At 42.7% G+C, this 576,716-nt stretch overlaps 2 protein-coding genes, 1 long non-coding RNA gene and 2 other non-coding genes across 7 annotated transcripts; 2 read left to right on the top strand and 3 right to left on the bottom strand.

Moving 5' to 3' along the window:
* The first annotated feature begins 174,070 nt into the window (after positions 1 to 174,070).
* Positions 174,071 to 501,245, top strand: LOC115203975 (netrin receptor UNC5D-like). Of its 3 annotated transcripts, none has more exons than XM_029769118.1 (17): positions 174,071 to 174,452; positions 396,707 to 396,913; positions 417,230 to 417,373; positions 420,097 to 420,200; positions 443,119 to 443,293; positions 445,954 to 446,121; positions 448,958 to 449,122; positions 450,335 to 450,367; positions 453,435 to 453,620; positions 465,381 to 465,788; positions 466,372 to 466,459; positions 473,052 to 473,223; positions 476,067 to 476,297; positions 484,793 to 484,942; positions 494,635 to 494,799; positions 495,287 to 495,465; positions 498,139 to 501,245. In XM_029769118.1, exons 1-17 carry the CDS (start codon positions 174,368 to 174,370, stop codon positions 498,368 to 498,370), a joined length of 2,892 nt encoding a protein of 963 aa, XP_029624978.1. In that variant the 5' UTR covers positions 174,071 to 174,367; the 3' UTR covers positions 498,371 to 501,245. The 3 variants fall into 3 exon arrangements, with proteins under 3 accessions (XP_029624978.1, XP_029624977.1, XP_029624979.1); XM_029769117.1 differs by having other exon boundaries at positions 174,072 to 174,452; positions 473,049 to 473,223; XM_029769119.1 differs by lacking the exon at positions 450,335 to 450,367 and having other exon boundaries at positions 174,072 to 174,452; positions 473,049 to 473,223.
* trnat-ugu (transfer RNA threonine (anticodon UGU)) lies at positions 213,313 to 213,387 on the bottom strand. Its single transcript has one exon. It is a non-coding gene; the product is annotated as a tRNA-Thr (tRNA).
* On the bottom strand, positions 306,035 to 324,863 carry LOC115203976 (uncharacterized). Its single transcript, XR_003880288.1, has 3 exons — positions 324,853 to 324,863; positions 322,764 to 322,766; positions 306,035 to 306,099 (listed from the first exon to the last, which is right to left on the bottom strand). It is a non-coding gene; the product is annotated as an uncharacterized LOC115203976 (long non-coding RNA).
* Positions 501,246 to 529,192: 27,947 nt separating the features above from the next.
* LOC115203974 (tumor necrosis factor receptor superfamily member 10A) lies at positions 529,193 to 565,468 on the top strand. Its single transcript, XM_029769115.1, has 10 exons — positions 529,193 to 529,452; positions 548,918 to 549,089; positions 550,292 to 550,423; positions 554,175 to 554,286; positions 558,274 to 558,407; positions 559,576 to 559,665; positions 559,770 to 559,828; positions 560,140 to 560,436; positions 560,890 to 560,926; positions 562,409 to 565,468. The coding sequence occupies exons 1-10, from the start codon at positions 529,420 to 529,422 to the stop codon at positions 562,708 to 562,710; spliced, it is 1,368 nt and encodes a 455-aa protein (XP_029624975.1). The 5' UTR covers positions 529,193 to 529,419; the 3' UTR covers positions 562,711 to 565,468.
* A 9,929-nt stretch (positions 565,469 to 575,397) lies between these two features.
* On the bottom strand, positions 575,398 to 575,469 carry trnaa-ugc (transfer RNA alanine (anticodon UGC)). The gene has a single exon. It is a non-coding gene; the product is annotated as a tRNA-Ala (tRNA).
* Positions 575,470 to 576,716: the final 1,247 nt, after the last annotated feature.

Genomic DNA, 576,716 nt, shown 5'->3' with positions numbered 1-576,716 from the left:
AATAAGAGCTCTGTTACTTCCCACGAGCCGGGCTATGACAACAACTCACACTCATTCTTATGTTTAATGAATAATTATTATAGTGTGTGTGTGGCAGGCTTACAGTCATGGCATAAAATTACATTTGAGAGTGCGCTGACTCTAGTGCTAGAGGGGGTACACACCTGGAGGTTGAATGTTTGAAGGGGTACGGGACTATATAAAGTTTGGGAACCACTGCATTAGAACACACATTAAAACACACCCACACATTGAAACAAATCGTATTTGTTATTTTTCACAGTTTTGACACCAATTTATAAAAAGCTTCAATAGAAAGGCAACAATGGTTTTGAGTCCCTTGGAGTAATTAAAAACTCTCCACGCCCACAATGTTCCAGCCAGTAATAACACAACCTCCACGCCCTCTTGGAGGTTAATGTGTGCACACAAACACAATATATGACTTTATACAGTGCATTCAGAAATTATTCACATGAATTAACAATGAAACACTGAAATGTCTTGAGTCAATAAGTATTCAAACCTTTTGTTATGGCAAGCCTAAATATTATTTATTTATTTAACCCTTATTTTACCAGGTAAGTTGACTGAGAACATGATGAATGAGTTCAGGAGTAAAAATGTGCTTAGCAAGTCACATAATAAGTCATATGGACTCACTCTGTGTGCAATAATGGTGGTTAACATGATTTTTTAAATTACTATCCCACCTCTGTACCCCACACATACAATTATCTGTAAGTCCCTCAGTCGAGCAGTGCATTTCAAGCAAAGATTCAATCACAAACATCAGGGAGGTTTTCCAATGGTTCGCAAAGAAGGGCACTTTTTGATAGATTAGTAGTAAAAAAAAAGCTGAAATTGAATATCCCTTTGAGCCTGGTACAGTTATTAATTACACATTGGATGGTGTATCAACACACCCAGACACTACAAAGACACAGGCGTCCTTCCTAACTCAGTTGCTGAAGAGGAAGGAAACCGCTCAGGGATTTCACCATGAGGCCAATGGGGATTTCAAAACAGTTACAGAGTTTAATGGCTGTGATAGGAGATAACTGAGGATGGATCAACATTGTAGTTACTCCACAAAACTAACATAAATGAGAGTGAAAAGAAGGAAGCCTGTACAGAGCTTGAAGAATACAGAGCTTGAATAATTTTTTAAAGAATAATAGGCAAATATTCTACAATCCAAGTGTGCAAAGCTCTTAGAGACTTACACAGAAAGACTCACAGCTGTAATCACTGCCAAAAGTGATTCTAACATGTATTGACTCAGGGGGTTGAATACTTATCTAATCAAGATATGAGTGTTTTATTTTCCATATATATGAAACAAATATTTAGAATTGTTCTTCTACTTTGACATTAAAGAGTGATTTGTGTAGATAAAGTAAATCAATTTTAATCGCATTTTGTAACACAATAAAATGTGGAAAAAGTCAAGGGGTATGAATTATTTCTGAAAGCAATGTATTTTGTATATACTCATATACAGTGCATTTGGAAAGTATTCAGACCCCTTGACTTTTTCCACATTTTGTTAAATTAGAGCCTTATTCTAAAATGGATTAAATAAAAAAAGTCCTCATCAATCTACACACAATACCCCATAATGACAAAGTGAAAACAGAAATACCTAATTTACATAAGTATTCAGACCCTTTGCTTTGAGCTCAGGTGCATCCTGTTTACATTGATCATCCTTGAGATGTTTCTACAACTTGATTGGAGTCCACCTGTGGTAAATTCAATTGATTGGACATGATTTGGAAAGGCAAATAACTGTCTGTATAAGGTCCGACAGTTGACAGTGCAAGTCGGAGCAAAAACCATGCCATGAGGTCGAAGGAATTGTCTGTAGACAGGATTGTGTCGAGGCACAGATCTGGGGGAAGGGTACCAAAACAATTCTGCAGCATTGAAGGTCAGCAAGAACACAGTGGCCTCTATCACTCTTAAATGGAAGAAGTTTGGAACCACCAAGACTCTTCCTAGAGCTGGCCGCCCGGCCAAACTGAGAAGTCAGGGGAGAAGGGCCTTGGTCAGGGAGGTGACCAAGAACCTGATGGTCCATCTGACAGAGCTCGAGTTCCTCTGTGGAGATGGGAGAACCTTCTAGAACCATCCCTGCAGCACTCCACCAATCAGGCCTTTATGGTAGTGTGGCCAGATGGAAGCCATTACTCAGTAAAAGGCACATGATAGCCCGCTTGGAGTTTTCCAAAAGGCACCTATCTGGTCTGATGAAACCAAGATTGAACTCTTTGGCCTGAATGCCAAGCATCACGTCTGGAGGAAACCTGCCACCATCCCTACGGTGAAACATTGTTGTGGCAGCATCATGCTGTGGGAATGTATTTCAGCAGCAAGGACTGGGAGACAAGTCAAGATCGAGGTAAATATGAACAGAGCAAAGTACATTTTACATTTTAGTCATTTAGCAGACACTCTTATCCAGGCGACTTACAGTAGTGAATGCATACATTTCATACAAAAAAAAAATTTCTGTGCTGGCCCCCCTTGGGAATCAAACCCACAACCTTGGTGTTGCAAACACCATGCTCTACCAACTGAGCAACAGGGAAGCTAGTACAGAAAGCTTCTTGATGAAAACCTGCTCCAGAGTGCTCAGGACCTTAGACTGGGGTGAAGGTTCACCTTCCAACAGGAAGAGAGAGTGTGTGTGTGTGTGTGTGTGTGTGTGTGTGTGTGTGTGTGTGTGTGTGTGTGTGTGTGTGTGTGTGTGTGTGTGTGTGTGTGTGTGTGTGTGTGTGTGTGTGTGTGTGTGTGTGTGTGTGTGTGTGTGTGTGTGTGTGTGTGTGTGTGTGTGTGTGTGTGTGTGTGTGTGTGTGTGTGTGTGTGTGTGTGTGTGAGAGAGAGAGAGAGATGGTAAAGACTGGTGCTTGCAATGCCAGGATAGTGAGTTCAATTCCTACTGGGGATCAGTATGAATTATGTATGCACTCACTACTGTAAGTCACTCTGGATAAGAGTGTCTACTAAAAGACTAAAATTAAAATGTGTGTGAAAGAGAGCTCCTTACATCTTATTAAGAAGACTGCATTGACTTCTGCATTCATTTCATTTTTTTTAACAATATGAACTTAGCGCTGCAGTTGGCCTGGCTGAAAATCTCTATGCACCACCAAACCTCATGTACTCCTCTCTCTTGTGTAGGGCCTACAGTGAACTGGCACTTAAAATCTCCCATAAAAATGTTGCGACGTTGTAATGATTAATGTGACGACTGCTGCTCTTCGAATGATTAACTGTTTTTAATTACGTGATTAAATTAATCAGGTAATTATTAACTCAGTAACCTGGGGCACCATGGGAAAGTTTGTGTTTTTATTATTAAGTTTCTATTTCCCAAATTAACTCAAAGAATATTAGAACATCGATTTTACAACAGACGCTAATTAAATAATTTCCTCTCCAGTCTCATCCTGAACGTCGCATAATCAGGGATTCTGCACAAACCCGAGTCTCACTAAATAAGTCCGTACCACACCAATTGAGTTTATGATTTATTTACTAACAAGATACAATGATAATATAAGATACACAAACACACAGTCTAGGCTATTGGTTAGAACTTAGTACAATGAAACAGGGCCCTAGCGGACCAACACAATATGACACGTGTTACACACAATGGGGATTTCAAAAGAGAGAGAAAGAGAGAGTGCACGAGAGGAATGGTACACTTGGGTACATTTGTAATCTAAGCTTAGTTTAACCCTAACCTTGCCACGAACTGCCGCTCTTATGAGTCACAATATAACAATGTATTTTTTTGTCGAAGGTCTCCGATGGGGTGTCTCTTCGTGGACCGGGTTCGCCTTCTTTGATGACGGCACGTCTTCGGTTATCGGGTGTAACTCTGTTTGTCCTCACGATGACAGTGTCCTTTCTCTTGGTGGTCTGTTTCTTCGCCCTTGTTCTGAAAGAGGGGTCATCTGAGGACGTCTAATCAGCCGTGTAGATGGGTGTTTCCACCTTTAGGGCAACTTCTCTGGGTGTAACTAGTTAGGAGGAAAGGTCTGGATTTTACTCAGATCCAATTTAGACAACTACAGTTGAAGTCGGAAGTTTACATACACTTAGGTTGGAGTCATTAAAACTAATTTTTTAACCACTCCACAAATTCTTGTTAACAAACTATAGTTTTGGCAAGTCGGTTAGGACATCTACTTTGTGCATGACACATGTCAATTTTCCAACAATTGTTTACAGACAGATTATTTCAATTATAATTCACTCTATCACAATACCAGTGGGTCAGAAGTTTACATACACTAAGTTGACTGTGCCTTTAAACAGCTTGGAAAATTCCAGAAAATGATGTCATGGCTTTTGAAGCTTATGATAGGCTAATTGACACAATTTGAGTCAATTGGAGGTGTACCTGTGGATGTATTTCAAGGCCTACCTTCAAACTCATTGCCTCTTTGCTTGACATAATGGGAAAATCAAAAGAAATCAGCCAAGACATCAGAAACAATATTGTAGACCTCCACAAGTCTTGTTCATCCCTGGGAGCAATTTCCAAACACCTGAAGGTTCCATGTTCATCTGTACAAGCAATAGTATGCAAGTATAAACACCATGGGACCACGCAGCCATCATACCGCTCAGGAAGGAGACGCGTTCTGTCTCCTAGAGATGAACGTACTTTGGTGCGAAAAGTGCAAATCAATCCCTGAACAACAGCAAAGGACCTTGTGAAGATGCTGGAGGAAACCGGCACAAACGTATCTATATCCACAGTAAAACAAGTCCTATATCGACATCACCTGAAAGGCCGCTCAGCAAGGAAGAAGCCACTGCTCCAAAACCGCCATAAAAAAGCCCAAAAACCGTTTGCAACTGCACATGGGGACAAAGATCGTAATTTTTGGAGAAATGTCCTCTGGTCTGATGAAAATAAAATAGAACTGTTTGGCTGTAATGACCATCGTTATGTTTGGAGGAAAAAGGGGGACGCTTGCAAGCTGAAGAACACCATCCCAACCGTGAAGCACGGGAGTGGCAGCATCATGTTGTGGGGGTGATTTGCTGCAGGAGGGACTGGTACACTTCACAAAATAGATGGCATCATGATGAAGGAAAATAAGTGGATATATTGAAGCAACATCTCAAGATATCCGTCAGGAAGTTAAAGCTTGGTCGCAAATGGGTCTTCCAAATGGACAATGACCACAAGCATACTTCCAAAGTTGTGGCAAAATGGCTTAAGGACAACCAAGTCAACGTATTGGAGTGGCCATCACAAAGCCCTGACCTCAATCCTATAGAAAATTTGTGAGCAGAACTGAAAAAGCGTGTGCGAGCAAGGAGGCCTACAAACCTGACTCAGTTACACCAGCTCTGTCAGGAGGAATGGGACAAAATTCACCCAACTTATTGTGGGATGCTTGTGGAAGGCTCCCCGAAACGTTTGACCCAAGTTAAACAATTTAAATGCAATGCTACCAAATACTAATTGAGTGTATGTAAACTTCTAACCCACTGGGAATGTGATGGAAGGAATACAAGCTGAAATAAATCCTTCTCTCTACTATTATTTTTTTCTTAACTAAGACAGGGAATTTTTACTAGGATTAAATGTCAGGAATTGTGAAAAATTGAGTTTAAATGTATTATTGGCTAAGGTGTATGTAAACTTCCGACTTCAACTTTAACTTCACATTTCATCTTTACAAAAACATTATCATTGATCTGGACATTTTTCACACATACAATATGCAGGTACTTCAGGTATATCTTATGAAAACTCTTCACGTTACAATGTTTTCGTTATATTGTCGTCATTTCACTTTTAATAACAACATTCATTTTCCCTTTATTTAACTAGGCTAGTCAGTTAAGAACAAATTCTTATTTACAGTGACGGCCTAGGAACAGTGGGTTAGCTGCCTTGTTCATGGGCAGAACGACAGATTTTTACCTTGTCAGCTCAGGGATTCGATCTAGCAACCTTTCGGTTAGTGGCCTAACGCGCTAACCACCTGGCTACCTGGCGCCTCGAAATATATTCGTATTCCATCTATCGTCATTACTATCATTTTGGCTGATGAAACATGTTGTCCCAAAGTCCATTTATTGCATGTTACTGTTCAGAGGTAGGTTCTCCATAGGCCCATCATTCATTCCATTCCTCCATACTGAGAGGACAAAGCGATTTTGTCTGCTGCTTTAAGATTTACAAATGGGTGGGAGGTGTCATAAAACCCCCCTACCTCCATATCTCTCGATCTCTCCCCCGCTGGTGGTGTGAGAGATTTTTCTGTAGTATTATGGTCCATGATAACCTGACCCGCACAGTCCGGTCATGACAAAAAAAAGTGATTTTATCAGAGAAATAAGATACATTTTATCGGAAGCTTATGTATTCTAAACTAAAGAACATTGTGAGCGTAATTGCATTTTAAAAGTAATTTTTTTTATCTTCTGTAGTTTTCCGAAAGCTTTCCACATGACTTACTTTAAGTGAAAAGACACGTCCCTACCAAGGTTGGTCGACATATACAGTCTTGGCCAATTTAAATGCATCTTGCACTTCTCCCTCAACGAGGCAGATTACAAAAACAGTTCTGTTGAAAATACATTTCCGACGCGGGGAACAACGCACCCCGAGTGTCTAACAAGAGGAAAAACAAGCCATGGCTGAATTGATTGTCAATTATGATAAATTCTGTTAATTACACACAGATTCTCAGGAGGCCTCTTTAGTCTGAGACTGTGGCAGAGGCAGCAGCAGCAGAGAACACAGCAGATCTGAGTGCTGTGGAGAGGGGAAAGTGTGTGTACCGATGGGTCCTCTCTACTTGGGGCAGCACAGCTGGTTGATAGTCCCAATAAGTGCAAACCAGATGGGATGGCGTATCGCTGCAGAATGTTGTGGTAGCCATGCTGGTTAGGTGTGCCTTGAATTCTAAATAAAATCACAGACAGTGTCACCAGAAAAGCACCCTCACACCATCACACCTTCTCCTCCATGCTTCACGGTGGGAACCACACATGCGGAGATCATCCATTAACCTACTCTCCTTCTCACAAAGACACGGCGGTTGGTACCAAAAATCTCAAATTTGGTCTCATCAGACCAAAAGACAGATTTCCACTGGTCTAATTTCCATTGCTCGTGTTTCATGGCCGAAGCAAGTCTCTTCTTCATATTGGTGTCCTTTAGTAGTGGTTTCTTTGCAGCAATTTGACCATGAAGGCCTGATTCACATAGTCTCCTCTGAACACTGTACGTTACTTGAACTCTGAAGCATTTATTCTAATGAACTTATCCTCTGCAGCAGAGATAATTCGGGGTCTTCCTTTCCTATGGCAGTCCTCATGAGAGCCAGTTTCATCATAGTACTTGATGGTTTTTGCGACTGCACTTGAAGAAACTTTCAAAGTTCTTGAAATTTTCCCAGATTCACTGACCTTCATGTCTTAAAGTAATGATGGACTGTTGTTTTTTGGTTAGTACATGATTACATATGTGTTATTACATAGTTTGTCTTCACTATTATTCTGCAACTTAGAAAATAGTAAAAATAAAGAAAAACCCTTGAATGAGTAGGTGTGTCCAAACATTTGACTGTTACTGTATATTATATATAAAAAAAGGATTTAGACTTGAGGAAACTCTTTCCTTCACTCTTTCCTATAGTACTTTTTCACAGATACAATGTAGGCAAGTTTATGCACGCTGGCATGCGTACACAAAGGAACACACAAACAGATGTGCATTCACTCATGCGTACACACACCTGCACACTCACACACATTGACCCACACATTACACTCACAGAATTCCTTCCTGTAGTATTTATTTCACAATCACACACACACACACACACACACACAAAATTGTCCGTTTTTTCTATGTGACATGAAAGAAACGTTTTAACAAAAAGCTGCAGTGAAAAAAGGAATGTAATTTTCAAGTAATGTCAAATAAAATGTTATTGGTCGCATACACATATTTGGCAGATGTTTTGCGGATGTAGCGAATTGCTTGTGTTCTTAGCTACAAGAGTGCTGTAATATCTAACAACACAATATTGACTACAATACGATTTTACTGAATTATAGTACAGTACATATAAAGAAATTAGTCAATTGAAAAAAATTCATTAGGCCCTAATCTATGGATTTCACATGACTGGGCAGGGACGCAGGCCTGGGTGAGCCTGGTAGGGCATAGGGCCACCCACTTGGCCCTGTTTAATCAGCTTGTTGATATGCTACACCTGTCAGGTGGATGGACCATCTTGGCAAAGGACAAATACTCACTAAAAAGGATGTAAACAAATTTGTAATCACAATTTTAGAGAAAAAAGCTTTTTGTGCGTATGGAACATTTCTAAAATATTTTACTTCAGCTCATGAAACACGGGACCAATACTTTACATGTTGTGTTTATATTTTTGTTCAGTATATACATATGAAGTGGGTAAAACAGTATGTAAACATTATTAAAGTGACCAGTGTTCCATGACAATGTGCATAGAGCAGCAGCCTCTAAGGTGCAGGGTTAAGTAAGCGGGTGGTAGCCGACTAGTGACAGTGACTAAGTTCAGAACAGGGTACTGAGCGGGGGCCGGCTAGTGGTGACTATTTAATAGTCTGATGGCCTTGAGATAGAAGCTGTTTTTCAGTCTCTCGGTCCATGATCAGCTCCTTCGTTTTGTTGACGTTGAGGGAGAGGTTATTTTCCTGCGTGGCCACGCAGTCATGGGTGAACAGGGAGTACAGGAGGCGGCTGAGCACGAACCCTTGTGGGGCCCCTGTGTTGAGCATCAGTGTAGTGGAGGTGTTGTTGCCTACCTTCACCACCTGGGGGTGGCCCGTCAGGAAGACCAGGACTCAGTTGCACAGGGCAGGGTTCAGACCAATCTTACTGAGCTTCATGATGAGCTTGGAGGGTACTATGGTGTTGAAGACTGTAGTCAATGAACAGCATTCTTACATTGGTATTCATCTTGTTCAGATGGGATAGGGCAGTGTGCAGTGCACTGGCGATTGTGTAATCTGTGAATCTATTGGGGCGGTATGAAAATTGCAGTGCGTCTAGGGTGTCAGGTAAGGTAGAGATGATATGATCCTTGACTAGCCTGTCAAGGCACTTCATGATGACAACAGTGAGTGATACGGGGCGATAGTCATTTAGTTCAGTTACCATCACTTTATTGGGTACACTCTTAGAAAAATAAGTGATATCTAGATCCTAAAAGGGTTCTCCGGCTGTCCCCATTTGAGAACCCTTTTCGGTTCTGAGTAGAACCCTTTTTGATTCCAGGTATACCTATTTTGGTTTCCATGTAAAGCCCTCTGTGTAAAGTGTTCTACATGGAACTCAAAATAGTTGTACCTGGAACCAAAAAGGGTTCTCCTACGGGGACAGCCAAAGAACCCATTTGGAACCCTTTTTAAAAAAATGTACAGGAATGATGGTGGACATCTTGAAGCAAGTGGGGACAACAGACTAGGATAGCGAGAGACTGAATATGTCCGTAAACACTCCAACCAGCTGGTCTGCGCATGCTCTAAGGACGTGGCTAGGGATAACGTCTGGGCCGGCAGCCTTGCGAGGGTTACCACCCTTAAATGTCTTACTCACTTCAGCCATGGAGAATGAGAGTTCACAGTCCACGGGAGCGGTGGTGGCTATCGTCGGCGGCACTGTATTTCCCATCGAAGTAGGTGAAGAAGGTGTTTAGCTTGTCTGGGAGCAAGGTGTTGGTGTTGGCTACGTGGCAGGTTTTCCCTTTATAATTCATGATTGTCTGGAGTCCACGCCACATACTTCTCATGTCTGAGCTGTTGAATTTTGAGTATGTCAATAAATAGGATGTAACATTGCAAGTCTGATGAGTGGCTGTGTCTAGTGAGAGAAAGAGGGAGAGAGAGAGGGAGAGGGAAGAGAGAGAGAGCAAGAGAGTAAAGAGAGTAAGAGAGAAGGGCAGTGGCTATGCATTGAGGTGGCAGTGATTAGTGACAGTATTTGTACCGAGGGCAGTGGTTGCAGTTGCTGGGTATTGTTTTCAGGTGCAGTTACTCTGGATAGGCAGCGGCAGTTAAGTTGGGACAGGTTTTTTATTTAACCTTTATTTAACTAGGCAAGTCAGTTAAGAACAAATTCTTATTTACAATGACGGCCTAGAAACAGTGGGTTAACTGCCAAGTTGTGGCTGGGAAGTCAAACAAAGGATAATGGGGGTGGGGAAGAATTCAGGATATAACGATAGTGGTATAGTGCAGGGGGGTGGGGTTACTGATGGTGCTTTCAAGACAATTGGGAACTTGGAAAAAACAAGGTCAAAACAAGGTGGAACGGTTGTTAAAATGGTGTAAAATAGTCATATGTTTGAGAAATTGGAGTAATAGCATTTCTAAGGTATTTGAATATCGCGCCACGGGATTCCACTGACTGTTGAGTAGGTGGGACGATTTCGTCCCACATACCCTAGAGAGGTTAAGACACTAACAGCTTACATACGGTAGGCAATTAAGGTCACAGTTATGAAAACTTAGGACACTAAAGAGGCCTTTCTACTGACTCTGAAAAACACCAAAAGAAAGATGCCCAGGTCCCAACTCATTTGCGTGAACGTGCCTTAGGCATGCTGCAAGGAGGCATGGGGATTGCAGATGTGGCCAGGGCAATAAATTGCAATGTCCATACTGTGAGACGCCTAAGACGAGATCGTCCTCGCAGTGGCAGACCACGTGTAACAACACCTGCACAGGACCGGTATGCATGTGGACCAAGAGTAACAAGAACTGTTGACCATAGTGACTCACAAAGGACTGTACAGGTACAGGGTCCGGAAGGACAAATGTGACATTTCGGGGCTCCACAAGACGACATCAAAGGTGAACGCTGTCGCGGAAGCTCCATCCCCGCAGAACGTGAGTCAGCTGAGATCATTCTTAGGACTACTGACATACTATGCATAGTTTGTGCCGAACATAGCTAACATGTTAAAGCCACTACATGAGCTTTTGAACAAAACCAAAGAGTGGAAGTGGACAAACAGATGTGAGGAGGCCTTCAAGAAAGTGAAAATCTCCTTAGCTCAGTCAGAGGCCCTCATCCACTTCAACCCCAACTTGCCATTACAGTTGGCATGTGATGCATTGCCTTATGGCATTGGTGCTGTTGTCTCACACATCATGCCATCAGGTGAAGAAAGACCAGTTGCTTTCGCATCACGGACTTCAAGTAAAGCCGAGAGCAATTAGGCACAGATAGAGCAAGAATCACTCCCCATCGTGTTTCTGTTTGGCTGTCGATTCACACTGCTGACAGACCATAGACCCCTCACCTCCATCTTTGGTCCCCACACCGGCATTCCATCGCTCGCAGCCAGCCACATGCAGCAATGGGCATCACTGTTATCTGCTCACCAGTACGATATCAAGAACAGAAGGTCTGAGCAGCATTGCAATGCAGACGGCCTCTCAAGGCTTCCCTTACCTGTCACACACACTGAGCACTCCCGAGCTGAAATCTTCAACTTCAAGGAAGTGACGAACGCCCCAGTTACATCTGTCCAATGGAAAAAGTTCACCCACACTGATCGAGTGATGTCTGAGGCCCTGGACATTGTCACCTTGCCTGGTGAGGAGAAATGAGCTCACAGTTCAGTTTGGATGCTTGCTATGGAGCTTTCGAGTCATCATACTGCCGCCACTGAGAAGGTAAGTGCATGAAGAACTCCATTCAGGGCACTGTGGCATGGTGCGAATGAAGGAGATTGCACGCAGCTACTTTTGGTGACCAGGTTTGGACACAGCTATCGAAGACAGGGGAAAGTCATGTTCTGCATGGCAAAATATGAGGAACAAGCCTCAGCTAGTGCCACTACATCCATGGGACTTCCAAGAAGAGCCTTGGCAGTGAGTCCACATAAACTATGCAGGCCCACTGGAGGATTGTATATTCTTAGTCGTAGTCGACACACACAGCAAGTGGCCTGAAGTCACAGTGATGAAGAGCACCTCAGCGGAGAGAACCATCGAAGAGCTAGGGTCAATCTTCAGTCGCTTCAGATTTTCAACACAGCTCGTTAGTGATAATGACCCCCAACTGGTGTCTGAAGAGTTCTGGTCATTCATGGAAGCAAATGGAATTCAGCACACAAAGTCAGTGCCGTATCACCCTGCAACAGACAGCCTTGCTGAAAGATTTGTCCAGATGATGAAGCAAGCTTTCCAATCATCACAAGGGAACGGGTCCCTCAATAGGCGCCTAAACACCTTCCTGGTGACCGACAGAAACACCCCCATGCTACAACCAAGTCGCACCAGCGTCAGCCATGATGAAAAGACAGTTTCGCATGTGACTCGACATCCTGAGACCTCCAAAGACTAAACAAGTCGTACAGACACAACAGAGAGCACAGGTGGAGAGATGAAGCAATGCAAAGCAAAAAACAGACGCTTCAGAGCTGGAGAGAGAGGAACTACTGCCAAGGTCCAAAGTGGATACCAGCAACAGTGTTCACACAAACAGGCCCTTTGTCCTACACAGTTCACACACCAGAGAACATCATCTGGAGGAGGGACGTGGATCAACTATTGCCAGGATCCAACTTCAGAGATGACTCATGTCAAGTGACAAACCAACATCAGCTACTGGAGACCTACCATGACTATGAGCCATCACCTGAACATTCTGAACATGCAGCAACCTACAAATGTGGAAAGTGCTCCAGACTCACCTGAACCAGCCAGAGTGCCTACTCAGGGTACTGTTGCACCCCAGTCTGGGCATACACCATCACCACTCAGACTCAGAGACTTGTATGTCGTCATTAACCTGCAAGAGAAAGACGACCCCCTGAAAGGTTAAATATTTAGTTCCGACTAATCTCCGGTATTGGGGTAGAATACACCTGTCACATAAGCCTTTGCTTTGGCTCCCCTTCCTGTCAAGCTCAGGCGTTGCCGGCCTTCTAGCTGCTGCCAAACCTGCTGCTGGCAAACGCCCTTCGTTCATCAACCCCGGACTTGTCTCATCATCATTACACACACCTGGTTCCAATCCCCACTCTATCACTGTATATATACTCCCTCTGTCATTGTTAATGTTGCTTGTTTTCCTGAGAGGAATCTCTCCTACTATTTCCTGAGTACTTTATTATTTTGCACTTTGGGTTTCATCCCACTTTTATATATATAGTGTTTTAATAAACTCAGTAGTTCTAAAACTGTGACTGCCTCCTGCCTACTCCTGTCTACATTTGTGACACCTCAGAGTTAAGTCTGGGAAATGAGGCAGTCTACGCTCTTTCCCTAGTTCAGAAAAGGTTATACTGAAAAGTTATTTTAATTACATTAAGATAATTGTTTTTTTTAAATAAAATATGCAAAACAGTAAATATTTAATTTTCCTTTCAAAAGTAAAGGGAGAGGAAAATGTTGTGCATTGATATTCTAGTTTGTCCCTTTAGGGCACCTGTAGTAGCCCCTGCTTATGTACATAGAAATTATTGGAATGTTTTGTCCTATGAAATGCATTTTGCAATAATGCAATAAATATTTTGTTAGGGCAAATCAAGTCTGACATTTTAAAGTGGAAATTACAAACTTTAGAAGCCATTTTAAATCTTGAATACAAGTTTGCAGCAACAAAGGAGTGATCAAATGAAGATCCTACATCTGCACTGCAGAAAAATGATGGGTGTAGAGTCACAAAAGCAGAAAATAAATAAAATAACAATTATACTGCTCTTGTCCAGGTGGGAGAGGGCAGTGTAGAGTGCAATTGAGATTGCGTCATCTGAGGATCTGTTGGGGCAGTATGCGAATTGGAGTGGGTCCAGGGTGTCTGGGTTGATGGTGTTGATGTGAGCCATGACAAGCCTTTACAAGCAATTTATGGCTACAGATGTGAGGGCGATAGTCATTTAGACAGGTTGTCTTGCCGTTCTTGAGCACAGGGACTATAGTAGTCTGCTTGAAAAATGTAGGTATTACAGACTGGGTCAGAGAGAGGGTGAAAAAGTTTCACTGAAGACACTTGAAATTACCCTCCTCCCTATAGTAATGTATTCATATTATAGAAGACACAGAGGTCAACCGACAGAGAATGAGGGGTCAAGGGTCATTCACCTTTATGGCTCATCTCATTGTTTCCATGGCCTGTTGCTGATCAGTCAATAGATTCAGCGATTACAGCTGACCCCATAATGGCTCCCAGATGCCGCAAGGGCACAAGATGGGGCACTATTATCAAACACCTTTGTAGATTGTGTGTGACTTAAATACAATATACTGCAATACATTCATTTGTCATTGTATGGATTTGCAATCATGGTGCTTAACTCTCCATCTAAACATGTCAATTCGCCATGTGTACTATTGCAGGACCATTGTGGAGAAGCTGATTGTATCTGGCACAGTGGAAAATAAATGCCATTGTATTCCTATTGGCTGACTGTATCAGTGGCGGTCGGTGCCATTTATGATAAGAGAGAACATTCGTAATTTTTATGAGCATGGCCTTATTTCTATTTCAGCATATTTGATGACTTATTTATATTGCATTCACCCAGCTCAATGTAACATTGATAGGTTTAGGTTACTACATGATAATGGAATTTTCCCTATACCCATCATGAGGTTGCTACAACCTAATCTATTAATTAAAGTTTACAACGCAGGTGCACAGGTCATGAGAAAAATGTGTAATAAAGGTGATTGACAGTGACACATTCAATACCACCTTGCACACTGTTGCCTGCATTTAGCTGATCTAGGTTGGTATCATTTGTCCAAAAGTTGCAAATGAGAGTTTTTATTCAAGTATGTTTATCCCTGTTTCTTTCCATTTGCTTCCATTTAAGAAATGTTTTTCAACAGATTCACTGGAATGAATACATCCCTGATCACACGTAAACACAGTTCACTTTTTATAGCAGCCACATACAAACAGCATCATCACTTTGCTCATTAATTCCTTCTCGCTTCTACGCACTCTCTTCCTCTCACCTCAGTGCACAACACATCAGCTGTCTGTGACAAGGCAAAAAAAACACAACACACAGCTGACACCATAGTTAACATAGCTACTAGAACTAATGCGTTAGTAAACCCGCTACAATTATGCAGTACAGTGTACAATCAGTAAGCAGTTTAGCAATTACATCGGTGGGCCTGGTGGCAATAAATTAATAAAACCAAAAGCTTACCTTGACTTAGGAAAGTTCCAGTGTTGGATAACCATAGCCAGCTAGCTAACATGGCATCCCTCTCTGTTTGAGCCACGTGTTTGAGTAGGCTAAACTAGCTAGCTGCATTCACTAGCTAAGTGAAAGTGAGAAGAAAAAAATATATATCGCTCTCTCTCTCTCGCTCTCTCTCTCTCTCTCTCTCTCTCTCTCGCTTCTCCTTAATTTTGGAATGAATTCATTTGTTCAAAACTGTTAAACCATTGTCTTTCTCTGTCTTTGAGGCAACTACTCACCACATTTTATGCACTGTGGTTCTAGCTAGTTGTAGCTTATCCTCTTACATCTAGATGTTCCGCTAGCGGAACGCCTCGCCAATATCCAATGGTAGAGCGGGGCGCAAATTACAAACACCTCAAAAATTCAAAAACAAAATTTTTTCAAATATATGACTATTTTACACCATTTTAAAGACTCTCCTTTATCTAACCACATTGTCCTAGGACATTATGTTATACAATAAATGCATGTTTTGTTCAATCAAGTTCATATTTATATCAAAAAACAGCTTTTTACATTAGCATGTGACGTTCAGAACTAGCATTCCCACCAAAAACTTCCGGTGAATTTACTAAATTACTCACGATAAACGTTCACAAAAAACATAACAATTATTTTAAGAATTATAGATACAGAACTCCTTTATGCAATCGCGGTGTCCGATTTTAAAATAGCTTTTCGGTGAAAGCACATTTAGCAATATTCTGAGTAGATAGCCCGGCCATCATGGCTAGGTATTTTGACACCCACCAAGTTTGGCTCTCACCAAACTCAGATTTACTATAAGAAAAATTTGATTACCTTTGCTGTTCTTCGTCAGAATGAACTCCCAGGACTTCTACTTCAACACCCAATGTTGTTTTGGTTCCAAATAAGACACTATCCGAAGGGTGACGCGCCGGCGCATATCGTGACAAAAAATTTCAAAATATTCCATTACCGTACTTCGAAGCATGTCAAACGCTGTTTAAAATCAATTTTTATGCCATTTTTCTCGTAAAATAGTGATAATATTCCGACCGGGAGACCTTGTTTTCGTTCAAACACTGAAAATAGAAAATGGAGTCTTCACATGCACGCGCGCACCCGTGTCATTGTTCTCAGAACGACCACTTTCCAAAACCCCTACTGTTTTTCGCCCAGGGACTGCAGAGTCATCATTCCCCGTTCTGGCGCCTTCTGAGAGCCTATGGGAGCCTTAGAAAATGTCACGTTACAGCAGAGATCCTCTATTTTCGATAAAGAGGCTATAGAAGGCCAAGAAATGGTCAGAGAGGGCACTTCCTGTATGGAATCTTCTCAGGTTTTGGCCTGCCATATGGGTTCTGTTATACTCACAGACACCATTCAAACAGTTTTAGAAACTTTAGGTTGTTTTCTATCCAAATAAAAATAATTATATGCATATTCTAGTTTCTGGGCAGGAGTAATAACCAGATTAAATGGGGTACGTTTTTTATCCGGCCGTGAAAATACTGCCCCCTATCCTAAACAGGTTATACTTTCAGTACTAGATTAATTCTCTGATCCTTCGATTGGGTGGACATCATGTCAGTTCATGCTGCAAGAGCTCTGATAGGTTGGAGGGCGTCCTCCAGAAGTTGTCATAATTATGGAAGGGGGGGAGAACCATGCGCCTCCTCGTTTTTGTATTGAAGTCAATGTACCCAGAACAAAATGGAAACTAGCTGTGCTCCAGCTACACTGTTGAGACTCCATTGCAAAACAATGTGTTTTAAGAAATTATTTGGTGACGTGAATATATTTACTGTAGTTTTATCTAGAAAGGATAACTTTAATGTTTAACTATTTTTAGTTGTATGAAATGCACTGAGGAGAATGGTCCTCCTCTGAGGAGCCTCCACTGGTCTCTATCCATAAAACGTCAATGGCCAATGAATTAGTCAATATCAAAACAAATGTTTTTTTTTTTTATTATGTGGGATTAGTTTTAGCAAAACCAAACAGTGGGGGTTATCATGTTGTTCCAGAAAGCTTACTGTGGTAATAAGGGAATGTATTTAAGAGAAGACGACTTAACCCCTGTGCGGCCATCCAGCAAAAAATCCTATCGCCATTAGCATAACAAAATGTAATAATTTTTTTTTTTTTTCAAATTATATCGTTTTATAGATACACCTCTCCTGAATCGAACCACGTCGTCCGATTTCAAAAAGGCTTTACAGCAAAAGCAAAACATTAGATTATGTTAGAGGAGTATATCGTAAAAGTAGCCACATAGCCATTTTCCGACCAACCACATGCATCACAAATAACCAAAAAACAGCTAAATGCAGCACTAACCTTTTACAAACTTCATCAGATGACACACCTAGGACATCATGTTACACAATGCATGCATTCTTTTGTTCGATAAAGTTCATATTTATATATAAAAACAGCATTTTACATCGGCACGTAACGTTGACTAACTATTTTCCCTCAAATGCATCCGGTGAAACAGTGCTACAATTTATTAAATTACTATTCGAAAACATTTTTAAAATGTAATATTGTCATTCTAAGATTTATAGATGAATATCTCTTGAAAGCACCTGTAATGCCAGATTTAAAAATAACTTTACTGGGTAATCACACTTTGCGATAAAAGGGGATGCGATACTCAGAAAATTACCTAGTAAATATAGGTCTGCGCCATCTTGGAACAATCGCATATCACATCTAGTCTTGTATACTATTGTCAATAATCCCTTACCTTTGGTTGTCTTCATCAGAAAGCACTTCCAGGAATCCCAGGTCCACAACAAATGTATTTTTGTTCGAAAAAATTACTCCTTTATGTTCCAAGAGCTTGTTCTTGTTAGCGCGTCTGAAGGCTGATCCAAATGCTCCGTCGGCCGCGGGACAGCTATTTCGAGAAAATGCATTTTTTTCCCATTTAGGTTCGTTCAAACATGTCAAACGTTGTATAACATAAATCTTCAGGGCCTTTTTCAACAAGAGAGCCAATAAGATTCGAGGGGGACGATTGCATTGTGTTTCAAAACGTTTCGAAAGGGGAGGAAAGCCAGAGCCGCCGGCGTCATAATGGTGATGGCCCTCCTCATGTGACCAATTTCAACAGCGTCTCATTCATTCAGTTTTAACAGTAGGAGACTCAAACCACTTTGTAAAGACTGGGGACATCTAGTGGAAGCAATAGGAAGTGCTCAATGAACCATTGCTCACTGTGTGAATTACAGGCAAAGATGTGAAGTTGAGTCCACAATTCAGAATTCCACATCCTGTTACGATCGGTCTCGGGGTTTTGACTGCCATATGAGTTCTGTTATACTCACAGACACCATTCAAACAGTTTTAGAAACTTTAGGGTGTTTTCTATCCACAAGTATTAATTATATGCATATCCTAGCTTCTGAGTTTGAGTAGGAGGCCGTTTAAAATGGGCACGAATTATTTTCAAAAATCGCTGTAGCGCCCCCTATCCTAGGGGAACGCCAAGAGGTTAATTGGGCTGTTTGGCTTCGGCTAGTTGTGAGAGTGAAGTAGCTGAAGAGTCTGCTGAAGAACTCATTGAAACAGAATATTATTGAATGACTATTGTCCATCCCAAAATGTAATCTTACGTACGAAACATATTAAATGCATAACACATGGACCCCCATCAAAGTGTCTTTACCCTATACTTATTAGAATGGATTATACACATGGTTACACTATATGACATAATCAAACTGATAGAAGGATGGAGAGATCAGTAATCTGGTGAAATAGAGAGAGAGAACCTCTCAGGGGTCAGAATTGACCCTCTCTTCCAATCCCTCAGACACACACAGTCCTGTTGTTGATGAATATTTTATGGCCATGGTATTTTCTTCCCTCTGCTTTCCCATGCCACTTTGCACAGACTGCCACGGAGTGTTTTCATTCCCATCGCACGGAAGCCCAGCCAAGGCCAGATCGCCATGGCCGACCTTCACTGACAAAGCCACCTTGCCGTGAAATTCCCGCTGCTGCTGCCTTTTGAAGACATATGGTGTCAAGCCCTGTCTCTGTCAGACTACATTCATTGAAGTGCTTCTCTTTCAAGAGCTTCACAAGAGAGGCTGAAGGAAGACAGAAAGGGAAGAAAAGAGACAGAATATCTTAACGTTTGAAGCTTGTGTGACGCTGTGGCCCAAAGACAAGTATGGATTTGACACGGTTTTAGATACACTACCGTTCAAAAGTTTGGGGTCGCTTAGAAATGTCCTTGTTTTTTAAAGAAAAGCACATTTTTTTGTCCATTAAAATAGCATCAAATTGATCAGAAATACAGTATAGACATTGTTAATGTTGTAAATGATTATTGTAGCTGGAAACAGATGATTTTTAATGGCATATCTACATAGGCGTACAGAGGCCCATTATCAGCAACCATCACTCCTGTGTTCCAATGGCACGTTGTGTTAACTAATCCAAGTTGATCATTTTAAAAGGCTAATTGATCATTAGAAAACCGTTTTGCAATTAAGTTAACACAGCTGAAAACTGTTGTTCTGATTAAAGAAGCAATAAAATTGTACTTCTTTAGACTAGTTGAGTATCTAGAGCATCAGCATTTGTGGGTTCGATTACAGGCTCAAAACAAAGACCAGAAACAAAGACCTTACTTCTGAAACTCGTCAGTCTATTCTTGTTCTGAGAAATGAAGGCTATTCCATGCGAGAAATTGACTAGACACTGAAGATCTTGTACAACGCTGTGTACTACTCCCTTCACAGAACAGCGACGCTCCCCAGAACAGAATATAAAGAGTGGGAGGCCCTGGTGCACACATGAGCAAGAGGACAAGTACATTAGAGTGTCTAGTTTGAGAAACAGACGCCTCACAAGTCCTCAACTGGCAGCTTCATTAAGTAGTACCCGCAAAACACCAGTCTCAATGTCAGTGGGGACTCTGGGATGCTGGTCTTATTTCTAATTAACCTTCATTTAACTAGGCAAGTCAGTTCCCCTACCAGGGAACAGTGGGTTAACTGCCTTGTTCAGGGGCAGAACAACAGATTTTTACCTTGTCATCTTGGGGATTTGATGCAGCAACCTTTCGGGAGCTGGCCCAATGCTCTAACCACTAGGACACCTGTCGCCTCTTCTAGGCAGAGTTGCAAAGAAAAAGCCATATCTCAGACAGGCCAATAAAATGAAAAGATTAAGATGGGCAAAAGAACACAGACACTGGACAGAGGAACTATGCCTAGCAGGCCAGCATCCCAGAGTTGCCTCTTCACTGTTGACTTAGAGAATGTTGTTTTGCGGGTACTATTTATTTAACCTTTTAATGTATGCTGTAGCGTTAAGATTTCCCTTCACTGGAACTAAGGGGCCTAGCCCAAACCATGAAACACAGCCCCAGATCATTATTCCTCCTTCACCAAACCTTACGGTTGACACTATGCATTCGGGCAAGTCGCACTTTCCTGGCATGCGCCAAACCTAGATTTGTCCGTTGGACTGCCAGATGGTGAAGCATGATTCATCACTCCAGAAAACACATTTCCACTGTTCCAGAGTCCAATGGCGGCGAGCTTTACACCACTCCAGTCGACACTTGGCTTTGCGCATGGCGATCTTCCATGAAGCTCCCGATGAACAGTCATTGTGCTGACATCGCTTCCAAAGGCAGTTTGGAACTCGGCAGTGTTACGAACAGGATCGTAGCCCGTAACAAAGAGGGAGACAATGCGGAGATAAAGGAATAACAAAAATATATTTGTTAAATAAAGTAAACTAAGTAACAATGGTGTGTGTAGTCAGTAGATGTGTGCATACATGGTGATAATGAAGGATGTTAAAAAGGTGCCAAAATAAACAAACAGAAAAGAGGCCCCAAAACAACAACAAAAACAACAGTGTGTCTGCGTGGAGAGAGTCTGCTTGATGTATAGCCCAGGTGTGCCCCATTTTGCTTATCACCCTCCCAGCTCCACCCACTGACCTACTATTAAGGAAAACAAGAGCAGAGAGAAAGAATTCAGCAGATAGAATCCTCCATAAAACCAGGGACCATCAAGGACCCCGGAACACCACACCAACCAGAAAACTAGAAATGTATATTTCAAAAAAGATATATACATAAACACAAACAAAATACTGCCCTGGTTAAAGCTGCCCTACTGCCCCAACCAACCTCGTCCTCCCCAGACCTCACTAACCTTTGCACACAGGAAGCATCCTTTAAGAGGAAATAAAAAAACGAGGACATCAGGGAACAGATGATAAGAGTGACAGGACAACACAAAAACAACACAAAATAAACAGTGGCCGGTCACGTGGATGACTTACATACGTCACAACACTTAGGCAAAATGCGTGTTCATCAGTATCTGCAAAAACCACTACGTCGTCCAGATAAACAGCGCTCCCGACAAGACCGGAAACAACCCTATTGTTACATCTGTCGTAGAGAGGGGACCAAAGCGCAGCGTGGCAAGTGTTCATTATATTTATTAAACAATGAAAGACTATAACAAAGAAACAAAACGAAAAGCCAAACAGTTCCGTCAGGTAACGAATACCAAACAGAAAATAACTACCCACAAAACACAGGTGGGAAAAGGCTGCCTAAGTATGATTCCTAATCAGAGACAACAATAGACAGCTGCCTCTGATTAGGAACCATACTCGGCCCAACACAAAGAAATACAAAACATAGAATGCCCACCCCACACCCTGATCTAACAAAATAGAGAAATAAACAGTCTCTCTCAGGTCAGGGCGTGACAGTACCCCCCCCAAAGTTGTGGACTCCCGGCCGCAAACCTGAACCTATAGGGGAGGGTCCGGGTGGGCATCCATACTAGGCGGCGGCTCTGGTTCGGGGCGTAGCCCCCACACCACCCGCTGATCCCCCCGCTTCTGTGTCGCCGGAGGAACCAGACCGTGGATCATCGTCGGAGGCTCTGAACTGCCGACCGCCGCTAAAGACTCCGGGCTGCAGGCCGCCGCTGAAGACTCCGGGCTGCAGGCCGTCGCTGAAGACTCCGGGCTGCAGGCCGTCGCTGAAGACTCCGGGCTGCAGGCCGTCTCAGGAGGCTCCGGACTGGGGAGCATCGCTGGAGGCTCCGGACTGGGGAGCGTCGCTGAAGGCTCCGGGCCATGGATCATCCCTGGAGGCTTCTTGCCATGGATTATCCCTACAGGCTCCGGGCCATGGATTATCACTGGAGGCTTTGTGCCATGGATCATCCCTACAGGCTCTGGGCCATGGATCATCACTGGAGGCTTCGTGCCATGGATCATCCCTACAGGCTTTCGGCCATGGATCATCACTGGAGGCTTCGTGCAATGGATTATCACTGGAGGCTCCGGACCATAGATTATCACTGGAGGCTTCGTGCCATGGATCATCACTACAGGCTCCGGGCCATGGATCATCACTGGAGGTTTCGTGCCATGGATCATCACTGGAGGCTTCCTACGTGGAGCTGGAACCGTCTCACTGGACTTGGGAGATGCACAGGAGACTGGGTGCGCAGAGCAGGCACGGGGTATGCTGGGCCGTGGAGGCACACTGGAGGTCTGGAGCTTAGGGCTGGCACACCCCGTCCTGGCTGAATGTTTATTTTAGCCCAGCAAGGGCAGAGCGCTGGCACAGGACAAACTGGTTTGTGCTGGTGAACGGGGGGTGCCGTGCGCAGAGCTGGCACAGGATAACCTGGGCCGAAGATATACACTGGAGACCAGGAACGCTGAGCCGGCACACTTCTTCCTGGCTGACGGCCAACTCTAGCATGGCAACGGTGAGGAGCTTGCACCGAGCGTACCGGGCTGTGAGTGTGCACTGGCGACAGTGCGCATAACCGCATAACACGGTGCTTGCTCGGTTACTCGCTCCCCACGGTAAGCACAGGGAGTTGGCTCAGGTCTCAACCCCAACTTCGCCAATCTCCCCCCCCCAATTATTTTTTGCCGCTGCCTCTCGGGCTTCCGTTGTTGCCGTGCTTGTTCTTCATAGTATCGCCGTTCCACTTTCGCTACCTCTATCTCCTCTTGTGGACGGCAATACTCCCCAGGCCTTGTCCAGGGTCCTGCCCCAACCAGGATTTCCTCCCAGGTCCAGTCCTCCTGACCACGCTGCTTGGTCCTTTGGTGGTGGGTAGTTCTGTTACGGCTGTCGTAGAGAGGGGACCAAAGCGCAGCGTGGTAAGTGTTCATTATATTTATTAAACAATGAAACACTATAACAAAGAAACAAAACAAAAAGTTAAACAGTTCTGTCAGGTAACGAATACAAAACAGAAAATAACTACCCACAAAACACAGGTGGGAAAAGACTTCCCAAGTATGATTCGTAATCAGAGACAACGATAGACAGCTGCCTCTGATTAGGAACCATACTCGGCCCAACACAAAGAAATACAAAACATAGAATGCCCACCCCACAACCTGACCTAACAAAATAGAGAAATAAACCGTCTCTCTCAGGTCAGGGCGTGACACCTATTCATAAGGCGCTGAAAAGTGGCAGGTGCTTTATGCAGGCCGAAACTCATAACCAAATACAAGTACAGAAAGGAGGGTACAGTAAAGGCAGAGATTTTGCGTGCCCTACACATCAGTGACACCTCCAATAGCCCTTTAACAGGTCAAACGTTCTCACAAATTCTGCTGCTCCAACCTGATCAAAGCAGTCCTCTGTCTGAGGAAGAGGAAATTAATCTGGCTTAATGACACTGTTTACCTTATGGTAGTCTGTACAAAATCTGTTTGTCCCTTCCGGTTTACCAACCAAGATACAGGGAGAAGCCCAGCTGGAGAAAGAAGGCTCTGCAATATCATTCTCCAGCATGTACCTGATCTCAGCATCCAGACAACTACGTTTCTCTGAAGAAACTCTATAGAACCGCTGAGGGTTCAGCATCCCCAACATCAGTATCATGTTCTATTAAATGTGTACGTGTAGGCGTATCAGAAAACAAAACTGGAAAACTCTGAATCAGGCCGCCTCGCCTATCAGCAGGTAGATGAGTGAGAAAGCTATCCAAAACATCCAGTGGCTCTGAATTTTTCAATCTACCCTGCAGTACGCAATTGTCGGGACCAGAGACATCCTCACCATGCACGGGGGAAAAAACTGTGATGTAACAGTAACAGCGTAATAGGGTTTTTACATGGCACAGTTCTGTTCCGGAGTGGCAACTAGATCGTTTTGCTCAGTGCACTGGTGGACAACCGTATATGGACCTTGACACTTGGCTTGAAAAGGAGAACCAACAATTGGCAGCAGAGCAAGGATCTGGTCACCTGGCCTAAAATGATGAGGCTCAGCTTGCCGATCAAATATTCCTTCCATCCTCCCCTGTGAGGATGAAAGCCTCTCTTTAGCCATCTCACCAGCCTCGTACAGGTGTCACCGGAAATCACACACATAAGATAACAGGGACTGAGGTGGCTTGGGAGACTTCCAATCAACCTGGAGCACCGCTAGAAGCCCATACATGCAATGTCCAAACACTAGGTAATTTGAACTGAAACCTGTGCTCTCCTGTGAAACCTCCCTGGTGGCTAACTGTAACTATGGTAACCCCTCCTCCCAATCCTTATCCATCTCAGTACAATAAGCTCTCAACAAAGACTTGTGTTTGATGGAAACATTCCAGTGCTCCTTGACTCCGTGCGTGATAGGCTCTAGCAAAATTGTGTTTAAAATGGAGCAGTTGGAGAACCTGACCAAAAAGATTAAAGGTGAAATTAGAACCTTGATCACTCTGAATAACATTAGGGATTCCAAACAGCGAGATAAACCGAGGAAAAACTTTTAGCACGGACTTAGTCGTGATATACCAGAGAAGATAGGCAGCAGGAAACCTAGTGGTCTGACACGTCAGAGTAAACAGGTAACTACTACCATTCTTAGAGCGAGGCAGAGGGACAACAAATTCAACAATCAGATACTCAAAAGGTAGGCTGACTACAAGAATAGGAAACAGCGGTATTGGCTTAATAGCTTGATTATGTTTACCCATTAATTGACAGATGTGACAAGTTTTGATGAATGCAGAAACATCCCTCTTTAACCTAGGCAAAAAGAAATGTCTCAGTATGCGATAGTAGGGTTTCCTCACGCCCAGATATCCAGCAACATTGTCGTGAGAAGTTTTCAACACCAACTCACAAAACTTAACTGGTACAACAATCTGACTATACAAAACAACTACTATGAGGCACCCATTTTCTCATCAGGACATTATCCTGCAGAAAATAACCATGGGCGACATCTCCGAATTGTTCCACAGGCACAATTTGGTTACGCAACTCTTCTAATGTGAGAGTAGGGGTGGGGGTGTTAAAACCTCTTACATCTACACGTTCCGCTAGCGGAACGTCTGCTCCAATATCCAATGATGGGCGGGGCGCGAAATTCAAACTCCTCTAAATCCGAAAACTTACACTTTTCAAACATATGACTATGTTACAGCTATTTAAAGACAAGACTCTCCTTTATCTAACCAAACTGTCCGATTTCAAAAAGGCTTTACAGCGAAAGCAAAACATTAGATTATGTCAGCAGAGTACCCAGCCAGGAATAATCACACAGCCATTTTTCAAGCTAGCATATCATGTCACATAAACCCAAACCATATCTAAATGCAGCACTAACCTTTGATGATCTTCATCAGATGACACACCTAGGACATTGTGTTATACAATACATGCATGTCTGTTCAATCAAGTTCATATTTATATCAAAAACCAGCTTTTTACATTAGCATGTGACGTTCAGAACTAGCATTCCCACCGAACACTTCCGGTGATTTTACTAAATTACTCACGATAAACGTTCACAAAAAGCATAACAATTATTTTAAGAATTATAGATACAGAACTCCTCTATGCACTCGATATGTCCGATTTTAAAATAGCTTTTCGGATGAAGCACATTTTGCAATAATGTAAGTACATAGCCCGGCGTTACAGGGCTAGCTATTTAGACACCCACCCAGTGTAGCCTTCACCAAAATCACATTTCCTATAAGAAAAATGTTCTTACCTTGCTTGTTCTTCATCAGAATACACTGCCAGGACTTCTACTTCAATAACAAATGTAGATTTGGTCCCAAATAATCCATCGTTATATCCAAACAGCGACGTTTTGTTCGTGCGTTCTAGACACTATCCCAACGCTAAATCTCGGCCACGAGCATGACGCAAAATATGACAAAAAATTTCGAAATATTCCATTACCGTACTTCGAAGCATGTCAACCGCTGTTTAAAACCAATATTTATGCAATTTATCTCGTAGAGAAGCGATAATATTCCGACCGGGAATCTGCCTGTCTGTAAACTGAGGAAAAAACCGAAAGCCGGGGGCGGGGCGTGTCACGCGCCTAAGGCTTAGTCCATTGACTGACCACTCAGCTTTTGCTCTCGTGTGCTTCAGCCAGGGCTTTGAATGACATCATTCCTGTTTTTCCCGGGCTGTGAGACTCCATTGTTGACGTGAGAAGTGTCACGTAAGAGCAGAGATCCTTTGTAAACGATAGAGAGAATCAAGAAGGGCAAGAAATGTTCAGACAGGGTACTTCCTGAACAGAAGCATCTCAGGTTTTTGCCTGCCATAGGAGTTCTGTTATACTCACAGACACCATTCAAACAGTTTCAGAAACTTTGGAGTGTTTTCTCTCCAAAGCTAATAATTATATGCATATTCCAGTTTCTGGGCAGGACTAATAATCAGATTAAATCGGGTACGTTTTTTATCCAGCCGTGAAATTACTGCCCCCTAGATGTAAGAGGTTAAGAGTAGGGGTGTTAACCCCGGTGTCCTGGCTAAATTCCCAATCTGGCCCTCATACCATCACGGCCACCTAATCATCCCCAGCTTACAATTGGCTCATTCATCCCCCTCCTATCCCCTGAAACTATTCCTCAGGTCGTTGCTGTAATTGAGAATGTGTTCTCAGTCAACTTACCTGGTAAAATAACGGTAAAAAAAAAAAATTAAAAAAAGTGGAGTCAGCCCACTGCTCCTTGATTAGATCGGACTGGGGCACAGATAACGGGATAACAGGGAAGTAGTGACAGATTTCTTTGTAACATTATCGTTAGCCGACACAGTGACAAGGTCGCCACGGCTCATGGAACAGGTCACTGCCCATTCAGAGAACTTTGGAAAATCTGTGCGCTCTCGTTGGGAATCCCAACAAACGACGGTTTAATGGAAACCACTAGAGGTGGAGACACGACAGGCCATACGCTCACCAGCCAAGTTATTCCACAGTATAACGTAAATACCCTCAAAATACAACGAAGGAGGCACCCCAACAACAACCTTGCCTTTCACCAGAATCAAACATCAGTTTATGCAATAGAACAGTGTTCAACCCCCAACACTATTCCCCAAATCAGTCTCAGCAGAGAAGGGTAACACATACTCTAATGCAAATGACTCAGAGGCACCCGTGTCACTCAAACTAGCGGTTATGCTGCGTGTTAATTATATTGTGTGTTACGGGTATCGTCCCGTGTCCTTCAATGAGGTTTACCCTCGCTCCATTGTTTGGGTACAGCCCAGTGTTTTTGTATACGTGTTTGTGTTGGGTGTATTAAAAATCCCCTAATGTGTATTCCTGCGCCTGTCTCCAAAATCCTTTATACAGTTGAAGTCGGAAGGTTACATACACTTAAATTGGAGTCATTAAAACTTGTTTTTCAACCACTCCACAAATTTCTTGATAAAAAAATAGAATTTTGGCAAGTCGGTTAGGACTGTCTGTAAACAATTGTTTACAGACAGATTATTTCACTTATAATTCACATAATTTGAGTCAATTGGAGGTGTACCTGTGGATGGATGTATTTCAAGGCCTACCTTCAAACTCATTGCTTCTTTGTTTGACATCATGGAAAAATCAAAAGAAATCAGCCAAGACCTAAAAAAAAATGGTAGACCTCCACAAGTCTAGTTCATACCTGGGAGCAATTTCCAAATGCCTGAAGGTACCACATTCATCTGTACAAACAATAGTACGCAAGTATGAACACCATGGGACCACACAGCCATTCTACCGCTCAGGAAGGAGACGCGTTCTGTCTCCTAAAGATGAACGTACTTTGGTGCGAAAAGTGCAAATCAATCCCAGAACAACAGCAAAGGACCGTGTGAAGATGCTGGAGGAAACAGGTACAAAAGTATCTAATATCCACAGTAAAATGAGTCCAGTATCGACGCAACGTGAATGGCCGCTCAGCAAGGAAGAAGCCACTGCTCCAAAACCGCCATAAAAAAGCCAGACTACGGTTTGCAACTGCACATGGGGACAAAGATTGTACTTTTCGGAAAAATGTCCTCTGGTCTGATGAAATAAAATAGAACTGTTTGGCCATAATGACCATGGTTATGTTTGGAGGAAGAAGGGGGATGCTTGTAAGCCGAAGAACACTATCCCAACCGCGAAGTATGGGGGTGCCAGCATCATGTTGTGGGGGTGCTTTGCTGCAGGAGGGACTGTTGCACTTTACAAAATAGATGGCATCACGAGGAAGGAAAAATATGTGGATATATTGAAGCAACATCTCAAGACATCAGTCAGGAAGTTAAAGCTTGGTCGCAAATGGGTCTTCCAAATGGACAATGACCCCAAGCATACTTCCAAAGTTGTGGCAAAATGGCTTTAAGGACAACAAAGTCAAGGTATTGGAGTGGCCATCACAAAGCCCTGACCTCAATCCTATAGAAAATCTGTTGGCAGAACTGAAAAAGCGTGTGCAAGCAAGGAGGCCTACAAACCTGAATCAGTTACAGCAGCTCTGTCAGGCGGAATGGGCCAAAATTCACCCAACTTATTGTGGGAAGCATGTCGAAGGTTCCCTGAAACATTTGACCCAAGTAAACATTTTTAAAGGCAATGCTACCAAATACTAATTGAGTGTGTGTAAACTTCTGACCCACTGGGAATGTGATGAAAGAAATAAAAGCTGAAATACTGCTATTATTCTGACATTTCACATTGTTAAAATAAAGTGGTGATTCCAACTGGCCTAAAACAAGGACATTTTACTTGGATTAAGTGTCAGGAATTGTGATAAACCTGTTGGGGCTAGGGGGCAGTATTGAGACTTTTGAAAAAAATATGTGCCCATTTTTAACTGCCTCCTACACCAACTCAGAAGCTAGGATATGCATATTATTAACAGATTTGGATAGAAAACACTCTGAATTTTCTAAAACTGTTTGAATGGTGTCTGTAAGTATAACAAAACTCATATGGCAGGCAAAAACCTGAGAAAAATACAAGCAGGAAATTAGAATTTTGTGGCTGTACTATTTTCGAGTCATTGCTAATAGATCACACAGTGACAAAGGATTCGTTTTGCACTTCCTACGGCTTCCACTAGATGTCAACGATCTTTATAAAGTTGGCAGGGTAAAAAAGACATGACTCATTGCTGTTGAACCAACTTCTGAATACCCAAGCCCTTCGTAGGCTACCCTTACCCTAGGCCTACTATACCAAAGGCTGGTTCAACAGCAATGAGTCATGTCTTTTTTATCCTGCCAATTTTACGTTATCATTACATTTGACATTTATTTGTTGTTAATAAGGCTAGATGGGACGCTACCGTCCCACTTGACCAACATCCAGTGAACGTGCAGGGCGCCAAATTCAAACTACAGAACTGTAAATATTTAACATTCTTGAAAATACACATGCTATATGTCAAAATAAAGCTTAACTTGTTGTTAATCTAGCCACGGTGTCAGATTTCAAAAAGGCTTTACGGTGAAAGCAAACCATGCGATTATCTGAGGACAGCACCCCATCAAACAAACACAGACAATCATATTTTATCCCACCAGGCGTGACACAAAACTCAGAAATAATGATATAATTCATGCCTTACCTTTGAAGATCTTCTTTTGTTGGCACTCCAATATGTCCCATAAACATCACAAATGGTCCTTTTGTTCGATTAATTCCGTCGTTATATCTCCAAAATGTCAATTTATTTGGTGCGTTTGATCCAGAAAAACACTGCTTCCAACTCCCGCAACATGACTACAAAATATCTAATAAGTTACCTGTAATCTTTGTCCAAACATTTCAAACAACTTTAGGTATTTTTTCACGTAAATAATTGATCAAATTTAAGACGGGATAAACTGCTTTCAATAGCGGATAAAAACAAAGTGGAGCGAGCTTTCAAGTCGTGCGCCCCTAACAAACAGTACACTAGACTCGACCCTCATTCTGAACAGCAATACTTCTTTATTTCTCAAAGGAAAAACATCAACCAATTTCGAAAGACTGTTGACATTCAGTGGAAGCGATGGGAACTGCAAGCAAATGCCTTAGAAATCTAGTTCCCCATAGAAAACAATTGAAAGAGAGTGCCCTCCAAAAATAATTCAAGGATGGTTTGTCCTTGGGGTTTCGCCTGCCAAATAAGTTATGTTATACTCACAGACATCTTTCAAACAGTTTTAGAAACTTCAGAGTGTTTTCCATCAAAATCTACTAATAATATGCATATCCTAGCTTCTGGGCCTGAGTAGCAGGCAGTTTACTTTGGGCACACTTTTCATCCGGACGTGAAAATACCGCCCCCTAGCCTAGAGAGGTTAAAACAAAAACAGATGCTTGTTTTTTGTTTCATTTATTAAAACCAACTTATTAGCATGAATTACCTTACTGGTTTTACGGTGACTATGTTTGTGGCGCACATACAATGCAACTTCTAGAGATGTGTGAATGCGATCTGATCTGATTATGTTCATAAAACCGGAGAGCAACATCCGACTGCTGAAGTCCAGAAAACATATTAACAAACAGTTACATGACCTACAGCATGGTCAATCATGTTAAAGGAAACTATCTTTCAGTATTTGTTTCATTAGTCCATTGTTGACACATTTTCCATTACGAAAACCCTGGCATGCACACACACACACAAACACACACTGTAAAATAAGCATTCACACACACGTACTGTATCAGGGTTTGGGTCAATTCAGAATTTCAACCCATGAATTTAATTTCAAATTATGAATTGTACTCACACCACAGGAAGTAGAATTTGAATTGAATTTGAATTAAAGGAAGAAGAATTGAATCCAAAGCAATTAAAATAATTTCAACTGAGACAAATTTCATTTCTTTGACAAATCTTTTAACAAAAGCATGTGCCACTTATTACTGTAAAGAATACAGATACCAATCCAAATATAATCTTGATTACATCTCAAATATGCCCCACAGTATTTGTTTTGAATTTTGTCATTACATTAGATTGATCTCTTCCATTTGGGATTGTTTGATGCATTATGGGAAATGTATTTTCTTTCATTTCTTTCGAAGTATCTTACAATATTTCCAGACTACTGTAATTTATTTAAAATTAATTTAAGGAGGAGTCTTTAAAAATATAAAAGGTCATCCATATGTTAACATAGTATTGGTCACCATATGTCAAAATAAACAAATGTATAATGTGTAGAATACATTAACCATTTAAATGTAATTGAATTCCGTTTAATTAAATTCAACTCTCTTTAATTCTAATTGAAATTAAATAGGAATTCGCAACTCAATTGAGAAATGGCCCCAACCCTGACACATGTAATGTATATACACACACACACACACACACACACACACACACACACACACACACACACACACACACACACACACACACACACACACACATACACACACACACACACACACACACACAATGTAATCCATAGGGTAAGCCTTGTGTCTCGTTGACCAGGTTTTATTTGGTCCTGCATTATTGAGTAGCTCTCAGTCCATGAGGTACTGTAGTAGACATGCAGTGGTGGAAAAAGTACCCAATTTTCATACTTGAGTAAAAGTACAGATACCTTAAAAGAAAATTACTCTTGTAGAAGTGAAAGTCACCCAGTAAAATACTACTTGAGTAAAAGTCTAAAAGTATTTTTTTTTAAATACACTTAAGTATCAAAAGTAGAAGTATAAATCATTTAAAATGTCTTATATTGAGCAAACCAGATAAAACGATTTTCTTATTTAAAAAAATAATAATTACGGATAGCCATGGGCACAGTTCAACACTCAGACATAATTTACAAAAGAAGCGTTTGTGTTAAGTGAGTTTGCCAGATCAGAGGCAGTAGGGATGACCAGGGATGTTCTCTTGATAAGTGCGTGAATTAGACAATTTTCCTGTCCTGTTAAGCATTCAAAATGTAACGAGTACTTTTGAGTTTCAGGGGAAATTTACTGAGTAAAAAGTACATTATTTTCATTAGTAATGTAGTGGAGTAAAAGTAAAAGTTGTAAAAAATATAAATAGTAAAGTACAGTACAGATACCCCAAAAACTACTTAAGTAGTACTTAAAAGTATTTTAACTTAAGTACTTTACATCAATGCAGACATGTAACCACAAACTGCACTGGTATACATGCACATGCGTGCGCTCACCACACACTCACACACACACACAAACCCCCCACACCAATGTACGCACATACAGTACATGCGCACACACTCAGACAGCACTGTTTGTGGAAGTCTGTTTAATCACCGAACTTCATTGCACTTGCGAGTCTGACAGAATGACTTTGAAATAATGCTATTCAATTCCCACTTATGCTCTGAAGTGTTTACACAATCCACCAATGTCTTTAACTTCAAAGCTTGAATTTGTGCTTCATTTATTAGATGCTGATTCAAGTCTGGTTCTCCTTGAGTTGGCAAAACAACCATACAGCCTTTCCCTCCTCCAACCCAGTAAAGCAGGCTTTGTCCTCCAGCTTTATCAAAGGCAACCTCTCAAAACCCAACTGCCTGTGGTCATGCTCCATTCAATTAAGGGCTCTGTTCAATCAGATCCGCTTTAGCTGACATCCGCATAGCATTTGTTTTCGCTGTGTCGGAGATGGAACTGCATTAGACCTGTCAAGTCGACAAGCGGCTCCTGGCGTTATACCTGAAGCGGACATTGCCATTGACTAAACGGAGTCGCACTAAGAGAAATCCCATGCAACAGAAATCCCATGTTTACAAGTTTAAACACTGAAATGTGAGATGTAATCTACATTATGGGAAATGTATTTTCTCAATTAAGCTGATAGAATTCCTAATTATTTCATTGAATGATTTTCAATTTGAGTGTCAATATTTCCATATGGCTTACCGTTACTCCTTCTGACCTAACGTGAGTGGGACGGGTGGCTTCGTGACAATAATCAAGAGCAGCTGCTAACCGATTTGACAGCTCCAACGTACTTACAGTTCCGACTGTTGGAATATGAAGTCAAATTGGTAAAACTGTGAGATCTTTTTAAACAAAATGCAATGTACAGTAGTATATATATATTAGAATGAGCTTGTTGAAGATTGCAGTATTTAAATACATAGTGTGAATAACAGTATAAAATAACGGTCCAGTGTTTAATATCTCTACAGTATATACATGGGGCAGCAGCGTTGGACGTGTGTGTGTGTGCTTGTATGTGCATGTGTTTGTGAGTGGGCACATGCGTGCGTGTGTGTGTGTGTGTGTGTGTGTGTGTGTGTGTGTGTGTGTGTGTGTGTGTGTGAGTACAGGAGTTTGCATGTGTATGAGGTGGGTGTGTGTTAGTATGTGATAGAGAGAGAGCGAGAGAGAGAGCTTGTGTGTGTGTTTTGCGTGAGTGAGTCGATCTTTGTCTCTTACTTCAGGGGATGACGTGAAGGCTGTTCAACAGTCTGATGGCCTGAAGAAAGAAGCTGTTTTTCAGTCTTTTGGTCTCGGATTTGATGCACCTGTACTGTCTCTGTCTACTAGATGGTAGCAGAGTGAACAGACCGTGACTTGTGTGGTCCTTGATGAGTTTCTTGGCCTTCTTTTGACACCAAGTGCTGTAAATGTCCTGGAGGGTAGATTTGATGTGCTGGGCTGACCGTACCATCCTCTGGAGAGCCATACGGTTGAGGGCATTGCAGTTGCCGTACCAGGTGATGATGCAGCCCGACAGAATGCTCTTGTCCATCTATAGAAGTTTGTGAGGGTCTTAGGGGCCATGCCGAATTTATTCAGCCGCCCGATGTTTAAGAGGCGCTGTTGCGCACTACGGTGTCTGTGTTTTGGGACCATTTTAGGGTAGTGAGAGTCTGCTTTTTCGAAGAAAGACGAGTGAGTCATCCTTTAAACTCTCCCTCATTTGATCATTGTCTTACCCATGCAAATCAAATCAATCAGTAACTCCACAACTCTCAACTCTAGCTATACCTTATTTTACAGTCTGCCTATGTTCTCTTGCATCAGCCACATAACAAACTCCACCACATCTGAGGCAAAGGAACATTTCTCTTTCATGCAGGCCGGCTGCCAGTGAAACGACTGTCCATTAATAAACATGGTCATGGAAGTTAGGCTCTGCAGGGGTTTGTTAGTGATAGCATCGGTAAATAGAAAAATCCCCAGAGGAATACTCTAAGCTTTGACTCGTAGAGCTAACACACCACTGCCAACCCGCCAATGCATGATAATAAGTCCAAAGCGAATCGAGACAGTCATAGATTAGTGTTTATTTGAAGACAGAGAGGGAGTGAGAGAGAGAAGGAAAGAAGGGACAAGAGTGGTAGAGAAAGAGAGGGAGAGGGCACAGAGGAATAATTCTCTCGTTTCCCTCCGAGAGAACTGTCCATGAATTTCATGGCAGATTACTGCCTGTCTAGCTCAGTGTCAGCCATGTTTGTCAGGCTATTCAACATAGCATTATCATTTCTTTTTAGGTCAGAGATGGGGTTTTATGTTTCAAATCCCAGCCAGAGAGCATCTTCCTCTTTGATTGGCCCCGCCAAACTCTCCTAGAAAAACACATATCAGATTAAGACCAATGTAAGGCCCAATGTCTCTCATTGAGATTCAGGAAGTGTTGAGTTCCTCCATGTTAATGCTAATCATACTTAAAAGTACATATCTTCTCTCGCTCTACCGCCAAGATGGAGGGAGTGAGCAGGGGCTTAGGAGTAATGTCAGATCTCTTGCGCTTCTTCTGCCTCTCCAGATCTGAACGCCAGTGAGACGATTATTGAAGTGTGAACTTCATCTAGGGCTCCACAGGGATTGGCTGAGGATAGCACCTTGAAATGGAGATATAGTTACTTCAAACTCACGCCAATATTTAGACTTCTGTAGCAAAGTGTTTATCCCCTGTTATTGGACTTATTTTCAAACACAGAGTGAATTAATCTATGTTTGTGTGGTTTGTTAGGAAGTTTGTCGATGTGTGCAGTGCATTCTTAGAGAATAAGGATTAATCTCTGTCAAAAAAAAAACACTACACAAGCCACACTAATAGCTGGCCAGGGTGGCCTTGACCTGGATTAGAGCTGAGCTACTAGCGCTAGCTATCAATACTATTCAAAGCTAAATCTAGAACATATGTGATCTTGGTGCAAATTACAGATCAAAGCAGTGAAGTATTTGGAACACACATCACAGGATCAGGGTTCTCCAGGGAGAACCTTGGCCATCCCCACCCAGCTGACACACTGATCCAGTCCTCCAAGCACAGCCTCTTAGACAGACCCATCTCTTACACCCCACTGCTATTCATCTTTTTTTTTATTTAACTAGGCAAGTCAGTTAAGAACAAATTCTTGTTTACAATGATAGCCTAGCCCGGCCAAACCCCAACTCAGACAACGCTGGGCTAATTGTACACCGCCCTATGGGACTCCCAATCACAGCCAGTTGTGATACAGCCTGGAATCAGACCAGAGTCTGTAGTGACACCCCTTGCATTGAGATGCAGTACCTTAGACCCCTGCGCCACTCGGGAGCCCTTCCTCCTGTTGTGTCCAGGGATAGGGTTACATATCATTGTCTCAGGTTAAAAAGAAAACAGCCGGAGTTAATTTTCATTCGGTTACATGTTGGTTTCTTCCATTTTCTTCCATTTTCTTCAAATGTGTTACTTTTCTCGATTCCTAATTGTAATATCAAACAAGGATGTTAGTGGCAAACACAAATACTTTCCACCAAACCTCTCCACATACCTGGTTAAGAGGTTTGGATCAATTGCCTACACATATGGTCTTATGAATAACCATTATCCTGTAGTCAATCAGCTCCCCCTTCTGCACCAATGACTTCTATATAACCCCCATCACAACACTGAAGTGCTTCGCCCTCCCTAGTCCCGACCACATGGTTGCCACAGCACCTTGTGTAAACCACATTAAAACAGCGACAGAAACGTAATTACACTTTAGGCATCACTAAGCATTGGCTCAGCAGTAATTCACTCCCTTCTTCTTCTTCCCCTCTTGACGACTGAGAAAAGGGATGAGGAAGGAAGATGCAATTTTCTGAGGACCCGGGATTCAGGGAAATGCATACGGAGGATTAAGCAGGAAATACAAAGACCCCTGTACTCTTGTATTAGACGGGCTTAAGGTTCTCCAATAGGTATGCATAAAATCATTTTCCTCTCTGATGTTCTTTAGACTGGCGACCTTAGATGAGGAATATGTGGAGAAATATATATGCAACTCCTCATACTGTGGCCCTCTGTCAGAGTCAGAGCTCTTTCTGTGGTTACGAAGCATTACATTATTAAAAGTATCTCATATTCAGCAGGCAGTCATCAATATAAAACAGCTAAATGAATCTGACTGTGGCTCGTCCGTTGACTGATTGCCAAGTCTTCCCTTGCACTAAGTGAATTAATTACATAGCCCTGTGTCAGCTATAAGCACCTGTAGAAAAGATGAATAAGAGGGAATAAAAATAAAAATTGTACAGTCCATTAGTGACAAATCAGGTCTCATGATTTAAAACCTGCAATTAATATGCGTACGGGCGTATGGTAGAATGTTAGAGAATATCAAATTAACTTTTAAGACCTGGGCCCTGTGCGTTGCATGAATACCAACTAATGACGATCAAACATTTAATTGGCGGATAGCGGGCGTGAACAGGTTTTTGGCATACGTGTACACCCACCCTATGTTAGAAATTCATGCCTGTGTTAAGGCCCCTGGATCTAATTAAACCAATTGAGGCAGTGCGGTGGCACACTGAATTTGCTAATGCAGCGCTGTGGAACAAGTGGAGGCAAACCCAGGGAGCTCAGAGTTGCGTGGCAACCTATGATGGTGAGTCTTTGACAAAAGCATGGCTGATTTCTACTGTGTGTATGTGGGGGGGATTATTGGTGTGTGTTTTTGCGGTGTTTGTGTGTGTGTGTGGGTACGTGTGTGTTTATATAAATGTAGGTGTATTTGTGTGTGTTCAGAGGGCTCTAAGCAGCCACATATTTCACTCAATTAGTGCCACAGCAGGGAACTGTATGGCTACTCACTGGAGGAAGTTTGAGGGGGAATAGTTTGCTTTATGATCGTGATTAGTGATGAGATGAGGGATTGAATATGTGTTTGAGAGTTGGGGGTGGGTGGGTTTGTGAGGAGAGAAGACTGAAGACTGCATAGCATGTAGAAGAGGTGGTGAGGAGTATATGTGTGTGTGTGTGTGTGTGTGTGTGTGTGTGTGTGCGCATGCGTGCGTGTGTGTGTGTGTGTGTCACATCAGCCCTTCTTAATCAAGTCCAGTCAGTCTACAGCTTAGAATACCAACAGCATGTGTGTCCGCATATCTACTGGGAATGAGAACCTAGTCAATTTTGCTGCTGCAGCTGCTACCTGACAAGAGTGATGTGAGTTAGATATGCAGAGGCCTGGAGTAGTGGTCCGATGACTGATCCTTATCCACGGCACCACTGGCACTCTGGGTCTTTGGCTTGGCTTTGCCTCTTTTCTCATAGTGGCAGAACTTTTTAGTATTGGATGCAGCTAACTGGCTAACACCATCTATACATTTCATAAAAGTTGAAAATATAACCCAAAACTCCTTATTTATGCATTAATTTATTCTCTTACCTCTGTCGACTTTTCTTAATCTGTAGGTTACCTTTGTCCTCCTGTTTTAGTTTTATGCCTTCATGGGAATAACAGCTGAAATAGGTGCAAATATTCAGTAAATCTGTCCCTAGAGTGGTAGAATCAAATAGACAGTAAGTCAGAGGGAGTGAGATAGAAAGAGTGATAAGAGGAGAGGAAGAGAGCGATTGCTGATACTGAGATCTGCCTCCAATAGTCAATAGTGACAGGAATTGTATCAGTATTCTGAGTCTATTCTTCACTACACACTGAGCTTGTGAGTCAATAACATGGGTCAGCAGCCTGCCCTGGTTTCTATCAACAATGTTCTGATTATGCAATCAAATGGTTTATTCTATGGTCCGTTATTAACTTAGAAATTACATGCTCGAAAAAAAGGAAAAAGAAATGACATGGTAAAATGATTATTTTATAATAAATATATGTAATTATTAATTTATCTGTACGAACATAAACAACTGCCATAAACAGCTGTGGTGTGTGTGTGTGTGTGTGTTTCAATGTTGAAGTTTTTTTAGCTGTATGTACAGGATACACCGTCCAACGGAATGCTTACTTGCAGGTTCCTTCCTTCTGGACAATGCAACAACAATAAGAAAGAATAAAAGATAAGAATACGGACATAAAGTAAATGGCTCAGTAGAAAAAAACATTTTAGTGTAAGTATAATACAGGAAGGCACAATTTGCAATTTGTGTGTGTGTTTGTGCACTTTTGCATTCGTGTGTAGACAGTTAAGCTCTGCCTGCAACTAAAGTGGTCCAGCTATAGCTAGTGTGTGACTTGAAGGTTATCTGTGTCTGCATCATCTCTCATGTTGCTCCTGGCTAGCTTCCTGTGCACTCTCATTTTTCTTCCTCTCCCTCTCTCTCTCTCACTCTCTCTCCACTGTTTCTTGCTGCATGCCCGTGGATTGTCATTGACTTCATCGACAACTTACCTTTTGGCATAACTGAGGAGGCTAAGCATAAATGTACACACTCATCAAATATTCTAAACCTTATTGCGTTATAGTGTATCATATTTGGCTGGCTGTGCCAACACTTTGGGGACGCAGTCATTTTTCTGCTCCCTCTGCATTTTCTTAACCTTCGGGCAGGGGCTTTGTCCTCTCTGCACCTCCTCTGTCCCCTTCACTGGTTTTATTTGCCATTCCCCTTTAAAAAAAATGGGACTCTGCCCAGACATGTCCAGCCTATTGCCTACAGTAGTTTGGACAAGAACAGAGGAGAGGAGTCTGGGTCAAGATTGCATCTGCAGAGTCACAGACTGGGAGTGATTAAATTAAGGTACTGACAGAACAAAGTGTCCTCTCTCCCCTCACTTCATCTTTCCTGGGTGGGTCTAAATACCTCCCTCTGGATCCATTTTCCCCAGGCACAAAAGTTGGAATGGGCCAGTGGCTGGCAACTGCTGGACAAGCTCCACCTCGCAGAGTTGAAGGAATAATAAATGGCTTAAATTCTTAGAACTGCACCACTGGTGTCCATCTCTGCTGTCCCCATAGGAGAACCTTTTTCGTTCCAGGTAGGACCATTTTTTGGTTCCAAGCAGAACCCTCTGTGGAAAAGACTCTACATTATAACCCAAAAGGGTTCTACCTGGAACCAAAAGCGTTCTACCTGGAATCAAAAAGGGTTCTTCAAAGGGTTCTCCTATGGGGACAACTGAAGAACCCTTTTAGGTTCAGGATAGCATTTTATTTTAAGAGTGTAGCGGTACATGATGGACTTTTAGCCAGGGATTGGTTGTTGACTTGGGAACTGGAAGAATGAAGAGGTACAATAGGCTTGAAAAGCGGGGACAATCCTTGACTTTGTGAAGAGATGTGAAATTAATACGCCCATCTTGTCGGGGCAAAACTTACGCCAGAGATATGTACCTACAGGCCTAAAAGTCTGAGTAGCTCACCTGGCTGCCGATAATGGTAGAGGACGGTTGAGACCCCATCGTGGTAATGCTATTCTCAGTCAACCCTTGTAACTAGCAATCACTGGCTTAATGATTATTTTGCAAACATGGGCAAACAATCAAATGTTAGGGTATTTTGATCATGAAATTGCATCCTAGATTGGCAACAGTAGGATCTTTAGCAAGCTGTGTTCAGTGGAGTTAAATCTGGTTGGTATTGAATTACGAGCTACTTAATTATTCACAGTTTCACATTCAGACAAGACCTGTAATAAAGGGCCATGTAAAAAGCCCCATGAGCACTGACAAGTGATGTTCATAGGAGCACATCAAATTTGGTATTGAATGAAAGCTAACATTGTTGAGAAATTAAAGCATATGTACATTTTTTAACCGTTTTCCATCCCAAAGACTTTGATTTCTGGTCAAGCAGATTGAAAAGGGGACTTAGAAAACATCTAGCAGAAAAAGTCTGAAAAGGTATTAGAAATACATCAAAACACAAATGCTGAAGTAAAAACCCCATGTGTCACGCTCTGACCTAGAGAGCTGTTTTTCTCTGTTTAGTTAGGTCAGGGTGTGATAGAGGGTGGGCATTCTATGTTTGTATTTCTATGTTTTGGCCGGGTATGGTTTCCAATCGGAGGCAGCTGTCTATCATTGTCTCTGATTGGAAGCCATACTTAGGCAGCCTTTTTTCCTTTTGTTTTTGTGGGTAGTTGTTCTCCGTTTAGTTGTATGTTACCTGACGGGATTGTTTGCTGTCGTTTTGTTTCTTTTGTATAAGTGTTCGTTTTTCATAAAAATATATTATTATATTGGTCTCCTCTATACGACGCCTGTGACATTTATTAGTAAATATTTATATTTAGTTTTGCACAGATTATTTTCATTCTGTAAGTTTAAGATATGTTTTTTTTAATTTGTTATTTCACCTTTATTTAACCAGGTAGGCCAGTTGAGAACAAGTTCTCCTTTACAACTGTGACCTGGCCAAGATAAAGCAAGAGTTACACATTGATTAAACAAACATAGACAATAACAAAATAGAGAAAATCTATATAGAGTGTGTGCAAATGAGGAAAGATTAGGGAGGTAAGGCAATAAATAGGCCATAGTGGCGAAGGAGCAAAAAAAAACAACAACATGGGGATGAGGTAGTTGGATGGGCAATGTATAGGTGCAATGATCTGTGAGCTGCTCTGACAGCTGATGCTTGAAGTTAGTGAGGGAGATATGAGTCTCCAGCTTCAGTGATTTTTGCAATTCGTTCCAGTCATTGGCAGCAGAGAACTGGAAGGAAAGGTGGCCAAATGAGGAGTTGGCTTTGGGGGTGACCAGTGAAATATACCTGCTGGAGCGCGTGAAACGGGTGGGTGCTGCTATGGTGACCAGTGAGCGGAGATAAGGCGGGGCTTTACTTAGCATAGACCTATAGATGGCCTGGAGCCAGTGGGTTTGGCGATGAATATGAAGCGAGGGCCAGCCAACAAGAGCATACAGGTCACAGTGGTGGGTAGTATATGGGGCTTTGGTGACAAAACGGATGGCACTGTGATAGACTGCATCCAATTTGCTGAGTAGAGTGTTGGAGGCTCTTTTGTAAATGACATCACCAAAGTGTAAACAGTGTAAACATTATTAAGCGAATGAGATATCGTAGAATGGTATAGAAAACAGTATATACATATGAGATGAGTAATGCCAGATATGTAAACATTAAGTGACTAAGATACCATAAAATGCAGTATATACATATGAGATGAGTAATGCAAGGTATGTAAACATTATTCAGTGACTAAGATACCGTAGAATAGTATAGAATACAGTATATACATATGAGATGAGTAATGTTAGATATGTAAACATTATTAAAGTGACTATTCCATTCCTTAAAGTGGCCAGTGATTTCTAGTCTATGCTTACAGGCAGCAGCCTCTAATGTGCTAGTGATGGCTGTTTAACAGTCTGATGGCCTTGAGATAGAAGCTGTTTTTCAGTTTCTCGGTCCGAGCTTTGATGCACCTGTACTGACCTCACCTTCTGGATGATAGCGGGGTGAACCGGCAGTGGCTCGGGTGGTTGTTGTCTTTGATGATCTTTTTGGCCGTCCTGTACTATACTCTACTGTGCTGTACGGTGTTGTTCAGATTTGGTCCAGTCCGGACCTAGCAAATTTCGTCTTGTTTGGTGCAGAGGTCATTCGAATATTTGCCAGTGTGAGGAGTAATACCCAAACATGCAAAGAGGATATTACATTTTTCTACCTATAAATCACCATGAAGAGAATGACAGTCATATTTATGCATTTCTTTATAGTACAGATCAGGGACTCTTGGTGTCATTCTGTTACCGGGTGTTAATCCAATTCTCTTACTGTAGTTTACTGTAGATTTTGAGTGAACCGTTTAGAAATTACAGCACTTTTTGTACATAATTCCTCCATTTTAGGGGACAAAAGTTTGGGAACAAATTCACTTACACTGTATGTGTAGACAAAAGTTGAGTATTTGGTCACATATTTCTAGCACGCGATGATTACATCAAGCTTGTGACTCTGCAAACTTGTTTTTGCATTTGCTGTTTGTTTTGGTTGTGTTTGTGATTATTTTGTGCCCAATAGAAATTAATGGTAAAAAATGTATTGTCTCATTTTGGAGTCACTTTTATTGTAAATAAGAATATAATGTTTCTAAACACTTCTAAATTAATGTAGATGCTACCATGATTATGGATAGTCCTGAATGAATCGTGAATAATGATAAGTGTGAAAGTTAGAGGCACAAATATCATACCCCCCAAAAAATCTATTGTAATGGTGAGAGGTTAGCATGTCCTGGGGTTATCATCTAGATACACCTGGTCAGTCTATGTCATGGAAAAAGTAGGTGTTCCAAATGTTTTGTACACTCATATATATGGGAAAACTACCATAAAGTTATATATATATATATATATATATATAATATATATATATATATATATATACACACACACTACTGTTCAAAAGTTTGGGGTCACTTAGAAATGTCCTTTTTTTTAAAAGAAAATCCCAATAAATTGTCCATTAAAAATAACATCAAATTGATCATAAATACAGAGTAGACATTGTTAATGTTGTAAAGGACTATTGTAGCTGGAAATGGCAGATTTTTTATGGAATATCTACATAGGCGTACAAAGGCCCATTATCAGCAACCATCACTACTGTGTTCCAATGGCACATTGTGTTAGCTAATCCAAGTTTATAATTTTAAAAGGCTAATTGATCATTAGAAAACCCTTTCCAAATTCCTGACATTTAATCCTAGTAAAATGTACCTGTTTAAGGTCAGTTAGGATCACCACTTTATTTTAAGAATGTGAAATGTCAGAATAATAGTAGAGATAATGATTTATTTCAGCTTTTATTTCTTTCATCATATTCACAGTGGATCAGAAGTTTACATACACTCAATTAGTATTTGGTAGCATTGCCTTTAAATTGTGTAACTTGGGTCAAACGTTTCGGATAGCCTTCCACAAGCTTCCCACAATAAGTTGGGTGAATTTTGGCCCATTCCTCCTGACAACTGGTGTAACTGAGTCAGGTTTGTAGGCCTCTTTGCTAGCACACAGTTTTTCAGTTCTGCCCACACATTTTCTATAGGATTGAGGTCAGGGCTTTGTAATGGCCACTCCAATACCTTGACTTTGTTGTCCTTAAGCCATTTTCCTACAACTTTGGAAGCACAGTCATGGCCAAAAGTTTTGAAAATGACACAAATTTTAATTTCCACAAAGTTTGCTGCTTCAGTGTCTTTAGATATTTTTGTCAGTTGTTACTATGGAATATTGAACTATAATTACAAGCATTACATAAGTGTCAAAGGCTGTTTTTGACAATAACATGAAGTTGATGCAAAGAGTCCATATTTGCAGTGTTGACCTTTCATTTTCAAGACCTCTGCAATCTGCCCTGGCATGCTGTCAATTAACTTCTGTGCCACATCCTGACTGATAGCAGCCCATTCTTGCATAATCAATGCTTGGAGTTTGTCAGAATTTGTGTTTTTTTGTTCGTCCACCCGCCTCTTGAGGATTGACCACAAGTTCTCAATGGCATTAAGGTCTGGGGAGTTTCCTGGCCATGGACCCAAAATATCGATGTTTTGTTTCCCAAGCCACTTAGTTATTACTTTTGCCTTATGGCAAGCTGCTCCATCATGCTGGAAAAGGCATTGTTCATCACCAAACTGTTCCTGGATGGTTGGAAGAAGTTGCTCTCGGAGGATGTGTTGGTACCATTCTTTATTCATGGCTGTGTTCTTAAGCAAAATTGTGAGTGAGCCCACTCCCTTAGCTGAGAAGCAACCCCACACATGAATGGTCTCAGGATGCTTTACTGTTGGCATGACACAGGACTGATGGTAGCTCTCACCTTGTCTTCTCTGGACAAGCTTTTTTCCGGATGCCCCAAATAATCGGAAAGGGGATTCATCAGAGAAAATGACTTTACCCCAGTCCTCAGCAGTCAAATCCCTGTACCTTTTGCAGAACATCAGTCTGTCCCTGATGTTTTTCCTGGAGAGAAGTGGCTTCTTTGCTTCCCTTCTTGACACCAGGCATCCTCCAAAAGTCTTTGCCTCACTGTGCGTGCAGATGCACTCACACTTGCCTGCTGCCATTCCTGAGAAAGCTCTGTACTGGTGGTGCCCCGCTCCCACAGCTGAATCAACTTTATGAGACGGTCCTGGCGCTTGCTGGACTTTCTTGGGCACCCTGAAGCCTTCTTCACAATTAAACCGCTCTCCTTGAAGTTCTTGATGATCCGATAAATGGTTGATTTAGGTGCAATCTTACTGGCAGCAATATCCTTGCCTGTGAAGCCCTTTTTGTGCAAAGCAATGATGACGGCACGTGTTTCCTTGCAGGTAACCATGATTGACAGAGGAAGAACAATGAAATGCAGTGAAAATGTTTTTGGGGGATTCAGTTCATTTGCATGGCAAAGAGGGTCTTTGCAATTAATTGCAATTCATCTGATCACTCTTCATAACATTCTGGAATATATGCCAATTGCAATCTTAGGCAGCAGACTATGTGAAAATGTATATTTGTGTCATTCTCAATACTTTTGGCCACGACTGTATGCTTGGGGTCATTGTCCATTTGGAAGACCCATTTGAGACCAAGCTTTAACTTCCTGACTGATGTCTTGAGATGTTGATTCAATATATACACATATTTTTCCAGCCTCATGATGCCATCTATTTTGTGAAGTACACATGTCCCTCCTGCAGCAAAGCACCCCCACAACATGATGCTGCCACCGCCATGCTTCACGGTTGGGATGGTGTTCTTCGGCTTGCAAGCCTCCCCCTTTTTCCTCCAAACATAACGATGGTAATTATGGCCAAACAGTTCTTTTTTTGTTTCATCAGACCAGAGGACATTTCTCCAAAAAGTATGACCTTTGTCCCCATGTGCAGTTGCAAACTGTAGTCTGGCTTTTTTATGGCGGTTTTGGAGCAGTGGCTTCTTCCTTGCTGAGCGGCCATTCAGGTTTTGTCGATATAGGACTTGTTTTACTGTGGATATAGATACTTTTGTACCCGTTTCCTCCAGCATCTTCACAAGGTCCTTTGTTGTTGATCTGGGACTGATTTGCACTTTTCGCACCAAAGTACGTTCATCTCTAGGAGACAGAACGCGTCTTCTTCCTGAGCGGTATGACGGCTGTGTGGTCCCATGGTGTTCATAACATACTATTGTTTGTACAGATGAACGTGGTACCTTCAGGCGTTTGGAAATTGCTCCCAAGGATGAACCAGACTTGTGGAGGTCTAAATATTTTTGAGGTCTTGGCTGATTTATTTTGATTTTCCCATGATATCAAGCAAAGAGAAACTGAGTTTGAAGGTAGGCCATAACCTCTTACATCTGCTCCAATATCCAATGATGGGTGTGGCGCGAAACACAAATTCCTCTAAAATCCCAAAACTTCCATTTTTCAAACATATGACTATTTTACAGCATTTTAAAGACAAGACTCTCGTTAATCTAACCACACTGTCCGATTTCAAAAAGGCTTTACAGCGAAAGCAAAACATTAGATTATGTCAGCAGAGTACCCAGCCAGAAATAATCAGACACCCATTTTTCAAGCTAGCATATAATGTCACAAAAACCCAGAAGACAGCTAAATGCAGCACTAACCTTTGATGACCTTCATCAGATGACACACCTAGGACATTATGTTATACAATACATGCATGTTTTGTTCAATCAAGTTCATATTTATATCAAAAAACAGCTTTTTACATTAGCATGTGACGTTCAGAACTAGCATACCCCCCGCAAACTTCCGGGGAATTTACTAACAATTTACTAAATTACTCACGATAAACGTTCACAAAAAGCATAACAATTATTTTAAGAATTATAGATACAGAACTCCTCTATGCACTCGATATGTCCGATTTTAAAATAGCTTTTTGGTGAAAGCACATTTTGCAATATTCTAAATACATAGCCCAGCCATCACGGGCTAGCTATTTAGACACCCGGCAAGTTTAGCCTTCACCAAAATCAGATTTACTATAAGAAAAATGGTCTTACCTTTCCTGTTCTTCGTCAGAATGCACTCCCAGGACTTCTACTTCAATAACAAATGTTGGTTTGGTCCCAAATAATCCATCGTTATATCCAAACAGCGGCGTTTTGTTCGTGCGTTCTAGACACTATCCGAATGGTAAAGAAGGGTCGTGCGCATGGCGCATTTCGTGACAAAAAAAATCTAAATATTCCATTACCGTACTTCGAAGCATGTCAACCGCTGTTTAAAATCAATTTTTATGCAATTTATCTCGTAACAAAGCGATTATATTCCGACCGGGAATCTGCGTTTCGGTAAAAAGAGGGAAAAACAGAAAGGCGTGGGCGGCCAGTGCACGCGCCTAAGCCTTTTGTCTGCTGATAGACCACTTAGCAAAAGCGCTCGTGTGTTTCAGCCAGGGCTTTGAATTATGTCATTCAGGTTTTTCCCGGGCTCTGAGAGCCCATTGGAGCCGTAGGAAGTGTCACGTAACAGCAGAGATCCTTTGTAATGAATAGAGATGACAAAGAAGGGCAAGAAATGGTCAGACAGGGTACTTCCTGTACAGAATCTTCTCACGTTTTGGCCTGCCAAATGAGTTCTGTTATACTCACAGACACCATTCAAACAGTTTTAGAAACTTTGGAGTGTTTTCTATCCAAAGCTAATAATTATATGCATATTCTAGTTTCTGGGCAGGACTAATAATCAGATTAAATCGGGTACTTTTTTTATCCAGCCGTGAAAATACTGCCCCCTAGCCATAAGAGGTTAACCTGTTAGGGATAGGGGGCAGTATTTTCACGGCCGGATAAAAACGTACCCGATTTAATCTGGTTACTACTCCTGCCCAGAAACTAGAATATGCATATAATTAGTAGATTTGGATAGAAAACACTAAAGTTTCTAAAACTGTTTGAATGGTGTCTGTGAGTATAACAGAATTCATATGGCAGGCCAAAACCTCAGAAGATTCTATACAGGAAGTGCCCTGTCTGACAATTTGTTCTCCTACTAGGGCATCTCTATCAAAAATACAGCATCTCTGCTGTAACGTGACATTTTCTAAGGCTTCCATTGGCTCTAGGAAGGCGCCAGAAAGTGGAATCATAGCTCTCCAGTCTCTGGGCAAAAAACAGCAGGGGTTTTTGTGAGTGGTCCTTCTGAGGACAATGACACTGGTGTGCGTGTGCACGAGACGACTCAATTTTTTTATTTCACTGTTTGAATGAATACAACGTCTCCCGGTTGGAATATTATCGCTATTTTACGAGAAAAATCGCATAAAAATTTATTTTAAACAGCGTTTGACATGCTTCAAAGTACGGTAATGGAATATTTTGAATTTTTTTGTCACGAAACGCGCCGCCACGTCACCCTTTGGATAGTTACCTGAATGCATGAACAAAACGGAGCAATTTGAATATAACTATGGATTATTTCGAACCAAAACAACATTTGTTGTTGAAGTAGAAGTCCTGGGAGTGCATTCTGATGAAGAACAGCAAAGGTAATCCAATTTTTCTTATAGTAAATCTGAGTTTGGTGAGTGCCAAACTTGGTGGGTGTCAAAATAGCTAGCCGTGATGGCCGGGCTATGTACTCACAATATTGCAAAATGTGCTTTCACCGAAAAGCTATTTTAAAATCGGACACCGCGATTGCATAAAGGAGTTCTGTATCTATAATTCTTAAAATAATTGTTATGTATTTTGTGAACGTTAATCGTGAGTAATTTAGTAAATTCACCGGAAGTTTGCGGTGGGTATGCTAGTTCTGAGCATCACATGCTAATGTAAAAAGCTGTTTTTTGATATAAATATGAAATTGATTGAACAAAACATGCATGTATTGTATAACATAATGTCCTAGAAGTGTCATCTGATGAAGATCATCAAAAGTTAGTGCCTCATTTAGCTGTGGTTTTGGTTTTTGTGACATATATGCTTGCTTTGAAAATGGCTGTGTGATTATTTTTGGGAGGGTACTCTCCTGACATAATCTAATGTTTTGCTTTCGCTGTGAAGCCTTTTTGAAATCGGACAGTGTGGTTAGATTAACGAGAGTCTTATCTTTAAAATGGTGTAAAATAGTCATATGTTTGAGAAATTGAAGTTATAGCATTTTTTAGGTGTTTGTATTTCGCGCCACGCTATACTGTTGGATATTGGTGAGGCGTTCCGCTAGCGGAACGTCTGTCCCTAAACCTACACACAATACCCCATAATGACAAAGTCAAAACAGGTATTCAGAAATGTTCGCAAATTGTAAAAATGTAAAACAGAAATACCTCATGTAAGTATTTAGACCCTTTGCTATGGGACTCGAAATCGAGCTCAGGTGCTTCCTGTTTCCCTTGATCATCCTTAACCTCTTATGGCTAAGGGGCAGTATTTTCACGGTTGGATAAAAAACGTACCCGATTTAATCTGATTATTAGTCCTGCCCAGAAACTAGAATATGCATATAATTATTAGCTTTGGAGAGAAAACACTCCAAAGTTTCTAAAACTGTTTGAATGGTGTCTGTGAGTATAACAGAACTCCTATGGCAGGCAAAAACCTGAGATGCTTCTGTTCAGGAAGTACCCTGTCAGACCTTTAATTTTCTTTCTTTGACATCTCTTCCAAAAACTAAGGATCTCTGCTGTTACTTGACACTTCCCACGTCTCCAATGGAGTCTCAGAGCCCGGGAAAAACAGGACTGACGTAATTCAAAGCCCTGGCTGAAACAAAGGAGAGCAAAAGCTAAGTGGTCACTCAGTGGACTAAGCCTTACGCTCGCGACCCGCCCCGCCCCCGGCTTTCGGTTTTTCCCTCAGTATACAGACAGGCAGATTCCCGGTCGGAATATTATCGCTTTTCTACGAGATAAATCGCATAAAAATTGGTTTTTCAACAGCGGATGACATGCTTCGAAGTACGGTAATGGAATATTTAGAAATTTTTTGTCACATTCTGCGCCATGCTCGTGGCCGAGATTTAGCGTTGGGATAGTGTCTAGAACGCACAAACAAAACATCTTGATGGAACATAACGATGGATTATTTGGGACCAAACCTACATTTGTTATTGAAGTAGAAGTCCTGGGACTGCATTCTGACGAAGAACAAGCAAGGTAAGAACATTTTTCTTATAGGAAATGTGATTTTGGTGAAGGCTAAACTGGTTGGGTGTCTAAATAGCTAGCCCGTGATGGCTGGGCTATGTACTTAGATTATTGCAAAATGTGCTTCATCCGAAAAGCTATTTTAAAATCGGACATATCGAGTGCATAGAGGAGTTCTGTATCTATAATTCTTAAAATAATTGTTATGCTTTTTGTGAACGTTTATCGTGAGTAATTTAGTAAAATCACCGGAAGTGTTCGGTGGGAATGCTAGTTCTGAACGTCACATGCTAATGTAAAAAGCTGTTTTTTGATATAAATATGAACTTGATTGAACAGACATGCATGTATTGTATAACATAATGTCCTAGGTGTGTCATCTGATGAAGATCATAAAAGGTTAGTGCTGCATTTAGCTGTGGTTTGGGTTTATGTGACATGATATGCTAGCTTGAAAAATGGGTGTCTGATTATTTCTGGCTGGGTACTCTGCTGACATAATCTAATGTTTTGCTTTCGCTGTAAAGCCTTTTTGAAATCGGACAGTGTGGTTAGATAAAGGAGAGTCTTGTCTTTAAATAGCTGTAAAATAGTCATATGTTTGAAAAATGGAAGTTTTCGGATTTTAGAGGAGTTTGTATTTCGCGCCCCGCCCATCATTGGATATTGGAGCAGACGTTCCGCTAGCGGAACGTGTAGATGTAAGAGGTTTTAAGATGTGTCTACAACTTGATTGGAGTCCACCTGTGTTAAATTCAATTGATTGGACATGGTTTGGAAAGGCACACACCTGTCTATTTTAGGTCTCATAGTTGACAGTGCATGTCAGAGCAAAAACTAAGCCATGAGATGGAAGGAATTGTCCGTAGAGCTCCAAGACAGGATTGTGTCAAGGCAGAGATCTGGGGAAGGGTACCAAAACATTTCTGCATCATTGAAGGTCTGCACGAACACAATGGCCTCCATCATTCTTAAATGGAAGAGGTTTGGAACCACCAAGACTCGTCCTAAACTTGGCCGCCCAGCCAAACTGAACAATCGGTGGAGAAGGGCCTTGGTCCTCTGTGTAGATGGGAGAACCTTCCAGAAGGACAACCATCTCTGCAGCACTCCACCAATCATGATTTTATGGTACAGTGGCCAGACTGTAGACACTCCTCAGTAAAAGGCACATGACGGCCCGCTTGGAGTTTGGCAAGAGGGATCTAAAGACTCTCAGACCATGAGAAACAACAAAAACTTTTTGGCCTGAATGTCAAGCGTCACATCTGGAAGAAACCTGTCACCTATGGTGAAGCATGGTGGTGGCAGTATCATGCTGTGGGGATGTTTTTCATTGGCAGGGACTAGAAGATTAGTTAGGATCGAGGAATAGATGAACGGAGCAAAGTACAGAGATCCTTGATGAAAACCTACTCCAGAGTGCTCAGGACCTCAGACTGGGGCAAAGGTTCACCTTCCAACAGGTCAATGACCCTAAGTACACAGCCAATACAATGCAAGACTTGAAAATAGCTGTGCAGCAACGCTCCCCATCCAACCTGAGCTTGAGAGAATCTGGAGAGAAGAAATACAGGAGAGCCAAGCTTGTAGAGTCATGCGCAAGAAGACTCGAGGCTATAATCGCTGCCAAAGGTAATTCAGCAAAGTACTGAGTAAAGGGTCTGAATACTTATATAAATGTGATATTTCTGTTTTATTTTTAATAAATATGCAACAATTTCTAAATCATTTTTTTTTTTGCTTTGTCGTTATGGGGTATTGTGTGTAGATTGATGAGAAAAAAATAAGAATTTAATCAATTTTAGAATAAGGCTGTAACGTACCACAATGTGGAAAAAGTCATGGGGTCTGAATACTTTCCGAATGCACTGTAGATCTACTATCATTGATCAACAACCAATTTGACAGGGCTTGAAGAATTTTGAAAAGAATAATGGGCAAATGTTGCACAATTCAGGTGTGGAAAGCTCTTACCCTAAAAGACTCACAGCTGTAATAGAAACAGTGTAAGAAAAGTCAATACTGGTAGTAGAGAAGAACATGTTTGTTGCCAGTCTAGCTTTTAGAACAATAATATCCTAATTAGCCTGTAAACCGACACACAAGAGGAAGAAAAACAGCCTCACACTTGACCACTAACACCCTTTGAACAATGAGTTGGCTACACAGTCTTCAAGTATACAACACCAGGAGAGCCATCAAGTGTATTGCGGCAGGTAGCTTTTCAGTTAAAGTTTTGGGCCAGTAACCGAAAGGTTGTTGGTTCGAATCCCCGCACCGACAAGGTGAAAAATGTGTCAATGTGCCCATGAGCAAGGCACTTAATCCTAACTGCTCCTGTTAATCGCTCTAGATAAATGTTAGTTGCTCTGCTAAATGTATTGTGCCATCATCAATACGGCTTATAAATGAATATGCATAATTATCCCTGAGCCTGTTATATTTTATAGGCCTATTTATTTTCGGTCTCAATAGACAATACAGACAGGTCTCTTTTTTGATGACCCTGGAGTGGATGCTGTGGGGATAATATCTAGGTCAAGGTCAAAGATGAGTACTCCCAGCCAGAGCATGTGAGCCAAGTTGAGCATTTGGAAATCCCGCTCATCGGTGGCACTCCATCTCCTATCCTACGTCTCAAAACTTTTCCTACGTCTCCGCTAAAAACTGCTGCTCCAAATTCGCTCCATTCATTAAAATCACAATTTAACCAAAACCCATCTGTTTTTGTGACTACCTAGATCTACCGTTTGGTTTTGAAGTCCTGAAACCAAACCATATGATTTGAATGAAAAGTATTTCAATAAGGGCACATCATTTCAAATAGGCTACATGTTCTATTAAACAGCATATAAACACTCTAAATAGGTCAGGAGCCAGACAGGGAAAATGTATTATTTAAGCTATATTATTATTTCAACGCTATAGCCTACAAAGAAATACATTGTGAAGAATTTGCAAGTGTGACACAATAGGCTGGTAGGAACATAAAGCGCTCAGCATTTCATTGTATTAAATCATTATAGTCTATATATTTTGCATAGAGTCTGACTTCTAATTAAATACAAATTAAACTAAAAATTACTTAGTGCCTTTGAACTCATTTTTGTAAATCATTTTTAGAAACACCAGTTTGGCCAGTCTGTGGCTTCAGGCTCATGCGATGGTACCTGGAGAGCTGGCCAGCAACTAAGAATATCATTTCCATACTTGCAGAGCAACTGGGGATGCTAAACATCCTTTTGGTCATTCTTGACAGGCTAGGTAGAGATGCAGAGTTGTTTTTATTTATTTTACCAGTCCCCATTGTAGTCAGTGGCCACAAAGTGATCACTGGACACGGTCAACCGCAGCTGTTGAATAACTTCAGGCATCGTATTGACACCATGACTTACGGCATAAGCAGGATGTCAGATGACCTGCAGCCATGCCTGACACAAAGCTCTATCGCAGTCAGGAAAAGAGTGGAAATGTGTCATGTATTTGTATCTGACCGGAACATAATTGCATTTCATTTTGACCAACGTCACTCAGCTACTCGACTACTAACGTTATTCGCCTTACTTTACTTCAGAGATTGCCAACCGCTAGCCTAGCTAGCTACCATCTCTTTGATTACTTAATTTTGTTCTGATTTCCTTTCTTGAAGACCAATAGTAGGACGCTCCTTCGTCCCGCCTCCTGTAATTATTCATTTTAGAACCACGAGGAAAATTATCTACCAGATTACAGACTAAATGTGACTCGTTTCAGGAAACGAGCATATATTGCGTGTCACTACTTTACAGGAGAGCCATTTCAACGTAAAACTTTGTTTTTCATGAAAATGTGTTTTTGGGCAGAAATGCCTTCTGGAACATGTGAACTTTCATGTGCCTTAATAACACACTTGTATGTCATCTGTAAATACGAATACAATTTTGTAAATGATGAGCCTAGTTGGTTTAGCAAAACGGCAACCTTCCCGCTAGCAATGATTGGCTGAGATAATGAGTGGGCTGAACATGGCGAGAGATGTTCGGATTGGTCTGCCACGCTTCTGTCTAATTCAGCTGATCAGTATGTGTAGGTAATCCTGTCGAACGCTGTTTTAAAAATATATATATTGCTTTGTAGAACTGCATAAGTGTTGCTCTCCATTTTCTGGAGGACCGAGTTTTCAAATCAGTGGAATTAGAGTATGATAGCTAAGGAGATGGAGAAAAACACCTGTCTCCGGATTACATCTTCAAACTAAAGGCAACCATGGCATCCGTAGCAGAGAGGGAGAAGTGTCCATCCATGTATATGGGTAAGATAGTCTACCAAGTTACATTTTCAGATATTACACATTTCTAATTTTGTCAAAGTAATTTTAATTTCAAGTTAAAGTGTACTGTTAGCTAGCTAACGTCAGCTGGCTCGCGAGCTAACATTACGTGTAGTAATAGTATTCGTATCTCAGAGCCATTTCCATTGTTAGTTATAGCCTAATGTTAGCTAGCTAACATTGAACCTGGTTGGTTAGCTACTTGCAGATTCATGCAGGGTAGTAACGTCATGAGTTGGGGCTATGGTTCATTGTTTAGCTAGCTAGCTACATGTCTTAAAAGATTCCACTATTCATGTATCCATTTCAATAGAATGTTCATGTCACACTGCGACACGACAGCTGTTGATAGACGTAGCTGGTAAATTCATGCAGAATAAATGACGAATTTGCAAATGCTCAATACCCGTTAAATATGGCCAGTGTCAGTAAACATTGGCAAAAAGCGTAGATTGTTGCCAGCAGCACAGTTGCAGTCACCAACACTCTGGATAACATAAAAACAGGCTAACCAGCTCTGCTAGGGTGAGTAAAATTGTCAGTGAGCTGTTCTCTCATTTGTGTCTGGAAGTAGCTAGCCAACGTTAGCCAGTTAACTTGGGTGCTTGGCTGCTGTTAGGACAGAACGCTCGGATAAACCCTTAAAGAGATAGGTGGGACTAACGCTTAAGAGTGTATGAACTATGCTGAATAGGTGTAGACAAAGAAGAGTTCTCCAGTAGGTACCAACAGCTTCAAAGGCCATTTTCTCAAAAGTGAGGTTACAAGTTTAGCTTTTAGTCTCTACAGTTTTACAATGTAAAAAACACAATTTCAAATTTTGCTACATAAGACCTTTTTCTTTTTTTACATTAAACACATATTTGACAATTCAATGCAGATACACTAATTGTTGTTTATGTAACAGTAAACACACAATTGTTAATGCATTTTAGGTAATTTAACAAATTCAGCATTTTCATATAAAAATACAGAAATCAAAATACTCAAACAAGTGACCTGAAAACTGTCTGGGGTAAAACTTCTGCTTTAACATGACAATACAAGAGAACAGATGAACAGGAATGACAGAGGGTGCTGCGGTCTGCCCAACGCATGACCGGGAGCAAACTGCCTGCCCTCCAGGACACCTACAGCACCCAATGTCACAGGAAGGCCAAAAAGATCATCAAGGACATCAACCACCCGAGCCAAGGCCTGTTCACCCCTCTGTCATCCAGAAGGTGAGGTCAGTACAGGTGTATGAAAACTGGGACTGAGAGACTGAAAAGCAGCTTCTATCCCGCTTAACATTTAGGTACATATAAGTATCTTATATTGGCTGAAAGCTTAAATTATTGTTAATCTAACTGCACTGTCCGATTTACAGTAGCTATTACAGCGAAAACATGCCATGCGATGGATGACAAATCTTCCTCTGATTTGTCATCCAAAGGGTCCAAGCTATAACATGTAGTGTCGTTTTGTTAGATAAAATCCTTCTTTATATCCCAAAAAGTCAATTTAGTTGGCGCCATCGATTTGAGTAATCCACTCATTCAACTTGCAGAGAAAGGAATCTGAAAATCTACCCCTAAACTTTGTTTCAACAAGTCAAAATACATTTCTATTTACTCCTCAGATACCCTAAAATGTAATCAAACTATAATACTTCTTTCCGAAAGAAGTATGTTCAATAGGTGCGTAATGTCTTCATGGAGCACGCAAACACAACTTTCCAAGACTGTGTCCTCCTACTAAAACTGATATTTCTTATTTGTTTTTTAACTTACAAGCCTGAAACCTTGAACAGACTGACACCCTGTGGAAGCCATAGGAATTGCATCCAGGGAGCTAATTTTCAATATGACGTTTCTCTTGCATTTCTAAGAGGATGGTCTCTCAAAAAAAAAGATCTGGTTGGTTTTTCTTTGGATTTTCTCCTACCTTATTTTAACATTTCTACAAACTTCAGTGTTTTTTTCCCAATGGTACCAATTATATGCATATCCTGGCTTCAGAGCCTGAGCTACAGGCAGTTTAATTTGGGCACTTCAGACAGGAAGTGGAGAAAAAGGGGCTTAGCCCTAAGTTAAATAGCCATCACTAGCCATCTACTCAACCCTGCACCTTAGAGGCTGCTGCCCTATATACATAGAATCACTGGCCCCTTTAATAATGCAACACAAGTCACTTTATCAATGTTTACATACTGCTTTACTCATCTCATATGTACAATACCAGTCAAAAGTTTGGACACACCTACTCATTCAAGGGTTTTATTTTTACTATTTTCTACATTGTAGAATAGTGAAGACATCAAAACTATGAAATAACACATATGGAATCATGTACTAAACAAAAAAGTGTAAAACAAATCAAAACGTATTTTAGATTCTTCAAAGTAGCCACCCATTGCCTTGATGACAGGCTTGCACACTCTTGGCAATCTCAACCAGCTTCATCTGGAATGCTTTTCCAACAGTCTTGATGGAGTTCCCACATATGCTGAGCACTTGTTGGCTGCTTTTCCTTCACTCTGCGGTCCAACTCATCCCATTCCATCTCAATTGGGTTGAGGTCGGGTGATTGTGGAGGCCAGGTCATCTGATGCAGCACTCCATCACGGTCAAGTAGCCCTTACACAGCCTGGAGGTGTGTGTTGGGTCATTGTCATGTTGAACAACAAATTAATTTCCCACTAAGCACATACCAGATGGGATGACGTATCACTGCAGAATGCTGTGGTAGCCATGCTGGCTAAGTATGCCTTGAATTCTAATCAAATCACAGACAGTGTCACTAGCAAAGCACCCCCACACCACACCATCATGCTTCTTACATTTTACATTTACATTTTAGTCATTTAGCAGATGCTCTTATCCAGAGCAACTTACATTAGTGAATGCATACATTTTCATATGTTTTTTTTTTTGTACTGGCCCCCCATGGGAATCGAACCCACAACTCTGGTGTTGCACACACCATGCTCTACCAATTGAGCCACAGGGAACCAGACATGCAGAGATCTGTTCGCCTACTCTGCGTCTCACAAAGACACAGCGGTTGGAACCAAAAATCTTACATTTGGACTCATCAGACCTAAGGACAGATTTCCACCAGTCTAATGTCCATTGCTCATGTTTCTTGGCCCAAGCAAGTCTCTTCTTCTTATTGGTGTCCTTTAGTAGTGGTTTCTTTGCAGCAATTTGACCATGAAGGCCTGATTCACGCAGTCTCCTCGGAACAGTTGATGTTGAGATGTGTCTTACGCGGATTGGAACAGGGGAACCCAAGAGCAGTCTCAGACGAGGGATGAAGTAACCAAGGTATTTATTGAAACACGGGGAGATGGAGTGCAGGTCAGGGGAAGCTCGGGCAGGTTACTGGAAACCAGGTATGGAGGCTGAGGCTGGAGCGAGAGGGGTTGAGACAGGGTAAGCAGGTCTGGAGGGGAATCAAAGAGAGTAGTAGAGTGTGGAATCCAGGACAGAGTAGCAGGATGACGAGACGTGGGACTGGAAACAGGGACCAGAGTGGGCAGAACTGTAGCAGAGAGGAAAACAGCATCAGGCAAGGAAAACAGGCACAACAGGATAACAGGATCTGAATAGTAACAAACGGCTAGAAACATACACTGACTGAGCAGAGATTACGAAGTGGCAGGGCTAAGTATTTGTAGAGGTCTTGATTATGGAAGAGTTTGCAGCTGGTGGGGATCTGCTCTGACTCCAGCACACCTGTCTCCGCCCACACAGAGAGAGGGAGAGAATACTGGCCAGGTCAAGGAGACACAGGATGAGCAGTAGGGGGCGTTGCAGGAGCAATGTGTCTGTAACTTGAACTCTGTGAAGCATTTATTTGGGCTGCAATTTCTGAGGTGCATTAACTCTAATGAACTTATCCTCCGCAGCAGAGGTAATTCTGGGTCTTCCTTTCCAGTGGCGGTCCTCATGAGAGCCAGTTTCATCATAGCGTTTGATGGTTTTTGCGACTGCACTTGAAGACACAGACACAACACAATTGATTGGCTCAAATGCATTAAGAAGGAAATTAATTCCACAAATTAACTTTCAACTAGGCACAGCTGTTAATTGAAATGCATTCCAGGTGACTACCTCATGAAGCTGGTTGAGAGAATGCCAAGAGTGTGCAAAGTTGTCATCAAGGAAAAGGGTGGCTATTTGAAGAACTCAAATATAAAATATATTTAGATTTGTTTAAAACTTTTTAGGTTACTATTGATTCCACATGTGTTATTTCATAGTTTTGATGTCTTCACTATTATTTTAAGTTTCAAGGTGTTTGTAATTGTTGTTTGTCTTTATGTATGAATTTCAATGGGTGTGTTTTGGGTGTATATGGTACAAGTGTGAGCTTTTGACACTGTGCCGGCAACTTCAGTGTGTGTATTTGTGTGTTTGTGCACGTGTGTGAGAGAACATGCTGATCAATAAGAATAAGTCAGCAGCATCTCTGAGGAAATGTCTTTATACTTTATCTGGTGAGGACTAGAGATCGTTACAGCCTTCTAATCAATCTCCATCACACTGCAGTTCACTCAGAATCACTGAGAGTTATTGATCTAGCGATGCACTGAAAAGTCCACAAATGGAGGGTCAGAAAATGGTAAATGATTGAAGTGTGTGTCCAAGATGTCAAATAATTGGTCTTGGATCGGAATTGTCTTGGAAAGTGATTGGTATAGAAAACTTCTCATGTTTTATCTGATGACATGTATCAATGATATGATAGTATTTCATAATGAGTTATAGTGACGGTAGTGCACCAGACAACGTGAAATCATATTGTGTAAAAACAAATCTTAATTATTGTTGTAATAAATAGCTTCTTACTCAAAAGAGTGAAGGAATGAATATCCCTCTGTGATCCCATCTCAGATCTTCAAGGTTACCGATGATATCCTCCCCTTGGAATATGTGGCGTTGTGGCTTCTCTGTTTAGCTTCAGTAATAAGCTCTGATTCTTCTGAGGTTTCTCCCGCCACAGAGGGGATGATTCCAGACATCCGCGTAATAACTTCTCAATTTGTTCAATTTTCAATTAACAGGCAGCTATTGCGAGGCGGCGAGATTAAACAAGGAAGAGAGGGAAGGGAAAAATGAAAACAACAGGATGTTTCTTGTCGTAGTCTTTGATCTGGGTTTTGCTTGACAACACAAAGGATTAAAAGACTTACAAATGGAGAGAGATGGAGTCCCCCTTTAAGCTGCTTTAGCCCAGCTAGCAGATCCACTGAGTTCTGTTCTCTACTCACGGCTCTCATTTAGAATGGAAAGCACACGTGCCTGTCACTTAGAGTCTGTCAGCTCTCCTTCCTCTCTCTTTTCTCCTCAAATTATATTTCAAACTCCCTTATCATCTCACACCTTGTCATGCCAGGACTAATGAAGCGTTAGCAGGAGCACACACACACACATGCACAAGCACACACACGCACAATCGCAGACGACATACATATGAACACACACAAAAGCATACTCAGGCATACACACCATTCTCACACACACACTTGCGCACACACACACATTCACACACCCAGTGCCTAGCGTACACACAAATCAAGAAGAGTAGTATCTGCCATTTTTAATCCTGTTTGACAGTGTCTGTGAGGGGGATCTATCATTGTTTGTTGTCAGCTGAGATACTGAGATAATGGATGGATTTAATGGCTTGATTTAGGCCTCAGCCTGACTGGCTGGCTAGCTTCTGACTGACTAACTGGCTGGCTTGCTGGCTTCTGACTGAATGACTGACTGACCTGACTTGTTGGCTACACTCTTAGATATAAGGTTACGGTATTCTGCCCTGGGGTACAAAAAGATCAGAATACATATAATGTATCTTCAGATGGTACTGTTCGATACATTTTAGGGTACATGTGTGGATAAAGAGTATAACAGTACATTTCTGTCCCCAATATTTTGAATATGAAAAGGTGATCCACTGAGTTCTGTCAGCTCGTGCTGCTGCTCCAGTTCCAACTGTTCTGCCCGCAGCTATGGAACCCTGACCTGTTCACCGGACGTGCTACCTGTCCCAGACCTGCTGTTTTTAACTCTCTAGAGACAGCAGGAGCGGTAGAGATACTCTCAAAGATCGGCTATGAAAAATCCAACTGACACTTACTCTTGTGTTATTGACTTGTTGCACCCTCGACAACTACTATGATTATTATTATTTGACCATGCTGGTCATTTATGAACATTTGAACATCTAGGCCATGTGCTGTTATAATCTCCACCCGGCACAGCCAGAAGAGGACTGGCCACCCCTCATAGCCTGGTTCCTCTCTAGGTTTCTTCCTAGGGTTTGGCCTTTCTAGGGAGTTTTTCCTAGCCACCGTGCTTCTACACCTGCATTGCTTGCTGTTTGGGGTTTTAGGCTGGGTTTCTGTACAGCACTTTGAGATATCAGCTGATGTAAGAAGGGCTATATAAATACATTTGATTTGATTTGATAAAAAAGAAGAAACCCGCTCACTGCTCTTGATAGTATCACTGTTCTTTAATAAGCCTTACGTATCAGCGTCAAGGCCTTCGTCAGAGCTTTGACGAAGGCGTTGAAGCCGATACGTCAAGCTTATTAAAGAGCAGTGATACTATCAAGAGCAGTGAGCGGGTTTCTTCTTTTTTCTCATCTTATTCAACTGTTACCATGCACCTGCAAAAAAAGATAGCTCAGATGTGCGAGTGCCTTTTGAATTTTTAATATAAAAAGGTAGTCATCACACTCTCACATTCAATGTACAGTGAAGGTACACTTCTGTTTCCCAAGGTACAAACGTAGTTTGTGTACCCTCAACTCTTGATGGTACTGATCTGTACCTTTGCTTAGCAGAAAAGCAATGTATTGAAGAAATGTAGGTTTACCATGTTGAGAAATAAGGTGATGAAAGAAATCAGACAGGCCAAGGAAAACCTTTTTTATTAACATAATTGGTGAGGCAAAGGGAAATTCTAAATTGATCTGGGAGAATCTAAAAAAAATGTATAGGGAAAGACCATAGTAACACTGCAAAAAGACTAGAAATCATGGTGAATAACAATCTAACACAGGATGCAGTCGAAATAGCAATAGCCTTCAATTCCTACTTTATTGACTCTGTCAGGGTACTGACACAGAACCCCTCCACTGGTTTCTTGGGCTCAGTGCTAGTGAGTGACGCTCAACCTGTCTTCATTATAAGGGAGGTTTCTGAGTCAAAGGTGAACAAGGTGATTAGCTCACTAAAGAACTCTATATCCAAAGATTTGTTTGGGCTGGACTCTACCTTTCTTAAAAACTACAAAGAGTCACTCATTGGCCCCATTACTAAGGTCACCAACACATCTATTGGTCTGGGGGTGTTTCCAAGGGTATGGAAGTCGGCCATAACAACGGTCATCTTTAAATCGAGCGACCCTGCTGACGTGAGTAACTTCAGGCCCATTAGTATACTACCTGTGGTGTCGAAGGTTGTTGAAAAGTGTGTAGCAGAACAACTGATTGCCCACCTCAACAACAGTCCCTTCACATTACACTCCATGCAGTTTGGCTTCATAGCGAAACACTCCACAGAAACGGCCAACTGCTTTCTTCTGGAAAATGTGAAGTCCAAGATGGACAAAGGGGGCGTTGTTGTGGCTGTGTTTCTGGACCTAAGGAAGGCTTTTGATACTGTAAACCATGAGATTCTCATCACAAAATTGTCCAAGTTCAACTTTTCCCCCAATGCCTTGAGATGGATGAAATCATACCTTATAGGCAGAACTCAGTGTGTCAGAGTGAGCAATGAGCTGTCGCCCACTCTTAGCTATGATGTGGGCGTGCCCCAAGGGTCAATACTGGGGCCCCTCCTGTTCAGCCTGTACATTAATGATCTGCCTTCTGTCTGTACTGGGTCTGAAGTTCAAATGTATGCAGATGATACAGTGATATATGTGATTGCAAAGAGCAAACAACAAGCTGCACAAGAACTCACTACTGTAATGGTCCAGGTTACAAAGTGGCTCAGTGACTCGTGTTTGCATCTCAATGTAAAAAAACAGTTTGCATGTTCTTCACAAAGAGGGCAACAGATGCTACTGAGCCAGATGTCTATGTGTCAGGGGAGAAGCTCCAGGTGGTATCTGATTTTAAGTACCTTGGCATCATACTTGATTCCAACCTCTCTTTTAAAAAGCATGTGAAAAAGGTAATTCAAATATCCAAATTCAACCTAGCTAATTTCCGTTTTATACAAAATTGTTTGACTACAGAGGTAGCAAAACTGTACTTCAAATCTATGATACTCCCCCACTTAACATACTGCTTGACTAGTTGGGCCCAAGCTTGTTGTACAACATTAAAACCTATTCAGTCTGTCTTCAAATAGGCTCTCAAAGTGCTTGATAGGAAGCCCAATAGCCATCATCACTGTTACATCCTCAGAAAGCATGAGCTCCTGAGTTGGGAAAATCTTGTGCAATACACCGACGCATGTCTTGTATTCAAGATCCTAAATGGCCTGGCTCCCCCTCCACTCAGTATTTTTGTTAAACAGAAAACCCAAACATATGGCAACAGATCCACAAGGTCTGCCATGAGAGGTGACTGTACAGTTCCCTTAAGGAAAAGCACCTTTAGTAAATCCGCTTTCTCTGTGAGAGCTTCCCATGTCTGGAATACACTTCCATCAGACACACATAACTGCACCACATATCACACTTTCACAAAATGCATGAAGACATGGCTTAATAAATCCTCTACGGGCTACGGGGGCAGTATTGAGAATTTTGGAAAAAATATGTGCCCATTTTTAACTGCCACCTACACCAACTCAGAAGCTAGGATATGCATATTATTACCAGATTTGGATAGAAAACACTCTGAATTTTCAAACTGTTTGAATGGTGTCTGTAAGTATAACACAACTCATATGGCAGGCAAAAACCTGAGAAAACCTGAGAGAAAAAAAGAATTTTGTGGCTGTACTATTTTTTTGGAGTCATTGTTTTATAGATACCACAGTGAGAAAGGATTCATTTCGCAACTCCAACGGCTTCCACTAGATGTCAGCGATCTTTATAAAGTTGTTTGAAGCTTCTATGATGAACAGAGAGCAAATAAGAATGCAGTGAAGTTGACGTCCCTGGGATGTCGTCACTTCCATTATTGCCTGCACCTGCGCAATCATGAGACACGAGACATTTTTAAAAACACAGGTGAGGTCGGGTTGAAACATTACTGATGTTTCACGTTAAAAATGGCTCTAAAGATTGATGCTAAACAACATTTGACATGTTTGAACGAACGTAAATAGATTATTTTTGTAACTTTTGTAACTTTTCGCCGTGACTTCACACCCCCCCCCGCGCTACTTTTTAGTAGCCACCGAAGCGCTAACAACATGGAACAACTTGGAGTTATTTGGACATCAATTATGAACTTTGTCAAAACAAACCACATTTGTTGTGGACCTGGGATTCCTGGAAGTGCCAATGGATGAAGATAATCAAAGGTAATGGATTATTGACAATAGTATTATTGATATTACATGGTTACAAGATGATGCTAACATGTTTAGCCTACCCTATTGTTCTTAGCACAGCACCCGGTTTATTGCAACTTGTGATTTCCCAGTAAAGTTATTTTGAAATCTGGCAAGACAGTAGCATTTACGAAATGTTAAACTATAATTATTTGAATGACAATATTATAATTTACCAATGTTTTCGAATAGTAATTTTGAAAATTGTAACGTTGTTCACCGGAAGCATTTCAGAGAAGAAAAAAATCTGAATTTCACCGCTACTGTAAAATGCGGTTTTTGGCTATAAATATGAACTTGATGGAACAAAAAATGCATGTATTGTATAACATAATGTCCTAGGAGTGTCATCTGATGGAGATTGTCAAAGGTTGGTGCATAATTTTAGCTGGTTTCTGCTTTTGGTGACGCCTGACCTTGAATTGAAAATGGATGTTTGTACTTTTGTGGCTATGTACTGTTCTAACATAATCTAACTTTATGCTTTTGCCGTAAAGCCTCTTTGAAAATTGAACAATGTGGTTAGATTAAGGAGATATTTATCTTTTAAATGGTGTAAAATAGTTGATTGTTTGAGAAATTGAAATTATTAGATTTTTGATGTTTTGAATTTCCAGCCTTGCTAGCAATCCCGTCTCAGGGTTCATTGCTAACCCGTGGCCTCAACAGGTTTTAAGGTCAATCAGATTTGTGAACATAATCCCTAGCTGTGTATTGCCGTTTTCCATGTTGTCTGTTGTCTGTAGCTTGTGAGGTGTGGAAACACTGTTGCTTTTATGTATTTTGTCTTGTTGTTTTTTGTTCTATGTTGCTCTGTCTGTATGCTACATCTTGCTTGTCCTATGTTGCTCTGTCTGTATGCTATGTCTTGCTTGTCCTATGTTGCTCTGCGTGTGCTCACTGCTCAATGATTGTCTATATTGTAATTGTTTTTAATAACCTGCCCAGGGACTGCGGTTGAAAATCAGTTGGCTGGCTAAAACTGGCACTTTTACTGAAACGTTGATTAATGTGCACTGTCCCTGTAAAAATAAAATAAACTCAAACTCAATGTACATACTTGTACCCACCATAAGGTACAATGATGAATTTAAAAATAACTAATGGCTTTGTCACTGGGGTGGTACACTAAAAGGCACATTTGTACCATAATCATTATCACATTTCCCAGCATGCTCTACTTCCGGGAGATTTTTTAAAATTGTTTTTAATATCTGTATATCTGTACATGTTTTTGCATGTAAATTGATTGATTGATTAAATCTCATGCTACACAAAGATAAATAGCATACATTTTTCTAAAGTAATCTAATCAGTTGGTAATACATTTTTTTACATCCGTTACTGAAATGGTTGTTTCAGTTTATAAAATGGCTTAGGTAGTCTTTTCACAATGTTCCTAACCTTGGCTGTCATTCTGAATGCTGGTTAAAAAAAGACAACTGTTGGATATCCTAATTCTTCCTGGATTCCAATAGAAAGTACACATCACTTTGCAAGTCAGCATAATGTGACTTGCAGGTAGGGTTACTAAATTCTGGTAAATTTCCCAGGTTTTCCAGAAATCTCAGTTGGAAGATTCCTGGACACAGCTGGGAATAAGCAGGAAAGTTATGGGAATGTTAACAACATTTTGCAACCCTACTTGCAGGCCTCATGTGGCCTGTAAACCACGAGGTTCAGGCCACTCTATTAGGGTAAAATTAGGCCTCAAAATAAGGCCTTATGACTGGGTTACCCAATGGGGTTTTATTTCACCATCTGGCAGTCTGACAGACAAATCTGGGTTTGGCAGATGCCAGGAGAACGCTACCTGCCCTAATGCATAGGGCCAACTGTAAAGTTTGCGGGAGGAGGAATGGGACTGTTTCTCATGGTTTGGGCTAGGCCCATTAGTTCCAGTGAAGGGAAATGTTAATGCTACAGCATACATTGACATTCTAGAGGATTCTGTGCTTCCAACTTTGTGGCAACAGTTTAGGAAAGGCCCTTTCCTGTTTCAGCATGACAATGCCCCCATGCTCAAAGTGAGGTCCATACAGAAATGGTTTGTCGAGATTGATGTGGAAGAACTTAACTGGCCTGCACGTTGTCCTGACCTCAACTCCATCGAACACCTTTGGGATGAATTGGAACGCAGACTGCGAGCCAGGCCTAATCGCTCAACATCAGTGCTCGGCCTCACTAATGAAGTCCCCGCAACAATGTTCCAACATCTAGTGGAAAACCTTCCCAGAAGACTGGAGGCTGTTATACCAGCTAAGAGGGGACCAACTGCATATTAATGCCCTTGATTTTGGAATGAGATGTTCGACTTGCAGGTGTCCCCATACTTTTGGTAACGTGGTGTATATGTTTGGCCTTCTTGCGTTCAATTTGCAGTCTACAAATTATTTGTAATTATGTTCCAGCCCCCTGACCATCCGCTGAAGAAAAAAATAGTCCAGCGGCTGAATCTAGTTGATGATCCCCTCATTATGAGATACCTAATATATTGTCATAAGAGTTTAATTGTTGTGAAAACATTCGCTTAGGAACTCACTTGGTGAAGGTCACAGAACTGAAAATGAAGGAATTCAACAACCATGTCTCTGTCACTACAGTCATGGGTGGCAACTCTAGTGCTAGCTTCCCTACACTGGCTTCCTGTTAAGGCAAGGGCTGATTTCAAGGTTTTACTGCTAACCTACAAAGCATTACATGGGCTTGCTCCTACCTATCTTTCCGATTTGGTCCTGCCGTACATACCTACACGTACGCTACGGTCACAAGACGCAGGCCTCCTAATTGTCCCTAGAATTTCTAAGCAAACGGCTGGAGGTAGGGCTTTCTCCTATAGAGCTCCATTTTTATGGAATGGTCTGCCTACCCATGTGAGAGACGCAGACTCAGTCTCAACCTTTAAGTCTTTACTGAAGACTTATCTCTTCAGTAGGTCCTATGATTAAGTGTAGTCTGGCCCAGGAGTGTGAAGGTGAACGGAAAGGCTGGAGCAACGAACCGCCCTTGCTGTCTCTGCCTTGTCGGTTCCCCTCTTCCCACTGGGATTCTCTGCCTCTAACCCTTTTACAGGGGCTGAGTCACTGACTTACTGGTGTTCTTCCATGTCGTCCATGGGAGGGGTGCGTCACTTGAGTAGGTTGAGCCACTGACGTGGTCTTCCTGTCTGGGTTGGCGCCCCCCCCTTGGGTTGTGCCGTGGCGGACATCTTTGTGGGCTATACTCGGCCTTGTCTTCGGACGGTAAGTTGGTGGTTGTAGATATCCCTCTAGTGGTGTGGGGGCTGTGCTTTGGCAAAGTGGGTGGGGTTATATCCGGCCTGTTTGGCCCTGTCCGGGGGTATCATCGGATGGGGCCACAGTGTCTTCTGATCCCTCCTGTCTCAGCCTCCAGTATTTATGCTGCAGTAGTTTATGTGTCGGGGGGCTAGGGTCAGTCTGTTACATCTGGAGTATTCTCTTGTCTTATCCGGTGTCCTGTGTGAATGTAAATATGCTCTCTCTAATTCTCTTTCTTTCTTTCTTTCTCTCGGAGGACCTGAGCCCTAGGACTACCTGGCATGATGACTCCTTGCTGTCCCCAGTCCACCTGGCCATGCTGCTGCTCCAGTTTCAACTGTTCTGCCTGCGGCTACGGAACCCTGACCTGTTCACCGGACGTGCTTGTTGCACCCTCGACAATTACTATGATTATTATTATTTGACCATGCTGGTCATTTACGAACATTTTAACATCTTGACTATGTTCTGTTATAATATCCACCCGGCACAGCCAGAAGAGGACTGGCCACCCCTCATAGCCTGGTTCCTCTCTAGGTTTCTTCCTAGGTTTTTGGCCTTTCTCAGGAGTTTTTCCTAGGGAGTTTTTCCCAGCCACCGTGCTTCTTTCACATGCATTGCTTGCTGTTTGGGGTTTTAGGCTGGGTTTCTGTACAGCACTTTGAGATTTCAGCTGATGTACGAAGGGCTATATAAATAAATTTGATTTGATTTGATTTGAACTCTACAATTCACTCAAAAAAGCAAGGCACACTGGTAAATTATAGTGGAGGTGTGTTTTAGTGGGTACGTGGTTTTCAGCTAGTTATTTTGGCCACCAGTGAGTGGAAGTGTTGTACCAGTTTAAGTGGTCTATGGTAGAGGTACATTTTCCTTTTCTAAAAGCATGCTTTTGTGCCTGCGGAATACATGTAAGAAAGGTCGTTTCTGAGGTATGAACTGGGGTACAATTATGTACATATAAGTAGTGATGGGGAAACAAAGTTTACTGAAGCGTTGAGGTTTTCCAGCCAATTGTGTCAAAAGTAGGTTCAATACTCAAGGCTTTGATCACCACAATGTACACTAGTGGCACCTGACCTGCTGGTCAAAAGAATTTAGCCAAATTATTATAGATGATGTCCCACACACCGTAGCGGGTGCATAGCGTGGTTGTTTGACGAAGCGAAGTTCCGTACATCATTGATCACATGCTTCTGATAAAGTGATAACGGCAATCAGCACACTGCTTCGAAGTAAACTGCTTAGCGATTTAGACGCATGCCTTGGCGCTCCGGTATCAAACATAACATCACTACCTATAACTAAAGGTACAAAGAACGTACCTTACAGGGCCCCACCCCAGTGACAGGCGTTTGTACTCCTTTAGGAACAAATCTAAACCTTTTTTTCTGAGAGTGTAGATTCTGACTGGCTGGTTGAGTGAGTGAACAAGGGAGCGTTTACCTCAAGATAGTGGAGGAGGGAGATGCTGACTGACTGGCTGGCCAACTGTCTGAGTCTACTAGGGAGGGTTTACTTCGAGGTAATCGGGGGAAAATGCACTTACTCTCCAGCTTCTCCAGAGTAAAGTTCATCCATCACTCCAGTCCAGTGTCACGTTAGTGTCTCTCTAAAGGCCATTGTCATGCTTTATTACATGACAAATGAATGGGAAGTGAGTGTTTTCTTCTTCTCTTCCCTTACCTTACTCAACCGCCGGTAACACATTTACCTAAACAACAAGCATATCCATGGGGAAACAATTCAGGGGAGAATAATGCACCAAATTGCATTGCATAAGTATTCAGACCCTTTTCTATGAGAATCGAAATTGAGCTCAGGTGCATCCTGTTTCCGTTGAACATCCTTGAGATATTTCTACAACTTGACTGGAGTCCACCTGTGGTAAATTCAATTGATTGGTAAATTCAATTGATTGGACATGATTTGGAAAGGCACACACCTGTCTATATAATGTCTTCCTAGAGCTAGCCGCACGGCCAAACTGAGCAATCGAGAGTGAAGGGCCTTTGTCAGGGAGGTGACCAAGAATCCGATGGTCCTCTGTCAGAGCTCCAGAGTTCCTCTGTGGAGATGGGAGAACCTTCCAGAAGGACAACCATCTCTGCAGAACTCCACCAGTCAGGCCTTTATGGTAGAGTGGCCAGACGGATGCCACTCCTCAGTAAAAGGCACATGACAGCCCAGTTGGAGTTTGCCAAAAGGCACCTAAAAGACTCTCAGACCATGAGAAACAAGATTCTCTGGTCTGATGAAACCTAGATTGAACTCTTTGGCCTGAATGTCAAACGTCAACTCTGGAGGAAACCTGGCACCATCCCTACGGTGAAGCATGGTGGTGGCAGCATCATGCCGTGCAGATGTTTTTCAGCGGCAGGGATTGGTAGACTAAACAAGATCGAGGGAAAGATGAATGGAGCAAAGTACAGAGAGATCCTTGATGAAAACCTGCTCCAGAGCACTCAGGACCTCAGACTGGGGTCGAAGGTTCATTTTCCAACGGGACAACAACCCCAAGCAAACAGCCAAGACCAAGCAGGAAGAAAAGCTCATTGAAATAGGTTATCCCTAGCTGTGCCGGGCCATGTGGGGCAGGGGCTTACAGGTTATATCCCAAATGGCACCTTATTCTCTATATAGTGCACTACTTTTGACCAGAACCCATAAGGCAATGGTCAAAAAATAGTGCACTATATACATTTACATTTACGTCATTTAGCAGATGCTCTTATCCAGAGCGACTTACAAATTGGTGCATTCACCTTATGATATCCAGTGGAACAACCACTTTACAATAGTACATCTATATCTTTTTTGGGGGGGGTGGGTAGAAGGATTACTTTTTCCTATCCCAGGTATTCCTTAAAGAGGTGGGGTTTCAGGTGTCTCCGGAAGGTGGTGATTGACTCCGCTGTCCTGGCGTCGTGAGGGAGCTTGTTCCACCATTGGGGTGCCAGAGCAGCGAACAGTTTTGACTGGGAAGAAGGGTGTCATTTGGGATAGGAGTCTCTGAATGTTCTTGAGTGGCCCAGCCAGAGCCCGGACTTGAACCCGATATAACATCTCTAGAGAGACCTGAAAATAGCTGTGCAGCGACGCTCCCCATCAAACCTGACAAAGCTTGAGAGGATCTGCAGAGAAGAATGGGAGAACCTCCTCAAATACACGTGTCAAGCTTGTAGCGTCATACCCAAGAAAACTTGAGGCTGTAATCGCTGCCAAAGGTGCTTCAACAAAGTACTGAGTAAAGGGTCTGAATACTTATGTAAATGTAATATTTCATTATTTTTTTAAATAATTTTTCATTTGCAAAAAAATGTACAAACCTGTTTTTGCTTTGTCATTATGGGGTATTGTGTGTAGATTGATGATGGGGGAAAAAAACAATTGAATACATTTTTGAATACGGTTGTAATGTAACAAAATGTGGAAAAAGTCAAGTGGTCTGAATACTTTCCGAATGCACTACAATAACCATCATATCAAAGTAAACTTGTCAAGGCCTACCACCACAATGTAGAAAAGCATTACAAATTTATAGGCATGGTGGTTAAGTGCTATTATTTGAATGCTGGCGATGATGGTCGGGGCTTGGCTGCCAATTATCAAATACAATTATCTTGCTCTTATTCTTATCTCATCATAAAACCTGTTCACTTTATCAGCGAACTCTTGGCTAGAGAGCATGCATCAAAATCAGTTTGGGAAAGTTTGCTATTTATCGTAAGAGTTTTTGTAACAAAACCATTGGTAGAGTTGAAAATGCAATGGAAACCCATTTAACTTCAGTTGTTAATTTGGTACATGGGAACTAAAATGCAGAAGTGCTTTTTATGTGCACCATGTCATCTCGCACAGCCTTTTATCCACAACAAATCAGTTTAATGGAAACACCTCTGGTGGGAAAATGCGCATATTGTTTTGTTTTTATGCAGATTTTTGAATATTGACATGAAAACCTGTCACCAATTGGAAGGAAATCTAGCTATTGAGACCAAATTCCACCCATTGTTACTGACGGACCACAATAAATCTAAAAATCTCAAGGCTCTCTTCATCTCGAGTCTACTATCTTCCTGCACCTCAGCAGCCTCGTCTGATGTGTGGTAGGTATATTTCTTTAATTTCTTCAGTCTACTGTACAAGGACTTAGCTGATAGATTACTCACTGATCCTCTCGTTATCAAACATTCATACTGTGGGCCAGGGGTTACACACCCCTCCATGTACTGTATGTATCCATCCCTGAAGGTCACTTCCATCATCCGCGCACTCCTTTATTACTGTCTGTCCCTGCAGTATCTCAGCACCGGTCAGAGCTCTAGCACTATTAGATAGTACTAATTACCTTGGTTTAGCATGGTTTACTGTCTACTCACACTTAATAACTCTGCTAATGGGTGGTCTTACACAAGGGAAGGCAGGGGTCCATGGAAATAATGAACGCCGAGCAAATCAAAAATCGAATGCTTATCAACATTATGTACGGAGCTCGATCTTGTGGTATTTTCAGTAAAGGGAATCAACAGTTAAGTAAATGTAAAGGTCAATTAAGTAAATATAAGTGATTAAATCATGGAGTAAAAATATGTTTTGTTTCATAGTGAGTATGGGATTTATATAAAGGCAAATTGAATGAACAGACGCATAGAGAAAAACAAATGCGTCCTGATGGTGTACAATGGAAAAGTAGATGTGTGGTTATCGTTGGAAGAAAAAGAAAAAGGTCCCTAAAGGAGAAAAAAAAAATCGATCACCGTGTAAATGATAAAATGATTGCCAATATGGAAGCATGCCTTCAGCATTGCCTTAATGTAAACTGACTAAGGTACAATTTGGATGGAATTGCCAGTGTGTTCTGTAATTTACATATGAATAACCTGCAATCCATGAATTTATAGAGTGAGATTGACAATAGTACGCAATTGCTACAATTTTCCGGTTAATATTACTCACTCTCTCAGGTCTCATTTGATCTGCAGAAACAAACCCAATGGAGCAGATATTCAACCAATATCTTCATTGTCAAAGATTATAATGCAATTTACAGATGCAAACTGCGGACTGATATATTTTAATATTATTCCCCCTCCCTCCCTTGAGCTGTATTCTCCAGCATGATTTACACGCTTGAGCTGCTACCACAGACCATGAGCTCTGGCACCCTACCTCAGAGCAGGTTGCTGTTCATTAGAGGTCTACCTGAGTTCAAACTGCTGTTGACACTGCATGGACACTGAGCACTAGCACTGGCTGCTGGTGACAAGTCACTTTTAACAAGCTGGTTCCTGCCCTCAAATAGACCTGGGCCTGTTGCTATGAGACCACTTTACTTTGGCATTATCAGTCTCATAAAAGGAGATAGTGGCATTTAAAAACCACACAAGAGGTGTTTGTACTATTGCTCGATGTATAATACATCAACAACATTACAACGGAGCTTACGGCTAGAACTTCAGAAGACAATAATAAGAATCTCCAAGTAACATAAAAAGACTATAACAGGGTACTCAACACCTGACAATAAAGGCAACTTGTCACACACTTGTCATTTGAGACACATGTGGATTGTTAATCCTAATCACCAATCTATTGCCAATGATTTCATTCAGGCCTAAGTCATTTCACAGGCCACCTATAAAGTAGCAGGTTGTTATGAAATCCTAGTATTTAACAGCATCTCAGAGAGCATTATCTCTCTCCAGTCTCCGGCCAATGACAGTGGCTCTAATTGGAGTGTCAGGTAACCTGGTCTATGTCAAAAAGGAGACGGGCTGGAGAGAGGCTCAAGGACATCAGTGATTAGAATTGGATGCAGGGAAGAAAGCCTTGTTGTTATCCTCATTAATCTTCTCTTGAGATAATGTGTAAATCACTTGTTAATGTCAATAGAACATTTGCATAAAAATGTACAGGTAACTGCCAAAATAAAGGAAACGCCAATATAAAGTTTCTTAGTAAGGCATTGGGGCACCACGAGCCAGAACAGCTTCAATGCACCTTGGCATAGATTCTACAGTTGTCTGGAACTCTATTGGAGGGACTTGACACCATTCTTCCATAAGAAATTCCATAATTTGGTGTTTTGTTGATGGTGGTAGAAAACGCTGTCTCCTGAATCTCCAATAAGTGTTAAATTGGGTTGAGATCTCGTGACTGAGATGGCCATGACACATGGTTTACATCGTTTTTATGCTCACCAAACCATTTGTGCCATGTGTATGGGGGCATTGTCATTAGTGGTGGGAGTCGAACCCAAAATAATAGATTACTCTACTCCTTGGGCATCGACTCCCGGTGTTCATTTGCATTTCTGGTTGTCAAACTCGACTTCTACAATTCAGTATTTTTGCAACGGAGGAAACTATTTGCCGTTGTCTACTTTGAGAACACAAAGTCTCGCATCTTCCACAGCAAAGAATGAGCGAGCTAGTGAGGGAGAGAGAGAGAAGGGAGGGGCAGGTAGGCATAGGTAGGCATGTTAACCACCAGGCAGACAGTCAGAACCGTTCATCGTAATCAAAAGATTATGGGCTATTGCAATTTCTTGGCTTGCAATGTCTCGCACAAGTTCACTAAAGTAGGGGCTATCAATGAGTAGGTTGAGCTATTCTACATGCAACAGACCGAAGACCAAACACACACTAGCGTTTTTTATAGTGAAGAGAAAGAGTAGCAGGCGAGCCAGTGAGGGCAAGCTCGAGGGAGAGGATTGGGGCAGGCAGTCAGACAGTCAGAACTGTGCGCATAGGCTATATCTTGGTAATCTTTATCTAGCAATGTCTTGTCTAGCAATGCCTCGTAAATTCACCAAAAGTATATTACAGTATTTATTAGGCTATCAATGAGTATGGCTAAGCTATTCTTCATAGTGACAGTGAATTGAAGTTGAACATTGCCAAATGCATCAGTTTAATTAGGCCTAAATGTGCAATAAAAATTGTGACTACAGTTTATTTAATGAAACCCTGGCTGGCTGTTGATGTCCTAGATTAGGGCTCTCCAACCATGTTCCTGGATAGCTACCGTCCTGTAGGTTTTTGCTCCAAACCCAGTTGTACCTAACCTGGTTCAGCTTATCAACCAGCTAATTATTCCCGAGGGCTCCCGAGTGGAGCTGTGGTCTAAGGCACTGCATCTCAGTGCAAGAGGCTGGTTTGAATCCAGGCTGCATCATATCCGGCCGTGATTGGGAGTCCCATAGGGCGGCGCACATTTGGCCCAGCGTCGTCTGGGGTAGGCCGTCATTGTAAATAAGAATTTGTTCTTAACTGACTTGCCTAGTTAAATAAAGGCGAAATTTAAAGAATTATGATTATTGAACCAGCTGTGCTGGATTAGGGTTGGAGTGAAAACCTACAGGATGGTAGAGCTCTATGAAACTGGGTTGGAGAGCATTGTCCTAGGCAATAGATTGTAAAGCAGCGTCCCCGCTACACTTTTTGGAAATGGCAAGTTCATGTTCTCATCCATAAACACAGTCAAGTGCAAACACGGTTCAGCAGCTCAAATCAGCAGGATGTGGAACATTGTTAATAGGAAGCACGTCAATCATAGATCACTGAAATAATGATTATTTAAATATTATGAGGAGACCTATACATTTGACAGCCAAGCACGAGTTATCAGTGTAGCCTGTTATCATCTAGACATAACGTTGAAATATCTTCTCACCTATAATAAAAACCTCCAGGCTCCCGTCACAAGAGTCAATTCATTTTGAAAAAAAAAGTGAATTACAGGGGGCAGATTGGAAAAACTAATCCTGTGCGAATCGTCCTCTGGAATAACGCACCTGCTTGAATAATAATTACAAAACCAACGTCTCCAGTAATACCCGTCCGTATAGGGCTATAACATGGCAAAGAATAGGCTTATCATTGTAGAGAGCTCCGCATCATCCCATGGGATCCGTCAAGGCTGCACACAGCAGAAATATCACGGAAATATTCTAGTTCCTACACATCACCTTCTATATTCAAACAAAATAGGCCTTTTATAGGCTATGTTGATGAGCAAATGGGCAGCATCATGCTCATGTCAGTCCACTTGTACACAGATGTAGTCTTCCTTATAGTCACACCCTGATCTGTTTCACCTGTCCTTGTGGTCTGAACTGGTTTTGACCGTTTGACTGTCCATGACCATTCTCTTGCCTACCTCTTTTGGATTATTAATAAATATCAAAGACTCAAACCATCTGCCTCCCGTGTCTGCATCTGGGTCTCGCCTTGTGCCCTTATACTAGTAAGACTCTGCCTTAATGAGGTGGTGTGTACATGTGTCAAGCAAGCGTTGACTCCAACCACAGGAGTCGGAGTCAACTGTCATCCTATGGGGGCATAGCCATGGTATCCTTTCATACATGACCCTAAGCATGATGGGATGATTGCTTAATTAACTCAGGATCCACACCTGTGTGGAAAAACCTGCTTTGAATATACCTTGTATCCCTCATTTACTCAAGTGTGGATCCAGAAGGTTTTGGTGGTGGGGAGTCAGGTAAAGTCCCTCTTTCCTTCTCTCTGTAGCTGTGTGGTTTACCGTATTCATGCCATTGTCATCAACTAGAAGCAAAACAGCCAGCGCCAACTGTTTGTGTGTTGATAGAGTTTTGGTGCCAGGGCTACCTTTTTTCTGAGATTAGTTTGTTCTATCAGCTGTTTGCCAGTTGCCTGTCTCCCATAAAAAAATATCTATTTTACCTCAGTTGTTTTCATTTTACAGCCTCCAGCTGCCCTATTAGCCCAGTTCACAAACCTGCCGCTCTGACAGTCAGAGAGAGTTCATTGTGGGTTTCCCTCTGGTTTTATGGTATGTTTTTGATGTTTTGTTCTCCGAGTTTCAGAAATTGGAACATTTTAGGCTACTTCTGTACTCTGTAAACAAATGGAATACTGACAGGAGTTTGGAAACTTAAAGCATATCAATTCACCTCTCCCATGCATGCTCACAGGAAGGAAAGAACAGAAGTTCATGACCAATAATTTTACCAATATGTCTCCATACATCCAACTTATTGTATAGCCTAGTTGTTACTGTGAACAGTGACACTACCACAGTTGTGCTCTTCCAAAAGTATCTTTACTCTTGTCACTTCATACTGTAAACAGAGGTCTCTCTCCCTGCTGAAAAAAACAGCATAGACCAGCATAGGCTAGTGACCAATCTTCGCTGTGTTTTCACCGGTGACCAGCCTTCACCGTGTTTTCGAGGGTGACCAGTCTTTGCTGTGTTTTGGACACTGGTGACTGTCACCCAACAAAACCAGCATGAAGTCACATTATGCTGCCTTGCAAAGTGATGTCTAAATCCTATTGGAATCCAGCCTGAGTGGGGATAGAAAAATGTGTAGCATAACATTAATTAATCAATCAATCAATGTACATGCAAAAATACAGATATTGAAACAAACAATTATAAAATTTTTACTGCAATAGAGCGTGCTGGGATATATAATAATGATAGGCTTGATTTTGCTGACCAGCTTGACCATGCCGGACTAGCATACACTCCCCCCCAAAAAAGGTTACTGAGGGGTTCTTTGTCAGGGGTGAATGTGATATTTGTAATCTTTTTTTGGATATCAAGAAGGGTTCTTTACTGCTTTATTTCACCATGTTTTCCTTTTATGCCATGAAATGCTACACTTAGTTTTACGGTACACTACAGTTACTGGTGGCAGTGAAAATAAGGTAAACAACAAGTTGCACATTTTTACAGCTGAATTAAGGTGTTATTGCTGTAAAAGCACAGTATACTGCTGAATAGTTGGGACTATATGTCACTTGGGATATGAACTCACAACTTTTTGGTTGCTAATGAGTTGAATTACCTGCTACGCCACTAGGTCTGTGGGCATGACAGAGATTGGCTCCAGATTTAATGTCAAGAATTACATTTACATTTACATTACATTTAAGTCATTTAGCAGACGCTCTTATCCAGAGCGACTTACAGATTGGTGCATTCACCTTATGATATCCAGTGGAACAACCACTTTACAATAGTGCATCTAAATCTTTTAAGGGGGGGGGGTTAGAAGGATTACTTTATCCTATCCCAGGTATTCCTTAAAGAGGTGGGGTTTCAGGTGTCTCCGGAAGGTGGTGATTGACTCCGCTATCCTGGCGTCGTGAGGGAGCTTGTTCCACCATTGGGGTGCCAGAGCAGCGAACAGTTTTGACTGGGCTGAGCGGGAACTGTGCTTCCTCAGAGGTAGGGAGGCGAGCAGGCCAGAGGTGGATGAACGCAGTGCCCTTGTTTGGGTGTAGGGCCTGCTCAGAGCCTGAAGGTACGGGGGTGCCGTTCCCCTCACAGCTCCGTAGGCAAGCACCATGGACTTGTAGCGGATGCGAGCTTCACCTGGAAGCCAATGGAGAGAGCGGAGGAGCGGGGTGATGTGAGAGAACTTGGGAAGGTTGAACACCAGACGGGCTGCGGCGTTCTGGATGAGTTGTAGGGGTTTAATGGCACAGGCAGGGAGCCCAGCCAACAGCGAGTTGCAGTAATCCAGACGGGAGATGACAAGTGCCTGGACTAGGACCTGCACCGCTTCCTGTGTGAGGCAGGGTCGTACTCTGCGAATGTTGTAGAGCATGAACCTACAGGATCGGGTCACCGCCTTGATGTTAGTGGAGAACGACAGGGTGTTGTCCAGGGTCACGCCAAGGTTCTTGGCACTCTGGGAGGAGGACACAAGGGAGTTGTCAACCGTGATGGCGAGATCATGGAACGGGCAGTCCTTCCCCGGGAGGAAGAGCAGCTCCGTCTTGCCGAGGTTCAGCTTGAGGTGGTGAGCCGTCATCCACACTGATATGTCTGCCAGACATGCAGAGATGCGATTCGCCACCTGGTTATCAGAAGGGGGAAAGGAGAAGATTAATTGTGTGTCGTCTGCATAGCAATGATAGGAGAGACCATGTGAGGATATGACAGAGCCAAGTGACTTGGTGTATAGTGAGAATAGGAGAGGGCCTAGAACAGAGCCCTGGGGGACACCAGTGGTGAGAGCACGTGGTGCGGAGACAGATTCTCGCCACGCCACCTGGTAGGAGCGACCTGTCAGGTAGGACGCAATCCAAGCGTGGGCCGCGCCGGAGATGCCCAGCTCGGAGAGGGTGGAGAGGAGGATCTGAAGGTTCACAGTATCAAAGGCAGCAGATAGGTCTAGAAGGATGAGAGCAGAGGAGAGAGAGTTAGCTTTAGCAGTGCGGAGAGCCTCCGTGACACAGAGAAGAGCAGTCTCAGTTGAATGCCCAGTCTTGAAACCTGACTGATTAGGATCAAGAAGGTCATTCTGAGAGAGATAGCAGGAGAGCTGGCCAAGGACGGCACGTTCAAGAGTTTTGGAGAGAAAAGAAAGAAGGGATACTGGTCTGTAGTTGTTGACATCGGAGGGATCGAGTGTAGGTTTTTTCAGAAGGGGTGCAACTCTCGCTCTCTTGAAGACGGAAGGGACGTAGCCAGCAGTCAAGGATAAGTTGATGAGCGAGGTGAGGTAGGGGAGAAGGTCTCCGGAAATGGTCTGGAGAAGAGAGGAGGGGATAGGGTCAAGTGGGCAGGTTGTTGGGCGGCCGGCCGTCACAAGACGCGAGATTTCATCTGGAGAGAGAGGGGAGAAAGAGGTCAAAGCACAGGGTAGGGCAGTGTGAGCAGGACCAGCGGTGTCGTTTGACTTAGCAAACGAGGATCGGATGTCATCAACCTTCTTTTCAAAATGGTTGACGAAGTCATCCGCAGAGAGGGAGGAGGGGGGGAGGAGGATTCAGGAGGGAGGAGAAGGTAGGAAAGAGCTTCCTAGGGTTAGAGGCAGATGCTTGGAATTTAGAGTGGTAGAAAGTGGCTTTAGCAGCAGAGACAGAAGAGGAAAATGTAGAGAGGAGGGAGTGAAAGGATGCCAGGTCCGCAGGGAGGCGAGTTTTCCTCCATTTCCGCTCGGCTGCCCGGAGCCCTGTTCTGTGAGCTCGCAGTGAGTCGTCGAGCCACGGAGCAGGAGGGGAGGACCGAGCCGGCCTGGAGGATAGGGGACAGAGAAAATCAAAGGATGCAGAAAGGGAGGAGAGGAGGGTTGAGGGGGCAGAATCAGGAGATAGGTAGCAGAGGGAAGAGATGATAGGATGGAAGAGGAGAGAGTAGCGGGAGAGAGAGAGCGAAGGTTGGGACGGCGCAATACCATCCGAGTAGGGGCAGAGTGAGAAGTGTTGGATGAGAGCGAGAGGGAAAAGGATACAAGGTAGTGGTCGGAGACTTGGAGGGGAGTTGCAATGAGATTAGTGGAAGAACAGCATCTAGTAAAGATTAGGTCAAGCGTATTGCCTGCCTTGTGAGTAGGGGGGGAAGGTGAGAGGGTGAGGTCAAAAGAGGAGAGGAGTGGAAAGAAGGAGGCTGAGAGGAATGAGTCAAAGGTAGACGTGGGGAGGTTAAAGTCACCCAGAACTGTGAGAGGTGAGCCATCCTCAGGAAAGGAACTTTTCAAGGCGTCAAGCTCATTGATGAACTCTCCAAGGGAACCTGGAGGGCGATAAATGATAAGGATGTTAAGCTTGAAAGGGCTGGTAACTGTGACAGCATGGAATTCAAATGAGGAGATAGACAGATGGGTCAGGGGAGAAAGAGAGAATGTCCACTTGGGAGAGATGAGGATTCCAGTGCCACCACCCTGCTGGCTCGATGCTCTAGGGGTATGCGAGAACACGTGGGCAGACGAGGAGAGAGCAGTAGGAGTAGCAGTGTTATCTGTGGTAATCCATGTTTCCGTCAGCGCCAGGAAGTCTAGGGACTGGAGGGTAGCATAGGCTGAGATGAACTCAGCCTTGTTGGCCGCAGACCGGCAGTTCCAGAGGCTGCCGGAGACCTGGAACTCCACGTGGGTCGTGCGCGCTGGGACCACCAGGTTAGAGTGGCATCGGCCACGTGGTGTGAAGCGTTTTTATGGCCTGTGCAGAGGGGAGAGAACAGGGATAGACAGACACATAGTTGACAAGCTACAGAAGAGGCTATGCTAATGCAAAGGAGATTGGCATGACAAGTGGACTACACGTCTCGAATGTTCAGAAAGTTAAGCTTACGTTGCGAAAATCTTATTGACTAAAATGACAAAAATGATACAGTACTGCTGGCTGGTGGAGTAGGCTAGCTAGCAGTGGCTGCGTTACTGGTAAAAGTTGTCCAGAATCAAGTCAATAATTGTCCGATAATCTGACAACACCAATGTGGGACATTTGATGTAAAGTGTGCATAAATGCTTTGGGGATTTGAACTTGTAAGATTTTGGGTGGAAGTGTACATCTTTATTACCAAGAACATACACTGAACACAAATATAAACGCAACATGCAACAATTTCAAAGATTTTACTGAGTTACAGTTCATATAAGAAAAATCAGTCAATTTACATATATTCATTTGGCCCTAATCTATGGATTTCACATGACTGGGAATACAGATACCTTAAAAGAAATGTAGGGGCATGGATCAGAAAACCAGTCAGTATCTGTTGTGACCACCATTTGCCTCATGCAGCGCAACACATCTCCTCCACATTGAGTTGATCAGGCTGTTGATTGTGGGCGGTGAAATGTTGTCCCAGGACTCCCGAGTGGCGCAGCGGTCTAAAGCATTGCATCGCAGTACTAGAGGCGTCACTACAGATCCGGGCACTCTGTTCACAATGTTAACATCAGCAAACCGCTTGCCCACACGACGCCATACACTCTGTCTGCCCGGCACACTTGAAACTGGGATTCATGTGTGAAGAGCACACTTCTCTAGCCTTCCAGTGGCCATAGAAGGTGAGCATTTGCACACTGAAATCGGTTACGATGCCGAACTGCAGTCAGGTCAAGCCCCTGGTGAGGACGACGAGCACCAGATGAGTTTCCCTGAGACGGTTTCTGACAGTTGGTGCAGGAATTCTTTGGTTGTGCAAACAATCCCGCAGGTGAAGAAAACGGGTGTGGAGGCCCTGAGCTAGCGGGGTTACACGTGGTCTGTGGTTGTGAGGCCGGTTGGACGTACTGCCAAACTCTCTAAAACGACGTTGGAGATGGCTTATGGTAGAGAAATGAACATTAAATTCTGGCAAACGATCTGGTGGACATTCCTGCAGTCAGCATGCCAATTGCACGCTCACTCAAAACTTGAGACATCTGTGGCATTGTGTTGTGTGACAAAACTGTGCATTTTAGAGTGGCTTTTTAGAGTGGCTGTGTAATGACCATGCTCTTTATTCAGCGTATTGATATGCCACACCTGTCAGGTGGATGGATTATATTGGCAAATATTTGTGCACCAAATTTGAGAGAAACAAGCTATTTGTGCGGACAGAACATTTCTGGGACCTTTTATTTCAGCTCATGAAACATGGGACCAACACACCTCGACATCATCGTTTTTGAAAAGTGCAAGATGTCTCCGGTCTTGCACTTGCTTCCGGTTTCTGGTTGATGACAACAGCCACACAAATACGACAACAAGTTAATTTTGCGATACTGATCATATTGTTTCTTAGATCATATTGTTAGAAAAACAAGTCAGTTCGTGGCCACTATAGTCATTTAAAGAAAGGCTATTGGTTCTAAATTAAGTGGTTGATGGTTATGCTGTCAAAGGTTGAACAGCTCTTGTCACTATCATGTTACATTAAAGAGATGCACTATTAGGAGGTTACTGTGCATTTCACAGTAACTTAATGAAAGTTGGAAGTTGCTGTGAATTTTGAATTACCTAACTAGTAACCTAACTGTAAAATAATTGTAAAATACACAGTGACATACTGGCAACTACTGTTGCTGCTAGTAGCTCACTGTACCTTTGCTGAAATGTTCTGATTACAAGGAAGCTTATAACATTAGGTGCCAACTATTCTATGTGGTGAGCACACTTGGGACCCAGCCTCACCTGGCCTCAACCTCTTCGATGGCAGCAAACTGACCTTCCTGCCACAACATCAGGTCAGTGAACATGACAGCAAACTGACAGTAAGTTATTGAAAATTAAACAAACACTTCCCAGTGACCAACTGCCATTAAGTTCTTGAAAACACACAACCTCTTGACAGTCCAACTCTTGATTGTCACAAGCTCTTATGAAGATTGCAGCCGTGGGATTGGACAAATAAGGTGATCAACATAATGATAAAATGACTTAACCTGGTACAACACTTCCACTAACAGTTGGCACAAATGAATGAATGAGTAGGTGTTCTAAAACTTTTGACCAGTAGTGTATGTATATATATATATATATATATATCACATTTACAGAAGTATTCAGACCCTTTGCTATGAGACTCAAAATTGAGCTCAGGTGCATCCTGTTTCCATTGATCGTTTCTACAACTTGATTCGAGTCCACCTCTGAATAAATTCAATTGATTGGACAGTTATGAAGAGGACACGACAAAGCCTATTCCCCTTCAGGCGACTGAAAAGATTTGGCATGGGTCCTCAGATCCTCAAAAGGTTCTACAGCTGCACCATCGAGAGCATCCTGGTGCGTTGAATCACTGCCTGGTATGGAAACTGCTAAGCCTCCGACCGCAAGGCACTACAGAGGATAATGAGTACGGCCCAGTACATCACTGGGGCCAAACTTCCTGCCATCCAGGACCTATATACCACCCTGTATATAGCCTCACCTTTGTTATTTTACTGCTGCTCTTTAATTATTTGTTACTTTTATTCAATATTTTTTAATGTATTTTTCTTAAAGCTGCGTTGTTGGCTAAGGGCTTGTAAGTAAGCATTTCACTGTAAAGTCTAAACCTGTTTTATTCGGCGCATGTGACAAATACAATTTGATTTCATTTGGAAAGGCACACACCTGTCTATATAAGGTCACACAGTTGACAATGCATGTCAGGGCAAAAACCAAGCCATGCGTTCAAAGGAATTGTCCGTAGAGCTCCGAGACAGGATTGTGTCGAGGCACAGATCTGGGAAAGGTTACAAAAAAACATCTGCAGCATTGAAGGACCCTAAGAACACAATGGCCTCCATCATTCTTAAATGGAAGAAGTTTGGAACCACCAAGACTCTTCCTAGAGCTGGCCTCCCGGCAAAACTGAGCAATCGGGGGAGGGCCTTGGTCAGGGAGGTGACCAAGAACCTGATTGTCCTCTGACAGAGCTTCAGAGTTCCTTTGTGGAGATGGGAGAACCTTCCAGAAAGACAACCATCTCTGCAGCACTCCACCAATCAGTCCTTTATGGTAGAGTGGCCAGACGGAAGACACTCCTCAGTAAAAAGGCACATGAAAGCCCGGTTGGAGTTTGCCAAAAGGCACCTTAAGGACTCTCAGACCATGGGAAACAAGATTCTCTGGTCTGATGAAACCAAGATTGAACTCTTTACCCTGAATGCCAAGCATCACATCTGGAGTAAACCTGGCTCCATTCCTTCGGAGAAGCATGGTGGTGGCAGCATCATGCTGTGGGGATATTTTTCAGTGGCAGGGACTGGGAGACTAGACAGGATCGAGGCAAAGATGAACGGAGCAAAGTACAGAAAGATCCTTGATGATAACCTGCTCCAGAGCACTCAGGACCTCAGACTGGGGCGAAGGTTCACCTTCCAGCAGGACAGCAACCCTAAGCACACAGCCAAGACAATGCAAGAGTGGTGTCGGTACAAGTCTCTGAATGTCCTTGAGTGGCCCATCCAGAGCACGGATTTAAACCCAATCAAACATCTCTGGACAGACCTGCAAATAGCTGTGCAGCGACGCTCCCCATCCAACCTGACAGAGCTTGAGAGGATCTGCAGAGAACAATGGGAGAATCTCCCCAAATACAGGTGTGCCAAGCTTGTAGCGTCATACCCAAGAAGACTCGAGGCTGTAATCGCTGCCAAAGATGCTTCAACAAAGTACTGAGTAAAGGATCTGAATACTTATGTAAATGTGTATTTCAGTGTTTTATTCTTAATAAATTAGCAAACATGTCTAGAAACCTGGTTTTGCTTTGTCATTATGGAGTATTGTGTGTAGATTGATGAGAAAAAAGACTTAGTATTTCATCCCTTTTAGAATAAGGCAGTAACGTAACAAAATGTGGAAAAAGTCAAGGGGTTTGAAATACTTTCCGAATGCACTGTACATAGAATCCAAAAGGTTTCCCATACAGGGACATAACGAAGAACCCACAACTGCTCCTTGTGAGAGTTCTAAAAAAATCGAAGGGTTCTACTTGGCACCCAAAAGAGTTCCCCCATACATAGGGACAAATTGCAGAATGTCTATGTTCTAATCGTTTAACAATCTTTATCATACCGACAGATCCAGTGGTGTTGCAAGAAATTCAGGTCTCTGGTCAGTGAGCATGACAAGTTCAATTCCATGTATTCAGAACTGTGCTGGTCTACAAACCACGCCCATCACTATCAAATTTCCCAGCATGTTCTATTGTAGTTCAATTTTAAAAAGTTTGTTCCAATATCTGTGTTTTTGCATTTGCATTTACAATGTCACAAATGTGCATTGTGAACAGATATTGAGGCTTTGAGTAACAGTTTTTCAGCACCTTTTGGTGAAAGCGCTGAAGCCTTCAAAAAGCCTCGGTTTTCCATCACCACTTATTGGAGCTGTCATTTGTGAATGACACTGGTAGAAGTTTGTTTTAAACAATGTACATTTGTTGAATGCTAGGCATACAAATAAGATGATTTCTTGATACATTTAAAACAAGGTCTAGTTGTGGCTGCAAGCAGATGAGACTGTAAACTACTCTTGGGGGAATGCATTACTTGACTGCCGTGAGGGTGATAAGCACTGTATCACTCATGAACTGCAGCCCCACAAACAATTTTTTCTTGAGTTCGAGTTTGTTGAGCAGAGGCTGTCTATGTTTTGGTTCTATAAAGCTGTTTCCGTCATAAGATTCAATAATCAATTAATGAATTCTTGCACCATGCGATCGTTTCTAAACATGTCTTTTTCTTCTCTATGCTGTCTGCAGCATGATCTATTTTTCTGCACGAATATATGACATACAGTTGTTGATCGGAGCATGTCTCTTGAGCCGGTGGAGCTTGTGTCAATCATGCTGTAAGACACATTGTGGCCAGCAAGTCAAACGAACAACTAAAATTAACGAGTCACTCACTCTCAGTAAAAAGAGTTGTTCAAAAATAATGAATGGTTCGCGAATTGTGCATCACTACCGTAATTTCCGGACTATTGAGCGCACCTGAATATAAGCCGCACCCACTGAATTTAAAAAATATATATTATTTTGAACATAGATAAGCCGCACATGTCTATAAGCCGCAACACCTTGGCCGTCTGCTCTCTGTGTGTTGACCCAGTCTTCGAGCTCATTTTCTAATTCGGGCCATCTGCTTTTCTTCCCTCTGAAAGCTTTAGTTGTCTTTTTGCACTGAGTCAATTCCTCACGCTGCTGTTTCCAATGTCTTATCATCGACTCATTAAGACCAAGCTCCCGTGCAGCAGCTCTATTTCCTTTTCCAACAGCCAGATCAATCGCCTTCAACTTGAATGCTGCATCATATGCATTTCTCTGTGTCTGCAATGATGAGGGTGACAAAATGACTACCGTAATCAGAATGATGGGAAGTTTGAGAGCTCTCGATTTAATCTAAACAGTAAACAAAAAAGTTGTTTGACCTTAACCCGTTCTGTAATTTCATTGGTCTAATGAAAGCTTCATTACGCCAAAAAACTGAGCACGTCACAGAATGTGTTTTTTTGTAGAAAAAAATTTTAAAAGCGGGAAAAATCCATATTTTAGCCGCGTCATTGTTTAAGCCACGAGGTTCAAAGCGTGGGGAAAAAGTTGCGGTTTATAGTCCGGAAATTACGGTAGTTCCAATAGGAATAAAACATAATTTTGCAAGCCAGCATAATGTGACTTGATGCTGGTTTTGCTTTAGCTTATGTGTCCAAAACACAACAAAGGCTGGTTACCTGCGAAAACACAACAATGGCTGGTCTGCCAGCGAAAATGCAACAAAGGCTGCTAAACCAGCTAAACCATGCTGGTCAGACCAGCTTGAACAGCATGGACCAGTTTCAAATGTACTCTGGGCTATACAGTTTTTTTCAGCAGGGATTTTCGCTCTCTTTCGCTCTCTCCCATTTTCCTACTTGGCATTAATCACAATGGAGAAAGGAGAGGTGAAGAGTATGAAAGAAGAGAGAATGTTAGATCTGTGATTGATGTGTAATACCCTTTAAGTGTGACAACCGAGGTGCAGAAGCCAATAAACTAGTTATACTAAAAAACTAATGTCACTGAACGAAAGGAGAGAACTCTAAGTAGACTTGTTCGGCTTCAGCATTGGTCAATGTGTCTGATTAGGGACACATTGATTGCCATGTGGCAATATAGACACGTCATGGCCAGTGGTGTGTGGTGCTTCAAGAGAAATCATTCAGGGAGAGAGGTGGTTCTGATGATGATGTATGCCTTTCAACTGGAGAGAGGGAGAGAGAGAGATGGAGGGATGCTGCAGCACTGAAAGCAGCAGAGAGAATTCATTGCATGACATCAGACTTAATTATGATAATTTGCTTTGATCTGCAATTACAGATGTTGGATCTTAATTCGAGCTCAGTTTGCTACAGCAAGAAAAGAATCCTGCAGCAACAGGAAATGTGAAATATTATGTGGATTATAATTAATGGATATTTTTGTAGGGGTTGATACAAGTCTGAAATTTCAAAGTGGGAATTACAAACTTCAGAAGCCTTTTTTGTCATTTAGCAGACACTCTTATCCAGAGCGACTTACAGGAGCAATTAGGGTTAAAGGGAAGATTGCAGAATTAGGTTGCTGTTAAACAGGAAGGGTTTCATCCTTCCAACGAAAAGTCTTAATACGACATATCACTTTACATCTGTATTTTGGGAGAAATGTATTTTTTATCAGAATTTGTTGGAAAAGCTTTCGGAAAAGTGACGTCAAGGAAAGAACACGAGTGAATACACAGCAGGAGTGAAGCCACTGTCCACATAAGATGGTAAACAAATACATCATACCATGTCCTCAATGTTTTAGAAAAAATATTTCGGCACTGAATAAAGCCAACTTATTATCTGACCATAAACTGTGATTTCTTTATTCTATATCAACTAAACATGTTATCACTTATAAGCATGCAGGCTTTTAGCATAGCCCCTTTTACACCGCTGCTGGTTTACCCCTACTAGCTAACCACTAGCAGCCTTGAAACACATCACTTATTCAGCAAAGCAGTTCAGCAAATCAGTATTTCCTGTACTGTTACAGAACATCAAGATAAACCTTTACCATCATAGTAGACATTGAACGTCTATAACCAAACTAGTTAAAACTCTGTTGTTGGCCGATGGTAAATACAGCTTGCCACATGCTAACTTGAGTGCTAATGTTACTAACAGTAACAGTAAATCCAGATACAATGGCTAACAGAAACACTAGCTACCATGATATCCTCAAGTTATATCGGCCAATAAAGATCAGTCAGTTCAGCAAAAATAAAGACATACCTTGAAATAAACAAATCACGTTAATCTGATTTGGTATTTGACCATTCATTTCTGTAAAACATGCGGTATTGATGGACCTATTGTAGCTTGCTTGCTAGCTAGCTAGAAAGCTATCTTATTACATCCCCAAACACCATGCTAGATCCAAGTGGGCCAGTTAGTTTTGCAAGACCCGGTGTACGTATAGATAGCTATCTTCATTTTTTAGCATCTACTAGCTACATAACATGACAAAACTCTTTGGGCACTTTAGTGCCTACTTACCCAATTCGCCTCCATCACCGAAGCCACCAGCAGGCTGTTCTTTTCTTGACATCAATGTATTGTTGGTATTAGAGTTTTTGATAAATGTCATTCAAATTGCAAAAATAGAGGTGTATAATATTTTTTTATAAAAACTTTTGCATAAAGACCATTACAATGAAATATAATCAATCAACATTGTTAGATTTCTGAAATATATATTGTGGAACATTTCCTTTAACCTGTTATGGATAGGGGGCAGTATTTTCACGGCCGGATAAAAAACGTACCCGATTTAATCTGATTATTACTCCTGCCCAGAAACTAGAATATGCATATAATTATTAGCTTTGGATAGAAAACACTCCAAAGTTTCTAAAACTGTTTGAATGGTGTCTGTGAGTATAACAGAACTCATTTGGCAGGCCAAAACCTGAGAAGATTCCTTACAGGAAGTGCCCTCTCTGACCATTTCTTGGCCTTCTACACTCTCTTTATTGAAAACTGAGGATCTCTGCTGTAACGTGACACTTCCTACGGGTCCCATAGGCTCTCAGAAGGCGGCAAAACAGTGAATGATGACTCTGCTGTCTCTGGCTGAAAAACAGTAGCGCATTTGGTAAGTGGTCGATCTGAGAACAATGAGACTGGAGGCGCTTGCACGAGCCGACACCATGTTTTTATTTTTAGTCTTTGAACGAAAACAACGACTCCCGGTTGGAATATTATTGCTTTTTCGCGTTTTGATTTTAAACAGCGTTTGACATGCTTCGAAGTACGGTAATGGAATATTTCGACATTTTTTGTCACGATACGCGTTGGGCGCGTAACCCTTCGTCACCCTTCGGTAGTGTCTTGAACACACAACAAAACGCCGCTATTTGGATATAACTATGGATTATTTGGAACCAAACCAACATTTGTTGTTGAAGTAGAAGTCCTGGGAGTGCATTCTGACGAAGAACAGCAAAGGTAATCCAATTTTTATTATAGTAAATCGGAGTTTTGTGAGTACCAAACTTGGTGGGTGTCAAAATAGCTAGCCATGATGGCCAGGCTATCTACTCCGAATATTGCAAAATGTGCTTTCACCGAAAAGCTATTTTAAAATCGGACATAGCGATTTTTATGCGATTTTTCTCGTAAAAAAGAGATAATATTCCGACCGGGAAACGTCCTTTCCATTCAAAGACTCAAAATCTAAAATGGACTCTTCACGTGCACGCGCGACCCGTCTCATTGTTCTCAGATCGACCACTTACCAAATGCGCTACTGTTTTTCAGCCAGTAACTGCAGAGTCATCATTCAACGTTCTGGCGCCTTCTGAGAGCCTATCCTTAGAAAGTGTCACGTTACAGCAGAGATATTTTGTTTTGGATAGAGATGACAAAGAAGGCCAAGAAATGGTCAGACAGGGTACTTCCTGTACAGAATCTTCTCAGGTTTTGGCCTGCCATTTGAGTTCTGTTATACTCACAGGCACCATTCAAACAGTTTTAGAAACTTTGGAGTGTTTTCTATCCAAAGCTACTAATTATATGCATATTCTAGTTTCTGGGCAGGAGTAATAACCAGATTAAATCGGGTACGTTTTTTTATCCGGCCGTGAAAATACTGCCCCCTATCCATAACAAGTTAAGGGTGTGTACTGGAGGCGAAGTCAGGTGCAGGAGAGCAGAGTGTAGTGAACAGGTGCACTTTTTATTCCGGTCCAACGAAAGCACAAAAGTACATAAATGTGCCCAAACACGGAACAATAGACAAAAAGTATAGCGCGTAACAATACCCACATAACATAAATACAATTTCACACAAAGACATGGAGGAGAACAGAGGACTAAATACATGCAGTGTGATTAGGGAATGAAAACCAGGTGTGTATGGAACAAGACAAAACAAATGGAAATATGAAATATGGAGCGGCGATGGCTAGAAAGCCGGTGATGTCGATCGCCGAATGCCGCCCAATCAAGGAGAGGAGCCGACTTTGGCGGAAGTCGTGGCACTAACTGCACTGTCCAATTTATAGTAGCTCTTATAGTGAAATAATGTTATGCATTGTTTGAGGAGAGTGCACAGTTATGAACTTCAACAGTTATTAATAAACCAAATAGGCACATTTAGGCAGTCTTGATACAAAATTTTGAACAGAAATGTAATGGTTCATTGGATCAGTCCACATTTTTGCACATATACTGCTGCCATCTCGTGGCCAAAATCTAAATTGCGCCTGGGCTGGAATAATACATTATGACCTTTCTCTTGCATTTCAAAGATGATGGTACATTCTTTTTTTTAAACGCATGTTTTTTTACTATTACCAGATCTAATGTGTTACATTCTCTAGGGCTGGGCGGTATACTGTATTTTACTACATACCAGTAATGATGCACGGACCGGTTTGGGTTTTTACTTTACCTTCTCTAACGTTATTTGAATGTTTGGTTTGTTAAATGTGATACGCCATGTGTAAAGTCCATTTGTATGGTTTACTCCGCTACTTGAGTCATCACTCTCCGCTCTCTCTCTCTCTTCATGCCGCTTTCCACACAGACCTAGTCCCACCCCCTGTCACTCAAGGAGCGCATTTGTTGTGACCAAACTTAATGATGGTGTTGGAGTCGTGCCTGGCCGTGCAGTCATAACTGAACAGGGAGTACAGGAAGGGACTGAGCACGCACCCCTGAGGGGCCCATGTGTTGAGGATCAGCGTGGCGGGTTTGTTGTTACCTACCCTTACCATCTGGCTGCGGCCCGTCAGGAAGTCCAGGATCCATTTGCAGAGGGAGGTGTTTAGTCCCAGGGTCCCAGGGTTCTTAGTTTATTGATGAGCTTTGAGGGCACTATGGTGTTGAATGCTGAGCTGTAGTCAGTTAACACCTCTCTAGGGTACGTGGGACGAAATCGTCCCACACTATTCAACAGCCAGTGACAAAACAGAGCGCCAAATTTAAAACCACAAAATGTCATAATTCAAAGTTCTCAAACATAGGACTATTTTACACCATTTGAAAGATAAGATTCTCGGTAATCTAACCACATTGTCCGATTTCAAAAAGGCTTTACAGCGAAAGCAAAACATTAGATTATGTCAGGAGAGTACCCTGCCAAAAATAATCACACAGCCATTTTCAAAGCAAGCATATATGTCACTAAAACCACAGCTAAATGCAGCACTAACCTTTGATGATCTTCATCAGATGACATTCCTAGGAAATTATGTTATACAATACATGCATATTTTGTTCAATCAAGTTCATATTTATATCAAAAACCAGCTTTTTACATTAGCATGTGATGTTCAGAACTAGCATACCCACCGAAAACTTCCGGTGAATTTACTAAATTACTCATGAATAACGTTCACAAAATACATAACAATTATTTTAAGAATTATAGATACAGAACTCCTTTATGCAATCGCTGTGTCAGATTTTAAAATAGCTTTTCGACGAAAGCACATTTTGCAATATTCTGAGTACATAGCCCGGCCATCAAGGCTAGCTAATTTGACACCCACCAAGTTTGGCCCTCACCAAACTCAGATTTACTATAAGAAAAATTGGATTACCTTTGCTGTTCTTCATCAGAATGCACTCCCAGGACTTCTACTTCAACAACAAATGTTGCTTTGGTTCCAAATAATCCATAGTTATATTCAAATAGCTCCATTTTGTTTGTGCGTTCAGGTCAGCATCCGAAGGGTTACGCGCGAGCGCATTTCGTGACAAAAAAAAAAGCAAAATATTCCATTACCGTACTTCGAAGCATGTCAAAAGCTATTTAAAATCAATTTTTATGCGATTTTTCTCGTAAAAAGGCGATAATATTCCAACCGGGCGACGTTGTATTCATTCAAAGGCTGAAAGAAAAAAATTGAGAATTCTCATGAATGCGCATCTCCAGTGTCACTGTTCTCAGCCTGACCACTCACAAACAGAGCTCCTGTACTTAGCCCAGAGACAGCAGACACCCCATTCCACTTTCTGGCGCCTTCTGAGAGCCAATGGAAGCCTTAGAAAATGTCACGTTACAGCAGAGATGCTGTATTTTCGATAGAGATGCAACAGAAGGATAACAAATTGTCAGACAGGGCACTTCCTGTATGGAATCTTCTCAGGTTTTGGCCTGCCATATGAGTTCTGTTATACTCACAGACACCATTTTCTATCCAAATCTACTAATTATATGCATATTCTCGTTTCTGGGCAAGAGTAGTAACCAGTTTAAATCGGGTACGTTTTTTATCCGGCCGTGCAAATACTGCCCCCTAGCCCATTCTCGCAATAGAGAGTGCATCATCTGTGGATCTGTTGGGGTGGCATGCAAATTGGAGTGGGTCATGGCTACAGACGTGAGTGCTACAGGTCGGTAGTCATTTAGGCAGGTTACCTTAGTGTTCTTGGGCACAGGCACTATGGTGGTCTGCTTACAACATGTTGGTATTACACACTCGGATAGGGAGAGGTTGAAAATGTCAGTGAAGACACTTGTCAGTTGGTCAGCGTAAGCTCGTAGTACACGTCCAGGTAATCCGTCTGGCCCCACGGCCTTGTGAATGTTGACCTGTTTAAAGGTCTTACTCACATCGACTGCGGAGAGCATGATCACACAGTCTTCCGGAACAGCTGGTGCTCTCATGCATGTTTCAGTGTTATTTGCCTCGAAGCGAGCATAGAAGTAGTTTAGGTCGTCTGGTAGGCTTGTGTCACTGGGCAGCTTTCAGTCACATCCGACGAGCATCAGAGCCGGTGTAGTGTGATTCGATCTTAGTCCTGCATTGACGCTTTGCCTGTTTGATGGTTCGTCGGAAGGCATAGTGAGATTTCTTATAAGCTTCCAGGTTAGAGTCCCGCTCCTTGAAGGCGGCAGCTCTAGCCTTTAGCTCAGTGCGGATGTTGCCTGAAATCCATGGCTTCAGATTGGGGTATATACGTACCATCACCGTGGGGATGACATCATCGATGCACTTATTGATGAAGCCAATGACTGATGTGGTGTACTCCTCAATGCCATCAGAGGAATCCTGGAACATATTCCATTCTGTGCTAGCCAAACAGTCTTGTAGGTTTAGCATCTGCTTCATCTGACCACTTTTTTATTGATCTAATCACTGGTGCTTCCTGCTTTAATTTTGTATTGTAAGCAGGAATCAGGAGGATAGAATTACGGTCAGATTTGCCAAATGGAGGGCAAGGGAGAGCTTTGTATGCATCTGTGTGTGAAGTGGTGGTGGTCCTTTACTCCAGTTTTTTTCCCTCTGTTTTTTTCCCCCTCTGTTTGCACATGCTGATAGAAATTTGGTAAAACGGATGTAAGTTTCCCTGTATTAAAGTCCCCGACTACTAGGAGCACCACCTCTGAGTGAGCATTTTCTTGTTTGCTTATGGCAGAATACAGCTCATTCACTGCTGTTTTAGTGCCAGCCTCTGACGGTATGTAAACATCTACAAAAAATACAGATGAAAACTCTCCAGGTAGAAAGTGTGGTCTACAGCTTATCATGAGGTACTCTTCCTCAGGCGAGCAATAGCTCGAGACTTCGATACCGTGCACCAGCTGTTATTTACAAAAATACATAGTCCACCGCCCCTTGTATTACCAGACACCGCTGTTCTATCCTGCCGGTACAGCGTACAACCAGCCAGCTGTATGTTGATAGTGTTGTCGTTCAGCCACGACTCTGTGAAGCATAAGATATTACAGTTTTGAATGTCCCGTTGGTAGTTTTCTCTTCCGCGTAGGTCGTCTATTTTGTTCTCCAAAGATTGCACGTTTGCTAGCAGAATGGAAGGAAGTGGAGGTTTATTCGATCGCCTACAAATTCTCAGAAGGCAGCCTGCCCTCTGGCCCCTTTTTCTCTGCCTCCTCTTCACACAAATCACAGGGATCTGGGCCTGTTCCCGAAAAAGCAGTATATCATTCATGTCGGGCTCGTCAGACTCGTTAAAGGAAAAAAAAGATTCTGCCAGTCCGTGGTGAGTAATCCCAGTCCTGATGTCCATCAGTTTTTTCGGTCATATGAGACGGTAGTTTGTACAACATTATGTCCAAAATAAGTAAAAAAATACGTTACAAACAACACAAATAAACAAACAAAAAAACACAATCGGATGGGGACACATAAAATGTCAGCCTTCTACGCGCCATTGTTAAATCCACAAGCGTTCTATAGTTACAATATTAGTTTGTGTTTCTTACATCTGCAAACAGCTAGTTTGTATTTTCTTAGCAAGTTAAGCTAAATCGGGGTTAGCCACTAATGCTAATCGCTAGTTAGCTGACTTGCTAATAAAAGTACAAACGTATCTAGCTAATACAGCTGATACCAGTGCTGGTGGAAGCCTAAATCACCATGTTGTTTTTGCAACAGTATCTTCTAAATCAAAGAGGAACAGGCGAAGTATGAATATGTTGGCTACATGAATAAAGATGTAATGTATCCAAAGATTATAGGGTCCCCTAGGCAACACTGAACATCACTTTAGTTCCTACCCTGTCACAATAATTCGTCCGTGGCATTTTAATTCATTGTCATGTCAAACAACACTGTATTCAAAGTGCCCACAATTATTTATATTCTAACTATAGAATTAGAATAAACATTCTATTTCTATGATTCCAAAAGTTCACCCAAGTGTTTTGATCTAAATCGCAATTGCAACATTTGGTCAAAAATAAGGCCTAGTTTTTTTGGGGATATTGTGGCAGTTTGGAAATTACTCAAATTAGTGCAGAAATTGATGGAAATGCAGGAAATTATTTTAGGTTCATGTTGAATTGAACAGTATAAAACAATCAAAATGGAGGAAGACCCATTGAAATCATTTAGAATATATGTGTTGCCACCCTAGGGTCACGCACTACTCATAAAGCAAATGTAGAACTTTTATTAATCAAAAACATGTCATACCGTCAAAACTGATATGATATTTTGGCCATATCGCCCAGCCCTAATATTCTCCTACATTCATTTCACATTTCCACAAACTTCAAAGCATTTCCTTTCAAATGGTATCAAGAATATGCATATTCTTGCTTCTGGTCCTGAGCTACAGGCAGTTAAATTTGGGTATGTCATTTTAGGCAAAATTGAAACAAAAGGGGCAGATCCTTAAGTTAAGTGCCTTTCTCAAGGGCACATAAACACATTTTTCACTTTGTCAGCTCAGGATTTGAACCAGCAACCTTTTGATTACTGGCCCAATGATCTTAACGGCTAGGCTACCTGCTGGTCATGCCTCATATGCACTACAAGTTTAAATTCTCCTGAAACAGGATGATCAAATAAAGATCCTACATCTGCCGTTTCAAGAAACACTGAAGCCGCGGAGGAATCCATTAAGCATTAACGGTGATTGTTGTTTGGCGCGTTTAGGCCTTTTTCTCTCCACCACCACGGTAAAGGCAAAGTGACAGGCTGAAATCATCAACGTTAGGTGTCACTCATTCTGTTTAGCTGCTCTTTTGTTCCAAGGCCTCTTGATGCATTTACCGTACTGAAGGCAGCCTTTTGTTTCCCATATTTCCTGAGTCTGGCGAGACGATTTGCATCATTGTGGTTGGGAAAGAAAAGAGGGGGATTTTTGAGTGATCCTGAAGAGTCCATGCATAATACATGCAAGCGCTCAGTCGGAGGCATATGGCTGAGAGCTACGCTCGCCATGTGCAGAAATTTATGCAGATTACATTATCTAGATTAAAGGAAACGGTTGGTTCAGGGATAATAAAAGAACTCAATGAATTAACGCAGCAGGTTACGCGTGGCAGAAACATTTAGTTTTCAGCTGGTGTTTAAAATATGCTTTCTGGGTCATTTTATGCATCCTTCTTACAGTATATGTGCTTATAGATAGAGAGATTATTCTCAGAATGTGATCAGAATACATTTGTTTTCTCGGTTGAAAATGACACCAATGACATCTCTTATAACGATCATTTGGATCTCCTGATCGACTGCATGATCAATGTCAATAAAACACATCAATCAGTTGATAAACCGTGACACGTGAGCCTCCCGACACCGCAGTCATTAGCACTTTTATTGCCACTTCATGTCATCAACATCATCATATCGTGTCCTAATTAGGGAGATGGCTTTATGATTGTGCCATTTGAGGAAATCCCTTCATGTGGGGGTGATTAGTGAAACACGTTAATTTTCCCTAGGTCGACAGTTAAAAATCCTCCCCCGCCTATCCTCCTTGTGATAAACCGTGTTTCCAGTTGGAACAGAGTCAACAGGGGAGCTCTGATTAACACATCACAGGGACACTTGATCTCTGTACACACATAGCTTTGGGGTGTACAGAGCATCTGAGGCACCACAGACATAGACATAAGAGAAAAGATTAGTTGTTTGGAGGCAATGGTTGATTTGAGACCAAGCAGCCATTTTAAATGGCCCTTGTCTGACTTTGAAGCGGTCCAACTCATCTGCAAAACACTGTGTTCTTGGCATCACGGTATGCAAAGCTCCCGCAAAAGAGTATTAATGACCAGTCCCTTTCAGAGCAAATTGGTTATGGTAGACAATGATCAATACCTTTCATGGTGTACTGGGTATTCTAGCCAATGACCAGTCCCTTTCATGGTGTACTTGGTATTCTAGCCAATAACCAGTCCCTTTCATGGTGTACTGGGTATTCTAGCCAATGACCAGTCCCTTTCATGGTGTACTTGGTATTCTAGCCAATAACCAGTCCCTTTCATGGTGTACTGGGTATTCTAGCCAATGACCAGTCCCTTTCATGGTGTACTGGGTATTCTAGCCAATGACCAGTCCCTTTCATAGCCTACTAAGAAGCCTGTGACGGAGTGAAGGCTGATCAATTAGTTCTCCTCCAACCTGATAGAGCAAGTGTCCTCTGCTGATACACGCCGACCCTGGTTGCCATCCCCACCTCCGCCGGCTATCCATCAACCCACCACGTTACTACAGAACCTTTTCTCTCACTATTATCACCCCTCCTCTGCCACATACACCACACACCAACCAGCCCCTCATCTCCTCGACCTCTGGGTCCCCAATGGAGACCCATGTCATGACCCATCACCTCGAACCATGTCTGACGCACGTCTCTCCAGGGAAAGAGCACTGGAGTGGGGGAGAGACGCAGTTAGCCCCTGGGGTTGCCAGAGAGCCAGACCTCTCATTTGTCTGAGATGACACTCCCCTGTGTTTTTCTCTTTCTCTCTTATTGTGGAGGAGAGGAGGATGCTGGGTAGGAATGATTGAGCAGGACAGGTGACTGTTCTGGTTTGAGTCGAAGCCGATCCCTGACGCTCCTCTGCCATGTTTTTTCCCCACTGAAGGTCGACGGTGAAGAGGGAGGTTAAGAGGTGTCACTCTGGCTTCTCAGACGTATAATTTGCAGTGACAGACAAGTGAAATGCCTATGGCTTTGCGTTTTGGTGCTGATTCAAGACCTGGGGAATGTGTTCTTACTCTGTCTTCTCCCCTGACTCTTATTAAAGATGCACTATGCATAAATCGCTCCGCCATTTTCTGGTTGCTAATATTCAAATACTTATGTGACAACACAAGCAAGTATAGTGTAGAGAATCATTGTACCATCTAAACCGCTGTGAAATATATTTTCCATAGCCAAAAATATTGTATTTTCAGCTGTTTGACACTGGTGTACAAAACCGAAAGTAAAAGACACACAAACTAAATTTAGGACCGGGAACCATAGAAATAGCGCACAAAAAAAACAGATCTACTGCTTCTTAGACTTGCTCTATGATACTGACAGCTCTATAACTTACATTTCTATGTGAATTTGGCCGGGTCGTATTTTCTGGCTCCTTTAATGTAGTTAGAATTTCCCTTAAGAAGTCAGATAACAGGTTATCGTATGTGGCAAAGTTACCTGTCATGTCAGTCTCGCTAACAATGTATTTTCTTGCCCAGTCTTCACTGGGAATGCCAATGGCTGAATAATCTGCACTACTTCATCCTTTATTGTGCCTGTGGGATCCTGTAGGATCTGGCATGGGCTTGAACCATTTTCATCAATAACAACACTAACAGACAGCATTCTTGATAGATGAGGTTAAACTATCACCTGCACTCCAGAGGATTCTCTCTGATAAGAGTTTTCACGTTCACAAAACATTCAAGCAGTGTTTCCCAACCCGAGTCCTCTGGGAACCTCGAACCGCTGAACATATTTGTTTGATGGGACACCTAGCGCGTCTGATTCAGCGAGTCAACTAATCATCAAGCATTTGACTCATTGAATCAGATGTTCTAATAGAATAGAACAACAACAAAAAAGTTTTGTAACAGAAACGCGTCAGAAGGACAGATGACTCACAAGGCCATGTTTCATACAGACGATTTGTGGGCTGGGTTCTAGAGTTCATGTCTCCTGCTAAACAGTTCCATTGTTTCTTCTCACTTCTCGTCACGCTGTGGTTGTATGATGAGGGGAATGTGATAGTTGTGCGAAGAGAAGACAGAACCTGCTAATTGGCCTCGGTGGATGTGATCTGTGATGTTGAACTGAAATAGGTTCAGCTTTGTCTTGTCTTAATGTTTTACCACAACGCTGCTGCTGGCTCACACATGGCACCTCTCCGAGTTTACACACATACATGGAGGAGGGTGTGTGTGTCTGTGCGTGTCAGTGTGTGTGTTTGTGTGCACAGCACAACACAGATACACAACACAAACATTCACACATATGCACACACAAACAGACACACATGTGCGTGCCCCCACACACACACACTAAAATGTGATTTCAGAACAAAATAAATTCTCAGAGATCAAAGTCCCAAAAAGTAAACTTAGCTTTGAAAGTATCCTATGACTATTCATTTCTCTCCAGCTTGGAGTTGGCCTTGGTTAGGCTCCAGCTAGGATTTTTCCTTTACATTTAGGCTCTTTTAATCAAACAATTTTTGTCCTGTATTGTCCTGTCATGTATTTGTGGCAGGGGTGAAACTCTGTATGGTGCCATCCAGAATAGGTCTGAAAAGGGAACTAAAGCAACACGAGACAGTCATGTGAATACCAGCTCCCACCTCTCTTCCCCTGCTCTTTCTAAAAGACAAACAACAAAGAGATGGCTTTATGTCTCGCTCTGTGTGTACCTCTCTGTCTGAAAGTACCTGTACATGCCTATCATGTACATCCCTCTCTCTCTGTCTATCTGAGAGTTAGATCTGAAACCAAGACTCTCCCCAGAGAGGTGACTGAATGCCAAATCATCCACATTATGCATTTCACTGATCTTCTTCTCCGCTGTGTGTGTGTGTGTGTGTGTTTGGTGTGTGTGTGAATGTGTTTAACTATACTTGTGGGGACCAGAAGTCCCCACAAGAATAGTAAACAAACAAAAACTTGACCAACTGGGGACATTTTGTTGGTCCCCACAATGTCAAATACTATTTCTAGGCGGTTTTGGGTTAAGGTTGGAATTAGTGTTCTGGTTAGAATTAGGTTTAGGGTTAGGAGCTAGGGTTAGTTTTAGGGTTATGGTAAAGATACAGTTTAGGGTTATGTTTAGGGTTAGGGGTTAGAGAAAAAAGTATTTTGAATGGGACTGAATTATGTGTCCCCATAAGGTTAGTTATACAAGATTGTGTGCGTGCGTGTGGGTGGGTGGGTGCATAGGTGGGTGGATGTTTTTGCAGGTGTGCATTATGCAGGTGTGCTGCCAATGTGAAAGTACGCTCATATTTGGGTTTAGTGTGCGATATGTCGGTGGACTTGCACAGTATGCATCCTGCGTGTATATGTAGGTGTGTGTGTGCTCAGTATGTGCGCCACGAACATATTGACTGCAGCAGAATAATGATTCCTACTTAGCATTACAATTCCCCAAACATGATTTATGATGAAATCCCAGACTGGAAGCATTGCAAATAATACTTGAATATCTTATATCTGGGGTGCAGAGAGCTCAGCGAATACAATTTAAGCTTCTCTTTTTCTTTCGCAAACTCCCAAGACAATATAGCATGCAGGTAAAACACTCACCGATGTAATAGGCTTAATCTAGTAGTCATTGAGATTGTGATTTGGCCCTATATACACCTCCCATCCCCAGGCATGTTTTATAGCTCTGTTCCCCATTATTCACCCACATTACTATAATAAGCTTCACATATACTCAGTGTAATGAGACCTACTGTATGAAAAATGAAAAGGGAAGTATGAACCCACTCTATAGTACTGACTTGAAGTAATAAAATGGGTTGTTATCTGGCCCCTAATGTAAAAGTTAATTTCTGCACTTTCCCTCCGTCTATATTTTCGAGATCCCATGCAGAGAGAAAAAAGCTGTCTTGACAGACTGAAATTGGATGGAACGACCACTTACCTAATTTCAAGGCTTCTGACTGGCCAAGGTCTAAGCCTCAGAGTAGCCATCCCCCAATCGCTGTGGAGAGCTGACTGCGTGTTTTTGGGTTAATGCCAGGCGCTTCAGGGCAAGATTACACCGGGAGCTTTGGGGGATTTGATTAGTGGATTCTGACATTTATTTCCATAAAAAACAGGAAGCTGAGTACCTGACTGTCTGTGGATTGATTGTTTGGAAATACCCAACTTCCCACATTTCCAATCAAATCCTGCGCTGTCAATACTACCAGTGCACAGAAAGAGGCGAGTGCTCTCTGACCTTGAGTGAAAGTCATTTGGACAACGTAAACAAAGCCTGACCAGTCTAAAATTGTACTAAAACTATTCTGGCACCTGTTTTATATAGTTGTTTTCATGGAAGTGGAGTTATATCTATTCAATGAGTTCAAGGAATTCTAAACTATTCAAATGAAATCTATATCAGAGGAGAAATCAAACCAAACAGTTGTTTTTTCTACAATCAAACAATTTAACAAGGTGTATGAAGCAATACCAAGTAATCTCTTACGGATAGTATTTTTCCAGCTGTGCTTTATATTTGAGCCTTTCTATGAAATCCCACCTGAGTTCTGTTGGAGTAAGCTCCTGTGCCGGATGGCTTATTGAGAGATTTGCAATAACGATCCCACCATCGTGTGTGCTTGTGTGTGTGCATTCATTATGTGCAAGCATGTTTTGCACATGTGAAATAATGTGAAACCATGTGTTTTTGGAACCCATATGGTGATATTTTACATGAAGTTTCACATGTGGATTTTCATATGATCACATAGCACTTCACGTGTGCATTCAAATTTTCACGAGTCATTATCATACACACAGTGCTTTTAACTTACATATTTTACATATGGTAACAGTCAAAGGTTTGGACACACCTACTCATTCCAGGGTTTTTCTTTATTTTGTACAATTTTATACATTGTAGAATAATAGGGAAGACATCAAAACTATGAAATAACACATATGGAATCATGTAGTCACCAAAAAAGTGTTAAACAAATCAAAATATATTTTATATTTGAGATTCTTCAAAGTTGCCGCCCTTTGCCTTGATGACAGCTTTGCACACTCTTGGCATTTTCTCAACCAGCTTCATGAGGTAGTCACCTGGAATGTATTTCAATAAAGAGGTGCACCTTGTTAAAAGTTCATTTGTGTAATTCCTTTCCTTCTCAATGCGTTTAAGCCAATCAGTTGTGCTGTGACAAGATGGGGTGGTATACAGAAGATAGCCCTATTTGGTAAAAGACCAAGTCCATATTATGGCAAGAACAGCTCAAATAAGCAAAGAGAAATTACAGTCCATCATTATTTTAAGACATAAAGGTCAGTCAATACGGAAAATGTCAAGAACTTAAACGTTTCTTCAAGTGAACTCACAAAACTCATCAAGCGCTATGATGAAAATGGCTCTCATGAGGACCGCTGCAGGAATGGAAGACCCAGAGCTACATCTGCTGCAGAGGATATGTTCATTAGAGTTACCAGCCTCAGAAATTGCAGCCCAGATAAATTCTTCAGCGTTCAAGTAAGAGACACATCTCAACTTCAACTGTTCAGAGGAAACTGGGTGAATCAGGCCTTCAATTGCTGCAAAGAAACCACTTACAAAGGACACCAATAAGAAGAAGCGACTTGCTTGGGCCAAGAAACATAAGCAATGGACATTAGACCGGTGTAAATCTGTCCTTTTGGTTTGGAGATTTTTGGTTCCAACCACCGTGTCTTTATGAAATGCAGAGTAGGTGAACGGATGATCTCCACATATGTGATTCCTACCGTGAAGCATGGAGGAGGAGGAGGAGTGATGGTGTGGGGGTGCTTTGCTGGCGACACTGTCGGTAATGATTAGAATTCAAGGCACACTTAACCAGCATGGCTACCACAGCATTCTGCCACTATACACCATCCCATCTGGTTTGCGCTTAGTGGGACTTTCATTTGTTTTTCTACAGAACAATGACCCAAAACACATCTCCAGGCTGTGTAAGGGCTATCTGACCAAGGAGAGTGATGGAGTGCTGCTTTTGATGACCTGGCCTCCACAATCACTCGACCTCAACCCAATTGAGATGTTTGGGATGAGTTGGATTGCAGAGTAAAGGTAAAGCAGCCAACAAGTGCCCAGCGTATGTGGGAAGACTGTTGGAAAAGCATTCCTCATGAAGCTGGTTGAGAGAATGCCAAGGGTGCTAAGCTGTCATCAAGGCAAAGGGTGGCTACTTTGAAGAATCTCAAATATAAAATATATTTTCATTTATTTAAAATTTTTTGGTGACTACATGATTCCATATGTGTTATTTCATAGTTTGATGTCATCACTATTATTATGCAATTTAGAAAATAGTACAAATAAAGAAAAACCCTTGAGTGAGTAGGTGTGTCCAAACTTTTGAGTGGTACTGTACATGACATATGTTTACTTATACAGTAACTATGATTCAGCGTTCTTACCTGGTATTTGAACTCACAAGCTCTTGGTTTACAGCATCCCAATCTTCCTGCTACACTACCATGTCTGTGCCAGCATCTGATGTCACCTGTAATCCTACACTTTGGACATCAAAGTAAATCTCAGCTTTGTAAAAAATACACAAAATAAAACAATAATATTTATCATGGTGATTCAGGAGTAACATTAAAACAGAATAATATGCCCCACCAACATTAGGCAACTTAACAGAAAACCCCTCAAATTGCTGAAATAACTCAATGAAATCAATGATGAGAGAACAGTCAGAATAACTGATAACTAAAATAGCAGTGCAGATGGCACTCTAAGTGTAGAGATGCATTATAGGTACTGAATGTTTAGGGGAATGTTAAAGACTTTATGGCACAGCAGAAAGATCAGCATAGTTCAGTTCCATGTCACATATGAAGAGTTCCAGAAACACGTTTTCACATGTGAAATGTCACATATAGTGTTCCAAAAATACACTATGACCAAAAGTACATGAACACCTGCTCGTCCAACATCTTGTTCTAAAATCAAAGGCATTACTATGGAGTTGGTCCCCCCTTTGCCTTCACTCTTCTGGGAAGGTTTTCCGCTAGATGTTGGAACAATGCTGCGGGGACATGGTTCCATTCAGCCACAAGAGCATTAGTGAGGTTGGCACTGATGTTGGGTGATTTGGCCTGGCTCGCAGTCGGCATTCCAATTCATCACAAAAGTGCTTGATTGGGTTGAGCTCAGGACTCTGTGCAGGCCAGTCAAGTTCTTTCACACCGATCTCTACAAACCATTTCTGTATGGACCTCGTTTTGTGCACGGGGCCATTGTCATGCTGAAACAGGAAAGGGCCTTCCCCAAACTGTTGCAACAGTTGGAAGCACAGAATCATCTAGAACAGGGGTGTCAAACTCAAATACCCAGTGGGCCAAAATGTAAAACCTGAACAAAGTCGCGGGCCAACATTGAACAAATGAACCTTTTAATATGGACCCAAACAAGTTTTGCTTTAACATTGAATATGGAACAAGCATCGCTTATTACCATACAATATATAATTTAATAGTGGAGACATGCAAAATCGAATTTCAAATGAAAAAACACATCAATGGCATTCATTTATTAAATAAATAAAATGTGTATAAAAATCGTATGCCTCTTTTCTATTTGCAGCCTTCTGATTTAAATACCAAAATAAACTTTTTCCACTGGCTAATAATTTTACAAATAAAATGATAATAAATCAACCAACCATTCAAGCCCATGCCTTATAGCAAGAAAAAGTGCACAAAGAAAACGTTAATTATTGCACACTGATCTAATCTGATGTGCCCATTTTCGCCATTTTTGGGAAGGGATAGCGCGCTGACAGTTGTAGCGTCTATGTTGCTATGACTACTGTCACAGAGGAGAGGGCGTTTCTGGGTCCTGTCCTGATTGGCGCGCGAAAACAACAGCAGAGCATTATGGGATTCGTAGTATTAGCGGTGAATGCGCTGTATAATACCGGCGGGCCAGCTCTAGTAGTAATTTGGTATTGTCTCGCGGGCCAAATATAATTGCCAGAGTTTGACACCCATGATCTAGAATGTCAATGTATGCTGTAGCACTAAGATTTCCCTTCACTGGAACCCAAGAAGGCAAAGGTAACAACTAAATGACTATCGCCCTGTAGCACCCACTTCTGTCACCAAGAGGTGCTTTGAGAGGCTAGTCAAGGATCGTATCACCTCCACCTTACCTGTCAACCTAGACCCACTTCAATTTTCTTACCGCCCCAATAGGTCCACAGACAATGCAATCACCATAACACTGCACACTGCCCTATCCCGTCTGGACAAGAGGAATACCTATGTAAGAATGCTGTTTATTGACTATAGCTCAGCATTCAACACCATAGGACCCTCTAAGCTCATCATTATGCTTGAGGCCCTGGGTCTCAACCCCGCCCTGTATTGGGTCCTGGACTTCCTGACGGCCCGCCCCCAGGTGGTGAAAGGAAACAACATCTCCATCTCCACTTGCTCAGCCCCCTCCTGTACTCCCTGTTCACCCATGACTACGTAGCCATGCACGCCTCCAACTCAATCATCAAGTTTGCAGACGACACAACAGTAGAAGGCTTGATTACCAACAACGACGAGACAGCCTACAGAGAGGAGGTACGGGCACTTGGAGTGTGGTGTCAGCAAAACAACCTCTCACTCTACGCCAACAAAACCAAGGAGATGATCGTAGACTTCAGGAAACAGCAGAGGGAGCACTCCCCTATCCACATCGATGGGACCACAGTGGAGAAGGTGGAAAGCTTCAAGTTCCTTGGTGTACAGATCACTGACAAACTGAAATAATCCAACCACACAGACAGTGTGATGAAGAAGGCACAACATCCATACATTTATATGTATATATTCTTATTCCATTCCTTGACTTAGATTTTTGTGTATTAGGTAGTTGTGGAATTGTTAGATGACACGTTAGATATTGCTACACTGTCGGAAACTAGAAGCACAAGCATTTTGGTACACAAGCAATAACATCTGCTAACCATGTGTATGTGACCAATAACGGGACCACACTGGAGAAGGTGGAAAGCCTCAAGTTCATCGGCGTACACATCACTGACAAACTGAAATGGTCCGCCCACACAGACAGTGTGAAGGCGCAACATCCATATATTTATATGTATATATTCTTATTCCATTCCTTTATTTAGGCCTCTGTGTATTAAAACCTGTTTGCGTCCCACCCTATTCAACAGCCAGTGGAATCGCGTCGCACGAAATACAAAACCTCATAAATGCTATAACTTCAATTTCTCAAACATATGACTATTTTAAACCATTTTATAGATACACCTCTCCTGAATCGAACCCCATCGTCCGATTTCAAAAAGACTTTACAGCAAAAGCAAAACATTAGATTATGTTAGGAGAGTACCCTGCCAAAAAAATCACACTGCCATTTTCAAAGCAACTAGATGCATCACAAATACCCAAAACACAGCTAAATGCAGCACTAACCTTTGACAATCTTCATCAGATGACACTCCTAGGACATCATGTTACACAATACATGCATTTTTTGTTCGATAAAGTTCATATTTATATATAAAAACAGCATTTTACATCGGCGCGTGACGTTCAGAAAATATTTTCCCACAAATGCTTCCGGTGAAACCGCTACAATTTAAAAATTACTATTCGAAAACATTGTTAAAATGTAATATTGTCATTCAAAGAATTATAGATTAACATCTCGTGAATGCAACCGCATTGCCAGATTTAAAAATAATTTTACTGGGAAATCACACTTTGCAATAAACGACGTGGTATGCTCAGAAAAATAGGCTAGGCGATACATGTCATCTTGGAACCATCTAAAATCAAAAATACTATTGTAAATATTCCCTTACCTTTGATTATCTTCATCAGAAGGCACTTCCAGGATTCCCAGGTCCACAACAAATGTAGTTTTGTTTGAAAAAGTTAACAATTTATGTCCCAATAGTTCCTTCTTGTTAGCGCGTTCCGAAGGCTACTCATAATGTACTGAAGCGCGCGGGACTTGTCGTCACGAATGTGCAAAAAATATATATTTACGTTCATTCAAACATGTCAAATGTTGTATAACATAAATCTTTAGGGCCTTTTTCAACCAGAGCTTCAATAATATTTAAGGCGGACGATTGCATTGTCTTACTAAACGTTTCGGAACAAAAGGTTTCCCATGGGCGCCCGCGTCATAGTAGTAATAGCCCTCCCCCTGTGACCAACTTCCCAAGCCTCTCTTTGGGTCAGTTTCTACCATAGAAGACTCAAACCACTTTGTAAAGACTGTCGACATCTAGTGGAAGCCTTAGGAAGTGCTAAATGATTAATAAGTCCCTGTGTGTTTCAATGGCAAAGGTTTGAAGTGATTCCACACATCAGATTTCCATTTCCTGTTAAGATTTGTCTCAGGATTTTGACTGCCATATGAGTTCTGTTATACACAGACACCATTCAAACAGTTTTAGAAACTTTAGAGTGTTTTCTATCCAAATCTACTAATTATATGCATATTCTAGTTACTGGGCAGGAGTAGTAACCAGATTAAATCGGGTACGTTTTTTATCCGGCCGTGCAAATACTGCCCCCTATGCCAACAGGTAAAGTAGTTGTTGTGGAATTGTTAGATGACATGTTAGACATTGCTGCACTGTCGGAACGAGAAGCACAAGCATTTTGCTACACACGCAATAACATCTGCTAACCATGTGTATGTGACCAATAAAATGTGATTTGATTTGAACTAAGTGGCCTAGCCCAAACCATGAAAAACAGCCCCAGACCATTATTCCCCCTCCACCAAACGTTTCAGTTGGCACTATACATTCGGGCAGGTAGCATTCTTTTGGCATCTGCCAAACCCAGACTTGTCTGTCGGACTGCCAGATGGTGAAGCGTGATTCATCACTCCAGAGAATGTGTTTTGATTGCTCCAGAATCCAATGGCGGCGAGCTTTACACCACTCCAGCTGACTGTTGGCATTGCACATGGTGAACTTAGGCTTGTGTGTGGCTGATCGGCCATTGAAACCCATTTCATGAAGCTCCCGACGAACAGTTATTGTGTTGACGTTGCTTCCAGAGGCAGTTTGGAAGTCAGTAGTGAGTGTTGCAACTGAGGACAGACATGTTATGTGCTTCAGCACTCAGCGGTCTCATTCTGTGACCTTGTGTGGCCTATCACTATGCGGCCGAAACTTTGTTTCTCGTAGACGTTTCCACTTCACAATAAAAGCACTTAAAGTTGACCGGCGCAGCACTACCAGGGCAGACATTTGACCAACTGACTTGTTGGAAAGTTGGCATCCTATGACGGTGCCACGTTGAAAGTCCCTGAGCTCTTCCGTAAAGCCATTCTACTGCCAATGTTTGTCTATGGAGATTGCATGGCTGTGTGGTCAATTCTATACACCTGTCAGCAGCAGGTGTGGCTAAATTAGCTGAATCCACTATTTTGAAGGCGTGTCCACATACTTTTGTATATATATTGTATATATGGATCAGACAATGTCGTTTTTTAAATGTGTGTTTGTCAGTGTCAGCAGAGTAGGCTACCCGGTAATATTTGTCATATAAAAAAATGCTAATGTCTACAGTCATATGAAGTGTAGTAGAACTGCATGAAATATCTTTATAAAAGGCTAACATTTTCCTTTACAAAGAGAAGACACGAAATGTATCTGATATATAACCTAAAGCCTAGGCCTACTTTACACGACTACGTGCTACAATAAGCAGTCTTTTTTGAGGACAGTGATTGAGTTATATTATTAGTCTAAACTGTGACCATGCAATTAATCATGACATTAGGAATAGCAGGCAGCATATCTTACATACATACATTTTCTTACGTTACAGTCTTTTTAAAATATGGATTAAATTGTTTTTTTTTCTCTCATCAATCTACCCTATAATGATAAAGCAAAAACAGGTTTTAAGAAACGTGTGCAAATGTATAAAAAATACTAAACTGAAATATCACATTTACATAAGTATTCAGACCCATTACTCTGTACTTCATTGAAGCACCTTTGGTAGTGATTACGGTCTCAAGTATTTTGGGGTATGACGCTACAAGCTAGGCACAACTGTATTTTGGGAGTTTCTCCCATTCTTCTCTGCAGATCCTCTCAAGCTCTGGCTGGGCCACTCAAGGACATTCAGAGACTTATCTCGAAGCCTCTCCTGCATTGTCTTGGCTGGGTGCTTAGAGTCATTGTCCTGTTGGAAGGTGAACCTTCACCCCTGTCTGAGGTCCTGAGCACTCTGGAACAGGTTTTCATCAAGCATCTTTCTGTCCTTGCTCCGTTCATCTTTCCCTCAATCCTGACTAGTCTCCCAGTCCCTGCCACTGAAAAACATCCCCACAGCATAATGCTACCACCACCATGCTTTACCGTAGGGATGTGCCAGGTTTCCTACAGATGTTGCACTTGGTATTCAGGCCAAAGTATTCAATCTTGGTTTCATCAGACCAGAGAATCCTGTTTCTCATGGTCTGAGAGTCATTAGGTGCCTTTTGGCAAACTCCGAGCGGCTGTCATGTGCCTTTTGCTTCCGTCTGGCCACTCTACCATAAAGGCCTGATTGGTGGAGTGCTGCACATGGTTGTCCTTCTGGAAGTTTCTCCCATCTCCACGGAGGAAGTCTGGAGCTCTGTCAGCGTGACCATCAGGTTCTTGGTCACCTCCCTGACCAAGGCTCTTCTCCCTCGATTGTTCAGTTTGGCTGGGCGGCCAGCTCTAGGAAGAGTCTTGGTGGTTCCAAACTTCTTCCATTTAAGAATGATGGAGGCACGGCTTCCGGTTGAGCGATGTAGAAAGAAGTAGCACAAGGTCTCTCCTCCGACAAAGATTTGTAAATAATCCAAAATTTTGCCTAAATTCATACTTCCCATGACCTCAAAATGTATTTTAATTACCCAGTAACAGAGTGTATCTAAGTTAACATGAGTAAACCAGTCACACGCTTTGGAAAATCGGCAGAAACAAATTCTAACTCCTCCAAATCAATTTCAGCTAAATTGGCTACCATCCCACCTTTATTGAAGGATTCAATTGACAATCCGGGCAATACGGCTAACCCGATATCCTTTTTTGGATGATTTTTTATTTATTTCACCTTTTATTTAACCAGGTGAGCTAGTTGAGAACAAGTTCTCATTTACAACTGCGACCTGGCCAAGATAAAGCAAAGCAGTGTGACAGAAACAACAACACAGAGTTGCATGGAATAAACAAGCGTACAGTCAATAACACAATAGAAAAAAAAGAAAGTCTATATACAGTGTGTGCAAATGGCATGAGGAGGTATGGAAATAAATAGGCCATAGTAGCAAAGTAATTACAATTTAGCAGATTAACACTGGAGTGATAGATGAGCAGATGATGGTGTGTAAGTAGTGATACTGGTGTGCAAATCCTTCTCAGAGAGCTGGCGAAATCACGTGAAAGTTTGGCTGAAGAACTCACCGAATTGCTGAATAACGCAATGGCGGCTGCTCTGGCTCCCATTCAGGCATTCGTGGAAACCATCCATGGTTCTGTGGCATCTCATACTACCACACTGGCCAACGTTGAGACCAGGTTGTCGGGGCACAGCAACCAACTCATTACGCTGGAAACCAGGCTTGACAATGTGGCTGCCGCCAACAAGTCACTGCAGCTATAAGTGGGAGATTTGATTTCCCGTTCAAAATGCCAGAAAACCACGTGATTGGACTGCCTGAGGATTCTGAGACAGGATCTCCAACCCAGTTCATGGCGGAGCTATTCAATGAGGTTTTGTGCGAGGAGGCTTTTCCCAATCTTCCTGAATTCGATAGTGTCCACCGTAGCCTTGAGCCGACACCTCGGCCAGGTGGCCGACCGCACCGCATCATAGTGCGGTTCCATCGATACAAAGAAAGGGAGCTTGTCCTTTGGTGGACAAGGGAACACGTCGACATTACTTTCTAAAGCCACAAGATCAAGTTCTACCAGGATTTCAGTTCTAGCCTGGCAAAGAAACGGGCCACATTCAACAACGTCAAGTACACTCTGTACAAGAAGGGAATCCGCTTTGGACTGATTTATCCTGCCCGTCTCCGAGTCACCTTTAACGGTGAGGTACATTTTTTAGAAACTCCTGAAGAAGCCAAGTTCTACCGATAGCGCATACATTGAATGCCTCGATTGTGTTGATTTCTCACCTGCCTGTATTATGCCTGTGTTATGTCTTAATCACCGTGTGGACACTGGGCTACATACATCTATGGCTATCTATCGATCCGTTTCTTGTTAAATAATCCAATGTTTAAACTTGCTAGCTACAGTAGGTATGTTTGAGGCAGCACATAACTAGTCTGTGCTGTTGACAATGACACACTATACTGTCTCACTGCTCTTTAAACTTTCATTTGAGTTTGTTGAGTTTCTTAATCAAAGACAATCGTTGTTAAACTTGCAGCATTTTTATTTATTTATTTTTACTAAGGCTTTGAACTTGCTGTCGACTTATGGCATTTTATAGCCCACATGGTATTTTGGCCGGTCATTTGAGATACTAATGTTACTAGCTAGTTAGACACCGATCCTGTCTACCGATATTTGAGTGTGTGTGTGTGTGTGTGTGTATATATACAGTACCAGTCAAAAGTTTGGACACACCTACTCATTATGGATAATCCTGAACGGATTGTGAATAATGATAAGTGTGAAATTTACAGAGGCATAAATAGCATACCCCCCCAAAAATGTATTGTAATGGTGAGAGATTAGCATGTCTTGGGGTTATGACCTAGATACCTGGTCAGTCAATGTCATGGAAAGAGTAGGTGTTCCTAATGTTTTGTGCACTCGTATACACAGTACCAGTCAAAGGTTTGGACTCACCTACTCAATGAAAGATTTTTCTTTATTTTACTATTTTCTACACTGTAGAATAATAGTGAAGACTTCAAAACTATGAAATAACAGAAATGGAATCATGGAGTAACCAAAAAATGTTAAACAAATCAAAATACATTTTACATTCTTCAAAGAAGCCACCCTTTGCCTTGATATATACAGTTTTTATACCGTTTTCATTTATTGAAATGTTTATTATTTTTTTTCCATATATATATACTGCTCCAAAAAATAAAGGGAACAGTAAAATAGCACATCCTAGATCTGAATGAATGAAATAATCTTATTAAATACTTTTTTCTTTACATAGTTGAATGTGCTGACAACAAAATCACACAAAAATAAATCAATGGAAATCTAATTTATCAACCCATGGAGGTCTGGATTTGGAGTCACACTCAAAATTAAAGTGGAAAACCACACTACAGGCTGATCCAACTTTGATGTAATGTCCTTAAAACAAGTCAAAATGAGGCTCAGTAGTGTGTGTGGCCTCCAAGTGCCTGTATGACCTACCTACAACGCCTGGGCATGCTCCTGATGAGGTGGCGGATGGTCTCCTGAGGGATCTCCTCCCAGACCTGGACTAAAGCATCCGCCAACTCCTGGACAGTCTGTGGTGCAACGTGGCGTTGGTGGATGGAGCGAGACATGATGTCCCAGATGTGCTCAATTGGATTCAGGTCTGGGGAACGGGCGGGCCAGTCCATAGCATCAATGCCTTCCTCTTGCAGGAACTGCTGACACACTCTAGCCACATGAGGTCTAGCATTGTCTTGCATTAGGAGGAACCCAGGGCCAACCGCACCAGCATATGGTCTCACAAGGGGTCTGAGGATCTCATCTCGGTACCTAATGGCAGTCAGGCTACCTCTGGCGAGCACATGGAGAGCTGTGCGGCCCCCCCAAAGAAATGCCACCCCACACCATGACTGACCCACCGCCAAACCGGTCATGCTGGAGGATGTTGCAGGCAGCAGAACGTTCTCCACGGCGTCTCCAGACTCTGTCACATCTGTCAAATGTGCTCAGTGTGAACCTGCTTTTGTCTGTGAAGAGCACAGGGCGCCAGTGGCGAATTTGCCAATCTTGGTGTTCTCTGGCAAATGCCAAACGTCCTGCACGGTGTTGGGCTGTAAGCACAACCCCCACCTGTGGACGTCGGGTCCTCATACCACCCTCATGGAGTCTGTTTCTGACCGTTTGAGCACACACATGCACATTTGTGGCCTGCTGGAGGTCATTTTGCAGGGCTCTGGCAGTGCTCCTCCTGCTCCTCCTTGCACAAAGGCGGAGGTAGCGGTCCTGCTGCTGGGTTGTTGCCCTCCTATGGCCTCCTCCACGTCTCCTGATGTACTGGCCTGTCTCCTGGTAGCACCTCCATGCTCTGGACACTACGCTGACAGACACAGCAAACCTTCTTGCCACAGCTCGCATTGATGTGCCATCCTGGATGAGCTGCACTACCTGAGCCACTTGTGTGGGTTGTAGACTCCGTCTCATGCTACCACTAGAGTGAAAGCACCGCCAGCATTCAAAAGTGACCAAAACATCAGCCAGGAAGGATAGGAACTGAGAAGTGGTCTGTGGTCACCACCTTCCGAACCACTCCTTTATTGGGGGTGTCTTGCTAATTGCCTATAATTTCCACCTGTTGTCTATTCCATTTGCACAACAGCATGTGAAATTTATTGTCAATCAGTGTTGCTTCCTAAGTGGACAGTTTGATTTCACAGAAGTGTGATTGACTTGGAGTTACATTGTGTTGTTTAAGTGTTCCCTTTATTTTTTTGAGCAGTGTATATATAGAAATTGCCAAGAAACTGAAGATCTCGTTCAACGCTGTGTACTACTCCCTTCACAGAACAGCGCAAACTGGCTCTAAACAGAATAGAAAGAGGAGTGGGAGGCCCTGGTGCGCAACTGAGCAAGAGGACAAGTACATTATATTGTCTAGTTTGAGAAACAGACGCCTCACAAGTCCTCAACTGGCAGCTTCAATAAATAGTACCCGCAAAACACCAGTCTCAATGTCAACAGTGAAGAGGCGACTCCGGGATGCTGGCCTTCTAGGCAGAGTTCCTCTGTCCAGTGTCTGTGTTCTTTTGCCCATCTTAATATTTATTTTTATTGGCCAGTCTGAGATATGGCTTTTTCTTTGCCTAGAAGGCCAGCATCCCGTAGTCGCCTCTTCACTGTTGACATTGAGACTGGTGTTTTGCAGGTACTATTTAATGAAGTTGCCAGTTGAGGACTTGTGAGGCGTCTACAATGTATTTCTGATCAATTTGATGTTATTTTAATGGACAAAAAAATTGCTTTTCTTTAAAAAACAAGGACATTTCTAAGTGATCCCAAACTTTTGAATGGTATTGTGTGTGTATATAAATATATATATATATATATATATATATAGTTGAAGTCAGAAGTTTACAGACACCTTAGCCAAATACATTTAAACTCAGTTTTTCACAATTCCTGACATTTAATCATAGTAAAAATTCCCTGTCTTAGGTCACTTAGGATCACCACTTTATTTTAAGAATGTGAAATGTCAGAATAATAGAGAGAATTATTTATTTCAGCTTTTATTTCTTTCATCACATTCCCAGTGGGTCAGAAGTTAACATACTGTCAATTTGTATTTGGCAGCATTGCCTTTAAACTGTTTAACTTGGGTCAAACATTTTGGGTAGCCTTCCACAAGCTTCCCACAGTAAGTTGGGTGAATTTTGGCCCATTCCTCCTGACAGAGCTGGCGTAACTGAGTCAGGTTTGTAGGCCTTCTTGCTCGCACACACTTTTTCAGTTTTGCCCACAAATGTTCTATAGGACTGAGGTCAAGGCTTTGTGATGGCCACTCCAATACCTTGACTTTGTTGTCCTTAAGCCATTTTGACAACTTTGGAAGTATGCTTGGGGTCATTGTCCATTTGGAAGACCCATTTGCAACCAACATTTAACTTCCTGACTGATGTCTGGAGATGTTGCTTCAATATATCCACATCATTTTCCCTCCACATGATGCCATCTTTTTTGTGAAGTGCACCAGTCCCTCCTGCAGCAAAGCACCCACACTACATGATGCTGCCATCCCCATGCTTCACGGTTGGGATGGTTTTCTTCGGCTTGCAAGCCTCCCCCTTTTTCCTCAAAACATAACGATGGTCATTATGGCCAAACAGTTCTATTTTTGTTTGATCAGACCAGAGGACATTTCTCCAAAAAGTACGATCTTTGTCCCCATGTGCAGTTGCAAACCGTAGTCTGGCTTTTTTATGGCGTTTTTGGAGCAGTGGCTTCTTCCTTGCTTAGCGGCCTTTCAGGTTATGTCAATTTAGGACTCGTTTTACTGTGGATATACATACTTCTGTACCTGTTTCCTCCAGCATCTTCACAAGGTCCTTTGCTGTTGTTCAGAGATTGATTTATACATAAATGATAATCCAAGATGGCGTAGCAGTCAGATGTCTTTGTCTTGTCTCGTCCCATGTATATATATTTTTCTTCGCATTCTTTTTAATATTTTTCCTAAACCTCCATTTCAAAACACTATCCTCCATCCCGCCTCACCGAATGTGGTGTAGATCTGTTTTTTTCGAAAGTATTTCTATTTACCTCCGAACTGGAATACCTCAACTTAAGTTAGCTAGCTAACTAGCTACCAGCTATCAGTCAGCTAACCTTTAGCCCGGAAAGCTCTCGCCAGTTCGTACAACGCGTTTCAAACCAGAGCATACAGGACCTATTTTTCTCTCCATATCCCCAGATTCCTATCGCAAACTCTGAACCCTTTCATCTGGATCATGGCAGCTAGCTAACCACAACCCGGGTTGACTACTCCTGGCTAACGTTTCCATCCCGGAGCAAGCACCAACTAGACCAACTAGCCTGGGGATAGTCCATGCTAGACCCATCTCCCGGCTAGGGCTTCTGGGCTACTCCTGAAGCCCACTCCTCGGCTACAATATACGGACCCCTTCTACTGCCGGTACGGGGCACGGAACCCCGCCAATCCTTCACGACTGGAATACCGACATAATCTGCCCGAGGATCCCAACAGGCCCCTCAGGCGCGATGTCCCCTGAAGGCCCATTCTGCTAACCGCGGCCTGCTAGCTATCTATAGCATATTGGACTGTTAGCTGATTTACCGGCCAGTTTCTTGGACCACTATACCCATTTTGGACCCCTCTGCTACTTGGAACCCTACTAATTCCACGACTGGTCTATTGACGTCACCGCACGAGGAGGCAAAAACAGAGTTTTCCCCCATCGCGACGTCCCTCTTATGCTAGCTTGCTAGCCCTGGCCTGCTAACGGCTAGCTTGCTAGTACCGGCCTGCAAACTGTCTGAATCGCCGTGTCCCCAGCCAGCCCAACCACTCACTTGGCAACGCATGCCTCTCCCTAATATCAATATGCCTTGTCCATTACTGTCCTGGTTAGTGATTACTGTCTTATTTCACTGTAGAGCCCTGCTCAATATGCCTTAACCAACCATGTTGTTCCACCTACCACATCTGCAATGACATCACCTGGTTTAAACGTCTCTAGAGACTATATCTCTCTCTTCATTACTCAATGCCTAGGTTTACCTCCAATGTACAATCTTCCTACCATACCTTTGTCTGTGCATTATGCCTTGAATCTATGCTATCGTGCCCAGTAACCTGCTCCCTTTACTCTCTGTTCCGAACGTGCTAGACAGCCAGTTCTTATAGCCTTTAGCCGTACCCTTATCCTACTTCTCCTCTGGTGATATAGAGGTTAATCCAGGACCTGCAGTGCCTACCTCCACTCCTACTCCCCAGGTGCTCTCAATTGTTGACTTTTGTAACCGTAAAAGCCTTGGTTTCATGCATGTTAACATTAGAACACTACTCCCTACGTTTGCTTTATTCACTGCTTTACACATTCTGCCAACCCGGATGTCTTAGCCGTGTCTGAATCCTGGCTTAGGAAAACCACCAAAAACCCTGAAATTTCCATCCCTAACTATAACACTTTCCGACAAGATAGAACTGCCAATGGGGGCGGTGTTGCAATCAACTGCAGAGATAACCTGCAGAGTTCTATCTTGCTATCCAGGTCTGTACCAAAACAATTCGAGCTTCTACTTCTAAAAATTCACCTTTCCAGAAACAAGTCTCTCACTGTTGCCGCTTGCTGTAGACCACCCTCTGCCCCCAGCTGTGCCCTGGACACCATATATGAATTGATTGCTCCCCATCTATCTTCTGAGCTCGTGCTGCTAGGTGGCTTAAACTGGGACATGCTTAACACCCCGGCCATCCTACAATCTAAGCTTGATGCCCTGAATCTCACACAAATTATCAATGAACCTACCAGGTACAACCCCAAATCCGTAAACACGGGCACCCTCATAGATACCATCCTAATTAACTCTCCCTCCAAATGTACCTCTGCTGTTTTCAACCAGATCTCAGCGATCACTGCCTCATTGCCTGCATCCGTAATGGGTCTGCGGTCAAATGACCAACCCTCATCACTGTCAAACGCTCCCTAAAACACTTCTGCGAACAGGCCTTTCTAATTGATAAGCTAAGGCTAGCTTTTTCAAACAGAAATTTGCATCCTGTAGTACAAATTCAAAAATGTTCTGGGACACTGTAAAGTCCATGGAGAATAAGAGCACCTCCTCCCAGCTGCCCACTGCACTGAGGATAGGAAACACTGTCACTACCGATTAAATCCACAATAATTGAGAATTTCAATATGCATTTTTCTACGGCTGGCCATGATTTCCACCTGGCTACCCCGACCCCGGTAAACAGCCCTGCGCTCCCCACAGCAACTCGCCCAAACCTCCCCCACATATCCTTCACCCAAATCCAGATAGCTGATGTTCTGAAAGAGCTGCAAAATCTGGACCCCTGTAAATCAGCCGGGCTAGACAATCTGGAACCTCTCTTTCTAAAATTATCTGCCAATATTATTGCAACCCCTATTACAAGCCTGTTCAACCTCTCTTTCGTATCGTCTGAGATTCCCATAGATTGGAACGCTGCCGCGGTCATCACCCTCTTCAAAGAGGGAGACACTCTAGAGTCTAGAGTCTAGACCAAAACTGATACAGACCTATATCTAGTCTACCTTGCCTTTCTAAGGTCTTTGAAAGCCAAGATAACAAACAAGTTACCGAGCATTTCGAATCTCACCGTACCTTCTCCGCTTTGCAATCTGGTTTCAGAGCTGGTCATGGGTGCACCTCAGCCACGCTCAAGGTCCTAAATGATATCATAACCGCCATTGATAAGAGACATTACTGTGCAGCCATATTCATCAACCTAGTTAAGGCTTTCGACTTTGTCAATCACAACATTCTTATTGGCAGACTCAACAGCCTTGGTTTCTCAAATGATTGCCTCGCTTGGTTCACCAACTACTTCTCCGATAGAGTTCAGTATGTCAAATCGGAGGGCCTGTTGTCCTGACCTCTGGCGTTCTCTATTGGGGTGCCACAGGGTTCAATTCTCGGGCCGACTCTATTCTCTGTATACATCAATGATGTCGCTCTCGCTGCTGGTGATTCTTTGATCCACCTCTACGCAGACGACACCATTCTGTATACCTCTGGCCCTTCGTTGGACACTGTGTTAACTAACCTCCAGATGAGCTTCAATGCCATACAACTCTCCTTCCGTGGCCTCCAACTGCTTTTACATGCAAGTAAAACGAAATGCATGCTCTTCAACCGATCGATGCCTGCACCTGCCCACCTGTCCAGCATCACTACTCTGGACGGTTCTGACTTAGAATATGTGGACAACTACAAATACCTAGGTGGCTGGTTAGACTGTAAACTCTCCTTCCAGACTCACATTAAACATCTCCAATCCAAAATTAAATCTAGAATCGGCTTCCTATTTCGCAACACAGCATCCTTCACTCATGCTGCCAAACATACCCTCGTAAAATTGACCATCCTACCGATCCTCGACTTCAGTGATGTCATTTACAAAATAGCCTCCAACACTCTACTCAACAAATTGGATGCAGTCTATCACAGTGCCATCCGTTTTGTCACCAAAGCCCCATACACTACCCACCACTGCGACCTGTACGCTCTTGTTGGCTGGCCCTCGCTTCATACTCGTCGCCAAACCCACTGGCTCCAGGTCATCTACAAGTCTCTGCTAGGTAAAGCCCCACCTTATCTCAGCTCACTGGTCACCATAGCAGCACCCACCCGTAGCACGCGCTCCAGCAGGTATATCTGACTGGTCACCCCCAAAGCCAATTCTTCCTTTGGCCGCCTCTCCTTCCAAATCTCTGCTGCAAATGACTGGAACGAACTGCAAAAATCTCTGAAGCTGGAGACTCTTACCTCCCTCACTTGCTTTAAGCACCAGCTGTCAGAGCAGATCACTGCACATAGCTCATCTGTAACTAGCCCATCCATTCTACCTCATCCCCATACTGTATTTATTTATCTTGCTCCTTTGCACCCCAGTATCTCAACTTGCACATTCATCTTCTGCACATCCTACCATTCCAGTGTTGAATTGCTATATTGTAATTACTTTGCCACCATGGCCTATTTATTGCCTTACCGCTCTTATCCTACCTCATTTGCACATGGTGGATATAGATTTTTCTACTGTATTATTGATTGTATGTTTGTTTATTTCATGTGTAACTCTGTGTTGTTGTATGTGTCAAACTGCTTTGCTTTATCTTGGCCAGGTCGCAGATGCAAATGTGAACTTGTTCTCAACTAGCCTACCTGGTTTAATAAAGGTGAAATAAATAAAAAATAAAAATAAATACTTTTCCCACCAAAGTACGTTCATCTCTAGGAGACAGAACGCGTCTCCTTCCTGAGCGGTATGACGGCTGCGTGGTCCCATTCTGTTTATACTTGCGCACTATTGTTTGTACAGTTGAATGTGGTACCTTCAGGGGTTTGGAAATTTCTCCCAAGCATGAACCAGACTTGTGGAGGTCTACAATTATTTTTCTGAGGTCTTGGCTGATTTCTTTTGATTTTCCCATGATGTCAAGCAGAGAGGCACTGAGTTTGAAGGTAGGCCTTGAAATACATCCACAGGTATACCTCCAATCGACTCAAATTATGTCAATTAGCCTATCAGAAGCTTCTAAAGCCATGACATAATTTTCTGGAATTTTCTGGAATTTGTTTGCTAACAAGAAATTGGTGGAGTGGTTGAAAAATGACTTTTAATGATTCCAACCAAGGTGTATTTAAACTTCAGACTTATATACATACATACATTTTCTTTGGGGGTCTGCTTGATGTATTCTGTTTTTTTATTTTTTTTAAGAATATAGACATTCTGAACTACAATGGTTTATGTTGGCCGTTAATTGGTGATGTTGGTCACTGATGGTCCCCCCTAAGGACGTTTGTAACAATTTACCTTTATAGGGGCTGGCCCTTTTCATAGCCTAGTGGTTAATTTGGAATGTTTCTCAACCCGGTGTCGACACCTAGTGGACTACATTCATATTATGGCCATTGAAATGCCATCAATCGCTATTAACATTTCTCAATAACTGAAGCTGAAGGTTATACTCTTTGTCTAAGGTGTGACCATAACCCAAATTGTGGACATGCCTACTGCCATATTTTATTTTAGAATTTCAAGGGCGTATGTAACTTTTTTCCTACGTCGGTTTGACCTCGCTGCACATGGTAAGGGTAATCAACGGATGCTGAGTAAGAGATAATTCCTGCTGCTTGTCTCTTCATAATGACGAGTTTAGGATTTGTAATTTTCCTCTCTTTTTTTGGAATGGTATTGTACTATCACTTTTTATTTTATTTTTGTGAATGTTTGGGGTGGTTGGGGGGTGGTTATGTTGGCATCCAAAGATTCGTGTGCTCTGTTTCTGTTTCTCTAAGGGATTTTTGTTTTTTTTCATGCTGCTCCTCTCTCAATCTATCTTTTCCTCTTTCTTCTTTATTTTACTTCTCTTATAAGGATTAATGTCTAGTTCAACAACAAGTCAGGATGGTATTTTGGGGCTTCAAGTCAGACTGGTGACATGGAACATTTGCGGTTGTGGAGGGCAAATTAAGCGCTCCAGAGTATTTTCACATCTGAAGAGCCTGAATACTGATACTGCATTTCTTCAAGAAACGCACCTACGTGTTAATGAACATACTAGATTGCGTAAAGCATGGGTTGGACAGGTTTTGTCATTCAAATTTTAATGGCAAAGCCAGGGGAACAGAAATAGTGATTCACAAATGAGTACAGTTTTCACCCTCACAGATCATTTCAGATCCTGGAGGATGTTATACAATAGTTAGTAGCACACTCTTCCAAACCCCTGTAGTACTTGCGAATGTTTACGCCCCTAACTGGGATGACACTAGATTTATGACATCTCATTTAGCCTCTCTCCCTAATCTTGACACCCACCGCCTCATCTTCGGCAGGGACATTAACTGTGTTATTGAACTAAGACTTGACTGGTCTAATCCCAGAACACTTACTCCTTCCGGGATGGCAAAAACACTTTCTACATTCATGTCCCAAATGGGTTGTTTTGATCCATGGTGCTTTCTCCACCCGGTCACAAAGGACTTTTCTTATGTTCATCAAGCCTACTCACGCATAGACTCCTTTTTTTTATAAAGCCCTTCTCCCCTCAGTTAAAACTACAGAATATTCTGCTGTCCTCCCCCCAACATTCCGAACACAAAAAAACTGTTGAATTGGAGATTTAACACAGCCCTATAGTCTAACAAAGAATTCAGGGACTTTATTTCAACCAACATAGATGTATTCATTCAAACAAATAAAAATGAGACTTTCAAAGCTGTATTACGGGGAAAGATCATTTCTTACAATGCTCATTGAGTCAAACAAAGAACTGAATCCGCCAATATTCAACTTCACCATTAATTATATGCAGAGAGGCTGAAACTTCAAACAGATTAATCTGCTTTCAACTGATAAAGCAGAGTTTCTGTTGCCACGAACAAATCGGACGTACTACAAATACTACAAATATGAGACTTAAACGCCAGTCAGCATCTCATCTTATCTCTCAGGTATAACTCTTCCTGTAATCTTACAAGTGATCGCTCTAAAATTAATTCAACTTTTGTGTCATTTTATTCTAACCTCTTCAAATTTGAACTCCCATCAGATAATATGGCTATGGACAACTTTTTAGATAACTTGGATGTTCCATCCATTGACATGGACTTGAGTAAAGTTCAAGACATCCTTCTGCATCTAGATGAGATAACACAATGTCTAAAGTTAATGCAAAGTGGCAAGGCCCCAGTCAATTTTTATAAAAAATCCTCAGATCAACGCTCCCTATTACTATTAGATATGTTCACTGACTCATTATCACAGGGCTCTCTCCTCCCGAAGCTAACTCAAGCCTCCATCTCGCTTATACTCGAGAAAGATAAAGATCTGGCGGAATGTGGTGGATATCGGCCATTTCACTTTTGAACGCTGATGTTAAACTGTTAGCTAAGGTTCTAGCATGCCGGTTGGAACCCTGCCTTCAGGATGTCATATCTGATGATGAAGCAGGTTTCATCAAAGGGCAACAACTGTTTTCCAATGTACGCCATCTTTTGAACAATATACTTTCTCCTTCTGTCTCTCCAGACACCGAAATTGTTGTTTCTCTTGATGCAGAGAAGGCTTTAGACTGGGTGGAATGGGATTATTTATTTAAGATTTTGGAAAGATTTGGTTTTGGGTCCAATTTTATCTCATGTATACAGTACGTCTCCTCTATTCTGCTCCTACAGCTAGCGTACACACCAACTCTCAACATTCCACCTCTCCAGAGGGACCCGTCAAGGATGCCCTTTGTCCCCGCTCCTTTTTGCACTTGCGATACATCTGCTTTCCTTGGATTTAAAATTATCATCATCATGCACTGGAATCCACCGAGCTGGTGAAGAACACAAAGTGTCACTGTATGCAGATGATCTATTATTATATATCACTAACCCTGTGAACTCTGTTGATAACATACTGCATGTTTTAAACACATTTGGATCATTCTCATGTCTCCTTAGCTGGCAGAATTCAACCTGTTAAATGAACATTTCTATACTAATACCTTTTTCAATGTCTTCCGATCAATTTTTACCAAGTTGGATAGTCTCATCAGTCATTTTATCTGGGCAGACAAATCACCTAGGATACGTAGAGCAATACCTCAAAGAAGGAGACAAGATGGAGGACTGGCACTTCCAAATGTAATGCTTTACTATTTGGCAGCCAATATTCAGAAGATTATGGTCTGGTGTAATGCTCCAAGTACCAACTGGTACTCATTAGAAGCACACTCCTGCCAATTATCCTCCCTTTCTGCCCCTTACTTGTGCCCTACTGTCCTTGTGTCCTTCAAAGTATACTGGAAACCCCATTGAAGATCTGAAAACTTTCTGCCCCTTCTCGTCTAGGCCCTATTTGTAACAACCACCTATTTTGACCCTCCAAATATGATCAGGCTTTTATTTTGTCGCGAGAGAGAGGTCTGGTATGTTTCAAAGATGTATTTTTAGATGGGAAGTTTGACAGTTGTAATGATCTCATAGCTACATGTAATCTGGCTCATTCTAATCTTTTCTGCTATTTTCAGGACCGTAACTTTGTTCGCTCTCATTTTCCCACCTTTCCTCAACTACCTCCCAAGATGTTGTTAGAAGAGATTGTGTCTGATTTCTAGATTATATGACATTCTGCTTTCCTCTGAACCTTCTTCAATAAACAAAATCAAGACAAACTGGGGTAGTGAACTTGAATTTGACCTTACATATGACTGGTGGGAGAAAGCCCTTCTTAGGCTTAACTTCACATCCTCATGTGCTCGATTAAGTTTAATTCAGTTCAAGGTCTTGCACAAAACTCCCTACACCAAAGAAAAACTTAGTAAATTCCTCTCAGACACAAATTACACGTGATGGATGTTCAATCACTATGGCAAACCCCATGTATATGTTTAATTCATGTTATAAGCTGTCTGATTATTGGTCATCCTTTTTTAATACTCTCTCTAAAATTCTAGACATTGACCTGCAGCCTTGTCCTTTGATAGCTATATTTGGAGTTCCATCCTTGTTGCGTAGTCTCACTAAACGTAAAGCAGACGTTGTAGAGCTTGCTTTCCTCATAGCCCGCCGGCAGATCTTGCTTAATTGGAAATCCTCAAAACCTCCCACTGTATCAGCCTGGTTGAAAGATTGAATGTCTTTTCTACACTTAGAAAACATTAAATTCACTTTGAGAGGTTGTACTGATAACTTTTTCTTGAGATGGCAGTCTTTAATTTCCTTTTTTGAACTGTTGCCTCTATTGATCAGGAGTAAGAATTTTGGCCAACAGGGGATATGAGAGGGTGTGGAAGGGAAGGGATAGTATGTTATGATATTTTTATTTTATTTTAATGTATGTGTATGTGTACATATCTGCATATAGATATGTATATTTACATATGATTATTTCCAATTGTATGTTTAAATGTATTTATTTTTGTATTTATGCTGCTTTTGTTGTTAAGGGGAGGGTGGTGTTTCAACAAGTATAGGGGGATAAAAGGATGTATCTGTTACATTTTGTATTTGTATTTCTTTATGTCCAATAAAACATATATATAAAAATAAAGAAAAGTGAAGGCCACTGTGTTCTTGGGGACCTTCAGTGCTGCAAAGATTTTTTGGTACATTTCCCCAGATCTGTGCTTCGACACAATCCTGTCTCGGAGCTCTACGGACAATTCCTTCGACCTCATGGCTTGGTTTTTCAGGATGCACCTGAGCTCAATTTTGAGTCTCATAGTAAAGAGTCTGAATACTTAGGTATTTCCGTTTTAAATGTTTAATACATTTGCAAACATTTCTATAAACCTCTTTTCACTTTGTCATTATGGGGTATTGTGTGTAGATGGATGAGGAAAACATTGTATTTAATCCATTTTAGTCGATGGCGAGGTGAGGAGAGGTGAGAGGAAGGCCATCAGACTGTGCTGAACCTTTCTGTGCCCTTGTATGTGGAGAATGCCCAAGTATCGATAGCAGAAAGTGCTGCCTAAGAGCCTCTCCCAGGGGTCTTATTACCACCGTGGCCCCTGGCCCTGTCACTGGGAGCAGAGGAGGGCTGGGGCTGGCCTAGGAGGTGCCATCACTCCAGAACACACACACATTGGTGCACGGTCAGATGCACACACACAGCCAAGTTTGTTCTCGTTCACCAACTCGGGATGGTGGAGGCAGTTTATTTACTCGCTGCCGTAATTTTGTCAGGGTGCCTGCACCTCGGCCTCTCTTGCTCCTGTCTCTTTCTCTTCCGAGTCTCGGGGGATTAAAAAAATACCCACCCCGGCTTGGTCCGATGTGAGCAGTATGTCCTGCGCCGTCGACTCGTTGAAGTAGACATCTTCATCCAAAGGTCAGTGATCACTGTTCTGATGTCCAAAAGCTCTTTTCGGCCATAGCAGAAACATTATTTACCAAAAAAAGTTAAGATCAGAGCAAAAAACACACAAAATATCAGAATCTCGTAAAATGGCAGCTATAAATTCCAGTGCCATTCTCTGTGTGTGTGTACATCCATCTGTGCACGTGTGTGCATGTGTGCCCTGCTGTCCTTGTAGGGCACACGTGTGTGCACGTGCACAGATGGAATTTGTGCACGTGCAGTAATCACTGACCTTTGGATGAAGATGTCTACTTCAACGAGTCGACGGCGCAGGATAGTGGGTATTTTTTTAATCCCCCGAGACTCGGAAGAGAAAGAGACAGGTGCAAGAGAGGCCGAGGTGCAGGCACCCTGACAAAACTACGGCAGCGAGTAAATAAACTGCCTCCACCATCCCGAGTTGGTGAACGAGAACAAACTTGGCGAGCTCCGTTCAAGACTATCCTATCAACGGGACCTGAAGAACTGTAATATCTTATGATTCTCGGAGTCGTGGCTTTACAAGGACATGGATAATATACATTTAGCTGGGTTTCCTATGCATCGGCAGGACAGAATGGCAGCTTCGGGTATGCTCAAGGAGGGAGGTGTGTGTCTCTTTGTTAACAACAGCTGTTGAGTAATCTCTAATATTAGGGAAGTCTTGAGGTTCTGCTCGCCCAAGTTAAAATACCTCGTAAAAAGCTGAGACCATACTATTTGCCAAGATACTTTTCATCTATATTTTTTGATGCTGGCACTAAGACCACACCTAATGAGCTGTACAAGGTCATACACTAACAAGAAACACGTTTTCTTCCTTTTGCTTCTGTTTAAACCTCTTACATCTACACGTTCCGCTAGCGGAACGTCTGCTCCAATATCCAATGATGGGCGGGGCGCGAAATACAAACTCCTCTAAAATCCGAAAACTTCCATTTTTCAAACATATGACTATTTTACAGCTATTTAAAGACAAGACTCTCCTTTATCTAACCACACTGTCCGATTTCAAAAAGGCTTTACAGCTGTAATAAATATATCGTATAAGCTGGTCTATTGCACAACACTTATCTGCTGATACAAAAGACACATTCTGTGTTGAACTGATACTAGCTATACACGCACACCCAGAAACAGATTGTCCGAATTAGACCTTACACAGCACTGATAAAACAGGAAATGCCCTGATCACAGGGGCCAACGTCCAGTCTCGCAATAACATCTTGTGACTACAGAGATACACAGACAAGGACTCAGCACAAAGTACACACACACACACAAACCCATCCCAGAGGGCTGGGTCAGCGGAACAAAGAACACACTCATGGACCAATGGGGAGTCGATACCGACCCCAGACCAGATCGTCACTCCACTCATCGACCAGTCAGGAGGACGAATCTACAAGACTCAACATACGTCATTACATTACAATCATGTTGTATAAAACAGATGCACACTATGTGTAGGCGCTCGCTTCCGCTAGTTCCCTAAGAACTAAACGAAGGAGTCCGTGCACGTTTTGCCAAATATCTTTGTCTCTTAATAAAGCTGCCTTACTATAATTGAATCCACCCGGTCCAGCGTCTTGACTTGGTCTCCTTCTCAAGTAACTGATCATCAACACAGCGAAAGCAAAACATTAGATTATGTCAGCAGAGTACCCAGCCAGAAATAATCAAACACCCATTTTTCAAGCTAGCATATCATGTCACATAAACCCAAACCATAGCTAAATGCAGCACTAACCTTTTATGATCTTCATCAGATGACACACCTAGGACATTATGTTATACAATACATGCATGTCTGTTCAATCAAGTTCATATTTATATCAAAAACCAGCTTTTTACATTAGCATGTGACGTTCAGAACTAGCATTCCCACCGAACACTTCCGGTGATTTTACTAAATTACTCACGATAAACGTTCACAAAAAGCATAACAATTATTTTAAGAATTATAGATACAGAACTCCTCTATGCACTCGATATGTCCGATTTTAAAATAGCTTTTCGGATGAAGCACATTTTGCAATAATCTAAGTACATAGCCCAGCCATCACGGGCTAGCTATTTAGACACCCAACCAGTTTAGCCTTCACCAAAATCACATTTCCTATAAGAAAAATGTTCTTACCTTGCTTGTTCTTCGTCAGAATGCAGTCCCAGGACTTCTACTTCAATAACAAATGTAGGTTTGGTCCCAAATAATCCATCGTTATGTTCCATCAAGATGTTTTGTTCGTGCGTTCTAGACACTATCCCAACGCTAAATCTCGGCCACGAGCATGACGCAGAATGTGACAAAAAAATTCTAAATATTCCATTACCGTACTTCGAAGCATGTCAACCGCTGTTTAAAACCAATTTTTATGCAATTTATCTCGTAGAAAAGCGATAATATTCCGACCGGGAATCTGCCTGTCTGTATACTGAGGGAAAAACCGAAAGCCGGGGGCGGGGCGGGTCGCGAGCGTAAGGCTTAGTCCACTGAGTGACCACTTAGCTTTTGCTCTCCTTTGTTTCAGCCAGGGCTTTGAATTACGTCATTCCTGTTTTTCCCGGGCTCTGAGACTCCATTGGAGACGTGCGAAGTGTCACGTAACAGCAGAGATCCTTAGTTTTTGGGAGAGATGTCAAACAAAGAAAATAAAAGGTCTGACAGGGTACTTCCTGAACAGAAGCATCTCAGGTTTTTGCCTGCCATAGAAGTTCTGTTATACTCACAGACACCATTCAAACAGTTTCAGAAACTGTGGAGTGTTTTCTCTCCAAAGCTAATAATTATATGCATATTCTAGTTTCTGGGCAGGACTAATAATCAGATTAAATCGGGTACGTTTTTTATCCAGCCGTGAAAATACTGCCCCCTAGCCATAAGAGGTTAAGAAACGTTTTTCAACAGAATCGGCGTCAATGAATACAACCCTGATCAAATGCAAACACAGCTCACTTTCATAGCAGCCACATACAAACAGCATGATCCATTTGATTGTTGTGTAATTCCTTCTCGCTTCTACGCGCTCTCCTCCTCTCACCTTTTCTGTCACGCCCTGATCTGTTTCACCTGTTCCTGTTATTGTCTCCACCACCTCCAGGTGTCACTTATTTTCTCCGGTGTATTTATCCCTGTGTTTCATGTCTCTCTGTGCCAGTTCGTCTTATATGTTTCCAAGTCAACCAGCGTTTTTCCCGTTCTCCTGCTTTTTGCATTCTCCTTTTTCTAGTCTTCCCAGTTTTGACCCTTGCCTGTTTCTGGACTTTGTACCCATGAGCCTTTCTGCCACTTTGTACCTCCTGGACTCTGATCTGGTTTTGACCTTTTTGCCTGTCCACGACCATTCTCTTGCCTACCCCTTTGGATTAATAAACTTTGTAAAACTCCAACCATCTGCCTCCTGTGTCTGCATTTGGGTCTCGCCTTGTGCCTTGATACTTTTTCCTTCGCTTGTGGACTTCAGTGCACAACACATCAGCTGTCTGTGACCAGGCGAAAAAACCTTTCCAAGCCAAACCTTCATATAATAACCGCTAACTGCTACACAAAGTCTATATTGTTGTCACCATATTAGCTAACGTCATAATCAACATAGCTAATAGAACTAATGCATTAGTAAACCCGCTACAATCATGCAGTACCGTGTACAGTCAGCAAGCAGTTTAGCAGTTAGACCTGTGGGCCTCGGTGGCAATAAATGAATTAAACCAAAAGCTTACCTTGACTTGGAATAGTTCCAGTGTTGGATATTAGCCATAGCCAGCTAGCTAACATAGCATCCCTCTCTGTTTGAGCCAGGTGTTTGAGTAGGCTAAACTAGCTAGCTCCATTCACTAGCTAAGTAAGTGAAAGTTAATTAAAAAATAATATGGCTCTCTCTCTCCTGCTTCTCCTTCATTTTTGAAGAAATTAATTTGTTTAAAACTGTTCAACTATTGTCTTTCTCTCTCTGAGTCAATCACTCCCCACATTTTATGCAATGCAGTGATAGCTAGCTGTAGCTTACGCTTCCAGTACTAGATTCATTTTCTGATCCTTTGATTGTGTGGACAACATGTCAGTTCATGCTGCAAGAGCTTTGATAGGTTGGAGGACGTCCTCTGGAAATTGTAATAATTACTGTGTAAGTCTATGAAAGGGGGTGAGAACCACGAGCCTCCTAGGTTTTGTATTGAAGTCAATGTACTCAGAGGAGGACGGAAAATAGCTGTCCACCATGGTGCTACCCTACAGAGTGCTGTTGAGGCTACTGTAGACCTTAATTGCAAAACAGTGTGTTTTAATCAATTATTTGGTGACGTGAATGTATTTAGTGTAGTTTTATCTAAAAAGGATAACTTTTTAAATGTTTCACAATTTTTATTTTTATGAAATTCAGTGAGGATGGTCCTCTGAGGAGCCTCCACTGGATTATATGTATGGCCGCAACGCAATCAGCTCTTCAATATTTGGTGTGTGTGCTGCCCAAATTCAGTCAGTGTTAAGAAAAGAGTAATTATATAATTTTGGAAACATTATTTCAATTTATCAGGGAGTGCTGCAGCAACTTCAGCACCCCTACTTCCCGCAGCTATGCTATAGGGAGGAGGCTGGAGACCTGACAGTGTGGTGCCAGGACAACAACCTCTCCCTCAACATCAGCAAGACAAAGGAGCTGATAGTGGATTACAGGAAACGGAGGGCTGATCACGTCCCCATTCACATCGATGGGGATGTAGTGGAGCAGGTTGAGAGCTTCAAGTTCCTCGGTGTCCACATCACTAAGGAGCTATCAGTGCTGGAAAATGAACCTAATTTACATATTTGAGTAAAAAAAGATACCTTAAAAGAAGATGACTCAAGTAAAAGAGAAAGTCACCCAGTAAAATACTACTTGAGTAAAAGTCCAAAGTATTTGGTTTTAAATATACTTAAAGATGAACTATCACCATTTCCTGGTTGCTAAAATTCTAATAGTTCACTTAATTTCCGTTTATGTGACAAAACAAGCTTGTATAGTGTAGAGGATCATTGTAACATCTAAACCACTATGAAATATATTTTACAATACCCAAAATATTGTATTTTCAGCTGTTTGAAGCTGGTGTACAAAACCGAAAGTAAAAGAAGCAAAAACAGAACATAAGAATGGGAAGCATAGAAATAGCACACATAGAACTGATCTAGCACTTATTAGACTTGCTTTCAATGATAATAACAGATCTATAAAAACATATGAATGTGTTTGGGTCGTCCAAAAGGTTAGATATTGCAGCTATAGTTATCAAAAGTAAATGTAATAGTTAAAATATACTTAAGTTTCAAAAGTAAAAGTATAAATCAGGTTTTTATTTATTTATGGATAGCCAGGGGCACGCTCCAAAACGTTGACATAATTTACAAACTAAGCATTTTTATTTAGTGAGTCCGTCAGATCAGAGGCTGTAGGGATGACCAGGAATGATCTCTTGATATGAGTGTGAGAATTGGACAATTTTCCTGTCCTGCTAAGCATTCAAAATGTAACGAGTACTTTTGGGTGTCAGGGTAATGTTACATTATTTATCTTTAGGAAGTGTAGTGAAGTAAAAGTAAAAATCTAAATAGTAAAAGTACATATACCCCAACAAGTACTACTTAAGTACATTACACCACTTGGATCTATAATGGCTCACACACACCAACACACCCATGAAGGGGGTACGACAACGCCTCTTCCCCCTCAAGAGGGTAATAAGATTTGTCATGGGTCTTCAGATCCTGTCATGGGTCTTCAGATCCAGTTGTTTTGCTCTAGGACGCCAACAAGCCTGTTTTGCTCTAGGACGCCCACAACCAGTTTAAAAAAATGAATGGAAGTACCGGTCAAAAGTTTGGACACACCTACTCATTCAAGGGTTTTTCTTTATTTTTACTATTTTCTACAATGTAGAATAATAGTGAAGACATCAAAACTATGAAATAACACATACGGAACCATGTAGTAACCAAAAAAGTGTTAAGCAAATCAAAACATATTTTACATTTTAGATTATTGCCTTGATGACAGCTTTCCACACTCTTGGGATTCTCTCAACCACCTCCATGACGAATACTTTTCCAACAGTCTTGAAGGAGTTCCCACATATGATGAGCACTTGTTGGCTGCTTTTCCTTCACTCTGCGGTCCATTTCATCCCAAACCATTCTAAATTGGGTTGTGGCTGGGTGATTGTGGAGGCCAGGTGAACTGATGCAGCACTCCATCACTCTCCTTCTTGGTCAAATAGCCCTTACACAGCCTGGAGGTGTGTTTTGGGTGATTGTCCTGTTTAAAAACAAATTATATTCCACTAAGAGCAAACCAGATGGGATGGGATATCCCTGCAGAATGATGTGGTAGCCATGCTGATTAAGTGTGCCCTGAACTCTAAATAAATCACCAACAGTGTCACCAGCAAAGCACCCTCACACCATCAAATCAAAATCACATCAAATTTATTTATAGAGCCCTTCTTACATCAGCTGATATATCAAAGTGCTGTACAGAAACCCAGCCTAAAATCCCAAACAGCAAGCAATGCAGGTGTAGAAGCACAGTGGCTAGGAAAAACTCCCTAGAAAGGCCAAAACCTAGGAAGAAACCTAGAGAGGAACCAGGCTATGATGGGTGGCCAGTCCTCTTCTGGCTGTGCCGGGTGGAGATTATAACAGAACATGGCCAAGATGTTCAAATGTTCATAAATGACCAGCATGGTCAAATAATAGTAATCACAGTGAACAGGTCAGGGTTCCATAGCCGCAGGCAGAACAGTTGAAACTGGAGCAGCAGCACGGCCAGGTGGACTGGGGACAACAAGGAGTCATCATGCCAGGTAGTCCTGAGGCATGGTCCTAGGACTCAGGTCCTCCGAGAGAGAGAGAGAGAATTAGAGAGAGCATACCTAAATTCACACAGGACACCGAATAAGACAGGAGAAATACTCCAGAAATAACAGACTGAGCCTAGCCCCCAACAAATAAACTACTGCAGCATAAATACTGGAGGCTGAGACAGGAGGGGTCAGGAGACACTGTGGCCCCATCCAATGATACCCACGGACAGGGCCAAACAGGCAGGATATAACCCCACCCACTTTGTCAAAGCACAGCCCCCACACCACTAGAGGAATAACTTCAACCACCAACTTACCATCCTGAGACAAGGCCGAGTATAGCCCACAAAGGTCTCCTCCACGGCACAACCCAAGGGGGGCGTCAACCCAGACAGGAAGACCACGTCAGTGACTCAACCCACTCAAGTGACGCACCCCTCCTAGGGACAGCATGGAAGAGCACCAGTAAACCAGTGACTCAGCCCCTGTAATAGGGTTAGAGGCAGAGAATCCCAATGGAGAGAGGAGAACCAGCCAGGCAGAGACAGCAAGGGCGGTTCATTGCTCTAGTGCCTTTCCGTGCACATTCACACTCCTGGGCCAGACTACACTCAATCATAGGACCTACTGAAGAGATGAGTCTTCAATAAAGACTTAAAGGTTGAGATCGAGTCTGCGTCTCTCACATGGGTAGGCAGACCATTCCATAAAAATGGAGCTCTATAGGAGAAAGCCCAGCCTCCAGCTGTTTGCTTAGAAATTCTAGGGACAATTAGGAGGCCTGCGTCTTGTGACCGTAGAGTATGTGTAGGTATGTACAGCAGGACCAAATCGAAAAGATAGGTAGGAGCAAGCCCATGTAATGCTTTGTTAGTTAGCAGTAAAACCTTGAAATTAGCCCTTGCCTTAACAGGAAGCCAGTGTAGAGAGGCTAGCACTGGAGTAATATGATCAAATCTTTGGGTTCTAGTCAGGATTCTAGCAGCCGTATTTAGCACTAACTGAAGTTTATTTAGTGCTTTATCTGGGTAGCCGGAAAGTAGAGCATTGCAGTAGTCTAACCTAGAAGTAAAAAATGCATGGATACATTTTTCTGCATCATTTTTGGACAGAAAATTTCAGATTTTTGCAATGTTACGTAAATGGAAAAAAGCTGTCCTTGAAACAGTCTTGATATGTTCGTCAAAAGAGAGATCAGGGTCCAGAGTAACGCCGAGGTCCTTCACAGTTTAATTTGAGACGACTGTACAACCATCAAGATTAATTGTCAGATTCAACAGACGATCTCTTTGTTTCTTGGGACCTAGAAAAAGCATCTCTGTTTTGTCCGAGTTTAAAAGTAGAAAGTTTGCAGCCATCCACTTCCTTATGTCTGAAACACAGGCTTCCAGAAAGGGCAATTTTGGGGCTTCACCATGTTTCATTGAAATGTACAGCTGTGTGTCATCCACATAGCAGTAAAAGTTAACATTATGTTTTCGAATGACATCCCCAAGAGGTAAAATATATAGTGAAAACAATAGTGGTCCTAAAACGGAACCTTGAGGAACACCGAAAATAACAGTTGATTTGTCAGAGGACAAACCATTCACAGAGACAAACTGATATCTTTCCGACAGATAAGATCTAAACCAGGCCAGAACTTGTCTGTGTAGACCAATTTGGGTTTCCAATCTCTCCAAAAGAATGTGGTGATCAATGGTATCAAAAGCAGCACTAAGGTCTAGGAGCACGAGGACAGATGCAGAGCCTCGGTCTGACGCCATTAAAAGGTCATTTCCCACTTTCACAAGTGCAGTCTCAGTGCTATGATGGGGTCTAAAACCAGACTGAAGCATTTCGTATACATTGTTTGTCTTCAGGAAGGCAATGAGTTGCTGCGCAACACCTGTTTCTAAACTCTTAGAGAGGAATGGGAGATTCGATATAGGCCAATAGTTTTTTATATTTTCTGGGTCAAGGTTTGGCTTTTTTTAGAGGCTTTATTACTGCCACTTTTAGTGAGTTTGCTACACATCCGGTGGATAGAGAGCCGTTTATTATGTTCAACATAGGAGGGCCAAGCACAGGAAGCAGCTCTTTCAGTAGTTTATTTGGAATAGTGTCCAGTATGTAGCCTGAAGGTTTAGAGGCCATGATTATTTTCATCGTTGTGTCAAGAGATATAGTACTAAAACACTTGAGTGTCTCCCTTGATCCTAGGTCCCGGCAGAGTTGTGTAGATTCAGGACAACTGAGCATTGGTGGAATACGCAGATTTAAAGAGGAGTCCGTAATTTGCTCTCTGATGATCATGATCTTTTCCTCAAAGAAGTTCATGAATTTATTACTGCTGAAGTGAAAGCCATCCTCTCTTGGGGAATGCAGCTTTTTAGTTAGCTTTGCGACAGTATCAAAAAGAAATTTGGGATTGTTCTAATTTTCCTCAATTAAGTTGGAAATATAGGATGATCGAGTAGCAGTGAGGGCTCTTTGATACTGCATGGTACTGTCTTTCCAAGCTAGTCGGAAGACTTCCAGTTTGGTGTGGCGCCATTTCCGTTTCAATTTTCTGGACGCTTGCTTCAGAGCTCGGGTATTTTCTGTATACCAGGGAGCTAGTTTCTTATGATAAATGTTTTTAGTTTTTAGGGGTACAACTGCATCTAGTGTATTGCGCAAGGTTAAATTGAGTTCCTCAGTTAGGTGGTTAATTGATTTTTGTCCTCTGACGTCCTTGGGTAGCTAGTGGGAGTCTGGAAGGGCATCAATGAATCTTTGGGTTGTCTGAGAATTTATAGCACAACTTTTGATGCTCCTTGGTTGGGGTCTGAGCAGATTATTTGTTGCGATTGCAAACACATTTTGAGGAAAAACATTAAGATCCACAACATTTATTCCATGGGACAAAACTAGGTCCAGAGTATGACTGTGGCAGTGAGTAGGTCCGGAGACATGTTTGACAAAACCCACTGAGTCAATGATGGCTCCGAAAGCCTTTTGGAGTGGGTCTGTGGACTTTTCCATGTGAATATTACAGTCACCAAAAATGTGAACATTATCTGCCATGACTACAAGGTCCGATAGGAATTCAGGGAACTCAGTGAGGAACGCTGTATAAGGCTCAGGAGGCCTGTAAACAGTAGCTATAAAAAGTGATTGAGTAGGCTGCATAGATTTCATGACTAGAAGCTCAAAAGACGAAAACGTAGCGGGGGGTTTTGTAAATTGAAACACCTCCGCTTTTGCGGGATGCGCGGGGGATATGTTCACTAGTGTAACCAGGAAGTGAGGCCTCATTTAACATAGTAAAATGATCAGGCTTAAGCCATGTTCAGTCAGGCCAATCACATCAAGATTATGATCAGTGATTAGTTCATTGACTATAACTGCCTTGGAAGTGAGGGATCTAACATTAAGTAGCCCTAATTTGAGATGTGAGCTATCATGATCTCTTTCAATAATGGCAGGAATGGAGGAGGTCTTTATTCTAGTGAGATTGCTAAGGCGAACACCGCCATGTTTAGTTTTGCCCAACAGGTCGAGGCACAGACACGGTCTCAATGGGGATAGCTGAGCTGACTATTACATTTACATTTACATTTAAGTCATTTAGCAGACGCTCTTATCCAGAGCGACTTACAAATTGGTGCATTCACCTTATGATATCCAGTGGAACAACCACTTTACAATAGTGCATCTAAATCTTTTAGGCGGGGGGGATTAGAAGGATTACTTTATCCTATCCCAGGTATTCCTTAAAGAGGTGGGGTTTCAGGTGTCTCCGGAAGGTGGTGATTGACTCCGCTGTCCTGGCGTCGTGAGGGAGCTTGTTCCACCATAGGGGTGCCAGAGCAGCGAACAGTTTTGACTGGGCTGAGCGGGAACTGTGCTTCCTCAGAGGTAGGGGGGCCAGCAGGCCAGCGGTGGATGAGCACAGTGCCCTCGTTTGGGTGTAGGGACTGATCAGAGCCTGAAGGAACGGAGGTGCCGTTCCCCTCACAGCTCCGTAGGCAAGCACCATGGTCTTGTAGCGGATGCGAGCTTCAACTGGAAGCCAGTGGAGAGAGCGGAGGAGCGGGTGACGTGAGAGAACTTGGGAAGGTTGAACACCAGACGGGCTGCGGCGTTCTGGATGAGTTGTAGGGGTTTAATGGCACAGGCAGGGAGCCCAGCCAACAGCGAGTTGCAGTAATCCAGACGGGAGATGACAAGTGCCTGGATTAGGACCTGCGCCGCTTCCTGTGTGAGGCAGGGTCATACTCTGCGAATGTTGTAGAGCGTGAACCTACAGGATCGGGTCACCGCCTTGATGTTAGTGGAGAACAACAGGGTGTTGTCCAGGGTCACGTCAAGGTTCTTAGCACTCTGGGAGGAGGACACAACTCAGTGTACTGTATGTACACTGAGTATACCAAACATTAGGAACACCTTCCTAATATTGAGTTAGGAATATTTTGTCCTCAGAACAGCCTCAATTTCTTTCGGGGCATGGACTCTACAAGGTGTTGAAAGCATTCCACATGGATGCTTGCCCATGTTGACTCCAATGCTTCCCACAGTTGTGTCAAGTTGGCTGAATGTCCTTTGGGGGGTGGACCACACAGGAAATTGTGTGGAAAAACTCAGCAGCTTTGCAGTTCTTGACTCAAACCAGTGGGCCTGGCATCTACTACCATACCCCGTTCAAAGGCACTTAAATCTTTTTTCTTGCCCATTCACACTCTGAATTGCACACATACACACTCCATGTCTCAATTGTCTCAAGACTTCTTTAAGTGCATTAAAGTGACTTCTTATTCTTTAACCTGACTCCTCCCCTTCATCTACACTGATTGAAGTGGATTTACCAAGTGACATAAATAAGAGATCATAGCTTTCACCTGGATTCAGCTGGTCAGTCTATGTCATGGAAAGAGCAGGTGTTCTTAATTTTTTGTATACTCAGTTTATATATATATATATATATATACACCCAGGGCCAACCACACCAGCATATGGTCTCACAAGGGGTCTGAGGATCTCATCTCGGTACCTAATGGCAGTCAGGCTACCTCTGGCGAGCACATGGAGGGCTGTGCGGCCCCCCCAAAGAAATGCCACCCCACACCACGACTGACCCACCGCCAAACCGGTCATGCTGGAGGATGTTGCAGGCAGCAGAACGTTATCCACGGCGTCTCCAGACTCTGTCACGTCTGTCACATGTGCTCAGTGTGAACCTGCTTTCATCTGTGAAGAGCACAGGGCGCCAGTGGCAAATTTGCCAATCTTGGTGTTCTCTGGCAAATACCAAACGTCCTGCACGGTGTTGGGCTGTAAGCACAACCCCCACCTGTGGACGTCGGGCCCTCATACCACCCTCATGGAGTCTGTTTCTGACCATTTGAGCAGACACATGCACATTTGTGGCCTGCTGGAGGTCATTTTGCAGGGCTCTGGCAGTGCTCCTCCTGCTCCTCCTTGCACAAAGGCGGAGGTAGCGGTCCTGCTGCTGGGTTGTTGCCCTCCTACGGCCTCCTCCACGTCTCCTGATGTACTGGCCTGTCTCCTGGTAGCGCCTCCATGCTCTGGACACTACGCTGAAAAACACAGCAAACCTTCTTGCCACAGCTCGCATTGATGTGTCATCCTGGATGAGCTGCACTGCCTGAGCCACTTGTGTGACTCCGACTCCGTCTCATGCTACCACTAGAGGGAAAGCACCACCGGCATTCAAAAGTGACCAAAACATCAGCCAGGAAGCATAGGAACTGAGAAGTGGTCTGTGGTCACCACCTGCAGAACCACTCCTTTATTGGGGGTGTCTTGCTAATTGCCTATAATTTCCACCTGTTGTCTATTCCATTTGCACAACAGCATGTGAAATTTATTGTCAATCAGTGTTGCTTCCTAAGTGGACAGTTTGATTTCACAGAAGTGTGATTGACTTGGAGTTACATTGTGTTGTTTAAGTGTTCCCTTTATTTTTTTGAGCAGTATATATATATGTGTATATATATATATATATATATATATATATATATGTGTGTATATATATATATATATATATATATATATATATATATATATATATATATGTGTGTGTATGTATGTATGTATGTATGTATGTATGTATGTGTGTTTTTTTTGGGGGGGTGAAGGTCCCCAGAGCCCATGGGCCCACCTGCTTTGCGTGGGCTGCGGGGGGTTTGGTACACCAGTACTCCGGTTACAGATCTTAAAGCGTGTAATATGAACTCACCGATGCACAGTCTTTGCAGAGAAATGCATTGTTTTCGTCTGTGAGCGAGTCGTTTGCAATCGCCAAGCAGTAATCAAGTTATAGAGGGAGAGAGGGAGAAGACAGAGGAAGAAGGTGGTGGAGAAGGAAAGAGGGATAGAGAGGGAAGGAAACCAAATTATTTTCCCACAGAGAGGATCATCTATCTGTATCTTATCGCTCACTACTCCCCTGGGCCTGATTACAAAATTTCAGCTCACATTACCAAAGCTATTATTAATTTACTACCATACAGAGAGAGCAACAGATCATTACTTCTGTGTGTGTTGGGAGTGGGGTGGGAGTGTGTGCGTTTGTGTGTGTGTATGTGTGTGCATGTGCGTCAAGCATGCTTGTGTGTACTCTCGTGAGTGTATATGTTGATGCGTGGAAGAGGGACAAAGAGAGAGAAAATGAGAGACGTGTATATAGCGTCTGTATATTTAGGCCTATAAATTTTTTTTTAAAGGCGCTAAGTAGGACAAAATAGGTATCTTCAGTTTGACCCCATAGGGGAACACTATAACCCTCTGTGTAGGGTTTTTAATATAACCCCCTGTAAAGGGTTCTACCTAAAACCCTCTATAAATGGTTCCACCAGCCTTATTAGCCTTTAAAATTGAACTCTTTATGACAATACATTACATACAAGGCCGTTCTTTGAGTGACTAGTTACACTTTCGGGGGCGGCAGGTAGCCTAGTGGTTAGAGCGTTGGGCCAGTAACCAAAAGGTTGCTGGATCGAATCCCTGAGCTGACAAGGTAAAAATCTGTCATTCTGCCCCAGAACAAGGCACTGTTCCCCGGTAGGCCGTCATTGTAAAGAAGAATATGTTCTTATCTGACTTTACTGGTAAAGTAAAAAAATAATACGGAGTTAGTGAACTGCTTGTTTTCAGGCCTGCAAGTCACATTATGTTGGGCTCCCGATTGGTGCAGTGGTCTAACGCACTGCATCTCAGTGCTAAGAGGTGTCACTACAGCCCCTGGTTCAAATCCAGGCTGTATCACATCTGGCAGTGATTGGGAGTCCTATAGGACAGTTGGCCAAGCGTTGGCCGTCATTGTAAATAAGAATTTGTTCTTAACTGACTTGCCTAGTTAAATAAAAAATGAATAAATAAAACAAATGTGGATTTGTGAAGTGATGTGTAATTCCTATATGAATCCAGCCAGAGTGAGGGTATCCAACAATTGCAACTTTTAAACATTCAGAATGACTGCTAAGGTAGGGAAGACAATTGAGACTACCATCTTAACTGGAACTACTAACACTGTATGTTATTTATCTTTGTGTAGCATAAGATCAATGTATATGCAAAACACAGATATTTAAACAAACAATTCTAAAAATCAACCTGCTATAGGGCGTGCTGGGAAATATGATAATGATGGGTGTGGTTTTGAGTGTTTTACTCTACAAACCCATATGGAAAAAAATACCCCAAAATATATTTATATTTTTCAGATACATTGGCCAAATAATGTATTTTCTATGCATTTTTAAATGTATTTTAATGTGTGACGTACATTTTTATGGAAATATGTTATTTGCCATTTTTTTTACACTCACCTTTGGATATTAACAGCAACAATTGACTTATTTTACACCACTGAGTGTTTATTGACCTCTTTCCAGAGTTAATTTCATTCCTGAATCAACTCTGGAAACGTTACACTGAAAGATCTAGGTGTCACGCCCTGACCTTAGAGAGCCTTTTTATTCTCTATTTTGTTAGGTCAGGGTGTGACTTGGGTGGGCATATCTATGTTTCTATTTCTTTGTTGGCCTAGTATGGTTCCCAATCAGAGGCAGCTGTTTATCGTTGTCTCTGATTGGGGATCATACTTAGGCAGCCCTTTTTCCCACCTGTGATTGTGGGATCTTGTTTTTGTATAGCTGCTGTGAAGACTGCAGAACTTAACGTTCGTTTTGTATTTTCTTTGTTTTGTCGGTGTTCATCAAATAAAAGTAAGATGTACGCTTACCACGCTGCACCTTGGTCTCCTTACGACGAGCGTAACACTAGGTGACTAGGTAACACTGGCTAATTTGACGTGTACAAATATTCCTATATAGGTACAGTTTAAATAATTCTCACACCTATCATTTAAACTCTTGAGGATTCAAGTTAAAACACTGAGGTAAACACTATTGCACAGGCAATATATAAAATGAAACATCTCTAAAAAAGCTTATTCAGATTCTTCCAAAAACGGTTCTTAGGATGAGAAAGTTTCAGGTTGAACCATTTGCTTTACAAAGAACCCCTTTGGAACCTTTTTCTAAGTACTAGCACCGACACAGAATTGCAAGGGTTACTTTAAAATACACTAAATATACGAAAGTATGAGTACACCCCTTCAAATTAGTGGATTTGGCTATTTCAGCCACACCCATTGCTGACAGGTGTATACAATTTAGCACACGGACATGCAATCGCCATAGACAAAGGCCCCTTAGTTCCAGTGAAGGGACATCTTAACACTACAGCAATACAATTACATTCTAGACGACTCTCTAATTAAATCAAATCACAGTTTATTTGTCACATGCGCCGAATACAACAGGTGTAGACCTTACAGTGAAATGCTTACTTACAGGCTCTAGCCAATAGTGCAAAAAAGGTGTTAGGTGAACAGTAGGTAAGTAAAGAAATAAAACAACAGTAAAAAGACAGGCTATATACAGTAGCGAGGATATAAAAGTAGCGAGGCTACATACAGACACCGGTTAGTCAGGCTGATTGAGGTATTATGTACATGTAGATATGGTTAAAGTGACTATGCATATATGATGAACAGAGAGCAGCAGTAGCATAAAAGAGGGGTTGGCGGGTGGTGGGTGGCGGGACACAATGCAGATAGCCCGGTTAGCCAATGTGCGGGAGCACTGGTTGGTCGGCCCAATTGAGGTAGTTTGTACATTAATGTATAGTTAAAGTGACTATGAATATATGATCAACTCTGATAAACTCTGCTTACAATTTTGTGGCAACAGTTTGGGGAAGGCCCTTTCCTGTTTCACCATGACAATGCCACCGTGCACAAAGCGAGGTCCATACAGGAAATGGTTTGTCGGGATCGGTGTGGAAGAACTTGGCAGGCCTGCACAGAGCCCTGACCTCAACCCCACTGAACACCTTTAGGATGAATTGGAACACTGACTGTGAGCCAGGCCTAATCGCCCAACATCAGTGCCCAACCTCAATAATGCTCTTATGGCTGAATGGAAGTAAGTCCCCGCAGCAATGTTCCAGCATCTAGTGGAAAGCCTTCCCAGAAGAGTGGAGGCTGTTATAACAGCAAAGGGGGGACCAACTCCATATTATTGCCCATGATTTTGAAATGAGATGTTCGATGAGCAGGTGTCCACATACCTTTGGTCATGTAGTGTATTCTGTTATGGCATGTAAATTGATTAATCAACCTTTGAGAGGGTAATTAAAATGGCACTTGTAGAGCACACATCAGAGCTGAGTGCCCTTCACTATGGGTGGGTAGGGATATATCTGGGAGAGGTTTGCCTCTTGATCTTTGTGGGCTACACTCGGCCTTGTCTCAGGATGGTATGTTGGTGGTTGGAGGTATCCCTCCAGTGGTGTGGAGGCTGTGCTTTGGCAAAGTGGGTGGGGTAATATCCTACCTGTTTGGCCCTGTCCGGGGGTTTCATCGGATGGGGCCACAGTGTCTCCTGACCCCTCCTGTCTCAGCCTTCAGTATTTATGCTGCAGTAGTTTATGTGTCGGGGGCTAGGCTCAGTCTGTCACATCTGGAGTATTTCTCTTGTCTTTTCCGGTGTCCTGTGTGAATTTAAATATGCTCTCTCTAATTCTCTCTTTCTCTTTCTCTCTCTCAGAGGACCTGAGCCCTAGGACCATGCCTCAGGACTACCTGGCTTGATGACTCCTTGCTGTCCCCAGTTCACCTGGCCGTGCTGCTGCTCCAATTCCAACTGTTCTGCCTGCAGCTATGGAACCCTGACCTGTTCACCGGACGTGCTACCTGTCCCAGACCTGTTGTCCCAGACCTGCTGGAACCCTGACCTATTCACCGGACGTGCTACCTGTCCCAGACCTGCTGTTTTCAACTCTCTAGAGACAGCAGGAGTGGTAGAGATACTCTCAAATATCGGCTATGAAAAAGCCAACTGACACTTACTCTTGTGTTACTGACTTGTTGCACCCTCGACAACTACTATGATTATTTGACAATGCTGGTCATTTATGAACATTTGAACATCTAGCCCATGTGCTGTTATAATCTCCACCCGGCACAGCCAGAAGAGGACTGGCCACCCCTCATAGCCTGGTTCCTCTCTAGGTTTCTTCCTAGGTTTTGGCCTTTCTAGGGAGTTTTTCCTAGCCACCGTGCTTCTACATCTGCATTGCTTGCTGTTTGGGGTTTTAGGCTGGGTTTCTGTACAGCACTTTGAGATATCAGCTGATGTAAGAAGGGCTATATAAAAAATTAAATTTGATTTGAAACGCAAGATTAATAGGTTACCCTTTGACCCTCCGTAAAAGTATTGGAATGCAAGCCAAGGTAAACATTACACTGGATGTTTTTAAATAACATAAAAATGTGAAATCCAACAACATACAGTGCCTTGCAAAAGTATTCATCCCCCTTGGTGTTTTTCCTATTTTGTTGCATTTCAACCTGTAATTTAAATAGATTTTTATTTGGATTTCATGTAATGGACATACACAAAATATTCCAAATTTTGTGAAGTGAAATAAAAAAAATAACTTTAAAAAAAAGGAAAAGTAGTGCGTGCATGTCTATTCACCCCCTTTGCTATGAAGACCCTAAATAAGATCTGGTGCAACCAATTACCTTAACCTGTTACGGCTAGACGTTCTGCTAGCGGAACCCCTCGACAACATCCGGTGAAATGGCAGAGCGCCAAATTCAAATTAAATTACTATAAATGCTAAACATTCATGAAATCACAATACATCAAATTAAAGCATATCTTGTTGTTAATCCAGCCGCCATGTCAGATTTCAAAAAGGCTTTACGGCGAAAGCAAACCATGCGATTATCTGAGGACAGCGCCCCATCATACAAATGCATAACAAATCATTTTCAACCCGGGAGGTGTGACACGAAAGTCAGAAATAGCGATATAAAAAATGCCTTACCTTTGATGATGTTCTTCTGTTGGCACTCCAAAATGTCCCAGTTACATCACAAATGATCCTTTTGTTTGGTAATGTCAATCTTTATATCCATAAAAACTCAGTTTAGCTGGCGCGCTTCAGTCAAAAATCCACTCAGTTTCCCTCCGTCAAGATGCATACAAAAGGAATCCCAATCGTTACTAATAAACTTTTCCAAACAAGTCAAACAGTATTTATAATCAAACCTTAGGTATCCTATTTTGCAAATAAACAATCAAATTTAAGACGGAGAATCGTTATTGTCTTTACCGGAGATAAACAAACAGAACATGCACTCGTCCATGCGCAAGGAAACACTACAAGCCAAAATGGGAGCCACCTAGAAAAACTACAATTTCTGGGTCATTTTTCCAAAAACCAGCATGAAACTCTTTCTAAAGACTGTTGACATCTAGTGGAAGTCCTAGGAACTGAAATTTGGGAGGACAGGGGCTTATAATTATAGTACTAGCCTTGAAAATAGAGGTAAGCTGATTTCTTTTGGGGGGGGAACATGGTTTGCCCTCGGGGTTTTGCCCGCCATATCAATATAGACATATTTTAATAGTTTTAGAATCTTTAGAGTGTTTTTATCCAAATCTAGCAATTATATGCATATCCTAGCTTCTGGGCCTGAGTAACGGGCAGTTTACTTTGGGCGCGCTTTTCATCCGGATGTGAAAATACTGCCCCCTAGCCCGAAGAGGTTAAGAAGTCACATAATTAGTTAAATAAAGTCCAGCTGTGTGCAATCTAAGTGTCACATGATCTCAGTGTATATATATATATATATATATATATATACACACCTGTTCTGAAAGCCGCCAGAGTCTGTAACACCACTAAGCAAGGGGCACTACCAAGCAAGCGGCACCATGAAGACCAAGGAGCTCTCCAAACAGGTCAGGGACAAATTTATGGAAAAGTACCGATCAGGGTTAGGTTATATAAAAAAAAGAATCTTTGAAGATCCCACGGAGCACCATTAAATCCATTATTAAAAAATGGAAAGAATATGGCACCACAACAAACTTGCCAAGAGAGGGCCACCCACCAAAACTCACAGACCAGGCAAGGAGGGCATTAATCAGAGAGGCGACAAAGAGACCAAAGAGAACCCTGAAGGAGCTGCAAAGCTCCACAGCGGAGAATGGAGTATCTGTATCTGTCCATAGGACCACTTTAAGCCGTACACTCCACAGAGCTGGGCTTTACGGAAGAGTGGCCAGAAAAAAGAAAAAAATAAGCAAACACGTTTGGTGTTTGCCGAAAGGCATGTGAGAGACTCCCCCAAACATATGGAAGAAGGTACTCTGGTCAGATGAGACTAAAATTGAGCTTTTTGGCCATCAAGGAAAATGCTATGTCTGGCACAAACCCAACACCTCTCATCACCCTGAGAACACCATCCCCACATTGAAGTATGGTGGTGGCAGCATCATGCTGTGGGGATGTTTTTCATTAACAGGGACTGGGAAACTGGTCAGAATTGAAGGAATGATGGATGGCGCTAAATACAGTGTTCCAGAGATTTGAGACTGGGACGGAGGTTCACCTTCCAGCAGGACAATGACTATAAGCATACTGCTAAAGCAACACTTGAATGGTTTAAGGAGAAACATTTAAATGTATTGGAATGGCCTCGTCAAAGCCCACAATTGAGAATCTGTGGTATGACAAAGATTGCTGTACACCAGCGGAACCCATCCAACTTGAAGGAGCTGGAGCTGTTTTGCCTTGAAGAATGGGCAAAAATCCCAGTGGCTAGATGTGCCAAGCTTATAGAGACATACGCCAAGAGACTTGCAGCTGTAATTGCTGCAAAAGGTGGCTCTACAACGTATTGACTTTGGGGGGGTGAATAGTTATACACGATGAAGTTCTGTTTTTTTTGCCTTATTTCATGTTTGTTTCACGATAAAACATTTTTTGCATCTTCAAAGTGGTAGGCATGTTGTGTAAATCAAATGACACAAACCCCCAAAAATCTATTTTAATTCCAGGTTGTAAGGCAAAAAAAATAGGAAAATGCCAAGGGCGGTGAATACTTTGGCAAGCCACTGTGCCACCCCTGTATCATCCCTTAAAAAGTAATATTTTATTAATTTCCCTGAACAAATCCTGAAGCAGTTTGTCATGAAAAGTGTATTTTAGGTTTGGTGATTGGAACTGGTGGAATGACCCTGGGAGTCAAGGACATTGCCGACGTGCGAACGTTGGTCTCAACTGTGAATGGAACTCCTTAATCTCCCTCTTGACCTCAATTATACCTCCACCATGCATTGTGCAGAGCACTGAAACTAGCTCTGCTTCCTGTGTTTTTTTCAGAATAAGGACTTATGAATGTGTCTTCCCAATTTTGTCAGATGTCATGGAAAGATGTTTGTACCATGAATCCTTCAGCAAGAAAAAGAAAGTGAAAGATAGATACTGATGAAAGATAATATTACCTTTGTTTAACTTTAAGAAAGACTTCATCAAGTGCCAAAAGTCAACTCGACTTCTCTATTTTGGAGCGTTTTAGGGAAACTAACCATATAGTCAAAGGAATACTGTTCATGTAAAATAAAATATTGTGGCTGTACTACTACAGTCACAGTACGAGAGTGATTAAGATCTTACCACATTAATCTTGGGAAGCAGAGACTCTTAAATCCTCTCAAAGACCTCCATTTCTCCTCTGTTTTATACCCACCAGTCCACACTTCCTGATAACGTTTTGCAAATTAAATGTTGGGAGTAAATTAAAAACAAAGTCCACTGGATATTCCTAATCCACGAGATGAGACTGCTAAACAGCTACAGGAGAAAGTGACATTTTAGCAAAAACAAGACAAAAATATGTTGTGAATAACAAGATGTGCAGGGAAAGGAAGGGGGGGTAGGTGTTGTGGCGGATCAAGCCGCATACTGTATCTCAAAGTAAACAGGTAGCAGATGCAGGTCCCCCAGTGATTGTAGAGAATGTGTGTTTCTGTGTGTGTGTTTATTTGTTTGTTTGTTTGTGGAGCACGTCCATGTGTGGAGAATGGGGGAGTGTGAGTGTGTGTTTGAATACCTGTGTGGAGGCTTGCTTTCGTGTGTGTGCACGCGTGTAAGTGCTTGTCTGGGCCTGTGTGTGTGAACGCGCACTCATTAACAGAGGGAGACACGCAGATAGATACGCAACCAATTTGAATCATCATGGTGACTGCTGCACGCACCAGGCAGAACCCTGCTGTTTGTTGAACTTCTGATAACCCTTATCGCTGACAAGGCTGAGCAATGAATCAACACCATGCTATCAACACTATGTTAAAGGAAAGATTTCTGTTCGCAGATGAACACCTTTTTGATGATTTTCAAAATAAAAATACTGTGCCTTCAGAAATCATTCACACCCCATTGACTTTTTCCACATTTTGTTGTGTTACAAAGTGGGATTAAAATGGATTTAACTGTCTTTTTTTGTCAACGATCCACACAACATACTCTAATGTCAATATGGAAGAAAAATTTTAACATTGTGAAAAATGTATGAAAATAAAACCCTCATTTATCTTTAAACACGTTTGAATCACCTTTGGCAGCGATTACAGCTGTGAGTCTTTCTGGGTAAGTCTCTAAGAGCGTTCCACACCTGGATTGTGCAACATTTGCCCATTATTCTTTTCAAATTTCTTCAAGCTCTGTCAAATTGGTTGTTGATCGTTGCTAGACAACCATTTCCAAGTCTTGCCATAGATTTTCAAGTAGATTAAAGTCGAAGCTGTAACTCGGCCACTCAGGAATATTCACTGTCTTCTTGGTAAGCAACCAGTGTAGATTTGGCCTTGTGTTTGGGTTATTGTCCTGCTGAAAGGTGAATTCACCTCCCAGTGTCTGTTGGAAAGCAGATTTAACCAGGTTTTCCTATAGGACTTTGCCTGTGCTTAGCTCTATTCTTTTTCTTTTTATCCCAAAAAACTCCCCAGTCCTTGCCGATCGCAAGTATAAACATAACGTGATGCAGCCACCACCACGCTTGAAAATATGAAAAGTGGTACGCAGTGATGTGTTGGATTTGCCCCAAACATAATGCTTTGTATTCAGGACAAAAAGTACATTTCTTTGCCACATTTTTTTCAGTATTACTTTATTGCCTTATTGCAAAAAAGGATACATGTTTTGGAATATTTCTATTCTGTACAGATTTCCTTCTTTTCATTCTGTAATTTAGGTTAGTATTGTTGAGTGACTACAATGTTGTTGATCCTTCCTCAGTTTTCTCCTATCACAGACATTTAACTCTGTAACTAGTTTAAAATAAGCATTGATTGGCTTCATGGTGAAATCCCTGAGCGGTTTCCTTCCTCTCCGTCAACTGAGTTAGGAAGGACACCTGTATTTTCGTAGTTACTAGGTGTATTGATACACCATCCATAGTGTAATTAATAACTTCACCATGCTCAAAGGGATATTCAATGTCTGCTTTTTAAATATTTACCCATCTACCAATAGGTGCCCTTCTTTGTAGGGCATTGGAAAATCTCCCTGGTCTTTGTGGTTGAATTTGTGTTTGAAATTCACTGCTCGACTGAGGGATCTTACAGAACAACACCATTGTGATTCATAAAACTTCTCTGACACCTCTGTTAAGTTTGTCTTGGAAATCATGTTTACTTTAAAGGGGGAATGTATACCACCACTACCTTGTCACAACACAACTGATTGGCTCAAATGCATTAAAAAGGAAAGAAATCCCACAAATGAACTTTTAACAAGGCACACCTGTTAATTGAAATGCATTCCAGGTGACTACCTCATGAAGATGGTTGAGAGAATACCAAGAGTGTGCAAAGCTGTTGTCATGACGTTGCCCTGCATTCAGGAGGAAAGTTATTAGAAGTCATGAACCATGATCACACCACGTACTACTGGTTCAGTGCTTAGAGGGTACTTCCATTGTGAGGTTAGCTTCTCCGTGGATAACATAGCTATGAAATAGACTTCTTCATACCTACGGCCACTACAATAGTGGAAGACAGTGACTTGTAGTAAAACCACTACAGACTCCTTCAACACCAACTCTGACTGACCTCCGGTCATTGACCTAAAAATTGCCTGATTACGTCAGACTCATTCTGAACAAGTTGTAGTCTACCAGGATACTTGGTTTTCTTCCCTTGACATGTGCGCTTGTGTAAGCATAAACGCACATGTACAACGAAACATCCAATTAGGATTTATGCTAGGATCACTTTTGCAACGTGCAGGTTAATCGCAAGATCGAACCCAACAAGGGGGGACTGTCATGACGTTGCCCTGTTGGTGAGGTTAATGACCTCCATAAATACCTTTCCCCCTTTTCTCTCTCCACTCTACGGATTGAACTCTTGGAAAGCCCTTTGTTAACATAGAGAGAGTCTGGTAACATCAAAAGGTTGGGAACGGAACCATATTTCGGTAATCCAACCAGTTGAAAATATCCGTTGGTACTTAAACCTGTTAGGGACACCAAGAGGAATGCGTCACCAATATCCAATGAGCGTGGCGCGAAATACAAATACCTTAAAAATGCTATAACTTCAATTTCTCAAACATATTAATATTTTACACCATTTTAAATACAAGACTCTCGTTAATATAACCACATTGTCCGATTTCAAAAAGGCTTTACAGCGAAAGCAAAACATTAGATTGTCAGGAGAGTACCCTGCCAAAAATAAATCACACAGCCATTTTCAAAGCAAGCATATATGTCACAAAAACCAAAACCACAGCTAAATGCAGCACTAACCTTTGATGATCTTCATCAGATGACACTCCTAGGACATTATGTTATACAATACATGCATGCTTTGTTCAATCAAGTTCATATTTATATAAAAAAACAGCTTTTTACATTAGCATGTGATGTTCAGAACTAGCATACCCACCGCAAACTTCCGGTGAATTTACTAAATTACTCACGATAAACGTTTACAAAAAACATAACCATTATTTTAAGAATTATAGATACAGAACTCCTTTATGCAATCGCGGTGTCAGATTTTAAAATAGCTTTTCGGCGAAAGCACATATTGCAATATTCTGAGTAGATAGCTCGGCCATCACAGGCTAGCTAATTTGACACCCACCAAGTTTGGTGCTCACTAAACTCAGAATTACTATAAGAAAAATTTGATTACCTTTCCTGTTCTTCGTCAGAATGCACTCCCAGGACTTTTACTTTAACAACAAATGTTGTTTTGGTTCTAAATAATCCATAGTTATATTGAAATAGCTCCGTTTTGTTCGTGCGTTGAGGTCACTATCCGAAGGGTGACGCGCGGGTGCATTTCGTGACAAAAAAATGCAAAATATTCCATTACCGTACTTCGAAGCATGTCAAACGCTGTTTAAAATAAATTTTTATGCTATTTTTCTCGTAAAATAGCGATAATATTCCAACCGAGCGATGTTATATTCATTCATAGACTGAAAGAAAAACATGGAGTCGTCTCGTGCACGCGCGCACTCCAGTGTCGTTGTTCCCTGCCTGACCACTCACAAAAACTCCTCCTGTTTTTCGCCCAGAGACTGGAGAGACGTCATTCCACTTTCTGGCGCCTTCTGAGAGCCAACAGAAGCCTTAGAAAATGTCACGTTACAGCAGAGATGCTGTATTTTTGATAGAGATGCCCTAGAAGGAGAACAAATTGTCAGACAGGGCACTTCCTGTATGGAATCTTCTCAGGTTTTGGCCTGCCATATGAGTTCTGTTATACTCACAGACACCATTCAAACAGTTTTAGAAACTTTAGAGTGTTTTCTATCCAAATCTACTAATTATATGCATATTCTAGTTTCTGGGCAGGAATAGTAACCAGATTAAATCGGGTACGTTTTTTATCCGGCCGTGAAAATACTGCCCCCTAACCCAAACAGGTTAAAGAATATGATGTCAGATCAGTTGTCATCTGAGACATTATTACTGAGGATAGGATGACATAAAGTCTATCTTGGAAAATCTATACATGGAATTGTTGTGCAATTTAAATATTTAAATATGAAACTATTTGTGAAAAGATGAAATGTAATTTTAGCTTCTAAATGAGAGAATTGTTTTCATAACTGAACTATGCTCACTCAGTGGCCCCGCCCAGGCATTGGTTGTGAACTATGAAACACGCCCTTCTCTCCCCCACTACAAAAGTGTCATCTCCATGTGTGTAGGTGGCAGGGAAGTCAGGCGCAGGAGAAACCAACTTGGTATCACTGGAGTTGTTTTAATAAAATAATAAACAAACAACGAACTCCAAAACCAAAATGTACATAAAATAACATGGGCAACAATACCCGTAGCTCACTACCACAAAATACACGACACAAAATAAATTCACGCAATCTCGGACAAGGACATGAGGGGAAACAGAGGGTTAAACACACAACAGGTAATGAATGGGATTGGAAACAGGTGTGTAAAAACAAGACAAAACCAATGGATAATGAAAAATGGATCAGTGATGGCTAGAAGACCGGTGACGTCGACCGCCACTCGAACAAGGAGGGGCATCGACTTTGGCAGAAGACAAAAAGCCCATTGACAAAAATCAACCTCTTGTGTTCCCGATGTCATGAGGACTACTGTCCATATGTTTAAAAGGGCTAATATCAACTACAGAACTAAGCCAACCTCAGCGTGAGCTCTGGTTGCGAATGGTTGAACGACTACAACCTAACGAAATTAACATTGTCTTCCCGATGACATGAGGACTGATGTCCATACGTTTCAAAGGGCAAATTTCAACATGGAGGTGACGATCGACACGCTGGAAGGATGAATTTCGACTATACCAGCCAGAATATAGCATGAGCTTATAGTACGGAAACTTGGTATGAACTTTGAACTCTTATTCACTAAAGAAGTGATACATCCTGGGCGTCGAGTTATCAGCAGCAGCTGTGGACGTGCGTGGCCTGGGAAGGGACGGAGAATCTCTTCGGAATGACAGAGTGCTACGTCGTATCCATTCTACCACCAGACAACAGGGTACTAAAACGTATGTGTTCTACCACCAGATGACAGGGCACTACAACTTTCCCGTTCTACCATATTCTTCAAAGGATAGCTCTGCTGGGCAACCCAGCCTTCCATCTTCGACCAATCTATCGAAGCACAGCTCAGAGTAAATATATTTATTGCATTTTCCTTTTCCGAATGGGCAGTTATTTAGAATGCATAAGATTCTGTATTTACGATTGCATAGCTTCATAAGTTCCGATAGAGACCCAATCCTTTTGTTTCTCAGTCTTCCCGCTCCTTCATTCAAACCCAACCCCCTTTCTTTGTGTAACCACCCGTCATAACGGTTTCATCCGCTAGGGACATTTTCTTTTATGACATAATTAGTAATCAATGTATGATCAATCCTGTGTATATGTAATTCTGTGTGAATATTTAGTAAATAAATAATTAAACCAAATGTTGTATTGCTGATTCAACTTGTTAGCCAGGGTTCGTGAAGATAACCAAGAATATTATGACATTCAGATGAGTCTGAATAAGGTGACGATTAATAATTGACTGTTATTGATATAAAAGATGACCAGGTCTTTAAGAGTTTATTTGGAAGGCAACAGCTCTATAAACATTCTTCCATGGTGCCCCGAATTCCTAGTTAATTACATTTACATGACAAGTAATCAGGTAATATTAATTAAAGAGAATTGATTTGATAAAATAACATGTCATATATCACGTAATCCATAGTAAAGACATGACACTGTCATCAAGACAAAGGATGGCTACGTTGAAGAATCTCAAATATAAAATACATTTTGATTTGTTGAACACTTTTTGGCTACTACATGATTCCATATGTGTTATTTCATATTTTGTCTGCACTATTATTCTACAATGTAGAAAATAGTAAAAAAAAAAAAAAAAAAAAATTGAATGAATAGGTGTGTCCAAACCTTTGACTGTTACTGTAATTTCTGAACAATACATTTATTTTTTGTATCAATGATTGTGAAAGATGTCCTCAATGATCACACATGGGATGGAAGAAAAAAAATGTTGATGGGTAAATTTTGCTGGATAATGCAAATGTATTGCCTAATTTTGAAACATGCGTCTTGCATTTTTTGGGGCTATTGGATTTAACTGGTTGTTAAAATAACTATATATTTTATTTATTTTTTGTTCACCTTTATTTAACCAGGTAAGCTAGTTGAGAACAAGTTCTTATTTACAACTTCGACGTGGCCAAGATAAAGCAAAGCAGTGCGACACAAACAACAACACAGAGTTACACATGGAATAAACAAGCGTACAGTCAATAACACAATAGAAAAAAAGTCTATGTACAGTGTGCAAATAGCGTGAGGTGGTAAGGCAATAAAAAGGCTATAGTAGCAAATTAATTACAATTTAGCAGATTAACACTGGAGTGAAAGATGAGCAGATGATGATGTGCAAGTAGTGATACTGGTGTGCAAAAGAGCAGAAAAGTTAATAAAAACAATATGGGGATGAGGAAGGTAGATTGGGTGGACTATTTACAGATGGACTATGTACAGCTGCAGCGATCGGTTAGCTGCTCAGATAGCTGATGTTTAAAGTTAGTGAGGGAAATATAAGTCTCCAGCTTCAGCAATTTTTGCAATTCGTTCCCGTCACTGGCAGCAGATTGTAGGAGTGCTGGGGTGTTAAGCATATCCCAGTTTAGGTCACCTATCAGAACGAACTCTGAAGATAGATGAGGGGCAATCAATTCACATATGTTGTCCAGGGCACAGCTGGGAGCCGAGGGGGGTCTATAACAGGTGGCAACAGTGAGAGACTTATTTCTGGAGAGATTGATTTTCAAAATTAGAAGCTCAAACTGTTTGGGCATTACATTTACATTTTAGTCATTTAGCAGACACTCTTATCCAGAGCGACTTACAGTAGTGAATGCATACAATTTCATACATTATTATTTTATTTTTTTCCTGTGCTGGCCCCCCATGGGAAACAAACCCACAACCCTGGTGTTGCAAACACCATGCTCTACCAACACCATGCTCTACCAACTGAGCTACAGGGACCTGGAAAGTATGACAGAACTTTGCAAGCTATCTCTGCAGTAGATTGCAACTCCTCCCCCTTTGGCAGTTCAATCTTGACGGAAAATGTTGTAGTTGGGTATGGAAATCTCAGAATTTTTGGTGGCCTTCCTAAGCCAGGATTCAGACACGGCAAGGACATCAGGGTTGGCGGAGTGTGCTAAAGCAGTGAATAAAGCAAACTTATGGAGGAGGCTTCTGATGTTAACATGCATGAAACCAAGGCGTTTTTGATTACAGAAGTCAACAAATGAGAGTGCCTGGGGACACGCAGGGCCTGGGTTAACCTCCACATCACCCGAGGAACAGAGGAAGACTAGGTTGAGGGTACGGCTAAAGGCTATCAAAACTGGTTGTCTAGTGCGTTGGGGACAGAGAATAAAAGGAGCAAATTTCTGGGCATGGTAGAATAGATTCAGGGCATAATGTGCAGACAGGTGTACGGTGGGGTGTGGGTACAGTGGAGGTAAGCCCAGGCACTGAGTGATGATAAGAGAGGTTGCATCTCTGGACACGCTGGTTATACTGGGTGAGGTTACCGCATGTGTGGGAGGTGGGACAAAGGAGGTATCTGAGGGATGTAGAGTGGGACTAGGGGCTCCGCAGTAAACTAAAACAATGATAACTATCCGAAACAACAGTATACAAGGCATATTGACATTTTAGAGAGACATAAAGCGAGGCATAAAGCAATCGCAGGTGTTGATTGGGAGAGCTAGCTAAGACAACAACAGGTAAGACAACAACAGCTAATCAGCTAAGACAACAACAACAGGTAAAATGGTGATGAATGGGCAGAGAGGGTCGGTTAACTACACACAGAGGGCACAGCGGATGGAATTACGTCTGCGGACCAGTTGTGGTGGTAAAAGGGTCCGGGCCAGATGGCAAAAAGGTATTGTAGTTGTAGTAATTTCGTTTGCTAGCCGGGAGATGCGCCTGGCTCGCGGCTAACTGGTGCTAGCTTCGGGGCAGGGGCATTAGCCACTCGGTAGCAGCTAGCTAGCAGCGATGATCCTATGCAAAGGTCTAGAGCATACGGGAAGCATCCGGTGGAGTAGTGGATTCTAGCCGTGTTGGGGGAAGAGTCCGGGAGGCATCGGCTGAGTAGCCGGGTGATCAGAGTAGACCGGGAGGTGGGCCTGGCTCAGGGCTAGCTTCGGGGCTGGGTCACTCGGTGGCAGCTAGCTAGCTGTGATGATCAGGAGTAATGGTCCAGGGTTTACAGCAGGAATCTGGCGTTGTAGTGGAGAAAAACAGTCGGAGGCTGGCAGGTATTATCCAGGCTAAAAAAATGGCTGGTGCCTGTGCAGAAGGTAAAGACCGCTAGCAGTGGCTAACACTGACTAAATAGCTAGTAGCTAATAAGCTGGTTAGCTTCTGATGGCTAGCCTCTTATGGAGGTTCTGGCTATAAGGTAAAAAAAAATGTTTATTGCTGATCCGTGTCACATTGAGTGAGGCGAGTTACCGGATGGTATATTTAATTTAAAAATGGAAAAGAGATTGAAACATACAAAAAGTAAACGAGAGGACGACAAACCACGTCTGCACCACTACGCCACCTTGGATTTTTTTTTTTACTAAATTGAGCAAATATCATATTGAATCCAATACAATAGATTATCAGTATTCCCCCCCCCCCCCCCCCCCCCCCAGTGTCTTAACACGTTCGATACCAATGTATCTCAGAGAGCTTATTTGACGAGCCTCCATGAAATGCGCAGCCACAGGTTTTCTCTGATCAAGAGTCCTGATATTACTCCTGTGTTCTTTATCCTTGTTTTCAGAGCACGTTTTGTTTCTCCTACATACTGTAGCATAGAACACAAATACACCTGATCAGGTAAACCACATTTTGTGTGGAACACGTAATGATGCCCTGAATCTTAATGGAATTGCCCGTGATAGGTTTATTCAACATTGTGCATTTGTTTGTAAAGTTACACTGGGTACATTGACCACATCTGTAATTACCATCCGGCACATTGTCTACAGTAGGAAGGTGCTACGTCACCACCAGACTTCACCACTTGAGGCGCAATTGTGCATTGAATCATTTCCACATCCACCATGCGTCATATCCATATCCCCGGATTTCTACCGCAGGCTCTGGACATTTACACCTGGATCTTGCAGCTAGCTAGCTGCTACCTGAGTGACTAATTGGCAACGTAGGTCCCGGAGTTAACATAAATGATTCTGGAGCTAGCCAGCTGAAGAGTTTCATCAGCCACTCCTGGGCTATTCCAGAGCTAGCCAGCTGAAGAGTTCCATCAGCCTCTCCTGGGCTACAATCACCTATCCGGACCCGTTTTACTGCCGATGCGGAGCTCCATCGGGCCTTCACGACTGGACCACCGACGTTATCTGCCCGAGGGAGTTATCCAACTGGCCCCTCCGTCGCGACGTAACCCGAATGCCCATCTGCGGCCCTCTAATCGTTAGCTGTCTCATCGGCTGCTATCTGAATAGGTCTATCCGACAATTTTCTTGGGCCACTATAACTAACTATTTTGCCAATTGGACTGGTCCCCCCTACCACACGGAAGCCCACTAATCTACAGACGGAATTGCACGAGGTGGCTAAAAACAGACCTCCCTCCATCTTCTACCAGCTTGCTACCTATGGCTCGGCTAGCTATCTAACTCTCACTGGACCCTTTGATCACTCGGCTAAGCATGCCTCTCCTTAATGTCAATATGCCTTGTCCATTGCTGTTCTTGTTAGTGTTTGTAGGCTTATTTCACTGTAGAGCCTCTAGCCCTGCTCATTATACCTTATCCAACCTCCCAGTTCCTCCACCCACACATGCTATGACATCTTCTGGTTTCAATTATGTTTCTAGAGACAATATCTCTCTCATCATCACTAAATGCCTAGGTTTACCTCCACTGTACTCATATCCTTCCATACCTTTGTCTGTACAGTATACCATGAAGCAATTTTATCGCCCCCAGAAACCTGCTCCTTTTTCTCTCTATTCCGGACGTCACAGACGACCAATTCTTATAGCTTTTAGCCGTACCCTTATCCTCATACTTCTCTCTTCCTCTGGTGATGTAGAGGTGAATCCAGGCCCTGCAGTGCCTAGATCCACTCCTACTCCCCAGGCGCTCTCTTTTCATGACTTCTGTAACCGTAATAGCCTTGGTTTCATGCATGTTAACATTAGCAGCCTCCTCCCTAAGTTTTTTTTATTCACTGCTTTAGCACACTCTGCCAACCCGGATGTCCTAGCCGTGTCTGAATCTTGGCTTAGGAAGTCCACCAAAAACTCTGAAATCTTCATCCCTAACTACAACGTTTTCAGACAAGATAGAACGGCCAAAGGGGGCGGTGTTGCAATCTACTGCAGAGATAGCCTGCAGAGTTCTGTCCAACTATTCAGGTCTGTACCTAAACAATTTGAACTTCTACTTTTAAAAATCCATCTCTCTAAAAACAAGTCTCTCACCGTTGCCGCCTGCTATAGACCACCATCGGCCCCCAGCTGTGCTCTGGACACCATATGTGAACTGATTGCCCCCATCTATCTTCAGAGCTCGTGCTACTAGGTGACCTAAACTGGGACATGTTTAACACCCCAGCCATCCTACAATCCAAGCTTGACGCCCCAAAGCCGTAAACACTGGCACCCTCATAGATATCATCCTAACCAATTTGCCCTCTAAATACACCTCTGCTGTTTTCAACCAAGATCTCAGCGATCACTGCCTGCATCCGTAATGGGTCAGCGGTCAAACGACCTCCACTCATCACTGTCAAACGCTCCCTGAAACATTTCAGCGAGCAAGCCTTTCTAATCGATCTGGCCCTGGTATCCTGGAAGGATATTGACCTCATCCCGTCAGTAGAGGATGCCTGGTTATTTTTTTAAATGCCTTCCTCACCATCTTAAATAAGCATGCCCCATTCAAGAAATTTTGAACCAGGAACAGATATAGCCCTTGGTTCTCTCCAGAACTGACTGCCCTTAACCAACACAAAAACATTCTGTGGTGTTCTGCATTAGCATCGAACAGCCCCCGTGATATGAAACTTTTCAGGGAAGTTAGAAACCAATATACACAGGCAGTTAGAAAAGCTAAGGCTAGTTTTTTCAAGCAGAAATTTGCTTCCTGCAACACAAATTCAAAAAAGTTCTGGGACATTGTGAAGTCCATGGAGAATAAGAACACCTCCTCCCAACTGCCCACTGCACTGAGGATAGGAAACTCTGTCACCACCGATAAACCCACTATAATTGCAAATTTCAATAAGCATTTTTCTACGGCTGGCCATGCTTTCCACCTGGCTACCCCTACTGCAGTCAAAAGCACTGCACCCCCCACAGCTACTCGCTGGACCCTTCCTTTCTAAAATTATCTGCCGAAATTACTGCAACCCCTATTACTAGCCTGTTCAACCTCTCTTTCGTGTCATCTGAGATTCCCATAGATTGGAAAGCTGCTGCTGTCATCCTCCTCTTCAAAAGGAGGGGACACTCTTGACCCAAATTGCTATAGACCTATATCCATCCTACCCTGCCTTTCTAAAGTCTTCGAAAGCCAAGTCAACAAATAGATTACCGACCATTTCGAATCCCACCGCACCTTCTCCTCTATGCAATCTGGTTTCAGAGCTGGTCATGGGTGCACCTCAGCCACGCTCAAGGTCCTAAACGATATCGTAACCGCCATCGATAACAAACAATACTGTGCTTCCGTTTTCATTGACCTGGCCAAAGCTTTCGACTCTGTCAATCACCACATCCTCATCAGCAGACTCAATAGCCTTGGTTTCACCAACTACTTCTCTGATAGAGTTCAGTGTGTCAAATCGGAGGGCCTGTTGTCCAGACCTCTGGCAGTCTCTATGGGGGTGCCACAGGGTTCAATTCTTGGGCCAACTCTTTTCTCTGTATACATCAATGATGTCGCTCTTGCTGCTGGTGAGTCTCTGATCCACCTCTACGCAGACGACACCATTCTGTATACTTCTGGCCCTTCTTTGGACACTGTGTTAACTACCCTCCAGACGAGCTTCAATGCCATTCAACTCTCCTTCCGTGGTCTCCAACTGCTCCTAAACACAAGTAAAACTAAATGCATGCTCTTCAACCGATCGCTGCCTGCACCTGCCCGCCCATCCAGCATATCTTCTCTGGACGGTTCTAACTTAGAATTTGTGGACAACTACAAATACCTAGGTGTCTGGTTAGACTGTAAACTCTCCTTCCAGACTCACATCAATCATCTCAAATCCAAAGTGAAATCTAGAATTGGCTTCCTATTTCGCAACAAAGCATCCTTCACTCATGCTGCCAAACATACCCTCGTAAAACTGACCATCCTACCAATCCTCGACTTCGGCGATGTCATTTACAAAATAGCCTCCAATACCCTACTCAACAAGCTGGATGCAGTCTATCACAGTGCCATCCGTTTTGTCACCAAAGCCCCATATACAACCCACCACTGCGACCTGTATGCTCTCGTTGGCTGGCCTTCACTTCATAATCGTCGCCAAACACATTGGCTCCAGGTCATCTACAAGACCCTGCTAGGTAAAGTCCCCCCTTATCTCCGCTCACTGGTCACCATAGCAGCACCCACCTGTAGCACGCGCTCCAGCAGGTATATCTCTCTGGTCATCCCCAAAGCCAATTCCTCCTTTGGCCATCTCTCTTTCCAGTTCTCTGCTGCCAATGACTGGAACGAACTACAAAAATCTCTGAAACTGGAAACACTTATCTCCCTCACTAGCTTTAAGCACCAGCTGTCAGAGCAGTTCACAGATCACTGCACCTGTACATAGCCCATCTATAATTTAGCCCAAACAACTACCTCTTCCCTACTGTATTTATTTATTTTATTTATTTTATTTTGCTCATTTGCACCCCATTATCTCTATTTCTACTTTGCACTTTCTTCTACTACAAATCTACCATTCCCGTGTTTTACTTGCTATATTGTATTTACTTTGCCACCATGGACTTTTTTGCCTTTACCTCCCTTATCTCACCTCATTTGCTCACATCGTATATAGACTTATTTTTCTACTGTATTATTGACTGTATATTTGTTTACTCCATGTGTAACTCTGTGTTGTTGTATGTTGTCGAACTGCTTTGCTTTATCTTGGCCAGGTTGCAATTGTAAATGAGAACTTGTTCTCAACTTGCCTACCTGGTTAAATAAAGGTGAAATAAAATAAAAAATTAAATATGTGTAATGGTCATGTGAGGTGAAATTGTGTATATTTTTGGATGTCAGCACAAGATCCATTGAAACGTAGTCAATAAAGCAGTGAATTGGGAGTTTAACCTCTTACATCTAGGGGGCAGTAATTTCACGGCTGGATAAAAAACGTACCCGATTTAATCTGATTATTAGTCCTGCCCAGAAACTGGAATATGCATATAATTATTAGCTTTGGAGAGAAAACACTCCAAAGTTTCTGAAACTGTTTGAATGGTGTCTGTGAGTATAACAGAACTCCTATGGCAGGCAAAAACCTGAGATGCTTCTGTTCAGGAAGTACCCTGTCTGAACATTTCTTGCCCTTCTTTATTATCTCTGTCGTTTACAAAGGATCTCTGCTCTTACGTGACACTTCGCACGTCAACAATGGCCTCTCATAGCCCGGGAAAAAGAGGAATGACGTAATTCAAAGCCCTGGCTGAAGCACACGAGAGCAAAAGCTGAGTGGTCAGTCAATGGACTAAGCCTTAGGCGCGTGACACGCCCCGCCCCCGGCTTTCGGTTTTTTCCTCAGTTTACAGACAGGCAGATTCCCGGTCGGAATATTATCGCTTCTCTACGAGATAAATTGCATAAATATTGGTTTTAAACAGCGGTTGACATGCTTCGAAGTACGGTAATGGAATATTTAGAATTTTTTTGTCATATTTTGCGTCATGCTCGTGGCCGAGATTTAGCGTTGGGATAGTGTCTAGAACGCACGAACAAAACGTCGCTGTTTGGATATAACGATGGATTATTTGGGACCAAACCTACATTTGTTATTGAAGTAGAAGTCCTGGCAGTGTATTCTGATGAAGAACAAGCAAGGTAAGAACATTTTTCTTATAGGAAATGTGATTTTGGTGAAGGCTAAACTTGCAGGGTGTCTAAATAGCTAGCCCTGTAACGCCGGGCTATGTACTTAGATTATTGCAAAATGTGCTTCATCCGAAAAGCTATTTTAAAATCGGACATATCGAGTGCATAGAGGAGTTCTGTATCTATAATTCTTAAAATAATTGTTATGCTTTTTGTGAACGTTTATCGTGAGTAATTTAGTAAAATCACCGGAAGTGTTCGGTGGGAATGCTAGTTCTGAACGTCACATGCTAATGTAAAAAGCTGGTTTTTGATATAAATATGAACTTGATTGAACAGACATGCATGTATTGTATAACACAATGTCCTAGGTGTGTCATCTGATGAAGATCATCAAAGGTTAGTGCTGCATTTAGATATGGTTTGGGTTTATGTGACATGATATGCTAGCTTGAAAAATGGCTGTGTGATTATTCCTGGCTGGGTACTCTGCTGACATAATCTAATGTTTTGCTTTCGCTGTAAAGCCTTTTTGAAATCGGACAGTTTGGTTAGATAAAGGAGAGTCTTGTCTTTAAATAGCTGTAAAATAGTCATATGTTTGAAAAGTGTAAGTTTTCGGATTTAGAGGAGTTTGAATTTCGCGCCCCGCCCATCATTGGATATTGGAGCAGACGTTCCGCTAGCGGAACGTGTAGATGTAAGAGGTTTTAAACAGTGTGCGGGCCTTCCAGTATTTCATTTTCAACCACATAAATTATGCATTCAAGACAAACTCAAATACTATCAGAAACTTGTCGAATCGTTTTCACAGCTTTTCATTTCCTTTAAACCGGTCCAACAGATGTCATTTGGAAATCTCCCTGGTCCCTTAATGTCCTCGCTCCGTGAGAAAAGCAGAAATAAAGAGAACTTTACCGATGTCAACTAGATTGTTGCCATTATTCTGGTGAGCAAGGCTTTATTTACACTTTATGACTGGTTTTGTTTACGCCACATTAAAAGGTAAGCTAATGCATTTTAAAAGTTAAAGGACAAATCTTTACTATTAGGCCCATAGAGATCCTATTAAATGAATAGGGATTCTATATGCATTTCTAGGAACACCAAAAAAATTGTAAATCGCGTGCACACATAAGAGGTCCCCGTACCGGGAAGAAATTCAATTGACTTTTACCCCTTCTTATTCCCCTAGAATAAAAACAACAACCCTACTACTGGGCTACTTAATGTAGACATTGAACACCTCCCTACCTAAGGGCTTTGTCTCAATGTAATTCTCTGTTTTTACTTTATTTGTTCGACCGCCGTAGCCTTGAGGCTAGTGGTAGCTCGTGCGAGAGAGAAGCCAGGACATGTTGGCTAAACGTTTGTCACGTCTTCAGCATAATCGCTTTGTGTTCACAAGGACAGAGCGTTTGCAGATAACCCGCTGTGCTCACCGTGTGGGATTGCTGCCTTATCGAAATGGGTTTGGCCTTTTTTTTCTCTCTCTCTCTCTCTCTCTCTCTGACACACACGCCTGTGGTGATACTTTCAGGAAGCACAGTAAGATCTAAAAAGCAGTATATTTTGAACATTATGATGCGATACCGTACATTTGCACTATAAACATGTGTCATGTGTCTATAGTGCATTACAGGTGTTGGACATCCTCATTAGATCAAACCAATGCTTGTGTCAAGTTATATTGTCCCTATAAAGGTGCTATAACCATTCTAAGCCTGATGTACCCTTTCAAATTCACACTTCAAAATTGAATCCCATTTTCATATGGAGTTCACAGCCATTTGTTCTTCCCACTTAGTTTTGTTTTTCCTCGCATACCGTCTCTACTCACTCTCTCTCTTTACATGTAGAGGTAAGCCAATACCGCTCACACAGTATTTATCGAACGAGCCTAACGCTACTTGCCGTCCTTGCATTGTAATAATTGAAAAAGACATTCACACATTCAGAGTGGTGGGGAGAGTGCTTTTTAATGGAGTGTTAAATGGTGCAATAGAAGGCACATAAATTGTGGCCATAAAGAGACTCGAGAAGAAATTAGAGGTCATATGATATCAAAGTAATTAAAAAAGGGCAAAGAAAGAATGTCGCATCCTCTTGGTTTCAGTTTCTTACTCATAGTGCAGTTCATAAAAGTTACACAAATGTATTTATTTTACACTGAACACAAATATAAATGCAACATGTAAAGTCTTGGTTCCATGTCTCATGAGCTGAAATAAAAGAGCTCTGACATTTCCCATACCACAAAAAGCTTATTTCTCAAGTTGTTTTTGTGCACAAATTTGTTTACATCCCTGTTAGTGAGCATTTCTCCTTTGCCAAGATAATCCATCCACCTGACAGGTGTGGCATATCAAGAAGCTGATTAAACAGCATAAGCATTACACAGGTGTCCTGGGGGCAATAACGGGTAAATTTAGATCCTAAAGTGGTAAAAGATCGCATAATTTCGTAACCCTTTTTTTTTTTATCCTTCTGAAATTTGGGACTTTGTCAAGCAACTAGTTACTGACAAAGAAAAACATGTAATTTACCATGATCTCTATGTTAAAATGGAGGAATGAGAAATAATCTCTCGTGTATACCAGTTGTACTGAAAATGTGGACTCAATATTATCAATGGAAACAGGATGCAGCTGAGCTCAATTTCGAGACACTACCCAAATTTGATCGTGTCTCATCGCTGCAACTCCCCAACGGGCTCAGGAAAGACGAAGGTGGAGTCATGCGTCCTCCAAAACATGACCCGCCTAACCGCGCTCCTTAACACCCGCCAGCTTAACCCGGAAGCCAGCCACACCAATGTGTCGGAGGAAACACCGTTCAACTGGCTACCGAAGTCAGCCTGCAGGCACCGGCCCGCCACAAGGAGTCACTAGGGCACCGTCATATAGGACTCCTGGCCACAGCCGGTTGTGGCACAGCCCGGAAATGATCCCGGGTCTGTAGTAACGTCTCTAGCACTGCAATGCAATGCCTTAGACAGCTGCGTCACTCGGGAGGCCCAGATTTAAAAAAAATCAATTTTACAATAAGGCTGTAGCGTAACAAAATGTGTAAAAGGTCAAGGGGCCTGAATACTTTCTGAATGCAGCGTATATATACACTACCGTTCAAAGGTTTGGGGTCACTTAAAAATGTTGTTGTTTTTGAAAGAAAATCACATTTTTTGTCCATTAAAATAACATCAAATTGATCCGAAATACAGTGTAGATTGTTAATGTAGTAAATGACTATTGTAGCTGGAAACGGCAGCTATATCTATATAGGCGTACAGAGGCCCAATGGCACATTGTGTTAGCTAATCCAAGTTTATCATTTTAAAAGGCTAATTGATCATCAGAAAACCCTTTTGCAATTATGTTAGCACAGCTGAAAACTGTTGTCCTGATTAAAGAAGCAATACAACTGGCCTTCTTTAGACTAGTTGAGTATCTGGAGCATCAGCATTTGTGGGTTCGATTACAGGCTCAAAATGGCCAGAAAGAAATAACTTTCTTCTGAAACTCGTCAGTCTGTTCTTGTTCTGAGAAATGAAGGCTATTTCATGCGAGAAATTGCCAAGAAACTGAAGATCTCGTACAACGCTGTGTACTACTCCCTTCACAGAACAGCGCAAACTGGCTCTCACCAGAATAGAAAGAGGAGTGGGAGGCCTCGGTGCACAACTGAGCAAGAGGACAAGTACAGTGGTGCAAAAAAGTATTTAGTCAGCCACCAATTGTGCAAGTTCTCCCACTTAAAAAGATGAGAGAGGCCTGTAATTTTCATCATAGGTACACGTCAACTATGACAGACAAAATGAGAAACAAAATCCAGAAAATAACATTGTAGGATTTTTAATGAATTTATTTGCAAATTATGGTGGAAAATAAGTATTTGGTCACCTACAAACAAGCAAGATTTCTGGCTCTCACAGACCTGTAACTTCTTATTTAAGAGGCTCCTCTGTCCTCCACTCGTTACCTGTATTAATGGCACCTGTTTGAACTTGTTATCAGTATAAAAGACACCTGTCCACAACCTCAAAAGGTCACACTCCAAACTCCACTATGGCCAAGACCAAAGAGCTGTCAAAGGACACCAGAAACAAAATTGTAGACCTGCACCAGGCTGGGAAGACTGAATCTGCAATAGGTAAGCAGCTTGGTTTGAAGAAATCAACTGTGGGAGCAATTATTAGGAAATGGAAGACATACAAGACCACTGATAATCTCCCTCGATCTGGGGCTCCACGCAAGATCTCACCCCGTGGGGTCAAAATGATCACAAGAACGGTGAGCAAAAATCCCAGAACCACACGGGGGGACCTAGTGAATGACCTGCAGAGAACTGGGACCAAAGTAACAAAGCCTACCATCAGTAGCACACTACGCCTCCAGGGACTCAAATCCTGCAGTGCCAGACGTGTCGCCCTGCTTAACCCAGTACATGTCCAGGCCCGTCTGAAGTTTGCTAGAGAGCATTTGGATGATCCAGAAGAGGATTGGGAGAATGTCATATGGTCAGATGAAACCAAAATATAACTTTTTGGTAAAAACTCAACTCGTCGTGTTTGGAGGACAAAGAGTGCTGCGTTGCATCCAAAGAACACCATACCTACTGTGAAGCATGGGGGTGGAAACATCATGCTTTGGGGCTGTTTTTCTGCAGAGGGACCAGGACGACTGATCCGTGTAAAGGAAAGAATGAATGGGGCCATGTATCGTGAGATTTTGAGTGAAAACCTCCTTCCATCAGCAAGGGCATTGAAGATGAAACGTGGCTGGGTCTTTCAGCATGACAATGATCCCAAACACACCGCCCGGGCAACGAAGGAGTGGCTTCGTAAGAAGCATTTCAAGGTTCTGGAGTGGCCTAGCCAGTCTCCAGATCTCAACCCCATAGAAAATCTTTGGAGGGAGTTGAAAGTCCGTGTTGCCCAGCGACAGCCCCAAAACATCACTGCTCTAGAGGAGATCTGCATGAAGGAATGGGCTAAAATACCAGCAACAGTATGTGAAAACCTTGTGAAGACTAACAGAAAACGTTTGACCTGTGTCATTGCCAACAAAGGGTATATAACAAAGTATTGAGATAAACTTTTGTTATTGACCAAATACTTATTTTCCACCATAATTTGCAAATAAATTCATTAAAAATCCTACAATGTGATTTTCTGGTTGAAGTTGAAGTGTACCTATGATGAAAATTACAGGCCTCTCATCTTTTTAAGTGGGAGAACTTGCACAATTGGTGGCTGACTAAATACTTTTTTGCCCCACTGTACATTAGACTGTCTAGTTTGAGAAATAGACACCTCACAAGTCCTCAACTGGCAGCTTCATGAAATAGTACACGCAAAACACAAGTCTCGATGTCAACAGTGAATAGGCGTCTCCGGGATGCTGGCCTTCTAGACAGCTGGGCCGTTTGTGCTACAGTATATCACCGCGTTTCTCAATCCATTCCTCTACTGCAGCACCTTGAGCATTTTCAGGTAAAAGACAAATGATCCTATTGATCTCACATATGGCCTATTTTTTTAAACTTTTGCTTTGATCTAGATATAGCATGAAATTATTGAAGATGTACAGTAAAATAACTACTGGGAAAATGACTTGGAGACAGCTAATATTACATAATTCTGGAAGCCAAGATAGAAACGTTTATCTTGTTCAGTCCTGAAAATTTCCCCACAAAGTACACCAGCCAGTCTGATTTGCACTGGACCATGACATGAATACAGGCTTTATTTGAGCGTGAGCACAGGTTGTCTCACGCATCTATTAAAATAGATAATTTCCCAGTGTGTTGAAAGTCAATCAGCACCTGTCTTTGTTTCATCGCCCAATGAAATAGTTCTTTGCCATCTTCTCCGCTATCAAAGTGCGAGGGTTCTTATGTTCCATCTGGCGGAAAAGTGATACCTCAGATCATCTCCAAAGTGTCTCTGTTGCAGGTGTGTCTTCACAGATAATTTGTAAAGCTTCAGCTGCAAATTAACCATGAGAGAGAGAGGCGTCTGGCTTATTAGCCACACCTAACACAACACTGAAAGCACTCCATGAGAGCCTGTTCATGGCCTCTGTGGAGGCTGCAGTGCATTTAAAGGAACAGTGTGAATCCATATTCAAGGCTGGAAAGAAAATTTAAGCTGAGGCCTTGGGTCTCTCAAACAAAACGTAGTACTTCTAAACATGGGAGCCCACCGAAAAATTGCAATGAGACATGAAATAGAAGACTCAATGCACCGCTTGCACAATAGGCACTGGGTGAGGAGTTTGTTTTGGAAGTGGGCAAAGGACAAATAACTTAGATTAAGTGTTGTGAGTACTCTGATAAAGGCTATAACCCCACTTTCTCAGAAGACTATAGGCTTATAGTTGTGGCACAAAGGATGAGTGGGTTAGAGAAACACTACAACCACCACATGTTAAGTGCATCCTTTGTAAATCATGTCTTTGTTCAAAGTCAATGACACATTTCAATGGATGCTTTACTTTGATTCCAAATCACACTTTATTGTCTGTACATATTCAGCAGTAAAGGATCAAGCTTAGTTTTTAAGTCGGGTCCAAATGCTAATGATAAGCAGATAGCCCAAATAAGTTGTTTCACAAGTATAGCTAATAGGACAGGATACTCCAATTACAGTTTTTTAAAAGACTTCAATCACACTTTCATCTTTCCTTCATGGGAAAAGAATTACTTAATCACAGACCAGATCACCATGCTATTCAGTTATCCACTAGTAGACAATGTTGCTTCATGTTGATTAGCCTAACCAAAGCAAACTGTCTGCAATGCATTGTGTAAATTTCATACGGTACTTTGGGCGGTACCATGCTTTATGACGATAAGCGATCTATGCAATCTATGCTATCTGCAGAGATGTTCTAACTAAACTCTAAGTGCAATTTCAACTCCCCTAAAATATGCACGCAATAACACACTGTTATAACTGAGTGTTGACGGGAATAACCGCACACCTCCGGTGATGTGAGAAGCTAGTGGTTTGTTTACATCTTTAAATATAGATCTTGTTGCCTATGGACAATGTATACCTTCAAGTTAACCAACATTATTTCTTTTGATATGCCTATCTACCAGAGGGTTGTTTAAACAAACAATGTTCTCAGACTGACAGAAAGAGTCGCTCACATCCACTCAAAGGCCCCTTCTAGGGGTATACAGTCTTTCCACATCCATTTGGAAGGAACTGGTGTTTATCACAACAGGGTGCACGCATTAAGGTCCTGCCAAACAGCTTTGACAAGGCTGTGTTACCAACTTCCTCGTTTCCTTATTTTTAAAATAATTTTTCACCTGCTTTTGCTGTTAGAAATCACATAATTGGAACATTAACAAATGTGTTTTCTGATGTAATTTTCCTGCTGAGTCTGAAAGAACTGCCAGGCTGAAAACCCACGGAAAGAGTTTGACACTGACCAGAGGGAGTGAGAGGAAGATGTGCAGGCGAGAGTGGGAGCCTTTCAAAAACACATGTCAAATTTGTATTAATATTTTCACAGGTTCACACCACCTTATCACATGTGAGGAGAACAACATGTTTTCACCTATTGTGAATTGCAGTTTAACGGGAAATGTGCAGTTTCACATGTTAAAGCGTTCACATGTGAAAATCGGATATGCAGTTTCACATGTGAAAAACATTCACATGTGAAATCTAATTTTCACATGTGAAAGTGAGATTCACATTTTTAACATGTGAAATCGCAAATAATGTTATTCTCCTCACATGTGAAAAGATGGTGTTATGTTGCAGTAGCAATGTTTCCACCGGTGGAATTAGGGTGACCACATCTAAAAAGCCCACATTTGTCAGTGCTTGAATCCATAGGGTAGTCTATGGATTTGAGGGTGGTTACATTTCTCCAGCCCCATCCCTTAGCGTTTTACCGAAACTGGCAGGGAGAATGTTTGTGTATGTTTCAATTAAAGATTGCTGCTTTAAACACCTTTAATAGAGTAATTGTGTTATACGATGCAATCCTTTAGTGAGTCAGTTCGTTTTGTGCCATTAATGTCAAGCAAAAAGTCGAGAACTAAATTCTTAGTATTGCAAAAAAATACATTTTTGGGGGTGTACTTTTCCCCATATTTCGTGATATCCAATTGGTAGTTACAGTCTTGTTCCATCCACCCTACGGACTTGGGTGAGGCGAAGGTCGAGAGCCATGAATCCTCCGAAACACCACCCTGCCAAGCCGCACTGCTTCTTGACACACTGTTTGCTTAACCCGGAAGCCAGCCACACCAACGTGTCGGAAGAAACACTGTCCAGCTGGTGACCGTCGCCAGCTTGCAGGGGCCCGGCCACCACAAGGAGGGACAAGGAAATGGGACAAGGAAAGCCAAGCCGGCCAAACCCTCCCCTAAACAATTGTGTGCCGCCTCATGGGTCTCCCGGTTACGGCGGGCTGTAACACAGGCTGGGATTAAACCCAGGTCTATAGTGATGCCTCAAGCACTGCGAAGCAGTGCCTTAGACCGCTGCACCACTCGAGAGGACAAAATAGTGATATTCAAAGCAAAACATCAACCCAAAATATTGTAAGGAAATAATTTTGAGATTTCACGTGAAAGTTTTTAACATGTGAAACTGCAAATGTCACATGTGAAACTGCAATTAATCTAATCTTAAGTGAAAACATTTTTTTCTCCTCACATGTGAAAAGGTGGTGTTAAACTCTTGTAACGGTCGTCGTGCATGAAGGAAGAAGTGGACCAAGGCGCAGCTGGGAGCGAACACATGTTATTTATTTCAGACTGAAATAACACGGTCAAAACAGAGAATAAACGTATCGCTACTGCTCAAACAAAAAGAGACAACAACCCACAAACATCGTGGGGGGAAAAGGAACTTAAATATGATTCCCCAATCAGAGGCAACTAGCGACAGCTGTCTCTGATTGGGAATCAACAGAACCCAACATAGAATTACGCCCCAAAGCAAGGCTATACCAAAAACATAGAAAATAAACTATAGAAATGCCACACCCTGACCAAAATAGAAGAGTTCACCTGGTCAGGGCGTGACAGTACCCCCCCTCCAACGGTGCGTACTCCCGGCGCACCAACCTAAAGTCTATTAGGGGGGGGACCCGGGTGGGCGCCTCACCCTCGGTGGAGGCTCTGGCCCCGGGCGTGTTTCTCCCCCTGCCTCCACCCTAGCCCTACCCCTCTGGCCCGGACTGGACCACGGTGGAGCGGCATGCTCAGGCTCCGGAGCGGAGCCGCCGACCGGAACAGGACTGGTCACCGGTGGACCGGACACAGGCCGTGCCGGACTGTGGACACGCGCCGTGGGCCTGGTGCGGGGAACAGGGACGGGCCGGACAGGACCGGGGACACGCACCACCAACCTGGTGCGGGGAGCAGGGACGGGCCGGACTGGCCTGGGGACACGCACCACCAACCTGGTGCGGGGAGCAGGGACGGGCCGGACTGGACTGGGGACACGCACCACTGGCTTGGTGCGGGGAGCAGGGACGGGCCGGACTGGACTGGGGACACGCACCACTAACCTGGTGCGGGGAGCAGGAATGGGCCGGACAGGACTGGGGACACGCACCACTAACCTGGTGCGGGGAGCAGGGACGGGCCGGACTGGACTGGGGACACACACCACTAACCTGGTGCGGGGAGCAGGGACGGGCCGGACAGGACTGGGGACACGCACCACTAACCTGGTGCGGGGAGCAGGGACGGGCCGGGCCGGACTGGGGACACGCACCACTAACCTGGTGCGGGGAGCAAGGACGGGCCGGACAGGACTGGGGACACGCACCACTAACCTGGTGCGGGGAGCAGGGACGGGCCGGACAGGACTGGGGACACGCACCACTAACCTGGTGCGGGGAGCAGGGACGGGCCAGACAGGACTGTGAACACGTACTGGTGACCTGAAGCGTGGAGCTGGTTTAGCCACTCGTCCTGGCTGGATGCCCATCCTAGCACGGCATGTGCTTGGCATGTCCACCGGACGCACCGGGCTGTGCGGGCGCACTGGCGACACAGCGCGCAACTCTGCTTCCCATGGCTTGGTGCGGGGAGCAGGGAAGGGCCGGACAGGACTGGGGACACGCACCGTGGGCTTGGTGCGGGGAACAGGAACGGGCCAGACAGGACTGTGAACACGCACTGGTGACCTGAAGCGTGGAGCCGGTTTAGCCACTCGTCCTGGCTGGATGCCCATCCTAGCACGGCATGTGCTGGGCATGTCCACCGGACGCACCGGGCTGTGCGGGCGCACTGGCGACACAGCGCGCAACTCCGCATACCATGGCTCCTCCTCCAGATCTTCCCTCTGCAGGTCCTCAATCAAACGCCTCATCTCCTTCTCTTCCTCCGCCGTCATCCCCCACGAGAGCAGTGGTCTGGGCTCTTCCTCTGCCCTTCCGGACCACCCCATTAGCCCCCCCAAAAAAAATTATTGGGGCTGTCTTCCGGGCCTCCTCGACCGCCGCCTGCGACTCCGTCTACCGGCTGGCTTTTCCTCTTCGACCTGGGAATCCGTCCGCCAGGGTCCTTTCCCCGACATGATCTCCTCCCAGGTCCAGAACTCCTTCCCCTCGCGAGCCCATCTCTCGCGCTCCTTTTCCTCCCGCTGCTTGGTCCTGGTTTGGTGGGTTGTTCTGTAACGGTCGTCGTGCATGAAGGAAGAAGTGGACCAAGGCGCAGCTGGGAGCGAACACATGTTATTTATTTCAGACTGAAATAACACGGTCAAAACAGAGAATAAACGTATCGCTACTGCTCAAACAAAAAGAGACAACAACCCACAAACATCGTGGGGGGAAAAGGAACTTAAATATGATTCCCCAATCAGAGGCAACTAGCGGCAGCTGTCTCTGATTGGGAATCAACAGAACCCAACATAGAATTACGCCCCAAAGCAAGGCTATACCAAAAACATAGAAAATAAACTATAGAAATGCCACACCCTGACCAAAATAGAAGAGTTCACCTGGTCAGGGCGTGACAACTCTAAATTGAATACATGTGAAAATATGGTTTCACGTGTAAAATGTATGCTCAATATGTGAAAACGGCTATTGCAAATTTGCCATGTTTTTTTTTGTAATGGAGATGCCTGCAGTATGTCGTTCTGACAGCAGCTTGCCGTCTCTGGCCCTATCCTCAGCGGCAGGCTAGAAGCGATGTTTACAGCACCAGTTACGCCTCACTTGAGCAACGTTGTCAAGCACTTAACCCCACCTAACAGGCTGACCTCCGATGAGGACCCTGGGAAATAAACTATTGAATCTTCACTGAATAGGGTAATTGTGCCTGAGAAGTCAACTCACATTGATTTACATGTAATACAGATGCGGTAGGTTCTCTATGGCATTTAGGTTCTCTGTGGCGTTGTTGTTTTTGTTGCTGCTATAGGAAATTGTATACATCTCTAGGCTAATGTTGAACATTTCACATTATCATAGCTATTCAATGTCAATCCACTCTGTGGAACATTAGTCCATGAAGCGGATGGGAGATGTTTGAGGTGTGAGAGAGGCTGACGACGTATTGTATTCTGCACAATAATGTGTACTACTGTATATACCAATTACCTCTGTATATACCAATGCTCAATCAAAGTGGTATGTTAACACATAATCATGTAATCGATGGTGTGCCTAGTAGGTGTGCCCAAGGGCTAGCGGATACATACACACACACACATGTATATAGACATGCGCTAGTGATGCTCGGATAAGCTGTTTGTTCACCCACACACGCCCACAATTGTTAATAACCCATCCGCAACCGCCCGATTATATGTAATGAAGTGAAAATCTGAGGATGGCACCTGACCATAACCCGCAAATGTAGAAAATGCGCAGTAGGCTACAGTCAGAGACAGCAGAATGATTTTTTTTGCCTCATTTAGATATGTTTCTGCTTATAATTTCAGATATTTTGTAAGGCTATTTGTTAGTCAACTTGTCTATAATTAGATAAATGCAGCTTCTCTTCTGTCATTATGTGTTCCCCTAGAAGACTAAAGAAACCCTTGCTCGCCAGAATACATTAATAAATCGATAGAATGAATGCTTTAATCTAGTTGATATCAGTAAAGTTTTCTACATTTCTGCTTGTTTTGCAGAGCAAATGTGTTTAGGGAGAGGAGAGAAAATTCAATAACAAAAACAAACGTGAAATTTTCTGCGCAAAATTGCCAACTGACATTAGTTTGACCAGTTGTAAGGAAATACAAAAATGGTGAAATCGACCCAACATGTTTCTGATAAGACTTCAGTTCAGCTTGGATGCATATTTTATGTGGTTGAAATACTATCTGCTTTTATGATGCTAATAAAGATAGCACCTATACAGATCATCCATAGCTGCCAGTAGCGGTGCATGGATAAAAGCACTGGGGAAGCCAAGACAGAAAAAAAAGCATATCCATGCACCTATATCCATGCACCTATGTGTTGTGATAATTGTGTTGTTTGCTCTATAACCTGTTAGTTCATATAACTTGCCACTGTGCTATATAGGCCTAAGGCAGAGACAATAAGAGAGACAGTGGCAGAATAAATTTGACCACGCCTTTGTTTCATCCCAAAACCAGGGAGTAACCTCTGTCCGGTGAAGTCCACAAAGCATATTGCTTGTTACAAACAGTTAAATGACCTACAGCACGGTCAAGCAAGTTAATGTTTCCGACATTTTCGGACTACTGAACAACTATTGATTTAGAACCACGGAGAGTTTCCACAAGTCGCAAAGAAAACAGGAGCTGCCTCCACTATTCCAGCACTATTTCAACATTTCAACATCATTATATCAACCATGCTTAGTCTAATACAGTCACAATCAATGTATGCTAAATATGATGTGGCTGTCCATGGTTCTGATTTATGTGTGTGTGTGTGTGTGTGTGTGTGTGTGTGTGCATCCGTGCTTCTACATCTGCATTGCTTTCTGTTTGGTGTTTTAGGCTGGGTTTCTGTACAGCACTTTGTGACATCGGCTGATGTAAAAAGGGCTTTATAAATACATTTGATTGATTGATTGAATTAAAAACATGTTGAAATGCCAATATCTTCCTCCTCCTCTCTTTCATGTTGACAAAACAGTATATGACTCTGTCATACAGTACACGCTTTTAGCTTTTTGTTATCCTAGGCTACCTGACTAAAATTATTGCTCGCTAGCCTAACTTCCTTTCATGGGCAACGATGAGCCAGCTAGTTAACATTAGCCCACTACATCTAGCTACATATTGAACTTCCATTCTCTCAGGCCAGGGGCACAATGTATGAATTTATGGTTAGATCAGAACCTCTGTTATAATCATTGGCCAGTACAGAGAAGTACGTAAAACCCCAAATATGAATCTCTATCTCCATCCATGGCTAATTTAGGAAAGGGACATTTTTTTCTAGCAAGATAGCCACCGGAGGACGATGTCAATGACGTTTCACTTTTGATGTGATATGATTGGTGTGAAGACAAATCCAAACTGGCTTCCCTTGACTCTTTTTTTTTGTGCACCAGGACCATTCATCTTTGAGCTCACTCAGTTTAGCTTAATGATGATTGGCTATTATTTTATACATTTTTCATCAAGGGAGGACAAATGTTCGCTACACATAAAGAGACAGAGGGGCACTGTTTCACTCGCTCTGATGCTTTCTCTGGTGAGATATTCAGCCTCTTACGAATTACAGAGAGACGAAAGATAAATGATTGTATGTTTTTTTATTTTGTTCTTGGTCAATGTTTTGTCAAAACTTGTCTTCCCTTTGCATCCATGATTACACGCAGCTGCTAACTGCAGATTCACATTCTCTCAAGATGCTGAAAAAATATGTATCATATTTCTCCACTCCTGTTCCCGAGTGTATCATTTTACTTCAAGAAATGCTTAATTCTGACAGTTGGCTACAGTTCCCTTGAAGTGCTATAGGCCTATTTGAAGTATCCATATTGTGACTGTCGAATTTGTAGCCTATAGCTCCTCAGAATCATCAGTCTGTCACCCCCTGCCTCTGCGGAGGAAGGTGGCGGCATTATGCTTCACTTTTCTGTCCCTTCTCTTTATTTTATTTCACTTCCTTCTTTTCTTCCTTTGTCAATAAACAAAATCATGCATAGACATACACCAATGGACTCTTTACTTTCAACTCTCCATTTCGCAGCTTTCTCTTATTGAACTTTTTCTGCAAGTTCCCAAAAGTATTTGGTGATTGGTGTGGTGCGCGTACTGTTAGGCCTTGAAGACCTAAAGTTTAGGCTTACACACTAATGACAGCCTAAAAATAATAAAGGAAACACCTCAATGTAGCCTATATATAGATATTCCACAATAATTATACGTGTATGGTTTTTATAATGCATTGCTTTCTCTTTATTCAACCCACCTGCACACAATATTTAATGACCTTAAAAGCCCACCCCGCGCGAGTTATGAGTCAACCCGCGCTAGTGTATGTCTCTCTCTCTCTCTCTCTCGTTCTCTGCCCCAAAGCTGAGAGCTATTGGCTTGCACGCCTTAATTATTTCACTCTCTCTCACACACAGTTTTCCCGACCGCCGACACACAGACACCGCGCTCCATCTGTCTATATTGTGAAGCAGAGATGCAGTCGCTGTTCGCCATCTTCGGCGACAGACTGGCCCTGTGTAAACGTTATCAGTGCAGGGTAACCTGTTACTGGTGACAGTCCACGACGACAAATGTACGAGACCCTCGCGCAGCATACCCGGGACAGATTGGGAGGAAGACGACCGGCGCAGTGATGGGACAGTTTTCGGGGGTATGCGACCGGAGTTTGGTCATCCTCTTGTTTCTCGGTTTGCAGTTCCCGGCCACGGCGGCACGAGGTAAGAACAGTTCAGAATGTGTGATTTTTGTTTTTGCCAGAACAGCTGTGTGTTGTGCAAGTGCAGGAATTTGCACTTGCACTATAGGCTAGTCAGGGTGTCTTCTATGGTATCTAATCGCACAAACTAACTGTACTATGCTAAACTTTGTCAATATTATTTTTGGTATTATAAACATATTTTAAATGTTTCCCCTTCTTACGTCAACGTCCGCAATTATAGAACACCTATCGTATGCAAAATAGTTATAGGCTACAAATAATGTATCATATCTGACCCTAGGCTAATTATCTTAGAAAAAGGGGTGATTTGCTGTCCCCATAGAACCCTTTTTGATTCCATGTAGAACCCTCTGTAGAAACGGTTCTACATGGAACCCAAAAGGGTTCATCCTGTAACCAAAAAGGGTTCTTAAGGGTTCTAGATAGCACATTTTTTTAAGAGTGTGGGGAGTAAGACAATAATGCAGTGCATTCTGTCGGCCCACACCGCAGAAGGCAGACGCGAAAATAAATCATACAACAATATTCAAGACTGGTTGTTGCTCATGATCCAAATGTTTCTCAGCGATAGACGCCTTTTGGCTTTTCAATTAAAACACATTGATTGTGCACAGCGGAGAACCGCTCGGCCAGTTCTTCCATGCGTTGACATGTGTTGCTGTGATGGTCTCTCCGGGAGAATGATGGGTTCACATCCCAAAACACTGCTCTTCGAAGTAATGCATAGTCGCTAGTGACAGCTCAGACATATTGGCTTGAGTTACACTTGTGCTGTTGGGGTGGCAGGTAGCCTAGTGGTTAGCGCGTTGGTCCAATAAACAAAAGGTTGCTGGATCGAATCCTTGAGCTGACAAGTTAAAAGAAAAAACCTGTCGTTCTCCCTCTGAACAAGGCAGTTAACCCTCTATGCTGTTGTACATTTATTTTATTTTTTTAAACAACACCTCGTTGGATAATTAAATCATGTGTTATGGTGAATAACATTGAAAACAAGGTAGTTAGGCACGATTCAACTCCTGCTATAGGTCTCACTATGGACCCCATCACATGCTCCCCTCCCTACCTTGACCTCTTAACTTATATCATGTCTTACGGTCATTTGCAAGTCAATTACCGAATTAGCCATAAGGATTTTATTATTGCATATGGAAATAAACTGAACCTGAGTAATATAAATATTAGATTAGGGCTCTATTCAGCTTCAGAGGTTTAGCTTTTTGAGGCTGATAGTGTGAGGTATTCTACTGTGTATTGGGAGACGGAAGTTCATTAATAAGGAATTGGACCCATCTCCATCCTTTTAAGCTTGTAAATAACCCTTGTCGTTTTCACTCTTCCCCCCTCTGTCGTTTTTCTCCTCATTCTTACTCTCTTGGCACCAGAAGCTTCAGAAACCTAATGCATTTTGTTGTTCTACATCCCACTAGAGAACATTGCTATCTCCAGACCATTGATAATCTGATCAGATCCTATGTATGCTCACCCAGCCTTGGGTGATATCCTAATGCCGGTTTCCGACCATGTGATATTCTGTTATGTGTACTTATTTCATGATCCACTATATCAGAGACACAATTGAGACATAGCCTGCAGGTGTATAGTAAATGGAGTGATCTGAGTATTGGGGTTGAGGAAAGAAAAGAGAGACACAGACACACAGCACCAGCGGCAGGTTTGACAGTGCCGTTTGATGTTTCAGTTGCGACTCTCGCCATCTGATATGGAGAGAGAAAGAGAGAGGGGGGGGGGGAGAAAGAGAGGGGCAGGGAGATAGAGATATGAATAAAGGGCTACGGAGAGGAGTCATCTGTGGGAGAACCCATGTTTTATTTATCCCAAATATGTCAACCCGTCTCTCCAGCCACCTCTTTGATTTAACTGACATTTAACATGAGAGGAATTCATGAACTCAATATGGAGAGGATGCATGGGATTATCCAGGATTTTTTTCTTCTCCTTTTTTTGAGAATGTCAAATGAAATCAAATTATATTTGCCACTTACACCGAATACTATTGGTGTAGATAATGATAAGAGTAAGAATAAAGAACAAAGTAGCAGCAGCATATGATGAGGGTGAAAGTGTGTGTGTGTGTGTGTGAGAATCTGTGTGGGTTCTGTGTGTCAGTGTAGTTTGTGTAAGTGAGTGCCTGTGTATATAATGTGTATACCTGGGGTCTCCAACCTTTTCTAGCATGAGAGCTACTTTTAATGGCACAATCTGCTCATGAATTTTTTCCCTAGCTTTCAAATTGGCACTCTTTGTATTTTCCCGAATTCCTCTCTCTGTTTTATTTTTCCTGGTTTAGGATTCTGTCCTAACAACACAGTCAAACATCCAAGCTAACTTGCAAACATTGACTAGCTTGCTAGCTACTTCCAGACACAAATGAGAGAACAGCTCACTGAACATTTTACTCGCCATAGCTAGGCTGTTTATATATTATCTAGAGCATTGGTGACTGTAACTGTGCTGCCGGGAATATTTACGCTTTTTTGCCAACGTTTACTGACACCGGCCATATTCAATGGGGGTTGAGCGTTTGTAAATTCGTCAGTTATTCTGCGCTCTAGCACACTCAGACAAGAGTGCTCTGAAATTGTCTATCAACAGTTGTCACAGTGACATTATATTGAAATGGTTACTTGCATAGTGGTGTCTTTTGTTAAGATATGTAGTTAGCTAGCTAGGTAAAGAATATAATAATCCTTGCTCGTTACTACCCTGCATTAGGCTATAACTAGCAAAGAAAATGGCTCTGAGATACGAATAATAAGATCATACACGCTACGTTAGCTAGCGAGCCAGCCAGCTAACGTTAGCTAGCTAGCTAACATTACACTTTAACTTGAAATTAAAATTAGAAACGTGTAATATCTGAAAATGTAGCTAGCTAGAATATCTTACCCATTGTCATGTGTGCTCCCTCTCCGGCCTCTAGGTCACCAGCCTGCTCATTATGGTGCACACCTGTCACCATCGTTACGCGCATCTGCATGTCGTCAGACTCACCTGGACTACATTTTTATTTAACCTTTATTTAACCAGGTAGGCAAGTTGAGAACAAGTTCTATTTTACAATTGCGACCTGGCCAAGATAAAGCAAGCAGTTTGACACATACAACAACACAGCTAAACATGGAGTAAAACAAACATACAGTCAATAACACAGTAGAAAAATAAGTCTATATACAAAGTGAGCAAATGTAGGTGAGATAAGGGAGGTAAAGGCAAAAAAGGCCATGGTGGTGAAGTAAATACAATATAGCAAGTAAAACACTGGAATGGTAGATTTGCAGTGGAAGAAAGTGCAAAGTAGAAATAGAAATAATGGGGTGCAAAGGAGCAAAATAAATAAATAAATACAGTAGGGGAAGGTAGTTGTTTGGGCTAAATTATAGATGGGCTATGTGCAGGTGCGGTAATCTGTAAGCTGCTTAAAGCTAGTGAGGGAGATAAGTGTTTCCAGTTTTAGAGATTTTTGTAGTTCGTTCCAGTCATTGGCAGCAGAGAACTGGAAGGAGAGATGGCTGAAGGAAGAATTGGCTTTGGCGGTGACCAGAGAGATATACCTGCTGGAGCGCGTGCTACAGGTGGGTGCTGCTATGGTGACCAGCGAGCTGAGATAAGGGGAACTTTACCTAGCAGGGTCTTGTAGATGACCAGTGGGTTTGGAGACGAGTATGAAGCGAGGGCCAGCCAACGAGAGCGTACAGGTCGCAGTGGTGGGTAGTATATGGGGCTTTGGTGACAAAACGGATGGCACTGTGATAGACTGCATCCAATTTATTGAGTAGGGTATTGGAGGCTATTTTGTAAATGACATCGCCGAAGTCGAGGATCAGTAGGATGGTCAGTCTTACGAGGGTATGTTTGGCAGCATGAGTGAAGGATGCTTTGTTGCGAAATAGGAAGCCAATTCTTGATATAACTTTGGATTGGAGATGTTTGATGTGAGTCTGGAAGGAGAGTTTACAGTCTAACCAGACACCTAGGTATTTGTAGTTGTCCACATATTCTAAGTCAGAACCGTCCAGAGTAGTGATTCTGGACGAACGGGCAGGTGCAGGCAGCGATCGGTTGAAGAGCATGCATTTAGTTTTACTTGTATTTAAGAGCAGTTGGAGGCCACGGAAGGAGAGTTGTATGGCATTGAAGCTTGTCTGTAGGGTAGTTAACACAGTGTCCAAAGAAGGGGCAGAAGTATACAGAATGGTGTTGTCTGCGTAGAGGTGGATCAGAGACTCACCAGCAGCAAGAGCGACATCATTGATGTATACAGAGAAAAGAGTCGGCTCAAGAATTGAACCCTGTGGCACCCCCATAGAGACTGCTAGAGGCCCGGAAAACATGCCCTCCGATTTGACACACTGAACTCTATCAGAGAAGTAGTTGGTGAACTAGGCGAGGCAATCATTTGAGAAACCAAGGCTATTGAGTCTGCCGATGAGGATGTGGTGATTGATAGAGTCGAAAGCCTTGGCCAGGTCAATGAATACGGCTGCACAGTATCGTTTCTTATCGAAGGTGGTTAAGAAATCATTTAGGACCTTGAGCGTGGCTGAGGTGCACCCATGATCAGCTCTGAAACCAGATTGCATAGCGGAGAAGGTGCAGTGGGATTCGAAATGGTCGGTAATCTGTTTGTTGACTTGGCTTTCAAAGACCTTAGAAAGGCAGGGTAGGATAGATATAGGTCTGTAGCATTTTGGGTCAAGAGTGTCCCCCCTTTGAAGAGGGGGATGACCGCAGCTTCTATCCAATCTTTGGGAATCTCAGACGACACGAAAGAGAGGTTAAACAGGCTAGTAATAGGGGTTGCAACAATTTCGACAGATAATTTTAGAAAGAAAGGGTCCAGATTGTCTAGCCCGGCTGATTTGTAGGCTGACTGGATTTGGGAGAAGGAGAAATGAGGAAGGCTTGGGAGAGTTGCTGTGGGGGGTGCAGTGCTGTTGACCGGGGGTAGGGGCAGCCAGGGGTAAAGCATGGACGGCCGTAGTAAAATGCTTATTGAAATTCTCAATTATAATGGATTTATCGGTGGTGACAGAGTTTCCGATCCTCAGTGCAGTGGGCAGCTGGGAGGAGGTGCTCTTATTCTCCAAGGAATTTACAGTCTCCAAGAACATTTTTGAGTTTGTGTTGCAGGAAGCAAATTTCTTCTTGAAAAAGCTAGCCTTGGCTTTTCTAACTTCCTGTGTATATTGGTTTCTAACTTCCCTATATATATGTCACTCCCGTTGGTTCCTTCCCTAGGCGTCATTGTTTCTGTGTCATGTCCTTGCGTTGTTCATTTTTCTTGTTTTGTATTTAGTTGCGTTTATTTATTAAAACACTCACTCCCTGAACTTGCTTCCTGACTCTCAGCGCACTCGTTACACCCATTTACATCATGGATGGACGCTTCTCCCTCTCACGGATGCCATGATTGCCTTGCGTTTAGATGTAATCCGGAGACAGGTGTTTTCTCCATCTCCTTAGCTGTCATACTCTAATTCCACTGATTTCAAAACTCGGTCCTCCAGAAAGTGGAGGGCACCACTTACAGTGGCTTGCGAAAGTATTCACCCCCCTTGGCATTTTTCCTATTTTGTTGCCTTACAACCTGGAATTAAAATAGATTTTTGGGCGGTTTGTATCATTTGATTTACACAACACTTTCAAGATGCAAAATACCTTTTATAGTGAAACAAAAAAGAAATAACACAAAAAACTGAACCTGAGCGTGCATAATACTTTTAAAACTGCTCCAGCTCCTTCAAGTCGGATGGGTTCCGCTGGGGTACAGCAATCTTTAACCTCTTACATCTAGACGTTCCGCTAGCGGAACACCACTCCAATATCCAATGACAAGGCATGGCGCGAAATACAAACTCCTCGAAAATCCGAAAACTTCAATTGTTCAAACATATGACTATTTTACACCATTTTAAAGACAAGACTCTCCTTTATCTAACCACACTGTCTGATTTCAAAAAGGCTTTACAACGAAAGCAAAACATTAGATTGTCAGCAGAGTACCCAGCCAGAAATAATCAGACACCCATTTTTCAAGCTAGCACCTTTGATGATCTTCATCAGATGACACTCCTAGGACATGATGTTATACAATACATGCATGTTTTGTTCAATCAAGTACATATTTATATCAAAAACCAGCTTTTTACATTAGCATGTGATGTTCAGAACTAGCATACCCACCGCAAACTTCCGGTGAATTTACTAAATTACTAACGATAAACGTTCACAAAAAACATAAATTATTTTAAGAATTATAGATACAGAACTCCTCTATGCACTCGATATGTCCGATTTTAAAATAGCTTTTCGGTGAAAGCACATTTTGCAATATTCTGAGTAGATAGCTCGCCATCACGGGCTAGCTAATTTGACACCCACCAAGTTTGGCACTCACCAAACTCAGATTTACTATAAGAAAAATTGGATTACCTTTGCTGTTCTTCGTCAGAATGCACTCCCAGGATTTCTACTTCATCACCCAATGTTGTTTTGGTTCCAAATAATCCATAGTTATATCCAAATAGCGGCGTTTTGTTCATGCGTTCAAGACACTATCCGAAGGGTAACGAAGGGTGACGTGCCCGGCGCGTATCGTGACAAAAAAATTCAAAATATTCCATTACCGTACATCGAAGCATGTCAAACGCTGTTTAAAGTCAATTTTTCTGCGATTTTTCTTGTAAAAAAGCGATAATATTCCGACCGGGAAACCCTGTTTTCGTTCAAAAACTCAAAGTTGAAAATGGAGTCGTCTCGTGCACGCGCGCCCCCATCTCATTGTTCTCAGATCGACCACTTACCAAATTTTTTATTTATTTCACCTTTATTTAACCAGGTAGGCAAGTTGAGAACAAGTTCTCATTTACAATTGCGACCTGGCCAAGATAAAGCAAAGCAGTTCGACAACATACAAAAACACAGAGTTACACATGGAGTAAAACAACATACAATCAATGATGCAGTAGAAAAAAAATAAGACTATATACAATGTGAGCAAATGATGTGAGATAATGGAGGTAAAGGCAAAAAAAATGCCATGGTGGCAAAGTAAATAAAGTATGGCAAGAAAAACACTGGAATGGTAGATTTGTAGTTTGAAGAAAGTTAAAAGTTAAAATATAAATAATATGGTGCAAAGGAGCAAAATAAATAAAATAAATAAATACAGTAGGGGAAAAGGTAGTAGTTTGGGCTCAATTAAAGATGGGCTATGTACAGGTGCAGAGATCTGTGAGCTGCTCTGACAGCTGGTGCTTAAAGCTAGTGAGGGAGATAAGTGTTTCCAGTTTTAGAGATTTTTGTAGTTCGTTCCAGTCATTGGCAGCTGAGAACTGGAAGGAGAGACGACCAAAGGAGGAGTTGGCTTTAGGGGTGACCAGAGAGATATACCTGCTGGAGCGCGTGCTACAGGTGGGTGCTGCTATGGTGACCAGTGAGCGGAGATAAGGGGGGACTTTACCTAGCAGGGTCTTGTAGATGACCTGGAGCCAATGTGTTTGGCGACGATTATGAAGTGAAGGCCAGCCAACGAGAGCATACAGGTCGCAGTGGTGGGTTGTATATGGGGCTTTGGTGACAAAACGGATGGCACTGTGATAGACTGCATCCAGCTTGTTGAGTAGGGTATTGGAGGCTATTTTGTAAATGACATCGCCGAAGTCGAGGATTGGTAGGATGGTCAGTTTTACGAGGGTATGTTTGGCAGCATGAGTGAAGGATGCTTTGTTGCGAAATAGGAAGCCAATTCTACATTTCACTTTGGATTGGAGATGATTGATGTGAGTCTGGAAGGAGAGTTTACAGTCTAACCAGACACCTAGGTATTTGTAGTTGTCCACAAATTCTAAGTTAGAACCGTCCAGAGAAGTTATGCTGGATGGGCGGGCAGGTGCAGGCAGCGATCGGTTGAAGAGCATGCATTTAGTTTTACTTGTGTTTAGGAGCAGTTGGAGACCACGGAAGGAGAGTTGAATGGCATTGAAGCTCGTCTGGAGGGTTGTTAACACAGTGTCCAAAGAAGGGCCAGAAGTATACAGAATGGTGTCGTCTGCGTAGAGGTGGATCAGAGATTCACCAGCAGCAAGAGCGACATCATTTATGTATACAGAGAAAAGAGTTGGCCCAAGAATTGAACCCTGTGGTACCCCCATAGAGACTGCCAGAGGTCCAGACAGTAGGCCCTCCGATTTGCGCTACTGTTTTTCAGCCAGAGACTGCAAAGTCATCATTCAACGTTCTGGCGCCTTCTGAGAGCCTATAGAGCCTTAGAAAATGTCACGTTACAGCAGAGATCCTTTGTTTTGGATAGAGATGACAAAGAAGGCCAAGAAATGGTCAGACAGGGTACTTCCTGTACAGAATCTTCTCAGGTTTTGGCCTGCCATTTGAGTTCTGTTATACTCACAGACACCATTCAAACAGTTTTAGAAACTTGAGTGTTTTCTATCCAAAGCAACTAATTATATGCATATTCTCGTTTCTGGGCAGGAGTAATAACCAGATTAAATCGGGTACGTTTTTTATCCGGCTGTGAAAATACTGCCCCCTATCCATAACAAGTTAAGTCATAACACAGATTCTCAATTGGATTGAGGTCTGGGCTTTGACTTGGCCATTCCAAGACATTTAAATGTTTCCCCTTAAACCACTTGAGTGTTGCTTTGGCAGTATGCTTAGGGTCATTGTCCTGCTGGAAGGTGAACCTCCGTCCCAGTCTCAAATCTCTGGAAGACTGAAACAGGTTTCCCTCAAGATTTTCCCTGTCTTTAGCGCCATCCATCATTCCTTCAATTTCGACCAGTTTCCCAGTCCCTGCCAATGAAAAACATGGGGGGGGATGTTGTTCTCAGGGTGATGAGGTGTTGGGTTTGTGCCAGACAGTGTTTTCCTTGATGGCCAAAAAGCTCAATTTTAGTCTCTTCTGACCAGAGTACCTTCTTCCATATGTTTGGGGGAGTCTCCTACATGCCTTTTGGCGAACACCGAACATGTTTAATTATTTTTTTCTTTAAGCAAAGGCTTTTTTCTGGCCACTCTTCCGTAAAGCCCAGCTCTGTGGAGTGTACGGCTTAAAGTGGTCCTATGGACAGATACTCCAATCACCGCAGTGGAGCTTTGCAGCTCCTTCAGGGTTCTCTTTGGTCTCTTTGTTGCCTCTCTGATTAATGCCCTCCTTGCCTGGTCTGTGAGTTTTGTTGGCTGGCCCTCTCTTGGCAGGTATGTTGTGGTGCCATATTCTTTCCATTTTTTAATAATGGATTTAATGGTGCTCAGTGGGATGTTCAAAGTTTCTGATATTTTTTTATAACCCAACCCTGATCTGTACTTCTCCACAACTTTGTCCCTGACCTGTTTGGAGAGCTCCTTGATCTTCATGGTGCCACTTGCTTGGTGGTGCCCCTTGCTTAGTAGTGTTGCAGACTCTGGGGCCTTTCTGAACAGGTTTATATATACTGAGATCATGTGACACTTAAATAAAATCCACCTGTGTGCAATCTAACTAATTATGTGACTTCTTAAGGTAATTGGTTGCACCAGATTTGATTTAGGGGCTTCATAGCAAAGGGGGTGAATACATATGCACGCACTACTTTTCCGTTTTAAATTAAGTAAATGTTTTGAAACAAGTTATTTTTTCTTTTCGCTTTACCAATTTGGACTATTTTGTATATCCATTTCATGAAATCCAAATAAAAATCCACTTAAATCACAGGTTGTAATGCAACAAAATAGGAAAAATGCCAAGGGGGATTAATACTTTTGCAAGGGAATGTACACAATCCATGTCTCAATTGCTTCAAGGCTTAAAAATCCTTCTTTGACCTGTCTCCTCCCCTTTGTTCTACACAGATTGAAGTGGATTTAACATCAATAAGGGATTGTAGCTTTCACCTGGATTCACCTGGTTAGTATATGTCATGGAAAGAGCGGGTGTTCCTAATGTTTTGTACACTCAGTGTATGTTGCATGAATTCATAATGGGAATACAAAGAAATAGAAAAATTATTTAATTGTATTTTCCCCATTCTATTTTTGACAAGCAGTTCCCTTATTCCACCACTTGGCACTGCTGTTGTCCACTCTTCACGACTGTGCAGGTGTGTGTGGACCATGTTAAGATTTAGTGATGTGGACGCTAAGGAACTTGAAGCTCTTGACCTGCTCCACTACAGCCCTGTCGATGTGGATGGGGACGTGCTCTCCCCTCTTTCTCCTGTAGTCGTCGATCAGCTCCTTGGTCTTACTGACGTTTAGGGAGAGGTTGTTGTCCTGGCACCACACCGCCAAGTCTCTGACCTCCTCCCTGTAGGCTGTTTCATCGCCGTTGGTGATTAGGCCTACCACCGTCTTGTCATCAGCAAACTTGATGATGGTGTTGGAGTTGTGTGTGGCGACGCAGTTGTGGGTGAACATGGAGTACAGGAGCGAACTAAGCACACACCCCTGAGTATACCCCGTGTTGAGGGTCAGCGTGGTGGAGGTGTTGTTGCCTACTCTCAGCACTGAGGGCCGGCCCATCAGGAAGTCCAGGATTCAGTTGCAGAGGGAGTTGTTCAGTCCCAGGGTCCCAAGCTTGGTGATGAGCTTGGCGAGGACTATGTTGATGAATGTTGAGTTGTAGTCTATGAACAGCATTCTCACAAAGTTATTTCCCCTCTTCTAAAGGTGGGAGAGGGCAGTGTGGAGTCCAATAGAGATTGCGTCATCTATGGATCGATAGGGCGGTATGCGAATTGGAGTGAATCCAGGGTTGGGATGATGGTGTCAATGTGTGTCATGACCAGCCTTTCAAAGCACTTCATCATTACAGATGTGAGTGCTACAAGGCGATAGTCATTTATGTATGTTACCTTGGTTCTTGGGAACAGGGACAATGGTGGTCATCTTGAAACATGTTGGGATTACCGAATGGGACAAGGAGAGATTGAATATGTCAGCGAAAACATTTGTCTGCTGGTCTGCGCATACTCTGAGAACGTGCTCTGGTTTTCCCCTTGGCCTCGCATCTGCTTCATCGGACCACTTCCATATTGAGCGTGTCACTGGTATTCCTGTTTGAACTTTTGTATGTAAACAGAAAGCATGAAGATTGTGTAATGGTCTGATTTTCCGAAGGGAGGTCTGTATTCAGAATGTGGAGTATATACACTATATATACAAAAGTATGTGGACAACCCTTCAAATTAGTGTATTCCGCTATTTCAGCCACAGCCGTTGCTGACAGGTCTATTATATCGAGCACACAGCCAAGCAATCTCCACAGACACACATTAGCCTTACTGAAGAGCTCAGTGACTTTCAACGTGGCACCGTCACAGGATGCCTCCTTTCCAACAAGTCAGTTAGTCAAATTTCTGCCCTGCTTCAGCTGCCCCAGTCATCTGTAAGTGCTGTTATTGTGAAGTGAAAACGTCTAGGAGCAACAAAGGCTCAGTCGCGAAGTGGTAGGCCACACAAGCTCACAGAACGGTACTGCCGAATGCTGAAGCGCGTAGAATGTAAAAATCATCTGTCCTCGGTTGCAACACTCACTAACGAGTTCCAAACTGCCTCTGGAAGCAACGTCAGAACAAGAACTGTTCGTTGGGAGCTTCATGAAATGATTTTCCATTTCCGAGCAGCCGCAAACAAGCCTAAGATCACCATGCACAATGCCAAGCGTCGGCTGGAGTAGTGTCAAGCTCGCCAGCAATGAACTCAGGAGCAGTGAAAATGTGTATTCTGGAGTGATGAATCATGCTTCACCATCTGGCAGTCCGACGGACGAATCTGGGTTTGGCGATGCCAGGAGAACGCTACCAGCCCGAATGCATATGGCCAAATGTAAAGTTTGGTGGAGGAGGAATAATGGTCTGGGGCTGTTTTTCATGGTTCGGGCTAGGCCCCTTAGTTGCAGTGAAGGGAAACGTTAATGCTACAGCAGTCAATGACATTCTAGATAATTCTGTGCTTACAACTTTGTGGAAACAGTTTTGGGAAGGCCCTTTCCTGTTTCAACATGACATTGCCCCGTGCACAAACTGCGGTGCATACAGAAATGTTTTTTGTTGAAATCGTTGTGGAAGAACTTGACTGGCCTGCACAGAGCCCTGACCTCAACCTCATCGAACACCTTTGGGATGAATTGGTACGCCGACTGCGAGCCAGGCCTAGTTGCCCAACATCTCTGCTCTGGTGACTGAATGGAAGCAAGTCACCGCAGCAATGTTCCAAAATCTAGTGGAAAGCCTCCCTAAAAGATTGGAGGCTGTTATAGCAGCAAAGGGGGGACCAACTACATATTAATGCCCATGATTTTGGAATGAGATTTTTGACGAGCTGGTGTCCACATAGTTTTGGTCATGTACTGTATGTGGAGCAATCATGACACAATTTTCTGTATTGCATGCTTTCAGGGGCACTATTTTGGGGGGAATTGTGTCTCTCCTGTCCCCATATGCCTCTCTCTGCCACATTGCTTGAATATGGCCAAAATTGGCAATTGCGACAGAGCAATAGCGTTGTGACAATGCAGCTCTGATTTAATTACTTTCCATGAGTATGAACATTTTACATGGAAAGTCAGCCAAACCCCTCAAATTAAACTAATCTAATCAAAGATGTGACTCACTCGGGGTGAATTGGATTGAAGCACGATGGAGAAAGGTTCCCATTCATTATGGTAGGAATAATATGTACAGACGCAATATGTAGATACTGTATCAACCTGTTGTTTTCCAATTTAGATCCACACATTTTTAAACCCCCAATTTCATTACATGAGAAGAGTCCTTTTCTTTACCAGCGGGACACCAACCACCGTACAGTACACAAAATGTTACAAGGCCTACTCAGTACCATCATGATAAGATGATGGACTCCAAGTGCAGCTTTAGAGATTTTACACAGTTACCGCAAAAACATCTTAATGAACCATACAATTTCCTTTTGAAATATATGTCAGGCAGTTACGTTATTAGTATTGCTTAATTTCAAGATGAGGTTGTAGTTTACACCCTGATATTAGGCTAATTATATACTCCTCTATTTGCCCGTTTTTAAAGCAGTGTGTGAGTGAAGGGTGTTTCTATGAAATAAACAGTAATTACATATATTAAATTAACACAAACCTGAAATTAGTCTTTCCATATTCTGATGTTGACACAAAACATCCTAGAACCAAATTGCACAAGAACGTGTGTGTGTGTGTGTGAGTGCGTCTACGTGTGGTCTTCCCTGGTGCCATTGGCATTGGATTGAATGTACTGTAGCAGAATATTCAGTGAGGACATTGTGTTGGAATGACAATAGGATTCAGTGTGTGTGGATTAATACAGACTCTTGTTTGTCGTTGGATTTGTTTCTCCGTGGGGTATCTTTGAAGGCTTAGAGGAGCTGTTGTCATTACAAACCTCTGCTGTGACCCCCTCCTCACTGTTTTGGTGTGTGTGTGTGTGTGTGTGTGTGTGTGTGTGTGTGTGTGTGTGTGCACTCCATTAATGATCACTTCAATGTAGGGTTTACCCCAATTAGTTGACTGGTTGATTGTTAGGCTGTTGGTCGACCGACATTGTTTTAGTTGAGCAGTAACAAATATATATACTGTGGGCCTAGACTTAAAGACGATTTATGCTTGATCTTAAAATGGGTTCAGAGGCTCCATCTGGAGGGTGTGACGCAATTGTGGAGTCTCCAGAGGCATGCAGAGGCCAAATCGAGCTCCATACCGCATCGCCATGTGCCTACCAAATTTTGTAACAATGTGGAGGGCTCTATATAGCTAATTGACATGATTGGTTGACGGTAGGTGGGGGCAGTACATCCTTTATAAATATTAACTCACTTCCTTGACAACAGCTCTGCACTGTTCCGCAAAGCGCGATAAGTATGAATGCCCTGACTTCTGCTGAGGCCATATCACGGTAAATATTGCATGGCCAATTGCATGGCCAATACAGAAGTCAGATTGACCAATGCACTTCTCTCCAGAATCTCCCACCAATTTGTGCACATTCAAATTGTTTCATAACTTCATTGTGTGAATTGTTTGTGTTTGATTGTAAGTGTATACCAATTCCCCATTACATATATCACCAGTTTTACATGTACTGTTAATTCCTATAATTTCTAATATACAATGTTTGTTACTTTGGTTACGGTAATTTCTGTTAATACATTCAATATTATTATTCCAGTCTTCCCGTTGGAGTGGACACATTGTTTGCAGAGTGCCCAACCTATGCTACACTTGTGAGTAACAAGTGTTTGTTTATGTCATTCCATTTACGAGTTTTGTCAATTTAGTCATTGTCTTTTGTTTGGAGCGCTCCTGTCAATGTTGAGTAAGGACGCGCACGCATAGAAGGAGGCCTATAGGCTACCTGGCCTGCGCGCAAATGTAGACATATAAATGGGGATCTGATAGTATTTCTGATTGGCTTAACTCACCACCACTAATGACCTGTGGAGCGTCTCAAAGTAATGTTTCTTCACCTCAAACAGCAAACAAAATCTGTTTTTTTGTTATTTTGTTTTTAGTTTTTTTCACCCCCAATTTCGGGAGAGGTGAAGGTCGAGAGCCGTGCGTCCCCCGAAACACGACCCCGCCAAGCCCCACTGCTTCTTGATACAGTGCTCGCTTAACCCAAAAACCAGCTGCACCAATGTGTCAGAGGAAACACCGTACACCTGGCTACCGTGTCAGCGTGCATACACCCGGCAGCCACAGGAGTCATTAGAGCGTGATGGGACAAGGACATCCCAACCGGCCAAACCCTCCCCCAACACAGGGCCAATTGTGTGCCACCTCATGGGCGATGCAGTGCCTTAGACCGCTGCGCCACTCGGGAGGCCCAGTATGTTTTTACATCCATTGAGAATTATAGTAGTTCCTCAATGTATTTGAAAAATCTCTCCCTTTCGATAACCATTCAGCGTGAAATGGAAAAATGTCATGCTCTGATCCAGTGGAAACGTCATAAAATAGGCTTACATGATTACTTCTTAACAGTGCTTGAATTGGACTGAAATAAGTTCTGGTACTCACTTTGGGTGCTGGTAATGTTTATATCTAGGTGCAGGAGCTCCACAATACCTTTTAGCTAATATTCTATAAGAGCAACAGGAGCTCAAGAAGTACAAAATTGGAGGTGCCGGTACTGAGCTCCTGCCCAAGTCAAGCATTGTTTCTTATCCCTTGCGCAAATAGCAAACAGCTGTGTCTGGCCAGAGCTCACTGGCCCTGGAAACTCTGAGGGGACAGAATATTTAATACAATGTTGCAAGTTCGCTAGTGCAAGCCTAGGGCCAGACCCAAATTAATAGTTGATACAATGTTTCAAGTTCATTGCAGACAGACCATGTGTAGCCAATGTGATTTATGGGATATTTATTTTTATCAGGATATTTTCTACCTGCAGGCTGAAATGTTTTTATTTGTTGGATTTTTTACATTAGTAGTTGGCAATGGCAGTAGAAGTTACTTTTTAGGTTTGTATCATTTTCATTTAGATTTGAATAGAAGTCTGATTAACCACATGATATTGCTCAATTAAACTGAACCGTTTCACGAAAAATTGCATTTGAAAACCATAACTGGCACCCAGATCCGTAGAAATGGTAAGATAAATTGGCCTTCCATATGAAAAAGGTTGCCGACTCCTCGTGTAGCCTATTACAGGCAACTTCAGGAGAGTAATGGCACAATCTACGAAAGCCAGCAGTATCGGGAATAGTTGGGTCAGGTAAATATGTTTGTTCTTCTGGTTATCTAGATATCTTGCACCCTCTTGAGGCATTTGTCTTATTTCATCAAACCGTAACGCCTTGGTCACACCGACAGTGTCATTGTGCAAAATGGTACGCAGCATCATCAAGATATGTGTGCAACAAAAGTTCAACATTCACCTTTTGCTACCATTTCTGTCAAGCCGTCTAAGCATAGTTTGACTTATACGTTTGACAAATCCAACGTATGCACCTCACAGAACTCCCTACAATTGCCTCTGCAACGCAATGCTGCAAGGCAAACACAGCGTTCCATTGGAAATGAATGTACTTCTGGTGTACCAAAATGCAATGACGCTGTCGGTGTGATCGAGGCAGATGCTTAAAGCGTCAGACAAGCTCAATGCATATAGTTGATTTTATGAAATCACATAGGGTGTGTCTAGTGCCATGTACCCTAGTGGTTAGAGCATTGGACTAGTAATCGAAAAGGTTGCAAGATCAAATCCCTGAGCTGACAAGGTAAACATTTGTTGTTCTGTCCCTGAACAAGGCAGTTAACCCACTGTTCCTAGGCTGTCATTGAAAATAAGAATTTGTTCTTAACTGACTTGCCTAGTTAAATAAAGATAAAATAAATATTTGGAAAAATACACATTTTAAAATTTCAAACAATCGATTGGTCAAAAGAACAGACAACTTCAATGTCAAGCACTTAAAATTCTCCTCTCCACATTCATTCTTTTTACAGGTCTCTCTTTCTCTCTACTTCTCTCTCTCACTCTATCCTTACCTCTCTGCCCCCCTTCGCCAGTGGGAAACGCTTAACTGTCCAGAAAGCTTTCATTTCATAAATATATCCTCCCTCCCTCGCAGCTTCTGTCAGTGTAATTTGGTTTCAGCAGATTGTTGCTGTGACAAATGTTTAGGCTCTGGAGCCATTCCTCAGCTCACCTGATGGAGGGAGGAAGACAGAGTGGGATAGAGGGACGGATGGAGAGATAAGAGGACTAGGCAGAGGGGAAGGCAGGAGGGTTGGAGAGTGGCATGCCGGGGTATCTGATGTTATCCCTCATTGCCACGGCAGCATTCATCAATAACAGCAAGCATCTGTCACCTTGCTCCCTGACAAATACATTTTGAGAGTAATCAAAAGCAAATACAAATGTAATGACTTTGAGGGCTGAGAAGGGAAAAAGGTGTGTGTTTGGAAAGGTTTTGATCCCGAGAAGGGAGAAAGTAAAGATTGGTGCCTGGATGAATCAATGAGTATGCACTTTGACAACATTGATACCTTTCAAATCAAATATAATTTTATTTGTCACATGCTTTGTAAACAACAGGTGTAGACTAATAGTGAAATGGTTACTTACGGGCATTTCCCAACAATGCAGAGACAAAAAAAGACAAATAATAGAAAAATAGTAACACATGGAATAACAATAACCTGGCTATATACACGGGGTACCAGTACCGGGTCGATGTGCAGGGGTATGAGGTAATTGAGGTAGATATGCACATATACTTAGGGATAAAGTTACTAGGGAACAGGATAGATAATAAAACAGTAACAGCAGTGTATGTGATGAGTCAAAAGATTTAATGCAAAAAGGGTCAACGCAGATAGTCGGGGTTAACTATTTAACTACCTATTTAACAGTCTTATGGCTTGGTGGTAGAAGCTGTTCAGGGTCCTGTTAGTTCCAGACTTGGTGCATCGGTACCACTTGCCGTGCGGTAGCAGAGAGGACAGCCTATGACTTGGGTGGCTGAAGTCTGACAATTTTTAGGGCATTCCTCTGACACTGCCTGGTATAGAGGAGCTGAATTGTGCTATTTTGTGTATTTTTTGGCGCTGATTTTAACTTTGTATTTTTCTTAGTATGGCTATTGCTTGTCCTTGCAGATGTATGGAAACACCAGCGCCATAATCGACTCATCAAATGGTAGTAATAATAATGAGAGAAATAGATTCAATGGCCTTAGACTGTGTGCCTAAACAAATTACTTAAACATCCATCTAATATGAAAGATAAACATATCAATTTATGCATCAATACTTTGCTATGCTCATATAAAACAACAATATAAGCTATGCCATAAACCTTATTATATGAAAGTAGTTTTATGCAGTGTGTAGTAATAGGTCAGTGAATTATCTGACAGTTCAAGTTAGCAAGCACACGTTTTCAGAGGATCAACTGTATTTTGAAAACTAAAACATTTGATTTACTTATACAACTCAGTCTAGTAAATTATGGATTTAGCCAAATGATGGACTTAGTCAGTTCATACATATTTCATAGTGCCTTTGCCCGGTCTGTCCATCTGTCTTGTCCTCCCAGCCTGATTTGAGCGTTTGTGAGTGTCAGTGAGGTGCAGCATGAGGGATTTGACATTTACCATCATATGGGTATGCTCATTCTACAGTGGTCCCTGCAGTGTACGCTCAAACTGGTGTGATTAGAATGCTTATTTAGAACGTCCAGTTATGATTGAAGCAATAGTCAGCGTTTGAGCTGGCCACACAGTTTTTTCACAGAAACATTTTGCACAAACAGTCCTTACAATGTTATGTCCTGAAAATGACCAGTTTATTTTTGGATGCAATGTTCAGACATTTACAGAGGTAGCGACAGCATAATACTATCATCCAATCCGGAAAATGTAGGCTACATTAGTCCTAGCGCTAACTGAGGAAAGATTGACGTAACACAAGAGGTCATATTTAGCTAACTCTCGGCTGACAGAAACCATAATATAAATTAGCTAATAGCAATTACTATTTACAATTCATCACAGATAAGCTTACCACTGTTCAAAATAATTGAGTAAAACACTTTTTAAAAATGTCAAGTAATCTGACGATACGTAGTTTGTGCGCGCCTCCATGTTTTTTGTTGTTGTTGCGTTAACCAAAGATAAGAAGAGGAGGCAAGATGAGTTTGGTCTGTTTGCAGTATGCATGTTGAAGGGGGTGTGCCATCTACCATCATTCACTTCTGAAAGTTTACTTGAAAGATCAGCCATCCCTTCACCTCATTTTGTTATAAAATCTTTGGTCTGAGAGATGTTTACGTGACACCCAGAATGCATTGTAGGATGTCAACAAACATGGCGGCACACATAAGCTGGCAAATATCTTAAGATTAGCTCATCGTAAATAGTACAACCTTAAAAAAAAAAATTGTGTCTGTCCATTACAATTTATGCAAGAATCGGAATGCATGATTTTTCACCAGTACTTGAAAACGTGAATAGAACAGTAAATACATTATGATCCATACATACGGTATGCTACAGTAGAAATGACAACACAGTATACAGAAAATAAGGCACTTAATTTGATTGGAATGCACACGCGCAAAGTTATTATTTGTAAGGAAAACAACAATGAAGGCAATGCGAGTGCCAACTGGAAAATGTGCCAGGGGGAAAAGTTTGTGCAAGGCCTGGTCTGACTGGAGATGCGCAAATCTCTGCATACTTGATCTGGGGAAGTGCTTGGGCTCTTGTCGAAGAGAGAAGTTTGTCCGGCTCAGTAAAGCCTCAACCATAAATTGTCTACAACAGTGAAATGGGCTACATCTATGTAAATTAGGCGGAACACACCTCAATTCAAACTGTTGTCAGAAAATGAAACTTGTTAGAAAATAATATGAAATTGACAAGTTGAAACATAGCCTATAGATTATTAACAGACAGTGTGTGCTGGTTTGAAGGCCTGTTGAGTAACAATCACATTTTGGAACAGTGAGTGCATTCTGACATCACATAAAAAACTCACGCTAGGGCGACCGTTAGAGATATTTGGAACTCACAAGTGAAAAGGTTAAGAGTCCCCTCTCGACGAATGAACCTTGCCTCATTCCCTCTGTCGTCAGGCACCGTGGCTTGAAAAACCAGCAAAGCACTTCCTTACTTACAATAACATTTCCAAAGCCCTTTGAAGATCTCCTCTACGCTCTCTTTTTAATAGCCAAATCAGAAATGCTCAACTGCAGAAAATGCTCTAATGCAATATTAGCATTCGACATCAGCCTTGAACTGAACTGTTCAGAAGGCTTATAGGTTATTCTGGGCAATCATAACTTTAGCTTCCTGTCGAAGGGTTCACGTAATAATCTCTCAATTAAATTCCTATTATTCATCAACACAAAAACATCTTTATTCTAACAACTTACTCTAACTACTTAAAACATCGTCACGCTTTCTTTAATTATTTAATTCACCATGTTACAACCTGTATTACTGTAGGTGATTTGGCCCCTGCAGAGCCAGGCACTTTGTTCTTTGAGCTGTGTTTTTCTTCCCAGAGTGGGTTTTGCCTTTGTCAGAGTATTTCAGTGGTTGGGTGTATAACAGCAAGCCTCCTGCTGTTCTGCTGTGGTGGGAGACAGAGCACTACGGGACAGAGAGGCACACCTGCGTATGTAGCAGCTGGTGGAGACCGCCCCACGAATCATTACAAACCTGTCCCCACACGTCCTACCCTGCTCCCTTTCTACCTCCCTCTAGGTAACGCTCTCTGACTCCCTCTCCCCAGCTCAGTATCGCTGTATACTATTTCCTCCTCTCCCTTTTCTCTCTCGCTCTCTGATGTTATATGCTGCTGTGCACGACAGAAATGCATTATGGGATTAATTGGCATACAAAAATGATTTTGCTATGGCACAATAGCACCGGAACTTCAAATGGAAAGGGGGTAGGGCAGGGACGGGGGTGCCATCCATGAGAAGACACAACTGCACTTGTCCGTCTACCCCTGGAGTTCACCCACCACACATCAGCTTGTTGTTTTCTCCCGGGCGGTCAGTAAGTGGGTGGCCCAGGGCCCGCCGGTGCTCAGGGTTGGTGGGTGGACGAGTCGGTTTACTCTGCCGATGACTGTCAACGTAATACTATTTGCTCCCCCTCATTTACATTTAAATGAAAACAAATGACAATTCATTTAAAAGTTAAATATGAGCGAGCGCGGTAACACGAGCCCCCCCTCTCTGAATTCCTCCTCTCTTCCTTCCTGTCTATAGGCAGAGGGGATATTGAGTTGAACAGCATAATCTAAATCTGTTTATCCACTGGGATACTGTTGTAGGTAATGTTTCCTTTCGATGCATTTGAGCAACAAGGCCGTGGCAAGGTTACGCGGCATTGAGTAAAGAGAGGGAACTTTGATGAGTGTCTCCTTCAACCCAAGGACTTCTGTCCACCATTAAGACTGATAACATCTATTGTTTTCATCGATGCGGAGTTCGCGGACCGCATTCATCTAAGGCCACCTTTGTTTTGCAACACAGGCAGGTAGAATCGATAAAGAGCCGTGACTATCTCTGTTTAATTTAATCTCATGCGTTTTAAAGCACTCGCTGCTCTTCCTTCATAGCAGAGGACAAACCAGCCTCGAGCCACAGCGCCCTGCATGACTCTCATAATGTATGTACACATTATTATGGCTAGAGAGAGAGACGGAGAGAGAGATAGTGAAGGAGAAAAGCAGAGAATGACCTCTGCATAAGTTAACATTTACACTCTGATGCCCTTAAATTGAGATTTTGTCTTCTTATCCCTCTGCTGTGCTCTGGGATCTCCGCTGTTTGAGTGACATGCCCTCATATTGGGCCTAGTCACAGCCTGAATACATATTTGTTAAAAATATTTATACTAGCAACTGATGAGGTTACCAGCGATGTCAAATGGCCACTGGCGGATGTGCGGTATGCAACAGCCCTAGCTCTGCAGTCAAGAACTGGTTCGATTGAGCGTTACAAAACGCTGAGTATAAGATAAGTGTCAGTTTGATCCCCTACTCAAAACGGAGCGGCTACACGTGTCCTGACAAAGCCTGTGTTCACCACAATAAAGCGAACAAACACATCTCAAATTGAAATGTCAAGTTGAAGTGAACAGCCCTCGAATTTAAATGCGGAAATTGAAAAGAGTGACCAGCACCAGCAGCCTTGATACAGTAACATCGCTTATGTGGCTACCTCCACAGGCATAACCAGGCCAGTATCCCACTGAGCACAAACTGGTTGAATCAACGTTGTTTCATGTAATTTGTCACCGTATTGTGACGTGGAATCTACGTGTAAAATACATTGGATTTGCAAAAAGTCATCAGTTGTTTGAGGGTGAAATTTCCACCACAGGATGTGGTCATCATGGTAACCAATTTTTAAAATAGACAACGCCTGTTTAAAATATATGTTACATTTGTACCTCTGAAACAACGTCAGACCTTCAATGTTATATCCACTAAAAGAACAAAAAAATTGCCTGGGCAGCACCTCCTACTGGAGAATTGATCTTTATACGGCAGGGTTCTCCAACCCTGTTCCTGGAGAGATACCATTCTGTAGGTTATCACTCCAACCCCAATCATGGATAGTAATAATCAGCTGGTTGATAAGCTGAATCAGGGGAGCTACTATTGGGTTGGTGCAAAAACCTAAAGAAGGGCAGTGATGTAAATTATTTAAGTAAAAATACTTTAAAGCACTACTTAAGTCGTTTTTGGGGGTATCTGTACTTTACCATTTGTATTTTTGATAACTTTTACTTCACTGCATTCCTAAAGGGAATAATGTACTTTTTACTCCATTAATTTTCCCTGACACCCAAAAGTACTCGTTACATTTTGAATGCTTAGCAGGATATGAAATGGTCCAATTAATTCACTTATCAAGAGAACATCGCTGGTCATCCCTACTGCCTCTGATCTGGAGGACTCACTTAACACAAATGCTTCATTTGTAAATTGTTGGTGTACCCCTGGCAATCCATAAATAAATTAAAAACAAGAAAATTGTGCCGTCTGGTTTGCTTAATATAAGGAATTTGAAATATATTTAAAACCAAATACTTTTTCTCAAGTAGTATTTTACTGGGTGACATCATTTTCTATTAAGGTACACTATATATACAAAAGTATGTAGACATGCCTTCAAATTAGTGGATTTGGCTATTTCAGCCACAGGTATTGCTGACAGGTGCATAAAATTGAGCACACAAGCTAGCAATCTACATAGACAAACATTGGCTGTAGAATGGCCTTACTGCAGAGCTCAGTGACTTTCAATGTGGCACCGTCATAGGATGCCACCTTTCTAACAAGTCAGTTCGTCAAATGTCTCCCCTGCTAGAGCTGCCCCGGTCAACTGTAAGTGCTGTTATTGTTAAGTTGAAACTTCTAGGAGCAACAACGTGAAGTGGTAGGCCACAAAAGCTCACAGAATGGGACCGCCGAGTGCTGTAGCGTGTAAAAATGGTCTGTCCTTGGTTGCAACACTCTACCAATTTCCAAACTGCCTCTGGAAGCAACGCCAGCATAAGAACTGTTTGTCGGGAGGTTCATGAAATGGTTTTCCATGGCCGAGCAGCCGCATACAAGCCTAAGATCATATGCCAAGTGTCGGCTGAAGTTGTGTAAAGCTTGCCATCATTGGACTCTGAAATTACAAATTAAATGTACCCATACTTTATCACTCATATGTCATCAATGATGCTATTTAAGACTATATAACATTTGCAAATTCATCAACAGCGATTGTTTCAATTCAACCCAGGATGAACCAAAAAAATAGGCACTATGTATTGGCTTAGGGTTTCAAACTTTGGTTGAGATCAAATGTAATCAAGTTAATAATGTATATGTTGGATTCACATCTCCAACTAAAAATTAAGTTAAAGAATAAAGACTAAATCAAATAAAACTACATTTAAAGTTATTTGATTTGATTTAGACCTATTCTTTAACTTGGTTGAGATGGAGACATGAATCCAACAAATCAATGTAATATTATGTTGGCAACCAACTACAATTCAGTATCACTTTTGCAATACAGTAAATAGCCTATTAACTTCTTTACAAGTTAAATTATATGTTAGATTCACGTCTCCAACTAAACCAAAAATAAAAGTTCAAGAATAGGATTAAGCCAGTGGCTCAGATAAAGCTGTCCAAGCAGTAGTAGGTACCATCTCCTTTACAGTGCCTTCAGAAAGGATTCCTACTCCTTGACTTATTCAACATTTTGTTGTTACAGCCTGAATTCAACATGTATTAACTATGTTTTTTCTCACCCATCTACACACTAAAACCCATAATGACAAAGTAAAAAAACATGTTTTTATTTTTTGCTATTTTATTTCCTTTGATCAACCTTGAGACGGCACTAAAACTTGATTGGAGTCCACCGGTGGCCAATTCAATTGTTTGGATTTGATTTAAAAAGAAACACACCTGTCTATATAAGGTCCCACAGTTGACAGTTCATGTCAGAGCAGAAACTATACAACGAAGTCCAAGGAACTGGCTGTAGATTGCAGAGATAGAATTGTGATGAGGCATATCTGGGGAATGGTATAAAACCATTTCTAGAGTGTTGAAAGATTCCATGGTGCATAGTGGTCTCCATCATTGGGAAATGGAAAAAATATGGAACTACCCAGACTCTGTCGAGAGCTGGCCGTTCGACCAAACTGAGCAACTGGGCAAGATGGACCATGGTCAGGGAGGTGAGCAAGAACCCAAAGACCACTGACAGAACTACAGAGTTCCTTGGCTGAGATGGGAGAACCTGCCAGAAGGACAACAATTTATACAGCACTTTTCCAGACGAAAAGACCAGGCACAGCTCATCACCCGTCTAACACCATCCCTACCGTGAAGCAAGGTGGGGGCAGCCAGGGATAGGCAAAAATTACAAAATACAATTACAAAATACCATGAAAGTAAAGGTATCAAAATAAACTACAAAATATATACATGTTTTAAAATACTTTTGCAAGTAGTCGGCCTGAACAGCAACAAGAGTGTCTGCTAAATGACCAAAACCTATATGTGAAAATGAACATACCAAAATGAACTGCAAAGCACACTGGGGTATTAGTATTGGGCTTACGAGAAGGTATTGCCTGGGGGGCTTAACTTGGCATATTTCGCTCTAGCTACTCCTTGTGGCGGACCGGGCGCCTGCAGGCTGACCACAGTCATCAGTTGAACGTGGTTTCCAACTGACACATTGGTGCGGCTGGCTTCCGGGTTAAGCGTGCGGGTGTTTTAGAGGATGCATGACTCCACCTTCGCCTCTTCTGAGCCAGTTGGAGAGTTGCAGTCACGAGACAAGATCGGAATTGGATGTCAATAAATTTGGGGAGAAAATCCCCAAATCCAGATGTGCAAAGCTGAAACAGACATACCCAAGATGGCTCAAAGCTGTATTCTCCCCCAAAGGTGCTTCTACAAAGTATTGACACAGGGGTGTGCATACTTATGTAAATTAGATATGTATTTAATTTACAATACTTTTGCTAATATTTCTAAAAACATGTTTTCACTTTGTCATTATGGGATATTGTGTGTGTAGATGGGTGAATTCAGGCTGTAACACAACAAAATGTGGAATAAGTCAAGGGGTATCAATACTTTAAGAAGGCACTGTAAATGTTGTGGTTGCATTGTCAACCAAACACAATTCAATATTACTTTTTTTATACAGTAATAGCCTACAATTAAGGCTCTTACAAACTAATGTACCAGTATTTAGTAAACATGAAGACAAAACACATCCATGGCCACAGAGTAAACTCAAACTATAAATGTCTTCTTACATAATTCAACAAACTTTTGGCAGTTTTTTTTGTGGGTAAATATAGGTTTTAATCTCATTGATCAATGTCTCAAACAATTATTACCGTAAAGTGTACGCAGGGAGTTGGGAAGCAAGATCAGGGTATGTTTTTTGCTAGTGTAGGTGATGTCGGGTCCAGGTGTCGCAACCGGGGATGCCTCAGCTGGCTCGTCAGGCGCTTGAGGTCACCAGGCTGCTCATTATTACGCACACCTGTCACCATTGTTACGCGCACTAGCGCCTCATCAGACTCACCTGGACTCCATCACCTGCCTGATTACCTTCCCTACATATGTCACTCCCTTTGGTTCTTTCCCTAGGCGTTATTGACTCTGTTTCTGTTCCTGTGTTAATGTCTGTACGCTATTGTTCTATGTTAATTTGTTTATTAAATACACTCCCTGAACTTGCTTCCTGACTCCCAACATACACGTTACAATTACCCAATTGTCCACGCTTAAATTAGGTGGTGTGCCCAGTGGGATGTTTGAGACTAAGTCACAGTTATAGTTTAAAGGTTCAATGTAGCCATTTTGTTTCGTTCTCAATATCAAATCATTTCTGGATAACAATTTAAGTACGTTACTGTGATTGTTTTCAAAAATGGTCCAAAAGAAACAAATATATTCTTATCAAAATACAATTTCTCAAGCAAGAACTTTGCTAGGTGTCACATCCTGACCAGTAAAAGGGGTTATTTTGTCATTGTAGTTTTGTCAGGGCGTGGCAGGGGGTGTTTGTTTTGTGTGGTTCGGTGTGTTTGGTTTATGTTCTATAGTTTCCTCTAGTTTTCTATTTCTATGTTGGGTTTTTGGCAATGACCTCCAATTAGAGGCAGCTAGTTGTCGTTGTCTCTAATTGGAGGCCATATTTAGTTGGGTTTGTTTTCACTTGTGTTTTGTGGGTGGTTATTTTCTGTATAGCCTGGGAGCCTTATGGAACTGTTATCGTCGTTTGTTTATTTTGTTTTGAGTGTTCTTTAATAAATTAAGAAGATGAGCACTTTACCCGCTGTGCCTTGGTCCAATCCTTACGACGCCTATGACTCTGAGAGTAGTCAGAGAGGGGCATAAATTAGAGGAGCTGTGTAAACTGAAAACTAGCTGTTACTGGCAGAGAGGAGGGCAAACTCTCTTTGCTATTGGTATATTAACACACCAGGTGGTCAACAAAAAAAACACCCAGCCAAACAAGCTGAAATATTTGGCAGTTTTTTTCAAACAGATCTCACAGTAAAAGTGCATTATCATAATTTTCACAATTACACAGTATTATTCCAACCCCATAGCATGGAAATATATATAGTTGAAGTCGGAAGTTTACATACTTAGGTTGGATTCATTATAACTCGTTTTTCAACCACTCTACAAATTTCTTTTGAACAAAATATAGTTTCGGCAAGTCGGTTAGGATATCTACTTTGTGCATGACACAAGTCATTTTTCCAACAATTGTTTACAGACAGATTATTTCACTTACAATTCCAGTTGGTCAGAAGTTTACTTACACTAAGTTGACTGTGCCTTTTAACAGCTTGGAAAATTCCAGAAAATTATGTCATGGCTTTAGAAGCTTCTGATAGGCTAATTGACATAATTTGAGTCAATTGGAGGTGTACCTGTGACTGTATTTCAAGGCCTACCTTCAAACTCAGTGCCTCTTTGCTTGACATCATGGGAAAATCAAAAGAAATCAGCCAAGACCTCAGAAAAAATATTGTAGACCTCTACAAGTCTGGTTCATCCTTGGGAGCAATTTCCAAATGCCACGTTCATCTGTACAAACAATAGTATGCAAGTGTAAACACCATGGGACCACGCAGCCGTCATACCGCTCAGAAAGGAGACGCATTCTGTCTCCTAGAAATGAACGTACTTTGGTGCGAAAAGTGCAAATCTATCCCAGAACAACAGCAAAGGACCTTGTGAAGATGCTGGAGGAAACAGGTACAAAAGTATCCATATCCACAGTAAAACAAGTCCTATATTGACATAACCTGAAAGCCCACTCAGCAAGGAAGAAGCCACTGTGCCAAAACCTACATAAAAAGCCAGACTACGGTTTGCAACTGCACATGGGGGCAAATATCGTACTTTTTGGAGAAATGTGCTCTGCTCTGATGGAACAAAAATAGAACTGTTTGGCCATAATGACCATGGTTATGTTAGGAGGAAAAAGGGGGATGCTTGCAAGCCAAAGATCACCATCCCAGCCGTGAAGCATGGGGGTGGCAGCATCATGTTGTAGGGGTGCTTTGCTGCAGGAGGGACTGGTGCACTTCACAAAATAAATGGCATCATGAGGTAGGAAAATGTTGTATATATTGAAGCAACATCTCAAGACATCAGTCAGGAAGTTAAGGCTTGGTCGCAAATGGGTCTTGCAAATGGACAATGACCTCAAGCATACTTCCAAAGTTGTGGCAAAATGGCTTAAGGACAACAAAGTCAAGGTATTGGAGTGGCCCTCACAAAGCCCTGACCTCAATCCCATAGAATATTTGTGGGCAGAACTGAAAAAGTGTGTGTGAGCAAGGAGGCCTACAAACCTGACTCAGTTACACCAGCTCTGTCAGGAGGAGTGGGCCAAAATTCACCCAACTTGTTGTGGGAAGCTTGTGGAAGGCTACCCGAAACGTTTGACCCAAGTTAAACAATTTAAAGGCAATGCTACCAAATACTAATTGAGTGTATGTAAACTTCTGACCCACTGGGAATGTGATGAAAGAAATAAAAGCTGAAATCATTCTCTACTATTTTTCTGACATTTCACATTCTTAAAATAAAGTGGTGATCCTAACTGACCTAAGACAGGGAATTCTTACTAGGATTGAATGTCAGGAATTGTGAAAAACGGAGTTTAAATGTATTTGGCTAAGGTATGTAAACTTCCGACTTCAACTGTATATATAACACAGGAAGATCATGTTTTTGATTGCACTACCTCATTAACAATTGATTTAAGGCTAACCTATCCTTGGGATAACATGGCTAAATCATCAAGAGAGGCTTGACTTGAGAGTTTGGGGTTAGAGCTACCTTTTTACTGCAATAAACACATACCACCATAAATACTGAATGGTAGTCATGCTAACCACTTCCATTCTGCCACGTCATTGTGACAACAGTCCATCCCTCTAAAGCAACAAACGATACTGCAATCTACCAGCACCCCTGTAACCTTTTCTCTTCTAAAGTCTGTGTGTTGGATATCAGTCATCCAAAACAAGACACTGAAAAAAGAGGGTGATAAACCCCAATCGCCCGGCAGGCATGCTGAGTCACCTTCCTCCTCCCTTTTGTTCTAGCCATTTTCTCCACTCCTCTGTCTCATCCATCACTTTATCTATCTCTACCTGTGTGGTTTACCCAAAGACTGAACGGACTGACCATCAGAGCTGATTGCAATCTTTAGAAAGAACAAAGAAAAAAAACAGAAGGTAAAGTAATAGTGAGTGAATCGATAGGGCGATGGAGAGGAGAGGGAGACGTGGAACTCCAGCAGAGGACACTAGGGGAATCTCTTTTCTCGGCAGTGTAATCTGGCTGTGCAAGGAGAAGAGGAGGACGAGTGGTGTGTGAGGCAGGCGCTTGGGGGCCTAATTAAAGAAAGGTTGTCGTAGAGCCGGCCCCTGATCCGCTGCTCCTCTCCTCACCACACTGAAGCAGAGTTGACACGATCCATATCCTGGTCAATACAACCAGGCCTACCCAGTCAAACCCAATGAGTGTGTACCTGAGCATGGTCCCACAGGAAGTGAAAACAAAAGACTACTATTGCTCACAGGTAGCTCCATTTGGGAGGTGTAGGCTACCATTAATTTTATCCCCGCGTCTTTAATTACAAATTCGATTTTTTTTTATCGTCAGTTTCTTTGATCAATGTGTTATTGATTTGTTATTTATGGAAAACTGGGTGTGGGCTGAAGGAGGAAACTGCCCTTTAAGCAGTGTTACAGGTTTGGTTTTTTCTATGTATATTTTGAGGTAGCACGTTAGCACGTAGGGTGCATCGATTAATGTCACACCTGTGCTGGCTTGCCCATCTCGGTAGTCGGAAGGTGTCTCATCTGTGTTAGTCCAGGTGATATTTAAGAGTGGCTGGCCCAGTGCTCCAGTTGCGCTTGAGAGATGATGGGAGAGCTACAATTCACGTCAGCTGAGGTGCGATTTCGAGCTCAACCGATTTAAGTTTGAAAGAAGACAGAGTTTTGTTTTGATCTGCTTTATTTTTACCTCCCACCCTACGTTGAGTTTTTTTCTTTTAGTATGTCTTTTCGGAGGAATACCTAGTGGAAATCCATGGTGGGTGTCTTTTAGAATCCCTTACTAGTGGCTTTGCCAACTTTCAGTGGGCACCCACATGTATGCCTTTCAGAATCCCATTTGAACCCATTTCTGTTTTATTTTGGTTGTTAGTGATTTTCCTTGTTAGTTCCCTTATTGTGAGCGCCATTTTGAGTTTGTCATGTGGGAACGTAACAAAATGGAGACTCGACCGGGATAATTGTTTCCCATGAGGATGATAGTTGCACTAATCACCAAATCTGAAGCTCTGCTGTGCCCAGATATTTGTGTGTTCAAAATACACTTTTGTGGTAGAGTTTGTCACTGACATCCACCCAAAGGGGTTATAATATTGGAATAATTTTGAAAGTTGCATGAAGACATTCTTATAAAATAAAAACCATTAACTTTAAGTTGGAATCATTTGTGGAAAACCTTACATGGGAGATGCTAGATCAATGTACAAAGGCAAATCTGCTCGTCATTGCAAAGCATTATGACATCAAAGTTGAACATGCTGATTGAAAAACAATAATTAAAGAGTTAGTCTATACTGATTTGGTGGAGGAGCAAATCCTTCCGGAGAGGGAGGATGATGAACAGGGTCCTACAGGTGGTAGAGTACACCTCATAGATGTACAACTGCGAGAGGTTGAACTAAAGGCAAACTAGGAACATAAATTAGAGCTTGAGCACAAGGAAAAGGAAAGAGAACGTGTGACCAGACTAGCAAAAAGAAGAAGGTGCGCATGCCATTCAATTGAAAAAGTAATCGATCTGGAAATACTCTGAATCCAGGCAGGCCATCCTGCACCCTCAGAGTTTGATCTTTGTCGGAACAGCCAACCTTTTTCAGCATTTTTTGTTGTTGTTGTGTTTTGTCGTCCCCCCCTTTTTTTTCTCCCCAATTTCGATCTTCTCCCTAATTTCAAGTTATGCGTCCTCTGAAACATGACCCGCCTAACTGCGCTCCTCTTACATCTAGGTGTTCCGCCAGCGGAACCCCTAGCCAACAGCCAATGGGATCGCATGGCGCGAAATACAAAAACCTCAAAAATCCAATAATTTCAATTTTTTTCAAACATACGACTATTTTACACCATTTGAAAGATAAACCTCTCCTGAATCCAACCACATTGTCCGATTTTGAAAAGGCTTTACAGCGAAAGCAAAACATTAGATTATGTTAGGAGAGTACATAGACCAAAATAACCACAGCCATTTTCCAAGCAAGCATATATGTCAATAAAACCCAAAACACAGCTAAATGAAGCACTAACCTTTGATGATCTTCATGAGATGACACTCCTAGGACATTGTTATACAATACATGTATCTTTTGTTCAATCAAGTTCATATTTATATCCAAAAACAGCTTTTTACATTGGCGCGTGATGTTCAGAAAATGTATTCCCACCAAAAACTTCTGGTGAATTTACAAAAATACTCATCATAAACGTTGACAAAATACATAACAATTATTTTAAGAATTATAGATACAGAACTCCTTTATGCAATCGCTGTGTCAGATTTTGAAATAGCTTTTCAGCGAAAGCACATTTTTCAATATTCTGAGTACATAGCTCGCCATCACGGACACCCGCCAAGTTCGGGGCAAACTAAACTCAGAATAAGTATTAGAAATATTATATTACCTTTGCTGATCTTCGTCAGAATGCACTACCAGGACTGCTACTTCCACAAGAAATGTTGTTTTTGTTTGAAATAATCCATCGTTATGTCCAAATACCTCAGTTTTGTTCGTGCGTTCAGGTCACTATCCAAAGCGTAACACGCGAGCGCATTTCGAGACACAAAATGTCAAAATGTTCCATTACCGTACTTAGAAGCATGTCAAACGCTGTTTAAAATCAATTTTTATGGTATTTTTAACGTAAAATTGTGATAATATTCCAACCGGACAATAGTGTATTCATTCAAGGAGGAAAATAAAAAAGCGTGCTCGCGGGAACGCGCATATCCAATCTCTTTGTCCCCAGGCAGACCACTCAGAAACTGAGCTACTATACTCTGCCCAGTGACAGGGGAATGCTCCAAACACTTTGAAGGCTTTAGACAGCCAATGGAAGCCTTAGAAAGTGCAACGTCACAGCACAGATACTGTAGTTTTCGAAAGAGACTAGAAAGAAGAACTACATTTCTCAGATCCTACACTTCCTGGTTGAATTTTTCTCAGGTTTTTGCCTGCCATATGAGTTCTGTTATACTCACGGACACCATTCAAACAGTTTTAGAAATGTCAGTGTTTTCTATCCAAATCTACTAATAATATGCATATTCTCGTTTCTGGGCAAGAGTAGTAACCAGTTTAAATCGAGTAAGTTTTTTTCATCCGGCCGTGAAAATACTGCCCCCTATCCATTTCAGGTTAACACCTGCCGGCTTAACCTGGAAGCCAACCACACCAATGTGTCGGAAAAAAAACCGCCCAACTGGTGACCGGGATCAGCTTCCAGGCACCCAGCCCACCACAAGGAGTTGCTAGAGCGCGATGAGCCAAGTAAAGCCCCCCCGGCAAACCCTCCGTTAATGTGGACGACACTGCACCAATTGTGTACCGTCCTACGGGACTCCCGGCCACGGCCAGTTGTGGCACAGCCCGGGAATGAACCTGGGTCTGTAGTAACACCTCTAGCACTGCGATGCAGTGCCTACGACTGCTGCGCCATTCGGGAGGCTCTTGTACCGCATTTTAAACTAAAAAGAGGTGGATGTATATTTTACTGTGTTTGAGCAGATTGCCACATCCCTAAAATGGCTGTGAGACATTTGGTCGCTGCTCCTCCAAAGGATTCTTTTGGGAAAAGCTCAGAAAGTCTTGACCAGAGTTCAGATTATAACACTTTTAAAGCTGTTATCCTTCGGGTTTACGAGTTGGTCCGAGGCATACAGACAACAGTTCTGTAAATTATAAAAGACAGAATCACAAAGCCATGTTGAGTTCGCAAGGGAACAAGCATGTCCTTTTGATCAGTGGTGTGGTTTTCAAGAGGTGAAGAACCTTGAGGATTTAAAGACCCTCCTACTTCTTGAGCAGTTCAAGAATTGCCTTCACGAAAGGGTTGCTACCTACATTCATTAGCACAATGATCTCACTTTTGAGAAGCTGCAGATGAGTTTGTGTTGTCACATAAAATTACCTTAAACAACAAAGCACCCAGTAGTTATCCCTACACAAAAGCAGTCCAGAGAAGTCACCTTCTACTGGGAGGTTTCAGTCCTTTTCTACAGTGCCCAAAGATAAAGATTGGCAGATACGTTTTTTCTTTTCCGCCAGTTTTTCATTACTGCCGTGAGAAAGGGCACATTGTCTCTCAGTGTCCTAAGTTGAAACAGAAATATTAGACAGAGATAAAGCAGTTTCTTCTTGTGGTAGCATTCCAGCCCATTAAGTCTTTGGTTTGGACCGGTATCTCCTAAACAAGATTTTGGATCAGATGTGTATGAACCCTTTGTTTCAGATGGGTTCGTGTCTCTGCAGAGTGGGAATGCTGTTAATCAGCTGGTGAAGGTACTGCGAGACACTGGGGCAGCCCAGTCCCTCATTTTGGAGGGTGTTTTGCCTTTGTTTGGTACTTCAGCAACTGGTTACAGTGTGTTAGTACAAGGCATGGAGATGGGTTGCATGGAAGTTTCTTTGTATAATGTGAAACTGGAGTTGGATCTCGTTTCTGGTTCCGCTGTTGTTGGATAGAGGCCTAGCCTACCGGTGAAGAGGACTCATTCATTTTGGGAAACAATTTGGCTGGAGGGAAGATTGTGGCAAGTCCTGTTGTTTGTAAGGAACCCAGTGTAGAGGAACCCAATGGGTTATCAGAAAAGTACCCTAGAGTGTTCCCAGTATGTGCCATTACATGTGCTATGTCTAAGAAGATTACCGGGATCAAGTCTAGTGTTGAGGTGGATGTCAGCGATCCCACCATTGTCGATCTGTCAGATGTTTATGAGTGATCCTGATTTTGGTAAACCACCTGATTTTACCTCTCCTTTGAAAACCCCAGCGAGTTTGTAGGACCACTGAAGGAAGAGAGGGTTCCTACAGTTGACACTTCGATGTCTAGGAAGCAGCTGATTGCTGAACAGAGTAAAGTTATTTACCTTTCCCCTCATTTTGCTGAGATATGTCTAGAGGAGGAGTTTGATCAAGTTTGTGTGGGTTACTTTGACAGAGATGGTGTTCTAATGAGGAAATGGCATTCTCGCGCCCCTTCTGGGCAAGACGATTAGCCCAGTGTATCCGAAATTGTCGTTCCAGTTACGCTTTGACAAGAGATAGTGAGGTTGGGTCACGATGGTAGTATGGCAGGCCATTTTGGGATCAACAAGATGTATGACCATATCTTGCATAACTACTTCTGGCCTGGTCTGAAACAGAATGTTGTGGCTTAATCCTGTTGTGTTTGCCAGCCGACAGGTAAACCGAACCAATTATTTATTTTTTTACCTTTATTTAACTAGGCAAGTCAGTTAAGAACAAATTCTTATTTACAATGACAGCCTAGGAACAGTGGGTTAACTGCCTTGTTCAGGGGCAGAACGACAGATTTTTACCTTGTCAGCTCGGGGATTGGATCTGTACCGGGTGAAACCTTTGCAGCCTATTCCTGCTTTTGACTAACCTTTCAGAAGTGTTCTGGTAGACTGTGTTGGTCCTTTGCCCAAAGCAAAGAGTAGTAATAATTTTCTCTTGACCATTACAGTATGTGTGCGGCCACTCGTTTCCCTGAGGCCATTCCACTGAAGAAAATCATGGCTCCCAGTATTGTTAAGGCCCTGGTGAAATAAATTTCAACCTTTCGATTCCCGCGGGTCGTGCAATCAGACATACAGCAAGTGCTACAACAATTGGGTGTTACCCATTGCCCTTCTATTGCCTACCACTGAGTCCTAAGGTGCTCTTGAGAGATTTCATCAGACTTTGAAGTCTATGTTGAGAGTTTACTGCTTTGACTTTGAGAAAGACTGGAATGAATGGGTCTCTCTTGCGCTGTTTGCAGCATGGGAGGTTTTTCAGGAATCTCTCGGCATTAGTCTGAATGAGCATTTCAGAAGTCCTTTGAGCTTGCCGAGAGAGGTTGTTGCAGGGCGACACCTTAAACACAAAAATAAATTTGTTGGAGCACATTAGCACTTTTCGGTACAGATTGCACCGTACCTGTGAGTTTGCCAGTGAGAATCTGGAGAAGGCGCAAACAAAAATAAACTTTTGGTATGATCAAATCTGGATTTTATAAATCACCATACCAGTACAGGAAAAAACCCTGGCTGTGTTTTAATGTCAACATGTTGAAGCCATACTTCACCCGCTATGATCGGGCAGAGAAGTCGGTGGAAACCGAGAGTGATGTTCTACCTGTGGCCGTTGACTAGAGTCTTCTTCAAGAGCATAAAGAAAGCCCAATACAGAATGAGACGCTTGCTTTGGTACTGGCTCTTCAGCACTTCAAGGTTTATGTATCGGTCTTTACACCTCTGGGGGTCTATACTGATCATAACCCCAATATGGAGTCTCATATTGCAGGAGTTTTCCCTTGAAATCAGACATATCCGTGGTAAGGAAAACTTGGTTGTTGATTTGTCTTTCAAGGGTGGGCAGTCAATAAGTTTTGTGTTTGGTATTTAGCAAGTGTGTTGCCTTGGCTCACAATTTATTTTGACTGCACGTTTTGCCGTTTTGGAGATACGTTTTATTTGGTTGTGTTCTGTGCAAATGTCAGAAGGTGAGTGTAGCTGGTTCATGAAGTCAGGCGCAGGAGAGCAAAATGAGTGAGCAACGTACTTTACTCAAAAAAACAAAGGCACAAGGTAAACAAATACACTTGACCAATAACCAACGGTAAACATTACGCACGGGTGAACAGCACCCGTCGAAAAACCAGCCATCATGAACCGAACTAAACATAGAAGTAATCACGCACAACAAACATGGGGGAAACAGAGGGTTAAATACATGAACATGTAATTGGATAATGAAAACCAGGTGTGTAGAAAATAAAGACAAAACCAATGGAAAATGAAAGATGGATCAGCGATGGCTAGAAGACCGGTGACGTCGACCGCCGAATGTCGCCCGAACAAGGAGAGGGACCGCCCTCGGCGGAAGTCGTGACAGCAAAGGGATTACATTATTTTACCCTTGTTTCTCAAAACTTGATAAAGTTTTTTTTTTTGTCTTGTATAATTGTTGACAGCCAGTAGACGCCATGTTTATATTGGAGAAAGCAAATCACATAATTAGCAACACATTTAAGTTGATTTATCAAATGAACGTTTTCTGTTGGTGGTGAATATACTTGACCATCAAAAATATAGGATATATTTGTTCTTAAAGGGGGAAGGTATTACAGGTTTTGGTTTTCCATTTATATTTTGAGGTAGCACATTAGCACGTAGGGTCACCTCGTTAGTAAGTCTGTATTACACCTGTGATAGCTTGTCGATCTCATTAGTCGGATGGAGTTTCACCTTTGCTAGCCCAGGTGCTATTTAACCTTTTCACGTATGAGTTCCATATATCTCTAACAGTCTAACAGAGGTTTTTTTGATCTGCATGAATGTCAGAATGGACTCATTGTTCCAAAATCGGATTGTTACGCAACAGGACAGTGAACAAGCGCTGCCCTCAAACCAAGGCACACTGCTTGCTAATTATCTATAGGCTGTTTCAATTTGTACATTTAAAATTATTTTCTAACAAGTTTTATTTTCTAAAGACAGTTTGGATTGAGGTGTGTTCCACCTCCTTTAATTCACATAAGAACTAGCCCATTTCACTGTCACGGACAATTTATGTGTGAAGCTTTACTGAGCCTTTGGACATGTGCGTTCCAATCAAAGTGCCTTATTTTCTGTATATTGTGTTGTCGTTTCTACTGTAGCATACCATATGTATGTATGGATCATAATGTGTTTACTGTTTTATTCACATGTTTTCATGTCCCGGTGACAAATCAAATTTGACTGTTACATAGATTGTAATGGACACATATGATGTGTGTAAAACTTTTTTGAAGGTTGTACTGATTATGATGAGCTAATGCTAAGCTATTTGCCAGCTATGTGTGGTGCCATGTTTGTTGACATCATACAATGCAATCTGGTTGTCACGTAAGCGTCTGTGTCATGCCGATTGTGTAGGTGACAGGGAAGTCAGGCGCAGGAGAATCAAACTTGGTATAAATGGAGTAGTTTAATAATGTAAAACAAAACCTCTAAAACCAAAGTACATAATCAAATTAACGTGGGTACAAGAACCTGCCGCGCACCAATCTAATATCACGAGCATAACAACAAACAATCTCTGACAAGGACATGAGGGGAAACAGAGGGTTAAATACACAACATGTAGTGAATGGGATTGGAACCAGGTGTGTAGGAAGACAAGACAAAACCAATGGAAAATGAAAAAGAAGACCGGTGACGTTGACCGCCGAGCATCGCCCGAACAAGGAGAGGCATCGACTTCGGCAGAAGCCGTGACAGTACCCCCGCCCCTGCGTCGACACCGGCCTCGGGGACGACCCGGAGGACAAGGCGCAGGGTGATCCGGATGGAGACGGTGGAACTCTCGCAGCAGGGAAGGATCTAACACGTCCTCCACCGGAACCTCTAAAGGTAGCGGGTAAGTCACCGTGATTTGATTGAGACCTCTATAATCAATGCATGGGCGCAGACCTCCATCCTTCTTCACAAAAAATAAACTCGAGACGGGTGAAGTGGAGGACCGAATGTACCCCTGACGCAGGGATTCGGAGACATATGTCTCCATAGCCACCGTCTCCGCTTGCAACATGTGACTCCTGGGAAGTGCAGCGTCTACCATGAGATTTATCGTACAATTCCCCCCCGTCGATGGGGTGGTAATTGAGTTGCCTTCTTTTTACAGAAGGCGAGAGCCAAATCGGCATATTCTGGGGGAATGCGTACGGTGGAGACCTGGTCTGGACTTTCCACCGTAGTAGCACCAACGGAAACCCCTAAACACCTACCTGAGCACTCTCGCAACCACCCCGTGAGAGCCCTCTGTGGCCAAGAAACAGTGGGGTTATGACAAGCTAACCAGGGTAGGCCCAGCACCACGGGATACGCAGGAGAGTCAATAAGGAAAAGACTAATCTTTTCCGTGTGACCCCTCCTGCATCACCATACTCAAAGGAGAGGTGGCCTCCCTGATAAACCCTGACCCTAATGGCCGACTAAGGCGTGAACGGGGAAAGGCACATCCACGGGTACAATGGGGGTCCCTAAACTATGAGCTAACGCTTTATCAATGAAATTCCCAACCGCGCCTGACTCTACTAGCGCCTTATGCGCGGGGAAAATTCAGGAAACGTGACAGACACAAATATATGTGCAACAGAAGGCTCTGGGTGAGAATGGTGCCAGCTCACCTGGGGTGACGCCAGAGCACCCTGCCTGCTGCCTCGATTCCCAGAGGAACCAACCCGGCACCGACCAGCAATGTGACCTCTGCGGTCACAGATGGTGCACAGGCGGGAACCTCCTCCGGTCTCCCTGCGCACCGCCCCTCCCAGCTCCATGGGTATCGGAGAGGGGGTGCGGGAGGATGGAACCACCAGACCCCGATCTGGACGTCCGTGAGCAGCCAACAGGTTGTCCAGCCGGATGGACAGATCCACCAGCTGGTCAAAGGTGAGGGTGGTGTCTCTGCAGGCCAGCCCCCGACGGATGTTGCATGGAGAGACATGGAGAGACGGATCCCACTGGGTTCAGGCGGAAAAGGGGCGCTCAGGATAGACCCCGGTTGTGCTGGTGGAGGGACTGGAAGAACTCCCTGTCTCTCCCAGCGGTCCATATTCTGGACAACGTGATCCATGGCGTCGCCCAGATGGTAAAGCTTCTCCGTATGCTCCTGGATGCGCTCCTCCACCTTTTCCTGCTGACTTCATATTTTAGGTCAGAGATTCTGTCATGCCGATTGTGTAGGTGGCAGGGAAGTCAGGCGCAGGAGAATCAAACTTGGTATAAATGGAATAGTTTAACGTAAAACAAAACCTCCAAAACCAAAGTACATAATTGAATAAACGTTGGTGCGCGACAGGTTCTTGTACCCATCTAATATCACGAGCATACCATTTTACATTTACATTTTAGCAGACGGTCTTATCCAGAGCGACTTACAGTAGTGAATGCATACATTTCATACATTTAGTTTCATGTATTTTGTACTGGCCCCCCATGGGAATCGAACCCACAACCCTGGCGTTACAAACACCATGCTCTACCAACTGAGCCACAGAGAAGCCTAAAAACAAACAATCTCTGACAAGGACATGAGGGGAAACAGAGGGTTAAATAAACATGTCGTGAATGGGATTGGAACCAGGTGTGTAGGAAGACAAGACAAAACCAATGGAAAATGAAAAATGGATCAATGATGGCTAGAAGACCGGTGACGTCGACCGCCGAGCACCGCCCAAACAAGGAGAGGCATCGACTTCGGCAGAAGTCGTGACAGTCTGTCAGACCAAAGATAGTTCACTCAACTGACTTATGGTGCTTTCAAGACAACTGGGAAGTCAGAAAAATATATGTCAGTGATCTTCTGGTCGGAAGGTCGGAGCTCTAGAAAGAGTCCCGAGTTCCCAGTTGTCTGGAACGCACTAAAGTCGGACGTCTGAGATTTCCAAGTTCCCAGTTGTTTTGAACGCGGCATCAGATTGTAACTATGGTACCTCAGGGTTGCCAGCTCAGACCCCCCTTTCCAGGGTTTTTCATTTTATTTAGCGTATAAACATCTCCCCCCCATTTATTGATAAATCCCCCATCATAGTCATATTTCCTACATCATATCCCCTCACGATACCTTCCCCTATTTCTCCCCCCATGGAGTTGAAACCCCCCACAAACCCCCCTAAAATGGTTTAATCACGCTATAGTTAGGCTAGGCAGTAGGCTTGTATTTGGGGTGATGATCTGTGAGGTTATAACATTTTATGAGCTTTGTGTCACAACGTCCACAGAAGGTGGCGCCTCTCTCCGGTCGGGCGGTGCTCGGCGGTCGTCGTCACCGGCCTACTAGCTGCCACCGATCCATGTTTCGGTGTCTGTTAATTATGTCTGTTTTTTGTCTTCACCTGCTCCTTGTTTGTAATTGGGGGGGGGGTGTATTTAGTTTGTCTGTTTTGTTTGGGGATTTGTGCGGGATTGTTGCTTGTTATGTTTTACGTTGTGGCCAGGAGATAGATAGATATATATATATATACTGCTCAAAAAAATAAAGGGAACACTTAAACAACACAATGTAACTCCAAGTCAATCACACTTCTGTGAAATCAAACTGTCCACTTAGGAAGCAACACTGATTGACAATAAATTTCACATCCTGTTGTGCAAATGGAATAGACAACAGGTGGAAATGATAGGCAATTAGCAAGACACCCCCAATAAAGGAGTGGTTCTGCAGGTGGGGACCACAGACCACTTCTCTGTTCCTATGCTTCCTGGCTGATGTTTTGGTCACTTTTGAATGCTGGCGGTGCTTCCACTCTAGTGGTAGCATGAGACGGAGTCTACAACCCACACAAGTGGCTCAGGTAGTGCAGCTCATCCAGGATGGCACATCAATGCGAGCTGTGGCAAGAAGGTTTGCTGTGTCTGTCAGCGTAGTGTCCAGAGCATGGAGGCGCTACCAGGAGACAGGCCAGTACATCAGGAGACGTGGAGGAGGCCGTAAGAGGGAAACAACCCAGCAGCAGGACCGCTACCTCCGCCTTTGTGCAAGGAGGAGCAGGAGAAGCACTGCCAGAGCCCTGCAAAATGACCTCCAGCAGGCCACAAATGTGCATGTGTCTGCTCAAACGGTCAGAAACAGACTCCATGAGGGTGGTATGAGGGCCCGGCGTCCACAGGTGGGGGTTGTGCTTATAGCCCAACACCGTGCAGGACGTTTGGCATTTGCCAGAGAACACCAAGATTGGCAAATTCGCCACTGGCGCCCTGTGCTCTTCACAGACGAAAGCAGGTTCACACTGAGCACGTGACAGACGTGACAGAGTCTGGAGACGCCGTGGAGAACGTTCTGCTGCCTGCAACATCCTCCAGCATGACCGGTTTGGCGGTGGGTCAGTCATGGTGTGGGGTGGCATTTCTTTGGGGGGCCGCACAGCCCTCCATGTGCTCGCCAGAGGTAGCCTGACTGCCATTAGGTACTGAGATGAGATCCTCAGACCCCTTGTGAGACCATATGCTGGTGCGGTTGGCCCTGGGTTCCTCCTAATGCAAGACAATGCTAGACCTCATGTGGCTGGAGTGTGTCAGCAGTTCCTGCAAAAGGAAGGCATTGATGCTATGGACTGGCCCGCCCGTTCCCCAGACCTGAATCCAATTGAGCACATCTGGGACATCATGTCTCGCTCCATCCACCAACGCCACGTTGCACCACAGACTGTCCAGGAGTTGGAGGATGCTTTTGTCCAGGTCTGGGAGGAGATCCCTCAGGAGACCATCCGCCACCTCATCAGGAGCATGCCCAGGCGTTGTAGGGAGGTCATACAGGCACATGGAGGCCACACACACTACTGAGCCTCATTTTGACTTGTTTTAATGACATTACATCAAAGTTGGATCAGCCTGTAGTGTAGTTTTCCACTTTAATTTTGAGTGTGACTCCAAATCCAGACCTCCATGGGTTGATAAATTAGATTTCCATTGATTATATTTGTGTGATTTGGTTGTCAGCACATTCAACTATGTAAAGAAAAAAGTTTTTAATAAGATTATTTATTTCATTGAGATCTAGGATGTGTTGTTTAAGTGTTCCCTTTATTTTTTTGAGCAGTGTATATATATGTGTATTAGACTACGCCGCGTACTATTTAGGTTTTACGGTTGCCGGGCTGCGCCCCGTGTATTTTGGAGCTGTTCTCCTGCCATATTGGGACTCTGCACCCTGCCTTGTTGCGGCATTTTGTTTATGGATTATTAAACGTTTTTGTTCAACGGACCTCCGTCTCCTGCGCTTGACTTCACCCCTTTTCCTACCATCGAAACGTGACACTTTGTGATTTGTCAAAACGGTAAACGACTTCTCAAGTCATGTACTGCAGTTCTTGTATCCACTGTAACACGTATATCGAAGATTTGTAATATGCTGAAAAGTGGCCAAACTAAGTTCATATTTTTCAGCCATTGGGTGCAGCCATCTTTGACTTTGACTTTGTTTATTTGCGTCTTATAGTGAATTACATTTTGGGATTAGGAGTTTTTGCTTGTCAAACATAAACAAACATGGCTGCCATCATAAAGAATTTAGCTGCTGTTAGCTTAGCTGACACTCATCTCTTTTCTAAACAGTATTACATTTCTCCCTTGTTCTCACCAGAGATGTGGTGCATTGTAAACAAGTCTATCTGTTAAGTTGCTAACTTGTGTTTTTGTTTTTTGTCAACGCAACTTGTTATTTAGACTGGTTTATTGAATGAGTTTGGCTGTGGGTGTGTTCTGTGTGATCAATCAATCAAATGTATTTATTAAGTCCTTTTTACATCATCTGATGTCACAAAGTGCTGTTCAGAAACCGAGCCTAAAACCCCAAACAGCAAGCAATGCAGATGTAGAAGCACGGTGGCTAGGAAAAACTCCCTAGAAAGGCCAGGACCTAGGAAGAAACCTAGAGAGAAAGCAGGCTCTGAGGGGTGGCCAGTCCTCTTCTGGCTGTGCCAGTTGGAGATTATAACAGAACATTGCCAAGATGTTCAAACGTTCATAGATGACCAGCAAGATCAGATAATAATAATCACAGTGGATGTAGAGGGTGCAACAGGTCAGCACCTCAGGAGTAAATGTCAGTTGGCTTTTCATAGCCGACCATTCAGAGTTAGAGACAGCAGGTGCGGTAGAGAGAGAGTCCAAAACAGCAGGTCCTGGATAAGGTAGCACGTCCAGTGAACAGGTCAGGGTTCCATAGCCACAGGCAGAACAGTTGAAACTGGAGCAGCAGCATGAGCAGGTGGACTGGGGACAACAAGAAGTCATCAGGCCAGGTAGTCCTGAGGCATGGTCTTAGGGCTCAGGTCCTCCGAGAGAAAGAGAGAGGGAATTAGAGGGAGCATACTTAAATTCACACAGGACACCAGATAAGACAGGAGAAATACTCCAGATATAACAGGTTGACCCTAGCCCCCCGACACAAACAACTGCAGCATAAGTACTGGAGGCTGAGACAGGAGGGGTCGGGAGACACTGTGGCCCTGTCCGACGATACCCCTGGACAGGGCCAAACAGTCAATCACATGGATAGGCAGACCATTCCATAAAATGTTGGGCTGATGTTTGGACGATGAAGTTGGCATTCATCTTTTACAATAAAAGGTGAAGTTGAAGAATAAAGTTGTGAAGATCACTTTTTCCCATCAATACAAAACATTGTTTAGATGCTTTTCAGACAACAATGCTGTTTAGACGTGTTTGTTGCATTGTACGTTCTGTAGCTACTGTTCCAATCACATATTTTTAATGGCACACTGCAGGGACCACTCAACAATGATCGGAAATATGTGATTGTACGCGTCAAAGGGTTAAGAGTGGCTGTCCCAGTGCTTCAGTTGAGCTTCAGAGATGTTAGGAGAGCGACACTTCACGTCAGCTGAGGTGCGATTTCGAGCACAACCTATTTAAATTTGAAAGAAGCCTGATATTAGGTGTTTCGCCTGTTTTATTTTTGATCCGCTTTCTTTTTACTCCCTATCCTAAGTTGTTGTGGGTTTTTCTTTTAGTTCATCTTTTTGGAGGCAAACCTAGTGGGCATCCATGGTGGGTGTCTTGTCTTTTAAAACCCCTTAATAGTGGATTTGCCAACATTCAGTGGGCACCCACATGGATGCTTTTCAGAACACCTTTTGAACCCCTTTCTGTTTTTATTTTGGTTGTCAGTGATTTTTCTTGTTAGTACCCTTTGTTGTGAGAAACATTTTGAGTATGTCGTGTGGGAATGTAACAGCGCGCAGATAGGATGAGGTATCCCAGCCAGCCCAAGCTAGCCAGCCCAGCTACACTCCGCATACTGTAGTCCATCAGAGTGTAGAACAGCACCACAATAAATGTACCTTTGGCAGAGCTACCTCACTGAGGCTACAGGCTACTTGATGAACATGTGAGTGTGTGTGCATTTCTCCTTATCTCCCTGTGCATGTTTTATGTCCTCCTTGTCCGATTAACACCGTGTTTATTATAGTCCTCACATTATCACGCCAACCGGTTTTTGACATTTGGCCCTCTCCTTGCAGACCCGGCGTTTCTCCAAAGTGTTTAATAACTCAACAGCGCTATGTTTAAAAATGCCAAAAAGACACAGGTAAAACACTGACACAATGACTCGCCTCAGGGGGAATCCTTACACTGTTGAACCGCTCCCGGCTTTAGCATTTTTCCCCGCCATGCGCCCCAATGCTCCCCTTTGTTCATGGAGGTCAAAGGTCCCCTTACTCTCCGGCAAGAGGGTGGTGGAGAGTTGATCATCCACTCATCTCAACTGTTGCTCTGCAATTCACTGGTTTGAAGAGTATGTTCAAAAGCCTTGGCACTTTCATAGCAAGACAATCAGTGTACTAGAATATACTGTGTGATACTATACAGTGTAGGCTTGGGCGGTATACCCGGGTATTTGCCACGGGATGGTTTTTCAATACATTTTAATATTTGTAGCTATTTTTTAAGTAAATACCTGCAGTCAACTTGTGCAATGCGTTAGGAGACAAAGAAGATTGTGTTCTTATTTCACCTGTCACATTAATTTACATTATGAATCTTACTTAGTTCCCCAGCACAGTTGAGCCAGTCGAGTGTTTGTTTTAAATAGCACAACAGGAGAAAGCGAGAGCAGGTGAGTCCAGCTGTGTATTGATAGGGGTCTCATTTTATATTTAAAGTTGTGGTTTTTTTTCTCCAATAGAGTGATCAGGGACATGCAACTATAGTTTTCCTTCAAAGGAAATATACTGCTCAAAAAAATAAAGGGAACACTTAAACAACACATCCTAGATCTGAATGAAAGAAATAATCTTATTAAATACTTTTTTCTTTACATAGTTGAATGTGCTGACAACAAAATCACACAAAAATAATCAATGGAAATCCAATTTATCAACCCATGGAGGTCTGGATTTGGAGTCACACTCAAAATTAAAGTGGAAAACCACACTACAGGCTGATCCAACTTTGATGTAATGTCCTTAAAACAAGTCAAAATGAGGCTCAGTAGTGTGTGTGGCCTCCACGTGCCTGTATGACCTCCCTACAACGCCTGGGCATGCTCCTGATGAGGTGGCAGATGGTCTCCTGAGGGATCTCCTCCCAGACCTGGACTAAAGCATCCGCCAACTCCTGGACAGTCTGTGGTGCAACGTGGCGTTGGTGGATGGAGCGAGACATGATGTCCCAGATGTGCTCAAATGGATTCAGGTCTGGGGAACGGGCGGGCCAGTCCATAGCATCACTGCCTTCCTCTTGCAGGAACTGCTGACACACTCCAGCCACATGAGGTCTAGCATTGTCTTGCATTAGGAGGAACCCAGGGCCAACCGCACCAGCATATGGTCTCACAAGGGGTCTGAGGATCTCATCTCAGTACCTAATGGCAGTCAGGCTACCTCTGGCGAGCACATGGAGGGCTGTGCGGCCCCCCAAAGAAATGCCACCCCACACCATGACTGACCCACCGCCAAACCGGTCATGCTGGAGGATGTTGCAGGCAGCAGAACGTTCTCCACGGCGTCTCCAGACTCTGTCACGTCTGTCACGTGCTCAGTGTGAACCTGCTTTCATCTGTGAAGAGCACAGGGCGCCAGTGGCGAATTTGCCAATCTTGGTGTTCTCTGGCAAATGCCAAACGTCCTGCACGGTGTTGGGCTGTAAGCACAACCCCCACCTGTGGACGTCGGGCCCTCATACCACCCTCATGGAGTCTGTTTCTGACCGTTTGAGCAGACACATGCACATTTGTGGCCTGCTGGAGGTCATTTTGCAGGACTCTGGCAGTGCTTCTCCTGTTCCTCCTTGCACAAAGGCGGAGGTAGCGGTCCTGCTGCTGGGTTGTTGCCCTCCTACGGCCTCCTCCACGTCTCCTGATGTACTGGCCTGTCTACTGGTAGCGCCTCCATGCTCTGGACACTACGCTGACAGACACAGCAAACCTTCTTGCCACAGCTCGCATTGATGTGCCATCCTGGATGAGCTGCACTACCTGAGCCACTTGTGTGGGTTGTAGACTCCGTCTCATGCTACCACTAGAGTGAAAGCACCGCCAGCATTCAAAAGTGACCAAAACATCAGCCAGGAAGCATAGGAACTGAGAAGTGGTCTGTGGTCCCCACCTGCAGAACCACTCTTTTATTGGGGGTGTCTTGCTAATTGCCTATAATTTCCACCTGTTGTCTATTCTATTTGCACAACAGCATGTGAAATGTATTGTCAATCAGTGTTGCTTCCTAAGTGTTCAGTTTGATTTGACAGAAGTGTGATTGACTTGGAGTTACATTGTGTTGTTTAAGTGTTCCCTTTATTTTTTTGAGCAGTGTATATTAGTGCACATTGAACATCAAATATTTACATCAGATGACAACAGAAGTGCAATGCTATTTGGCTGGCAGGCTGGCAGTTTACAATGAAAAAGCAAGGAATGTTTTGCAAAAACTATGTTTAGACCTATCATAGAAAGAATGTAGCCAGCTACATTTTCAAATGTTTTCCTTAAAGATAGGCTGACTACACCTAAAAAATGACTGGAGAAAAGAAGCTACACCATCAGTCGGAGCGCTGTCTGCTCATAGAATCCCAGCTCTTGAATTCTCATCAGAGTTTAGAAGTGCAGCTGATGCACAAAATTATTCTGACGCCGAGCAGAAATTACAATAAGTAGCATTTTTACAAAACGCAGCAAGAGTTTTCTTATGCGTTTTATCTTCTTTTCCTGTGTGAAAAATGCAGAATTATGCATTAACACGACCCTGACTTTAACAAGGTGATAGCTTTCTGCTGTGTTTGAGAAGGCAAAGCCCTTTGGATTAGTTATTTGTACAGCTGCCACTGCTATCTTGATTTCCTTGAGTTTTTTCTCCTTTCCGTTCTCAGCCGGTCTGCTCCTCCCCCCTCTTAGGTCCGTTGCCCTAGCGACTTCAGACTCCACACAGACACAGCATGTAGACATGCTGCTGGAGAGCCAGTACTGCATGAGTCAAAACTTTGTTCATTTGTACAGTACAATGTCTCTCGTTTGCTTGTAAATGTACAAGCTCACCAAAAATGACATTCGGTAGCTCCTACCAACAGTATCAAATCAAATTGTATTTGTCACATGCGCCGAATACAACAGGTGTAGACCTTACAGTGAAATGCTTACTTACAAGCCAACAATTTAGTTTTAAGAAATTGCCTAAAAAAGTAAGACATAAGAATAACAAATAATTAAAGAGCAGCAGTAAAGTAATAATAGCGGGGCTATGTACAGGGGGTACCCGTACAGAGTCAATGTGCGGGGGTACCAGTGTCGAGGTAATTGAGGTAATATGTGCAGGTAGGTAGAGTTATTAAAGTGACTATGCATAGATAATAACAGAGAGTAGCAGCAGCGTAGAAGGGGGGGGGGCAATGCAAATAGTGTGGGAAGCCATTTGATTAGATGTTCAGGAGTCTTATGGCTTGGGGGTAGAAGCTGTTTAGAAGCCTCTTGGACCTAGACTTGGCCCTCCGGTACCGCTTGCCGGGTGGTAGCAGAGATGACTAGGGTGGCTGGAGACTGACCATTTTAGGGCCTTCCTCTGACACCGCCTGGTATATAGGTATCCTGGGTGGCAGGAATCTTGGCCCTGGTGAGGTACTGGGCCGTATGCACTAGAGGTAGACCGATTCTGATTTTTCAACGCCGATACCCATACTGATTATTGGAGGACCAAAAAAAGCCGATGCCGAATTTTATTTATTTGTAATAATGACAATTACAACAATACTGAATGAACACTTATTTTAACGTAATATAATACATAAATACTATCAATTTAGCCTCAAATAAATATTGAAACATGTTCAATTTGGTTTAAATAATGCAAAAACAAAGTGTTGGAGAAGAAAGTAAAAGTGCAATATGTGCCATGTAAAAAAGCTAACGTTTAAGTTCCTTGCTCAGAACATGAGAACATATGAAAGCTGGTGGTTCCTTTTAACATGAGTCTTCAATATTCCCAGGTAAGAAGTTTTAGGTTGTAGTTATTATAGGAATTATAGGACTATTTCTCTCTATACCATTTGTATTTCATATACCTTTGACTATTGGATGTTCTTCTAGGAACTTTAGTATTGCCAGTGTAACTGTATAGCTTCCGTCCCTCTCCCGTCCCTCTTCTCTCCTCGAAAGTTCTGTTTGTGTCACGTCCTGACCAGTGAGAAGGGTCATTTTGCCATAGTAGAATGGTCAGGGCGTGGCAGGGGGGTTGTTTTGTGTGTTTTGGGGTTGGTTTGTTTCTAGGGGTATTTGTTCTAGTTTTCTATGTTTCGTTTTCCATGTGTGGCCGAGTATGGTTTCCAATCAGAGGCAGGTGTCTTTCGTTGTCTCTGATTGGAAGCCATACTTAGGCAGCCTGTTTTTCTTTGGGTTTTGTGGGTGTTTGTTTTCTGTTTTGTTCCTTGTAACCTGACAGAACTGTTGACGGTTATTTTTGTTGTTTGATATAGTGTTTCATTAAAGTAAAATATGAGCACTTCACACGCCGTTCCTTGGTCCCCTTTCATCGACCGTTGTGACAGTTTGAATGAATGCTTACGAGCCTGCTGCTGCCTACCACCGCTCAGTCAGACTGCTCTATCAAATATCAAATCAGACTTATTTATAACATAACACACAGAAATTCAAGCCTTAGTTTCCAGATTTGACCATATTAATGACCTATCATTTCGAAAACAAAACGTTTATTCTTTCAGTGAAATAAGGAACCGTTCCGTATTTTATCTAACGGGTGGCATCCCTAAGTCTAAATATTGCTGTTACATTGTACAACCTTCAATGTCATGTCATAATTATGTACAATTCTGGCAAATTAATGACGGTCTTTGTTAGGAATAAATGGTCTTCACACAGTTTGAGCCAGGCGGCCCAAACTGCTGCATATACCCTGACTGCTTGCACTGAAGGCAAGAGAAGCGACACAATTTCCCTAGCTAAAAGAAAGTCATGTTAGCAGGCAATATTAACTAAATATGTAGGTTTAAAAATATATACTTGTGTATTGATTTTAAAGAAAGGCATTGATGTTTATGGTTAGGTACACATTGGTGCAACGACAGTGCTTTTTTCGCGAATGCGCTTGTTAAATCATCACCCGTTTGGCGAAGTAGGCTGTGATTCGATGACAAATTAACAGGCACCGCATCGATTATATGCAACGCAGGACTCGCTAGATAAACTAGTAATATCATCAACCATATGTAGTTAACTAGTGATTATGTTAAGATTGATTGTTTTTTTATAAGATAAGTTTAATGCCAGCTAGCAACTTATCTTGACTTCTTGCTGCACTCACGTAACAGGTAGTCAGCCTGCCACACAGGCTCCTCGTGGAGTGCAATATAAGGCAGGTGGTTAGAGCGTTGGACTAGTAACAGAAAGGTTGCAAGATCAAATCCCCGAGCTGAGAAGGTAAAACTCTGTCGTTCTACCCCTGAACAAGGCAGTTAACCCACTGTTCCTAGGCCGTCATTGTAAATAAGAATTTGTTCTTAACTGACTTGCCTAGTTAAATAAAGGTAACAAAAAAATTGGCCACAATCAGTGTCCAAAAATGCCGATTACCGATTGTTATGAAAACTTGAATTACGATTAATCGGTTGACCTCTGGTATGCACTACCCTCTGTAGTGTCTTGCGGTCGGAGGCCGAGCAGTTGCCATACCAGGCAGTGATGCAACCAGCTCTCGATAGTGCAGCTGTAAAACCTTTTGAGATCTGAGGACCCATGCCAAATCTTTTCAGTCTCCTGAGGGGAAATGGGTTTTGTCGTGCCCTCTTCACGACTGTCTTGATGTGCTTGGACCTTGTTAGTTTGTTGGTGATGTGGACGCCAAGGAACCTGAAGCTCTCAACCTGCTCCACTACAGCCCCGTCGACGAGAATGGGGGCGTGCTTTTTCTGTAGTCCACAATAATCTCCTTTGTCAGTACCAGACAAAAGTTTGGACACACCTACTCATTCAAGGGTTTTTCTTTATTTTAACTATTTTCTACATTGTAGAATAATAGTGAATACATCAAAACTATGAAATGACACATATGGAATCATGTAGTAACCAAAAAAGTCTTAAACAAATCAAAATTTATTTTAGATTTTAGACTCTTCAAAGTCCCACCATTTGCCTTGATGACTCTTGGCATTCTCTCAACCAGCTTCATGAGGTAGTCACCTGGAATGGTTTTCCAACAGTCTTGAAGGAGTTCCCACATATGCTGAGCACTTGTTGGTAAAAAGAAAGAAAAACCCTGGAATGAGTAGGTGTGTCCAAAATGTTGACTGGTACTGTACATATTTATAACTTTATGAGCTGGATTGCCTGTATTTGCAGTTTGTTTATTTTTCATTTGTGCTCATTAGCATATTTAGCTAGCAGCCTCCATGCAAGTTTGCTATTACTTGTGCAAATGTTGTTAGCTTTCTGGTAATAAACACCCAATGGGCTCTTAAGCGTTTTTTTGGCGCACACTTAAACCGGTAATAGTGCTTCTGGGCTTTTTACGCACAACAGTATCTAGGGTTTCCCCAGAATGGTGGCGACATATAAAAAACATCCAGTAAGAGGCAGTCCTGTGAGCAACAACAAGCTGTTCATGAGAGAGGTCGAAGGAAAATGGCAAGAATTGTGCAATCTCACATGCAGGCCACAAACAAATAATAGCGCAGTACAACAGTGGTTTGCGGAACACCATCTTGGAATGCACAACTCGTCTATCCTTGTCACAGATGGGCTATTGCAGCAGACGACCACACCGGGTTCCACTCCTAAAAACAAGAAGAAGCAGCTCCAGTGAGCACACGATCACCAACACTGGACAATTGAGGAGTGGAAAAACATTGCCTGGTTGAATCCCAGTTCCTGTTGCATCATGCTGATGGCAGAGTCAGGATTTGGCGTAATCAGCATTAGTCCATGTCAACGGTACAGACTGGTGGTGGTGGTGTTCTGCCATCCAATCTGCAGCAACTGCATGATGCCATCGCGTCAGCATGGACCAACATCCCTGTGGAACATTTCTGACTCGTAGAATCCATACCCTGAAGAATTCAGGCTGTTCTGGAAGCAAAGGGGGATCCGACCCAGTATTAGATGGGGGTACCTAATAAAATGACTAGTAAGTGTAAAGACATTATAGCCAGGAGCCACTGTATTGTGGTATAGTTTCATAATGGCGGTACTGTGTGCATTTTGCTCCAATGAGCTGCGCCATTCCACCCAGGGCCTCTAGGCTCCTTCCCTTCTTCTGTGCCCTCTTATCACCCTGACCCAGGATCACTTCACCTGATTCAATCAGCCCGGGGAAGGAGATAATGTCCCTCAGCTGATCCGTCCTGGCCTTCTGTGATCCCTAACAGGGAATAAGGTTTGCATGATAAGGGCTAAGGAGCACTGTGCCACACTTCCGCACGCTCCCCTTAATTCCACATTAGGCTAATGGGCACCTATTCCCGCTCCCTGTTCGTTCCGGCATTCCATGGCATGGAGCTGGGATGGGGAAGGTAATGACATGCTGCTTGCTGCCACAACGGCCCAATTATTTCCAAAATGAGATTCTGCCTTTCTCCCTATTTCCCTCTGTCTGTTTTTTAATGACCATGGGAGTCTCTTTTTGGTGTCTTGTGCCTCATTTGAGTGTTTTAGATGTGGACGCTTAGGTCATAGGTGAAGTCCTCTATAGGGTTGTTGATGTGTGTGTGTGTTTAGGAAGGGGTGATGTGTGGGTGTATGGCGTTAGTAGGGATTGTGTGAGTTGTTGTGTGTGCGTGCATGTATGTGTGTAGGTGCATATTCTGTGCTCCTCTGAAGTGTACTATACAGAGGCCAACAGATCCCATGTGGTCTAATTAAGGTTTTAGACAATATTGATTTCTATCTCTCTATCTACCCACTTTGTCACACCGATCTATCCTAGTACCTTATGTCACTATTCTCTCTTTTACATCATCACTTTAATCATTTCATCAATATTGATTTTACTGGATGTTAGATATTTGATCTAAGAGCTTGTTAGATATTTGTATTCATATATTTAGATAAAAAATAACAGAAATTCCAATATTTGTCTACCACTACATGTCTTTGCATCTGCTCGTTCAAATCCCATGGAGCGGTATATGCACCCGTGTTTACCAACATTGAGTAAATAGAACACCTGGCAAATATTGGTGTTTATCCAACATCAACACACCAAATATTGATGTTCAGGATCATCGCTTCCTCATGGTGGACGTATGCATCTACTCCATTCTCCATTTGACACTGGCCAGTGTTGATTCTCTATCTCGTTCTCCATCTCTTCTCTGACACAGAGCTGTTTCTATGTTGTCACCAACCCCTCTGAGGCCTTGCCTATGCAACGCTACCTTGGTGATGTTATGTGAACTGCATCACCAAACAGCTGACTCGATGCCAACTTGGCTTCATGGTGTATACTGATTACAAGATGAAAGTCATGATGGGAGAGCATGGTACCCTGTTGTAAAGTGGTGGGAGGGCGCTTGGTTGTTAGAAACACATGCTTTATGGTTCGCTGCTTCCACACTGTGCAGGTCTCATACATTTTACAAGAGGGGAGATTTCAGATTGACTCCACATAAACCAACCAAGCCATATATTGTTAGTAGCCCTCATCCAAAGAGAGGTCAATTTATGGCAATAGTCCTTTTTATAACACTAGGCACTAGGCCAGGGTTCCCCAACTGCCGGCCCACGTGCCAAATTTGGCTCACAGGTGGCTTTATTTGTCCCCCATGTTTTCTGAGCAAAAAAAAAAAGTTTTTGTTTGGAATTTTCATTGTTGGACATAAAAGACTGTAAAAAGAACACCAGGAAATCAGCGATGGCCAGCATTTCAGAGTCGCCTCTTCACAGTTGACGTTGAGACTGGTGTTTTGCGGGTACTATTTAATGAAGCTGCCAATTGAGGACTTGTGAAGCATCTGTTTCTCAAACTAGACACTGTAATGTACTTGTCCTCTTGCTTAGTTGTGCACATGGGCCACCCACTCCTCTTTCTCTTGTGGTTAGAGACAGTTTGCGCTGTTCTGTGAAGGGAGTAGTACACAGCGTTGTACGAGATCTTCAGTTTCTTGGCAATTTCTCAGATGGAATTGCCTTCATTTCTCAGAACAAGAACAGACTGACGAGTTTCAGAAGAAAGTCCTTTGTTTCTGGCCATTTTGAGCATGTAATCGAACCCACAAATGCTGATGCTCCAGATACTCAACTAGTGTAACGGTCGTCGTATATAGTGGACCAAGGCGCAGCGGGTTGAGTGCTCATATTAACTTTTATTAGAACACTTACAAAAACAAAACAAGACCACGAACAGTATTGCAGGCTAACACAGCAGTGCAAAAACCACTTCCCACAAAACCCATTACAAAAACATCCCTCTATATAGGACCTTCAACCAGAGGCAACAAGGAACAGTTGCCTCCAATTGAAGGTCCATCCAATAACCCTAAACATAGAACTAAAAAGACTAGACCAGAACATAGAAATATACTAACATAGAACATAACCAAAAACCCCGGAACACTCTAAACAAACACCCCTCTACCTAAACACATAGCCCAACAAACCCCGAAACACTCTAAACAAATACCCCCTGCCTCGTCCTAACCAAACTATAATAACAAATAACCCCTTTACTGGTCAGGACGTGACAACTAGTCTAAAGAAGGCCAGTTTTATTGCTTCTTTAATCAGAACAAAAGTTTTCAGCTGTGCTAACATAATTGCAAAAGGGTTTCTAATATTCAATTAGCCTTTTAAAATGATACACTTGGATTAGCTAACACAATGTGCCATTGGAACACAGCAGTGATGGTTGCTGATAATGGGCCTGTGTACGCCTATGTAGATATTCAATAAAAAATCATACATTTTCAGCTACAATAGTCATTTACAACAATAACAATGTCTACACTGTATTTCTGATCAATTTGATGTTATTTTAATGGACAAAAATGTGTTTTTCTTTAAAAATCAAGGACATTTTTATGTGACCCCAAACTTTTGAATGGTAGTGTAATTGTATGAGTCTATTTATCTAGCTGCCAACTGTCCCTGTAATGTAGTTTTGATTGAGTATGTGCTGCAATCACTGCATTGTCTGAGTACCAATAGCTCTGCCTCTCGATATTTTCAAACCAACAGCTCCTCTGATTGTTCTCGTCAAATCCATGGCTCTATTTGGCTGGGATAAGCTCAGCTATCCACATTTCAACGTATAGATGTTCTTGTAGAGAGTGATGTTCTTTATACAAGCTCACATGAATTGCTCTATCGCTGTCTGGAAAGAGGACACCTCTGTGTTTGATCTGGGAATATAGCGATTGCGCTTTTCATTTGTTTGCGGGTCATTCCAAATAGGTGACTTTTGTTCACCTAATTGTAATATTCTGTCATAAAGAGCATATGGTTAATATGTATAAAGATATTCTCCTGTACTTTACGATAATTTTTAGCCAGTAGTTCTGAAAGTAGTGCCCACGAGCCAAAAGTGTCACAAAGTTGCAGATATGTGCATCATGTGATTGCTTTCTCTTTTGCTCTAATATATGTGTGTGTGTGTGTGTGTGTGTCTTGCTAGCTGTCACGCAAATGGCGAGGGGCTAAAGCTCATTGGCTGAAACTCGAATTTCTATTGGGCTGGCCAACATGGGGGAGTAAATGTAGGGGAAATGGGATTCCAGAAAGCATTCACTTTCAACCTAGGGATTTCGTGGCTAATTCAGGTAAGACAGTAAATCTACTCATAGATTATGCATGTATGAACTAGAGAAAGTTGACACATCCACCCCAAAGTAGGAGGTGTAAAAAAAGACTTACTATTCGCCAAAATACCGGAGCATGTCTTTAAAAAAAAACATATTTTCCCATCTCGAGGTTAAATAAAATTACTACAGTAAGTGCTTATTGAGTGCCAAATAAAGTAACAAGGTTCACCGTTCAGCCATAAATACCCTTGTGACAGAGGGAATGGAAGCTTGTTATTTTCACCGGGGAGGGGTAATTGAATGGAAGGTCCACAAATGTTTTATTTATTGTTAAAATATTTCTAGTCTGTCTATCTATGGGTAACAAGGTTGACGTGTTATTCTCGACCCACTCAGTTTTCAACCACAAAACACCAGAAAACTGCCAAAACATTTTGCACAAACACAGTTTTTACAAACATTATGTCCTCAATGTAAGCAGTTTATTTTTGGATGCAATGTTCAGACATTCACAGAAGTAGAGAAAGCATAACACAATTCTCATCCAAACCGGAAAACATAGGCTACATAGGCGCTGAGAAAAGAGTGACATAACACCAGCGGTCATACTGCTAATAGCAGTTACTATTTACAATTCATAACATCATGGGTGACCTCACCAGGGATCGAAATAATTGTGTAAAACACTTTCTAAAATTCCAAAGTAATCTGACGATGCGTAGTTGGTGCGCGCCGCCATGTTTTGTTGTTGTTGAGTAAACCAAAGATAAGAGGTTACAAGATGAGTTGGGTCTGTTTGCAATATGCATGTTGAAGGGGGTGTGTCGTCTACCATCATTCACTTCCATCATTCACTTCCAGAAGTTTACTTGAAAGACGATTAAACCATCCCTTCACCTCGTTTTGTATAACATCTTTGTTCTGACAGACATTTACATGCAACCAGAATACATTGTAGGATGTCAACAAACATGGCACCACATATTAGCTTAGCATTAGCTTATCATAATCTGTACAACCTTCAAAAAAGTGTTTTACACACATCATACAGTGCCTTCTGAATGTATTCACACCCCTTGACTTTTTCCACATTTTGTTACGTTACAGCCTTATTCAAAAATGTATTAAATAATCTACACACAATACCCTGTAATGACATATCATAAATGGTTTGTTTTAAATTTTAGCAAATTTATTCAAAGCAAAAAACAGATACCTTATTTACATAAGTATTCAGACCCTTTGCTATGAGTCTCGAAATTGAGCTCCGGTACATCCTGTATCCATTGATTATCCTTGATGTTTCTACAACTTGATTGGAGTCCACCTAATTTGGAAAAACACACACCTGTCTATATAAGGTCCCCAAGCAAAAATCAAGCCATGAGGTTGAAGGAATTGTCCATAGAGCTCCGAGACAGGATTGTGTCGAGGCACAGATCTGGGGAGGGGTACGAAAACATTTCTGCAGCATTGAAGGTCCCCAAGAAAACAGTGGCCTCCATCATTCTTAAATGGAAGAAGTTTGGAACCACCAAGACTCTTCCTAGAGCTGGCCACACGGCCAAACTGAACAATCGGTGGAGATGGGCCTTGGTCAGGAAGGTGACCAAGAACCAGATGCTCACTCTGACAGAGGTCTAAAGTTCCTCTGTGGAGATGGGAGAACCTTCCAGAAGGACAATCATCTCTGCAACACTCCACCAATCAGGCCTTTATAGGAGAGTGGCCAGACGGCAGCCACTCTTCAGTAAAAGGCACATGACAGCTCGCTTGGAGATTGCCAAAAGGCAACTAAAGATTCTCAGACCATGAGAAACAAGATTGTCTGCTCTGATGAAACCAAGATTGAACTCTTTGGCCTGAATGCCAAGCACCACATCTGGAGGAAACCTGGCACCATCCCTACGGTGAAGCATGGTGGTGGCAACATCATGCTGTGGGGATGTTTTTCAGCGGCAGTGACTGGGAGACTAGTCAGGATCAAGGGAAAGATGAATAGAGCAAAGTACAGAGAGATCCTTGAAGAAAACCTGCTCCAGAGCACTCAGGACCTCAGACTGGGGCGACGGTTCACCTTCCAACAGGACAACAACCCTAAGCACACAGCCAAGACAACGCAGGAGTGGCTTCGGGACAAGCCTCTGAATGTCCTTGAGTGGCCCAGCCAGAGCCCGGACTTCTCTGGAGAGACCTGAAAATAGCTGTGCAGCGACCCTCCCCATCCAACCTGACAAAGCTTCAGTGAATCAGCAGAGGAACGCACAGATGTCAAAAGTTATTATTAGTAGGGAAGGCAATGCGGGTGCCAGCCAGAAAATGTGCCAGGGAGGAAAACGTTTGTGCTTGGGCTTTCATCAAAGAGAGAAGTGTGTCCAGCTCAGTAATGCCTCAAACGTAAATTGGCTGCAACAGTGAAATGGGTACTTCTATTTGAATTAATGAGGAAGCGGAAAACGCCTCAATTCAAACTGTTAGAAAATAAAACTTGTTAGAAAATAATTAGAAATTGACAGGTTGAAACATAGGCTACAGATAATTAGCAGGCAGCGTGCCTTGGTTTGAGGGCAGAATGGGTTAGCTGTCCTGTAGCATAACAATCACATTTTGGATTTTTTTATGCATTCTGACATCACGCTCATAAAAAAACTCACGCTGGGATGACCATTAGAGATATTTGAAATTGATGCGTGAAAAGGTTAAGCAGCTACCGGAGGTTACTACATAACCCCGGTTCTATGAACCAAGCACAATTTATTTCCCAGAGTTTCTCTCACGAATCCATTTTCAAATCAGGTGCGACCCCTAGTTTGGGAAATTCTGCTCTAGCTATTGGGAATGCATCCCAAAAAGTCCATCCCTTTGAGCCCCCTCCGTTCGATAGTTTCAACACCCTCCCTTCCTCTCTCGCTCCCTCCGTCCCTCTCCTCTGTAGGTAGTAGAACATTAACCTTTAGCCAATGACTCTTTAATGAGGGCTGGGATTTAGGGGGTTGAGGGGACTAAGGGAGCATGGGGCCTCTCTGTTCCTCTGGTTCCAGGCCCTGTGAACCCTGCTCACACGCCCAGAGAAGAGGCAGTGGCATAGGGGATAGCTTTTGTTCTGCCAGGGCCCCTCCCCAGCCACCCTGGGCCTGAAGCCTCTTAGCATCACCACCAGAGTGTGTCAACTGAATAATGTGTGCTAGCACGCTATGAGTTGTGTGGACTTGGCTGTAGCCTAGATGCAAGGAGAGCATGGGGAAATGTCTGACAAAGACCCAAGGACCTTTGGCCTCTCTTTGTTCTACTATCAAAGTGGCCCAGTTACGAACACCACGTCCACAGTTTGAACCTGCAGAAGAGTGTATAAGAGGGTCTATAAGAGGAATGCAGTAATTTATATGCAAGCGTTTGAGTTACTTCACCAATTAGCGATGTAAAGTATCGCTAACAGTCGTTGTGATTTACATAAATATTCTTGGCATTGAGTCAAAGCGCATTTTGCTAATTCAGCCCCCACAAATCCTGGATTTCACTGAGTTTAATGTGGTTTATGAGCAACCGAAAACTATGGAAATGAAAGTGTAATGAATGAAGCAGAAGGTAACAGTATCTGACTAATTCACTGTTACGGTCTGTTTGATCTCAACTGAATCCCAGCCATTAGGCCAGTAATTAACACCAGTATTTATTCATCTCATATTACTGAACTTAAGTGTCTGAGGTTGCTTCCTTTGTACTGTACTCGAGTCTGTTTTTAACAGTGCATTTAGGATCTGACGATGTTAGTATCTCTTCTTGTTTCATACTGTAGTGTAGGGCTTTCATGTTATCCTGACCTCCTGCTACGGAACAGGGGGAAGTTTCCCGAAAGCTCCATGACATTAAGATAATCTTTCTTCTATTGCCTACAATGGACTTAATTTAAGTTACAAAGCTTTTGGGAACCTCACCCCATACCTGTTTCTCGATCTCCACTTCAGCTAGTCAGTCAGTTTTGTTCACGTTACACAGCTACAGTAAATAAAATTGTATTTGTCACATGCTCCAAATACAACAGGTGTAGACCTTACAGTGAAATACTTACTTACAAGCCCTTAACCAACAATGCAGTTTTAAGAAAATACCCTCCAAAAAGTAAGAGACAAGAATAACAAATAGTTAAAGAGCAGCAGTAAATTACAATTGCGGGGCTATATACAGGGGGTACTGGTACAGAGTCAATGTGCGGGGGCACCAGTGTCGAGGTAATTGAGGTAATATGTACATGTAGGTAGAGTTATTAAAGTGACTATGCATAGACAATAACAGAGAGTAACAGCAGCATAGAAGGGGGGTGAGCAATGCAAATAGTCTAGGTAACAATTTGATTAGCTGTTCAGGAGTCTTATGGCTTGGGGGTAGAAGCTGTTTTGAAGCCTCTTGGACCTAGACTTGGTGCTCCGGTACCACTTTCCGTTCGGTAGCAGAGAGAACAGTCTATGACTAGGTTGGCTGGGGTCTTTGACAATTTTTAGGGCCTTCCTCTGACACCGCCTGGTATAGAGGTCCTGGATGGCAGCAGTATGTGCTGTTATGTGATGTGTTCATATGGCGCCTTGGTATATCCTTAGTGAGAAATACAGGAGCTCAGTGAGGATGTCGCCCTGCTATATTGTCCTCAGTCACTGAGAGCCATAACGCTTGGTGCAATATCACTTCAATGTGGGATATCTTAGCAGCTAGCTTCATAGCCCTATATTTAACTGGTCACTGGAGATTGTATGCGATTTAATGGAAAGTAGCACAGTTTATATTTCAAAGGAGGGTAGATGGGGCCCGGGAATTTGCTGCTGAACCCCAAATGAGGTCTGTATATCTAAATAAATGCCAGAAAAAAACCCTGCATTTGGAATGGTTTCTAAGAGAAATGGAGCTGTTTTTAGTGGCAGTGATGGGATCTGAGGGGCAGTGTGTAGAGAGCAGCCATGCTAATACTGTATCTGAGATAATAAAAAATATGAAATTGAGCTAGCTAGCACCTTTAGCCATCTGTTATCTCTCTATTTCAGGCTGGATCTGTGGCTTCTCTTTGACACACATTTAAGTGAGCTGACCGGTATTGAGTGTGACAGTCCCAGTTTTCTAACCTTTAAGAAAAGGCTAAGAATAAACAGAGCAAATAAACAGTTTTATGATGGCTGACAAACTGTGTAGGTCTGGCTACCTGGTCATCTAGAAAGCCCCCACGTGCTGAACGGTTCCTCTCCCCAACACATGCGGATAATTGTACCACAAATAACACCTTGAATGTTTTTCATGCAATGTTGGTCCTCTCTCATAACGTATACAAGGTACCGCAACCTTCCACCTGTATACAGAGGTATTGTCCAATTATTGTGTCTATTTACCTACTGTAAGTGTGTCTCTCAAAGTAGATGATATGTCTATTTTATGCCTGTTCCTGTCTTCCTGTCTCCTCACAATGTTATTGTTTTGCATGCATTAAGCGAAAGCAACCATTGCAATCTTTTTGATATTGAGCTGTTTTATAACAGTACATTATATGACTCTTGTAGACCACTTGTCATATTATGCAAGTTATGGGCCATTGATTCCCTGTTTTCTGTAACCACACAGCATACAAATATTTATTGTCATCAGTTTCTAAAAGTAGAGGATGTGTAGCCTGCCCACAAAGAGAGATGATGTGCTCAGCCCTCTGTTCCATTGGGAACTGAAATTTATGTCACCATACATCTATTCCCTGCACTTTGTTTATGAATTTCTTTACTTTTGATGGATGGCAATGATGTGCGGTTACGGCATTCGCCTCTCGCGCCTCTCCCAGTCCACTGCCTGTGGTCGATGCAAAAAAATATGTACTCCTTATTGATTTTCCTGCGGCTACCTCAATGTCAGAACATCAGTGGAAATATGTTATGTTTGCGTGGCGGCAGGGAGGCAGGGGTGTTTTTGTTTTGTCACTATGGCGGTGGCGACGAGAGCAAGGCCATCAATTAGTGAGTCATATCTGTCTCTATTGCCTAGAACAGTTGTGGCCTTGTCATTCGGAGGGATGGTAAGGGATGATTGTGTACCTCCCTGTCCTGTCCCCTCCGTGACACCCGCTACCTCCTTCATTACAACAAGCAGGGTCAGGCACACCATGACTGACAAACACTGGAAATGAATGATGCCAGCTATCAAACACAGAGTGCTTTGCCTACTCAGAATTTCGAGGAGCCGTTTGAAAATGCATTTCATAGATTCATATCTGTCCTATTGGCGTGAAATAAACCACTCGCGTCTTAAAAGGTGAGATGAGGCTGTGTTTGGGGTGCTCCATCCAACCTCTAGCTGGCAATCAGGTTGTTGTTATTGATGGTTTGTACTTTGCATTGTTTTGATGAGATGTGATAACAGATAAGCCAAGGGTGTTTTAGTGTTGTAGTGTTGATCACTTTAATAAGGGAAGCACAGGACCACCATAAACAGGGAATGGACTGAGCCTATCAAGGTAGTATTAAATGGGATCAAATGAAAACCAACCAGTATGAGTTTACTTTTTTCACTGTTTTTCCCCTGGTTTGATTGACATACTACTCTATAGTCTAGCTTGAAGGACCATATTTTATTTACTATTACTAATTACCCAAACGAACCAAATTCCCTTGTCTATTTCCCAGCTGTGTAAACCCTTCACTAGTTGTTAATTAGGCATCTCTTTACATCCTAATCAGAACCTCCTTTGCAGCAATTCCACTCCCTCGGTTTCTAGTTTAGGGATCTGTGATGTTATTTACTCGTATGGGGGTGGGAAATGGGAGTTCACAGGGAAATGCCAACGCCTCGGGGAAATGTCAAGCTGATCCACATTCCGGGGCGTTTATCGATCCAACTGCGTGCGCCTGCTGCCAGCTAGCCTAGAGTGGGAGGCCTGCGCCCCGTGAGGTGCCCTCTCCTCCACCACTCTCTTTGTTCTGTCTTTCCCAACTCCTTTTTTGTTATTTTTTGATGGGGGGGATGAGTAAGAGGACTTGTATCCTGGAAGCATCTTCATGCACTCTCCAGACCTCCTCCAGGCCTCCTCCTTTCTTTCCTCTCTTACTCTGTTCGTTTTTTTCAGCTTGCATTTTCCCGAGCCTCTGTTCCTTATTTAAAATTCTGGTATCAGAGTTCTTGGCGCTCTGCTCCGTGGAGGTTTGCACCTTGCCTCAAAGTGAAGCCTCACTGTTTTTGATTTTTGTTGATTTAGATTTTCGCTCCCTCACACCTACGCCACCAAGCAACTAATTCTTGCTGTTTGAAATCCCTGCTCTGGCTCGTGAGTTGGGATACAGGAGTTTGGAAGAGAAGAAGAGAGATAGGAGGAAGTGTGACAGGGTAACTTTTCAAATCTCTTTGTCAGCAGCCCAAAGGAAGATTAAAAAATCTGGGGATTTGAGTCCAACGGCCGCTCCTAAATAGTACAATTTTAATTTTGTCTGTCATGCCAGAATGACGAATTTTTCATAATCAGGTATACGCTGGCTTATATTGGTGGTCTCATGGCATTTCAAATATGGTGAATGAGGGAAAGCTCAATTATGTTTTCCCATCAGGAAGTTGGAGAGAATAGCTTTTACAGTAAAACATTTTTTTTATATCCTACCACATTCTCTCTGAAGATCAATACGTCTTCCCCCTGGGTCGTAGGTGTGATTTCTCAATGACAACGAGAGCTGTGTGAGATAGTGGAATTATATGAAAGGTGTTGACAAAGTTTCTCCTGAAGCAGTAGTGATTACATCACTCTTGGAGCTGTGCGTTGACTTTGAAGAAACATATATATTATGTGCGTGTAAAAAAGTTTGGACACAATGTACACAGTCAAGGGTTTTTCTTTATTTGTACTATTTTCTATGTTGTAACAGTGAAGACATCAAAACTATGAAATAACTCATATGAAATCATGAAGTAACCAAAAAATTATTAGTTAATAACCCTAACCCTAACCCTTAACCCCTAACCCCTAACCCTAAACCCTAACCCTAAACCCTAACCCTAACCCCTAACCCTAACCCCTAACCCTAACCCTAATTATATTTCAGATTCTTCAAAGTAGCCACCCTTTAACTTGATGACAGCTTTGCACACTCTTGGCATTCTCTCAACCAGATTCATGAGGTAGTCACCTGGAATGCAATTCAATTAACAGGTGTGCCTTGTTAAAAGTTAATTTGTGGAATTTCTTTCCTTTTCAATGCGTTTGAGCCAATCAGTTGTGTTGTGACAAGGTAGGGTTGATATACAGAAGATAGTCTATATTATGTCAAGAACAGCTCAACGACAGTCCATCATTACTTTAAGATATGAAGGTCAGTCAATCCGGAAAATAGCAAGAACTTTGAAAGTTTCTTCAAGTGCAGTTGCAAAAACCATCAAGCGCTATGATAAAACTGGCTCTCATGAGGACCGCCACAGGAAAGGAAGACCCAGAGTTACCTCTGCTGCATAGGATAAGTTCATTATCAGCCTCAGAAATTGCAGCCCAAATAAATGCTTCAAAGAGTTCATGTAACAGACACATCTCAACATTAACTGTTCAGAGGCGACTTCGTGAATCAGGCCTTCATGGTCAAATTGCTGCGAAGAAACGATTACTAAAGGTCACCAATAATAAGAAGAGACTTGCTTGGGCCAAGAAACATGAGCAATGGACATTAGACCCGTGGAAATCTGTCCTTTGGTCTAATGAGTCCAAATGTGAGATTTTTGGTTCCAACCGACGTGTCACTTGTGAGATGCATAGTAGGTGAACGGATGATCTCCGCATGTGTTGTTCCCACTGTGAAGCATGGAGGAGGAGGTGTGGGGGTGCTTTTCTGGTGACACTGTCAATGATTTATTTCAAATTCAAGGCAAACTTAACCAGCATGGCTACCACAGCATTCTGCAGTGATCCGCCATCCCATCTGGTTTGTGCTTAGTGGGACGGTCATTTGTTTTTCATCAGGACAATGACCCAACACACCTCCAGGCTGTGTAATGGCTATTTGACCAAGAAGGAAAGTGATGGAGTGCTGCATCAGATGACCTGGCCTCCAGAATCACCTGACCTCAACCCAAGTAAGATGGTTTGGGATGAGTTGGACCACAGAGTGAAGGAAAATCCTCCAACAAGTGCCCTGCATCTGTAAAAGTTTGTGAGGGTCTTAAGGGCCAAGCCAAGAGGCACTGTTGCGCCTTCCTTCCCACAGTGTCTGTGTGGATGGGCCATTTCAGATTGTCAGTGATGTGTATGCTATGGAACTTAAAGCTTTTCACTTTCTCCACGGTGGCCCCCATCAATGTGGATGGGGGCATGCTCCCTCTGCTGTCTCCTGAAATCTAGGATCAGCTCCTTTGTTTTATTGACATTGGGGAAGAGGTTATTTTCATGGCACCACTACACCAGGGCCATCACCTCCTCCCTGAATGCCAGGCCTGGGCAATTCCAGTCCCCGAGGACTGGATTTGCCCAGGCCTGCTGTAGGTTGTCTCGTCCCCGTTGGTAATCAGGCCTAGCACTGTTGTGTCGTCTGCAAACTTGATGATTGGGTTGGAGACGTGTATGGCCATGCAGTCATGGATGAACAGGTAGTACAGGAGGCGGCTGAGCGTGCACCCTTGTGGGGCCCCTGTGTTGAGGATCAGCGTAGTGGAGGTGTTGTTTGCCAACCTTCACCACCTAGGGGCAGCCTGTCAGGAAATCCAGGACCCAGTTGCACAGGGTGGGGTTCAGACCCAGGGCCCGGAGCTTGATGATGAGCTTGGAGTTTACTAATGAGTTGAAGGCTGAGCTGTATTCAATGAACAACATTCTTACATACAGTTGAAGTCGGAAGTTTACATACACTTAGGTTGGAGTCATTAAAACTCGTTTTTCAACCACTCCACAAATTTCTGGTTAACAAACTATAGTTTTGGCAAGTCGGTTAGGACATCTACTTTGTGCATGACACAAGTAATTTTTCCAACAATTGTTTACAGACAGAATATTTCACTTATAATTCACTGTATCACAATTCCAGTGGGTCAGAAGTGTACATACACTAAGTTGACTGTGCCTTTAAACAGCTTGGAAAATTCCAGAAAATGATGTCATGGCTTCTGATAGGCTAATTGACATAATTTGAGTCAATTGGAGGTGTACCTGTGGATGTATTTCAAGGCCTACCTTCAAACCCAATGCCTCTTTGCTTGACATCATGGGAAAATTAAAATAAATCAGCCAAGACCTCCACAAGTCTGGTTCATCCATGGGAGCAATTTCCAAACGCCTGAAGGTACCACGTTCATCTGTACAAACAATAGTATGCAAGTATAAACACCATGGGACCACGCATCCGTCATACCGCTCAGGAAGGAGACACATTCTGTCTCCTAGAGATGAACGTACTTTGGTGCAAAAAGTGCAAAACAATCCCAAAACAACAGCAAAGGACCTTGTGAAGATGCTGGAGGAACCATGTACAAAAGTATCTATATCCAAAGTAAAACGAGTCCTATGTCGACATAGCCTGAAAGGCCACTCAGCAAGGAAGAAGCCACTGCTCCAAAACTGTAAACATGCCAGACTATGGTTTGCAACTGCACATGGGGACAAAGATTTTCCTTTTTGGAGAAATGTCCTCTGGTCTGATGAAACAAAAATAGAACTGTTTGGCCATAATGACCATTGTTATGTTTGGAGGAAAAAGGGGGAGGGTTGCAAGCCGAAGAACACCATCCCAACCGTGAAGCACGGGGGTGCTTTGCTGCAGGAGGGACTGGTGCGCTTCACAAAATAGATGGCATCATGAGGAAGTAAAATTATGTGGATATATTGAAGCAACATCTCAAGACATCAGTCAGGAAGCTAAAGCTTGGTCACAAATGGGTCTTCCAAATGGACAATGATCGAAAGCATTCTTCCAAAGTTGTGGCAAAATGGCTTAAGGACAACAAAGTCGAGGTATTGGAGTGGCCCTCACAAAGCCCTGACCTCAATCTCATAGAATATTTGTGGGCAGAACTGAAAAAGCGTGTGCGAGCAAGGAGGCCTACAAACCTGACTCAGTTATACCAGCTCTGTCAGGAAGGATGGGCCAAAATTCATCCAACTTACTGTGGGAAGCTTGTGGAAGGCTAACCAAAATGTTTGACCAAAGTTAAGCAATTTAAAGGCAATGCTGCCAAATACTAATTGAGTGTATGTAAACTTCTGTCCCACTTGGAATGTGATGAAGGAAATAAAAGCTAAATAAATCAATCTCTACTATTATTATGACATTTCACATTCTTAAAATAAAGTGGTGATCCTAACTGACCTAAGACAGGGAATTTTTACTAGGATTGAATGTCAGGAATTGTGAAAAACTGAGTTTAAATGTATTTGGCTAAGGTGTATGTAAACTTCCGTCTTCAACTGTAGGTATTCCTCTTGTCCAGATGGGATTGGGCAGTATGCAGTGCAATGGTGATTGCATAATCTGTGGATATATTGGGGCAGTATACAAATGGCAGTGGGTCTAAGGTGTTGGGTAAGGTGGAGGTGATATGATCCTTAAACTAGCCTCTCAAAGCACTTCATGATGACAGAAGTGAGTGCTACGGGGCAATAGTAATTTAGTTCAGTTACCTTCGCTCTCTTGGGTACAGAAACAATGGTGGACATCTTGAAGCAACAGCTTGGGATAGGGAGACATTGAATATGTCCTTAGCCTGTTGAGGCCAGGGGGCAGGATCTTATCCCGGTATTGGGATTCATTGTCATGTGACCATGGCGGGGAATTCAAAACTGCAAGAGTAATCATTTCAAATAATCAAATAATCAACTATTTTCCTCCATTTGAAAGATATATCTCCTAAATCTAACCACGCTGTCCGATTTTCAGAGGCTTTACGGAGAATGCATAAAGTTAGGTTATGTGAGGAGAGTACATTGACAATAGCTGCGTGTAATGTTTAGCCAATTCAAAGAAGGGCATCAACAGACAGAAAACTAGCTAGAATTATGCACTTACCTTTGACAATCTGCATCAGATGACACTCATAGGACATTATGTTAGACAATACATGCATTTTTAGTTCCATCAAGTTCATATTTATATCCAAAAACAGCATTTACAGTCGCGGTGAAATTCAGAATTTTTTTCGGCTCGAATGCTCCCAGTGAATCCAGCATTACAAATCACGGAATTACTATTCGAAAACATTGGTAAATTATAATATTGTCATTCAAAGAATAATATATTATCATCTCGTAATTGCTACCGAATGGCCAGATCTCAAAATAACTTTACTGGGAAATCACATTTTGCTATAAACTGGGTACTATGCTAACAACATAAGCTAAGCTATAAGCTAAGCTAAGCTAAGCTAAGCTATACCGTTAGCATTAGCATCATCTAATATCGATAATAACATTCTAAATATCCCCTTACCTTTGATTATCTCCATCAGAAGTCGCTGCCAGGGAACCCAGGTCCAGAACAAATGTGGTTTCTTTTGACAAAGTTCATAATTTATGTCCAAATAGTTAGCGTTCAGTAGGCTCCCACAAAATGAGGTGGGCAGTGTAAAGTCACGCCGAAAAGCTAAAAAAAACCTAGTAAATAATCTATTTATGTTTGTTCAAACATGTCAAACGTTGTTTAGCATTAATCTTTTGGTCCATTTTTAACGTGAAACATCAGTAAACATCAGTAATATTTTCACACAACCTATCAAGTGTCTAGAATAAACGATTATGACAAAGAAACTCTTCTCAGATTTATGCGCAGGCGCAAAAAATGAAGTGATGACGTGTCAACTTGTAAGCATTCTAATTCGGTCTGTATTCATGACAGATGCTTCCAACAACTTTCTAAAGATCGTTGACATCTAGTGGAAGCAGTAGGAGTTGCGAACTGAATCCTTTCTCACTATGGTATCTATAAAACAATGACACTAAATAGTACAGTCACAAAATTCTCATTTTTTTAAATCTATTTTTCACAGGTTTTTGCCTGCAATATGAGTTTTGTTATACTTACAGACACCATTCAAACTGTTTTAGAAAATTCAGAGTGTTTTCTATCCAAACCTGAACAATAATATGCATATTCTAGCTTCTGAGTTGGTGTAGGAGGCAGTTAAAAATGCGCACATATTTTTTTCCAAAATTCTCAATACTGCCCCCTGGCCTCAACAGGTTTTAAACACTCCAGCCAGCTGTTCTTCGCATGCTCTGAGGACGTGGGTAGGGATGCCGTCTGGACCAGCAGCCTTGCGAGGGTTAACACTTATAAATGTCTGACTCACGTTAGCCAACAAGAGCTCACAGCCCACAGTACCGGTGGTGGCCCACGTCGACGGCACTGTGTTTTTCTCGAAGCAGGCGAAGAAGGTGTTTAGGTTGTCAAGGAGCAAGACGTCAGTGTCCGCGACGTGGCTGTTTTTCCCTTTATAATTGGTGACTGTCTGGAGTCCCTGCCACATACGTCTCTGTGTCTGAGCGGTTGAATTGTGACTCCACTTTGTCTCTGTACTGACATTTTGGCTGTTTGCCTTACGAAGGGCATAACTAGACAGTTTGTGCTCTGCCATATTCCCAGTCACCTTACCGTGGTTAAATGCGGTGGTACGCGTTTTCAGTTTTGCGCGAATACTGCCATCTATACACGGTTTTTGTTTTGGATAATTTTGAATCAACCCCATGGGGAAAACATCCCCTATACACTTCCTGATTAACTCAGTCACCATGTCAGTGTATATATACATCAATGTTATTCTCAGAGGCAACCCGGAACATTTCCCAGTCCGCGTGATCAAAACAATGTTGAAGAATGGATTCCGATTGGTCAGACCAGCGTTGAACAGTCCTTCCATGGTACTTCCTGTTTGAGTTTCTGCCTATAAGAACGGAGGAGCAGGATGGAGATGTGATCTGATTTGCCGCAGGGAGGGCGGGAGAGGGCCTTGTAGCTGTACCGGAAGGGAGAGTGGCAATGGTCAAGAGTTTTTGATGCGTGTGTGGCACAATGTGTTGATAAAACTTTGGTAGTGTTTTTCTAAAATTTGCTTTATTAAAGTCCTCAGCTACAATAAGGATGCGTTTTCCAGTTTGCACAAAGTCCAGTGTAGTTCCTTGAGAGCCGTCATGGTATTGCTTGAGGGGGAATATACACGGTTGTGACAATGACCGAAGATGAAGAGAGTTATTTATTCCTGTCTGCGTGATGTACTGAGAACCCAGCTGGGTGTATGGGCGAGGACAGTATATCTGTAGAGAGCCATGATTCAGTGAAACAGAGTATGTTACAGTCAATGATGTCTCCCTGGAAGAAGATCCTTGCCCTGAGCTCGTATACTTTATTTTCAAGGGATTGAACATTAGTGAGTAATATACTCTGAAGCGGTGGATGGTATGCATGCCTCTTGAGTCGGACTAAAAGTCCACTCCGAAAAAAAAGTATTCTCCGCCGGCGGCGTCTTTGAGCAGTCTCTGGGATAAGTGGAATTGCCTTCGGGGTTACGAACAAAGGTTCCAATTCAGGAAGTCGTGTTTCTGGTTATAATGCTGGTGAGTTACCACCGCTCTAATATCCCAAAGTTATTTGAAGCTGTATGTAATGGTGCAACGGTCGTTGGGTGGCGCAGTGGTCTGTGCCACTAGAGATTCTGGGTTCGAGTCCAGGCTCTGTCGCAGCCGGCCGCGACCGGGAGGCCCATGGGGCGGCGCACAATTGGCCCAGTGTCGTCCGGGTTAGGGAGAGTTTGGCCGGCAGGGATATCCTTGTCTCATCGCGCACTAGTGACTCCTGTGGCGGGCCGGGCGCAGTGCACGCTGACACGGTCACCAGGTGTACGGTGTTTCCTCCGACACATTAGTGCGGCTGGCTTCCGGGTTGGATGGGCATTGTGTATGGCTCTCGACCTTCGCCTCTCCCGAGTCCGTACGGGAGTTGCAGCGATGAGACAAGACTGTAACTACTACCAATTGGATACCACGAAATTGGGGAGAAAAAAGGGGTGAAAAAATACAACAAAAAATGTAAAATATTAAAAATTAAATACTGCAAAGTTGCTTAGGAGCCATGAACAGGGAGACCATGTCTATCAGCACCAACTTACTGCCAACTCTATTAGCTAACATATTACAAGAGACCTTGATGCTAGTCAAAATGATAACCGGCATGACAGCATTCCATACGACATTCAACAATTCCCAGACAATTCCTTGGGGTCAAAACCAATAGTGGACATTTTGACACAATCTAGCGTGACAGACATCAGACACAGCTTGATCATCCTGATTACTCATAACGGTGGTGCTATAACAAAATAGACCCCCTGTTAGCGTTATGTGACTCGTAGCATTGACCATCTGCCCTCTGTTGCCCTGAAATATCCTTGTGGGGCCAACAGTGACCCTCTGATTCAAACGCTAAACATCAGCAATCCAATCAGCTGGGGCAGGGTGAAGAGCTCCTGGCGGTCTGTGTCATCCACTCTCCACTGTATGACCGCTACAGAAAACCATGGTCGCCCATTGTTTCATAACATCATAACAACCGTCGGATAGAGCTGGGAGTAATGGATATAACATAACTGGAAGGTAGATAGGGTATAACTGTTGTTTTTTCTGTCATTTAAAACAATTGGGTTAAAATAAATAAATATTTGAATATATTTGAAATATCAGGGGAATAATAATCCTACAGCACATCATTAGACACATACCTGAAAGACAAGGAACTTGAAAATGAATGATATACAAAAACAGTAATTAACAGTGTTTTGGTTTTTGATTGATTTGATGACAGTCTCCGCTAAGGACAAACAAGCTTTAGGAATGATGATGCTTTTAGACCTTCCACTGACTGGCAATGACAGTGTCTTGACTAGCTAGTTACCGTATGCATGTTGGAAACTAAACAGTCCGGCTAAGTGGGAGATTAATTAGATAGAGGCAAATGTATTGTTTATTTGCGTAGATTGGTTGGATAGATTGGGTGTCTGTGTTCGAAAATGTTGAACATTATTTCAGATATTGATCCAGATGATTTGAATAGATTGATTAGGTAGATACTATAAGGCTCCAATGATAAGGTCACTCACTGGGGTTGTTGCTATGCGTTTTGAAACGTTCAATAGCAGAATGACATTTCATTTGTTCCCCCTCAGATGTTAATGGTTTTAGTAGCTATTGATTACGTACATTGAGATATTTTATTCAATCGATTATACCAATCAATATTACCATAGATATTAAGTCAATATTTCCATTTACTTAATATATCTGTGTTCCTTTTACACTCACATTTCCTTTTATTTTTTTAAGCTTCTGGAAAATTCAGCCCTCTATCCTTAGAGCTGGTGTTCCTTTTTGTGAATGCGTATTAAACAAGGAATTGGCACACAATCTGCGGTCGTTGTATCGTGTGGGTTTTGAAATAGTCTGAATCCACTGGGAGCTTCTGAAACGTCTAAATATACATTTCTGCTGCCACTACTGTCCTTGTCTCCTATGCCTCAGCGAAAGGGATCCTTTGTCTCCCACTGAAAATATGATACAAGTAGATTCAAAGGGCTTGATCCCAAGTTGCCCTTCATTTGATATCGGTCTAGAATAGACCGCTGTGATCTCGCCAGGTTTATTAATTCATGAATCAGTTTTTGATGGCACACAGCATATTGCAGGCAGGATGAAACACTGCTGCAACAAGCAAAGTAGGGTTAAAAGTGTCTTGTGTGTGCATGCGTGCGTGTTTGCATGTGTGTGCGTACGTGTTTGTCTGTGTGAGGACATCTCCACATGACAGCGCCAATCCCTTGATTCAATTACTGGATGAATCTTTTTTTCTTGCGTCCATCCTTTTTTATCTTTCCTTTTTTTCTCTCAGGGAGTTTAGAAGAGTCTAAATCAATGAATGTGTTGAAGGACAGGTATATTTCTCTCATTCGCTCAATAACTCTCCACATTATCCTCTCACTCCCCCTTTCATCCATCTATTTCTATCATCCACCCCTTTCTTCCCCTCCCATTATTCCTCCTCTTTCTTCTTTCTGAAATCCACCGCACTAAAGTGGAAATCTCAACCTCTATATCTCTTCTTCCTTCCTTTCTTCCTTCCTTCCTGACTTTTTCCATCCTACCCATTTCCCCACTTTTATCTCTTTCTCTCTTCTCCCTTACCACACTCCCCCTTTCTCTTTGTCTCTAATTCCTCCCTTTTCCTACTATCTCTTATCCCTTTCTCCTTCCTGTCCCCCCTCTCTCTTTCCTTCCCCTCTCCTGTCATCATCCTCCCACCCTGCCTCCTGTCTTCCCTTTACCTCCGGTGAGGTGGCTGGTGTTGCATGCCCAGGGCGTGCTGCTCTCTCCCAGTTTGAGGTGGCTAAGGTGTGAGGGCACTGTTGGAGCAACAGTGAGCTTACATGGCTGTCATGTTGTCAGTGGAGGGAGGGTCATAGCGCTCTCTCCCTCTATGGTTCATATTTTCTCTTGCTGTCACTCTCACACATTCTTTCTCACGTTCTTTCTTTCTCATAGTAAGATTCTCACTGACACTGTTTCTCTCTCTCTCTCTCCCTCTCCCTCTGTGTCTACCTTTCTCTTTTTCTGGTATCTGTAAAAAAAAACATGACCATGAGAGGACCTTGCCTTGCTCCTTCTTTCTACAGGGTGTGACAGCCTTTTCCCGCCAAATCCTCAGTATAAACGTGGCCTTTCATCTTACCATCTTTGGCACGCATTAAATCATGAAGCTTTTACATTTGATGTTTTAGTCGTTTAGCAGACACACTTATAAAGAGCGACTTACAATTGGTGCATTCATCTTAAGACAGCTAGGTGAGACAACAACACATCACAATCGTATCACATACATTTTCCCTCAACAAAGTCAGTGCTAGTAGGAAAAGACAAGTGCCTTTATTTATTTGTTGATAACGGTAGCAACAACAATGTTGAATGTCTCTTGCTCCTTGCCGGATAAAGCAATGGTTATATTAAAAGCTAATGCCGACAAGAAAGAGGTAAGTTTGAAAGCGTATTATATAAACAATTGTTTTTACAGGCAACATACCATGCATTCTATGTGACTGGAGTATTTGTATTTCTCTATGTCTCTCACATTCTCTCTCTGTGGGTCTGCATTCACATCTCATTTTCCTCTCTCCACTCTCCTGTATCTCTCCCTCTCTCTCATGTCTCTCTCTTTCTCTCTCTCTCTCTCTCTCTCACGCTTCACCTCTTTCTATCTCCCCCTTCTCTCGGTCTGTAATTGGGCACCCCTGGTTCAAGGATCATTAGCCAGCAGAAATTAGGAAGTGTCATAGTGTTTACAACATCGGTCCCGGGCATCAATAATTCAGACAAAGCTGCACATAAAGCCATTCAGATAATTGTCGTAACCCCAAGACATTCTAACCTCCCCTATTATTGATAATGGTGAGATGTCACGATTCATTCAGGATTATCCGTAATCATAGTAGCATCCACATTAACACAACGAGTCCCACCAAAGCGGCGGCATGATTTAGGTCTTCTAGCCCCCTTTTAAGCATTGTGTTTTTGAGCTACAGACTTCGTCTATTTCTTCCGCATCCATTGGTACCGACCATTAGTATGTGTGATTAACGGGAGTTAGAGCTGTGTTTGTGAGACAAGGGCGGATCCCGAAGGGGCCCGGGGCCGGGTCTTAAAAAGACAACGTCTGTGGAGTCAGAATGATTTGCGCTACAAACTATTAAAAGCCATCTATGAAAAGCTCTCACGAAGTCACACGAAAACGCACGTGTAACATGTGTTGTTCTATGACGCTCACACGCTACGCAATAGTCGTTAGAAGGTAAGGGGTTCTTCTACATAGAAGATCATTGGACATCCCAGGACGTAGTGTCTATAATACTGTAATAAACTCACATAGTTGATGTCCCAAGCTCCAATCTCCACACAGTTGTCACTGACAATTTGGATATTAATTTCTGTACTTACAGAATAATGAGTGCAACTGTTTATGTGAAGTAGTTTTGTGTAGCGCTGGTTGTCCTGAAAAGAAAATGGTAAAGCAGTTCATTGTGAGGCTAAATATAAGGGCTGGACATGCAGATAAATGATAGTCAGATAAATGGGATCTCAGGACTGATATGGTTATTAATATAGATGTGTTTAGAAACATATTCTGTTCTTATTTAAAATGAAAATGACTCCAGAATGACACAATACATTATTAACCATATATTTCTATACAAATGCATCCAACAATTTTGTAGAGTCACAAGCCAACATACTGACTCAACTCTAGCCACTTTAATAATGGAAAAATTGATGTAATAAATGTATCACTAGCCACTTTAAACAATGCCACTTTATATAATGATTACATACCCTACATTACTCATCTCATATGTATATACTGTACTCTATACCATCTACTGCATCTTGCCTATGCTGTTCGGCCATCACTCATTCATATATATTTATGTACAAATTCTTATTCATTCCTTTACACTTGTGTGTGTATAAGGTAGTTGTTGTGGAATTGTTAGGTTAAATTACTTGTTAGATATTACTGTATGGTTGGAACTAGAAGCACAAGCATTTCGCTACACTCTCATTAACATCTGCTAAGCATGTGTATGTGACAAATAAAATTTGATTTGAAGCTTGATGTAGTCATTGGGTGCTAGGAATATGGGACCAAATACCAACTTTTGACTTTATTTATAAGTATCTTTAGAGGTGTCAATAATATTGACCCCTACCTATTTGAGGAAAAAAATGTTACTTGTTAAACACTATCTATTTCTCTGAGCAATTGTATTAGGATAAAAATATATATATTTGAATTATTAATTTTATACAGTCATTATTACTCCTCTTTATCAAGGGTGTTTACATACACTGCAGAGAAATTGCATGTACTTTTTCCGACTTATTTTTCCGACTGTGGATTGGGGATGGGAATTGGACTTTCTGAGATATAGGGTCCAGCAGGAATGTCTAAAACCGATATATTGATGATGGTGATGCTAATGTCCCCTTGAATTAATGGGCCAGCATTCAGACATCATAATGGATCAGGGCAATGTGAGCGAGCGAAGCACAGAGCAGAGTCTGGCTTCTATTGAATTGATCATCTGCTCCGCCACTGCTGTAGGTGAGAAAGAGAGAAAGAAAAGGAGGGTGGGTGGGGAGGGAGGGAGGGTAGAGAGAAAGTAAAGTAGAGAGAGTGGGAAATGGGGCGAGGGAAGTAGAGATAGAATAGAGGGGAGAGAAAAACATACAGTGGGGGAAAAAAGTATTTGATCCCCTGCTGATTTTGTACGTTTGCCCACTGACAAAGAAAGGATCAGTCTATAATTTTAATGGTAGGTTTATTTGAACAGTGAGAGACAGGATAACAACAAAACAATCCAGAAAAACGCATGTCAGAAATGTTATGAATTGATTTGCATTTTAACGAGGGAAATAAGTATTTCACCCCCTCTCAATCAGAAAGATTTCTGGATCCCAGGTGTCTTTTATACAGGTAACGAGCTGAGATTAGGAGCACACTCTTAAAGGGAGTGCTCCTAACCGCAGCTTGTTACCTGTAAAAAAGACACCTGTCCACAGAAGCAATCAATCAATCAGATTCCAAACTCTCCACCATGGCCAAGACCAAAGAGCTCTCCAAGGATGTCAGGGACAAGATTGTAGACCTACACAAGGCTGGAATGGGCTACAAGACCATCGTCAAGCAGCTTGGTGAGAAGGTGACAACATTTGGTGCGATTATTCGCAAATGGAAGAAACACAAAAGAACTGTCAATATCCCTCGGCCTGGGGCTCCATGCAAGATCTCACCTTGTGGAGTTGCAATGATCATGAGAACGGTGAGGAATCAGCCCAGAACTACACGGGAGGATCTTGTCAATGATCTCAAGGCAGCTGGGACCATAGTCACCAAGAAAACAATTGGTAACACACTACGCCGTGAAGGACTGAAATCCTGCAGTGCCCGCAAGGTCCCCCTGCTCAGGAATACATATACAGGCCCGTCTGAAGTTTGCCAATGAACATCTGAATGACTCAGAGGACAACTGGTGAAAGTGTTGTGGTCAGATGAGACCAAAATGGAGCTCTTTGACATCAACTCAACTCGCCGTGTTTGGAGGAGGAGGAATGCTGCCTATGACCCCAAGAACACCATCTCCACCGTCAAACATGGAGGTGGAAGGATTATGCTTTGGGGGTGTTTTTCTGCTAAGGGGACAGGACAACTTCACCGCATCAAAGGGATGATGGACGGGGCCATGTACCGTCAAATCTTGGGTGAAAACCCCCTTCCCTCAGCCAGGGCATTGAAAATGGGTCGTGGATGGGTATTCCAGCATGACAATGACCCAAAACACATGGCCAAGGGAACAAAGGAGTGGCTCAAGAAGAAGCACATTAAGATCCTGGAGTGGCCTAGCCAGTCTCCAGACCTTAATCCCATAGAAAATCTGTGGAGGGAGCTGAAGGTTCGAGTTGCCAAACGTCAGCCCCGAAACCTTAATGACTTGGAGAAGATCTGCAAAGAGGAGTGGGACAAAATCCCTCCTGAGATGTGTGCAAACCTGGTGGCCAACTACAAGAAACGTCTGACCTCTGTGATTGCCAACAAGGGTTTTGCCACCAAGTACTAAGTCATGTTTTGCAGAGGGGTCAAATACTTATTTCCTCATTAAAATGCAAATCATTTTATAAAATTTTTGACATGCGTTTTTCTGGATTTTTTTGTTGTTATTCTGTCTCTCACTGTTCAAATAAACCTACTATTAAAATTATAGACCGATCATTTCTTTGTCAGTGGGCAAACGTACAAAATCAGCAGGGGATCAAATACTTTTCCCCCCCACTGTACCCACTGGGCACACCACGGCACACCACGTCATTTCAATGTGGACAATTGTCAATGAGATTACAACCTATTTTCACCCATTCAAAAAGACAGGTAAAAGTTAGTTGAAATTCCAATGTGTTATAAGCACAACCAAATTCCAACTAAAAAACAATGTCAGATTTTTGGTTTAGTTGTCAACCAAATGTCTATCACGGCACCTTCAACCATGTAAAAGCACAGCAAAGTTGAAATTAGAGGTCGACCGATTATGATTTTTCAACACCGATACCGATTATTGGAGGACCAGAAAAACGTTTTTTTCTTTTTTTAATAATGACAATTACAACAATACTGAATGAACACTTATTTTAAATTAATATAGTACATAACTACTATCAATTTAGCCTCAAATAAATAAGGAAACATGTTCAATTTGGTTTAAATAATGCAAAAACAAATTGTTGGAGAAGTAAGTAAAAGTGTAATATGTGCCATGTAAAAAAGCTAACGTTTAAGTTCCTTGCTCAGAACATGAGAGCATATGAAAGCTGGTGGTTCCTTTTAACAGGAGTCTTCAATATTCCCAGGTAAGAAGTTTTAGGTTGTAGTTATTATAGGACTATTTCTCTCTATACGATTTGTTTTTCATATACCTTTGACTATTGGATGTTTTTATAGGCACTTTAGTATTGCCAGTGTAACAGTATATCTTCCGTCCCTCTCCTCGCTCCTACCTGGGCTCGAACCAGGAACACATCGACAACAGCCACCCTCGAAGCAGCGTTACCCATGTAGAGCAAGGGGAACAACCACTCCCAAGTCTCAGAGGGAGTGACGTTTGAAACGCTATTAGTGCGCACCCCGCTAACTAGCTAGCCATTTCACATCGGTTACACCAGCCTAATCTCGGGGGTTGATAGGCTTGAAGTCATAAACAACGCAATGCTAGAAGAATTGCGAAGAGCTGCTGGCAAAGGCACGAAGGTGCTGTTTGAATGAATGCTTACGAGCCTGCTGCTGCCTACCATCGCTCAGTCAGACTGCTCTATCAAATCATAGACTTAATTATAACATAATAACACACAGAAATACGAGCCTTTGGTCATTAATATGGTCGAATCCGGAAACTATCATTTCGAAACACGGAACCGTTCCGTATTTTATCTAACGGGTGGCATCCCTAAGTCTAAATATTCCTGTTACATTGCACAACCTTCAATGTTATGTCATAATTATGTACAATTCTGGCAAATTAATTACGGCCTTTGTTAGGAATAAATGTACTTCACAAAGTTCGCAATGAGCCAGGCAGCCAAAACTGCTGTATATTGTCACGGTCGTCGTAAAGATGGGACCAAGGCGCAGCGGGAATGTGCATGCTCATCTTCTTTATTTAATGAGAAGAAAACGAAACAAAACACTTAATACAAAAAACAACGATGAGAAACAGTCCTGTAAGGCACATAACTACACAAGGAACAACTACCCACAAAAACCCATGAAAAAACACTCCTACTAAATAGGACCTTCAATTAGAGGCAACGAGAAACAGCTGCCTTCAATTGAAGGTCGAACCAATAAACTAAGCATAGAAATAGATAAACTAGACACAGACATAGAAATAGACTAACATAGAACATTGCCCAACAAACCCCGAAACACATTAAACAAACACCCCCTGCCACGTCCTGACCAAACTACAATAACAAATAACCTCTTTACTGGTCAGGACGTGACAGTACCTCCCCCCAAAGGTGCAGACCCCGGATGCACCTCAAACAAAAACAAACAAAACTAAACACAAAATAACACCCCCCAAAAAAAATCCCAAACTAAAGGGAGGGAAGGGAGGGTGGCCACCGTCACCGACGGTTCTTGTGCTACACCCCCTCCTCCCCAACCCACCTACAATGGAGGTGGCTCAGGCTCCGGCCTTAGTCCCCAACCTAACCTGTCCACCCTCCCTGAAGGCTCAGGGCTAAGGCGCGTCACTGGAGACCTCGGGCTGAGGCACGTCGCTGGAGACCTCGGGCTGAGGCGAGTCGCTGGAGACCTCAGGCTGAGGCGAGTCGCTGGAGACCTCGGGCTGAGGCGCGTCGCTGGAGACCTCGGGCTGAGGCGCGTCGCTGGAGACCTCGGGCTGAGGCGCGTCGCTGGAGACCTCGGGCTGAGGCGCGTCGCTGGAGACCTCGGGCTGAGGCGCGTCGCTGGAGACCTCGGGCTGATGCGCGTCGCTGGAGACCTCGGGCTGATGCGCGTCGCTGGAGACCTCGGGCTGATGCGCATCGCTGGAGACCTCGGGCTGATGCGCGTCGCTGGAGACCTCGGGCTGATGCGCGTCGCTGGAGACCTCGGGCTGAGGCGCGTCGCTGGAGACCTCGGGCTGATGCGCGTCGCTGGAGACCTCGGGCTGATGCGCGTCGCTGGAGACCTCGGGCTGATGCGCGTCGCTGGAGACCTCGGGCTGATGCGCGTCGCTGGAGACCTCGGGCTGATGCGCGTCGCTGGAGACCTCGGGCTGATGCGCGTCGCTGGAGACCTCGGACTGTGGGCCGACTCTGGGAGCTCCGGACTGTGGGCCGACTCTGGGAGCTCCGGACTGTGGGCCGACTCTGGGAGCTCCGGACTGTGGGCCGACTCTGGGAGCTCCGGACTGTGGGCCGACTCTGGGAGCTCCGGACTGTGGGCCGTCTCTGGGAGCTCCGGACTGTGGGCCGACTCTGGGAGCTCCGGACTGTGGGCCGACTCTGGGAGCTCCGGACTGTGGGCCGACTCTGGGAGCTCCGGACTGTGGGCCGACTCTGGGAGCTCCGGACTGTGGGCCGACTCTGGGAGCTCCGGACTGTGGGCCGTCTCTGGGAGCTCCGGACTGTGGGCCGTCTCTGGGAGCTCCGGACTGTGGGCCGTCTCTGCAGGCTCCGGACTGTGGGCCGTCTCTGCAGGCTCCGGACTGTGGGCCGTCTCTGCAGGCTCCGGACTGTGGGCCGTCTCTGCAGGCTCCGGACTGTAGGACGTCACCGGAAGCACTGGACAGGGAACTGTCGCCGGAAGCTCTAGACGTGGAACTGTCGCCGGAAGCTCTGGACGGGGAACTGTCTCCAGAAGCTCTGGACTGGACAGGCGCCCTACAGGCCTGGTGCGTGGGGCTGGCTTTGGAGGTGCCCGACTGGTAACACGCACCTCAAGGACAGTGCGAGGAGCAGGACGTACTGGACTGGGCTGACGCACTGGAGGCCTGGTGCATGGGGATGGTACTGGAGGTACCAGACTGGAGACACGCACCCCAAGGCTAGTGCGAGGAGCGGGAACAGGACATGCTGGACTGGGCTGACGCCTAGTGCGTGGTGCTGGCTTTGGTGCTGGCTTTGGAGGCGCCAGACTGGAGACACGCACCTCAAGGCTAGTGCGAGGAGCAGGAACTGGATACACCGGGCCATGAACTAGCACTGGAGATCTGGAGCGCACAGCCTGCACAACCCGTCCTGGATGGGTGGTAACAGTAGCCCTGCACGGGTGGAGTGCTGGCACAGGGCGAACTGGGCTGTGCAGAGGCCTGATGGCTGCCGTGTGTAGAGCAGGCGTAGGGTAGCCTGGCCCTAGGAGACGTACTGGTGGTCAGATGTACTGCGCAGGCATACTCCTACCTGGCTGGATGCCCACTCTAGCACGGCACTTGCGAGGGGCTGGAATCGCTCGCACCGGACTGTGCATGCCCATGGGCGAGATCGTGCGCACTTCCGCATAGACCGGCGTTCTTCTGATCCGCTGCTCCCCATAATAAGCACGGGGAGTTGGCTCAGGTCTATTGCCTGACCTAGCCACACTCCCCGTGTGCCCCCCCCCAAAAAACAATTATTGGGGGTGCTTCTCGCACTTGCCAATCGGTGCATATAATGCCTCGTAACGGCGCCGCTCCGCCTTGGCTGCCTCCAGCTCCTCCTTAGGGTGTCGGTATTCCCCAGCCTGGTGCCATGGTCCTGCCCCGTCCAAAATTTCCTCCCATGTCCATGACTCCAAATCCCTCTGCTGCTCCTTCCTCTGCTGCTTGGTCCGTTGGTGGTGGGTAGTTCTGTCACGTTAGTCGTACTGATTGGACCAAGGCGCAGCGGGAATGTGTATGCTCATCTTCTTTATTTAATGAGAAGAAAACGAAACAAAACACTTAATACAAAAAACAACAACAAGAAACAGTCCTGTAAGGCACACAACTACACAAGGAACAACTACCCACAAAAACACCCCTACTCAATAGGACCTTCAATTAGAGGCAACGAGAAACAGCTGCCTTCAATTGAAGGTCAAACCAATAAACTAAGCATAGAAATAGACTAACATAGAACATTGCCCAACAAACCCCGAAACACATTAAACAAACACCCCCTGTCACGTCCTGACCAAACTATAATCACAAATAACCTCTTTACTGGTCAGGACGTGACATATATATATATATACCCTGACTGCTTGCACGGAATGCAAGAGAAGTGACACAACTTCCCTAGTTATAAGAAATTCATGTTAGCAGTCAATAAGAAAGGCATTGCTGGTTATAGTTAGGTACATTGGTGCAACGACATTGCTTTTTTCGCAAATGCGCTTGTTAAATCATCACCTGTTTGTCGAAGTAGGCTGTGATTCGATGAGAAATTAACAGGCACCGCATCGATTATATGCAACGCAAGACACGTTAGATAAACTAGTAATATCATCAACCATGTGTAGTTAACTAGTGATTATGTTAATATTGATAGTTTTTTATAAGATACGTTTAATGCTAGCTAGCAACTTACCTTGGCTTCTTGCTGCCCTTGCTTAACAGGTAGTCAGCCTACCACGCAGGCTCCTCGTGGAGTGCAATGTAAGGCAGGTGGTTAGAGCGTTGGACTAGTAACCGGAAGGTTGCAAAAACAAATCCCCGAGGTGATAAGGTAAAAATCTGTTGTTCTGCACCTGAACAAGGCAGTTAACCCCCGTTCCTAGGCCATCATTGAAAGTAAGAATGTGTTCTTAATCTGACTTGCCTAGTTAAATAAAGGTTAAATGAAAAAAAAACATGAATAATCGATGTGTTAGATTTTTGGTTGAGAAGTAGACAAATCTAAGTTAAAGAATAGTACTAAATCAAATACAATCAAACTTGAAATGAAATCTGATTTTGATCTAGTCCTATTATTTAACTTTGGTTGAGATGGAGACGTGAATACAACAAATCAATGTTTCATTTGAAAACATTAAAGGCAGACTATCAGTGGCACAGATAGAGCTCTCCAATCAGAAGATACATCTCCTTCAAATGTTGATATTTGTTTGCGTTCACAACTAAACACAATTCAGTATCACTATCATTAAACTTGAAATCAACCAGAGCTTGAAACCCTAGGCCTATGTTCTGTCTATTTCATGTGAATCCTGGGTTGAATTGAAACAATCGCTGTTGATGACTTTGCAAATGCTATATAGTCTTAAATAGCATCATTGATGATATACTGTATGAATGACAGAGTATGGTCCTATTTCATTTGCTCTTGGTTAATTTACCCTTTGGAATGACTTCAATAGCAACAGTAAATATATTAGTTGAAGTGGAGATTGCTCAATAATCATTCTCACGATAGCACATTGGTAAAAGTCAGTGACAGGTATCATAGCTAAGCAGGACTGGACTTGGTTACAAACCTGGATGGGAGGACAAAGGGTAGCTGTAATTGGATCAATTCTCCAGTAGGAGGTGCTGCCTGGCACAGCCTGTTGTTTTTTTTCTGATAGTGGATATAACATTGAAGATCTGACGTTGTTTTAAAGGTACAAATTCTACATAATGTATAAAAGGTATGACTATGTTGAGCTTTGGTTACCATGATGACATAATCCTGTGGTTCAAAATTTACCCTCAAAACAACAGTTTACGTTGATGACTTTTTTCAAAGCCTATGCATTTTCCATGTAGATACCACTTCACAATACACTGACAAATTACTTTGAAACAACGTTGATTCAACCAGTTTGTGCTCAGTGAGTAGTCTCGATTGATTTACTCTCTCTTTGTGAAACACAGAGGTCATTAATTGTTCTTCAGCAAAGGGCACAGGGTCTGTCTGTCCGTCCGTCCGTTCATCTGTCTGCCTGTGTCTGTCTGTCTATCAGTCTCCCTTTCTGCCTCTATCCATCTATTGTAAATCTATTCTGCCAGTCAGATCTGTCTATATAAAAATAGTTTGTCGTATCTCTTCGTACGAAAGTGGTTAACTGGAGTGGATAAGTCCCTTGGCTGTGGCAGACTGATACTGATGATGACACTCTGAGAACAGTTGGTTGGAAGTAGAGTTTGGATATTTGTTCAGGGCTTTAGTGCATTATCAGACCCAGATTGTGTCTCTAGTCTAATCTACTGTTAACAATGTTCTATAACCTGTCACTGTGCTCCTCTATGCCCTTAACGGCTCTTTACATAACAATTTGAAAACAGTTGAATATGATGCATTGAAACAGGCTCTTTCAAATTGAAGAAGAACACAGTCAATTTCTATCTCAGTTGTACCTCACACTTGGAATTTGAAGAAGAGGATTGGGTCATTCCACCAGTTCGGTGCCTTTTGAGAAGTGTAACTTGGTAAAAAAAAACTACTTTGATTTCACCTAATAATCGCCTGCACATGTTCCGACCACAAAACACAAGAAAATGCCCAAAAAGAGTAGAACCACCTCACCTGCTATTACAATGATTTGACTATTAGATGTTAAATGTTTCTTTTGAAAAATATATTTATGAAGGAATAGTTTCACTATATTAAAATGACAGTTCAGTTCACGTAACAGGGTTGACCTTAAAAGGTGGGGCAGATGTAAATGAATCACTAATCACAAAATAAATAATTTTCAGAAATGACTTTGTCAATGCCACAAGATAACTACAGTGATGTTGAAAACTTTTGGGGTTAAGTGGGTTAAAATCTTCCTAGAAGCCACAGATGGTGCACAGAGGGACATGTCAAAATGCAGAATTTTGGCACTTTAGCAAGTTTTTATTCAGATTGAAAATCTGATTAATTGAATTCTCCATATGGTATATATTAAAGGGCACTTCTTTTAATAAAACAGGCCTTTAAAATTCAATATTGGTGCACAATGTCTACTTAAAATATCAAAGGGACGCAAAAAGCACTCTTCATGTAACGACCTGACCACTTGTCAACTATGCTGCAATGAAAAACAAAGAGAAAGTTGTTGAATACATGAACCCTATATTTGCAGAAAAGAGCAGTTGATTATATTGAAACAGGTTCTTTCAAAGACTAAAGAGCTAGATTTTCATCTGTTATGGTTGCTTCTCTCTACCTCCCGTTCTCCCGTACCTCGATCTTCCATGATAACCCGTAATGAGCCATTTTTCTTTTCTTTCCTTCCCCTGAAGCCCCACATGCTAGCTGGTTCCACCATTAACTTGCATCATTGTATCCTCCTTGCCATTCTCCCCTAGCTCCAAGCCATTCCCTGTCAAGAAGACCAAGGCTGTGGCGTGTCACTTTTAATCCTGCTGGTCTGTTCTTGTCTCTGACCATGTTCCTGTGTGTGTAAAGGGCTGCTATGCCTGGACACTGATGGCCAGCTTTACAACTAGGCCCATGTTCATTATAATTGGACCCAATTTATCATGTATCTGAACTCCGACCTCACTCAACTGTGTACAGTATTAGTGTAAGGCTGGCTAGTGCACTGCCTGTTTGAGTTATTTTTTTTTTCTTCCCTCGCTCGCTCTCCCTCTCTTGTTGCGCTCTGGTTTGTGTTCTGTAGCTTAGATATTTTTTGTCAGCTATTGGAGATACAGTAGCCTAGCAGTGTCTTGTGACAGATTGAGTCGTGGAAGAGATGAAGGGAGCAGAAGCTCGGGCGTTTGTTATTTTGAGATTCACTTGTGGAGACGCGATTGATTTCCATGTGACCGACAAGGGACCTGCTCAACTTTTTCAAAAGGGGGCCTCATGACTTATTCACCGACTGATTCCAGTTGCCTGTCAGTTACTCTCTCTGCGGGAGAGAGCAGGAGGGAAACGCATGAGTTTCAACTTGCAGACAAAATGAAATAAATAAGGTGAACGAAAGCACATATCGCACTCTTTTTTTTTCTTTTCCTTTTTTTTCTTCTCACTTATTTTTTGTGTTTTGCTGTTTTTGATTTGGCTGTCAGTTCTTTTTTGTGCTCTGCCATTTTTCTATTTTCTATCCACATTATGTCAGCTTAGTAAGCTTGTAGCCAGAGATTTTGGGAGGCGCACAGGGAGGTTTTGAGACCTTGTCATAGACAAGCACAGGGGATTTCATGTGCTTTTCCACATTCATGTGCTTTGTTTCTTTTCGTCACCTGTGGACAGTCAGTTGATAAGGGGGTTCAGTACTTAAGTAACCCGGTGCAATGTAGAGGAGAGAGATATTGTGTGTGTGTGTGTGTGTGTGTGTGTGTGTGTAGAGGCAGAGTTTAAGAGGTAACTGATTTTCAGTATTTCACTGAAGTTGGCGAAGGTTCCAGACTCTGAGTGTAGGCACACAATGCAGCTTGTTTACAATTTCTGTAGCAATCACTCTACTGTGTCGTCTGAACAAAGAGGAGAATACCAAAAACGCATGCCTCTCTCTACTACAATCAACCTCTTACATCAGAACTTCTTTTGGAGCTTTTTCCCATTCTCCTATCTACCAGACTCAACTGTGTCCACAGAACACAGAACTGCCGACCCGACACTGTAAACAACACAACTCTTACCTTATCAGACCCAGGCAATCCCTAGGTGAAAAAATGGAAATGCACTGCTTTCATTTATCTACTTCTCTGCCCTCATATTTAGACTCACATAGAAGTATTTTACCGTTTTCTTTTCAAGACAACCAGGGCTACAAGTAGAACACAATACAATTTGACGTAAACAGTTGCATTCATGAGTTTTATTGACAAATGTAAATTTTTAAAAACAAGGTCCACCAAGCAAAAACCAGATCGAAAATGTATTTATAAGAATGGGGCGGCTGTCACATCCTGGCCAGTATAAGGGTTAATTGTTATTGTAGTTTGGTCAGGACGTGGCGGAGGGTATTTGTTTTATGTGGTTCGGGGTGGTGTTTTTCTAGAAGGGCATTTGATTTATGTATTCCGGGGTTTTTGGGCACTGTTTGATATTCATGTAATTCTATGTTTAGTCTAGTGAGTCTGGTTCTATGTTTAGGTAATTGGGGTGGAGACTCTCAGTTGAAGGCAGGTGTGGTCTATTTGCCTTTGATTGAGAGTCCCATATATTAGGGTGTGTTTGTTTTTTGTGGGAGATTGTTCTGTGTTTAGCCGTGTGCCTTGCCAGACTGTTATTTTGTCGTAGTGGTTCAGTGTACGTGTTTGTTGTTTTCAGTTTTCCTTCTTTATTTAATAAAGAGGATGAGTACACTTATTTCTGCTGTATTTTGGTCCTCCTTTCCCAACGACAACCGTGACAGCGGCAGGTAGTCTAGTGGTTAGAGAGTTGGACTCATAATCAAAAGGTTGCAAGATTGAATCCCAGAGCTGACAAGGTAAAAGTCTGTCGTTCTGCCCCTGAACAAGGCACTGTTCCTAGGCTGTCATTGAAAATAAGAATTTGTTTTTAACTGACTTGCCTAGTTAAATAAAGGTAAAAAATAAAATGCTGTAAATACACATTGTTTGCTTAGTTGTAAATATCCAACTAGTCAGTGACAACTGTTTGGAGTTTGTGACGGCAACTATGTGAGCTTATTACAGTATTATAGACACTACGTCCTGGGATGTCCAATGATCTTCTATATAGACTCTTGTGAATCTTGTAGCTCAAACCATTTGGACTTTACAGCCATTCTTGTAAGAAGAACCATTTTTGGTATCCGCCCTTGTCTCACAAACACCGCTCAAGCTCAGCCCCAGTTAATTGCACAGATAAATGGTTGGTATCCACGGATGCAGAAGAAATAGACAAATCCAATGCAAGCAGCAGTCTGTAGCTCAGATATTAAAAAAGTTCACCAGTCAAAATATGGGCCTGTGTGTTTCTCATCCCTGCATTGAGTCAGGAGTGCCCATGGCGTTAAACTCCTGGTTGACCCAGGACAGACCAGGATAACCCAGGTTAAAATCACCAGAACTCTTTTTGTTTTTGTCTCTGCTGCATGGACTAGACTGGCTTTAAAGGAAAAGCATTGCTAGGAAAGCAGTTTTTTGTCCACTCACATTTATGGGTTTGGAGGTATTATTATTTTTTCTTTTTCATTAAAATAAATTGGGAATGTCTGTAAATGCAGTTTATAAAGAGGACAAGATACTGAGCCAAATCATAAACCACGATTGAAATTCAATAACCCTGGTCTGCAACTATTAGTTCTGCTCCAAAAAACCTGCTCCGAGTTAATTTACGTGATTAATTACGACAACAAGAAAGCGCTCACCCATGGGAAACACTGCAGTGCGCTAATTATTTTTGCGTTCGCTCAACAAAAAATGCAACTGTTCAAATCTGTGGTTTTTTTTCTTCATTATTTGTTCCTTTTTTGAAAAGGCGCTGAAATGGACGACTTTTCTGGTCTCTTTGGTCTTCAGTGGGGGCCTGAACAGATGATTAGACTAGACCAGAGTAACCTTCATGTTCTAAGTCCATCCAGTGAAACGCTGATGGTAGCAGACACTGCTTTATGATGAGGAAATAGTGCCGTCCTTTCATATTTTCCGTAATCTCGTCTGTATTAGCCCTGGTGTTTCCAATAAAGCCCCACACCGTGAATTGTGCTGACGGGAACGCTTTGCTAGTTGCAAAAATCCAGGATGAAATTCCAACGGAAACATAGCAACTCCTAAACCCTCTCATCTTCTACCTGTTGACAGACATTTAGCTCCTCTCTGTCTCCAAGCCTCTCTAACATGCTTTGAGGCTTTTTCCATTTTTGAAAGCTTGGGATATTTACTGTTTTTCATTTGTTCCCATACTTTCTTGTTTTGTCAATGTTTTGGTTTTCCTTTTCCTTGGCTTGCTTCTAGCTGCTTGTGCTGATAGTTTGTTCTCCGCTATAGTCTGCTTCTGCTACTTCCACTAACCCTCCTCTTTTAAGAGACAGCATCATCCTCTGTTTGTAACATACATGAGACCATGAGTCAGTTTGTCAAACCTGACTTCTTTGCCATTATATAACAAAAAATATTAAGAAGAGCTCAACTGTAGTTGCTAATAGCTCCTAATATGGAGATTACCTTGTGTTGCACTATGCAGCATCTGTCTGAAATGTGTAATTAATTATGACTTGAACACAAAGTTCGGGGTGCCCCAGGGTACTGTTGATATCTGTGCCTACATCCAGCCAGGTTTTTCATCTCCTCTCAGACTGAATTAAAATAAATAATCATGTTTTATTGTCACATTCACCAGATAGGTGCAGTGAAATGTGTTGTTTTACAGGGTCAGCCATAGTAGTACAGTGCCCCTGGACCAAATTAGGGTTCAGTGCCTTGCTCAAGGAGACATCAACAGATATTTTTCCTTGTCGACTCAGATGTACAAATCAGCGACCTTTCGGTTACTGGCCCAATGCTCTAACCACTAGGCTACCTGCCGATCTTTGAATCACTTCACCTTTGATCTTATCTTGGCTGTTGTTGATTCACTCTCCCTCTTTGCCTGCCCCCTCTCTCTCTCTCCCTCTCCCTATTTCTCTCTGTTTCTCTCCTTCGTGATCTCACTCTCTCTCCCTCTCTATCCCTCACTGTCTCTCTCTCGCTTTCTCTCTCTCTCACTCTCTCTCTTCTTGCTCTCTCGCTCTTCCTCTTCCCCTCCCTCTCCCCAACACATAAACATCTCTACACTTATATAAAGAGATGGGCAACCTTGCCACCAGCTCAGACAAGAGCAGAGAGAGAGACGGTCGACTTGGTACACTGCACCACAGGGCTCCACCAATGTAGGCTGTGCAGGTTGGGGGCCACATCTAATGTCATATAAGGAGATGTGTTTTGTGGGTGTGTGTGTCTACATGTGTGTTCTCTTTATTACTTTTTAATGGTGTCTGATTATCCAGTGTTCCTGTGGGCGGGTCTCGACCTCTCGCTGTCATTGCCGCCCACTCTCTCCATGGCTACCAGCATGCTTCTCCGCTTCTCCGTCTCCGCGCTTAGCAACACCAAACCCAACTCGGGGGAAAAGTTTAATGACCACGAATGCGCTCGCCCACCGCGGTCACGAAACTAAACTGCCAATACCCTTCTCCTAACATTCTCTTCTTCATCATCGCTGGGACACAACACAGCTCTCTTAAGCTCTCTTTACTTCCTATTCCTTTTTTCATTAAGTGCTGAAATCCTATCTGGAGGCGTTGAAACCTTCGAGCGTGAAGTCACAGGTGTCTGGTAGAATACAATAGACCTGTTATGTGAAATGAAGTAACACACTGTCATTGGTTCCAAAAGTGAATATGCAAAGTTGTCAAAGTCAGCATTAACTGCCTCTAGCAGCTTGTAGCAGCGTTAGCAGTTTGTAGATATGGGCACCATTTTCTGCTTTGATTTACCTTTGAGGAAAGCAGGTACCGCAACTCAACCTTATAAAACGAAAATTATCATTGGTAGGTGCGTACAACCAATAGTCCAAGATGAAGGCTGGCGCTTCGATTTATCTGTCTAGAAAGAATCCACAGCAAAAGTGGCACGAGGAAACTCACCATTAACAGTCTCAGATACTTCTCCAATCGTTTGGGAGGAAAGCATAAAGTGGAGTATAGTATGTCTCTGGCTTGGTAATGGAGGAATTTAGAACTCAGGTGTTTGAGGTTTTCGCTTTAAAGGCCTTCAGTAATTGGAGTGTCAGTACTGAAGGAATACACATCAAATACACATCAGACTCCCCGCTCCCTCACATCCTTCAGTGGGAGAGAGGAGAGGAGAAAGAGGGAAGGGAGGGAGAGGTTGAGGTGGCTTGAGACAGTAATTACATTTCACTATCACCGAGTAGGCAGCAGTTAAGCCTTGTTCACAGTTGCAGTTATTTTCACAGTGGCAGTTATTTTTTTAGCATGCCTGAACAGCCAAAAACCACATGTAATCAGATATTTCAAGCCACATTTCTGATCTGATTCCTGGCCATGCGACTTGTTTGTGAACGGTCAAATCTGGTGTATTTGCCCTCAAGTGGTTTTTGGACTGTTATTTGGCATATCTTGTTGCTTGCTAGCTACTCTGTTGACAGGTTTGACAAGAACATGTGGCTAACTAGCTTGTTCATTTTTTACAAACACATTAGTGAACGTGCTAGAAAGCTAAACGGCTACCGAGCTTGTTGACTGCTGTGGCCAAAAAGGACTCGTTTTGAAAGTTGTATCATCTTTTCCTTTGAGGCTTTAAACGTGTTCTTACACTATGATTTTGAACATTCAAAGCAACTGGGAAATGTCCATAGCAGGGATTGTTGTCACCTTAGTTTACTACATAATTTCTGAGTAATAGGAAGCACGGACACCACCACCAATCAGCCTACACCGCTGCTCACACACCTGTTGTTACTATGACAACTAGCGTAGCCATGTTAGCGAATGACACACACATCCGATTTGGTCACTTGTAACTTGCTGTTTGGACAGTCAGTATTCCAAAACCAATCTGATTTGAGCATTAAGGCCTGCAGTGTGAACAAGGCTTTAGAGCTCAAGGCCAATTTCACATACAGACCAATGAGTTTCATCACGTCACGTGTTGTCGAGCAAAGTGTGTGTTTTTGCGCATATGTATTAGAGCAGACAACAAAGACAACTAATTCCATTTAAATTGTCAGTTATGGTTTGTTTGTGTGTGTAAACGTGCTTGTAGTGCGCAAGTGTGTGCATCTGTGTGTGTGTGTGCCTGCCTGCCTGTGTGCGTGCATGTGTGTGTGTAGGAGATGCCAGTAGGTGGATGTTTTTACGTTGGGCAGTTATTACATGCCTGGGAGATTGGCCTCTATACCGTTCCCTCTCTCTCTTTCTGTTTTGTAATTCATCACACCGCAGACCAACCATCAGCGCTCTTCAGTGAGTGTTTTGTTCAGTCCTGCTAATGCCTTCACTGTATATATCTGGCCTGCCTCTTTGAATAGTAAAACGTAGAGGGAAAATATACCCTGCAGGATGAATGGCATACTACTACAGTGCTGCTCAGTATGGGTTGTAGTGATGGAATGGGCTGATGGGAGATGGGGACTTTCAGGCTGGTATGAAGATGATAACAAAGATTTATATAAATTAGGAGGATGATGGCCGCCGTTTTACGGGCTCCGAACAAATTGGGCTATTTTGTGGGGTTTTTTCACGTTGTTTGTAAGTTATTTTGGGATAGGGAATGGCGCCTGAGGAGATGGCCGCCGTTTTATGGGCTCCTAACTAATTGTGATATTTTGTGTTTTTTTTTATTTGCAACTTATTTTGTAAATAATGTTTCTGCCACCGTCTCTTATTACCGAAAAGAGCTTCTGGATATCAGAACAGCGATTACTCATCTCGAACTGGATGAAGATTGAAGAGTCGGACGCAAAGGATTTACTCCAGATACCAGACCAGGCCCAAATCGCCGTCATTCGCATGAAGAGAAGACCCCGATACAGGGGACGCAGATCCGGGTGCCTTGTTAGAATTCGCCGTGGGTAACCTGCCTCTACCATCCGTCCTATTGGCCAACGTGCAATCATTAAAGAATTTACTGGATGAGCTCCGTTCAAGACTATCCTACAAACAGGACATTAAAAACTGTAATATCTTATGTTTCACTGAGTCATTGCTGAACGACAACATGGATAATATACAGTTAGCTGGTTTTTCCATGCATCAGCAAGACAGAACAGTTGCCTCCGGAAGGACAAGGGGTGGTGGTGTGTGTCTATTTGTCAAAAACAGCTGGTGCGCAAAATCAAATATTAAGGAAGTCTCAAGATTTTGCTCACCTGAGGTAGAGTATGTCATGATAAGCTGTAGACCACACTATTTACCAAGAGAGTTTTCATCAAAATGTTTCGTAGCTGTCTATTTACCACCACAAACCGATGCTAGCACTAAGACCTTACTAAACGAGCTGTATAAAGCCATAAGCAAACAAAAAAATGCTCATCCAAAGGCGGTGATCCTAGTGGCCGGCGGACTTTAATGCAGGGAAACTTAAATCCGTTTTACCTCATTTCTACCAGCATGTTACATGTGCAAACAGAGGGGAAAAACCTCCACCTTTACTCCACACACAGAGACGCGTACAAAGCTCTCTCCCTCACCCTCCATTTAGCAAATCTGACCCCAAGTCTATCCTTCCAATTCCTGCTTACAAGCAAAAACTAAAGCAGGAAGTACGGAAGTACCAGTGACTCGCTCAATACGGAAGTGGTCAGATGATGCAGATGCTAAGTACAGGACTGTTTTGCTAGCACAGACTGGAATATGTTCCGGCACTTATCCGATGGCATTGAGGAGTATACTACAACAGTCACCGACTTCATCAATAAATGCATCGATGTCGTTGTTCCCACAATCACCGTACGTATATACCCGAACCAGAAGTCATGGCAACATCCAGATTGAGCTAAAGGGTAGAGCTGCCGCCTTCAAGGAGCGGGACTCTAACCCGGACGCTTATAAGAAATCTCACTATGCCCTCAGATGAACCATCAAACAGGCAAGGGTAAATACATGACTAAGATTGAATCCTACTACACCGGCTCCGATGCTCGTCGGATGTGGAAGGGCTTGCAAAGTCTTACGGACTACAAAGGGAAGCCCTGCCACGAGCTGCCCAGTGACACAAGCCTACCAGACGAGCTAAACGACTTCTATGCTCGCTTCGAGGCAAGCAACACTGAAGCATGCATGAGAACACCGGCTGTTCCAGACGACTGTGTGATCATACTCACTGTAGCCGGGATGCTCGCCTTCTAGGCAGAGTTCCTCTGTCCAATGTTTGTGTTCTTTGCCCATCTTAATCTTTTATTTTTATTGGCCAGTCTGAGATATGGCTTTTTCTTTGCAACTCTGCCTAGAAGGCCAGCATTCCAGAGTTGCCTCTTCACTGTTGACGTTGAGACCGGTGTTTTGCGGGTACTATTTAATGAATCTGCCAGTTGAGGACTTGTGAGGCATCTGTTTCTCAAACTAGACACTCTAATGTACTTGTCCTCTTGCTCAGTTGTGCACCAGGGCCTCACACTCCTCTTTCTCTTCTGGTTAGAGACAGTGTGCGCTGTTCTGTGAAGGGTACACAGCTTTGTACACAGCTTAGTACGAGATCTTCAGTTTCTTGTCCATTTCTCGCATGAAATAGCCTTCGTTTCTCAGAACAAGAATAGACTGACGAGTTTCAGAAGAAACGTCTTTGTTTCTAGCCATTTTGAGCCTGTAATCGAACCCACAAATGCTGATGCTCCAGATACTCAACTAGTCTAAAGAAGGCCAGTTTTATTGCTTCTTCAGCTGTGCCAACATAATTGCAAAAGGGTTTTCTAATGATCAATTAGCCTTTTTAAAATGATAAACTTGGATTAGCTAACACCATGTGCCATTGGAACACAGGAGTGATGTTTGCTGATAATGGGTCTCTGTACAACTATGTAGATATTCCCTTAAAAATCATCCGTTTCCAGCTACAATAGTCATTTACAACATTAACAATGTCTACACTGTATTTCTGATCAATTTGATGTTATTTCAACGGACCAAAAAATTGATGTTCTTTCAAAAACGAGGTAATTTATAAGTGAACCCAAACTTTTTAACGGTAGTGTATGTGAGAATGCTGTTCATTGACTACAGCTCAGCATTCGACACCATAGTGCTCTCAAAGCTCATCACTAAGCTAAGGACCCTGGGACTAAACACATCCCTCTGCAACTGGATCCTGGACTTCCTGACGGGCCGCCCTCAGGTGGTAAGGATAGGCAACAACACATCTACCACACTGATGCTCAACACGGGGGCCCTTCAGTGGTGCGTGCTTAGTCCCCTCTTGTAATCCTCATTCACCCATGACTGCGTGGCCAAGCACGACTCCAACACCATCATTAAGTTTCCAGACATCACAACGATGGTAGCCCTGATCACCAACAACTATGAGACAGCCTATACGGAGGAGGTCAGAGACCTACAAAAACCTCTCTCTCAACATGATCAAGACACCCCCATTCTCATCGACGGGGCTGTAGTGGAGCAGGTTGAGAGCTTCAAGTTCCTTGGTGTCTCCATCACCAACAGACTAACATGGTCTAAGCACACCAAGACAGTCGTGAAGAGGGCACGACAATGCCCCTCAGAAGACTGAAAAGATTTGGCATGGGTCCTCAGATCCTCAAAAAGTTCTATAGCTGCACCATCGAGAGCATCCTGACTGGTTGCATCATCGCCCGGTATGGCAACTGCTTGGCCTCCGACCGCAAGGTGCTACAGAGGGTAGAGCGTAAGGCCCAGTACATCACTGGGGCCAAGCTTCCTGCCATCCAGGACCTCTATACCAGGCGGTGTCAGAGGAAGGCCCTAAAAATTGCCAAAGACTCCAGCCGTCCTAGTAAGACTTTTTCTCTGCTACTGCACGGCAAGCGGTGCCGGAGCGCCAAGTGTTGGTCCAAAAGGCTTCTTAACAGCTTCTACCCCCAAGCCATAAGACTGCTGAACAGCTAATCAAATGGCTACCCAGACTATTTGCATTGACCCCCCCCTCCCGGTTTGTTTTCTATGCTGCTGCTACTCACTGTTTATTATCTATGCATAGTCACTTCACCCCTACCTACATGTACATATTACCTCATCTAACCTGTACTCCCGCACATTGACTCGGTACCAGTATCCCCTGTATATAGCCTCATTATTGTTATTTTATTTTTACTTTAGTTTATTTAGTAAATATTTGTCTTAACTCTTCTTTTTCTTAAACTGCATTGTTGGTTAAAGTAAGCATTTCACGGTTAGGTTTACACCTGTTGTATTCGGCGAATGTGACCTATAAAATGTGATTTGATGATGTTGATGACTGTGATTATTACGATGACAAGGACAGTAACGATGATGGTAATTAGGGCTAGACTTAAATAGTCAAACTACTTTAAAGGGCCACCAAGGTCAAAGAGGACTGACTGGGGCTCCAGTGAGGTCTCTAGAGCCACATCTTGTAATTGTGTCCGTACATATTTGACCACTTGTATAAAAAAGTCTAATGACCTTCGTCCTCCATGGAGCCTATTTAAAATGGTGTTGGGGTAATCACGCATTCTATTGTTCCACCTTCATCTTTTACTGGAAGTGGGTCACCATCTCCCCGACTGGACCCAGGCATCACACACACGGATGCACACAGCCATGCACACACACACATATACGAATGCAGACACACACACACACACACACACACACACACACACACACACACACACACACACACACACACACACACACACACACACACACAGTAACATGTACACACACACACACACAGTAACGTGTACACACAGTAATATGTACACACACACATACACACAGTAACATGTACACATACACACACAGTAACATCATGCATGACCAATTCATTAGGTCAGAATTGCCTGAATGGGGCTTGTCTCACACACTACAGAGCAGTATGTAACGTCCCTTATAGCTCCCATTTTGAACATCATACCACTCGAACAGAGGTCAATACACACTGCATCAGCCTTTCCTACCAGTCTGTGGCGTGTTACACTACGTGATGTTTAAGAACTTTTTAAGGATTTTACTCACTGAAGGGTTTTGTATATGCCGATGATCAGCGATCAGTTAAAAGTAGTAAGTGCAATATGAAGCTTTTCCACCGGGATTTCTTTGCTTGAATGTCATCACAAGCTGAGGATAGAATTGAATTTAAATTCACTTCTGGGTAGAGTGCAGATGAGGTAGCAGGTAGAATGCATACTAAGTAGTGTGCCCTTCAGTGAAGTGCTATGCAGTAGGCGATCAGGGAGGATAATGAGTCTGAGTCTAATGGCTCCTTTTTGAGGTCCCTGACATTTGTCTTTTAAACACTGTTCTCTGCCTTTTCTTCTTCCCTCCGCTCTCTTCCCTCACTCTTCTTTGTTGGTCCTTCGATGGAGGCTGATATGGCTTCGCGTATTTCTTTAGGTTTCGTATCCCTTTCTTGTGAAAGGAACACATTCAATGATTAAATAAATTAAAACTCCACTTAATGTTTTATGAATGGTGTGCTCGTTTCGTTCCAGCGAGCTACACTGCCAGTGTTTTCGGTCTCACTAGTTGAAGATAGTGTGTGGCGCCGGCATTACTTTTCAGGTGAACTGATTAGCTCAAGAAGTCTTGTTGGAGAGACCTGTCTGTTTCAATGGTGTCTGAAGGGACGTGAAGTATGGGTCAGCCCATGGAAATCGAATGGGTAAAATAGTTTTTTTTGAAACACTAAGAAAGCCAGAGTGTTAATGTGATTAATGATGCATTCAATTGATCGAGTATTTCAAACCCACCCAGTAGTGCTGCCATGTGTCATTTCAGTCCAGTTGGAATAGAGTGCTTTTTTTGTACATTTCTCACCGTCTCTCTTTCTTTCTCTCTCTTTCTCTCCCTCCAACCATGATATTATAACCGTCTTTCTACTCATAGTGCATTTCTCCCCTCTCAAACAAACTTCTCACTGTTTCGAGTTGGGCCAGGATGTGCAATGTTTCAGGACTGCTTCGTTTGCCAATTCCTATCTATCCCCTTACAAAAAAATACATTAAAAAAATCAAGTACCTATACGGAGGTGTAAGGTGTCTTATCAGTGGGTCACACACACACACACAACACACACGCGCACACACACACACACACTTTCTCTAACCTTGAGTGTGCGCTATAGCCCAGCGCATCACACAACTAGTGGCTAATGTGTTTGCTCGGCCCATTATGGCTCTTGCCTCCTCTTCCTGTTGGTCTGCCACTTCTCTTTTGATGAGGAAATATTGAGTGGAGGCTGGTAAACCCCTGGGTGGTGTCTCAGCTGCTCACACCAGCGATGTGCTCGGACTGTGAAAACGGGGGAAGGGAGGAGGGGAAGGAGAGGAGCGGAAGGGGTGAGAGGGTTTGCAGGCAGGTGGAATTGCTCTCCATCTGTTGGGCTTGAAAACCTGCCTGAGGAAAGAGAAGATATGTGGGAGGTGAGATAGAGGAGCAGCAAAACGTGGTAATGCACTGTGTGAATGAACAGCGTGCAGAATGTACTGAAGAAAGTTTATCCACAATTCCGGCATGGTCTACAAAGTCAATGTGATGGCATAGCAAGGCATCCCAATATTGATGCCAACAGTTAATCCTGAGAGTTGGTAATCAATCTAATCAATGGGAAAAAAGTAATATACTATACGTTTCCCATCAGGACATATGGCTTGGGAAACTACTGTAATATACGGTCATAGGCCTTTACCGATTTCCCATGAATAAATATGGCCTGGGAAAATAAGAAGTTTATAGTTACAGAGATTTTCTGGTACTTTATAGCCAGTAGTTCTGAAAGTAGGGCTCACAAGCCAAAAGTGGTCCCTGAAAATTGCGTACTATGTCACATACAGTATGCGCAGATATGTGCTCCACTTCATTGCTCTCGCTCTGCTGTGGGTGCATCATGTGCATCTTGCTAGCTGTCACTCAAATTGCTTAAGGGCTGGCCCACGTGGGGGAAAATGTAGCCCCATCGATGCTCCTTCATCTTACTGACGTTGAGGGAGAGGTTGTTGTCCTGGTACCACACTGCCAGGTCACTGACCTCCTCCCTGCAGGCTGTCTCATCATTGCCGGTGTTCAGGTTTACCACCGTCGTGTCGTCAGAAAACTTGATGGGAGTTGGAGTCATGCATGGCCACGCAGTCATGGGTAAACAGGGAGTACAAGGGGAGACTAAGCACACATCCCTGTTGTGCCCCCGTGTTGAGGGTCAGTGTGGCGGAGGTAATGTTGCCGACCTTCAGGAAGTCTAGGATCCAGTTGCAGAGGGAGGTGTTCAATCCCAGGGTTCCAAGCTTGGTGAGGACTATGGTGTTGAACGCTGATCTGCAGTCAATGAACAGCATTCTCACATATGTATGTGTTCCTCTTATTTAGGTGGGTGAGGGCAGTGTGGAGTGCAATTGAGATTTCATCGTCGATAGATCTGTTGGGGCAGTATGCAAATTGGAGTGGGTCTAGGGTGTCTGAGATGATAGCATTGACGTGTGCCATAACCAGCCTTTCGAAGAACTTCATGATTACAGATGTGAGTGCTACAGTGAGGATGGTAGTCATTGGCAGGTAACCTTAAGAGTTCCTGAAAACAGAAATGATGGTAGTCAGCTTGAGACGTGGGGATTATAGACTGGGACATGGAGCGGTTGAAAATGACTGTGAATATGCCTGCCAGCTGTTCAGCGCATGCTCTGATAATGCGCCCTGGAATACTGTCCAGACCCGGGGCCTTACGGGTGTTGACCTGATTAAAAACCTTACTAACGTCAGTCTCGGAGAGCGAGATCACCCAGTGCCCTGGGTCAGTAGGGGCCCTTGTGCATAAAATGCATTGAGTTCGTTTGGTAGAGAGGCATCGTTGGGCAGATCACGTCTTGGTCTTCCTTTGTAATCTGTAATGGACTGTAGCCCCTGCCACATGCATCAGGTGTCGGGATCTGGGTAATAGGATTCCACCTTGTTTTTATATATTCATTTTGCTTGTTTGATAGCTCTGCGGAGGTCGTAGCAGGACTTCTTGTACTTGTTTGTGTCCTCAGTCGAAGCCTCTGGGTTGGCTGCGATAGCCCTGTGTGCTGTAGCCCTAAGCTAAAGAGTTTAGCACATCCTCAGTGTTAATCCAGAGCTTTTGATTGGGGAAGGAGAGAAACTTCACGTCGGCGATACAATTCCTTATTTTAAATGTTAACTTTTTTTTTACCCCAGTTACGATCTTGTCCCAGGTTAGCAAATGCCGATCTGATGCTCAAAAGTTCGTGTCGATCACAACAAATAATCATGGCTACATTTATTGCAAAAAAAGGAAAGATAAACGCGCAAAAAAATCACAAAATCAGAACAAAAAAAGTGTTATTCTCAGGATGAATGTGCGCATACACACATATCCCCCCCCCACACACACAGGCCTAGACTCACTCTAATATGCATAGGGATGTAAGAGATCCATGAATAAGGCAGAGCGGTTGGCTCACTTAGAGCTGTATCACATGGCAGTGGAGTGTGTCGGAGCAGAGCGCTGCCGTCAACAGCCCAACATAATGGATGGCTGTGGTCGGAGCCCTGAGAGCCCAGGGGTTTCACTGTCACACACACACACACACATACATAATCATGGACACTCATATGCTAGCACACGCACATAGACACACACATTGTTTCCACGTCATGAAGGACCATTTTAGGTTCTAGATAGCACCTTTTTTCCTAAGAGTGTACAGTTATGTACATATCTGCATAAACATGCAAACACAGATACCAGTCCCTGCTCACGATGCTTGCGGTTATTTCAAGCAGGCTGCCACCTTAGATAAGCAATTTGTTGTGAGCTTTGAACTGTTATTTAAAAAATGTATCAGTGCAGAAACCCTTAGCCTTAAATCTACATGATGAAATACATATACAGCCTACACTAGGAATACATAAATAAATGACGTGTAGTTATATTGTGTTATATATAAAATGCTATATTGTGGAAAATTACTGCGATCATTTTATCTGTAACGCATGTATGCAGGCAGAGCTGTGTGCGTGTGTGCGTATGACTGAGTAAACATGAGAGCTCACTTATTTTGCCATGCTGTTTCACTTCAGTGGTTTTCAATAGGCTGTATTAAGGTCATTGCAGATGTGTATGGGTTGGTGACTGGTTATTGTATAACTCCAGACCTATACTGTATAATGAAATCGATTGTTAAGCAGACTCTGTGAGAAGGTATTGTGACATCACTGCTTCTTTTCTTCTCTCTATATAACAACAATAGTATATCAGTCATTTGTTTGCTCTTTCTACTCTCCTTCGGTGTCCCTTCTTTCTATGTCTAGCCTCTCGCTCCCTTCTCCCTCTCTCTCTTTTGTGTTTCTCTCCCCGCTCTCAGAGTATAGATTACCATTGTGTTTGTCTTTTTTCAGTCTTGTTCGTTCAGAGCATGGTAACGCAGCCTGCTGCCTGTGGTAATTGCGTTTCAAAGAGCGGGGATTAAGGTGACTTTACGCCAGTAAAACGAGAATAAGAGACAAACAACGTTTCAAATGGGTCACACAGATTCGATTCTCTCTCTATAGGCGAAAGAATAAACCTCTCAGTCCAGGAGGAAAAACGTTTTTTTATGCAATTTCCTCTTCAATTGGGCATCTGATGAATAGGAGGAAACTACCTCTTCAGGCCTCCAGATGCCGCTTGGAGAAATGCTTCCCTATTATATTGCACAGGCACAGACTAGAAGACCCCAACTCAATTTAACATGATGGCGATGGACCCGAACGATTTAAAGCTGTGTATAATGAAGACCGATTGCCTAGTCATCTTCCTTATTGTCCAAAGACAGACCCATTTGAGGAAACTCGGTTTGTTTGTTTTTACACACAAAATGTTTGTCCATGTAACAATACATAGGAAGTAAGTGTTGTGTGCTGGGAGAGTATTGAAGTTGTTTTTGTGCTGAGGGAGAGAGAGAACTACATTTACAATAAACCCTGGTGCCTCACTGTGTAAGGCCATAAGAAAGTACATTACCCGTTAACCCAAGCGCCTATCTGTGTAGTGATGTCTGTAAGAAACTACATTTCCCATAAACCTGGGTAGTAGTGACACTTGGACACACACTGTAGGTGGTCATGGGCTATGCCAGTTAAATATACTGTATATTTTCTGATATATTTTGAGGCAGTTTGTGAGTCTCTCCTATGACTGCTCTGTGATATGAGCTGGGCAGAAAACAGAAAATACAAAGGGAGAGAAAGGGTGGAGGGATGGAGGAAGAGAGAGAAGAAATGTGTGTGTGTCTGTGAGTACTTGCTTTTGCGTGTGTCTCACTCTGCGAAAAGGGTCAATATCAGGGGATATCTTTCTCTAGATATATCCGTATATCTGACATTTTATTATATATAAGTAGACATGCTCCTGATACTCATGTCCTTAATTTCTTATAGTGAGCTAGGATATTTTCTGTAATGGGACAGTTTCTACATGCATCCAATCTGGACCTCAGAAATCTCCCTGCTACCGAATGAGTCCAGGGAGATATCTGGGATGAGATCCCTTCATGACACGCCCCTGATGCGCGTGCACCCGCTTACATATTTGTCTAACATTTTAACACTGGAAAGGGTATGTGTCAACATGCTGACATATCTAAGCCTTTATACTTGAACGAATCCACATACTTTTAGAAATGTATCATATCTGTAATCCTTAACCTGATCATTTATGGATCTTTATTCCTTACATGATATGTAATATTCATCCTCATATGTCTGACCGAAAATGGGCTAAGTCTGACACATGATCAATGTCCAGCACCCAAAATCATGGTGCTTCTTCACATGAAGGTGACAAAACTGAGCATTTGCACTACAGTGGATCCTCCTTTCAAAATTATTAGCTTATGTCGCGAGAATTAGAGGTAATTTGTAGATTAGTATGGTACCCAGTGTCACCACTTCATTGCTCCAGACCAGCGCAAGGGGGAGTTTGAGCACTGATTGTGCTTTTGGGTCCTACTGTGTCTCTAACTGACATTGAATGGGCGACATAAGCCTAAATAGAAACTGATAATTGTGCACGACTTCAGTATTACTTACTAAAACTGTTGCCACACTAAGGTTTTCATTATTTTATTTCGTTAGGATTATTTTTCTCTTACTGTAGTACTGTAGGCCACTCCCGACCAGTCATGTTGTACAGCGACTGAGTGGCGCAATGGTCCAAGACACTGCTTTGCAGTGCAAGCTGTGTTGCTACAATACCCGGGGCAGCCTCGACTGGGAGACCCATGAGATAACTGTAGGTTTTTTGGTTTTTCTCCCTCTAAAAACAGAAATAAATCATTCTAAATAACAAACTGGCTTTATTTATAAATTAGTAACAATGTCTCACACCATGTTCAAGAATGGCCTTTGTCCTCGCTCATTTTGTCCTCGCTCACGTTATTTGAAAACAAAATAATCTCCAAATATGTAAGGGGCATTGCACTAATAATGGCGCTGACTAGGGAAACGTTCCCGATGTTCTGTTCTTAGTGCCAGTCTGCACATTCAAACTAAAACAATGTAACAAATACTCCAATGTTTATTTAGTTATGTATCCATAACAAATTACTATGGGAATAAATATCACTGAATTACAGAAATATCCTCCAATCCTCTGTATGCAATTTATTCTATGCTTAAGTACTCCGAAGTGTTACATTTCTAACTCAAAACAGCTTTACGGGATTTCTTCATCAACATCTTGATGCTTTCGTTAATATAATAATGATAAAAATACTCTTTCAAAATGCTGATGTTTATTTAGTTATGGATCCATAATGAATTACTATGGAAAAAATATCAAACAAATTGTTGCTTACTGGAAAATACTCTTTCAAACACACGGTCACGTTGTACAGCGCCATTATGGCTATAAGCAGGGTTATATTTTGGCCTTTATGGGTGGTGCACAATTGGCCCAGTGTTTCTCTCCCTCTAAAAACAGAAATAAATGTTTTGGCCTTTACAAATATTATTTGGGCCTTTATTCAGATTACAATTGCTCTCTTTCATTAAAAAACTAAATAACATCCAAAATATCATAATATTATATATCATTATATATCAAGTTGATGACTCAGTCATATAGCCGGCACCTACATAAAGCTGAGTGATTCACTCATTCATGGCTTTGGATCAAAATAAATAAGTACCAACATTCTTTCTGATAGTGTTTAATAAAGAAATGTTTTGGTTATCCTGACCTGGACACCATGTACAGTATTATAATAGCCCATTATGGTCTATTAGCAGGACGATATACCTTTACCAACACCTCTCTGTATTTTGATACTTTGGGGATGGGGGCTCTGGAGTGGATGGGTGCTAAAGCAGTGCAAAATGCATTGCTACAGATGCAGGTTCGATACCTGTGCCGGCCGCCACCGGGAGACCCATGAGGTGGCTTTTGGTTTTAATTTAGAATCCTCCAATTTTCTATATCTAATTATTGGCAGAGAGTCACGTCATGTTTTTTGATATAGGCCTTCCTTAGGCGACATGAGTATCACTAGTGTTGAGTAATGTGCTGTTAAAAGTGGTGTAGGTCTTATTTATTTAAAGACCATATTGAAGTTAGAAGTAATAGGATTTGAAGTAAAAGCCTACAACTATTTTAGCACCGTTTCGCACTGCTCTGAGGCAAGTGTGGGGACTGGTCTTGATAAATCAATGACATTTTTATTTTCACTTAATCTCCGTTTGGGTATTGGTTAGACTACAGTTAGAAAATTAGGGGGCAGAAATGTTATGCTCTTAGTGAAACCTTTATTTAGCTAAGCAAGTCAGTTAAGAACAAATTCTTATTTACAAGGACAGTCTACTCCTTCCTCCCACGTCAGGGAATTGAACTCTCGCATGCCCTGCCCGCACGACACGGGGATTATTTAGCTAAATAGTCCAGTACTGTACTCCTGACTGTCACGTTGTAGAGCACCATATTTTCCATTCCATCCTAAAGGAAACCCATAGGGTTTTTTGTTTTTCTTGGAATAGAAGCACAATAATATTAATCAAATTAATTAAGCAAGTACCAGTCAAAAGTTGACACACCGATTCATTCCAGGGTTTTTCTTTATTTTTGCTATTTTCTAAATTGTAGAATAATAGTAAAGACATCAACTATGAAATACCACATATGGAATCAGTTAAGAACAAATTGTTATTTACAAGGACAGCCTACTCCTTCCTCCCTGTCAGGGAATTGAACCCCGGTCTCCCACGTGCCTGCATTCTGTTGTACAGCCGTTATTGAAGGCTATCAAATGCTTCTCAAAGATGCTCTCTGGTGGTCAAACCAGCACTAACTAGCATTAATGGTACCAGTGGTTCACACTTAAATAACGTGCCATAGAATTCTGCGGCAACATGCAAGCTGTGCCATAGTACGGTGCAACTTTTAAAGGAGGAACCACTGTATATTCAGTAGTAGGCTACAAGGCATGGGAAAGCAAACATTGTCATATTTATTCCAAAACATATCTCTGCTATTTCGGTTTCAAAATGGCAGCATAGCAAATCCAGAGCTCCAATCACAACACATTTTCAGTAAAGATGCAAACGTAGGCCAATCTTTGCTAAAAATGTATTTTATTTATTTAACATCAAATAAAAGTTGCACACCCAATACCCCTGCTTGCCCTGTTTGTTATGGACGATGGATGTAGATTGAGTCATTAGCGGCGCAGGCGGTGGTCCCTTGCGGTCCAGACCCAACGTGTTTGTAATGTTGGTCTGTCATCCACTCTAAACTATCAATGCATGAATCAAAATTGTGTTGTCATTGCAAGATAATATTGTCATTTTACCACAAGAAAGCTAACTGGAACAAGCTAGCTAGCCAAGTTGGGTAGCTAACGTTAGCTATCTTATATTAACCAGTAATACAAAATATGCCCAAACATTTTAAAACATTAGCTGTCACCATGAGGCTTGATAGGGGGTAAAAAAAATTTATCCCTGAAGAGAACTAAATGTTATTTGTTAGCTACTTGGGATGTATCCTTGATGGAAGCTTGGGAGGTGTGAGCATTGTCAATAAAGTGCTAGGGAAGGTCAATGCCAGGACTAAGTTTTTGGCTAGAATGTCCAAGCTGCTTGATAAGGACTCCATGAAAGTGCTAGCTACTGCCCTCATTCAATGCCATTTTGACTATGCTAGTACTTCCTGGTTTGGGGGCTTATCTAAACTTGTGAAGGGGAAGTTCCATATAGCCCAGAATAAGCTGATCAAGGTAGTATTGAAGGTGAGTCCACGTACTCACATAGGCAGGAGCTGCTTTCAGGAACTAAACTGACTACCTGTTGAGTCTAGGGTGTTCCAGATTAAACTAGGTTTGATTTACAGGAGTATTTATGGTCCTGCGCCCAGATATCTAAGTAATTACTTTCATCGTGTTAGGGATGCACACAATTACAGCACCAGAGCAGGTGTTGCTGATGTGTGCTTATACAGGTTCAGGAGTAATGCTGGGAAAGGTACTTTCTTGTATACTGGAGCCTCAGAATGGAATGAGTTGCCTCTGTCCATAAAAACAACGTCCTCTCTGGGCAGCTTTAAAAATAAAGTAAAAATATGTTTGATGTCTTCTGTGCACCTATGAATAACCCCTATTATGTAACTGGAATGATGAGATAGATGTTCTTCTTCTCTCTTTTTGTTTTATTATTTCACTGCCATACTGTGTTCCATCTTGTCTAGCCATCTTGTCTCAAGAGGACCACAATGGAAATAAATCCCAGACTTTATTGTGTGTTATCCTCAATGATTTTATTCATGTGCATTTATGGCTTTTTCAAGTTTTATTTATTTTTCAAATGGTCGAATTGATAAACTAAACTGAATCTAGGATTACAGGGACTACCCGCAACTACAGTTGAAGTCGGAAGTTTACAAATACTTAAGTTGGAGTCATTAAAACTTGTTTTTCAACCACTCCACAAATGTCTTGTTAACAAACTATAGTTTTGGCAAGTCGGTTAGGACATCTACTTTGTGCATGACACAAGTAATTTTTCCAACAATTGTTTACAGATAGATTATTTCACTTATAATTCACTGTATCACAATTCCAGTGGGTCAGACGTTTATATACACTAAGTTGACTGTGCCTTTAAACAGCTTGGAAAATTCCAGAAAATGATGGCATGGCTTTAGAAGCTTCTAATAGGCTAATTTGCATAATCAATTGGAGGTGTACCTGTGGATGTATTTCAAGGCCTACCTTCAAACCCAATGCCTCTTTGCTTGACATCATGGCAAAATTAAAATAAATCAGCCAAGACCTCCACAAGTCTGGTTCATCCATGGGAGCACTTTCCAAATTCCTGAAGGTACCATGTTCATCTGTACAAACAATAGTACGCAAGTATAAACACCATGGGACCACACAGCCGTCATACCACTCAGGAAGGAGACACATTCTGTTTCCTAGAGATGAACGTACTTTGGTGCGAATAGTGCAAATCAATCCCAGAACAACAGCAAAGGACCTTGGGAAGATGCTGGAGGAAACGGGTACAAAAGTATCTATATCCAAAGTAAAACGAGTCCTATATTGACATAACCTGAAAGGCCGCTCAGCAAGGAAGAAGCCACTGCTCCAAAACCGCCATAAAAAAGCCAGAGCACGGTTTGCAACTGGACATAGGGACAAAGATCGTACTTTTTGGAGAAATGTCCTCTGGTCTGATGGAACAAAAATAGAACTGTTTGGCCATAATGACCATCGTTATGTTTGGAGGAAAACGGGGGAGGCTTGCAAGCCGAAGAACACCATCCCAACCTTGAAGCACGGGGGTGGCAGCATCATGTTGTGGGGTGCTTTGCTGCAGAAGGAACTGGTGCACTTCACAAAATAGATGGCATCATGAGGTAGGAAAATTGTGGATATATTGAAGCAACATCTCAAGACATCAGTAAGGAAGTTAAAGCTTGGTTGCAAATGGGTCTTTCAAATGGACAATGACCCAAAGCATACTTCATAAAGTTGTGGCAAAATGGCTTAAGGACAACAAAGTCAAGGTATTGGAGTGGCCATCACAAAGCCCTAACCTCAATCCCATAGAAAAAAAGTTGTGGGCAGAATTGAAAAAGTGTGTGCGAGCAAGGAGGCCTACAAATCTGACTCAGTTACACCAGTTCTGTCAGGAGGAATGGGCAAAAATGCACCCAACTTATTGTGGGAAGCTTGTGAAAGGCTACCCGAAACATTTGACCCAACTTAAACAGTTTACAGGCAATGCTACCAAATACTAATTGAGTGTATGTAAACGTCTGACCCACTGGGAATGTGATGAAAGAAATAAAAGCTGAAATAAATCATTCTCTCTACTATTATTCTGATATTTGACATTCTTGAAATAAAGGGGTGATCCTAACTGACCTAAGACAGGGAATATTTACTAGGATTAAATGTTAGGAATTGTGAAAAACTGAGTTTAAATGTATTTGGCTAAGGTGTATGTAAACTTGCGACTTCAACTGTATATTCAATGTGCGGGACAAAATTGAGGCTAAGATTAAGAAGTTGGAGCTCTTTTCTGTCTGCATTAACAAGGACAACACACAGGTATTTCCATCATTGTATGATTTTTTTGTGTGCAAATGAACTCAAGCTTACGGACAATGTCAAATGTGATATAGCGAAGCACTTGAGTGAGCTGGGTGCGCAATTACGCAGATACTTTCCCGAAACGGACAACACAACCAACTGGATTCGTTATCCCTTTCATGCCCTGCCTCCAGTCCACTTACCGATATCTGAACAAGAGAGCCTCATCGAAATTCCAACAAGCGGTTCCTGAATTTTATTTAAATCAGAAGCCACTGACAGATTTCTGGATTGGGCTGCGCTCAGAGTTTCTTGCCTTGGCAAATTGCACTGTTAAGACACTGATGCCCTTTCCAACCACGTACCTATGTGAGAGTGGATTCTCGGCCCTCACTAGCATGAAAACTAAACACAGGCACAGACTGTGTGTGGAAAATGATTTAAGACTGAGACTCTCTCCAATGCAACCCAACATTGCAGAGTTATGTGCATCCTTTCAAGCACACCCTTCTCATTTACCTGTGGTGAGTTATTCACAATTTTTGATGAACAAGTAAGGTTTTATATGTAAGATGGCTAAATAAAGAGCAAAACTATTTATATATTATTATTTTTTATTATTTGTGCCCTGGTCCTATAAGAGCTCTTTGTCACTTCCCAAGAGCCGGGTTGTGACAAAAACTCACACTCATTGTTATGTTTAATAAATGTATCGTATAGTGTGTTTGTGTGGCAGGCTTTCAATGATGGCAAAAAACAACATTTGAGAGTGCGCTGACCCTGGTGCTATGGGAGGGTACGCAACTGGAGGTTGAATGTTTGAAAGGGTATGGGAATTTTAAAAGTTTGGGAGCCACTGATATGGAGAATGTAATGAGTCAATAACCGGCCATACCATGTATGATATCCGGAAGGAATCCAAAAATTATTTCTGCATGAAGAAAAATATGTATTTCACATTTGACAAATTATTGAGCATGTGCTGAAAACTCTGAAATGCATCAGAAATTGTCCTTATTTTCAGCATATCAAAAAGCATATCAAGATCGGGATATGAACCTCAGCCAAGAGAACCATATCAGGAATCAATATTGCTTAATATCTTGAATGTGCTGAGAAAACACATATGCGATGAATACAGTCAGTATTTGTCAACATGAAAAGAGAAAATAGGATGTCACATATCTCAAGATATTGAATGAGTCCATAGGAAATATCCATGTGTGATATTCAGAATAATTCCAATACCATATATGTTTAAAAGACACATCTGGATTCAGAATGTGTCAGAATATGTTGCAAATCTCCAAAACTCAAAATATACATTGGAAATGGTATGTATTCTGTAGAATATCAAAAATGTGTCATGTAAAGATATCCCCTAATATGGACCCTTTTTACCCATTGCCTGTGCATGTGTGCTTCCTATGGTGTGGAGGACATAAGCAGGTCACACACATACATATACACATGCCTCATTCCTGTCGCAGCAGACCCAGAGGATTAATTTAACGAGCTGTCGAACGCTTATCCTTGACAGCCCTCGTTACGAGCGTCATGTAGAAGAATCTCCATTTGACTGCCGCCTGCCGTAACTAATTGACTTATTTTGCCGGTCTAAGCCGTACTGAAAGCTCTCATATTTCATATTCATTTATTTTCTAAGGGAAACGTCAGAAAACTTCAGTGATAAGACATAAGAGTGACGCGTCCTCAGAATACCAGCCGGGGGGACGATACTTCCGAGACTATTCCGTCCAGTGGATTCAATGTCCCCGGTGCCAAATGTGCCACCATTTTGTCTTAATTTACTGCTTTAGTTAGCAACTCTTACAACTTTAATGGCTCGAGACAGAGCATATGTACGATTTGCGCACAGAATGTTATCCCGTAACTGAGATATCTCTTCATCTCATTCTAAATACATGATCTTTTATCAAGATTGAAGAGGTCATATTTTTTCCCTCTCAGGTCCCCCTCCCCTGCTCGCCTGGTACAGTAATGAATGCATCAATCTGGCTTTAGCTCGATGCTATGCGTATACCCAAACAGATCGGCCTGTTTGTGTTTTGACTGTAGTCCCTCAGCCATAATTACCAATGTTGTTGTGACACTGTATTAGACTGTGTCAGACTCTATTAGACTATCAGACTTTGAGACTGTGCGAGACTGTGCTAGATTGTGCGAGACTGTGTTAGACTGCTGTGCTAGACTGTGCGAGACTGTGTTGGACCTTTTTAGACCATTCTAGACTGTGTTAGACTGTGATGCCATGTTAGACTGTGTTAGACTGTGTGATGTTAGACTGTGTTAGTCTCTGCGATGCTATGTTGGACTGTGATGTTATGTTAGACTGTGATGCCATGTTAGACTGTGTGAGACTACATTACATTATTCTGTAAGTATGAGACTGTGCTAGGTGGTGCAATACTGCAAGTACACATCCACACACACTTTCCCCTCGGCAACCTCCCTCACATAGCTTCTAAAAGCAGCCGTATTGACTTGAGTGCAGTTTCATTTGTCTCCTGGAAATGAGAAACAATGTCAGAACGCTGCACTCTCGCCCACATCCAGCTTAATTTAAGGAGGAACCTCAGCCAGTTGTCTTTGTTAGAGAGGAAAAGGTCCTCTCTCTCTTTCTCACTAGTGAACTTGTAACTGGACCCTCACAGTTTCCCTCACCAATGAGCTCAGGACAGACACAGACAGCTGCATTTGCGTCCCATATTTAAGTCCTTTTCAAGTGTCCCGATCATCTTTCCATTCATCATATGGCGTGTGCACAGTGCACTGTTTGGATAGTGGAATTATTTTGGAGTGGGCGAAAGTGCACAGGTAGCCTACTTTTTTATGTGATTTATTTTACAATCAGATGAAAACCTCATGACTGGTTGTGTTCATGCCACATTAAAATACATGTCTTTACTATTATTCCCATGAAAGAAAATGTATGGGCCTAATAGCGTGTGCACAAATAGGAAGTCCCGTGAAAGAAATAGAGCCCCCCGAATGTCATGGTAAAATTCACACTTTGGCCTGGAGGGATGACAGACATGAGGACAAAAGTACACGTGCGCACACGTACAAAGACACATATAAGCACACACAAACACACACATGCACACAGGCACAAATACACTTGCACACACACACTCTCGGCCCCACACACATTCACATGGTCAACCCTCACCCCCCCTTATGTAGCGGTTAGGGAGTGGTGATGGATTGACAGGATAATTGAAGTGAAGCTGGGCTGTGTTCCCTGTGCTAGATGGAGTACTACAAATGAAAGGCACACAGGCAAAACGGATACAGTAGAGTGCAAGAGGGCTGGACACACGCCCACTCACTCAACCATACTATCCCTACAACCCCACCAGAGGAGGAAGAGAGGAGAGATGGGGGACTCAGAGAGGGGGAAGAGTGGAGAGACTGATGAAGGGGAGGAGAGGAGAGGTGGTGGGGAAGGAGTGAAGAGATGGTGGGGTTGAGAGATTGAGAGGGGGAGAAGAGGTGCGTGGGTGGGTGGAGGGAATGAAATGGAGGTGTGTATGAGAGCTTGATGGTGAGGGGAGGGAGAGACCGAGAAGACTGAGAGGAGGAGCAGAGAGACTGATTTTGGGAGAGGAGAGATGGGCGGGACCTCATTAAGAATCCTCACTCATGTTGGAGCAGGAGGCCGTTCTGTGTTTGTGTGTTGGGGGGGTAGTGTGTCTTTGTGTGGTGCGGGGGGATGGTAAGTGTGTGTGTGCGTGTGTGTGTGTGTGTGTGTGATACATGTGCAAGGTTAATCTATGTGAGAGAGATAATCCCCCAACATGTTTTTCATAATGTGTATGTTGTATTTGATGTTTGGTGTGACATGGTGCTTCTATTGTATTGCAGAGCTCTACCACAAATAAGGGAATTGATCTCAGTGATTTATCAGTTAGATGGACATACCTAATTATTTTGTATCTCCTCTATTCTCTTCCATGTGCCGTGGACCTTTGCCACCACCAACTTGCACTGGTATAGGTAAGAAAGTAATTTTGGCTTTCTCTCTACTTTTTGCATCTGTGTGTGTGTGTTTTTGCATGCTTACATGTTTGCATGCATGTGTGTGCGTGGACAAACGCATACGTGCCTGCCTGCATGCTCGTCCCTGTATGCATGTGTGTATCTGAGAGACAGCCAGAGTCTGGTAAGGGCTTGTTCTCCCCAGCATGTTGACAGTGAACATGGCAGTTCATTAATCCGCCTAAATCCAAAGTTATTCAAGTGTGGATTCTATTTTCACATTCCCTATTGGTTCCTCTTTGTGGATTAAGCAGTAGTTCAAGAGCGAGCGGCCAGCACTTGCCCCATGCCCAGTACATCTTATAACTATAATTGGCTTGTAATGGATTTGGGGTCGCCTTTGCATCAGTGATACGGCTGGGTCTGAGGGCGAAAAGATGACTGCTTTTGAGCCTCTCTTGTTTTTAATTTTTTTTTTTTTTTTATCTAGCACATGTTGGAGCCTCTGGTTTTGGCATAATTCTTCTCTTCTCGACACAATGTCATTTTTATCCCTGTGGTGGTACGGGGTGGAGGAGGGACGTGACGGGGCTGGAGATTAAACATGTCATGTGTCAGCCAGGCTTAAGGCCTCTGTCACCACCTATGTCGCTACCGCTACTGTTGCTGCTACCGCCAAGAACCCCATTCTCTCTCAGATTGAGAGGCCATGTGGAGGGCTCTGTCCTTACTTATTTTCTTGATTCTTTCCTTTCAAGTTGTCTTTTTTATGGTGGAGGGTTAGCGAACTGTTAGTTTAGCGGTACCCACTGTTTTTTTTCAAAGTTATGTAGGATGAGGACAGAGTTTTAGTTTCCTGGGGGTTTTGAACGGTGGCGTGTGCGCGAAGGCTTCGCAGCCTAGCGCGGAGGAGACGCTGTCGTTACAGCATGGTGTGTTCCTGATATTGGAGTTAAGGTGGAGGAGGTTCTGCTCATGGTCAGCGAACAGGTAGGAGCTGAATTTATACATTCCACATCCAGAATGAACAAAGCTGTGGTTGTGTTCATGAACAGAGTACATTTGGTGGGTAGGCTGATTGCTAGTGGAATATTTGTAAGGGATGTGTTGGTGCCGATTTCTCCTCTTTCGAATTCTTCGACTAGGGTGGTAGTTGCGAATTTGCCTCCGTTTATTACGGATGATCAAATCCGTAAAAAGCTGAGTCTGTTTGGTAAGTTTGCTGGCGGTTTTCGTGTACTGTCGGGAGGTTTTCAGGCAGAGGCCGTTAACCTCTCTGGTATCATTGGGACACTAGCGTCCCACCTCGAAATTGCAGGGCGCCAAATTCAAACAACAGAAATCCCAAAATTAAAATTCCTCAAACATACAAGTATTATACACCATTTTAAAGATAAACTTCTTGTTAATCCAACCACAGTGACCGATTTCAAAATGGCTTTAGCCACAAGAAACCATACAGACATTTTCCAGCCAAGGAGAGGACTCACAAAAGTCAGAAATAGCGATTAAATTAATCACTTACCTTTGATGATCTTCATCTGGTGGCACTCCCAGGACTCCATGTTACAAAATAAATGTTTGTTTTGTTCAATAATGTCCCACTTTATGTCCCAAAACCTCAGTTTTGTTGGTGCGTTTAGTTCAGTAATCCAAAGGCACAAAGCGCGCTCTCAACATCCAGACGAAAAGTCAAAAAAGTACAATAAAAGTTCGTAGAAATATGTCAAACGATGTTAAAATCAATCCTCAGGTTGTTTTTGTCATAAATATCAATAATATTTCAACCGGACAAAAGCTTCATCAATAGAAAAGGAGAAACAAGAAAGGTGCGCTCCTGTTTACGCGCTGGAATCATGTCTGGAAATTGTCACTCTCCACTCATTGAAAGTACTGTATCTCCCTCATTTTTCAGAGTAAAAGTCTGAAACAATGCCTAAAGACTGGCCACATGTAGAAGAAGCCATAGAGATTCTGAACTGGGTCCTATGTCTTTGTATGGTGAATAGGCTTTCAATGGAAAAACAGCCTTTCAAAATAATAGTACTTCCTGGATGGATTTTCCTCAGGTTTTCGCCTGCCATATCAGTTCTGTTATACTCATAGACATTATTTTAACAGTTTTGGAAACTTTAGAGTGTTTGCTATCCAACTCTACCAGTAATATGCATATCCTAGCTTCTGGGCTTGAGTAGCAGGCAGTTTAATTTGGGAACGCTTTTCATCCAAAATTCCGAATGCTGCCCCCTACCCTAGTGAAGTTAAGCATGTTGTTTTGTTCCGGAGGAAAGTGTTAATGTTTCTGAATAACAATGAGCAACAGTTAAAAGTGAGGCACGGGGGGCTCTACGTCAGCTTTGCCAGCACAGACACTCTACGGTTCTTTGAGTGTGGGGATTTGCGGTATAAGAGCTTAGCGTGCCCACAAAGGCCATAAACAAGGTGAGGGTACAAGCGCCAGTGGGGGACATCGAGGTCAACGTGCAGGGTGCCATGAGACTCAGTCAGCAGAGGCTGGGACTAGTCATGCTAGAAATGGTGGTGTAGCTGAGGCTGGGTCTAGTCATGTTATGGATGGTGGTGTGGTGTAGTTGAGGCTGGGTCTACATTTACATTTACGTCATTTAGCAGACGCTCTTATCCAGAGCGACTTACAAATTGGTGCATTCACCTTATGATATCCAGTGGAACAACCACTTTACAATAGTACATCTATATCTTTTTTTTGGGGGGGGGTAGAAGGATTACTTTATCCTATCCCAGGTATTCCTTAAAGAGGTGGGGTTTCAGGTGTCTCCGGAAGGTGGTGATTGACTCCGCTGTCCTGGCGTTGTGAGGGAGCTTGTTCCACCATTGGGGTGCCAGAGCAGCTTACAGTTTTGACTGGGCTGAGCAGGAACTGTGCTTCTGCAGAGGTAGGGGGGTCAGCAGGCCAGAAGTGAATGCAGTGCCCTTGTTTGGGTGTAGGGACTGATCAGAGCCTGAAGTTACGGAGGTGCCGTTCCCCTCACAGCTCCGTAGGCAAGCACCATGGTCTTGTAACAGATGCGAGCTTCAACTGGAAGCCAGTGGAGTGTGCGGAGGAGCGGGGTGACATGAGAGAACTTGGGAAGGTTGAACACCAGACGGGCTGCAGCGTTCTGGATGAGTTGTAGGGGTTTAATGGCACAGGCAGGGAGCCCAGCCAACAGCGTGTTGCAGTAATCCAGACGGGAGATGACAAGTGCCTGGATTAGGACCTGTGCCGCTTCCTGTGTAAGGCAGGGTCGTACTCTGCGAATGTTGTAGAGCATGAACCTACAGGATCGGGTCACCGCCTTGATGTTAGCGGAGGCCTAGTCAGGTTATGCTAGTGGATGAGTAGAGAATAGTGGGGAAGGGCAAGCGACAAGGGGAGGTGGAGGAGGGTGTCAAACGGGAGAGATGAAAAAGGAGGAGAAGAAAGAAGGTGGGAGGGGCGAGGCTGGTGTGGTCAAAGACACTAAGGAACCTTTGCCTGGTGCTGTGGGGAAGGCCCCGACTAGTGAGAAAGGGCAGGTGGTCAGGATGGGAGATGGAGATGAGAAGGAGGAAGGTGAGTCTGAGGAAGAGGATGGTGAGGAGGCTTTCTTTTCAGACTCCTCAATGGGTCCAGTCAGGCAGAGGGGTCAAAGTACATGGTGAGGGAACTGTCAAGGTTCCTGAATGAGGCTGAAGGGTAAAAGGTTAACCTTGAAGCTTTTTTTGCGATCTGGGAAAGTTTGTAAGATCAGTACAACACGGTATGAAAAATTAGGGGCATGGTGTCCTCTCAATCAGGAAACATTTTAGGTTGAGGAAGGGGGTCACAACCATGCGTAAGGGTCTATCTCCTGCTGTTTAGATTTTTTTTCTAGCACTGGGGCTTTTTGAGCTTTGCTATTGGTCCCTTTCTTTGCTGGCTTTTTTCCCACGTCCTATGGAGACTCATCGGGTAGGCTCGCTTAATATAAATGGCACAAGAGATGCAGGAAAGAAGAGTCTGTTGGGTGAATATGTAAAACAAACAAAAAAAGTACAGGTGTTGTTTCTGCAGGAGAGGCATAGTGATGTGGTGAATGAAGACGATTGGGGGCTCTGGTGGAAAGGGGCAAGTGTGCTGAGCCATGGAACAAATGTTAGTGCAGGGGTGGCGGTCCTTTTTGCATCTGGTTTGGCTGTAAAAAAATGCTCCTCAAAGGTGGTGTGTAGGGGTAGACTGCTTGTAGTAAAAGCAGAAATTAATAACCTGGGTTTTGTCCTTATACAGAGTGGAGAACAAGTATTTGATACACTGCCAATTTTGCAGGTTTTCCTACTTACAAAGCATGTAGAGGTCTGTCATTTCTATCATAGGTACACTTCAACTGTGAGAGACAGAATCTAAAACAAAAATCCAGAAAATCACATTGTATGATTTTTAAGTAATTAATTAGCATTTTATTGCATGACATAAGTATTTGATACATCCGAAAAGCAGAACTTAATATTTGGTACAGAAACCTTTGTTTCTGTACCAAATGCGCCTATCACAGGGAGAGAGAGGGGCGTCTGTTTGGGTATTTTAGACAGGAACTCTCTCAGGTAGCGCCTGAAGAGTTGTTGGTGGTCGGCGGGGACTGGAATTGTACAATGGATTTAGCAACAAACAAAACATGGGGAGGAGCCTCATTCAGGCTCAGTGGGGGTGTTAAGGGACATCATTAAGCAGTTTGGCCTAGTGGATATTTGGAGAACTAGACATCCCAACACAAGCCAGTATACATGGGTGAAGGTCTTTGGGGATAGGGTGAGTGCAGCCAGACTAGATCGGTTTTACATGTCCAGGAATCAGAGCAATAGGCTGTTGGGCGCTACCATTCTCCCGTGGGTTTTCAGATCACCACATAACCATGACTTGGCTGTCTATTTCACCAGGGCCTCGGCAGTCATCCTTTTGGAGGTTTAATGTAAAGCTCTTACAAGATACCACTTTTTGCTTAGGTTTCCAGACTTTTTGGGAAATTTGGAGGCAGCAAAGAGAGGAGTATCTGAGTCAATGGTGGGGTGTGAGAATATTCAAAATTCGGCTTTTCTGTCAACAGTATACAGCTCTCTCATCCTCAGAGGCTAGGAGAGTATTGGGGAACTCAAGCGTAATATCAGTGAAGTGGTGGTAGAGCTGGTGGGGCAAGGCAATGTAGGCCTCCAGGCTAATTTAGCTAAATTACATAGGGACCTTGGCATTTTTTTCCAGGTTAAAGCAAAGGGAGCAGTGGTAAGAGCTAGGTTCTCCATGCTTAAGGAGATGGATGCTCCCAGCTCCTTCTTCTTTGGTTTGGAAAGACAGAGCGGTGAAGCCAAGGGTATGCATTGTCCATGGCTGTCGGATGGGCAGGTGACCTCTGTGATGGGGGAGATGCGGGAGTGGACTGTGGAGTTTAATACTGAGTTGTATAGGCCAGAACTGTGTGTTCAGGTTTTGTTTGCAGAACTCCCTAAGCTCTCTCTGCCACTGAGGGATAAAATGGACATTCCCCTGTTATCCCATGAACTGGCAGATGCGTAACCCAGATATCCCCCGGCCGTGCACCGGGGGTCGATGGACTCCCAGTATAGTTTATAAAAAATTCAGGGGAATTATTTATAAAAATTGTGTTTAACCTTTATTTAACCAGGAATGGCTCATTGAGATTTGAAATCTCTTTTTCAAGAGCGTCCTGGCCAAGATAGGCAGCACCAAGTCATTACACAATTACAGACAGACAACATGAAAAACTACAGGTAATCTAGTAAAAACCATAGAAATCACAAGAGTATTACAAAATCATAAAACAGCAAATTAAAAACATTGACAGGTCAAGGAATCAGCCTCAAAATTCTTAATCAATGATTTAAAAACACCAATCGGGACAAGTTCTTCCAGTTTAAAAGTATTTTGTAAGGCCTTCCAAGATGATGGCGCAGAGTACATAAAAGCCCTTTTACCAAATAATTAGAATAATTGTACTGGACTTCTTTTGCGTGTTGCGTGAGTGCGTCGGGGTAGGAGAGTTGCCAATGAGCTGCCGTCAGGCAGCTCTGACTTTCCTGCCCAGAAAGGGGACTTAAGACCTGTTGGCCTGTGGCATTCCTCTGTGCGGACTACAATATATTTGCCAAGATCCTTGCTAACAGACTGAAGTCCCATCTGGACTCTATAGTACACAAGGACCAGACGTAATGTGTACCGGGATGCTCAATCACAGACAACTTGTTCTTAATCAGGGACATGTTGGACTTGTTGAGAGTTTCTAATGTGAACTTTATACTGGTCTCTGTCATGACTTCCACCGAAGGTGGTTCCTCTCCTTGTTCGGGCGGTGCTCTGTGGTCGGCGTCGCCGGTCTACTAGCCATCACCGATCCATTTGTTTGTTTTGTCTTTGGTTCATGCACACCTGGTTTTCATTTGCTTTAATTCCTGTGTGTATATTTACCCCTGTTTCCCTGCTTAGGTTTGTGTGGGATTATCTTCATGTTGCTTGTGGAGGCTTTCCACAGTTTATTCATGTGTGTTTATTATAGTAAGGAGCGTTGGTTTATTCTCCTTCCGTGAGTAACTGTTAGTTCTCATTGTCTTTGGTGATTGTGCCTGCACCATTTTTTTGGACTTGCCTATTAAAAGAAACGCTACATTGACATCTCTGCTCTCCTGCGCTTGACTCCTTACCTACCTTCAGAATGAAGCTATAACAGTCTCTTTAGACCAAGAGAAGGCTTTCAATAGAGTGGACCATAAATATCTGTTTAATGTGATGTCTGTGTTTGGGGAAAAGTTTTCGGCTTGTGTCAAGATGTTGTATGCTGGGGCATCATGTATGGTCAAGGTGGAACGGGGGCTCAGTAGGCCAGTCTGGGTGAGGCGTGGCAGTAGACCAGGATGCCCTCTATTGGGGCAGTTATATACACTAGCCATTGAGCCTTTTTTGGGCCTCCTATGCAGGAGACTGCAGGGAGTGTGCTGACAGGCATAGCAGTGTCGGCGTATGCTGATGACGCTTCTGTGATGGTCAGGGATGGGCAGGATATGCAGGCAGTAGAGACTAGTCGGAAGGTGTACCAAGGAGCTTCTTCAGCTAAGGTGAACTGGGGAAACAGCAAAGCTCTGTTATGTGGGGCATGGAGTGATAGGGCCCCCCCCCTGCTTCCAGGGGATTTGCAGTGCGGTTGTGAAGAGCTTAACATTTTAAGGCGCGTACCTGGGCTCGGAGAGGTGGGTCAGGAAGAACTGGGAGGGGCTGTCACAGGCAGTGGTTTTCATGACTGGCCAGATGGAGGTGGCTCCTGTCCCAAGTGTTATATAGAGGGAGGGTGCCTGGCGGCATCCTGGCGGCATCCTCCCTGTGGCATAAACTGGCTGTCCTCAACCCCCCCGCCAGTCTGCCCGCAGACCTGCATAGCAAGCTGGTGGATTTTTTATGGTCGGGCCATCACTGGTTGAGGGTGGCAGCGTTGTTCATGTCCGTCCACGAAGGAGGACAGGGCCTGGTGGAAGTGGAGAGCAGGGTGGCTGCATTCATACTAAAGGCGGCGCAGAGACTGCTGTACCATACTGATGTCGGCTGGAGGGAACCAGCTTGCGCGCTGCAGAGGAGAGCTGGAAAATTAGTGTTGGACCGGCAGCTACAGTGGGGGAAAAAATTATTTGATCCCCTGCTGATTTTGTACGTTTGCCCACTTACAAAGAAATGATCAGTCTATAATTTTAATGGTAGGTTTATTTGAACAGTGAGAGACAGAATAACAACAAAAAAATCCAGAAAAATGCTATAAAATTTACATTTTAATATGGGAAATAAGTATTTGACCCCTCTGCAAAACATAACTTAGTACTTGGTGGCAAAACCCTTGTTGGCAATCACAGAGGTCAGATGTTTCTTATAGTTGGCCACCAGGTTTGCACACATCTCAGGGATTTTGTCCCACTCCTCTTTGCAGATCTTCTCCAAGTCATTAAGGTTTCGAGGCTGATGTTTGGCAACTCGAACCTTCAGCTCCCTCCACAGATTTTCTATGGGATTAAGGTCTGGAGACTGGCTAGGCCACTCCAGGACCTTAATGTGCTTCTTCTTGAGCCACTCCTTTGTTGCCTTGGCTGTGTGTTTTGGGTCATTGTCATGCTGGAATACCCATCCACGACCCATTTTCAATGCCCTGGCTGAGGGAAGGAGGTTCTCATCCAAGATTTGACAGTACATGGCCCCGTCAAATGATGCGGTGAAGTTGTCCTGTCCCCTTAGCAGAAAAACACCCCCAAAGCATAATGTTTCCACCTCCATGTTTGATGGTGGAGATGGTGTTCTTGGGGTCATAGGCAGCATTCCTCCTCCTCCAAACACGGCGAGTTGAGTTGATGCCAAAGAGCTCCATTTTGGTCTCATCTGACCACAACACTTTCACCAGTTGTCCTCTGAATCATTCAGATGTTCATTGGCAAACTTTAGACGGGCATGAATATGTATTCTTGAGCAGGGGGACCTTGCGGGCGCTGCAGGACTTCAGTCCTTCACGGCGTAGTGTGTTACCAATTGTTTTCTTGGTGACTATGGTCCCAGCTGCCTTGAGATCATTGACAAGATCCTCCCGTGTAGTTCTAGGCTGATTCCTCACCGTTCTCATGATCATTGCAACTCCACGAGGTGAGATTTTGCATGGAGCCCCAGGCCGAGGGATATTGACAGTTCTTTTGTGTTTCTTCCATTTGTGAATAATCGCACCAAATGTTGTCACCTTCTCACCAAGCTGCTTGGCGATGGTCTTGTAGCCCATTCCAGCCTTGTGTAGGTCTACAATCTTGTCCCTGACATCCTTGGGGAGCTCTTTGGTCTTGGCCATGGTGGAGAGTTTGGAATCTGATTGATTGCTTCTGTGGACCGCTGTCTTTTATACAGGTAACAAGCTGTGGTTAGGAGCACTCACTTTAAGAGTGTGCTCCTAATCTCAGCTCGTTACCTGTATAAAAGACACCTGGGAGCCAGAAATCTTTCTGATTGAGAGGGGGTGAAATACTTATTTCCCTCATTAAAATGCAAATCAATTTATAATATTTTTGACATGCCTTTTTCTGGATTTTTTTGTTATTCTGTCTCTCACTGTTCAAATAAACCTACCATTAAAATTATAGACTGATCCTTTCTTTATCAGTGGGCAAACGTACAAAATCTGCAGGGGATCAAATACTTTTTTCCCCCACTGTATTCCTTATGACATTGGAGAGAAAGAGAACAGCAGGTCTCTCTGATTTGCTGAGAGCCTGGCAGCTGTTAAGGCACACACAAGAAGGGGGTGTGGGGCCTGTGCTGTAAGTGTGGGAGGAGCCTATCTTCCACTTCAATTGGCCACCCTGCAGAAGCGACTGTTGGCAGAGGGTTTACTACGGCTGGGTGACCTGTGGCTGATGGGGGAGGAGGGGTGGAAAACTCCGGACGTCCTGGCACAACAAACAGGACTAAAATCTCTTAGGCTGCTAGAGAGATTCCTGGGGAAGGTCAAGGAGGCACTGTCTGAGCTGGTAAGGGGGGGTGTTTGAGCGGCCAAAGGGGGAGGAGCCACCAATGTTTCCACCACTGCAGGTGACAGCAGAGACCGGGAACTGGCATGGGGGTATGGAGGACTTGTTAGACTTTAACACTCTGAGCTTAGGAGTGTTTGAGGGGGTGGGAGGTAAACCCTCTTCAACCTCTGCATTAAGGTGAGGAACATTAGGAGACTAACAGGAGTGAATGCACATCAGTGGCAGGGGGTACATGGAGCGGAGAGTACGGTGGGTTTTAGATGGAGGGGGCTCTATAAACTCCCAGTACCAAAGAGGTCAGGGGACCTCCAGTGGAGGGTTCTACATGGAGCCCTGGCCACTAATAGCTGGTTGGCACGGGTCGACCTGGGAGTCAGACAGGGGTGTCCTTTCTGTGTCATGAGTGAAACTGTGCATCATGTGTTTTCTGTGTGCGCCAGGTTAATTCCATTCATGTCTCTGTTGGAATGTCTGTGTGAGAGGTTGTGTAATTTACATTAAAATGTGACCTTTATTTAACTAGGCAAGTCAGTTAAGAACAAATTATTATTTACAATGATGGCCTACCCCAGCCAAACCCTAACGACGCTAGGCCAATTGTTTGCCACCCTGTGGGACTCCCAATCACGTCCCGTTGTGATACAGCCTGGAATTGAACCAGGGTCTGCAGTGACACCTCTAGCACTGTGATGCAGTGCCTTAGACCACTGCGCCAGTCCGGGTGGAATTTAATGTCAGGATGTTTATAATGGGGTACATGTATTCGAATAAGGAAAAGGCTAAATGTGTGTTGTTGAATTTTCTGTTTGCTGAGGCAAAGTTCGCTATTTGGCTAACAAGGAGGAACAGGGTCAAAGGTAACAGACCCTTTACTTTTATTTAATGGGATGGTCTCTGCGTGCTTTAGCGTGTAATTTGAGTTCCATCATATTATAAAAAGTGTGGAGATGTTTCAGGAGATGGTGTGTTGTGGAGGCCGTCTGTATAGCTGGGCAAGATGGGTTGGATATACGGTAGTGGAAGTGGTGGGGTTTTGGTTATTGGGATGTGTGATGTTTTGTATCGTGGGGTAGAGGGCAATGTGTGTATGCAGCACAAGGGATTTTAGTTTTTGAAAGTGGGGTGGGGTGTGGGGGTGGTGTTAATGAAATGGCGATGTATCATTAAAGACAAAGTCAAAAGTCTATCTCTCCTATTTCTTGCTCTCTGCTCTTTCTTTCTCTCTCTATTTCGTCTTTACAAACACACACACAAACATATTTTTCTGTCTCTCTCAGGAATTCAATATGCAATATTGAACGGTACCTACAGCGGTATTCAACAGCATACATACAGCACATGTTACAAATAGGCTTGCATAGGTGTGAAACACTTGCCACCTCTAAGGCAGAGTTCACTAATTGGTTTTTTGACCAATCAGATCAGCTCTGAAAAAGAGCTGATGTGAAAAAGAGCTGATGTGATTGGTCAAAAGACCAATTAGTGGAAAATAAGTCAGAATTGGGTTGCCTGTGTAAACGCAGCCTTACACACACACACATAGCACTCTAATTAAAATTACGACTCTCTTGCCACTGCTAGACAGATACAACATGACACACAATAGACACAACACACACTTATGTTAAGGTCAGAGGGTAATGGCAATACAGTTTCCACCTACATGACTTTGTGTGACAGAAAAGTTCTCAAACTTCACGGAATGTTGCTAATCGAAATGTAGCATACCAGCTTTTCTATGGTTCATTTACATTCTGGCACACCTCATAACGTAATGTATTGAACTACACACACACACACCAGGGTGTAATGGCCCAGCCCAAACTAACGAGACTGGAGTGTGCTACCTCGTTTTCATCCCAGAGGCTGATGGTCCATGGCCAATTATCACTTGGGCTAACGAGCTGGTCAATTAAGGATGCTCACTTATGTTCATTTAGGATGCAACGCCATAGAAGATGCCTGCGTGCAAATGATGGAAAGACACTCACACAGTAGGACAGAGAGTGGTGCAGTGAAACAAGATGCTGAAGGGACAGTGTGTGTGTTTTCTGTGTTATACTCTATGCCCCCTGTGGTTTGTGTGTATGTTTTGCACATACTGAATGTCTCTGTGTTTTTGTTTGCTCTCCAAACCATCTGTGCATTGTAATATGATCTAAAATGATGTCTTGTGATGTTTTTTGTTTGTGTTTAGAAATGAATCTGTGCATTCTGCGTGTTAGAGGGTCTGGCCTGGTTCGGGGCGAGATCTGAGTGATCTCTATTTGCGGTGGTGAGCCTCCCCAGTGCCACTCAGTCACGGTCCAGTGGTCCAGTTGAACGCGTGACCAACCCTTTTATATTCTCTTCTTTTCTGCCTCCCTCTCTCTCTCTCTCACACACGTACACGCACACAGACACACTCTCTCTCTCCTTCTTATTGACCCATCAATAAGGGTCCATGTGGACTGAAGCTCACACTCACTGTTCATCTGTAATGGCTGCTCTGAATAGACTCAATGCATTAAAAATCCCCACTGGGCAGTAATGATGGCACAAAATGAAATACCATCCCACTGAGCACGCAACCTCATTTCAACGTGGATAATTGTGTAATATTTGTTGAGACATTTGTCAATGAGATTACAACCTATATTCACACAATCACTATGCTTTCAACCATCTAAAAGCACAACTAAATTCCAATGGAAAAACAATGTTTGGTTAAGTTTACATTTTAGTAACTTAGCAGACACTCTTATCCAGAGCGACTTACAATTAGTGCATTCATCTTAAGATAGCTCGGTGAGTTATGTCATCATGGACATCAACCACCCGAGCCACGGCCTGTTCACCCCGCTATCACCCAGAAGGCGAGGTCAGTACAGGTGCATCAAAGCTGCCACCGGGAGACTGAAAAACAGCTTCTATCTGAAGGCCATCAGACTGTTAAATAGCCATCACTAGCCAAGCTACCACCCGGTTACCCAACCCTGCATCTTAGAGGCTGCTGTCCTATCTACATAGACACGGAATCACTGGTCACTTTAATAATGGAACACTAGTCACTTTAATAATGTTTACATGTATATACTGTATTCTACTGTATTTTAGTCAATGCCACTGCGACATTGCTCATCCTAACATTTATATATCTCTTAATTTCATTCTTTTAGATGTGTGTGTATTGTTGTGAATCGTTAGATACCACTGCACTGTCGGAGCTGGGAACACCAGCATGTCGCTACACCCACAGTAACATCTGCTAAATATGTCTATGTGACCAATGACATTTGACTTGATTTGAGACAACAACACATCACAATCGTATCAAGTACATTTTTCCTCAACAAAGTATTTATCAGCAAAGTCAGTCCTGGTAGTAAAAGACAAATGTGTTTTATTATTGAAATATTGAATTCACATCTCCAACTCAATAGAATGGGATCAAATCAAACTTTAAATGCACTGTAAATAACATGGGATTTGATGTAATTGAGATAGGAGATGGAGATCCAACAAATTCGTTTTGTATTTGTAGACAAACTGGAATTAAAGCCAGACTAAGTCAGTGGCACAGATGGAACTATCTAAGCAGACCATACATCTCCTTCAAATGTTGATTTTCGGTTGTGTTGACAACCAAACACAATTCAATATTATTAAATAGAATTTAATTTGAATTCAACCAGAGCTTGAAACCCTAGGACTATTCTATTGTCAATTATGTTTTATTCTGGGTTGAATTCAAACATTTGCTGTTGATGACTTTATAAATGCTTTATAGGCCTACATAGCATCATTGACGATTGACAAAGAATGGTCACATTTAATTTGCTCTGCTAAACCTACCCTTTGAAATGATATTGATAGCAACAGTGAATCTATTTAGTTAAGTGGAGATCTCTCAATTATCATTCTCACGATATCACATTGCTAATAGTCAGTGACAAATATCATAGCTAGGTGTGGTATAAACCATGGATTGGAGACCAAAGGGTAGCTGTAGATAGATCAATTCTGCAGTAAGAAGTGCTGCCCAGACAATTTTTTTCTTCTGATAGTGGATATAATGTAGAAAATATGGCGTTGTTTTAAAGATATAAATTCAACATATTTTATACAAGCTTTGTATATGTTGAAATTTGGTTACCATGATGACATAATCCTGTGGGGTATAATTTCACTCTCAAATCCAATGTATTTTCCATGTAGATTCCACGTCAATACACTGAAACAATATTTTAACCATTTTCAACCATTTGTGCCCAGTTGGATATCCTTTGGGGAAAAGTGATGTTGAATTATTAGTATCAGATTACTTTTTTGTTCTTAAAGGCCCAGTGCAGTCAAAAACATGATTTCCTGTGTTTAATATATATTTACACACTATGAGGTTGGAATAAAACTGAAATTGTGAAAAGGAGGATAATGTCCTTATAGTGGAAGACCTGTTTGAAAAGACCACCTGAAATGTTCTGCCTATTTTGGTGGGATGGAGTTTTGGCCTTCCATGGTAACAACACCATGCAGTAAATTAGTTCATTGACCAATAAGAAAGAGTTCCAAACCTCTCTACCAAAAACAGCTAATTTTGTGTTTTCTGTTCCCCGCTCAAACCACTCCCAGACAATTCTTGCTTGAGAAAATACCATTTGCTAAGAAGCTATTTTTGTTTATTTTCAACCAATTTAATTGAAAACAACACAGTAAGGTATTTAATTGTTACCCAGAAATGATTTCATATTGAGATAAAAACCTTGGACCTTTAATATTATTATTCACGTAGTCATTAATGTGTATGATGAACACTAGTTGATATGTATTTTTGCATGCATAACAATGAATGAGTATTTCATTAAGTTAGTGCTTACCTGTGTGTGTGTGTGTGTGTGTGTGTGTGTGTGTGTGTGTGTGTGTGTGTGTGTGTGTGTGTGTGTGTGTGTGTGTGTGTGAGGAATAAAGCAGTAGACAGAGCCATCTCTAACAGACATCTCACCTTTGCCCCCTGTAGATACTTTAATAATCCAATCATGTGGCCAGTATCTGTGACCATGACAACAGAATATTAACACACCTCAGAGTCTTAGTCCTTGACATATAATAATACATTTTTAAACCCATAGTGATATTCAGTTATGTGGTAGAATGGTAATCACTCTCTTCCCATCAGTAATTTAAGAGCAGGGTAGGCCACTGGCCAGTCTTTCCTGCAAAGGGCCGACGTGACTCTGGGCGCAGATTCAACTTATCAACGTCTATAATGCGATATTAATTAAATCAGTAGTGTTGCTGCTGGGCTGGATCCAAAGTTGGCACCCACACTACACCAGCCATTTGAGGATAACATTGGCCAGAGTCTCATAACACTTGCCCCACCTAGCTCTTGATGGCCAGTGTCACACCGCCCACCCTCAACCTCCTCCAACTCTCTCTGTTTTCCTCGTTAAGTGAGACTTGCCTGGCGTAGCCTAAGTAAGTGAACTCCTTCTTTTTAACACCCCAAGAGAAAGCCCATTATGATATGTACTGACTCTCCCTTTCCCCCCACTGTCCCCCTAATTTCTATACACACTGTGATTTAGGCTCAAATCAATTTAGCTCCCATTAGCACCATCCAACCTCCTCCTCCTGCCTTAGATTGGTGAAGCACAGTGGTGTACTAACGCTAATGCTACCGCTAATACGCTAGTCTCCTCCAACGCACTGCGGCAGCCATATTGTGTTGCAAATGAAGAGCCACGGCATTATGATGAATGACCCGTTTGATAGCGGCTACATTAAAGCTACATTAGCTACCCCCCCCTTCACCACCACCACCACCCCTCCATCTTTCTATCTATCATATTCCTCACGCTCCTATTCCCCCTCTGCATCAAACAAAACTGCCAACTGTTACAGTTCATCATTTATTTATGCATGGCATTTATTGTTGTGTTTTTATTTGGGCCTCCTATTAATCACTTGCTTAAAGGCAGGAGATTGTCGCCTCGCACTCTAGCGCTCCGTCTCTCTAACTTTTACTCACTCTTTTGCCCTTCCTTTTCTCATTTGCTCTCCTTTTCAACCTCTCTTTCTCTGTCTCTCATCCTCTTCCTCTCCTCCGGTGGATAAAGGAGAAAGGACTTTGAAGGGAAAATTAATGAAGGAACCCCAGGTCCTCGGTGCAGTAGTTTTTTGCAGAGCAGTGATTATCATATGATTATTAGTGATGGACAATTGGCCTCCCAGATCTTCCATTATGAAGGAGCTCACAGGGATCTCATTAGCTGTCTCAGTGTAAAGGAGAAAGGGCCGGGATGTACGTCGTTCTGTTCAGGTCTAGTCCACTATCCGCTCTTATTCTGCTCTGATCTATATAGACTCTAGGGAATTACGTTCGATCACTAGGGCCTCACTTAGCAAAGCTGGACTAAAACACTGTGAGGATACATAGAAAAAGTGTATGAATTAGTAAGAGTGCTGCAATGTGTTCAGCCTTATAGTGTGTAAGAGAATAGGCTTTTTGATTGTACTAAAGCACTGTGAAGCTACATCGGAAAAGTTACTTAGTAAGAGTTCTGCAATATGTTTTAATCTGCATTGTGTAAAAATGTTTTTTGTTTGTATTTTCATTGCATTTTATTGCAATAAATAACATTAGCAGCGTCGAATCCGGAGGTGATTATTATTGACGTTCAAGGGAAGATTTCTAGCCTCTGATGTTGTTTGCATTTGTTTTTCTCTCCGTCCGACAGGTGCATCCATCATCAAAATGCAATTTCATTTTTTTCTCCTTCTCCTCCTTGCCATTGATAAAGTTGCTGACTTGCACCAATCCTCCAGGTGGGATCGATACCCTGTTTGCGGTAATAACGGCCTGAATGCACAGTACCCCTGCTGCTTGAGGTGACACCCTCCAAGGACGAGGACTGCGGCGCGTTACAAGAGGCTTGCGCTGTTGAGCATAGGACGCATACTTTCCTTATTCACACTATAGGGCCAAACTGAGCCAATCTGTACTGGGCTGTCCTGCTTACGCATTCACCATAGTTGCTGGAACGGTGCTTGAAACGACAATGTGAAAAGATGATATTAGAGCCAACACAGTACGGTTAGGGTCAGGCCTATAGTGTGAATCCGGCATCTGTGTGTATATACCTGGCTCCTCTACATCCCTTGACAACTTAAGGAATATGATGTGGCCTGAGGCTATTGGAGGCCTTCCAGGACACATCCCAAGAGTTTAAGTTAGAAAGGACAGGAATAAACATTGGATTGGTGTAAAATAGCCTTGCTAATTTAATTCAAGACTGCTGCATGTTTTTGCCCTTTAGGATTAGTTTGGAGCTCATTTGGCTCGAGGTAGTTGTTTCTCAGCAAGGTTCTTACTATATTCATCCTTAGTCTAAGGAGTTACAGGTTTAGGTAGATAGCGTACACATAAACCAATAAAGTGAGCCGCAACAAATGGATGTGACCAAAAATGTTTAGTCGTTCAGTCTCGTACAGGGCTTTTTTGTCATACAGTGTATCAATAAAGTCTGTTATGTCCTACTTTTCCTCTTGACCTTGTCTGCTATCATTGTTCATTTAGAGCTTTCATCACACATTAAAATATCCTGGCCCTTGGGGTTGAAATGATCTTTCTGACAAGAATCTTTGTCTTTGGATGATAACTTCTGATTTTTTGGGGCAGGCAACTGAAATGTCTCAATATACTTCACAGTTGACTCCTAATAAGTGCACTTTGGGAAAGTGAACTCTGCTGGTGATATCCATGCCCCATTTTAGTGCACATTGTCACAACAGGCCCACACAATTGCATTCATCAATCGACTGTATATCAATTTATCAATTGCGTGTCAGACGTCTCAAGATGCCATTGTGCCCTAAAACAGAAAGTCTGAATAACTCAACATCACCAAGCAGGATAAAGATGTAAGATAGACAGGCAGTCGGGGCCCAGCTATAGCTGCTTCTTGCGAGCATCATTTGTTTTTCACGTGGGCGGAAAAGATTACCCGAGTGAGTGATGGAGGCAACCTTGATCAGCCCTTTCGCTGGATCCGGACGTATATCAGATCCCATCGCCACTCCCGCACAACCATCAACCCTTCACCGGCCCGGAACGTGCATATATACCCTGGGTAAACACCCCTGTTTTTCACCCCGTCGTCAGCACGCGGTGACGAGACTATATGAGGCATCGTTCACCGTACGTACGTTCACTGTAATTGCCAAGCGGGATGATGACTAGAGGCAGTTCCCCCCCGGCCTAAAAACGACAAGGAGCCATTCCCGAGGAGAGGGAGAGAGAGGAGGAAGAAGAGAAGAGGCGAGTGGGTTGGTAGAAGATAAATTCTGCTTCTTTTCTTTCTTTTTTTCATTACAGCTTGCCCTTATTAAACTGCCAGGGTTTGAGTTGTTTGAATTCATCAAGCCGATCCGAATTAGCTGCAAGTCATTTTGCCGAAACGGGCAAAACCGGAAGCGTTTGCAGAGCTGGAGAGGGTGAATCAGTTGACTGAGCAGGGAATGGAGCAAGGAGCTGAGTGGAAGGATACAACGGGATAGGGAAATCTGCTAGTCTCATTAGTTGTGCTAATGATCATAGGGACAAAATGCACATATCACTACTGCTTTTATAATGGGGGCTGGGGATAAAGTCATATGTCACAGTCCAATTGAGATTACATGGAGGAGTGAATTATAAACCCTGAAGGTTCTACTCTATGGTTTCTATACTGAACAAAAATATAAACGCAACATGTAAAGTGTTGGTCCCATTTTTAATGAGCTGATTGAAATATCCCAGAAATGCTCCATACGCACAAAAAGCTTATTTCTCTCAGACTTTGTGCACAGATTTTATTACATCCCTGTTAGTGAGCATTTATCCTTTGTTAAAATAATCCATCCACCTGACAGTTGTGGCGTATCAAGAAGCTGATTAAACAGCATGATCATTACACAGGTACACCTTGTGTTGGGGACATTAAAAGTCTGCTCCAAAGTGCAGTTTTGCCACAGATGTCTCGAGTTTTGAGGGAGTGTGCAATTGGCTTGCTGACTGCAGGAAAGTCCACCAGACTTGTTGCCAGATAATTGAATGTTTGTTTTAGAGCCCATAGTTTTAGAGAATTTGGCAGTACGTCCAACCGGCCTCACTACTGCAGACAAGGTGTAACCACGCCAGCCCAGGACCTCCACATCCGGCTTCTTCACCTGCGGGATTGTCTGAGACAAGCCACCCAGACAGCTGATGAAACTCTGGGTTTGCACAACCAAATAATTTTTGCACAAACTGTCAGAAACCATCTGCATGCTCATCTTCCTCACCAGGGTCTTGACCTGCTGCAGTTTGGCGTCGTAACTGACTTCAGTGGGCAAATCCTCACCTTTGATGGCCACTGGCACACTGGAGAAGTGTGCTCTTCACGGATGAATCCCAGTTTCAACTGTACTGGGCAGATGGCAGACAGCATGTATGGCGTCGTATGGGCAAGCGGTTTGCTGATGTCAATGTTGTGAACAGTCTGCCCCATGGTGGCGGTGGGGTTATGGTATGGGCAAGCATAAGCTACGGACAACAAACACAATTACATTTTATCGAAGGCAATTTGAATGCACAGAGATACCGTGACGAGATCCTGAGGCCCATTGTCGTGCCATTCATCCTCCGCCATCCCTTCGTGTTTCAGCATGATAATGTGCAGCCCCATGTCGCAAGGATCTGTACACAATTCCTGGAAGCTGAAAATGTCCCCAGTTCTTCCATGACCTGCATACTCACCAGACATGTCACCCATTGAGCATGTTTGGGATATTCTGGATCGATGTGTAAGACAGCGTGTTCCAGTTCCCACCAATATCCAGGAACTTTGCACAGCCATTGAAGCGGAGTGGGACAACATTACACAGGCCACAATCACAGCCTGATCAACTCTATGCGAAGGAGATGTTGGTCCATGTATGCTGATGATTCAACCATATATGCATCAGTAACCACAGCTAATGAAGTCACTGAAACCCTTAACAAATAATTGCAGTCTGTTTTGGAATGGGTGACCAGTAATAAACTGGTCCTGAACGTCTTTAAAACTAAGAGCATTGTATTTGGTGTAAATCATTCTGGAAGTTCTAGACCTCAGTTGAATCTGGTAATGAATGGTGTGGCTGTTGAACAAGTTGTGGAGACTAAATTACTTGGTGTTACCTTAGGTTGTAAACTGTCATGGTCAAAACATATAGATTATATGGTTGTAAAGACGGAGAGAGGTCTGTCTGTAATAAAGAGATCCTCTGCTTTTTTGACACCACACTCCAAAAACCAAATCCTGCAGACTCTTGTTTTGTCATATCTTGATTATTGTCCAGTCGCGTGGTCGAGTGCTGCAAGGAAATACCTAGTTAAGTTGCAGCTAACCCAGAACAGAGCAGCACGTCTTGCTCTTCATTGTAATCAAGAACTAATATCAATACTATGCATGCCAGTCTCTAATGGCTAAGAGTTGAGGAGAGACTGACTGCATCACTTATTTTTTATAATAAACAATGTGTTGGAAATTCTAAATTGTTTGCATAGTCAACTTACACACAGCTCTGACCACACACTTACCCCACCAGACATGCCACCAGGGGTCTTTTCACAGTCCCAGAAACCAAATCAAATTCAAGAAAGCTTACAGTATTATATAGAGCCATTACTGCATGAAATGCCGTTCCATCACATATTGCTCAAATGAACAGCAAACCTGGTTTCAAAAAACATATAAAGCAACACCTCACGGCACAGCACCTCTCCCCTATTTGACCTAGATAGTGTGTATGTATTAATATGTAGGCTACGTGTGCTTTTTTAAAAAAGGGATGTAGTTCTGTCCTTGAGCTGTTCTTGTCTTTTCATGTTCTGTATTATGTCATGTTTTACCCCTTATTATCCCCAATTTCGTGGTATCCAATTGGTAATTACAGTCTTGTCCATTGCTGCAACTCCCTTACGGACTCGGGAGAGGCAATGGTCGAGAGCCATCCGTCCTCCAAAAGCCGCACTGCTAGTCACCATGAGGGTAATTATTACCCCCAGAGTCCCCGCAACATGGGACACACTTTTTAGATGAATAGGAGGTACATCCTATTTGCCGCGCCCATGCGCCTCTCACGGTTAGGTTCTCATACGTTATCGCCTCCCTCTTTGCAAACTCTAGAGGGTATGGCCCTGTCTCATAGGCCTGTTTAGCTTGATGGCCCTCCAACCTGCACTTGCATGATGGTCCTCCGACCTGCAATCGTTTTTTACAGTTGTATTACATCTTATTGCCTGTTTAACTATCATCCTGAGCTAAGGTATCCTTAAGAGAGTCATAGTTACTCCTGCCGTTTACCCGCGCTTCATTGAATTTCTTCACTTTGACACTGGGCAGAAATTACATTGTGTCAACATCCACCTCGGGCCTTCATGATGCTTTGTTTTAATTAAACAGTCGGATTCCCCTAGTCTGCACCAGTTCTAAGTCGGCTGCTAGGCACTGGCCGGAGACCCTACGTGAACGGTGCTGGCGATCACCATAGCTAGGGAGATCAGTGAAAAGGGCCCGGCACGCTTCCAGAGTCACCGCCACCAACCGCCGGACCCAACCTCCCACTGGCCCACCGGCGGACACAGAACCCCCGCATGAGAGCCCTCGAGCCAGGCAAGAGGATGGCGATGCAGCGACTGCTCCCCCAGCCGTGGCTCAAGCCCCGCTGCGCACCCCCGCTTCGCCCCCAGCCCGACCGACCCTGCCCAATCCTTATCCTGAAGTTACGGATCTGACTTGCCGACTTGCCTTACCTACATTGTTCTAACATGCCGGAGGCTGTTCACCTTGGAGTTCTGCTGCGGATATGGAGAAAACACGTTCCAACTGATGACCAAAGTCCGCTTGCAGGCGCCCGGCACACCACAAGGAATCGCTAGAGCACGATGAGACAAGGAAATCCCAGCTGGCCAAATCCTCCCCTAACCCGGACAACGCTGGGCCAATTGTGCACCGTCTCATTGGTCTCCAGGTCACGGCGGCTGTGACACATCCTGGGATTGAACCCAAGGCTGTAGTGATGCCCCGCTGTAGTGATGCCCCGCCAGTCGGGAGGCCCCTATGTTTCATGTTTTGTATGGACCGCAGGAAGAGTAGCTGCTGCTCTCGCAACAGCTAAGGAGGGTCCTAATAACCCCCCCCCCCCCAAAAAATAAAAATAAACAATCTGTCGCACACCAGATACTGACTGGTTTTCTGTGACAGAGGCATATCTGTATTTCCAGTGATGTGAACTGTAACTCAGTTAAATATATGACATTTTTGCATGATATGTTTATATTTTTGTTCGGTGTATCATTTGATTTACACAACATACCTACCACTTTGAAGATGCAAAACAAAAATTGTGTGTGAAACGAACAAGAAATAAAACAAAAAATAGAAAACTTGAGCATGCTTGAGCAATACTTTGTAGAGTCACCTTTTGCAGCAATTACAGCTGCAAGTCTCTTGGGGTATGTCTCTATTAGCTTGGCACATCTAGCCACTGGGATTTTTGCCCATTATTCAAGGCAAAACTGCTCCAGCTCCTTCAAGTTGGATGGGTTCCGCTGGTCTACAGTAATCTTTAAGTCATACCACAGATTCTCAATTGGATTGAGGTCTGGGCTTTGACTAGGCCATTCCAAGACATTTAAATGTTTCCCCTTAAACCATTCAAGTGTTGCTATAGCAGTATGCTTAGGGCCATTGTCCTGCTGGAAGGTGAACCTCTGTCCCAGTCTCAAATCTCTGGAAGACTGAAACAGGTTTCCCTCAAGAATTTCCCTGTATTTAGCGCCATCCATCATTCCTTCAATTCTGACCAGTTTCCCAGTGCCTGCCAATGAAAAACATCTCCACAGCTTGATGCTGCCACCGCTATGCTTCATTGTGGTGAAGGTATTCTCGGGGTGATGGGTTTGCTCCAGAATTGGCGTTATCCTTGATGGACAAGAAGCTCAATTTTAGTCTCATCTGACCAGAGTACCTTCTTCCATATGTTTAGGGAGTCTCCCACATGCCTTTTGGCAAACACCACATGTGTTTGCCTTTTTTGTCTTTAAGCAATGGCTTTTTTCTGGCCACTCTTCCGTAAAGCCCAGCTGTGTGGAGTGTACGGCTTAAAGTGGTCCTATGTACAGATACTCCAATCTCCGCTGTGGAGCTTTGCAGCTCCTTCAGGGTTATCGTTGGTCTCTTTGTTGCCTCTCTGATTAATGTCCTCCTTGCCTGGTCTGTGAGTTTTGGTGGGCGGCCCTCTCTTGGCAGGTTTGTTGTGGTGCCATATTCTTTCAATTTCTTAATAATGGATTTAATGGTGCTCTGTGGGATGTTCAAAGTTTCTGATATTTTTTTATAACCCAACCCTGATCTACTTCTCCACAACTTTGTCCCTGACCTGTTTGGAGAGCTCCTTGGTCTTCATGGTGCCGCTTGCTTGGTGGTGCCCCTTGCTTAGTGGTGTTGCAGACTCTAAGGGCTTTTCAGAACAGGTGTATATATACTGAGGTCATGTGACAGATCATGTGACACTTAGATTGCACACAGGTGGACTTTAAGTTATTTTTTCCATTTCACTTCATCACTTTAAACTATTTTGTGTAAGTCCATTACATTAAATCCAATTCAAAATTAATTTAAATTATAGGTTGTAATGCAACAAAATAGGAAAAAGGCCAAGGAGGATGAATCATTTTTCAAGGCACTGTAGGTCCTTCAACTTTGTTTTTTAGCCATCGAGATTGCTTGAATATAGCGGGGAGAATAATATTTCATTGTGATTGGAGGGAATGTGAGTGATGTCACAGTTGGTGTGAAGCGCACTGGGCGAAAAAGTTCAATGTAAGGGTTTATCTTTATCTATATACAGTCCATTCGGAATGTATTCAGACCCCTTTTTACAAAAAGCGGCAGGGACTGGGAGACTAGTCAGGATCGAGGGAAAGATGAACAGAACAAAATATGGAGAGATCCTTGATGAAAACTCAGGACCTCAGACTGGGGTGAAGGTTCACCTTCCAACAACCCTAAGTACACAGCCAAGACAACGCAGGAGTGGCTTCGGGACAAGTCTTTGAATGTCCTTGAGTCGTCCAGCCAAAGCCCGGATTTGAAGCCAATCTCTGGAGAGATGTGAATATAGCTGTGCAGCGACGCTCCCCATCCAATCTGACAGAGCTTGAGAGGATCTGCAGAGAAGAATGGGAGAATCTCCCCAAATACAGGTGTGCCAAGCTTGTAGCGTCATACCCAAGAAGACTCAAGGCTGTAATCGTTGCCTAAGGTGCTTCAACGAAGTACAGAGTAAAGGGTCTGAATACTTCTGTAAATGTAATATCAGTTTTGTATTTTTAATAAATTAGCAAAACTTTGTGATTATGGGGTATTGTGTGTAGATTGAGAGCAAAAAAATATTTTGAAAAAAATATATTTTATGAATTGTATAATAAGTTGTAACCTAACAAAATGGGGAAACGTCAAGGGGTCTAAATACTTTCCGAAAGCAAGTTGACAATGTCGTTGAGCTCAGATTGCAATTGGACAGACAGGCTAACTTGTGTAGATGTGTCACAGTTGTCTTCAGTGAAATAGGACCAAGGCGCAGCGGAAGTATGGATACTCATATTTTTTAATGTTCAAACAAAAGGAGTAGAGCATCCACTTGAAACAAACAAAACAACAAACAATACTCCCAACAGCAACAGCATGGCAGGCTCAAACAAAACGCAGCAGTGCACACAACAATTCCCCACAACCCCAAAAGGCAAAGTAGGCCACTTATGTGTGACTCCCAATCAGCCACAACCCTCTACAGCTGTGGCTGATTGGAAGTCACACGGCCAAAATTAATGAAACAACACAAACACACAGACTCTTCTGCCACGTCCTGACCCAACTACACCCTCTACTGGTCAGGACGTGACAGTACCCCCCCCTTAAAGGTGCTAACCCCGGAAGCACCTTAAAACAAAAACCCAAAAAGAAAAACAACCCCAACCAACAAAACAAAAATTCCCCTCTACTAAAGGGAGGGAAGGGAGGGTGGCTGCCGTCAACGACGGCACTGTGCTACACCCCCCCTCCCCAACCCACCTATATCAGGAGGTGGCTCCGGTTCTGGCCTTTCCCGGCAGTCGGGGCAGTCTGGCAACTCGGGGCAGTCTGGGCAGTCTGGCAACTCGGGACAGTCTGGGCAGTCTGGCAACTCGGGACAGTCTGGGCAGTCTGGCAACTCGGGACAGTCTGGGCAGTCTGGCAGCTCGGGACAGTCTGGGCAGTCTGGCAGCTCGGGACAGTCTGGGCAGTCTGGCAGCTCGGGACAGTCTGGGCAGTCTGGCAGCTCGGGACAGTCTGGGCAGTCTGGCAGCTCGGGACAGTCTGGGCAGTCTGGCAGCTCGGGACAGTCTGGGCAGTCTGGCAGCTCGGGACAGTCTGGGCAGTCTGGCAGCTCGGGACAGTCTGGGCAGTCTGGCAGCTCGGGACAGTCTGGGCAGTCTGGCAGCTCGGGACAGTCTGGGCAGTCTGGCCGCTCCGGCAGTTCAGGGCAGTCTGGCCGCTCCGGCAGTTCAGGGCAGTCTGGCCGCTCCGGCAGTTCAGGGCAGTCTGGCCGCTCCGGCAGTTCAGGGCAGTCTGGCCGCTCCGGCAGTTCAGGGCAGTCTGGCCGCTCCGGCAGTTCAGGGCAGTCTGGCCGCTCCGGCAGTTCAGGGCAGTCTGGCCGCTCCGGCAGTTCAGGGCAGTCTGGCCGCTCCGGCAGTTCAGCGCAGTCTGGCCGCTCCGGCAGTTCAGCGCAGTCTGACCTCTGGCGACTGTTGACTGACGGGCAGCTCTGACGACTGTTGACTGGCGGGCAGCTCTGACGACTGTTGACTGGCGGGCAGCTCTGGTAATGGTTGACTGGCGGGCAGCTCTGACGACTGTTGACTGGCGGGCAGCTCTGACGACTGTTGACTGGCGGGCAGCTCTGGTAATGGTTGACTGGCGGGCAGCTCTGACGACTGTTGACTGGCGGGCAGCTCTGACGACTGTTGACTGGCGGGCCGCACTGACGACTGTTGACTGGCAAGGCTGGGTTCACGCACTTGAAGCCTGGTGCGTGGTGCTGGTACTGGGCGTACCCGATTGTGACCACGCACCTCCATGCTAGTGCGGGGAGCTGGCCTGGGGCTCCATTCTTGCCCCGCAACACTCCCCTTGTGCCCCTCCCTAAAAAATTATTGGGGGTGCCTCTCGGTCTCCCTTACCTCGCCAGCCTTCTTCCGCTGCTTGGTCGTGTGTTGGTGGGGAATTCTGTCACAGTTGTCTTCAGTGAAACTTGGACCAAGGCGCAGCGGAAGTATGGATACTCATATTTTTTAATGTTCAAACAAAAGGAGTAGAGCATCCACTTGAAACAAACAAAACAACAAACAATACTCCCAACAGCGTGGCAGGCTCAAACAAAACGCAGCAGTGCACACAACAATTCCCCACAACCCCAAAAGGCAAAGTAGGCCACTTATGTGTGACTCCCAATCAGCCACAACCCTCTACAGCTGTGGCTGATTGGAAGTCACACGGCCAAAATTAATGAAACAACACAAACACACAGACTCTTCTGCCACGTCCTGACCCAACTACACCCTCTACTGGTCAGGACGTGACAAGATGATAGGTCGTAGGAACAAAGATGTTCTACATACCATGACACAAAGTGACTGCAGAAAAAATACATTTTGTTATTCACAAGATATATCTGAACAATTTTTCAGCCCCCCACAACTTATGTTGTCCATCTCAGGTAATTTCAACCTAATATTACTTTTAACTACTGACCTTCTGTCTAGAGCCCCAACATCCTTCAGTCAGGCCTGTAGAGAGAAAGTGTCACTAAAGAATTAGTATTACAATTTGTTGTGGTAGCATTCTAAGGGTTGGAAACTAGTCTTTATGTCAAAGTATGTAGGTCTGCTACTGTTCATTCAGAGAATTACAGAAAATTATATTCATAAATTTAGATTTATGGTTCATACCCAAGCCAAATATTAAGCATATGTACATATCTAATTCAGAATTCGTTTAACTTTCAAAAATCTACGTACTGCCTTGTAATTAGGCAGCATGCCATTGAATCAAGCTTAGAGTGTGCCATTTTGGGCACCTGTCACATTGCACTCAGCAATTACAGACATGCGCCAAATGAGGTAGCTAGCTAGCTAGCAAGCCAACATAGTTGCACATAACCAACATTTGACAAAATATGCTTCAGATTTTTTTTTTTTTTGCACAAATGATGCCCAAATCCTTATGTTTAAGCAACTAGCTAGTTAACGTTATCCATCAACATTTTTTTACAGCGTGTTGGTAATTTAACTACCTAGCTAACATGTTTGGAGCATTTTGCAATTCGGATAGGGATAGAGATCTTGACAATGGATATATTCTCCAAAGAAACGCTACCATACAAATGATGTTCAAACATTAAAATGTATAGCTACTGTTATCCTTTGAAGCAAAGTAATTAACTTACCATGTGAACCCTATGTATCATCAACGCTACCTAACGTTACTTCCCCACCACCGGCATTTTCAAATCATACTATCTAACATTAGCTAGCTAGCTTTAGCCAGCTAACCTACCTGGTGCCTAGCTAACGTTAGCCCTGCCTGGCACTTGCCAGTTAACCAGATTGCTAGCTTGACTGATATCCATTCGAAGTTCGATAAATCATACACGCAGGATACAGTTAATAATCATTAATACATTTTTACCATTAAGAAATTATCCACTGTCGCGGGGACCGTCCGCCATGTTGGAAAGATTTTGAAATGCCACATGCATGCCTTTGAACATCAACGTATATGTCAGACGTAATCAAGGTCAAACTTGACAGATGTGTGCCTGTCAATCTATCATCAGAAGTCCTTTTTACATAAACTCTCCGATACATTTCATCTGAATAAAAAAATACCAGTCTCATGAAAACAAAAGTGAGGTGCATGTTATGGGAACCTAAAACAGTTATGTTTACAGAACTTAATCCAATTATTGAATAGTACTGTTCGGGTTTACAGTGTAGCTTCTCACTCTAACTGTCACGACTTCCACCGAAGTTGGTTCCTCTCCTTGTTCGGGTGGCGTTCAGCGGTCAGCGTCGCCGGTCTTCTAGCCATCATCGATCCACTTTTCATTTTCCATTTCTTTTGTCTTGTCTTCCAACAGACCTGGTTTCAATTCCGTCATTACATGTTGTGTATTTAACCCTCTGTTCCCCCCAAGTCCTTGTCCGGAATTGTTTTTTTTTGGAAGTGTTTGTGCACGTTATTCTGGTGTGCGATGGGTTTTGTACCCATTGATTTATTGTTCTGTTCCCGGTGGTTTTTATTATTAAACTGCGCCGTTGTAAACAGTTTTTGCTCTCCTGCGCCTGACTTCTCTGCCGCCAGTACGCACCCCTTACACTAACGTTAACTTCTTTGACTTATTTTCTGAACAGCTTTTCACTACTTTGTTTCTCCAGTTGTCAGTTCGACCAAATAAAAAAATTACAGTTGGAACGCCTCAGCAGAAAATATGTAATTCTTCTTGCTATGAGTCAATATCCGGCCATGCCATATATGATATCCAGAGGAAAATTCAAAAATGATTTGTGATTGAAAGAAAAGAGAAGCGTATCTGGTATCAATATAGCTTCATATCTTGAATGTGCTGAGAAATGTATACAGACAGTATTTGTCAACATGAAGAAAATTCAGAATTTGATTCTGAATTTGCCAGGATCTGGTTGATATCCACAAAACTAAAAATATGCATTGGAAATGGTCTGTGTTTTCTGGAGTATCAAAAGTATCCCCTGATATGGACACTTTTCACCCAGTGGCGGTTGGGGAAACGTTAATGTTATTCAATGTTAATTGGTTGAAGTCATCAGGCGTGTGATACAGGGGCTGTAGGGAAATGGATGGCCTTGTGGGTTTCCTAATGTGGTTTTCCTGTTCTGTGAGAGATTCCTTATACCCCAACCAGGTTTCTTTCAAGGGCGCACACAGCACGTGCACGGCACATACATGGTGCGAATATACACACGCGCACACACACATAGTTATGCTGTATACTCCTCTGTGCTTTCTCTAAGCCTATTCTGTTTGGGAATCCCTGTGTATTGAATGCTGATGTTGTTTGGATACCCTCCACTGTAAGGTTAGCCCAGGCCAACTTACTACTCTCCAGCACACTAAGGAGCAGAGGGAAAAACACTACTGAAGAATTTAAACACTGAATATATTAGCCTTTTTTTTACTGGGCCTCATTTTAATAAAATAGCCTTTATTCTTCCGAAAAAGGAGGCTTCTGAGCCACATGGTTATGATTACATATTTTTTTTCATGGATTGTTACAGTGAGAAGGATGACGATTTGACCTACACTTGATTTGCGTTTTGCATGAATTGACTCATTCAAATAACGCTTTGATGGTTAGAATTGCAGCATCGCAGATAGAGAAAGAGTATATAACTAATTAAGCTATTAAAACGGTTGACTTTTGATATCTGGCTTTAACCTTTGATGTAAATTTAAAAGCTGACTGAACAAATTAATTGTTAGATTTAAAGCACTCACATCCTAATTCTGCAGAGAGTGGGTAGCGTACTGCATGTTAATTGGTGAAACAGTGTCCCAGACCACTTTACTATGGTTACATTGAAATACAGAAATACCACTTTATATTATGACCACATTGTCACGCCCTGACCTGAGAGAGACGTTTTGTTTCACTATTTTGGTTAGGTCAGGGTGTGATTTGGGTGGGCATTCGAGATTTGTAGTTCTTTGTTCTATTCTATGTTTTCTATTTCTATGTTGTCTTTTTCTTTATTGTTCTAGTATGGTTTCCAATCAGAGGCAGCTGTCTATCGTTGTCTCTGATTGGGAATCATACTTAGGCACTTAGTATGAATCATACTTTTTTCCCACTTTCAGTTGTGGGATCTTGTTTTTGTATTGCTAGTATTAGCCTGCAGAACGTGACGTTCGTTTTCCGTGGTTTTTGTTTTGATTTAGTGTTCTGAGTTAAATAAAGTAAATATCATGAGCACTTACCAAGCTGCACCTTGGTCTACTCCTTTCGACGACGAGCGTCACACACATCATATACTCACTGGTCATTGGTCAGTACTGTTTATTGTTTGCTGAGCCTAATGGTACACAATAAAAATAGCACTTACCCCTATCCATAACCCGGCGGAAGTAAACACTAGGATAATGTCTGGGGTAGAGATGCACAGCTTCGGTCCTAGAGAGGTGCTGGTGTGCAGGCTTTTGTTTCAGCCAAGCACTAACACACCTGTTTCAAATTTTTGTGGCCCAGACTGCAGACCATTATTACTTCATTGGACACAAACTGGTTGAATCAACATTGTTTCAACGTAATTTGTCAGCGTATTGTGACGTTGAATCTACATGAAAAATACGTTGGATTTGAAAAAAGTAATCAACGCAAACTGTTGTTTTGAGGGTGACATTTAAACCACAGGATTATGTCATCATGGTAACCAAATTTCAACATAGACAAACCTTGTATAAAATATGTTGAATTTGTACCTTTAAAACAACATCACATCTTGAACGTTACAGCCACTATCAGATAAAAAATATAGGCTGGGCAGTTGTTTGTCACTGACTATTACTAATGTCTTCAGAATGATTGATTGACAACTACAAATACCTAGGTGTCTGGTTAGACTCACATTAAGCATCTCCAATACAAAATTAAATCTAGAATCGACTTCCTATTTCGCAACAAAGCATCCTTCACTCACGCTGCCAAACATACCCTCGTAAAACTGACTATCCTACCGACTTCGGCGATGTCATTTACAAAATAGCCTCCAAAACTCTACTCAGCAAATTGTATGTAGTCTATCACAGTGCCATCAGTTTTGTCACCAAAGCATATACTACCCACCACTGCGAACTGCATGCTCTCGTTGGCTGGCTCTCGCTTCATATTCGTCGCCAAACCCACTGGCTCCAGGTCATCTATAAGTCTTTGCTAGGTAAAGCCCCGCCTTATCTCAGCTCACTGGTTACCATAGCAACACCCACCCATAGCACGCGCTCTAGCAGGTATATTTCACTGGTCATCCCCAAAGCCAACTCCTCTTTTGACTGCCTTTCCTTCCCGTTCTCTGCTGCCAATGACTGGAACGAATTGCAAAAATCACTGAAGCTGGAGTCTTATATCTCCCTCACTAACTTTAAGCATCAGCTGTCCGAGCAGGGTACCGATCATTGCACCTGTACATAGCCCATCTGTAAATAGCCCACCCAACTACCTCATCCCCATAATGTTCTTTTTTTTTGCTCCTTTGCACCACACTATCTCTACTTGCACATTCATCTTCTGCACATCTACCACTCCAGTATTATTTCTAAATTGTAATTATTTCACCACTCTGGCCTGTTTATTGCATTACCTCCCTAATCTTTCTACATTTGCATACACTGTATATCAAATGTTCTATTGTGTTATTGACTGTACGTTTGTTTATCCCATGTGTAACTCTGTGTTTGTGTCGCACTGCTTTGCTTTATCTTGACCAGTTGTAAATGAGAACTTGTTCTCAACTGGCCTACCTGGTTAGATAAAGGTGAAATAAAAAAATAAAACAATTGTTGAGAGATCTACAGTGCCTTGCAAAAGTATTCATCCCCCTTGGCGTTTTTCCTATTTTGTTGCATTACAACCTGTCATTTAAATTGATTTTTATTTGGATTTAATGTAATGGACATACACAAAATAGTTTAAATTGGTGAAATGAAATGTAAAAAATAACTTATTTTTTAAAAATTTAAAAAACAAAAAACGGAAAAGGGGTGCGTGCATATGTGTTCACCCCCTTTGCTATGAAGCCCCTAAATAAGATCTGGTGCAACCATTTACCTTCAGAAGTCACATAATTAGTAAAATAAAGTCCAGCTGTGTGCAATTTAAATGTCACATGATCTCAGTATATATACACCTGTTCTGAAAAGCCCCAGAGTCTGCAACACCACTAAGCAAGGGACACCACCAAGCAAGCGGCACCATGAAGACCACGGAGCTCTCCAAACAGGTCAGCGACAAAGTTGTGGAGAAGTACAGATCAGGGTTGGGTTATAAAAAAATATCCGCAACTTTGAACATCCCACAGAGCACCATTAAATCCACTATTAAAAAATGGAAAGAATATGGCACCACAACAAACCTGCAAAGAGAGGGCCGCCCACCAAAACTCATAGACCAGGCAAGGAGGGCATTAATCAGAGAGGCAACGAAGAGACCAAAGATAACCCTGAAGGAGCTGCAAAGCTCCACAGCGGAGATTGGAGTATCTGTCCATAGGACCACTTTAAGCCATACACTCCACACAGCTGGGCTTTACGGAAGAGTAGCCAGAAAAAAGCCTTTGCTTAAAGACAAAATAAGCAAACATGTTTGGTGTTCGCCAAAAGGCATGTGGGAGACTCCCTAAACATATGGAAGAAGGTACTCTTGTCAGATGAGACTAAAATTGAGCTTTTGTCCATCAAGGAAAACGCTATTTCTGCCGCAAACCCAACACCTCTCATCACCCCGAGAATACCATCCCCACAGTGAAGCATGGTGGTGGCAGCATCAAGCTGAGGGGATGTTTTTCATCGGCAGGGACTGGGAAACTGGTCAGAATTGGAGGAATGATGGATGGTGCTAAATACAGGGAAATTCTTGAGGGGAAACCTGTTTCAGTCTTCCAGAGATTTGAGACTGGGACGGAGGTTCACCTTCCAGCAGGACAATGACCCTAAGCAACACTCAAATGGCTGAAGGGGAAACATTTAAAATGTCTTGGAATGGCAAAGCCCAGACCTCAATCCAATTGAGAATCTGTGGTATGACTTAAAGATTGCTGTAAACCAGCAGAACCCATCCAACTTGAAGGAGCTGGAGCAGTTTTGCCTTGAATAATGGGTAGAAATCCCAGTGGCTAGATGTGCCAAGCTAAAAGAGACATACCCCAAGAGACAGCTGTAATTGCTGCAAAAGGTGACTCTACAACGTATTGACTTTGGGGGTGTGAATAGTTATGCATGCTCAAATTCACATAAAAAATATTTTGCATCTTCAAAGTGGTAGGCATGTTATGTAAATCAAATGATACAAACCCCCCAAAAATCTATTTTAATTCCAGGTTGTAAGGCAACAAAATAGGAAAAATGTCAAGGGGGTGAATACTTTCGAAAGCCACTGTACACTTAGCAACATTGAATATACTTAGTTTTTATCGAAGTCATTCCAAAGGGTAGGTTTAACAGAGCAAATTAAATGTACCTATACTTTATCACTCATATATCATCAATGATGCCTTTTAAGACTATATAGCATTTGCAAATTCATCAACAGCTATTGTTTCAATTCAACACAGAAATCAACAAAAAATAGACAATACAATAAGCCTAGTGATATTGAATTGTGTTTGCTTGTCAACACAAACAAATAAACACTGCTTGGATAGTTTCATCTGTGCCACTGACATAGTCTGACATAGTCTGCCTTTAATTCCAGTTTGTCTATAAATTTATAACAGATATTTTGTAATCACGTCTCCATCTCATCCAATAATCTAAGTTAAACAATAGGATTTAAAGTTTGATTTAGTTGTATTCTTGTAACATTCAACCTTAAAATGATTAACACAGCCATGGCCACGTTTTGAATTCAGTGTAATTTTCCATTTCTTCTTAGGTATTTATATAAAGCTTCAGGTAGCCTAGTGGTTAGAGCGTTGGACTAGTAACTGAAAGGTTGCAAGAACGAATCCTCGAGCTGACAAGGTAAAAATCTGTCCTTCTGCCGATGAACAAGGCAGTTAACCCACTGTTCCTAGGCCGTCATTGAAAATAAGAATTTGTTCTAAACTGACTTGCCTTGTAAAATAAAAAAAATGAAGATAGCATGCATAGGTCTGTGGAGATCTTCACAAATACTGTAATTATTTGCGTAGAATCTTCACACCAAGTGTTTCCATTACCCATTTAGGCAAATTATGCATTAATAAATTGGCGACAGCCTGTATGCCAGCGTTTCCCAAAATCAGTCCTCGGGACACCAAGGGGTGCACGCTTTGGAGTTTGCTCTAACACTACACAGCTGATTCAAAGCTTCATGATTAGTTGATTATTTGGATCAGCTGTGTAGTGCTAGGGCAAAAAACAAAATTGACCGAGTTTGGTAAACCGTGCTGTATGCCCTCCCACCTATCTGTTTCATATCTCAGGTAGCCTGCGAAAGCCAGCATGGATAGAATGTAATAATTGACTAATAGTTGCCATATTCTAATAATTCCCATGTGCCAACGTATTGCCACGGCTATAGTTAAAAAAATATTTTGCAAGCAGTAGACATTTAGAATTAAATGTGGAGTGGAGCTTTATAGTTATGCGGTGACATCACGTGCCCCGCGTAACTTCAAAATAATTTGGCAATCATGATTTATTTGAAAAACAACGTTTTCATCATCATTTGTCACTATAGAAAGTTTGACACAAGAAAAATCCACCCTGCCGAATTTCTACTATGTCGCTATGATTTTATTTAGAACGGACAACCAGTCCTTTTGCATAGCAACTATGCAAAAATAATTAACAACTTGGTCGCATCTGTAGCAACATGACAAAAATAACAACAACAAAAAAGATTTTGGTCAGGACTGTACAATATCTTCTGGCGGAAGAATGAAATCGTATGAATTTACTTATCAAAATGAAGTTGTAAGGAAAATATGTAATTCATTGTTGCTGCCTCATTGTTACTGCCTCTGCCTTATTATTTAACTGTAATCCATGTCATTTGGTTCTTCTATTAGATAAAACACAGTGATAACACATTAATCTGTTGTATAAATAAACAAAATATCTGACAGTTTATTCCAATTAGAATTTTGTTGTGCTTTTAAATGGTTGAAAGCACAGTGATAGACATTTGAAATTCAGCTAACTTTTGGCTGTCTTTTTGAGTGAGTTGGAGAATATGCAATCTAATTGATCAACGATGCAACCAAATATTACCCAATTATCCACGTTGAAATGACATGGTGTGCCTAGTGGGTTGATTGTTTGAAACAGCTGTAGTAGTGCAGGGTTGAAACAAAATCCTGCACACCCACTAGCTTCCCATGTACATGGAGTTGGAGATTCCTGGGTTTTAACACAGCATATGGTAGATCTCTTTGAGAGGTTTGGTCAGGTTTGGGAGAGTTATGGCCTCTGTGAGCAATATGAATATAAATTGGTGTAAAAGTCACAGCGATGGTTTTCCACAAGTTACAGACAACCTCTCGACTGGACAGGCTCAGAAAATTGGTTTTCCCTCTCAACTCTCACATGACTCCGGCAACAGCCCAACACTTAAATATTCAATCGGATTCTCAAAGCTTCGAAATTATCCTAGAGTTTTTGATTAGTGTTGCCTTTTTGTGGATTGCTTTTTAACGACCAGAAAATTGAATTCCTGAGTATGCCATATTCTCTCAGAGTATGATTACATTTAGCCTATCACCATGAAATGTAGAATATTTCTTCCGGAGAACCTTTTCAGTCATCAAGCGTGATTTTAGAAAAATGGATCCCATTAACCCCAGTGATGATTATATAATACACAATGTATTCAGAACAAGAAAGGCCACGGATTGATTTACCTTGCTAGAGGTCAACAACTGTACAAAAACATATATATGAAAACGACTTGCAGATATTCAAACTATGTGCAAGATGCATCATATTACAAGATGAAACTGTAGATAATATGTTACAGTGAAGCTATTGTTAACATTGGCATGAATGTAAGAAAATTATGCAGTGTTTAGCAGCACTGGCATTAATAGGAAGAAATGCTGCATTGTTTACTACCAAAACATGACAGAACTGCCTGCCAAGGTAATGTGGCAACCAACCTGGATGACTTGTCTTAGCAACATTGTTTATAGTGCATTTGACGCAAAGCTATGTTCATGTTGTTTTACTTCGAGACGATGCAAGTACTTGAATAATTAAATATGAGAAATTCCACAGAGTGCCAAAGATGCTCTTCTTCAATTACATACTGTTGGGTTTGGTGGAGAGATAGTATTTTGATGAATATATTTGGTAATGGTGGCTTTTCCCCAATCTGGTGATATGAAATATGAAGTTTAATGAGTAAATTCTAAGATCCATGACTGCAAATTCACCCAATTTGATCCCACCTCTGCTATAGTGATATCAAAATGCCTTCAATGCCTTCAAAATGGGATGTGAAGGCTAGGGCCATTCCCCTCAGAAATGTCCGCGAACTTGCAGGTGCCTTGGTGGAAGAGTGGGGTAACATCTCAAAGCAAGAACTGTCAAATCTGGTGCAGTCCATGAGGAGGAGATGCACTGCAGTACTTAATGCAGCTGGTGGCCACACCAGATACTGACTGTAACTTTTGATTTTGAACCCCCCCCGTTTGTTCAGGGACACATTATTCAATTTCTGTTAGTCACATGTCTATGGAACTTGTTCAGTTTATGTCTGAGTTGTTGAATCTTGTTATGTTCATACAAATATTTACACGTTAATTTTACTGAAATTAAACGCAGTTGACAGAGAGAGGACGTTTCTTTTTTTGCTGAATTTATAAGTCATTTTGCATTGGTCATAACCACCAGATCCAATTGCCCTCAACTGCATTGGTAGAAAAAAACAATTGTCATTGTAAGACTTGATCCTACAGCCACTCGTGCACTTTTTGAAAAGCACAAAATAAACAGATTGAAGGCATACAGTATACGCCAACACTGCATGATGCCATGCCAGTCAGTGAGGAACGAGCCAGACACATTTATAGTTTATTTTTCTGTGTTGCTTCTTTTATTCATTCGTGACTTCGCTGCCTCATTTGCTCTATCACTTGTAATCAGGCATTCAGTTTGACAGCTAGCTCAGGGACTCCCAGGACCCAGGGAGGCTTTTTGTTGAGGATTTATGCAGGTGTGTGTTAATCCGTCGGCAAACCTGGCAGTTGTGCACTATTTGCAGTATTGTCAGTCTGACAAGCGATGATCCCACATAGGGCCACAGCAAACTGAGAGAGCCACAGTCTATCCACCCAGCTTAGCCACGGCAGTCTCAACAGTGGGGATAAACAGACACAGAGAGTTGAAGAGAGAGAGAGAGAGAGAGATGAGTGAAGGCTGCGGAAGGGTGTAGAGAGGGCGGAGTGAGATGGAAAGAGTTCATAGAGAGATGAAGTGAAAGAGACATATATGAGGGAATACTGAGAGGGAGGAGAGGGAGGAGAGAGAGAGTGTGTTGGGAGACACAGAGGGAGCGAAGAGAGGTGGAAAGATCAGGAAAGCTAACCTATGAAAGGTAACAGACTTCGAGAGCGGCAGAGAAGTCAGGCTGAGAAGTACCGAGGGAGAGGAGGAGGAGAGGGAGAAAGGGTGGGAGAGAGGGAAGGAATGAGGGAGAGGTAATGAATAGCAAATCAGCTTCTTTATACAACTCCTGCCTTCAGTGTTCAATCAGGCTGCCCCATATTGGCAATTTTCCTCAGGCACAATGGAGCAGGCCCTAGAGGACCCTGGCTCTGACTCTAGCAAGGAGAGAGAGAGTGAGAGGCGTGGGTGTACCTCGACGGGGTGGTGTCCCCGTGGTCTTTCAAGCGTGGTGGATGGATATGTGTGCAGGAGGAGCGGTGGCAGGCGGCTATGGGGGCAATTTGCTCTTTGTCCTCGCTTTTGTTTCATCTTTATTCCCTCTCCTCTGTAATGTGACAGGTAATGAAATGGTGTGCCGGGGAGAAGCAAGCCCACTTCCTGACCCACCTGATTTGCATAGCGGGATTTCCTCTCCCCCACTGTGGCAGGAAATAGGCTCTGGGATGGCAGAGGTGATTGGCTGGGGTGTTGTACAGTGTTCCTGGTTGGGGTCAATGACGTAGAGTTGTTGTGTATTCTAGACTAAACTGAGGACTTTGCTGTTGCTCCAGCTAACCCCACTTCCTCCCTGGGCTCTTTCCATCACTTAAACACACACACAGCCTTCTATGTCAGATCTAATACACTTATACAGATGAACACATACAATAGCTAAGCATTGAACATGCACTTTACACAGTAGTAAAGTAAAAATATGGCAATGGAGGTGGTGATGATGAGGATGATCATCATCCCCATCATCATCATCATCATCATCAATCAAAATATATTTTAAATTTACCTCAGCAGTTGTCACAAAGTGCTTATACAGAAACCCAGCCTAAAACCCCAAAAAGCAAGCAGTGCAGATGTAGAAGCACGGTTGCTGGGAAAAACTCTCTAGAAATGCAAGAACCTAGAAAGAAACCTAGAGAGGAACCAGGCTCTGAGGGTTGGCCAGTCCTCTTCTGGCTGTGCCGGGGGAGATTATAAGAGTACATGGCCATTAAGGCCAGATTGTTCTTCAAGATGTTCACACAGTGGTTATAGAGGGTGCACCAGGTCAGCACCTCAGAAGTAACTGTCAGTTGGCTTTTCGTAGCTGAGCATTCAGAGGTTGAGACAGCAGGAGCGGTAGAGAGAGACCTGCATAGCGTCATCAACAGTGGCGACGCGTCATTCATGCGTTATTTCATAGTTTTGATGTCTTCACCATTCTACAACGTAGAAAATAGTAAAAAATTAAGAAAAACCCTTGAATCAATAGGTGTGTCCAAACTTTTGACTAGTACTGTAATTATTCAGACTCTTTGCTATGAGACTCGAAATTGAGCTCAGGTGCATCCTGTTTCCACTGATCATCCTTGAGATGTTTCTACAACTTGATTGGGGTCCACCTGTGGTAAATTCAATTGATTGGACATGAATTAGAAAGGGACACACCTGTCTCTATAAGATCCCACAGCTGACAGTGCATGTTAGAGCAAAAACCAAGCCATGAGGTCGAAGGAATAGTCTGTAGGTTTCCAAGACATGATTGTGTGGAGGCACATATCTGGGGAAGGGTACCAAAAAATGTCTGCGGCATTGAATATCCCCAAGAACACAGTGGCCTCCATCATTCTTAAATGGAAGAAGGTCGGAACCATCAAGACTCTTCCTAGAGCTGGCCGCCCGGCCAAACTGAGCAAATCGGGGGAGAAAATCAAATAAAATCATCAAATAAAATTTGATTGGTCACATACGGGTGTAGCGGTGTAGCGAAAGGCTTATGTTTCAAGCTCTGACAGTGCATTAATATCTAACAATTTCACAACATATACCCAATATACACAAATCTAAGTAAAGGAATGAAATTAGAATATATAAATATATGGACGAGCAATGTCAGAGCGGCATAGTCTAAGATACAGTAGAATAGTATAGAATACAGTATATACATATGAGATGAGTAATGCAAGATATTTAAACATTAATAAAGGAACTAGTGTTCCATTTATTAAAGTGGCCAGTGATTTCAAGTCTATGTATATAGGCAGCAGCCTCTAATGCGCTAGTGATGGCTATTTAACAGTCTAATGGCCTTGAGATAGAAGCTGCTTTTCAGTCTCTCAATCCTAGATTTGATGCATCTGTACTGACCTCGCCTTTTGGATGATAGTGAACAGGCAGTGGCTCTGTGGTTGTTGTCCTTGATGATCTTTTTGACCTTCCTGTGACATTGGGTGCTGTAGGTGTCCTGGAGGGTAGGTAGTTTGCCCCCGGTGATGCGTTGGGCAGACCACACCACCCTCTGGAGCGCCCTGTGTTTGTGGGCAGTGCAGTTGCCGTACCAAGCGGTGATACAGCCTGACAGGATGCTCTCAATTGTGTATCTGTAAAAGTTTGTGAGGGTTTTAGATGCCAAGCCACAATTCTTCAGCCTCTGACAGGCGCTGTTGTGCCTTTTTCACCACACTGTCTGTGTGGGTGGACCATTTTAGTTTGTCAGTGATGTGTAAGCCGAGGAACTTGAAGCTTTCCACCTTCTCCACTGCAGTCCCGTCGATGTGGAGAGGGGGGTGCTCCCTCTGCTGTTTCCTGAAGTCCACAATCATCTCCTTTGTTTTGTTGACGTTGAGTGATAGGTTATTGGTCAGGGAGTTGACCAAGACCCGATGGTCACTCTGACAGAGCACTAGAGTTCTTCTGTTGAGATGGGAGAAACTTCAAGAAGGACCACCATCTCTGCAGCACTCCACCAATCTGGCCTTTATGGGAGATTGGCCAGACGGAAGCCACTCCTCAGTAAAAGGCACATGACAGCCCGCTTGGAGTATGCCAAAAGGCATCTTAAGAAACAAGATTCTCTGGTCTAATGAAACCAAGATTGAACTCTTAGGCCTGAATGCCAAAAATCACGTCTGGAGGAGTGTGCAAAGCTGTCATCAAGGCAAAGGGTGGCTATTTGAAGAATCTCAAATATAAAATATATTTTGATTTGTTTAACACTTTTTTGGTTACTACATGATTCCATATGTGTTATTTCATTCTTCACATTATTCTACAATGTAGAAAATAGTAAAATAATGAAAAACCCTTGAATGAGTAGGTGTTCTAAAACTTTGACCGGTAGTGTATATTATAATTAGTTTTCTGCCTGTTTTGCATGTTATTTTGGCATTAATATGTGTCAGATATCAGTTTGTCAAACAATGTAAAAAATAAATCATTGAGTTAATAAAGTTGCATACAAATATGGTCTCTTTTTTTTGCTTTTTTGAGTAAGGCAGCTCCAAATTGCAGGTGTTTCAGCCTAGCTCAGTGATTTCTGTGGTGGTGGGGTAGCCAGCAGAAAATACGTAGCAAAGGGGTTGGTAATGTTCTCTAGTTGCGATGTGATTGGCTCAGTGTTCTGTCACTCATGGGGACACTGCGTCACCACAAAATCTACAGGGAGAGCTCGAAAATTCAAGCCCCTTGGGTGCTGCCATAGATTTACATTAGGAGTGCCCATCGAAAAAGGCTCAAGGTCATTGGCCCCAGATAAAATGACATCGAATCATGTTATATCTACTGTAACTTTGATTGGACTGGTCATGTTAACATCATACTTTCCAAAAATTTGCTGTCCTCATCATGAATCAAGTCGACAATCTACTGGCAAATCCTTTTCAATCCATGTCATATGAATTGAAATTATAGCTAAAACGTATCGGTGCTCATCAGCCATTGGACATAAACATTACACAACAAGTTGGAAATCGCAAAGGGGTTTGGAAGGAATCAGTGTCTAACTGCAAGCATTGCAAAGCAATCACTAGCCTGCTATTCAGTGGAGTGGGTGTGTGGTCCAAGTCTGGGTTTAAGGATATCTTTTCCAAGTTTAAATGGATAAACATTACATGGGCCAGAAAAGGTTGAATACATTGGCCATGCTGTCAATCCAGCACAACTTCTTACTACTAGAAACTTGGAACTGGAGAATCTCAGATTTCAGTGAGTTCAAGACAACTGGGAACTCTGAAAAAAACAAGCTCCGACTGGGAAAATACATTTTGAACGGTCATCCAACTCGGAATTCCAAGTGGGGAACTCGGCCCTCTTTCTAGAGCTCCGACCTCAAGATCACTGACATCATGATTAAACCTTGTTTTTCCGAGTTCCCAGTTGTCTTGAAAGCACCATAAATCCAGAGAATGACAGACTTTGATGACAAAGTTTGATGATAAAATTTGCCCACAAGAAGGACCGCCGCGCCACCTTCCTGTTCAAGTGAGCACAGAAAAACAAGGTGAGTCCAAAAATGTATTGTATGCTGCTGCATACTGATGTAATACGCCAGGGAGATTTGTATACTGTAGCTAAGAAAGTAATACTTTGTGTATGTTATGTAGTAAGCTGTTAGTTGCCCATGTGCCTCACCCTAATAATGTGGTCCCTTTCCCCCTCTTAACGTAGCCTACTGTTCTGACATGACACATTTTGCCTATAGCCTGTTTTAGAGAAATGTGATCATTGAATATTGTAAGAGCTTTCATTGTCTGCTTTTATGACCACTTTATTTATCCTAAAGGTTCTGACTTGGTGTACAGGGAGAATACTGTAAGAACGGCCCATGTTCTGAATTCAGTCGCTGTACATTTCAACCGTGCTGAACAAATAGTTATTGACCTCATCCGTCCTAGCTCGCTCGTTAATGTCTTAATCGAAATTACGGATTGCCTCTTATGCGCTCATCGTTCCCTTATGCCATAGTTTGTACATCTCAAATGTCAGTACAAATGTGGTTTCTACTGACATTTGAGATGTACAAACTATGGCAAGTCAGCCAAACTAAGCAAGTCAGCCATATCAGCTATGTTTTTTTTAAAAGGCAGTAAATGAGGCTGAATGAACTGTTTCGCTGCCAGACAAGGCTTCGCTGATAGCCAGGTGTAGCAGTGGTAAGGATTCAATCCATGGTGCTGAAAAGAAAGCTCTGCAGTTGGGACAGCTTTATATAGGCCATAACAGTTTGTGGGCACCGTTTGTCACCGTTATAATGCATTTAATGTAATGTTTAGTGTTGTGTTGTGGCTTTGCTGGCATCTAAAAAAATTGGGTGAGTTTACCCCACCAAGATTTAAATGTTAAGATCGCTACTGGTCATCATCACTATCACAACAACAGTGGTGTGGATGAGTTTCATAACCCAGCTATCAGTCCTTCCACAGGTTATTGATCCCGATGAGACTACCCGCTTCTGTCTTTTGTCTGACTGCAATTGGTTTCGTGTCATGTCAACGGACATTTTCAAATAAAATTGCTCATTAAAAAGTGAGCTGAGCGTGAGAGAAACACAGTCACACATAACTAATTTAGCCAGGCCTAATAGGACACTTGATCATGGCCGCTTGAGCATTTATGTTATTAATTTGGCCGGGCACAGTTTCCCCTCCTTCAAACTGTGGTGGTTACATAAAGGAGGGAAACAAAAAGAGCATGTTAATTGGCTCTGTGAATGTGTGATGAAATGTTGATCAGCCGGCCTTACAAACAGAAATGTTAAATGCCTTTGATCACCCACCAAATACAGTACACATTCACTCTCTTCCTCTCTCTCGCACACACACACACACACAGACACACACACACACGCACAAATCATACACAAACTCTTTTACCCAATGGAGCCACAATTCAACATACAGCACACACTCACACACCCATCAAGAATCTCCTTCACACACACACTCTCAAATACACACACACCCCACAAACACACAGCCAATGTGATGGACAGTAGGGGTACTCAAAGGAGGTAATTACACTGGGGAGTGGTGGAGCTGACTCCAGATGGGCTTGGCAAGGCCCTACTGAAACCTGCTGAGTGTACACATCTCCCACCTCACAGCAACACACACACACACACACACACCAGCTCAGCCTAAAATAAACACATTCCCCTGCATTAGGCAATGTGTAGCTGGGCAGCAATCTGGAGCGATGGCTCCTCGCTACGCAAACTGAAATTTTTTATAATTTTTTTAAATTTCACCTTTATTTAACCAGGTAGGCCAGTTGAGAACAAGTTCTCATTTACAACGGCGACCTGGCCAAGATAAAGCAAAGCAGTGCGACAAAAACAACAACACAGAGTTACACATAAACAAACGTACAGTCAATAACACAATAAAAAAATCTATGTACAGTGTGTGCAAATGTAGAAGAGTAGGGGTGTAAGGCAATGAAGAGGCAAAATAATTACAATTTAGCATTAACACTGGAGTGATAGATGTGCAGATGATGATGTGCAAGTAGAGATACTGTGGTGCAAATGAGCAAGAAGAAAATTAACAATATGGGGATGAGGTATTTGGGTGTGCTATTTACAGATTGGCTGTGTACAGGTACAGTGATTGGTAAGCTGCTCTGACAGCTGATGCTTAAAGTTAGAGAGGGAGATACGTCTTCAGCTTCAGTGATTTTTGCAATTCGTTCCAGTCATTGGCAGCAGAGAACTGGAAGGAAAGGCGGCCAAAGGAGGTGTTGGCTTTGGGGATGACCAGTGAAATATACCTGCTGGAGTGCGTGCTATGGGTGGGTGTTGCTATGGTGACCAGTGAGATGAGATAAGGCGGGGCTTTACCTAGCAAAGACTTATAGATGACCTGGAGCCAGTGGGTTTGGCGACGAATATGAAGCGAGGGCCAGCCAACGAGAGCATACAGGTTGCAGTGGTGGGTAGTATATGGGGCTTTGGTGACAAAACGGATGGCACTGTGATCCAGTTTGCTGATTAGAGTGTTGGAGGCTATTTTGTAAATGACATCGCCAAAGTCAAGGATCGGTAGGATAGTCAGTTTTACGAGGTTATGTTTGGCAGCATGAATGAAGGAGGCTTTGTTGCGAAATAGGAAGTCGATTTAATTTTGGATTGGAGATGCTTAATGTGAGTCTGTAAGGAGAGTTTACAGTCTAAACAGACACCTAGGTATTTGTAGTTGTCCACATATTCTAAGTCAGAACCATCCAGAGTAGTGATGCCAGTCGGGCGGACGGGCGGGTGCGGGCAGCAATCAGTTGAAGGGCATGCATTTAGTTTTACTAGCATTTAAAAGCTGTTGGAGGCCACGGAAGAAGTGTTGTATAGCATTGAAGCTCGTTTGGAGGTTTGTTAAAACAGTGTCCAAAGAAGGGCCAGATGTATACAGAACGGTGTCGTCTGCGTAGAGATGGAACAGAGAATCACCAGCAGGAAGAACGACATCATTGATGTATACAGAGAAAAGAGTCTGCCCGAGAATTTAACCCTGTGGCACCCCCATAGAGACTGCCAGAGGTCCGGACAACAGGCCCTCCAATTTGACACACTGAACTCTATCTGAGAAGTAGTTGGTGAACCAGCCAAGGCAGTAATTTGAGAAACCAAGGCAATTGAGTCTGCCGATAAGAATGCGGTGATTGACAGAGTCGAAAGCACAGTGCCATCCATTTTGTCTTTTATCGATGGCGGTTATGATATCGTTTAGGACCTTGAGCATGGCTGAGGTGCACCCATGACCAGCTCGGAAACCAGATTGCATGGTAGAGAAGGTACGGTGGGATTCGAAATGGTCGGTGATCTGTTTGTTAACTTGGCTTTCGAGATTTTGGATGGATATAGGTCTATAATAGTTTGGGTCTAGTGTCTCACCCTTTTGAAGAGGGGGATGACCGCATCAGCTTTCCAGTGTTTGGGGAACTCAGATGATGCGAAAAAAAGAGGTTGAACAGGCTAGTAATATGCATTTTGGCGGATAATTTTAAAAAGAGAGTGTCCAGATTGTCTAGCCTTGCTGATTTGTAGGGATCCAGATTTTGCAGCTCTTTCAGAACATCAGCTGTCAGGATTTGGGTGAAGGAGAAGCGGGAGGGGGCTTGGGCAAGTTGCTGCAGGGGTTGCAGAAAAATGTTATTGAAATTTGCGATTATCGTAGATTTATCAGTGGTGACAGTGTTTCCTAACCTCATTGCAGTGGGCAGCTGGGAGGAGGTGCTCTTATTCTCCATGGACCTTACAGTCTCCCAGAACGTTTTGGAATTAGTGCTACAGGATGCAACTTTCTATTTAAAGAAGCTAGGCTTAGCTTTCCTAACTGCCTGTGTATATTGGTTACTGACTTTCCTGATAAAGTTGCATATCACGGGGGCTATTCGATGCTAATGCAGAATGCCACAGGAAGTTTTTGTGCTGGTCAAGGGCAGTCAAGTCTGGGGTGAACCAAGGGCTATATCTGTTCTTAGTTCTACATTTTTTAAATGGGGCATACTTATTTAACATAGTGAGGAAAGCACTTTTAAAGAGCAACCAGGCATCATCTACTGACGGGATGAGGTCAATATTCTTCCAGGATACCCGGGCCAAGTCGATTAGAAAGGCCTGCTTTCTGAAGTGTTTTAGGGAGCATTTGACAGTGATGAGGAGTGTTCGTTTGGCTGCGGACCCATTACGGACGCAGGCAATGAGGCAGTGATCGCTGAGATCATGGTTGACGACAGCAGAGGTGTATTTAGAGGGCAAGATAGTCAAAATGATATCTAAGAGGGTGCCCATGGTTATGGAGTTTAGGGTTGTACCTGGTAGGTTCCTTGATAATTTGTGTGAGATAGAGGGCACCTAACTTAGATTGTAGGATGGCCGGGATGTTAAGCATATCCCAATTTAGGTCACCTAAAAGTACGAACTCTGAAGATAGATGGGGGCAATCAATTCACATATGGTGTCCAGGGCACAGATGGGGCCTGAGGGGGGTCTATAACAAGCAGCAATGGTGAGAGACTTGTTTCAGGAAAGGTGGATTTTCAAAAGTAGAAGCTCGAATTGTTTGGGCATAGACCTGGATGGTATTACATAACTCTGCAGGCTATGTATGCAGTAGATTTCAACTCTGCCCCCTTTGGCAGTTCTATCTTGTCTAAAAATGTTGTAGTTGGGAATGGAAATGTCACGATTTTTGGTGGCCTTCCTAAGCCAGGATTCAGACGCAGCTAGGACATCAGGGTTGGCGGAGTGTGCTAAAGCAGTGAATAAAACAAACTTAGGGAGGAGGCTTCTGATGTTAACATGCATGAAACCAATGCTTTTACAGTTACAGAAGTCAACAAATGAGAGCGCCTGAGGAATGGGAGTGGTGCTGGGGGCTGCAGGGCCTGGGTTAACCTCTACATCACCAGAGGAACAGAGGAGGAGTAGGATGAGGGTACGGCTAAAGTATTTAAGAACTGGTCATCTAGTTTGTTCGGAACAGAGAGTAAAAGGAGCAGATTTCTGGGCCTGAAAGAATAGATTCAAGGCATAATGTACAGACAAGGGTATGGTAGGATGTGAGTACAGTGGAGGTAAACCTAGGCATTGAGTGACAATGAGAGAGGTTTTGTTCTCTAGAGGCACGAGTTAAGCCAGGTGAGGTCACCGCATGTGTGGGGGGGGGGGACAAAAGGGCTATCTACGGCATATTGGGCAGGGCTGGGGACTCAACAGTGAAATAAGACAATAATCACAAACCAAAACAGCAATAGACAAGGCATATTGACATTAGGGAGAGGCATGTGTAGCCAAGTGATCATAGGGTCCAATGAGTAGCAATAGGTGAGTCAGGGAGCCGATTCAGTAGTCGCTACTACGCTAGGCGAGCTGGAGACACGCCGTTTCAGACATATAGTGGGCCAGGGATAGCAGATGGGCCTTCGGAGTCGTGGCAACGGAAGGGCCTGTTGAAACCACCTCGGACGATTATGTCGGCAGACCAGTCGTGATGGATCGGCGGGGCTCCGTGTCGGCAGTAAAGGGTCCAGGCCAATTGGCAAAAGAGGTGTTGTAGCCCAATAATTAGCTGGTGGACCTCTTCGGCTAGCCGGGAGATGGGCCTAGCTCGAGGCTAGCTCAAGGCTAACTGGTGCTTGCTTCGGGACAGAGACGTTAGCCAGGAGTAGCCACTCAGATTGCAGATAGCTAGCTGTGCTGATCCGGTGTAAAGGTTCAGAACTTGCGGTAGGAATCCGGAGATGTGGTAGAGAAAAAGCAGTCCGATATGCTCTGGGTTGATATCGCGCTGTGCAGACTGGCAGGTATTGACCGAGCTGAGGCTGGCTGGAGTCCGAGTTTACAGTGAAGACCGCTACCAGTGGTTAACTGACAACTTGCTAGTAGCTAGTTTGCTGGCTAGCTACTGATGGGGGTTCTGGTCCTAAAGTATAAAAATAGCAGATCCGTACCACATTGGGTGAGGCGGGTTGCAGGAGAGTATATTCAGTTCGTAGATGGAAAGTGAGATTAAAATATATTTGAAATATATACGAAAAAAATGAGGAAAACAATATTTCCACGGGACAAGACAAAACACACGTCCGATTGCTACGCCATCTTGGATAGGACATGGGCATGGGAAGCAGGTCAGGAGAAGGAGAGGAAGGGAGAGAGAAAAGCACGGAGGGGGTAGGAGGGGAGAGAAATAGTAGGATAGAGTGCACTGCGTAAAGGAAGACAGAGAGGGAATGACGAGGAAGAAGGAAGAGTAGTATCAAAGTGCATATATAATCAAAGAAGAGAGGCCAGGACAAGAAATTATTAAGAGAAGGACAGAGTGAATAGGGAAAGACAGAGAGGAGAGGAAAAGAAAGAGGGAAAGAATTGAGTAGACCACAGGTATTATGTACAGTAAAGAGTGGGCCAGATAAGAGGGAAAAAGCAAGGAGAGGGCACTTTACAGTTACAGATACAGTATGAGGGAATGGAAAGAAAGGGAGGAAGGATTTCCCAGAAAGACCGCATAATCAAGATATGACAGCATTCTGTTAGTGTATTACGTTAAAAAAAACATACATTGCCTCCACCTGGTTTGAAAAAAGGGTTTGATTTAGCTATATAGGCCTCCAGATTTGAGCGTACGATTATTTGATAAATGAGGGCCTTTGTATTGTATCCCAGATTGCCAGTCGAAAATTAATGATTTGGAGCCTTTCAGAGGCTTTCTGAGAGCTTTTCCCAAGGTTTCAGCCTGAATACCTGTCAATGGAACACTGCTGGGCATTTATGTATGTGCTCTTTGTTATCGCAAATAATTTCTATTTGATGTTTGAAGTATTACATAGCTTTTATTCTATTACTGAGCTCTCGGGAAAATAAGGGAACATTTCAAACATCTCAATTATGTATTAATGTCTGTGTGTTAGATGGACATGTCTAATTATTGTGTATCTCTATTCTCTTTCATGCACTGTGGACCTTTGGCACCATTAATCTGTGCTGATTTAGGTAAGAGTAGAATTGTTTTGTTGTGTGTTTGATCAATATACTTGAGCCAAGGGAGTCTTTTCAGCTTTGCTTCTGGAGATAATGGATCTTAGTTTTGTTTTGTTGTGTGCTGTTGTTCCTTAATAATGTCTCTCTAACACTACTCTATACACTCTTAACAGTATGAGTGAAGGTTGAGATGCCTGACTTCATTGACTTTGTCAGAATGATACGCACCCACGCACGCACACACACACACACACACACACACACACACACACACACACACACACACACACACACACACACACACACACATACTTCCAGACAGTACAGAGATGCATAGCGTTAATCCTTTAGTTGGAGGTGGTAATGGCCATTTCATGTCTGTACAGAACCATGCGTTATAAACATCTCAGCCATTTTAATGGCAGCTACCCTTGGCTTCTGTTTCCCTCCGTTCACCTCTCCTCCTGGTGCTGAAGCCTAGTTTACAGGCGTCATGCGGCGCCTCCACGTTTAGGCATTGACCACGTTTGGCCACATGCAGTTGGCCTGCTTTCAGTGGTCTAGCACCGTGCCCCATGCGGCCCCCACGAGGACAGACACACAGATGGCCACAGTGGGGGTCCGCATGATGGGCAGCCTGGCTAACAGACCACCCTGGCATCCCAGCATCTTTCTCTCCGGATGACAGTGCTCCAGCACCGCAGAGCAGCAACATCATAGCCCCAACGTGTTGCGATTCACGCATTTGCACTGAAATGATCTAAATGCTAATGTAGCCTCTCTTTTTATTCGCTCCAGATAATATGTTGTTGTTCGTAGGCTAATGAACATCTAGGCTTGATGGATCTGTGGATATGACCCCCTCCCCCTTCATCCCCCTCAGTTCAGGATGCGAGGGATGTTATTACAGTGACGAGTCAATAATTAAAATAGTAGCTACCTTATGATGGGCGAGCACAGCATCAGAATATGATTAACCACAACAATGTTCAGCGGTAAACAGTTGCCTTGCCTTGTTATTTGTTTAGTTAGTTTGCATTATTGTGCCCGCAACAAGGTCTTTGTTACCAATGAGGCTTGTGTGGTTGAATTATTAAGCTCCCAGTTTTTAAAGGTAAATGGTTTAAAAAAGCGAGGAAATTAATAACAATTCTGAATCTAAGCGACTACAGAAATCTAGGGATCCAATTCCATCTCGAAAAGCTAGCTTGAAGATCAAAGCCGTGACTTTATCTCCAAACTAAGTTAGAAAACATTTAAAGAAGAAAGCAGAGAAAAGGTTATCAGTGAAGAGCATGTCATTTAGTCGGCTCTTTCTAAACTGATCCCTCAGATAAAGGGATAGATGATTTAGAGAGAGAGACTTTGGCTTTCTAGGCCTAGCGAGCAAAAATACTTTTGTTTTTAAAACTTTCATCTCAAATGATTGTCGTTTCTGTACTTTATATTCTAGCTTTTCAGTGAGGCATCGCTTATAACATTCCATGTAACTATAATCAAAGCCTGTCAACATCTTTGAGAGCCTAGGCGGTGGAATCTGCGATAATCCACCACTCCAGCAACACTGCAATTACCAGTAACTGACACAGTTTGATGTTTGACAGGTAATTATTATTGTGAATTATGTTGAAATGGCAAATCACAGCGTTTCTTTGATGGCATCTCATAATGGTTTCTCCGTTAAATCAATGGGGTTTGTGGACATAATGTTCTCAGCTGGTCTTCAACTTCTATGAGCTTTCACTACAGGGACATTGCTTCATAATATTTGTGGAAAGGAGACGTCTTCCAAATATAGACTAATGTATAACCCAAGAAGATAGAATATAGGAAAATGGCTAATGACTGTTATTTTATGCTGCTGTACAGAGTCAAAGGGGATGCATTGTATTACACCGGAGTGTACAGAACGTACAAACTTTTAAGCAAGAATGTGAGACGCAAGCTTAATTGATGCAGGGAGGGGAAAATTACACTTTTATTTTATGAGTGTCTCGAATGACTAGGTAGAGTTGAGTGATGGGTGAAGTGCTTCTTTGGAAGCATTAAAAGCCATCAAACTCTCACTGGAATGATCAAGTGGCAGATGAGATGTCTCCAGGTTAATTAACATCATCATGACTGAGTTCTTAAATGAGTTTGAGAGCTGCTTTCTCATCAATCTTCTTTAGAGTGCCGCAAATCACTCTCAAATAGTTGCCAGGGAGTTATGCATGTATAAAGTATGTTTACGTTTACATTACTGGAGCATTAAAGTGGTAATTCACTACAAAATCAAAGTTTGTCAGACATTTTCAAACAAGATGTTCCAGTGTTGACATGAGATGATGGTACATTTCTTTCCCATTCATTGGGGTTGAGCCATATAGCTGGGATGGGATGTGTACTCTTCTCAACATTAGACCACTTTTGAGGTAGACCACTTTTGAGGTGAACTATCACTTTACAATTGAATGCAATGATTGAAAAGTATGATCAATAGTAATTTCAGTATAAAAAAGGTAACGGTACTAGGATAAATCCATTGGGGTGTCAGTGTGATAAAACCCATGCTTCTTATTAGTTTGCTATTTAGGCTATTCTGTCAATCCAAATAGAATTAGTCAATTGTTTGCCTTTAGATCATTGCTGCAGTCAAGTTTGGACATGAACACAATGTTTTTTAATGGTGTTCAAAACCAAGATCTGGAAAAAGAAATTATTCTATTCTATTCTGTCACCTTAAAAGTGCTAGTTTGGCTCAACATTATTGAAGGTTCAATTTAGTTCAATTCAATACCTTGATGAGTGCGTTCTGTGGTCTTGAAAATATTGTTAAGCAACACACATCTTAACACAATCTCTACCATGTAATGAACTCCCTTAATGTACTGAGCAAACATTAAATTGGGAATTGATTTGGTTGGAGATGTGTATTTGTCAGACAGACCAGTATGTTTATGCTTTAGTCTAAAAGTCAGCCTCCCTAGCCTCTATCTCTACCGTGATTAGAAATTAGGTGCCGTATGCTGTACATGTCCTCTGTGCTTCATTAGTTATGCAATTTATTGTCCGTTTTAGGTGAAAAAGCACTCTGGAGACTAATTCCGCATGTTGTTGTGAAACCGTAATCATTTATTTATTTTCCTAGCCGAATATTCATTAGCGTTTTGATGTATAGGTATATTAGTTTACTTCCCTTTTCGTTGTTAGGCCAGACATTTATGCATATTTTGTGTGTAATTAACTTACGGCGCGGTGTTGACAAAAGGTTTGGCCGCATTATGGGGGATGGATGATGCCGTAATTATCTCTTAATTTATCCTAACAATGCCAGACTAATCAAAAGCCCCTTTCATTTCCTTATTGTGGCCTTGATTTAAAATGGATGCCTTATACCCACAGCATCCATCACCCGACACGGGAAACAAGCAAAAAGGGGATGATTTTGTTAATGCCTCATTATGACAATGTCTCAAGCCGCTGGTGAAATTGATAGGGGTAGTTTCATCCACTGTCAGTGGCATAGATGGCATATTACCCTGGCATACTAGGGTAATTGTTGGCTAGTCATGTCACTACTCTATTGGCTCTCTATAACTAGAGAGTGCCTCACTCTCTAATGTCTCCCTGGTCTCTACATTGGTCTGTAGAGTGTGACCATTAATACCTCATTCTTCTTTCTCTCTCTGCTCTAAAATATCTCTATTGATTGCTGGTTAAGAGTGACCATCTCTGCCTCAGTCTCATATCTCTCTTTCTCTCTGGTCTCGTGTCTCGTCGTTGGTCTGTAGTAGTAGAGACAGTCGCCTTGGTCCCTGTACTCTCTCCTCTAACGAGGCCAGTGTTTGGCATTGAGATGGAGAGCATCCCCAGGTGGCAGGGGACAGGGATCGGACCTCGGATAATTAGCAAAGGCACCTGGATCGTCAGGAGAGGAAAGGCACTGACATTCATTGCTCTTAAGTGTTTCCTGAGCCTCGACCACCTCTCTGTCTCTCTCTCTCTCTCTCTAATCTCTCATCTCTCTCTTTTTTCTCTCTCTGTGTGCTCTGTCTCTCTCTCTCTGTCACACATACAGTACACACTCTTTCTCCCTCCCACTCTCTTTCTCTCTATTGTTCCCTCTCTCTGTCCTTCTCTCTCTCTCTGCGGGTCACCGTTCACTGTTTCCCTGACGTTGTTATCCTTGGCACCTGAGAGATAAAGTCACTCGTGATGACTGATGACCATCGGCCCATGCAGAGCCACCTCAGAGAAAGCATAATGATACAGGCATGCTGTGTATTATGGCTCCTCAAGGCTATGTCTAGAGAGCCATGTCAGGGCAGTGGCTGGGCATCAGCCATAGCATTACCAAGTCCATTGTAAATGTCCTTGTAAATAAAGCAAATGTTCGTTCAACCAATGTCCCAATATGGCAGCAAAGGCCTTGAAACAGGTTGACCGTTAAGTGTGAGTATAAGCAGCTTTATTAGACATGGTGGGCCATACAAACCGGGAGCGCACGCACAGGGTCTTTGAAAGAAGCGCACAGGGTCTTTGAAAGAGCTGTTCATGATTCTGCGGTGATGGTGTGTTCATAATCACCAGCTGTGGTCACCTCTCTGATGCAGGGTCTCGGGAATCTCTCTGGAACACTGAAGGAGCTCATTATGACAAGTTCCAGATGTCACCTCTGCCTCTAGTGAGGCCTTGCTGACGTCATGTTGTTGGCTGCCAATCCTAGCTGTGTGTATGTGTGTGTGTCCATGGCGACGCTCTGCTGGCCTGACAACCTGGCCAACGGTCAGGGCCAATGGGCTGAGTGTTGCTGAGGGCCAAGTTTTCACTTTCTGTATGTCGCTCACTCTCACTGTCACTTACACTGTTCTCACTGCCTACCTTCATGCTTCGCTATTTCTCATTCTCATAGATCATCTCTCTCCTTTTCACTCTCTCTCTTTCTCATCTTTTCCCTCCCTTACTCCCTCTGTCGTGCTGTCTCTCGTTCTCTCTTTTTTTAACACACTGTCCTATACCGAGTCCCAACACCTACACATCACCCACCATGCATCCTATTTGCAGGCTTAGGTAGTGTGGATGAACTGAGATTATGTAGTCCGGCCTTGACTCACTACACAGGTGGCTATAGTGAAATATGGAATATACACAGAAATGGTATACTGTATGTGAATCCACACCACTCGTATTCCTCATATGCAGGTATAGGATCTTAATTTGACCACTCTGTTGTTCCTGAGAATTTTCACAGAAATGTTGGCCAGCTAATAGTCTAACTACCGATCAAGCAACATTACAATGGCGGAAAAGTGCAAATGGACTAAACGTTCAAATCCTGTTGCTCCAGGATTATTTTGCTGCAACAATAATGGTCTAATTAAGATCCTATCTGAAGGAGGCAATGAAACCATTTAATCACTTAAATTAACCTCTTCTAAACCACCTAGTTCTACCTACGCTGTGTCATGTAAGGAGAGACGTTATGTTGGGTGTCTCTTAAGTTGTTTACATTCCAAAGCTTAGAATTTATTGATTAGAATATGCATGAGCCATTATCCCTCTATATTTCCAGCCCAAAGACAATCTCAGGAAATTGTCAGATAGCACTAACGCAAAGGCCACTTGCACTTTGTTGCACTAACTGTGTAATCACACTCAAAAGGATTGTAATTGCATCCTAGCAATGCAACAAAGATTATACATTTATGGATTGAGATTCGGTCAGATTCAAAGCTATTTTCTCGGACATTTACACGCATAGTCAACCCTACAAAACTGTAATGGCAAATATAGCACTGTTATTTAAGTATTTACTTTATGGAATAACTAGAGTGTCATAAATGTGCATAAATGTTTCCTTAAATGGCTTTTGTACTTTCCCTCCAGTGAGGGGTGGCCTATATTCCTGCTCTGATTGAACTGATACGATCTGAGACAGAGATATAGAATGGTGCTAACACTATTTGCCTAATATTTAGCCCACTGATGAAGGATATATAAAACTAGTTTCTGGCAATGTGCCTAAAAGAATAGAACTAAAAGTATTTCGTAACAAATCATTTTGTTTTCTAATTACCAAAAAGTCGCACTGGTAATGTTATTGTCATGTGTGCTCCCTCTGCGGCCTCTAGGTCACCAGGCTGCTCGTTATGACGTACACCTGTCACCAGCGGTACACGCATAATGAACCTCACCTGGACTCCACCTTCTTGATTACCTGCCCTTTATATGTCACTCCCTTTGGTTTCTTCCCCAGTCATTGTTGTTTCTGTGTCATGTTGGTGTGCTGTTCATTTATTTATTAAATGTATTCTCTCCCTGAACTTGCTTCCCGACTCTCAGCGTACATCGTTACAGAATGACGACTCACCAAAGGGAAGCATCAGGGAGTGTTTTTTTGGTTTGTTTTGGTGTTGGAGGTGATGTCGGGTCCGGGTATCCAAACCGGAGCTACCTCAGCCAGTTTGTCGGGTTCTCCTGCCTTAGCTGGCCCGACGGGTTTCCATACCTCAGCGGGATCGATAGGCTCCCATGCCTCAGCTGGCTCGATAGGCTCCTATGACTCAGCGGGTTCGATAGGCTCCTATGCCTCAGCTGGCTCGATAGGCTCCCATGCCTCAGCTGGCTCGATAGGCTGCCATGCCTCAGCTGGCTCGACAGGCTGCCATGACTCAGCGGGTTCGATAGGCTCCTATGCCTCAGCTGGCTTGATAGGCTTCCATGCCTCAGCGGACTCGATAGGCTCCCATGCCTCAGCCAGCTCATCAGGCTCTTACGCTTCAGCCGATTCGTCAGGCGACCGGTCCGCTCCGGATTCCTGGGATCGTCCCATTGGTTGGCATCCTGCAGCTGGAGCCGAACACAGGAGGTACTGTCACGTATGCTTTCTCTCTGGCGCTCTAGATTGTCATGCTCCCACTCCTCAGCCGGATCGACAGAGGTGACCGGTACGCTCCTGATCCCCGGGGTCGTCATCTTGGTCAGCGTCCTGCGGCAGGAGCTGTTCGTCGGGGAGGGGGGTACTGTCACGTGTGCTCCCTCTCCGGCTTCTAGGTCACCAGGCTGCTCGTTATGGCGCACACCTGTCACCAGCGGTACACGCATAATGAACCTCACCTGGACTCCATCACCTCCTTGATTACCTGCCCTTTATATGTCACTCCCTTTGGTTTTTTCCCCAGTCGTTGTTGTTTCTGTGTCATATTGGTGCGCTGTTCGTTTATTTATTAAATGTATTCACTCTCTGAACTTGCTTCCCAACTCTCAGCGTACATCGTTATAGTTATTACCACTTAGCCTAACCGTGTAATTTCAAGTTCCATCACAAAACTACTGCTGTTATAACAGGAAAAGTTAGGATTTCTAGATAATATATTTTCTCTCTCAAGATATGTTTTATGTATGTGTGTTATTTGTTTGACTACTGTTGCATATAGGATATTTCCATGTCTACCAATCACTGAATAGATAAAAGGAAAAAAAGTTTGAATTAATAAAATATAAATTTTCGAAAGTCAACTATAATGTTAGCCAAGATCAAAGTGTTTATAAGTTCTATATAAATCCTGTATTTAAATGGAAAATGTTGTGTTCAGACCTTCCTCTGCGTTTTTCCTCATGAATCTTGTGCTGCTACCATGTTGTTGTCATGTTGTGTTGCTACAGTACGTGTTGCTGCCATGCTATGTTGTCTTAGGTCTCTCTTTATGTAGTGTTGTCTCTCTTGTCATGATGTGTGTTTTGTCCTATTTTTATTTCATTTATTTTTAATCCAAGCCCCCATCCCCGCAGGAGGCCTTTTGCCTTTTGGTAGGCCGTCATTGTAAATAAGAATTTGTTCTTAACTGACTTGCCTAGTTAAATAAATCAAAAAAACTTGTTTTGGAGGCAGCTTTGCAGAGTTGTCACTAGCTGGCACAGCCACAAAGTTATAAAATCTGATTTTAAACCTAACCTTAACCACACTGCTAACCCTAATGCCAAACCCTTACCTTTTTACAAAATAACACATTTTGACTTTGCAGCTGGCCCATCTAGCAGAAATCACTCAGTTTTGCCTCAAGGACATGACTCATTCCAATAAACGTCAACCTGCTTCTGTCTTGGGCATGCATGGCTAATCTAGAGCACTAACTACATGCATGAATGAGTTAAGCTGTTGTATTAGCTGCTGTGTGTGTGCATATTGCTAATTTGCCCTCATGAGAAACAATATCACATATATGTCTCACATTTGCGTGTGTGCATATGCTATATACTGGTCTTCTTATTAAAGATCAACTGAACACGTCCATTTGCACGTGTGTTTTTAGAAAAACGAGATTTCAGTCTTGGAGGTGTGTTTCCTGACCTATTCCGCATTTGGTTAGTGATGTTTGTTCTCAAAACCCCCGTATTGAATCTAAGATAACTCTGTTATTAAATTCTAAAGTTTTTGCTGAGGATGTTTTAGTTGCGCAAGTTTACATCTAACTAAGGTGTTTGGTGCAGTATTTCTCAAATAAAAAAATGCACGACGTGTTGTCTTACTGTATGTAAACAAAGTCATAGTTGCTGGACAGGTCTGTCTCACTGTCTACGCTATTGGATAGAGAGCAATCACCGCAGCTGTTCACCCCATGTAAGTGGGCAAATGGACAATGGACATCGTCAAATCAAAACCCAACCTTTATTTACCCGTTGTGACCCACGGATGTTCCAAACTCTGTTTTATACGAGACAGACTTTATGACCAAAAGTATCCTATTTATACTTTGTAGTATATTTTAACCCTAGAATAACTGTTTCTGACTCATATTGATGCCAACATTCGTTGATTTTAAAGGCAGTCGCTCTTTAAAGACGTATCTGTAGGTATGTCTCCCCTAGCCCGGGTTGTGCTATACAAGAGGACCCAGTTCATGACTGTATCCCACAGGACTCATTTGAGTGCAGAGAGAAGCACTCAGATATCAGTAGCAGTGATGCTCACCAATTAGCCCCGAGAGCCATGATCACACAGATGATCAAAGCGTTAGTGCCACTTTGTGTGTGTGTACATGTGTGCGTGCGCATGTGTTAGCCTTTGACCTGCAGAGTTGGTTGTGGTTTTCTCTCTCTCTCTCTCTCTCTCTCTCTCTCTCTCTCTCTCTCTCTCTCTCTCTCTCTCTCTCTCTCTCTCTCTCCCCCTCCCTCCCTCCCTCTCTCTCTCTCCCCAATTTAAGGGGCTTTATAGGCATGGCAAACATATGTTAACATTGTCAAAGCAAGTAAAATAGATAATAAACAAAAGTGAAATAAACAATAAGAAAATGTACAGTAAACATTACACTCACAAAAGTATAAAGACATTTAAAATGTCATATGTTTATTTATTTATTTTTATTTCACCTTTATTTAACCAGGTAGGCAAGTTGAGAACAAGTTCTCATTTACAATTGCGACCTGGCCAAGATAAAGCAAGCAGTTTGACACATACAACAACACAGAGTTACACATGGAGTAAAACAAACATACAGCCAATAATGTAGTAGAAAAATAAGTCTATATACAAAGTGAACAAATGAGGTGAGATAAGGGAGGTAAAGGCAAAAAAGGCCATGGTGGCGAAGTAAATACAATATAGCAAGTAAAACCCTGGAATGGTAGATTGGCAGTGGAAGAAAGTGCAAAGTAGAAATAATGGGGTGCAAAGGAGCAAAATAAATAAATACAGTAGGGGAAGAGGTAATTGTTTGGGCTAAATTATAGATGGGCTATGTACAGGTGCAGTGATCTGTGAGCTGCTCTGACAGCTGGTGCTTAAAGCTAGTGAGGGAGATAAGTGTTTCCAGTTTTAGAGATTTTTGTAGTTTGTTCCAGTCATTGGCAGCAGAGAACTGGAAGGAGAGGCGGCCGAAGGAGGAATTGGCTTTGGGGGTGACCAGAGGGATATACCTGCTGGAGCGCGTGCTACAGGTGGGTGCTGCTATGGTGACCAGCAAGCTGAGATAAGGGGGAACTTTACCAAGCGGGGTCTTGTAGATGACCTGGAGCCAGTGGGTTTGGCGACGAGTATGAAGCGAGGGCCAGCCAACGAGAGCATACAGGTCGTAGTGGTGGGTAGTATATGGGGCTTTGGTGACAAAATGGATGGCACTGTGATAGACTGCATCCAATTTATTGAGTAGGGTATTGGAGGCTATTTTGTAAATGACATCGCCGAAGTCGAGGATCGGTAGGATAGTCAGTTTTACGAGGGTATGTTTGGCAGCATGAGTGAGATGCTTTGTTGCGAAATAGAAAGCCAATTCTAGATTTAACTTTGGATTGGCGATGTCTAACCAGACACCTAGGTATTTGTAGTTGTCCACATATTCAGAACCGTCCAGAGTAGTGATGCTGGACGGGCGGGCAGGTGCAGGCAGTGATCAGTTGAAGAGCATGCATTTAGTTTTACTTGTATTTAAGAGCAGTTGGAGGCCATGGAAGGAGAGTTGTATGGCATTGAAGCTCGTCTGGAGGGTAGTTAACACAGTGTCCAAAGAAGGGCCAGAAGTATACAGAATGGTGTTGTCTGCGTAGAGGTGGATCAGAGACTCACCAGCAGCAAGAGCGACATCATTGATGTATACAGAGAAAAGTCGGCCCAAGAATTGAACCCTGTGGCACCCCCATAGAGACTGCCAGAGGCCCAGACAACAGGCCCTCCGATTTGACACACTGAACTCTATCAGAGAAGTAGTTGGTGAACCAGGCGAGGCAATCATTTGAGAAACCAAGGCTGTTGAGTCTGAATACGGCTGCACAGTACTGTTTCTTATTGATGGCGGAACCTCTCTAGGGTCGGCGGGACGAAATCGTCCCACCTACGTAACAGCCAGTGGAATCCTGTGGAGCGTTATTCAAATACCTTAGAAATGCTATTACTTCAATTTCTCAAACATATGACTATTTTACACCATTTTAAAGACAAGACTGTCATTAATCTAACCACACTGTCCGATTTGAAAAAGGCTTTACAACGAAAGCAAAACATTAGATTATGTCAGCAGAGTACCCAGCCAGAAATAATCAGACACCCATTTTTCAAGCTAGCATATAATGTCACAAAAAACAAAACCACAGCTAAATGCAGCACTAACCTTTGATGATCTTCATCAGATGACACACCTAGGACATTATGTTATACAATACATGCATGTTTTGTTCAATCAAGTTCATATTTATATCAAAAACCAGCTTTTTACATTAGCATGTGACGTTCAGAACTAGCATACCCCCAGCAAACTTCCGGTGAATTTACATAAAATTTACTAAATTACTCACGATAAACGTTCACAAAAAGCATAACAATTATTTTAAGAATTATAGATACAGAACTCCTCTATGCACTCGATATGTCCGATTTTAAAATAGCTTTTCGGTGAAAGCACATTTTGCAATATTCTAAGTAGATAGCCCGGCATCACAGGGCTAGCTATTTAGACACCCAGCAAGTTTAGCACTCACCAAAGTCAGATTTACTATAAGAAAAATGTTATTACCTTTGGTGTTCTTCGTCAGAATGCACTCCCAGGACTTCTACTTCAATAACAAATGTTGGTTTGGTCCCAAATAATCCATAGTTATGTTCAAATATCCTCTGTTTTGTTCGTGCGTTCAAGACACTATCCGAATGGTAAAGAAGGGTGACGAGCACGACGCATTTCGTGACAAAATAATTCTAAATATTCCATTACCGTACTTCGAAGCATGTCAACCGCTGTTTAAAATCAATTTTTATGCAATTTTTCTCGTAAAAAAGTGATAATATTCCGACCGGCAAAGCGTGTTTACGTTCAAAGAGAGAGAAAATAAAAGAATGGGATCCCCCCGTGCACGAGCCTCAGTCTGATGGCCCTCTGATCGACCACCATCCAAACGCGCTAATGTTTTTCAGCCAGAGGCTGGAATTACATCATTCAGCTTTTTCCCGGGTTCTGAGAGCCTATGGGAGCTGTAGGAAGTGTCACGTTACAGCAAAGATCCTCAGTTTTCAATAAACAGAGCCAAGAAGAACAATAACTTGTCAGACAGGCCACTTCCTGTAAGGAATCTTCTCAGGTTTTTGCCTGCCATATGAGTTCTGTTATACTCACAGACACCATTCAAACAGTTTTAGAAACTTTAGGGTGTTTTCTATCCAAAGCCAATAATTATATGCATATTCTAGTTACTGGGCAGGAGTAGTAACCAGATTAAATCGGGTACGTTTTTTATCCGGCCGTGCAAATACTGCCCCCTATCCCCAACAGGTTAAGATATCGTTTAGGACCTTGAGCGTGGCTGAGGTGCACCCATGACCAGCTCTGAAACCAGATTGCATAGCGGAGAAGGTGCGGTGGGATTCGAAATGGTCGGTAATCTGTTTGTTGACTTGGCTTTCGAAGACTTTAGAGAGGCAGGGTAGGATAGATATAGGTCTGAAGCAGTTTGGGTCAAGAGTGTCCCCCCCTTTGAAGAGGGGGATGACCACAGCTGCTTTCCAATCTTTGGGAATCTCAGACAACACAAAAGAGAGGTTGAACAGGCTAGTAATAGGGGTTGCAACATTTTCAGCAGATAATTTTAGAAAGAAAGGGTCCAGATTATCTAGCCCGGCTGATATGTAGGGGTCCAGATTTTGCAGCTCTTTCAGAACATCAGCTGACTGGATTTGGGAGAAGGAGAAATGGGGAAGGCTTGGGTGAGTTGCTGTGGGGAGTGCAGTGCTGTAGACCGGGGTAGGAGGAGCCAGGTGGAAGGCATGGCCAGCCGTAGAAAATTGCTTATTGAAATTCTCAATTATAGTGGATTTATCGGTGGTGACAGAGTTTCCTATCCTCAGTGCAGTGGGCAGCTGGGAGGAGGTGCTCCTATTCTCCAAGGACTTTACAGTGTCCCAGAACTTTTTTGAGTTTGTGTTGCAGGAAGCAAATTTCTGCTTGAAAAAGCTAGCCTTGGCTTTTCTAACTGCCTGTGTATATTGGTTTCTAACTTCCCTGAAAAGGTGCATATCACAGGGGCTGTTCGATGCTAATGCAGGACACCACAGAATGTTTTTGTGTTGGTTAAGGTCAGTCAGGTCTGGAGAGAACCAAGGGCTATATCTGTTCCTGGTTCTACATTTCTTGAATGGGGCATGCTTATTTAAGATGGTGAGGAAGGCATTTAAAAAAAATTACCAGGCATCCTCTACTGAAGGGATGAGGTCAATATCCTTCCAGGATACCCGGGCCAGGTCAATTAGAAAGGCCTGCTCGGTGAAGTGCTTCAGGGAGCGTTTGACAGTGATGAGTGGAGGTCGTTTGACCTCTGACCCATTACGGATGCAGGCAATGAGGCAGTGATCGCTGAGATCTTGGTTGAAAACAGCAGAGGTGTATTTAGAGGGCAAGTTGGTTAGGATGATATCGATGAGAGTGCCCGTGTTTACGGCTTTGGGGTGGTACCTGGTAGGTTCATTGATAATTTGTGTGAGATTGAGGGCATCAAGCTTAGATTGTAGGATGGCTGTGGTGTTAAGCATGTCCCAGTTTAGGTCACCTAGCAGCACGAGCTCTGAAGATAGATGGGGGGCAATCAGTTCACATATGGTGTCCAGAGCACAGCTGGGGGCAGAGGGTGGTCTATAGCAGGCGGCAACGGTGAGAGACTTGTTTTTAGAGGGGTGGATTTTTAAAAGTAGAAGTTCAAATTGTTTGGGTACAGACCTGGATAGTAGGACAGAACTCTGCAGGCTCTCTCTGCAGTAGATTGCAACACTGCCCCCTTTGGCCGTTCTATCTTGTCTGAAAATGTTGTAGTTAGGGATGGAGATTTCAGAGTTTTTGGTGGTCTTCCTAAGCCAGGATTCACACACTGCTAGGACATCCGGGTTGGCAGAGTGTGCTAAAGCAGTGAATAAAACAAACTTAGGGAAGAGGCTTCTAATGTTAACCTGTCTAGGCTAGGGGACAGTATTTTCACGGCCGGATGAAAAACGTACCCAATTTAAACAGGTTACTACTCTGTCCCAGAATAAGCATATTATTAGTGGATTTGTATAGACAACACTCTGAAGTTTCTAAAACTGCTTGAATGGTGTCTGAGTATAACAGAACTCATATGGCAGGCAAAAGTCTGAGAAAAATCCAAGCAGGAAGAGAAAAGTCTGAGAATTGTAGTTCTTCTTTTGATTCTCTATCGAAGCTACAGTGTCTGTGGGTTGACGTTGCACTTCCTAAGGCTTCCATTGGCTGTCTAAAGCCTTCAGAAAGTGGTTTGAGCATTTTCCTTTCACTGGGCAGATCATAGGAGCTCAGTTACTGAGTGGTCTGCCTGGCAACAAAGGGATTGGATATGTTCGGTCCCGCGAGCGCGCCCCTCCTTATTTTTCTTCTTGAATGAATATGCTATTGTCCGGTTGGAATATTATCGCAATTTTACGTTAAAAATACCATAAAGATTGATTTTAAACAGTGTTTGACATGCTTCTAAGTACGATAATGGATCATTTTGACTTTTCATCTCTTGTTCCGCACTCGCGCGTTATGCCTTTGGATAAGTGATCAGTACGCACGAACTAAACTGAGGTATTTGTACATAAATATGGATTATTTGGAACAAAAACAGCATTTCTTGTGGAAGTAGCATTACTGGGAGTGCATTCTGACAAAGATCAGCAAAGGTAAGAGAATATTTCTAATACTAATTCTGAGTTTAGGTTGCCCCGAACTTGGCGGGTGTCTGAATAGCTCACCGTGATGGCTGAGCTATGTACTCAGAATATTGAAAAATGTGCTTTCTTCGTAAAGCTATTTTAAAATCTGACACAGCGGTTGCATCCAGGGGTAGTTTATCTATAATTCTTAAAATAATTGTTATATATTTTGTCAACGTTTATGATGAGTATTTTTGTAAATTGATGTGCACATTCACAGGACGTTTTGTTGGGAATACATTTTCTGAACATCACGCGCCAATGTAAAATGCTGTTTTTGGATATAAATATGAACTTTATCGAACAAAACATACATGTATTGTGTAACATAATGTCCTAGGAGTTTCATCTGATGAAGTTCGTCAAAGGTTAGTGCTTCATTTAGCTGTGTTTTGGGTTTTATTGACACGTCCTTGCTTGGAAAATGGCTATGTGATTATTTTTGTCTATGTACTCTCCTAACATAATCTAATGTTTTGCTTTCGCTGTAAAGTCTTTTTGAAATCGGACAATGTGGTTAGATTAACGAGAAGGTTATCTTTAAAATGGTGTAAAATAGTTGTATGTTTGAGAAAGTTGAATTATGACATTTTATTGTTTTTCAATTTGCCGCCCTGATATTTCACTGGCTGTGTCCCGCAGGTGGCGGGAAGTTGGCGTCCCACCTAGCCCATAGAAGTTAACATGCATGAAACCAAGGCTATTACGGTTACAGAAGTCATCAAAAGAGAGCGCCTGGGGAATTGGAGTGGAGCTAGGCACTGCAGGGCCTGGATTCACCTCTACACCGCCAGAGGAAAGAGGAGGAGTAGGATAAGGGTACGGCTAATGAAACCAAGGCTATTACGGTTACAGAAGTCATCAAAAGAGAGCGCCTGGGGAATAGGAGTGGAGCTAGGCACTGCAGGGCCTGGATTCACCTCTACATCGCCAGAGGAACAGAGGAGGAGTAGGATAGGGGTACAGCTAAAAGCTATGAGAATTGGTCGTCTAGGACGTCCGGAACAGAGAGTAAAAGGTTTCTGGGGGTGATAAAATAGCTTCAAGGTATAATGTACAGACAAAGATATGGTAGGATGTGAATACAGTGGAGGTAAACCTAGGCATTGAGTGATGATGAGAGAGATATTGTCTCTAGAAACATCATTGAAACCAGGTGTTGTCATTGCATGTGTGGGTGGTGGAACTGAGAGGTTGGATAAGGTATAATGAGCAGGGCTAGAGGCTCTACTGTGAAATAAGACAATAAACACTAACCAGAACAGCAATGGACAAGGCATATTGACATTAAGGAGAGGCATGCTTAGCCACGTGATCAAAAGGGTCCAGTGAGTAGTGAGGTCGGTTGCAGTCACGGCGATTCAGACAGCTAGCCGGGCCATGGGTAGAATGTTGGCAGAAGATGGTCTGTTATTAGCCACCTCGTGCGTTTCCGTCGATAGATTAGTGGGGTTCCATGTGGTAGAGGGGACCAATCCAATTGGCAAAATAGTTATAGTTATAGTGGCCCAAGAAAATGTCTAAAGCCTTCAGAAAGTGGTTTGAGCATTTTCCTTTCACTGGGCAGATCATAGGAGCTCAGTTACTGAGTGGTCTGCCTGGCAACAAAGGGATTGGATATGTTCGGTCCCGAAAATTGGGCCACAGATGGGCGTTCAGGTTACGTCGCGACGGAGGGGCCAGTTGGATAACTCCCTCGGTCAGATAACGTCGGTAGTCCAGTCATGAAGGCCCGATGGGGCTCCGCATCGGCAGTAAAACGGGTCCGGATAGGTGATTGTAGCCCAGGAGTGGCTGATGGAACTCTTCAGCTGGCTACCTCCGTCTAGCTATGTCTATTTACATTTACATTTACGTCATTTAGCAGACGCTCTTATCCAGAGCGACTTACAAATTGGTGCATTCACCTTATTATATACAATGTTGTAATGATGTGCAAGTAGTTAAAGTACAAAAGGGAAAATAAATAAACATAAATATGGGTTGTATTTACACTGGTGTTTTTTCTTCACTGGTTGCCCTTTTCTTTCACGCCTGCTCCTGCTCCGCCAGGCTGCCCATCATTACGCCCACCTGTCACCATCGTTACGCGCATCAGCGCTTCATTGGACTCACATGGACTCCATCACTTTATTGAATACGTCCTCTTTATCTGTCTATTCCTCAGTTTAATCCCTGTGTCAGCATTAATGTCGTTATGTTTCCCTTGTCCAGACGCTGTCCGTGTTTTGTTTCATGTCTGTTATTTATTAAATATTCACTGTACATAGTCTGTACATAGTTTTAATTCATTTTGGGTCTGTCACAGTGGTCAGATATTCTGCCACTGTGTACTCTCTGTTTAGGGAAAAATAGCATTCTGGTTTGCTCAGTTTTTTTTATAATTATTTCCAATGTTTCAAGTAATTCTCTTTTTGTTTTCTCATGACTTGTTTGGGTCTAATTGTGTTGCTGTCCTGGTGATCTGTGGGGTCTGTTTGTGTTTGTGAACAGAGCCCCAGGACCAGCTTGCTTAGGGGACAGGACTCTTCTCCAGGTTAATCTCTCTGTAGGTGATGGCTTTGTAATGGAAGGTTCGGGAATCTCTTCCTTTTAGGTGGTTGTAGAATTTAACGGCTCTTTTCTGGATTTTGATAATTAGTGGGTATCGGCCTAGTTCTGCGCTGCATGCATTATTTGGTGTTTTACGTTGTACACAGAGGATTTTTTTTCCGAATTATGCATTCAGAGTCTCAATTTGGTGTTTGTCCCATTTTGTGAATTATTGATTGGGGAACGGACCCCAGACCTCACAACCATAAAGGGCATTGGGTTCTATAACTGATTCAAGTATTTTTTGCCAGATCCTAATTGCTATGTCGAATGTTTTGTTCCTTTTGATGGCATAGAAGGACCTTCTTGCCTTGTCTCAGATTGTTCACCACTTTGTGGAAGTTACCTGTGGCGCTGATGTTTAGGTCGAGGTATATATTGTTTTTTGTGTGCTCTAGGGCAACAGTGCCTAGATGGAATTTGTATTTGTGGTGCTGGCAACTGGACCTTTTTTGGAACAACATTGTTTTTGTTTACTGATATTTACTGTCAGGGACCAGGTCTGACAGAATCTGTGCAGAAGATCTAGGTGCTGCTGTAGGCCCTCCTTGGTTGGGGAAAAAGTACCAGATCATCAGCAAACAGTAGACATTTGACTTCAGATTCTCGTAAGGTGAGGCCGGGTGCTGCAGACTGTTCTAGTGTCCTCGCCAATTTGTCGATATACTGAATATGTTGAAGAGGGTGGGGCTTAAGCTGCATCCCTGTCTCTCCCCACAACCCTGTGGAAAGAAATGTATGTTTTTTGACAGTTTCAACTGCACACTTGTTTGATTTTATAATGTCGTATATTTTTCCCCCAAAACCACTTTCCATCAATTTGACCCTCATGCCAAATTGAGTCAAAAGCTTTTTTGAAGTCTACAAAGCATCTCTCTCTCTCACACACATACACACAGACACAGAGACACAGGCACGACACAACACAGATCGTCAGCACTTCAAGCACAGTCAATGACACTTAACATTTGAAAAGCTGTGAAACTCGAGCTACCTGATCTATAGAGGGCAGGAGGGTCATACTTCTTGTCTCACCCTGGTTATATCCCCTCTGCTGGGTTAGCTGATGGGTGCTAGACTAACTGCTTCAAATCATACCTGGTGTTCCTGTTCCTGTCTCACTGGTCTGCTAGCCTAGTCAGAGCCTGTTGGCTTCAGAACAGAACTTTAATGAGGAGAGATTCAGCATGTGGGAAAAATATGTGTGTGAGTGGGTAGAGAGAGAGTGTGCGTGTGCGTGTCTTTGTGTGAGTATACATTCAGTACTAGTGAAAAGTTTGGACCTCATTCAAGGGTTTTTCTTTATTTTAACTATTTTCTACAATGTAGAATAATAGCGAAGACATGAGCACTATTACAAAACACACATGGAATTATATAGTAACCAAAAAAGTGTTAAACATATCAAAATGTATTTTATATTTGAGATTCCTTAAAGTAGCCACCCTTTGCACACTCTTGGCATTCTCTCAACCAGTTTCATGAGGTAGTCACCTGGAATGCATTTCAATTAACAGGTGTGCCTTGATGAAACTGACTCTCGTGAGGACCGCCACAGGAAAGGAAGACCCAAAGTTACCTCTGCTGCAGAGGATAAGCTCATTAGAGTTACCAGCCTCAGAAATTGCAGCGCAAATAAATGCTTCACAAAGTTCAAGTAACAGACACATCTCAAAATCAACTGTTCAGAGGAGACTGCGTGAATCAGGCCTACATGGTCGAATTGCTGCTAAGAAATTACAACTAAAGGACACCAATAAGAAGAAGAGACTTGCTTGGGCCAAGAAATATGATCAATGGACATTAGACCGGTGTAAATCTGTCCTTTGGTCTGATGAGTTCAAATTTGAGATTTTTGGTTCCAACCGCCTTGTCTTTGTGATACACAGAGTAGGTGAACGGATGATCTCCACATGTGTGGTTCCCACTGTGAAGCATGGAGGAGGTGGTGTGATGGTGTGGGGGTGTTTTGCTGGTGACACTGTCTGTGATTTATTTAGAATTTAAGGAACACTTAACCAGCATGGCTACCACAGCATTCTAAAGCGATACACGATCCCATCTGGTTTGCGATTTGTGGGACTATAATTTGTTTTTCAACAGGACAATGATCCAAAACACACCTCCAGGCTGTGTAAGGGATATTTGACCAAGAAGGAGAGTGATGGTGTGCTGCATCAGATAACCTGGCCTCCACAATCACCCGACCTCAACCAAATTGAGATGTTTTGAGATTAATTGGACTGCAAAGTGAATGAAAAGCAGCCAACAAGTGCTCAGCATATGTGGGAACTCCATCAAGACTGTTGGGAAGCATTCCAGGTGAATCTGATTGACAGAAGGCCAAGAGTGTGCAACGCTGTCATCAAGGCAAAGGGTGGATACTTTGAAGAATCTAACATCTAAAATATATTTTGATTTGTTACACATTTTCGTGGTTACTTCATGATTCCATTTGTGTTCTTTCATAGTTGTGATGTCTTAACTATTATTCTACAATGTAGAAAATAGTAAAAATAAAGAAAAACCCTTGAATGAGTAGGTGTGCCCAAACCTTTGACTTGTACTGTACGTGGGTGTGTATGTGGGAAATTCAAGTCACGAACATAATTCTGCCTTATTTCAAACTTTCCTCAAACTGCTGTTTAACTCTTAACAAAAAGCGGAGTTTGGCATTGACCTGCTAGGTCTGTCAGGGAGCATAAGGCCAAATCTAGTGTTTCATAAGACAGCTACACTACAATCATCTATCAAATGAATGGAATGTAAAGAAGGTTTCATAGTAAAGATTCATAGTTGCACCGTTCATTGCAGAAGAATGTGGGAGCTGTCAGAGAGATGAGGACTGGAAGGTCAGAGATATTATCCTCTGACAGGGGAATAGGAGAGGTATGACAGAGATGGAGGGAGAGAGAGAGAGAGACCAAGAGAGGTAAAGGGAAATAAGAGCGGTAGAGAGAGACGAGAGAGAGGGTGGGAGAGAGAGGGTAGAGAGGTAGAAGTAAAGGGAAATATGAGAGATATGAAAGAGAGAGAAGGAGGGAGGGAAAGAGAAGGCGTTAGAGAGAGAGAGGCAGCGGTAAAGGGAATAGGAGAGGTATAGCAGGAATACATGCATTATATTTCATGTGTAGGAAATGACATGACACAGAGTATTGAAAATGCCCCCCGAGCCTCTTGCTCTCTCAGTTGTGAAACAATCCTCCCATTTTTACCTCTCCTGCCTCCACTACCGCTTTATTTTCCTCTCCCTCTCCCTCTCCCTCTCCCTGATATTACCCTTGGCTAGGGATGGACACACTGAGAACGATTTTGAATTAAAATGACAAAATGGAGATCATCATCATCTCCCCGAGATCAAGTGAAAGGAAATGGCCCATGAAAAAGGCCTACTCATGCTAGTGTGGGTTTATGAGCATGTGTGTGCGAGCGTTTTCCTGTGCTTGTGAATGTGTTTGTATGCGTGCATGTGTAGGTGCTTGTTTGTGTGTGTGTGTATTAATATGTGTTTATTTGGGTGTGTATCGACATATGACAGAATCCCTCTTCTGTGTGTGATGTGAGGCATCAGAGATTGGGTTCCCCTCAGATGGATCGTGGATAATGTAGCGTATCAAAGGGCGGTGGGACGGTCTGGTCCACTCGTTTCTCTTATTGGCATCACATCGAGTATGCACCCACACTCAGGACGGCTACCCTCATAGTGATGTCAGCAGTTTTGGCTGTTGAAAATATACTTGCATCCTACATGTAGCGTCCCCCGATCCCCGATATTCATGATCCCTAGTTAGTATTCCACTTAGACTCTCCCCAAAGACTTTGGAGGCGAATGTTCAGTTTGAACTTGGTTGTGATTAGGCTTGCAAAGGGAGTGTATATTAGTCTACATTTTTTTCTCCTCAATTGGTAGTTACAGTCTTGTCCCATCGCTGCAATTCCCGTACGGACTCGGGAGAGACAAAGGTCAAGAGCCATGCGTCCCCCGAAACACAACCCAGCCAAGCCGCACTGCTTCTTGACACAATTCCCGCTTAACCCGGAAGCCAGCTGCACCAATGTGCCAGAGTCAGCGTGCATTGTGCCCGTCCCGCCACAGGAGTCGCTAGTGCACGATGGGACAAGGACAGCCCCGCTAGCCAAACCCTCCCCTAACCCGGGACGACGCTGGGCCAATTGTGCGCCACCCCATGGGTCTCCCGGTCGCGGCCGGCTGCGACAGAGCCTGGACTCGAACCAGGATCTTTAGTGGCACGGCTAGCACTGCGATGCAGTGCCTTAGACCACTGCGGCACTCGGGAGGCCCAGGGCTGAATGTTTTAACAACAGAATAAAACAATGAATAAAAGTCCCACGATGGTAGTGACTGCCCATTACAGCTTATCACTTATTAACCATAATTTATACACATTACTTTACTTTAAGAAAATATATAAATTTGTTTTAGTTGATGACTTTATTATTTCATTACATTTCATAATCTCATCTCGATAGAGCTGCTGCCTTTGCTGTCTGACAAAATCACTATTTTAGTCGTTCTTCAAAGTAAATAAGGCATACTTTTATGACTGCTGAATACCAACTATTAATCACTTAGATTGTGTATTTGCAGGTTGAGATACCTCAGGAAGCAACAGCAGCTCTCTATATTCCCTCACGATCACATTCTTCTGTCTCTTCCGTAGGAGGCGTAAAAGAACACAGACCGGACAAGTAGATGCGCAAAGGATTATGGTCACTTTAGTTAATTACCAAGTTTTATGGTCTAAACTATGTATAATATTGTACATTGGTCTGTTGGAATCTACACTGAGTGTGCAAAAGATTAAGAACACCTTCCTAATATTGAGTTGCACCCCCCCTTTTGACCTCAGAACAGCCTCAATTCGTCAGGGCATGGACTCTACAAGATGTCGAAAGCATTCCACAGGGATGCTAGCCCATGTTGACTTAAATGTTTCCCACAGTTGTGTCCAGTTGGCTGGATGTCCTTTGGGTGTTGGACCATTATTGATACATACAGGAAACTGTTGAGTTTGAAAACCCAGCAGCGTTGCAGCTCTTGACACAAACCGGTGCACCTGTCACGTACTACCATACTCCGTTCAAAGGCACTTCAATCTTTTGTCTTGCCCATTCACCCTCTGAATGATACACATACACAATCCATGTCTCAATTCCTTCTTTAACCTGTCTCCTCCCCTTCATCTACACTGATTTAAAGTGGATTTAACAAGTGACATCAATAAGGGATCAAAGCTTTCACCTGGATTCACCTGTTCAGTCTATGTCATGGAAAGAGCATGTTGTTTTGTACATTCAGTGAGTGGCGCAGCGGTCTAAGGCACTGCATCTCAGTGCAACAGACCCTGGTCACTACAGACCCTGGATTGATCCCGGGCTGTATCACAACCAGCCGTGATCGGGAGTCCAATAGGGCGGCGCATAATTGGCCCAGTGTCTTCCGGGTTAGGGTAGGGTATTGGCCCTGAGTAGGCCTTCATTGTAAAATAAGAAATTGTTCTTAACTGACTTGCCTAGTTATATAAAGGTAAAAAACACACCGAAATAGAATTCAAATAATTGAACCAAGGTTGGTCATTTAGTTGTTTAAAAACCGAAAAATAACCAACATTTCAGTTAATTGCTAAGCACTAATAAGAAAATTAGAAAAATAAGCTGTAAAACATTATCTTAAATATAAACCATCAACTTAGTTAATACCATTGGTGTTTAATATGACGGTTCAGCACGAAATATCCTTTATATTTTTGACACACTTATATATTTTCCTATGTCAATATGTCTTTTTTTGTAAATGTTTTGTCGCCAAACTGGTTTTGGCGCCAAACTGGCAGTTGTGAAAAAAGTAAATAGTTGGAAGAGTTAATCGTAAAATATTGCCATTGTTGATTAGATGCTTTTTTTCATTAATTAGGCTATTGAACCATATGGTCTATCCACTGGAAACTGATGGACAATAAGGACACATACAGTATAGAGAGAAATGTATAATATATATGCATTTTGTTTTTGTTATTCAAGTAGAAAAGTGACCATAGATTACCTGTTAATGACCAAAATGACTGAAGATTCCAGTAACTTTGGTAAATTGCCGTTAGATTTGCAACCCTGGTTGTGATACAGGGAAGGACTGTTATTCTCTGTGGTTTGTTTTTGTTGTTTGATTTAACTTGTTCTGTTTGTGTGTCTTCCATCTTGTTAAAAGAGATGGTCTATTAAAGTTTAACCTTGTTTTTTGGAAAGCAGAAACCTAAGGCCATTGAGATCTGGTTTTAGAATTGGCTTTATGACACAACATTTAACAATGGTGTAAAATGCACAGTAAATTCCCACATAATCAGACACTACCCACTGGGCACAAACAACATTTCGACGTCTATTTTGATTTAGATTTGGTTGAGTTTTTTAACTAACGTGATTTCAACATGAAATCAACAAAATATTTATTTCACATTGGATTTAGGTTAAAAGTTGGATGAAAACATTTTCTTACATTGATGACTTGTTCTCAGTCCAAGCAGTTTTCCATCATATTGAATTTGAAATGATGTGGAAACAATGTTGATTCAAGCAGTTTTTGCCCAGTGGGTATATTCCACCATCCATGTAGACCACTCTGAATGCTATCCAAAAAATGTCTTCATTCTAAATAGTATGCTATTGTGGAAATTGGGGGTTCTCATCTCAACTAATGTTTCCCACTCCAGGCGGTCACTGCCATCCATCCCCACCCTCATCTTTAATTACACTGTAGTCAGAGCAGCCAGACAGCCAGACCGACACCTCCCAGACGCCAGGCTGATCAATACGTGGACAGGCTCCAACACCATCACATCCGTGGGAGGAATATGATCATGGAGCGAGAGTGAAAGAGGGAGAGAGAGAGAGAGGTGCATGGGAGAGAGACAATGAGAAAGTGGGAGGAGTGAGGGAGAGCGAGAGGGAGGGAGAGAAGAGTGGAAGAGGGTGAAAGAGCGGGAAATTAGAGAAAGAGAGAGTGTGAGAGGAATAAAGAGAAAGAGAGAGAGGAAGAAAGGGAGAGAGTGGGTGAGAGGCCTACGTCTCGTTACCACAGTAAATGCACTGCATTTCCTCAGCAGCACCTAAGGAACTAGCTACCACTTTTATCTCATTTAGTACCTGGCCCTCATCCTCTTGCTCCTCCTCCTCCTCTTCCTGCCTTTCATCATCTTCACAAAGAACAAGATCCCTCGCTTTGTTTCAGCACCAGAGTGGAGGGATGTACTTTATAATACAGGATACGGCCCCACAAATGCATTAGCCTCTTTCTATAGAGAGTGATGGTGGGAGGCATTTTTCTCCCTACATAGCTACTCACAAATAGTAAAATAGCTCCTCCATATAAAAGACATCCCCGGGTGGATTGTTTGTGTGCCCGGCTCCATATCTGGAAATTACCATAGAGACCACTCACCACAGATCTCTTTGCAGGGGAATATGTTGCACATGGTGACTGTAGAGAAGGCTGAAGCAGAGACAGAGAGGTAGAAGGTCCAATGTTAATTTTAAGAATATGTATTCTGATATTCAGATGTAAACACTCTGGGGAGGCTGTTGAGAGGAGTCACAGAGGCATAAAAAGGCAAGGAGGGAAGGAGGAATGGGAGGGCTGACTGAGTCATTAGAGCTTACTACAGGCCCAGAGAGAGAGGAAAGAGCGGGAACGAGTGGTAAAATGAGTTAAAGAGAGAGAGAGGGGTAGAGAATGGTAAAATAAAGGTGAAAGAGGTAAAGTGAGGTAAAAGAAGAGAGAGAAAGAGTTGGGGAGAGGGGCGATAAAAAGAGTGTCAGAGAGAGGCAGAGACATAAATGCGGGTGATTTACAGAACGAGGTGGGGAGAGAAAGAAAGAAAGAAAGATGAGATGGAGGGAGAGACGTAAAGAGGCAGAGTCAGGGCTATAGTGTAGAGGAGGCGTCAGCGTCAAGGGTGTCTCAATGAGAACACATAAAACACTCCCTTATTCTGTCTGCTGTCAGCACTCAGAGACTGGCCCACAAATAGAGGAGTGACACACACAGAGACATGTACACACACACACACACACACACACACAAGCAGGAATACACTGTTTGAAATAGAAAAGTACATACTGACTGTATGAGATACAGTATATCTGTTGGTACCCCTGCTACACTGTTATTACACAACCACACACATTAACAGGCCCAATTTTGCAAATATACACTTTAATATAAAGTATGGTGCTATAGTAGACAGTCAAGCTGGCAGGGGAGAACAACCCAACTGAGGGAGTAGAAACACAAAGGCCAAGTCCCCTTTTAAAGTCCACAGTTCGAGATATCCCATTGCCTGTACTGTATGTCAAAGGGGACCTGAGTTGTGCGCCTTTCACCGAGGACCCAAGGGAAACGCAGGTTCCACTTATGAAGTGAGGGTTGAGGACAGAGGATTGTGTGAGCAGGCAGCACGGTGCGTGTGTGTGTCGCTGCCAGGGAGAGGAAAAGGACAATGAGGCTGCTGAACATGCTCAGGCTCAATAGCCCTAATTGACCTGTTAGAGGGGAGAATGGAGACGTGGAACATAACTTCTTAGTAAACACATCCTAGTGATGACAGGGTAAGGTGTGTGTGTGTGTGTGCGTGTGTGTGAGTGCGTGCGTGCGTGTGTTAGAGCTGGGCCATATGAAGAAAAGTAATATCGTGATATAATTAACTATTTTGCTGGACAGTTACTTTACATTAGCGGCATGGCACTGCTCTATACATTTTTTCCCCAGTGCCAAGTAAGACAACTGAGATGGTAGCCTATGATTTAAAAGGTAACATATTTGATCTAACATATCCAGGGAATGCACGATTGATACTTTGATGTGGAACCTGTCAAAATAGGATCCAGAATGATCCGATTCTTTGGGGGCTCTTCAGAGAATTTGCTGACATCTTTCTGCATATTGGCCTGTAGGCTTCATTATTTACCACCTGAGGAAGTGGGAACTCAAAACACTTAGCTAGATTGCTAACTCTAAATATGATATTATTGGTACAGTATATAGCCATGTAGGCTAATTGATTAATCTATACGTAAATGTAGGCTAATGTCCTACAAAAACTGTCCAGCGCTAGGCCTAGGTTACTTGATGTAGGCCTATTCACTGCAATTGGCGAAGTATGCTCCGCTCCGCGGGAGCATCAAAACCATACCACAGCCTACTCTGGTTGTAAAGTGGTGCCATTAACTCAATATTAAGAGCTAAGAAATAAATTATATACAAACAGAAAGCTGTGACCCTCCTCTCTGTAACTATAACAACATTAGTTGCTTTTAAAACTGTTTTTCCTGCAATTCCATTTTGAGCAACGGTCATAATGCTTGTGCTTCTCAGAATGTATGTCTCCCTCCTCTGTGCGCACAGTGGGGAGAGGGAGTGAGAGAGGCTTGCTCACACAGCAGCCGACAGTGAAAAGGGACAGGCAGATATTTTCATAGCAGGAATAAACATAATACATAATGGTTTTAGAACAGTCTACAGTATCATTGTGTAGTAAAATTACAGAAAATCACCCACATACGCAAAATGCTTCGGTAAGAGGAAGGCAATGCGATGTTGTAGGTCGTTTTCAGTTTATCATCACAGCTTGTCCCAGCTCTAGTGTTGTACAGTATACTGAAACTTCTGTACTTTTTTAATACTAGAACATGAAAACGGTTCAGTACTATCATTTTTGTTACTTTCAGTACTTGTGTAAAATGTCTAACGTCATATACAGATTGGGAGCTTCGAGTCTGTCTAGTTATTTGTCTGAATCTTCTCAAGGGGGCAGTAGCTAGTCAGGCTACTTGCACATGTAGGTGACACAGTGCGAGCCACTTTTAAGAAGCAAGCGAGGCGAGAGAGAAAATGCTGACAGCATCGCTTCTTCTAACGAAAACATTATACCTCCAAGACCGCGCCTTGTTGACAAAACTGGCTGCAGATGCGAACTAGGGAATACTTTGCTTGCAGAGCAGATGATGTGGGCCAGCCCTCCGAAATTACTAAGCAAAAGGTGTTACAAAGCAGTGCAGTGCAAGGGAGGTTTAGTTCCAAAATGACTTAAAGTATTTTACACATGACATTTGCATTGTAATGTTAGTCTACAAGAAACGAAATGTGAATTATTTTTGAGTGACAATGACATTAACAATTCAATATGACATTCATGTGAGCATTATAATATGATTACAGCCCAAAAGTAATGTGAAATGCATTCATAACAATATTATCAGGTTTGAAGGTAAGTGTAATGGCCCTCGTTGGTGGTAGAAGTAGACCAAGGTGCAGCGTGGTAAGTATTTATTCAAGAAACACTAAAACAAAATAACTACAGCAACAAAACGAAAGTGAACAGTTCTGTCAGGCACAGACACTAAACAGAAAACAAGATCCCACAAAAACCCAAAAGGAAAATGACAATTTATATATGATCCCCAATCAGCGACAACGATAGACAGCTGCCTCTGATTGGGAACCACACTCGGCCAAAACAAAGAAATACAAAACATAGTCTTTCCCACCCGAGTCACACCCTGACCTAACCAAACATAGAGAATAATAAGGATCTCTAAGGTCAGGGCGTGACAGTAACCCCCCACCCCCCCAAAGGTGCGGACTCCGGCCACAAACCTGAACCTATAGGGGAGGGTCCGGGTGGGCATCTACTCTCACTGCTGACCATCGCTGGAGGCTCCGGACTGCCGACCGTCGCTGGGGGCTCCAGACTGCAGACCGTCGCTGGAGGCTCCGGACTGCAGACCATCTCTAGAGGCTTCGGGCCATGAATTGTCACTGCAGGCTTCGTGCAATAGATCGTCACTGGTGGCTTGGTGCGTGGAGCCGGTACAGGGCGTACCAGACTGGGGAGACGCACTGGAGACTGGGTGCATGGAGCAGGCACAGGACGTGCCAGGCTGGAGAGACGCACTGGAGGCCGGGTGCGTGGAGCAGGCACAGGGCGTACCCGGCTGGAGAGACGCACTGGAGGCCGGGTGCGTGGAGCAGGCACAGGGCGTACCCGGCTGGAGAGACGCACTGGAGGCCGGGTGCGTGGAGCAGGCACAGGGCGTACAAGGCTGGAGAGACGCACTGGAGACTGGGTGCGTGGAGCAGGCACAGGACGTACCGGGCTGGGGAGACGCACTGGAGACCGGGTGCGCGGAGCTGGCACAGGGTATACTGGGCCGTGGAGGCGCACTGGCGGTCTGGAGCTTAGGGCTGGCACAACCCGTCCTGGCTGGATGCTCACTTTAGCCCGGCAAATGCGGGGCGCTGGCACAGGATGCGCTGGGCTGTGAAGGTGCACTGACAACACAGTGTGTAGAGCCGGCGCAGGATATCCTGGACCGAGGAGGCGTACTGGAGACCAGGAGCGCTGAGCCGGCACAACCCGTCCTGGCTGAATGCCCACTCTAGCCCGGCAAATGCGGGGAGCCGGCAACGAGCGCACCGGACTGTGAATGCGCACTGGAGATACAGTGCGCATCACGGCATAACACGGTGCCTGACCAGTCACACGCTCCCCACGGTAAGCACGGGGAGTTGGCTCAGGTCTAAACCCTGACTCCGCCAATCTCCCCGTGTGCCCCCCTGCCTCTCGGGCAGAGCTGCCTCTCGGGCTTCCGTCGCTGTAGAACCTTTTGAGGATCTGAGGACCCATGCCAAATTTTTTCAGTCTCCTGAGGGGGAATAGGTTTTGTCGTGCCCTCTTCACGACTGTCTTGGTGAGCTTGGACTGTGTTAGTTCGTTGGTGATGTGGACACCAAAGAACTTGAAGCTCAACCTGCTCCGCTGCAGCCCCGTTGATGAGAATTAGGGCGTGCTCGGACATCTTTTTCCTGTAGTCCACAATCATCTCCTTTGTCTTGATGACGTTGAGGGAGAGGTTGTTGTCCAGGCACCACAAGGCCAGGTCTCTGACCTCCACCGTATAGGCTGTCTCGTCATTGTCGGTGATCAGGCCTACCACTGTTGTGTCATCTGCAAACTTAATGATGGTGTTGGAGTCGTACCTGGCCGTACAGTCATGAGTGAACAGGGAGTACAGGAGGGGACTGAGGATGCACACCTGAGGAGCCCCTGTGTTGAGGATCAGTGTGGTGGATGTGTTGTTACCTACCCTTACCATCTGGGGCGGCCCGCCAGGAAGTCCAGGATCCAGTTTCAAAGGGAGGTGTTTAGCCCCAGGGATGAGCTTTGAGGGCACTATGGTGTTGAACGCTTAGCTGTAGTCAATGAATAGCATTCTCACATAGGTGTTCCTTTTGTCCAGGTTGGAAAGGGCAGGGTGAAGTGCAATAGAGATTGCATCATCTGTAGATCTGTTGGGGCGTTATGAAAATTGGAGTGTGTCTAGGGTTTCTGGGATAATGGTGTTGATGTGAGCCATGACCAGCCTTTCAAAGCACTTCATGGTTACAGATGTGAGTGCTTCGTGTCGGTAGTCATTTAGGCAGGTTACCTTAGTGTTCTTGGGCACAGGCACTATGGTGGTCTGCTTAAAACATGTTGGTATTACAGACACAGACAGGGAGAGGTTGAAAATGTCAGTGAAGACACTTGCCAGTTGGTAAGCGCATGTTCGCAGTACACGTCCTGGTAATCCGTATGGGCCTGCGGCCTTGTGAATGTTGACCTGTTTAAAGGTCTTACATCAGCTGCGGAGAGGGTGATCACACAGTCTTCCGGAACAGCTGAATGTTTCAGTGTTATTTGCCTCGACGCGAGAATAGAAGTAGTTTAGCTCGTCTGGTAGGCTTGTGTCACTGGGCAGCTCTCTTCTGTGCTTCCTTTTGTAGTCTGTAATGGTTTGCAAGCCCTGCCACAGTCGGTGTAGTACGTTTTGATCTTAGTCCTGTATTGATGCTTTGCCTATTTGATAGTTCGTCGGAGGGCATAGCAGGATTTCTGATAAGCTTCCGGGTTAGAGCCACTGTGGGGACGACGTCATCGATGCACTTATTGATGAAGCCAATGACTGATGTGGTGTACTCCTCAATGCCATCAGAGGAATCCTGAAACATATTCCATTCTGTGCTAGCCAAACAGTCTTGTAGGTTAGCATCTGCTTCATCTGACCACTTTTTATTGATCTAGTCACTGGTGCTTACTGCTATAATGTTTTATTGTAAGCAGGAATCAGGAGGATAGAATTTTTGTCAGATTTGCCAAATGGAGGGTGAGCTTTGTATGCGTCTCTGTGTGTGGAGTAGAGGTGGTCCAGAGTTTTTTCCCCTCTGGTTGCACATTTAACGTGCTGATAGAAATTTGGTAAAATGGATTTAAGTTTCCCGGCATTAAAGTCCACTGTACACTAGGAGCGCCGCCTCTGGGTGAGCGTTTTCTTGTTTGCTTATGGCGGAATACAGCTCATTCAATGCTGTCTTAGTGCCAGCCTCTGACTGTGCTGGTATGTAAACAGCTGCGAAAAATGCAGGTGAAAACTCTGTAGGTAGGTAATGTAGTCTACAGCTTATCATGAGATACTGTACCTCAGACGAGCAATAGCTCAAGACTTCCTTAGATATCGTGCACCAGCTGTTATTTACAAAAATACAGTTGAAGTCGGAAGTTTACATACACCTTAGCCAAATACATTTAAACCCAGTTTTTCACAATTCCTGACATTTAATCCTAGTAAGAATTCCCTGTCTTAGGTCAGTTAGGATCACCACTTTATTTTAAGAATGTGAAATGTCAGAATAATAGTAGAGAGAATGATTTATTTCAGCTTTTATTTCTTTCATCACATTCCCAGTGGGTCAGAAGTTTACATACACTCAATTAGTATTTGGTAGCATTGCCTTTAAATTGTTTAACTTGGGTCAAATGTTTCGGGTAGCCTTCCACAAGCTTCCCACAATAAGTTGGGTGAATTTTGGTCCATTCCTCCTGACAGATTTGGTGTAACTGAGTCAGGTTTCTAGGCCTCCTTGCTCGCACACGCTTTTTCAGTTCTGCCCACACATTTTCTATGGGATTGAGGTCAGGGCTTTGTGATGGCCACTCCAATACCTTGACTTTGCTATCCTTAAGCCATTTTGCCACAAATTTGGAAGTATGCTTGGGGTCATTGTCCATTTGGAAGACCCATTTGCGACCAAGCTTTAACTTCCTGACTGATGTCTTGAGATGTTGCTTCAATATATCTACATAATTTGACTTCCTCATGATGCCATCTATTTTGTGAAGTGCACCAGTCCATCCTTCAGCAAAGCACCCCCACAATATGATGCTGCCACCCCTGTGCTTCGCGGTTGGGATGGTGTTCTTCGGCTTGCAAGCCTCCCCCTTTTTCCTCCAAACATAACAATGGTCATTATGGCCAAACAGTTCTATTTTTGTATGATGGTATGACGGCTGCGTGGTCCCATGGTGTTTATATAACTATTGTTTGTACAGATGAACGTGGTACCTTCAGGCATTTGGAAAATGCTCCCAAGGATGAACCAGACTTGTGGAGGTCTACAATTTTTTTCCTGAGGTCTTGGCTGATTTCTTTTGATTTTCCCATGATGTCAAGCAAAGAGGCACTGAGTTTGAAGGGAGGCCTTGAAAATACATCCACAGGTACACCTCCAATTGACTCAAATGATGTCAATTAGCCTATCATAAGCTTCAAAAGCCATGACATAATTTTCTGGAATTTTCCAAGCTGTTTAAAGGCACAGTCAACTTAGTGTATGTACACTTCTGACCCACTGGAATTGTGATACAGTGAATTATAAGTTAAATAATCTGTCTGTAAACAATTGTCGGAAAAATTACTTGTGTCATGCACAAAGTAGATGTCCTAATCGACTTGCCAAAACTATAGTTTGTTAACAAGAAATTTGTGGAGTGGTTGAAAAACAAGTTTTAATGACTCCAACTTAAGTGTATGTAAACTTCCGACTTCAACTGTATGTGTGCACTCATGTCCATTTATCTAAGCTCACATCAAGCAAGGTTTGGTTGATATTATTTTAACATTTCCCAAACTCTAAAAACCTGTTTAGAGTAGGTTCTCTGATACTATACTTCTCATTAATGTCAGTCTTCGATATTAGCTGATATTTTCTCTCAGTAGAGTACATACCGCCTAGCAGCTGCTGAATGGACAGATTCCTATTAGAAAGAAAACAATTCCCTTCACCATTTGGGCCACTGTGTTGACCATTACTCTGGTACTGCAGAGTGTAGCAATGTAACCGGTCATGTTGGGTAGTTTTCAGGGTTGTATACCAAGTCTGGCACAGTTTCGTCTTGTTAATGCTTCAAACTATTTTGTTAACTTGTGTTTTATGGGACTTTTAATAATGGGGAATGCATGGGAATGTGCTGTTTAAGGGGGAGTAGGTTGCTGACTAGTGTGAGCTCCAGGGATAGCTGAGTGTGCATATAGAAGTAAATGCATCTGGGTTGGAAGGAAAACTCCAAGCTATCCCCCAAAGGTTTCTTTACGTGGTCATGCATGCACACACACACTCTTAAACTCTCCCTCAAGATCCATTCTTGCAGCGTCACGCACACACCGACACACAAACAACCATGTTACAGGCCATCCATTTGCTTAATGTCCTTAGGCTTTGAACATGAAGAGGGTTGAAGGAGAATTTTAGGAGACAAGGTATCATGTCCGTTTTCGTCTCAAGGGTGATTTAGTCTGTCGCCAGGCAGGAGAGAAGGGCAGGGAGAAGGAATTTGCGAGCGGACTGCCGGCGGTCTAAAGCCGATTTGTCTGATTGATGTTTGGACCTGGCCCGTCAGACTGACCTGTAGGGTGAGCCTGTAATTTAGGTTTCACTACAGCAAGAGTGGAACACACTGCCGCACACACTCACCCACATTCACACACACACTCGTTGCTGACTCCATTTCACCTCCATCAGCAGTGCCCGACACTGACCATTTAGTTAACCAATCACTCTAAATGCACTTATAAACTGACGGTGGCTGTGTCTTATCTCTCAAGACAAGGAAGAAAGAAGGGAAGGAAGGGGTGTTGAGAGGAAGAAATGAAGGGGAGAGTGACAAGGGATGGCTGTTTGAGGTGTAAGTGATAGCCCGCATTGGCAAAAGAAATTGAAGGACTATTCAACTCTGGTCTGACCAATCGGAATCCACGCTTCAAGAATGTTTTGATCACGCGGACTGGAATATCCACGTATACGCTGATTCGGTGAGTGAGTTTATAAGGAAGTGTATAGGAGATGTTGTATCCACTGTGACTATTAAAACCTACCCTCACCAGAAACCATGGATAGATGGCAGTATTTGCGCAAAACTGAATGTGCGAACCACCGCATTTAACAATGGAAAGGTGACTGGGAATATGGCTGAATACAAACAGTGTAGTCATTCCCTCCGCAAGGCAATCAAACAAGCAAAATGTCAGTGTAGAGACAAAGTGTAGTCGCAATTCAACGGCTCAGACACGAAACGTATGTGGCAGGGTCTATCACGGATTACAAAAAGAAAACCAGCCACGTCACGGACACTGACGTCTTGCTTCCAGACAAACTAAACAGCTTCTTTGCCTGCTTTGAGGATAATACAGTGCCACCGACACAGCCCGCTACCAAGGACTGTGGGCTCTCATTTTCCGTGGCCGACGTGAGTAAGACATTTAAACGTGTCAACCCTCGCAAGGCTGCCGGCCCAGACGGCATCCCTAGCCGCGTCATCAGAGCATGCGCAGACCAGCTGGCTGGTGTGTTTACGTACATATTCAATTGCTCCCTATCCCAGTCTGCTGTCCCCACATGCTTCAAGATGGCCACCATTGATCCTGTACCCAAGAAGGCAAATATAACTGAACTAAGTGACTACTGCTCCGTAGCACTCACTTCTGTCATCATGAAGTGCTTTGAGAGAAGAGTCAAGGATCATATCACCTCCACCTTACCTACCACCCTTGACCCACTTCAGTTTGCATACCGCCCCAACAGGTCCACAGACGATGCAATCTCCATCACACTGCACACTGCCCTATCCCATCTGGACAAGTGGAATACCTATGTAAGATTGCTGTTTATTGACTATAGGTCAGCATTCAACACCATAGGACCCTCCAAGCTCATCATTAAGCTTGAGGCCCTGGGTCTCAACCCTGCCCTGTGCAATTGGATCCTGGACTTCCTGATGGGCCGCCCCCAGATGGTTAAGGTAGGAAATAACATCTCCACGTCGCTGATCCTCAACACTGGGGCCCTACAAGGGTGCATGCTCAGCCCCTTCCTGTACTCCCTGTTCACCCATAACTGCGTGGCCATGCATGCCTCCAACTCAATCATCAAGTTTGCAGACGACAGTAGTAGGCTTGATTGCCAACAATGATGTGGCTTGTCACCTAAAACCCTCACAAACTTTTACAGATGCACAATTGAGAGCATCCTGTCGGGCTGTATCACCGCCTGGTACGGCAACTGCACCGCCCACAACCGCAGGGCTCTCCAGAGGGTGGTGCGGTCTGCACAACGCATCACAGGGGGCAAACTACCAACCCTTCAGGACACCTACAACACCCGATGTCACAGGAAGGCCAAAAAGATCATTAAGGACAAAAACCACCCGAGGTCAGTACAGGTGCATCAAAGCTGGGACAGAGAGACAGAAGCTGTTTTTCAATCTCAAGGCCATCAGACTGTTAAACAGCCATCACTAACACAGAGAGGCTGCTGCCTACATACAGACTTGAAATCATTGGCCACTTTAATAAATGGATCACTAGGCGCTTTAATAATGCCACTTTAATAATGTTTACATATCTTGCATTACTGATCTCATATGTATATGCTGTATTTTATACCATCTATTGCATCTTGCTTATGCTGCTCTGTCATTGCTCATCCATATATTTATATATTCTTATTCCATTCCTTTACTTAGATTTGTGTCTATTAGGTAGTTGTTGTGGAATTTTTAGGTTACTTGTTTGATATTACTGCACTGTCGGAACACGAACCACAAGCATTTCGCTACACTCGCAATAACATCTGCTATCCATGTGTATGTGACCAATAACATTTGATTTGATTTGAAATGGTTCGGAAGATAATGCTTCGTCAAGCAGCCAACCGGCCAGGCATCAATTTAATCTTCTGCAGTCTCCTGGATTTGACCATGTCACTGGCAGATTGAAAAGCTTAAGTGGGTGTTGGGGGTGCATTCACCCGCCTGAGATCACTACAGCGCTAAGCTCCTAATGGGGCCCAGATTGGCCCTAAACACTGGAGGGAAGAGACAAGATTTCAAGAACATTACAGTACGGCAGGCAGGCCTGGTCCCATCAGGACTGCTAACAATCAGGTGAAGCCACACAAACACACAGAGGCAAGAACCGACACACACAGTCACACATACTGTACACAGACACATCCACACAGACATACAGTACAAACAGGTGAAGCCACATAGACAACACACAGAGATGCAGGCACATACACAAGTGCATATGTGCTCACACACACACACACACACACACACACACTATTGACTTTTGCATGGCTTAGTTTGGTCTCATAGCACCCAAGTAGATCCTCTCAGCTCCTAGGCCATCGATTTACATCTGATGAATATGCTAATATGTCTCAGGGAGCTCACGGTGGTTACCTGTGTGTGAGGAGTAAGCGTCTGATTAGGTCTGATAGATTTTAATGTGGCGTGAGGATTAAGCGTTGCTGTGATGTTTATGTGTAGGAGGGAGAAATTGCCACCTATCCCCCATTAAAAAAAAACACTTAAAAGTTGCTTTAATTAAAATTATATTTTTTTTAGATTTAGCCCCTCCTCGTGTTGCATTCTGGGATGTGTCAATGTCCGGGATTAGCAGTAAGCCCGGGTGTTTGGTGAATGCATTCATTAATTGAGACACACACGCAGACAAGCACACACTCTTAGACCCTCAGTCAATGACTGCCACATACATTTAGTTAGGCACACAGTTAATCCACAAACACACGCACACATGCACACACACATTTGTACACACACACACTGTCTCTTTCTCTCAAACACACACACACACACACACATCTGACAGCCAGCAGGATGAATAAACAGGAGCCACCCAGGTGTAATTATGGTCCACCATGGACCTATGTCTCATGTTTATAAGATGAGGTTGTGGTCTCTCCTTGACCTGCTGTAACTTTGACATTGTTTGGTATGCCACTGGGGCGCCCAGGACTACCATTAGGAAGCATATTTGTCCAAGGCCATCAAAATAATATTAATTTATAACTCTTTTATGGTGATTACTTATTCCCACCTCTCATTAATACGCACAAGCACCACTTTCGAGAGCTTCTGACATATTGTTTATACCTTTACAGTTCATTGAAATGTGCACACACATAAGGGATAGGGACTAGGGCAAGGGACTAGGGGTGATTTTTGGACCAGCCTTAGCTTTTAGAAATACGTAAAGTATCAGCATAATCCCCTACGTAAATGGTGCCGTTTGTGAGGAGAACACTTTGGAATTTAAGGTTATTAGTAGAGAAATGGCTCAGCAGTGGAAACACAGCTAGCAGTGGGCAGACATAGTTGATGGTTCTGTCCACAGTCAATCAAGACCATGTAATGGGAGCTTTATTTCCTGTGATAGCTGGGTGTTGCAGGAGGTTCATAGCGGCTGTCACCTCTTAATTAAAGTCCAATAATATTTCTAATGAGGAGAGATCAGGGGCTTCTGTCAGTGGCCATTACTCATATGACACCCTATTTACCATATAGTGCAACTTTTGACCAGAGAGCCCAACATATATGCTATTTTAATTTGACCAGTTTCTCACAGCAGGAAAATAACCCTGCAGGACAGGAAATGTGAATTATTATGTGGATTATAATAAAAGAGATTCTCTAGTACTTTTGTATACTTCTTAGCCAAAAGTGGTCCCTGAAAATGGTGTACTACGTCACATATGTGCATATATGTGCACCACATCATTGTTCTGTCTCTCTCGCTCCGTTGTGTGCCCATGATGTGTCTCTTGCTAGCTGTCACTCATATGGCAAGGGGCTGAAGCTCATTGGTTGAACTCAAATTGCTAGAGCGCTTACCCACATGAGGAAAAATGTAGGGAAAATGGTGCAGCACAGCTTCCGGAAAAACTGTTGCCTTCAAACTAGGGACTTTGCGGCCAATTGAGGTAAGACAGTAATTCTGCTCATAGATTATGCATGTATGAACTATACATTTACATATCCAGACCAATTTAAAAAACAATTATACTTAGTGTTCGCCAAAGTTCCAGAGCATGTCTTTAATGGACATTTTTGTAGGGGTTGATACATTTTTCGTTAGGGCAAATCAAGTCCGACATTTTTAAGTGGAAATTTAGCTTTTTTTCAAGCTTTTTTAAACCTTGAATACACTACAAGTTTGCATTTACTACTGTGCAGGAAAATGATCTTGTGACAACAGAGTGATCAAATTAAGAGCGCACACCTGTATAAGTGCACTATAGAGAGAATAGGGTGTAATTTAAAACAAAGCCACAGATGGGTGGTTGATATGTCTCCGCTGAATGCTTTCAAATGACACTGTCAGCTGTCACTGCTCTCTTTCATCTTGATCCCGGGGACTCCCGAAAAAGGTGTGCTGGCTTTTGTTCCAGACCATCACTAACAACCCTGATTCAACTAGTCAATGGTTTGATAATTTGTTGATTAGCTTGTGTGTCAGTGCTGACCATGGTGGAGGAACAGGAAGAACACTGCTTTCAGACAACTTTATTTTCTCCCTGTATCCCCTTGTCCCTCACCTTAAACAACCTTGTGCTGAGACAAGCAAACAGCAAACCGTGACTCTGCTGCACCGCACAGGTGTTCCTCAATGGAATAGTCAGGCAGGCGGGAGACACTGAGCAATGACTGTGACTTTCTTATTTGTGTTTGTCATGGGCATTTGTGTATAGTGTGTACTGTGCTGCACACATAACCAGGTTACGTAAGTCGCGCCTGGAACACAGTGTGACCATGAAGTCAAAAGGAGCATACTGTGATGCACCACAAGGCTCCCCTCTGGTCATTCCACCCCACCCCCTCAACAGTCTTTACTCTGCCTCCTCCCCAATGGACCCCCAATGTATATTCATCACTGCCACAGTTATTATGATGTCTATAGTGCTATTTCTATTTCTGTTGTTTTTCTTACCATTTTCATAGTTTTATTTCACTAGTCCTGCATGTTGGAGCTCGAAGCCTAAGATTTCCACTGTACCCTGCAATCCCACCTGCAACCTATGTGACTATTAAACAATCTGAATCTGATCTGAATCTCTACCCCCTCTCTACCTCCTCCACCCTTTGTAAGTGGAAGGCCTGTGTGGGAAACAAGCCGAGAGCCGTTTTTAACATGCCTTTGTGTCAGCCTGAGAAATGGGTGTAACCATCCTTGAAAGATCACAAACATCTTGTTGTTGTTGTTGTTTTATGAGGCGACATCAGAGCGTGCTTAATAGTTGGGGGCATCTGCGGCGATCAAGAATGAATTGGGGAAATTGTACATTAGTAACGTACAGTAGAGTGAGTGGTTTCTGTTGTGGAGCTGTTTGTGATGGGGATGACACAGAACAGTTGAATCTCAGCGTACATTTCTGACTGGTTGTAAATGGAAATACCACATTTCTACTCCATTGGTTAGAGATGTACGATCGTAATTTGAGCCAGGTTGCTACAGCAGGAAAATAAACCTCCAGAAAGAGGAAAATATAATTATTATGGGGATTATAATTAATGGACATTTTTGTAGGGGTTAATACATTTTTCTTAAGGGAAAATCAAGTCTTGAATTTCTAAGTGGAATTTACAAAATTCAAGTTTGAAATGTCCTGCGTTGCAGTCCGTTTCTCCTGCAACAGAGTGATCCAATTAAGATCCTGCATCTGTAATTGCTGATAACTGTAGGTATAACTGTTTCTTCTTCTTCTTTCTGGGTTCCACTTTTTGGTTTCAAACCGTACCACCAAAGATGGTACAGTATGAAGATGCCTAGACACTTCTCCAATAGAAATCCCAGATCTAGTAGGCGATGTCATGGCAATGTTAGCTAGCCATGCTAATGCGCAGAAACACGTAATTGGGTCTAATGGTCGTGTCTCGCTGAACTGCGCATGTGCATGCTGTCAGATCAAAGCACTCCGTCAATAAAACGTTGTCTTTGAAGAAAATGAAAATGTGTCAGTTTGCTACTTTCACGAGGTTGAAGTAATAACATGTATTGGCTTCAATCTAGGTCGTGCCGTTAGAAATAGAGAAAATGAACAACTAAGGAAGATTTTTTTCATTTATGTCATTGACTTCCCAAACCCCGGTCTGGTCTGTCGAGCCTGCTAAGCGAAGCGTTCCCGGAAGTATCGCAATGTTGGGTCTCTGGGTTTGGAAACTCTGTGGTACCACCATGTCTACAACAGTACATGTGCATACTTTCTGACATAAACACTAATTTCATTCCTCTCAATGTATCCTCTCCTCTTCTGTTAGTAAGCAAGATGTCTGATTCCGACACTGCCTTGTGTCTCAACCCTATGTCTCTTCTCTATTATTCATGTAGTCCCCATTTAAAAGTCTTCTCAGTTTACTGTTGATGTTTTTTGGTTTGGCTAACGTCACCACCAACCACTCAGGTCAGATTACCAGACTGGTTAAAAGTAATGTTCAGAGCCTTCCACTGGGATTCAAAATGGAGGACCAGTTGCTCTGGCCCAATGTGTGCCTGCGACTACTGCTCAGTCCACACATAAAGACACGCTTGAGTGGAAATGAGAATGGATCTGCAGGGGAGAGTAGAGGTGAGATTTTTTTTCTATCTCTCTTGGCTTTCATGAGAAGATGCACTGCAGATGAAAGTGACGTGTGAAGTATTGTGCTCTTTATTTATTCAAAGACACTGTGAAGTAGGGTGTGGTGACATACAAGAGTTGGAGTATGACTGTCCTATTATTTACTCTTAAGGTTTACTAGGTTTTGTTAGTAGTAGGGATGGTAGTGGTAGTGTATAGCATGCATGACATTGGTTGGAGTTGTAATAGTAAAAGTGGTGCCAGTAGCGTAAGGAATAGGCCCATTAATATCTGTGACATTTGCAGTTCAGTCATTCGGCAGACCCTCTGACACTATATATACAAAGGTTTGTGGTTTAGCGGATGTGGCTATTTCAGCCACACCCGTTGCTGACAGGTGAATACAATCGAGAACACAGCCATGCACTCTCCATAGACAAACATTGGCAGTAGAATGGCCTTACTGAAGAGCTCAGTGACTTTCAACGTGACACTGTCATAGGATGCCAGCTTTCCAACAAGTCAGTTGTTGGAAAGGGGCTGCCCCGGTCAACTGAACTGTAAGTGCTAATATTTTGAAGTGGAAAAGTCTTGGAGCAACAACGGCTCAGCCGTGAAGTGGTAGACCAAACAAGCTCACAGAACAGGACTGCCGAGTGTTGAAGTGCGCAGGTTGTAAAAAACCTTCTGTCCTCAGTTGCAACACTCACTACCGAGTTCCAAACTGCCTCTGGAAGCAATGTCAGCACAATAACTGTTTGTTGGGGGCTACATGAAATGGGTTTCCATGGCCGAGCAGCTGCACACAAGCCTGAGATTACCATGCGCAATGCCAAGCGTCGGCTGGAGTGGTGTAAAGCTCGCCGCCATTGGACTCAGCATTGGAAACGTGTTCTCTGGAGTGATTAATCACGCTTCACCATCTGGTAGTCCAATGGACGAATCTGTGTTTGGTGGATGCCAGGAGAACGCTACCTGCCCGATGCATAGTGCCAACTGTAAAGTTTGGTGGAGGAGAAATAATGTTCTGGGGCTGTTTTTCATGGTTTGGGCTAGGCCCCTTAGTTCCAGTGAAGGGAAATCTTAACACTACAGCATACAATGACATTCTAGATAATTCTGCGCTTCCAAGTTTGTGGCAACAATTTGGGGAAGGCCCTTTCCTATTCTAGCATGACAATGCCCCCGTGCACAAAGCGTGGTCCATACAGAAATGGTTTGTTGAGATTAGTGTGGAAAAACTTGACTGCCCTGACCTCAACCGCATTGAACACCTTTGGAATGAATTGGAACGCCGACTGCGAGCCAGGCCTCATTGCCAGGCCTCATCGCCCAACATCAGTGCCGACCTCACTAGTGCTCTTGTGGCTGAATGGAAGCAAGTTCCCACAGTAATGTTCGAACATATAGTGGAAAGCCTTTCCAGACGAATGGAGGTTGTTATATGAGGGGGAACCAACTCCATATGAATGATTTTGGAATTAGATTTTCGACGAGCAGGTGTCCACATACTTTTGGTCATGTAGTGTATGCCAGTACTGTATATGTAAAATGAATTAGGGAATACCAGATACATGCACAAATATCCACGTATCGGTACAGTTTAAGTCATTCTGTTTTTTAAACTCCTGATGTTAAACACTTAGGTAAACACATGCTCAGGCACTATTTCAAATAAATTAAATCTAATGGCAAAAAAATGGCGTATTCAAATTCAGAAGGGTTCTTGCCTTCCAAATAATCCTTTTAGAACCCTTTTTTCTAAGAGTGTACCAACAACCAAACAAAACTGCAAATGCATCCAACAAATTTGTAGAGTCACAAGCTTTTTGTAGTCATTGCGTGCTAGGAATATGGAACCAAATACTAAACTTTTGACTACTTTAATATTAGGGGTGACCCCATTTAGTCGACTGGTCAATTGTTTGGTTGATAGGCTGTTGGTCATCCAAGAATTCTTTAGTCTAGCAGTAGCAAAAAAATACACCTGTCTGTGGACTAATCCATTGTGGAGGCCGTGGGGATGGCACAGCCCATCACTCTAAGATGTGCTACTGAAATAGTATATGGTTGTATTACATAAGAACAATGGTGCAACACTAATAAAAAGTATATTATTTTTATAACAAATGCTCTTTCTCCCGCGTTGGAAAGTGGTCCCTGTCTGCGGTTCTGAAACATCAGTGCGCTGTTGAAATGCAGCCATTTCCTAGACCATGTTGCTATGTGCATAATAGCAAAGTTGCCCAGCACTTTGGTGTTGAGGACAATGTGGTGGAGGCAGAAGTGAAGACAGGAGACAAGAAAACAGCCTTTGCCTTCATTGTCTAAGACAAGTGAGGAGAGAGGACATGTGCTTGGCTTTATAAATCATCCATAGATATCGACAGAAACAAGACAGATCCTGCTTCTGTGACCTGTTTGAGTGTTTGTTTAATAGCCTACAGATTCCCAAAGCACCATGCACATGCAACCACATGTCGGATAAACAATTTCGCAAATTCGACTGTTTTTAATGTTTGCTATGCTGTAATAAAGGCTTTACACTTTTTTTCCGATAGAACAGCCACTCTGGTATTACTTATAATTGAATTAGTGTTGTTTACACTGTTCCAAATTGTCCAAAAAACTATATTTATAATAATAATAAAAACTCTCATTTTTCGTAATCTCCTTCTTATTGTTTTTATTACTATTATTATTATGATCATCATTATAATTATCATTAGTAGTCTTAGCATAGCAGCCTTGTATATTCACCGTCAAGCTGTAGGCCTAAGAGCACATCCTGCCGAACTTACTAAAATACTTATATAGGCTACTGTATGAATCAATCATTCATTCGTTCATGTCATCACACAGCATATCAATCAATCAATCAATCACATTTCTTTATAAAGCCCTTCTTACAACAGCTGATGCCGCAAAGTGCTGTACAGAAACCCAGCCTGAAACCCCGAACAGCAAGCAATGCAGGTGTAGAAGCACAGCATAGGAGTCATTCATGATTTGAAATGCAATCAAGAATTTTTGTTTTAAAATAAAATAACAAAGCTACCCTTGAATAATTTCAATAATTAGCGTAAACAATAAATAAACCGTTTCATGTAGGCAATTGCATTCACGAATGCGTACGACTGTTTTTAGTCTTTGCTCTAATAAAAGTGTCCCCCCCCCAAAAAAAAAAGTTCCAGACTCTCTTGTGCCTTGTAATTTATTAAGTGTTGTTTGCATTATTCCAAATGGTCAGAAAAATGATTTTGTAATCTAACAGCATATGTTTGGCACAGATAATATAAACGCAGCGCTTGCTCCTTACCTTATTTTTATTTATCTCCAGTTTTCCACAACTAGTCACATTTATTCCACACATCTGACTTCCCCTTTACCTCCTGAGCAACCAAACATTCCCCCGTTTCGAGTTTGTCACGTCATCTGCATCTATTTTGCTGTCACGTGTGTTAGGGTGTTCGGAGTTTGTTATAACCAATTTATTAATATGATTATGATATGCTTTAGGTCAGACACTATTGGTTAGGTACATGCGATGCATACATGTGTCACGTAAAGAGAGCAAGGGTTGAGGGAATAGGGAATTCCTAAACAAATGAGGGAATTTGTAACAGAACTTTTCAGTCAGACATTGTTGTAATTATGTTGCAGCTTCAGCAACAAGGACAGTGTGATAAACACTGTTGATGTTCTGTGGTGGTCGCCTCAGCAGGGAGGAGAGAGAGACAACGGGTGCTAGTCAAACAGTCACTTGCTGTAATGTTTAACACAAGTCTCAGCCCAGCCCGGCACAATCAAATCAATTGCTTTCGGACTCCCTCTAGTCATCTGTGTGTCTTAATTATTTAATCAAACAGTTTGCTTAAAGCATCAGACAAGCTCAGTGCATATAGTTGATTTGATTGAAACACATAGGATGTGTTGACCAATCCATTGGTAGAAAGAAATGATGACTCTCGGTAGCCAAGGACAGCTGTATTTAATACACATATAAGTGAATTTGTCCAAATACTCTTGTTTCCCTAAATGGGGGGGGGACTATGTACAAAACGGTTAACCCGATATGGATGAAAATACCGTCAAGCTGACAGTCTGCTCTTTAACCTTGTAGTCATTGTAACATTTCAAATCCAAAGTGCTGGACTACAGAGCCAAAACAAACAAATAAATGTCACTGTCTGAAATATTATTGGACCTCACTGTTTACCTCAGTGCTGCAGGCAAAAGCGTTTAATTGACCCTTCGCTAAGCCCCGCCACCCTTGGTTACTGCCCAATAGCCCCTTCTAACCACTGGCAAAACCCCCTCAAAATGATCTCAAACTGTGTTTTTAATACACAATGAAATACCCCTTGCTAATCAGGAAACTCATGAGTATGTTGTGGTAGACTGTCATTACAATTGCTTAACGGGAACCTGGTAAAATTATGTTTGTAGCTAGTGTGGCTAACCACTGCTCTGAATTCACTGTCAGCATGCAGTCAAAGCTACTAACCACTTTTAGAACTAACTATTTCTCTCAAATCGTATCCTGATGTCGACAGCAAATTAGAGTTGTATTAATAACACGGCCAATTTAGCTAGCTAATAAGTCTCTTCATATTATTGGTGTCCTTTAGTAGTGGTTTGTTTGCAGCAATTCGACAATAAAGGCCTAATTCACGCAGTGTCCTCTGAACAGTTGATGTTAATTGTCTGTTACTTGAACTCTGTAAAGAGTTTATTTGGGCTGCAATTTCTGAGGCTGGTAACTCTAATGAACTTATCCTCTGCAGCAGAGGTAACTCTGGGTCTTCCTTTCCTGTGGCGGTCTTCATGAGAGCCAGTTTCATCATAGCGCTTGATGGTTTTTGCGAGTGCACTTGAAGAAATGTTCAAAGTTCTTGAAATTTTCCGCATTGACTGACCTTCATGTCTTAAAGTAATGATGGACTGTCGTTTCTCTTTGCTTATTTGAGCTGTTCTTGCCATAATATGGATTTGGTCTTTTATCAAATAGGGATATCTTCTGTATACCAACCCTACCTTGTGACAACACAACTGATTGACTCAAACACATTAAGAAGGGAAGAAATTCCACTATTTAACTTTTAACGAGGCACACCTGTTAATTGAAATGCATTCCAGGTGACTACCTCATGAAGCTGGTTGAGAGAATGCCAAGAGTGTACATAGTTGTCATCAAGGCAAAGGGTAGCTACTTTGAAGATTCTCAAATATAAAATATATTTTGATTTGTTTAACACTTTTTTGGTTACTACATGATTCCATATGTGTTATTTCATAGTTTTGATGTCTTCACTATTATTTTACATGGTAGAAAATAGTTCAAATAAAGAAAAACCCTTGAATGAGTAGGTGTGTCCTAACATTTCTAGAAAACAAGTTATATTAAGTTGTAGCTAGCTAGTATTAGCAACGATTGGTGGTCAATGAGGCTGAGCGCTAGCTAACCAGCTGAGCTAGCAAACAAGGTAACAAAAGTATAATTTCAGATTAAAAAATAGTACATCAACAGGCTCTGCATTTCATGAATCACAGTAGCAAGTTCCTCTCATGCACTGTTCAAATATTTAAACAATTAAGCACTGTTTTTCCCAATGTCCTCACTGGCTTTTATGTGTTTCAAACATGAGCTTGTCTGAGGTGTCGGAACTCAACGACATTTGCTCTCATTTGGATTGCTGCGATTGGTTGCACAAAATCCTACTGTGGGGCTTAGCGAAGGGTCAATTACACCCTCACTTTCTTTCCCTCCATATCATCTTTGATCTGTTACGTCTGCTTCTCCGTCATAGGACAGACAGGGATATAATTAAAAGCATTGTGTGGAAGAAATATACAATCTGAGCGGCAATCACACTCTGGCAACCAGACAGCTCACTTGGCTAATGCAATGAGAACTATATTATTAAAAGGATTTATGAATATATTAACTTTTTTTGTCGCTCGCAGACGTTAAGACAGGTTTAGGACATTGAAAGGATAAAATAAATCTTTAAAGTTTTCGTTTTGTCATTTCATTAAATGTCTGGCAGAGAAGTAGAATGGGACTCAATAAGAAAAGTTAATATCCTGAGAAAATAATGTCAGCGGATTGTTCTGGCGAATGTATTAATATCATTACTCATCTGTCATCGTGCGAGAGGAAGACTATGTGGGGAAAGCGTCACTCTTGGAGCTTTTCACCCCCCCCCCCATAAACATGTCTCCTCTGGCTAAATTAATTCCATTGGTGCACCATAAAACAGTGACCAGTCACAACGCTCAACCACAGAACAGCACAGTCATGATAAAGACAAAATATTGGGATATTTCCTGGTGTTCAATGGTTACACTTCTCCAATCCCATCCTTCAGCTTTATACCAAAACCAAGTGGCAGGCTTACGTTAGGTATTGAAACGCAAATTCAGGAGTGTGCCTTTAAGGCCATCATTGCAAATGATCACCATATGTGTCAAGAAAAATAAATAAAGACAATGGCCTTCAAAATAATCCTTGAAAAAGTGATGGTAAGACAGTATGAGACAGAGGCAGAAAGAGTAATGTAATATCAGAATATATGATCTCTCCATCTGTCTGTGTGTGTCACCCTCGCGGCTACCGCCGCTTAGACACATACCTTTCTATCCCCAGGCCCAAATGTCACACCTACAGCAGGAGATTAAGAGATTGTCTGAGGCTTAAGTTCAGCTTTAAGGCATCATGAAAAAGTTGGACACGTTCAAAGCCCCATCTTTCATGTAAAAGGCCTCTTCCTAATATACAGGCAGGAGATATAAAGGTGTTAACTGCCACTGTCTATTGGCCTGATTCGTCCTGCAGCTCTACATTCTCCACTTTCTTCTTCTGCCTAACAGGCAAACGTTGGACATGATGGGCCAGTGTCTTAGTAAAATACAGTAGCTACGCGGCTGTGAGACCACTGTCCGTGGGGGATGCACAGCCCGACCACGCACCTCCCCAAAAATTTCTAGCCCGCGCAGTTCCGCATACGCATCTTCTATTCATTTGGATAGGGTGATGGATAAATTTCTGGAGCCTGGCTGAGAATTTAAAAAGTATGAAAGCCAACGATCCAATATTCTCAAAAACTGATGTGCGTACGCGTACACGCTTTTGGACTCCGATAAGCGTTTTACACCCACCAGCCGACAGCATATTACACACAACCATCCCCAAATAAGCACCGAAAGCAAAAAGTTGAATTTACTCATTCACTTTTCCAACTCCCCATTTTCCCCATCTATGGGTTAGGAAAAAAGCTCCTCTGAGATCCTTGTGAATTTCCTGACATATTGGATGCGAGAGATGGATGCAAATGAGTGTGGTTTGAGGGATTTATTTAGGTGCATTGTTCAGCAGGATGTTAATGTGAGTCTATGAGAGGGGAGCTTCAGGAGTCGGGGCTGATGGGATGGAGATGGGAGGCTCTTTGTCAGTTTGACATCCAGGTAACCCACTTTTACTTTGCCGCTTCTTACACTTTGATTGCGAGAAGAGCTGAGGGAAGCACTATCTCCCTACCTGTCAAGCTGAGGCTGGATGAGGCTGGCATGCTGTCACCTAGGTGGATACACAAACCCTATGAAGATGCACACACACACACATATACACATACACACAAGGATGCACACACTCTCTGAAGTTTTGGGATGGAAAGATACACAACCTCTATGAAGTATGTAGGACACACACACACCGCCTGTGACATTTTAGAGAACACACACTCTATATGTCCATTTTGGGATGGGGCGATTGTTCTGGCAATTCTCACATAGAAACTTAATTGTGAGGAAGGATGTTTGACATGCTTTTTACATATATATCACAAACTATTTATTTTGAACCTATAAGGTTCTATTTCACATTTGTCAAAAATGAGTTAATCATATATAATTGATCTTTAGATGTTTCTTCATATGTTTGTGAAGTTACATTTTAATTGAAAGAAATTAAGTTATATATGCATAAGCACATTTTAACTTTTCTATCTGCAATCCAATCACAAGCCTGGACAAATACAGACAGACCAATCAGAACACATGTCTTTGCCATCTCCCTCTAAGTATAGTCTAGGCTCGCCTAGCCAGCAATAATGGCATGCAAGCAAAAAAACAACACTGTCAGAAATCCTAAAATATGAGTATCCCAAATGTAGCCGTTGTTTAATTTTAAGACGTATAATTTGGAACAATATACCATACAAGTACTTAACATTTCCAGAGGGCTCTCTGCTAATTCTGAAGTTCTGATACATTTTATGAGCACCACCAACACAGTGAAAGGTAAATTGATTCAAAGGGAACTCCCACTGCTGGTGATTTGCTGAATGTGCAATCCTAAAGGAGGGCTGTGATTGGTTAATGACCTACAACCTCAATTTATATTTATAAAATGGGTCATATCATTAAAAGTACTAGAGAGCCCATTCTGGAAATTTGACGTGTTACAAAAGTATATTTTTTTTTTATGTATTTTTATTTCACCTTTATTTAACCAGGTAGGCTAGTTCACAACTGCGACCTGGCCAAGATAAAGCAAAGCAGTGTGACACAAACAACAACACAGAGCTGCACATGGAATAAACAAACATACAGTCAATAATACAAGAGAAAAAGTCTATATACAGTGTATGCAAATGAGGTAGGATAAGGGAGGTAAGGCAATAAATAGGCCATAGTGGCGAAATAATTACAATATAGCAACTAAACACTGGAGTGATAGATGTGCAGAAGATGAGTGTGCAAGTTGAGATACTGGGGTGCAAAGGAGCAAAATAAATAACAGTATGGGGATGAGGTAGTTGGATGGGCTATTTACAGATGGGCTATGTACAGGTGCAGTGATCTGTGAGCTGCTCTGACAGCTGGTGCTTAAAGTTAGTGAGGGAGATGTGAGTCTCCAGCTTCAGTGATTTTTGCAATTCGTTCCAGTCATTGGCAGCAGAGAACTGGAAGGAAAGGCGGGCAAAGAAGGAATTGGCTTTGGGGGTGACCAATGAAATATACCTGCTGGAGCGCGTGCTACGGGTGGGTGCTGCTACGGTGACCAGTGAGCTGAGATAAGGCGGGGCTTTACCTAGCAAAGACTTATAGATGACCTGGAGCCAGTGGGTTTGGCGATGAATATGAAGCGAGGGCCAGCCAACGAGAGCATGCAAGTCGCAATGGTGGGTAGTATATGGGGCTTTGGTGACAAGACGGATGGCACTGTGATAGACTGCATCCAATTTGCTGATTAGAGTGTTGGAGGCTATTTTGTAAATGACATCGCCAAAGTCACGGATCAGTAGGATTGTCAGTTTTACGAGGGTAAGTTTGGCAGCATGAGTGAAGGAGGCTTTGTTGCGAAATAGCAAGCCGATTCTAGATTTAATTTTGGGTTGGAGATACTTAATGTGAGTCTGGAAGGAGAGTTTACAGTCTAACCAGACACCTAGGTATTTGTAGTTGTCCACACATTCTAAGTCAGAACCGTCCAGAGTTGTGATGCTGGACGGGCGGGCAGGTGTGGGCAGCGATCGGTTGAAGAGCATGCATTTAGTTTTACTTGCATTTAAGAGCAATTGGAGGCCACGGAAGGAGAGTTGTATGGCATTGAAGCTCGTCTGGAGGTTAGTTAACAATGTCCAAAGAAGGGCCAGATGTATACAGAATGGTGTCGTCTGCGTAGAGGTGGATCAGAGAATCACCAGCAGCAAGAGCGACATCATTGATGTATACGGAGAGGCACCCCCATAAAGACTGCCAGAGGTCCGGACAACAGGCCCTCCGATTTGACACACTGAACTCTGTCTGAGAAGTAGTTGGTGAACCAGGCGAGACAGTCATTTGAGAAACCAAGGCTGTTAAGTCTGCCGATAAGAATGTGGTGATTGACAGAGTCGAAAGCCTTGGCCAGGCCGATGAATACAGTTGCACAGTATTGTCTCTTATCGATGGCGGTTATGATATTGTTTAGGACCTTGAGCGTGGCTGAGGTGCACCCATGACCAGCTCAGAAACCAGATTGCATAGCGGAGGAGGTACGGTGGGATTCGAAATGGTCGGTGATCTGTTTATTAACTTGGCTTTAGAAGACCTTAGAAAGGCAGGGTAGGATAGATATAGGTCTGAAGCAGTTTGGGTCTAGAGTGTCTCCCCCTTTTGAAGAGGGGGATGACCGCGGGCGGCAGCTTTCCAAACTTTGGGGATCTCAGACGATACGAAAGAGAGGTTAAACAGGCTAGTAATAGGGGTTGCAACAATTTCGGCGGATAATTTTAGAAAGAGAGGGTTGTCCAGATTGTCTAGCCCGGCTGATTTGTAGGAGTCCAGATTTTGCTGCTCTTTCAGAACATCAGCTATCTGGATTTGGGGGAAGGAGAAATGGGGGAGTCTTGGGCAAGTTGCTGTGGGGGGTGCAGGGTGGTTGACTGGGGAAGGGGTAGCCAGGTGGAAAGCATGGCCAGCCGTAGAAAAATGCTTATTGAAATTCTCAATTATCACGGATTTATCGGTGGTGACAGTGTTTCCTACCCTCAGTGCAGTGGGCAGCTGGGAGGAGGTGTTCTTATTCTCTTATTCTGAAAAGGGAAGTTATCCAAACGCTATGTCTAAAAATAAGGAAAATCTATTATTTATGTTGAATAAATGAATGTAACTTATTTGTTTCAGAATCTAGACCTACTTTATATTTGAGAGCACCCTATAAGGAGTATATTGACACCAAGATGTTGTCTGTATCATGTACGGTTCACCAGTGGTGGAAAAAGTACCCAATTTTCATACTTGAGTAAAAGTAAAGGTATCTTAGTAGAAAATGACTCAAGTAAAAGTGATAGTAACCCAGTAAAATACTACTTGAGTAAAAGTCTAAAAGTATTTGGTTTCAAATACACTTAAGTATCAAAAGTAAATGTACTTTTCCAGTCCTGCTAAGCATTCAAAATATAATAACTACTTTTGGGTGTCAGTGAAAATCTATGGAGTAAAAAGTACATTATTTTCTTTAGGTAGGTAGTGAAGTAAAAGTAAAAGTTGTCAAAAATATCAACCGTAAAGTAAAGTACAGATACTCCAAAAAAACGACATAAGTAGTACTTTCAAGTATTTTTACTTAAGTACTTTACACCACTGTGGCTCGCTGATCATAAGGGCCTTCCAAGAGGCAATTTTCTTTGTGATAAATAAATAATTAAAAGCAGGTCAAACATCCTTCCTCCCAATGAAGTTTCTATGTAAGACTCTCTATCATTTGTTCCCATGGAGTTTATTTGTCATTTGAATGCCAGGCACACCGGCTTGTGTGTGTCAAGAACTGCAACGCTGCTGGGGTTTTCACACTCAAAATGTTCCTGTGTGTATCAAAAACATTCCACCACCTAAAGGACATCCAGCCTATGTCAGGCCAGTGGTCAAAACGGCTCATTGATGAAAGAGGACAAAGGAGTCTGACACGAATTGTGCAGAGCAACAGACAGACTACAGTTAGTCAACTGACCTTCCAGTACAACATTGGTGCCCAAAGAACCATAAAAGAATCCACAACTCGTCGTACCTTGACACGAATGGGGTATGGCAGCCGATGACCTTACAGAGTTCCACTTCTTTCAGCAAAACAAACAAGAAAATGCGGTTGCAGTGAGCTAAGGAACAACAACACTGGACACTGGAGAATTGAAACAACATTGCCTGGTCTGATAAATCCCGGATCCTGCTGTTTCACGCTGATGGGAGGACTAGTGTATGGAGAAAACCACATGAGTACATGCATCCATCATGCCATGTGTCAACATGGCAGGATGGTGGTGGTGTGTGGTGTGTTTTCATGGATTGGGCCCCTTTATTAATAGCGGAGCAACATTTGAATGCCGCAGTGTATCCATTTATGAATAGATTTTTTCAGCAGGATAATGCCCCATGCCATAAGGCTAGGATTGTCCATGAACGGTTCCATGAATATTACAGTGAATTTAGCTTACTGCACTGGCCTTCCCAATCACCAGATCTCAATCCAATTGAGCATCTGTGGGATGAGATGGAACAAGCTATTCAGAGTAGAGGTCCACTGCCAGCCAACTTGACACAACTGTGGGAAGCATTGGAGTCAAGATGTGCCAGCATCCCGGTGGAATGCTTTTCGACACCTTGTAGAGTTCATGCCTCAATGAATTGAGGCTGTTCTGAGGGCAAAAGGGGGTGAAACTCAATATTAGGAAGGTGTTCCTAATGTTTTGTACACTCAGTGTATATTTGCATTCTAATCTAGAATTCAGGGCATGTATTCTGATTTAGAACACAGTCCATACTTTCTGATCTAGAACTCAGGCCATATCTACATTCTGAACTAGAATTGTGAGGTGTTGGACTATCCATATTTTACACGCTTGATTTAACACGAGGACATACTGTATCCCCTTCCATAGCAGTCCGCAGCAAACATCTGCATTGTTTCCCAGCTGTGTGTTTCAGTGTGTGCTCTGTTGCTGCTCTGTAGCCTGTCACGTACCACAGCAGCACACCTCGGGCACTACATCATCTGTGTTGATATGTTTGGAAATTGTTGTGGAAATGGTATTGTAGGCAATACGCTGCCCCAGCCAGTGCCTCTGCAGGACTTTGATGGCAATCACGACTCCATGGCGCCCTCTCCATCTTCCATTGTGTTGCTGAAAATCCCCTAGTCGGAGATGGATCCAGGAATCTCATCTCCTACACCCCTCCTATCTTCCAGTCCTCCTCCTCTTCCACTCCTCCCTGATGGAATACACTGCCCTACCTGTCAATCATTCACCAGAGAACTGGCCTCCTGCTCCTGATGCAGCGCGCATGTGTGTCCGTGTGTATGCGTGCGTCCGTGCGTGCGCATAAGTGTGGACAGTATGTATTTCCCCCATCGGGGGATGCCTTGTTGACTATTGACAAGCTGTGTTTCTCTATGTGTTTACAGAGACACATGGCCTGTGTAAGTAGCTGTGTGCACAGATAAAGGCAGATTTGACAGGAAATAAAAAATGGCATGATGTGTTCTTGTCCGTAAGATGAGACGAAGAAGAGACACAGAGAAAGTTAATGGGCTTTCTGTGCCTTATTGCTCAACCCTGTTCTCAAATGTCAACACGGTCATGTGTTAGTAATTAACAAATTATTATTCCGCTTTCCTACTTAATTAGCAAACAAAGAATTCATTAGAAAATGTGTTTGTTAATTTATGACTAAGCAGCCAGCTCCCGGCGGCATTAATACTGTATGTTGTGCAAAGTGTAATAATATGCTATCTGATTGGCTCGAGCAAGAGGAAATTTAGTATTTTTTTCTGTTTCATCAATTTTCTTCAAGCTCTGGTTGTACTCAGGCCCAGTTAGTGGTTAGGAGAGAGAGTGGAGTAATTCAGCCGTATATGACTCTGGGAAGGTAATAAAAGGATAGTTGAGTTTGTCTTCTGAAACAATGACCCTGAAAATTACATTTTTATCATGCTATATGCCGTGTTTTATCTCTTTCTCGCTTTCTCTCCCTTTTTCCCCTCCCACTCCTCTTTCTCTCCTTTGTTTTACTATCTTTCCTTCTCTACATCCATCTCACTCTCTCCCTTCTCCCTCACATTCTCTCGCTCACTTTCTCAGTCTGTCTCCCTCACTTACTCACTTAGTTTCCTCACTCACTGTCTTTCTCTTTCGCTCTCTCACTCTCTTTTTCTCTCTCCACTCTTGTTCCTGAGTCAAAATGTACATTTGGGCCCCCTGAGGGGCGCAGTGGTCTAAGGCACTGCATCGCTGTGTCACTAGAGATTCTGGGTTCGAGTCCAGGCTCTGTCGCAGCCGGCCGCGACCGGGAGACCCATGGGGCGGTGCACAATTGGCCCAGTGTTGTCCGGGTTAGGGGAGGGTTTGGCCGGCAGGAATGTCCTTGTCCCATCGTGCACTAGCAACTCCTGTGACGGGCCGGGCGCAGTGCACGCTGACACGGTTGCCAGTTGTACAGTGTTTCCTCCGACAAATTGGTGCGGCTGGCTTCCGGGTTAAGTGGGCATTGTGTCAAGAAGCAGTGTGGCTTGGTTGGCTTGGGTTGTGTTTCGGAGGATGCACGACTCTTGACCTTTGCCTCTCTCGAGTCAGGAGTTGCAGCGATGAGACAAGACTGTAACTACCAATTGGATACCATGAAATTTGGGAGAAAAAAAATATATATATATATACAAATATTCGGCAGGACTTATATATTAGGCTATGTGAGAGGTTATTCATTTAACCCATCTAAACAGTAGAGTTTCCTTGACATGCCATATTTAAAGTCCCCGTCTTGTGGCTGTCAAAATTGTATAGCGCCTCACAAAAATAGCACTGCTATCATCCACTTTTACCACTTCACCAAATCTTTCCCACATATTAGTCCAGCTGTTCTGGCCCTCCCTTCTCTTTATTTTCAACTCTCCATTTTGCAGCTTTTCTCTTATTGAATTTAACACTGACAGTGTCCTTTTTGCCTCAATGGATCAACGTTAACTTTTTCTGCCCAAGTTCCCAACATTTTTGGGTGATTGGCATGTATTTATCGTGCGTAAAATTAGGCCCTAAAGCTTAGGCTTATGCACTAATGCCAGATAAAAATAATGAAAGTAAAACCACAATGTAGCCTATAGATATGAATTGCACAAGAATTATAGGCAACATACATGGATTTTTGCCACCTACCCGCCCTTCATCTACGCAATATTTCATGACCCTAAACCCACCCGCGGATATAACTGTGGGAACTGCGGGTTATGAGTCAACCCGCGCACCACTAACACACACACACACACACACACACACACACACACAAACACACAGAGAGCCTGTTTTCTGTGTCTGTGTCTGCAGTCGGCTCTTTCTGTGTGAACAGCCTGTCTATGACTCCCTCAAGGCATTCCCAAATTAACTCAGTCAGTTCAGGACTCCCTCCGTCCCTACCTTTTTCTCTCCTTTAAAATGTTCATTAACCCCATGTACAGTGCATTTGGAAAGTATTCACACCCCTTGACTTTTTCCACATTTTCAGAAATACCTTAAGTTTTCAGACCCTTTTATATGAGACTCGAAATTGAGCTCAAATGCATCCTGTTTCCATTGATCATCCTTGAGATGTTTCTACAACTTGATTGGAGTCCACCTGTGGTAAATTCAATTGATTAGACATTATTTGGAAAGACACACACCTCTCTATATAAGGTCCCACAGTTGACAGTGCATGTCAGAGCAAAAACCAAGCCATGAGGTCGAAGGAATTGTCTGTAGAGCTCTGAGACAGGATTGTGTCGAGGCACAGATCTGGGGAAGGGTACCAGAGCAATCCGGGGAGAAGGGCCTTGGTCAGGGAGGTGACCAAGAATCCAATGCTCACTCTGACAGAGCTCCAGAGTTCATCTGTGGAGATGGGAGAACCTTCCAGAACGACAACCATCTCTGCTGCGCTCTACCAATCATGCCTTTATGATAGAGTGGCCAGACAGAAGCCTCTCCTCAGTAAAAGGCACATAACAGCCCGCTTGGAGTTTGCCAAAAGTCACCTAAAGACTCTCAGACCATGAGAAACAACATTCTCTGTGTATCTGAAATAATGTATTGGTTTATGGTGTTATCTAGTTTATTCTGCTTGGTCACCTTTATTTGGACAATCCATGCTGTTCTCTGATAGACCATTCTTTGTGTAGGTCCTTCCGGGTTGTTGCTGTGACACGTGCACTGCATCAGCAGATTGTGTCTGCTCCAGAATGCGTGTGTGTGTGTGATAGAGCCATCGCTCACCCCCATGGCAGTGACATCTTGTTTTCCTCTCACGCTGTGTGTGATGTATCTGTGGCCCCTTTGCGTTTTTGCCGGGGTGGCCCTTCGGTCATAGATCACCGTGGAAACGCTGCGTAGCGACGGGCGTGGCAGTCTCCCCTGACAGCGGCGGAGTGGATTGAGTGTGTGTGTGTGTTGGCTTTCTCAGCCCTCTGGTCTCACACAAACACAGACACACATACACACTGACCACATGATTCACAGACACACACACACACACACACACACACACACACACTAACCACATGATTCGGATGACCCTTGTTAATGGCTGTCAGTATGGCAGACTGGAGAGCCATGACATCAGCCACCTCTCCCTCTACCAGACACTATCAGACGCTGGCCCTAACCACAGATATATAGTCAGATTACTTATTTTTATTAGGTGAAGTTCTAGCTAGCAAATGACAGGAGAATAGCAGCTGTAAATTGGTTGTTTATCCACATCTGATTACTGAGTCCTGAGGTCTATTAAAAAACAAGTCCTCACAAGGATAGTAAAACGAGTAAATTATGTGACTTTTTGCCAGTACCCACAAGGAAAAGGGCTATTTTAGGCTTAGTGGTTAGGATTAGGGTAATAATTAGGGTTAGGGTTAGAATTAGGGTTAGGAGTTAGGGTTAAGCTTAGGTATAGGTTAAGGGATAGGTTTATGGGTTAAGGAAAATAGGATTTTGAATGGGAATAAATGATTTGTCCCCACAAGGATAGTAAAACAAACGTGTGTGCGTGCGTGTGCGCTTCCATGTGCGCATCCACACCGGCAGTCATAAGTCATGACCGCAGTAAAATTCCACATGACTGTTGAGTCATGGTAATCTCCTTTGATGCACTCTGGACATGCTTTCGTAGTACCCAACTTGCTAACTACCATCAGGTCCTAATAGCCTGGTACTCAGGGCTCTATTGTCCTTCTAACCACTTATTGAGAATCACATCAAACACTTATCATCAAAACAGTATCATAATTTTATAACTCACCTCACTGTGACTGATCAATCTGAATAAAGAACAGTGGAAAACATGGTCCTTGTGGGTGTTGTATCAAAGCCTAACACATTGAAATGGACAGAGCTTTCTAAAATGCTGACCACAAAATACATTTACACGTACATGTTATTCAATCATTGCACTCACACTGCTCACGCGCGCCAACCAGCATCTGCGTTGCCAAGTGCTAAAATAGAACGCGGTGCAAGTCCTGCCTCTCCCATCTCCTCATTGGTTTATAGAAGCATATGCCCAAGTGCCATCTTCTCATTGTGAGGTCGGTCGGTCAGCTGTGGTAATACACCTTGTTTTGAACGTTAGATGCCAATCGCCATATAAAGTCCAAAGAAGAATAAGACGGGAAGGAGGAAAGATGACTAGAAACGATTTGGTTGACCGTTTTATGTGTGGATTAATTGTCGGAGTAGAGGACCTTAAAATGACAATTTAACGTTTATATCCCAAGACAAATTAGCTAGCAACAGCAAGCTAGCTATATAGGAGAAATTAGCTAGCAACTGCAAGCTAGCTAGCTAAATTGCCATAAATGTTTAATGCTTTTCGACCTGTCCCCAAAATAATATAATTGGTTCAGAGTTTGTTTTGATATTTCAACCTGCGTGTCGTGATCGCGTTTGGTGTGGGGGGAAAAAATAAATTTCCGCACGATGGCGACCGGTTTGGGTATGGTGTAAGGTGATGATTAATTCAAAACACCCATACACATAAGAGCTTATGCAAAAGCATTGGCCTATGTACAATATGAGCCCAAGCCCCCCCCCCCCCCCCCCAAAAAAAACGTAATTAATATGATTGTGCCGTTATACAATACATAGCCTACCGCAAATTATGCATGGCAGAAAAACATACAAGAAAACTGATTAAAGATATCTTTGGTACATAATTGGTCTAGCCTATACTCCAAAATTAAACAAATTCTAGTAATCGCCTTTGAGTGTGGACTGTATTATTATGCATACTGGATGGACTGGTTACCTTATGCTACGCTCCAAACTTTTTATCCATGAGTCTGGGAGAGAAGGTATAGGCCTAGGCGATGCTTTTGGTTAATTGATTGTGCAGGGCGGCTTACAGAGCTACCTGGCACGATTGAAAAACGAACTGGCCGGCAAGCTGCCGGAATTCACTATTCCAGTGCATACGGATGATATGTGTTTTTCCCATGCCTCTGTTCCTGCCCATTTGATAATGAGACATTCTAAATTGAAACTAATTTTACATTTGAGTAAGACAAGATTAAATTGAGAATAGTCTGATGGGTGAAAATATGATCACTTGTTGAAAGAACAGCTTGTGCAGCCTGAGGCAAGGAAGAGAGCACAAGTTTCTTTTGCAACTTTCTCAAATCATCAATAGCCTTTAGTCGCATCATGCAGCCCATACATATGTAGGATCTTAATTTGGGCCAGGTTGCTACAGCAGGAAAATAATCCTGCAGCAAGAGGAAATGTGAATTATGTGGATTATAATTAATGGACATTTTTTGTAGGGGTTGATACATTTTCCGTTTTTAAGTATAAATTAGACTTTAGAAGCATTTTCAAACCTTGAATACACTAGAAGTTTGCATTTTCTGCTATGAAGGAAAGTGCTCAGCAACAAAAGAGTGATCAAATGGAAATCCTACATCTGTATAGGTTTTGATTTCTAAGACATTCTAAGGTTTGTGTCATTCACAACTAAAGTTGACAAATAACTCTAAATCAAGCATATAGGACCTGTTTCAAATGATCACTTTCCTGCTCACTTCATATGCGCACTTGCTCCGGAATGGAAAAAAATATCCTTTCTATTTATTCAGCTAAGTTCAATTAAAAGAATATAACAAATAATGGCACGGGACTTAAAAGCATATCTTGTCTGCTAAATGATCAAGCCTGGAGCCTATGGCATGGAGCATAGCCAGATAGGCTAACATACAGTACAAATAAATAATAGTTTTATTGTGATGGTGTATATTACATTTATTCATTAGACTTTTTTAAATGTAGATGTTCCAAAGGCGCACATCAGCGGCTTGTATGCGGCTTGTATGAGTGGAGGCCTAGAGATTCTACAAGGGATTATGTTTATTAATGGTCAATTACCATGAGACCGGCAGTCTTTTGCATGACAATAACTGGCTGACATAATGTCATGACCGCCACAGCCCTACAATACGTGTGTGTATGTCTCTCTGTCAGTGTGTGGGTGTGTGCTGGCGTCGTAAGGTTTTGTCGCTATCCAAACACAATTAATGCATGTCACCTCTCCACGCACCAACAAGTTGGAGTGCTTCAGGCAAGAGGAGATAGCTAGCCCAGGGGCTAGTCATTCTAGTCATTTCTAAATGAAAAGGATGTCTCTTTTGTTCAGTTCCACGAACCAGAGAGAGAGAGCGTAGTGGTGTGGGTAGGAGAGAGGTAGCTGCCAGTGAGAGCTGTAATTTTCACAGACAGAAATCGCACACACAGACACAGTCAGAATATCAAACACACCCACACATACACACACACGTTAGAAAATCAAATATACACACACGCTTGACATTAACTTTTTTAGTTGGACTGATATTTTACTTGTCCGAAAGTTCAAGTTCGCTTGTGTGTGTGTGTGTGTGTGTGTGTGTGTGTGTGTGTGTGTGTGTGTGTGTGTGTGTGTGTGTCCACAATCGGCCAAAATAGGTGACAGAAAAGTGTTTTATGATGCAAGGAGCCACTTCACAAAATAACATTCCTTGTTATTACTGATAATGGGAGGCTGCTGGTCTCTGATCCCATGAATTATACAGTATCTGCTGACTTTGTGGCCTTGAGCATGGCAAATAACCCCTTCCACAAAGTCAAATACTGCACTGATAGGCTACTGCATGAAAAACATGTGGTCGGTCAACCCTCCATCTGGAGAGCTACTGGGTGTGCAGGCTTTTGATCCAACCCTGCTCAAACGCACCAGAGTCAGCTTATCAAGGCCCTGTTGAGCAGCTGATTTTTTTACAATGTGGTGTGTTCGAGCAGGGCTGGAGCAAAAGCATGCACACCAGTTGCACTCCTGAACTCTCCTGGAGGATGGTTGGCCACCATGCAACATTACAATTACAACCAAATACTTTTTGTCTTTTAAAATAATTCCCTCGTTCAATGAACCAGGGATCAAATTGCTAAGGTGGGCAAGATAACTAACTAAGTTTATCTACACTGAACAAAAATATAAACGCAACATGTCAATTGTTGGTCCCATGTTTCTTGAGCTGAAGTAAAAGATCCCAGAAATTGTCCATATGCACAAACAGCTTATTTCTCTCATATTTTGTGCACAAATTTGTTTACATCCCTATTAGTGAGAATTTCACCTTTCCAAGATAGTCCATCCACCTGACAGGTGTGGCATATCAAGAAGCTGATTAAACAGCATAACCATTACACAGGTGCACTTAAATGTGGAGTATTGTCACAGATGTCTCAAGTTTTGACGGAGTGCGCAATTGGCATGCTGACTGTAGGAATGTCCACGAGAGCTGTTGCCAGAGAATTGAATGTTAATTTCTTTACCATAAACCACCTCCAACATAATTTTAGAGAATTTGGCAGTACGTCCAACCGGCGTCAAACCGCAGACCATGTGTATGGCGCGTGTGGGCTAGCGGGTTGCTGATGTCAACGTTGTGAACAGAGTGCCCCATGGTGGAGGTGGGGTTGTGGTATGGGCAGGCATAAGCTACGGACAACGAACACAATTGCGTTTTATCGATGGAAATTTGAATGTACAGAGATACTGTGATGAGATCCTGAGGCACGTTGTCGTGCCATTCGTCTGCCGCCATCACCCCATGTTTCAGCATAATAGTGCACGGCCCCATGTCTCAAGAATCTGAACACAAATCCGGGAAGCTGAAATTGTCCTACTTCTTCCATGGCCTGCATACTCACCAGACATGTCACCTATTGAGCACGTTTGGGATGCTCTGGATTGACGTGTATGACAGCGTGTTCCAGTTCCCGCCAATATCCAGCAACTTCACACAGCCACGGAAGAGGAGTGGGACAACATTCCACAGGCCACAATCAACAGCTGGATCAACACTATGCAAAGGAGATGTGTCGTGCTGCATGAGGCAAATGGGGGTCACACCAGATACGGACTGATTTTCTGATCCAAGCCCTTACATTTTTTTTAAGGTATCTGTGATTTACAGATGCATGTCTGTATTCCCAGTCATGTGAAATCCATAGATTACGGCCTAATTTATCTATTTAAATTGACTGATTTCCTTAAATGAATTGTGACAAAAAAAATTACAAATATCCAGTGTTCAGTGGAGATATTGACAGCATAGGAGTTACTTGTCAATTAGGCTATTCTAATGATATTTGTTTACTTTACATAGCCAGTATTTTATTTTTATTTTTTTAACCTTTATTTCACTTTGAACTATTGAATAGAGGAGAATCCTAGCCAGAGTATGCAGCATTGGTTTCATCCACTGTGTACCCATATCAACTGCTTGTCGGCCAATTGAGGTTATACACAAATACCGGTGGAAAGTTATTTTAGGACATTGGACATGGAAAGGAAATGAATACATGCTAATAGCTAAATAGTTAACTAGCGAGATAACCAGCAAAACTACACTATGTTTTGAACTGGCTCTCTAGTTAGTCTGTTGTACATCATTATTTTACCTGCTGCTCAAACGTTTCTCTCTCGCTCTCGCCTTCTCTCGCTCTCTCCTCTGGCAATGGCCCACTGGCACACGCAGACTTTTCCAGGATTTTCATTGCTGTCCAAAAATAAGCTATAACTGGGCAAATATCTCAGTAACTAGCAATGAATATCAACAAATGTGCAGATGCGGCTCGCTTTAATCTCAAAAATGTATCTTGCGACTGCATGATTGAAAGACCGCTCGTGTCTGTCAATGCAGGCCTACAATAATTATACTCCGATGTGCTCTGCAGAGATTGGGAGGACCGTGTGAAACGCATTGCATCCAGAGGCCACTGATCCAATTATGATCGAAGTAGCCTAATTTTCTGACATTGTATATTCTTCTTGTCCCGGGCAAGCCGGAAAAGCGTTAATGTCGAGCCCTGCACACACACACACACACATACTCAAACACACACACATACAGCCAGAACATAGCAGACACATTTATTAATCTATCCCCTTCAATCGGTAGTCTTCCTCCTGCAGGAGAGCTTCTGTAGTGAGGTAGAGGGATTAGATGCTGGACAGAGACTTGGTTAGCTATAATCCTGGAGATGGAGTTGGAGAATGCATCCCCGCTACCTATAAAAAAAACACACACACAGGGGACGTTCAGCTCTCCAAACCTCTCGATCACATACACACACATACACACATACACTCACACATTTATACATATTCACACACACTCACATTCACACACACTTACAGGTGTTTTCACATTTAGAAAACCCTCACACATACACACGCACACAAACCTCCCTAAATCTCCCTAAACCCCCTCAGACGACACACAGGCGAGGTTCCAGGACGAAAGCTGAGGGATTTAGTTTGAGTGTAATTACACCTGATAGGCTTCACATCCTTCATAACAAGCACCGGCTGGGACACACACACACACACACACACACACACACACACACACACACACACACACACAACTGATTACTGTGTGAGTCAGACAGAAGAAATATGGTAGTTAATTATTGTTGCCAAATCACTCCCTGAAATGAGCGGATTGTGAAGGGCTTGGCTTTTGAAAGATCAAAGAGTGTCAATGAAGTGTAGCGAAGAGTGTCGTCATATTGAGGTGGTTAAGCAGCGTCTATTGTGGGAGTGTTTTCTACGGGAATGTGGGAAGGCCTGGGTGTCATCGTCTCTCAGACTCTCCTGATTCTTTATACATTGTTGCAGATGTTTTATTGTGGATTAAGGTCTGCGGATTAGGTTATCCAAGTAATTGAGTTGCCTGTGGTGCACTTTTGAGATGTTGGGATATTATCGATATTTGTGGAATGTTACTGATACTCTACTTTACCCTACTCTACTCAACTTTACCTTACTCTACTCTGCTCTACGGCAGGCGGCAGGTAGCCTAGTGGTTAGAGCATTGGGCCAGTAACCGAAAAGTTTCTGGTTTGAGTCCCGAGCTGACAAGGTAAAAATCTGTTGTTCTGACCCTGAACAAGGCAATTAACCCACAATTCCCCAGTAGGCCATCATTGTAAATAAGGGTTTGTTCTTAACTGTCCTGCCTAGTTAAATTTAAAAATGTTTTTTCTTTTAAATACTCTACCCTCCTCTAACATTGTCCCGATCCCTTTCCAGGAGTGATGCTCTGCAGCTTGGCCATTCAGTCATTCGACTTTATTCTACTGTGCTCTACTCTAGTTTAATGTTCTGTTCTTTGTCTCCAGGTTCCAGGAGTGATGCTCTGCAGCATGGCACATCAGGGACCCTCCCCCACTTCCTGCAGGAGCCCGATGATGCCTACATCATCAAGAGCAACCCCATCAAGCTCAAATGCCGGGCCCGCCCCGCCCTGCAGATCTTCTTCAAGTGCAATGGGGAGTGGGTCCACCAGAGCCAGCACCAGTCTCAGGAACACACCGACCAGGGCACAGGTGAGACACACACTGACGTGACATAGGAACACACACACACTCACACGCAAATGCAGGCTCACACCCAAATGCACTCACAAAAACCTGCATGCACAGATATACACACTTTTATGGATGTACACACACATGCTCATGTACTTACATGCACACGCACACACACACACACACATTATACAAAAATTCCAATCGCCCCATAGGCTCTCAATTAATTTGGATTGATAAAATGGTGCTCATAACGTAAAGAGTGAAGGCCATTGGAGGTTTAAAGGAAGCCTATTGACTGTGCCCAAGGCTAGGTCCAACTCGTCAAATACTGTTGCCTTGCCACATTAGCGTACATCTCACACTTGATCCAAACTAATATGACATCATTTGGAGATTTGACTTTGATCTCTTGACTGTGGAGATGATTGTCTTTTTCTGATGCAACTTGAACAAATATAGAATATTGTGTTTTTCTTCAACTTGTGGAGAACTAGAGAAAACCCCTGGGCTGTCACTCATGTACTTTCTTTCTTTCTCTCTCTTTCTCTCTTTTTCTCTCTGTCTCCCTCCTTCTCTCTCAGTCTCTATCTCAGCAAACTCTTGAAACTTTAGCTCTATGCTACTCCCCACTGTGACATTATTGTATTATCTTATTATTTTCAAAGTCTTCATAAAGGTCTGACAGACAATAGACTTAGTGGTAAAATGTTCAAAATCAACACTGGGCAAAGTAACGGCTTTGTTCTGTCACACCCTGACCATAGAGAGCCCTTGGATCTCTAAAGTTTCACTTTAAATAAATATGTGGAACTACAATCACACTGCTCCTTGGTCCATCTCTTACAACAACCGTGACATGTTCAGTGTTAAATCCTTTGTCATTAGACAGAGTCAGATCTCTCCTTCATCTGTGTTCTCACTTCTAGATACCAGTCACATACGCACACAAATACACACAAATGAAGGTCACTGTCATCGACTTTTGTTTGTGTTTTCTATTTGTAAGTCTAACAGCGTTGATTCTTTACTTTAGATACACACACAGTACATACACACATGCATTCACCCACGCACACACACAATCAGTGAATCAACACAGGACATTATCTCCCACACAGTTACAATCGAGCTCCTGCCGTCTCTTTATTGTCTGTTGTCTGCTTTTTGCCGAGTTACCTCCCCATCTGGCTCCTTATCAGGATTCATATGTCTGATGTGTGTGTATGTGCTTGCATGTATGCGTACCTACCCGCGTCTGTGTGTGTGTGTGTGTGTGTGTGTGAGCCTTAACAGTCCACCTGTGCCATGCAGAGGGCAATAAAACAGCAGCCTGGCTGGCTGCATCAGAGGCTTGGTTAATAGACAGAGCTGAGTGTGAGGGTCTGGAGGCCTGGTTGAGAGAAACATGGGACTGTAAACACTTGGATGTGTCTGAGTGGATATTTGCATACAACGCACTGTGAAAGTGTAGACAAAAAAATAAAAAATAAACAAGAAATGAATTAATATCAGAACGAGCAATATCACAACGGGCAATGTCAGAGTCCTGAATATAAATACTTGGTGTGTATGGACAATATTTAAGTAGGACCAAGGTCCAGTATGTGCAGCAGTAGTAATATAGGATGAGCTATGTCGAGAATACAGTATATACATATAAAGTGATGAATCAATTAGCTTAATTTCTCAGAGCTCAAATAATATTTCAACAGAACAACATTGCAGGAATGCTACTCTTATCTGTATCTGACTGCAGAAAAGATTTCAGAACAATAAACATTATGTAAACATTAAGTGACCAATTTTCAATGACTCTATGTACATAGGGCGGCATTCTCTAAGGTGCAGGGTAGAGTACCAAGTGTTAGCCGGCTAGTGACAGTCTCTAAGGTTCAAGGCACCGGGCGGAGACCGGCTAGTGATGGGTTCAGCCTGAGGGCCTCGAGCTTATACTGTATGTAAGGAGTAGTAGACGTGCTCCAGATGCACATGTACTTAATTTCATATACAGAGCTATTCTCCGTAATGGGAGTTTCTACATGCATCCAATCCAGACCTCAGAAATCTCCCTACTACCGTATGAGTCCAGGGAGATGTCTGGGATGAGATGCGTTCGAGACACGCACCTGATGCACTTACATATTTGTAGAATTTTCTAACTCCAGAAAGGATATGGGTCATCATGCTGACATGCCTTTATACTCAGGCATATTTTTTCAAATGTATGACTTGGATCCGTATTTCTCAAAATATTCATTAAGTTTGACTCAATTGACTCAAATGATGTCCATTAGCCTATCAGAAGCTTCTAAAACCATGACCTCATGTTCTGGAATTTTCCAAGCTGTTTAAAGGCACAGTCACCTTAAATCACTGGAATTGTGATACAGGGAATTATAAGTGAAGTAATCTGTCTGTAAACAATTGTTGGAAAAATAACTTGTGTCATGCACAAAGTAGATGTCCTAACCTACTTGCCAAAACTATTGTTTGTTAACAAGAAATTTGTGGAGTGGTTGAAAAACGAGTTTTAATGACTCCAACCTAAGTGTATGTAAACTTACAACTTCAACTGTATGTATGTATGTATGTATGTATGTATGTATGTATGTATGTATGTATGTATGTATGTATGTATGTATGTATGTATGTATGTATGTATGTATGTATGTATGTATGTATGTATGTATGTAAAACAGATTCCACTGATGCAATAAACTACTGGAATTGACGGAGAATGGAGATGTTCATTTGACGTTGTGGAATAGCTTGTGCGCTACACAGTGGTCCCATTGGCATGTATGTATGTATGTATGTATGTATGTATGTATGTATGTATGTATGTATGTATGTATGTATGTATGTATGTATGTATGTATGTATGTATGTATGGAGCATAATGTATTTACAGTTTAATTCACATGTTTTCAAGTACTGGTGACAAAAAATGCATTCCGATTATTGCATAGATTGTAATGGACACCTATGATGTGTGTAAAATATTTATTTGAAGGTTGTACTGATTATAATGAGCTAATGCTAAGCTATTTGCCAGCTATGTGTATGTGTGGCACCATGTTTGTTCAAATTATACAATGCATTCTGGGTGTCACTTAAACATCTGTCAGACCAAAGATGTTATAATGAGGTAGAATTGTTCACTCATCTTTCGGGTAAACTTCCAGAAGCAAATGAAGGGAGGTGAATGATCGTAGACGACACACCCCCTTCAACATGCATACTATAAACAGACCAAACTTATCTTGTCTCCTCTTATTATTTTTGGTCGATTCCAAAAAACAAACATAGCGGCGCACACAAACTAAAGTTGGCTGCCCAGTAATAGTATAAAAAGTTGGGTAGTGCCAGCCCTCCACTAAACTTGCATCTCTGAAGTAAAGAGCTACTGACTCTGGGTACCTTTTCTCCCCAGATAAATGTTGTAACAGCCTGATTGATCGACTTAAAAAAAACACTTTGGTAAAAACAATGGTATAGATTGAAATATATAAAGGAATTTGGGTAAACTGTTCATTTTTACAGCTTTAATCCTTCCTATAAGTGATAGTAAGCTACCCCATCTCTGAAAATCAGTTTTCATTTGCGCAAGACGGGGAGCAAAGTTTGCAGAAAAAAGAGCATGTAATGAACAACTTGCGTATTTGAAACCCGAGTGGCTAAGCTGAAAGGCAAATCTGTCTGCTGGAGCTGTAGCGCTGCAGGATTGATTGGGAAGCACTCACTTTTCTGGAGATTCAGCTTGTCACTGGAGAAGGAGCCAAAGTTCTCCAGAATAGAAAGGATAGAAGGTAACGGTTATTTACATAGAGTAACAAATCATCTGCATATAATTATAACCTACGTTCAACTCCTTCCCGTGTTACACCCTGGAAAGAGAAGGATTCCTGTAAAGCTTCTGAAAGGGGCCCAATGGCGACGGCAAATATCAAAGGGGACAGTGGGCAGCCTTGGCGTGTCCCACGTTCCAGGGATAAATAATCAGAATGGGTGTCATTGTTACAGACACTGGCCTGGGGAAATGTATACAAGAGATGGATCCAAGAGCTAAATTTGTCCCCATATCCACATTTTTTAAGAACAGCAAATAGGTACTCCCACTCAATTCTGTTGAATACCTTCTCTGTGTCTAGGGAGATTGCCACCTCAGGGGAGTTGTAGAATTGTTTAGAATAAATAATGTTAAACAGTGTCCGAATGTAATTTTTTTTATATAAAGCCGGTTTGTTCCTGTGATATGAGTCATGGTAAGACTACTTCCAGACGCCTCACTATCACCTTCACCAGCACCTTTACATCCACATTAAGGAGACATAGGAGCCTAAATGAAGAACAGGAAGTGGGGTCTTTCCCCTTCTTAAGGAGAAGCGTTATTGAAGCCTATGTTAGGGTAGGTGGCAACGAGCCACGTTCAAGTGATTCATTATACATAGATAAAAGTAAAGGGGCTAACTTGGTCTAGAATTTCTTAAAGAATTCAGTTGGAAACCCATCAGGCTCTGGAGCCTTGCTGCTCTCCATTGACTTGATATACTTAATAACTTCTTCAAGGCTGAGAGGGGAATCAAGATCATCTGCAGTTTCAGCCTCAACTGTGGGAGTCTCCAGTTCACCCAAAAATGTTGCCATATTGGCAGTATCTGATGGAAATTCAGAATAGAAAGATTTGAAGGTGCCATTGATCCCCGTAAGGTCAGAAATCAAGCTATGAGAGGAATCTTTAATTTGGGGAATCAGACGGGTAGCCTGCACTGCGTTTTAATTGGTGTGCGTGCGGACGACTTGCCCTGTCGCCATGTTAATAGTAGGTACCACGTGAATGCAATAGTAACCATTCTGCTTCTGTAGTGGACAAGGGATTGAATTCATATTGTAAGTTCAAGTGTTGCTTATATAGCTCTGGAGATGGCATCAGGGCATATTGATGGTCTACGTCAAGGATGGCTTTAGTGAGTTCTTCTAGTTTAGCTTTCCGAGTTTTGTTTAAATGAGAAGAATAAGAAATAATTTATCCTCGTAAGATAGGCCTTAAGTGATTCCCAGAAGAGAGAATGAGAGGTTGAGCTTGTCTGATTTGAAAAAAGAAAATTATCTATAGAAGTGGAGATAATGTTACAGAAGTCTGCATCAGACAGGAGAAGAGAATTAAATCTCCAACAAAGAGGAGTACGAGTTTGTCCTGATAGGACTATATAGAGGGCTAAAGGTCCATGGTCTGTCATGTCCTGACCATGGTAAGTTGTTATTTTCTATAAGGTAGAATAGGTCAGGGCGTGTCTGTTTTTGTATTTCTATGTTCAGTTTCTAGTTTTGTATTTCTATGTTGGTTTTGTTTGGTATGCTCTCCAATTAGAGGCAGCTGGTTGTCGTTGTCTCTAATTGGAGGTTATATTTAAGCTGATATTTGTCCCACTTGTTTTTGTGGGTGATTATAATTTTGAGTAGTGTGTTTTCTCTCTGCGTCACGGTTTGTTGTTTTGATATTTCAAGTATTTGGTGTATTGCATTACGTTTCATGGATTAATAAAGATGTGGAACTACAAACACGCTGCGCCTTGGTCCGATCCTTTAAACAGCCGTGACATGGTCAGAGATTACAATGGGTAAATATTCAGAAGAGGTGACATTTTGGAAGTAACTTATGATCAATAAAGAAATAGTCGAAACGAGAAAAAATGGTGTACATGTGAAAAGAAAGAATACTCTCTTGCCTGGGGATTCTGAAATCTGAAGGGATCTGTACACCCATTCTGAACCATAAAATCTGAGAAGGACTTTGATATAGCAGAAGGAGACATAGTTCTGGGGTTGGAGCGGTCTAAAAACGGGCTAATAACACAATTCAGATCCCCGCCAAATATCAAAAGATGGGTGTTCAGAGAAGGGATTTCCCCCAGCAACCCATTGGCAAATTCAACATCATCAAAATTGGGAGCAATACTACAGGCATGTGCCAAATGGTGCCAGTTATGGTTAAATATCTTCCATTACTGTCTGAAATAACATTAGTAGTAGAAAAATGTATTCTTTTACTAACCAAAATGCAACCCCTCTGGCTTTGGAGTTAAAGTCTGAATGGAAAACCTGACTAAACCTGGAGTTTTGTAGCCTTGAGTGATCTTTAATGCGTAAATGGGTCTCTTATAAAAATACCACATCTGCTTTTAGCTTTTTCAAATCAGAGAAGACCCTAGACCTCTTGACAGGATTGTTCATTGCCTTAGTATTCCAAGATAAAAACTTTATAGGTTTAGGCCTACCTATTCCCATAATACTATTATTAGCCATATAAAATATTGAAATGAAAAAGGTGTGAAAACAGACCAAGTATTTGCAAAGATAACAGAAAAAAACGGATGAAAAAAGCAAATAAAAAAATGGGACCGAAAAAGGTCACGCAGAGAGGCTCCATAGCACCAGTAGCGAAATTAATTTGAAAAAGCATTCACAAAACAGTAAAGTAGGTCAACAGAAACAAACACCCCATAACAGTGAAACAGAACTGTCCTGACTCAGGAAGTCTTCAATCAGTGCAACACGTAAAATGTGTCTTAAGGATGGCCAAATAAGTTTCCCACAGTATGTTACCCTGTTACAAAAAAGAAAAGGGGCTGAGTGTCTGTACATGTACGAATGATCAATAGGGTGTAATAAAGTGGTGAAAAGTCCTTCAGTAAGTATCCAGAAGAAAAGAAAGAAAAAACCAACAAAGGAAATCTCTGCAAAAGCCTGGAATTGTAGCCATGCATTACTACGCTAGCCATCTAGCCAAATAAAAAGGACCTCCCAAATGTGTAGCCTAAATGACAACCACAGAAGACAGTATTAGTAATTTTTTATCAGAGTTCAATAATGTTAGTGTTTCTGCCGAGTAGAAAAGGAATGGCAACAGGGGAAAAAATGCTCTGCCGTAAAAGTCAAACATACCTTCGACTTAGAGGCTAGGCTATGCATGCTACCTGGCAAAAGAGTAGGTCATAGATCCAAGATACAGCTCAGAAGTGACTGTCGAACCAACGCTGGGCATCCTCGTGGGAGTCAAACTGTAGCTTCCCCCCGGCATGTTCAATGTGCAGATGAGCAGGGAAGCGGAGTGAGAATTTCACTTTCTTTTCATGAAGTTTACGTTTCACATCAAGGAATTTAGCTCTTTTCTTGGCGACATTCGTGCTGAGGTCAGGAAAGATGAACACCTTACATCCGCAGAAGTGTAGCTGGTCTCTGCCCTGCCTCTGGAGGATGCGCTCCTTGCCACGGTAGTAGTGAAAATGGACAATAAACACTCTAGGCTTGGAGTTGTAGTCTACACCCGCTGGGGAAGGGCCAATGCTGTGGGCTCTATCCAGCTTTGGGGGTGATGGAACGATGGCCGGACCCAGCTGATCCACGAAGAATTCTAACATTAACTTAACTGAGTGCCCTCCTTCAGGTTTCTCTGGTATACCAACAACATGAAGATTGCAACGGCGAGAACGGGATTCCAGGTCATCGGTCTTGTCAATCAGCTTTTGGTTTTCGGAGCTCAGACGGGCGACAGTTTTCTCAAGTGCTACTATGCGGTCACTGTAGTCACACAGGTCATGTTCAAAGCCGTCAATTTGGCGGCCTTGTTCATCTGCAGAAGCTCGGACATCATCCAAGACGGTGGAGAAGTGGGTCAGAGCAGCATCGATGGCAGTTTTGAGCTGAGTGGCAATAGTAGCTGTAATTTCTGAGACCAGAACTATACGGAGGTTCTGAAGATCCGTGGGGAGTGTGACCACATGAGGCTCTGTAACAGTTGGACTGGAATCGGCGCCATTACCATTCACGTTTGCCATCTCGGTCTCAGCAAAACGCCAGTGTCAATGTGAACAGTAAATAGGCGACTCTGGGATGCTGGCCTTCTAGGCAGAGTTGCAAAGAAAAAGCCATATCTCAGACTGGCCAATAAAAAGAAAAGTTTAAGATGGGCAAAAGAACACAGACACTGGACAGAGGAACTCTGCCTAGAAGGCCAGCATCCCGGAGTCGCCTTTCACTGTTGACGTTGAGACTGTTGTTTTGTGGGTACTATTTAATGAAGCTGCCATTTGAGGACTTGTGAGGTGTCTGTTTCTCAAACTAGACACTCTAATGTACTTGTCCTCTTGCTCGATTGTATTCCTCTTTCTATTCTGGTTAGAGCCAGTTTGCGCTGTTCTGTGAAGGGGGTAGCACACAGCGTTGTACGAGATCTTCAGTTTCTTGGCAATTTCTCACCTTCATTTCTCAGAACAAGAATAGATTGACGAGTTTCAGATGAAAGTTATTTGTTTCTGGCCATTTTGAGCCTGTAATCAAACCCACAAATGCTGATGCTCCAGATACTCTAGTATAAAGAAGGCCAGTTTTATTGCTTCTTTTATTAGAACAACAGTTTTCAGCTGTGCTAACATAATTGAAAAAGGGTTTTCTAATGATCAATTAGCCTTTAAAATTATAAACTTGGATTAGCTAACACAACGTCCCATTGGAACACAGGAGTGATGGTTGCTGATAATGGGCCTCTGTCGATATTCCATAAATAAATCAGCCGTTTCCAGCTGCAATAGTCACAATAGTTCAAACTATCCAATAGACATGAATATTCAGTAAAGATAAGTGCAGTGAGAGTTCATTCCCAACAGATCATATCATTGAAGTGTGCGTGCGTGCGTGTGTGCGTGCGTGCGTGTCAAATCAAACTTTATTTGTCACATGCACCAAATACAACAAGTGTAGACCTTACCGTGAAATGCTTACTTACAAGCCCTTAACCAACAGTGCAGTGTACCTGTGTGTGTGTGTGTCCCTGTGTGTACGTGTGTGCCTGTGTGTACGTGTGTGTGTGTGTGTGTGTGTGCACGTACCTGATTGTGTGTGCATGCGTTTGCACGTGCGTGTGTGTGTATGTGAGTCTATGCATGGTTATGTGTATAATAGCATGTAGGTGGCATCTTATTTCCCCTTGTATGAATGTTTTAACCTCCTCCTGCAGATGCTGTGATGTTGCTAACAAAAACCCAATGCCTAGCGTGATTAGCATCAAGGCTAGGCCCTGATGCTGCGTGCGGTTCTACCTTATAGGTAAACAGGCCACAGAAAACATGAAGCGTGAGTCTGATGGAGGTTGACAGTCGCGCTGCAACACTTCCCCTAAAAGCAAAGTGAAAGTTTTCTCTGCAGGGAACAAGTCTGACTGCAATCTGAACCCACTGTCAACTCTTCCTGCGGCTTGGGGTTAATGTTTCATTGTGTCTGTGGGGGGAGGAGTGTGTGTGTGTGTGTGAGGGTGCACGCCCACCTGTGTATGCCACACGTGTGTGCCTGAGAAAATATCTAGGGACACACACAGGGAGATAAGAGCGGGCCACTGATTAAAGGATTATGGAACATCGCCAAGATGAACATTCCCCTTCCGTGTTCCAATCTCTCCTTTGCTGTACCTTCCATGTTCAATCTCCACTTCCATGTTCAAAAATCTTTGTTTCCATGTTTCTCCAAAAATCCCATGTTTCTCTATATTCCCTAAGCTTTCATGTACTGAGAGCACAACATACTTCAAGCTCAGTTTACAGGCGATTGAAAAGAACAAGGTGCAAAGAGTAAAATGGCGCAGCAACAACATGAAAGTTACAGTTCTGAGGATGTTCAAATGGCAACACATTTCTCCTCCTCTCATTCATTTATCCCTCTACAAGTTTCCCTCAGTCTTTTGATGTTGCAGATCAGAACAGTCTTAGACACAAAGTTGGTAGGATTGCTTGTGTAATCGTTGCTTACCAGATTGAGCTTCCATAGCAGAATGCTGTGACGCTGATAAACTTAACCCAGGAGGTTTTAGGAATGGTATCAGGCCTGTTCAGGTACAGTATTATAGAGGATCACTCCTACTGGATTTGGAGAGGGAGTAACTATGTTGGAAATATTATTCAGGTACTCAGATGAAGTAGCAGAATTGGGTCCTTAAAGCATTAGGAATAAACCCAAAAGTGCAGCTCTTATGCCTGATTCCAAACCCATGTCTGGATAAGGAGGGACTGGAAAGAAAGGCTGTCAACAAAGAGGATGAGTGACCATGTTGCTGATATCTATCTTATCTATCTATCTGCAAGGAAAGGGTAATGGGCCTATGAAGAGGAGACAGGCATTGGTTTGGAATTGGGTCTTTGCTTGTGGGAAAGGAGACAGGTGTATTGCAGGCCATGGTCCCAGATATACATTGGTATTGGAGTGGAGAAATGGTTGAGTGGGTTGAGAGACATGGAGAGAAAGAATGAAAGGAGAGGAAGGAAAGGAGAAGGGAGGTTATTTGTCCCTGACGGTATCTTTGACTGGGAGACAGTTGATACCCAGATGAAGATGGAGAGATAGAGAGATGGAAAATTGAGAGAGAGGGAGAAGGATAGAATATCCGTTCCTCTGCTCCCTTTGATGGAAAGATGGCAGTGATAGTCAAAGAGGGAGAGGAGGGAAGAAAAGAAGGAGGGAGGGGAACCAGAGGACAAGAGGAGAGGCTATCAGTTCCTCCAAAGTCTTTGTTGAAGAGATATTTGAGGAGGAGAGGGGGAGAGAGGCAGGAGGAGAGAGGAAGGGATAGAGGGCTCTCTGTTTCTGTGGAGGTCCATCATTTTGTATGAGGATCACAGTCGACCTGCAGAGACATCATCTACCTCCCACCAGGCAGGGGCTCAGAGAGAGAGAGCGAGGCAGAGGATGAATACTCAGTCATCAAGAGGAGCAGAGAGAGAAGATGAGAGATATGGATACAGAGATACAGAGATACAGACACAGTAGCAGAAGTAACACTCCACTACGGAGACAGAGAGACAGAAAAATATAATTGAGAAGTAAACGAGAAAGGAGCAAGAGTGACTTTAGACAAAACAGGGTTATAATAACCCTCTACAGTTTAAGTCAATTTCTGCTCCAGCGCGTTTTTATCAATAAAAGCCTGTTTCCGTTTTGCATTGGTTGCATCTCAATTTGGGAGTCTCAATCCACTAAATCCGCCGATGGCGGTCGTTGGCCTGCGCGATGGCTGGGAGCTGCAGTAGAGTGGTTTTTGTGAGATGAGTGGTTTCTGTCACACAAAAAAAAGAACGGTTTGAGCTACAAAACTATTATGTCCCCATTCTGAAAAACGTAGACGCTCACAAACACGCACTGTTGTCGGTTTTGCTCTTTGACAACCGAAGGACGCCCATGTCCCAACTCCATACAAAATGAATATGCAGTAAAAATAACTGGAGATGAATAGTGGTTATTCCACATAAAAGAATAAGGGTTATTCCACATAAAGATTGTCCCTGAGGCTTTCCTGAGCTTTCCTCATAGAGAATTATTTGTATCTGTCCCATTATGGTCTCTGTGAGGGCACGGGAGGTGCCAATGGGGCCATCTCCATTTTGAAGTAGTCAATTTTCTTCTACTACTACTATGAGTTGGTATACAAAATAAAAGAGTGCGTACTGCCACCTGGAGTTTGTTGTTCGAACAGGTATAAAGCCAAGGTTGGCTATTTACTTTCCCCTGCTGTAATGTAATGTTTGCTCACAAGCATAATTCATTCGCTGATCCCTCTTGATGACCCGGATGAAATTAGATAATCCTAATTTCACCAAGTTTAAAATGGGGAAAGTCTTCAATGGCGCTGCCCATGCTAAAATAGACTTTTAGGCACTAGAGTTCTCTATCTATCTCTATGGCTTTCCTATATCTCTCAGATGCATTTTTAGACCCTGCAAAACATACTTATTTTTTTTGCCATGTATTTGTTTGTTCTTCAATGTGTTTTTATGTACTAGTAGCAGTAATAATTTGTACGTATTGTTTTCTAACTACAGATGCCGTATCTTAATTTGAGTGAGGAAAGCAGGAAAATAATCCTGTAGCAACAGGAAATGTGAAATGTTATGTAGATTATAATTAATGGACATTTTTGTTAATACATTTTTCGTTAGGACAAATCAAGTCTGATAATTTTAAAGTGGCAATTACAAATTTTAGAAGCCTTTTAAAATCTCAAATACACAAGTTTGCATTTCCTGCTATGCAGGAAAATTCCTGCAACAACAGAATGATCAAATTAAGGTATGGAATCTGTACAGGGGTCCTAAAATACAACATCAAATAGCTAGATGGTCCATTTTATTAATATCCAAACAATTCCATATGTTAAGTTAGTAGATTTCTTAGAAAAGGGTATTTGACCAAAAGGGGTATGACTACTACTCACAAGCTTATTTACATGTGGGTTAATCAGACAATGTGGAGACGCCATGAACACGCGTGACTTCCAGCGTTTTAAATGGCTGAATTATCATGCCTTAATGCATGCGTCCCTTTGGTTCTGGGATGAAGTGTGACACACAGCTGAGATCAGACTGAAGATGTTGCTGGGAGCATGTTCCACTTGTCTGCTAGGGTTCGTCTTGCGTCTGGCCCTCAGACAGCCAACCACCATCCCCCCCAATGTCACATCGCACAAACGTTTCCCTGAAGCAGCGTTCAGAAACAGCAAATTAGTCATACGCTCCCCCTGAAGCTACCCGCCTGCCGCTGTGACCCCTAACCACGCCACGTTGACAACAAGCCTCGCCTGTGTGTACGTACATGTGCACGTCTGCCTCGTGAGCATCTCTAGTGACTACGAAGAAATAGCATTTGGATAACCCCATTCCCTGGTCATGACGCTAAGTATGACAGAGACATCCAGGGCCGAGCGGAGCCCTCACACACACAAATACTAAACCACACATACACGCGCACACACACAAACACATACTCAAACACATACACACACACAAAACACACACTGTGCTCTGCCAAGCTGTGCTGGGTGGATCAGGAGGCACTTGTAGCTGGCGCAGGGCTACTCCACGCGGGGCCTCTCCACAGACCCAGCCAGAAGCCAGACAATGGCACAGAGAACCAGAGAGAGATCACAGCACAGATCACTGCCGGGGAGAGGGATGGAGGGAAGAGAGGAGGATGGAGGGAATGGGGAGTGGTAGAATGAGGGTGTCACATCTGCTCCCGCTCTTCCCCCCCGGTGCGTGAGGGCGCCAGGCTGCCCTGCATCATGCACTCCTTCCATCCATTACGCACACCTGCCTTCCCTCGTCACACGTATCAGCGATATTGGACTCACCTGGACTCACTCATCTGTTTATTTCCTCCCCTATATTTGTCAGTTCCCTTGCTCTGTTCCCGGCTGCTGCATTAATTGTCTTTTGTTTGTGTCACCTGTTTGCTGACGCTGTTCCCGTTCCTGTCTCGTTCCATGTCCGTTATTTATTAAATGTTTTACTCCCCGTACCTGCTTAGTCTCTCCAGCGTCAACTCATGCGACGTAATGCAGCAGCCAACACACGAAGCATCGGGGAGTACTGGTGTTCCGGTTGGTATGGTGGCATCGGCTCTGGGTGCCACCGATGGAACCGGGGGTGACTATCCAGCTCGTCAGGCTTCCACGCCTTAGCTGGCTCGAGAGGTTTCCTTGCCCCAGTTGGCTCGGATGCCGCCCATCCCACGTCGGCCTCAGCCGGATCGTCAATTCTTGTTCGCCCAGCCGGTCCAGGAGTTTTTTTTGTTTGTTTTTTGTTTTGTTGGTGACGTCGGGGTGGATTCCGCCGCCGATGGAACCGGGGTGCCTAAGCCAGCCCGTCGGGCTTCCACGCCCTGGCTGGCTCGAGAGGTTTCCTTGCCTCGGTTGGCTCGGCGGCTTCCCATCCCACGTCACGCTCCACCGCATCATTGGGCTCCCTCTCTGCAGCAGGATCGACAGGCGTCTTGCCTCAGCCGGCTCGTCAGGCTCCCATGCCTCAGCCGGCTCGCCAGGCTCCCATGCCTCAGCCGGCTCGCCAGGCTCCCACACTCCTGCCGGTTCGTCGGGCTTCCACGCCCCAACTGGCTTTCCCAGCACCCATGTCTCGGCTGGTTCGCCCAGGTGGGACGCCAGGTGGTGCCCCAAGAGGGGGGGGATACTGTCACGTCTGCTCCCGCTCTTCCCCCCCACTGGCGCTTGAGGGCGCCAGGCTGCCCTGCATCATGCACTCCTTCCATCCATTACACACACCTGCCTTCCCTCGTCACGTGTATCAGCGATATTGGACTCACCTGGACTCACTCATCATCTGTTTATTTCCTCCCCTATATTTGTCAGTTCCGTTGCTCTGTTCCCGGCTGCTGCATTAATTGTCTTTTGCTTGTGTTACCTGTTTGCTGACGCTGTTCCTGTCTCGTTCCATGTTCGTTATTTATGAAATGTTTTACTCCCCGTACCTGCTTCACCTCTCCAGCGTCATTCCATGTGACAGAGGGGTGCAGGGAGAGCGTGGAGAGCGAGGGAGAAGGGAAAGAAGGAGGGGAGGAGAGAGGGAGGAAAAAAGAGCAGCATTATCCATGCCACCTTTAGGTAAAGGAAAAAGGAGAAGGTAAAGGAAAAAGAAAAAGACATGGAGAGAGAACAAGGATGGAGGAGGAGAGAACAAGGGATGCTCTACTCCTCCTCAGGGTCTGTTGCCAAGGCTTCATGGCACTCTGTCAAGAGCCATTGGCAAGACCTAAGCCACAAGGAAAGACCTGAGACACAGGAAAAGGCCCGAGCCACAAGGAAAGGCAGAGATGGAGAGAGGGAGAGACATGGGCAAAGAGGTACAGAAAGAGAGGAAAGATAGAAAAGAGGGGAGAGAGGGATAGAGATGTACAGAAAGAGGACAGGTAAGAAAGGAATGGAGATGTACTGGGATTGACACACACACACACTAAATCCATTTAGAAGCAAACAAAAAAAGCAAATGAGGGAAAAGCGGTTAAATAGTGGAATACCAGGTCACTGATACTGTGGCTAAGCTTTTTGATCTGCACACAGTGTGAAGGATTCTTGGAGAGAGTGTGACTTTCTGATTTTCTCTTACTCCATCTCACCCTTCAGCCAGCCACCTCACACTGGCAGTCACTCAATAAGACATTAGTTTGGGAGGATTATTTGATACCATTAGTCATGGCTTTCCTTGTTTAGGCCACAAATTCATTCTTGGATGCATGCGCACACACACACACACACACACACACACACACACACACACACACACACACACAGGCCGACAGACAGACAGACAAACACACAGCACAGCACACACACATTGCTCCTTTATGCCCCTTTGCAGAAGTGATGATCTATGTTGCTGTTCGAAATCTACCCAAACCGCATTTTCCTTGTATTTTGCTCTATTGAGAGATAATCGATTTTCTCCGAGAAACATGGATGTGCCCCTTAGTTGTGGCACATACAGAAGTTTAATGTGTCTCTACAGCACCAGTGCACAGAGTCCGTCTTGATACTTTTTGAAAGAAAAACTACTGCGCACAGTTGACTTCTGAATGTTCTGACTATTATTCTGTGGAATAAACCAGAACATAAACAGCATATTAAAGATGATAATCGTGTCGTGTTGACTAAATTTGCATCCCAAATGGCACCCTATTCCCTTTATAGCCCTATGGGCCCTGGTCAAAAGTAATGCAATATTGGGAATAGGGTGCCATTTCGGACGCAGGATAAAACCTAAGTAAAGCAAATTTACTAAAACAGAGTGCCTAACCACACAATTTTATGGCCTAGTCAGCATTCACTCGCAGTTCTACAATATCCTACATTGCAGCCTTCATAGTGAATAAAGATGAAGCACTTCTCCCAATGGACAGGGACTCATTGTGATTTAAAAGATTGCTGAACCCAAATCCCCTTCAGACGTCTTATTGTATTTAAATCATAAACTAAGTCTCTTGTCAGTGAGCACTTAAACTAGAGATTACATAATCACTGGCATCAATATGAAGCTTTTAGACAGACAGACAGACACAGGCCTTGGTATGGACCCAAGAGGGGGCTCAAACTGAAATCTCAAGACTAACGGATGTCAAGTGCACTTGAAAAGGATCTACCGTTTTAATGTTGTACTTTATAACAGTTATTCTTCTGGTGATGGTGCTCCCCTGGGCTATTCAGCTTATCTTATGACAGGTGTGCACAACACAGGCCCTTAAGTTCCACAGTTGTGTTGGTTTTCATCTCTCCTTGGTACTTGATGCTTCTGAAGGGCTGTAGTGTGGACACACCTGGTTTAACTGGTAGAAATCAGTGTCAAGGATGAAAATCTGCAGGATTGCAGCACTCTGTGTACCCTTGTCTTATGACTTACATATTTCTGTTTATCTGTCTCAGTAAATATCTCCCCAAACACATCTCTATCAAACAGGTATGACCTACAGCTGACAGCAAGTTTCAATTTTGTCTCAACCCATTTGTGGTCCTGTCTGTCTGTCTGCTGGTCCTGTCTGATGTATATTGTGGATAAAGAGTAACCTGTCTAACAGAACACAGAGGATGTTCTTTAATGGAAGCCTTTCCAACATAATCCAGGTAGAATCAGGAATTCCCTAGGGCAGCTGTCTAGGCCCCTTACTTTTTTCAATTTTTACTAACGACATGTCACTGGCTTTGAATACTACAGCGACTGAAATGACTGCAACACTTAACAAACAGCTGCAGTTAGTTTCAGAATGGGTGGCAAGGAATATGTTAGTCCTAAATATTTCAAAAACTAAAAGCATTGTATTTGGGACAAATTGTTCACTAAACCCTAAACCTCAACTAAATATTGTAATGAATCATGTGGAAATTGAGCAAGTTGTGGTGACTACAACAGTAGCTAAGATGGGGAAAATTCTGTCCATAATAAAGCGTTGTTCTGCCTTCTTGACAGCGCTATAAACAAGGCAGGTCCTACAGGCCCTAGTTTTGTCGCACCTGGACTACTGTTCAGTCGTGTGGTCAGGTGCCAGAAGGGGGGACTTAGGAAAATTGCAATTGGCTCAGAACAGGGCAGCACGGCTGGCCCTTGGATATACACAGAGAGCTAATATTAATAATATGCATGTCAATCTCTCCTGGCTCAAAGTGGAGGAGAGATTGACTTCATCACTACTGGTATTTGTGAAAGGTATTGACATGTTGAATGCACCGAGCTGTCTGTTCCCAGGTCCAGAACAAACTATGTAAGGCGCACAGTACAACATAGAGCCATGACTATATGGAACTCTATTCCACATCAAGTAACTCATGCAAGCAGTAAAATTTCATTTAAAAAACAGATAAAAATACACGTTATGGAACAGCGGGGACCGTGAAGAGACACAGGCACAGACACATGCATACACACACACACAATAACATACGCACACGTACATATTGATTTTGTGTTGTAGATATGTGATAGTAGAGTAGTGGCCTGAAGGCACACACTTAATGTGTTGTGAAATCTGTTGTGAATATATTGTAATGTTTTTAAAATTGTATAACTGCCTTCATTTTGCTGTACCCCAGGAAGAGTAGCTGCTGCCTTGGCTGCAGCTAATGGGGATCCATAATAAATACAAATACAAAATGCATGCTGGGAGTGGCCCGCTGAGAGGACTCTTGGAGCCGAAAACACACACACGTCACGTGTACAGACACACAAACACACTCTCTCACTAACCCCCAACCGCGATGGGCCAGTTTGGAACAGTCTGTGAAATTAGGTTTATATAGCAGGCAGGGAGAATAAAGTTATCATAGACAGAGCTGCTTTCCCCTTTGGAGAGCTGCCCTGAAATAGTCTTGAAGACGGTTCTCTCTAAGAAATCCAGCAGAGCTTCCCTATTATGCAGTAATGTTCCAATACAGTCTCATAGTTTTTTTTAGGCGTACAGTCTGTCGCTGTTGGAGAGACTTACAAAATAAAACAACCAATTCCTTACCAACCATATCTTTGTTCATGATTATGGATTGAATCACAGCTTGAGATGTGCATAAATAAATTGAGGTTCAGAGTGAATTGTACACACACTATGGTTTCTATACATCAAGTTAAAAGAATAATCCACTCCAAAAAATATATTTAGGAATTATTTTTATTAGTCCAATGTTGATACAGTCCCAAAATGCATGATTGCATGTCAGAAATCACGTTTTCAAGATGTATAACTTTCAAAACGCAAATTGTAACTTGCCACATCATCATGATGATGCGTTTTACATCATATGATTGAGAGTCTTTTCAATACCGGGATGTTGACGAATCACAACACATCTTTTTGTGAATAACTGTTTTGGAACCATTTTTTCTAATGTACTGTATCCATAGAAATAATGCAAGGATACAATGCAGGTGGCAGACCTCCAATATACCATATCCATTTGAAACCATTTACTCCGATTTAGTCTCTTGATAATCTGTATTGATGTATTAAGGCATTAGTAGAACTGAGTAATCATAAGAGGATCAATAACAATCCCTATCTCATTGGCATCATCCTGCATCATATGTCCTCCCCATTGCCAGTCTGAAGTAGATTACAGTGGCTTGTGCAAGTATTCACCCCCATTGGCATTTTTCCTATTTTGTTGCCTTACAACCTGGAATTAAAATTGATTTTTGGGGGTTTGTGTCATTTTATTTACACAACATGCCTACCACTTTGAAGATGCAAAATAATATTGATTGTGAAACAAACAAGAAATAAGACAAAAAAAACTGAAAACTTGAGCGTGCATAACTATTGACCCCCCAAAGTCAATACTTTGTAGAGCCAACTTTTTCAGCAATTACAGCAGCAAGTCTCTTGGGGTATGTCTCTATAAGCTTGGCACATCTAGCCACTGGGATTTTTGCCCATTCTTCAAGGCAAAACTGCTCCAGCTCCTTCAAGTTGGATGGGTTCCGCTGATGTACAGCAATCTTTAAGTCATACCACAGATTCTCAATTGGATTGAGGTCTGGGCTTTGACTATGCCGTTCCAAGACATTTAAAAGGTTTCCCCTTAAACCACTCGAGTGTTGCTTTAGCAGTATGCTTAGGGTCATTGTCCTGCTGGAAGGTGAACCTCCCAGTCTCAAATCTCTGGAAGACTGAAACAGGTTTCCCTCAAGAATTTCCCTGTATTTAGCGCCATCCATCATTCCTTCAATTCTGACCAGTTTCCCCGTCCCTGCCGATGAAAAACATCCCCACCACCATGCTAGCTCTACCGTGCTTCACTGTGGGGATGGTGTTCTCGGGGTAATGAGAGGTGTTGGGTTTGCGCCAGACATAGCATTTTCCTTGATGGCTAAAAAGCTCAATTTTAGCCTCATTTGACCATAGTTTGGGGAGTCTCTCACATGCCTTTTAGCGAACACCAAACATGTTTACTTATTTCTTTCTTTAAGCAATGGCTTTTTTCTGGCCACTCTTCCATAAAGCACAGCTGTGTGGAGTATACGGCTTAAAGTGGTCCTATGTAGCTTTGTAGCTCCAGGGTTATCTTTGATCTCTTTGTTGCCTATCTGATTAATGCCCTCCTTGTCTGGTCCATCAGTTTTGGTGGGCGGCCCTCTCTTGGCAGGTTTGTTGTGGTGCCATATTCTAACAATTTTTTTATTATGGATTTAATGGTGCTCCGTGAGATGTTCAAAGTTTTGGATATTTTTTTATAACCCAACCCTGATCTGTACTTCTCCACAACTTTGTCTCTGACCTGTTTGGAGAGCTCCTTGGTCTTCGTGGTGCTCCTTGCTTGGTGGTGCCGCTTGCTTAGTGGTGTTGCAGACTCTGGGGCCTTTCAGAACTGGTGTATATATATACTGAGATCATGTGACAGATCATGTGACACTTAGATTGCACACAGGTGGACTTTATTTAACTAATTATGTGACTTCTGAAGGTAATTGGTTGCACCAGATCATATTTAGGGGCTTCATAGCAAAGGGCGTGAATACATATGCATGCACCACTTTTCCATTTTTGAAACAAGTTATTTTTTCCATTTCACTTCACCAATTTGGACTATTTTGTGTATGCCCATTACATGAAATCCAAATAAAATCCATTTAAATAAAAATCCACAAAATAGGAAAAACGCCATGGGGGATGAATACTTTTGCAAGACACTATCTGAGTGATTGTCAAAATGATGATAATAAGAAAATGTCTTTATATAGATTTGTCAGGCTTCAGAGTAATCTTCTGTGGATAATAATATGACAGACACTCATCTCTCTGCACACCTCTTCATCTGTTTGGTACTGATAATCTCTTATCGCCTGGATATTTAATCACCCGTCTTTTACGTCTCACCAAGTCTTCTGATTACGTTGTGTGATAATCTGTTTTGATCATTTTAGCGATTCAAGTTTCTGATCATCTGGGATATATTTGGATTATGTAATCTGTGATGGTAAACTGTGTTGGTAATCTGGGATTATAATATGTGTGTTCCTGCAGGGCTGAAGATCCGGGAGGTGATGATCAACGTGTCCCGTCAGCAGGTGGAGGACTTCCATGGCCCTGAGGACTACTGGTGTCTGTGTGTGGCCTGGAGCCACCTGGGCACCTCCAAGAGCCGCAAGGCCACCTTACGCATTGCCTGTGAGTAGCAGAACCATACCAACAGAGAGGGGGGGGGTGGGGGGGCAGATGTGAGTGAGGGAAGATGAGAAAGTGAGTGGAGTGGGAGGGGGAGAAAGAGAGAATTTGTGAATTTCTATTTGATTTTAAATAGCCAAGTAATAGGTAATATCTATACAGAATATCTCACCACCATGCGTTTCCATCTCCTCCTCTCTCTCTCCTCTATTCCTTTCATGCAGATTGGCTGTCAACAGTTTAGTGAAATCTGTTTTGTTGTGAAAACATGTTAGGAAGAAATGGTGGTGAGATATTCTGTGTAGCTAAAGGTAATGTGTCAACCAATCAATTATGAACATTTTAAAAATTCCCTATTCAAAATGAAATACAAATGACTGTATGCTGCCCTGCACAATCAATGAACCAACTGCATCGCCTTGGGCTATACGTTCTCTCCCAGACTCATGGATATAGATTTTGGAGCATAGCAGAAGGTAACCAGTCCATCCAGTATGCATAATAACACAGTTCACACTCAAAGGCAATTACTCAAATTTGTTTGATTTTGGATTATAGGCTAGACCAATTATGTGCCAAAGACATTTTAAATCACTCTTGTTTTGTGTTTTGTAAAATGGCACAATCATCATTTTAAGGTTTTTCCATTCAACTGGAGCTCATGAATCTATGCATGTGCATAAGCACTAATATGCGTATGGCTGTATTTAATGAATCGTTACCTTAGAAAGCACTGTCCATTTCATTGTGTTAGGCTTTGAAACAACATCCACAACAACCATGTTTTACACTGTTTCTGTCACGGTCGTCGTATGAATGAGACCAAAGCGCAGCGTGTGTATCGTTCCACATCTTTATATCACTGTCAAACTATGCAAGACATAAAATAAACTAATAAACAAAAACAACAAACCATGACGAAGAGGTGCAACATACAATAACTCAAAATAATCTCCCACAAACACTAGTGGGAAAAACAACTTAAATATGATCCCCAATTAGAGACAACGATGACCCGCTGCCTCTAATTGGGAATCATACGCAAACCTCAACCTAGAAAAAAGAACCTAGAACACAACATATAAAATTTAAACTAGACAAAAACCCAACATAGAAAAAAGAACCTAGAACACAACATAGAATATTAAACTAGACAAAAACCCCAACATAAAAAACTAAACTGGAACCAACATAGAAATAAATAAACTTGACCAAACCCCACAGTCACGCCCTGACCTACTCTACCATAGAAAAATACAAGCTCTGTATGGTCAGGACGTGACAGTTTCAACCTGCTGTTGAACTTCTTTCTTCAAATTGATCATCACAGTGTGTCACGCTGGTATAAGGATCGGGAGACAGGTGCAGGAATGCGTAATATTTGTTTTTATTACACCCAAATTATGGCGTGCCGTGTTAAAGGCACTGGATGAAGACCAAACAAACACTATACAAAACACAGGGTAGAAACCCAAACAAAAGAGCGAGGAGTACCTCTAATATATAGCACAAGCACACAATGATTAACACACAGGATGAGACCCATAATCATCTGCGCAATCCACAATGGCACGAAAGCGAAAACACACAGCCCAGGTCCTCACACGCACCAACGGACATTGTAACAATAATCGACAGGACACTGGTAAACCAAGGGCACACTTATACAATTACTAATCACTAGGAATAGGGGCCAGGTGTGCGTAATGAAAGTTCCGGCGGGATCCGTAACAGTACCCCCCTTCCCCCCCATGACAGCAGCGCAATGACACCGGCCTCGAGGACGATCACAGGAACACAGCGCGGGTCGATCAGGACCCAATGCAGCTGCCGAAGTTGTTGCGTCGTCGTCGGACGGGCCAGTAGCAGTGGCGTCGGACGGACCAGTTGTGGTGGCGTCGGACGGGCCAGTTGCAGCTGCTGAAGTTGCGGCGCCGGACGGACCAGTCGCAGCGTCGTCAGACGGGCCATTCCCGCTGGCTCCTTTAATGGTCAATTATTCTGTCATGGTGGAATAAGGATCGGGAGACAGGCGCAGGAATGCGTAATTTTTTTTTTTATTACACCCAAATTACGGCGTGCCGTGTTAAAGGCACGGGGACGAAGACCAAGCAAACACTATATAAAACACAGGGTAGAAACCCAAACAAAAGAGCGAGGAGTACCTCTAATAAATAGCACAAGCACACAATGTTTAACACACGGGACGAGACCTGTAATCATCTGTGCAATCCACAATGGCACGAAAGCCAAAACACACAGCCCAGGTCCTCACACACACCAACGGACATTGTAACAATAATCGACAGGACACTGGTAAACCAAGGGCACACTTATACAATTACTAATCACTGGGAATAGGGGCCAGGTGTGCGTAATGAAAGTTCCAGAGGGATCCGTGACACAGTGAGGTGAGTTTTAAAAGTACTGTAGGACTACCGTTTTGAGGATAAGTGTTTGATGTGATTTTCCATTGTATTTGCATTGACGTCAGAGTGGTTAGAGGGACAATAGAGCCTTGAGTGCCAGGCCATTAGGACCCGATGGTAGTTAGCAAATTGGGTACTCACTACCAAAGCATGTCCAGAGTGCATAAAAGGAGATTATCGTGACTCAACCGTCACATGGAATTTTACTGCGGTCATGACTCATCACTGCCAGTGTGGCGGTAATAAGTCACCGCAACAGCCCTAATCCTGTCTCCCTGTGTCCCTCCCCTCTCCCAGACCTGAGGAAGAACTTTGAGCAGGACCCCCAGGGGAGGGAGGTGCCCATTAAAGGCATGATTGTGCTGCACTGCCGTCCACCAGAGGGAGTGCCTGTCGCAGAGGTAAGGCCTGCATGTTTTAACTCACAGTATGTACCGATTTTTATAATGCTTTTATTATGGCAAGTGTTATAATGCATTATAGCAGCATCAAGTCGTTTTTGCTGCCCACAAAGCATTTGTCAGTTACATGAATTTTTCATATTTGGATTACTACTACTCCAGGGCAACAGCATCCAAAGGCACATCTACATTTCTCTGTGAAGAGCTGATTGTTCCCATTTGAATTGTTTCCACTACTAGCCCCGTTCCCTTCAGCATCTGAGTGACTGGCTCTTGTTGTGTGTTTACCTCAGAGTGGAGCTGTGGAGATGGTGATATAGGCCTGCTGTATGCTTGAGGCCATATCTATCTCCTCGCATCCCTACGTTGTATAGTGAAGGGATGTAGAGTTATGACTTATTAAGGTGCCATGGATATTATTTGTGTGGCTGCTCCTCTCCGTTCTCATGTCGCTTTCATCTTCAGGGTGAATAAGAAATTAGGTTTTCACCGGCATGTTTACTTTCAGTGGTATGAATGTGTGTCCAACCATGTGTGTCTTGTACATTTGCATGTTTATTGGATTGCCTTGGATTGGTGTGTGTGTGTGCCTGCCTGCCTGCTTGCCGGCGTATGTTTGTGGTGTTAATGTGTGTTCGCACCTTCCTGCCACTGGCGTAACGCAGTTTCTCTGGACACCTCCCACAAGGTCAGAGCCCCCCTCCCCCCATCTAAATCTAATGAGTCAGCCAGACAGCCACTCACAAAGAATAGACTACCGATTGCTGTCCACGGTGCTGAAATTGCAACATGTCTATGCAAAGCAACGATAGGCTTTCTGTGATGCCAGGGCATGTAGCCTATACCTTTGCTTTAGCTAATGAATAAATGTTTATTTTGTAGGCCTGTTTGGTTGTCATTTTCACACGTTAAGGCTGACATTTCACAAAGTTATACACGGTGTCACAAGGCTGCCATGCTGGGTGGTTCGATACGATCGCATACTAATCAGCAACCAATAGATATTTTGTTGAATATACAACTGTCTTGTATAACCTACTTGAACCTGCATGACATGAGCCGTCCTCACGCTCTCTCCCAGCTTGGATAGAACGTTGTTGTGTGTTAAACCAGTCTAATAATGCAAAATAATGCAATCAGTCCACCCTCAAAACACAAGCTTACCTTGGATTGTTTCATTATGCAGTCGAGCCTATTGTCTATAGCTGTATACAGTATTTAGCTGCTATTTAGCTGCTATTTATAAACTTGTTACAAAATTACACATCAAATAGCCTAACAATAAGGAAAAAAGTAGTTGGCTTGAGGATACATTTTGCCATTATTGTTGAACTCAGGAGGTTTTGTCTGGCTAATAGCCTACACAAACAGGCTGCAATCAAGGTACATTCAATTAAATTCAATTTGAGAGCCTCCCATGTCTTCTGAAGTCCTCTTTCCGCTTCTCTCTCTCATCTCTGTGTCTGTGCTTTTTTTATACATAGAGGCCTATAGTAGCTACAGTATGTGACTGCGTCACCTTGCATTTTTGTGTGTAAATGTTTTCACAAAGGCCTGTAGGTCCAGGTTGCGGGCCCGACTATTTTCTTTACCGAGTATTGACAACCTAGACAGTCTTTCCTGAGACATTGTGCATTATATGCCCATTGCGCTGCCCACAATTTAAATGTAGTCTTGAATGATGCATGGCAAGATATACCAGAGATAAGGGACAGTTGATATTGCAACCACACAACTCAAACCACTTTTTTTGTTTGAGCCCTCAAGAACTGTTGTCCACTAAAAATGATATTCTGTTTTCATCTGCCAATTTATTGGCTGTCCAGTATCCAGACGACCTGTCCCAGCGCTTCCTATCCACAGGGTTGGGGAGAAACAGATTACAAACGGATTACAAAAAAACAGCAATCTATTATGTTACCAGCAAAAATGTAATCAAATTACAGGTACTTTGAAAAACTGAATGATTATTTCTAGGATTACTTTTAAATTCAGAAAGCATACTTTATGACACCTTTCTATTTTTTGACATTCAACATTTCAAAAAGGCGAGTTTAAGTTTGTTCCAACAGAGGGAGTCTGACCACAAGTCAGAGACCACTATGATGACACACCAAATACGCTTGATGGATTGCGGGAAAAGAGCAGGGATACGTTTTTTGTAGGCTAGTGCAAGTTATAGTGCCATTGAAAGTATTTGCCCCCTTTCTGATTTTCTGTATTTTTGCCTATTTTTAATACTGAATGTTATCAGATATTCTACAAAACCTAATATTAGATAAAGGGAACCTGAGTGAACAAATAACACACTACCGGTCAAAAGTTTTAAGACACCTACTCATATATTTTATATTTGTGATTCTTTAAATAGCTACCATTTGCCTTGATGACAGCTTTGCACACTCTTGGCATTCTCTCAACCAGCTTCACCTGGAATGCTTTTCCAACAGTCTTGAAGAAGTTCCCATATATGCTGAGCACTTGTTGGCTGCTTTTCCTTCACTCTGTGGTCCGACTCATCCCAAACCATCTCAATTTGGTTGAGATCAAGGGATTGTGGAGGCCAGGTCATCTGATGCAGCACTCCATCACTCTCCTTCTTGGTAAAATAGCCCTTACACAGCCTGGAGGTGTGTTGGGTCATTGTCCTGTTGTAAAACAAATGATAGTCCCACTAAGCCCAAACCAGAAGGGATGGCGTGTCACTGCAGAATGCTGTGGTAGCCATGTTGGTTAAGTGTGCCTTAAGTTCTACATAAATCACAGACAGTGTCACCAGCAAAGCACCCCCACACCATAACACCTCCTCCTCCATGCTTTACTTTGGGAAATACACATTCGGAGATCATTCGTTCACCCACACTGCGTCTCACAAAAACACGCCGGTTGGAACTAAAAATGTCAAATTTGGACTCCAGACCAAAGGACAAATTTCCATTGCTCGTGTTTCTTGGCCCAAGCAAGTCTCTTCTTTTATTGGTGTCCTTTAGTAGTGGTTTCTTTGCAGCAATTCAACCATGAAGGCCTGATTCACACAGTCTCTTCTGAACAGTTGATGTTGAGATATGTCTCTTACTTGAACTCTGTGAAGCATTTATTTGGGCAGCAATTTCTTGAGGCTGGTAACTCTAATGAACTTATCCTCTGCAGCAGAGGTAACTCTAGGTCTTCCATTCCTGTGGCCGTCCTCATGAGAGCCAGTTTCATCATAGCGCTTGATGGTTTTTGCAACTGATTTGTTTTGATTTGTTTCCCACATTTTTGGTTACTACAGGATTCCATATGTGTTATTTCATAGATTTGATGTCTTCACTATTATTCTACAATGTATAAAATAGTAAAAAATAAAGAAAAACCCTTGAATGAGTAGGTGTTCTGAAACTTTGACTGGTAGTGTACATACTTATTTAATTTATTTCATAAACAAAGTTATGCAACACCCAATGCCCCTGTGTGAAAAAGTTATTCACCCCTTACACTCATAACTAGATGTGCCACTTTTAGCTTCAATGACTCTAACCAAACACTACACTATCACTATGTTGCTTTCCCTGCCTGCTATTTAGTGGAGAGGGTGTATGGTCCAAGTCTGGGTTTAAGGATTTAAAACATCTGGAGGGTCTCTTTTCCAAGCTCAAAAGGTTAAACATCCACACGCAACACCATGGGCCAGAAAAGGTTGAATAATTTGGCTATGCTGTCAATCCAGCATGACTTAATTCAGAGAATGCCAGACTTTGATGACAAAGTTTGACCACAAGAAGGACCGACACGCCACCTTCCTGTTCAAGCGAGCACAGCTCAACAACGAGTCCAAAAAATATGTCTTGTATGCTGCTGCATAAACAATGTAATATGCCAGGGAGATATGTATACTCTAGCTAAGAAAGTAATACTAAGTGTATGTTGTGTAGTAAGCTGTTAGTAGCCCATGTGTCTCACCCTATGAATTTAGTCCCTCTCCCCCTCAGAACTTAGCCTATTTTTCTGACTCATGTACTTTTCTCCATGAGGAGGGGATACTATATAATGTTGTTGCGTCTGTAACCATGTTTGCCAGTGACAGTCTCTAACCATTAAAATATTTTTTTTCAACAAAAAGTCCAATAATAGCCCCATGTAATTCCAATTGATATTGCAAGTTTTTTATTGTTTGCGCAATACGCTGTCTATGCGTCGGTATATTGTCTATGAAATGGATCCTCGTGATTGTATTTTCCTTCCTTTTTAGACCACATAGGCCTAATTGTCACAGGCGTCGTAGTGAACAGACCAAGGCGCAGCGTGTTGAGTGCTCATCTTTTATTTTGAATGAAAGCACTTCACAAAGAAAAAACAAACGACAGCCAAACAGTTCTGTCAGGTATCCTAACACACTAAACAGAAAGCAACCACAAACAAAACCCCAAGGAAAACAGGCTGCCTAAGTATGGCTTCCAATCAGAGACAACAAAAGACACCTGCCTCTGATTGGGTTATCACTGGGTTATCACTGGAGGCTGCCATGGATCATCCCTACAGGCTCCGGGCCATGGATCATCACTGGAGGCTTCATGCCATGGATTAACCCTACAGGCTCCGGGCCATGGATCATCGCTGGAGGCTTCATGCCATGGATTATCGCTGGAGGCTTCGGACCGTTGATCATTACTGGAGGCTTCCTATGGGGAGCTGGAACCGGTCTCACCAGACTGGGGAGACGCACAGGAGACTGGGTGCGCAGAGCAGGCACAAGGCACACTGGGCCGTGGAGGCGCAGGTCCAGGTCTGGAGCTCAGGGCTGGCACACCCCGTCCTGGCTGGATGGTCACTGTAGGCCGGCATGGGCGGAGCGCTGGCACGGGGCGAACTGGGCTGTGCTGGGGAATGAGGGCTGCCGTGCGTAGAGCAGGCGCAGGATAAACTGGGCTGAGGAGACGCACTGGCGGCCAGATGCGTTGAGCCGGCGCACTTCTTCCTGGCTGCCGGCCAACTCTCGCCTGGCAACGCTGAAGAGCCCATACCGACCGCACCGGACTGTGCGTGCGGATGGGCGAGATAGTGCGCAGCACCCCGTAATGCATGTCTCGCCCCTCTGCACGCCCGCTCCGCAGTGCCCTCTCTGCCAGTACCATTTCCCAGAATCTTGCGTCAAACTCAGCGCTTGACTCCTTTATTGGCTCCGGTTTGCTCCTCGGCTCTCTCCTGTACGCCCGGGAAGTTATGTCAGGGCTCCCCCCTGACCTAGCCAAACTACCCGTATGCCCCCCTAAAGTTTTTATTGATACTCTCCCGGCCTTGTCCACGGTCCTGCCCCATCCAGGATTTCCTCCCAGGTCCATGACTCGACGTACCTCCTCCCACACTGCTTGGTCTTCTTATGGTGGGTGGTTCTGTCACAGGTGTCGTAGTGAACAGACCAAGGCGCAGCGTGTTGAGTGCTCATCTTTTATTTTGAATGAAAGCACTTCACAAAGAAAAAACAAACAACAGCCAAACAGTTCTGTCAGGTATCCTAACATACTAAACAGAAAGCAACCACCCACAAAACCCAAAGGAAAACAGGCTGCCTAAGTATGGCTTCCAATCAGAGACAACGAAAGACACCTGCCTCTGATTGGAAACCATACTCGGCCACACATGGAAAATGAAAAATAGAAACAGAAAACTAGAACAAATTCCCCTAGAAACAAACCAACCCCAAAACACACAAAACAACCCCCCTGCCATGCCCTGACCATACTACTATGGCAAAATGACCCTTTTCACTGGTCAGGACGTGACACTAATAGAATACTTGAAATGGTAGGCTAACCGTGTCTCGCTATCTCTCTCTTTCTCTCTCTCTTTCTCTCTCTCTTTCTCTCTCTCTCTCTCTGTGGTGACTTAAAGAAGAGTAAAGTTAAGGCCTCAACATCTTGCTGAATTTATTTGAATTTCTGTCCGTGTCCATTCAGGGTCGTTTGCTTGAGAAAATGACTTTACCCCAGTTCTTAGCAGTCCAATCCCTGTACCTTTTGCAGAATATCAGTCTGTCTCTGATGTTTTTCCTGGAGAGAAGTGGCTTCTTTGCTGCCCTTCTTGACACCAGGCCATCCCCCAAAAGTCTTTGCCTCACTGTGCATGCAGATGCACTCACACCTGCCTGCTGCCATTCCTGAGCAAGCTCTGTACTGGTGGTGCCCCGATCCCACAGCTGAATCAACTTTAGGAGACGGTCCTGGGACTTGATGGGCACCTTGAAGCCTTCTTCACAACAATTGAACCGCTCTCCTTGAAGTTCTTGATGATCCGATAAATGGTTGATTTAGGTGCAATCTTGCCTGTGAAGCCCTTTTTGTGCAAAGCAATGATGATGGCACGTGTTTAACCATAATTGACAGAGGAAGATCAATGATTCCAAGCACCACCCTCCTTTTGAAGCTTCCTGTCTGCTATTCGAACTCAATCAGCATGACAGAGTGATCTCCAGCCTTGTCCTCGTCAACACTCACACCTGTGTTAACGAGAGAATCACTGACATGATGTCAGCTGGTCCTTTTGTGGCAGGGCTGAAATGCTGTGGAAATGTTTTTGGGGGATTCAGTTCATTTGCATGGCAAAGAGGGACTTTGCAATTCATTACAATTCATCTGATAACTCTTTATAACATTCTGGAGTATATGCAAATTGCCATCATACAAACTGAGGCCAGCAGACTGTGAAAATTAATATTTGTGTCATTCTCAAAACTTTTGGCCATGACTGTACATACCGCCACAAGAAAACACCAAGGCAGCACTCAGTGAACTGTACAAGAACATTAGCCAGCAAAAATCCTCTCACCCGGAAGTCTTTATGTTCGAGGGTGATTTTAACCAATCACGTTTGAAAAATATGTTTCTAAAATATCACCAACATGTATCCTGCCCCATGACAGAAAATAACGTACTGGACCATGTATATACAAACATTCGTGACGCGTACAAAGCCATCCCCCGCCCCCACTTCGGCCAATCAGATCATGTCGCTCTGTTCCTACTCCCCGCCTACAAGCAGCAACTTAAGAGGGAGCCACCAACAGAGAGAATAGTGTGGCGCTGGACAGAGGAGGCAAACTCAATGCTGCAGGACTGTTTTGAGAATACTGATTGAAATACATTATATATACAAAAGTATGTGGAACCCCTTAAATTTAGTGGATTCGGTGATTTCAGCCACACCCGTTGCTGACAGGTGTATAAAATTGAGCACACAGCCATGCAATCCCCATAGACAAACATTGGCAGTAGAATGGACTTACCAAAGAGCTTTCAACGTGGCACCGTCATCGGATGCCAACTTTCCAACAAGTCAGTTCTTCAAATTGCTGCCCTGCTAGAGCTGCCCTGGTCATCTGTAAGTGCTGTTATTGTGAAGTGGAAACGTCTAGGAGCAACAATGGCTCAAAAGCGAAGTGGTAGGCCACACAAGCTCACAGAAAGGGATCGACTGTCATTGGTTGCAACACTCCCTACCGAGTTCCGAACTGCCTCTGGAAGCAACATCAGCACAAGAACTGTTCGTCATGCCCCGTGCACAAAGCAAGGTCCATACAGACATTTTTTGTCGAGATCAGTGTGGAAATACTTGACTGGCCTGCACAGAGCCCTGACCTCAACCCCATCAAACACCTTTGGGATGAATTTGAACACCAACTGTGAGCCAGGCCTAATCGCCCAACATTAATGCCCAACCTCACTAATGCTCTTGTGGCTGAATGGAAGCAAGTCCCCGCAGCAATGTTACAATATCTAGTGGAAGCCTTCCCAGAAGAGTGGAGGCTGTTATAGCAGCACAGGGGGGGACCAACTCCATATAAATGCCCATGATTGCAGGTGTCCACATACTTTTGGTCATGTAGTGTATGTTCAAAGATTTATCCACCCGGGACATCCATCAACATCAATACTGTTCTTCGTCAGTCACAGGCTTCATTTGGATATGTGTTGCAGGGGCGGAAATCCCGGGGGGGACGGGGGGGACACGACCCCCCCATCCTGGGAAAAATTTGATTTGTCCCCCCCAATATATCACTGAAACATAACTATGTAATTTAAATAATATTAATAATACGCAATGAAAGCAATTGTGCTGATTATAGACACTTAATAGCCCGTTTTTAAGTTTCAAAAGATTGCGACCCCCCCCACCCTTTGCCTCACAATGGTTTGAACACTGCCAGTTCCTTAGTTGGCAAGGTAACAGAGGGGTCGTGTCTACTGTCTGAAAGGCACTCAATGAACGTAACTGACGTGAGGTTAATCCAGTCAATCGTGCACACACACTAGCTGAATATGCAGAGCTAGCGCGCAAATATTAACTATTAAGCTAGCTAGTACCTATTCCATTTATGTGGCCTCATCAAAGATGGAATCTTTGCTATCGTCAATTTATTCCAAGATCAGCATGCAGATGATGTAAGTTAGTGCTTCAAAGTCCCTGTGATAAGGTTAGCGATAAACTGAAGTCCAAACTGAACAGAACTACACTCTCTTCTACCATTGTCTTAAATATATTTAATGGTCTCGTTGCAAAAGCTAAATTGTCGCAAGGGAACTTTTATTTATTTTATTTAACCCGGGTAGCAAAGATTATAGCAAACACCACTGAAACGGAATTGGTGCTCGCTTGCTTTGCAAATTCAGCTATTGTTGGAAGCCAGCCAATATGAAACAAACTATTAAAATTACAAAAGGTTGTAGCATATGTTGTGTAAATGGTGAACTCATACAGCTGTCAACTCTTGTCATTTTAATCCGTTTCACATTTGCTAGCTACCTTTTAGATCGAAGCCCAAATAGAATGATAAAAGATAAGATGATAGAAGCCCATCTCCTACTGTAAATAACCTACACACTGTGTGTGTGTGTGTGTGTGTGTGTGTAGCCAGCCAGCCAGGTAGAAAAATGGCAGAGAAATAAAAGACGGACATCAGAGTATTTTTCGGTACACCAAAACGCAAAGTAAGAACCCTAGTAGCCTAATATCTCAAAGACTAGTTGATAAAATGTTCATAAGAAAGAAATGAAATTCTAATGGAAATGTTTCACAATGATGTCATTAGGCAGAGCAGGCAACAGATGGCACACAGACAGCAGAGTTGGGGACAGATATGCAGGCACAGACTGGCAGAGACGGAGTCTCAGGTAAGTTTGTTGAGTCTTTGTTTGGCAACATTATGAAAGGTTCTCAATTTTTTTGACTTGTAAAATAGGAACATAATTGGAAAATGCCATGGATACCCCCACTCTCAACTTAAACTGGTGACTGAACTAAGATTTGTTAAAGGCAATGGTATTGCTGTTGTGATTAGTTGTGTAGTTTTGGGTACCGGTAGTTAGGAGTACGGCAAACACCTTATTTCTTTGGTTTGTCAATATACATTTACCATATTACAATGTAGGCTATGTGTTACAGCACTACTTTTGGTGTCCCCCTCAGGAATTGCTCTTGAGAAAATGTCATGTAATTGTCCCCTCCAAAGTTGATATCAGATTTTCGCCCCTGATGTGTTGATGATGTTGTACCGACAATAACAATCCGGGCATACCCCAACCAAAAACTCTGGATGATAGGAGATATTAAAAACAAACAAACATCTTCAACCTGTCCCTGTCCCAGGCTACTTCAAGGACACCACCATCGTTCCAGTGCCCAAGAAAAACAAGGTGACATGCCCAAATGACTATCGCTCCATTGCACTCTCCCCGGCTATCATGAAGTGCTTCAAGAGGCTGGTCACATCAAGGCCAGCATGCCAGAAACACTGGACCCACTCCAATTTACCTACCGCTCCTACAGATCCATGGAAGATGCCATTTCATTGCTATTGACATGGCCGTAACACAACTGGACAAGCAAGAAAACACCTATGTGAGAATGCTGTTCATTGGGTACAGTGCAGCATTCAACACCAGCTCCTCTGTCAGTTCAGTGTAGGCCAATGCAAGGTTCACCCTGCACAGGAGGAATAATAGTTGATTCTTCCAATGCTAGGTCTGCGCTACAAATGGCACCCTTTTCCCAAGACGGGGTGTCAGTGTAAACATGTTTGATAGTTACCTTTACTAGTGCATACAGTACCAGTCAAATTTTGGACACACCAACTCATTCAAGGGTTTTTCTTTATTTTTACTATTTTCTACATTGTAGAATAATAGTGAAGACATCAAAACTATGAAATAACACATATGGAATAATATTTTAGATTTTAGATTCTTCAAAGTAGCCATCCTTTGCCTTGATGACAGCTTTGCACACTCTTGGGATTCTCTCAACCAGCTTCACCTGGAATGCTTTTCTAACAGTCTTGAAGGAGTTCCCACATATGCTGAGCACTTGTTGGCTGCTTTTCCTTCACTCTGCTGTCCAACTCATCCCAAACCATCTCAATTGGGTTGAGGTCGGGTGATTGTGGAGGCCAGGTCATCTGATGCAGCACTCCATCATTCTCCTTCTTGGACAAAAAGCCCTTACACAGCTTGGAGGTGTGTTGGGTCATTGTCCTGTTGAAAAACAAATGATAGTCCCACTATGCGCAAACACGATTGGATGGCGTGTCACTGCATAATGCTGTGGTAGCCATGCTAGTGTGCCTTGAATTCTAAATAAATTACTGACAGTGTCACCAGCAAAACACCCCCACATCATCACAACCTTCTTCTCCATGCTTCTTGTTGGGAACCTGTGGGACATGTGGAGATCATACGTTCACCTACTCTGCGTCTCACAAAGACATGACTCATCAGACCAAAGGACAGATTTCCACCTGTTTAATGTCCATTGCTCATGTTTCTTGGCCCAAGCAAGTCTCTTCTTCTTATTGGTGTCCTTTAGTGGTGGTTTCTTTGCAGCAATTCGACCATGAAGGCCTCATTCACGCAGTCTGCTCTGAACAGTTGATGTTGAGTTGTGTCTGTTACTTGAACTCTCTGAAGAATTTATTTGGGCTGCAATTTCTGAGGCTGGTAACTCTAATGAACTCATCCTCTGCAGCAGAGGTAACTCTGGGTTTTCCTTTCCATGAGAGCCAGTTTCATCATAGCGCTTGATGTTTTTTGCGACTGTACTTGATGAAACGTTCAAAGTTCTTGAAATGTTCAGCATTGATTGGCCTTCATGTCTTAAAGTAATGATGGACTGTCATATCCCTTCTCTTATTTGAACTGTACATGCCATAATATGGACTTGCTCTTTTACCAAATAGGGCTATATTCTATATCCCACCCCTGCCTTGTCACAACACAACTGATTGGCTCAAACGCATTAAGACGGAAAGAAATTCCACAAATTAACTTTTAACAAGACTCACCTGTTAATTGAAATGCATTCCAGGTGACTACCTCATGAAGCTGGTTGAGAGAATGCCAAGAGTGTGCAAAGCTGTCATCAAGACAAAGTGGCTACTTTGAAGAATCTCAAATATAAAATATATTTTGATTTGTTTAACACTTTTTGGGTTACTACATGATTCTATATGTGTTATTTCATAGTGTTGATGTCTTCACTATTATTCTACAATGTAGAAAATAGTAAAAATAAAGAAAAACCCTTGAATGAGTCGGTGTGTCCGAACTTTTGACTGGTACTGTATGTCCTCAATGATTCACACTAACTGGAGTGCCACAACCTAAAGCAATTTTGGTCCCCTATGATGCTTAACCGCTAGCCCTTACATTCAGGTGCTACTCAAACCAACTACGTCCTATTTGCCTTTCTATCTTTACTGTACCAAAGCCAATTATTTCTAGAGTAGTCCTTCAGTACACTGAAGATTCACTCTTTCTGTTCTGACAATCAGCCAAATGTTAGTGTGATCTTCGATCAGATTGTGCCATATAGTCAACTCCTATGTATAGCCAACTCCTATAGCAACACGGTATGACAACAATCATACAGTAGGAGTTGGCAAGAGAATGGGTCGTGGGTGGGGCAGTGGGGTTCGATCCCAGGCTGTGTCACAACCGGCAGTCCGGGGTAGGAGAGGGTTTGGCTGGTGGGGCTTTCCATGGCTCATCATGCTCTAGCAACTTCTTGTGGCAGAGCCGGGCGCCTTCAAGCTGACTCCGGTCGTCAGTCGATCTGTGTTTCCTCTGACACATTGGTGCGGCTGACATCCGGGTGTAAGCAAGCAGTGTGATAAGAAGTAGGCGGCCAGGTGGGTCATATTTCGGAGGACGTATGAATCAACCTTCGCCTCTCCCGAGCCCAATGAGGAGTTGCAGAGATGAGCCAAGTGACCTAATTCAGGGAGAGAAAAAAAATGGCTTGTGGTAATACCACCCTGAACTCGCCTGTTCAGGGTCGTGTCTGGTTAGTAACGGGACCAGAGACGGACTGGGAATACCAGGTGCCGTAAGCAAAAAAAATAGAAAAGTGTTTTAAATAAATCAGGAGTTGGCAAGACAGCATAAACAGATCTGGGACCAGGCCAGTCAAATGTCGACTCTCTGCCAGTCAATGTTTGCCTGCCTGTCCTGTGTGTGTCCTTTTACCCTGGCCTATCGTAGTGTGCTCACCTGGGCTGTGAGGGTGTGTCCTGTGAGGGTGTGATTGTCCCTCAGCTCTGTCTGCAGCCTCAGCAGCATGTAGTCCAGTCTCCCCAGTCTCTGCCTGTCCTTGTCACTGTAGGGACAGCTTCTATAGTGTCCTCCACACGAAGGTCTGAGAGCCGACAGTCCACCACACTGTCCTACAGAGAGAGACAGTATTTAAAAATATACACTGAGTGTACAAAACATTAGGAACATGTTCCTAATATTGAGTTGCACCGCCTTTTGCCCTCAGAACAGCCTCAATTCGTCTGGGTTTGGACTCTACAAGGTGTCGAAAGCGTTCCACAGGGATGCAGGCCCATGTTGACTCCAATGCTTTCCACAGTTGTGTCAAGCTGGCTGGATGTCCTTTTGGGTGGTGGACCATTTCTGATACACACGGGAAACATTTGAGCGTGAAAAACCCAGCAGTGTTGCAGTTCTTGAAACACTCAAACCGGTGCGCCTGGCACCTTCTACCATAATGCGTTCAAAGGCACTTAAATCTTCTGTCCTGCCCATTCACCCTCTCAATGGCACACACACAATCCATGTCTCAATTGTCTCAAGGCTTGACATTCTTTCTTTAACCTGTCTCCTTCCCTTCATCTACACTGATTGAAGTGGATTTAACAAGTGACATCAATAAGGGATCATCGCTTTCACCTGGTTAGTCTATGTCATGGAAAGAGCAGGTGTCCTTAATGTTTTGCGCACTCAGTGTATTCATGCTACACACATCACAACTGCTACTACTAGACTCTTATTTTGATTGCTAAATACTGTAGAAATTAAACTCTTGCAGTCAATCGCCCCTTCCCCAAAACACGTGTAAATATTGGACTATAATTTGTGCCTTCCTGTATTGTACTTATGCTCAAATCTTTAATCTATTCTACTGGGCCATGTACCTTATGTTCGTATTCTTATCTTTTATTGTTTCTTATTGTTGTTGCATTGTCCAGAAGTAACGTGCAAGTAAGAATTTCAGTGGAGAGTGTTTACCATGTGTATCCCGTATATGGCTAATAAAACTTGAAACTTGAAAGTATCCATCGTTTTTGGAGTTTTCTATGCTCCCGAACTGTCTAGCTTTCATTTTGGGGATTATTAGCAAGCTGGACCCAGTCAAGAAACTGTATGAATGTAGGTCCATTATAATTTCTACATAGTTTTGATTTGGTTTTAGTCATTTTAAACTATATTGAGTTAGTTTATACATTCATGAATGTGACTCCAGCGAAGCAAGACAGTTGTTAAATAATACATAGAAGTCCAGCCATTTCTCCAACATGGCTCTCAACCAAGGAGATATCCTCATCTACAGTGGGAAAGTAACCGTCTGAACATCTCCATATGAATCTGGGGAATAACTATAACTTATCTCCTCTAACCAAACATCACTTAAAGTGGAACTGACAGCGTTTTAACTACTTTGCAGATATGAAACAAACAGACATCATATATACTTTATAAGAAGTTTTAAAAATAGGTTTTATTTGACTGCAAATATCATGACGTAGAGTAAGGCTTTGTTGGCAGATTATATGGATGCAGTTCAATGCAGTGGAAAAGCATTCTCTGGAGTAATGAATCACGCTTCACCATCTGGTAGCGAGACGGACGAATCTGGGTTTGGCGGATGCCAGGAGAACACTACTTGTCCGACTGCATAGTGCCAACTGTAAAGTTTGGTGGAGGAGGAATAATGTTCTGGGGCTTTTTTCATGGTTCGAGCTAGGCCTACAATGACATTGTAGACTATTCTGTGCTTCCAACTTTGTGGCAACAGTTTGGGGAAGCCCTTTCCTGTTTCAGCATGACAATGCCCACGTGCACAAAGTGAGCTCTACACAGAAATCATTTGTCGAGATCGGTGTGTTAGAACTTGACTGGCCTGCACAGAGCCCTGACCTCAACCCCATCAAACACCTTTGGGATGAATTGGAACGCCGACTGAGAGCCAGGCCTAATACACAACATCAGTGCCCGACCTCTCTAATGCTCTTGTGGCTGAATGGAAGCAAGTCCCCGCAGTAATGTTACAACATCTAGTGGAAGCCTTCCCAGAAGAGTGGAGGCTGTTATAGCACCAAAGGGGGGACCAACTCCGTATTAATGGCCATGATTTTGGAATGAGATGTTCGACCAGCAGGTGTCTAAATACTTTTGGTCATGTTGTGTACCTTACTCACCAATACATATTGATATCAGGATGTAAATCTCATTGTTTGCTGCCTCCAGCACTTCGGGAGGCACTGTTTCAAGTCAGTCATAACGTGGCTAATAGGTTAGCTTATCTATTTTTGTAGCTATTTATTTATAAAGCTAATTATAAGGATCCTAACATTAGCTCGCTAGCTGCTGGGAAGGTGTCACGTCATTGGAGGAGTGGGTGAGTGGACGACTTTTCCGTCATATCGTTTTTCGGTGGCTACAGCTAGAGATACAGGTGTCATTTGGTTATCTAGCAAGAATTGTGAATCACCTTGCTAGCTAGCTATGTTGAACTTGAACGACTGTTATCCACAGTTAGCATATCTCTTAGGTGTCAATCAAATGTATTTGGCATCAATCAAATGGGAGGGCAGGCAGGCAAGTTCCCATTCGGTTGTCGAAACATGGGTTGGGACAAGCATGTCTTGGCAGGCCAGCTACAGAATGGTGAGCAGGCTACTATTCACCATCGTTTATCAGTGCAATTGTGATGGTCAACTGCAAGTTTAAAAAGTTTGAGAGGGTTTATCTACTATTTCCTCATTAGATTTTAGCTCATCTGGCTCGGTCTAACATTGATTAGTTGCTGATCTCTTTGTTGTTTTTGATGTACATACATAGGCAACTGAGGGAGAGAGAGCCTACATGTTGATGGTTGTTTGACCAATAGGACTGTAAAGTTCCCAAATGTAAGTGAACTCCCATGGTATTTATATATTTACAGAAATCCATTCAGGTGTATTTGGTGAATTTTGGTAAATGCTTTCTAATGATCTAAAATCGTGCTGTTGTTACTGCCTGTAAACACACAGTCCAGTTCAAAGTTAATGATGGCAGGCCCATGTGGCAAATGGCTTATTTGCATATAGGCCTACTGTAGCTCTGGTTGGTTATGGTGCACCGTTCTGTGTAGAGTCCGGTCCTGATGTGCGTTCAGTTCGCTTGAACGTTTGCTACGTTGCGGAACAGTTTGTACTGAACGACACGTTTTCCAAAATCATTATTTTACGTTCTTGAACGGACTTTGAGGTACGTTTTCTCCCATTAGGTTTTATTTACTGCAGGGTCTATCAGTTGTACAAACACTGCTGCTTTCCCACTCTATGTTGCTATAGAATATTCACAAATGCCTCACTCTACGTCATTCCCAAGCATTCTATGAAAGTATGAAAATGTGAACATATCCGTATCTAAGTGCTTGCTTCTCAGTTAATGTAAAAAAAATAAAAAAATAAGAGTGTCATCTTCTTCCTGGGGGAGTATGTGAACAGATTATAATACGATTTCATGTTGCTAAAACGCTGTCAGTTCCACTTTAATGGACTTTACCACCCCTGTTGAGAATGTAGCTCGGGAGACATTTTGGATCAGAGAAAGGTTCAGAAACTGTTTACAGTTGATCAGCTGACCTACTGTGTGTTTTTGGCTGCCAAGACTTAATTTACTTTGGTCATGCTATTTATTTGAATGGTGTTTCACATTTTGATGCAATTTGCATCGTGTTATGATTTCATGAAAACACATTATTGCTGAGCTAATACAAGCAGTGCACATATGAATCAACATTTGACTCAACATTAACTAACTTGCCGACAGTTCACCGGATTTATCTATGCATATGTAATGGTTGTGATTATCCATACTGTTTGAAAGCAATGCACCATATATCATCACAGCGTCCTCACATATCACTTCTCTGTTTCTCTGTTCTGTTCGCTCAGACAATGTCAACAATGGTGTAGTGCTGTTTTGTTAGGTACTGGAACGCCCCAAAAAATGTAAATGGTGTTATAATTTCTCAATCAATGTTTGTACCGACAGATTATCGTTTAGCATTTTAGAATATGCGTAAAATGCATCCTTAAGTTCTCCTGTGTGATACAGCGGTATAAAGCACTGCATTACAGAGCTTGAGGCGTCACTACACGCCGGGTTCGATCCCAGGCTGTGTCACAGCTGGCCGTGACCGGGAGACCCATGAGGCAGTGCACAATTGGCCCAGCATCGTCCGGGTTAGGGAAGGGTTTGGCCTGCTGGGATTGCCTTGTCCCATCGCTCTAGCAACTCCTTGTGGTGGGCCGGGCGCCTGCAAGCTGACTTCGGTTTCCAGTTGGACGGTGTTTCCTCTGACACATTGGTGCGGCTGGCTTCTGGGTTAAGGGAGCAGTGTGTCAAGAAGCAGAGCGGCTTGGCAGGTTCGTGTTTTGGAGGACGCATGGCTCTCGGCCTTCACCTCTCCCGAGTCCGTAGGGGATATGCAGCGATTGGACAAGACTATAACTACCAATTGGGGAGAATTTTTTTTAACGATTTTTTTAAATGCATCCTAAATGCAACATCTGCCTATGTCCACACATATTATCTCAAGAAATGTTTTGATTTTTAATACCCTCAAACATCAAATTAGGCATACTTAAACTGTTAATCGTAAATAATGAAGTATTGTTTTACTGATGATCATTTGATCTCAATCAGTTTCATGGGAATATGCATTTAGATCTTCTTGAATTATCTCGGTTTCGTGAGCGAATTAGAGCAGATGGTTGTGACCAGAGATGGGCAGTATTGTTAAATGTATTTAAAATTAATTACTTCTGAGTATTTTGTCACTTGTATTACACTGGGCTGAACTACTCTCCGATGTATTTAGTATTTTGTACGTACAAAATACTGTAATTTGTATTTTCATAATACTTCACCATTTTATTGTGGTTCACATTTTGTTGCCCCCCCTTTCACCCTGCATTGGTATCAGAAGTCTGATAGCACTATGGTATGATAAGAGCATCTGCTAAATTAACTAAATATAAATGTATATGTAAAAATCTTGAGAAATACTTTGCTGAGGGATAATGTACTTAATACGATTGTGATATGTTGTTGTGTCACCTACTGTAGCTATCTTAAGATGAATGCACTAATTGTAAGTCGCTCTGGATAAGAGCATCTGCTAAAATGGCAATGTAAAAATGAACAATTGTAAATCATGTTGAGTATTACTCTAATGAGCTTCGCCCTGAAACAAAGCCAATAATAATACCCAGTGAGCTTTGCAGTTCATTTTGGTATGTTAATTTATGCATTTACATTTAGCAGACACTCTTATCCGGAGTGACTTGATCAACTAAGGTAGATGAACAACAACATATCACAACAGTCATAGCAAGAAACACGTTTTTGTAACCGTTACTGAGAATGTTGATGCTGTTCGGGCCAGCTACTTGCACATTTATTGTTGTATTTTACAATACAAAATACGTGTATTTTAATTAATTACATTACAAATACAAGTATTTTGTAGTTTATTTTTATACTTTGACCTTTATGGTATTTCGTATCAGTATTTTGTCATGTTTGCCCATCCCTGGTGGTAACAAATAGTATAGCTAGACCTACCTTTATTTTGTTTCAATCAAAGCACATATTTTGCCTAGTGATGCCGTGTCACGCACACTGTTGGCTTTTAGCCACATGAGAAAAATAACGCGACCACTCAGCTAATCATCCTAAAATCTCATAAGAAATAAAGGGGTGTTTTTGGTCTTAACAGTATCGTTATACTTTGCTATTCTATTGTTGTGTGGAATACTAATAAAATAGTATATGACTTTGCAGACATCGATTCAGCTTTGATCTAACTTTAGTAAACAGGCACCACTGTGAGAAGTGGTGGAGAGAGGCTCCGGTGCGCTCCGGCAACACTACACCCCTGATCCCCTGATACACCCCTGATCCCCTGACCCTTTGATCTAACTTTAGTAAACAGGCACCACTGTGAGAAGTGGTGGAGAGAGGCTCCGGTGCGCTCCGGCAACACTACACCCCTGATCCCCTGATCACCCCTGATCCCCTGATACACCCCTGATCCCCTGACCCTTTGATCTAACTTTAGTAAACAGGCACCACTGTGAGAAGTGGTGGAGAGAGGCTCCGGTGCGCTCCGGCAACACTACACCCCTGAATGTCACTCCATCTGGCTCAGTAGTAATGGAGCCAAAATGGCAAAGTCAGTCACTGCTTGTGTCCCAGAGTACAGCTGGTGGGGACTGTGACTGGAGCAGACACATCTGAAGTAGATGCTTGATGGCGCTATCTACACTCCCCTCTGTATGTATTTGGACAGCAAAGGTAACATTTTGAATTTGGCTCTATACTCCAGCATTTTGGATTTGAGATAAAATGTTTCATACCAGGTGACAGTACAGAATGTCACCTTTTATTTGTGGGTATTTACATACATATCTGTTTTACCTTTTAGAAATGAAAGCACTTTATTACCTAGTGCCCCCATTTGAAGAAGTCATAAGTATTTAGACAAATTCACTTATAGTGTATTAAAGTGGTCAAACGTTTAGTATTTGGTCCCATAATCCGTGCACACAATGACTCATGGATTCATTTAAAAGCTTGTTTTGGTTGTGATTCGGGTTATGTTTTGCCCAATAGGAATTGAATTTAAAAAAAAAATGTATTGTGTAATTTTGGAGTCACTTTTATAGTAAGTAAGAATATAAGATGTCTGTGAACACTTCTAGATGAATATGGATGCTACCGTGGTTATGGATAATCATAAATGAGTCATGAATGATGATGAGTGAGAAAGTTACAGAGGGACAAAAATCATACCCTACAACAATGGTGAGAGATTAGTATGTTTTTTTTGTAGCCTCTGTAACTTTGTAGCCTCTCACTCATCATTATTTATGATTCATTCATGATTTGTATTAATCATGGCATTATCAGGATTCATTTACATGTAGAAGTGTAAAGAAACATCGTATATACTCACTTAGAAAGTAAATGAGTCCAGTCATTATTCACCGTTCAATTCCTATTGGGCAAAACATAACCCAAAACAATCTGTAAATGCATCCAACGAGCTTGTAGAGCTTGATGTAGTAATTCCGTGCTATTGGACCTAATACTAAACTTTTCACGACTTTAATACACTATAAGTGAATTAGTCCAAATACTTATGACTTCTAAATCAGATACTGTATGTTTGGAAATACCCTCAAATTTAAGGTGACATTCTGTACTGTTGTGTCATATGAAACATTTTATTTGAAATACAAAATGCTGTAGTATAGAGCCAAACAAATAAATAAATAGCATCACTGTCCAAATACATGCAGAGGGAAGTGTATAAACACCTGGCTGTTTTGTTGAAAGTGAAAAGCAAGAAGCAAGAAGCTAGAGCTACAATGGGGTTCCTATCCGAGCCAAGATGGTTCCGTTGTACACCTGGTTTCTCGATAGATCCGGCAGAAAATAAAATATTTTTGCCATGTTTAATTGTGTTGCAAATGTAACGCAATAGGAAGTGAAGGATCATCTCTGGTAAATGATGAAAGTAGCATAATGAAAACACAATTACAGTATCAGCCACAATGAAAGGCCCATATTAACTGTCAAGAAGATGATCACACAGATTACTCAAGGCAATAAAGGAAGAAACTTTGGAGATGTGGAGAGAAAAAAATACTTTTCAATAACTTTGGGAGGAAAAAAATTTACTTCACAATCATTAGGCTTCGTATTAAGCAACCAATCTTCCACCACCAAATTGTAATTAATCATTAAGTCGGCTGATCCAAAGTAATTTAAAGTGCTTAAAATGTAATTATTCACTGATAAACATAACATTTCCAAACGACGGCGAGATAAGACAAGGACACGCCGAAGGTTTAGTGCACTGCCGCCACCGCCCCCGCCACAGCGTAATGTCACTGTCACATTCCGAAAGCTCATTTGTTTAATGTGATTTCTCCAAAAGTCATCGGAGCGTCGATGGGGGAAAAGGCCGGACATGATTGAGGGAGGAGGGGATGGAGAAACGGAGAGGAAGGAGTGATGGAGGAGGAGTAAAGGGCTTGTTAATGAAACTCATAGTTAATTGAGTTGGATGGAAGGAAACGGGCAAATGCCGCAATGTTTGGTAATTGCCTTGTTGTCGCTTTTACTTCCACTGTAAATGAATGTAAATGTGGCGGCCGGTTGCTTTTTTGTTTCAGAGTGATTAGTTATTACACCTGATTTTATGTATGGGCTGATTGGAATGACCTGATTGGCGCTTAGCTTTGTTGTTGAGTCAAGGTTAGGAGGTAGTAGCTATTGCTCCTTTGGCTAATTCTCTGAAAATGAGGGATGCGGGACGCTGCCATGGGATTAGCCACGGATGTCAACTTTTTCATCTCTGCAATTTCAAGCAGCTTCAAACCGTCACAATAAATATCAAAAGCCTCCATACCACTCCCACCGTGGGAGTGCCAGTCACCCAGCCCCCTGCTGGCTCGCTCCTGTCATGACACCAGTAGATATGGCACAACCCTGTACCATGACACACTTGAGGACAGTCTGACCAGTCAAACGAGATGGGTTATCAAGACAGACTGCCACACTGCCAGTATCAGTTAGTCCAGACGGAACAGACACAGGAGTAACAGATGGCTGTGGGAGACAGAGGCCATGAAAAGCCGTGTGCTTCTCATTTGTGGAATCAGTTAATTAGGCAACTTTTAATTAATGTATAAAGCATTTCCATTTCATATATGTGTTCTATTTTGTTTGCGCCTTCAGCTTAAGACATGTGCTTCACCAATTAAAATGTTTTGTTATGGTTTAAGAACAAATCAACTTGGGGAGACAGCATCAGACACTTATCAGCACACGCACACACACACCTTCATTATGTGCAATCACTCGATCACACACTTCATACACACACACACACCTCAGAGTGGACATGGCTCAACCCAGTGCTGCTTGATGCCTTCTAATTGGAACAAATGTGGCAAATGACTGTAAACAAATCCATGTCCCACCCTCCCCGGGATTTCTGTCCCTATGTCCTTATCACCGCCTCCGTATCCTCCACTCCCAACCCCAACAGCCAGACTCCAGGACTGCCACCACAGAATGCAAATCGAGAGAGAGAGAGAGAGATTAAATAAACAATAAAGCATAAACATCAGAGAGAGATGGAGAGATAGTGGGGAGGAGGAAGAGAAAGACTGGATGAGCAACAACACAAAAAGGTAATCATTAGACAGTGAGAAATAATACATAAGTCTAATAACCCTGTTTTATGTGTGAATAAATACATACATCCACAATTGGGAAAAGAATCATAAACAATATGGCTTCCTTTTTTGGTTTGGCAAGTTCTTAGTACTGACCCTCTCTGTTGAGTTGAGTGCATGTCGTTGGTAGCAGTGCTGGAGAAAGTAGTTGGAAAGGCAACCTGGGGGTTGATTAGTCATTAAAGGCCAGGAAAAATTGTGTAGAGAGAAAGGAAGATAGGAAGAGAAGGGCCACCAGCTTAGTTTCTCTTGGCGCTCTGGAGCAGAACTGTGAAAAGAGTGAAATTAAAAGCACATGATGAAAGACTTCTCTGGCCATCAAAGGGAGAAAAAAAAGCCACTTGTGACATGACTGGTGATTTATGGATTTCTCTGCTCGTATTTGTCTATTGGGGGCATTACCAAAGAGCAAAGCAATCTCTGAGATTGTCTGTTATTGGTGGTTCTTGTATTCCACTGGCAAATGGACACACATACCAACAGGGCTCCCAGTGGGGTGGGGCGAATTTTTAGTCGTCAAACACACAGTCATAAATCAAGCTTTGCTCCCAAATGCCCTGGCTAGTCACTCTCATTGAGCACCTCCACCCAAAGGCACATTCATTTCAATTTACAGTGCCAGCCATGCGATATAGGGAAGCATCAGTGGAGCGTTAGTTTAGTTTGTAATTCCTAATTACTTTCGCTCGCAACATGGCTGCTGAATTGCTAATGGTTGGAGGGTGTGACCCTGCTGAGAGCTTTGCTTTGATTGGTTGAGGGGGGGCCGGGAGTCCCTCTGATTGGTTGAAGGGAGGCTGGGAGTTGCTTTCATAGGCTGATTCTAATAGTGAGGGTCAGAACGCCTACTTCGGTCCAGTGAATTATATGTATGTAGTGATCGATAGAGCATTGACATTAAATTCAGGGTGAGTCATTAGGAAATATTTTGTTTACAGTGTTACTCCAAACCTACATGACTTTGTGTGCAATAATTATTTCAAATGTTCCTTTTTAGCAGCCTCACTCCCATTCTTCATTCTGATTGGTGGATTTCTGATTTTGACCAATGGCAGCTTCACTCCTTATTAATCTCTGTTGTTCTAGGTGGAGTGGTTGAAGAATGAGGAGCCGGTGGGCTCGGATGGGAATATCAACACGCGAGCGGACCACAACCTGATCATCCAGAAGGCGCGTTTGTCTGACTCGGGAAACTACACGTGTCTGGCCAGCAACATCGTGGCCAAGAGACGCAGCCTCACCGCCACTGTGGTCGTATTTGGTAAGACAACTGGGTTGTATTCATTAGGACACACCGTAGCAAAACATTTCAAAACATTGTGCAATTAGCATTTCTTATTGGACAACTTCAGGTAGCCCGTCCTTGTTTCAGTCTGCTTTACTCTATTTCGTACCTAATGAATACTACCTTTCCCTATGCAGCAGACCTTATAGAGAAAACCATTTATTTCGATTACTTTGAGCATTTGATTGAGTCTGTCTTGAGAGACAGACAGCGTTTTCACTTTTGGGACTATTCTAATTAGGTCCATTGCACAAAGGCAAGCTCAATCAAGCGCAACTTGATTTTGATGGGTGTTCAATTATTTCACTAAGTCAGTGTAGTCAGACACAAAGTACAACAAATAAACCATACAGAGTTGTCCTATTTTGACACACAATTCATGGATATTATGTGAGAATTTTCCTTACAAACAACATCCCTTGTATTCTCTCTCCTAATTTACACTCAGCCTTTGTATTTTTCTGTCATTCGTTGTAGCCTGTCAGATCTTTGTTGTATTTTTTTTCTTATTTCTTTTAATGTACCTGCATAGTTCCACATGCATTTTCACATTGTTAGCGTCTCCTTTCTCTTGACATGTATCTGAAGAAGATGTTTTCTGCCTTCTTTCAATTCATTTTCTCCAATCAGTCTCTCATAGGCAGCAGACAGCAGTAGGTGTTAATAGCAGTCAGAAGCTGACATGTCTTGGTGTTATGTTCCATCTTGTGACGGGCATGTGATGAGCAACTTCCTTGTTGAGTTTAAACCAAACGAGACATTTAAAGACATGGGGAAGGCTTTGACATAAGCTGTCAAAACTCCTCAGTTGCGTGCCTGCTAGCTACCTGGAGGCTAGTATTCTCTGTTGCTTGTGCTTTCGCAGGCTCGTACTGTAGGAAGGAAGGAAAGAGTGATAGGAACCGAAAAAGGCAATAGCTAGCACCTATCATAACTCCACAGGACTGTGTGAATAGAAAGACAACGATACAATCTCATTAATTAAACCTCATGAAACATCTCTCTGAATATGATCTATTTTTCTCTTCTCTTATTTATTCATTCCCTCTCTCAAACCCGCTTTGCTAGTTCAAAACCTCCTCCTCTGTGTCAATGAGACCTAATCACCACACCGACAGTCATTAAGACAGCTGGAAATCCAGATACTGTTTTTGTCTATACACAGAACCTGTTGAGGCCTATCAGTCATCAGTGTAGCTAAACTACTTGGTATGTGGACACCTGGTCGTCAAACATCTCATTCCAAAATCATAGGCATTAATATGGAGTTGGTCTGCCCTTTGCTACTATAACAGCCTCCACTCTTCTTGGAAGGCTTTCCACTAGATGTTGGAACATTGCTGCAGGGACTCGCTTACATTCAGCCACAAGAGTAGTAGTGAGGTCGGGCACTGATGTTGGACGATTAGGCTCTGTGTAAGCCAGTCAAGTTCTTCCACACCGATCTCGACAAACCATTTCTGTATGGACCATGCTGAAACAGGAAAGGGCCTTCCCCAAAATGTTGCCACAAAGTTGGAAGCCAAGAAACGTCTAGAATGTAATTGTATGCTGTAGCATTAAGATTTACCTTCACTTGAACTAAAGGGCCTAGCCCGAACCATGAAAAACGTCCCCAGACTATTATTCCTCCTCCACCAAACTATACAGTTGGCACTATGCAATTGGGGCAGGTAGCATTCTCCTGGCATCCGCCAAACCCAGATTATTCCGTCGGACTGCCAGATGGTGAAGCGTGATTCATCACTCCAGAGAACGTGTTTTCACTGCTCCAGAGTCCAATGGCGGCGAGCTTTACACCACTCCAGCCGGCGCTTGGCATTGCACATGGTGATCTTAGGCTTGTGTGCGGCTGCTCAGCCATGGAAACCCATTTCATGAAGCTCCAGACAAACAGTTCTTGTGCTGACGTTGCTTCCAGAGGTAGTTTGGAACTCGGTAGTGAGTGTTGCAACCGAGGACAGACGACTTTTACATGCTTCAGCACTCGGTGGTCCCGTTCTGTGAGTTTGTGTGGCCTACCACTTCACTGCTGAGCCGTTGTCCACATACATTTGTATATATAGTGTACCTGACTGCCTGTCATGTTAATGATGTGCCTGGAGGCCCTGCTGGGAGAGAGAGCCTACAGACAAGACAGACAGGTGTAGTGGAGTAATGTGTTCTCACACTGACATGTGTTTCCTGTCTGATGATGAATGATGATCAATGGACTCATAATCAGTAAATCTCTCAGCTGCTTTTGAGCCCAGCACATCTGAGAGAGAGAGAGAGAGAGAGAGAGAGAGAGAGAGAGAGAGAGAGAGAGAGAGAGAGAGAGAGAGAGAGAGAGAGAGAGAGATGAGTAGAATGCTTCACCTCTCTGACATGCCTTTGGTTTCTTGACCTTTCACACTCCTGTGTTTTAGGCAGTTAGCCTGTGTGTGTGTGGAGGTTTTTACTCTTCCCTCCACATACTCTGCTGTCATGTTACATTTTACATGCTTCTCTCCTTTTTCCCCCCTCTCTTTTTCTCTCCCTGTTCTTCTCTCTCTCCTTCTATCCTTCTCCTTCGACCTCCTTCCCATCTCCTTCGTCTCTTTTCCATCTCTCCCTCTACTTCCTCCCTCCTTCTCCCCCTTTGTCCATCTCTCCAGTGAACGGAGGGTGGTCACTGTGGACAGACTGGTCCGCCTGTAACGTGCGCTGTGGGCGGGGGGTCCAGAAACGCTCCCGTACCTGCACCAACCCCGCCCCTCTCAACGGGGGCACCTTCTGCGAGGGCATGTCTGTCCAGAAGAGTACCTGTAATGCCCTCTGCCCAGGTCTGTTTGTCTATCTGGCTATCTGACTGTCTGGGAGGGGGGATATGTTTGTTGTAAGGTTGCATTATTTGTCAAAGCAATCTGTATTATGACAGCACTCCTCTCCAAGGAGGAGGTGGGCTCCCCTGCTGCTGTTAGGATAATTTCCCTACAAACCGCTTTCATAAACCGCTTTTATCGTCTGACCCCATTTCTCCCCTCCGAGAGAGACGGAGAGAGAGAGAGACATGGCTAGAGAGAAGAGAGAGAGAGAGAGACATGGCTAGAGAGAGAGGGTGAGAGAGGGCGAGAGAGGGAGAAGATTAGAAGAGTGTGAACATGGATAAAGAATATCATGCGGTATGAAAGGAAAGAACCAGAAAAAGACTCCAGCCACCCAAGCCATAGACTGTTCTGTCTGCTTCCGCACGGCCAACGGTACCGGAGCAACAAGTCTGACACCAACAGGCTTCTGAACAGCTTCTATCCCCAAGACATAAGACTGCAAATTGATAACAAAATGTCTAAACGGACTATCTGCATTGACCCTAATATATACACCACCGTTCAAAAGTCACTTAGAAATGTCCTTGTTTTTGAAAGAAAAGCATATTTTTTGTCCATTAAAATAACATCAAATTGATCAGAAATACAGTGTAGACATTTTGTAAATGACTATTGTAGTTGGAAACGGCTGAATTGTAATGGAATATCTACATAGTCGTACATTATCAGCAACCATCACTCCTGTGTTCCAATGACACGGTGTGCTAGCTAATCCAAGATTATCATTTTAAAAGGCTAATTGATCATTAGAAAACCCTTTTGCAATTATGTTAGCACAGCTGAAAACTGTTGTTCTGATTAAAGAAGCAATAAAACTGGCCTTTAGACTAGTTGAGTATCTGGAGCATAAGCATTTGTGGGTTCGATAACAGGCTCAAAATGGCCAGAAACAAAGGACTTTCTTCTGAACCTCATCAGTCTATCTTGTTCTGAGAAATTAAGCCTATTCCATGCAAATTTTCCAAGCTGTTTAAAGCCACAGTCAATTTAGTGTATGTAAACTTCTGACGAACTGGAACTGTGATACAGTGAATTATAAGTGAAATAATCTGTCCAACTATTGTTGGAAAAATTACTTGTGTCATGCACAAAGTAGATGTCCTAACCGACTTGCCAAAACTATAGTTTGTTAAGAAGAAATGTGTGGAGTGGTTGAAAAACGAGTTTTAATGACTCCAACCTAAGTGTATGTAAACTTCCGACTTCAACTGTATATGTTGATGCCTAATCACCATACCCCTATACATATTTACCCCTACCCCTCCAGTATCCTTGTACATTGTAAATATGGTATTGGCTCTGACCCTGGAACTGACCCTGTATATAGCTTACTTACTTTCTTGTTCTCTTCTAATTTATATTTCTTGTGTGTTTTTGTTCTACTTTAATTTATTGTACTACTGACATTACTGCATTGTTGGGAAAGAGCTTGCAAGAAAGGCATTTCCTTGTACTTGTGCATGTGACAATAGAACTTGAAACTTGAAAAGAAAAAGGATAAGAAAAAGTGAAGCAGAGTTAAAGAGAAAAGGGAGAAAGAGAAAAGGAACTTGATGTCATGCCCTGACCATAGAGAGCCCTTGGTTCGCTATGGTATAGTAGGTCAGGGCGTGACTGGGGGTGTTCTATGTTGTTTATTTCTATGTTGGTATGCTTGGTATGGTTCCCAATCAGAGGCAGCTGTTTAGCGTTGTCTCTGATTGGGGATCATATTTAGGCAGCCATTTCCCCACTGTGTTTTGTGGGATCTTGTTTTTGTGTAGGTGCCTATTTGCACTTCACTGTCTTCACGTTTCGTTTGATCATTTATTGTTGTTTTTTTTATTTTGCTGAAGTTTCACTTTATAATAAGGATGTGGAACGCTACTCACACTGCGCCTTGGTCCAATCATTATGATGATCGTGACACTTGAGTGCAGGATAGTCAACAACAGAAGGATTTAGAATAGCGCTTACAGAGAAAGTGAAAGAAAGACAGAGCAAGAGAGAGGGAGTGGTGCCCGTTATCAGAGCATCTGTCTAATCAGCGCTGTCCAAGTGTTCCTCTACATGCAGTGAAATGTATGGTTTCAGACCACCGTACCAATCACCAGGGAAACAGTCGTCGTGTTGGAGAAAAGGGAAAAAGTTATCTGGCGAGGGCAGCATTCTCCCGTCAACACAATCTCCATTCATCTCAACCACTCTTCTCTCTCTCCTTCTCCCTCTCATTCTCCCTCTCTAATTCTCTCTTGCTCTCTCTCTCTCTCTTTCCTCTCTTTCTCTTCCATAAGCCTCTCTTTCTCTCTCTATTTTTCTCTCTCTCTCTCATCCTCTCTCTTGTTCTCTCTCTTCCCCTTTCTCTCAACTCTCTCTCCTCCACAAGACTTTCTCTCTCTTTGAGTCTCAGCCAGCGTGCAAACACAGCATTTGCATTTAGATTAGCAAGGCAAAGGGAAACCTTGAAAACCTATGGAATTGGTAAGGTGGTAAAGGAGACTTGATGGAACAAGACAAAAAGAAAACTGTCTTTTCTGGCTTGAGTCAGCACCAGGATAGAACATAACATGGTATTTCTCTAATGTTAGCCCTGGAGAGAAAGAAGAGGGGGTTTTGTGTGGTGGGCTATAGGGAGGGTCCATTGTATGTGCACTATCGGTAAGGTCCATAAACCAATTGTGAGGGGGCAGTTATGTTCCGCTCAGCTGTTTGCTAACTCTAGGAATTTATGATATGTGTTGGGTCTAAGGTCCTGTGTGTGTGCCTCTTTGTGTGTGTGCGCGCGTTTCTTTAACCCTACCTTCCCTCTCAGTGGATGGTGGCTGGGGAGAGTGGACAGAATGGACGGTGTGCAATGCGGAATGTGCGAGGCAGCGCAGCAGAGAATGTACAGCCCCGGAGCCTAAACATGGAGGCAGGCGGTGTGACGGGGCCACCCTGGGAACAGATAACTGCACCGGGGGCCTCTGCACTCAGAGTGAGTAATGTCACATGCAGCTTCATCTGGTAGATAGTGTCATTCAAATCTTCATTATAATCTTCACCATCATCGTCTTTGTGATCGGCAGAATGTTCATCATTGGGATCACCATCATCATTATCGTCATCATCATCGTCAATACCACACTTATTTTGTTGAGAATTAAAACATTGCCAAAGACACAGTAGTCTTCTATTGGCTGGCTTGTTTCCAGTTATAACACCAGCAGTGCTGTGGACAAATCCATCCTTAGTTCCTTAGTGCTGCCATAAGCAGTGAACCACATACAGTATCTGCCATGTGCCTTGACAGCATGGGATGGAAGCAGAGTTTCAATTACATCGTGACATTCGAGGGCTTTTTTTCAGGGGACTTAGTATTTTTATTTTGTATAAAACGCTTTATGGGCCTAAGTAAAGACGTGTATTTTAGCAGTAAAAATGTCTTACCTTTTATTGTGGCATGAACACAACCAGTCATGATGAATGTCATCTGATTGTCACTTCAAAAAGTAGGCTACCTGTGCACGTTCATAACACAGTCCACTCCCAAATAATTCCAGCATCCAAACAGTGCACATTAGTTATAAAACACCAAACAGTGTAATGACATTGAGGAATACAAATGAGAGAATAGGAGAATGATTAACTTAGAACCCGCCCCCCCAAAGTTTGACTTTTGTTACATATAGGGGAGCTCATGTCTCATGAGTTCATGCCCCCCCCCGTAATTCACACACTGGATGGAAGTCCATACTTATTTCTTAATTCTTCTGATGCCCATATTTTCTCAAGTTATTTTTTTAATCATCCATCCGTTCTCATCCTCCCTGAGGGAGACGCGGGAAGACAATCAGCCTTATGTTCTTCACGTCAATATCCACTCACACACACACAGACACACGCACTCGATACAATCCCTGGGTGATAGAAAATCCTATCACCGAGCCAATCTCACTACCGTGAGACACACACATTGTGATCATAATCACATTTGGGCATGTACACACGTGCGCGCACACGCATACACTCCCTGTGTCATAAAGAGTATTATCACTAGGCCAATCTCACCACCACGACAAACACACACACACACATTTTGTACATGCGCACACTTAAGGGTGCTCATTGTAAAACAACTGCAGGTTACATCCTGTATTATTCCATTCAAGTAGAAGTGAAATGACATGGTGTCTCTGTGTCTTTGCAGATCGAAAGCTGCTACACGACGCCAAGCCACAGGGTGAGTTCTCCCCAACCACCATCCTACTTTAGAACACAATGTAGCACACTAAAACCACTGTGGCTACTCTGCTATAACAGCCATTATATGTTGTCATGCCACCTCTGACAGATACAACTCTCCAACCCAAAACTCCAACATCATGAGCCAGATCCATTATTCCCACTAACATGATCATATCACCAATATTGAACATTATCTTTCCACCAGCATCATTATCCTATCGTTATTAACTACACCGTTAATGTAGTTTCCTCAATTGAAATGGATCTACTTACCACTATGTTTAGCCAACTGAACAAAGTTTCTACAGGTAGCTTGTAAACATTACCAGCTAACAGAACGTTGGCAAACGCGCCCTTCTGCTGCTTGACAGGCAGAGCCCACAAAGGATGGGGAAATAACCTAAACCACTCAGGTATAGTTCATTTGATTTTATATCACTCAAATATCCAGTTAATGGTGGCCAATATTGAGAGATATTGTCAGGCTACCCTCACGTATCTGAAGTGACATGATCAATTGATGTTTACTAGTCATGAAAAGCATGCAGTTACTGCTGTTTAACTCTGATGATAGAGTGACTGTAAATGTGCGCAATTGTTTTGAATGGAATAAACGGAAATGTGTATTTCTGATTTATGCTTTTCGAGAGGTGATGATATTACAACCAAATATTATTATTCTTTTTAATTCTTAATTTTATTTAAAAAATGGACCCCTTTTTCTCCCCAATTTCGTCGTATACAATTACGTCGGATGTACCAAGTACGGACTCGGGAGAGGCGAAGGTCGAGAGACCTGTGCTTCCTCCGAAACACAACCCAGCCAAGGCACACTGCTTCTTGACACAATTCCCACCTAACCCGGAAGCTAGCCGCACCAATCTGTCGGAGGAAACACCGTACACCTGGCGACCGTGTCAGCGTCCACTGCGCCCGGCCAGCCACACGAGTCACTAGTGCGCGATGGGACAAGGACATCCCTGCCGGCAAAACCTTCCCCTAACACGGACGACGCTGGGCCAATTGTGCACTGCCCCATGGGTCTCCCGGTCACGGCCCGGTTGCAGCAGAGCCTGGACCCAGAATCTCTTGTGGCACAGCTAGCACTGCGATGCAGGGCCTTCGGGAGGTCTACAACCAAATAGTTAACATTTATTAAACAATCCTTTGAAAATGGCATGCAGTTGTCAATGGTTTTAGCAGAGCTAGGATCTCCTTGTCCCCCAGCAGGCAAATCAAACGCTCTGCACCTAATTGTGTCTTTTTATTGATAACAACCTATACAAGAAGCCTTATTATCACGATGAACGCCATCAAAATAATGATCTTAATCATAAAATGCTATTTTAATGCCAATTACTTGTGACACCACAACTGTCACATTTTTATTTGTGACACCACAACTGTCACAGTTTTAGTTTTGTTTTCTTATTCGTGGGAGTGAGGGAAAAAGACGCAGCCAGTCAGCCAGTCTGCCAAAACTTAGCGAGCCCCCAATTAACCTGCCACTTTTAGCTGCTAATGCCTCTTTTGCATATTTTGGCAAATGCTCCTTTTCTTGGAGCTTCAGTCTACTTAGCGATTTTCTCAGTCCTGTTCCTGTGCAGATCTCATTATCTTTGGAGAACAAGCTAAGCCAGCAGTGCTTCTCTTTACACACACACAAACTTTTTAAAAATCTGTTGTGGTGTACTGGTGGGACCGGATACAGCATAATCATCGCAGATGAGCTAATTTAATGAACTGGTCTTGTCACAATATAGGGTGTTCACCCATAAAATGATTAATTCATTCAAGGCTTATACAAATCAATAGAGAATTGTGTCAGAAAAACAATAGTCCAAACCCTATGTCTCTACCATATACAGTACCTGTCAAAAGTTTGGACACGCCTACTCATTCAAGGGTTTTTCTTTATTTTTACTATTTTCTACATTGTAGAATAATAGTGAAGACATCAAAACTATGAAATAACACATATGGAATCATGTAGTAACTCAAAAAGTGTTAAACAGTGTTGAGATTCTTCAAAGTAGCCACCCTTTGCCTTGATGACAGCTTTGCACACTCTTGGCATTCTCTCAACCAGCTTCATGAAGTAGTCACCTGGAATGCATATGAGCCAATTAGTTCTGTTGTGACAAGGTAGGGGTGGTATACAGCATAGCCCTATTTGGTAAAATACCAAGTCCATATTATGGCAAGAACAGCTCAGATAAGCAAAGAGAAACGACAGTCCATCATTACTTTAAGAGATGAAGGTCAGTCAATGTGGAATATTTATGTCAAAATGTTTTGGCATAAATGTCATAGGTGCCTCTTGAATTCTAGAGGAATTCTATATTCTAGAACAGTGAGTGAACGCCGTACACAATATCCCAGTAGAACGCTTAAGAGCCTTCCGAGTGATTCCAGAGCGAAACAGCCCTTTGAGATGACAGTCAGGTGCTGGGCTTGATTAGAATCCTAGTTGTGTGCGTGTGCATATATGTGTGTGTGCATATGTGTGTGTCTGACACACCAGAGGTGCTGGGGTGATTAGGACGACTTTCCTAGCAAGCTTCCTCATTAGTGCATTAACAGGATGCAGTGGGGGGAAATACCGCACCACAGCGGAGTGAGGTGACAGGAAATTGAGAACAATAAGCCACAGAAGGAAGCAGGTTGAAACCTGGAATGTTTCTGCCCAGAAATAACTCCTGCTAGAAATTTTTCAGTAGTACCTTAGAAGTTTTCAGGAGAAGCGCATTTAGAGAGGTTACTGTGAAAGTTTGGGGTAAACATGACTTTACTGTGCCTCTCCCAAAGCGTTTTAATTCAACATATTTTAAAATGAGGTGCAAACTTTGTGCAGCAGTGAAAGTTGTGTTGGTCTGGCCAGTATAGCAAGAACTATAGATGCCACTTGACTTGACCCTACCATCATTAGGCCCATATAACACTATTATAATATGACCTTCTGAATTCTACTCTGAATATAGCTCTGAGTTGATACCTTGTCTTTTTCTCTGATGTTTATACTTTGATTAAAGTATCTCTCGCTCTCTCACCCCCCCCCCCAGGTCTGGAGGTTAGCAGTGACGTAGCGCTGTATTCGGGCCTGGCGGCAGGGGTGGTGACTGTGGTGGTGTTGATTGTGGCAGTGACCCTCTACCGGAGGAACCAGAGCGAGTACGGTGTGGACGTCATTGACTCCTCCGCCCTCACTGGGGGCTTTCAGTCCTTTAGCTTCAAGACCGCCTGCCAAGGTGAGCTCAGAGAACACAAACAGACAGACAGACACACATATACACACACAGACACACAGAGACACAAACACACAGCTGAACACACATGAACTTTGGATAAGATGAGCCAGGGAGGGGCACACATACACACACACACACATACACACGCCAAGTTGAAGCAGAAAGACACACACTTACACTGCTCAAGACACACATTGCTGTGGTCCAACAGAAGCTCAGTGTGTGTGACTGACTGTCCTTGGTGGTTACTTTGCGCTCCATTCAATCGATGTGTGTTTAATTACTTCATTTAAAAAAGTCCTTGTGTTCAACAGCAAGGTTGTGTTTGGTTTGCTCAGTGACACAGTAGGGTGGTGTCAGCACTGTCTAACTTATCTGTCTCTCTCTCTATCGTTCTCCCTCTCTCTCCCTCTCGCTTTTGCTCTCTTTCTGTCTCTCTCTCTCTCTCATCCTGTCTGGAGTGGAGTGGAGCAGAGACCAGACACAGCTCTCATTTCTCATGATCTTGTCTCTCTCTTCCAGACAATCTCTCTCTCTCTCTCTCACACACACACACACACACACACACACACACACACACACACACACACACACACACACACACACACACACACACACACACAAACACACCTCCCCCCAACTGTTCAGCACCTCCATGGTGTTGATGATGGGGGGAAACGCTGTCTCAGGTGCTGCTCCAGAATCTCCCATAAGTGTTCAATTGGGTTGAGATCTGGTGATTGAGACGGCCATGGCATATGGTTTACATCATTTCCATGCTCATCAAACAATTCAGTGACCACTCGTTCCCTGTGGATGGGGGCATTGTCATCCTATGGGAGCATAGCCATGGTAGCCAAAATAATGGCCTACCCAGCATTTGTATACATGACCCTAAACATGATAGGATGTTAATTGCTTAATTAACTCAGGAACCACACCTGTGTGGAAGCACCTGTTTTCAATATAATTTGTACCCCTCATTCACTCAAGTGTTTCCATTATTTTGGAAGTTACCTATATATATATCTGCTCTACACTGAGTGTATAAAACATGAGGAACTCTTTCAATGACATAGACTGACCAGATGAATCCAGGTGAAAGCTAAGACCCCTTATTTGGGCCTCTGTCCTCCCAGAGAATTGGAGTAATACACACACACACACACTGTAAAAAGTAACTGCCTTTCTCTTTAAATAAATTGAGTAGTGGCTACTCAAACATGGTCAGTAGACACTGGCGTTGAGGTTCCCCCGGAGGTTGGGCCCCCCAGAAAGTATATGAACACCTCATAAGCCATGAGTTACTTGTTTTTTATTACAGGAAATTTGCTTGAATGTCAGGACAATCGTTGTCTTGCAGGGAAACTTTATTTTTCTATATTATTAATTTCCATGTCGGCTTTATGCCTTTATGCTCCATGACTATGGAGATTTGGTAAACTCTGTCAGATTTGTATAAAATCCTAAATGAATCAGGACTGAGCAGGGTCATCTATACCATAAGGACCCCTTATTCATGTCCTCATTACATGTAGCACAACAAGACCACTCATGGTCTGGAAAGTTCTCTACTTTTGATAGATGTAAACAAACAATATTGGAATCACTAATAGAATATGAATTTTGGTTAAAATATGTTACATTTAATTAGGTTTAAGAGTCATAAAGCAACTGAAGAAAAACTAAATTGCTACTGTGTATGCCACAGATAAGAAAAATCTCCTTAAAACATCAACTCAGATTTTTGTCTAACGTCCACTCCGTCAGAGTGCTGAAAGATCTGATAGAATGGTTATGTTTTTATTAAGGATTTACAAATGTATAGTCGCACCAAGCCTCAGTTTTCCCATCTGATCAACCATTTGGCTCCCGAGTGGCGCAGCGGTCTAAGGCACTGCATCTTCGTGCTAGAGGCATCACTACAGACCCTGGTTTGATTCCAGACTGTATCACAACCGGCTGTGATTGGGAGTCCCATAGGGCGGCACGCAATTGGCCCAGCGTCGTCCGGTTTAGTGTTTGGCCGAGGTAGGCCGTCATTGTAAATAAGAATTTGTTCTTAACTGGCTTGCCTAGTTAAATAAAGGTTCAATAAATAAAACCATTTACTCAGCTTTGGTGCACAAGTTTCTGTGTATTCTTAGTAGCTACCTCTTAGGGATAGGGAGCAGTATTTTCACGTCCGGATGAAAAGCGTGCCCAGAGTAAACTGCCTGCTACTCAGGCCCAGAAGCTAGGATATGCATATTATTAGTATTATTAGATTTGGATAGAAAACACTCTGAAATATCTAAAACTGTTTGAATGATGTCTGTGAGTATAACAGAACTCATATGGCGGGCGAAAACCTGAGAAAAATCCAACCAGGAAGTGGGAAATCTGAGGCTTGTAGTTTTTCAAGTGATTCCCTATCCAATATACAGTGTCTGTGGGGTCATATTGCACAACCTAAGGCTTCCACTGGATGACAACAGTCTTTAGAACGTTGTTCCAGGCTTCTACTGTGAATGGGGAGAGAATAAGAGCATATGGAGTCAGGTATCTGAAAAAAAGGCATGAGCTCAGTCACGCGTGCGGCCTTGGGAGCGAGCTGAGTTCATCTTCATTCCGAAAGAGAAAGGAATTGTCCGGTTGAAGATTTATGATAAAGACATCCTAAAGATTGATTCTATACATCGTTTGACATGTTTCTACAAACTTAGTAAGCGCGAACAAAATGGAGGTATTTGGAGATAAAGATTAACTTTATCGAACAAAACAAACATTTATTGTGGAACTGGGATTCCTGGGAGTGCATTCCGATGAAGATCATCAAAGATAAGTGTATATTTATAACTCTATTTCTGACTTTTGTTGACTGCACAACATGGCGGGTATCTGTATAGCTTCTTTTGGTGTCTGAGCGCTGTACTCAGATTATTGCAAAGTGTGCTTTCGCCGTGAAGCTTTTTTGAAATCGGATACAGCGGTTGCATTAAGGAGAAGTGTATCTTTAATTCTGTGCATAACACTTGTATATTTTATCAAAGTTTATGATAAGTATTTCTGTAAATTGATGTGGCTCTCTGCAAAGTCACTGGAGGTTTTGGAGGCAAACATTACTGAACATAACGCGCCAATGTAAACTGCGATTTTTGGATATAAATATGAACTTTATCGAACAAAACATACATGTATTGTGTAACATGAAGTCCTATGAGTGCCATCTGATGAAGATCATCAAAGGTTAGTGATTCATTTTATCTCTATTTCTGCTTTGTGTGACTCCTCTTTGGCTGGAAAATGTCTGTATGTTTTTTTGTGACTAGGTGCTGACGTAACATAATCGTTTGGTGTGCTTTCGCTGTAAAGCCTTTTTTAAATCGGACACTGTGGTTGGATAAATGAGAATCTTATCTTTAAAATGGTGTATAATACTTGTATGTTTGAGGAATTTTAATTATGAGATTTTTGCTGTTTTGAATTTGGCGCCCTGCACTTTCACTGGCTGTTGTCAAATCGACCCCGCTAAAGGGATTTGATCCGTAAGTTGTTTAAGTCTCATGTAGTAGTCCAACTCACTAAGAAACATAAGTTGGAATCAAAGCTTAAAGTTTAAGAATCTCTCTCAATTATAACGCACACACTCATTAGCTCATTTCACTCTCTATTGGCCATTAGCGGAGAGTTTTATACAGATAGTTGTTGCTATGGAGGGGTGTTTGTTACACCTCTATTGCAGTGACAAGTACTTTGAGGCACTTCCCGTTGTCATGGTGAGGTGTTTTTAGCATCCCAGTTTCCATAGTGAAGAGATTGTTGTCGTTGAGACCAGGAAGTTGTTTAACACAATTGTTGCCAGGGTTTGCTGTGGTTGTCAGTAGTTACCACAGCCAGGTAAGGGTTAGGCATGAGGTTAGCAGTGTGGTTAAGGTTAGCGTTAAGTTTAGGTTTAAAATCATATTTTAAGAAGATAAATTGTAGAAATAGGTGGGGTTTAGCCATAATTGTGGCTGTGGTAACTAGTGACGACCACTTGCCCTCCAGCCGTAATTGACATTCATTTACATTTACATTTAAGTCATTTAGCAGACGCTCTTATCCAGAGCGACTTACAAATTGGTGCATTCACCTTATGATATCCAGTGGAACAACCACTTTACAATAGTGCATCTAAATCTTTTAAGGGGGGGGGGGGGTTAGAAGGATTACTTTATCCTATCCCAGGTATTCCTTAAAGAGGTGGGGTTTCAGGTGTCTCCGGAAGGTGGTGATTGACTCCGCTGTCCTGGCGTCGTGAGGGAGCTTGTTCCACCATTGGGGTGCCAGAGCAGCGAACAGTTTGGACTGGGCTGAGCAGGAACCGTGCTTCCTCAGAGGTAGGGGGGCCAGCAGGCCAGAGGTGGATGAACGCAGTGCCCTTGTTTGGGTGTAGGGCCTGATCAGAGCCTGAAGGTATGGAGGTGCCGTTCCCCTCACAACTCCGTAGGCAAGCACCATGGTCTTGTAGCGGATGCGAGCTTCAACTGGAAGCCAGTGGAGAGAGCGGAGGAGCGGGGTGACGTGAGAGAACTTGGGAAGGTTGAACACCAGACGGGCTGCGGCGTTCTGGATGAGTTGTAGGGGTTTAATGGCACAGGCAGGGAGCCCAGCCAACAGCGAGTTGCAGTAATCCAGACGGGAGATGACAAGTGCCTGGATTAGGACCTGCGTCGCTTCCTGTGTGAGGCAGGGTCGTACTCTGCGAATGTTGTAGAGCATGAACCTACAGGTTCGGGTCACCGCCTTGATGTTAGTGGAGAACGACAGGGTGTTGTCCAGGATCACGCCAAGGTTCTTAGCACTCTGGGAGGAGGACACAAGGGAGTTGTCAACCGTGATGGCGAGATCATGGAACGGGCAGTCCTTCCCCGGGAGGAAGAGCAGCTCCGTCTTGCCGAGGTTCAGCTTGAGGTGGTGATCCGTCATCCACACTGATATGTCTGCCAGACATGCAGAGATGCGATTCGCCGCCTGGTTATCAGAAGGGGGAAAGGAGAAGATTAATTGTGTGTCGTCTGCATAGCAATGATAGGAGAGACCATGTGAGGATATGACAGAGCCAAGTGACTTGGTGTATAGCGAGAATAGGAGAGGGCCTAGAACAGAGCCCTGGGGGACACCAGTGGTGAGAGCGCGTGGTGCGGAGACAGATTCTCGCCACGCCACCTGGTAGGAGCGACCTGTCAGGTAGGACGCAATCCAAGCGTGGGCCGCGCCGGAGATGCCCAACTCGGAGAGGGTGGAGAGGAGGATCTGATGGTTCACAGTATCAAAGGCAGCAGATAGGTCTAGAAGGATGAGAGCAGAGGAAAAAGAGTTAGCTTTAGCAGTGCGGAGAGCCTCCGTGACACAGAGAAGAGCAGTCTCAGTTGAATGCCCAGTCTTGAAACCTGACTGATTAGGATCAAGAAGGTCATTCTGAGAGAGATAGCAGGAGAGCTGGCCAAGGACGGCACGTTCAAGAGTTTTGGAGAGAAAAGAAAGAAGGGATACTGGTCTGTAGTCGTTGACATGGGAGGGATCGAGTGTAGGTTTTTTCAGAAGGGGACATTCACTGTGTCACTTATTGGACCACTGATGACTAACAGTTAGCACACCACTATAAATCAAATCACATTTTCATTGTCACAATTTGTAAACAGGTGTGGACTAACAGTGAAATGCTTACTTTCAGGTCCTTCCCAACAATGCAGAGAGAAGGAAAATAGAGACTTTTTAAAAAAAAATTATCTCGCATAGCTCATTAGTGCACCCTTGTGGTTGAATATATATGTATCTATTGTAGGTCCTAGGATACAACAATGAATAATGTAGAACAAATAAATACCATCAAAGGATACCTTACAACTTACTAAAATGAAAACCTTGTGAAACAGCTGTGAAAATCAACCTGGCAATATTTAAGATTTTAACACAAACCTTTATATTTTTTGGTACTATTGTGACAGATTTATTTTCACAGATTTTTGTACACTCACATGGCAATCATAGACTAAAATACAGAATTTTGGTGTGTGGAATATTGAGGAGGTGGTTGCCGTGTGAGTGGGAGGTTCTGCCTGTCACTTGTTCTCAACAGGAGCCAGTCTCGGAAAGGGGACTTGAAGAGATTGCAAAGTCCAGGCGCTGCTGCTCTCTTTGTTCTGAGTGTTTGCAGTGCTCGTGTTTTTAGTTAATCTGTGTATCTCACATATTATGTGCCCAGTATGATAGAGCAAGAAAACTCTTAGCAGATAACGACATGTCAATTAAAAAGCTGTAGATGATGTAATGAAAAGTTGGAGGGTGGTTGGTAATGGAGGACATCAGGTGGATCCATGTCTGGGTGTTGGGAAGAACCCCTAGGTCCTGGAGAACAGGAGCAGAGCTTATGGGAACAGGGTAGGAGACAGACAAACATGCAAAAACACAGGTTACACTTTACTGTGAGAAAATGTGAGAGATTAGTGCAGTGTTATTAATGGGAGACTTTTCAACACTTTTGGAAGGTATAGCCTACCTCAAGCTGGTCCCCCTCCAACTCAGGGCACAGAGAATCAGACTGATCCGAAATCACTGGTTCTGGTGGATGGGATACCTCCTGGGGGGCTTGGACAGTCAGTGGTCCTAAAGTCATTTGGAGAGGTAGATTTCTTTTTTATATATTCACCTTAACAGATGTTGACCCCAGCTAAGAGCGAAAGAGCAGCAAGGTTTCCCAGGTCTCGCCTTCCTTTTGTCCTTCTTCCAAACCAAGTAACTCACCCGGATGTAGTAGCACTTGGTCCCTCTTCTTGATTCTGCTCCGGTAGCTCTCCTGTTTCTCCTGCACCTTGTCGATGTTCAGTCTCACCTTGATTGATAACAGGAATAAATGCAATTATATTTCATAATACAAATACAATTATATTTCATAATACAAATACATTTCTTACATATCTCTTGGAGGGCCAGAAATATGTAGAAAAGGGCTGCTTTCACAAGCTCCGTGTTATGGAATAGGCGCAAACTTTAGGGGATTGACCTGCAGCGACTACAAGAAACGGTAAGTCTTGCATAAACACACAGGGAGCTATTCAATATTCAAAATAACGTCACCGTGTGACGCACGTGTACGTCAATTGACTCCTTCATATTAGAGATTGCGCACCAGCTGTTGTTAACAAAGACACACCACCCCCTTGAGCTTACCCATCACTACTGTTCTGTCCTAATGATGCATAGAAAAACCAGCTAGTTGTACATTATCCATGTCTTTGTTCAGCCAAGTTTCCAAAAAAATATAAGATATTACAGTTCTTCAGGTTCCGTTAATAAGATAGTCTCGAACGGAGCTCATCCAATTAGTTCTCCAGTGATTGTACATTTAAGTGATAATGCCAGAGAAGCCGGTGTTTGGAGGATATATTGGCACAGGTGTTGTTAGGCCCAAGACGATCCGTGCCAATATATCTTCTAAACACCAGCTTCAAGGGCATTATCACTTTTATACAACAGGTTACCAACATATTCAAATAATGATTGACATATTGTCATTAAAAACTTTATTTTGATGAATTTATTCATAGTATGTCATCCTTCTACAAGATATAGTCCCGACACAAATCTAGGGTTGCTACCCAAGCCAGCTGGTAATTCATTCTATCAGGTCGGTTGCCAAACAACCCAGTCGTTCAGTCTTTTTGTTCTGTATCTATGGACAGTCGTTCGTTCTAAATGTTCCATTGCCATGCTGGCTGGTAATGTTCTTATCCCTTGCTTTCTAGCTTGCCAACAATGGCTAACTTACAGTCACATCAAACAGTGCAGCCAGAAAAACATCAGTAGCTGCATTTGCATTTGTTTAAGCTGTTTTCTAGTGACATGTATTTGGCTGGCATAGAAAATGTGCTCTCTTGTCATAACACTGTTGTTCAGAGGAGCTAACCAACAACACAGTTTCAAACTGAAGCTGGAAAGACTGCAAACTAGCTGCACTTGGTTATATATATATCCATAAAAATGATGCCAGCTGATTCATGATTTAGACTGGCTGAGAAACACGAGACAGACTGCCTGTCTGTCTCGTCCCGACTCCCGACACGTTCCTTACTATGGGACAGCTGGAGATCGAATTTGAAAATGTAGGAGAGACAGACAGCAAGATGTATAAAAATCTCAACAAAATGTTGGTCTAAAAGAAATGTGAGATTGTGTCTAGATGCTTTTTATAGTGGAGATCAAGTTTATAAATTGCCTGGCTGGGCTGATGAGACAGTGGATTGCAAAAGTCAGATGGAACAGAGTAAATAGGCATTTCAACATCTTAGATTTAGCCGGTGGTAACTTGTGGAATAGACACTGGCTGGAATGTTCAAAATAGTTACGATGCCAACAAAAAAACAGGAGCCTGTAAAACGGCCGCTATACACTGAATCTACAAAACATAACACCTTCCTAATATTGAGTTGCACTCCCTTTTTCAGCTAGAACAGCCTCAATTCGTTGGGGGCATGGAATCTACTCGGTGTCGAAAGCATTCCATGGGGATGCTGGCTAATGTTGACTCCAATGCTTCCTACAGTTGTGTCAAGTTGGCTGGATGTGCTTTGGGTGGTGGACCATTCTTGATACACACAGGAAACTGTTGAGCATGAAAAACGTAGCAGAATTGCAGTTCTTGACACAATCAAACTGGTGTGCCTGGCACCTACTGCCATACCCCGTTCAAAAAAAACATCTGGGTCAGATAGTTTAGATCCTTTCTTCTTTAAGGTTGCAGCCCTTATCATCGCTAAGCCTATCTCTGACCTTTTTAACCTGTCTCTTCTCTCTGGGGAGGTTCCTATTGCTTGGAAGGCAGCCACAGTGCATCCGTTATTTAAAGGGGGAGATCAAACTGATCCTAATTGTTCTAGGCCAATTTCTATTTTGCCTTATTTATCAAAAGTGTTGAAAAAAACTCAATAATCAACTGACTGGCTTTCTTGATGTCTATAGTATTCTCTCTGGAATGCAATCTGGTTTCCGCTCAGGTTATGGATGTGTCACTGCAACCTTAAAGGTCCTAAATGATGTCACCATTGCCTTTGATTCTAAGCAATGTTGTGCTGCTGTTTTTATTGACTTGGCCAACGTTTTGATACGGTAAACCATTCCATTCTTGTGGGCCGGCTAATGAGTATTGCTGTCTCTTAGGGGTCTTTGGCCTGGTTTGCTAACTACCTCTCTCAAAGAGTGCAGTGTATAAAGTTAGAACATTTGCTGTCTCAGCCACTGCCTGTCACCGAGGGAGTGCCTCAAGGCTCGATCCTAGGCCCCACGCTCTTCTCAATTTACATCAACAACATAGCTCAGGCAGTAGGAAGCTCTCATCCATTTATATGCAGATGATACAGTTTTATACTCAGCTGGCCCCTCCCCAGATTTTGTGTTAAACGCTCTACAACAACGCTTTCTTAGTGTCCAACAAGCTTTCTCTGCCCTTAACCTTGTTCTGAACACCTCCAAAACAAAGGTCATCTGGTTTGGTAAGAAGAATGCCCCTCTCCCCACTGGTGTGATTACTACCTCTGAGGGTTTAGAGCTTGAGGAAGTCACCTCATACATGTACTTGGGAGTATGGCTAGATGGTACACTGTTCTCTCAGCACATATCAAAGCTACAGGCTAAGGTTAAATCTAGACTTGGTTTCCTCTATCGTAATTGCTCCTCTTTCACCTCAGCTGCCAAACTAACCCTGATTCAGATGACCTTCCTACCCATGCTAGATTACGTAGATGTTCTTTACCATTCGGCCATCAGATTTGCCACCAATGCTCCTTATAGTACACATCACTGCACTCTATACTCTGTAAACGGGTTATCTCTGTATACCCGTTGCAAGAGCCACTGGTTTATGCTTATTTATAAAACCCTCTTAAGGCCTCACTCACCCTATCTGAGATACCTACTGCAGCCCTCATCCTCCACATACAACACCCGTTCTGGTGGTCACATTCTGTTAAAGGTCTGCAAAGCACACACATCCCTGGGTTACTCCTCTTTTCAGTTTGCTGCAGCTAGCCACTGGAACGAACTACAAAAAACACACCGTCTCTTCATTCAAACACTCAATCATGGACATTAAGAATGTCACAGTTGTGGCTGCTTCACGTGACGTATAGTTGTCTCTAAATTCTTGCCTTTGTGCTGTTGTCTGTGCCCAATAATGTTTGTATCATGTTTTGTGCTTCTACCATGTTGTGCTGCTGCCTTGTTGTGTTGCTACCAGGCTGTGTTGTCATGTGTTGCTGCCGTGCAATGTTGTTGTCTTAAGTCTCTCTTTATGTAGTGTTGTGGTTTCTCTCTTGTTGTGATGTGGGTTTTGTCCTATATATATTTTTTTTTATCCCAGCCCCCGTCCCCGTAAAAGACCTTTTGCCTTTTGGTAGGACGTCATTGTAAATAAGAATTTGTTCTTAACTGACTTGCCTAGTTAAATAAAGGTGAAATAAAAAAAAATAAAAAAAATGTTTTGGTTCAATGCAGCTGAGTCTCCGTGTTCATGACAAAGGATATGTAGCATATGGAAAACTTAATCTATCGTATCAGGCGGCTATTTGGAGCTCTATACTGTAGGACTGGGATTTAGGAAAGAGAGCCCTGGAAAGAGAAGGTCCAGAGGTTTCAGATACTGTCCCAGAAAACCCCAGAAAACACATCTGCTTAACAGACTGGTTGTGTATACAACACTTCAACATGGGTTTTAATACCATAGTATACTATAGTATTTTTGTGGGGATAGCTGACAGCAGCATGCCAACTATTGGTTACCCATGGTTGGTGTACTGTTGCGCTGCTAGCAGCATCAGACACAGTTCTGATATTGGCTTGCCTGAAAGAAGAATGGCGCTGGAATCCAGGTGAAAGCTATGATACCTTATTGATGTCACCTGTTAAATCCACTTCAATTTTTTGGATTGTTTTTATTTTACCTTTATTTAACCAGGTAGGCCAGTTGAGAACAAGTTCTCATTTACAACTGCGACCTGGCCAAGATAAAGCAAAGCAGTGCGACAAAAACAACACATAATTACACATGGTATAAACAAATGTACAGTCAATAGCACAATAGAAAAATCTGTATACAGTGTGTGCAAATTAAGTAAGGGGGTAAGGCAATAAATAGGCCAATAGTGGCGAAGTAAATACAATTTAGCAATTTACACTGGAGTGATATATGTGCAGATGAGGATGTGCAAGTAGAAATACTGGTGTGCAAAAGAGCAGAAAAACAAAAACAAATATGGTGATGAGGTAGGTAGTTGGTTGGATGGGCAATTTACAGATGGGCTGCGTACAGCTGCAGTGATCGGTAAGCTGCTCTGACAGCTGACGCTTAAAGTTAGTGAGGGAGATATGTCTCCAACTTCAGTGATTTTTGCAATTCGTTCCAGTCATTGTCAGCAGAGAATTGGAAGGAAAGGCGGCCAAATGAGGTGTTGGCTTTGGAAACAGAACATCTCCGTTATACTATGTACACTATATTTTTTGTTCAGTTTTTAGTTACACTTTTTAGTTACACTTTATTGCAATTTAAGATTATATTTATTAGTCAATCCAGTCCTTTCAGAGCCACTGGGGGTCATCAGTGATGATAGCTAGGAATCAGTTTGTGACTAGAGGTCATCAATCACATTGTCCATATCTTTTTGTCTGTCAATTAACTAATCAACCAACCAATCATCCAACAAATAACTTAACCAATCAACCAGTCATGTATTCTCTCTTTTCCAGGCAACCCCCTGTTGATCAACTCATCCCAGCAGCCGGACCTAACGGTGTCACAGACCTACACCAGCCCCATCTGCTTCCAGGACTCCATGGATAAAGAACTCATATCTCAGGAGCCTTCGCTCTTCGACCCCCTGCCTGACCTCAAGGTCAAAGTTCACTCCTCTTTCATGGTGTCCCTGGGTGTGTCAGAGAGGGGGGCCGAGTACCACACCCAGAAAGCCCACCCCCAGACCTTCCCCCGGGGACTGGCGCCCGACTACAGCGGTGTGGGGTTGGAGGGGACCCTGAGAGGAAGGAGGGAGAAGACCCTCCTCGGCCCCCTTGCACCGTCTAAGCCATCCAGGCCCCCACTCAGGACGGCCGGGGTGTTCGGACACGCGGGAGGGAGGCTGGTGGTGCCCAATACAGGTGAGTGTTGTGGTTCGTAAGGGCAATGTACCACACATGCAAACCCGCACATACACAGGCATGGATGTTTGAAGGCTTCCACACACACAGGTCCACATACCACATACATAGAGGCGCACACACGCACAGAGGAGAGGATCACGAGATACATACACACACACACACATGCACGTACGCACACACATTGCTGGGTGTCAGGTCTATTTAGTGCAGGTGACAGTCAGAGAGGCCAGTCAGGGTCTCTGGGGCTCTCAAATCAATGTTGCCAACAGTGCACCACACACAGACACACACACACACACACACACACACACACACACACACACACACACACACACACACACACACACACACACACACTACCACCAACACTGGAGCCCACAAACAATTCCTCTCTAGAGTGCTAATCTAACTTGCCAGTAGATTAAAGTGTCACAAAGGACAGGAGACAGCAATGTGGGGCAGTGTGTGTGGATGAGTGAGATCGTAGTGTGTGTGTGTGCATGCACATATGTGTGCAAGCGTGTGCGTGTGTCTTGTGATCATCTCCTCTGTTCCTCTCTCTTTCTCTCTCTGTCTGTAGGCGTGAGTCTGTTGGTGCCCCATGGGGGGATAGCTGTGGACACTACCTGGGAAATGTACATGGTCATCAACCAGGACGACAGCAGCAGGTATAACACGGCACACAGATATGGCACAGAGGATCAGGCTGCCTGCCTCCCTCTCTACCTCTTATCGCTCTCTCTTTCATTCTACCACTTCATCTCACTCCATCTCTCATCCTGTTTTCCCTATTTCTCACACTATCTCTCCCACTTATTAACACCCACACCCACGGGTGTATGCAAGCACACACACCCACACACTCGCTCGCTCACTCACTCACTGTCACAGACACACACACACACACACACACACACACATACAGTGGTTCCTCAATTAAAAGTTGCTTCATAATATGGTATAGGATGCGGTATGCCGTGGTATGGTACTAAAACTATCCGCCGCCATTGTTGCAACCCCTATTACCAGCCTGTTCAACCTCTCTTTCGTATCGTCCGAGATCCAAAAGATTGGAAAGCTGCCGCGGTCATCCCCCTCTTCAAGGACATGACACAATGACACCCTAGACCCAAACAGTTACAGACCTATTTCCATCCTGCCCTGCCTATCTAAAGTCTTCGAAAGCCAAGTTTGTAAACAGATCACTGACCATTTCGAACCCCACCGTACCTTCTCCACTGTGCAATCTGGTTTCCCGGACGGTCACGGGTGCACCTCAGCCACGCTCAAGGTACTAAACGATATCATAAACACCATCGATAAAAGACAGTACTGTGCAGCCGTCTTCATCGACCTGGCCAAGGCTTTCGACTCTGTCAATCACCGTATTTTTATCGGCAGACTCAATAGCCTTGGTTTTTCTAATGATTGCCTCGCCTGGTTCACCAACTACTTTGCAGACAGAGTTCAGTGTGTCAATTCGGAGGGCATGTTGTCCAGACCTCTGGCAGTCTCTATGGGGGTACCACAGGGTTCAATTCTCGGGCCGACTCTTTTCTCTGTATATATCAATGATGTTGCTCTTGCTGCAGGCGATTCCCTGATCCACCTCTACGCAGACGACACCATTCTGTATACTTCTGGCCCTTCCTTGGACACTGTGCTAACAAACCTCCAAACGAGCTTCAATGCTATACAACACTCCTTCCGTGGCCTCCAACTGCTCTTAAACGCTAGTAAAACCAAATGCATGCTTTTCAACCGTTCGCTGCTCGCACCTGCCCACCCGACTAGCATCACCACCCTGGACGGTTCCGACCTAGAATATGTGGACAACTATAAATACCTAGGTGTCTGGTTAGACTGTAAACTCTCCTTCCAGACTCATATTAAACATCTCCAATCCAAAATCAAATCTAGAATCGGCTTTCTACTTCGCAACAAAGCCTCCTTCACTCACACCGCCAAACTTACCCTAGTAAAACTGACTATCCTACCGTTCCTCGACTTCGGCGATGTCATCTACAAAATAGCTTCCATTACTCTACTCAGCAAACTGGATGCAGTGTATCACAGTGCCATCCGTTTTGTTACCTAATCACCTTATACCACCCACACTGCGACCTGTATGCTCTAGTCGGCTGGCCCTCGCTACATATTCGTCGACAGACCCACTGGCTCCAGGTCATCTATAAGTCTATGCTAGGTAAAGCCCCGCCTTATCTCAGTTCACTGGTCACGATAACAACACCCACCCGTAGCACACGTTCCAGCAGGTATATCTCACTGATCATCCCCAAAGCCAACACCTCATTTGGCCGCCTTTCCTTCCAGTTCTCTGCTGCCAGTGACTGGAACGAATTGCAAAAATCGCTGAAGTTGGAGACTTTTATTTCACTGACCAACTTTAAACATCAGCTACCTGAGCCGCTAACCGATCGCTGCAGCTGTACATAGTCCATCTGTAAATTGCCCACCCAATCTACCTACCTCATCCCCAACCAGTTTTTATTTTATTTACTTTTCTGCTCTTTTGCACACCAGTATTTCTACTTGCACATCATCATATGCTCATTTATCACTCCAGTGTTATTCTGCTAAATTGTAATTATTCGCTCCTATGGCCTATTTATTGCCTACCTCCTCATGCCTTTTGCACACACTGTATATAGACTTTCTTTTTTTTCTACTGTGTCATTGACTTGTTTATTGTGTTATTGGCTTGTTTATTGTTTACTCCATGTGTAACTCTGTGTTGTTGTCTGTGTCACACTGCTTTGCTTTATCTTGGCCAGGTCGCAGTTATAAATGAGAACTTGTTCTCAACTAGCCTACCTGGTTAAATAAAGGTGAAATAAAATAAAAATGGTACAGTGCGTTACAGTGCTTACCGTTAATGCCCACCAGAGGGCATCTTTGAGAACATCTACACTTCATGATTACAATTTTATTATATATTTCATTGTAGGCCTATAGGAAGAAAAAAAGGAAGAAGGTCAAGCAAGCCGAATTTCAATATTGTCAGAGTATTGTATGAAATACAATTGGGCATTTAAATGCAATTCAATCTGGTAGTTTCAATTCAAATGTGACTCATTCCATTCTCTATTCTCTTGTTGATATAATATCCTTGCCTTTATGATTATTTTCGTTGTAGCCCATTCTCCGGTTCACAGCACTGTGTTGGTTTTGACTGACAGCTGTTATAAACTTGAGCTCCGCACGCGACTAGAAGATGCCCCTATCCCCCCTCTAATTGGGCCTTTGCACATTTGTAGTCTGAATCAGGGAAATGCTGTAAGTTGATAGGAGTCGATGTGTTTTGACCTTAGAGTTGAATGTGATAATTTTAGTTTTAAAGCCACCAGATGCTTCTTTCTATTGTTGTTATTTATTCGGTAATGAGTTAAGCACACAGACTCAGCCATAAATTAGTGAGTCTGTGTGCCTGCTTGAGTGGATGAGCTGAACTCTTCAGAAACCAACGACAAAGTTACTATTGAAGGCTTGGCCTATTTAGAAGGCTATTTTGCATGTTTTAATTGGTTCAGATAGAATCTAGATTCAGGCCTACTACCAATTAAATGTTATTTATTTCTCTGCGCCCCTCACTGCATCAAGACCGAATTGTGTGCTTTATATGAGGCTTTCATTTAGGAAGGTCATAAAAAACATGATACTAAGATAATGTATTTCAAAAGAACAGAATAGCATGTTTTGAGTTTTATTCATCTGCGCTTAGTAGCCGAGGCTATATGGCTGCGCCATTCTTTATCCTTATCATTAAGTTAATTCAAATGTAATGTTTACAATGATCAGTTTCTGTCTGGTTTCTATCACCCATTCATCAATTCATCAAGAGACACATTAGCGCCTGGGTACCAATGATTTACACCGAACCTAAAAGCATAATCAGCATTCTAACTCCACCTTGCGGTGACGCAATATACCGTTCTATATACCATAAATATACCTCAATGCACTGCGACGTAACCTGAAAACTTTTAATTGAGGAACCGCTATATACACTGCCCAGCATGCAGCCTTAGCTCATCTTGCACACTCTACAGGGGGGGACTTGATGTGTCAGGAAGAGGCTGGCAGTTGCAGACACGGCCCTGCAGATTGCAGCATAGCCCTGAGCAACTGACTCAGCCCCCTCCTTCCTGTGTGACTAGTTAAGGCTGTGAATGTTAAAGTCTTCAGTGTTAAGGGTATCTGCCATCATTTGTCAGATAGAACAAGACAGACAAAGAGAGAATCTAGGTAACTATTGCCTGCGATGGAGAGCCCATTGCCATGACTTAGCTGTCAAGACTTTCACGAGGCTATTACTCAAAGCGAAAATGGCACGACAGTTAAAAGACGTTCACAAGAAATGTAATACTGTTGACTTTTCTCTGAGAGGCTTCAAGAAGTTATCTAGCCACCATGAGTCAGACTTTTTGGATCATTTTGTTTGTGATTGCTTTGCAGACCAAAAATGTGTAATACCTCGAACACATCTGGATGAAACCATCCCAACAACTTATCACCCCTGACAACCTGGTTAACAGGTTGGCCGCATCAATGAAATGACATTTCGACTTCTCAAGGAGTTTAAATAAGTGACATTGATTGTCACTTGCATGGGATCAAATGTGGCTACAATCATGTCATCCCTCCTCCCTCTTCCTCCTTCTCAGAGCACCCCAGAGGCTTCTGGGTAGTGAGGGTAAAGATAAGGATCAAAGGTCACCTATAGTTTACACCTCAGAGCTTAGGGGTGGACTGCCTGTGTCTGTCCTGTGAGGTGTGCGCTGCTCTAAACACTCCTTGATCTCCCTGAGCCCACACCTTTAGGTTTCTGCCTGGTCCCGATAAGGTTGTTTGCTGTTTACTTCCTGCCTGGCATTAGAGGGAGTCTGGAGGGCAGCGCACCATTGAGCTGTCAATCACAATCTTTTGACACGCGCATAGAGAGAGACCCTGGGAGAAATGAAATGTTTTCCTCCTATTCAGACTTCAGGACGAATCCAACTACATGAGGCGGTGGGCGGTGGATTTCCACTCGGCTGCAGGATAGGAATCGATCAGCTCAGCCTTCGTGGCTCCAGGGCTGCAGTATGGAGACTGAGATGAGAGGCTTGTCCTCACTAGGGAAGTCTTCACACTGCAGTCTAGAGGCCTTGGTGGGGGTTATTAGATATTATTGAGAGATCAGTAGAACAGTTAACCGTCGAAGTTAGCGGTGCTGAGTTGAGTTGGAAAGTTTGTATTGAGAGGAGTTGGGGAGCCTTATGCTGAACGCACAAAGAAAGTGTGTCTGTTCTTCAGTGTTTTTAATGCCACGTGTTTGTAGCAGAGGTAGTTCATGGCACTAGCCTCATCTAATGTGTTAAAGCCTTGGCTTCGACTCAGCGAGCTAACGAGGTCTTGTTGTGCACTGAAAAGCTTGAAACTCCATAGGGAACAGTATCCAAGGTTGTTATGATGTATTTTTTTTATAAATGAAACAATAAAATCCCCACGGGTTCTTAGTGCCTTGAAGTGCAGATATTGTTTGATCCTTGTCAGGCCACCACGGTACAGCCCGTGGCCTTAACACAAGGTCAGGAGATCTCTGTAGAGATCCGATCGGTGACCAAGTGTGAATGAGAGATCGAGTGAAAGGGAGTGAAAAAGGAAAGTGTGGCTGACGAAGAATGGAGGTGTGAGAGGGAGACTGCGAGGTTGTTAGAAGGAGTTGCAATAGAGGGATGAACGATCGAGAGTGAGAGGGGGAGTGTTGATTAGGGGTTACTTCAGGTGGCCTTCAGTCAAACCGCTCTCTGTTTGCAATCATGTTACTATTCACTTGACCTTTTTATCTTGTTTATGGAGGTAATTTATGTGTAAAAAAATGGTAGTCTATTTGTTTGCATGTTTTCAGAATAAGAGTTTCAGTGGATTATAGAATATCATTCAGCATCACAATGCCAGTCAAATCATTCCAACATGAAAACATTCCAATCCATTATTAAAACATCAATAACCCAAAGTCACCCTACCTGATCCACCTCTCAAACTAATTCCATTGAACAAATCATTTATATTTGTTCCCGAGATACTCAAGCCAGAACCATGAAACATTTCTAGTTTTTCATCATTGCTCCGAGTCGTGCTTTCTTTGAAAAGCAAATGTTTTTTTACTCTCTTCTCTTCAGGCTAATTATCAGAGTCCGATCTGCAGGTAACCTTGATGTTCCTCTAACAACTGGGCCTAATTACCATAGCGCACAAAGACACACACACACACACACACAAACATATACACACACAAACATGCGTGCGCACATGAACACATATATGCAGCACAGCTGCAGGCTTTCAAAACTGTTGGCTTATTTATTCTGTATTTTTAGATGAGAGATCATAACCCCTGTCAATGTTATGCTGCTGATTGCTTTCATTTGAACAATGGAGACAAATTGAACACAATAGGCACTGATAATTATCTGAAAAATAAATAACGATAAAGCAGAGTGAAAATCCTGTGGCGAGCGAGGTTGATCTCACTTTGTTCGCCCCATATCGTGTTCAACTGATGTTTCAGAAAGCAATATAACACAGTTGTATGCTTGCATATGTTTTTATTCTCCGTTGATGGTTTGCCTACCCTACACAGTGGAATGCTAGCCTACTTGTTTCCTCCTAAAAACAGGTTGTGTACCCAAACAGACCTATTCCAGCCAGTCAGTATTTAGATGTTTGTGATGTTTCACTCAACACCAACAAACAGTGGTCCTGATCCCTTCATTAGAGTGTCCAGTTAATCAGTTTAGCTGAAATCACTCCTCTGACTCTGCCTCTGGTCGCTAATCAGACCTGTCACTCAGGCTTAGGCGGGGGACACCAGCTTGGCCCTGTGACAGCAGGGGATAGCAGGGCCACTCTACCCACAGTGAGATTGACCCCCAGGCCTGCAGCAGCAGGACTGACGGATGGTTGAGGCTCAAATAGCATGAAGTCAAGCAGACATCAGTTTTCATTGAGCGCTGGGCTGTAAAAATATGTGTAGTAGTGCAGGCCCTTCTGGACTGATGGCAGCCCCATCAACGTTTCTGTGTTCGCAAGAATGGGACCATATGCCAATGTGTCTTTTTCCCCTCTTGCTCTTGCTCATGTAAAGCCATTACCCACTGTTTAAGAAAAATGCCCTATTCTGGTTTTCATGTTCCTCTCATGTACAGTTTGGAGTCTAAACCCGTCCTGGTGTTTTTGTATGTGTGTTTTCAGCAGTACCCTATCAGAAGAGAGACAGGAGGTCCTGCTGAGCCCAGAGGTCACGTACGGTCCGCTGGGCCTTGACCTCTCCTGTCCCGTCGCCATGACGATAGCCCACTGCGCTGAGGTTGCCGCCGATAACTGGAGCATCCGCCTCAAGAGGCAGACACAGGATAACAAGTGGGAGGTGAGATTATCCTGACAACATTTCAGAACATTTAGAGGAACAGTGTGACATTTTCTCTGAATAAAAGACTCTGTATAATTCGCAATTGATATTGTAACTTTCCTTTTATAATATCCATGAGTTTATTTAACCGGAGTTCAAGTAAAGAACATTAAAATGCGTTCCAGACGATGCAAACGCCTGCCACTGTGATCAAATCAAAACTGGCCCAGATATTTTTTTTATTTTACCTATATTTAACTAGGCAAGTCAGTTAAGAACAAATTCTTATTTTCAATGATGGCCTAGGAACAGTGGGTTAACTGTCTTGTTCAGGGGCAGAACAACAGATTTTTACCTTGTCAGCTCGGGGATTCGATTATGTGCCATCTATTTAAAATGTTACGGTTATTTTCTACAACTTTGCTTCCTTCGTGGGCTATTAATGTGCAGGGAAATGTCAGCCAATATGCTCACATCCAATGAAACATTTCCATATACTAGATTGAGATAACAGTTGATTTCTTTGTTCCTTACAAAAAAGCCGGAATGTTCAGTGTTCACCTTGTCCTTTTCCCTAAAACTGAGAATAAGATTCAGTCACATAATCTAAATTCCACATATTCTGTTCTTCATACTGACTTCTCAACCTCTATTCCACTGAGTTTCATTGAGCTGCCAGTTGGGAGGAACTATTTCACTCACTCATGTTAGCATGGACTTCTTTGAAAAGTAGTGAAAGCTCAAGTCCAACCAACCTCTCAAAAAAAAACTCTGCCTCTTATAACATCCTACTCTGTCTTTCTCGGAGGGACTCCCTCGTTCTCTCAAGCTCTGAGCTCCGACATCAATCCACACCCTCCATTTTTTTCCATCCATCCACCCGTCTATCCAGCCCAGCAGACGTATCAGCAATGTTCTTTTAAAGGCCCAATGCAGTAAAAAAACGTGATTGTCCTGTATTTTATATTTCCACACTATGAGGTTGGAATAATATTGTGTAATTGTGAAAAATAAACTAATGCCCTTTTACTGTAAGAGCTGTTTGAAAAGACTGGCTGAGAGGGGACCGGCGTGTGGGTGTGCGTGGAACTCCATCATTACAGAAGCATCCCTTTCCACCACAATCCCTTCATCAGATTCCTTTCCTCCATCAACCATCCCTTCTTCTTCCTCTGTGGTCACATCAAAGAGCAGGGACAGCAGCAGGGGACCAGAACTATATTCTCCACCCACACACCCACACACACAACAAATTAATTATACTGTGAAATTGTGAAAATTATGATAATGCCCTTTTAGTGTAAGAGCTGTTTTAAAAAAACACCTACAATTTCTGCCTGTTTTGGTGAGATGGAGTTGTGGCCTGCCTGGTGTCATCACCAGGTGGTAAATTAGTCAATAGACCAATAAGAAAGAGAGTTCCAAATCTCTTTGCCAATAACAGTTCGTTTTCAGTTTTTCCCTCCTCACTCAGATCACTCCCAGACAGTCCTAGCAAAATTCTTGCTTGAGAAATTGCTCTTTGCTAACAAGGTATTTTTGTTTATTTTGTATAATTTTGATTGACAACAAACACAGTAAGGTACTTGATTGTTGCCCAGAAATGATTTAATATTGAGATAATATAGCTACATTGGAACTTTAATGTTTAACTTACTTCATCAAAGGAGTGTTGGAGAGTGACCGGTAGCTCATCTAGGCAGAGTTGACCCTGGAGCTCAGAGCTCCTTGTGCCTTGCAGTTGACCTGTGACGGTCAAAGGCCAGGCCTATTCACTGCCTATGACATTTACACAGGATATGATTTGCTGGCGAGAGACGCTTGCTGCACAAAAGGCAGCTATCAAAGACCAGTCGACGAATGAGTGTGTGTGCGTGCTGTGGGTTATATGCTGACTGGAGAGAGGGAGAGCAGGGGGAAGAGGAAAAGATAAAAGAAGGGATAAAGAAGAAAGAGAGAGAGAGATGTTTAAAGACAGATAGAGAGAATGGGAGAGGGAAGGTGAAAAGGGAGAGAGAAATTGGTAATTGAATTGAACTAAATTGAGAAAGCGAGAAAGACCGAGATGAGAGAAAGAGAGAGAGAGGCCACCCTCGTCTTGCCCGTGTGAAGGAGCCGTGGCGCAACCTGTCTCCTTTACTGTGAAATAATGAGCCCTTTATCTCAGGCAGAATGCCAGGCCAACCTCTTCAAATGTGAACCATCGCTGGAATTAGTGACATTACCAGAGATGGAAGGCATCTCTCTCCCGCTCCCGCTCCCTCTCAATCTCTCTCTCTCTCTCTCTCTGTCTCTCTCGCTTTCTCTCTCCCCTTGTCTCCCATCCCCCTTGTCTCTCTCTTTCTCTCTCTGCCCCCTCCTCCTCACCTTCTTTCTCCTTCCTCTCTTTCTTTCTCACATTTTCCTTTAATGCTGCTAAGCTTTTGAGGTGTTTGACTCCATCATTTTTTCCCCTGCCTGCCTGGCTGGCTGTCTGGTGAGGATGAGCTATATAAAAAGTAGATTCCTTATGTCTGCTGCAGAGCTAATGGGCCAGGTGTTGCATCTAGGCCAGCGGATTACATTACTATATTATGCAGCCTGGCTTTATAGGGTTTAACCATGTCTTATAAGCTTAGTACAGAGGGCCACAGGGTCACTGGGATGGTGCAGTAGGTGATTTAGGAGGGGAATTGAGCACAGAATGAAGGAGAAATGACCTATGCATACGGTTGTGTGGTAATCACGTTACTGTTCACGATGCCCAATGTGCTGATTGCTTCTTTATCCATCCCCAGGCTTTTTTCCACGTTAAAAACCATCAGATTGAGGCCCCAACTCGCTCCTAACTCCTTATTTTCTTCTCTCTTCCTCTCCCACAGGAAGTGATGTCAGTGGAGGAGGAGAGCACTTCCTGCTACTGTCTGCTGGAGGCACAGTGCTGCCACCTGCTGTTGGAGCATCCAGGGCGCTACGCCCTGGTGGGGGAGCCTCTGAGCCAGGAGGCTGTGAAGAGGCTGAGGTTGGCCGTGTTCGGTAGTGCAGACAACACCAATCCACTGGGATACAGCCTCAGAGTGTACTGTGTCGACGACACACCCTACGCATTCCAGGTATGGAGAAGGTGAATGGATCGATGGATAGCTTGATGGGTGAATGGATGGGTGGCCAACAAGATCGCCTGATGAATGTCTATTTTTTTATGCGTTAATTCTGTGTGGTTGCAGGGTAGATTCTGTGTGGTTACAGGGTTAAAACAAAACAACTCAAATGGTTAAGTTTAGGATAGAGGCGTAAAGGTTAGTGCTATGGTTTGGGGAAGGCTTAAAACCAAATAATTTAAAACAACACGCTATTGCCATCAGGTATCATCAGTATTCACACGGCTTGCTAGAGCATTGTGAACTGGCGTATCACAGTGGTCTGAGCAGTGCTCTCCAGCTCCTAGCATCCCAGTGCTGGGCAATCGTTTTTTTCTCCTTTTTTTGGTGCGCCCCGAGGAAGGCATACTGTATACCGACGTTCTCAGGACCATTTCAAACATCCCAAATAAAAGTCTGTTTCTAGTGATCAGTCTGGGGTGGCTACTTGGTGTGTGTGCATACATATCCATCGTCACGCCTCCACTTTGCGACTTTCTTTCTTCCGTCAGATTTTCACGCTCCACCGGAGATGAGAGAATAACGCAAAACACACCAAATAATGCATGCAGAGCAGATTTAGGCCAACCCGCTAATTATAAAATCCAGAAAAGAGACGTTAAATTGTACAACCACCTAAAAGGAAGCGATTCCCAAACCTTCCTTAACAAAGCCGTCACCTACAGAGAGATGAACCTGGAGAAGAGTCCCTTAAGCAAGCTGGTCCTGAGGCTCTGTTCACAAACACAAACAGACCCCACAGAGCCCCAGGACAGCAGCACAATTAGACCCAACCAAATCATGAGAAAACAAAAAGATAATTACTTGACACATTGGAAAGAATTAACAAAAAAACAGAGCAAACTAGAATGCTATTTGGCCCTAAACAGAGAGTACACAGTGGCAGAATACCTGACCACTGTGACTGACCCAAACTTAAGGAAAGCTTTGACTATGTACAGACTCAGTGAGCATAGCCTTGCCTATGAGAAAGGCCACCGTAGGCAGACCTGGCTGTCAAGAGAAGACAGGCTATGTGCACACTGCCTACAAAATGAGATGGAAACTGAGCTGCACTTCCTAACCTCCTGCTAAATGTATGACCATATTAGAGACACATATTTCCTTCAGATTACACAGATCCACAAAGAACATTGAAAACAAACCCAATTTTGATAAACTCCCATATCTACTGGCTGAAATACCACAGTGCGCCATCACAGCAGCAAGATTTGTGATCTGTTGCCACAAGATAAGGGCAACCAGTGAAGAACAAACACTATTGTAAATACAATCCATATTTATGTTTTTATTTTCCCTTTTGTACTATTTGCACATCGTTACAACACTGTATATATACATAATATGACATTTGACATTTCTTTATTATTTTGGTACTTCTGTGAGTGTAATGTTTACTTCTGTAATGGTCGTCGGGAACACAGGACCAAAACGCAGCGGGAATATGAATGCTCATCTTTTTAATTAGAAGAAAAGTGAACACTTACAAAAATAAACCAAACAACGACTACACAGTTCCATAAGGCACAGAAGCTATACGGAAAACATTCACCCACAAACCCCAAAGGAAAAACAGGCTGCCTATGTATGACTCAATCAGTAACAACGCTCTACAGCTGTTCCTGATTGAGAGCCATACACGGCCGAAACAAATTAAACCACCAACATAGAAAATGAACATAGAACGCCCACCCATGTCACACCCTGGCCTAACCAAAAACAAAGGAAAAAACCCACTCTATGACCAGGGCGTTACAGTACCCCCCCCCAAAGGTGCGGACTCCGGCCGCAAAACCTGACTCTAAAGGGAGGGTCCGGGTGGGCCTTACATTTACATTTTAGTCATTTAGCAGACGCTCTTATCCAGAGCGACTTACAGTAGTGAATGCATACATTTCATACAACTCATACATTTCATACATTTTTTTTTTCTTCTGTGCTGGCCCCCCGTGGGAATCGAACCCACAACCCTGGTGTTGCAAACACCATGCTCTACCAACTGAGCTACAGGGAAGGCCTTCCTACGGCGGCGGCTCTGGTGCGGGACGTGGACCCCGCTCCACCCTCGGCTTGGCCCACTTAGGTGGCACCCCTGGCTGCGCCGGAGGACTGGCGGGCACCCCTGGCTGCGCCCGGCTGGCGGGCGACCCTGGCGGCTCCGGGCAGGCGGGCGGCTCCGGACTGGCGGGCGGCTCCGGACTGGCGGGCGGCTCCGGACTGGCGGGCGGCTCTGGCGGCTCCGGACTGGTGGGCGGCTCTGGCGGCTCCAGACTGGCGGGCGGCTGCTCTGGCCCAGGATTCACCAGGCTGGGAAGACATGCAGGAGGCCTGGCTCTGGGCGCAGGCACAGGACTCACCAGGCTGGGGAGACCCACAGGAGGCCTGGTCCGAGGAGGAGGCACAGGATGTACCAGGATGGGGAGACCCACTGGAGGCCTGGTCCTGGGAGGAGGCACAGGATAGACCAGGCTGGAGAGACCCACTGGAGGCCTGGTCCTGGGAAGAGGCACAGGATAGACCAGGCTGGAGAGACCCACTGGGGGCCTGGTCCGAGGAGGAGGCACAGGCTGAGTTGGACTGGGCTGACGCACTGGAAGCCTGATGCGTGGTGCTGGTACTGGAAGTGCCAGTTTGGAGACACGCACCTCAGGGCTAGTGCGGGGAGCGGGAACAGGCTGAGTTGGACTGGGCTGCCGCACTGGAAGCCTGATGCGTGGTGCTGGAAGTGCCAGTTCGGGGACACGCACCTCAGGGCTATGGCGGGGAGCGGGCACAGGCTGAGTTGGACTGGGCTGACGCACTGGAAGCTTGATGCGTGGTGCTGGTACTGGAAGTGCCAGTTTGGATACATGCACCTCAGAGCTAGTGCGAGGAGCAGGAATAGGACGAGTAGGACTGGGCTGACGCACTGGAGGCCTGGTGCGTGGGCCTGGTACTGTCTTTACCAGACGGCTAGCACGCACCTCAGGACAAGTATGAAGTACTAACTCAGGTGACATTATTTCTAGGACACGCTCTGCAGGGCGAATGTCGTGCCTAATACACCAACACAATAGCTCTCTCATATTCTTCTCCTCCAATTTACCCATCAACTCCTTAACCGTCTCTGCTTCGCTCCCCTCCAATTTTACCCCGACTGGCTCTGGTTCCATCCTCGGCTCTGCCTATCTGTCCATGTGCCCCCCCCAAAAAAAATTATTGGGGCTGCCTCTCCGGTTTGAACGCTATCGGCGTTCCACTGTAATATTCCCGGTCCTCCTTTGCCTTCTTCCATGGGCCCACTCCGGCTCTGATCTCCTCCCAGGTCCACGACTCCCGATAGTCCATATTATTGTTCCGTCGCTCCTTACCCCGCTGCTTGGTCCTTGGTTGGTGGGTGAATCTGTAACGGTCGTCGGGAACACAGGACCAAAACGCAGCGGGAATATGAATGCTCATCTTTTTAATTAGAAGAAAAGTGAACACTTACAAAAATAAACCAAACAACGACTACACAGTTCCATAAGGCACAGAAGCTATACGGAAAACATTCACCCACAAACCCCAAAGGAAAAACAGGCTGCCTATGTATGACTCTCAATCAGTAACAACGCTCTACAGCTGTTCCTGATTGAGAGCCATACACGGCCGAAACAAATTAAACCACCAACATAGAAAATGAACATAGAACGCCCACCCATGTCACACCCTGGCCTAACCAAAAACAGAGGAAAAAACCCTCTCTATGACCAGGGCGTTACAACTGTTCATTTTTATTGCCCTTAAATTGAATTGAGAGAGAGAGAGAGAGAGAGAGAGAGAGAGAGAGAGAGAGAGAGAGAGAGAGAGAGAGAGAGAGAGAGAGAGAGAGAGAGAGAGAGAGAGAGAGAGAGAGAGAGAGAGAGAGAGACTGCTCGACAACTAGGCGACGAGGAGGGACTTTTAATTACAAAGACAAGAGACAACGTTGCAATGTTTCGTCCCCTGTCTTCTTTCTGGGGCTTAATTGAATATTTGCAGTGTGTTAATTAAACGTTTTTAGCATTCCATTCGGTGTGATGAACCTGGCAAGGGAGCACACACATTACAGACGGAGGGTGGATAAAGAGAAAGAGAGATAGTTAGGGGGAGAGTGTGTGTGTGCATTCTCTCTTTAGTTCTGTAAAGAGATGATGTATGGATCGTATTCGATGAAGAGTAGCTACGGCCTTGTCACACAAACTAATTTCAATCCTTCTCTCATTCTCTCTCATATCGACACCCATTATCCTCTTTCTGCCTCATTCACACAGAAAGACAAACACACACACACCTACACACACACACACACCTACACACACACACCTCTGACAGCAGCCAGTTGCTTTAAATCTGTGTGTTATTCTCCAGAGAGGTTGTGATTTGACAGATCTTGGCTCATTGGAGCAGATTCAGTTCTGGACGCATCAGTCAGAAGGGAGCCTTGCATGGTGAATGGAGAGAAATTGCATTTGGGGAACCCACCAGCCAATTTTCTCTGTCTCTGTCACTCTGCCCTTTTTATTTGTACTGTTTTGGTGGGGTTTTTTGGGCTTCATACGACGAATGATTTCCCTTGCGATGCCCAGCAGGGTTGCGATTTTTCCATTTCCTAAACTCGGTCCCCAAGGGGTGCACGTTTTGGTTTTTGCCTTAGCACTACACAGCTGATTCAAATAATCAAAGCTTAATCGTGAGTTGATTATTTGAATCAGCTGTGTAGTGCTGGGGCAAAGACCTAAATGTGCACCCCTTGGGGTCCTCAGGACCGAGTTTGGGAAACCCAGGCCTACGCCTTTCACTTTGTGATGGAGACGGCAGACACACCCAGACACCCAGACAGACACCCAGACAGACACCCAGACAGACACCCAGACAGACAGACAGACAGACAGACAGTACATGCGTACGCACAGACACACACAAAGACACACACACACTCACTAATGCTCCCGGCCTCCCTAGAGAATCACACAACAATACCCACGGATGAGAACCCAAAAAGCGTGAAATCACCAAAGTCCTTTCATCAATAGGAAATGCTATTCTGGAAGATTAGGCTTGATTTCTGTCTCTTTGTGTGGCTTCTCATGTGATGTCAATGAATTCAACTGAAACAGCATTTTAGGGGAATTGTGCTGCCTGATCTTATTTATTGGACGTTATGATGCCAGGATTTGTTTATTTGTTTCATTGTGTGTTTGGGAGGTTTCATTCTACGCGTGACATGATTATGGAATTCTTTCTAAATGATGAAAAATGCCTTTTAAGCAATTCTTCCACTTGCCTTCTCTTGCAAAGGGGGCTAACTGAATACCTAATCTGCCCATGAGCTGCTTAATGTAACTGGTTAGAGCTGTTTAGATATTCAGGGGGAGTTAGTTGTTCAGAACTAGGGTTGTAAAGGGAGGGTATATTACTGGAAACTTTTTAAATTTACCAGTAAACTACCAGAATTTCGTATCTTTCAAGGATGTTATGTAATCTGTCACAATACATCTAGTGGCCCTTTTGGGTACTTATTATATCAGGTGTCTCTGGCCCTCCGTGTGGCCTTGTCACATGTTAAATATATGAAATAATTAAATAAGATGATTTTAAAATAAAACATAGAATGACAAAGCTGTAAAACATTTTCCTAAATGTAAACCATCAATTTAGGGAATACCATTGGTGTTTTAATATGAGGCTTTCAGCATGAAATATCCTTTAGATTTATTTACACACTTTTATTTTATTTTACTATGTCAATATGTATTTGTTGTCAATGTTTTGGCGGCAAACTGTTGGCAGTTGTGAAAAAAGTCATTATTTGGATGAGTTGCAGAGGTAATTGTTGATTAGATGCTTTTTTCATTAAGTAGGCTATTTTCTCTAGAACCATATCGTCTTTCTACTAAAAACTCATGGAAAATACGGAGTCCGTATTGTCCGTGAGTTTTTAGTAGAAAGACAATATGTGTCACGGTTGTCGTCTTCGTCTTCCGACGATATAACGAAATTGTCGTCTGAAAATGTAGACCAATACGCAGCAGGTACGTGTATGCTCATATTTAGATTTATTAACTTACAAAAACAACTGAATACAAAATAACAAAACTACTAGAACTAACAAACGAACAACTAAACAGTCTGGCAAAGCCTAGGGCTGAACACAGAACAATCACCCACAAAACACAAACACAAACACACCCTCATTTATGAGACTCTCAATCAAAGGCAGATAGAAAACACCTGCCTTCAACTGAGAGTCCCAACACCAATTCACCAGACATAGAAACAGACATACTAGACTCCACATAGAACTACCTAGACATAAACCAAAACCCGGACATACTAAATCAAACACCCTTTACACAAACACACCACCCCGAACCACATAAAACAAATACCCTCTGTCACGCCCTGACCAAACTACAAAACAATTAACCTTATATACTGGCCAGGACGTGACAGTACCCCCCCCTTAAAGGTGCTACCCCAGAAGCACCTTAACACAAAAAAAATTACCCCCAAACAATACCCAAAAGAAAATTCCCCCTTACTAAAGGGAGGGAAGGGAGGGTGGCTGCCGTCAACGACGGCACTGTGCTACACCCCCCCCTCCCCAACCCACCTATCTTGGAGGCGGCTCAGGTTCTGGCCGTTCCAGGCAGTCTGGGTAGTCTGGAGGTTCGGGGCAGTCTGGGCAGTCTATCAGCTCTGGGCGGTCAGGGCAGTCTGTCAGCTCCGACAGGTCAGGGCAGTCTGTCAGCTCCGGCAGGTCAGGGCAGTCTGTCAGCTCCGGCAGGTCAGGGCAGTCAGTCAGCTCCGGCAGGTCAGGGCAGTCAGTCAGCTCCGGCAGGTCAGGGCAGTCAGTCAGCTCCGGCAGGTCAGGGCAGACTGGCCACTCCGGCAGGTCAGCGCAGTCTGGCCACTCCGGCAGTTCAGCGCAGTCTGGCCACTCCGGCAGTTCAGCGCAGTCTGACCACTCCGGCAGTTCAGCGCAGTCTGACCACTCCGGCGACTGTTGACTGACGGGCAGCTCCGACGACTGTTGACTGACGGGCAGCTCCGACGACTGTTGACTGACGGGCAGCTCCGACGACTGTTGACTGACGGGCAGCTCCGACGACTGTTGACTGACGGGCAGCTCCGACGACTGTTGACTGACGGGCAGCTCCGACGACTGTTGACTGACGGGCAGCTCCGACGACTGTTGACTGGCGGGCAGCTCCGACGACTGTTGACTGGCGGGCAGCTCCGACGACTGTTGACTGGCGGGCAGCTCCGACGACTGTTGACTGGCGGGCAGCTCCGACGACTGTTGACTGGCGGGCAGCTCCGACGACTGTTGACTGGCGGGCAGCTCCGACGACTGTTGACTGGCGGGCAGCTCCGACGACTGTTGACTGGCGAGGCTGGGGACACGCACCTTGGGCTTGGTGCGGGGTGCTGGTACTGGGCGTACCAGATTGGAGACACGTACCTCAGGGCTAGTGCGGGGAGCTGGCCTGGGGCTCCATCCTTGCCCCTCTTCACAGCCCTTGTGCCCCCCCCAAAAAATTTCTTGGGGCTGCCTCTCGGGTTCCCTTAACTCTTCCATAGCCCTGGACACGAACATCCTTAAATCTGCCCACGTCCATCCATCCATGCTGTTCTCCTGCTGCTTGGTCCTTTGGTGGTGGGTGATTCTGTCACGGTTGTCGTCTTCGTCTTCCGACGATATAACGAAATTGTCGTCTGAAAATGTAGACCAATACGCAGCAGGTACGTGTATGCTCATATTTAGATTTATTAACTTACAAAAACAACTGAATACAAAATAACAAAACTACTAGAACTAACAAACGAACAACTAAACAGTCTGGCAAAGCCTAGGGCTGAACACAGAACAATCACCCACAAAACACAAACACAAACACACCCTCATTTATGAGACTCTCAATCAAAGGCAGATAGAAAACACCTGCCTTCAACTGAGAGTCCCAACACCAATTCACCAGACATAGAAACAGACATACTAGACTCCACATAGAACTACCTAGACATAAACCAAAACCCGGACATACTAAATCAAACACCCTTTACACAAACACACCACCCCGAACCACATAAAACAAATACCCTCTGTCACGCCCTGACCAAACTACAAAACAATTAACCTTATATACTGGCCAGGACGTGACAATATGGTTCTAGAGAAAATAGCCTACGGACACAGATATATATAAAATGACAGAAGATTCCAGTAACTTTGGTAAATTACCGGTAGCTTTGCAACCCTATTCAGAGCACTGCTTCTCACTGCAGTCCATGGGGGTTGCAGATGAAGGAGAGGGGTTGTGACTGAGTAATATTGGTTTTCTATGTTCTGTAATCCATGTATACTGTTCTGCAACGCTGTAAACACACCCGGATTTAATGTAATTCTCACCCTTTTATCTCACCTTCCCTCATCTCCCTATCAGGAAGTGGCGTCGGCCGAGCGGGTGAGGGGCGGTTGTCTCCTGGAGGAGCCCAAGACCCTGCTGTTCAGGGGGAACTCCCTCAGCCTGCAGCTCTCCATCCAGGACGTCCCCCAGTTCCTCTGGAGCATCAAGCCTTTCACCACCTGCCAGGTAGGGGATGGAGGAATGTGTTGGGAGCGGGTGTCGGGGGGGGGGGGGTGTGGGAGGGGGTTAGAGAGGGAGTGTGGGTGTGCATGGAACCCCATCATTACAGAAACCTCCCTTCCACCACAATCCCTTCATCAGAGTCCTTTCCTCCTGTAAACCATCCCTTCTTCTTCCTCTGTGGTCACATCAAAGAGCAGGGACAGCAGCAGGGGACCAGAACTATATTCTCCACACACACACACACACACACACACACACACACACACACACACACACACACACACACACACACACACACACACACAACATATTAATTGATTTGCTGTTTGTTTGTCATTGAAACTACACAGTATGTATTAACTGAATTGACTTTGAAGAATGGAATGTTAACGTGCAAGTAATTTAAGACTGGCCACCTCCAATTCAGTTTGCTCATGGATACACAACCACATCCCCAAGAGGCTGCTGCCCTTCAACGATTAGCTGAAGTCGTGGCTAAAGTGATCATTGACCTGGTCTGGTCTTAAAAGCCCAGTGAGGTCATTACTGTGATTTTCCTGTGTTTTGCATATATTTCCACACTATGAGGTTGGAATAATACTGTGAAATTGTGAAAATTATGATAATGCCCTTTTAGTGTAAGAGCTGTTTGAAAAGACCGCCTGAAATTTCAACCTGTAAATTAGTTAATAGACCAATAAGAAATAGAGTTCCAGACCTCACCACTCAGACCACTCCTAGACAGTCCTAGCAAAATTCTTTGTTAAGAAATCACTTTTTGCTAAGAAGCTATTTTTGGACCTTTTAACTAGCAGTTAAAAGGTGAAATATAGGAAAGAGGGCAATACAATTAGCTTGCATTCAGGCATTGTGTTTAGCAGATCTTGTCATCCTGGACCTGTATTCATAATGTGCCTCAGATTAGAAGTGCTGATGTAGGATCAGGTCCCCCCGTTCATGTAATCTTATTAATTAGGATCTAAAAGGCCAAATGAATTCTATATCACTACTCCTACTCTGAGACTATTTGTGAATACGGGCCCAGAGCTAGATTAGGTCTATAGTTTAGGGCTGTCCCCGACTACAAAAAATCTTGGTCAACCGAGAGCCGTCTCTTCTTTCGACCAATCGATTGGTAGACATTTTTAAACATGTGTTTTTCAATATATAGACAGAGCCTACAGTATGTTTTAAACAAATCAACTATATGTAGGCTACTGAGCTTGTCTGATCCTTTAAGCACTGCAATTAAAAATGAAGACACAAAATACTAAAGAGGGAGCCAGAGATCGACCAGAAGAAAAAAACCTGTTCCCGACACGCCTCCTCATGTTGCCCGCTGCTGCTGGTCTTCGCAGATTCTGCCATTATGCTCTTAAAGATAACGGTAATAGGCTACACCAACGGTTGGCAATCTTTTCCATTTGAAGTGCCAAGTTATCATACCATTTCTACTGATTTGCATGCCAGTTATGATTTCCATATGCACATTTTCATGGAACAATTTAATTTATAACGAAGTCTTCATATCTCAAAACCAATATCATGTGGTTAATCCAAATTCTATCTAAATGAAAATGGTACAAATCTAAAAGGAACTTCTATTGCCAATATGTAAAAATATCCTACATAAGCCAAAAAATAAAAACATTGCAGCCTGCAGGTAGAAAATATCCCAATTTTCAAAATAAATATCCTATAAATCACATTGACTATGCATGGCCTGTCTGCAAGGAACTTGAAACAGACATTGTATCAACTATTAACTTGATCCAGCCCGATCGTGCTAGCAAACTTGCAATATTGCATGAAATATTCTGGGCCCTCAGAGTTTCCTTCACCAGTGAGCTCTGGACAAACAGACACAGCTGTAGACTATTTTCGCACAGGATAGAAATAATCAGGTAGGCCTATTTTATGACATTTCTAACGGATCAGAGGAATACTTTTTTTCCCTTGTTCATGCTGAGTGGTTATGGAAAGGGATTGAGCTGGAAAGATTTTTCAAATAGGCTACGTTGAGGAACTATTGTCATTCTCAGTGGATGTAAAAACACATTTATTTTGAGGCAAAGAACATTTTTTATTTGAGAAGCTACACAGTGATAATGAGTTAAGACAATCAGAAATAGTATCAGATCCCCAAATGGGCACATTTATAGACCTAGATTAATTAAATGGTAAATGTACTACTGGTGTGCCATCCCCACGGCCTCTGCAACGGATTAGTCCACTCAGTCAGGTATGAATCAGACAGGTGTCTCGTGTACCATCATTTCTTTATATATATATTTCCAACCACTGCTCAACAACAAAAAATATTGGTCGACCAACAGCCTATCGACCAAACAATCGACCAGTTGTCTAAATGGGGTCAGCCGTACTAAAGGGTATTTAATATGTGACTGACCGCCTTGATTCAGTCTTATGTAGTGTTTTTTACATTGGATAAAAGCAGGGACACAGAGCTACAAAATGGTATATCATACATTACATTTGAGGAACAATGGGAAAGTAATTTTGCTTTGAAAGTTAATAAACTTGTAACCTCACTTTTGAGAAAATGGCCTTTGAATGTTTTGGTACCTACTGGACAGCTCTTTTTTGTCTACACCCATTCAGTATTGTTCACAGCCTCTTAAGCTGTAGCCCCACCCATCTCTTTAAGGGTTGATCTGAGCATTCTGTCCAAACAACAGCAGTCAAGCACCCAAGCTAACCTGCTAACGTTGGCTAGCTTGCTAGCTACTTCCAGACACAAATGAGAGAACAGCTCACTGACCATTTTACTTGCCCTAGCAGAGCTAGTCAGGCTGTTTCTATGTTATCCAGAGCGTTGGTGACTGCAACTGTGCTGCTGGCAAGAATTTGCACTTTTTTGACAATGTTTACTGACACCGGCCATATTCAACGGGTGTTGAGAGTTCGTAAATTCGTCAGTTATTCTGTGCTCTGGCGCACTCAGACGAGAGTGCTCTGAAATCGGAGTAGATAGCCAGAGCAAATTTACCAGCTACGTCTATCAACAGTTGTCGCAGTGACATTCTATTGAAATGGTTACTTCCATAGTTGAGTCGTTTGTTGAGACATGTAGCTAGCTAGCTAGGTAAACAATGAGCAATAATCGCAATTCATGATGTTATTCCACTGCATGAATCACCAGGTAGCTAACCAACCAGGTTCAATGTTAGCTAGCTAGCATTAGGCTATAATTGGCAGAGAAAATGACTCTGAGATACGAATAATAAGATCATACACGTAACATTTGCTAACGAGCCAGCCAGCTAACGTTAGCTATCTAGATAACAGTACACTTTTTAAATTTATTTAACCTTTATTTAACTAGGCAAGTTTAACTTGAAATGAAAACGACTTTCTGTCAAATTTTGAAATGTGTAATATCTGAAAATGTAGCTAGCTAGACTATCTTACCCGAGCTCTGAAATCGGAGCAGATAGCCTTAGCGAAATTACCAGCTACGTCTATCAACAGTTGTCGCAGTGACATTCTTTTGAAATGGATACTTGCATAGTGGAGTCTTTTGTTAAGACATGTAGCTAGCTAGCTAGCTAAACAGTTAACCATAATCCCAACTCATGACATTACTACCCTGCATGAATCTGCAGGTACAGTGGTTTTTCCTTTTAAAGTTGTATCATACTGCAGCACACCTTGAGGGCTGCCGCAGAATTCTATGGCACGTTATTTATTTGTCAGCTATTTTTACCATTAATGCTAGTTAGTGCTAGTTTGACCACCAGAGGGTATCTTTGAGAAGCATTTGATAGCCTTCAATATTGGCTGTACTAGAGAATTGAAAACTTTTTTTAAGAACATAGTATATCGGATTGATCATATCAAATGTTGCTTAATTAATTTGATTCATATTTTGGTGTTTCTATTCCAAAAAAAATCAAAAATGAAACCTTCTGGGTTTCCGTTAGGATGGAACGGAAAATATGGTGCTGTACAACGTGACGGTCAGGAGTAGGCTACAGTACTAAGAGCATAACATTTCCACATCCTAATTGTACTCTAACCAATAGCCAAACAGAGATTCAGTGAAAATAAACATCTCATTGATTTATCAAGACCAGTCCCCATGCTTGTCTCAGAGCAGTGCTGTCTTGACCTCTGAATGCTGTCTCTTCCATTAATTTTGAATGAGTATTTTCCAGTAAGCAACAATTTGTTTACCTTCATTAGCCTACTTTGTTCCAATATTTCTGTCATTCAGTGATATTTATTCCCAAAGTAATTATTTATGCATCCATAAGGAAATAAACATCTGCATTTTGAAAGAGTATTTTTATCATTATTTTATTAACGATAGCATAAAGATGCTGATGAAGAAATATATGCATTCACTACTGTAAGTCGCTCTGGATAAGAGCGTCTGCTAAATGACTAAAATGTAAATGTATGTATTAATGACGAACACCCGGAGGTTCACTGGTAAGCCACATTTGCCTCGGGATCCATCCTGGTTGGTAGTCTGTGTCCACTTGTGGTATCTCTCTTCAGTTACACATCCTTGGAATAGCAGAACAGAATAACGGTCTGGACAGCCCTTGCTGTGCCTGGTGAGCATTTGGTCAAGTTCTGTTGTCAGAAGAGGAATGGAAACGTTAGGGTGAACTGTGACAACCTGATGAACCCGCCAGGTATGTTGACTGCCTGTCAGAGGTGGAGTTCCAGAGCTCACAGGTGTGCCTAGCATGGATTGTGACTCCATCTCGTTCCTCGCCCTCTTCAACGCGTCATCCTATGCCTGACTCTTCGCCATAAGCGCCTGACTCTCTGCCAATACCGCATGGCTCTGGACCAATGCATCAGCTGTCGCCCGTATCTCTGCCAAAGTATCTATTGTCCTGCTAATAGCCCATAATGGCGCTGTACAACATGACCGGTCGGGAGTAGGCTACAGTACTACAGTAAGAGCAAATTAATCCTAACATTTCCACACCCTAATTGTAGTTTAAGATTCTCTTAGAATAAAAACCTTAGTGTAACAACAGTTTTAGTAAGTAATACTGACGAGTAGTAACAAAAAATAGGTGTGTGCGTGCAGGACAGAGGAATCGCAATTCTTAGACTATTGTTCTAAATTCAATCACCTTCTTCATCCTCATCATTCCGTCCATTGAAATTCTATTTTGAAGTTGTGCACAATTATCAGTTTCTATTTGGTTTATGTTACCCATTCATTGTCAGTTAGCATAATCAGTAATCTAACTCCCACTTGTGCTGGTCTGGAGCAATGAAGTAGTGACACAGGGTATTGCACTAAACTACAAATTACCTCTAAGTCCTGCAGTATAAACTTTTAGTTGAGCTACCACTGTATTTAACCAACCAGGCTATAACCAGCAAAGTAAATGGCTCTGAAATACGAATAATAAGATCATACACGTAACGTTAGCTGGTGAGCCAGCGAGCTTCATTAGCTAGCTAACAGTACACTTTAACTTGAAATGCAAATGACTTTGTCAAAATTTGAAATATGTAATATCTGAAAATGTAGCTAGCTAGACTATCTTAACCGTATAAATGGAATGGACACTTCTCCTTGTCACGGATGCCATGGTTGCCTTTAGTTTGAAGATGAAATCCGGGGACTTGTGTTTTCTCCATCTCCTTAATTAACTATCATTCTTCAATTCCACGGATTTCAAAATTGATCCTCCAGAAAGTGGAGAGCAACACTTATGCAGATCTACAACACAATATATTTAAAAAGAAGCCACGTTAGACAGGATTACCTTTACATACTGACCAGCTCAAATAGACAGAAGCCTTCTATATGACAGACCAATCCGAACTCATCTCTCAGCATGTCCAGCCCACTCATTATCTCAGCCAATCATGGCTAGCGACAAGGTTTGTGTCTTTTTTTGTGGCTAAACCAACTACTGTAGGCTCATAATTTAACAATTGTATTCATATTTACAGATGGCATCCAAATTTGTTATTAAGGCACATGAAAGTTCACATGTTCCAGAAGGCATTTCTGCCCCCCAAATAATGATATGATAAAAAAATTATGATTAAAAAGAAAAGTTTACATTTAAATGGCTCTCCTGTGAAGTACTGACCCGCGACATACGCCTAGTTTCCTGAAACAAGTCACATATGTTGATCTCTCTCTCACTTTCTCTCGCGCTCGCTCGCTCTCTCTCTCAATTCAATTCAAGAGCTTTATTGGCATGGGAAACACATGTTAACATTGCCAAAGCAAGTGAAGTAGATAATAAACAAAGTGAAATGAACAGTAAACATTACACTCACAGAAGATATACAGTGTTGTAACGATGTTCAAATAATGAAAGTAGAAAAGGGAAAATAATTAAACATAAATATGGGTTGAATTTACAATGGTGTTTGTTCTTTGCTGGTTGTCCTTGTGGCAAAAGGTCACAAATGCTGTGATGGCACACTGTGGTATTTCACCCAGTAGATATGGGAGTTTATCAAAATTGGGTTTGTTTTCGATGTTCTTTGTGGATCTGTGTAATCTGAGGGAAATATGTGTCTCTAATATTGTCATAGATTTGGCAGGAGGTTAGGAAGTGCAGCTCAGTTTCCACCTCATTGTGTGGGCAGTGTGCACATAGCCTGTCTTCTCTTAAGAGCCAGATCTGCCTTTCTCAATAGCAAGGCTATGCTCACTGAGTCTGTACATAGTCAAAGCTTTCCTTAAGTTTGGGTCAGTCACAGTGGTCAGTTATTCTGCCACTGTGTACTCTCTGTTTAGGGCCAAGTAGCATTCTAGTTTACTCAGTTTTTTTGTTAATTCTTTCCAATGTGTGAAGTAATTATCTTTTTGTTTTCTCATGATTTGGTTGGGTCTAATTGTGTTGCTGTCCTGGGGCTTTGTGGGGTCTGTTTGTGGTGGGAACAGAGCCCCAGGGCCAGCTTGCTTAAGGAACTCTTCTCCAGGTTAATCTCTCTGTAGGTGATGGCTTTGTTAAGGAAGGTTTGGGAATCGCTTCCTTTTAGGTGGTTGTAGAATTTAACCGAGTCTCAATTTGGTGAATTTTGTGAATTCTTGGTTGGTGACCGGATCCCAGACCTCACAACCATAAAGGGCAATGGGTTCTATAACGGATTAAAGTATTTTTAGCCAGATCCTAATTGGTATGTCGAATTTGATGTTCCTTTTGATTGCATAAAAGGCCCTTCTTGCATTGTCTCTCAGCTCGTTCACAGCTTTGTGGAAGATACCTGTGGCGCTGCTGTTTAGGCCGAGGTATGTATAGTTTTTTGTTTTCTCTAAGGCAACTGGACCTTTTTTGGAACACCATTATTTTTGTCTTACTGGGATTTACTGTCAGGGCCCAGGTCTAGCAGAATCTGTGCAGAATATCTAGGTGCTGCTGTAGGCCCTCCTTATTTGAGGACAGAAGCACCAGATCATCAGAAAACACTAGACATTTGACTTCAGATTCTAGTAGGGTGACGCCGGCTGCTTCAGACTGTTCTAGTGCCGTCGCCAATTCGTTGATATATATACTGCTCAAAAAAATAAAGGGAACACTTAAACAACACAAGTCAATCACACTTCTGTGAAATCAAACTGTCCACTTAGGAAGCAACACTGATTGACAATAAATTTCACATGCTGTTGTGCAAATGGAATAGACAACAGGTGGAAATTATAGGCAATTAGCAAGACACCCCCAATAAAGGAGTGGTTCTGCAGGTGGTAACCACAGACCACTTCTCAGTTCTCAGTTCCTATGCTGATGTTTTCGTCACTTTTGAATGCTGGCGGTGCTTTCACTCTAGTGGTAGCATGAGACGGAGTCTACAACCCACACAAGTGGCTCAGGTAGTGCAGCTCATCCAGGTTGGCACATCAATGCGAGCTGTGGCAAGAAGGTTTGCTGTGTCTGTCAGCGTAGTGTCCAGAGCATTGAGGCGCTACCAGGAGACAGGCCAGTACATCAGGAGACGTGGAGGAGGCCGTAGGAGGGCAACAACCCAGCAGCAGGACCGCTACCTCCGCCTTTGTGCAAGGAGGAGCAGGAGAAGCACTGCCAGAGCCCTGCAAAATGACCTCCAGCAGGCCACAAATGTGCATGTGTCTGCTCAAACGGTCAGAAACAGACTCCATGAGGGTGGTATGAGGGCCCGACGTCCACAGGTGGGGGTTGTGCTTACAGCCCAACAGAGTGCAGGACGTTTGGCATTTGCCAGAGAACACCAAGATTGGCAAATTCGCCACTGGCGCCCTGTGCTCTTCACAGATGAAAGCAGGTTCACACTGAGCACGTGACAGAGGTGACAAAGTCTGGAGACGCCGTGGAGAACGTTCTGCTGCCTGCAACATCCTCCAGCATGACCGGTTTGGCGGTGGGTCAGTCATGGTGTGGGGTGGCATTTCTTTGGGGGGCCGCACAGCCCTCCATGTGCTCGCCAGAGGTAGCCTGGCTGCCATTAGGTACCGAGATGAGATCCTCAGACCCCTTGTGAGACCATATGCTGGTGCGGTTGGCCCTGGGTTCCGCCTAATGCAAGACAATGCTAGACCTCATGTGGCTGGAGTGTGTCAGCAGTTCCTGCAAGAGGAAGGCATTGATGCTATGGACTGGCCCGCCCGTTCCCCAGACCTGAATCCAATTGAGCACATCTGGGACATCATGTCTCGCTCCATCCACCAATGCCATGTTGCACCACAGACTGTCCAGGAGTTGGCGGATGCTTTAGTCCAGGTCTGGGAGGAGATCCCTCAGGAGACCATCCGCCACCTCATCAGGAGCATGCCCAGCGCTGTAGGGAGCCTCATTTTGACTTGTTTTAAGGACATTACATCAAAGTTGGATCAGCCTGTAGTGTGGTTTTCCACTTTCATTTTGAGTGTGACTCCAAATCCAGACCTCCATGGGTTGATAAATTGGATTTCCATTGATTATTTTTGTGTGATTTTGTTGTCAGCACATTCAACTATGTAAAGAAAAAAGTATTTAATAAGATTATTTCATTAATTCAGATCTAGGATGTATTATTTTAGTGTTCCCTTAATTTTTTTGAGCAGTGTATGTTGAAGAGGGCGGGCTTAAGCTGCATCCCTGTCTCATCCCACGACCCTGTGGAAAGAAATGTGTGTTTTTTTGCCAATTTTAACCGCACCCTTGTTGTTTGTGTTCATGGATTTTATAATGTCCTATGTTTTTTCCCCAACACCACTTTCCATCAATTTGTATAGTAGACCCTCATACCAAATTGAGTAAAGACTTTGCTTTTGTTTTGTTTGTTTGTCATTTAGGGTATGCAGGGTGAATATGTGGTCTGTCGTATGGTAATTTGGTAAAAGCCAATTTGACATTTGCTCAGTACATTGTTTTCACTGAGGAAATGTATGAGTCTGATGTTAATGATAATGCAGAGGATTTTTCCAAGGTTGCTGTTGACGCATATCCCATGGTAGTTATTGGGGTCAGATTTTTCTCCACTTTTGTGGATTGGGGTGATCAGTCCTTGGTTCCACATATTGGGGAAGATGCCAGAGCTAAGGATGATGTTAAAGAGTTGAAGTATAGCCAATTTGAATTTGTCCTCTGTATATCTTATCATTTCATTGAGGATACCATCAACACCACACGCCTTTTTGGGTTCTCACTCTCTCTCCTCTCTTTCTCTCTCTCTCCCCCCCCTCCCTTCCTTTCTCTCTCTCTGTCTCTCTCTTCCTCCAGGAGTTCTCATTCTCTCAGGTGTGGGCTAGTAACCAGCACCCCCTGCAGTGTGCCTTCTCATTGGAGCGCTACAGCCCCGCCTCCTCCCAGCTGTCCTGTAAGATCAGTGTGCGCCAGGTCAAAGGTCAGGAGCAAATCCTCCAGGTCTACACCTCCGTGGTCGAGGTAAGTGGAGGAGTGTATGTGGGAGGAAGAGTGTGTGTGTGCGCACGTGCGGCCCTGTGTTTGTGAGTGTCCGTCTTCATTAGTGTGTGTGTGTGTGTGTGTGTGTGTGTGTGTGTGTGTGTGTGTGTGTGTGTGTGTGTGTGTGCACATGCATGCGTGTGTGTGTGTGTATATTAATGCTAGTGTGTGTGTGTGTGTGTATATTAATGCTAGTGTGTGTGTGTGTGTGTGTGTGTGTGTGTGTGTGTGTGTGTGTGTGTGTGTGTAAACCCCAAATGTAGGTGATGCTGTTATACTAATAGGCTCTCTCATTAGAGTGAATGTCTCCGGATTTGACTGAAGAGCTTTTCTTAATGAAGCTCTCAGGGGGCTCTTGACTTGTATATTGCATCGGTTTAACTCTTTGAAGCCATATAATCCGCTGTTATCTGTAGAAATGCATTGAATTATGAAAGAAAACTTATCCTGTAATGGTTTCTTCCTCCAGAGTGAAAAGGAGGTAGTCCCCTTCTTCACTCAGTCGGACTGTACCATCACATCACAGATGGGGTCCAGGGCTTTCAAGATCCCACTTTCCATCCGCCAGAGGATCTGTGCCACCTTCGACACAGCCAACGCCAAGGGCAAGGACTGGCAGCTGCTTGCACAGAAACTCTGCATAGACAGGTGAGATACCATACGCATGCTCTTGCGCACACACACACTCATACATACACACATTCACACACAGAAACGCTTTCAGGTACTATAAACAAAGAATCTCTTGTCCCCATCCTTAATTTCTAGTCCAACTGTTATACTGGCCCGTGTAATGTTCACCATGTTTAAATTTGACTAGCAGCCATCTTGAGTACCACCCGTTTAAGTCCATTTAATTTAGGTAGTCCAATAAATTATATTGATTAATAATGACACTGCACGCTACAGAAATGTGTCTATCGTCTACTTTGTTTGCTCTTTTGGCTTGGTCAATATGACTCATCATGAAATGACAAAATTACAGAAATTATCAATCTTGACTGATTCAACTCTGTCTACCAATTGTCCCCATGGCTGTGCCCAGTTCATTTGCATACTGGTTGGTTTTTAGTCTGAACCTTCACCACCGTGGGAAAGGGAAAGGGGGAAACCTAGTCAGTTGTACAACTGAATGCATTCATCTTCATTTTGATGCCAATCCTTATCTGCTATCACCAAGCAGCCCTACCTGAGACCAGGCCACAGACACACATGGCTGATCTCATTATATATCTGTACACACACGCACACACAAATACACAGACTGAGAGACATACACACAGAGACACATACATACACAGAGACACATACATGCACAGAGACACATACATACACAATAGCTGGAGGAGATTGTGTATTTGGGTAAACTGCAGGAAGGTCTCAGGCCACCGGTTGCTCAGGCTGGAGTGGTAAGAGAGAAAACGAGAGAACAAGTTCATAATTTGATGATAATATTATGAGGAAAAAATTTTGAGACTGGTGTTTTGCGGGTACTATTTAATGAAGCTGCCAGTTTAGGACTTGTGAGGTGTCTGTTTCTCAAACTAGACACTCTAATGTACTTGTCCTCTTGCTCAGTTGTGCACCGGGGCCTCCCACTCCTCTTTCTATTCTGGTTAGAGCCAGTTTGAACTGTTCTGTGAAGGGAGTAGTACACAGCACTGTACGAGATCTTCAGTTTCTCGCATGAAATAGCCTTCATTTCTCAGAACAAGAATAGACTGACGAGTTTGAGAAGAAAGTGCTTTGTTTCTGGCCATTTTGACCCTGTAATCAAATTCTGATGCCCCAGATACTCAACTAGTCTAAAGAAAGCCAATTTTATTGCTTCTTTAATCAGTTTTCAGCTGTGTTAACATAATTGCAAAAGGGTTTTCTAATGATCAATTAGCGTTTTAAAATGATAAACTTGGATTAGCTAACACAACATGCCATTGGAACACAGCAGTGATGGTTGCTGATAATGGGCCTCTGTACGCCTATGTAGATATTACATAAAAAATCTGCCGTTTCCAGCTACAATAGTCATTTACAACATTAACAATGTCTACACTGTATTTCTGATCAATTTGATGTTATTTTAATGGACAACATTTTTTGCTTTTCTTTCAAAAACAAAAACATTTCTGTGATCCCAAACTTTTGAACAGTACTGTAGGTCCCTTTCTACCTCCTTCATTCCCTCCATCCCTCCCTCCTGTAGAAGTATTTCTGGGATAGCTGCCAGAGCGGTATTTGCTTAGGATGTTGGGGATTTTAGCGGTTCGATATTGGGTGATCTCTATTCCCTCAGCAGAAGAAGAAACAGTCAATAATAGATGGCTAATTTTTTTAGCCATCTTGGCTGCATTTACCCAGGCAGCTCTATTCTGATCATCTGCGATCAGATGTTTTGACCATAATTGGGCTGTCTGTGTAAACATAGTCCTGGTGTCTTGTTTCCACGTAGCCTACCCTTTCCACTATCACTCTCTCCCTCCCTTTATCCTGCAACCCCCCTCCCCCTCTCTCTGATCTTCCATCTATCTTTTCGGAGTGCGGAAATGGGGGGGGGGTAAAGTTTACTGAGTAAAAGGGTGACATAAGCCGTGTGACATAAACCAAAAACTGTGCTGGTAAACAACATGAGGCATTTTGGGAATGGGAGAAGGATTTGGGGAGTATTTTCTAACCAGTGGAAGCCGCCAGCAGCATTTAATGAGAATGTCTCTACCAGAGAGAGAGAGAGAGAGAGAGAGAGAGAGAGAGAGAGAGAGAGAGAGAGAGAGAGAGAGAGAGAGAGAGAGAGAGAGAGAGAGAGAGAGAGAGAGGACAGGAGAGAGAGAGAGAGAGGAGAGAGAGAGAGAGAGAGAGAGAGAGAGAGAGAGAGGAGAGAGAGAGAGAAGAGAGAAGAGAGAGAGAGAGAGAGAGAGAGAGAGAGAGAGAGAGAGAGAGAGAGAGAGAGAGAGAGAGAGAGAGAGAGAGAGAGAGAGAGAGAGGAGAGGAGAGAGAGGAGAGAGAGAGAGAGAGGAGAGAGAGAGAGAGAGAGACTACTGTGATGAAACAGTGCCCTCTGGTGAATGTGAGTTTTAACAACAGCTAAGGTGGTGCGGTGATTTCCTTCTTCCTTTTCATCATCCACAAATTTTTCCCCTCATACTTCTTGTCCAGTGTCTCCCAAACCTCTTCCTGAGTAACCACAGCTAGTACCTCTTGTTGGATCTATTCCAGTACAAGCATATCTGAATCATCTGGTCAACTACTCATCAAGCCCCAGCATTCGATATGAACAGTGTCCTCTGTTTCTCTGCCCCCCCCCACTTCCCTCTCCCCTCCCTCTAGGAACCTCTGTTACTTTGCGCGTCAGGAGAGCCCATCGGCGGTGATCCTCAGCCTATGGGAGGCCCAGCACCAGGACACAGGGGATCTGGATTCTCTGGCCAGCGCTCTGGAGGAGATCGGCAAGGTCCACTCCACCCACTCCACCTCCAGTAGGACCAGCACACAGACCACCACAAGGACCACCGCTACCCTGGGCCGCAGCACTGAGGAGCTGGACGCTGAGTTCACCTAACCAGGGGAGGGATGAACGGATGAACTGGAGCCCCAGCAAAGGATCACAAGGCTGGGAATGAACTAGCCTAAACAGGGGAGGAATGGATGGACCCTTATAGTGGAGGAGGTCATACAGAAGACTCCAGCCAGGGGAGGATTGGACAGAGAGCAGACATGACTAAGTACTACAGGGGAACTAATTAACTACTTTAACTAAAGTCAGACCACCAGGCTGAATGGAGGGGTAAGAGGGACAAGATGATAGGAGAACAAGAGGTGCTAGAGGAGAAGGGTATAAGGGAGAGAATGAAAAGGGGTGAGGGGGACAATGGTTTGAGAGGGGAGGGGTGAAGACCAGGTCTAGGGGTGCAAGAAGAGATGGGGATAAGGGACAGGGGACAAGGGATAGTGGTGCAAGAGGAGAAGAGGTGCAAGGGAGAGAGGGAGAAGGGGACAAGCAAGCAGTGTAGTGGGATCTAGAGGTCTGAAGGTCCTGCCACAAGAGGGCAGCTACTGTTGTTTAGGTAGAAACAGAGGAATTAACTACAGTAACCTAGGGACTAATCCACAACAGAGTCAGAAGGTGAACCACAACTGAACCACAAACCAACAAGTGGCACTCTTTCTAACCTGGACTATTAGGCCCCAGCCTTCTAGTCATTCCCCTCGATAGCAAGAATTCTTTGTGTGACGTGAAGATGTTGTTGTTTATTTTATATTTATATCTCTCTCTTTTCTTTCTTTTCTTGTGTTTTTCCTTGCACATTGAAGGTGTGTTAATGCATAGGCCTACTGTGGAACCAGAGAGAAACAAGCTCTATCTAGGTATTCAGATGTTGACAACATGTTGTGAAAAACAGTCAGTTATGACGTCTGCCATATGACGCCACAAACATTTGGGTTACCCATACCTAGGGTTACCCATACACACACGAGCATACTACTTAGAATGAAGCAATGTATTTGGGCATACATTCAGAGTGCAATGTATTGGGGCATACATTCAGAGTGGTGTGCGTTGTGGTATATGTTGATATTGGGACGCAGCCAATATGTAATTTTACTGAATGGCGCTGAAAAGGTTCTGGTGTCACTCTAAAGCAGTGACATTAATTAACAAATGGCTATCTGCAGATGAATGAAGGAGAATGTATGAGGGACGGTCGAAACATCCCAGGCTGTCACATGGGTAAGATCAACACCCACACACAAACAAGCAGAATGGCACTTTCCTATCAGGTGGATATTTTTTACCTAAATGTATTGGTCAGAAAATGAATTGAAGTGATTTGAGTATTTACGTGTGTGCTGTTAACCCTTAAACTCCCACTCCAGTGGTGCCGTAGGCCAAGTCAGGCTAACTAACGAACTAACCCTTAGCCTACTACCAGGAAACACAAACCCAAATATTATTCAACTTCAAAAAGTTGCCCACCCACATACACACACAAAATAGGTCAAAATAAAAAAAGGTGAACTGTGAGGAACAGTGTGTAGAACTGTCATGGTGTTGTTTAATGGAATTTACAGTGTTTTTACATGCTAGTACTTAACTATAGTAAGCTGTCCAGTCTCCTCTACCTAAAGTGTGGGAGACACCGGGCACATGGCAGTGGTGCTCCCAACGTTGTTACAGCATTTAAACCCATCACACATGATAGCAGGAGCTGCAGCTTGGAGATGATGAACTGACACACACTGAACTGATCTGAAATACACACACACACACACTCTGGGCATATGCACACACAGTTCTCCAATGTAGTGAGGTGTATGCCTAATTGAACATCTGGAACACCAAAAAATAATACACATCAGTTTGTGGGTGCATGTGTGCGCACCTGGAGGTGTGTTTGTGTGACATGAATTTGAAGATCTGTCTTTGTCCCTTTGGAGAATCCAGCCTAGTGCTAGTATTTGAGTTCATCCTGATGTGTGATGTGTGTATCTCTCACAAGCTACTGTCTTTAGATCTGTATTCCCTTGGAGAAAAATAAAGAAACAGTACTGATTTGAGTAAAACGATATCTATGTCAGACGTACTGAGACATTCATCTGACAATATATCGCTTTTATTTTGAGCTGCTGTTTTTACATAGTCTGCCCTTCCTTATTAGGAAGAAATCTAAGAGAAATCTAAGAGATCCTTCCTAGTTCTCATACTGCAATTATTATATTTTTGGTTAGAGTAAAACGTAACTATTAAAAAATAGTTGAATGATGATTTTATCCTGAAAATATTATTATGCATACAGTGAGAGGCATTTATAATTAATGAAATTCAATTAAGCCATGAACGTTCTTTATACATACTCTATAATCACATTTGATTGACTTAGCTATGTTTTACAACGCTATACATTTTCAATGTTAAGCAGGTGAATAGTACGATGATTATTATGCTGCTTATCACTGTTTGATGTGTATTTTTGCTGATTTATGTTCTTTTTTTTCCTCAACATAATTTGCAAATGCATATACTCTGTCATGTTTTGAAATAAATATGCAGTGAAATTCACTTGCTTTCTTTGGTCTAAAAATGACATTGTAATAAACCTTAGGCCGAGATTCAATCAACATTGTGCCTTCTAAAGGTCATTTTGGCTTGAGCCAACATTTGCCGTGTTTACCATCAATGCATTCTCCTGTTAAGCATTGGCGGCTGTCCAGTGCACTGCTCTATAACATGCCTTGGATTGAATCCTGACCTTAGGTTTATAACAATAACTAGGGTGTCTAGCCACTCTACCCAGAGTGGGTGAAAACGTGCTTTGGTGATGAAATGTCCCTTCTTTATGTTATAAATGGTAGGGGTGTGTGTGTGTGAAATCACTGAGGAAGAAATAAATCATACTACAACCTACTGTACAGCACCAGTCAAAGGTTTGGACACACCTACTCATTCCAGGGTTTTTCTTTATTTGTACTATTTTCTGCATTGTAGAATAAGTGATAATAGTGACATTTTAGATTCTTCAAAGTAGCCACCCTCAGGAATTTCACATGAATATGAAAAGCGTATACTAAAATATGAAAATGTTACATCAAAATCAATATTTATCTTACCTCTATAATGTTTTAGGGGTAACAAAGGGGTTATAATTACGTTATTAATGATTAGGCCTATTTAATCATGTGTAAATGCATTATAAACCATTAATAAATGGTTATCACATTGGTAAAAATAGCGCAATAACTGGTCAGTGTTTGCCAAATAATGAGCCAATACAATGCATTCGGAAAGTATAAAGACCTCTTGACTTTTTCCACATGTTGTTACTTTACAGCCTTATTCTAAAATGAATTTAAAAAAATGTATTCTCATCAATCTACACACAATACCCCATAATGACAAAGCAAAAACAGTTTTTCAGAAATGTTTGCAAATTTATAAAAAATAAAACAAACGGAAATATCACATTCACATAAGTATTCAGACCCTTTCATCAGTATTTTGTTGAAGCACTTTTGGCAGTGATTAAAGCCTTGAGCCTTCTTGGGTATGACCCTACAAGCTTGGCACACCTATATTTGGGGAGTTTCTCCCATTCTTCTTTGCAGATCCTCTCAAGCTTTGTCCGGTTGAATGGGGAGTGTCGCTTCACAGCTATTTTCAGGCCTTTCCAGAGATGTTAGATCGGGTTCAAGTCCGGGCTCTGGCTGGGCCACTGAAGGTAGCTAGCTAGCTAGCAAAGGTAGCTACACACAATAATACCAAAGACAATATCAGCATGTAATGTAGCTAGTTAGCTGTAAAATCGCCTAAACAAACTGCACTATCAATTTAGGATTCTACAATTTCACCATGTTCAACCTGCAGATCAATGTACCTCACAGAGTGGAGTTTAACATTCGCAACGGCAGATATCCTTTTGAGATAGGAAACATTGCCTATGCTACATCAATGGGCCACGCAGTGCATTCTGGGCGATTCTGGGAAAAGGAACACTCTCCTTTAAGGAATGAATGGGAGTCTATTGGGCGCTAGCTTAAAAACACATTAGCACACATTTCATTAACAACATTACAAATATTTTCCGAGATAAGATAATTAACTTGCTATCTGTAATATCGCTTTGGAATCGCTATACCAAATCGCTTTGGTATAGCTTTGGAATCGTGATATTACTTACCAGAGGTGGGACCAAGTCACTGTCATTCCAGTCACAAGTAAGTCTCAAGTCACAAGGTCCGTGTCTCAAGTCGAGTTCCAAGAAGGGGTCAAGACTCAAGTCAAGACCAAGTCATGCATTCTAAGAGCATGTCACGTGTGCTCCCTCTCCGGCCTCTAGGTCACCAGGCTGCTCGTTATGACGCACACCTGTCACCATTGTTAGACTCAACTGGACTCCATTGCTTCCTTGATTACCTGCCCTATATATGTCACTCCCTTTGGTTCCGTCCCCAGGCGTCATTGTTTCCGTTTCATGTCTGTGCGTTGTTCGAGGTTCTTGTTTTGTATTATGTTCCATTTATTTTATTAAAACACTCGCTCCCTGAACTTGCTTCCCGACTCTCAACGCACATCGTTACAGAATGACTCCTCACCTAAGAAAAGCATCAGGGAGTGTTTTTGGGGGGGGGGGGGGGGTTAGGTGGGAATGATGTTGGGTCCGGGAGCCGCTACAGGCTCTCATGCCTCAGCCGGATCGGCAGGCTCCCCTGCCTCAGCCGGCTCGTCGGGCTTTCATGCCTCAGCCGGATCGCCAGGCTCCCCTGCTTCCACTGGCTCGTCAGGCTCTCATTCCTCAACCGGATCGCCAGGCTCCCCTGCCTCAGCCGGTCTGTCAGGTTCCCGCGTCCCAGCCGGAACAGGTTCCTGCGCATCAGCGGGGGTGACCAGTCCGCTCCTAATCCCCGGGATCGTCCCTTGGGTTGGCGTCCTGCAGCTGGAGCCGAACGCGCCAGGGAGGGGGTACCGTCAGTTATGCTCTCTCTCCGGCACTCTAGGTCGCCATGATCCTGCATCTCAGCCGGATTGACGAGTTTCCTGTGCCTCTGCAGAGGTGACCGGTCCGCTCCTGTTCCCCGGGATCGTCATTTTGGTCGGCGTCCTGCGGCTGGAGCCACGCGTCGGGAAGGGAGTACTGTCACGTGTGCTCCCTCTCCAGCCTCTAGGTCACCAGGCTGCTCGTTTTGGCGCACACCTGTCACCGTCGTTATGCTCAACTGCGCGTCGTCAGACTCACCTGGACTCCATCACTTCTTTGATTACGTGCCCTATATATTTCACTCCCTTTGGTTCCTTCCCCAGGTGTCATTGTTTCTGTTTCATGTTTGTGCATTGTTCAAGGTTCTTTTTTTGTATTATGTTCCGTTTATTTTATTAAAACACTCACTCCCTGAACTTGTTTCCCGACTCTCAGCACACATCGTTACAAAGCAAGTCGAGTCACAAGTTTTCAAGGCTCAAGTAAAAAATAAATCTCTACATGCAATGACTTGTTCAACTACAAATCGTTGTCTATTTATTGAGGCTACCAGACAGCCCTTTTCATTATTTTGTCTACAACACATTTTGATTAGCCTACGTACAGTAATTGTAAAATAGGGTCCTTGTAGCAGTCATACGGGCATGAAATCAGCAGAAGGCAAGGCAGGTTGACGTGCTCGGAGGGTGTAGATTTATTTACAGGTCTTAGTGCTCCAATGGTTTAAGCGCTACAGAAATAGCCTCTGTATCAGGCGTTACCTTACCTATCTGAATGGACACAGGTAGAGGGCAAGACTGTGTAGCCTCCCCTTGAGAAAACAAATTGAATCTGTCCAACAGGAGCTCAAACAGGTAGGCCTACATAATATAAGCACTTGGCCCCTGGGACTATACAATTACCCAATTGGCAATTACAACCAATAACCCGGTTCTGCAATGCAAAAGACAATTTCCACATCTATTGTTACATTGGTACATTCGTCTTAATCAGACATAATTATTTTGCATGATATTTCAACACCACGCATACATGGAACTATCATTTTCTCTTATTCAATGTTCTTACTCCAAAGCATTCTATGCGCACTGAGGCGCACACACTCCTGAGGCACACAACAACAATGACAGAGACATAGGACACAGAGACATGGAACTCCAACATAACCCGGGAAATATGAAGAAATTGTTGTCTAAATGAAAATGTGTCGTAGGCCTATCAAACATGAAACAATATTTTTGCTCATACACTAGCTGGTTAGCTAGCTAGATAGTAAGTCTTAAAATTTGAACCACTAGTTTGCTGACCAAGGATGCTATCTAGCTAGGAGAGAGAGAGAATTAGAGGGAGCATACTTAAATTCACACAGGACACCGGATAAGACAGGATAAATACTCCAGATATGACAGACTGACCCTAGCCCCCGACAGATAAACTTTTGCCGCATAAATACTGGAGGATGAGACAAGAGGGGTCGGGAGACACTGTGGCCCCGTCCAACGATACCCCCGGACAGGGCCAACCAGGCAGGATATAACCCAACCCACTTTGCCAAAACACAACCTCCACACCACTAGAGGGATATCTTCAAACCACCAACTTACTACCCTGAGACAAGGCTGAATATAGCCCACGAATATCTCCCCAAAATGTTTCGCGTCATCTCTGCATAACATCATGACTCTCAAAAGCCGCGACAGCGGTATACTTGTGAAATAACGTTAGCGCCGCTCTAAAAACCCTTTTCAAATTCGACACAACCCTTCAAATATACATGTAATCACACGTTATATAAACTCTTTATAGTGTTTTATTAAAATTGCAGAGGTGATAAGTTGGACAAATCGGGTGAAAAAAGCTGTTTCCCCACACGACATATCTCCCCCTTTCACTACTACTCAGTAGCCTTCGCTTCCTCCTCTCAAATATTTAAAAAGACCAGGCGGAGCTCCATTGCCTTCTTCAATCATGCAGAGACAGGCATGAAGGTCGCGTCATTGATTTTGCTGGAAATCTGAGAAATTGTGCTTTACAATGGTGTTCATATTACAGTTGACGTATACATTTTTTGGTGCGCTAAAATACATTCACGTGTACGGAACACTGTCAAGTTATCGTTAGCTAGCTGGCAGCTAACGTTTGCTAGCTAGCGAAGCTAAATGGCCAGCAAACGTGATCTACTTAGCTAGAAAGCTATATCATTCCAAAGAGCATCTTGTGCTAAATTGTCCAGCAGAACTTGTATTTTCAAAAATATGTTTTAGGTTTTACTTAATGCTAGTTAGCCAAAGTTTCCTAGATAACTATGTAGGACAGGGCAGAGGTGCTAGCAAACTTATTCTATGGTCTATTGTTGTTTGCACAATTTTGTGTGCATCCCGCCACCTACAGTGTGGGATGGAAAACAGGATTCCCTAAAAACGTAACAAACTACTAAAAACTACCCAAAATGTTTTTTTAAATAAACAAAACGAATCAATAGACTTTTCTGTTAAAAAATAAAACAGATCTGATCCTTACACATTCTCAAGGGGAGCCTAGAAGGCGGGCCGTCTACCGGCGTCTTCAAATATAAAATCCTTAAATTCCCAAAACTTTTCTGCCGCAGCCACAATAATATCCAGTTTCATTGACATCTTTGAGACTTGAGCCGTACAATTTTTAACTGTGGCACTGAACGCCACAAAATCCACCTTTTTAACACACAGTGTATCTTTTGACTGGCAGAAAACATTTACTACATGCTGTGGTACATCCACTATCATAACTTAGCGTCACTTGTTTTCTCAACTCTTTTAATCGCCTCCGCATGGCAGATTTGATTGACCACTAACTTTTGCCACCTCAATCGCCTTCACCCTTATCTTCCAGCCTGGTCTCATAGACTAGACGTAGAATAGTACACGTAAATCTGTTACACTGATATTATTATGATATGTTACCTTTGGAATGGTTATATAAGACAGATGGTTACATAAGGCAAAAACTCACACAGGATGGTTGGTTGGGGTGGATGGGTAGGTGATATAACCTCTAGCAACCCAAAGTTTGCAAGTTTGAATATCATCACGGACAACATTAATGATCAACTTTTCAATTACTTAATACTTTTTTGCTACTTTACAATTGCTTAACATGTTAGCTAACCCTTCCCCTAAGCCTGACCTTAACCGGGTGATTCTCACAAAATCTTCTCAAACATGAAACCTTTACAAAGACTTGCATCAACAAATTTCCTTTTTAGGCATTATTAACAAGGTCTGAAATATTTGAGCGTTGATTTAAAAACATTTACTGACAATTTAACACCTTTTTGGCCATATTTTCCAAAACAAGTCCTTAAAAATCTCATTAGCGCAACGTTCTGAAAACGTAAAGACAAACTACTATTTTTCCATTCATTAAATTAACATTAAATGATCACCTATTGCGGTAATGATACATAGGTTTTGTAAATGAGGTTGATGATTTTGGTAATGATAATAGTATACTAAGACTGAGGTATGGTTAAAAACACATTTAATGTAGAAAATAAATGAGATAATATTGGCACAATCATGGATTCAAGTTCAATTAATTACATTTTGCAGTGCTTCAAAAGTACATAACATACATAGGCTAAAAACAGAGAACACATAAAAACAACACATACAAAAACATTAGAACAGTGATAAACAGGGCAACATTAGAACATATTATAAAAAACATGTAAACCATTTTACCACGGCTCTGAAAAATTACAGACCACCTAGGGCAAATACCACATTCAGATTTGTCAATACTTGTCACGTGGGGGTACATTAATTCTGAACCACCATGTTAAGAAGAACAGGTGTAGAATTTGCACACAGCTAAAATATCAAACAAATATAAATTCACATACCATACTGTGCACACCATAAACTTCTAATTCATGGAAATAGTCCAGTTAATTAAGTAGGAGGTACTATTTTTTCCCCCAATGTTGATTGGTTGTGTCCCGTATACATTTGTTTCTAAACTTCAAAACTATTGTGAATGAATTACTTTGGCAAGGTAGCTGTGGTATAAGCAGGATATTGCACTAGTAGAAAATCAGTTAACCGCATTCCAGGGGGTTAAATGGCCCTCCGCTTCAAGGTAATGAGATCAACTTGGAGGTAGGGTGCATGTGGCCGTTGTATGGCGGTAACCCTCACAGTCTAGTCCTATCACCACCCAAACACCTCCTGCTACCCTCTCTATCCCCCTTCCAATTCCAGTGTTTTACACACGTTTGTTTGTGTACAGAAGTGTCGAGCTGAGGATGTGTGCAAGTTGTGGCTCTGGGATGATGGCTTTTATGTTGTCCAAGTAGTACCAGACCTTTTCTCCCTCAAATCTGATGGATGGAATGAAAAATGTGTCCGCTCCAGCACAACTCATAGTGTTAACCTCATATTGACCATTGCCAATCTGGAAAGGAAGTAAAACAAAAAAAGTCTTAATAGGACTCAGGATTTATCATCAACAACATGACGTGTCCATACCACCAAATATTTCTACATAACTGTGTGATGGTGCCAGGGAACAGTTCTCCGTCATATTGTACGAGGACCCACTTTCCCACTTCCAAAACTGTCTCAGCATTCTCATTTTCTGACTCCACATTGTCACGGAAGTCAAATTCTTTTGGACTGAAGCATCAACAGGCAAAATCACTAAAGCAAGACACTTCTCGGGTGTGGATAAGGCCTGGTTTTGTCGATGTCAGCTTTAGGAGAAAAGAATAGTAATTTTAGGTGAAATTCAACTCAGACATTAAACTCAGACATACACATCATCCATTATTTGATATTAGTATAACATACTGAAAACCAAAATAAGTCACAAGTAGAGAATGATGCTCAAGGCTCAATATGGTGCAACATCTAATGCCTATATAAAGACATGCAGACTATTATTGAAGCACTGTTTTGCATGTATCTTTATACTCGCATCACATACTGACGAAACTTCCAGAATCCAATTATCCATTATCTTTCAATCTTAAACCATCTCTCTTTTAGATTTTGTAGGATTATTCCTCCAGGAACCAGGTAAGTATATATGTTTCTCTCTTTTTAGTAACATCCATTATACATTCATAGCATGAACAGTAATTAACTACATTTCAATACTCAATTTACTTCAGTTTTAAACCATCTCTTGTTTACAGTTTACAAGATATTTCCTCCAGGAACCAAAGTATAAAGGTTGTTTTTAACTTACATTCAGTTAAACACTCACCTGATGAATTCTCATCATCTCAGGTACTGCCTTCAGGTATGGAGGTACTAATTCGCCACTTGTTTTGATGTCCTCCTCTGTTATTTTGAAGAGCCTCACTGATGAATTGAGATTCAGCTGCTCAAAGAGAATGTCGGCATCTGGTATGCTGGTACCACAGGACACAATTCTATCAGCCAGGTTTTTCAGGGTGCTGCCCACTCCATCAGGAGCACTCTTTCCATGGGACGCCTCCGTGAAATCTCATGTTACATGCTTAAATCCTCACACAAACGGCACTGTTGAGGCTTGGTAAAAAGGTGGTTCTATTCCGATATTGAGATGTGGGCCCATCTGAGGTGAAGTGGATTATCCTGGCATTTGGATGCTCCTCTCGTATGCTCCTCAGTACTGGGTCAAGGTGAGACCATGTGGCTGTGGCGTTGTGCTGAAGACAGGCTGACAGTGATGCAAATGACTCCACCCTGCCCCCACCGAGATAACTCCAGTATGGAGGGTGTGAGGTCCACCAGCTTTTCAATGGAGGTATGCCTCTTCTCAAGAAACACATTCCTCACTTCCTTCTCTTCAGTGGACCCATTTCTTTGTTATTGGTAGAGATTTAGTGACCCACTCCTCCCATACGATGATGTTTGCTTTTGTTGAAGGATCCAGTGTTGTGTGAATTGTCTTATGCTTGCAATTGCTTCATGTCCTGTACATGCAGGACATGTCATCGTCACTACACACACTGGCCTGTACAGTGTCCCTTGGGGATGATGTTTCTATGACCGCAAGGTGGTGCAGCTTCTTTAACTTCAAGCCAAAGTTTTCATGCGTTTTGCAAGCACATGTTTCTCTGTCTGTGAATCTTCACTGGCCAATCCAAAATGGCTTAATTTTAAAGAATTGAGCCTTGGAAAGGTTGTGACTTGGATTCTTAGACAGAAATATTCTATGAAGATTTGCCATAGTGTCCGTTAAGGCTCTCTTACGGAATATCTGGCCCTTTTTCCAAATTTCTCCGGATTTCCCGTTTATTACAGTGGAGACTTAATCTTGATGAGGGAAGCGGCTAACAAGTGTGTGCATTAGTCTTCTCTGGCTGTTATTGGGTAATGTTCTCTGATGACCTCTCTGTAGTTTTCTTCTGGACCTCTCTGCCTTCCTTGTTGACAATTACCTGCTTCGTCTTGGCCATTATCTCAAGTCTTTTCAGTCTTTTCTTTAGGTTGACCATCTCTTTGGTCCTCTCCAGAAGCTTCTCTTCTGTGTAGCGTAACTTTGACCTCCATTTTGATAGTGTTTTCTTTCTTCTGTTCCTCTTTTTTGGGTGATTCCTTTGGGGTAGATGTCTTCATTGGTCGTAGTGTCTGTAGAGATGTCTCTCTTCTTTTAGGAGTTCAGTTGATGGCAGTGACATTTACCTGCTGAGGTGAGAATAGCTGTTCTCTTGGGGAGGATGTGTCTTTTGAATAACTTCTTCATTTTGAATAACTTCTTCATTTGCTTTTTGAACATGTTAACGTGTATAATCTTCCTGGCTTGATGGTGTTATGTCAAATACAGCTTTCAGTTGTTTCTTTCTTCTGTAATACCTTTTGAGTTTTCCTGCCAGAGTTTTTTCTTCTTTTCATGTTGCTTCTTTGTTAGATCTTGAGATTTCTTGATTTTACAATTTTGCTTTCATTTTTGATATTTGGAAATGGAAAGGAAGCATGACATGAAATGAGCATGTCTCAAAACACGGGTTTTGTGTGTGTGTGTGTGTGTGTGTGTGCGTGTGCATGCGTGTGTGTGTATGCGTGTGTGTGCGTGCATGTGTGTGTACACATCCTACAGTAGGGTTTCTGAATGGCTTACAGACTATGTGTGGACATCCTATAGTACAAACTAAATGGCTTACTGATTGTGTGTGTGTGTGAGCGCGCGTGTGTGTGGTGGACATGTGCACGCGCATGTGTAGACTTCATAACACTGTACGGTATTGAATTCCTATAGACACTGTATGAGGGCATAGGCTTCCTATAGACAATATATATGCTAATTACTCTAGCTGTAACCTCTCCAACCCTTAACCTCTTTCTCTCCTTCCTTCTGTACTCTTCCAGCAGTTCTGGGTTGGTGTAAACTTTTACTCTGAATTTTGTCAGCCTTCGCTAAAGCTTTCTTTTTGTCGTTTGCTGACTGTCTGCAATTAAACAGGACATAAAACAAAATATCAACAGTTAGTAAATAATATTTAAATGAATCAATAATTATATTTAAGAATACAGTCTGTATGATTAAATTCTCATTACCGAAACAGAAGTTCTCTCTGCCCCAACTGGCCTTAAATTGCAGAGGTAAGTGAGAATGGTGTTGCAGAAGATGAGGAACCTTAGCATGTTTGCTAACAATAGAGAAGCCATGATGACTAATCAAATTTTTACTCAATGTACATAATTAGACATTAATTAAGTATATTTTCATAGAAAAATTGAAATCTAACGTTTTTCTAAATGTGGAAAACTACCTGTATCGGTAATGATAATCAATACTGTCATGTACGCAGTCTGACAAAAGAATGTTTAACTTTTAATTGGAGAAATATAAAGATATATGCTTACCTGGTAGCCATCTTGAAGGTACTGGCAGATGTGTTGCTTCATTCAAAATCAAACTTTATTTAAAATTCTCTGTGTGTGTTTAAACAGTCCTTCAAAAATGTTGCGGAGGATGAGAACATCAGTCTTGGAACGTTCGTTTTCCACTATTTTTTCATTATTATTACACATGAATACTCAGTTAATACTGTTTCTGTCATTTGAAAACATCTAGTAGAACATACATGTATTTTTTCAGAATATTTTCATTTTTCTCTGTTTAAATTACAACATAACATACATTCAGACAGAGCTGGATGCTTTGTGGTAATTTCATCAGAAAATGCAATAAAATACAACAATAATTCATTCCTATGTTGAAATTACTCTTTGTGCAAGGTAGAGAACACTATTATCTTTATTATGATATTTTGTTATATTACTAAATTACATGTTTTATATTTAAAATCATTACTGCAATGGTATTTTAATGGTTTCATGAGAATGACACAACCCTTTTAGCTAACCCTAACTTTAACCCTTTAACCTAACTCCTAAACTTAACCCTAACCTTAACCATAACCCCTAGCCTAGCTAACGTTAGCAAGCTAGCTAGAATTCGTAACATATCATAAGTTTAGAAAATCTGTAACATATTTTACATTTTGCACATTCATAGCATATAATACCAATGGTAATTTGTAACATATCAAAAGAAATGGGTGATGGACATCCACAAATAATACATACCATATGAAGCTTGAGCATATTTATGTACAAAATAATATGAAATGCTCTGAGATCAGGTTGTCTCTTCAGGTATTCAACCTGAACATCCATCGTAACCCCTGTGATGACTCCTTTGACTGGTGCTCTGCTCCAAAGTTCAACACACGATACTTCCGTTCGGATTATTTTGAGGCCCACTGAAATCTTCCTCTGTTCTTCAGAAATACAATTAATCTAAATAAAACCACTCCTGGTCACTCTGATAGACTCCACTTTTCCCAGCACGTACAGTTGAAGTCGGAAGTTTACATACACTTAGGTTGGAGTCATTCAAACTCGTTTTTCAACCACTCCACAAATTTCTTGTGAACAAACTTTAGTTTTGGCATGTCGGTTAGGACATCTACTTTGTGCATGACACAACTCATTTTTCCAACAATTGTTTACAGACAGATTATTTCACTTATAATTCACTGTATCACAATTCCAGTTGGTCAGAAGTTTACATAGACTAAGTTGACTGTGCCTTTAAACAGCTTGGAAAATTCCAGAAAATGATGTCATGGCCTTAGAAGCTTCTGATAGGCTAATTGACATAATTTGAGTCAATTGGAGGTGTACCTGTGGATGTATTTCAAGGCCTACCTTCAAACTCATTGCCTCTTTGCTTGACATCATGGGAAAATCAAAAGAAATCATCCAAGACCTCATAAAAATAATTGTAGACCTCCACAAGTCTGGTTCATCCTTGGGAGCAATTTCCAAACGCCTGAAGGTGCCACGTTCATCCGTCCAAACAATAGTATGCAAGTATAAACACCATGGGACCACGCAGCAGTGGTAGCGCTCAGGAAGGAGACAAATTCTGTCTCCTAGAGATGAACGTACTTTGGTGCGAAAAGTGCAAATCAATCCCAGAACAACAGCAAAGGACCTTGTGAAGATGTGTGGGCAGAACTGAAAACGTGTGTGCGAGCAAGGAGGCCTACAAACCTGACTCAGTTACACCAGGTCTGTCAAGAGGAATGGGACAAAATTCACCCAACTTATTGTCGGAAGGTTGTGGAAGGCTACCCGAAATGTTTGACTCAACTTGAAGAATTTAAAGGCAATGCTACCAAATACTATCTGATTGTATGTAAACTTTTGACCCGCTAGGAATGTGATGAAATAAATAAAAGCTGAAATAAATCATTCTCGCTACTATTATTCTGACATTTCACATTCTTAAAATAAAGTGGTGATCCTAACTGACCTGAGACAGGACATTTTTACTAGGATTAAATGTCAGGATTTGTGAAAAACTGAGTTTAAATGTGTTTGGCTAAGGTGTATGTAAACTTCTGACTTCAACTTCAACTTCAATTTTCGACACCTCAAACAGGTCTCCCACATATACATCCTTACCCAACAAGAAACTATTCAATATTGTTCATACACAGACACTTTCCTTTTTTTTGTCCATTCAGGACATTAATCTGCGCCAATTTTGCAGTTCTGTCATTTCTCTTCACCATAGCCTCCAATCCTGATTCTTCACAACGCATTGTCACATGATGTCAGAGCCAACACAAAAATCCTGGGCATGTTCCAGTTCGTCTTTATTTGAAGAGCGTTTCACAGATGGGCAGATCAAACAAAGTCGGAGGAATTTCTCCAAAAGTAGCGAACCACACCAATAATATGGCTTGAGATCTTCAGATGAGGCCTTCATTCCTGTAATAAATAAGTGTACCAATATATCATCAAGCAAGACACATCGTGTGAGGTGAACATTGGCATGAATACCAACCATCCTATTCCTGGGACAGAGCAACCACACATGGCACCCAAAAGAGATAAAATAACTATTGTTTAACTGTGCAACAACTGAAATAAGGTTGCATGATGATACATAAGGGTTTAATAGTATAAAATAGTATTTTTAAGTGCATTTATAAATGGTTAATAAATAGCTGGAGGTGAAAAGTGACTCACAATTTGGCAAGCACTTACTTTCAATCGCACTATGTTGACCAATTTCTTATAACCCATTTATTAATGGTTTATAATGCGTTTATACATTTTTAATAACCGTTAATAATGTAATTATAACCCCTTTATAAACCCTTTGTTACGAACCAGCTCAGAGTTCGCAACAAAAGGGAGACAACGTGGAGACAAGGAATATCAAAATATATATTTATTAACTAAAGTAACTAAAAATAATGAACAATGGTGTGTGTAATCAGTAATCAGTAGTGTAAGTGAGTGTTTTGCATGCCTGAATGTAATAGTGCAGGGTGTTGAAGGGTGCCAAAGCAAATAACCAAAAAGCCACAAGACTACCACAACAGAAATCAAATAAAGGTGTCTGCATGGAGAGAGTCTCCCCAATCAATGTGGAAGAGGTCCATTTATCCTGGGACACACCCGGGCCCAGGTGTTTCCCATGTAGCTGACGACCCTCCCAACTCCGCCCACCGGCATCCTAATAAGGAAACAAGAACAAAGAGAGAGAATACGGCAGACAGAGTGGGAGGGTCGTCACACCTTTACAAATGGAACCTTACTGTAAAGTGTTACTGTTTTATGTCCTCCAAATTTGAGAAGGAAGATGACAAGTTCAACTGTGAGCCTGTCATTAAGTCTTAATTCATCCAGCCTGGCTAACGCAATGCTATTTTCCAGTTTTTTACACTCTTTTTCCCTGGCCTCGATTGATTTAGTCACCCTAATTTTGGCCATCCTACAAGGGTAAAAACTCCAAAAGCGGATTATGATAGAGACTCAAGGTTTGGACCATTGTTTTTCTTAGAGGAATATCGACACAACTAACACATTTTTTACACATCGGTCAAAAGATGCGTTTTTGATTGGACACCCTACAAGTGGATGGTAAAGTCTGCATCATTATCAATCCAATATTGTTTATCTCCTTGAAATCAAATCACTGTCCTCAGTACAGTGTCTCTAGAAAAGTTTCACACCCCATGACTTTTTCCACATTTTGTGTTACATAGTGGGATGAAAATGTATTTAATTTCCCTTATTTTGTCAACGATCTACACACAATTCTCTGTAATGTCAAAGTGGAAAATTCGAACATTTGTGAAAGATTAATGAAAAATAAAACACTAACATATCTTGATTAGATATGTATTCAACCCCCTGAGTCAATACCTTTTACATTTACATTTTACTAATTTATCAGATGCTCTTATTCAGAGCGACAGGGTTTCGGAAGATGCGCAGTGACTCTGATGTCCTAACTTCAGAGGGAAGATGGTTCCACCATTGGGGTGCCAGGACAGAGAAGAGCTTGAACTGGGCTGAGCGGGAGCTGCCCTCCCATAGGGGTGGGATATCCAAGAGACCAGAGGTAGCAGAACAGAGTACTCGGGTTCAAATCAAATAGTATTTGTCACATGCACCGAATACAACAGGGACCTTACCATGAAATGCTTACTTACAAGCCCTTAACCAACAATGCAGTTTTAAGAAAAATAAGAGTTAAGAAAATATTTCCTAAATAAACAAACGTAAAAAAATAAAAGAGTAACAATAAAATAACAATAACGAGGCTATATAAAGGGTTGGGGAGTAGGGTTTGAGTAAAGCCTGAAGGTAGGGAGGGCAGTTCCTCTTGCTGATCAGTAGGCAAGTAACATGATCTTGTAGTGGATGGTGGAGTGTGCAGAGGAGCGGGGTGACTTTGGGAAGGTTGAACACCTTTGGCAGAGATTTACAGTGATTACAGTTGTGAGTCTTTCTGGGTAAGTCGCTTAAGAGCTTTCCACACCTCGATTGTGCAACATTTTCCCATTGTTCTTTTCAAAATTCTTCAAGCTCTGTCAAATTGGTTATTGATCACTGGTAGACAACCATTTTCAGGTCTTGCCATTGATTTTTAAGCAGATTTAAGTTAAAACTGTAACTCGGCCACTCAGGAACATTCACTGTATTCTTGGTAAGCAACTCCAGTGTAGATTTGGCCTTGGGTTTTAGGTTACTGTCTTTCTGAAAGGTGAATTAATCTCCCAGTGCCTGGTGGAAAGCAGACTGAAATCGTTTTTTTTCTAGGATTATGCCTGTGCTTAGCTTCATTCCTTTCCTTTTGAAATCCTGAAAAACTCTGCAGTCCTTAACAATTACAAGCATACCCATAACATGATGCAGCCACCACTATGATTGAAAATCTGGAGAGTGGTACTCAGTAATATGTTTAGTTGGATTTGTCCCAAACATAACACTTTGTATTCAGGACAAAAACTTAATTGCTTTGCCACGCTTTTTTGCAGTATTACTTTAGCGCCTTGCTGCAAACAGGATACATGTTTTGGAATATTTTTATTCTGTACAAACACCCTTCTTTTCACTCTGTCATTTGGGTTAGTATTTTGCAGTAACTACAATGTTGTTGATCCATCCAAATGTTTCTCCTATCACAGCAGTTTCCTTCCTCTCCGGCAACTGAGTTAGGAAGGATGCCTTTATCTTTGTAGTGACTGGGTGTATTGATACACCATCCGAAGTGTAATTAACAACTTCATTATGCTCAAAGCGATATTCTATCTCTGCTTTTGTTTTTTTTACCCATCTACCAATAGGTGCCCTTCTTTGCGAGGCATCGGAAACCCTCCCTGGTCTTTTGGTTGAATCTATGTTTGAAATTCACTGCTCAATTGAGGGACCTTACAGATAATTGTACGTGTGGGGTACAGAGATGAGGTAGTCTTTCAAAAATCATGTTATACATTGTTATTGCACACAGAGTGAGTCCATGCAACTTATAATGTGGCTTGTTAAGCACATTTTTACTCCTGAACTTAGGTTTGCCATAAGAAAAATGTTGAATTGTTATTGACTCAAGACATTTCAGCTTTTCATTTTTTATGAATTCACATAATGGGGTATTGTGTGTAGTCAAGTGACAAAAACATCTCAATTGAATTCATTTTAAATTCAGGCTGTAACATAACAAAATATGAAAAAAGTCAAGGGGTGTGACTACCTTCTGAAGCCACTTTATGTGCCATAGAGTGCAGTATATGTAATCGACCACTAGATGGCAGTATATACAAGACCTATGTTTTCCCCAGCTATTTCTACTCAGTCGAAAATGGTGAATAGGCATATACAGACATCTTCATGTTATTAAGCTTTATATGGTAAGTAGTGTACAGGACATATTATGCAGCCTCACATTCTGGTACAGCATGTGTAGCCCTTTAAATCTCTGTGTAGTGTCTCATTTTACCATGGCACCGTGTGCAGCTAGCTACACCCTGTCAGATCATGACTGAAGCCTCTCAGCACATGAACAGGGGACAGCTCATAGAAGTACAATTAAAAGAACAACAAACATCCCCAACCGCTCATAGAATTAGAATGAGTAGAACGAACATTCCCAATCAAAAAATGTTTTGTGCAACGGAAATGTGAATCAGGTGTTCGACTAAGGAACTTGAAAATCCCCAAAATATTCCTTACACCAGGACACTTCAACGGGTGACTGTCCAGGAAATTAAAGAAAAAGAAGCACTCTGTTTCTGCATAGACCTGATGATTTATTGACGGCAGATACAAACAGGCGTGCATGTTCTGTACACAGAATCATAATACATGACGCTAAAATGCAGAACTTTCCCAGTTTTATGACCTACAGATATATTGGATTTATGCTTATAGCAACAGACTTAAAATTTCTAAAATTGGGATTAAGATTTAAAATTGTATACTTATCACGCCTTCTCTCAGAATAGAATGCCTTTCTCAGACAGCTCTCTACACATGATGCAACAATGACAAACTCTACATGCCAGCCATGCCACGGGGCGGCAGGTAGCCTGGTGGTTAGAGCTTTGGACTAGTAACTGAAAGGTTGTGAGATTGAATCCCCGAGCTGACAAGGTAAAAATATGTTGTTCATCCCCTGAACAAGGCAGTTAACCCACTGTTCTTAGGCTGTCATTGAAAATAAGAATTTGTTCTTAACTGACTTGCCTAGTTAAATAAGTATAAAGTGTCTCTCTCTCCCAGGCAGGCAGACCTTATGTGTCCCAGGGCCAGCTACAGTGAGGCCAGCCAGACCATGCCTCCTACCCTTCCAGACGCTACACATCCATTGGTAAACCCAGACCTCCACCCCCTCCTTCCCCCCCAACATACCCTAATCCTCTTTCCCACTTCGCCTGCCTGTCCCTGAACAACTGCTCTGACTCAAATGGATTAAAGATGACTCCCTTCTCTCTCTCTCTTTTTCATTCTCTCTCTTGACTTTTCTTTTCTTTCCATGCCGGATGAAAGGGCTCCCAGACACCCACTCCATACGCATACCATTCAGGCCGGGACACACAGGAAGTCTGTGTGCTCACTGCTGCACAGAGAGGAGGGGAGGGGTCAGGAGGGGGAGGGGTCAGGAGGGGGAGGGGAGGGGTCAGGAGGGGGAGGGGGGAACAGAGTACAGAGGGAGAAAGTGGTAGAGTAAATAGAGAGAGAGGGGGACTAGAGAGAGAGGGGTAAATGCAAGTCATGTGAACCTCATGAGCGCAAACTTTTACAAAAGTCCGAATTTTGTTTTCTCGCTCACCAACTGGGCTTGTTTTGGAGTGCAATCTTTTATTACCCTTCTTTTCTCACTGTCTTTTACTCTCTCCCTTTAATGCTGTTGTGTGTTGTAGTTGGGACCAAACTCATTTGTGTTTGTTGAGTTGACCTATATTGCTATATGTTCCTGCATACAATCAGATATGTAGGCCTGTCTTTAATTGACTTGGAATTTTGAACAAAACAGCTCACTCTTTCCTGGGTGAATTGAACCAGTGTTGCTGTTGTGTTGCTCATCAAACACTAATTGAAACGTTAAACGTTAAATCTGACTTGCACACTTCTGACATATTTTGTAGTCCCATCTTTACGATGTAGTAAGATGTTTGTGCTGCTTCCATGCCATGCTGTGTTGTTGTTTTAGGTCTCTCATTATGTAGTTTTGTGGTGTCTCTAGTCGTGATGTGTGTTTTGTCTTACTTTTTTTTTAAAATTTTATCCCAGCCCCGTCCCCGCAGGAGGCCTTTTGCCTCTTGGTTGGCCGTCATTGCAAATAAGAATTTATTCTTAACTGACTTGCCTAGTTAAATAAAGTTTAAATAAAAAAATACAAAATTAAAAGTAGTCTGGGTACTACCTGATAACGTCATAATGTTGTCTCTCTGAGGATCCTTGGGATTTTGTGGATGCATCAGAGAGTATAGCTATAACACCTACAGTACCACTCAAACGTTTGGATACACCTACTTATTCAAGGGTTTTTCTATATTTTTACTATTTTCTACATTATAGAATAATAGTGAAGACATTAACGCTATTAAATAACACATATGGAATCATTTGGTAAGCAAAAAAGTGTTAAACAAATCAAAATATATTTATATTTGAGATTCTTCAAAGTAGCCACCCTTTCCCTTGATGATAGTTTTGCACACTATTGGCATTCTCTCAACCATTTCTTTCCTCCTTGATGAGTTTGAGCCAATCAGTTGTGTTGTGACAGAAGATAGCCCTATTTGGAAAAAGACCAAATCCATATTATTGCAAGAACAGTTCAAATAACCAAAGAGAAATGACAGTCCGTCATTACTTTAAGACATGAAGGTCAGTCAATCCAGAAAATGTCAAGAACTTTGAAAGTTTCTTCAAGTGCAGTCGCAAAAACCATCAAGAGCTATGATGAAACTGGCTCTCATGAGGTCCGCCACAGGAAAGGAAGACCCAGAGTTACCTCTGCTGCAGAGGATAAGTTCACTAGAGTTAACTGCACCTCATATTGCAGCCCAAATAAATGCTTTACAGAGTTCAAGTAACAGACACATGTCAACATCAACTGTTCAGAGGAATCAGGCCTTCATTGTCGAATTGCTGCAAAGAAACCACTACTAAAGGATACCAATAAGAAGAAGAGACTTGCTTGGGTCAAGAAACATGAGCAATGGACATTAGACTGGTGGAAATCTGTCCTTTGGTCTGATGAGTCCAAATTTGAGATTTTTGGTTCCAACCATTGTGTCTTTGTGAGACGCAGAGTAGGTGAACGGATGATCTCTGCATGTGTCGTTCCCACCGTGAAGCATGAAGGAGGAGGTGTGATGGTGTGGGGGTGCTATGCTGGTAACACTGTCTGTGATTTATTTAGAATTGAAAGCACAATTAACCAGCATGGCTACCACAGGATTCTGCAGCGATACGCCATCCCATCTGGTTTGCGCTTATCATTTGTTTTTCAACAGGACAAAGACCCAAAACACACCTCCAGGCTGTGTAAGGGCTATTTGACCAAGGAGAGTGATGGATTGCTGCATCAGATGACCTGGCCTCTACAATCACCCAGCCTCAAACCAATTGAGATGGTTTGGGATGAGTTGGATCGCATAGTGAAGGAAAATCAGCCAACAAGTGCTCAGCAAAGACTGTTGGAAAAGCATTCCTTATGAAGCTGGTTGAGAGATTGTGTGCAAAGCTGTCATCAAGGCAAAGGGTGGCTATGTTGTTTAACACTTTCTTGTTTACTACATGATTCCATGTGTTATTTCATAGTTTTGATGTCTTCACTATTATTCTACAATTTAGAAAATAGTAAAAATAAAGAAAAATTTGATGTGTCCAAACTTTTCACTAGTACTGTATATACAGTATATACGTTGCTATATAAAAAGTCAGTGAAGCCATTTGAAATATATTGTTTTTCTTCAAGGTACCGTAGCATTGGTAAGGAAATTAGCTTTAGTATGCATATTCTATGGAAATTGAAATAATTGCAGTTACATGTGTGTGTAACCACACATCTCCCACTCCCAAGGACCGGCATCAAGTCGCATGCTTTGAATCACTGTACATTTGTGCCTGGTAGAGAGCCAACTGCCTCTCACTGGATCAGACAGCGGCTGACGCATGGTTCCTCCTCCAATGTCTCTGTTTCTCTCTCACACACTTTCTCTCTTTCTCCCCCCTCTTTTTCCTTTCCCTCATTATCTCCCTCTCTTAAAATGTTTCATTTTGTTTGTTTTCTCTTTCACACTTTCTTTCTCTCTTTCTCTGCCCTTGTTTTCCTTCTCTGTTCCTTCTCTCTCTCTCTGCAAATTGTTCTCTGGTCTCTCCAATAAACACTCACATACTGTACATCTGCATACTATGCACACACATCGAGAACAGACTCATTTCCCACCGTATTCATGGTGTTAATTCTGTGGTGAGCTGAGGCAGCCTCCCTCTCCTCTGATAGGTTTGGTTAGGGAAAAAGTGTCAGGTGACTAATCAGGCCACATTATAATACAGTTTGATCATGACCTCCTGACTGCCTAGCTCTGAGCGTGTGTGAGTGTGTGTTTGTGTGTGTGTGTGGCTGGCTGGCTCCTTCCGTGGAATCTGCAGAGGTGCCAGGGAAACACCATGACGTCACCGGCCTGCTCCAGGACCCTACAAAGAGAGACACATTCCTTTCTGTCAGATCTGAGCCTTCACCATGTTAACACTGACTGTACTGCACCGACCGACCGCAGCCAGACTGAACCAGTCAGGAGTCTCCCTCTTACATTCCTTCTCTCTCTCTCTCTCTCTCTCTCTCTCTCTCTCTCTCTCTCTCTCTCTCTCTCTCTCTCTCTCTCCTTTTACCAGGCCCCAACCCACCAACGCACGCTGCCTGTTTTAGATCTACCACTTCTGTGTGTGTGTGTGTGTGTGTGTGTGTGTGTGTGTGTGTGTGTGTGTGTGTGTGTGTGTGTGCACGCTCATTCTCCTAACCCGGTGAGCAGCAGAAAGATAAGCAGTGATCCCCTGCCTTTCCGGCCTTGACCTCCATCTCAACAGAACACACACCCCGACCTTTGACTGTAAACAGACAGGTCAGCTTATCCGGTTGTTGCCCTTAAGCTATCTCACTCTGCAGGCACTCCTTGCAGCTCTTAAAGCACCCCTGTACTTAAAAAAACACTTTGTTGAATTCCCAATGAGTATTTGTGAGATAGTCAAGAGAAGAGCTCCTCTTAAACCGTTGTATTGAATTCCTAAATGTGTGTTACGTATTCAAGAAAAAGGCTCCTTTAAAGGAATAATTCAAGATTTTGAGAATGAAGCCCATTATCTACTTCCCCAAGGTCAGATGAACTCGTGAATATAATTTTGATGTCTTTGCGCTAAGCTAGTTAGCATTGGCTCGCAAAACTACTTCTAACTTCATTAAAACATAAAAATGTTATCCACTAGTACATTTGATTCTGGGGAAGTAGATAAATGGCTTCATTGCCAAAATCACAAACTATCCCTTTAAACATTGAATTCCCAATGTGTGTTTGTTTGATACTGAAATTCTTCTGTATGCTTGTTGTAATGTTGCCAAGAATTGCTACTTAGCAGCACTACAAGAGTGTGGAGTGTGGTGGCTGGCTTCCGGGTTAAGCGGGCATTGCGTCAAGAAGCAGTGAGGCTTGGTTGGGTCGTGTTTAGGAAGACACATGGCTCTCGACCTTCGCCTCTCCCGAGTCCGTACGGGAGTTGCAGCGATGAGACAAGACTGTAACTACCAATTGGATACCACGAAATTGGGGAGAAAAAGGGGTAAAATAATTTTTAAAAAGTGTGGAGTGTGTGTACCACAGGAGGTTGGTGGCCCCTTTAATTTGGGAGGACGGTCTCGTGGTAATGGCTGGAGCGAAATAGGTGAAATGGTATCAAATACATCAGGTTTCCATGTGTTTGATGCCATTCCATTGACTCCGTTCCAGCCATTATTATGAGCCGTCCTCCCCTCAGCAGACTCCACTGGTGTGTACACTGACCTCTGTAGTCTGTACTGCAGGGACATGTACAGTTTCTATGGCTGTATTGTTCAGTGTATGTCAGGGTGTTGACAGCTGAAATGCTGTGAATGCATGGGTTATGTGGGTGTAGGCTGGCGTGCACAACTGCTGTGTACTAAGTCATGATCCCACTGTCTGGTTTGTCAGTTTGTCTCTGCCGTCAATTAGTGTCGTTGAACAACTCACTGTCACCCAGTGTCAACCCACCCTGACATAGTCTGACAAGATAAACTGGAGGTTATTTATCAACATTGTCATCCTTTCCTGGTGCCTATAAGGTCATTATAATGCTGCATAGGGAGACAACCATATATACAAAGGTTCCTGTCTAAGTCAAGTCTGTCAGCTAATGCTTTGGGTGCTGTAGTGGTGGTTACACTTCTGAGAAAGTTACTGTTAGTTTGTGCAGATTGTTGCGTCATAATTTGAACTAAAAAATGTAATTGTGTATTGGTCACACGTGTTACCACTTAGTGTCTTGAAAAGATAAATCCAAAGGGGGTTTAGACACAGTGCTAGGGCTAATGTGTCGATCGAAGAACATGATGGAAGTGATCAGATGTTTAGCATTCATGAGGATAAGACAGTTGTGTCCAATACAGGGAACACTGTAAAAGAGCAAATCAAAGTCTTTCAACTCAGTCTGTTGGAAGAGCAGAGCAAATGTAGTCAGGGGCAATATCATATTTTCATAGAACTGCACAGCCGGTTGTTGATTAGCCCTTGGATACTGTAGAGTACCACACCCTAGCAATTAACATGCGATTACTGACACATTATCATGTTTAGTGCAACATGAGACATCTCTGTATCTGTCTGTTCAATCTGCACAGTAAAGTATTTAATGCAGTAATTCATGCATTTCATGTAGTAGTTAACGCTCAGTAAAACAAAGTATGTGGTGTAGTATTTCATGACATAGTTCATGCACAGTAAAACAGAGTATTTTCAAGCATGAGAGCACTGAACCACATGAGGTCTCCCCTGGAAGTGAATTTCTAAGTGAGTCCTCCAGCCAGGTGCAAACAGAACCCCTGTTCCCCCCGTTCTCAACAGGCAAACTGGGCATTAAACCAACATCTCCCGTCCAAGCTCAACAGCCCGAAGAAACAATACGCTGCAGGCGTCACAAGATAAGTTGTTGACGCTCAGGAAGGTTTTCCTTCCCTTTATTTTTGGTCCCCTTTCCCTCCACAGGTCAGTGCTGGTGTAACAGCCAACCACTCTCCCCTCCTCCAAGTGGAGTCCTCCTCTATCTGACTTCCCATCCGCCCACACAGGAAACACAAGGTTACCACGTCAACTAATGAATCTAATGGAATCACTGTATGAAAATGGTATTTATTCACAAAATTGAGGTAGATAGGGGTTGGAAAGGTCTATTACTGTTCAATTGCAGACAAAAATTGATGATTTTGGGGTGATTTCCTAAAAAATAGGAGCAGACATGCAAACAGTGCAAGTTTTTGAGAGCTAAAATTCATTGAGTACATACAGTTCCAGCTCCTGTGCCCAAACTAGTCAGTGTGTAACAACAACTTCAAGCTCTATCAGGAGAGGCCACAGAGGCTTGTAAACAAGCCTATCACAACACTTCCTGTTGTTGAGCACGTCATCAAATGGCCTCACCAGCAGCACCAGAAGCAACACAGGAAGTGATCCGAGTGGAAGAAATGGTCGTAAATTATTTCCTAGATAGTACAAAAGCTGAAACACATGTTTATTTTAAGTGAAAACTTTTGAATGGGGATGAGGCATCTGTTATTTAACTTGAACTCTTTTGCCATGCCAAAATTGTGTTTGGTTCCGTCATGTTTATATCTTCTAATCAAACTATGGTAGTGAGACATGAGGGATTTGGCAGAGAGTTTAGATCTAAGAGAACGGATGATGAAAAATATTATTTTCAACACTTCCTTTTAGTATTATGCTGTGAATGGACCCACTGCACATTATTGCTCTTTTCTCTTTCCCACTGAATTGCAGTGTGGATTTCATTACTTAATAAAGCGGTAGTGTGAGTAAACCGCATCTCTATGTGAAGAATGAGATGTTTAAACTCGCCAGGATTAGGGTTTCTAATGGCAAACCACAAGAATGAGTCACGGTCTCGTGTCAAGCCCTCTACAGTTTGGTGGTTACCGACAAGTCTCACTACAGTGGCACTTAAATGTTTTTCTACTTTGTTCCTTTTCACAACAGAGGTCAAAATCAAATCATTGGTCACGTATACAAGTTATTGGTCACGTACACAGATTTAACAGATGTTATAGCGTGCGCAGCTAATGGATTTTGTTAATAGCTCCTAACAGTGCAGCAAAAATGTCAAACAAGTACACAAATAATAATCAAAAACAATAAACAAGAAAACCAGACTGTCAGAATGAATACAGTTGACAACCCAAACAGCAATGTATCAGTAATCCAAAATGCAATCTGTATGTAAATACACCAAAAAGATACACTTGATATGTACAGCAGTAGATGTATTACAGTGAGCTATGTCGAGAATCCATTGTATAAATTTACAGGGTACCAAAATGCAAAGCACAGTAGTAGATACATTACATGACCAAAAGTATGTGGACACCTGTTCGTCAAACATCTAATTTCAAAGACATGGGCATTAATATGGAGTTGGTCCCCCCTTTGCTGGTATAACAGCCTCCACTCTTCTGTGAAGGCTTTCCACTAGATGTTGGAACATTGCTGCGGGGACGTGCTTCCGTTCAGCCACGAGCATTAGTGAGGTCGGGCACTGATGTTGGGGGATTAGGCCTGGCTCGCAGTCAGCTTTCCAATTCATCCCAAAGGTGTTCAATGGGGTTGTGGTCAGGGCTCTGTGCAGGCCAGTCAAGTTCTTCCACACTGATCTCAACAAACCGTTTCTGTATGGACCTCGCTTTGTGCACGGAGGCGTTGTCATGCTAAACAGGAAAAGGCCTTCCCCAAACTGTTGCCACAAAGTTGGAAGTGCACATACATTTGTATATATAGTGTACAGTACATTAGAATGAGCTATGTGAAGGATACAATATATAAATACACATTGTGAAAAACAGTATAAAATAAACGGTCTAGTGTTTTATGTCTCTATATACATGGGGCAGCAATGCTGGCTGTGTGTGTGTGTGTGTGTGTGTGTGTGTGTGTGTGTGTGTGTGTGTGTGTGTGTGTGTGTGTGTGTGTGTGTGTGTGTGTGTGTGTGTGTGTGTGTGTGTGTGTGTGTGTGTGTGTGTGTGTGTGTGTGTGTGTGTGTGTGGGTGGGTGGGTGAGTCAGTGTAAATATGTGAGTACAGGAGTTGTGCATGTGTATGAGGTGTGTGTCTGTGACCTTGTGTGTGTGTTTTGTGTGAGTCTGTCTTTGCCTCCTACTCCAGAAGATGGCACGATGGCTTTTCAACAGTCTGGTGGCCTGGAGATAGAAGCTGTTTTTTCAGTCTTTTGGTCCAGGCATTGATGCACCTGTACTGTCTCTTTCTGCTAGATGGTAGCGGAGTGAACAGACCATGACTCGGGTGGTCCTTGATGATCTTCTTGGCCTTCCTGTGACACTGAGAGCTGGAAATGTTCTGGAGGACAGACAGCGTGCCACCGTTGATGCGTTGGGCTGACTGCAACACCCTCTGTAGAGCCATTCGGTTGAGGGCGGTGCAGTTGCCGTACCAGGCAGTGATGTAGCCCGACAGAATGCTCTCAATGGTGCATCTGTAGAAGTTTGTGAGGGTCTTAGGGGCCATGCCGAATTTCTTCATCCGCCTGAGGTTCTTCACCATGGTGTCGGTGTGGTGGAACCATTTCAGGGCCTAAGTGATGTGCACTCTGAGGAACTTGAAGCTTTTGACCCTCTCCACTGCAGCCCCGTCAATGTGGATGGGTTCCCTCTTCTCTCTCCTGTGGTCCACAGTCATTTCCATCGTTTTCTTTACGTTGACGGAGAGGTTATTTTCCTGGCACCACTCTGCCAGGGCTCTAAGCTCCTCCCTGTAGGCTGTCTCATCGTTGTTGGTAATCAGGCCTACCACTGTCATAGTTAAAAGGGAGTACAAGAGGGGGCTGAGCACACACCCCTGGGGGCCTATGTGTTGAGGATCAGCATGGTGGAGGTGTTGTTGCCTACCATAACCACCTGGGGTCAGCCTGTCAGGAAGTCAAGGACCCAGTTGTACAGGGATGGATTCAGACCCAGGGCCCTGAGCTTCGTGATAAGATTGGAGGGCACTAAGGTATTGAAGGCAGAGCTTTAGTCGATGAACAGCATTCTCACATGGGTATTCCTCTTGTCCAGGTGGGATAGGGCAGTGTGCAGTGCAAAGTCGATTGCGTGGGGGCGGTGATATGATACTTGACTCTCAAAGCACTTCATGATGACAGAGGTGAGTGCTACCGGGCGGAAGTCATTTAGTTCAGTTGCCTTAGCTTTCTTAGGTATGGGAACAATGCTGGACATCTTGAAGCAAGTGGGGACAACAGACTGAGATAGGGAGAGGTTGCAAATGTCAGTGATGGCCAGATTTTACCAAAGAGAATCGTTTTAGTCAGAGACGTATAAGTGGTCTTAGTTTGTACAGTGGGTAACAGGACATTCCTTCACTCTCTCCATGTCTTTTGTCAATGAAGCATTTCCCTAGCATAGTTGGTATACCAGTTGTCAACATAGACCCAGACACACTCATACATATGCTGCACAACTCAGGCAAAACTGCATGCTACATACAGTACGATGATCAAGCTGCAATATAGTCTTGTTCACCATCTGGTTAAGTTATCATAGAGAACCTAGCCTAGCAAGGGAGGATGTCAATGTGACCAATATTAAGTCTGTAGACCTGTTGCATCTGGTCATTAACATAGGAGTGAAGTTTGGAGCCTACAGCGTTCTAATCATACCTACAAATGTGGCATTACCTGTGGAACTACAGCTAATTTGCATCTTGGGTTGCTTGACTAAGCCTTTACCTTATTTGACACACAAAACACATGTCCAACGGAAGCCAGAGTTTATCCAATGGTATTGAATTATACCATTACACCATTCTGGAGATGGACTGTAGATCTACATTTAATTGAGAGTCGTAGTAAATCCTGCCTGTGTAAAGTTTATTCCACACAGAAAGGACCATTCAGTGCTGTGCTGTTGTTTTTTCCAGCTGTGCAGTGCCAAAGCCTGACACTATAAATATGGCCTCAGTAAAACCTGAAACCCTTTACCTTGACACTAAATATGAGAAATTCATAGACATAAATACGTTGGAATTGTTTTTAAATATGTGACGATTTGCAATATCAACCAATTTGAGAGTCATTTTAATGGAAATACCATTCAAACAGATTCATTTAAATTACTGTAAGCTAAGTTTCACTTCTTTTATTTCATGGTCAAAAATACTTTACAGACAGATAAAAGAGAAGTAGGCATAGGCTAGCCAGTGAACTGACCTAGTAATTCCTAATTCTTTACTCTGTACTTGTGTAAAGGTTTGCTGATTGCACAATATCACTGTTGCCTCATTGTCTGGCGCTGGCAGAATGGATCCTATGATTTAAAGGAACTGTCCAGTGAAAATCTCACTTTCAAAAGTTTATATTCTGTTAACTCATACCCAAATAATGTTGTTGACTCATCTTATACTCGTAATTGTGGCCAAAGCATGAATTGGAGAAAAAGCTTTTTTTTAAACACACCTCAAACAGAGCATTTAAAAAATGCTTGCTACTTCCTCATAGAGGACGATGTCATCCACCTGATGAGGATGAGCTGGTCAATCAGCGGTCGACACATGTGAATATTTTTGATGACCAGTATACACCCGCACCATTGTTGCTGGGATACGGTCACATCATTCCAAAATAGAAAAGCTGCTTTTTAACATACATGTACTTAATAAAAATAATATGGAACGAAAACAATTTCACTCATATTGTAATTAATTATTGATCATATTTCATAGACATCTGGAAACACTGGACAGTTACTTTAAAGAAGCAATCAAGTGTTGAAATTCCCCAGGGTGCAATTGTTTACTCCTAATGAATCAGGTGATCCGAGAGCCATACATATGGCTTATTCAGGTAGGCCTACGTTACAGAAGATTCAGATGTAGTACACTTGATATTATCGCCAAACATTGTAATCCGCAATATATTTAACACAAAATGTTGGAATGAATGAAGTAGATGGCAGGTAGCCTAGTGGTTAAGAGTGTTGGGCCAGTAACTAAAAGTTAGCCGGTTTGAATCCCTGAGCCGACTTGGGGGAAAATCTGTTGATGTGCCCTTGAGCAAGGCACTTAACCATTATTGCTCCTGTAAATTGTTCTGGATCAGAGCGTCTGCAAATGACTCAAATGTAAAGATGTAGAAATACTCTACCCAACGCGCATAAAATATTGTATTATATTTATTGATGTCGGCCTACTGTAGCCTACTTCTAAGTTAACTCTTGGGAGTGACATTCTTGTTTTTTTCACTCCAAATGAAGTTATGTGATTGGTATATGGGCATGACGTCAATGAGTATAGAGGACTTAATTTGAAAGAAGTATGCCATTGGTGGTGGAACTGTTGCAAGTGAGAGTGCTCAAGGCTGACAACTCTTCAGTATCAATTTTTTTTTATAACTAAATGTATGGAAACAACCGGATGTTTCAATAGCGGATTCTTTATTTACAATGTTTTTATATTCCAAGTAGTCGTGTTTTGAGGAAGTTTTACATTTCTTAACGAGGTTGAATTTTGGATGATATTCGCTTGAGTTCGGAGTTCCAAGATGAACTTCAATCTGACGTTCATCAAAAGTTCGGTAAGAAAATCAAATATTGTACAGTGCCACATAGTAAACCATGTTGTTTTATTATGTTTTGATAACGCCGAAAATGTGTGAGGCGTGTATCACCCTATTCGAGTAGTGTGTAGCCGATAATTGCAGCCTATAGCCTGTCAAGACCACTGGTTGAACTGAAGTGATTACTTGAAGTATGAACGACACAAAGTCATTTTTACTCCGGCTGAAATAGTAGCCAATGGCGCGATGCTATGGAGATGAAATACTTGATTTATCCTGTTACAAACGAAGACTTAATAAGTTTACCCGAAGTGTATGACTTGCTCACGGCAAGGGGCCACGCTCGAGCAGCCGCTGCGTCGCTGATCAAGAGAAAGGCTGCTGCAATCTCAGCCGTCCGTTAGATAACATTTCTCGAGACGTATTGGATAAACTATAACTTTCCGTAGTGTCTCATAGTCGTAGCCCACGTGCAGTTGAACACCATGGCGTGATAACTGCTGCGCGGTTTTAGTGGTGTGTGTTTGTTTACTGGGAAACAGTATTGGAAGTGTATACTGTAGGCTACTCTACTGTACATGTGGTGTATAATTTCGAACCCTTCCCCCGTGACAACAGTCACCATCTGGTGCTGAACATGATCCCACGCTATTAATTCAGCCCCCAGGCATCAGCACTGTCTTGGACATTGGGTCAAACAAACCAGACCCTGCTGGCATCTTCTAAATTGAGGTCTTATAACAGTTTGAAACATTGGCTGAATGGCTGTCATGATTTAATTATATGATTGTATATATATTTTTTTATATTCATGTATAGGCTAGTTATTACCTTGATGTCAATGGGGGTACACCTACTTACTACTTACACAGCTAACTACAGTATAGCCGAAGCCTACCTTTCAATGTAAGCCACCGTGTTGATCAAAACATGGTTTAGCACCTCTCTATTAGAAGTTTCAAAGTATACAGAACCCTTGGTACGCAGAGAAATCTGGTCTGCAAAATATCACAGCTTCAATATTCATGAATACATTGCGGGAAATGAATATGAACTGTCCTAGATTCCTAGGTCACACTTGGACACACACAGACAGACAGAAGTGCACACACACACACACACACACACACACACACACACACACACACACACACACACACACACACACACACACACACACACACACACACACACACACACACACACATGCCTATATATTTAATTGAGAGTCGTAGTAAGTCATGCCTGTGTAAAGTTTATTCCACACAGAAAGAGCCATTCAGTGCTGTGCTGTTGTTTTTTCCAGCCGTGCAGTGCCAAAGCCTGACACTATAAATATGGCCTCAGTAAAACCTGAAACACTTTACCTTGGATAAAAGACCATTTGGGTTTGACACTAAATATGAGAAATTCATAGACATAAATGCGTTGGGATTGTTTTTAAATGTATGACGATTTGCAATATCAACCAATTTGTGTGTAATTTTCATGGAAATACCATTCAACCAGATGAATTTATTGCCACACAACCATAGGTTGGTGGTATTTGCTATTTTATTGTCAGTTGGGTAGGGGTAGGCAACATAAAAGGACATCACTTTTCCATTTGTACAAGTCAGCACCAGAGGTTGTTTTGGACAGAATAGCCTGATCACCAGATCCAAGTTTGAAGTCATGCATTGCTCCGCTACTTAGACCAAATGACTTTGATTTCTGGTGTGGCGATGTCATTGTTTATCTTTTCTGTAAACTACAGAAACTTCTGGAGTCTTCTCACCAGTCAGTGCTTGTTGCTAGGGGACTATGCGGGGGACTTCCAAACCCCCTAACCCCTCTCCATTGCAAATGACTGCAGTGTATGTGCATGTCCCTTTAGTAAATACCGATTTATGGATTATCAGTGGCATCAATGTAATCGTGCCCAGCCCGCACTCTTTTACACTAGATGTTATCTGGGTGTGAGTTCACACAGGAAATCTCTGAGGTCAACAACAAAAAAAGACAATCATCAAGGAGTTATAGGCCTACCAACTACTTCTATATTAGTAGAAGAACAAGTTCAAAAGTGTTGCTTAGGATATTGGTCAACAGAGTGATTGTTTCTGCTACTTCATGGTCGATATTGGTCACGTGGTAAACATAGGCCTATTCTCTAGAACTGCATTTTAGAATATGTCTCTGTAACACTAGAAGCGCATTTTAGAATATGTCTCTTTAACAGTAGAACCGCTGGGCCTAGAGGGACCCCCCTTCAAGCTAATGAGCAGTCATTCTGACTGCGAAAATTCTAAGAGTGTAATAAATGTCATATATACTGTGGCAAAAATAATCATTTGGTTGTGTTTCTGAAGGTAACACAAAAGCATTTAAGGATTGTCTTTTTGAATACCATCTCTGGTATAGTGAAATAGAATGGTACCAGACTGGCACCTCTTACATTCCACTGCAAGCACCAGCATGGATAAAGTAGAGAAGTCACATGCAGACTACAGCCTACATTACGATGCAATCCCAGTGCAAGCATTGTAATAAGAAGGCAGGTGTCTACATTCACTCACACATCTCTCTGTTCTGTTGTCAATTAGAGTTCATATCAAACCTCAAAAAGTAAGAGGAAGGATGTGGGGAACAGCTGTGACGGTGTCAATGTATTTTCACACTATAATTTTTATCACAAACGACCAGAACAACGGAAGTGATGTTTTAATATTTACGCCATTGAAGAGACATTCTACGTACTTTGAATCAACTGTTACTCAAAATTCAGAATTCAAAGGTGTTGATAAGGAGTAGTGAAGGTCACATGTTTCTTTATTGACTCAACCACGGGTTCCAGGCCGTCAAAGATCTTAGCCACTTAATAGCTTCTGACAAAGACTTGTTTATCTGTTGTAATGTTAGATTGACGTCATGTGTTCACCAAGATTTATCAGGAAATACACCTGTTGCCCACACCTTATGTATGACTCAGTTTCCTGTTTACTGTAGCCCCTATAGACACACAGACAGACAGACAGACAGACAGACAGACAGACAGACAGACAGACAGACAGACAGACAGACAGACAGACAGACAGACAGACAGACAGACAGACAGACAGACAGACAGACAGCTGGCATTTATGACACCCGCTCAAGCTGAGGAACATGTCAAGACGTGTTTGATGTAGTTGAAGTTGCTCTTACGTTCTCAAATGGGTGCCTTCACTACTGTAGACCGATCTGTTTGATGCAGTTGTTACTCAGGGAACATACACTCAGCTGCCAATGTATTAGGAACACTCATCTAGTACCGTGTTGGACCCCCCTTTTCCTCCAGAACAACCTGAATTCTTTGGGGCATGGAAATGTTGCTCAATCAAGGTAACTAATGTGTGCCAGGAAAACGTTCCCCATACTATTACACCATCGCCACCAGCCTGCCTGTACCGTTGACACCAGGCAGGATGGGGCCATGGACTCATGCTGCTTATGCCAAATCCTGACTCTGCCATCAGCATGACGCAACAGGAACCGGGATTCGTCTTGCCATTCTCTACCTCTCTCATCAACGAGCTGTTTTTGCCCACAGGACTGCCGCTAACTGGATGTTTTTTGTTTGTCACACCATTCTCAGTAAACCTTAGACACTGTTGTGCGTGAAAAACCCAGGATGCCAGCCATTTCTGAGATACTGGAACTCGGCGAGCCTAGCGCCGACAATCATACCACGCTCATAGTTGCTTAGGTCACTCGTTTTGCCCATTCTAACATTAAATCTAACAGTAACTGAATGCCTCGATGCCTGTCTGCCTGCATTATATAGCAAGCCAAGGCCATGTGACTCACTATCTGTAGTAGCGAACCATTTTTGAGAACAGGATTGTGTACCTAATAAACTGGCCCCTGAGTGTAGTTAGTGAACCTTGTACTTTATTTCATGGCACATCATTTACCAGGTATTTATTAATAAATGACATAGTCAAATGGAAACTACATGGTTTGTTTCTTTGGGGATTCATTAACCATCACAGTGCTTTACAGTGTAAAGAACACATTTATCTGACTGTACTAGTAAAGTATAGATCTACTGAACTAGTAAAGTAGCCTAGTAGTTCAACTAGAGCTGAATTCAAGAATACTCAGACAGTTTGTGATGTCAGAATTATCACCAGTCTGAATTGAACACAGACATCCGTAACCGTGGCTGGGAGGGCATATGCTATCATTGACAGTGGCCACACTTCTGTTTAAAATTTCAGTTCAAACTGTCTCAAAGGTGTCTCGCAACCCTGCCAAGTTCTCTATGTATTTTTCCCTCCTAGATCTGCTCAAATGTTCAGAGGATGTTGAACGAGACCCAACCTTTGTTCATAGCTTGGGATAGTGTTTACAAAGACATAAATCACACATTGAGATAGTCACTTAGGCCCTGTAGATCTGTTGGCCCAGACACATAGTCTGAATTTTTCCTCTGATGTGTTTATGGAGAAGACTATAAAGTATCCAGGGGCTTCAAATAGCTTTTTACTTGGAGACACCCCTGTTAAGGAGCTAATGTGATTGTCTTTGGAACAAGTTAATGGTTTCAGGATTCTCTAAAGAGATTTGTGAGTGAGTCACTCTTCTCTTTCTCTCCGTCTTCCCATCTTCCTCTCTCTCTCTCTCTCGCGCCGCACTTTCAACAGCCTACCTATATCTGTGTCATTCCTTTCTAACTCGGGCAAATTTGATATACACAAGTTAAAAAGAACATAACTCTGCTCTAAAATGAACTCAAGAACTTCAACTCAATCTAATAGGTTAAGTTGGCTAAGTATGGTGTTACCTCGAAGCTAGTTTCACAGAAAGTCTAACTCTTTATCCATAAAGAGTAGTTAACTCTATGGAACACCTGTTTGAGTCTCCTTACCACAACTCATAGACATTACAGTGCACTTCTTTCTCACACTATATCGAGTCAGATTTATTGTGGTCTCTCAGTCTCATTGTCAGTCATGTCACCAACCACAAGTGTTTGGCTTTGAGCAGGAATTTCGTCATAACTAACGTCACAAAGGTTGTTGTTTACACCTCGTACTGAGGTGACAGCCAACTAACCAGCTAACCTAACCTGTCACTCACTGTAACCCAGCGTCACACACAGGCACACACAAACACAATGTGCTATGTTACAGTAATCAATGAACCCTACCCCCATGAGAAAACTCAGTGTGTGTGTGTGTGTGTGTGTGTGTGTGTGTGTGTGTGTGTGTGTGTGTGTGTGTGTGTGTGTGTGTGTGTGTGTGTGTGTGTGTGTGTGTGTGTGTCTTCCCTGAGTATAAATAACTGCTGGAGCGGATACGGCCCAGTTGCTCTCGGACCCGGCCTTGACTAGAAGGACTAGGACTTAGGACTGTAGAGAGAGAGAGAGAGAGAGAGAGAGAGAGAGAGAGAGAGAGAGAGAGAGAGGAGCTGAACCCGGCATGAAGCCTCTGCATTGTCTGGGCCTTCCTGTACTCCCTGGGAGGAGGGGGCCGCACCGTTTCACACGCTCCCTACTGATACGCTGTGCGTGTGACTGGGGAAACTGTATGTGTGTCATTGTATTTTGGTGGCTTCGTGTCGTGTTTGTGTGTGGTTTTTGTGTGTGTGTGCAACTGTATGTGTGTTGTGGTTATTGTTGTGTCTTTTTGGTGGCTTTATGTACTGCTCCATATTTGTCTGTACTGTTTCTCATATAACAAAGTCAAACCTTCACCCCCCCATATGTCTTTATGTTACACTCTTTGAAAAAAGGTGCTATCTAGAACCCTAAAGGGTTCTTTGGCTGTCCCCATAGGAGAACCCTTTGAAGAACCCTTTTTGTTTCCAGGTAGAACCCTTTTGGTTACAAATATAACCCTTTCGGGTTCCACGTAGAACCCTTTCCACAGACGGTTCTACGTGGAACCCAAAAGAGTTCAACCTGGAATCAAAACGGGTTCTTCTATGGGGACAGCCAAAGAACCCTTTTGGATCCCTGTTTTCTAAGTGTCTGATGAAGAATAGCTGTGGTGGGTGAGTAACTTGTTCTTAATGATACAAGCTGTGATGTACCATACCCCAGAACCCTACCACAGAAGAGGTATGCGTACTGCATACAGTATGTCACCTGGTTTAGTACTGAAAGACGTAACCAGAGCATGTCTTCTCCTCCCAGCTTTAAAAGAAAAGCAGGATTTATCTCTCAAGTAGAAGACCAGTTTACTTTCAGCATCTTGTCAGGGTTGTCTATGTGGGTTTGAATGGTAAGGTAGTTTAGTGTGAGCTTACTCAGAATAACATTAGTCAATTAAACACACTCACATTCAGGAATTTCCAGATTTAAAGGAGGGGAGAAACTAAAGTGAAGGAGTGGTGTGTCATCAAAACATGAATGGAAGAATTTGTAAATTATACACTGCCATGAGGAATGTTGCTAGTATACGTGTGTTGTCAGTCAAATGTGTAATTGATATACGGTATTGTACATTTGGCTACAAGGCAGTGTTTTGTAATGGTGTTGAAGGTTAACCTAATGTTTACATGGATTTATAGGTAGACAAAATAAGAGAGCAAGGGTCTGAACAGACTAAGAACAAGATGTGGTTTGTTTCCTGAAGAACAGTCAAACTGAAAACCCACAACAAACACCTTGTTTTTTGTTGTTGCCTTTTAGTTTTGGTCTTTCAGTAATTCAAGGCACAAACCACAAAGGGTCTTGTTCTTAGCCAGGTACTTTTTTAGGGGTGACTGGGATGAGTAATAGTTGAACGTTGTGTCGTGGGAAGACTTATAATATAGGTCCCCAGGAAGTTGTAAAACTGGCCTAATACAGTTAGTATAAGCAATTGACCCACAAGACACCATCCCTCGTCTATCTATTGGCACGTTTACAATGGATAAGGGACTGTTTCTGTCCAACTATATCGCAACCCTAAATAAATGGGGGTAAAATAGGCACTGAATGAAATTAGGAATTTAGACAGTTCTCATTCGTTTGGTATTAGGGCATAGCTAGATCTACATAAAATATGGCATGGGACACAAACTCCTCTTGACATCACCCCATAGCACTCACTTCTGTCAACATGAAGTGCTTTGAGAGACTAGTCAAGGACACCTCTACCTTACCTGTCACCTTGGACCCACTTCAATTTGCTTACCGCTCCAATAGATCCACAGACGATGCAATCACCATCACACTGCACACTGCCCTAGCATGTAAAAATGCTGTTTGAGACCCTGGGTCTGAACCCTGCCCTGTGCAACTGTGTCCTGGACTTCCTGACGGGCCGCCCCCAGTTGGTGAGGTAGGAAACAACACCTCCAGTTCGCTGATCCTCAACACCGGGGCCCCACAAGGGTGCGTGCTCAGTCCCCTCCTGTACTTGCTGTTCACCCATGACTGCATGGCCATGCATGCCTCCATCTCAATCATCAAGTTTGCAGATGACACAACAGTAGTAGGCTTGATTACCAACAATGACGAGACAGCCTACAGGGAGGAGTTGAGGGCTCTGGGAGTGTGGTGCCAGGAAAAGAACCTCCCACTCAACGTCAACAAAACAAAGGAGATGATCGTGGACTTCAGGAAACAGCAGAGGGAGCACCCCCCTGTCCACATCGACGGGACCGCAGTGGAGAAGGTGGAAAGTTTAAAGTTCCTCGCTGACAAACTGAAATGGTCCACCCACACAGACAGTGTGGTGAAGAAGGCGTAACACCGCATTTTCAACCTCAGCAGGCTGAATACATTTGGCTTGACACCTAAAACCCTCAAACATTTACAGATGCACAATTGAGAGCATCCTATTGGGCTGTATCACCACTTGGTATGGCAACTGCACCATCCGCTACCGCAGGGCGCTCCAGAGGGTAGTGCGGTCTGCCCAACACATCACCAGGGGCAAACTACCTACCCTCCAGGACACCTACAGCACCCAATGTCACAGGAAGGCCAAAAAGATCATCAAGGACAACAACCATCCGAGCCACTGCCTGTTCACCCCACTATCATCCAGAAGGCGAGGTCAGTACAGGTGCATCAAAGCTGGGACCAAGAGACTGAAAAACAGCTTCTATCTCAAGGCCATCAGATGGTTAAATAGCCATCACTAGCACATTAGAGGCTGCTGCATATATACATAGACTTGAAATCACTGGCCACTTTAATAAATGGAACACTAGTCACTTTAAAATTGTTTACATATCTTGCATTACTCATCCCATATGTATATACTGTATTCTATACTATTCTACGGTATCTTAGTCTTCGCCGCTCTGACATTGCTCATTCAAATATTTATACATTCTTAATTCCATTCCTTTACTTAGATTTGTGTGTATTGGGTATATGTTGTGAAATTGTTAGATATTACTTGTTAGATAGCATTTTGCTACACCCAAAATAACATCTGCTAAACACGTGTATGTGACCAATACAATTTGATTTGATTTGACATCGACTTTTGCGATTTCGAAACATCTGTCAAACATTCATATCCATGCGTAGTGTCCCTTTAAGTGTCTCTCCACTTTCTGTGTCTCTTCATCTCAGCCTACCTTCCTCTTAGCAATACTTTCCTTGACTAATCGGAACCTCCGTAACAGGGCCTGTTTCCTCCATCCGCCTGTCCCGTTAATCCGAGCGGATGGGTGTTCAGTATTCCCACTGTCACGTATTTCCCTCACAGATAATAGATGAGGGAATAGGCGAGGCTAATGGGAAAGGCATGATTGGGATACGGAGGAGGGTCAGGGTCCCAAATCTCCCACTCTCCGGATCCAGGGGCGTAATGAGGTACAGCGTGCTGCCCCTTATATCAGATACGGCGATGATTGAAATCATCTGTCCTGTATCAAATAAAGTACATTCTCCCTTGGCCCTTCTACTGTGTGCGCATGTGTGTGTACACTGTGCTCACTTGTGTGCGTACGTGTGTGTCTTTCCCTTGCTCTCCCTGAGATAATGAGGCTCACTGTACGACCCACAGGAGGGGAATTAAACCCCTGTCAATGCCACATTGATAACTTGCTCCACTGAAAGGGGGTCCTGTCATTCAGCAATAAATACAATCTCAGTGTACACGGTGGCATGTGTTGAATGTGCCAGGGCAATTTGGAAGTACCCGAATGCAGTGACAGGAACTGGTTGAGAGTGCGGCTCAATGATGCTCAGATAGGCAGCAGTCCATTAATTTTCTCTCTCTCTCTCTTTCTCTCGCTCTCTCTCGCTCTCTCTCGCTCTCTCTAGCTCTCCGTGTCTGCCATGTGCAGGGCAGGATGTCTGCTGTACTGTACAACACTAGAGTATTTAGTATTGGTGGGCTGCCAGAGACAAGGGATTGTGGCTTTAGGACTTGGAGGGCTCTCTCTCAACACTGAGGTTGAGGTGGCCACTCTGGTCCTCTTCCTTACGAAACATATACCACATTGCGGCTGGTCTATGTGTGTGCGTGTGTGCATGTATGCGTGTGTGTGCTGTCCAGTGTTTAGATAAGGGTATGGTGAGGGATATTGTCTTCTGTAGCACTTAGCATTATTAGCCATTATACCAGGGTGCTGTAACTACAAGGAAATAACCAGTGTAATATGAAAAACACAAAAAGGTGTGTGAAAGTGGTAAGGCCTGTAGGAAAGAATAGCTTTGTAGCTGTAATGTTGGTCGATCAGGTTTTGATGTCTGCATTTAGGACTTGATATTGTACAATATGTCAGTCTACTGTCTACTCAGTTTCATACCAAGAACTTATTGTACATGTACAGAAGTGATTTTGTGCAGAATACAGATATTTTTCCAGTGTTGTAAAGTACTTAAGTAAAAATACTTTAAAGTACTACTTAGTTTTTCGGTGTATCTGTACTTTTTTGACAACTTTTTTTTACTACTTTCACTTTTACTTCACTACATTCATAAAGAGAATACTCCATCCATTTTCCTTGACACCCAAAAGTACTCGTTACATTTGGAATGCTAAGCAGGATATGGAAGTGGTCCAAGTAGCCTGGTGGTTAGAGCGTTGGACTAGCAACCGAGAAGTTGCAAGATCGAATCCCTGAGCTGACAAGGTACAAAGCTGTTGTTCTAGCCCTGAACAAGACACTTAACCTGCTGTTCCTAGGCTGTCATTGAAAATAAGAATTTGTTCTTAACTGACTTGCCTAGTTAAATAAAGGTAACATAAAAAAAAAATTGCACACTTATCAACAGAACAACCCTGATCTGGCAGACTCACTAAACACACATGCTTCGTTTGTAAATTATGTTGGAATGTTGGAGCGTACCTCTGGCCATCCGGAAAATAAGAAAATGGTGCCATCTGGTTAGCTTAATATTAGATTTCAAGTTTTCATAACAATCGGAAATCGGTATTTTTGGACGCCGATTTGGCCGAATATTTATCTTTTTCATTTTTTTTGGGGGGGGGGCCTTTATTTAACTAGGCAAGTCAGTCAAGAACACATACTTATTTTCAATGACGGCCTAGGAACGGTGGGTTAACTGCCTTGTTCAGGGGCAGAACGACAGATTTTTACCTTGTCAGCTTGGGGATTCAATCTTGCAACCTTACGGTTAACTAGTCCAACGCTCTAACCACCTGCTTTACATTGCACTCCACAAGGAGCCTGCTGTTACGCGAATGCAGTAAGAAGCCAAGGTAAGTTGCTAGCTAGAATTAAACTTATCTTATAAAAAACAATCAATCAATCATAATCACTAGTTAACTACACATGGTTGATGATATTACTAGTTTATCTAGCCTGTCCTGCGTTGCATATAATCGCTTAGGTACACGTTGCTCCAACCATAAACATCAATGCCTTTCTTAAAATCAATACAAAATAATATATTTTTAAACCTGCATATTTAGTTAATATTGCCTGCTAACATTAATTTCTTTTAACTAGGGAAAATGTGTCACTTCTCTTGCAAACAGAGTCGGGGTATATGCAGCAGTTTGGGCCGCCTGGCTCGTTGTGAACTGTGAAGACTATTTCTTCCTAACAAAGACAGCCGACTTCGCCAAACGGGGGATGATTTAACAAAAGCGCATTCGCGAAAAAAGCACAATCGTTGCACGACTGTATCTAACCATAAACATCAATGCCTTTCTTAAAATCAATACACAGAAGTATATATTTTTAAACCTGCATATTTAGCTAAAAGAAATCCAGGTTAGCAGGCAATATTAACCAGGTGAAATTGTGTCATTTTGTGTTCATTGCACGCAGAGTTAGGGTATATGCAACAGTTTGGGCCGCCTGGCTCGTTGCGAACTAATTTGCCTGAATTTTACGTAATTATGACATAACATTGAAGGTTGTGCAATGTAACAGGAATATTTAGACTTAGGGATGCCACCCGTTAGATAAAATACAAACAGCACTTTCGTGCGTTTTGCCAGCAGCTCATCGCTGTGCTTCAAGCATTGCGCTGTTTATGACTTCAAGCCTATCAACTCCCAAGATTAGGCTGGTATAACCGATGTGAAATGGCTAGCTAGTTAGCGGGTGCGAACTAATAGCGTTTCAAACGTCACTCGCTCTGAGACTTGGAGTAGTTGTTCCCCTTGCTCTGCATGGGTAACGCTGCTTCGAGGGTGGCTGTTATCGATGTGTTCCTGGTTCGAGCCCAGGTAGGAGCGAGGAGAGGGATGGAAGCTATACTGTTACACTGGCAATACTAAAGTGCCTATAAGAACATCCAATAGTCGAAGGTATATACAAATCGTGTAGAGAGAAATAGTCTTATAATTCCTATAATAACTACAACCTAAAACTTCTTACCTGGGAATATTGAAGACTCATGTTAAAAGGAACCACCAGCTTTCATATGTTCTCATGTTCCGAGCAAGGAACTTAAACGTTAGCTTTCTTTCATGGCACATATTGCACTTTTACTTTCTTCTCGAACACTTTGTTTTTGCATTATTTAAACCAAATTGAACATGTTTCATTATTTATTTGAGGCTAAATTGATTTTATTGATGTATTATATTAGGTTAAAATAAGTGTTCATTCAGTATTGTTGTAATTGTCATTATTACAAATAAATTGGCCGATATCTGCCTTCCCCCCCCCCCCGGTATTGGCGTTGAAAAATCATAATCAGTCGACCTCTACTTAATATAATGCACCTGAATTTAAAATGATTTTTACTTTTGATACTTAAGTATATTTTAAACCAAATACTTTTAGACTTTTGCTCAGTTAGTATTTTACTGGGTGACTTTTACTTTTACCTGAGTCGTTTTCTATTAAGGTATCTTTACTTTTACTCAAGTATTACAATTGGGGTCCTTTTTCACCACTGTTTTTTCCCAATTCAACATTTGAGCAGCAAACCTCAGTCACACAAGAAACTCTCACTCTCTCATGGCCATGGCTCAATGGGAAAATGCCATTGTTAGATATTCCTCCTCCCCATAAAGTGAACTTTTCCCTCTGTGGAGCGTCTATAAACTGCTGAGAGAAGAACAGGTTTGTCTGTGAGGATGGGATGGCTGCTGAATGGCGGAATCTAGTGATCCACAGGCCCAAGAATGCACTCAGACAGGAAATGATGTCACCGTTCAGCAGCCCTGTGTGTGTGTGTGTTCTTTCCAGTATAGACAGGCCACCTGGCTTTTGATTGGGCACATAACCATAGTTACCCTTCTAAGCAAGCCTGATTACTGTCTGTGGGATTCGCCATGGTTTCACAACTTCTTTTTATATGATGTGGTTCCAATGCATGGCTCAAGCTCTCCTCTCTCTTCCCTGGTTGTGTTTTTCTCCTTTTTTCCTTCTTTCCCTCTCACAAATTTCAGAAAATGAACACATACTTGCACACTGTCATTTTCCCCGCTTGCCTTCTTTTTCACACGGCCTCAGTCACACACACTCAACTCTTTTACTCTCTCTATACAATCTTACAAGCTGTTATAATCCTCTCTCCCCCTCTCGCTTGTTCTCTGTTTGTGCCTGCAATCTTTCTCTCTCGCTCTCTCTCCCTTCTCTCTTTGGCTCTTCTCTCTCACAATAGCCCTATTCCCACTGCAAGATATGAAGGAGAGTCTGTGGAGTGGAGTGGTGAAAGAGATTCCCCCCACCACTCTGGGACCTGTGGTGCCACCTCTGAAATCATCATACATTGTTACAACATATCCTATTTGTATGATCTACATTTTACATGTGTTTGGTGGGGATGGGCTTCCATAGTTTTACGTGGCTCAGTGTAGCCGGCAGCTACTGTGGCAATTTCAGAATGTAACAGACTGTTACTGCAATTTCAGGTAAAACCTCAATAAAACAAGTCTCAAATGTTAGGAAAATGTCAACATTTCAGCTATTTCAAAAACATTGCTCTGCTGTGACCATTTATACTGTAGGGGTGTTGGCTCAACAAGACAATTCTGTTCGCAGTACCCTGCTCCAAAGCAAACTCCGGAGGTAGTGACCGATGCCTAGCAAGTATGCAAGTTTACATTTGAGTAATATGTGCAGTTGACGGTATTTTTATGAAAAGTGTAGTAGGTGTGAAGAGGCTCAGTGTTTGGATAAAGCTGTGATTGTGAGTGCTCTGCCGGTCGTCAGCCCCTCCGCTCTGCCTCCCTGTGTCTGTGGAAAGTCTGACATGAGCAGATAGAACGGGGAGAGTAGGTGGGAGGGGGGAGAAGGAGAGAGCCATCAAGAGGCGTGATGGCTGCACAGCAGGGCTGCACCGGCCAGGAAACTCCCTGTGAACAACAAGACATGACCACCTTCCAGAGAACCAAGTGAGGAGCGACAGGAGCTTAGAGTCAGGAGTCAACTCTGTTGTCAACATCAGCCTGTCAGTCAGGAGTCAACCTCAGTCTAACAAGAAGCAACTCCAGTCTGTTAGTCAGAAGTCAACTCCAGTCTGTTAGTCAGAAGTCAACTCCAGTCTGTTAGTCAGAAGTCAACTCCAGTCTGTTAGTCAGAAGTCAACTCCAGTCTGTTAGTCAGAAGTCAACTCCAGTCTGTTAGTCAGAAGTCAACTCCAGTCTGTTAGTCAGAAGTCAACTCCAGTCTGTTAGTCAGAAGTCAACTCCAGTCTGTTAGTCAGAAGTCAACTCCAGTCTGTTAGTCAGAAGTCAACTCCAGTCTGTTAGTCAGAAGTCAACTCCAGTCTGTTAGTCAGAAGTCAACTCCAGTCTGTTAGTCAGAAGAAGAACCCTTTTGGTTCCAAGTAGAACTGTTTTGGGTTCCATGTAGAACCCAGGGTTCTACATGGAACCAAAAAGGGTTGTCCTATGGGGACACCCGAAGAACCCGCTTGGAACCCTTTTTTCTGAGTGTATGTTTCTCCAGCGTCTTCGTTTACCAGCTACTGCCCGTGCACACACAGACTTATTCTGAAAACGGTAACTCTACCTTTTGAGGAAAGTCTACCTACTATTGGTACTATACATTTTTTTATAGTGCCCAAAATTGTATTTTTACATGCACACTGATAATTCAATATTAAACTGATTATGGCAGTAGGCCGAGTATGGAAATAGTCATGTCAACACCTTACATAGCTTATCTTCATCGGCATAAGGTCAACATCAAAGTAAACTCATGCCGATTAAAATTCCTGGTTTTGGAAACGATCGTTCAAATTATTAGGACATGTAAACATTTTAAATGGCGTTCCAGCGGTGTATTTGATCTGCACCTGTGCCACACCGGTAGCACAAGTCTCCCTGTTATGTGCGAGTGAAGTGAGTTTGGAAAAACTGAAAGAATGCATTTCAGAAATAGAGAAACCGTTCTTCTTAAAAAGCAGCTAAACATTTTAAACAAACTATTAGATTAATCTGACTATCCACAATAATCAAATTATTCTGTGCATGTATCTGTGCTCAGTGACTTCCATATATCTGTTATCTAATTTGACCATGGGAAAAATAAAATAGCTATTGCGTAAAAATGATGGGTTCGATTAAACTGAGCCCTGTGTGCGAGGTATGGGGGTCGGAGGGTGGTTGGATAAGGTGGGGTACAAGAGAGCCAAAACCTCCCAAAACTAGGCCGCTCTTTTACACGGGAAGGTTCGAGTTACGTCCGAGGCGGTTCGTGGTGGTGTCGCATGTCAGCCCAGTCAAAGAGCCCGGCTTTAAGAATGTGGGTCATTTGAAGTAGAGGAACTAAAGCGTGTTGTTCGGCCGTGAATAGGGCCTTCTCACAATCACACGATGAAAAGGTGTGTGAACAAACACCCGTGCCTGGGGGACACACTAAAGTCCTCTGCCGTATTCGTTTCTGTCCCTCCATCCATGCAAGCCCTGTTATTATCTAGCACATGAATGGGTTACTGGGATGATGGGAATCAATCTGTTATAGGCAGCAACGTGCTAGCTTTAGCTATAAGATATCTTATCTCCTTACTAGGGAGGATCATGGTCGTCCAAGACAATAGGTTTAACCAAAATGACATTTTGAATAGGTTGAAATGGTTTGGATGAACTTTGAACTCTCATAAGCGTCTGTTTGTCTATGTGTAAAAAAAATATTGGCGCAAGGAGAGGGATGGAAGCAACATTGTGACAAATGCAATCTGTTTTTAACTCCCTTCATGTCTTTAACCCTTGGATCTTCTCTGAACACCAGAACAGTGATGGCACCTGGCCATTCGACATTGCCAGAATCCTACTTCAACTGTACTGAATGACTCATGCACTCCACACCTTAATTTAAAACCAGTACATGGTGTAAACCTGTATACTAGGGCTGACCCCAATTCGTCGACTGCTTGACTGTTTGGTCGTTAGGCAGTTGGTCGACCGAGATTATTTTAGTTGAGCAGTAACAAATATACAGTTGAAGTCGGAAGTTTACATACACTTAGGTTGGAGTCATTAAAACTTGTTTTTCAGCCACTCCACACATTTCTTCTTAACAAACTATAGTTTTGGCAAGTCGGTTAGGACATCTACTTTGTGCATGGCACAAGTCATTTTTCCAACAATTGTTTACAGACAGATTATTTCACTTATAATTCACTGTATCACAATTCCAGTTGGTCAGAAGTTCACATACACTAAGTTGACTGTGCCTTTAAAGAGCTTTAGAGGCTTTAGAAGCTTCTGATAGGCTAATTGACATCATTTGAGTCAATTGGAGGTGTACCTGTGGATGTATTTCAAGGCCTACCTTCAAACTCAGTGCCTCTTTGCTTGACATCATGGGAAAATCAAAAGAAATTAGCCAATCAACCTCAGAAAGAAAATTGTAGACCTCCACAAATCTGGTTCATCCTTGGGAGCAATTTCCAAACTCCTGAAGGTACCACGTTCATTTGTACAAACAATAGTACGCATGTATAAAAACCATGGGACCACATAGCCATCATACCGCTCAGGAAGGAGACGCATTCTGTCTCCTAGAGATTAACGTACTTGGGTGCGAAAAGTGCAAATCAATCCCAGAACAACAGCAAAGGACTTTGTGAAGATGCTGGAGGAAACAGGTACAAAAGTATCCATATCCACAGTAAAACGAGTCCTATATCGACATAACCTGAAAGGCCGCTCAGCAAGGAAGAAGCCACTGCTCCAAAACCGCCATAAAAAAGCCAGAGTACGGTTTGTAACTGCACATGGGGACAAAGCTCGTACTTTTTGGAGAAATGTCCTCTGATGAAACAAAAATTGAACTGTTTGGCCATAATGACCATCGTTATGTTTGGAGTAAGCCGAAGAACACCATCCCAGCCGTGGAGCACGGGTGCGGCAGCATCATGTTGTGGGGATGCTTTGCTGCAGGAGGGACTGGTGCACGTCACAAAATAGATGGCATCATGAGGAGGGGAAATTATGTGGATATATTGAAGCAACATCTCAAGATATCAGTCAGGAAGTTAAAGCTTGGTTGCAAATGGGTCTTCCAAATGGACAATGACCCCAAGCATACTTCCAAATTTGTGGCAAAATGGCTTAAGGACAACAAAGTCAAGGTATTGGAGTGGCCATCACAAAGCCCTGACCTCAATCCCATATAAAATGTGTGGGCAGAACTGAAAACGCATGTGTGAGCAAGGAGGCCTACAAACCTGTCTCAGTTACACCAGCTCTGTCAGGAGGAATGGGCCAAAATTCACCCAACTTATTGTGGGAAGCTTGTGGAAAGCTACCCAAAATGTTTCACCCAAGTTAAACAATTTAAAGGCAATGCTACCATATACTAATTGAGTGTATGTAAACGTCTGACCCACTGGGAATGTGATGAAAAAAATAAAAGCTAAAATAAATCATTCTCTTTATTGTTATTCTGACATTTCACATTCTTAAAATAAAGTGGTGTTCCTAACTGACCTGAGACAGGGAATTTTTATTAGGATTGAATGTCAGTAATTGTGAAAAACTGAGTTTAAATGTATTTGGCTAAGGTGTATGGAAACTTCCGACTTCAACTGTATATACACATTTGCGCTCATCTCAGTAAACTTATCCATTGCGGAGGCCTAGACTAAAAGCCATTGTATGCTTGATTCGAAAATGTGGATCGGAGGCTCCATATGGAGGGTGTGACACAATTGTGGAGCCTCCAGAGGCATACAGAGGCCAAATCCAGCTCTGTACCGCATCGCCATGCACCTCCCAAATTTTATAAACATCATTTCTAATCTACAATGTTTGTTATTTTGGATACGGTAATTTCTGTTAATACATTCAGTATTATAATTCCAGTCTTTCCATTAACATTGTCGGAGTTGACACGTTGTTTGCAGAGTGCACAACCTATGCTACACTTGTGAGAAACAAGTTTTGGTTTATGTCATTCCATTTATGAGTTTTGGCAATTTAGCCATTGTCTTTTATTTGGAGTACTCCTGTCAATGTTGAGTAAGGATGCGCACGCATAGAAGTAGACCTATAGGCTACCTGGCCTGTGAGCAAATGTAGGTTTATAATTGTGCCCATTTGGGGATCTGATAGTATTTCTGATTGGCTTAACTCACCACCACTAATGACCTGTGGAGCTTCTCAAAGTAATGTTTTCTTCCACTCAAACAGCAAGCAAATAATATCTGTTTTTACATTCATTGCGGATTACAATATCTCCTCAATGTTTTTTAAAAATCTTTCCATCTCTCTCCCTTTCGATAACAACTCGGCGTGAAAGGGAAAAATGTCATGCCCCGATCCAGTGGAAACGTCATAAAATAGGCCTACCTTATTACTTCTTATCAGTGCTTGACTTGGACATAAATAGGTTCCGGTACTCATTTTGGGTGCTGGTGCTGTTAATATTTAGGTGCAGAAGCTCAAGCAGTGGAACATTTGACCTGCCGGTACTCAGCTCCAGTGAGCTGCTGCCTAAGTCTTATTCCTTGCACAAATAGCCTACAGCTGTGTCTGTCCCCAGGTCACTGGTTGGAAAACTCTGAGAGCCCAGAATATTTTATACAATGTTGCAAGTTCGCTAGGCAAGCTTTGGCTGGACCCAAGTTAATAGGTGATACAAAATTTCAAGTTCGTTGCAGACAGGCCATGTGTAGCCCATGTGATTTATAGGATATTTATTTTTATCAGGATATTTTCTACCTGCAGGTTCCAATGTTTTTATTTGTTGGCTTTATGTAGGCTATTTTTACATAGTTGGCAATGGCAATAGAAGTAACTTTTTCGGTTTGCATAATTTTCATTTAGATTTGGATAGAATTTTGATTAACCACATGACAATGGTTTTGAGATATTCTAAATTAAATTAAACTGTTTCACGAAAATGTGCATTTGAAAACCATAGCTGACACGCAGACCAGTAGAAATGGAAAGATATATTGGCATTCCACATGAGAAAGGTTGCCGACTCCTATTACCAGCAACTTCAGGAGAGTAATGACAGAATCTGCGAAAGCCAGCATGAGAGGGAGGAGAATAGTTGGGTCAGGTATCTAGATCTCTGGCGGTGTCTTTAGGCATTTTTCTTATTTCATCAAACCGTAGCTTAAAGCATTAGATAAGCTCAATGCATATAGTTGATTAAAACACATACGGTGTGTCTATATATGGAAAAATACACGTTTAAAAATGTAGACCAATCGATTGTTTGAAAGAACAGAAGACTTCGGTCGCCCAAGATTTTCTGTTGTCAGGGACAGCCCTACTGTGTACATACACATGTTATGTTGTTCTGTCTCTGTTTTCTAACTCCGGCCGGCTCTCCTAATTGGCTTTCCTGTGCAGATGTTCAGATCAGATAGTTCAAACAAGGTTTCTTACGAGAACATATACAGTCCTCTCTCCTCCCACTCTCTGAATGTGGGTGGGTGGGTGAGTGTGAACCTGGCAATGTGAACCCCTCCCTCCCTCCTGTTCTCTCTCTCTCTCTTTCTCTCTCTGTCTTGCTGCACTGACAATCACCTCTTTCCAGGCCATCATTGTAAATAAGAATGTGTTCTTAATTGACTTGCCTGGTTAACTAAAGGTTAAATAAATACATTAAATTCTCCCCTGTCTCCCCCCTCCATCTCTTATCCACCTCTTTCTCCCTCCATCCCTCTCTCGTCTAGGTGGTGGTGTTCCTGTTGTGCTCTTGGCTGGTGTGCTGTGGGGCAGAGCTGAATGGCGTGGTGGCGACCCAGTGGTCCGGCGATGACAGGAACCGGACGCTGCAACACAAAAACTGTGTGGAGAACCAGCAGTACCTCCACCAGGGCCTCTGCTGTCTCAACTGCCAGGCTGGTAAGGAGAACCCAGTCCCAAAACCTGATCTAGAACCCAAGCGAGAATGTTGGTCTTATACACTGCCAGGCTTTCAGTCAAGGCCAGACGAATCTGAGTTTCTAAAACCTGAGCCCGGAACCAGAACTAGAACCACCCCTTATGAACATAACCTAGAACCCAATATAGAACCGGTCCTTATGATAAATTATAAGCAGGCATTCCAGAGAGAAGGTAACTCGGACTGGGTTTACAGCTTCTTTAAAATGGTTCCTATTAGAGTCTGTGCCTTAGTCAGAGTAATGCCAAATATGTGAGGATAGCAAAGCAGAACTCATGTCCAAGCAAGCAGCTGGGAACCCAACCCATGCTTTTTAACAAAACCCAGTAGTAAACATTCAGGGAGTAGGGTTTGTTTTAAAAGTGGAAGTAGTCCCATTAAAACAGAACCACTGCCTTACTGATGCCAGCGCTGTGGAATGAGCCAAGGACATTATAGCAGTACTAGCGTCCTTGCTATTGCTAGGAAGCTATTGCTAACAAGCTATTACTATTGCTAGCATTAGCAAGCTAGCGAATACTTTTCTGATTAGATCACCTGTTTTGACCTTTTGGGTCAGTCAGATAAGAACAGGCAGACAGACAGATAGAGAAAGAAAGAGACAGGCCTAGGCATAGAGATACACCCACAGTTGAAATACGTACTGTACACTAGTAAATTAGCTGCAATAAGATAGCATTTTGATAAGTCGCTAACTGCGCTGCCTCTATCTGTAGCTAGTTAGTCAGAAATGCCAATTACCTTTTCAAGCTTTTCCTCTGTACATTTCTCACGCTCCCTCCTACCCTCTTTCACTCTCTTTCCCTCTCTTTCTGGTGTGATAGTATCTTTTCTCTGAACACATGATAATAAGGTGCCTAAAGCATTGCATGCATGAACAGAGCACGAAAAATGATAATGTTACATTACAACCAAGAAAGTAGAAACAAAACCACTACTGTAGTATTAAGTTTACTTATGCCATGCCAGTTAGCAAGCACACACACACTACCATCACAACACACACATACATAAGCACACCACCCTCTGTGTTATTCGAAGAAAAGCTACAGGCTAAATGTGTCCTAAATTTGGTTAAAGGTTAAATAAAACAATTAAAAAGGCTATAACAGAGTATTTGTATTTGTGTACATTTTTTATTAATTGGTTTATTGGTCGACAGGTACATTCATGCTGAGGGCGTGCGACCGGGACATGGAGCAAGGGACGTGCATGCCCTGCGAACATGGTTTGTCCTACACAGAACACTCCAACGGGATGAACCGCTGCCTGCCCTGCACCCACTGTCGCATGGGTAATGGAGTCCTCTGACTTTTATTTGTAGTCCTGTAACTGTTGTTTGTTGTTTTACCTTTTACCTGCCCTCTTTAGCTGTCCTTAAAGGATTGTGTTCCAACAAGTTTGTGTCGTTATAAGAAGAGACTCTCCATTTCACATGAAGTTAGCTATTTCTAGTCAATCAAGCAGAGTGACCCTCTCTTTTGTCTGTTGCCAATTCATAAACTATTAACCAAGGTAGACAACCATTCCGGAAGTCTTTTCATGGAGCATTGGGCAATCACAGTTTAACTTGATAGACTTTTGTTCCAGAGAGGGCAGAATAATACATTGTGGCTTTCTCCCTGTCTTAAAAGCTCCATGGTAATATGATCCAGGGGTATTACATGGCATATGTGGGTGGGTCTTTGTTGTTTTGTTTCACACACACTGAATGCAGATTGTTTGTTACCTGTCTCAGGAGAGTCATGTGTGTGGTTGCGTTACCTTGCACAGCAGTTGAATGTGGTTGTGTTGTATTCTCTCCCACACCGTGTGTCTTTGTGCCAAATGAAAGGCCTGACCCAAAGAAAAGAGACTATGGAGACTACTGTTACAGGAGATTGACATGTTTTGTTCTTCCCCACTGGGCAAAAACTGTTTGAAGCAACGTTGTTTTCATGATATTTCAACCCCAAAAATCAATGTGATGGTGTGGAAAACTAATTGGATTTGCAAAAAGTAATCTACATAAGGGCATTTAGTAATTTTCTCACTCAACTTTTAACTTAAATCCAATGACGTGGAATTTGTTTGTTGATTTCATGTTGAATTCACGTTAGTTAACAACTCAACCAAATGTAAATCAAAACTAGATGTGAACTAACGTCTGTGCCCAATGGCTAGTCACTGAGGTGTTGAGAAAGAACATTATTATATGAGTGCATCAGTGCATACACACTTCAGAGTCCACACTGTGTAAACAGACAAATCTTTGTCTTAAAACTCTCGCTAGAAAGCACAATTTGTTGTCACGCCCTGACCATAGAGAGCCTTTTATTCTCTATGTTAGTTAGGTCAGGGTGTGACTAGGGTGGGTTATCTAGGTTGTTTTATGTCTATGTTGGCCTGGTATGGTTCCCAATCAGAGGCAGCTGATTATCGTTGTCTCTGATTGGGGATCATATTTAGGCAGCCATTTCCCCACTGTGTTTTGTGGGATCTTGTTTTGAGTTAGTGCATGTAGCACCTCTGAAGTCACGGTTCGTTGTTTCTTTATTCGTTTTTTTTTCAAAGTTTCACTTAATAAAATATGTGGAACTTTAATCATGCTGCGCCTTGGTCCAGTTCCTACGACGATCGTGACAGTTGTGGTGTAAAAAATGATGTTTCAGAAGGCTTTCATCAAATAGTCTCTCACGCCTTATACAGTGAGAGCATCTAAGAAAATACAGATTTAAATCAAAACTAAGAAAATGTATCCTCCAGCTACTATATCATCTTGTTAGTCTTTTTCTTTAGCCAGCTATATTACAAAGTTACTTTCTGCAGGATTACTTAAGAATTCATTTTCTTATCATTCACATGTTGTGAAATAGTTTTTTTATGGTTCTTGTTGGGTCATTGTTTTAAACGATTTTATGAGCGCACTATGATCTTTTGAGTAACGCAGTCAATTTAGTGGCTATTTTGGATTGTTGATTTTGCAAGGTAATTGCATAAGAATAACTTAGTGTATAACTTAGTGCATTAATAATATAGTGCCTTCGAAAAGTATTCAGGCCCCTTGACTTTTTCCACATTTTGCTAGGTTACAGCCTTAAATAGTTTTTTTCCCCCATCAAATTACACACAATACCCCATAATGACAAAGCAAAAACAGGTTTGTAGAAATTTTTGCTAATACATTTTTTGTATTAGTATTCAGACCCTTTACTCAGTACTTTGTTTTTAAATATATGTTTTTTAAATTGTTAGTTTTACCCCCTTTAACTACCAATTAGATACCTCGTGGTATCTAATTGGTAGTTAAAGTCTTGTCTCATCACTGCAACTCCGGTACGGACTCGGGAGAGGCCGAGAGCCGTGCGTGCTCCGAAACACAACCCAACCAAGCCGCACTGCTTCTTGACACAATGCCCACTTAACCCGTAAGCTGCACCAATGTGTCAGAGGAAACACCATGCATGTGGCAACTGTCAGCGTGCATGGCCAAACCCTCCCCTAACCCAGACGACACTGGGCCAATTGTGCGCCCACCCCATGGGACTCCCGGTTGCGGCCAGCTGCAACAGAGCCTGGACTCGAACCCAGAATCTCTAGTGGCACAGCTAGCACTACGATGCAGTGCCTTAGAGCACTTTGCCACTCGGGAGGCCATTACTTTGTTGAAGCACCTTTGGCAGTGATTATGGCCTCGTGTTTTCTTGGGTATGATGCTACAAGCTTGGCACACCTGTATTTGGGGAGTTTCTCCCATTCTTCTCTGCAGATTCTCAAGCTCTGTCAGGTTGGATGGGGAGCGTTGCTGCATAGCAATTTTCAAATCTTTTCAGAGCTGTTCGATCGGGGGTTCAAGTTGGGGCTCTGGCTGGGCCACTCAAGGACATTCAGAGACTTGTCCAAAAGCCACTCCTGCGTTGTCTTGGCTGTGTGCTTAGGGTCATTGTCCTTATGGAAGATGAACCGTTGTCCCCGTCTGAGGTCCTGAGCGCTCTGGAGCAGGTTTTCATCAAGGATCTCTCTGTACTTTGCTCCATTCATCTTTGCCTCGATCCTGACTAGTCTCCCAGTCGCTGCAGCTCAAAAACATCCCGCAGCATGATGCTGCCACCACCATACTTCACCGTAGGGATGGTGCCAGGTTTCCTCCAGACTTGACGCTTGGCATTGGCATTCAGGCCCGAGAATCCTGTTTTTCATGGTCTGAGAGTCTTTAAGTGCATTTTTGCAAACTCCAAACGGGCTGTCGTGTGCCTTTTACTGAGGAGTGGCTTCCATCTGGCCACTCTACCATAAAGGCCTGAGTGCTGCAGAGATGGTTGTCCTTCTGTAAGATCTCCACAGAGGAACTCTAGAGCTCTGTCAGAGTGACCATCGGGTTCTTGGTCACCTCCCTGACCAAGGCCTTTCTCCCCCGATTGCTCAGTTTGGCCGGGCGGCCAGCTTTAGGAAGAGTCTTGGTGCTTCCAGACTTCTTCGATTTAAGAATGATGGAGGCCACTGTGTTCTTGGAGACATTCAATGCTAAAGAAATGTTTTGGTACCCTTCCCTAGATCTGTGCCTCGACACAATCCTGTCTCTGAGCTCTACGGACAATTCCTTCATCCTCATGGCTTGGTTTTTGCTCTGACGTGCACTGTCAACTGTGAGACCTTATATAGACAGGTGTGTGCCTTTCCAAATCATGCCCAATCAATTGAATTTACAACAGATGTACTCCAATCAAGTTGTAGAAACATCTCAAGGATGATCAGTAGAAACAGGATGCACCTGAGCTCAATTTCGAGTCTCATAGCAAAGGGTCTGAATACTTATGTAAATAAGGTATTTATTAGCAAAAATGTATAAAAACCTGTTTTTGCTTTTTCATTATGGGGTATTGTGTTTAGATTGCTGAGGATTTTTTTTTATTTAATCCATTTTAGAATAAGACCGTAACGTAACAAGATGTGGAAAAAGTCAAGGGGTCTGAATACTTTCCGAAGGCACTGTATACCAGCTGAAAATAAACTGCTATTATTGAATGTCGAATATATTAGTACTCTCTCCCTCTCTCCCTTCACAGACCAGAGCCAGATAGTGCCCTGTACCAGTAAAGCAGACACCCAGTGCCAGTGTCAAGCGGGCACTTTCTGTGTGCCAGAGCAGGCCTGTGAGGTCTGCAAGAGATGTGTCAGGTGAGTGCCAGCTTAAACATTTACACCTAGGCCTCTAAATAAAAACAAATCAAAGTTAGGCACATAACATTTAGGACCACAAGAAATTGTACAAAACTGATTGAGATACAGGTTATATTGGGCCTATAAGAATTCCAGCTACTTTTGAAGCACGTTTTGCCCTAGAAGCGAATATGTAATGAATACGTCTGTAAACACATGTTTATTATAAAACTGTTGATACAAATACCTGTCATTGAAATTACAAAGTCATTTGTGGAATATTGTGAAAAAAGCACTATTTCCTATTGAGAATGTACTCTGTTTCTTTAAGATCGTCAAGCTAGTGAGTGAAGACATGCAAGAGATCTGTCAGAAGCTTTTTACTTTCCTTTCTTTCTGTGCCCCATAATGTTTGGATATACTGGTAAATTACCAGATTGTTAGCTACCTAGCTAATGAGGTATCATGACTGAACAAGGTGTAAACAAATGGTTAATGTTCCGCGAGTAGTTTTAGAACGGCTCATAACAAGGTTTATGAATGTAATAACGTCCGCCAAAGCGTGATGGAAGGAAAAAAAACGTAGCGCTGGTAATATGGGTAGAACTTTTGAATGGTTTGGGCTAGAAACAAGACGTTTCTCAGGCTGGGCAGCGAACCGTATTTTACTATATACTGAGTGTACAAAACATTAGGAACACTTTCCTACTATTGCGTTGCACCCCCTTTTGCCCTCAGAACAGCCTCATTCATCGGGGCATGGACTCTAATAGCTGTCGAAAGCGTTCCAAAGGGATGCTGGCTCCAATGCTTCCCACAGTTGTATCAAATTGGCTGGATGTCCTTTGGGTGGTGGATCATTCTTGATACACACAGGTAACTGTTGAGCGTGAAAAACCCAGCAGCGTTGCCGTTCTTGAGACACTCAAACTGGTGCACCTGGCACTTACTACCATACCCCGTTCAAAGACTTTTGTCTTGCCCATTCAACTTCTGAATGGCACACATACACAATCCATGTCTCAATTGTCTCGGCTTAAAAATCCTTCTTTAACCTGTCTTCTCCCCTTCATCTGCACTAATTGAAGTGGATTTAACAGGTGACATCAGTAAGGGATCATAGCTTTCACCCGGATTCACCTGGTCAGTCTATGTCACAGAAAGAGCAGTGTTTAGTACACTCAGTGTATACCGGTATTGCCCTTACGAAAAAAGATTGCTGTTAGAGTGCTGTATAACTGCAGTATGCTGTAAATACTGCGTCCAAAATAAGACGTTTCTTGCAGTGTAACTGCAGATACAGTGCAGTATCACTTCAGTTTAGAGGTCGACCGATTATGATTTTTCAACGCCGATACCGATTATTGGAGGGGCCCCAGACCCGCTACCGATTAATCGGCCAATTTTTGTATATATATATATATATATATATATATATATAACGTTAGCTTTTTTACATGGCACATATTGCACTTTTAATTTCTTCTCCAACACTGTGTTTTTGTATATATATATATATATATATTTTTGAATATGTATATATATATATATATATATATACAAAAACACAGTGTTGGAGAAGAAATTAAAAGTGCAATATGTGCCATGTAAAAAAGCTAACGTTTAAGTTCCTTGCTCAGAACATGAGAACATATGAAAGCTGGTGGTTCCTTTTAACATGAGTCTTCAATATTCCCAGTTAAGAAGTTTTAGGTTGTAGTTATTATAGGAATTATAGGACTATTTCTTTCTATACCATTTGTATTTCATATACCTTTGACTATTGGATGTTCTTATAGGCACTATAGTATTGCCAGCCTAATCTCGGGAGTTTATAGGCTTGAAGTCATAAACAGCGCTGTGCTTCAAGCATTGCTAAGAGCTGCTGACAAACGCAGGAAAGTGCTGTTTGAATGAATGCTTATGAGTCTGCTGCTGCCTACCACCGCTCAGTCAGACTGCTCTATCAAATATCAAATCATAGACTTAATTATAATATAATAAACACACGGAAATACGAGCCTTAGGTCATTAATATGGTCAAATCCGGAAAATCATTTTAAAAACAAAACATTTATTCTTTCAGTGAAATATGGAACCGTTCTGTATTTTATCGAACGGGTGGCAACCCTAAGTCTAAATATTGCTGTTACATTGCACAACACCTTCAATGTTATGTAAAATTCTGGCAAATTAATTACGGTCTTTGTTAGGAAGAAATGTTCTTCACACAGTTTGCAACGAGCCAGGCGGCCAAAACTGTTGCATATACCCTGACTCTGCTTGCAATGAACGCAAGAGAAGTGACACAATTTCCCTAGTTAATATTGCCTGCTAAAATGAATTTCTTTTAACTAAATATGCAGGTTTAAAATAATATACTTGTGTGTATTGATTTTAAGAAAGGCATTGATGTTTATGGTTAGGTACATTGGCGCAACGATTGTGCTTTTTTCACGCTTAAATCATCACCCGTTTGGCGAAGTTGAAGTAGGCTGTGATTCGATGATAAATTAACAGGCACCAGATTGATTATATGCAACACAGGACAAGCTAGTTAAACTAGTAATATCATCAACCATGTGTAGTTAAACTAGTGATTATGTGAAGATTGATTGATTGTTTTTTATAAGGTAAGTTTAATGCTAGCTAGCGACTTACATTGGCTCCTTGCAGCCACAAGGTCCTTTTGATGCTGCACTCGCGTAACAGGTGGTCAGCCTGCAACGCAGTATCCTTGTGGATTGCAATGTAATCGGCCATAATCGGTGTCCAATAATGCTAATTACCGATTGTTATGAAAACTTGGAATCGGCCTTGCCGATTAATCGGTCGACCTCTACTTCAATTATTCTGCAATTACTGAGTTCACAATACCACAGTCGACTGCAATTACTGCACATTTACTGCAGTTTCAAAACTGCTGTCTTTTTTTGTAAGGGTGATGTATGTATTTTTTTACTTTACATAACGGTATTTAAATGTCTGGTTTGTTTAATGTTATATAAATGTAATAACTGAGTGATGAAACTCGAAATAGTAATAGACTGCTAACAGTTGAGAACTGCTAATTATTTTACAAGTGCTTCGGGATTAGCGCATGTATTTTTCTTTCTATGAATATTGCCTGTGAGGCAGCGCTGGCTCCAGAAGCACCCTAGAAATCAGTCCCTTGTGGCTAAAGTAAGAACTGCGATCGAATCCATTGAAAATACATGGTTATAGATGAGAATAATAAATAATAAAAAGGAAAAGTGACTTTTCACCAAATAGAGGCATACAAAGACAAAACAAATGTGTTACAGTGTGGGAATTATAACAAATGAATTAAGGAAATCCAGAAATGCAGAAAGTTATTTGGGGTTGAAGTTCAATTGAACAGTATAACACAGAGAGAGAAAGCCCTATTAAAACCACTTACAATGTATTTGTTGTCCACCCTAGGATCATGCACTACTCGTTAAGTATATTTAGAACTTGTATTATTCAAAAACTGTCAAATACCATCATCCCGTAAAAAATGAGAAGAATATTGTGATATGATATTTTGGCCATATCGCCCAGACATATTTTCTCTGTAGTAATGGTGCAATCATGACGGTCACGAATCTGCTCTCGCTTTTTTCTCTAGGGCACTCGGAAATAGCGGTACAGCGAAGCGTAATCATTACAACAATTATTATGTGGTAGATTTCTTTCTAGAAAAATATTTAGGAGCATATACGACCAAAATTGTCACAATTTAGAGCCCTGTTTACACCTCCAGACCCCAGTCCAGAGATCACACTATTAGGCATACTTAACAGTAGCCTGGTCCCAGATCTGTTTGTGCTGTATAGCCAACTTCTATGGTCATTGGCATGGCCATAGGAGTTGGCAAGACCACTCAAACAGATCTGAGATTAGCACTATGTCATATTTTAACCAATGCTCTATACTGAACTAACACTAGCCCCTTCAAAGAATAAAATACTAATTCCTCTATCTCTTTTCTTGTCTTTCCAGGTGTAAAGCGGGGGAGGAGGAGGTGAAGAAATGCACCCCCATCTCCAACACTGTGTGTAGGAAACGGGACGTCTCTACTACCCTCCACCCGATTGCCCTCCCCACCCCCGCCCCCATCTCTGCAGAGACCATAGGTAGGTCTACATAAGCAGTGGTTGAAAAAGGACTCAAACCTCATACTTCAGTTTGAAGTAAAGATACCTTAATAGAAAATTAAATACTAAAGTATTTGGTTTTAAATATACTTACATATCAAAAGTAAAAGTATTAATAATAGCAAATTCCTTATGTTATGCAAACCAGACGGCACAATTTGTATTTTATTTCTTATTTACGGATAGCCAGGGGCACACTCCAACACTAAGAAATTAATTTACAAATGAAGCATTTGTGTTTAGTGAGTCCGCCAGATCAGAGGCAGTAGGGATGACCAGGTATGTTCTCTTGATAAGTGGATGAATTGGACCGTACTTTTGGGTGTCATGGAAAATGTGTGCAGTAAAAAGTACATTATTTTCTTTAGGAAAATCTGCTTTATGGTCAAATGAGAGCACGCAATTCACGTCTTCCTCTCCACCTTCGCGTTATGTTACAGAGCCTAAAGTGATGTAAAAGTTGTCAAAAATATAAATAGTAAAGTAAGGTACAGAAACCCCAAAAAACGACTTAAGTAGTACTTTAAAGTATTTTTACATAAGTATTTACACCACTGTACATAAGTCTTTATCTCTCTGTTTTATAGGCTCTGAATCATTTTTATTGAGGGCCAATCAAATGAAGAGAATGAACAGCATATAGTTGATGTCATATGCTCGTCAGTGGAGCGCAAATTCCTACTTTAGTAAAGTGTCTGAGACATGATTCTAAATCAGTGGTATTCAAACTCGGGGTTGTGACCACTAGTGGAGTCCTGGGGGAACTGCAGTGGGGTCGCCCCAAATATATTTGTATTATTTTATGTACACCAAATTAAGAGTACAGATTATTGTATGGGACAATATGCAAACGTTTTTGAGAAAGATCATTTGAAAAATCCAATTATATTGAGTCAATGTATTTATTGGTTTCTTTTCATTTTCATAAGAGATAAAAATTCAATGAATTGAAAGTTATTTGTTGATTTAAAAATCTAAATATACAGATTTTAAAGTTGTGTCATTAGATTTGATGTGGGGTCACAAGAAATTGTTTTGGGAAAAAATGGGGTCCCCAGAATTCTGGCGGAAAGAATGGTGTCCCTGCTGAAAATGTTTGAATACCAATGTTCTAAATGGTTGTTTCTTCATTTCCCCTTCCCAAAAGTTACGCCATTGGTCATTCTGCTCTTGCTCTTCCTCGTCATCGTGATTGGTGTGTGGCTTTGGATCAAGAGGCCATGTACATTTCGGCCAGGTGAGTAACCAAAATAAATGTATCTTGCCACTCCTGTGTATTGAAAAACATATTGGCTCAAAACATTGTAGATTGGTTCTCTAATAGTTCTCTTTGTGTTTTAGTTTGTCTCTCAGGTTCAGACAGTCGCTGTGACTCCAGTGACATTGTGAAGATTGCCATTGTAAGTTTTCCCATCTCTATCCCTTTAGTTATGCTATTGGGGTTATGTTATATATCGTCAGTATAGATCAATATATGTCTGTTGGATTGACATGAATCTCTGGTGGTGAAATGTTTTAATTCGTCTTCTTAGAATGTCTCAGAGTGTACTTTGATCTGCTAAGTGAACTTCCAAGTGAACTTCCATGCTAAGTGAACTGCTAAGTGAACTTCCATGCTTCATACTCGCTCTCCATGCCGTCTCTCTCTCTCTCTCTCTCTCTTTATCTTTATTTATCTCTCTCTCCCTCTCTTTATTTATCTCTCCCTCAGGGTGAGAGTGGACCCACAGCAGAGGAGAGACAGAACAGCCAGAATGCTGGCCTGGAGGGGGAGGAGGTCCGTCCCGAGTCACGTCCCCTGCTGCAGGAGACCCAGGGTGGCCTGATCAAGGCCTCCCCTCCCCTGGGATTGGGGGAGGACGAGGACCGGGGCCTGGGCGACAGCCTGCCCAACACCACCAGCTCCTCCCAGACCAGCCTGTCGGCCCTGCCCACCGCCGGGGCAGCCTCGTCGGGCAGCTCCCCCCGACACAGCCCCTCCGCCCAGAGACTGCAACCCACAGCCAGGGTGAGTGAGGCAGGGGTGATGGTTGGGGGCTGTGGGGTAGGAGAGCTTGAGGGATATGGGGGCAGAGGAGGTTAGACGAGGACCAGAGCCAGAGAGGGGGGAAGGTAGGGGATACAGTGATAGCAGGAGGGGGGGGACAGAGGGACAGGGACCCTGGGGCTAGGTTTGGCCTAGGACACAAAACCACACAAACCCTACGTGCACCAGATCATGTGAGCACAACTTCAGTTCTAGAGGGCAGAGACTGGAGTTGTGCATTTCTGCAACAGACACATGTCCTAAAAAGTGCAATAACATTATCAAAGTTTTCAGTATTTTAACCAAGGCAGACTTTCATAATACTAATACTGTTTTACATATTTATAAACGGATAACAGATTTGTCCCTGGTGGCCCCTGGTGGTCTGTAGAAGGGTTGTGGTTAACTCTTGTTTTTCCTTCTGTCGTGTTTCAGGATGATCCTCTGCAGAAGAGACTGGTGTCCCTGATAGGTAAGAGACCCCACACAGAGCTGGAGGGTGGGCCGGGTCCTAGTAGGGAGGGGTTCCACACACGCACCATAAACAACACATTCATCCTGTCCTGACTGGGGTCTGTTTAGAAGAGAGAATTTTTACTGAACTGTCAGATAGAAATCTATTGGGTAGAACAAATACTGTGTGATTGTCAGGTAAATAGGGTGTACTAGTTACATTTCTATATGCAAGGTTCGGAGCGTTTCACCTCACTGAATACACCCCCATATAGATGGAATACCGTTGAGTTAAAGTCAGGCCTCAGAAAATCAAAACAATCATGAATTTGATCCATTATTTAATTATGGATTTTATATGGGGTCCTTTCATCCTACGATTTAAATTTGATGAATAGAGACTCCTATAAGGTATTTAACTAGTATAGTGTGTGCTACTGAACTATATTAGTATGTAGTCAATGTAGCTTGGCTTTGTTTGTTTCTCTCCCTGAAGTAAATTCTGTGTGTCTAGCGCTTATTTACTAACGGCTCCACGTTTAAACCTCGTTACCTTGTATTCAGTGGTTGATTGCTTTATGAGTTAACTCTCCGGCACTATAAGGTTAGCAACAATTTACAATTTGGACCCTAACAAGGAGCTCTATTGTAAGGCTGAGAAAATGGACAAAATGTGATAGGGGAAGCACACTGCCTGAACAGACCCCTACAGATACATTTTTTTAAATTGTTTTATTTCGTTTTTTATTTAACCTTTATTTAACTAGGCAAGTTTGTAAATAAGAATTAGTTCTTAACTATGACAGCCTACACCGGCCAAACCCGGACAACGCTGGGCCAATTGTGCGCCGCCCTATGGGACTCCCAATCACAGCTGGTTATGATACAGCCTGGATTTGAACAAGTGTGTCTGTAGTGACGCCTCTAGCGCTAAGATGCGGTGTCTTAGACCACTGTGCCACTCAGGACCCCAATACACAAATGTACAGATAAAAAGACAATAGACAACTTAACATTCCACAAACATAGACCCAAAACTAGACATGACATTGGCTGGGACCAAACTTCAACATAAAGACAAACATAAAGACAAAACCACCAATTTAGACGTACATACATTTCAACAAACATGAATGACCGCCACAGATTCTGAAATAGATAGTAGTTGATGCGGAGCACCATTAAATCAGTGCAGGACTGTACATGTTTATCTATAGAAAGCTCTCTTATTGTTTTTGCTGCTTACCTTTTTAAAAATGTATTATTTAAAGTGCAATAATCATTAAAAGGAAATATCATGATAAAGAGTTATGTTTTCTAAGATAATGGGTGGGAGTTTTTTTCCTGATCATGTGACTGGTTCAGGAAAAAAGTTTGTTTGAACCTTAGTTAGTGTCTATAACTAGAGCCCATATTTTCTTGGTGGTCAGGAGGAGAAACTCCCCTATTTTTGATATCAGCAACAATGAACCAAGGTACCATTTCTCCTTTCTCTCCCCAGGGGATGAGACGTCCCTGAAGAAGAGCTTTGACCTCTTCGATGAGTGCCTGGACGTGCGGATCCACAACAAGTTTTTTCGCTACATCGGCGTCCATGACAACCACATCAAGATGGCGGAGAGTGCCCCCCCTGGCGACAAGGTGTATGACCTGCTGAAAAACTGGATGCAGAAGGAGGGCCTGAAGGCGGACATCAACGCCCTGCTCCAGGCCCTTCTCAGTCTGGACCAGAGGCGCTCCGCTGAGAGCATTGCCTTCGCTGCCATCCAGAAGGGCTACTACAAACACGCAGACACGCCCTGACACCCCCAGCCCACTGGGGGGCGCTGCCTCAGAGACATGTGTGGATTGAGGTTAAATAAAAAACATTGATGAAAGACAACGTCAACTCTTATCGGCCTAATTGGCCTGATGTGTTCTGCCTATATGCCTGTGCTTCTAAAACAACACCAATGGAGGAGTTGGAGAGAAACAATGTTGTCTTTCGAATATCTGCCAATATGGTCTGGTGTATTTGGCCTAAAGGCCAGTGCTTTCTAAAACAAAACATAAAAAAACAAAATGGAGGATTTGAAGATGGACCTTGTTTTCTTTTGAAGATAGCATTATCGGCCTGGTGTGTCCGGTCTTCATGGTGTTCTAAAACAAAACAAAAACATAAAATGGTGGAAGAGTTGGATGTTGTTGATGGATGTTGATGTTGTTTTCCAGTGGGTGGGTCTGGAGCTCAGCTTTGACCTCCATGATTTTCGCCCCACCCCATCTCTCTGAGCGACTGACATGGCTTATAGGCCAATATAGGCCAATACCGAACCCTGGGACAGGGACATACACTGGTTTGTAGGAGTGGCATTAGCTTGCGCGTTCCTATGCCCAGGCGTTGCTGACACCTGCCTGATATTACAATGCCTGGATAGGTATTTTAAGTATCAGCTAATCACAACATATGTTATACCAATCTGTCAGTCGATGACACAGTTGATGGCGTGGCACGCAACCATTGGCTGATGCATGTAACGTCTGAGCAAGGGAACGCAACCACTATGTCACTGATACTGCGTCTACTTGATGCACTGGCATCTGGCACGTGTAGGGTTTAGAGCTACAGGTAACAAATGCCCATATTAGGCAGAAGGTTATATGTTTAAAGTACAGGTAGAGATAGCCCATTTAAGCATAATGCTGTTAAAAATTACAGTAAAATATGGACCATATTGTACTATGTTAGTTTAAAATGCAGGTTGGTATGAGTCATGACCATATTAGAAGTATTTTAGCCACATTTAGATATGGTCCATTTTAATATTTGTGTGTAAATATGTGTTATACGGTAGTCCGTTACTGTTACTGTTTTGTTGTTTGAAGTTTCAGAATTCGTTTATGATTTAAAGCGTGCCATAGGCTCATTTAAAGTGTATAAGTGCAGGTAAGGGCGAGGATGTTTTAAAAAAAAAAATGCATAAGTGACTAAACTGAATGTTTTATAGACTGCGTTGTTAGTTATTTTGTTTTTCAGTGTTGATGCGTTCTCACACAACACTTGTTAGAAGGAGTTTCTGTAACTATTTCTTTTGTTAGTCAATGTTTCTCAAACATTTCCCACAAACACTCAGAGCCCTCAAGGTTTCATAGCTGTTTTATTTATTGACATATTTATTTTAAACGGATGATAATTACGTTTCATTATTTATTCAATTACCAACACAGCAACCCTGGAAAACTGAATAGGGCTGTAATGTGTTGCTACGTTATAATGACTACATTTATCTAGAGGGCAACATGACTGAGATCAAGTAGACAGACAGGAGTGGCTGACCTGCATTTGGGGTTAATCCTGTCCTGCTCGATGACGCCGCACTGATCAAACACTATGTTCAGTCAGTGCACATACTGTCAAAGATGTTCATAGTTACAGTATACATGTCATTTCTCCACATAGAGTTTCTTATTCAATCAAGGTGGTCATCATAAGGTCACTTTTGTGTTGGGGTTCTTGTAATTATGCTTAACTCAACATTTGTGAACTATTGAAAACCATTTTTCTCTCTGCCTGATTCACACTGTACTTTTCACATTGTCCAGTATAGCTCTGCTCGGTTTGGCTCAGTAGTGTGAAAAGGGTAGTAATGTATTGCTAAAAAGTTGGACTCCTTTATACATGTCAACAAAGACATGAATATACAGGTACGCAAATCACGTTGTTTCTCATTGTCTGGCTCTGTCAAGAAGATGAAGGAAAGCTTTTCTGGATATTTAAGTCCAAGTTCTTTTTAATTTTTTGAAAAGTCCAAGTTTATTTCCTGTAGCGTCCTTTGTACATACATTACCAAGAGTGGTTTTATGTGCTTCACATTATATATATATATCTCTCTCTCTCTATATATATATATATATATATATATATATAGAGAGAGAGAGAGAGAGAGAGTTTTATTAACAAAAAAGAAAAGCCTTAAAGCTGAAGGAACCGAATGAAGTGTGAAGTAAAATACGTAGAATAGACTAAGCGAGGCCTTAAGTGGTTAATTGTTAGACCTAAGTACTAGTATATGGTTACTAAGTATGAGCACATTAAACTTGGTTTAGCCCCTTTTTCCCTCTAGTCTAGTGGCTACACTTATGTAAAAGAAGAATTCTATTTTATAGCTGACAGATTTGAAGCTACAGTGCTGGCACTGCCATCTATTGACGGACAATGAAAAAACAGCCTGCATCAATTTCTATGGACCTTTTTTTTCTAACTCTACATAATGCTTTTCTACAAACTTTTTTTAACACACCTCTTCCATTATAATATTACCTTTGAGACTGCTTTTGGCTCATTTTTATGAACTTTTAGGAGTTAGGATTATACATTGGCGTTCAAATCATGTTTGTGCTGTGGCGGTCTCACCTCACGTCTGTTTATTTAGTTGCATAGCTCCAAAACTTGTTTCTTATTTAAGTCATTAACTCCCTTAGACAATTGTTTGCTAGTGGCTGGATTTCAGATAAGAATGTGTCAAAGCCATTGTGTTTGTTCAATGTCAATTTGAAATAAACATTTTGTACAAATATCCCATCTTTGCCTTTTGTACTGAATCTTGTATTAAAGGGATAGTTTACCCAAATTATAAAATGACACATTGGTTTCCTTACCCTATAAGGTATAACAGCAATTCATGCTTTGGTTTAGTTTCCCTGGCAATATTTCCGCATGCTAACATTTTAGCATTTGTGGCACAAATCCCATTCAAGTCATGGGACTGATATTAGCATTTTTTGTTTTTGCATCATGTCCAAATAATCTAAAAGTATCTAAAATGTATTGTGAAGCTCCATAAAGTCACTTATACAGGAGATAATTTGAATACGATGTGCAGAAAATGTTAATATAACTTCAATGGGATTTGTGCCACAATTGCTAAAACATTAGCATGTGGAGACAGTGCCAGGGAAGCTAAACCAAGGCATGGATTGCTGTCATACCTTGTCCATAGACTGCTTACAGGGTAAGGAAACCAATATGTCATTTTGTAATTTGCATATTTTGTATTTCAAAACTGAATAACTTGAATAATTAATTCCAAATGATTTTAATACTGCACTCAGTGGTTTTGTATATTATACAACAATGTGTGAAAGAATGGCATATTATTAAGTATTTAAGAATGTTGTTATACACAGAGAATTGATTAACTATTTGTTTCTTAATTTCAATAAACTAGCTTGCTATTGTGTACTAGCTGGCTGCACAAGCAACAATGGTTAACATAATGTCCTGGACCAGAGCTAGTGTCCCGAAGAGTGCATTGAGATGGTGGGCAGATAAGATTGTCCCTTGACTAATATTTCTGTGTGTGTGTGTGCAACCCCTCCCCCCCTAAAAGCAAATACCTTACTGTTGTACTTGAAGACATGGTCAGTCAATCCGGAAAATGTCAAGAACTTTGAAACTTTCTTCAAGTGCAGTCGCAAAAACCAGCCCAAATAAATGCTTCACAGAGTTCAAGTAACATACAATTTCAATAAACTAGCTTGCTATTGTGTACTAGCTGGCTGCACAAGCAACACTGGTTAACATAATGTCCTGGACCAGAGCTAGTGTCCCGAAGAGTGCATTGAGATGGTGGGCAGATAAGAGTAACATACAATTTCAACTGTTTTTTTAATTTAACTAGGCAAGTCAGTTAAGAACAAATTCTTACTTACAATGATGGCCTACCCAGGACAGCTGCACGCCATCTTATGGGACTCCCAATCACAGCCAGATGTGATACAGCCTGGATTTGACCCAGGGACTGTAGTGGCACCTCTTGCACTGAGAAGCTGTGCCTTAGACCTCTGCACCACTCAGGAGCCTGTTCAGCAGAGACTGCGTGAATCAGGCATTCATGGTTGAATTTCTGCAAAGAAACCACTACTAAAGGACACCAATAAGAAGAAGAGACTTGCTTGGGCCAAGAAACATGAGCAATGGACATTAGACCAGTAGAAATCTGTCCTTTGGTCTGATGAGTCCAAATTGGAGATTTTTGGGTCCAACCACCGTGTCTTTGTGAGACGCAGAGTAGGTGAGCGGATGATCTCTGCATGTGTCGTTCCCACCGTGAAGCATTAAGGAGGAGGTGTGATGGTGTGGGGGTGTCTTTGTGAGACGCTGAGTACTCGTCCGGTGTTTATATAGGGCCACTCAGTGTTAATTTAACACTTTTGTTAGTGTTCATATTGAATCACTTGGAGTGTTATTAAAATATAACACTTCAGATGTTGTTCAAATGACCCATGGGAGTGTTTTTTCAACACCCTCAGTATTAAGCATCAACACCTTTCAGTGTTCAGGATCAACTTTAAAGAATGCATCCTGTAGCTGAATTGATACCAGGAAGTGCTCAATATTCACACTAGAAAATAACATATTTTTTGTCTGGTTCTCTCCCACTCATAAATCAAGCCTGCAAGTTGTAAGTGACTTAAACAGGAGCAATAAAGGATTCCTTACAAGAGTAGTAACTCTGCTTTTCTTCATTTATTTAGGCCAAAGTGAAAACAGTATATCACAGGCACATTAAAATGAAAACGGTGCATCACAGGCGCATCAGAATGAAAACAGTGCATCACATATAGTACATGTATCGAGGCGTTCATCACAGTGAAAACAATGCATCACAGCCGCGTTAAAATGAAAACAGTGCATCACATATAGTACATGTATCGAGGCGCTCATCACAGTGAAAACAATGCATCATAGCCGCGTTAAAATGAAAACAGTGCATCACAGGCGCCTCAGTACATGTACTATATGTGAACAAGAGTTGCTATTTAACACAAGTGGAAGTTCTCCTAAGACTAGGTATGCAATTTTCTTGACAAAGTTGCCAATAATCTGACTACTGCTCTATCATGTCAAACAAAGGAACAACATAAAGGCTCTCATCAGCACCATAAGCACTTTGAAGGACAAAAGGCTTATAACATTTCAGATCATCAACTTTGATAACACCTTTGACATCAACACCATCAAACACAGTGAATGCATGGTAATGTTCACTGAAATTATCCGTATGCAACTTGTCCAGCAATAGGTATACAATATTGTCAACCACAAAGATCTCATGCTCCATCTTACTGCAAACTAGCAGTCCCTCTCTGTACTCCGTGCCATCCATCTTAACCCAGCTGGTAGAGTAAATGGCTTTCTGCATAGTGAACTGAAGTGATGCTGACAACTCATCATCACCAGTAAAATCACTCAGGGAAAATGCTTTCATTGGTCCATATTCAGTATGTCGCAATGGTGATATCTCCCAGTGATGGTCTATAGCAAAGTGATGTTTTTTGGCAAGGGACTAATGTTCTTGAAGTTTGAGGGTGTTCTTAAAGACTGTGCTTTGCCTCAAACCTCATGATCCACATATTTAATGAAGGACTGATTTCTCTTATGCATGCTGGGTAATGTATCATAAAGTGATGTTTGGGTAACACGGTTTTATGTAAGTACAACTGTTTAAAAAGTGGGTGATGTTCAATTATCAAATTATTTAGATTCACAGTCATGCCCTGGCTAAGAAAAGAGGAAAAAAACAATGATTATTTGCAGTAGGATGAGCAGCAAATTCCAGTTCTCATTTCCTGGTGGAACAACATCACCCAAAATCAAGGGAACATTTCTCACAAGATAGAGTTTGAATAGAATTAAGTGCAAGGCTATTTCCACTGTTCTCTAGGTTGACTTTAGTTGGACGGTTTTTGCGCTCCAAGTACCCATAGTCAAACGAGTAGATTCTAGAGAGAAGCGCACGTTTCAAAATAACATTTTCAGAGACATATTCAAACAATTTTAACTAAAACTGAGCCACCCCTTCGAGAATGTATGTAAACAGAAAAATTCATTATGTAAACAGAAACATTATTACAAACATGGAAGTGCTGCAAACAGTTTAGTTTAGAATTCTTTACACCATACACAGATGGGAGCTGTGGGTCTGATTGCAACTTGTAATGGCTGTCTTCGTGAAAAAAGGACCAAGGCGCAGCGGGTTGCGTGCTCAACATTATAATTTATTAAACGTGAACACCAAAAAACAACGACAGGAAACAGTTTTGCAGGCTACACCAACGCAATGCAAAAACAACTACCGACAATTAACAAACAAAACACATCCCTATATATAGGACTCTCAATCAAAGGCAACTACAAACACCTGCCTTCAATTGAGAGTCCAACACCCAATTACCTAACATAGAAAATACTAAACTAGAAAGAACGTAGAATTACAAAAACATAGAACATAACCCAAAACCCGGAAAAAATAAATCAAACACCCTTCTAAACAAACCACCACCCCGAACCACATAAAACAAATACCCTCTGCCACGTCCTGACCAAACTACAATCACAAATAACCCCTATACTGGTCAGGACGTGACACAACTGATTAAAATGCATTTGAAACTGATCTTTACCACGCAAGACAATCTTAGGGTCATCCTCACTGTAAACCGTCTGAGCATTAGACTTTTCAATCAAACAGAACAGTTCATCAAACGCACACAGACCGACCACTAGTTGCCTGGCAGGGAACAAGCCTTTTGTCCACCACGATGTAGTAGTTGTCAATCTTGCTCCGTCTTCTTCCGACGGCAAGGAGGTATGGCTGTCGACCATGGCTCCCATCAAGATGGTCTACAATGCTGCAGCATGACTGCAATACAAAGATTTTTTTTTAAGTCACTCCACATGTTAAGACAAAGAGACAACCCCAAAAATAAATTACACACCAATTACTGTATCATCTTACCTTATGAAAGTGCACTAGTCTGCCCACAGCATCACTGGCACTGATCTTGGTCCTCTTCCCTCCTGCTGGTGGTGGGAGGAGATGAAGCAGCAGCAGGGAGGACATATCCTTGTTCCAGTCTGAGAGCAAGAAAAGGCAAAACACCCCAAATCACAAAACAATATCACTGAGCTTGAAACATCGCGCTACCCATGAGAGAATCCACTTACTGGTTTCCCTGTCATTCTCTGGCAGTTTTTCTGCAGACTTCAGGAGGCGACGCAAATCGGTGGTCGTAGTCAGGGATTTTGTCAGTTTGATGACTTTGGGCTTCAATACAGTGTTCCACTTTTCAAGGAGCTTAGAGGATGTTTCATCGTTGAACATCAGCAAAAAGTCCTGATTCACCTAAAACAAAGTGGATCAACTCAACTTCATGACCAACACAAAATCATGTTCTCAATCAGACAAGTAGCCTGTAGTTCTGATTCCAAGACATACTACATCACTCACCAATCCTTTGATGTCCAGAAACCTGGGAAAGACTGTGAGGACATCTGTGCTTCTGTCTGGACTATTTTCTAGCTCCTGGCGATACTGGAACACCTCCATCTTCTGATAGATTTGTTTTTCATCAGCCAAGGGTACAAGAAATGATATGGCCTCCTTGCAAGAATCACCAACAAGCTGGTGGTCCAGGTCAGTCTTCCTCCTATGGGCTGGGCCTCCCGACTGGGGTGAAATACTCTTCTTGATGGGTCGACATGAGGTCTTCCTTGTTACCGTCTTCAGGCGATAATTCAGATATCCTTTGCACGTGTCAGGAGCCTTAGAAGTGTTCCTTATTGTTTAGACCTGATTCTATGACTGTGTGATGCCCCTTTCATTCCACAGAACATGTGTCAATATATTAAAGCAAGCATGCTCTACCAGCACTTACATAGCCTTTGGCAAAAGGCTCAACGAAGGTAAGAGGGTCACAATTCCAAGAGCATAACGTTCTCTCTGTTGACGAGTGGGAAGCCTCCTGCTCAAAAACAGTAAATCATACACACGCCTAATATGTTTTACCAAAGTTTTGTTGACGAAGGTACTGTATCTTTCTACAGTCTCATAATGATGCCAAATAACATTAATGTATAGTTTGATTGTTTTGATCCATTTTTTTGTGGCCAGATTGGCTAATGAGAAGTTTACCCATGCATCTCTTTCCTGGCTCTGTGATCCAATGTTTTGGTTGTCTGGTACTCTTCTAATACGTCTTGCCCACCAGGTCTACTAGTCAGGGCATTTCGGACCATCTCTTAAGACAAGAGAAAAGTTCAGCAATTTAGGGTTGGTTCATGCTGTCGAAATGTCCATGAAGAGCAAACACAGAAATGGGATTATCAACATCCAATATCAGTTATCATCATACCTCTTTTGCTGCTGCAGAGTCGATGGCCTCATATCCTAATGTTGTGTTGGCCTTTCTAGACGGTCTTTCTGGAGATCTCAGGTCTAAATCACTTGACGAGAGGGATAATGTGTCTGTGCAAGAACTAGGTGTCGAACAGCCTGCAGGAGAAAAGACTGAGCACAAACAATGGATCAAAGCAATCAATCTATACATTCGTGTTATTTGATGTCATTATTTTCATTATGAAATTTGAAAAAAAGGGGCGGATCCTGAAGAGGTTTTTAAGCAATGTGATAACCCATGTGTTTGATAACCACGACCTCCCTGGCAATGCAGGTCGTGATCAGGATGCTGGTTGCTATGGCAGTCACCTGGAGGAATGCCACCAGCTTGCAGAGAAAATCCCCTGTAATCCAGAGAGGGAAATGAATTAGAGGGGCTACATACCTGTGGTAGTTAACCAGAATAGGAAGTGTGCTATGATGACCTCTCTATTTATGGTTTAAGTGATTTTTCTGTGTGAGCAAATTGGATAACCTTTTTAATAGCCAGTATGGTCTGATTAGGGGTCGCCATGGATTGAGAAGGTGAGACTCAGTCAGAGGAATCTATTCATCCATAATCATTAATTGATCCTTTAACACCCTGACTGCAATATGCCAGAGCACAGCCTCTAGGTCCATCTGTGAAGAGTCAAATATATTTTAGAACATAAAGAGGGTCGATGGTAAAGAACATCATCAGTGAGTAGCCTAGTCTCATGTTGAGTATGACACGTTATGAACAGCAGATCAACACTTTTTTGGACCAAGAACATGGAGAGTGAGTGACGCACAATCTCTGTTTGTCGACAGCGTTACCACTAGATCCAACTTCGGTACAATTTGTCCTATGTAATGTTGACCAACTTGATTGAGAGTCATAGGAAGACCTCGGACCTCAATCTGAGACGGGAGAATTTTCCTGTGTGGAACGTTCAAAACACCTAACTTTGGCACAAAATACCCTTTTTCAAATGTTGGAGAGGTGAAAATGTCTTGGAAATGACTAACATTATGTATCAAAATGAATCCTTCTCTCTAAAATCACAAATGTCATATAATTTGGTAAAAGTGGGTGGAGTTGTATGTGCTAAATTGATATTTTACAGCCTCGTACTAAAATACCAATTGATGCACTGTGAATTAGGGGTAATTCACAATGAATATTGCAACGATTCTGCAGGAGAGTGTGAGATGCCTGGGCGATATTCGAACACAGGTCGCCATGACCCAAAGGCAGATACGTAACAAATGCTTCAAGAAAGATGTCCCCCTTGGGGAAGTGGTCATCAGTCTTATCAAAGGCAGTTTGATAACGATGACTGAACTTCTTTCAAGCCCCTTCACGCGTTCACCCATATGAGGTCATCCCAATGCTGACACAATTGCAGCAATTTGGCGGCAGTGTGAGATACCTGTGGCTAATGGTCTTATCAACGCCTAGATCTCATCAACATACTGACGCTCATAACAAACTATACTCATTGTCTTCATCACCGTCGTAGTTATCACCATCATCGTCACCATTATCATCATCACTTTCTCAATTTATTAACTCACCCAGGTCACTTCCAGACATGAGCCTATGTACTGTAACTGCCAGCCTATGTAACTTGTCCAAGAAAATGAGGTGCGCAGGTTTTTCTTTTTGCAGATTCTCAAGTTACAAAATGTTTAACCGGTTAGGTACAGCAGCAAAATAATCCTGCAGCAACAGGAAATGTGAATTATTATGTGGATTATAATTAATGGACATTTTTGTAGGGGTTGATATTTTTCGTAAGGGAAAATCAAGTCTGAAATTTCAAAGTGGAAACTTCAGAAGCCTTTTAAACCCCAGTACGACCAAGGAGCTGATCGTGGACTGCAGGAGAAAGAGGGGAGAGCACGCCCCCATCAACATCGACGGGGCTGTGGTGGAGCGGGTTGAGAGCTTCAATCACCTCTTTATCAGGCGGTGTCAGAGGAAGTCCTGAAAATTTGGCAAAGACTCAAGCCATAGACTGTTCACTCTGCTACCCTCTGGCAAATGGTACCGGTGCATCGGCTCTCGGACCATCTGACTCCGACACAACTTCTATCCACAAGCCATAAGACTTCTAAGTAGCCATAAGACTGCAACATTTTTTATTAAATGGATACCAGGACTATGTGCACTGGCCCTTTCTTGCACTGACTCTATGCACACTCACAAGACTATACAGTATATACACACTATATACACACTAAACTGACACTCACTCACACAAACACATACACATGCAAACCGACACAACACAAACACATAAACAAGCACACACAGATACACACACACGTACACACACTTTAACACTCATCATATGCTGCTGCTACTCTGTTCTTTATTTTACTCTTATTATCTATCCTGATGTCTATGTAGCACATGGGGATGTTTGAAACTTAAGTGTCTCCACTTGCGCCAGCGAATAGCTAGCTTTTCGCGTGATGCTGAAGGAGGGCGGTCACGTGCTAGGAAGGCAGAGGTCCCGAGTTCGTGCCAGGTATAGGCCGAATTGGGAGTAGTACTCGCTATGCAAGCAGCTTGACATCCTTTACGCCTAGTTATTTTACCCTGCCTTCATGTACATATCTACCTGAAAAACCTTGTATCCCTGCACATTGATCAGGTACTGGTACTCCCTGTATAGCTCCATTCTTGTGTATTTTATTTGGCGCATGTGACAAATAAAATTTGATTTGATTTAGTTTGTATATCCGCTCTTAGAAAAAAGGGTTCCAAAAGGGTTCTTTGTGGAGGGAAGAACCCTTTTTGGAATACAACGATTATTTGTGAGGCAAAGAGTTCTACCTAGAAACTTTTCCATCCTAAGAACTGTTTTTATTTGATAATTATTTGGAAGGCAAGAAGGATTATTTGGAAGGCGAGAAGGGTTCTACATAGAACATCAGGAGTTTGAGTAATCTCATCATTTTAAAAAGATACGTGTGAGAATGTTTTAAACTGTACCTATGTACAAAGCAAAAACAGGTTTTTAGATCAAAATATATATATTTTAAAAAATTCCTTATTTACAGAAGTTAATATGTGAAAAAAGTCAAAGGGTCTGAATACTTTCCAGAACTGTATCTTGGCATTGCCTTAATCATGTTACATATACAGTACAAACATAGTGAACATCTTTGCACAAGGAGTATCTTATGTGATTTTATTGAGCAGAGTAAGAGAAAAAAAGGGAGTATGAACCAGCAGCATATTGTATATGGCACACAGCAAATTGGCCAGTTTTACTTAGTGTTGATTTTTCAGTGTAACATATAATGTTGATTCAGGAGTTAAATTAAGTGGTGTACACTCAGTGGTGTAAAATAACCCTAGTGTTGTTGTGTTGTTGTTAATAACCAGAGTTGAGTGTGATTGTGTCATTTTTACTCTTTGACTAGTAAAACGCTCAAAACCAGGTACATCATTAGCATATTTCCCAGCATGCTCTATTGCAGGTTGAGTTTCAGAATTGTTTCAATATCTGTATTTTTTGCATGTAATCATTGGTTGACTAATCTTACGCTACACAAAGATGAATAACATACATTTTTCTAAACAAATCCAACCTGTTAGTAGTGAGACGTATTGCTCCCATTACTGAAATAGTTGTTCCAGTTGATTTAGGTTGTTCCATTAGGGGACAAACAGAAGAGCTCTATCTGGTTATACTTAGCATCTTTTTTCTGAGGGTATAGTCTTATGACTGTCCATAGAGTCAGTGCAAGATAGATGCCTGCTCCTGCTCCCTCTGTTAAAACTGTATCATGATAATGTAGCCTACTATACTCTCTTTGCTACGAAAATTGGTTGCGTTTTGTGAAACGTTTAATTAAGTTAAGTTGCCATATAAGGATAGCTCATGTGTCTTCATCAATCTCAGTGGTCTTTGTTTATGCAGAGAGGGAGCCCCTGGTGGTCACAACTGGACAATGCACAAGTAAATAAACAAGCTGTGCGGATTGTTTACATATCTTGTTGGCTAATAAAACTTATCTATGCCAATGCTAGGGGCGGCAGGTAACCTAGTGGTTAGAGAGGTTGCTAGATCGAATCCCCGAGCTGACAAGGTAAACATTTGTCGTTCTTCCCCTGAACAAGGCAGTTAACCCACTGTTCCAAGGCCGTCATTGTAAATAAGAATTTGTTCTTAACTGACTTGCCTAGTTAAATAAAGGTTAAATAAAAAAATATTAAATATTAAATGCACAATCGAAATATTATTTGCGAAATTATAAACAAAAAGAAAGTCATTTTGGGGGAAAATGTTAATGGAGATGCCGGGGATTGAACCCGGGGCCTCATACATGCAAAGCATGCGCTCTACCACTGAGCTACATCCCCTTCCTCGTGGAAGCGCAGAGAAAATAAGGCAATACAAATATAGGCCAAAATACAAATATACACAAAAAAACTATGAAAACATCCGATAATCATTCAAACTGTATCGCTTTGCAGTTGCAATCCCCCCCACCCCTCCCAGATATAGTTAGTTGCCTACGGACGAAAACGGCCATTTTCCACAACCTTCTCCACAAGATGGCAGTAAGGCCGTTTTCTTCATACTAACGTTACATATCAACCTCAAAGCTTAATTTCACCAGATATTTTAGATCACCAGAGAGATTGGATATCGGTGTTATCAACTCATTCTGGTTAAATCAAACTATGTTTCTCCTCTTCCTCTCTGATTATATATAACCAAAAAATATTGTAGAAGGTGGGAAAGGTTTCTTTGAAAAAAACACTTTTAGAATGTAGAAGCTACATGTTACCTAGTTGACCATTTTTACATCACATCAGTCAGGCGGGAAATGCTTTGCTGAGTTCTAGAACGTGCACGGGTGACATTGAAGGTCAAGAGGAACAATCTGTTGCAAGAAGTATTCAAATATTTTGCTGCTCTAAACATTCAAAATACTCCCAAGAAATGAGTATACATGACTAGATATCATTTTATGAAGAATCCTATTTTTCATATGTTTACTGCTTGGTTTATACTTTTTGTAAAACACCAGTGTTTAGGCCCAACCAAACAGTCAGCAGAAATGGACCTCAATGAAGACCAGGGGCAGTTGGGCCGACCACTGATGAACCATTCACCATGAAGGAGATAACACAAGGTGCAGATATATTAGTCTACATGAAGAGTAGCCTATTTGCATAATCACTAAGTCTTGATAAGCACAACTAGATAAATGCTTCGCAAATGATTTATAAGCAAAGTCATACTAAGGATGGATTATATACTGTTTATAACAGGTGACCTGGTGCTTTGCCAAACATTTATATTTGTTTATTTTTTTAAACTAGGCAAGTCAGTTAAGAACACAATCTTATTTACAATGACGGCCTACCAAAAGGCAAAAGGCCTCCTGCAGGGGCCTGGGATTCCAAATAAAAAATAAATACAATACTGTATAAATATAGGACAAAACACACATCACAACAAGAGAGGCAACACAACACTACATAAAGAGAGACCTAAGACAACAACATAGCAAGGCAGCAACACATGACAACACAGCATGGTAGCAACACAACATAACAACAACATGGTAGCAACACAACATGGCAGCAGCACAAAACAT

This window comes from Salmo trutta, chromosome 12, assembly GCF_901001165.1.
Source record: "Salmo trutta chromosome 12, fSalTru1.1, whole genome shotgun sequence".
NCBI classification, from domain to species: domain Eukaryota; kingdom Metazoa; phylum Chordata; class Actinopteri; order Salmoniformes; family Salmonidae; genus Salmo; species Salmo trutta.
Note: the sequence above shows the minus strand (reverse complement) of the source record. Positions and strands in the feature narration are given on the sequence as shown.

What these genes read in the sequence shown, in the direction of transcription:
- LOC115203975 (XM_029769117.1), top strand. Translation starts at nt 174,368, where the DNA reads ATGGGACAGTTTTCGGGGGTATGCGACCGGAGTTTGGTCATCCTCTTG. An exon ending in CGCCACTGTGGTCGTATTTG is followed by an intron (nt 443,294 to 445,953) that starts GTAAGACAACTG and finishes CCATCTCTCCAG; the next exon opens with TGAACGGAGGGTGGTCACTG. An exon ending in CAGAAACTCTGCATAGACAG is followed by an intron (nt 495,466 to 498,138) that starts GTGAGATACCAT and finishes CCCTCCCTCTAG; the next exon opens with GAACCTCTGTTACTTTGCGC.
- LOC115203974 (XM_029769115.1), top strand. Translation starts at nt 529,420, where the DNA reads ATGAACTTCAATCTGACGTTCATCAAAAGTTCG. An exon ending in CTGTCTCAACTGCCAGGCTG is followed by an intron (nt 549,090 to 550,291) that starts GTAAGGAGAACC and finishes ATTGGTCGACAG; the next exon opens with GTACATTCATGCTGAGGGCG. An exon ending in GCCATGTACATTTCGGCCAG is followed by an intron (nt 559,666 to 559,769) that starts GTGAGTAACCAA and finishes TTTGTGTTTTAG; the next exon opens with TTTGTCTCTCAGGTTCAGAC.